This window comes from Barbus barbus (assembly GCF_936440315.1).
Source record: "Barbus barbus genome assembly, chromosome: 37".
NCBI classification, from domain to species: Eukaryota; Metazoa; Chordata; class Actinopteri; order Cypriniformes; family Cyprinidae; genus Barbus; species Barbus barbus.
The window spans coordinates 24,263,014-24,839,729 of record NC_136715.1 but is presented as its reverse complement, the minus strand read 5'-3'; the positions used below and the strand labels follow the sequence as shown (position 1 = coordinate 24,839,729).

The following is a 576,716-nucleotide window of genomic DNA, read 5'->3' as shown; positions in this document are numbered from 1 at the left end:
TTCACCTTCCATTGAAGCAGGTTTGCTCTTCTTCCCGACTGGGATCTTGCTTGGAGTTGTTGGCAGGGAATCTTTTCTTTTATTAACTATGGTATCTTCCATGGCATAATCGTGGTCGGCAGGCTGACCCAGCTCTTTTACCTCAGTAATCATCACAGCCTGTGTCTTTACATTCTCCCCTTCTTTAAATTTCAATCTTGCTGGTTTGATCATGCTTCAGTTTCACTTTTTAAATGTTTGGAGTGATTTCTAAAAGTGCACAACAGAAATTATGGGACAATTTTGTTACCGTCGCTAACGTGACACGCTATCTTTCCGGAACTCCACCTGTCTCCCAAGTGAATAAAATAAGCTTCAAAATCTTGAAAAAATAAGCAGTATTCTCTGCTCTCAAACACTGGGGGCGTGTCCACTGGTGGCGCTGAAACCATGCCCACTCGCGGAAAAGCTGCCATCTCTCTTAACTGTCTTCCTTTAGGAGCTTATTTAAATGAGGAGACACGAGCTGTTTTGTAAATTATTGCAACCAGGTATTATGCATTTACTTGACGAAGGCATAGCTAGCTAGCAACATCTCGGCTGTAGTAACGAATGGTAACTCGCGATTGAGCGGACAAACCACAGCGCTGTAGTAATTCGGTGTGTTCTTCTTGAAGCAGGGCTGTGCAGAACGATCAGTGTATTAAACGAGAGCGATTCGAAAGCATGAGGAGCCGTCTGCTCTCTATAGCTCTGTACTTTGATGTCACACACCGATCGATCTGTGCTGGGCTGCTTCAAGTCAAACACACCTCTTATAGTGTTGGGGGAGGGGCCATGCTCAGTGACTCGTTTCGTCATCGAGTCATGATTTTAGCCCCGCCCAAAAAATCCTGAACACGAAAATGGTGAAAACCTGTTTAACTCCACAGTTACTTCACAGTCTTTGTAACATGTTTCCACAATGCATTTATAACATTTGTAATGTGTCTAGAAACAATTCTCAGAATGGACTTTACACGGACTTTAAGTGTTCCCTTAAGCGTTGCTACAAAGTCCTTAGTAACTATTTCACCGTGATAAGGGAGCTGTTTTTAAGTCATCTTAAACTCAGTATTTTTAAGATTTTTAAGCTCAAATGGAAGACTTAAGACATTTTTTTTAGGACCTGCACAAATAAAATATCATATGAGTGTAGTAGGGCAATGACTATGGTAATATATTAAACTGTAAAATGACTGTAAAACTGTAAAAAGCATGACTTACAGGTTTTCACAAAACAAAGTTTTATATAATTTTTAAATAAATAAATGACATTAATTAAAAGCTGCAGTCCGTAACTTTTTTTGGTTAAACATGATCCGAAATCTTTGAGCGAGTACATAACCACCCAGAGTTCAAAACCATCTCCTTACTTTAGCCCGATAACAACGGTTAGCTTATAATAATGTTTCTAATTTGAGAGGTACGGGTAGGTTTTCGGGGGAGATTCGAGCATGGCACTGCGTCATTACGTCACGTCTGTAAACATAAAGAAGTTGGCTACTAGGCTATTGCATGAGGACCCTGCAGGTGGTGCATTGTTTATCCTTTTCTCACAGCAGCTGGAATAATTAAACCTATCATTTTAATGGCAGATTGTGATCCAGAAAGGATTATGTGTTTTATGAAACGCATGTGAATGAAATTAAATTATATTACAGTTTTAAATATGCTTCTAATTACAGATAGCCTGGGATTAAGATTTGTTTTTAAAGAAGACCAGTTCGAAGGGAGCATAGTTTGCTTTTTGGGTTAAAAGAATTTATTAATATGAAATTCGAAAAGCATGACAATTAGATTAGACTGTACAGAAATTGAAATCTACATGCTAATACACACTATATTCATAGTGATGCAATGCTGATGTTGTTAACATTAATAATTTGAACAATAATAATAATTTGCACGGTTTGATGTGATAATCACCATTGGTAGCATGATTTATGATGATGCTTTTTTCCCTCAGCTGTTCAGAACAAGCGTGGCAGACTTGTTACTTGTTCAGATGACAATATACGGTGAAAATTCTTATTTGGGTTATATTTCCAAGACGTAGGCTAGAATCTGTGATTGCAAAGTACAGTAAACCTCCACACCGGTGCGGTGACTGACAGCCAAACATACTCCTCAAAACATTAGATTCATCTGCGCTGAAGCCGTGCCGACTCACAACACATGCAAGGAAGATAATTCTGCAAGCAGCTGCAATTCCAGGTTTTCAAACAGATGGCGACAAAGAGGCAAAACTTACGGACTGCAGCTTTAAATAACAATAGAGAATGTGAATCTACGTCACGCCGCGGTGTATGTTTGGCCGCCGCTGCCATTCTGAGAGGATCACCCTCTGCTGCAAATGTTGAAATTAATACAGATACCTAGTTATCTTTTGTTTTCTTTTAGCCTTTCAGTTAAATATTCACATTCTTCATGCAGGGAAGAGAATCTATTTCATCATTTGACATGATAATTAGATTTTATCTCTTGAGTTTTGTAGAATTTCATTTAAAATGTTGATCTGATTACCGTGTCGCCTGCTGGACGCGCACTGCTGCTTCAGCCGTCATATGGTAGATTATCCAAATAGAGAGTTTGTTCTACAAGCTGACAGAAGTTATATATATTAATATATTAATTTTTCCATGGCCACGGAGGAGAATCATAGATTGTGGGTCACATTCAACAGACAGACACAAGCACACTGTATGTTTATATTTATTTCAACAAATGATAACTAAAATTAAATCACTAGAAGCTTGTGAACAGTTTTGTAGCAGTTTAAAATGTTGGTTTAATGTACTAAGACGGTTATGTTAAAAGACATACAGAAGAGCCAAGAGCAATAACGCAAGTGTTTTCCTCCCTTTAGAAAATCATAATAAACACTGATGGAAAATATAGCAAATGTGAAAATTAACCCGTTTTGGGTTGTAAATGTGAGCAGGTGAATCGACAAGAAGATAATTGCATTATAAAAATCTAAATAAGATATACATTACATTTACATTAATTAATTAATGTAATAATTGATTAATAATAATTGTTAAAATTGATATAATAATTGATACAACTCTAAGGACTTTGTAGCAATGCTTAAAGGAACACTTAGATGAAGGGGAATATTAATGACAGCCTTAAGGTTCCTTATGTTGACCCTTAGGATTTATCTTTTGTTTTTTTTGCAACTCAAGTTTCACTAAGGACTTCACTAAGGGTTCCCTTAACTTTATAACTAAGGGATTTCTTAGCTTAAGGGCTTTCGTGCAACTGGGCCCAGACTTCCCGTCTCATCCACGTCCAGCTATTTTTTTGCTGTACAAAGCCGTTGGGTTTGCTGCTTGATATTGAGAATTGGTGTGTCTTGTTATTTTAATTTGTTATCTTAATTATGATCACACTGGTTTGTAGTGCAACAGTTTAATGCACGTTGTTATTCTTCTCTTTTATTTCCTTATATAGCTACTAATGAACCAGAGGTCTTGCCCATAGGCTTACTTCTGCATTAAAAATATGATGGATAGCATGTTTACTTTTGTTTATCTAACACTGCTATTAATCTTTTGACATTTTAATAAGCCTTTGACACTTTTAAAGCAGATATTCATAATAGCACATTAACATAGAACATTAGCTCTAACCTTTTTACTTCAACTCTTCACAGAATAAACCTGATTACTCTGTTTACTCAAGAGGAGTCAAGCCGAGTGTGAAGAGGAAGAAGTGTTTGTTGGAGTCTCTGCCAAAGCATCTTCTAAAGCCTCCATCAAACATCATCAGGATCTGAAACAGCCCTTATATGCATCATATAAAAACACAGACCTAGAGTCCCTCTCAGTGGACAGGAATGCCAAGAACTGGATCGAATTCATTATTTAATGTGAAGTTGTGAAAAAAAAAAACAGATTCATGAAATCTGAGGATGAAGTATTTTATTTACTTTCAAATGGACTGAATAATCCTGGCTTGCACTTTATTAGCATGTTATTGTTAAGGACCATTATATCCACTGTTGCTATCATCATTGCTGCTAATTTGGGACTATGTTTCTGTGGATGTGCCCCTGCTGAATATGAGATCGATGGAGAATGTTGCCCCATGTGTGCCCCCGGTACAGTACAAATGTTTATTTCAGATTCTGTATGATAAAGGCTGGAATACACTACTCAGCTTTCGGACAGATTTTTGCCCAATGTTTTTGATGCTAGATGCCGAAAGTTAGAGCCAGAGTTGACAGATTTTACAAAAAAACATGTAGTGTATTATGAATACAGACTCAGCTTTTTAGCTTCAGACTATGATTCTATCTAGCTGAAGCAGATCAAACATATTTAATAATTTTAGCCAGTTTTAGCACTTTCAATTGTCATGTCTCTAACAACGAGATGCATGTTTGTGCCTGAGTTGTGGGTATGATCCTGTCATTTAATGTATGGTATCAAAGTCCAAAGTCAATAAGCATATGATGCTTATTTTTTTTAAATCTAACAAATTCTTAAACACTATGTATGTAGTGTATTCTGGCCTAAAGTAATTTTGATGTTAACCAATATAACATAAGTGTTAATATCCTAAAGAGTTAAACTTAAAATTTTACAAGCACAAAGATACAGTGTTTTCAAACTTGCATTACATATTCTTTGAAACTATTAATTTGGTTTGTTAAAAAGCTACTGTGGTTATGTCATATGTAAATGTTTTTGACTGCAACCACACATGACTAGAATTATCAAATCAGCTGATAACTTGTGATGCAGCAAAGAGGTCACTTGACAAAAAAGTTGCATGACCATGTTAGTATGATATATAATCATTTTATTCAAGAAAAAAACACATTTTACCCTTTTTTTCCAGGAAACCGTGTTTTTTGGCATTGTACTGTAGATTCCAGTACAACATGTGTTCCTTGTCTTACATCAACATATACAGATGAACCTAACAGACTTGTATCATGTTTTCCCTGCACTGTGTGTGATCCAGGTATGTGTCCAGTGATAAAAGCATTAATTTATGGTAAAGATTTATAAAAACTCTCAATATGCTTAGGTTTTCTGTTTTTGTGTTCACAGCCCAACACTTAAAAGTGCTCAAGGCCTGCACGCTCTCTGCAGATACTATTTGTGAGCCTCAGGAAGGATTCCATTGCAGTAAACGAAATAAAGGCTCCTGTGCATTAGCAGTGGAGCACTCTGCATGTAAACCTGGACAATATATTAAACAGAAAGGTGAGTGTGTGTATGTACTCGATAGTATCATGCTTGCAGAATGTGCAGCAGTCAACATTTGAAGTGGATCAAAAAAGAACATCAGAGACAAGAACAGGTATTGTTTTGGTTTTAGAACAACTTTGATGAAAGGTTTTAATCTACTTCAAATGTTGCCTATAGTATATTTTAGCTTCAAGCTGTATAATTCTTTGATTTACTGCAGATTTCAGATTTAATTGCTGATTTAGTCAGTAATTTTCTGATTACTATAGTAATTACAAACAACACTAGTAGCAGCTTTACTGACATTTTATATCTCATTCAATCTCAATATTTTTAAAGGAACAGGATTTAGTGATACTGTATGTGCTGTCTGCATTGATGGAACTTATTCAGATGGCTCTCTAGCCAGAACAACATCCTCTGATGCTGACTGTGAGAAAGTGACTTCAGTTGGTCTCGTTGTTGGAGTCACAGCAGCAGCTCTTATAATTACAGCAGCTGTAATTGTGGCATTATTAGCATACATTATATACAGAAAACATAAAGCATGGCGCCCTAACGAAGGTAAGAACTAAATTCTTACAATAAAATGCCAATAAAAACTCATTTTAACATATTACTGTTATTACCATTAGCAGTGCTAATACCTTTATATTGTAGGTGTCTTGTACAAACCACAACAAGCAACTGAAGATCCATAATCAGTAAGTGAATATTTGACCTGTTCTTTATTAACACAGTCAAACAGTTAAAATAGGATTATAATAGGAACCACCTTACTAAAATACTGATGTTGTTTTCAAACTGAAGTTACATAAAGCTTTATTTTATCTATTTTTTACAGAAGTGGCAGACACGGTTTGGACCAACATAAAACAGGTAAGAGCCAACAGCTGATCAGTAGGACCTTTATATAATGCTGCTCATATGAAATCAGGTGTGTAGTCCTTTCTTTGAAAAAGTGCTTGCTAGTAAAGGTCCTGACATTTCTGAATCTATGCCCCACAATCACCAAACGACATCCATTTATTTATCAGCACTGACTTTCCTTTAAAAAAAAAAAAGACTACTTTTGGGTGCAAAAAAAAAACAACCTCTTAATTTACCTGAACACTACCCAAACATGCATAATAACAGCTTTCACAAATTATAAATGTTTTCATAAATGTGCAGTCTATTAAATATAATCTACAAATAATTTATTATCATAAAACATGGAGTGTATTTGTGTTCTTTTATTGATTAGTAGTGTTTGTTTTTTGATCTACAGCAAAATAGAACGCGTTTTGGTGATAACTAAACAAATATTTATTTACTTTAATACTAATACTAGAAATAACATCAAAAGTGCAACTAGTTAGAAGGTACTTCTGGAGACAGGAATTACTGAAGCTGAAGGTAAAAACATCCAAAATGTCCGTTTAAAAACAAGGTCAAAGATGGTGGGGTTTTTGTAAAATATGAGAACGACATTTGTGACCTGTTCTCCAAACAGGTGTTGTGTGCGCGTGCATGACGTCAGTTCACTAGATACAGCAGTCTTTTTGTTTACTGTTCAGAGACAGTAGTTTCTACCCAATCAACACCACGACAGGATCAAACTGCAGCACATTTAATGATCAATTTTTTAATTGCATATTTATTCAGCCATAAGTGCGTTAGGAAGAAAAACAGTTTGGAAATGTTTACATAGATTGCATTTTTAGTAATTGGTAAGCATTATTTATTATTATGTGGTTGTTTTGACTTGTTTTGTTTTGTACTTTGGATTTTATGTTACTGATACTACTTGCAACCTTCCATTGAGTCGCTTGTGAGGTCAAGGATGACTATTTAACATAAGCGTGGAACAAACTATGACTTGAATAAACTAAGACCAAGGACGCCTTGCAGCTCAGCATGGCGTTGACCAAAGCCAGATCTCTGGTAAATAAGACTTTCGTCATTAATGATCTGTTTGTATCTTCTAAAGCCTCCATCAAACTGATCGTCTGAAGCCAGGGAACCAGTCATCAGGATCTGAAATAGCCCTTATATGCATCATATAAAAATACAGACCTAAAGTCCCTCTCTGTGGACAGGAATGCCAAGAACTGGGATGAAGCATTTTTATTTACTTTCAAATGGACTGAATAATCCTGGCTTGCACTTTATTAACATGTTATTGTCAAGGACCATTATATCCACTGTTTCTATCATCATTGCTGCTAATTTGGGACTATGTTTCTGTGGATGTGCCCCTGCTGAATATGAGATCGATGGAGAATGTTGCCCCATGTGTGCCCCCGGTACAGTACAAATGCTTATTTCAGATTCTGTACGAATACACTACTCAGCTTTCGGACAGATTTTTGCCCAATGTTTTTCATGCTAGATGCCGAAAGTTAGAGCCAGTTTGCTGCTTTTAGACCGGCAGAGTTGACAGATTTTACAAAAAAATATGTAGTGTATTATGAATACAGACTCAGCTTTTTAGCTTCAGACTATGATTCTATCTAGCTGAAGCAGATCAAACATATTTAATAATTTTAGCCAGTTTTAGCACTTTCAATTGTCATGTCTCTAACAACGAGATGCATGTTTGTGCCTGAGTTGTGGGTATGATCCTGTCATTTAATGTATGGTATCAAAGTCCAAAGTCAATAAGCATATGATGCCTAGTGTTTGTTAAGAATTTGTTAGATTTTTGATAATTCCAATTCAGGAAGGAGACTGTCAAATTTGGGGCAAGTAATCAAAACTGATGGTCAAAGAGATGGCCGTCACATGTAAACCTGTGATAGAAAATCACAAGCTACAGACTCTCTTGGGCCGGTCTCCCCCCCCCCCCCATACAAGACAAAGACTTCCTTAGGAGACCTTTTAACCTCTCTCTGGTTATTGCAGAACATGTCTTTTTGTTCTCCATAGAACTACACAGAGACTTTTCCATATGCACCTAAAATCATTTTAAAAGACTTTCATTTTCATTTTAATGAAACTAATCTATGCATAACTCCATATCATGTATGTAACCCACACAATTGACTATCATGTTAATCACATATTATGTATGTCTTTTTAATCATTATTGAATAGCTGAAGGATTCATATGCGTGTTTGGTATGTAAGTGTAACCCCAGTAACAATACCTGCTATGTCAAAGCTGGGGCCTGGGTAAGTATTTTATGTTACTGTTATAATTAACTGTAATAGTCAAATATAGTCTTTCTCTTCCCCTCAGCAGCAATAAAGACTATAGAATCCAATACTGATTGTACGAGTTTTTCTTTTATAATAAACTAAGGAACTTAGTAAAGCAAGGAAAATAATAATACAAATGTGGAAACAAACGTTTACAATGTCAAATCAAATCCTATTAAAGAAGCGACAATATGAAATAAACCAAACTTCTATTACACGTGTTAATCACACTTTAGAAAATGTATAAATTTACAACTCCATAACAAAATCGTTCAAGGAAATACTCATATTCGATAACAAAACTCCGTTAATTGGGCCCACACTCACGCGCTCACTCACACACCCACCCTACGTTGCAGGCCTGATGTTTTTCCTAGCACGATTCAGGTCCCGCGGTACGATGAATCGTTGTGGCTTTGGCTCACGCAAATGGCTATCGGCTCTTCCCTTCAGCAACAGAGGAACTCGGGGCTTTCCGGTCACCCAGAGCGCTATCTGTTTTGATGATATGTCCCTCGTTGACAGAGGAACTCCGGGCTTTCCGGTCACCTGGAGCGCTATCTGATTCACCTTCTCTGCGTTGTATGTCGATCCGGCTCGTGCTAGTCACCACACGAGCACATGGGTTGAACGTGCAGAGTGTAATCTCTGCTAAATAATACCAATACTTGCTAAATAAAGTTCTTATTAGCAAAATACAAATCACTGATGAAGGATTCACTCTAGATATACGGGATTATCGTGTAGAATATCCTTGTTATTCTGACTAACGTAATGCGCACTGTTTTCTCCTCTTGTCTATTCACTCTCCATCTTCCCTCTTTGTCGCCACGCCCCTCCCATCCTTCACCGCGCGATACATCATCCCATAAATGAGACATTAATCATTAAATAAAATTATATAAGTATATAACTGTACATACACATGAGAACACTGTGATGAAACAGGATAAAGATAATATAAAAATAAAATACACATATTATATAAGTGTAAATATATTGCTAATCAAACAATAATTTAGCAACTTTTTGGTCTCACTGGGCTACACCCTCCCCCTTCTAAAGGTTTGAGGCCCCCATCAAACTTTTGGGATTTTACAGGTGTTTAATTCTTTTTATCTCAGGTTCTACACTGCATTTACGGCAAGTAGCAAGAGGGTGGCACCAAACAGTGTCACACGTACTTCTCTTACCCTCTGAAATCGAATAGAAGTGCACTGGCATACTATGTATACTGGTATATATGGGGCGGTTTGTAGAGTGACCCAACTCATCATAACTGAGTTTAACTACAGGTTTTATTTCTCTTTTAGTCCTAATTTCTCGAGAAGGCTTCAGACCATTTGAACTCTTTTCACTCTCAGGTTCTTCAGGAAAAGGTAAGTTATTCCTTTCTACCACTGGAGTGCTAGGTCTTGCAACTTCTCGGGTTGTTTCATTGACAAGTCCTTCACGTCTCAGATTACCACCAATCTTCTTCTGCCCATTATCGTCAACAGTGTGTGTTATTTTTCCATCACAGTTGTCATAGCTTCTGACTGGTTTACCCTCTACAGAAATGGATACTCTTTCCTGTGGTACTGATCTCAGATTCTGAGATTTTGATAATCTCTGAAGTTCTTCCAGGGTCTCTAGAGGTATGTATGCATCAACATCCTCATAATCCGACGATACTTCATCTTCTTCATAACTTCCTTCCACAGTTACATCAACGATTCCTGTCTCCTGGAGAAGATTTTGTGGACGGGTTTGTGTTCTTGTCGCCGGTCTTTGAGGTACTTTCTTTTCATCTGTCTCTTCTGGCATTCTTACCAGGTATCCGATAGGCAGAAGATGATTTCTATGTACTGTCTTGACAATTCCCTTGCCTTTCTCAGGTTTTACATGGTAGACAGGTAAGTTTGGCATCTTGCCGATGACCACATACGGTAAGGAACTCCATTTGTTACCCAGTTTGTTCTTTCCTGAGACTCCTAGATTTCTCATTAGAACTCGATCCCCTTCTTCAAGTATTTGATCTCGAACCCTTTTATCATAGAGTCTTTTGTTCTTCTGATGGCTCTTGTCTGCAGCCTCTGAAGCTACTTGATAGGCTTTTTTTGAGGTCTGTCCTCAGCTTAGATACATATTTCTGGTAATTTCCCGCTTCGCTTTCAGATGCAATAGAAAAACAGAGATCAACTGGTAGTCTTGCTTCTCGTCCAAACATGAGGACATGGGGGGAATATCCAGTCGCGTCGTTTTTGGTACAGTTATAAGCATGTACTAGTTGACTGACATGCTGACTCCACTTTTGCTTCTGGGACTTGTCAAGTGTCCCAAGCATAGACAGCAAAGTTCTGTTGAACCGTTCTGGCTGTGCATCCCCCTGGGGATGATACGGAGTCGTTCTTGATTTTTGAATTCCCAACATCTTCAGTAACTCATGGATTAACTTGCTTTCAAAGTTGCGTCCCTGATCCGAGTGTATACGTGCTGGTAATCCGTAATGAACAAAGTATTTTTCACATAACACTTTGGCTACCGTGAGAGCTTTTTGGTCTTTCGTCGGAAAAGCTTGAGCATATCTGGTGTAGTGATCAGTGACTACAAGGATGTTAAACACTCCTTTAGAATCAGGCTCCAGGGACAAGAAATCAATGCAAACAAGATCCATAAGGCCATTGCTGGTGATCTGCTTCAAAGGTGCAGCTCTTTGGGGTTGTGTCTTACGAAGAATACACTTTCCGCAGTTCTTCACATACTGCTCAATTTCATATGACATCTTTGGCCAATAGAAACGATCTCTTATTAAAGCAGTAGTCTTCTCTACTCCTAGATGTCCAGTTTCATCATGCAGGGACTGCAAGACCATGGACCGATACTTCTGCGGTAAAACAAGCTGAAGACACTCTTCGTGTTGTTGTCGCTGTACTACCCGGAATAATAGTCCTCTCCTCACTACGAGTTTGGACCCCTCTTTCTGAAGTAGGTGTACGTCAAGATCTTTGTCTCTGGACAATGATACCAGCTGCCCTTTTAACACAGCAGATCTTACTCTAGAAATAGCAGGGTCTTCTTCCTGAGCTTTTATTAAGTCCTGGGAACTCAAATGCTCAAGAGAACCAACATCTAGTCTAGTGGGAAATGCATAGCATTCAGGTATGACTTCGGAGGACGCCCCCAGCACCTCTACGCACTTTTGGGTATTCATTGTTGTGCACAGGGCCTTGATACCAGACGGTGATATCTCTTGCCAATCTTGTTCTTCTGTAGAGGAAGAGAAATTGCGCGACAGAGAATCAGCATCAATGTTGTTTTTTCCAGGTTTATACTGTACGTTGAAGTTGTAAGTGGACAGCGCAGCTAACCACCTGTGACCAGCTGCATTGAGTTTCGCAGTGGTAAGTATGTAAGTAAGTGGGTTGTTGTCTGTCTTTACTGTAAATCGTGCACCATACAAGTAATCATGAAACTTGTCTACCACTGCACACTTGAGTGCTAAAAACTCAAGTTGGTGTACAGGGTAACGCTGTTCCGATGCCTTTAACTTGCGGCTGGCAAATGCTACGGGCCTTAACCCTTCTGGGTTCTCCTGGTTTAAAACTGCTCCCAACCCATTCTGGCTGGCGTCGACATGCAGAATGTAGGGCTTGGTTGGATCAGCAAATGCCAACACAGGGGCATTAGTAAGACAATATATGATTTTCTGGAATGCCTCCGTACATTCTGTCGTCCACCTGTCCCCAAAAGCTTGAGACGCTTGGAAGTACATCCCTTTGTTCTTTGCAGGTTTCTTACCATGCTGAGTAGGCTGATATCCCTTGGTAAGTTCGGTAAGGGGTCTGACTATAGCGGAGTAATTAGCTATGAAGCGCCTGTAGTACCCGCAAAATCCCAAGAACGATCTAAGGGATTTCAAGTCATTGGGTTGCTTCCAGTTGGTCACAGCTGCTACCTTAGCTGGATCGGTAGCAATACCCTTCTCAGATATTATATGCCCCACATATTTTACCTGAGGTTGACAGAATTGGCACTTGTCGAGAGAGACTTTTAATCCACCTTCTTCAAGTCTATCGAGGACTTTCAACAGACGTTCTTCATGTTCTTCTAGTGTTTTGCCGAACACTATGAGATCGTCCAAGTACACCAGTACTTCCAGCAGATTCATGTCCCCTACGGCCTTCTCCATTAATCTCTGGAACGTAGCAGGGGCTCCAGAGATTCCTTGCGGCATCCTCTCAAACTGATAGAACCCAAGCAGGCAGATGAATGCGGTCTTGTCCTTGTCTTCATCAGCCATCTTGATCTGATAATAACCGCTTCGTAGGTCTAAAACAGAGAACCACCGGCTGCCCGTAAGACAATCTAATGCTTCGTCAATACGTGGAACTGTATACTGATCAGGGATGGTTCTTGAATTTAGGGTTCTATAGTCGATACACATACGCACTGTGCCATTCTTCTTCCTAGCCACAACAATGGGGGAAGCATATGGACTCCTGGACTCTGTGATGATTCCAGTAGCCAATAACTCATGAAGATGGCGGCGTATATCATCGATATCGGCAGGCGCAAGTCTACGGGATCTCTCTCTAAACGGTGTGTCATCCCTCAGGCGAATGTGGTGTTCCACTCCTTTAGCAGATCCCATATCCCATTCATGTAGTGAAAAGACATTCGGCCTCTCAGAGAGCTTTTGCGATAATCTGTCCTTCCAATATTTTGGAATTGGCGAATCTCCAAAATTAAACAAGCATGGATCTATAGGTGATCCTCTTGCTGAATTGTCTTTCTCCACTCTAGTAGCAACTTCAGTGGTGTAGCCATGTGCCACCACTGAACCCACAGGAATACTGACTTCTTTCTGCGAATCATTCCTTAACAGCACAGGAAATCGGTTCACTTGGATGGCTGAGGAGGGAACAATAGTAGGCTTTACTAGAACCTTAGCAGGACTACATAAAGTTGACGGCTGATCAACAACTAAGATACACTTGTCAATGGATTGCATCACCTTGACTCTGCAGGTAGCTTGACACTCACTTCTTGGTGGAATACTAAGTGGACCTGGACCTGGCCATTGAATTTCAGCCACTGCACCTTCTGGGTCTTCTTGTTCTCTGACTTCCATTTGGGATGTCTGTGGCTTCTGAAGATTTATTGGCATTGTTCGAACAATGTCTACTCCAGCAGACTCCTTACAAATCTGGGCTAACCTCTGGAACATACTGGCATTGGTACCTATGAGTAATGGGACCTGTTTGGGTCCATGAGGCTCTGGGCACACTAAGGCCAATACACTGATGGATTGATGCACTCCTGTCCACTTCTCCGGAAATTGCAGCTCTACTTCCACATAGCCACGATAAGGGAAACTGGCATCACTCAAGCCCCATACTGCTAGTCCAGAAATGGGTTGAATCGGAGTATCAGTCAGGTATTTATTATACCATTCCTCAAAGATAATGGTTACTACAGATCCACTATCCAGCAAAGCTTGACAAGGTGTTCCATTTACCTTCACCGAAATAACCGAAGATGGTCCCACTAGTCCTTCAGGAATACTTGTGGTTGGTTTGACTTGAACTGCACTTCTTTTCACAGAACAGTTGTGTTCCTCTACAGGAGCCTCCTCATTCTTCTGTTTTACTCGAGCTTTTCGCAAAGATTGAATGAGTTTCTGTATCACTTTCTTCTCATTTACCGGAGCTCTGCATTTTGAAGCAATATGTCCGTCAACCCCACACCTATAGCAGAAGTAATCTTCTGAACTTTTAGAAGATCCGGATACTTTTGACTGGGTGAACTGCACTTGACACGCTTGGTTTTCCTTTGGAGCCATTTCTGTCTCTACTGTAGTTGTTGGTTGTACAGCCAGCGCTTTCACTTGCTGTCTGAGTTTTTTTTATTTCTTTCTTCAGAGCTTGCACTTCATAACTTTCATCATTGAATTCTGATGCTTGTTTGTTTTTCTGTTTCTTTTCAGAAATCACATCATCCTTTGACTTAACTGTTAACTCTGCCACGATAGGCTGTAAGTCATTGATTTCAGTTGCAAGCGCCTGAAAGAATGGATCTTTGGAATTCTCAGTTCCAATTTGCACTTGCCTAACTGTTGGATTCGACTTTCGTCTTTCAGCTTCTCTCACCTCCTCTTCCCGAATCTCATGTAGCAAATCTAGAAAATCAGGTGGGTTATTTTTTCGTTCTCTTAGGCGTAACTGAAGCAGCATGATGTCAGACTGGGTTGCTCCTCTGATGAGTTGCTCCAGACGTGCTTTTCCAGCCAACTGGGCCGGTAGACCTCCTCTTTTTACAACTCTGATCAAGATTTTCTCAAGTCTCCTCAGGAAATCAGACAAGCATTCTCCATGACGTTGCCGTAATGCTCTGAACCTGAAATACAGATCTTCCCCAGACTCTGAGCTTCCAAAAGCACTTTCAACAGCTGCGAGATACTCTTTTGGAGATGCTTCTGAGTTGGTAAACCTTACCGCTTGGATAATCTCCAAGGCTGGTCCTCGCAAACTCTCAACTATCCTTAACTTCTTTTCTTTTTCTGAACGATCACTTTCCTCAACCATGAGCATTGCTTGTTCCATCCAATTCTCTAAACTATCCTCTCCAGCAGGAATGGGAGTGATACCTGAAAAGGTCCTTAGACGTCTAAAGGAACTGCTATCACTCGAGGTTTTGGTGGTTTTGGCAAGCAAATCACCTACCGCTCTGATTATAGACTCGGGCGTAGAAGCATTCAACAAGTTAGGCGAACTTGATTCTTGATGTTCTTCTCGTTGCCCCGATTCATCAGGTGAGACTAAACCACCATCTAAAACAGTACCCTCCATTCTATTAGCACTCAGGATCCATGGGTCCGACCCATCAGCAGGTAATACATCCAGAGGGATTCTCTCTGCATGCACTTTCTCACGACATTCACACAGCACTATCAGAGACTGTGACTCTTCGCTATACATCCGTCCTCTTACCCTGACTCTTCCAAGGGCTTTGACTGAATGCATAGTTTCCTCAATTTTAGAAACGTCTGTTTCTTCTGGAATTCCACTCACAATGAGGGCATAATCTGGGTTAATGCCTTCTCCTCGGCACCAACTTTTCAAGTCAGGGACTGATAAAAGGGTCCGTGAATGAGCCATAGCTAGCGCTGAGCCACTTAAACTGTTACTTTGTATTATACAATTTAAAATGTGAATTTTTATTTATTTATTTTTTCTCTCAGCTACTCTGGCTGCTGCTGAAATAATAAGGGAAATTAATCCCAGCGGTGCCTCCATTTATGTAACCCCAGTAACAATACCTGCTATGTCAAAGCTGGGGCCTGGGTAAGTATTTTATGTTACTGTTATAATTAACTGTAATAGTCAAATATAGTCTTTCTCTTCCCCTCAGCAGCAATAAAGACTATAGAATCCAATACTGATTGTACGAGTTTTTCTTTTATAATAAACTAAGGAACTTAGTAAAGCAAGGAAAATAATAATACAAATGTGGAAACAAACGTTTACAATGTCAAATCAAATCCTATTAAAGAAGCGACAATATGAAATAAACCAAACTTCTATTACACGTGTTAATCACACTTTAGAAAATGTATAAATTTACAACTCCATAACAAAATCGTTCAAGGAAATACTCATATTCGGTAACAAAACTCCGTTAATTGGGCCCACACTCACGCGCTCACTCACACACCCACCCTACGTTGCAGGCCTGATGTTTTTCCTAGCACGATTCGGGTCCCGCGGTACGATGAATCGTTGTGGCTTTGGCTCACGCGAATGGCTATCGGCTCTTCCCTTCAGCAACAGAGGAACTCGGGGCTTTCCGGTCACCCAGAGCGCTATCTGTTTTGATGATATGTCCCTCGTTGACAGAGGAACTCCGGGCTTTCCGGTCACCTGGAGCGCTATCTGATTCACCTTCTCTGCGTTGTATGTCGATCCGGCTCGTGCTAGTCACCACACGAGCACATGGGTTGAACGTGCAGAGTGTAATCTCTGCTAAATAATACCAATACTTGCTAAATAAAGTTCTTATTAGCAAAATACAAATCACTGATGAAGGATTCACTCTAGATATACGGGATTATCGTGTAGAATATCCTTGTTATTCTGACTAACGTAATGCGCACTGTTTTCTCCTCTTGTCTATTCACTCTCCATCTTCCCTCTTTGTCGCCACGCCCCTCCCATCCTTCACCGCGCGATACATCATCCCATAAATGAGACATTAATCATTAAATAAAATTATATAAGTATATAACTGTACATACACATGAGAACACTGTGATGAAACAGGATAAAGATAATATAAAAATAAAATACACATATTATATAAGTGTAAATATATTGCTAATCAAACAATAATTTAGCAACTTTTTGGTCTCACTGGGCTACATAAGATTTGACTAATCATGCTTTAAATGTTTCTTCCAATCAATTCTTTGTCAAATGTATCATGTTCTGGTTATAGAAATCACATCCAAAAGTATACTTTGCAGGAGTGTGTAAAATTCGGACCATGTGACTGATAACATGCTGATTTATGATGGAAGGAACACCTCTAGCTAAGATAATAGCCTATCTAATTGGTCAAGACACCAGAGGGGATGTGTCCAGAGGCAGAGTTTAAAAACTCAGGACACCATCAAACTCTCGCTCTTAGTCCCCTTCTTCTCTTTTGCCACCATGTTTTGACGCTGCTCTTTGAGTGCGCTCTGGTCTACGTGCCAGCTGCCACCTCAATGAGAAGAAAAACCACCTAGTCTCTTTTGATCCTTATATTCTTTTATTTTATTTTATTTTCCATTTCATTTTTTATGGTCTCAGTTTAAGTTTTGCCGCCACACCTAGTCTCCGAGTTCAACTCGAGTCTGTGACCGCCTCAAAACTTCTACCAGCCACAACTCCGCATCCCCAGCCAACGCCCAACCATTGGCTTCCCAAGACGTCACTTCAACGACTTCTGAACATCCAACCAATCAGCGAACTTGGGAACCCCCCCCCCCCCCTTTTATTTTATCTATTTATTACAGAAGTGGCAGCAAAATTCACAACAAAATACCACCTTAAATTGGCACTCACCATCGACTCGACCAGTTATGCCGGCATGGAGTAGAGAGTTGAAGATATCCGGCCAGAGAGGTGAACCTGGGCAAAAGGATAAATTCACCTTCTCAAGTCTAGCCCACCAAATTGAACATGGACTGAGCAGAGGTGTTTTTGAGATCGTTGATGCTGTAATATGAGCAGGCATGCAGCTTCGTAGTTATTTGGAGGGAAAAGTAAACCTTACCCTGCCCACGTTAAGGCGGACACTCAGAGCTCATTTTCAAGAAAGAGGTGAGACTGAGCTGTGTAAACAACTTACTTCAGTAGTACAAAGCAGCAAGGAGACCCCACAAAGCTTTCTTGTCCGCTGTCTAGATGTAAGACAAAAGATTTTGTTCGCATCCCAGGAAGCCGAATCCAGTTTGAAGTATGACCTAAAGTTAGTGCAGAGTATGTTTCTTCACACTGTCCTGACAGGTCTGCAGAACGACAGCATTAGAGGTGACTTGCGACCCTATTTGACACAAGTTAATGTAAGTGATGAACTGCTCTTCGACAAAGTCAATCAGGCATGTGCCCACGAAAACGAGCATCAAAACAAAAAGAAACTTGTCCAGCCATGTGCCCCTGAATTTCATGCCATTCAGTCCAGTGACACTGTTATCGAGAAAAAAGGGAAACCACCGTGTCAGAAAAATTCGGAAAAGTCTGAACTTGACATTCTAACCGAGCTGAGAGAAATGCGTTTAGGCATGGCCCTGTTAAAAGACCTCAGTACAGAAGTTTCTCAAATTCGAGAGTCAATTAACAACCTCAGGTCATGTCTACTCAGTGTCCTCCTCCAGTGACAGATGCCACTAATGTATGGGATGATATTAGACTCAAAATGATTAATAGATGCATGCACAATTATCCATGTACTGCATAGATTTTATGCATGTATCTTACTAACCACAAACAAATGTCTTTCAATTTGAGAATTCAGGATTAAATGATTGTGCAGCGATTTTAACAAATACAGACATGTTTGTGTATAAAAATGTTCTGATCTGCATTAATATATCATAAATTGCTCATGCAAAAAGGAATCCGTGCATGTGTGGATCAGGTGACACACGTGCATTTATTGACATCTTGTTTGCATTAATCTTGTTCGGTTCATTTGGATTTTGAGACTTCATTTTCGCAGTTTGCAGCATTTCACGACGCCCACACACACAACTACCATTGAACAAAGCCCAGTGCAATTCATTAACGTGTACACGATTTGAAAAATTCGCAAATGTGCATCACTACACTGAAACAAATGCTTTTCAGCCAGTGTCTGCAGAGTTAAGAATTACATCAATGTGCAGCATTTTGTACAAATAGAGACTTATTTTTTAATACAAATGTTATAGTTTGTATTAAACTATCATAATTTGTGCATGCAGCGATTAAAATGTGCATTTGTGGATCAGGCGACGCACGTGCATTCATTCACATCTCTTCTGAGTCGATTCTATTTGATTCATTTAATTTTGAGACTTTCGTTCCGCCCATTTAGCCTTGCCCAATCCACACACACACACAGCTCGCGATCCACACGCAGCTGAGCCTAAGAACATCAGCGACCACTAGATGGCACTAGCCCCAGTAAGTAGCATTTTTAGAGATTTGCTGTTTACACTAAGTGAAAATAGCCATTCTATACATGCTGTAAAAGTAGCAGATATTTGCAATAAGTGTAAATGGTAATTAGACGATATTTATAGGCTACTTATAAAAAAATTGCCAATTAGTATTGTCAACTTCATCTTTGTAGACGATACTGACTCAGAAAACACTTTAGTAATAAGTAGGCCTAAATAAAATCCCCAAACATTCATTGTCATTCCATTAGCCAGCAGGCTTTATGCTAATAGCCTATAAAAGGCTCATTGTTTTAATATAGTACAGTTTAAGTTAACGTAATAGTTTAATTAATTGAATATAAACGTGCAATTACTAATGGCTTAAATGAGCAACTATAATAGCCCTTTAATGATAATAATAATAATAATAATACAAGGAATGAATAACTGACAACGTGCCGCTGAATTACAGAAAAAAAAAACACAAAGGTACCATCAGGACGTTCTTGTTTGGCTAAATTAATATGAGCTATTCTGTATCCTAAGACTAGTTAAATTAGAACAAGTTCAATAAAACATTTTTATTATATTTCTACGGGCAGAGTAGAATAGCCAAACCAAAAAGAAACAAAGAAAACACAATGTAACATTCATAAAAGTGTACACAATGGAATGAGCACAGGTGACTGGGGCTAGTGCCATCTAGTGGTCGCTGATGTTCTTAGGCTCAGCTGCGTGTGGATCGCGAGCTGTGTGTGTGTGTGGATTGGGCAAGGCTAAACGGGCGGAACGAAAGTCTCAAAATTAAATGAATCAAATAGAATCGACTCAGAAGAGATGTGAATGAATGCACGTGCGTCGCCTGATCCACAAATGCACATTTTAATCGCTGCATGCACAAATTATGATAGTTTAATACAAACTATAACATTTGTATTAAAAAATAAGTCTCTATTTGTACAAAATGCTGCACATTGATGTAATTCTTAACTCTGCAGACACTGGCTGAAAAGCATTTGTTTCAGTGTAGTGATGCACATTTGTGAATTTTTCAAATCGTGTACACGTTAATGAATTGCACTGGGCTTTGTTCATTGGTAGTTGTGTGTGTGGGCATCGTGAAATGCTGCAAACTGTGAAAATGAAGTCTCAAAATCCAAATGAACCGAACAAGATTAATGCAAACAAGATGTCAATAAATGCACGTGTGTCACCTGATCCACAAATGCACATATTCCTTTTTGCATGAGCAATTTATGATATATTAATGCAGATCACAACATTTTTATACACAAACATGTGTGTATTTGTTAAAATCACTGCACAATCATTTAATCCCGAATTCCACAGACTCAAATTGAAATACATTTGTTTGTGGTTAGTAAGATACATGCATAAAATGTATGCAGTACATGGAGAATTGTGCGTGCATCTATTAATCCTTTTGAGTCTAATATCATCCCATACTAATATGTCTTCACCACAGGTTCAGTATCCACCTCCAGGTTACTGGCAGCCGTACGATCAGAGAGTTCAGCGACCACAATGGTTCCCAGTGCAACATTATCAACCCCCTCCAAGTCGAATAAGGAAATGCTTTGCATGTCAACAAAGTGGACTAGATGTCGACTGCACGCACTTCTACAAGTGTGGTGGTAGTGACCATTTCTCAGCTGGCTGTCGAACACTGATATCCATGATGCATATCCATGATCTTTAAACGAGGCTGGGTCATGACCGAGGGACAGGCAGTGAACGGTGTTGAAGAAGAGTCTCCTAAAAGTTGGGGCCACCATTTACAGAGAGGGGCCAAGTTTACCGTTCAAGTCTTTGGAAACTTTAACAATAACGGCTTAAATATTTCTCTGTGTGTGTGGTCTGCTAAAAAATGGGTGTCCCTGCCAATTTGGAGTTCGTTTTCACACTTTGTTGAGTTTTGGGTTCCAACAACAAGAATATTCATGAGCATATGATCAAATACTATATGTATACAATATGTATACAGCTTAATGTTGTTCTTTAATATTGTAATAAACTGACACTACACATCCTTTTGTAAAAAAAAAAAAAAAAACTACCGCTGCTACCTACCTTTTTTGTGACCGCTGCTGAAAATTCAGCAGTCTTTGCTCAGGAGGTTGAATCCATCTACTTATTTGGCAATTACTTACTGACACACTATACAAGGCAATATGCATTATTATTTGGACATGTAACATGTATTACATTGTAAATTAAGTCCCTTTCATCTTAATTTAAATTATAAATATACTATTGCTCAGTATTAGATCATGTTAGTTCTTAATGATGCTACATCATTTTATTTTAATACTACAAATTAATTAGTATATATAAACATTTACATAGGAAATTAAATAGTTGTTAACTATTGTTCAACCTTATTGCTCTGTAGAAATGAAACTGTATGAAAATGTTATATCACGATTATAGTGACCAAATTTATCACGGTTATCAGTATTGTTAAAATAACTGGAAATGTCTAAAAGGTATAACTGTAGTATCAATTTAAAGAAGGCACTTGGCAGATTGTTGTCCTTAAGTCAGAAAAATAGCCACAAGGGCTTGAATTTACAGTTATTAGAAATATTATTTGCATTAAATATCTTTGACAAAAAATATAAAATTAGCCTTGTTGCTGTTTAGAAACACAATGCAGGTAAAGCCACAAATCTGACAATGTTCTTTTTAAAATCTGAGGATAACTCTATAACTCTTAAGTTTCATGAAATATTTTTTAGAGTATGCCATGTGATTTTGTTTAGAGTTGACTCTAAAATGCCAACTAACAGTTACTCACATTATCTAAGCATCCATGCAGTTTATTGTCTTGTGCTTCCCAAACTGCTTTGTCTCCATGCGCACATTCACAATTCTCCCCAATAGGAGACTTTTAGATGTTTTTAATCATGATGCTAATATATTTTATTTATTGCTCATTGTTTATTGAAAACTTTCGGCTCACACTGTTTGATCCCACATTTCTTTGGTCAAACTTCATTTCATCTTTACATTTTTTTATCAAATGTCTTCCTTTAAAAACAAACATACAAAAAAAAAAAAAAACATTCTTATGGTCTCAAGTCGATTATCTTTCCTGAAGTATTCATAAAATATAATTCCTATTTGCATAAGAGCTAGCATGTTTAGTCATCAACACAAGACTATTATTACTGTTTTTACTAAAAACTAATTTTAAAATGCCATTTTAATGTTTGAAACAATTTATTAATGAGGCAAAAAAACAACAACATTATTTTCATACTGTGATAACGTCTACGAGTTATATAAGTCTGCGCCATCTGGCTTCGAGTGTGAATTACACCATACATTACAGCAATAATCAAATTCATTTTTAATGATAATTAAAATGTAAAACAGTAAAACTAACCGTTGAAATTTCATTGTGAAACCGGTAATCGTTTAATTCCTTATTGTGTTACCGAGAATATACGATGCACAGACTACATTAGCAGTGTATGCACTTTCCACACTAGTCTACGGTGGCCGAGAGAGCTCAACGCTCTGCAAATAGATCAAACACCTGCAAATAAAGAAAACAACTTCCTGGTAGATCACGTGATCCGCTGACAGAGATGGCAGCTTGAGCCTGAAGCTCCCCGATCCGGTGTCGATAAACCATCCGTTTAAGTTGTAGTCTCGGCACAACTCTTTATATTTGTTTCCCTAATTTCGTTTACTTTTCCGTGATGGCTAAACGACAGCTTCTGCCATCCTCTCCGGAGAAAAAACAACAAAAAGAGCCTGCTAATGAGACGCTGCGAGCCATGGTGGCTGAAGAGCTAAAGCTACAGTTCGGCGTCGTTCGGGAAATTTTTAAGGAGGAATTTCAACCGATCGCCGAAAGAATTGGATTTTTAGAGAGAGAGATGAGATTAATCAGTAATAATTTTGACAATATCCAGACAGCTGTTCGGGAAGTTAAGCAAGACTCGGCCGAAGTTAAGATAACCATAGACACACTTCAAGATAAAATGGCGAGACTTGAAGACAAAAGTCGCCAATGTAACATTCGTCTCGTCGGCCTCGCAGAGGGGGAAGAGGGCAGCGACGCTTTAGGATTCATGCAAACACAGTTACCAATGTGGATCCCGTCACTTAATAACAGACCAATCGAGATAGACAGGGCGCATCGTATCTACACGGGTGACAGCAACAGAAAGGGCCCGCGTACTCTAATCTTCAAATTGCTCCGAATTCAGGACAGAAACGCTATCCTCAAGGGAGCACGAGCCGCGGGACAAATAATCCACAAGGGCAAATCGCTTCTCTTCTTTCCCGACTACAGCAACCAAACTGCCATGAAAAGACGCGAGATGAATCAATCTAGGAATAGGCTTACGCAGCTCGGGATCTCTTCCTTCATGATATATCCCGCCACGATCAAGGTGACGCATCGCGGATCAACCTCTCATCTCCAAACGCCGACTGAAGTTGAGGCTTTTGTTGACCACCTACAGGCACTCGCTACGCCTCAGCCCTTAAGTGACAGCACGCCAGTGGAAAGGTTAATGGATGACAGCGCGTTGTCTCCAGGAGGAGATTTAGACTGATATCACGAATATGCTGAGTACTACTTAGTGTACTCTGATACCGAGTTGGCCTTGGGACACGGGTGACCTTCTGTTATGCTGGCCACGTATCCAGACAAGATTGTTGTAATGGCAGGTAGGAGAGTCTGTTCTCACTCTCCGCTTACTGCCTTTCTGTTCCATTCTTGTTGTTATTACCTTATAGTTCCAGATGCCATGAACTATCCCCATAGGTCCACTAATTTTAGTTTCTTATTTAGCAAAATGTACAGTAATTCAATTGAATTATGGCTCTTAATATAATGTCTTGGAATGTCAATGGTTTAAATGGCGCCATTAAGAGAACCAAATGTTTGGATTACTTAAGATCTAAAAGGGTTTCTGTCGCACTAATTCAAGAATCTCATTTGAAAACATGTGATGTACATCGATTTCAGAATAGGTATTACAAATTAGTTTATTTTTCTTCCTCTGATAAGAAATCTAAAGGGGTTTTGATATTAATGGCTCGGTGTCTCCCCTTTTCCATACATTGCACTAGGAGTGATCAGTGTTGGGTGTAACGTGTTACTAAGTAACGCGTTACTGTAATTAAATTACTTATCCACTGAAAAAGTAAAGTAAGGGATTACTGTTCATTTTTAGGTAATTTAATTACAGTTACTTATAAAGTACTTGCGTTATATATAGTAAATAATTTCAACAGTTCTAAAAGCAATATTGAATTTGAAATCTAAATTTACCGTCTAAAGATATTGAATGCAGCGGCTTTAACCCTCCGCGTGCGGGTGCGTTCACTTTCAGATTTTCCTGATTCACAGAGAAACCTTAAATACTCAAATCAGGGCCGGCACCAAGAGGGGGCATTCGCGGGCAGAGTTACGGTGCCCCCCACTTTCCATCCTCTCCCCTTCTTGCTGAACGTGATCGTTTCGAAAGCGAAAGTGAAACCGGTAAAACAGCGCACATAAGAAAGCGATTACACGCTTTAGCGAGCGTCAGAAACTGCACGCAATCACAGTTTGCACGTTTCCCAACCCAACCCCCCCCAACACCACCACCCACCACACACACACAAAACGTGATTTGTGCCCCCCCCCCCCACCCAGAAATTCAAATGCCCCTCTGATGGAGGTGCCCTGGCGCCGGCTCTGACTCAGATACATATAAGACTAAAATCAATAGACTCTAAAAATCTTGAAGTGTCTACTTGACACTTGAACGAATTCAAATTAAAAACTAATGTTTCTGATTATGCAATCCGTATGAAACTAAAGCAAGGTACAGTCTTTCCCGTGTCTGAGCTCATTATATGCAGTCACCTGCGCGCATATGCCCTCACCTAGATACAAAAAAAAAGTAAAATATTAAGAAAAAAAAAAAAATCATCTAATATTCATCATTTTTGAAAGAAGACCTGCTATGAGAAATTTACCTCATAAGAACAGCGCGATCTGACATTATGCAGCAGAGAAGATCATTTCTGTAATTTATTCTTTCCTACATTAGTTAACGTGTTATTTTGACATAAACCTGTACAGATTTTACTAGTTGGGCTTTTCCTGAACATCTTGCCAAACTGAAATGTATTGTTTAACTTTTAAGCCTTTTTGTTATTCAGATATTTTGCAGAGTATTTCTATTTGTTAACCAAAGGTGGTTACATTTTTTTCATAAAAATGTTTAAGTATTACAGTTATTTTAAAGCTAAAAGGCTAAACTATTCTATGTTTGACTCGAATTGAAAGAATATAGAGTTTAATTTCTATTAAGGTTTATAGGGATTTTAAGATGTAGCCTAATTAGTGATTTGAATAATTAAGTTACTTATTGAGTAACTAAGTTACTTTTCAGATAGAGTAATTAGTAAAGTAATTTAAATACAATATTGATGAAGTAATTAGTAACTGTAATTAATTACTTTTTGAAAGTAACGTACCCAACACTGGGAGTGATGCAGATGGTCGCATTACTTGCATACTTGGTACATGGTCCAATATCAAATGCACCTTTGTTTCAGTTTATGCTCCCAACGAATATGATAGTGTCTTTTACCAACAGCTCGTCAGCATTTTACTAAGTCTGAATGATTATCACCTTGTCATAGGAGGTGACTTCAATGCTGTGCATAATCCCATACTTGATAGGTCTCAAATATCACATTCGGATAAGACCTCTTCAAAGTTATTTAAGGGATTTATTAAACAGGTCAACGTGTGTGACATATGGTGATTGAGGAATGAGGCTGTCAAAGACTATACCTTCTTTTCAGCTCGCCATAAATCCTACTCTCGCATTGATTACCTGCTCATATCACCAGCTTTCATTCCGTTTGTTGAAGTCGCTGATATATTACCCCTTCTTCTTTCAGACCACTCCCCAGTTACATTGCGTCTTCTCCCAATTTTTATTTCCTCCGGAAGCAAACGTTGGAGATTTAACACATCTCTACTTCTCGATCAAGAATTTTTATCACAACTGCGTAGAGTTTATTGAACTGAACAGTGGTTCCCTATCTGTCGGTCACTACGAGTTATGTCGTGACGACATAGGGGATTTACTTGGAAGCCCCAATCATCTCTGACTAAAGAGAAAACGCCAATGAAATTGGCTAGTGGATTTTGCATACCTGAGCCACTCCCCGTACATACGGGTATAAAAGGGCGACAGGTGCATCCACTCATCAGATTTTTGCTTCGGAGCCAAGTGGATGAAGACTGTTGTGCCATTCTCCACAAGCCTCATCTTTGTTTTTGTTCCTGGTTGGCGTCACGGTGCAAACAGCGGAGTCCCTTCTCCAGCGATTCCCCTGGGCACTTCAACTAAAAGAGCATATTCTAAAAGAGCAAAATCACGGACGATCGCGTCTTTTTCAAGATGCCGTTTCGTCCGTGTCCTCTTGGTTGCGGTCGTTTCCTGTCCGCGGATGACGGACACGATCGTTGTCTTCAGTGTCTGGGTCTCCAGCACGCTGAAGCTGCGTTCGTGGATGACTCATGCGCCTGTTGTGGGCGTATGAGCATGACGTCGCTGCGATCTCGCCTTTCCTTTTTGAAAGGATTGGCACCCTCTGCCGCCACCCGCCCCGGTCTCTCTGGCTCGAGCAGAGGACCGCCGGTTGGCGCTCTGGGAGATCTGAGGGTCACAGTAAGAGCCTCTCCACCGGGTACGTCCCCACGGACCTCTTACTCCTCACGCAGCGAATGTCCCGTCCGGTTCCCGGGTGATTTCGCTGGTCCGTCCCACGGGGCGCCCAGCATTTCATTCGGTGCGCCACCCGAGGATAGGATGTCGATCGCAGCATCGGGGGACGGGTTTACGTCCTCTGAGGATGAAGGTGCAGAGGGGCTGCCCCCTTCGGGTGTGGTCGCCTCCCCTGCACCGGACCCAGAGTTGACGGCCATGCTTGCCCGGGCAGCCGCGAGCATCGGGCTGGAGGTCAACAGACCGCCCAGTCCCGAGCCCTCGCGGCTGGATGATTGGTTTCTCGGAGTGGGGTGCGGCTCACAACCGCGATCTACTCCAGTGCCTTTCTTCCCGGAGGTGCATGAGGAGCTGGCGAAGTCGTGGATGGCCCCTTTCACGGCCAGAAGCCGCTCGTCTGCCTCCTCCGTCCTCACTACCCTCGATGGCGGGGCTGCCAGGGGTACGTGGGCATTCCCCAGGTGGAGAGAGCGGTCGCGGTGCATTTGTGCCCGCGAAACGCCGCCACTTGGAGGAATCGCCCGCGTCTCCCGTCCAAAGCCTGTAAGCTGACGGCTGCTCTTGCGGCCAAGGCTTATAGTGCTGCGGGCCAGGCAGCCTCTGCCCTGCATGCCATGGCTATCCTGCAGGTTCACCAAGCCAAGGCACTCAAACAAATGCACGAGGGTAGTTCCGACCCGGGGTTGATGCAGGAGCTGCGCACGGCGACTGACTTCGCTCTACGAGCGACGAAAGTCACGGCGCGGTCCCTCGGGAAGGCGATGTCTACCATGGTGGTCCAAGAGCGCCATCTCTGGCTCAACCTGGCGGAGATGAAGGATGTCGACAAAGCACGCTTTCTCAACGCTCCCATCTCCCCGGTTGGGCTGTTCGGCGACACCGTCGAGGGATTTGCTCAGCAGTTCTCGGCGGTGCAGAGGCAGACAGAAGCGATCCAGCACATCCTGCCCCGGCGCGAGGCACCTGCAACAGCTGCCCCCGGGCCCAGGCCTCAGTCTGCTCGCCGCCGTGGGCGCCCCCCTGCGTCCTACAGAGCTGCTCCGCCCCATGCCGAATCAACACCTGGGCCGGCGCGTCGAGCCTCTCGCAGGAGGGAGTTCGGTAAGGGTGCTTCAGAACGCACTGCCTTCTGTATCATCCAGCCGTACTCCTCTGCGCTGCACCACCACAGGTACGTCGATTGTGCCGTTGGAGCCCCTTGCACGACGTCTGGAAGCGTGGCTTGCGCTGCCCAGCCCGTCTCGGTGGCTCACGCGTACAATTCGACTCGGCTATGCGATTCAGTTCGCCAGGCGACCTCCCAAGTTCAGCGGCGTTCTCGAGACCTCAGTGGTACCTCGGAACGCCCCTGTCTTGCGCGAGGAGATTGCTGTCCTCCTGGCAAAGGATGCAATCGAGCCGGTCCCTCCAGCCGAGATGAGGCAGGGGTTTTACAGCCCTTACTTCATCGTACCCAAGAAAGGCGGTGGTCTTCGGCCAATCCTGGATTTGCGAGTCTTGAACCGGGGCCTGCACAGGCTTCCGTTCAAGATGTTGACGCACAGGCGTATGATCAGGTGCATTCAGCCCCAGGATTGGTTCGCAGCGATCGACCTGAAGGATGCTTACTTTCATGTTTCGATCCTTCCGCGACACAGACCGTTCCTACGGTTTGCGTTCGAAGGTCGGGCATGGCAGTACAAGGTCCTCCCCTTCGGGCTCTCCCTGTCTCCCCGTGTCTTCACGAAGGTCGTAGAAGGCGCCCTTGCCCCGCTACGGGAAGTGGGCGTCAGGATCCTCAACTACCTCGACGTCTGGCTCATTCTGGCCCAGTCCCGAGAGCAGTTGTGCGATCACAGGGAGCGGTTGTTACGGCACCTCAGCCAGTTGGGGCTTCGGGTCAACTGGGAAAAGAGCAAGCTCTCCCCTGTGCAGAGAATCTCTTTTCTCGGTGTGGAGTTAGACTCGGTGAGTATGACGGCGGACCTCACGGACGAGCATGCCCAATCAGTTCCTTCAGGGGCAGGACTTTGGTGCTACTGAAACAGTTTCAGAGGCTCCTGGGGCATATGGCATCCGCAGCTGCGGTCACGCCGCTCTGATTGCTCCATATGAGACCACTCCAGCACTGGTTGCACTCCCGAGTCCCGAGGTGGGCATGGCGCGAGTGTCGCCGCTCCTTCAGCCCCTGGACGGACCTTGTCTTTCTACGGGCTGGGGTGCCCTTAGAACAAGTGTCCCGGCATGTTGTTGTCACAACAGATGCCTCCAGCACGGGCTGGGGCGCTACATGCAACGGGCAGGCAGCCTCGGGGCTCTGGACAGGGCCTCAACTGCTTTGGCATATCAATTGCCTGGAGCTGTTGGCAGTGCATCTGGCCTTGCGGCAGTTTCGGCCACTGCTGCTAGGCAAGCATGTGTTGGTCCGTACGGACAACACTGCGGCTGTGTCGTACATCAACCGGCTGGGAGGTGTACGATCACGCCGCATGTCACAGCTCGCCCGCCATCTCCTCCTCTGGAGTCACACGCAGCTCAGGTCGCGGCGTGCTGTCCACATTCCGGGGGAGCTCAACCGTGCGGCCGACGCGCTCTCACGACAGCTCACTTTTCCCGGAGAGTGGCGACTCCATCCCGAGACGATCCGGCTGATCTGGAGTCGATTCGGGGAAGCTCAGGTAGACCTGTTTGCTTCCCACGAGTCCTCCCACTGCCAGCTATATTTCTCCCTGACCAAGGGGCCCCTCGGCACGGACGCACTGGCACACAGCTGGCCTCAGGCTTTACGCAAGTATGCATTTCCCCCAGTGAGCCTACTCGCACAGACACTGTGCAAGGTCAGGGAGGACGAGGAGCAGGTCCTGCTGGTCGCGCCGTATTGGCCCACCCAATACGGGTGCAAAGATCCCTTAGAATGCACCAGTTATCGACCTATTAGTTTAATAACTACAGATGCGAAACTCTTCGCTAAAACTTTAGCCCGTAGACTAAGTAATTGTGTAGATAAAGTCATAAACTATGACCAGTCCGGTTTTCTCAAAGATCGGTTTGCCTCCGATAACATCAGGCGACTTCTACATATTATTCATAGATCCAGTTCCTATCCAGCCTCCTCCGCGGTCATTTCATTGGACGCGGAGAAGGCCTTTGATAGGATAGAGTGGAGTTTTCTTTGGGCGGTTCTTGATCATGTAGGGGCTGGACAGGGATTTATCCAAATGGTTAAAATGCTTTATAATTGTTGTTCAGCACGGGTTCTTACAGGCTCCTTAGCATCTTCCTCTTTTGCTCTTGGCCGGGGCACCCGTCAAGGATGCTCGTTATCGCCCTTACTCTTTACTTTATCAGTGGAACCATTAGCACAAGCTGTACGGCCAACTGTATCTATACAACCAATTATTTGTGTAAATACCTCGCATAAAATTTCTCTCTATGCTGATGATATTTTGCTTTTTGTTTCTAATATTGTTGTGTCCGTTCCTGAGTGCTTAAATCTTTTTAACATATTTGGTAGTTTTTCAGGTTACAAAATAAATTGGAACAAATCGGCTCTACTGCCTCTGAATGAGGCAGCTAGACAAGAATCTAATAATTTACCTCCTCTTATCCCCATAGTCAAACAGTTTACATATTTGGGTATTACTATATCCCCCTCAATACATCTTATTTCTAATTGTAATTATAAATCTCTTCTGAACAAGATTAAGGAGGATTTAGACAGGTGGTCACCCTTATGTTTAGCTCTTCACGGAAGAATATCTACAATTAAAATGAATGTGCTCCCCAGGGTAATTTTTTTATTTTCCATGTTGCCTCTTCCTCCGCCTGAACATTTCTTCAAGGAGCTTAATAAGGCCATTTCTAGTTTTATATGGGTGAAGAAAAAACCCAGAATCCGACTTAAGACGATGCAGCGTAAAAAATTAGATGGAGGTTTGTCATTGCCTAATTTTGAATTATATAATCTAGCCTTTCAAATAAGGGGAATCAGAACATGGGTTAATTCGGACTCTTCGGTTCCATGGCGAGTTCTGGAAGCAAATATTATTCATCCAATTCGATTACAGGATCTCCCCTTTTCAGGCATTTCTAAATCCTTAAAGAAAACTTATGGACCAATTATTGAATATTCACTTGATGTATGGAAAAAGGTGGAGAAAATTGCGTGAGGACCCTTTTTATATACTAAGACAACTCCATTATGGCACAACAACCGTTTATGCACTGGCAACAAACCCTTTGTTTTTAAAACATGGTCAGATTCTGGTGTTCATACATTGAATGACATTTATTGTAATGATGGCCTCAAATCGTTTCGGGACTTAAGTGCAGAGTTTTCTTTACCTGGAGTCTCTTTTTTTCTATATTTAAGACTGAGGTCAGCGTTAAAGGCCTACGGCGTTCCGTGGGCCACCAATGTGCTCACTCATCCTCTGTGGGAGTGGTTGAACATTGATACTCCTTCTAGTGGTTTAGTTTCTAAGATTTATAATTCAATCCTCTTATTGCAATATACTTATATTCCAGCTATCCACTCTTGGGAAAGGGAAGGTCTTGTTCAAATTGATTGGGATGTGGTATGGGCCAGATGTTTTACTGCCTCTAAGAATCTTGCACATCAGATGATACATTATAAATGTATTAACAGAGCCTATTTCACTCCCAGTGTACTATATAAGATGAAGGTTAGATCTGATCCTTACTGTCATTTATGTAATAAATCAACAATAGGCTCTTACTTGCACATGTTTTGGGAATGTCCGGTGGTGGTTCCTTGCTGGGAATCTGTATGTTCCTTTCTTTCGGACTACATGCAATTAGATTATTCCAGTCTCCAGTTGAATGTTCATCAAAAAAGGACCTTATCAGCTGCAAGTACTGCTGCCAAAAAGACTATTTTGAAATTATGGATAGAACCATCCACTCCCATAACTTTCACTTGGCTATCATACTTCAGAGACATTGCTTTGCTGGAAGGTACCACTGCCAGGCTCAATGGCGCTAAGGACAACACTATTCAGAGTTGGAAAAATGTTTCTGAGATGTTGCTAGATAGACTGAAAAGTTGACATTCCTACAATGCTTATCTGACTTTTATTACTTTTATTTTTCTTGTTTTATCTCTCTCTCTGTATAAGTGGACGGCTTCATGGTATCTGATGTACATAGTTCTTTTGAACCGTGAACTGAGTTTTGTTTCTGGAATGAAACTAATCTGAATAAAAATGTTGATCACAAAAAAAAGAAAACAACTTCCTCAATTTGACAACGCACGCGCTACAAATGCTCACAACACAACCAAAAAAAGAAATGCGCTGCAAATAGATAAAACGCCTGCAAATTAAGAAAACAACTTTCGTCAATTTGACAATGCATGTGCTGCAAATGCTCACAACACAACCAAACAAAGAAACGCACTGCAAATAAAATTTATTTGGTTGTGCTGTGAGCGTTTGCAGTGTGTTACTTTATTTGTTTGTGTTGTGAGCTGTCAAATTGATGAAGATGTTTTCTTGATTTGCTGGTGCTTTTTCTATTTGCATGTGTTTTCTGAAGTTGCAGTGCATTGAGCTCTCTCGGCCACCGTACTATTCCACTATTTTCAGCCAAACAGTTTTAGCACACCGGGTCAATGTGAGGATCTTTATCTTACTTTCATTTTAAACTAAATGCTAGTTTTTCTACATGTCAGTGATGATTCCGAAACATGGCAAAGATGGAGCTTCTTGTCATCCCTGCCACTCCGACTCTACAGCATGACTTCACGATTCAGTTAGGCTCATCAATAATTACCCCATCAACTTCGGTCAGAAATCTTGGGGTAATCTTTGATGACCAGCTGACCTTCAAAGAGCACATTGCAAAAACTGCTCGATCCTGCAGGTTTGCACTACACAACATCAGAAAGATCAGGCCCTTTCTGACAGAGCATACTGCATGCATGCTACAACTTCTTGTCCAGGCCCTTGTCGTTTCTAGGCTGGATTACTGCAATGCTCTTCTGGCTGGACTGCCATCAAACACAATCAAACCTTTACAAATGATTCAGAATGCAGCGGCACGACTGATCTTCAACGAGCCCAAAAGAGCGCATGTTACACCTCTCTTCATCTCCTTGCACTGGCTACCAGTGGCAGCTCACATCAAGTTCAAGACACTTATGTTTGCGTACAGAACTACCACAGGCTCAGCACCCTCCTACCTCCACTCACTTTTACAAACCTACATCCCCTCCAGAAGTCTGAGATCTGCTAGTTAGTGACGCCTTGTGGTACCATCACATTCTCGTTCACCATTCCTGGCTGGTGGAATAATCTTCCCACCCCTATCCGGAACGCCGGATCCCTGGCAATCTTCAAGCAACAACTGAAAACTCATCTCTTTCGGCACTACTTGACTTCATCCTAGACTCAAAAAAAAAAAAAAAAAAACCTTAATCTTTCCCTCTATCTTTCTCTCCTTCCCTTGCTAGCTTGTACTTATTTGAACAATGACTGAGACTTGGTGTTATGAGCACTTCCTCTGTCTGATTGCCTCTTCAAGATGAATCGCTTTTTGTATTCCCCAATTGTAAGTCGCTTTGGATAAAAGCGTCTGCCAAATGACTAAATGTAAATCTAAATGAAAGAATGTGAGCATGTGTATGAATGACAGCGTGTAAACTCAACTTCTACTAAACAACACATTTAACATTTTGTTTTTACAAATTATACACTTACAGGTTGTTTCAAATGCCATAAATACTGATCATGCATCACTGTCAATTTCCATGATCTCTTCAGCATAATTGATGTAGTCATGAAGAAGCCTCATCAGCACAGCATGTGACATCTTTTACAACATCCAGCGTCCTCCTTTAAAGCCACTGTTGCATCAGTTTGGGGGAAATGTCATTCTCCTCTTTGACCAGCATTCATCCCAGTCACCGCCTGTTCTTCATCAGTAGCCTAAATAGAGAAAAACATTTTAAAAAAGAAAACATTTAATTAAACTATCAATTTTCAGATAGAGGTGCGTCCACATCAGTAAGGATAGGTAAATAGTCTGTTTTATAATTTCATCTGCTTTGTGTGGTTGTTTAATGTCTGTCTACCACAGCGCTCTAGAATGCTATAATGGCAGCACTAGTGTGAGGGCATGTAATATTGTTTAAATAAATATATTGCCTTCAGAAAGCTACTTCTTTACTGAAATATTAAAACAGACATGACATTCACATACCTCATAAAGTTCCATGTACGTGGATGGCTGCTCTTTAAAGGGTTAGTTCACCAAAAAAATGAAAATGGTCACAATTTACTCTCCGCCATGCTGTTCCAGACCCATACAAACTCTGCTAATTTTTGGAACACAAATAAATATATTTAATATTCTCTTCATTTTTGTCCTCCATTGCAAATCTGGGAGACCAATATTTTCTTCTGAACAGACATGCTCGCTATCATATAATTTAAGATTTATTCATATATAAATATTGGAATGGATTACTTCTACAATAACTCTGTATTTATGAAATACCGATTATCTAGACTCTCAATGGATTAACAAAAAATTATGAGAGAAAATTAAAAATATATTAATTTGTGTTCTAAAGACAGACAAAAGTCTTATAGGTATAAACGAAGGTCGGAGCTAGCTTCAAATGGGCGGGTCAGCTCCAAATGTGTTGGGCCTTGTTAATATGCCCTACACCAAACCCAACCCTAAACTTACCCTCCCTCTTGGAGCTGTCCCAACCTACTTGCGGCATAAGTCCCTCCCACTTGGAGGTCTCCGGGCTGCAGCGATATTTGATGTTTTATTAACAAAGTTCGGGAGGAGCATGTCCAGATAATTAATGTAATTAACACAAGAGGAGCACAATCAGTAATCAACCTAGTTAACAAGATAAGAAGTGTGTATATATATACACAGCAGATTTACCTCTGTTCCTTGACAGTTTTCCAGCATCCCTCCGCCACCCCTTCTCCACTCTTACAACTATTCCTGTCCTAACCTATAGGGGGGTACTCAGGGTTCGGGCCAAAGTTCTGAGCTCGGAGCCCTCCCCTCGAACAGCATACGCATAAACTTTATTCTATTTATTATATGTAAGTGTGAACTCGTGAAATACCTGGTACCGCTGGGTGATGATCAAGACCAATTTTCAACCCAAAATTGGGTTAAAACAACCCAACGTCCTTACCCAGCGGTCTCAACCCAGGGTTTTTTAGAGTGTAGTTGTATAATTTAATGCTTTCACATTACGAACCCTTACTGCAACTTGAATATATATATATATATATATATATATATATATATATATATATATATATTCACTACTGTTGATCTTGCACTGCAGTTTTATACAACAAATTTATTGTTGGCATTATTGGTTAGAGTAAAACGACATAAGATAATTAGTGATTGTAGAAACGTCAATAGCTGACTATCATCACCTGATCTCATTTTGTCTTTATTTGCTACTGTAAATGTGTTTGATAAATACAGCAGCAAGCAAAGACAAACTAATTGTAATACGAGTTAAGAGCCCAACTAATGGAGACACCAATCACCATTATGGTGACTTCAAATGAAACACATATTGGATTTAAACCCCTGTAAATTATCAATACAAACTTCTGTTGACCTCTAACAGCATTAAAGTCAGTCTGGTTAGTAATAAGTGAAGATGATAATGCTGTTTGTGGATAATGCTCCTCTGCTGAGATCTTCAGAGATTTAATGTATTTTATCTTCAGCTGAATTCATCTAAGGCTGTGGCTTAAGTCAGCTGTAGTTCTTGAGTTTCTGGTTGTCTTTTTTTCTGTTCTCTTCTTTCCTTCAGTGATTTTGCTTATCATCAATCTTAGACGAGCTGAGAGGACTCTATAAATAATTTATGAAGATTTTGTGGCTCAGATAAGGTCCAGTGTGGTTTATTTATTTGCTCTTGGCTGACATGTGGCGTTGATATGGCCTGCTTGTGGCCCAGATCTGGCAAACAGGAGCGGCCCGCACAAGTGCCATCATTCCACGCTACATGTGGGCCAGATCATCATTCCACATGTGCCTAGATGTAGGCCGGATTTGGGCCAACAATATGTTGCTATCTGGGATTATACCATCCCAAAGAGCAACCGAGTCCTTAGCCATCTTAAAGAATCTGCTAAAAATCTCATCCATATTTATTTGACCCCTTAACGCTAGCTTTCTTTTTTTATTCTATCGAATTGTTTTCTTTAAAATAAAATAAAAACAAAACTTGCTACATGTATTGCGTTAAGACCGAGACTTGTCATAGTGCTAGCATATTATTGCTCTTTTGCTGGTTTTGATTGCTTCTATTGTCCTCATGTGTAAGTATAGCTTTGGGTAAAAGCTTCTGCTAAATAACTAAATGTAAATGAATCAGAATACGAAGCAGTCATGTGGTCGTGTGCAAAAATGAAGCTTCGGACGTCACAGATCACGTGGTTATGGCAAAACAATCATGCTCCAGCACAGTGTTTCAGATGTTTCATTCTTTTGATACAGTAGGCTTGTTTGACTTCATGCAGTGCCGCAAAGATCGGCTGCCGCCTGACAAAAGCAATGCATTTTGGTTAGGACACTTGTCCGACTTTGATCGGCGCTGCAGCCGCCTTATGATCACATGTGCCATCAAAGTACCGCGAGAGCAAAACGAGGCCAGCCGCCTGATCTAGGCACTGCAGTTGTGAAAGCATTGATGACGACACACTTTGTTCTCATTGGTCAGATTCTGTGATGACAAGCACGAGGTGTGTTGAGTGTTTATTCTAACAATTAAATTCCAATAATGCTCACAAATCTGTTTTTTTGTAACAGTAAAAGCCTTTTTATTGTATTCGCACTGTTATCATTTTTATTAAAAACACTGATAAAAGCATATACAGGTCCTTTTAAAAAAATTAGCATATTGTGATAAAGTTCATTATTTTCTGTAATGTACTGATACACATTAGACTTTCATATATTTTAGATTCATTACAACACAACTGAAGTAGTTCAAGCCTTTTATTGTTTTAATATTGATGATTTTGGCATACAGCTCATGAAAACCCAAAATTCATATCTCAAAAAATTAGCATATCATGAAAAGGTTCTCTAAACGAGCTATTAACCTAATCATCTGAATCAACTAATTAACTCTAAACACCTGAAAAAGATTCCTGAGGCTTTTAAAAACTCCCAGCCTGGTTCATTACTCAAAACCGCAATCATGGGTAAGACTGCCGACCTGACTGCTGTCCAGAAGGCCATCATTGACACCCTCAAGCAAGAGGGTAAGACACAGAAAGAAATTTCTGAACGAATAGGCTGTTCCCAGAGTGCTGTATCAAGGCACCTCAGTGGGAAGTCTGTGGGAAGGAAAAAGTGTGGCAGAAAACACAGCACAACGAGAAGAGGTGACCGGACCCTGAGGAAGATTGTGGAGAAGGACCGATTCCAGACCTTGGGGGACCTGCGGAAGCAGTGGACTGAGTCTGGAGTAGAAACATCCAGAGCCACCGTGTACAGGCGTGTGCAGGAAATGGGCTACAGGTGCCGCATTCCCCAGGTCAAGCCACTTTTGAACCAGAAACAGCGGCAGAAGCGCCTGACCTGGGCTACAGAGAAGCAGCACTGGACTGTCATTCGGATTTTGCATGTCAATCGGAAATCAAGGTGCCAGAGTCTGGAGGAAGACTGGGGAGAGGGAAATGCCAAAATGCCTGAAGTCCAGTGTCAAGTACCCACAGTCAGTGATGCTGGTGTTGGTCCACTGTGTTTTATCAAGGGCAGGGTCAATGCAGCTAGCTATCAGGAGATTTTGGAGCACTTCATGCTTCCATCTGCTGAAAAGCTTTATGGAGATGAAGATTTCATTTTTCAGCACGACCTGGCACCTGCTCACAGTGCCAAAACCACTGGTAAATGGTTTACTGACCATGGTATTACTGTGCTCAATTGGCCTGCCAACTCTCCTGACCTGAACCCCATAGAGAATCTGTGGGATATTGTGAAGAGAAAGTTGAGAGACGCAAGACCCAACACTCTGGATGAGCTTAAGGCCGCTATCGAAGCATCCTGGGCCTCCATAACACCTCAGCAGTGCCACAGGCTGATTGCCTCCATGCCACGCCGCATTGTAGCAGTCATTTCTGCAAAAGGATTCCCGACCAAGTATTGAGTGCATAACTGAAGATAATTATTTGAAGGTTGACTTTTTTTGTATTAAAAACACTTTTCTTTTATTGGTCAGATGAAATATGCTAATTTTTTGAGATAGGAATTTTGGGTTTTCATGAGCTGTATGCCAAAATCATCAATATTAAAACAATAAAAGGCTTGAACTACTTCAGTTGTGTTGTAATGAATCTAAAATATATGAAAGTCTAATGTTTATCAGTACATTACAGAAAATAATGAACTTTATCACAATATGCTAATTTTTTTAAAAGGACCTGTATACCCACACTTTATTGGTATTTAGTAGCCTATATGTTTATGCTGAACTTTATTCTTGAACATTTGGTGCTGTAATAAGCAGTATATAAAAAGTGTTTGTTGCTCATCCACTGAAAAAATGAACATAGCAGGTCTTTGAAATTACAAAAATTAAATGTGTACAACACAATTCATTTATATTTCTGTTGTGAACATATTTTAATCAAGTAGATTCATATTAAGCGCTGAATGTACACATTTCTATCACGTTGATTAAAATGTCACACAACTGGGGCACTCCAGAGCAGATGGTGGCAGTATTGCATCATTGAGAGGGATGACCACAGACTGTAAAAAAAATAGACATAGTGTCCGTGACGTCACCCAAGTTTCTGAAAAGCATTTTTGAAGAGTCGGTGTTATGCCCAATTCTGACCCCTGCCAGATTATTACCCCCCCTAGTATTGGTAGGTGTTAGGTGTGGGGGAGGGGTTAGGATTAGGCAATCAGATAGCGATTTCAACAAGAGGGGTAATAATTTGGCAGGGGGTCTAAAATGGGAACAACCCTGGCCGTCGTCATCTTGGCAGCGCGTCACTCCCTGATAATCAAAAAGGGGCACAAAGGCGGGATGTGGGTGGAGCTGGTTGCTGAAACCACGCCCGCTAAGCACAACAGTGGTGACAACAGCAGCATCCACCTGTCACTGAAGCAGCCACGCCCTTAAATTATAAAACAATTCACCCCCTCCCAGTTGTCATGAAGGGCAAAATTAGCCATATAAACCAAAATCATTTTTTGAAGCAGACTGTAAACAAGTTTTTTTTGTTGTTTGTTTTTTTTTTTTCAGCCAGCCTCTAGCTGTACGACTTACAGTTTAAGTCACTTCCGTGTTTGTTTGTTTGTTTCTCTCTTTATTTTATTAATGCTTGAACAGACAGTACAAGAACATAGCCAAGGGTTCACATACTAATCAATAAAACAAGACCAATAGTTATAAATTAAACATAAATGACAAACATAAACACATACACATTAATAATAAAATAAAAACTGTTACAAGAAAAAAAATGTGAATGACAATACAATGACATTACAAATATATACAGAACAATTTACATACGAAAAGCATATAAATACATGGATTTTCTTTAAATACGTCTGTATAAATATTTCAAGAATCTCAGTTTTTTTATTCTTTATAAGATGAAGAGATTTCAGAAGTGAATTTAAATCAATTTTAAAAAAGGGGATAGAGGATGGGTAATTATTTGCACATTTTTGTGAATGAAAAATTTACCATATAAAATAAAATAATAATAATATATATATATACATGTTCCAGGGGGTTATTTTTAGTTTGATCATAAAAAGAAAGAAACATTGGCAGAATCAAATATATGAGAATCTAGGTCAGACCAAAATTGCTTGGATAAAGGACAATAACATTTGTTTTACTAATGTCTCCTCTGAGATATTAGCTGAGATATGAGCTGTCAATGTCCAAATATTTAGAAACATTAAAATTCACCGGATATATTTATGTAAAAGTTTAAAATGTGTTTCCTTTGCCTTATTAGAAATACAGTATTTCCCAGGTAAAATCCAGGATCTTTTCCAGTCTATATCATCAACCAAGAACCTCCAGTAGAGCTTTCCTCTTGAAGAAATGTTCCTTTTAAACGGAAACATTTGGCACACATGCCTATTATTAAATGTATTATCTAACAGATCAACACCTTCCAGCAGCAAAGTAAACGGAGTAACAACTGAAGTCCTTGGAGTAAATAAAGAGTGACTTTAACAAGGTGAATTAATCCAGGTGAAATAGCTTTAACCACTTTATTAAATTCTTTTGGAGGATTCGGGAAACTATGGAACCTCATAAATTGCTCATAAGAGATGTAATGTTTCTATCCCAGTACAGGGAATTAAAACCCACTAAACATATCCATATTACTCATGATAGGTTCATAATAGACCGTCCTATACTCACCTCTCCGTTGAATGGATATTAGATGTAGCTTCAACCCTCTGCTCCCGGTGTCCGTGCTAATTCAGTCAAGTTTGACCACTTGAAACTCGAAGTAAGGATTTATTTAGGTTCTGATAACTAGTTATTTAAGAATGAATTACTCAGAGACTGATTTAAAAGTTTAACGAATCACCAATACAATGGCTTCGTTTTATTTAAAAATACAGTAACAAATGAGAAGTCTTCACCACGCAATTTGCCGGGCTCATCCACCTCTGTCTCCAGCTCTTTATAGTCTTCCATCCACCTGCATTCTTCTTGCATGTGTCGTCTGTCTCCCCGCTGTCTGGGGTCTGGGGTCTGGGGTCTGGGCTGGTTTCAGTTCCTCGAGCTGGCAGAGACCGTGACCCTTCACCCAGATACCACTCATGCCAAGATTATCAGTTCAAATACAAAATAACAACTTCCCCATTTCTTAGATAGCAAGCATGCCTATTATTATTTTAAACTGTGGAAAATTGTAACACCATTTCACACACATATTTGAAAATATAGGTGTCAAAACCATACACTTCATATATAGCAAATATGAATAACACCTCATGGCTTTGTTTTGAAAAGAAGATCCATTCTGCAAATGTAACTAGGTTCAAAATGCATCTCCTTGACATCAACCATTTCTTTGCAATACAAGCTTCATAAACATAGTATTAATAACTCCAAAGTAATTCATATTCATGCTCTCTATATACAGCACATGCTGGAAACATAATATCTTGACATTTATACTTCTGTAACTAAACTTTTAAGCTCCATTACCTCTAAATCATTTGTTAACATTTGCAACTCAGCAGAAACCCCACTCAAATGAATCATCTCTCTCATATTCTTCATTATTCTTTTGTTTTCTCATCAACTTCAGAACGTCTTTTAGCTTAACACAGATCTTTTGATTCTCCAGCTCTGCCTTTGGCCCGCTTGCGTCGTTCCTCTTTTTGTCTCTTCTTGTCCTCCTTGCTCTGGTAACGTCGGAGCCCCTGGTCTAACAGATCATGAAAATCAATTTCTAGTTTTTCTGGTCGTCTTGTTTGATTATTTGGGGGTTGATTAGAAAATGTCATACTATTATTAGCAATTCCGTTTACAGAGAGAATGTTTCCTGAGTCATCAAATAAGCAAAGGATACGATTAATAGTATTTTGAAACCACCTGGGGAAAAATAATGATTTATTTCTGATGGTAATATCCCTGTTATTCCATAAAAATGTTCTATGGGGTGAAAAACTGAACAGAACAAAGCTTCCAAGCGAGGAGACGCTGCTGATGAAATTTGGACAAAGCTATAGGTAGCTTTGATCAAAAATATGGTTGAGGATAAAATACCAAATTAATATAGTATTAGCTAGACATATTTTAAGCCAATTAATTTTAAAAATATTTATTGTGTCAGAAAAAAATCTAAAAAAGCAATATCCGCTCTACTATTGGAAAGCACTTCCTTTTTTTAATTTATGGGGTTTATTCTTCCAAACTAATTTTAAGAAAATATTGTGGCCACTTTATTCTGAACAAATAAAGATAGAGATGGATACACAAAATGAGAAAGACCCTCAGTCTTGGACAATATAACTCTTCCATATAAAGATAGGTCCCGTTGTAGCCAGCGATTAAGAATAGTTTTGGACTTAACAATCCTGGACGAAAAATTCAAGTGCTGTCTTGCCAGAAGTGTTATAAATGCCTAAATATTTAACTGTGGATTTGATTGGAATATTTTCCATGGAGTCACAATTCAAATCAAGAACAGGCATTATCTCACATTATATTCAATTTTAGACCAGAAGCACAATACAAATGGTATATTAAGTCTACAGCCTTTGACACTTGCGATTCATCCTTTAGAAACAATGTGGTGTTGTCCGCCAATTGTGAAATCTTAATGTTCCTTCCTAAAACAGAAATGCCTTGTAATTCTTGATTTTGAACAATACTTAGGGATAATAGCTCTGTGAAAATAAAAAAGGAGAAATGATTGGGCAGCCCTGTCGAACACCACACAGTATATCAAATCTATTAAGAGGTATTAAAATGTATAACAAGGACTATTGATGGCATTATAAAACAAAGCAATAGTGTCAACAAAGACATCCCCAACAATTTTAGAGATTTTATAAGAAACTGGTGCTCAATCGTGTCAAAAATCGAGAAAAGATTATTTGAGTGCACAGATTGAATCAGCATAATCAAGCAAATCCAAAACTAATCTTATATTATTGGATAGATGACGGCAGTTTAAAAACCAGATTGAGTTTCATAAATAATAGAATCAAGATTCGGGTTTAATCTATTGGCATACACCAAAGCCAGATCTACAGTTAAGAGCGTAATGGGGCTCCAATATAAACTGAAATAATATCTTTATTAGCTTTAGGGATGGCCCTGCGTCCCAATAATGTGCATATACCACCCTATCTGTCCTAAATGGTATTGAAAATTACTACAATCACAGAATGTAGGATGGATAGTAGGCTATATATGCACACTGAGACGCAGGCTCAGATAAATGATCTGCTGTTTACTTCCGTGTTGGTTTCAGGAGAGAGACCGTGCAGTGAGGACCTGTTGAATCGAGCAGCAAAAACTGTAGGATTCAGCAGCTCAGACTGAAACGTAAGTTCAGCAAAAGCTCTTATATTTGTTTGAAGTAGGCGATATTTGCACTAGATAATTTCCGTCGTGTTGATAGTTTCAGTTTGTCTCTGAATTCCCCTTCCACGCCCGCGCGCGCCAGTCAGGTGTCTGAGATCATTTTCAATGAAATAACGTTAAATACTGACGGATACAGTCAGAAGAGCCAGAATATAAAGTTAATAACTTTAAGTTATTATGTAACATTTTGATAGCAGTAATTACAGTAAACAAGCATAAAGAGCCTGCTGAAGATCTCCACAGATAGTTGTGGCTTTCTGTGCATTCTTTCATTTTCTGTTAAACTAGTCTATAAAACAGAAAGCGCTACTATTTCAAAACGAAACCAGAGTACATTTGCAACAACTGCATTAATGTTTTATTTCTTCTCTGTATAAGTATTTTTATTAGTAACATTTGCTGAACAGCGCAAGCTAGTTTAACTTCATTATGTCACCGAGTTCAGGTTTGAACAGACTCTCTAAAATTATTTTGTTTTAAAAGGTATTTAAAAGGCATCTCTCTCAAAACGGGAAAAGGTTAAAGCAGAAGACTGGAGAAGAGGAGCCTGTTTCTTCAGGTGAGACTTTCTGTTGAATCTAGTTCTTGATTTTGATGTTTGAGTAGAAATAGAAATAAAGACACTGTTTCGAGGCGGTTTGGAAAAGATTACACAACATCGTGTATCATCAGGTCTCGACTCTTCATTTAAATTCATTAATAATTTAACATCGACAGAATGAAAGTAAAAATTATTTCACTGCTTCTGTAGCACCTTTTCACCATAAACCCGACAAGCGTTTTGTAGCATTACTGTCAGGCTTTAATCTACAATGAGAGCTCGATTGGATCTGTTTTAACATGTTTGTTGGACCTCGGTAAATGTTTCATGTTCAGAAATAAAATGTGAAAGTGATCTTTGCCAGATTGTTGCCAGATCCAGCTATTATACGCGTGTGTAGACTTGTCTTTTACACTTCATTTGACACTAATAAAGTAGGAAGTTGTAGTTTAAGGTCAGCGATAGCTTTATCTCATCCTATTTGTAAAAGATAATTTCGGTTTATTTTTATATAGTTGTCGTTTTTAATAGCAATATCTGGCAACCCTGCATCGCTGGCACTCAACTGACAGAAATCAAAAAATCCCATGGACAGGTTATAGCTGACAGAAAACACATTCAGTAAGAGAAACGCAAACATATCCTGATATTATCTGTCAGAAACGGTATCAACGCTGTCAGTATTTAACACTAGTACACAGATCTGTAGAACAATTAGCTAACAATGAAATGAAACACGCAAACACTAGAAATTAAGAAGTCTGCTGTCATTCAGTATATTAATTAAATTTTCTCAAATCATGTTATAAACATTCATAAAGCTATATAGCAATGGTTATCGATATAAACTATAACAGTAATATGTTGTTGCATGAATAATAAACAACTGATAAAATTATTCTTTCCTTTCCATGCAATCTTGAATCACTTTGAATAACAACTGGCTAATGTCTTTCCACAAGAACTTATCAAATTTGTCTGTGAGCCCATCCGAGCCGGAAGATTTATTCAAAGACCATTTCAAGCTCACCTCATCCAATTCTTCCATTCTTAGATCAGACTCACTAAATTATTTAAATGCGTCATCACTTTTGGGTACAAGGTCCTTAATTCTGGAAGAATCGGAGTGAGAGTACATAGATGTGTAGAAGTTCTTCTTCTGTTGTTTTCTTCAATTGTTTTAACATCCTTACACTCCTTTATCAGTAAACTTGATACAGCCTTATTTTCCTGTCTTCTTTTCTCTAAACTACTGAAATATGATGTATTATTTTCCCCTTCCTCCATCCACTTTGCTTGTGATCTTACAACTTCTCTTTTCATTATTGTCTAATTTTGCCTTTTCACAGTATTTACTAATTTCCTGAAACAGGTTGCTTTTTTTCTTGACTACCTCCTTACCAGTGGTGGTCAGTAACGAAGTAAAACTTCTTCGTTACTGTACTTAAGTAAATTTTTCAAGTATCTGTACTTTAATGGAGTACTTTTATTTTGAGTAACTTTTACTTCACTACATTTCATAAAACATATTGTTACTCCTTATAATAGGCCTACATCACGTGCTCTGAGTGTTGTGAATTAATTAGAATAGAAATGTTTAATTAATCATCTTTAATAATAACAGAAACAGTTTAGTCATTTATAAGGTTGTTCAGCTTTAAGAAAAGTCTACCCATAATGCATAGTGGGTGAGAGCGCGCAGATAGAAAAAAGATAGAGAAGAGAAGTGAGATTGACTCCATGTGTGTGCGCTGTATCTGTGTAATCCTGTTCAAAAAACATCAGTAAACAGTTCATTTATTTTAATTCAAGTCGTCAGTGGTCATTACTGCTTGTTAAGGAAGAAAAGACACGACAATCTTTGGTGCCGAAACCCGGGATAACTTGCAGACAACATCCGAAATGGCGGAGCGACTTGAAAGACTACTCAGAAAACGGAGAGCTGTACGCGGTTCCACGACGAGACTTTTGCAAGACATAGAAACGGAGGTTGGCAAAGATGATCCGATTGTTGACAGATTAAGTGAACTGTTAGCCCTGTTATCTGCAAAAGAGGAAACGCTGCTGGAGTTAGATCGCGAAATAGAGGAGTGTACAGAAATTGACGATTTGGAAAATGAAGCTGTTAATGCGGAGGAGTATGGAGAGCGAGTCATCAGCGCGAAGGCTCGCGTTAAGCGCGTGATGCAGAGAATCCGGGAAAGAACCAACAGCAGGCCATGTGACGCAGTGCCATTGCAGCGCGGACAAACAGTTAAGTTACCCAAGTTAATTATCAGCAAGTTCAGCGGTGAAATTAGCTTGTGGCAAGACTTTTGGAATCAGTTTGAAACCGCTATTCACAGAAACGACACGCTGAGCAAAACAGAGAAGTTTAATTATTTAAAGACATATGTAACCGGCGCTGCTTCAAAGGCAATAGCGGGACTGATGTTGACAGACGGAAATTACGATCACGCGATTGATCTGCTTCAGAACCGGTTCGGAAGGAAGGATCTGCTTATTAATGCGCATATGACCAAGTTGTTGAATCTCTGCCCAGTAAAGAAATCACACGATGTCAGTGCTCTGAGACAACTTTACGATGAATGTGAAGTACAGATCCGTAGCTTAGACTCGCTAGGTGTTGCATCAGAGGCATACGGCAGCCTGTTATGCCCTGTTCTGCTACAGATGATTCCAGACGACATTGCTCTTCAGTACAGTCGCCAAAGAGGAACCAGTGATGAATGGAAGGTCTCAGAAGTTATGGAAATTCTACAGAAAGAGATTCTGAGCAGAGAAAGAGCCATGCAACTGATTAAGCCAGGTCATTCCAAAGACAGTCAGAGCTATCATAAACCATAAACAAGACCAGACACATCAATTGAAATGAAGCAGAAAAAGCATCACATGCCGTCAGCTGCAGTACTGCAAACCACCAGTCAAAGAATACAGAACTGTCTTTTCTGTGACAGTGCAGCACACAAAACAGAACTCTGTCCAGGAACTGATATTGCTGCACGAAAAGTAAAATTGATGAAACTGGGACTATGCTTTGTTTGTCTTGGTCCAAAGCACATTGCAAGATTCTGTAAAGCCAAGGTGTGCTGTAATGTGTGTGGAGGCAGACATCATAGTGCTGTATGTGAGAAAGGAGAAACAAACACTTCAGACACTGACAACAAAGATGATGTAGTTGCTTCATTTGCTTCACATTCTGTTAAGATCCAGCCCAATAAACAGAACACTGTTCTTCTTCAGACTGTAAGAGCATGGGCAGAAGGACCTGGTGGACGTAAAAGCATTCGCTGCTTACTGGATGGGGGCAGTCAGAGGAGCTTCATCAGTGAGAACACAGTAAGAGCTTTAAAATTGCCTGTGACAAAGCAAGAAACGTTCACTCTTCATACTTTTGGCTCTGCAGCACCAGTAACATCAAAGCGCAACACAGTTAAAGTCATTCTGCAAAGCATCTGGAACAAAGAGCAGAAGGTGGAAGTAGAAGCACTCGAGACCCCTCAAGTGTGCAGTGCTGTGATGAAGATTCCAGGTGAGCACATCCAAGCAGAGTTGAAACGGAAAGTCTTGCAGTTGGCAGACTATACAGACCCCAGCACTTGTGATACAGAGTTGTCTATGCTGATTGGTGCAGACTATTATTGGCATATAGTGTCAGGCCAAGTGGAAAGAATCACAGATGCTCTTGTGGCCATTGAGAGCATTTTTGGATGGTCAGTGCAGGGCCCTGTCACAATGTCCAGTCTTTCTGACACAGCATGCATGCACATACAAATTAATGAAGACACGCTGGTCTCAGAACGTCTGAAGGCCTTCTGGGAAATAGAGTCCCTTGGCATTACCATGCAGCAGGCAGACCGCCCTGAAGAAGAGGAGGCTCTTAACATGTTTGAAAAAACAACTCAGTACAAAAATGGGCGATATGAAGTTGAGCTGCCATGGCGACCTGACAAACCAGAACTCCCAGATAACTACAGAATCACAAGGAAAAGATTTGAAGGGCTTAAAAGAAAGTTGCAGTCAGATGTAGTGCTGTATCACAGATATAATGAAGTTGTGAATGATTACCTTGAGCAAGGCATCGTCGAAGACGTGATGGAGGATGGATCATCTCCAAACACTGTAAAGTATTACATGCCTCATCATGCTGTTCTTCGAGAAGACAAGGTAACAACAAAGCTCAGAGTAGTGTTTGATGCTTCATCACATGACATTGGCTTTCCCTCACTAAATGAATGTCTACTTACTGGTCCTAACCTGAATCCAGATCTGCTCAGCATACTAATAAAATTCAGACTGAATGAGATTGCATTTACCGCAGACATCAAGAAGGCTTTCTTGCAGATTTCTCTTGCTGAGAAGGACAGAGATGCAGTGCGGTTCCTCTGGCTCACTAAACCACCCCATGAAGACGCAGGTGAGAAGTTGCGTGTACTACGGATGACGAGAGTGGTGTTTGGAGTGTCCCCCAGCCCATTCCTCCTGACAGCTACAGTGAGAAAGCATCTGAAGGAATACGAAGACCAACTTCCTGAGGTAGTAAAGATAATAAAAGAATCACTTTATGTTGATGACTTAATCTCGAGTGCAAGTGATGTCGAAAATGCCTTCTCCATAACTACTGGTGCAAGGGAGATTATGTATGCAGCTGGCATGGACCTTTGCAAGTGGACAACCAACTGTGCTGCATTGAAGGAGAAATGGAAGACCACAATGAGTGAGTCTGCAGAGGAGACCGAAACACATGGATCAGTGCTGAAGGTACTAGGCTTGGTATGGAGAACTAAAACAGATGAATTTGTCTTTGACCTGACTGCATTGCTGGATGCTGTAGCTAAAAGAAAGAATACTAAAAGAAGTGTTCTAAAGCTCTCTGCTCGCATATTCGACCCAATAGGCTTTCTTACCCCATTCACTGTGCGAGTAAAATGCCTTTTCCAAGAGATGTGGATACGAGGCCTTGGCTGGGATGAGGAGCTCCCCACAGATCTTGCACAAGAATGGCAAGGATGGTGTTCAGAACTTCCACAGATCCACCACATACACATTCCTCGCTGGTATGGAATAAAATCAGTGCACAGCCACGTTGCACATCAACTCCACGTGTTTTGTGATGCAAGCGAGAAAGCTTATAGTACTGTCGCTTACCTGCTACGAGTAGCTGATGATGGAGCAAAGACCACATGCCTTGTTGCTTCAAAGTCCAGGGTAGCCCCCCTGAAGAAGATCTCACTGCCTCGTCTTGAGCTGATGGGAGCAGTGATTGGAGCAAGACTAGGAAACAGTCTGTTAAAGCCTCTGAATATGGAGCTCCATCAAGTTCATATGTGGACAGATTCGATGATTGTGCTGCAGTGGATTCGCAGTCCAGCTCACAAATGGAAACAGTTTGTGTCAAACCGAGTGTCAGAAATCCAGTCTTTAACCAATCCTGCAATGTGGTCTCACTGTAAAGGCAAGTTCAATCCTGCAGACCTTCCCACCAGAGGCCAGACTGCAGCTAATCTGAAGGAAAGTGAACTGTGGTGGAAAGGACCTTCATTTCTGACTGCATAGAATCTATTGGAAGAGAGCGATGAAGATCAAAGCGATGAAGATGTGACTAGTGAGCTAAAGCAAGGTCAGCAGATCATTGTGCAACTCAGTAGCGGCAGTGACGAAAAGAGAATGGAACCTGTGCTGGATTTACTGAAGTACAGTAAGCTGAAGCGAGTTCTGCGAATCAGCACTGAGATGCAGAAGCTGTGTCTGATTCATGAACAAACTCATTCTTTTCAATGAACCTGTTAAATCGGTTCGCAAATCGCAACAAACGATTAATTCACGAATTGTAATGATCCGATCGCAGCTGTTCTCTAATGTTGAATTTTAGGATTAATTATTGTAACGGAAAATCATATTTAGGTCAAAACCGTCAGTTGTTTGTGAAGTAAATCTGCTGTAAAGTGTGATCTGTTTAAGCTCACTGAAATGCTTGAATGCAGACAGATCAATGTCAGTGTCTCTGTTTTAGGTCAAAAATGAAACATTAAAATAACATAGATTAAATAAAATAACTCATGCTCGTTCATTTTCCCCGCTGCTGTAACCTTAGCAGTTTTATTAAAATGCTACGCATTTAGCCGTCAAGTCAAGTCAAGTCACCTTTATTTATATAGCGCTTTTTACAATGCAAATTGTGTCAAAGCACTGCACAATATCAAAAAAAAAAGGAAAATAATGTGTCAATAAGTTTAAATAGTGTCTTTGCAATAAGGTCGGCGATATCGCTGGAAATGAAGCGTCCCCAACTAAGCAAGCCAGAGGCGACAGCGGCAAGGAACCAAAACTCCATCGGTGACAGAATGGAGAAAAAACCTCAGTCGGGGGGGCCAATTCTCCTCTGGCCAAACAAACCAGCAGTTCAGTTCCCGTGTTAATCCCGTGGCAGAAACGTAGAGACAAGCAGAGACATGATTAGCGTAGCTGCTGTTCCATTTAAGCAAAAATAAATTGTTCAACCCAAGCTAAAGAATAATAATAATGTACGTCTGATCAGATATAACTGCAGTACAAGATTATAAAATGCATTATGCTTGGCTAAAGAGATGTGTCTTTAATCTAGATTTAAACAGAGAGAGTGTGTCTGAACCCCGAATGTTATCAGGAAGGCTATTCCAGAGTTTGGGAGCCAAATGTGAAAAAGCTCTACCTCCTTTAGTGGACTTTGCTATCCTAGGTACTACCAAAACTCCAGAGTTTTGCGACCTTAGAGAGCGGGTTGGATTGTAGCGTGGTAGAAGACAAGTTAGGTACGCAGGTGCTAAACCATTTAGGGCCTTATAGGCAAGTAATAATAATTTGTAAATGATACGGAACTTAATAGGTAGCCAGTGCAGAGACTGTAAAATTGGAGTAATATGATCATATTTTCTTGATCTGGTAAGAACTCTAGCCGCTGCATTTTGGACTATCTGTAGCTTGTTTATTGAAGATGCAGGACAACCACCTAGCAGTGCATTACAATAGTCCAGTCTAGAGGTCATGAATGCATGAACTAGCTTTTCTGCATCAGAAACAGGTAGCATGCTTCGAAGCTTAGCAATGTTCCTGAGATGGAAGAATGCTGTTTTTGTAACATAGGAAATATGATTTTCAAAGGACAAGTTGCTGTCTAAAATAACACCCAGATTTTTGACTTTAGAGGATGTAACAGTACATCCGTCTTGTTGCAAATTATAATCCACGAGATTCTGTGTACTGTTTTTTGGTCCAATAAGTAATATCTCTGTCTTATCTGAATTTAGTAGGAGATCTTTTACACTTTTTACACAATCTAGTAGCTTAGATAGTTGAGAAGTTTCATCTGGTCTTGTTGAGATATATAATTGAGTATCATCGGCATAGCAATGAAAACTTATCCCGTGTTTTCTAATAATATTTCCAAGGGGCAACATGTAAATTGAAAATAGCAGAGGACCTAGGACAGATCCTTGTGGTACTCCATACTTTACTGGTGATAATTGAGATGACTCCCCATTTAAATGAACAAAGTGGTAGCGATCGGACAGGTAGGATCTAAACCATCTTAAAGCCTGTCCTTGAATACCAATATAGTTTTGTAATCGATCTATGAGTATATTATGGTCTATAGTGTCAAACGCAGCACTAAGATCAAGTAATACTAGCAATGAGGTGCAGCCTTGATCTGAAGCAAGTAGTAAGTCATTCGTAATTTTAACAAGTGCAGTTTCTGTATTATGATTGGGCCTGAAACCTGATTGAAAATTCTTCATAGAGATCATTTTTTTGCAAAAAGGAGCATAATTGAGTAGACACAACTTTTTCAAAACTTTTTTGACATAAACGGAAGATTTGGAATGGGTCTGTAATTTGCCAGTTCATTTGAATCTAGTTGTGGTTTCTTAATAAGAGGCTTAATAACCGCCACCTTGAATGGTTTTGGGATGTGACCTAAATATAACGATGAGTTAATAATATTGAGAAGCGGTTTTTCTGCTACGGGTAACAACTCTTTCAGTAATTTAGTAGATACAGGATCTAATAAACACGTTGTTGGTTTAGATGCACTGATAAGTTTATTTAGCTCTTCCTGTCTTATAGTTGTAAAGCAGGGCAGTTTTTCTTTGGGTGCGATGAATGAAGCTGAAATACTAGACGCAGTAGAATCTACATTTGATATTGTATTTCTGATGTTATCTATTTTATCAGTAAAGAAATTCATAAAGTCATTACTATTAAACTGTGAGGGAATATTTAGATCGGGCGGTGTCTGTTTATTTGTTAGTCTAGCCACTGTGCTAAATAAGAACCTTGGATTGTTTTGGTTATTATCTATGAGTTTGCGGATATGCTCTACCCTGGCAGCTTTTAGAGCCTGTCTATAGCTGCACATACTGTTTTTCCACGCAATTCTACAAACTTCTAATTTAGTTTTTCTCCATTTGCGCTCAAGAATACGAGTTTCTTTCTTGAGAGAATGGGTATAACTGTTGTACCATGGCGTAGTACGTTTTTCTCTAACCTTTTTCAATTTGAGGGGGGCAACAGCTTCTAATGTATTAGAGAAGATAGTGCCCATGTTGCTAGTCATTTCGTCTAGTTCATGCGTATTTATGGGTACACAGAGCAGTTGAGATAAATCAGGCAGGTTATTTGTGAATCTGTCTTTGGTGGCTGGAACAATAGTTCTGCCCGGACGATAACGCGGAGCCATATAACTTCTATCAGTAATAGGCAGCATGCACGATACAAGGAAATGATCAGTAACATCGTCACTTTGAGGTACGATATCTATATCAGTAAGATCAAGTCCATGCGATATAATTAAATCTAACGTATGATTAAAACGATGAGTGGGCCCGGTGACGTTTTGCTTGACTCCAAGAGAGTTTATTAGGTCAGTAAACGCAAGTCCTAACGCATCATTTGTATTATCAACGTGAATGTTAAAATCTCCGACAATTAGCAGTTTATCAACATTAACTAGTAGATCTGAGAGGAAATCTGCAAATTCTTTTAGGAACCCTGTATATGGCCCTGGCGGTCTATACACAGTAGCCAGAGCAAGAGATAGGAGAGATTTCTTTTGCATATCTAACAGTGTAACATTAAGCAGAAGTAGTTCGAATGAGTTAAACCTCCTGTATCCTGTTTTCTGAGTAACATTGAGAATATCACTATATATTGTTGCAACACCGCCGCCACGACCAATCTGATGGGGCTCATGTTTATAACAGTAGCTTGGTGGAGTAGCTCATTTAGACCAAAATATTAATTTGGTTTAAGCCAGGTTTCAGTCAGGCAGAGTACATCAAAATGATTATCTGTGATCATTTCATTTACAATAACTGCTTTGGGTGCGAGTGATCTAATATTTAGGAGCCCAAGTTTTAAAAATTGTTTTTGTTCATTTATTTTGCGTTTTTCTGGTTTAATCACGGTCAGATTTTTTTCTAGATCCTGCATTGAATTTATATTTTGATCTCGCTATTCGGGGAACAGACACAGTCTGTATAGATTGGACAACGCAATTACTTCTATTTTTTAAGTGGGTAGAACAAAAGTCGTCATAGCAGTTATTTGAGAATTGGCTTACTAGTCAGATGGAGCGTAGCGTCCTGGAGATGTTGTCCGACAGGAGTTCTGCTCCGACTCTGCTGGGGTGCAGGCCATCAGCACGGAAAAGCCTAGGACGCTCCCAGAAAAGATTCCAATTATTAACAAAGAGCAGTTTCTGTTCTTTACACCATGACGATAACCATTCGTTTAAAGCAAACAGTCTACTGAACCTTTCGTTTCCTTGTCGATACGTGGGAAGCGGTCCTGACACGATGACCGTCGCCGCGGGCGATGTGCTGCGTACCGTCTCGATCAGGCTCCTGTAGTCCCTCTTCAGTGTCTCCGTCTGCCGCAGCTTGATGTTGTTGGCCCCCGCGTGCAGCACGACAACACCGATGTTCTCGTTGCCCTTCAGGATCGCAGGTATCTGCGCAGAAACATAGAGAACACGTGCACCGGGGAAACAGTGAGTGTGCACTTTACCTTCAGCTGACATAGCACGGACGTGCCGGACGATGGAGCTTCCCACGACCACAGCATCGCGTTCCGTCTCGCGGAGGGGGGCGAAGCGGTTCCGGGTGTAGATGAAGGACATCTGGGAAGATCGTGTTCTGGGTGCACAGGGTCTGTGCAAAGAAACACACAGAGTAGAGGTGGTGGGGATGTTAGAAGCGTGTACTTTACCTTCAGCTAGCGTAGCACGGACGTGCCGGACAATGGAGTCTCCAACGATCACAACATCGCGTTCTGTCTCGCGGAGGGGGGCGAATTTGTTCCTTGTGGAGATCTCGAAGACAGGGGGGGAGAAGTCGTCACCCGAGGCCTGGCTCGCGTCCTCCGCTGCTGCAGCACCCAGGGTCCGTGGTGTCCCGGCGCCGGAGTGAAGGACATCTGGGAAGATCGAGTCCTGGGTGCACAGGGTCTGTGCAGAGAAACACACGGAGTAGAGGTGGTGGGAGTGTTAGCAGCGTGCTGTATAATTACCCCGGGATGTTTCCAGCGCAGCTCTCCGTTCCTTCAGCTGGGCCTTTTTCTCCAGCAGGTCGCGGATCTGTTTCTCCACGGCCTCCAGCTCCAGCTGCACCGAATGCAGCTCGAACGTGTCCTCACCTGCACTCAAAGGTAGACACAAATCCGTGTGTGACATCTGTTTTTATATTGTTTTTCAACGGTATACATTTTTATATTGTTTAGATCAACTAGCCGAGTAGACAGATATGAATGTTTATTCATACCCATACTGAAAATAAGTAAATATTGTTAGCTGATGCCAACTGTCTAGCTAACAAGCCTGCTGGTTAGGAAAGTTGAGGAAATGTTTTAGATATAAAATCCAAATATTTTTATTTAGGCACCTAGATAGATTACATCTGAGGGAAAAAGAAAGGATATGATGTTCAGAACATGGTAACTACAGTAATTATGAAGTGATGCCCTCTGGGGGCATTTGGCCAGGGGTGTTTTTACACCACAGACAAGGTATAATTATATTTTCCTTTAAATGTTCTTCCTAACTTCAGGCCTAATTCTCATGTCATATATAACTGACTTTCTGCAAAATAAAATAAAAATAGATGGTCAAATCAGTTTTTTCTCAGGTACATCGCAAGGTAAGCTTCATAGTGAACATTACTACAGCACTCTCTTCAACAGAGTCCATATCAACAACAAAATATACATCTCGACTCCATATAGTGGTTATTTTGGGAAAATCCCAGGTATTTTGAGCAGTAGGATTCTAAAAATATGTGCTAATGTAAAATTAAATAAAGTAGTCTGTAGCGCGGCCACATAAAGGGAAGTTTATTTGTAGTTGCAGGTTCCAATAAGGACGGGGCTGTTTATTATATCTATCTTCCTGTGTATAATTTTCCCTTTGTATTGCTGTGTTTGACTCCGAGCCATTATCGCGAGATTCAGCTCGTGCTCGGTCGGCACGTGTCGTCATCCTAGCGGGAAGTGAGGAAGGTGTGGGATGTTCTATATAGGAAGCGGGGTTTCCGGCGTTGAAGGGGGGGGGGAGACGTCGCTCACTACTCTCTTTCACGTTTCCCAAGGATGGATTAAGAGTATTATCCAACGCATTGGCGATGTTTTCATTTTTTCCTCTTCTTTGGAGCCGTGTATGGAATACTTGCCTCAAAGGACATTTGAAGCGCTAGCGCTGGGTGGATTTGCGCTCCTGGAATATAGACATTACTGGTGAGACCGATCCAAACTCTTTTTCTCCGTTTTTGTATATGAAATCCGGCTGGGACTTTGAGAGACATTACACACGCACACACTCACTGAGAGATTTTTGTAGTTGTATTTGGAAGTATTTACTGTTATATTATATGCATAATACACTGGTTTTGGATATTGGCCTTATATTGTGATTTTTCCTTGATACACTCGTTCGTTCTCCCCTTGTTTCATTTGTGTAGGTCCCACGCTTTACTGGGAACTGTTACAAGTCTATATAAAATTGCAAAATAAATATCAGTACTTTTTTACTTAAGTACATAAAAAAACGAGTACTTTTGTACTTTCACTCAAGTAAAATTGAAAAAGCAGTACTTTTACTGGAGTAATATTTTATTATACGTATCTGTACTTTTACTCAAGTACTTGATCTCTGTGCTTTGTCCACCACTACTCCTTACTAAACTTTATGGAGCTTTATTTGAGAAATGTCCATTTATTATAAAAAAAATGTAATTGCATTATTTTCAGCTGCTATTTCTTTTATTCTTGTACAATATTCCTTATTTTTCAACAGACCTGAATTAAATTCCAATAACCTTTATTTTTACTTCTTCTATTAACCGAATTTAACTTAATTTCTATTATACAGTGATCTGTTAATGGGGATTTAGAAATCAAAAGATATGAAACAAATTCAGCAAGTGCATCAAAACCAGCCAATAGTCAATCCTATATTTGCAGGTGTTATTAGGTTTCTACCAGGAGTATTATTTCTACTCCTGGATATACCCCTCTCCATATATCTACCAGAACATGTTTTGTAATAAATTCTCCAGTTATGGGATTGAAGTGGTTGCTATCAAATTTAGTGGGCCATCTGTTTTCGCATTCATCTGGTGTCATATTCCAGTCACATCCCATTAAAATAAAATCTGTTGGGTACAATGTTTTGAGCTCTGATAGTGTGAATGTGATACACATTTGTTAAAATAAAAAAAAGAACTATCAACTTTTAAAACCACCATTAACCAATGACCTTGATCATCTGCCCTGTGTGTAATTATGTCACCTGGAAACCTATAAAAACACACTGCAATACCAGCAACTCTTACTGGTCCCATGACTAGCATGTGCCTCGGAAGAATGATTTTCTTGTAACAAAAGACAATTTGATTTCCGCCCTTTACAAAACAAAGCCTTCCTTTGACCAAATCATTTAGACCCCTCACATTTAATGAAGCAAGTGAAATTGAACAATTGAACATTTCTAACAAAAGTGAAAAAGCTAAATATATAAAACAAAATGCAAAAAGCACAAAGTTCAAAATTAGTTCAAAGCTTCTGTGCGCTGTTTCTCAATAACAGAAATAGTCCCATGAGTTCTTAATACACTCCTTTTAGATGTGCAAACAGATCACGCCTTCCTTCTGCAGTTTAACCAAACCACAGTAAGCTCATTTCCCCTCTCGATGGGCTTGCTCAATCTGCAGCTTCAGTTGCTTTCTTGCCTCCCTGTCTTCCAGCATCTCAGCGAGACGGATGCCCTTCTCCCTGCACACCGGGGAAAGGTGGGGTATGCAATTTTTCAAAAACACTTTAAAAAATGAGTTGGGGCCGAGTACCAAAACAAACGTGTAGCCAATCAGCAGTAAGGGGCGTGTCTACTCATGATGCAGAGGAGAGAGCGCTCATCAGTGCACATGATGGACATTAGCCGAGCGCCGACAGAAAGATAGAGCTGGCGGATAAAAAACAAAAGATTAAAACATCTGCGGAACAAAAGGCTTACACCGTGTTGTCCTGTCACGGTCTGTCTTCACTGGAAGCGACAAAGTGACCATTGAAAATCATTTGAAATTTGTGTCAATATGTCATAAATAGAACACGGCAGCAGTTTTCTGTCAAGGATTTGATGTTAATATGATGGGATTTGAATCGAAATGATGTAATTTAAAACAAAATCAGGCCGAAACGAAGTTCGTTTTGAGTTAGTTTCGGCAGTTTGAAACAGCTCACCAAAGCAAACTTTCGTTTTGGCTCCTAAATACCTTTGAGCTACCTTTGGTCCGTGGCGATTACGCAATCGGTGGGTGTGTTCTGGAGCTCCACCGTCTTTGACGTGTGTATTCCTCCCACGTGACCAACTGAGGTCACGTGGGAGGAATACACTGTGTCGAATAGTTGAGCTGCCACAAATATTTCCGCACCTATATGATCACTCGCAGAGAGACTAAAGATTCAGAGAAAGCATTTAATTCCTAGAAAGTAATTGCAAGGTCAAAGAAGCTGGAGCTCCAGAACACACCCACCGATTGCGTTATCACCATGGACCAATGGTAGCTCAAGGGCGTTTAGGAGCCAAAACGAACTCCCCCAGAAAGTTCGCTTTGGTGAGCTGTTTCGAACTGCTGAAAAGAACTCAAAACAAACTTCATTTTGGCCTGATTTGATTCGAAATTATGTCATATTAGTTTGTTCTTCGATTTTCATTTTAAGTATATCGGGGCACAACAGAAATTATGGGACAATTTTGTTACCGTCGCTAACGTGACTGTGACACAACTCAGTTCAGGTTTGTGGAAGGAAGAGGACATGGGTGGCTGTCGGAGACTTGTGTGGCTTTATTAAAACAAAATAAACTCAAAAATAAAGTTGGCCCAACGGCCCAGATGAGCAAAAGCGCAGCTTTTGTCGGTACGTCTTTCTCCAGCGTTTCTCACAGCTCCTGGCAGTCGCAGTCACACACACACACTCACAAGTCTCCGTCTCTCTCCCCCTGTGCATCTCTCCCCGGCTTCTTAAGCAGTCTCTCCGCGCCAATCACTGCAATCAAACACAGGTGTTCATCATTTTGCACTTGACCCACTTTCTCCCCGCTCGTCTCCCAATGTACTCTCCCGCTGCAGACAACGCTGAATCACGCCCCCCTCGCCACATCCCCCCCCCCCCCCCCCCCCCTATTCCTGGAGAGGAAGTCAATCACCGCCATCTGCGTCCCCGGCCTGTGGATCACTTTGAATTTAAAGGGCTGTAGGGCCAGATACCAACGGGTGATCCGCGCGTTGGTATCCTTCATGCGGTGGAGCCACTGCAGGGGCGCGTGGTCCGAACAGAGAGTGAATTCCCGCCCCAGGAGATAATAGCGGAGGGTGAGCACGGCCCACCTGATGGCCAAACATTCCTTCTCAATGGTGCTGTACATCGTCTCCCTCTTCGAGAGCTTCCGACTGATGTACAGCACCGGCCGCTCCTCACCCCCTATCTCCTGGGACAGAACTGCTCCAAGCCCCCTGTCCGACGCGTCTGTTTGCAGCAAGAAGGGGAGAGAAAAATTAGGAGAGTGTAAGAGCGGGCCGCCACACAGGGCAGCCTTCACCTGGGTAAAAGCCTGCTGACACAGCTCCTTCCACTGGACCGGATCTGGGGATTCCTTTTTAGTGAGGTCAGTCAGCGGGCTGGTGAGCTCCGAATAATTAGGAATAAACCTTCTATAATATCCCGCCAGCCCCAGGAACTGCCTCACCTCCTTTTTGGTCTTGGGTCGCGGACAGGTCGCAATTGCTGCCGTCTTATTAATTTGGGGACGCACCTGTCCATGACCCAAGTGGAATCCCAGATACCTGACCTCCACCCGCCCAACCGCACACTTCTTCGGGTTGGCCGTGAGACCGGCCCGTCTCTGCGACCGTAGGACCGCCCGCAGATGCGCCATATGACGCTGCCAGTCCTGACTGTAGATGATGATGTCATCCAGGTAGGCCGCGGCATAGGCAGCATGCGGACGGAGGATTCGGTCCATGAGACGCTGAAAAGTGGCCGGAGCCCCGAACAAACCGAACGGAAGCGTAACGAATTGGTGTAATCCAAACGGCGTGGTGAAGGCTGTTTTTTCTTTGGATAAGGCGATAAGGGGATCTGCCAATACCCTTTTGTTAAGTCCAGAGTCAAATAAAAACGAGCTGTACCCAGCCGGTCAAGCAATTCGTCAACCCGCGGCATTGGATAGGCGTCGAACTTCGACACCGCATTCACCTTTCGATAATCCACACAGAATCGCACCGAGCCGTCGGTTTTGGGTACCAAGACTATCGGGCTCGCCCAATCACTGTGAGATTCCTCTATTACTCCCATCTCTAGCATGGCGTCTAATTCTGCCTGGACTACCTGTTTTTTGTGTTCAGGTAGCCTGTACGGGCGACTGCGCACTATCACGCCCGGTTCCGTCTCAATATGGTGCTGAATGAGGTCGGTTCGACCGGGCAGGGGCGAGAACACGTCAGCGAACTCCGCCTGTAATCTTGCTACATCTGTGAGCTGGGAGGGCGAGAGGTGATCCCCACCCGGAGCCAGGGGGAGAGAATGGGTTTTTGTGTTCGCCTCTGGCCCGAGATCATCCTCTCCACTCACTGCCGTCGCCAGCATCACAGGCTCTACCTCTGTCCACTTTTTTAGGAGGTTGAGGTGATATATTTGACATGCCCCGTTCCTGTCCGATCGAATCACCTCATAATTGAGATCCCCCATTCGCCGTGTGACCTCAAACGGCCCTTGCCACTTGGCGAGCAATTTAGAACTAGCAGTTGGGAGCAATACAAGAACTTTCTCTCCCGGTGCAAATTTGCGTAACTTGGCACCCCGATTGTACAACTGGCTTTGCTTGTCCTGGGCCTGTAACAAATTCTCCATCGCGAGCTGCCCCAAAGTGTGGAGTTTTGTTCTCAGGTCCAGCACAAGCTGAATTTCATTCTTGCTATCCGAAGGTCCCTCCTCCCAAGTTTCCCTCAGGACATCCAAAACCCCCCCGGGGCTGGCGTCCGTACAGGAGCTCGAAGGGGGAAAACCCCGTGGAGATTTGCGGGACCTCGCGCACCGCGAACAAAAGGGGTTCCAGCCATTTATCCCAATTTTTTGCGTCCTCGTGAACGAACTTACAAATCATGGTTTTCAAAGTGCGATTAAATCGTTCCACCAGTCCGTCCGTTTGTGGGTGAAAGACGCTGGTGCGAACCAATTTAATGCCCAACAACTCGTACAGCTCGCGTATCGTACATGACATAAACGCCGTGCCTTGGTCAGTGAGAATCTCCTTCGGGATTCCCACTCGGGAGATTATACGAAACAGTGCCTCCGCCACACTTTTCGCGGAAATGCTGCGGAGCGCCACTGCTTCGGGGTATCGCGTTGCATAGTCCACCAGGACCAATGCAAAGCAATGCCCCCGTGCTGACCGTTCCAATGGCCCGATGAGGTCCATACCAATTCTCTCGAAGGGGACCTGCACAAGAGGAAGGGGGCGCAACGGCGCTTTTGGGGAGGCCGGGGGATTCACTAACTGACATTCACGACAAGCCGCACACCACCTGCGCACGTTCTCGTGAATGCCCGGCCAAAAGAATCGGGTCATTAGACGGTTTAGTGTCGCCCCCTGCCCTAAATGCCCTGCCATGGGATTACAATGAGCCGCCTGGAAAAGCATTTCTCGGCGGCTTTTAGGCACTAACAGTTGGGTTGTATCCTGTTTTGTTTGAGTGTCTTGGGCCACTCGATACAACCGATCCTTTAAAATAGCAAAATAGGGATAGGAAAGGGGCCGGGCCGAATGGAGAGGCTGCCCGTCGATGGACCAGACCTGCTCAAATGCACGTTTTAGTGTCTCATCCCGAGACTGTTCCAGGGGAAAATCATCACGCTCCGAAAGGATCAGCCTCTCGATTGCGCTCGGTTCCCCTGGCCCCGCCTCGGTCGGTCTAGGCTCCGCCTCCCCAGCCTGCACGGCCACCTCCCCCCCTCGCTTCCCTTCCCAAGCGACATCCGTACATAAATACCCCAATAATTGACTAAACGCTGGCCAATTGGTTCCCAAAATCAGCGGATGTCTGAGGTGCTGATTAACAGCCACCTCCACATTATGCTTTTGCCCCCGAAATTGGATGGCTAGGAGCATTACTGGGTACTTAACCACATCCCCGTGTATGCACCGCACCTGCACCATGCAGCTCTTATCCAATGCCGCTGGTTGAATTAGGCTTTGATGGATCGAGATTTGGTTACATCCCGAGTCCACCAGAGCCCAATACGTACCCCCCTTAATACTCACAGGTATTTGGTACTGGCCAGCTTGATCGGGGGCGGCCTGTGGGCAGTCCGGAACCCGGATCAGTGCCCCAACCTCCATCACCGGGCACCGATTGATAAAGTGTCCTGGGTCCCCACAATGCCAACAGGCCGGCCCAGACTTCCCCGCCACCCCAGTGGCGGGAAGTGGGTCAAGTGATTGGCGCGGAGAGAAGGAGGGAGCAGAATCGGGAACACCACTTGGTCCCGTAGGCCCCGCCCCCCCTGGGCGAGACCCTCAGGCTTCCGGACTCCGGTGCTGGCCCACCCCTCCAGCGGGGTGGGGCTCGAGGAGGGGGATTCTGATTCAGCCGCGACTTAGGGAAAGGGATAGGTTTGGGAGAGGAAGGAGAGGGGAGAGAGAGAGAGACAGCTGGTAGAGCCTCGCCACCCCTGGGGCACGCCACCATCTGGTCCTCCGCTAGTTGAATGGGCAGGTCCAACGATGCCGGCGTCCCGGAGCTGTTGAGCCATCACAAAGGGCCGGGTGCTGTCCCCCAGCTCCAGCGATCGGAAGCGCTGACGATGTTGTTCGGGGTTCAAGCCGACCCGTTGGAGGATGGCTCTCTTGAGGTCGTCGTAGACCAGGAGGTTCTGAACCGGCAACTGCTGCGCCGCCAACTGGGCCTCCCCCGACAGCAGGGGAATGAGGCACACCGGCCAGTTCAGCTGGGGCCACCCACATGCCTCCACGGTTCTCTCGAATAGATCGATGAACGCCTCCGGATCATCCTGTGGGCCCATCTTGTTCAGCGGCATGTGGGTGGGCGGGGCCGGAGCCGGTGTCGCTCCTCCGGCCCGAACCTCCCGGTCCATCCAGCTCCGGAAACAGCTCGCAGTCCTCCTGCTGCACCTGGACGAGGGTCTGGAAGCGACGTTCCTGGTCCTCCCTCATGTCCAGCAGCGCTTGGTGGTGCTCCTGGTGGAGGCCCGCGAGCGAATGGATGACATCCGCAAACGGCGAACTCGACGTGGACGACATGATGGCAGCAGCCTTCCTTCTTCCTTCCCGGGTTTTCGGCACCAGTGTGACACAACTCAGTTCAGGTTTGTGGAAGGAAGAGGACAAGGGTGGCTGTCGGAGACTTGTGTGGCTTTATTAAAACAAAATAAACTCAAAAATAAAGTCGGCCCAGCGGCCCAGATGAGCAAAAGCACAGCTTTTGTCGGGACGTCTTTCTCCAGCATTTCTCACAGCTCCTGGCAGTCGCAGTCACACACACACACTCACAAGTCTCCGTCTCTCTCCCCCTGTGTATCTCTCCCCGGCTTCTTAAGCAGTCTCTCCGCGCCAATCACTGCAATCAAACATAGGTGTTCATCATTTTGCACTTGACCCACTTTCTCCCCGCTCGTCTCCCAATGTACTCTCCCGCTGCAGACTCCGCTGAATCACGCCCCCCTCGCCACAGTGACACGCTATCTTTCCGGAACTCCACCTGTCTCCCAAGTGAATAAAATAAGCTATCAAAATCTTGAAAAAATAAGCAGTATTCTCTGCTCTCAAACACTGGGGGCGTGTCCGCTGGTGGCGCTGAAACCACGCCCACTCACGGAAAAGCTGCCGTCTCTCTTAACTGTCTTCCTTTAGGAGCTTATTTAACTGAGGAGACCAAGCTGTTTTGTAAATTATTGCAACCAGGTATTATGCATTTACTTGACGAATGCATAGCTAGCTAGCAACATCTTGGCTGTAGTAACGAATGGTAACTCGCGATTGAGCGGGCAAACCACAGCGCTGTAGTAATTCGGTGTGTTCTTCTTGAAGCAGGGCTGTGCAGAACGATCAGTGTATTAAACGAGAGCGATTCGAAAGCATGAGGAGCCGTCTGCTCTCTATAGCTCTGTACTTTGATGTCACACACCGATCGATCTGTGCTGGGCTGCTTCAAGTCAAACACACCTCTTATAGTGTTGGGGGAGGGGCCATGCTCAGTGACTCGTTTCGTCAGGTGTATGTTGGGTTTCTGAGAGCTGCCATTCTGAGAGGATCACCCTCTGCTGCAAATTCTGAAATTAATACAGATACCTACTTATCTTTTGTTTTCTTTTAGCCTTTCAGTTAAATATTCACGTTCTTCATGCAGGGAAGAGAATCTATTTCATCATTTGACATGATAATTAGATTTTATCTCTTGAGTTTTGTAGAATTTCATTTAAAATGTTGATCTGATTACCGTGTCGCCTGCTGGACGCGCACTGCTGCTTCAGCCGTCATATGGTAGATTATCCAAATAGAGAGTTTGTTCTACAAGCTGACAGAAGTTATATATATTAATATATTAATTTTTCCATGGCCACGGAGGAGAATCATAGATTGTGGGTCACATTCAACAGACAGACACAAGCACACTGTATGTTTATATTTATTTCAACAAATGATAACTAAAATGAAATCACTAGAAGCTTGTGAACAGTTTTGTAGCAGTTTAAAATGTTGGTTTAATGTACTAAGACAGTTATGAGACATACAGAAGAGCCAAGAGCAATAACGCAAGTGTTTTCCTCCCTTTAGAAAATCGTAATAAACACTTATGCATTAAGACAGACGGTATTTAAATTTTGGGCTTATGTGCATCTGCACATGGTATACTTTACAATTTTGCCTTATCACTATATTGGTACCTTAAGCAACATTTGCATTAAGCCTTATGTTTCTGTTCAAGTTCGCTAATTCACAAGCCGAGTGAGAATCATACTCGCGAAGGTGTTAATTATTAACCAAACAAAATCAAAACTTAAACATGCAGCAAATGTGATTCTTTTATTGAGTGACAGGCAGTGGGTTAATCGGTGACATTATTAACAGATTAACTATCCGGCGTCTTCATCTCCATGACCTGCGTCCTTTGGTGTTTTTACACAGAGAAAAGGCAAAAAAACATACTGCATCGTCCAGTTCTCTCTCAGAACGATGATCGCAGTTACTTTTTCAAATCTCGAAGCAGCATGAATGACATACAATGGTGACATTTTCCACAATCACGACAGAAAATCTAAATACTTCTCTGAACTCAATAGCGGAGAGGAAGCGCGATCCTCTCAGTATGGCGGATAAACAAAGCTGTTTCCCAGAACTCAACGCGGCGTGACGTCACCTTCGCATTCTTTGACCAATCATGGAGAATTTACCCAATGTGAAAATTAGCCCGTTTTGGGTTGTAAATGTGAGCAGGTGAATCGACAAGAAGATAATTGCATTATAAAAATTTAAACAAGATATACATTACATTTTCATTATTTAATTAATGTAATAATTGATTAATAATAATTGTTAAAATTGATATAATAATTGATACAACTCTAAGGACTTTGTAGCAATGCTTAAAGGAACACTTAGATGAAGGGGAATATTAATAACAGCCTTAAGGTTCCTTATGTTGACCCTTAGGATTTATCTTTTTTTTTTTTTTTTTTTGCAACTCAAGTTTCACTAAGGGTTCCCTTAACTTTATAACTAAGGGATTTCTTAGCTTAAGGGCTTTCGTGCAACTGGGCCCAGACTTCCCGTCTCATCCACGTCCAGCTATTTTTTTGCTGTACAAAACCGTTGGGTTTGCTGCTTGATATTGAGAATTGGTGTGTCTTGTTATTTTAATTTATTATCTTAATTATGATCACACTGGTTTGTAGTGCAACAGTTTAATGCACGTTGTTATTCTTCTCTTTTATTTCCTTATATAGCTACTAATGAACCGGAGGTCTTGCCCATAGGCTTACTTCTGCATTAAAAATATGATGGATAGCATGTTTACTTTTGTTTATCAAACACTGCTATTAATCTTTTGACATTTTAATAAGCCTTTGACACTTTTAAAGCAGATATTCATAATAGCACATTAATATAGAACATTAGCTCTAACCTTTTTACTTAAACTCTTCACAGAATAAACCTGATTACTCTGTTTACTCAAGAGGAGTCAAGCCGAGTGTGAAGAGGAAGAAGTGTTTGTTGGAGTCTCTGCCAAAGCATCTTCTAAAGCCTCCATCAAACATCATCAGGATCTGAAACAGCCCTTATATGCATCATATAAAAACACAGACCTAAAGTCCCTCTCAGTGGACAGGAATGCCAAGAACTGAATCGAATTCATTATTTAATGTGAAGTTGTGAAAAAAAAAACAGATTCATGAAATCTGAGGGTGAATCGTTTTTATTTACTTTCAAATTGAAATAATCCTGGCTTGCACTTTATTAACATGTTATTGTTAAGGACCATTATATCCACTGTTTCTATCATCATTGCTGCTAATTTGGGACTATGTTTCTGTGGATGTGCCCGTGCTGAATATGAGATCGATGGAGAATGTTGCCCCATGTGTGCCCCCGGTACAGTACAAATGTTTATTTCAGATTCTGTATGATAAAGGCTGGAATACACTACTTTTGGACAGATTTTTGCCCAATCTTTTTGGTGCTAGATGCCAAAAGTTAGAGACAGTTTATAGCTTTTAGGCAGGCAGAGACAGATTTTACAAAAAAGTATTATGAATACAGACTCAGCTTTTTAGCTTCAGGCTATGATTCTAGCTGAAGCAGATCAAACAGGTTTAATATTTTTAGCCAGTTGTAGCACTTTCATTTGTCATATGTCTCTAACAACGAGATGCATGTTTGTGCCTGAGTTGTGTTAAGAGCATTTGGAAAGTCTGGTATTGTGTGATCCTCATTTAATGTATGTATCAAAGTCGATAAGCATATGATGCCTAGTGTTTGTTAAGAATCTGTTAGATTATAAAAGTTATGTAGTGTATTCTGGCCTAAAGTAATTTTGATGTTAACCCGATATAACGGATAAGTGTTAATATCCTAAAGAGTTAAACTTAAAATTTTACAAGCACAAAGATACACTGTTTTCTGTTTTGTCAGCAAAGAGGTCACTTGACAAAAAAGTTGCATGACCATGTTAGTATTCAAGAGCAAACACATTTTACCTTTTTTTTTTCTTCCAGGAAACCGTGTTTATTGGCATTGTACTGTAGATACCAGTACAACATGTGTTCCTTGTCTTACATCAACATATACAGATGAACCTAACGGACTTGTATCATGTTTTCCGTGCACTGTGTGTGATCCAGGTATGTGCCCAGTGATAAAAGCATTAATTTATGGTAAAGATTTATAAAAACTCTCAATATGCTTAGGTTTTCTGTTTTTGTGTTCACAGCCCAACATTTAAAAGTGCTCAAGGCCTGCACGCTCTCTGCAGATACTATTTGTGAGCCTCAGGAAGGATTCCATTGCATAAAACGAAATAAAGGCTCCTGTGCATTAGCAGTGGAGCACTCTGCATGTAAACCTGGACAATATATTAAACAGAAAGGTGAGTGTGTATGTACTCTATAGTAGAATTTTTAAAAACAGGATAAAATGCATGCAGAATGTACAGCAGTCAACATTTAAAGTGGATCAAAAAAGTACGTCAAAGCTGTCCTAAAACAAGAACAGGTATTGTTTTGTGGTGCGTCCGAAATCGCATACTGCATAAGTAGGTACTACATTTGAATTTGAATGTACTTCCTGACCGTTAAAAAAGTATGTTCTATATAGTATGAATGTGGGTAGTATGAATGAAATTCGGACGTACTACATCCGCCATGTCGTCACGACAGCACGAAAATTTAAAGAGCCCACTATGCTGAACAAACATCGGGGATGTGTTTTTGTTATTCTTACCGCTTTCATCTGCATTTTTGCGTCGGTCAGCTGCTCGCAGATTACCCCTTCGTCGACAGCTTGTAAACCATTTACTGAATATATAGCAAGTAAAATTTACCTCAGAATAAAAGTAGCCACAGCTGTGAACCTGCTGATTTTGAGTAATTTATTGTACTAAATGAATGCAAATAAAAATAAATTATAATAATTATATACACACACCAATTCATTAAATGTATGTATATATATATATATATATATATATATATATATATATATATATATATATATATATATATATATATATACACACTCACCTAAAGGATTATTAGGAACACCATACTAATACTGTTTGACCCCCTTTCGCCTTCAGAACTGCCTTAATTCTACGTGGCATTGATTCAACAAGGTGCTGAAAGCATTCTTTAGAAATGTTGGCCCATATTGATAGGATAAGCATCTTGCAGTTGATGGAGATTTGTGGGATGCACATCCAGGGCACGAAGCTCCCATTCCACCACATCCCAAAGATGCTCTATTGGGTTGAGATCTGGTGACTGTGGGGGCCATTTTAGTACAGTGAACTCATTGTCATGTTCAAGAAACCAATTTGAAATGATTCGAGCTTTGTGACATGGTGCATTATCCTGCTGGAAGTAGCCATCAGAGGATGGGTACATGGTGGTCATAAAGGGATGGACATGGTCAGACACAATGCTCAGGTAGGCCGTGGCATTTAAACGATGCCCAATTGGCACTAAGGGGCCTAAAGTGTGCCAAGAAAACATCCCCCACACCATTACACCACCACCACCAGCCTGCACAGTGGTAACAAGGCATGATGGATCCATGTTCTCATTCTGTTTACGCCAAATTCTGACTCTACCATCTGAATGTCTCAACAGAAATCGAGACTCATCAGACCAGGCAACATTTTTCCAGTCTTCAACCGTCCAATTTTGGTGAGCTTGTGCAAATTGTAGCCTCTTTCTCCTATTTGTAGTGGAGATGAGTGGTACCCGGTGGGGTCTTCTGCTGTTGTAGCCCATCCGCCTCAAGGTTGTGCGTGTTGTGGATTCACAAATGCTTTGCTGCATACCTCGTTTGTAACGAGTGGTTATTTCAGTCAAAGTTGCTCTTCTATCAGCTTGAATCAGTCGGCCCATTCTCCTCTGACCTCTAGCATCAACAAGGCATTTTCGCCCACAGGACTGCCGCATACTGGATGTTTTTCCCTTTTCACACCATTCTTTGTAAACCCTAGAAATGGTTGTGCATGAAAATCCCAGTAACTGAGCAGATTGTGAAATACTCATACCGGCCCGTCTGGCACCAACAACCATGCCACGCTCAAAATTGCTTAAATCACCTTTCTTTCCCATTCTGACATTCAGTTTGGAGTTCAGGAGATTGTCTTGACCAGGACCACACCCCTAAATGCATTGAAGCAACTGCCATGTGATTGGTTGATTAGATAATTGCATTAATGAGAAATTGAACAGGTGTTCCTAATAATCCTTTAGGTGAGTGTATATATGTGTATATTAGAATAAAAGAAGAATTAAAAAAATAAAATAACCACAGCCAGCTGTAATAAGTAGTGTAACTAAACTGATTACATTTGATAACTTCTCTAAATTTCTAATGTTTTCAACTGTTAATCATCATATAAACTAGACATGGTTAATTTCACAGTACTCAACACTGATTAGTTCTGTCACGAATCCAGTCCATGAACTTCCGTTTCCTCACCACCAGAGGTCACTCGCTCACCACATTGACTCTTGCACTACGCTACTGTTGCAGGTCACCTCTGGACTGCATTTCCCATCATCCATTGCACTGATGACACACAGCTGTCACCAATCTCACTTTGCTCTGATTACACAGCTGATCACACACACTTTATAAGCCTTGGACTTCCTCTCTGTCATTGCCAAGTATTGTACAGCGTATATCACTCTCCAAGCGATAGCTACTCTACGGAGCCCACTTAGTTTTCATAGTCTCGCCTTGCCTCTCCTGCCCTGTCTGTTCCGCCGTGGAGGTCTTCTGCCCTGTCTGCTCCGCACTAGTAAGCGTCTGCTCCACCGTGGAGGTCAGCTGTCTGGCTCTGGTGGTCATCTGCTCTGACGTGGTGGTCTACTGCTCAGGTCCTGGTGGTTTCCTGCTCCTCTTGCTCCACTTAGTAGTCATAGTCTTGTCTTGCCTTGTGTGTTTTCTGGTGTTTTGATTCTTGCCTGTGTTTCCTGGATTTACCCTTTGCCTTGCCATTCAGACTCTGTTTGCACCTCTCTTGGACTATTGCTCGTGTACCTGGATTATCTCTCTGCCTTGCCCTGTTGGATATTGTTAGCCGATTGTCGACCCACACTTGCCCTAGGATAGCTTTTTGTCTTGCCTGTGATGTTCCTGTTTGCCATTGCATGAACCTTGCTTGTTTTGTGACCTCGCCTTTGAATAAAGCCTTGCAAATGGATCCGCACGTCTCACGTCTTGTTCGCCCCGTTACAAAATACTTGGCCACACAAGGATCCAGCGGCTTTTCCAAGGAACATTGGTCAGGTATGGAAATGGCAAGAATTTTGTTACCCCTTAAACAAGGCTTGCGATCGCTGGAGAATTATATCCACAAATCTTTAGCCATTGCAAGCTACTTTGATCTACCGGACTGTTTTTTTTAATAGAGTTTTTTGTGATGGCATTAATAAACCACTGCAATCTGAGTTTAGACGCGAGGGTAGCCGTGTTCATCACTCGCTCAGTTTATGGACTATGCTTTGTTGACTGTTGGCTCTTTGTTTACTGTGGGTGTTGCGGAGGAAGAACGCGACTCTGCATTTATGACCGAAATAGCAGCTGCGTTAGAACACGCTCACAAAATGGCTGCGATAGCTGATCCCATTCCCGTCATGTCATTGCTACCGCCTCAGAACCCATGAACATCGCGGCTGTTGCATCAGAGCCTGTATATGTCTCAAACTCTGCCAGAGTTCGGTCAAGTCACCGCTGATCTTAAATATCTAAGTAAAGTCACAGTCAATGTTAATGAACCAAGTCAAGTCACAGTTGATCGTTGTGAGTCAAGCCAAGACACTGTTGATTGTTATGAGCTAAGTCAAGTCACCCTTGACCGTCACAGCTGGTCATCCCGAGTCACACCGCGTCACAGCTGGTGATCCCGAGTCACACTGCGTCACAGCTGGTGATCCCGAGTCACACCGCGTCACAGCTGGTGATCCCGAGTCACACCACGTCACAGCTGGTGATCCCGAGTCACACCGCGTCACAGCTGGTGATCCCGAGTCACACCGCGCCACAGCTGGTGATCCCGAGTCACACCGCGCCACAGCTGGTGATCCCGCGCCACAGCTGGTGATCCCGAGTCACACCGCGCCACAGCTGGTGATCCCGAGTCACACCGCGCCACAGCTGGTGATCCCGCGCCACACCGCGCCACAGCTGGTGACCCCGAGTCACACCACATCACAGCTGGTCATCCAGAGTCACACCACGTCACAATTAATCTTCACAAGGCAAGTCACATCTCCGCTGACCATCCAGAACCACGTCACATCACAGCTGATCCTCCAGAGTCTTGTGATGTCCTGTCTGTCACACCCAGATATTTAAGGTCAGTGCTTCGATTTCTCAGTCTGGTTTCCAGTGTGAGGGATGCACCGCTGGTGCCTGCACACGCAGCTGGTATACCCAAACCCACTTACTTTAACCCACCTGCTCCTGCACTAATTCCCCTGTCCGACACGCTTCCCATGATGGGGATGTTTTTGTGTTGCATTTGGGCTGGGTACACCACCATAGAACTGCCCGAGGTGGCGATGTCCACTGTGATGTCTCCAGAGGTGGCGGCTGATGCTGCAGAACCTCTTGGGGTAGTGACACTCGCTGCTGTGCTCTCCGAAGCGATGGCACTCGCTGCAGCTTTTTCCGAGGTGGTGGCACATGCTGCAGAACCTCCTGAAGTGGCGGTGCTCGCTTCAGCTCCTTGTATGGTGGTGGCGCCTAGCAATGTACTCTCAGCCTGTTGTGTTGCAGTCAAAGAGACCGTTACTGAACTCTCCCTGTGTCCAGAGATTACCACTGTAGAACCTTGAGAGGTGGCGGCAACTGCTGCAGAACCTCCAGAGGTGTCAGTGGTATCCACTTATCTATCCTCGTCCTGTTCTGTCACAGCCACGGAGGCCGCTTTTGAACATTTGCCCTGCTCTGAACCGGCCGAGGAGGCTATCTCTGAACTCTGAAGTACCTGCCTGCTCCGTTGTCACTATTTATGGTCCTTGAGACTGTAAATGCTATGCCTGTCTCGTGGACCTCAGTTTTCCCTAGGCTCCAATCTCTGCTGTGGGTTCCTGATCCGTCGTGGTGTTCTCCTGTTCCACTGTGGTGCTCCTCTGAACCGTCGTGGTGCTCTCCTGCCCTGTCTGTTCCGCCGTGGAGGTCTTCTGCCCTGTCTGCTCCGCACTAGTAAGCGTCTGCTCCACCGTGGAGGTCAGCTGTCTGGCTCTGGTGGTCATCTGCTCTGACGTGGTGGTCTGCTGCTCAGGTCCTGGTGGTCTTCTGCTCCGTCTGCTCCTCTGTGGTGGTCTTCTGCTCCGCCATAGTGGTCTTCTACCCCAGTCTGGTGGTTTCCTGCTCCTCTTGCTCCACTTAGTAGTCATAGTCTTGCCTTGCCTTGTGTGTTTTCTAGTGTTTCCTGGATTTACCCTTTGCCTTGCCATTCGAACTCTGTTTGCACCTCTCTTGGACTATTGCTCGTATACCTGGATTATCTCTCTGCCTTGCCCTGTTGGATATTATTCGCCGATCGTCAACCCACGCTTGCCCTAGGATAACTCTGTCTTGCCTGTGATGTTCCTGTTTGCCATTGCATGAACCTTGCTTGTTTTATGACCTCGCCTTTGAATAAAGCCTTGCAAATGGATCCACACGTGTTGTTCGCTCCGTTACAGATCCTTCATAACCTGAATTAAGATTAAAGTAATTTAATTTAAAAGCACAGCTACCACAAAATAAGACTTACTTTAAGATCATTCTGAGGTTAAATACAGATTTAAAACCATAAGAAACAATTTAGTAACTATTATACTTTTTTTTATCAAATATTTGCATAGTTATAACAGGAAACACTGGCATCTAACAATGCCTTGACAGTTAACAGTTAAACAGTTAATCTTAAAAAAAAGCATATTCATAAATCCAAATATTAAATAAAAGTTATCGACTAAGCATGTGTCCTATTCTGTGTCCTAAACCCCTGAAACATTGGAGTCATGTTTTACAGCAGTTGCCGCAATTTATGAAAGAAATCAATTAAATTTGTCTGTGGGTGTGCATGAAAAAAATCAGATGTAACCTCCTTTGTAATTAACATTTTCATAAGTAACTAATTTAATTACACATTTTTTTTTATCAGTAACTGTAACTGATTACAATTGTTTATTTTGTAATTAAATTACATAATTTAGTTACATGTAACTAGTTACTCCACAACACTGTACATAAATACATACATAATATATACATTATAGACAATATGCACACACAGCTGCATCATAATACTGGGTGCTGTCACTGGCCTTCGACATCCCCAGCTCCTCTGTGCATGACTTTGTGTCCAGAATGAGCAGGGCAGTCTTCAGGATTTTGAGAAGCTTGATTTCTTTCCCCACCGCAGATGACCTGGAGACAGTGCGAGCAGGTTTTGCCCAGCTGCCTGGGTCTCCAACTTTCCATGTGGTAGCTGGAGCAATATATGGCTGTCACAGCCGAAGTGAACCACCAGCAAATGAACCGAGCCCTGCCTTTGTGCCAGATGTTGTTGCGTGCTGTGCTCCACAACCTCTGTCTTCAGAACAGGGACATTGTTGATTTAGAAGTTGTGAGGATCATGACGATGACCAACCTGAATCCCGAAACAAAAAGCCAGCGCACGAAAGAATGTGTGGGACAATCTGGCCACAGGTGTGTCCGCACCAGACAACTGTGTGCCTGGTCTTCAAGTGCATGATTACCTGTAAGACATTTTAACAGGTTAAGACTGCAAATCAGTTCATGTTCTACTCATATTGCTATTGTCTAAGCTAGTATAAGTTAGTTAGTGTAAGAAAAAAAAAAAAAATATATATATATATATATATATATAAATTAGGGCCGGGACTTTAACGCGTTAATTTAGATTAATTAATTACACAAAAATAACGCATTTTAATCGCACTTATTTTTGCACCGCGGAACGTTTCTCACTGGATGAGTTTCGGCGGACCGATTATACTGGAGCACCAACTAGCGTTCAGAATTCCAAGAACGCAAAGAACGGACTTGCGTTCTCGTGGAGACCGGTCTTGCCAAGCTTCCTTGGAAGAACGAACTCGGAAGGACGCGAGAACACAGAACGCACACTTATGAGAACTGAGATGTACTGCATTCCTGCTTAACTGACCGCATAGTCTCAGCATAAGAAACGGCCAATGAACAAATATTACAAAATGTCATAACTTATTAAAACATTTCATACTATTATAGATATTACTTTCATATAATTGTATTGTTTTATTTTACAGCGTTATATGTTTTACTTTTAAGAGTCATTTTAATATGCCAATAAAAATGCAGACTTTCTCCGGGTCTTATAACTTTATTAAAATTAACCAAAACAAAACGATAAATGTTTACTTTCAACTTGAAGAGCCGTTAAGTATTTGTGAGAGCGACATTAAAGCTTACAGGCTTCTGTACACCGGCCACCCACAGTGTTTTCTGGGATTTCTAACGGCTCGATTCTCTCAAGTCTGCACTCGATGCATCCTCAGTTTCAAGAACATATCCGGGCACTTTCATGCATCCTCTGTACTTGCGTTCTTGAGAATTGGAACTGAACTTCGACGGTTAATGATGACGTAGAACGAGAACACAAGGACGCAAGATCGCTGAAGAACGCATATTGAGAAACAGCCAAAAACAAACCACAGTGAACATGGACAAAGAAGCTGATGAGACCGCTTTGGTTGGCCTTGTGGATGGGAAATTTAAAAATCCATATAAAAAAACTTACTTCTCACTGTTCTCAGGTCAAATATTTATATGCGATTAAAATGCGATTAATTTCGATTAATTAATTACAAAGCCTCTAATTAATTAGATAATTTTTTTTAATCGAGTCCCGGCCCTAATATAAATATAATTTATAAACATGAATACACATGTAAATATTTAAATGTACACGTGTGTGTGTTTATATAAATATTCACAGTACACACATTATATAAACAAACTTTTATTTTGTATGCAATTAATCAGTTAGACGGCACTACTTAAGACATTTTAAGAACTTTTTAGATCTGCAGAAACCGGGAATTCATATCACAGTTCTTTGAAATTCTAGCAACATCACAAATGTCACTTGGGGGTTATATTTATTTGGGCTTAGTTTCACAAATTTATTACTTTATTCCTGGGGTAAATTTTGAATTTCCACTTTTTTTGCCCCCCACTCATTTTTGTTACGCAAATTTAAAGTCCTCATCTTATACACATATAGGGGAAGAAAAATATTTTGATATTGTTTTGAAGTTATATTTATAAAATATTGCTTTAAAATAGTTTCTCAATGTCACATAATAAGCACTTTGCAACTGACAAAATATAGCTACTGTAAACACCTGGCAAATAAAGGTAATAAAACTTGCTTTAAAAAAAAAAAGCATAAATCAATGAAGATCCTAACATAAATAAATGTAAAGAGAGTGTGTAGTTAATGTTAATACTCATTTTGTATACTTACTCTATCCCTTTGATTACAGCATTATGCTTTCCAGTAGGGTTGTGACGGTGAGGAAATTTTCCCACCGGTTAATCGGCGTGTGACAATACCGGTATCACCGTGGTGGTGGTGGGGTCGTTTGAGTTTTCCCTCTTTTCCTCGAATTTGCGGCAATTCGGCATCAAGCAGTTGTTTGTTTTTAGTTTGTTTGAAAAACAAACATTAAATTACTAAATGTAATTTAGTCTGTTCAAGGAAAGCAGCGTTAACAAGCTGATGTACTGCATTGATTAAACATCTTTTAACAGCAATTCACAAAGTCGTCTCATCTGTTTACATAGGTTGAACCTTCAACAAGTAAGCCGTTTACTTGGATGATTTTAAACAAGTACAATTTAACCACAATGAACAACGTTTTTCCTTGAGGTACTTACACTTGAAAACAGCCGTGTCGCCGCCTTCCGCCATTTTTCGAATATGACGCCTCTTCTCCCGTGGCTTCATGGGATAGTAAAGTGTCCATCGTATGCCTACTACAGAATTCGGGCAGAAGCAGTAGGTCATCCGGGTACTTCTCACCTACTGTTTTTCGAATACTATGAATTCGGACATACTACCCGCCTCACATACTGTTTTTCGCATACTTTAAAGTAGGGAAGTATGCGATTCCGGACTCACCCTTGGTTTTTTATTTTAACTTTGATGAAAGGTTTTGATCTACTGCAAATATTGCCTATAGTATATTTTAGCTTCAAGCTGTATAATTCTTTGATTTACTGCAGATTTCAGATTAAATTGCTGATTTAGTCAGTAATTTTCTGATTACTACAGTAATTACAAACAACACTAGTAGCAGCTTTACTGACATTTTATGTCTCAATCTCAATATTTTCACAGGAACAGGATTTAGTGATACTGTATGTGCTGTCTGCATTAATGGAACTTATTCAGATGGCTCTCTTATGGCCTGCCTGCCACATTCAAAGTGAGTAGTGTCCACAGATTTACTCATTTCATTTAAAGATTACTCTAAGACTGGATATACTGATATTATTGAATTAAATATCTTTAGATGTGAGACTATGGGACTTACAGAAGTAAAAGCAGGAACAACATCCTCTGATGCTGACTGTGAGAAAGTGACTTCAGTTGCTCTCATAGTTGGAGTCACAGCAGCAGCTCTTATAGCAGCTGTAATTGTGGCATTATTAGCACACAACAAATACAGAAAACATAAAGCATGGCGCCCTAACGAAGGTAAGAACTAAATTCTTACAATAAAATGCCAATAAAAACAAATTTTAATATATTACTGTTATTACCATAGCAGTGCTAATACTTTTATATTGTAGGTGTCTTGTACATACAACCAGCAACTGAAGATCCATAATCAGTAAGTTAATATTTGACCTGTTGTTTTTTTTGTTTTTTTTTCTGTCGACATGTTTATTTCTTTTATTTAAAAAAAATATTTTTTTTTTATTAGTAGGAGTGCAAAACATACAACATATGGTGAACACAAAAAAAAACAGCAATGACAATAACAGTGATGAAAGAAAACAGTCATGACAATCTGAATAATAGTAGTAGTATTTAAGTAATATTAACATGCATAAAAATAATAATAATAATGAAAATACTAAAGATGGTGATGATAACAATATTCTGTGATGAGATGATGGCAACAGTAATATCAATAGAGATTAAAAGTAATAATAATAGTAACAATAGTAATAATAATGTAATAATGGCATATACCCAACACATACCACACCTATTCTAACTCAGTATATTTTTATTTTTATTTATTTTTATTATTATAATTATAATTATTATTATTATTATATTTTTTTTCCTTCTCTCCTCCCAGTCACGATGAGATAACTATATGTATATATGTCTAAGCTGAGGTGGTGCATTAAAATCAGCATGCAGTGCATTAAAAACGTATATGGTATATGTTGGGGGCAAATCTGATTTAGTTATATTTATATATTTTAAGTATATTTAGTGTTATGATCTTCATTAAACCGTTACCGTCCTCATACAAAACATCATTCCATCAACAGCTCAATGTTTCTAAGATATTAATAATAATAATAATAATAATAATAGTAGTAATGAAAATACTCGGTATTACTAAAACCTTGTATAAATATGTATAATAATATGCGGGTAAATAAATAATCAGAATCAGCGTGTCACATTTGTAAGAGTTGAAAGAGGTCTGATCTGGAGTGTTGTGGTTCTGAAGTATTGTAAGGAGGTGAGAAATATTCTAGGGAGATGTATTCTGTGAGCAAATTGTTCCAGTGTGCTATGTGAATAGTGTTTCGGGATTTCCAGTTCAAGAAGATAGTTTTCTTGGCGATGGCTAAAGCCACAAGGAGTGTCCTTTTGTTTGTTATTTCCTGATTGAGAGTTGATAAATCAGCCAGTAGACAGAGTAATGGGGATAATGGGATGCGGCAGCCCAGGAGGCAACGTAGGGATTCAGTGACATCTTTCCAAAAACGTTTAATGGGTGGGCAATGCCATGTGGCGTGGATATATGTGTCCGGACAATTTTGTGAGCAGTGCGAGCAAGTTTCTGATGTGAATCCCATTTTAGACAGCCTTTCCCCAGTATAGTGTGTTCTGTGAAGAGTTTTATACTGTATTAGCTGAAGGTTGGCGTTTTTAGTCATGTAATAAATATTTTTACAGATTTGAGTCCAGAAATCGGCATCGGGAGCAATAGAAAGTTCTTTTTCCCATTTGATTGTTGGTAAAGTTATGGTTTTATTTGAATTAGTTATAATTCAATAATAATAAAGTGAATAATAAATTCACTCTTTTAGTATTTATCCAGTAGGTTTCCTTTAAAAAGGAAATCCTGCCATTTTGGGGAAGTCGTGGCCTAATGGTTAGAGAGTCGGACTCGTAATCCAAAGGTTGCGGGTTCGAGTCCCCGGCCGGCAGGGATTGTAGGTGGGGTGAGGGAATGTCCAGCGCTCTCTCCACCCTCAATACCACGACTGAGGTGCCCTTGAGCAAGGCACCGAACCCCCAACTGCTCCCCGGGCGCTGCAGCATAAATGCTGCCCACTGCTCCGGGTGTGTGTGTGTGTGTGTGTGTGTGTGTGTGTGTGTGTGTGTGTGTGTGTGTGTGTGTGTGTGTGTGTGTGTGTGTGTGTGTGTGTGTGTGTGTGTGTGTGTGTGTGTGTGTGTGTGCATTTGTTCACTACTCACTGCTGTGTGTGTGCACTTGGATGGGTTAAACGCAGAGCACCAATTTCGAGTATGGGTCACCATACTTGACAATACATCACGACTAAATAATTTTATATATTTTGGAAAGTAATTTTTTCGGAGTGGATATATTAACTAAATCTGCTACTGCGGAAGGAAGGTGAGGATTGAAGGTTCTGGTGTTGATTTTAGATGAAACGGCTGATTTGAGTTAATAATTCAAGAATTGACTGCTCTCGATACCGTACTCCTGGACTAAGTAGGAAAATGAAACCAGGTTGTTAGACTGAAAGATGTGATTAATGTGTGTGATACCCTTTTCTGCCCATTTATGGAAATTGAGTGATTTTTTTATTGCTTGTAAAGTCAGGGTTGTTCCAGAGCGGGGTGAGGTTAGATGGAACCTGATTGGTGTTTGTGATGTGGAGATATTTCCACCAGGCTATCAGAGCCGAAGCTATTGTCAAGGCTTTGAAGCATGGGTGGTGTTTAATGGACTGACTGATAAATGGGATATCTGATATGCGTAAGTTTTCGCAGAGTGATTGTTCTATATCTAACCATATGATGTCTGACTGAGTGGGGTGGGTCCATTTATAAATGTATTGAAGTTGGTTTGCGTGGTGGTTTATTTTCCAGTAGAATCGGGTGATGATGGAGTCTAAAGATTTGAACCAAGTGAACCAAGTGAGAGTAGGTTGGGTTGGGATCATTGAGAATAGGTAGTTTATTTTTGGGAGTGATGTCATTTTAATTATAGCTATTCTTCCCTGGATGGAAAGTGGTAAATTGAGCCAGCGTTGAAGGTCGCCTTCTAATGTTTTCAGTAAAGGAGTGAAGTTGAGTCCAGTCAGCTCTGACAGCCTGGAGGAAACCTTAACGCCTAAATAGGTGATGTGAACATTGCATAGAGGGATGGGTGATATCTGGGCAGCCACAACCCATTTGGTTTGATGTAGTGGAAGAATTGAGGATTTATTCCAATTTATTGCATAATCTGAGATTGTAGAGTATAAATCAATGGTTTTAGTTATTTCTTGCATAGATGATTGAGGATTTAGCAAAAAGAGTAAAATGTTATCAGCATATAAACTAATCTTATGTTGTGCTTGGGGTGTGTGGATTCCTCTGATGAGTGGGTTCTGGCGGATGGCTGCTGCTAAGGGTTCAGTGAAGATGGTGAATAAAGAGGGAGAGAGTGGGCATCCTTGCCTGGTCCCCCTGTGCAGTGTGAAACTTTGTGATGTTAGTCCATTGGTGGTGACTGTGGCAGAAGGTAATGTGTATAAAATCTCGATCCAATGAATAAATGACTCCCCAAAGCCAAATTTATTTAATGTGGTGAATAAAAAGTTCCAGTTGACTCTGTCGAAAGCTTTTTCTGCATCTAAAGTAACTATAATGGTGTTTTCCTGTTGTAGTGATGAATAATGGATTAAATCGTATAATCTGCGTATGTTGTTGGATGCCTGCCTACCTTTGATGAAGCCGGTCTGGTCTGGGTGAATTATACATGGGATAGTTTTTTCAATTCTATATGCAAGAACTTTACTGATTATTTTAATGTCTACGTTGATGAGAGAAATAGGACGGTAGTTTGACGGGAGGGTTGGATCTTTATTAGATTTGGGGATGAGTGAAATAGTGGCTGTGTTCATGTGCACTGGTAATCTTGAGTTTTCTTTTATTTCTGTTATTGCTCTGATGAATAATGGAGATAAAATGGACCAAAAGTGTTTATAGAACTCAGCTTGGAAGCCATCGGGTCCTGGTGCTTTATTATTGGGCATTTGGCTCAGGGCGATATGAAGTTCTTTTTCTGTGATTGAGTTGTCCAGTGTGCTGATTTGTTCTGGGTTAAGTTTTGGTAGTTGAATATTATTGAAAAATGAATGAATATCCTCTTGTCTTATGTTATTATCAGATGAATAAAGTTTAGCATAAAAGTTTTGGAATATTGTATTTATTTCTTGTGGAGAGTTGGTAGGCTTCCCCGTTGAGTCCTTAATAGTTGCAATTGTTACTTTTTCTCTGTTTCTTTTAATTTGATTGGCTAAATATTTACTGGATTTGTTGCTGTGGTGGTAGTTTTCCTGACAGAGTCTATGAATTAGAAATTGAGTTATTTTATTGATGATTTCGTTTAGCAGGAATTTGTGTTTTCTTAGTTCATTATAAATTACATCTGTTGGGTTATTTGCATGTAATATTTCAAGTTTTTTAATTTTTTTCTTCTAGTTTGTTTTCTTCTTGTTTTTCTATTTTCTTTTTATGGACGGAGAATGATATGATTTTACCTCGTAGTACTGCTTTACTTGTTTCCCAAAGCAATGAGGCCGACAAATTTGGGGAGTCATTTATTTCTAGGAAGGATGACCACTCTCTTTTAAGATAACTGTCAAACTCTGGATCTTTAAGGAGAGATATGTTAAAGCGCCATCTGTTGGTGTGTTTACGTAAATTAGTTGGAGTCCATATGAGTGTTACTGGAGCGTGGTCACTGATGCTGATGGGGTGGATCTTGTATTCAGAGATACTTGGTATGATCGAGTTACTAGTTAGGAAAAGGTCGATGCAGGAGTAGCTATGATGAACCGGTGAGTAATATGTGTATTCCCTGTCAATTGGATGCTGCAGCCTCCAACCATCGCCAAGGCCAAAATCTCTCATGAACTGAATTGTCTCAGTGGATTGCCAGTGTCCTTTATTTCTTGTGGATCTGTCAAGTGATGGGTCAATTATGGTGTTAAAATCGCCTCCTATAATTACCGGGCAATTGGAGAAATTTGAAATAGAGGAAAAAAAAGTGTGAAAAAAGGAAGGGTTGTCTAAATTTGGGCCTTAAATGTTGGCAATTGTTACCGGGTTATTGTTATTTGATATGTTTATGATAATAAAGCGTCCTTCGGGGTCTGAAATAGTTGTATTATGAACAAATTGGATTTTTTTGCTTATCAAGATACATACTCCTCTTTGTTTTGAATTATAAGTGGCTGAAAATGAGTGAGTGAATTTTGCTGATCTTAGGGTATTTTGTTTTGAGTCTGGAAGGTGTGTTTCTTGTAGTAAACATATATCTGCCTGTAGATTATCCAAATAGTTGAAAACTTAATTTTTTTTTATCTGAGAGCTAACGCCATGGATGTTCCAGGTTATGAATTTGAGTTGCATGTTGAGCTAATATTTATACTGATATGTATGTATGAATGAATGCCAAACATCAAATACAGAACAGTAAGACATAGTAACACTAAACAAACCCAGGCATTTACAACAAAATATGCAATAAAACCAAAAACAACACAGAGTTTGAAAAGCAAAACATAGGTGACTGGGGTGCATGGTTATATAGTGCAGCGAGACGTAGGTGCAATATGTTATAGATGCTGGGGGGGGTCAAGGGTGATATATTATAGCGGAGATGATATTATTAAGGGAGGGGTGCTAATAAAGCCAGGGGGTAATGTCCTTGTCTTTGAATAGCTGTCCATCAATGTACAATTTGTCCACTGTGAGTATTGCTCTTTTGCCTTCTTTTATCATTTGCTTGCGGATGGGATTAGCAGTTTACGTCTGTGGTTGAGTTCTTGTGGAAACTGGTCGTTAAGTCCGTAGTGAGTGTCCTTTAACTGCCTGCCCTGTCGATGAACCAGTTCTTTTTGCTTAAAATGTTCGAATTTGACAATGATTGGGCGGGGTCGGGCGACATTACTGAGTTTTTTCCCTAGACGATGAACGCGGTGAAAAGTGATGTTGTTGACAGTTTCCGTTGAGAGTTTGAGCTGTTTAACCATAAAATCCTTGACTGCTTTCTCTGGATCGTCAGTGGGTGGTTCAGGGATGCCGGTGCGTGCTTGTTGTTGTTGAATTGTTTCCTTCATCGTTTTATTTTCGGAGGTGACTGATGCAAGCTGAGTGGTAACAGTTGCGTTGTGAGGGCTTTGACTGAGTTCTGGAACGAGCTGTTTTCTTGTGCGAGTGTGTCGATTTGTTGTTGACTGTATTCCAGGCTGTGACGGAGTTGCTGGAATTCTTTGTGCAATACTTCTATTAAGGCTACTCTGGCATCCAGTCCGGATAGTTTATTGTCTATAGATGTAAGTATGTCGCTTACCTCGTAACAGCACGGGGGATGTGGGTGAAGGAGGAGAGTTGGATGAAGTGGGGGAGCCCGATGTGCGTGGCTTTTTGAGAGCGTCCCATGATGCAGAGTCTATTGTAGCATTCGTCGATGTAGTCTTCCAGATGATCCAGGTCCGAATTGTAATCCAGTGTATTGTATTTGTGGTAGGTAAAGTAAAAGGGGGAGAAAGAGAGAAAAAAAGGAAAATTTGTTGACTTCTAGCATCAACGCGCCGCCATGTTGAATCGCGCACCTGTCTCGCGAGAACACCACTTTCTCACATAACACCTGAGAAGGCGTTATTAACACAGTCAAACAGTTAAAATAGGATTATAATAGGAACCACCTTACTAAAATACTGATGTTGTTTTCAAACTGAAGTTACATAAAGCTTTATTTTATCTATTTTTTACAGAAGTGGCAGACACGTTTGGACCAACATAAAACAGGTAAGAGCCAACAGCTGATCAGTAGGACCTTTATATAATGCTGCTCATATGAAATCAGGTGTGTAGTCCTTTCTTTGAAAAAGTGCTTGCTAGTAAAGGTCCTGACATTTCTGAATCTATGCCCCACAATCACCAAACGACATCCATTTATTTATCAGCACTGACTTTCCTTAAAAAAAAAAAAAAAAAAAGACTCATAATTTACTTGAAAACTAGCCTACAGAACTACACGGGAGGACCTGGTCAATGACCTGAAGAGAGCTGGGACCACAGTCTCAACGGTTACCATTAGTAACACACTACACCGTCATGGATTAAAGTCCTGCAGCGTGCACAAGGTCCCCCTGCTCAAGCCAGCACATGTCCAGGCCCGTCTGAAGTTTGCCAAAGACCATCTGGATGATCCAGAGGAGGCATGGGAGAAGGTCATGTGGTCAGATGAGACCAAAATATAACTTTTTGGTATAAACTCCACTCGCCGTGTTTGGAGGAAGAAGAAGGATGAGTACAATCCCAAGAACACCATCCCAACCGTGAGGCATGGGGATGGAAACATTATGCTTTGGGGGTGCTTTTCTGCAAAGGGGACAGGACGACTGCACCGTATTGAGGGGAGGATGGATGGGGCATGTATCATGAGATTTTGGGCAACAACCTCCTTCCTTCAGTAAGAGCATTGAAGATGGGTCGTGGCTGGGTCTTCCAGCATGACAATGACCCCAAACACACAGCAAGGGCAACTAAGGAGTGACTCCGTAAGAAGCATTTCAAGGTCCTGGAGTGGTCTAGCCAGTCTCCAGACCTGAACTCAATTGAAAATCTATGGAGGGAGCTGAGACTCCGTGTTGCCCAGCGACAGCCCCAAAACCTGAAAGATCTGGAGTAGACCTGTATGGAGGAGTGGGCCAAAATCCCTGCTGCAGTGTGTGTGCAAACCTGGTCAAGAACTACAGGAAACGTCTGTCCTCTGTAATTGTAAACAAAGGTTTCTGTACCAAATATTAAGTTCTGTTTTTCTATTGTATCAAATACTTATTTCATGCAATAAAATGGAAATTAATTATTCAAAAATCATACAATGTGATTTTCTTGATTTTTTTTATATATACTTACTTACTTACTTTACTTTTGTCATTTAGCAGACGCTTTTGTCCAAAGCGACTTACAAATAAGAAAAAGTAACTAAAACTAAAAAGTTACAACTCTATAAATACTATCTACCCACATATTTAAGAAAATAAAGAAATTAAATAAAATTAACACATGCATTATATATATATATATATATATATATATATATATATATATATATATATATATATATATATATATATATATATTCTGTCCCTCACAGTTGAGGTGTACCTACGATGAAAATTACAATGAAAAATGATGAAAAATCTCTCCATTCTTTGTAAGTGGGACAACTTGAAAAATCGGCAGTGTATAAAATACTTATTTGCCCCACTGTGAATATATATATCACTCTCTATTTTTCAATTATACATACATGACTGTCATTAAAATCAAACCTAGATTATAAAACTCACTGAAATAAACCATATCTTTGCATACATTAATCAGATCAATACCTTATGTGATCAAAATGTGCAAATGTTTCTAGCACCTATCACTATACTGTCTCATTGCTGTCCATGTGGTCACATAACAGTAGTGCTGTTAAATCAAAAGACCATTGTGGAGAAAAATTATATTACACACAGGCCAATTTTGTATTGATTCATACAGATCACACAGTGATCCCACATTTAGGATTATTAATGCTTTTCTTTCCACAAAATCACAACAAGGTTTTTCCCAGTGAAACAGAGAAGTATGTGCAGACCAGTGTTGGGGGTAATGCAGTAACCCCCCCATTTTTTTGACAGACCGCTCTCTTGTCTGCATGTTGAGAGAAATCAGGAGTAAGATGTTACTGTAGTTCTATCTAGAATAAATGTGAACATGCCTTTAATTCATCTCGCTCACAAAAGAAAAAAACTGATCCCGTATTCATCAAAATGAATAAAAACAGTCAAATGCAACTCAGAATATGATGCAAACCCAGCAATAACTAAATGTTAAATAACACAAATATCAAAATCGAAACCTTGTATGGGCTGATGAAAACATAAAAACACAATTGGAAAGCACATAAAAATGCTGACATCTTCAGAAATTTCAGCGAGCACCTGAAAACGAGGGGGATTCACAAGAGCGGCGGATCAATGCCGCTTGAAGGGGAAAAAACTCAGACAGCAATATCTGAAGATAAATTACTCCCTCAGAAAGACCGGAAGCTCAACGGAAGAGAAGGAAAAGTTTCTTTGGTAAGATGCCATTGACAACATTCTTGGTTCTAGGCCTACAAGTGACCCTCAAAACATAATCGAATCACATTCAATTACACCAACATGTTCGGAACTACAAATGAGCCAAAACCGATGAGTATTCTGCTTAAACCTATGTTGTTGTTGTTTATTAGCACAATACAGTTGATCAAATGGATATTGATCATGAATGCATATTGTTCTTCATTTGGTTAGTAGTTGAAAACATGTTATATAAACAAGCAGCTTATTGAGTTGGTTTAAAAAAAGATGTAACTAATGATTCATCTGTATATGAATAGCTGACTGACTGTAAATGGAAGCATTGACATTCTTTATAATGCAACAGGGACAATGACTTGGTCAAGTTAATGGTTACCATTCCTTTTCTTGTTAACTTTATGTAGATTTGTAGTGCAGTTAGCCCAGAATTGAAAGTACTGTTAATAATTGTCTTCAATTGTTTTTGATTATATGGTGTTATAAAGGCTGCATGTGGAATTATAGAGGAATCAGCATAATGCAGTTGAAATGAAGTTGAAAGCATGCATTATTTTATAAAATTTTTATTTTCTAATTTTACTTGTCTTACTGATCAATATTTCAGGTGAATCTGACAGCACCAACTGTACCCAAGCAGAAACCAGCCGGACCAGAACAGTCAACAGGAAGAGAAAAGCCAAGGTTGACGTAGCGAGCATGCTGGAATCATATGTAGAACAACAGAAGAAACCATATGAGTTCATGCCGGTGGAGCAAGTTCGTCAGCAACAGGAGAGAGAAACACTGGACTACTGGATGAAAGTACAAATGGATGTGGAGGAGCAATGCTGTTTCATGCATTCAGAGTTATTAAAGAGTTGGATTCTCATGCTAAACATGGACACATTTTCAAAAACCGATTTGGACGTATGACGGAGTAATTCTGTGCCTAAAATCTTACTTCCGGGTTCGTACACGTTTCGGAACGTTTTTGAGGAGCGTCTCGCTGCAGCCTGTGGTGGGCATTTTTTACGGAGTAACACAATATTGTAATGCATTACTTTTAAAAGTAACTTTCCCCAACACTGGTGCTGACATTACAGTTCAAGGATGATATGAACGTTGAAAGTGTTGCTTTTATTAATATTGTTTTAAATATAAACAATAAAATTGACAATGATAACCTCATGTTTATGAGCAATTCAAAAAATAAGCAATAAATAAATCAGACGCCAGCCTCTTTCTGCAAAGTAAACCCGCTAATGCCGTTTTCTCTGAACAGTGACCATGGATGGACTAATTCCAGCATCAACTCAAATCAAGAGAACATGACAACAGGCCTTTTATAATACACTATCATACTGTGTTTGTTGTAATTGTAGATAGATAGTTATTCGTGTTGTTTACTTGCAGATTAAATCATGTTGTTCCTTATTCAATTTTCATCTATCAATAGTTTCAAGGATAAAAATGAACGAAAGTTCAAACTTCAAATGACCGTATGTTGCTCTTGTGAGCTGGGATAGAATATATATATATATATATATATATATATATATATATATATATATAATACCCAAGATGTGACACTCATATAGGTTCTAATGGGGAAAAATGCAACGCTCAATACGGCCGCTCAGTCGCAGGAAGCCCCGCCTCCTGAATGAAAAAGCCAATCGTTAATCAGTAAAATCAGCGTGTCACTGCAGCTGCCTTTAGAAGTCCCAGTTGCTATAGAAACAGACAGCATTCTGAGGCATGCGCATGCGCACTGGCTGATCTAAAAATATGCTTTTTTATAATACTATTTGAGCAAAAGAATCAAAGTTTATGACACAGTTGTCAGATTTCTTTGGTGATTTCAAATATGAAATTTAATCGTAAGCTTAGTGAACAGTTTTAGAAAAGTTGATGGCTGCAAAAAGTGCAAAAAGTTAGTCAGAAATATACATTTACACACAAACTGACCACCAAACACAACTTTCAGACACCATCTTTATTTTTTAGCTCAACCCTCACGGAATGGAACACACAGGATTGTGGGATATCAAAGGAAACAAAGGGTACATCTGTGCTGCCTTCAAAATTCGATCAGAAGAAGGTACTTCCGGAGACAAGAAGTGAAGCTGAATTTGGATTCAGACGTGCCTTGATGCCTTCCTGCCTTGGAATGCTGCCTCCAAAGGAGCTTTCAGATGATATTTCCCCATTCAAAAAGACACACACACACAGACACACACACACACAGACAGACACACACACACACACACACACAGACACACACACAGACACACACACACACACACACACAGACACAGACACACACACACACACACACAGAGAGACAGACAGACAGACACAGACTTGTTTCGCTATCCTTGTGGGGACTCTCATCGGCGTAATGGTTTTCTACTGTACAGACCGTATATTCTATTGCTCTACACCTAAACTAGTCCTCACAGGAGACTTTTTGCATTTTTAGATTTTCAAAAAAACTCCATTCTGTGTGATTTATAAGCTTGTTTACCCGTGGGGACCTCAATTTAGGTCCCCACCGTGACACAAGTCCCCATGAGTCTGTGTGTATTCAGGTTTAAGTCCCCACCGGAATATAAAAACACAAACACACACACACACACAAAAAGGCAATTAAAGTGATTCTGGTTTTGATTCTGATTAAAAAGCGTCTGCTTTAACAGGAAGGCTATAAACAGGGTATAGGGGGAGAAACTCATCCTCAGACAGCTGTAGGCTGTATCACGGTGTACTTGGCAATTGTGTTTGTTTGATTCATTGTTTAATTGACCCATGGATCCAGACATTTACAAATAAATTACAACTTACAAAACCTCAGGAACATACCCTGATAGTGTAACAAAGAACACTTTCAGAAAGAGAGCAAGCTAAATTTGAAGGTAAGATGAATGTGATCGTAATATTGGGGTTGTGTAAAGTGTGAGTAACGATTATATTATTGTCATTGTTAATATTATAGGCACTGTGCTCATCCACACTCACCCCCTGAAAAAAGAAGAAGAGAAAAAAAACAGTCCTTGTCTGTCCAAGCTGGATTGTGCCCAGACACTATTTACAAGTTATGAGATTGTACATTTCATTACCAATTATAAATAGGCCTACTATGTAGCAGCACATAGCCAACAGAAACATATAAAGTTATTTTTTTTAAAAAGAATAAATTAATAGTTATACAAATATTAAATTCTAAAATCCTAGTTATCATGACAGGGTCATTCCTGTTATTTGGTCCCTTTTGGCCATCATAAAATGTAGAAAATCAACCTGTTTTTAAAAAATATTTTTGTGTAGTCATGACAGGGTCACTGCAAATGTAATACTTAATTTTCAAAATTGAAATATATATATATATATATATATATATATATGTGTGTGTGTGTGTGTGTGTGTGTGTGTGTTGTATTATCATGAAATATGGTGGTTCAAAATGCTTTAAAATGTCTCAAATTATTATTCTTGAAAAAAAAAAAATCAACTTCAATGTGTTTTATTGGGGACACAAAAGGCACTGAATCCCAAGAATCACCTGACCATGAAATGTTACTTTGAGGTATAATTTTCAAAATTAGTCAATTATTTTTTTTCTCCCCCTCAAAGATGGTGAATTGTTCAACAAACGATACAAAGGAACTCCAAAGGAAATGAAAGCAAAAGTAGTTTGTGGAGCAGAAGCGCTGATTGCCTCCTAACCCCTCAGTATCTTCACAGCTGTGTCCACCCATGCCCTGCATGTTTCATCTACTGTAAAAACACCCACAGAATGCCGTGACTTAAGCTATAATTTACATTTACCACCAACCACAGCATCTCAGAGAAACGCACTCTGAAATTGCTTCTCTGTTAACCTTACCGTGGTTGCATGTCTGGTCTGCTGTCTTCTCACCCCGAGGTTATCAGTGGTGCGCAGTGACTGTAGTGGGGATTTAAGCACCATGCAAACCCTGCCCTCCACAAACATTCATGAGTGAACCAAACCACATACATGTCCTTCACATGCAGAAACTGTGTTGAAAGTATGTTTGTGTTTTCATCTTATGTATTTATTTATTTATTTGCATGTATGAAAATGTTGCTGTATGTGCTCTTTTATGTCAAGGCCTTTACATTCAGAGTAAATGCACTACAATAAAAGACACAATCTGTGATGTGCTTGATGGATATTACTGCATTGATTATTCCATTTCACAATGCCTTCATGCTCAGAAACAGTGTTTGTGAACCAGGACAAGACACAAAAAGATCAGGTATTTGTTCTGAATACTTCAGGGTTTTTAAAATCATGATTCAGTGATTAAAGAGATCAATGAAGGTTAATTTCTGAGAACACTCGTTAGGTCTGCTTACAGGAACAAAGTGTTTGGAGACAATATGTGTGAACTGTCCTCTTGTATTCTCCATCAGGTCTGAACTGCTCCAAATGATCAGAGTAGGTGAAATATTATTTGTACTCCCTGCAGTATTTGCATTTTTATCTGTTATTAATGTGTTTTTCTCTCAGTTGCACAGCTAGGAATGAAATACAGATAGAAATTGGCAGCTCTGTTAAAGATGTCATGCACACCGGAAAGACAGGAAAGATATGGTCTCATTTCAGTGGCTTTATCATCATTATTTTACATGATTCTTATACCTGTGGCCAATGTGTTAAAGTGAGCATACACGCAGGATGCATCTGAATTTAATATTTATTAATGTGGCTTGATTTATGTTGATGGTTTTCTCTGAAACCTGCATATCAAATAACTAACCAAACGATAGTTTTGCTGATTGTTATTAAAATGGAAGATTCTAATGAGTTAAATCACTATTAAATATTTATTTTTAACTGCATGTCAAGTCACCTTTATTTATATAGCACTTTTAACAATGTAAATTGTGTCAAAGCAACTGCACAATATCAAAAAAGGAAAATAGTGTCAATAATGTAAAATGTAAAGATTAAAAAAAAAGATTTTCAGTTAAAGGCATCTCATTATTGAATTGAGTGATGTCATCATCCAGCTCAGTTCAGTTTAAATAGTGTCTTTGCAATCAGGTCGACGATATTGCTGGAAATGAAGTGCACAGTGAACTGCTAATATTGATGATCTTGCTTGTATAGAGATCAGCTTGATAGAAACATCACTTTTTATCATCTCAGGATCCTGTATTAGATTGTTATTCTCAAAGTTTGTTAACAGGGTAAAGACATGTCTATAATATAAAATGGTAACAATTTAAATGTTCTTTTTAAGAGATTGTTGGTATTCACAACTGATCGTGTTTGTGTTTATGGCACTGTTTTACTAAATTCACCTCAAATAATTTAATTAAATTTTTCAAATAATGTCGATGCTACTTCACTATGTATATAACACTCCTGCATTAATGTCTGATTGACTGCCCTATATTTTAAATACACTAGTTTATCATTCTCCTTAAATACAGTAGCCCTAAAAACTCTTGAACACCTTTGGGCCATTAAGTCACACTTGCAATGTATATATTGAGTTCTATATATATATATATATATATATATATATATATATGTCTGTTGTACTTTTTACAACAGAGTGCTTTTACATATGATATATTCTATAAAACAATGCTTACGAAACACTTAAGTTGTAGGTAAATATGGTCATTACTGTTATCAGAGAGTTATCTTGATATTTGTATTGCTGGTATTGATCATTGCTGTAAAGGCAATGCTAGTAAAATGGTACTATAGCTGTATTACAATATTTATGATGACTTTTTTATAATTACCCAAGGTCCTTTATGTTTGGGCTGTTGTATATTTCAGTGACAAAAATGCACTCAGAAACCTAAAACTGACTTTTAATATTCAGGAAACATTATCAGACAACCTCGACAAAAAGCCAATAGGATTTTTCCATAGACTTTTGGATTATCTCCAAAAATAAGTTCTCTGTTCAATCATAGTTCATGAAACTTACACATTTTGTCCATCAAGATAATCTTCACAAAATATAACTTTGACGAATTTTGAAGCCTGAATAAAGGTGCCAGAACTGAAAAGCTAAACTTAGGCTCTAAACGAACTACAGCACCACCCAACTTTCTCAAACGTATGTTTAACATGTTCAGTGAAAAGGATTTACACTGTATATTAATTTTAATCCACGCTACATGAACCGTTTCATATAAACTGGAATAAATACAAAACTAGAGCCAAACTAAAATTGAAATGAGACATTAGTAATAAATAGTATCGTGAATAAATGAAATAATCATAACTGCAGGACACATGAAAGCACGCATTTCTGTACATTTCGAAATAAGGTGCATTAAAAGTCAATAAATCCTTGATTAATATGAATATTTCAATTAAAAACGTGTCTCCACATTCTAGTGCATTTAATCTAATAACAGCAGAGTGCGCGAGTTTTGGGATATGGTAAGATTACATTTATTTTAGTGAACAAAGTACCACATCAGCTCTCATTTTGTTTGGGTGGTGTGAGATTCTAAGAGAACACTCTGTGCCCTTTGGATGGAAAAGGCTGATGTTTGTTGATTTGCTTTGTTTGCTGTATAAGGAACATGGCCTGTCACCAAACAGACAGACTTCCATATTCGGATGTCTGCACATAGCGTGATCTCATGTTGTCCATTAATGTCACTTCTGCTTTTCTACATAGGCTATATTCTGTGTGTGTCTAATGAAGTTGAGCTCTGATAGAACGGGACATTTGTGTCTTGGTTTTCTTCAGACTCCCGGGTACCTGAGGCTTTCTCCTCTGCACAACCCAACCTGATTTCTGATCTCGGTTTTATTGTTTTATTCTAACAATTTGGGGGCTCGCCCGAGATTGTTAGGGAAAGACGCGTCGAAGATCAGGGAAGAACCTACAATAAAACGGGGTAAGTGTTTTCTTGAAGGAAATACAGCGCTTACACAAAATTTAAATTTATCCTTGCTTCTAGGAAATCCTCAATCTATATGCTTTCTAACAGCTTCATGTGACCGTAAACATTTCATTTGAACGTGACTTTAAGCACTAGGCTATGCATCATTAAAGTTTCACTTTCATCAAATAAAGCTGGTAAATGTGGTGTTTACATGTAATAATCGAAATATGAGTTTATATACTTATGGCCCGAACCCAGAGTCTCCGCATCAGTAACCGATAAAACCGATATAACCGATAAAACAGCATCTTCCCTCCGAAGACATGTTGCATTTCGGGGCAAAGCAAAAAAAATTTTGTCCAACAACAATATAAAATGCGGGAAACTATTCGTTGGTTATTCTACAATTAATTGAATTACAAATTGTACTACAACTGGAAAATACTCTAAAATTTTTTTTTTTTTTTGCAGAAAAAGGAAACATTCGATTAATAACAACAAAATATAAACAAGTAAGAGAATAAATAAATAAATAAAAAGGCATAGCTCACATTCAGTTTTAACGAATAAGGATATTACAAAGTACCAGGGGGATTGAAGAGTGTATCCCAGTATTTTAAACATTTCACAGACTTTTTGTTTTTTAACAGTCTTATTGATGAAAGTCAAAAGACAGAACAAAACTAATTTTACATAGGAGATGAATTAAGAATGTTTGTTTATGTATGTGAAAATTTGCTAATAAAATAAAAAGGTTAACAATAAATTCTAGATCCTTATTGCTTTTGTTTTCATAATACAAGATAACATCCTTTAAAGTAAAGCAATAATTAATATTCATTAAATTAAATATAAAATTTGCCAAATCAATTCAAAACTTGTTCACGACTTTACGGTCAGAAAAGAATTACTACAAAAACAGCATATATCATTAATATCAGAGAATCTCTTTAGAAGCTATAGAAGCTATAGGGTAAATGTTATGCAGAGTTTTGAAGTGTATTTCTTTTATTTTATTATTAATACAGTATTTAAAAGGAATTAACCAAGCTCTTCTCCAGTCAATATTCTCAATTATAGAGATCCAATAAAAATAAAAATCCCTCTTGGAGATATTTTATTTTGTTTTTGGAAAATATTACAAATATGTTTGTTATTGCATTTTTTTTCTCAGTTAATTTTGGGTTTGTCACAAATACAGAATTATAACAAATATGACTTTTGACAAGTTGATGAAGTGTTACAGGAATAGCTTTAATAACTGAATTAATTTTCCCTAAACTGTACAGGAAAACTGACATGAATTGTTTGTAAGTCAAAAGATTCACAGAATTGTCAAACATTTTTATAAGATGATTAATATCTCTGTTGAACCAATTTGTTAAAAATAGGCTAAAGATTTATTTGAAGCAGTTATATGACCATTATTCCAAATGAAAGAGGCGTGAGGAGAGAAACTGTGAAGCGAGAACAGCTTGCTGATGAAATTTGGATAATTTGAGGGGGATTTTAGAAATAGCGTTTTCATAGCGTGTGCATTAAAGGGTTAATGATTTATTTATTCTCTGTATAAGTATTTTATTAGTAACATTTGCTGAACAGCTAGCTCCTCTAGTCAACAACAAGACTAGTTTAGTTTAACTTCATTATGTCACCGAGTTCAGAAACACAGGTTTGAACAGACTCACTAAAATTATTTTGTTTGTAAAAACTATTTTTGATATCTCTCTCAAAACGGGAAAAGGTTAAAGCAGAAGACTGGAGAACAGGAGTTTGGTTTCAGTTTGTTAGGCCTTTTCAAATCGACAAAATGCAAGTTAAAATAATTTCACTGCTTCTCTAAACCTTTTCACCATAAACCTGACAAGCGTTTCGTAGTATAACGTTCAGGCCTACTTTAACTGATGTAAGCTTGACTGGATCCGTTTTAACATGTTTGCTGTTCAAAACTGAAAATGACAGCATGCACAGAACATCTTTAGTCTTTAGTTAGTCTTTAGACTAACATGACCGATGAACAAATTTATGTGCTGCACATTTAACTTTAATTTCACTTTTACATTTTTGAACTTAACGTTTTTACTTTTCAAACTTCTACAACTTTTTCTTCCCGTAAAAGCAGATGTGGACATTTGTACATTTTATGGGTCTGGCTTCCGGTCTCATCCACGTCCAGCTATTTTTAGCTGTACAAAACCATTGGTTTCCTGTTTGATATTGAGAATTGGTGTGTCTTACCATATTATTTGAATGTATTATCTTAATTATGATCACACACTGGTTTAGTGCAAACAGTTTTACCGTTTATTGCGCGTTAAAAAGCGGCTAATGAACCGGAGGTCTTGCCCATAGGCTTACTTCTGCGTTGAAGAAAATGATGGATAGCATGTTTACTTTTGTTTATCTAACACTGCTATTAATCTTTTGACATTTTAATAAGCCTTTGACACTTTTAAAGCAGATATTCATAATAGCACATTAATATAGAACATTAGCTCTAACCTTTTTACTTCAACTCTTCACAGAATAAACCTGATTACTCTGTTTACTCAAGAGGAGTCAAGCCGAGTGTGAAGAGGAAGAAGTGTTTGTTGGAGTCTCTGCCAAAGCATCTTCTAAAGCCTCCATCAAACATCATCAGGATCTGAAACAGCCCTTATATGCATCATATAAAAACACAGACCTAAAGTCCCTCTCAGTGGACAGGAATGCCAAGAACTGGATCGAATTCATTATTTAATGTGAAGTTGTGAAAAAAAGTAGATTCATGAAATCTGAGGGCGAATCGTTTTTATTTTCTTTCAAATTGAAATCATCCTCACTTGCACTTTATTAGCATGTTATTGTTAAGGACCATTATATCCACTGTTGCTATCATCATTGCTGCTAATTTGGGACTATGTTTCTGTGGATGTGCCCGTGCTGAATATGAGATCGGTGGAGAATGTTGCCCCATGTGTGCCCCCGGTACAGTACAAATCTTTATTTCAGATTCTGTATGATAAAGGCTGGAATACACTACACATCTTTTAGACAGATTTTTGTCCAACGTTTTTGGTGCTAGATGCCGAAAATCAGAGCCAGTTTGCAGCTTTTAGGCAGGCAGAGTTGACAGATTTTACAAAAAAGTATTATGAATACAGACTCAGCTTTTTAGCTTCAGGCTATGACCTTTTACAAAGTCGACAAGCATGTGATGCCTGGTGTTTGTTAAGAATCTGTTAACATTTTAAAAGTCATGTGGTGTATTCTGGCCAAAAGTAATGTTAATCAGTATAACAGATAATAAGTGGTATTTAGATCCTAAAGAGTTAAACTTAAAATTTTAGAAGCACAAATACACTGTTTTCAAACTTGTATTACATATTGTTTGAAACATTTGGTTTAGTTAAAAAGCTGTTATTGTTATGTCATAGATTAAATGTTTCTGGCACATGACTAGCATTATCAAATCAGCTGATAACTCATGTGATGCAGCAAAGAGGTCACTTCTACCCCTCGGTAAAAATCACATTTCAATTCAATTCAATTCACTTTATTGTTGGAATTTCATCCAAAAACTGTCTCGCATCCCATAGCGTTTACTATCTAACATTAATTCACAGCAATACACATTACACAATACACACACACTAAAGTACACATTGTTACACATCCATCTACAGTGAAAACACTTAAGTACCTTCCATTCCTCAGAATCTTGCTGCCTACTTAAACCCCTACTCTGATTAATTCATTTTACTGAATGTTGAACAAAAGATTTCCCCCTCAACCTTTTTTTGTGAAATCACGGAATCCAGTCATAAATCCGGAATTTTATGAATGTAGGTATAACATGGAATGTCACTGAATTTGTCAAACTTTAATGAATTATTCAAAAGTAGCTGATTACACTTAAATATGGACTAGTATTTATACATATTAGGCCATAAAAAGGCTATTTAAATATGAATTCTTCATTTCTGTGTGTGTCTGTGTGAATGAATGGTGCAGAAGCGCGGTTTAGTTTACACACATACTGAAGTGCACGACGCTCGCTTTATTGTTCACTAGAATATTCATAACACTACTAATACTATTAGCTGGCCTACTATTACTAAAATTATTAAAACTTTATTTTTCAAGGAATAATCACACAACATTTCTTCCATCTTTTAATAACAGTAAATACAATTTTGTTTAATTTTCAATAATTAAAAGATAAATTAAATTAATGTATTATGCCTTCTTTTGATAACCAGAATTAAATACACAACATAGTTAAAAAAACAAAAAAACATTTCATAAGGCTATTTTCAGAATACTTTGAATAAATTAAGTTGTTTTTATGCATTCAAATGATTAGACATGCTAAAAGAGAACAATAAAACATAGTAAAACACAAATAAAACGTTTCATAAGGCCCTAAGCATTTTAAAACTTTTAATAAATTGATGTGAAATTGTATAAGTTTCATGATTTTAATGAAGTAGACATGCTTTTTGATTAATAAAATTTAATTTAACCATTAAAAAGGAGTCCAGAAAAATGCAAACTGAAAAAAAAATGGAATTTGGAAAAAACATAAATCGAAATTTTGGAAAAGAAATAAAACTGATTTCATAGGGCCCAACACAGGTGAGCACACTCCCACCAGCAGAAAAGAAAATAGTCAGAAAATATGACGCATCAAACACCTAACACCCCCCACCCACCCACATACACACACACACCAAAAAAAAAGCTGTAAAACTAGGGAAAACACCGCACTTCACAAAACAATTTCCTTGACCATGTTAGTATGATATATAATCATTTTATTCAAGAAAAAACACATTTTACCCTTTTTTTCCAGGAAACTGTGTTTTTTGGCATTGTACTGTAGATACAAGTACAACATGTGTTCCTTGTCCTGCATCAACATATACAGATGAACCCAATGGACTTATATCATGTTTTCCCTGCACTGTGTGTGATCCAGGTATGTGTCCAGTGATAAAAGCATTAATTCATGGTAAAGAGATATAAATCTTTAATAATTAAGTGCTGTCTAAAGCATTTATTCTTTTAATATAAATATAAATGCTTTGTTTTTGTGTTCACAGCACATCGACTAAAAGTGCTCAAGGCCTGCACAAGCTCTGCAGATACTATTTGTGAGCCTCAGGAAGGATTCCATTGCAGTAAACTAAATAAAGGCTCCTGTGCATTAGCAGTGGAGCACTCTGCATGTAAACCTGGACAATATATTAAACAGAAAGGTAGAATTGTAAACCAGGGACAAAATGTATTTCAGCATTAAACTGTGGATTTCTTCTGATTTACAGCAGTTTTCTGTTTCAATTACTGAGGTTATCAGAATTATTTGATTACATCAGTTATTACAACACTAGTAGCAGCTTTACTGCCATTTTATATCTCATTCAGTCTAATTACTTTCACAGGAACAGGATTTAGTGATACCGTATGTGCTGACTCTCTAATGGCCTGCCTGCCACATTCAAAGTAAGAAGTGTCCACAGATTTACAAATGCCAATTATGAATTATTCTGATAAGACTGGACATACTAATATTACTAAATTAATCTTTAGATGTGAGGCTATGGGACTTACAGAAGTAAAAGCTGGAACAACATCCTCTGATGCTGACTGTGAGAAAGTGACATTATTAGCATGTATACAGAAAATGTTAAGCATGTGGCTCTAACGAAGGTAAGAACCAAATTACTATTATTAACATTAGCAGTGCTAATACTTTATATTGTAGGTGTCTGGTACAGACCACAACAAGCAACTGAGGAAGTAGCAGTAAGTGAATATTTGCAGTCAAACAGTTAAAGTACAGCGCAGGGGGATGAGAAATTTGCTGCTGACCTTCGATGATCCAATTCAACCATACTAATAAAACAATTAATAATTATTGAACAGACATTACCAAAATAATATTTTTATACAAATATGAATGATCAATATACATATTCTAGATTTCTCCACACTTAAGTGTGTTGAACGTTCTTCTTCTGTGTTCTACTGTACAGACGGTGAATTTCCTTCAGTCTGAGGCGTAGTTCACTTTTGGTGTGAAAGGGCTTTTACATTTACCAAAAATAGAACTTTTTTATATTAGAATTAAAAACAAACAAGCCCAGCCCAGGTAAAAGTAACATAACACATTATCTTCCATAAAAAGTAACTAAGTAACATATTTAATTACTTTTTTACGGAGTAACACAATATTGTAATGCATTACTTTTAAAAGTAACTTTCCCCAACACTGGTGACTCGTTTTGGTGATGACGAATATTTAAATACTATAATACTGATTTCTCGCTAGAAATAACATCAAAAGTGCGAAAGGTTAGTCAGAAATATACATTTACACACAAACTGACCACCAAACACAACTTTCAGGAAGAAGCAGGAGAAGAAGGGATGTCGCAAACGGGCCCAAGAGAGAGCTGGAAGACCGAAAGATATTCTCAAAATGAGGACAATTCTGAAGTTAATGAAGAAACAAGAATCAGTGAATAAGAGAATAATGAAGTTAATGAGAGAAATAATTGAATTGCATGATTTTCGGCTAAATTTACAAATGTTGACAAATGATTTAGGAACTTCAAACTTCTGTCATAGAAATATAAATGTCAAGAGCTATACCAAGAGTGTGCCTTATATTTTGAGATCACAGATGTTGATTGCTTTATGGTTTTAATTGCAATATGGTTACTTTGCTTACTTTGTAAAAGAACGGTTAAACCAGGAGATGCATTTTGCAACGTGTGTAGAACGGAACTTAAACCGAAGCGTAAAGCCGAGAACACACTACACGGATGAATGGAATTTATTACTGGCAGCTGATCGCTGTTTGCAGTCGGCAGAAAAATCTCATAGTGTGTGGTGTCTAAAGATTATAATCTTAGAATTGAAGAACCAGTCGATGCCAGTTGTTTTCACAAAGATTTTTTAAACATGTTTAATATTTGCGACTGATACCTGCGATCGTATGCAGTGGAGATGTGTTCACTGTCAAACATCAGTCAGCATTCATTTTGTTATTGATTACAAGAAGAAAAATTGATTGTTCTTGTTGTGATTTATTTCTTGTCTTTCTTTTAATTCACAAGTTAACACTGCAAATTAAATGGGTTTTTTTTGCAGTCATGAAAGTAGCCTAAATTATGTCAGTGATTTCTCTAATTTTAAAGAATATCAAGAATTATTTTATTTCGATCTGCAGTCCAATAAAAGTTTGTTCTTAACTTTGAACTTCTTATATTTTGTAATGATGATTTTTTAAATCAACTTAATAACAAATATGCCAGGCTAACGACTTTTCTTCATAACCAATATATAGGAACAACAAATAGCCTATTTCTTCTATTCTTCAAAACAAAGTTTTCATTACAAAAATCATTAAAAATCCATATGACGAAATTAAATGATTATATATCAATTATATATAATAATTAGCCCTATTATATATTATATATAATAATAAGTAGCCTACTGTTTTTACTTAGAAACAATTAATTTTTAATCCCTGATTTTAGACATACATTAAATAATTAACATATTGTTGCTTGACTAAACATTTAAAAATAGCACTAGAGATGATATAATTAAGGGAACTGAAAAGACAAATGCGTCTCCTCAAGCAATAATTCAGAAAAGAAAGAGGCATCGGACTTATAATGCAAGACATATTCAAGACACATTGCTATTGTCACGGGACACTGAGAGAGCGCCGTGGAAACAAACAGGGCCTGGGTCCAAATGCAGGGTAAAGATCTATTTTAATAAACAAAAAAGGCCAACAATGCAAAACAAAACAGGTTCAGAAACGGGATACATCAAACGGCAACACAGTGCATGTATCCCCAGAGTTCAACGGTAACTACGACAAATACAATTAATACAACCGGACAGAGCAGCGGGAGTGTGGTGTATCAATAGTCCATGACAATGGGGAACAGCTGGGAGTGTAATATGTGACAGGTGTGTGTGATATGTGACAGGTGTGTGTGATATGTGACAGGTGTGTGTGATATGTGACAGCTGTGTGTGATATGTGACAGGTGTGTGTGATATGTGACAGCTGTGTGTGATATGTGACAGGTGTGTGTGATATGTGACAGCTGTGTGTGATATGTGACAGGTGTGTGTGATATGTGACAAGTTGGTGTGATATGTGACAGGTGTGTGTGATATGTGACAGCTGTGTGTGATATGTGACAGGTGTGTGTGATATGTGACAGGTGTGTGTGATATGTGACAGCTGTGTGTGATATGTGACAGGTGTGTGTGATATGTGACAGCTGTGTGTGATATGTGACAGGTGTGTGTGATATGTGACAGCTGTGTGTGATACGTGACAGGTGTGTGTGATATGTGACAGCTGTGTGTGATATGTGACAGGTGTGTGTGATATGTGACAGGTGTGTGTGATATGTGACAGGTGTGTGGAGTTAGGGGAATAGAGTCCGGGAGGAAAGGAGATGGTGACCTCTGGTGTTCAAAGGAAGAACTGCAGGGCCCGGACTCATGACAGCTATGGCGTTTATTTGGAAAACCAACACAGCAGGAAAGCTAATGTTTTCTGTTATATTAAGCACACACTTTAGAAAAGTCAAAGAAACCTTAACGTCTCAATAGGGAAAAGCAGCGGTGTTGTCTGTGGCCAGTTATCAGAACCTGAATAAAACCTTGTTTCGAGCTCCAAGTGGTCTGAACTCGGCTGAGCCAGGACGGACACCAGCAGAAGACTTTACATATCTGTCAACATCAAGGTAATTATAAATCTGTTAATTATGAATTATTCATGGGTGATATGGCTATGGATTACAGGTTTTAATCCTTCATATACAAATAGAACAACTTGCATGCCCGAAAGGCCTTTCAAAGATGGCCGCCGACTGACATGACTTGTTTTAAGACTTTGGGCGTAATGCTGGGTACACACCACAAAATAATCGGGCTGATTTTGGGCCGATTTCTCCCCTTCCGACACTCCTAGGCAATGTCCCGATTATCTTGGTGGATCTAAAGATTATTTTATCAGATTTTCCTGTGGTGTGTGGTGTGTTAAGAGTGACTGAATCTGCTCGGAAGAACGTCGGAGGCGCCCGATCGCGAATCGTAAATATTCAACATGTTGGGGTTCCCAAGGACACCACACACTATAGGAGCAAAGCGGTTAAATCTAGGATTTTTTATCCTCGTGTTTGTGGTCGCTCACATTTTGAAGATCTTATAAGATTTTAAAAATCTTTTAGTTTTTACCCAGCATTACTTACTGAAGCTGAAGGTAAAAACATCCAAAATGGCCGTTTAAAAACAAGGACAAAGATGGTAGGGTTTTTGTAAGATATGAGAAGGACATTTGTGAGATTTAGTTTTTTTTCCTAACAGATGTTATGCTGGAATCCAAGTACCCCTCGCGTGCACGACCTCAGTTCACTAGATACAGCAGTGTTTTTATTTACTGTTCAGAGACGGTAGTTTCTGCCCAATCGACACCACGACAGGATCAAACTGTTTAACGATCACCTTTTTAATTGTCCCGTCACCTTTATTTATATAGCGCTTTTAGCAATACAGATTGTGTCAAAGCTATTTGCATATCGATTTGGCCATAAGTGTGAAAACAATTTGGAAAATAGATTTCATTTTTAGTATTTTGCTAGTATTCTTTATTGTTATGTGATTGTTTTTGACTTGTTTTGTTTTGTACTTTGGATTTTATGTTACTGATCATTTTTTTTTATTATTATTTTGTTATTAACAACTGTTTATTGAATTATATTCTGTGGAACAGTTGTACAAAAAGCAGCTGTACCAATTTAGAACCCATCCCACCCCCTGGTAGACTTAACAAAACAAAAACAACAACAAAATAAAATAATAATAATAATAAAAATATATTAATTAATATTAATAGATAAACAAATAACAATAAAATAATTTTTACAAAGATTTTAGAAAAACAGACTCAACATTAAAAGCTGAATGCCGTGAATTTACAGTTTTCCCGTTACATCCATGTATTCGAGAAGTAGAGAGTTAATCGAGATGATGTCAGACGAATACACCGTCCAGGGGCCTGTACCATGAAGCCGGTTTAGCTGGCTAGCCAGGTAAGTTTCAGCTTAGTTTGCGCCAACTCTGGGTTTTAGGAGCCATGAAAGTGGTTTGGCTTTTAGCAGTGTTCATCGCCATAGTAACTTACGCTCCACAGCTAACCTGCTCCGGGGCAGGCTATGTTCTGGTTTAGAGATCTCAAACTGAAATGTGACCAATCAGCTTCAAGCAAAGTGGCGCATCTCTGACACAATAAACCCACTCCTGCCATTTCTCTAACTCCAAATTAAAGGACGCTACATAGTAAAACATTTTAAAAGAGAAAAGTATCTGATTTTTAGAGATGATTATTTTTATCATTATTTTATATTATTTATACAATTATTATACCCTTAATTAGATTAATTGTAATTACTAATATTTTATTCTAAATTAATATAAACATATAGATAATAAGTTTTAGAATCAATAGCTTTATGAGCTTGGATTTTTAAGTGTTTTTATACCTGTACATATTATCAACTCTATAAACTAACTTTACAACTTTTACTTGCACTTAGTAAAATGATTTCTTTAAGTTTTCCTCTTTCATGGATCGATCGTTTCATCTTGCTGTGTAAATGTGTTTAAATTCTTCATATTGTTCAATCTTTTAATCTTTGGTAGGGAATCGCACTGAGTCTCTCATGAGAAGTGAATCACAGTTTCAAGGCATGTGATTGGCTGCTCATTACTGATGTCACACTTTCATGAGCACGTGCTCCATCAGGATCAAGCCTGAGTTGACAGAGAAAGCTGATGATCAGCTTCATGGTACCAACAAAGCCAGATTGGACTGGTTTGGTTTTGTCAAATCAAATCTAATCCTGTAACCCTGAGTTTGTTCAGCCACCATCATGCTACAGGCCCCAGGTTCGTCTGTCCCTTGTGTGAGGAGGACTCCAACGGTTCACTTTTGCTGCTGTGAGAGCAGCTAACAGTAAAGATCTTTGTTGCACGGACAAGGTGAAGTCCCAAAAGTCATTCATGAAAAAATGGTGCGGAGTCAAACATATCTCAGTACCCAACAAATATGATAGGTCCTGAGAGAGCTGAGTCCAAAAAGGTGAGAGAGAGAGAGAGAGAGAGAGAGAGAGAGAGGGACCCCCCCCCCCACCCCCCCCCCCCCCCAAAAATAAAAAAAACGTGGCTAAAAATCCTTGGGTGTTACTGATACTTTTAATTAAACTCCTACATTTGGGTTCAGTAATATTCGTGTCAGTCTCTCTCTCTCTCTCTCTATGTGAGAGAGAGAATGTTTACTGATTAAAGGATGAATTAATAATTAATTGATACTAAATTCATACACTGTACCTGCCAAAAACATAACCTGTTTATTAGATGTAATGACTGGGGAAAAGAGGGTTTGAAGACTGCAGGTGCATCAGGTCTCTTACAGACTACACACACATAACATCAATATTATCTTAAATCCCAGATGCTCAAGCCTACAGTAAGAAGCCTGTAATCTGGGGAGGAGGATTTTGGCAGGTGTTGCTTAATGCGGTCAGACACATGAATCTTGTGCTGGTGAAACATCTTGGACTAAAGATGTTATTTACTAGCATTGAAAGTATTATGGAAACCCTAATCTGCTCAATATGCAATATTACTTATGTAAAGTATAACTTACTACATTTTTAAACATAAACATTATGAATGTCTGTAAGTTGCTTTGAAACTGCATATAAATCAGATTGACTTGATCTCACATTATTGGGGTTGTCTTCAGCACACACACACACACACACACACACACACACACACACACACACACACACACACACACACACACACACAACACTGCCACATAAAAAGGCAATTAAAGTGATTCTGGTTTTGATTCTGATTAAAAAGCGTCTGCTTTAACAGGAAGGCTATAAACAGGGTATAGGGGGAGAAACTCATCCTCAGACAGCTGTAGGCTGTATCACGGTGTACTTGGCAATTGTGTTTGTTTGATTCATTGTTTAATTGACCCATGGATCCAGACATTTACAAATAAATTACAACTTACAAAACCTCAGGAACATACCCTGATAGTGTAACAAAGAACACTTTCAGAAAGAGAGCAAGCTAAATTTGAAGGTAAGATGAATGTGATAGTAGCTAATACTGGGGTTGGGTGAGTGACGATTATATTAATGCCATTGTTAATATCATAGGCACTGTATGATATAATGAAGGTTAATTTCTGAGAACACTCGTTAGGTCTGCTTACAGGAACAACGTGTTTGGAGACAATATGTGTGAACTGTCCTCTTGTATCCTCCATCAGGTCTGAACTGCTCCAAATGATCAGAGGAGGAATATTATTTGTACTCTGGGTTTGATTTATGTTGATGGTTTTCTCTGAAACCTGCATATCAATAACTAACCAAACGATAGTTTTGCTGATTGTTATTAAAATGGAAGATTCTAATGCGTTAAATCACTATTAAATATTTTAACTACATACACAGTGAACTGCTAATATTGATGATCTTGCTTGTATAGAGATCAGCTTGATAGAAACATCACTTTTTATCATCTCAGGATCCTGTATTAGATTGTTATTCTCAAAGTTTGTTAACAGGGTAAAGACATGTCTATAATATAAAATTGTAACACAATTAAATGTTCTTTTTAAGAGATAGTTGGTATTCACAACTGATCGTGTTTGTGTTTATGGCACTGTTTTACTAAATTCACCTCAAATAATTTAACATCTGAATTAATGTCTGATTGACTGCCCTATATTTTAAATACACTAGTTTATCATTCTCCTTAAATACAGTAGCCCTAAAAACTCTTGAACACCTTTGGGTCACACTTGCAATGTATATATTGACTTTATATATATATATCTGTTGTCTGGGACAGGACAGCAAACACAGGGACGTCTGGTCCTCCTCCAGGGATGTGTCTCGTGTTTTCACTAGAGATCTGTCACCGACTGAGTTGCTATGGAGGAAGCGTCCCTGGTTACGCTTGTGTTGTTTACAGATACCCACAATGCATCGCTCACGGCCGCTACAATATGGTGAGTTCTGCGGCAACTTTTATTCCTTTTTCGTTTTTAGAAGCATTTACATTTTATATACCGTAACATTATAACCTTCACGTGACAAAGTTAGATCGGCTCCGTTAACAGGGTTGATCAGTGTAGCGAGTGTTATTAGCATTAGCTTGCTAGCTTAGCCGCTCATATTTACAGTTTGTGTATATTTTGCAGTTGTTGCTCTGCTGTCGTTTAACGTCAGGATTGAGGCGATAATGTATTGAAATCCTGTGTGGCAGAAGAAAACAGCGACGAAAGAGTCGCGGTTTGTATATTAGACAGTAATCTGTTCCTCCATCTTCAGAGTTTTTGTAAATAGTGTATCCGGAGACATATGCCGACATGGACAAGGAGCAACGAAATATCCTTATTTTCAACGCATCCAAACGAGAGCTCTTCACCTCCAGCTCCGGATACAAGTCCATGCAGAAGAAATTAAGAGCACAGTGGAAGATTCAAAGGTGTAACCTCATGTTTACAGATGCGATCTGTAGCACAGAATCTGAATATGAGCTCATTCTGTTTCATTTACAGACATGCCAAATAAATAAGCAGAACACTTTACTAAACTATACATGTTCTTCAGCATCAAAGAGGAGCTCACCCTGGAGAAACTGCAAGGAGTCAAGTTATGGGTCACTGCAGGCCCTCGAGAGAAGTTCACCGCTGCTGAGGTCAGAATCGGCAGCACACATATAGATGAGTACAGCTCGTAGAAGATCAGCTCATCCATTGCTGTATATTTGCTGTCCTTCAGTTGGAGGTTCTCAAGCAGTATCTGGACAGCGGTGGAGGTCTTCTTGTGATGCTCGGAGAAGGAGGAGAAATGAAATATGACACTAATATCAACTTCCTCCTGGAAGAGTTTGGCATTATGGTTAACAATGGTGAGTGTATATTGTTTTCAATGTCACCTGCACATCATACAGTCATTAATTCAAACAAACGTTTCATGTTAATTCACACACACATACAGTGCCCTCCAGAAGTACTGGAACAGTATTGCTCTGTTGGCTGTGGAGTCGAGACATTTACAAATATGATTAAAAGATGAATATGAGACAAAACTACAGAATGTCACATTTTATTATTAGCCGTTTCAACACATACATGTTTAACCAGCTAAGAAGTTCAGCACTTTTAGAGTTCATCCCAATTTTTTAATATTTTGCTATTAACATTATTTAAACCAAACTACTTTATAAAATGAGTTAATTTTCTGTAATAGGATGTCAGGATGCCTCCAGCACCTTGGCGTTATTTGTTTTGTGCCTCACATAAACCAGAAACGTGAATTTAGACATTTACGATGTGCTCATCCTGGAAGGTTTGTGTTTCTGAAATTTAACTTTTTTTCAGACGCAGTAATAAGGAACGTCTATTATAAATATTTCCATCCCAAAGAAGCACTAGTGTCCAATGGCGTTCTGAACAGGTTTGTGTCTCCCATGTGCATTACAATCTTTCTCTGTGTAGAGATTACATTAAAACAAACCATTCTGTACAGAATTGAAATGATTGTTGTCTTTATTTCAGAGAGATCAGTCGTGCCGCTGGTAAAGTGGTGACGGGGGTGATTGATGAAGAGAATACAGGGAACCGTTCACAGTAAGCTTCAGCTGAATGTTGTTGTTAACATTAACAATGTTTGATGTGTAACCATGCTGAGATGGAGGGATTTTATAAAGTTCCACATAAGAAAGCGTAATGAGTTCTTGTTTGACGATTAAACAGGGCACTTACATTCGTATACCCTTACGGGGCCACATTAAACGTGATGAAGCCTGCGGTGGCCGTCCTGTCCACCGGCTCTGTGTGCTTTCCCCTCAACAGGCCTGTTCTGGCCTTCCATCAGCCTAAGGTGAGTACAGTCATTCTGACTTGTGTTAAACTCATTCTGCTTTCTTCTGTGCTCTGATTGTGTCTCTGTTTGTATCAAGAACGCTGGCAAGTTGGCCGTTCTGGGCTCATGTCACATGTTCAGTGACCAGTACCTGGACAAGGAGGAGAATAGTAAAATAATGGTAAGGGATTCAGTTGCTATTGCAAAACATCACTATTACTGCTGATGAAAGTGTAGGGCTAGAGGTTTGTTCAAAGTGTAATCAGGAGTAAATTAGTACTTTGAGCTATCGTCCTGCTGGATTTGTGCAATGAGCATGGATGATTGCACAAGTAATGTGGCTTAAAGGATAACATAACATTTTTTGTCATTGTTTATTCACCCTCAAGTGGTTCCAAACCTGTATAAGTGTCTTTCTTCTGATTTTGCAGTCAGTTGCTAAAAGTCGGAGCCAGTCTGCAGATTTTGGGCAGCTGAAGTTGACAGATTTCACAGAAAATTGCATATCATGTGTGTGAAGGGCACAGACTCTGACATTATAGCTTCAGACTTTGATTCTGAAGGAGATGAAACATAAGCCGAGTGTGTAATGGCTAGTGGTTGTTCAGATTTTAAAAGTTGTGTACTGTATTCGAGCCTTTAGATCTGCAGGATTGTAGCGTTGCAGTAAAGTGAAGTAGATTATGTATTTTTTTTATGATTTTTTGACTCTAGAGTCTTTTTGAAAAGACTCTAGAGAGTGTGACGTCATATTAAAACCATTGCAGTTTCTGTGTAAATGTTACGTGCTGAAAGGCTGATGATACACGGGGCAGCTTTTTTTGGGCACTTTCTAATTGAGAATGGGTAACAGATTTCTATTTGGATATTTTAGATCAGTCGTGGGCTCCGTGTCTCACCTGGTTGCCCGTTGATGGCAACATTGCTCAAAAAGTTGCCCCGTGTATCATCAGCCAAAGTGTAGTGTGACCACGGCTTTAGGATTGTGGTAATGAGTTTTGCATGGGCAAGCAGCACTCACATTTCCTTCACAAATGTAAAACCTTATTTATTCTTTCACAATTTAATGTGTTTTAATACAATATAATGTCTGCGTTCCAGGATGTTGTTTTCCAGTGGCTTACAACAGATAGCATTCATCTCAACCAGATAGATGCAGAGGACCCAGAGGTGAGCACCTACACTAGTCACCTGTTTAACCTATACTGCCTTCACGTGCTGTCGCAAATTTCATATTTCATGCTTATAGAGTCATGATTACGAGCATGTTGCATTCAAGTGCTTTATTGTTGGAATCGGAAAGATAAAAAAGTTGACAACCATATAAACATTCACCGTGCTAGATAGCTTGCTGGCGATTCTGGAATTTCAGTCAAATACATGCTTATTTCACTGTTTAGCAAACATGCTTCAGATGGTCATATATATAAATATGCACTACTTTATCGACAAGACAAAGTGATGTAGTTGTTGTGGGAAAACTAATAAAGAACAGCATTGACATCAGCAGCTATTGTCCATGTTTAAAGTTTATGGCTCGTCTAACTCAGAAAATGGTATCAAATGATCTCAGAGTTTCGCCGTAGTGAATATGACTTGAGAGACTGTTCATGTCCAATGTCTGATTAGGAAACTCATATTTTATACTACCATTCAAAAGTTTGGGCTCAGTTGGATTTCTTTAAATGTTTAAAAAGAAATCTCTTATGGTCACCAAGGCTGCATTTATTTACAGTAAAAATGGTAATGTTGTGAAGTATTATTACAATTTCAAATACATTTTATCTACTGTAATATTAAAATGTAATTTAATCCTGTGATCAAAGCTGAATTTTCAGCATCATTGCTCCAGTCTCCAGACATGATTCTTCAGAAATCCAGATTTGATGAATCTCAAGAATCATTTCTGAATATTATCATCATTTTTGAAAACATTTTTCAGGATTCTTTGATGAATACAGTGTTGGAAAGAACAGCATTTATATGAAATGTCTTTACTGTTACTTTTGATCAATTTAATGCATCCTTGCTGAATAAAAGTACTGATTTCTTTTCAAATCTTCCTGATCGCAAACATTTGAAGGGCCTGACTGGGAGCACAGGTCATGCTTCAGGGCTGTGAAGTGACACTGTGTAAACTGGCTTCATTTTTTCCCAGATCACAGACTACACCATGCTGCCGGACACAGGGAGTCTGTCCGACCATCTGAGAGTGTGTCTGCAGGAAGGAGACGAGAACCCGCGAGATTTCACATCTCTGTTTGACATGTCTTTGCTGAAGCTGCACACAAACACTCTTCCCTCTGTCCTGGAGTAAGAGCTCCCATCAGTTAACATTTCTTAAAGAGGCTTTCATGTTGTGCGCTTACCGAAGTCGTACATTCAGTGTGAACGTTAAAACTATTCTTGTGTGCTTTAAAACCACAAGAATTGGTAAATAAGAACTATCACTGTCACAAAGACGTGAGTCATGTGTTTGGCCAATCAGACAAGCACTGAAGCAATAACTACTGTCATGTCTGTATTTTTTAGTGCTTACAAGCAGCTGAATGTCAAACATGAACCTCTCCAGCTGATCACACCACAGTTTGAAACACCTCTGCCTCCGCTGCAGCCTGCCGTGAGTCTGTTTCCAAACACACATTAGCATAGAGTTTGTTACCGTAGGACAAAAAAGAAAAAATGTAACCGAACCAAACTTTATCCATCTCTGATGCAACTTTTCTATTCTGCTGATGCAACCAAGGCTGCATGGGTGGAGAAATGCAATTATATCAATGCTTACTAAGATTACGTTTAATCTAATGAAATAGAGCGCTGCAGTGATGGTGTATTTTTGTTGTCCAACCCAGAAGTCTGCCTCACCCTGATTTCCTCGATTAAAAACCCAATAGAAGTTTTCCATTGGCTTTTGGTTTATTGCAGAAAGCTCTGTGACTAATAATCTTCACAAACAAGCACAAGTTTTATGAATTTCGAAGCCTAAAGACATCATAAGGGGGCATTACTTTTATATAATAGGTTGTTGAATAAAACGTGAAAATATCTTGAGCTTGTGGTTAAAAACCTACCTTATTTCAGACATTAAACCAAAAACCCACTTCAGTGGCTGGTGGCATAGAAGGCTTAGTAAGTGTTACAAGTTGGTCATCTAATTTTTTCATTGAGAATGGTCATAACAGTTCATTACATTAAAGGGGACATGAACTGAGACAGTAAAATGCCCTTGATCTTTTGACATATAAGAGGTGTACTATAAAAACATGCTGTACGTTTCAGAACTCAAAATTTATTTATTACTTTAAAAACAGCTTATATTGAAGGCAGTCTGCTAAAAACAACAGCTTGTGGAATGTTCTACTCTATGATGTAATAGTGTGGATGATCAACGCCTGCTTCCACATCGCTGCCTGTTTAGCCCCGCCCACCACTTCTACGCCGCTGCCTGTTTAGCCCCGCCCACCACTTCTACGTCGCTGCCTGTTTAGCCCCGCCCACCGATTCATGAATGTAGTGTAAATAACAAGAGTGGTGAATGCACAGGTCTACACAGAAACCAAACGATAAAGATCCTCAGAAGACAACAAGATGTTGTGCAGTGACAAGCTGTGGAAAAACAGTGTTTGCATTGCTTTCCTTCTGATCCTAACATTAGGAAAGAGTGGATGAACTTTATTTTTAATGAAGTTCCAGACTGCGTCTGTAAGAACCTGGTCTTTTGTTTTATCGTGGATTCGTTTACTATTCGTTTAAGTTCTGATGAGGGGGGTCAAAAACAGAACAGAAATTAGCATATTACTTCTAAATTGTATGTTGTTTTGATGTAAAAATCTTGATAGCATTATAAGTGGACCTCAGAGAACAATACAAAATAAAAAAAAACAGAGGCAGTTCATGACCCCTTTAAAATGTAGATTGGTCTGATTTGAATCCAAAAACTAAGACTCAATGACCCCTTGGCTAACTGCTAGTTGGTCAGACTAGTTCTCAGGACGCAGTCTTAACATAGTGGCTAAGTTTATGCATCTGGGCCCAGTGTGACGATGCTAACTCATCTAACATCATCCCTGCAGTACTCTATGATGGATCAAATCATTATTTGCCATGGTTTTCCTGCATTGTTTTGTTCACAACTAGTTTGCTTTCTTGTTTATGGGTCTGTGTGTAGATGATCTGTTTCACTGAGGCTTTGTTTTGTGTTCAGGTCTTTCAGCCGGCCTTTAGGGACCTTCCGCCACCCATGCTTGACCTTTTTGACCTTGACGAGACCTTTTCTTCTGAGAAAGTGAGGCTGGCTCAGCTCTCAAATAAATGTGAGTCTCTGCCATTCGTGCAAATGCTCAGAGAGAGTTCTAATACTGTCATTGTTTCTAGCTTGAGTAGTTGCTGATTGATTAGTAATGGAGGTCTCGTCTTCTGTAAGGTACCGATGATGATCTGGAGTTTTATGTACGTAAATGTGGAGACCTCTTAGGAGTGACAGGGAAGTTAGACAAGGACAAAAGAGACGCCAAGCACATACTGGAACACGTCTTCTTCCAGGTGGTGGAGTTTAAGAAAATCAATCAAGTAAGTTGAACATGCAGAAACATTTCTATTTGACCATTCATTTAGTCGTTAATGTAGTGAAATCATTGTGCGTATCATCATTTGTGCGCCACAGGTTTCAAACCTGTATGGTTTTCTTTTTTCCATGAAACAAGAAAAGGAAATACTTGGCAAAAAGCTGCACTTTTCCACACAATGAAAGTACCATGCTTAGAAGAGGACCCCAAAACTCTTAAATCCTTCACAACATTACTTAAACATAAGTAAACATTCACCGATGGTCACAGACCATCAAAAGACTAAAGAGAATGAAGAATGAAAGAGCTGCTTTTATGATACTTGCGTATAATGTCGCTTTGTTTGTCATTAATACTGCCAAGCACTAAAAACATCACTTGAAATCATTTCCTTTATTGAAAAGAGCATCTTAAACATTGTCTAAAATCTCTTTTTGTGTTTGACGGAGGACAGAAATCAATGTGGTTTGAATAACTGACCATTTTTGTCTGAATTATTACCCTAAAACTGCTTCCTCTCCCCTTTCCTCCAGGAGCACGATATTGACACCACAGAAGCAAGGTTTAACGTGTATTGAAGCAGACAGGCCATGGCTCTCTGGAGTTCTGCTGCGAGGACTTGTTTTGAGATCTGTGTGAATATGCACAGTTATAGACGCTCAAACTGCAAACAAACCACCTGTGCTTTACATCCAGTGCAAGAAAAGCCAGGTGTGGTTTATCAGACCTTTCTCTGGCAAATGCTTTAAAGAATCCACTACATTTCTTGTAACTTTTTCTCCAATAAATATGAGCTTTGTTTTCTCATCTCGGAGCACTTGTATACATACACATTGGGGTCCAAATCCCGTGTTTGAGATTGATATTCAGGATTATGCAATGGGGAAAAAAATTAAAATCTGGCACTGAATGAAAAAGTTTAATTGTTGCAGGACCTCCAGAAAGTATATTATATCTCCAGGTTTGTGAGCCAGTCAACTGAACCGAAACTCCAGGGGACTCTTGAGCAGGGCTGTCCAAACCTGTTCCTGGAGGGCCGCTGTTCTGCTGAGTTTAGCTCAAAGCCTAATTAAACAACAGTCAAGATAATAGTCTTTAGGCTCACTAGAAACTTCCAGGCAAGTGTGTTGGAGCCAAAATCTGCAGGATGTTGGCCCTCAGAGAGCAGGATTGGACACCCCAGAGTCTCAGGACAGCAGCAGCAGACCGGCACAGATTCATTTATTTAGAAAGTTACACAACAGACGCATTTTCACTTGCAGTCTCAGTTGTATTGATCCTATATGGTCACTATATTCACATTTCCACAGAGGATGAAATAACTGCACATTCTGAAACAGGTTATTGATCGCGCAAGCTCACACAGAGACATTCATTTGAGTAGATTCTTTGTAACAATGGAAGTCATTTCAACAAACTTTATTTTTTGATCAAATACACTTAAAGTACAAATAGATTTATATAAACATGGGTAGCGCTCTAGTAAGGGTCACAGTAAGACGCCTGTAAAATAAAAACACATATTAGAGCAAATCAAGCTTTTCAAAGATTAGCATCAGTGCACATACATACCTAAAATATGGTTTCTATCAAATTGCCAAGTTAGAGGAGCTCTGTTCCTCTCGGAGATCTGGGATTGCAGGAACCTGACTAGATCCCTGCCGGACCATCTCCTTCCACGAGCGCTGAAGCTCCTCTGAAGTGTTTGGGTGAGGTGAGACCTCAGGAGCAGCCGACAGGTTTATAGGACTCCATGTGGACTCCAAACATGACTTTGGGCTCTCAACTATGGCCTTCACAAAGGACACTTCCCATGACGGGTGAGTGGTGGTCAAATCGACACAGGACAGGTCCAGCGAGCTGGCCAGGACAGGTTTCTGAAACCGGACTCTCTCGTAGGGTGTGGAGGACTTGCCTTCCACTGGACTGCCCAGAGCTGTGCTCAAGCTGCTGCCTGGAGAGAGGACGTTCTTGTTGAGGGCAACTAAAGGTGATAAAAGGCTTGTGGAGTAGTTCAGACATGCCGCAACAGCAGGGTTGGGCTCGGGATACTCCAGCACAATGCCTTTGTTTGGTCTGAGGAAGCCATCGGCTGAAAGCGCTGATAAAGACAGACTCTGGTCAGTGCAAAAGCCCCGGTCAAAGTCAGACAGTGATGGGCCCTCATAGCTCCTGGTCAGCTCTAGAAAATAAGCAGGGTTTAGCATTTACCAGAAATGTTTTTTTTTTAGGTTTAATTTAAAAGGTAAAATGAATTATATATAGATGTATAAGGACTTTACCAGGTCTGTCACGTGCTGCGTCCATCAGGAAAGCATGGTGTTAATTAGACTCAGCTTGCATTTATAGCTGTGCTTGATTAGTTCTCCAACTACTGGCTCACAAGGGAAAATCAGATCTTTATTTAATATCTCGTTTAGCAGATAATAAAATAATTTCATTCTCTTTACTGAAGTTAAATTCAAATATTTTCAATAGCTGAACACGTCCAAACGCACAATCTCTGAACATCTTTATAATGCAGTAAAAGGTAAATAATGTGAAACAGAAATTATGTGAGAAACTGAAAGTTCGAATGACGTGCATATTTATGCTTTAGACAACATGTTTCGATTTTAAACAAATTTCAGTGATTTATCAATTAATCTAGAATGTATTCAAAATCATACAGCAATATTTCCCTGATATATTATGGCCATTTTAAAATATTTTTTGTCGCTTTTGAGAAATTTGTTACATACGTTAAAAATGCATAATTATGTACACATTTGTTTTTAGGGAAGCGCGTCCGTGTGTTACGCGCACGTACTGAGTCTGGGGCTCAGGGGGACGCGCAGCGTGTTTCCGCTGACGTCACTCGCGGGAATGACTGAGAAAAAGAAGCGCGAGATAGAAACCTGGGCGCGCAGCAGTATATGTTTATCTGGCGCGTCGCGGTGCGCTGTTTAATGAAAGCGTTTGCTATATTTGCTCGACCATCTCATTAACATCACAGATGTTTTTGCGTCTGTATGCTGCGTGCACGGTGTCCTGGTAAAGTCTGTTTTATTGGTGCGTTTTGAGCAAACTTTAGGGAAATGTCTTGGTGGGCGCGCGGGTAAGTAACGTTACATAAAGAATATTATTCTCGTATGTTTAATGTGTTTAATGTATACTATAATTTCACTTTAGGAAAAAAAAAACGATTTTATTTGATGCATTCAATATAATGTCTGGGTTTGTAGGAATTGTTGACATGAAGTTTGTGAACCCCGCCTAATATTAAAAACACAAAGAGCTCAAACTCACGGCACCCGTTCAGTTTAAACGCCATACAGACCCATTTACAATCTTATTAACTAATCCAAATCATTTCAATGTGATGCATACCTCAGTTTTTTTTTTACCAATATTTACTCATGTTGATGACATGCATTGAAACAATTAGCCAGATGTGCTAGAAGATCGAGGTGATGCTTTACACAAAACAGCTGTGCATGCTCGAGAGCGTTGAAATGATTTCTTTAGCTCTGATATTATTAAACTAGGTTGAGTTTTTCATGAAGTCATTGTCTGGCAAACACAAGGCCAGATGTAAACAGTGTCAGTGCACCATCAACACATTGTTGAGAGTTTGCTGATCTGTAGTCAGTGTTGTTTTCCCAGCCCTAAACATGAAGTGTGTGTGTGTGTGAGAACAGTGAGGATGAGGAAGAGGCCATGTGTCAGGACACAGACTCTGATGTGGCTGATCAGAAGGATTGTGGGAAAGTGAAAGTGAAGTGGACCCAAGAGGAGGTATGCTGATATAAACACAGCCCATGCTCAGACCGGAGGTCCAGTGTTACTCAAACCTTATGTAGTGGGGATTGTTTTGAAATTCTGCAAATATACAAATCTTGCTCATGTGATGTGAAATGTAGACACAAGCCTTAAGATTATTCATGATCAAAAAGATAGAAAGCAGCTGATATAGAAGACACCTGTAACTTCACTTTTGTTTTTCACAATTTCCACCTCCACTTTACACTATTGAATAGTTCACCCAGAAAATTATTTTAGTAGTAATTGACTTGCCTTCATGTCATTCCAAGCCTGTGAATCTAATATTTAGACCTGTAAACATTGATCTGCACGCAAGCTGGGATCTCATGAAGTATGGCAGCTCAAGCATGCTCTGTTTGTGTGTTGATCAATGTTCATCTGACTAAAGGATAAAATGAAAAATGTTGATCATATAAAGCGATCATATCTTCAGAAGAAAACAATGCTCGATTCATATGGATTCTTGTCTTTTAAGTGTGAAGGTTTTGGTTGTGTAAACCTGACAAAATTGGGAGAATACACAACTTTTTACTGCTGCATGGAATCCAGGAGATATTTGTCAAAAATGAAAGATGGTTTATGCATTTATTTCTTGGCTTTGTATTTTCCAGGATGATAAGCTGCGGAAATTGGTGCAGAACTGTGGACCAAATGATTGGAAATACATCGCTGGCTTTTTACCTGTAAGTCTGTTTACATCAGTAATGCATTCAGAGAGCTCACACGAGAGATTGCTTGTTTAGTTCCTGTCTCCTCATTTAAATCTCTGCGGTGGTGTGCTTTAACAGTTCGTTGTTGTTTTTACAGAATCGGTCCGAGCATCAGTGTCAGCATCGCTGGTTCAAAGTGTTGGATCCCGATCTCGTCAAGGGACCCTGGACAAAGGAGGAGGATGAGAAGGTACAAGATGTACAGACACCAAAGAGTCTTTTAATCAAAAGGGTGATTTCCAAGCTGGGAAATGTATGGAAATTAGTCAAATGTGAAATCACTCAAATTGCTATGGTATATATCCTACATCAGGGATGGGCAACGTCGGTCCTGGAGGGCCACTGTCCTGCAGAGTTTAGCTCCAACCCTAATCAAACACACCCGAACCAGCTAATCAAGTTCTTCAAGATCACTAGAAAGCTACAGGCAGGTGTGTTTGATTAGAGTTGGAGCTAAACTCTGCAGGACAGTGGCCCTCCAGGACCGAAGTTGCCCATCCCTGTCCTACATACATTTTAACAGTTTCTCATTTAGTTTTTAGTAAGTGACATCATATTGCGTTATGATTTCTCCAATATCTAATCATAGGAATTTACTGTACGATGCTGAATGTTTCACAATTTGTCAAATTTTGGATGAATAAATTAAACGTAGGGCTGCTCACTAAATAAAATTGTGATAGTGGACAAGTGCTTTTTCGAGGAATATCACAATTTTTCTTCCATGGTTTAATTTAAACTATGCTTTTTACAATTAAAATGGAGTCCAATATGTTTTTTTTGCCTTTATTAGATAGGACAGTAGTAGAAAGCAAACAGGATAGCATTGGGTGGAGATCGGACCTCGAGATGGGAATCGACCTCGGGTCGGCGTGAGCGTAGTTGCGCTATATGTTGATGCACTAACCATGAGGCTATTGGCGCCGACAAATCCAATCATTTTTAAATGGGGGAGAAAAAACTTCAGAAAAACTGAATTTGGAAAAAAATCAAATGGATTTCTTAGGGTCTTACAGTTGCTGCAGCGATCTCGAACAATCAGACTAGTCTGAGAACGTATCGGTGACACGGTGTGTGAAGTCTGTGTGTTGTGTCCAGGTGATTGAGCTCGTGAAGAAGTACGGCAACAAGCAGTGGGCGATGGTGGCCAAGCACCTGAAGGGCCGTCTTGGGAAGCAGTGCAGAGAGCGCTGGCACAACCACCTCAACCCAGACGTCAAGAAGTCTTCCTGGACTACAGAGGAAGATCTCATCATCTACAAGGCTCACTGTGTGCTGGGCAACCGCTGGGCTGAGATCGCCAAACTGCTTCCTGGAAGGTGAACACCGTGTAGATCTTAGGCATGAAAGATTGTCTGAATGAGTAGTTGGTTACCTGGCTTTTAGGGAAGCCGTGTGTAGTTTCAGAATCAGCTGAGCGGAGCACGGCTCACAATTCTGTGTTGTAGGCTTCTGTAGACTGGTATACTGTGAAGTTGAGAAGATTTATTTATTTATTTCCAGAACGGACAATGCTGTGAAAAACCACTGGAACTCCACTATCAAGCGTAAAGTAGAGACGGGTTTTTACTCCGGCGTGGACACGACGCTTCATGTGCTGCAGCAGACGGAGCGAGAGGACGGCGCTCAGCGGCAGGTATTTCTGCAGGCTCTGAGTGCACTGCAGCGGCTGGGAGGCTCGTGGATCAACTCTAATGATTTGTGTTTATAGGTGGAGCTGTGCTGTGATGGAGCCAGTGAGGGATTACCAGGCGAGGTCCTGAAGAGGGTATAACGAAAACATCACTGATTTTAATCGCAAAGTCTGTTACACAAAGTCAGCGTGAAGCCTGCTTTTGACATCCTAATCAGGACCAGTTTTGTGTTTTTACTGTCCAGAGGCTCTGCAGCACCGCAGCTGGATCTACAGTGTGATGCATACAGCACTGGAAAAACATTGAGCCAACTTAAAATTAAGGCAACCAGCTTCAGCAGATTTGAGTTTTCTCAACTTGTTTTAAGTTTATATAACAAAAAGTTGAGAATCTCCTACAAAAATAACTCGTATTATATAAATAACTCATAACTCAATTCATATTCATTAAAATCTGCTGAAGCTGGTTGTCTTGATTTTAAGTGGACTCAAAGTGTAGTCTAATTCCCAAATGAATAACTCCTTTGAGCAGATTCTGTATGATATTTCAGTGTTTAGTTTTATGATTAAAGAGCTGTAGTTTCAGAACTTATAATGTAATGCAATGATGAAACGTTCCTCAATATCCCGATGGATCATATCTGATACATTTGAACATTCATTTTCTAAAATGATAATATCTGGATGGTCAAGTAGGCTAAAGCTAAGCTGCTACAGTCAAGTAAATGTTCCCCTTGAAATATTGCTGAAGATATCAATGTTATTATGTTTGCTTTGTAAAAATCAAAAGATTGCATGTGCACATTTGTACAATTATGCTAAAAGGTGTTTTACTTGTTTTAAAAGTGTAAACCATCAAGTAGAGTTTGTGTGCAACAGGTGTTTCAGCCAAGTTTTGATCATGTTGATAATTTAGAGCCTTTAGAAATCTGCATATTAAATATGACAGGGCAGGGTTGAAGCCTGTGGCACTTAAAGCAGTGACCGCAGTGTTTGGTGGTTCATATGCCAATGTGTCTTTAATAAATAATCATAAGTATGCAAGACACGAACACGTGTGTGTTTACAGGATCCGGATGCTCATGAGAAAGTCACCTCTGCTCCAAACAAAACTGCGTCTCCCAAGACCCCGAAAGCTCCAGCGACCCCCAAAAGTGAAGCGGGAGACTCTAGCGTGTCCACGTGGGTGATGGACAGTTCCGGGTTCCTCTCGCCCTCAGCGGCCCCCACGCTAAAGGAGGTGATGGAGCTGATGGATGGGGTGAGTTCAGCCCCAGAAACAACAGCTGCTGTCTGTAATTACCATTATATATGTTATGAATAATAATGAAAAACAACCATTACCATACTCGCTGTAATTTGATGAAGTGAATTAATTGGTCAGAGATGAACAGCTACTACTGTCTGCTGATGTCATAGATGAGGTGAGGTTAAAATAGGGAGAATAATGTAACGTAGATCAGTAATGTTTCACAGCAAATGCGTAATGGCATCATTTTCCAGCAAAAGTGTTTAGTGGCCAATGAGAAAACTGATGCTCTGAATAAACAATCTTGGCTCAGAAACACAATGTTTTAAATGCTCTCCCATTGCTTTTATCAGCAAAAAATACAGAAAAGCTCACAGTCAGTCCATTCCTAATTACTTCTTTAAAATTGTAATTTGATTACATTACTGATTACTGCATTTAAAAGTAATCGGATTACTTTTTTTAATTTACTTTCAAGTTTACTTTATCAAACCTAAAAAATACACTACAAAGAGAAACTCATAGTTCTTTCATTAATATTGACTGAAAAGTTACATAAGTGTTATTTGTATATATTATTGTAATTTATTTTTTTTGGTTTTGTAAAATGAAGAAAACAAATGGTGTGCGCTTTCTGCATTCTCTCCGTGAATATCTTCCTGAAACGATCACTAGAATGAATGAAAATGACATGAGAAATACAGTATATCTAAAGAAAGCTTGAAGTGTCTATTATTAAATGAAGTCAGTCATGTCGAAAACACATATTCTCTGATAAAATAATCCGTATGAAACCAAAGCGAGGTCCAGTGTTTCCCGTCTGAGCTCAGCTATAATGTGATTATGCCCTCGCACATCGCGCACTATAAGATGATCATCCACCCAACTCTTGTCACCTCTGTAGAAATATTCAAGTCTATCTCGGCTTCTTTTTGTTTTTGGAAGAAGACGCAGTGAGAGGAATAAGCCTTGAATTGTGTTGCCGACGCGGATGATCTCATTCTGATGAGTATTTGAATTCTCACTAATTGTGCTTGTACTTTAACTAAATTAGCCATTTTGACTGCAGTGTGTAAGTCTTAGAAGTCATGCCCGGTGATTTGTTTGCATCCAATCAGACATCATAGATTTTTTTCCTGAATGGTCTGGAGATTTCAGTGCGTTTCTTGAATGAATTGTTGTTGTTGAGGCCTGATGGAGACTCCGAGTATGTCCTGACGATAATGCTTTCTTCCTGAAGGATCTGGAGGGCTGGTGTACGATGTCGGACTTCGAGCTGCCGGAGGAGAGCCAGAGCTCCGAGCTGCTGCAGTTTCGTCTGGAGGGCAGCACCCTGCAGGAGCTCAGCAAGGGCAGCAAAGGGGAGCTGATCCCCATCTCACCCGGCGGGGCGACCCCTCCGTCCATCCTGAGCCGCCGCAGCCGCCGCCGCATCGCCCTTTCCCCAGACCCCAACGACTCCATGACCCCCAAGAACACGCCGGTCAAAATCCTGCCCTTCTCTCCTTCACAGGTACCACAGACGCCCTTCACATCTCTGACGTATTTTTGCCTTATTAATCTCCAGCAGCTAGAACTAGGGGTCGACTGATATGTTGGCTGATTTCTGGCAGTTTTTTCAGTAATCTGCATTGGACAATGTTTTGGAAGTAGGACTTTTATTTTAATGGCACAATATATGACAAAACAAGTTTTCCAGTCAGACTTATCAAATTGTGCTGAGTGCACTCGTAGTTTGAGTTTAATTCCTTTTTATTCATATTTCAACAGTTTCTTTTTGTGAAGAATTCTGCAATACGTTTACAGGCAAATTCAAGAAGTTGTCTAAATTAATCTGTTTATTTATTTTTTTAAATCAGGTTACATTTTTTTTATTTAATTTGAAATGATTGTAATGCAAAATTAAGATAAATTGCAGTTATTCATGTTTTTACTGTCTTTAAATTATATGTTGTCATATCAGGCATCAGTCACCCTACTCTCTTAAGACTTCAGAATTGACATCAGCCATATTTTGCCACCTAATGTTAACCCTAAAAAGGGCAGAACCATAAAAAGACATCAGAAAATTAATTTATTGCTATTTTCCATCTTATTGGGACTCACATAATACAATTGCATTTTTTCTTTTTCAAAACTTGACTCTTATTTTTGATTTGGGTGTTTGTATCCCCCAAGCATATGTGAATAAACATTGAGAGATGTTGAGGCAGGTGAAAAGCGTTTGGTTAATGCTGAATATTGACCTATCGTACTTCCTGTTGCCGAGCCCCACCCTCACAGCTAGGGGGCGTGATATGCTCGGAATGCATTTTCAAATCCACTATGACCTAAACCAGTGGTTCCCAACCTTTTTTCAGGGGACCCCTATTTTAACATTCAATATATATATAGATAGATAGATAGATAGATAGATAGATAGATAGATAGATAGATATAGTTTGGATCACTACAACACAACATGTTAACTACTAACATGTATGACATATTAACAAGTTTTGACAAAAAAGTTTTAAAATGATAAACCTTACATTTCATACTTAAAACCATTTATAAGAAAAGAGATGAGTCAAAATGTTGAATTATTATAGGTGATTATATTATTTTATCATATTTTTAGAACATTAGGTCATTTTCATGAACCGGTTAAAATTTACAACTGTGCATAAATTCGGTCTGATTTTTGCCGTGATTTGAACAATAACGGGAGACAGGCCAAAGTGGGTGAAGATAAAAAATCTGTCATTATTTTATCTTTCTTATTAAAAAATAAGAACAAAAATACATATTACAAATACACATAACTATACAAATAAAACAGTGCTTTATTTTCAGGTACAATAGGTGTATTTAGCAGAGCATTCAAGAAACTGAATGAACAAATATAAAAATAAAACACTAGATAGACTGATTCCTAAAGCAGCTGTATTCAAGTTTGAGTAGTGAGGGATTTTTCTCTTTGTTTTGTTAACGTTAAATGAATAGTTCCCCCAAAAATAAATATTCTGTCGTCTGTCTGTCAATTCTGTCATAATGTTTTATTTTTATACCATCATTTACTCAGAAGTTGTGTTAAACCTGAATGAGTTTCTTTCTTCTGCTGAACATAAATGCTATTTTGAAGAAGGTGGAAAACCAATCAGTTGCTGGTCCTCAGTGACTTCCATAGGATTTTTCTTTCCTGCTATCAAAGTCAATGTGGACCAGCAACTGTTTGGTTACCCTCATTCTTCAAAATATCATCTTTTGTGTTCAGCACAAGATATATCAGACCTATCCGCTAAAACTCGGGGGGTTCCCTGTCTGTAATGGTAGGAGTTTAGAGTTGGTAGAGCGGTTCACGACTAGAACCTCACTTCTAGCGTCTCACATTCTCTCGGTATTTATACCTTCAAATGCACTAATTGCCTCTAGGGCTCTTAGTGCCTTAGAGAATGCATTTTGTCCCCCCCCTAGACTGTGCACATCTCTCAATCTATAGATGTGCACTAATACACCTTTACACTTACAGGTGTACCTTAATTATGACACCAGTTTTCTTCTGCTGAGTCCATCGCTCTCCCCCTCCTGCACTCCCTCTGCTTACAGACAGTCCCTAACCAGAAACCAAACAAACAGAACTCAGAGGTCCTACTTTAAACTGATTAAACAACACACTTGTCTTTCTTTGCCCACATTCTCTTTACCATCACAGCACTTACTTTAGCCTTCAGTTTAAACTTTCTAAATTATATAAAATTGATTTAAAATAGTTAAGAATAGAAGATGATTATCACAGCAATAAAAACAAGGAATAATAATCACAACAATAAAAAAAAATGGAAAATTATACAAAATTAAAGTACTGTGCAGTCAGTTCGGACATATAGCACAGTGCTCATTCAACAAATGCACAGCTAAACAGATGAGTTTTGAGTCTTGATTTAAATGTGGCTAATGTTTTAGCACATCTGATCTCTTCTGGAAGCTGGTTCCAACTGCGGGCCGCATAATAGCTAAACGCAGACTCCCCTTGTTTTGTGTGAACCCTTGGTATTTCTAACTGACTCGATCCTAATGATCTGAGTGGTCTGTTCGGTTTATATTCAGTGAGCATATCAGCAATATATTTAGGTCCTGGGCCATTGAGTGACTTATAAACGAGTAAAAGTACTTTAAAATCAATCCTAAATGTAACTGGAAGCCAGTGTAAGGACCTGAGGACTGGTGTGATATGCTCAGATTTTCTGGTTCTAGTCAGAATCCTGGCAGCAGCATTCTGGATGAGCTGCAGTTGTCTAATGGTCTTCTTGGGAAGGCCGGTGAGGAGACCATTACAGTAATCCACCCTGCTGGTGATAAAGGCATGAACAAGTTTCTCCAAGTCTTGACTGGAAACAAAACATCTAATTCTTGCAATATTTTTGAGGTGATAGTATGCTGATTTAGTTACTGCTTTGACATGACTACTGAAACTAAGGTCTGTCTCTAGAATCACCCCAAGATTTCTGACTTGATTTTTAGTTGTTTGACCCCTAGAGTCAAGATATGCATTCACCTTGAGAACTTCATCTTTGTTTCCAAATGCAATGACTTCAGTTTTCTCCTTGTTTAACTGAAGGAAGTTCTGGCACATCCAACTGTTAATTTCATCAATGCATTGGCAGAGGGAGTCAATGGGGCTGTAGTCATTTGGAGATAAGGCTAGGTAAATCTGGGTATCATCAGCATAGCTGTGATAGGCAATTTGGTTCTTCCTCATTATCTGACTTAGTGGGAGCATATACAGGCTAAACAAGAGCGGTGCAAGGATTGAGCCTTGTGGGACTCCACATGTCATGGCCGTCCACTTAGACTTATGCTCTCCTATACTCACATAATAACCTCTCCCTTCTAAGTATGACCTGAACCATTTGAGTGCCATCCCAGAAAGCCCGACCCAGTTTTCCAGTCTCTCTAAAAGTATGTTATGATCGACAGTGTCAAACGCAGCACTAAGATCTAGTAGTACCAGCACTGATATTTTGCCAGAATCAGAATTGAGGCGAATATCATTTATTATCTTAATGAGTGCTGTCTCTGTGCTGTGATGTTCTCGGAAACCAGATTGAAAATTGTCCAGGTATCCATTTGAGTTTAAGTAGTTGTTCAGCTGATTACAAACTACCTTTTCAATAATCTTACTTATGAAAGGAAGATTTGATATTGGTGTATAGTTGCTCAGTATGGTGTTATCAAGATTGCGCTTTTTCTGAAGGGGCTTAACAACTGCAGTTTTCATGGAGTTTGGAAAAGTCCCAAAAAGAAGTGAGGCGAGATCTGCTTCCAAACAGTTAAACACACTTTTGAACAAAAGATGTGGGAAGTGTGTCAAGATAGCAGGTTGATGATTTAAGGTGCTATTTCTATTTCTTCCAATATTTTGCTATCAATTGCTTCAAAAACAGACATATTTACTTATTTTTTAAATTGCGGTCGAATCTGTGTGACCTCTGCATAACTTGAGGATGTGCCAATCTCCTTTCTGATATTATTGATCTTCTCAGAAAAGAAGGAAGCAAACTGATTGCATTTGCTGTCGGAAAGCATTTCACTGGGAATCTGATTTAGGGGGTTTGTTAGTTTCTCAACAGCAGCAAAAAGAGTGTGAGTTTTAAGTTACTGTTTATAAGGTTTGAGAAGAAGGTCTGGCTAGCTGAAAGCATGAAGGCTGTTTTTATAGATGCTGTAGTGAATTTTGAGTTTCATCTTACACCACATTTTGCTCTAAATGTTGCACATATGTATGGGAAAATGTAAATTTAAATACAGAAATAAATTGCCATGTTACATATTGCAAATGGAATTTTGCTACACACGCTTCCATACCAGGATACGTCACCCCTTTGGGGTATAAATTCACTGAAAACAGAACACTTGTTTGTCAATGCTTGTTACAGCACAGTTTTAATTACTCAACGCTTTAAAAAGAGACCACCCTTAGGTCTGCATTGCAAAGAAGACACATAGCAGATAACGTAGTATAATTTGTTTTTTATATATATAAAATAAATACTTTATAAAAATGTTGCACTTTAAATTGCTATAAAATGAAAGCCATATGTCTAACCAAGTTATGTTCCAAATTTGAAGTTGATATCACACAAATTGTGTTTCCTGTGAGATTTTGTTTTGGCACTATACCAAAATAACCACTGGGTTCCTCCCAAACTCTAGTGGATCTTTTTTTTTTTGATGCAGTTTTCTGTCACAAATCAATCATTTTCTGTCACAATATCACTTCTATTACAAAACAGTCACCAAATATGGAACCTTTACTGTCAGATATTTCCAATGATGTTTTGTCAAGATTACAAAAGTATCTGATTTTCTAAAACAAGCCACAAAATTACAGTGTATATATGTTTTTATATCTTGATTTAAAAGGGTGACATATCTCCTGAAATACAAACCTTTAGAGACCGATTACAAAAAATGTAAGCATTTAATTCATAAAATTTCAATGCAAACCTAATAAGCTAATGCTGAATAACAGCTTTTTAAACGGGTAAGTCCCTTCTAGCATGTGCAAATACGTGAACTAGATCAACTTTTATCGGAGGGTGAGTAGATTTCCCATGCAGGTTTAAATGCTTCCTGTGAGCTACACAAAGAAAGTATGAACATAGTCAATATATCTAAATATTCACAACAAACACCCTTTCAACATGAAACAAAGAAATGAGTACTACACTTTCCCTGCCTCTCCCCACAGCCTCTCAAATGTTTGTATCCCCCAGGATACGTCGCCCCTTTTAAGGTTAGTAAGATGCATCATATGGACAGATATTTCATCATGTTGCTGATGATATAACTGCCATGTTCTTTACAGAATGACTGTATCATGGAAACATTTATTATGATTCAGTGTTGACTCAGAGCATTGACTTCTTTTCGAACAAGTTGTTGGCCGTTCTGATTTTTTTGTTTTGAGACTATCTGCTTGTGTATAGCAAACTCGCGCACACACACACACACACACACACACACACACACACACACACTCACAAATCCTTAGAGAAACCATCTAACACCTTTGATTCAGAAAGGCTTCACAACAGTAGCTGTGCTCATTTATTTACTGTAAAATGGTTCTGAGTTTTAATATTGCTTTGCTCTTTTTACAGTTCCTTAATATGTGGACCAAGCAAGACACGCTGGACCTGGAGAATCCTTCCCTGACGTCGACTCCTGTTTGCAGCCAGAAGGCCATGGTCACCACGCCCCTGCACCGAGACAAAACCCCGCTCACGCAGAAGGAGAACTCCCTGTACGTCTCAGCCTTCACAGAGAGCTTTATTCAGATCATTGGAGTTCAGAGGTCACTGTTAAACTCTTAATGTGCCCTCCTGTAGGTTTATCACACCAAATCACAAATCTCACCTGGATACGACTCCCCGGACCCCCACTCCATTCAAAAACGCCTTGGAGAAATACGGCCCTCTGCGGCCCCTGGTGAGTTTTCCTCGTTATCATATTTAAACAAGGTTAAATCTCACATACAGCTCACTGATGCTTGACCTGTTTGATATTCTAGTTTTGTGTCTCTCTTTTGGTTCTCTTAAGCCTCAGACTCCAAATTTGGAGGAAGACCTTAAAGATGTTTTGCGCAGAGAAGCAGGAATTGAGCTGATGGTAGAAGATGAAACTCCTACAGAGAAGAAACGCAAACAAGTGGTAAGACAGCAGACAGAGAAGAAATAACATCATGTAGTCTCCAGATTCTTACTGTATCATGTTCCCTTGTTAGCATTAATACATCTCTTAGCTGATCAGGTAAAGTGAGGGAGCTTTGCTTTTAGGGTGTTTCATGACACAAAATGCACTTGTCAAAACAAGTCAATACCAATTTTGATACCACGGCAAAAACTAATCAACTTTTTTCACTTTTTTTTTTTTCTTCATTTGCTTCTCAGAAGCAGAAGTCATATCTGGGCCAACTTCTATAGTGTTTGAATGGGAGACGACAGCAGATATCATTTTTGTGATTTCATTTGCTTAAATAGCAATATTTTCTCCACAACTTTCAAGAGAGGACATCAAAAATATACAGAAAGATTTGCTGTTGTATTAAACAGTAGCCATAACTAGTTTAAAAGAAAAATTAAATCAAATATTATCAACATTTTAAAACTAGCAACATATTTTTTTTTTAGATCACATGCTTTTATTTGAAGTTAAATATTGTTTTATTCAAATAAATAAGTGTTCCTTGTTTATTTGGCAGGTGCTGTTATGTTTAATTATGTGTGTGTTTTAACAGTACCGGCCGCCGATGAAGAAAGTGCGTAAATCTCTGGCTCTGGATGTCATTGACTGCAGTGAGTCTGTTGCTGCACGAAAGCTGCAAATTAAACACGTGGTCAAAACGAGTCAGAAGGTACAGAAACCGGAGCGATGGTGTTGCGTTCGCCCAGCATCACTGAGCAGATTTAAAGCATGTCTTGTGTTTTGAAACTCCAGACTCAGATCGTGCAGTCGCTCCATCTTGTGAGCTCTTGTGACGTGAAAAAGGAAGAGAATGTGTTGGATCAAGGATTTATTCTTGACCCGAATGAGAGCGGGCCGCCCACTAAACCCGTGCCTCCCACCCTGCAACAGAGTCCTCCGTTACCTGTAAGTGCTGTTAGATCAGACAACGACATGTTTATGAAACATCATTTATCACGTTTACAAATGATATGCAGTCATAATAGATTATCACAACACAGCAAGTATGTTTAGTGTGTTTCCTCAGTTCATAACTGTTAAGTGTTTTAGTATGCAACACACTGATGACAGACATTGGTCAGTTGGAGGCTGTGCAGTGAATGGGTGCCGTCAGAATGAGTCACGATAATCCACAAGTAATACACACCACTCCAGTCCATCAGTTAACATCTTGAGAAGCTAATAGCTGTGTTTCTGTAAGAAACAATCCTTTCTTAAGACGTTTTAACTTCAAAATCAAATTTACAAATGAAAACAGCGGATGTGGGTGGATTTTGGGTGAAATTGTCCATGAAATTTTATTTAAAAAATATTTTTTTTTTCTGATAGATGTCTCCAGCGTGGGAAACAGTTGTCTGTGGACGGACGAAAGACCAGCTGATCATGACAGAGAAAGCAAGGCGGTACCTTCGTTCTTTAAAATCTCATGCCCCAAACCGAGCGCTCATACTCTCCTGATCCCTCGCCGAGTCCCAGTGCAGCTTCTGGATATTTTTCTACAAAGCATAATGTGTAAAATTTGTGTTGAGTGAAAAAATAAAATGTAAATGTGATGTAGAATATGAAACCAATTACTGTTCCAGAATAGACACTTCAATGCTGATAATGCTCTTGTCTTGTTTTCTGTGGCACATCAGAACATCATCTGACTTCATTTAACCCTGCCTGTATAATAAGTGTGTTGTTATTTTGTTTTATTTATGTATTGTCATCCTGGTTTTGATGTGGATCAGGTTGCTGTTCAGGAATCTGTATGCTTTTATATTCTGTTCTGCTTATCTGTAAGGATAACTAGACATGGCTAGACTCGGCTCAGGTGATGTACTAGCTTTTTTGTATTAAAAAAAGAAATAGGTTGGCATTTTTCCTGGCATGAAGTTGGTCGTAATGTTACACATCTTGAAGTTTTGTAAAATAACATTTAGGACCTCAGACTAAGGCTTTTTTGAAAAAGAAAAAGTAGGCTATTGTATGCTTCCAAATAAAAATAAAATGGGAACATCTTGATGGTAACATTTAGACCATGTATTTCTGTGTCACTGGCATACTCAAAAATCATCTTTAAATTTCTGGAAAATTGAAATTGTCTTTTGATAAAAGCTGTATATGTTGAGTTGAGATGGATGTAAGGTGCTGTTTTATCTGCTTGTGTTCAGAATTGATGGCATGCATTGACAGTATTGCACTAAAGCCGATGTAAATAACTGAGCTTGTAACACACTGCAGTAGATCTAGTGTTTAAACAGAGGCTGTTTTTGTTGTTTTATGTGAGGTTGTGTTGGATGAGTTTTTCCCAAGGAACATAAATGGACTTTTCAAAAGGTCAGCTGTGCTCTTTTTCTATCCCGTGAACGGATGCATGATGTCCCAGAATAGACTTATTGTTTTTCTTGGTTAAATAGAAAAGTTACAGAAAGGTATTTAACTGTTAACTGTCTGTCTGTCTGTCTGTCTGTCTGTCTGTCTGTCTGTCTGTCTGTCTGGTTGGATTTGGAGGATACCATTAGACGACTCAGAAGCCGGTGTTCCTCAGGAGGATTTTAGCCAAAGTCTCTTTCATTGTGATGCAGGTGATCTCTTGGTTACACAGTGTCTGTCGATCAGTTGCTCAGTCTGTCTGAATCTACTGAATTGCATGACTTTTTTCATTCATACTGAAATGTGTTGGCTACCTTTGACTTGTATGGACATAAGAGGCCTTTATGAAAATAGCTTCCTTTATGTTTCACATAGGGGTGGGCAATATGGGAAAAATATATCACGGTTTTTTTCATGTTGGTTTTACTATTTTGGTTTTACAAGTTGTCTGAGCATTACAGCCAAACTAGAAAGACAAAGATGCACGGCAGATATTTAGGCCAAAGTGGGAGAAGATAAAAATCTTTGTCATTATTTTATCTTATTAAAAAATAACAAAGATACACATAATATACAAATAAAACAAGTGCTGTATTTCCAGGTACAATAGGTGTATTTAGCAGGAGCATTCAATGAAACTGAATGAACAAATATAAAAATAAAAACTATATAGACTGATTCCTAAAGCAACTGTATTAAAGTTTTTCAGTCAAGAATAGTGAGTGATTTTTCTCTTTGCGTTTTGTTAACGTTAAATGAATAGTTCCCCCAAAAATAAATAGTCATCTGTCTGTCAATTCTGTCATAATGTTTCATTTTTATACCATCATTTACTCAGAAGTTGTGTTAAACCTGAATGAGTTTCTTTCTTCTGCTGAACATAAATGCTATTTTGAAGAAGGTGGAAAACCAATCAGTTGGTGGTCCTCAGTGACTTCCACAGGATTGTTCTTTCCTGCTATCAAAGTCAATGTGGACCAGCAACTGTTTGGCTACCCCCATTCTTCAAAATATCTTTTTTTTGGGTTCAGCACAAGTAATTAATAGAGGTTTGGGACAACATGTGAATGACAGAAATAACATTTTAGGGTGAACTATCCCTTTAATGACAGTCGACAGCATGTTTAGTACTGTCCCTTTAAGAGCTGCACACATCTAATATACAGGCACGCATCTGTTTCTCTCTTAACTATTTACTTTCATTTTAGAGATAACCAACTGAGTCTGTATGTAAACCTTGTGTGTTTTGATAGTATTAGCGCAAAAGATAAGTTAGTTGAGTAATCAGGCGCTGTTAGACAGGCTTTTTAGTGCGTGCTTCAGGTGTATGCTCAGAAAAAAACCACTACACCCGGATAAGACCTGGATGCAGTCGGCCAAGCCTAAGCCAGATGATTGCATTGTGCTGTAAAACCATTATATAGGTTTTCAGCTATAGGGAATCTCATCTTTTTTGCCATTTGGTGCTGCACATTTAAAATGTATAATGACCTCTTGCAGTTTTTCTAAGTGTTACATTTGTAAGCAAAAGGATTGAGTATGTGGAGGAATGGGAAATCCGTTCTGCTCAACTGACAGCAATGCTTTTTTTTTTTTTTTTTTAACGTGCTGTTTGCCTCCTCGTGAGCTTTCGTTTTCGTTTCTTTCAACAGGAGTTGATCGGCTGAAGACTGGCTCTAGTTTCACTCAGCTCTCGGTTCTCGGTAGGTACAAGATTAAGTTTTGTACTTCTGTCAGTACTATTGTCAGTATTATCTGAAGCTAATATTCTCCTAATGTTCGGTGAATGTAATAATGTCCTTAACTTTGACCTTCAACAATCATCGACGTCTGCAGTCTAAAGAATGAACTAAACCGCATGCATAATATGTGAAGACAGAAATCAAATCGCATCATGTTTAATTGCTTGAAAGTTGTTTTCCTTCACAGAACTGTACACACTTTCTGAAATGAAAGTGAAACTAAAAGTGTTTTACTGTTATATAGGTATTGCCAAAGCGACCGTTCACAACAAGGCCGTGCATTTATTTGATCCAAAGTAGAGCAAAAACAGTAACATTCTGAAATATGTTTCTCTTTAATTCTAATATTCTATTTGAATATATTTTAAGATGTAACTTATTCCTGTGATTTCAAAGCTGATTTTTAGCATCACACGATCCTTCAGAAATCATTCTAATATTCTGATGTGTTGCTCAGAAACATTTATTATTAGTATTATGTTGAAAAGTAAAATTGTTTTCAGGTTTCTTTGAATATTACGTTTAAAAGAACACCTATTTTATCTGAAATGGAAATCTTTTGTAATATTATAAATTCTTCATTCATTAAATCTTTATCAAAACTTTTTAATGGTGACTAAATAATGGTGTTAATTTCTATAATTTCTTCCCAATACTGAGCTTTTGAATGGTTATAGTATATAAATACTGATCTTTGGATCAAAGAATCATGAAAAAAATCTACTCAGCTGTTTTAAATATTGATAATAATAATAATGTTTCTTGAGCAGCAAATCAGAATATTACAAGGATTTCTAAAGGATCACGTGACACTAAAGAGTAATGATGCTGACAATTGAGCTTAGATCACCAGAATAAACTACATTTCAACATATATTAAAACAGAAATCAGTTATATGAAATATACCTTGTACCTTGGATCAAATAAATGCAGGCTTGGTGAGGCTTCTTTAAAAAAACATTCAAAATCTTTTGACTGGTAGTGTATATTTGTAACGACTGGATAATTTGTATTAACAAGCACCCACCCTCTTAGTGCCCCTTTGTTTGGTTTGGGCCACTGCCCCTCAACGGGTGCACGGCCCTGGCTGACAACAAAAAGGGTGCGATTCAACAACATTATCTTATACATTTTAGCAATAGTAACAAATTAATTAGGCCTACATTTTTGTAAAACAATCAAGACTCGTTCTGATATTTAAAGCTAAAATACTTTCTTTCAGCTGCCATTTGGAGGAACAGACCGTCAAAGCAATGGACATATGTGACCAATATGTGAGTTAGTAAGCTATTTATAAATGTCTCTCGCTCTCACACACACACACACACACACACACACACACACACGCACATTGATCAGCTACTCACAATCTTGTAAATCATTTATCAGTTAAATAATTTTTTTGCTTAATGTTGATACAAAAGTTCAGATTGCTTACATGATGTTTGCAGATGTTCTTTGCTTCTTAGTAAAGACTGTGATACACTGATAATGATAACAAAACAATATATACCCTATACTAATAGACACGGCCCATTTGCCCTGACATCTGTACTACAGTTAAGTGTTTAAAAAAGTAAATATTCAAAAACTACTGTATTGCCTTTAACCCTAAAATGCATACCTCAGGTCTTTATTGACCCGGGACCCCATTCACTACCCTCTCCCTCCTTCAGTTTTTAAAATTCATTTAGACAACAACTTTCTAAGTATTACTCAATCTATTCATTATAAACAATATAACAAGAAAAATAAAATTCTGATATAATTTTTGTAAAAGGTGTATAGGGTCGCTAGAGACCCGAGGTATGTAAATATGTAAGTATATTTTTCCTGCACAACCATATTTACAAATCTTTATTCCTCGAGGTGGCACTGTTTGATACACAATGATGATGTGATGTTTCACTCATAATTAATGCAGGCATAAAACAAACAAAAAATATATCATCAGCGACCACTAAACTGGTTTGAATGGCTACTGCAGAGCAATGAAATATAAATGTCACTATCATTTGATGGTGGATGTGGCGAGTAAGCTGCCAGTGATCAAAATATTGATTTTGAAGTCATTAAAAATGATAGTTTTGAGAATATGGTCGACAATGACAGCGATGGTAAAATCATCTGCTCAAACTGAACCCTTCTAAGTTTCAAAAGGTAATGAAATATGCTTTATTTTAATCTTCTGTAATTGTTCTTAAAATATCAAGAGAGTTTTTTGTTATTGCAGCAGTTAGAGATTAATCTGTGCTGGATATATAGGTCTGGGTCGCTAAAGACCCGAATATGTAATAATGATTGGTGAAACATTCATGCATTTAAGGGTTAAGACTTCTCACTCTTTTATAAAATGCCATTGCTTTGTTTTTGACTTAAGGCAAATCCTGCACTATATAGATAAATATCATAAACTAGGTCATCTTCCTGAAGCCACATGCTACCCTGACCATAAGTTCAATAAAATACAAAGGCAAAGACAGAACAGTTAATAAACTAAAGCTGCAAACAGCGATGACGGGCCCAAGCCCCAGTGGCACGGCTGCCCCAGTGGTTTGTGGGCACATGCATTCAGTCTTCTTGCATTCTGGTTGTTGGGGTTACATCAATGAAAGGGTTACTCTGGAACATCAAGAATGTGATACACACATTATATACAACTTATAATGATCTAACTAATGGGAACTCAGAGGAAAGGGATTCGGCTTTAAAGATTTCTAATCCTATGACTCCATCTGGTGCAGAATAACTTTATATGTCTGTCTGTCTCTATCTCTTCTTTTTTAGCATCCATTAAATAGTAACATATTGAGATTAGTTGTTGATTTGTGGCAATCAATTAAAACATATTACTATGGCTATTCTTGTATTGTTATTAAACTAGGAAACATAGTCATTTTAGCTTTTTTTTCAGTTGCTTGGATTATTTGCTTTATTTGATGTGCAAAACATTTGTAAATGCATGCCTACAAAATGGGTAAATGTGGTGAGTTTTGTTTTTACTCGCTCTGAACCTCATCCACAGAATACAGTTGACTGTGTCTGTTGTTTGTGCCACATGAGTAAAGTCTGTTTACTCAACACACACAGTCTGTTGTATTTACAGTATTACGGTACGAAGGTCTACTGGAATGTCTTATTCAGACATATTGAGTTGAAATATATAACTAGTGTTGTAATTTTTTAAATGTATGATTGAAATCATTTTTTAAACATTGTCTCATGGTTTTATTTGAATGCTAGGACTTATATACAGCAGGCGCTGAGGGTCAAGACGCTGGACCATCTCTGGATTACATGATGCATCTAAACATGATCATGAATCAGCCACACTTACAGCCAGAGGAGGTATTGACTAAAATCAATACTAGAGTTTGAGCAATAGATTTTCTGAGCACCATTATCATCAGTCATTTCATACTCATGAATGCTTAAATGCCAAAGTATATTGTGCAAATGAAAATTGATACACGCATTTGTAATAGTTATCAAACAACCAATTTGCTGGTCAATTGAAACTTTCTTTTTCACATTTTTGCTCCCCTTCTTTGTATTTGGTGTTTTTCTGGTAATCATAGCATTCACATCAGTTTAGACTTCAAACTCACCAGACCATTCTCTCAAATATGGTAAGTCTGCATTCATAACTGTTTTTCCTACAACAGGACATTTACACAGCTGGTGATGAAATGCCACAACCCTCAGCACCACTGGATATTGCTAAGTTTAAAATCAAAGTGAACTGGACAGAACCATTTCCAGAGAGATTTAGAGCAAAATTAGAGAAAGCCCTTCAGAGCTGGTTATCCACACTGGAAGGAAAACCATCTATCCTCAGTGTTTTAGTCATGGAGGATCCATCCTGGGCAGAGGTGCAGATAACACCATCAACAGGTGAGATAAGAGCATATATACAATACAGTTTTCAATTTAAATCTTGTGTCTGCTAGTATCTGAAATAGCTAAAATACATACAATATTTGACCATATCACAGTTTTTCTAACACACTGTAACTAATTCATCTGGCCCAATTTTCCAAACCATTCATACAGTTCTCGAAACAAAGACACGTTTTATCACATTTCAGCTGCTTTCACACATGCTCCAATTTGCTCAGTGTTTTCTGCAGAGCTCTGTAATAACTATAATACAGAAGGGCAAACACCAATGTTAAGGGTGTTAACATGATACTGCTAACAAACATTACAATTACAAATAACTCTTTAGAAGTAGTGAGTAAAGTAGTAAAATGAAGTGTTACGTCTCGATCCAGTATGTTTTATATTACTTTGAGTATCAAAGGTCAGTATTTCCATCTGTCATACAAGAGTCTATAGTTTGATTTATGGGCAATGGCTGAATTAAATTACTAACAAATAAATTTGAGCTTGTTTTAATGGCAATAAAATGAGCCTGCTTTAAAAATCCAATAATGTTGCTTGAAATTTACTGGAAGAGCAAGCACAGAAACTGAATAAATGTTGGAACGTATTAGAAGATTTAGTGCCTCTCATACAGCAGATAACTCCATTAGCCAATCAAATCACTGCACTGAGAAGACACGACTGTCAACATCTGAAGTCCATAAAGCTTTAATGAACCGTTGCACACATACAAACCTCCTTTTCTGACAGATTCCTTTAATTATGGTATAAATGTGGCTCATATAAAACTAATACTAGGTTTCCAGAGTGGTTAGTTAATGGAGATTCGTATATTCTGTTCCCAGAATCAGCCAGTAATCCAAGAAAAAGGCAAGCTTTGATTTCGATCTTTATGACATTGACCTTTGTTGATTTTACACACCTGTAATTAAATGTTTACACACATATGTGTTTTAAGGGGCGTAATGTTTTTTTACTGTACAATCTATATTTTCTATCCTCTTACCTTAACCTAAACCTACACCTCATACACAACTACAGGCAACTTTTGAATTTCATAAAATACTGTTTAGTATGATTTTTAAGCCTTTTGGTTTACAGGGACGCAGGATGAGTCCTCATAAACCATGTTTATGTTGTAGCACCCAGGACATTATTCACATGTGTGTGTGTCCTCATAAACATATACCAGAACACACACTGTTAGACACACTCCACTTCTGTATTATTATTATTTTAATAAAATGTTACAGTTGCCTCTGTTATTGTTTTAAGGTGTTGTACTAAATGTACTCTTGTACTTTTTTCCCTGTAGCTCTAAAGGTTTTAAAATATCACAGAAGTGCATCTCTTAAGTTTAAAGATTATCAGGATGGTAAAGTTAAAGGAGATAAGGAAGTGACTGCTCAGATTTATCTGGATGAAGCTCATTCTGTGACTGTACCACAAACGTCCCTGCTGGAGGAGAACAGAGCTCCATCAAAGGTATCATGCTTACTTTGTCTAGAATTACAGGAAAGGCACAATCATCTCATCAGTTTATTCATCGGTTTTTAAGCTTTCGATTGCTGAGAGCATACGCAAAACTAAAGAAAACTGATGGACACAGTAGTAACTGTGGCTACACTTTAATTTTGATAGTCCACTTTAGACATTTTACTAACTATAAGTAACTTTGCAACTACATGTCAACTAATTCTCATTAATTTGCAACTACATGTCTACTAACTCTCAGAGTAGACTGTTAGGGTAGGTTTAGGGTTAGTAGAATAAGTTGACATATACTTGCAAAGTTTCTCATTGTCAGCATGTTGTAGTGGACCCATCAAAATAAAGTGTTAGCAGATATTAAGCAGACAGTCAGTAGTTGCAAAGTTACTTACTGTTAGTAGAATGTCTAAAGTGGACTATCGGAATAAAGTGTTACTGTAACTTAAGATACTTCTGTTCAGACTCTTATTACAGTAGTAGGAATAAACTCATCTATGACCTGTAGCAATAATTTGGTATTAATTCAGTTATCTTCATTTAGCTGTGGGTATAAAATTCTTAAATGAAATCCCATCGTATTTTTTTTTAGGGGAGCAGCGCTAAACCTCTGACTTCAGCAGTATCAGAAGACTCAAACAATAGTGAGGATGATGTTAAAGCAAACAGAGCTTCAAAAGATGCTGACATCACAAAAACATTTAAAATGGCCCATGAGACCTCAGCTGGACTCCCTGTTCCCATCCATCTGTTCTGGTACATGCTTCACGCTTACAGAAAGGAGCTGGAGCTACTTGAGAAACAACATGGAGTCTGTATGGATTCAGAAGTGTCAGTCTCCTTCAGACCCACCCAGAGATCAAGCCCTGATTCTGTCTCCAAAGCCTCTGAGGACTTTCAGAAACTTCTCACTGATTGTGTGCATAGTTTTGGTGATGCTTCCATTAATCATAATGACATGGATTCAGATTTCGTGAAGGAGACCTTTCGTAACATCCAGTCAGAGAAGACACAGTTAATGTTCACCATGTCTGCCAGTGACTGCCGGTTCTTTGGACCAAAACAATTTACAGACTTGATTAAAAGAGAGACAACAAGAGCAGAAAACAAATCCAAGGACAAATCAAATGAAATGGATGTAGATACCAACATTTCTCCACAAAGCAGATCTTCACTGGACATGGACACGAAAGACCTTCAGACTCGCATTGAGATGGACAAGGTTCATTGGGATCTGATAAAACTTTCCTTCGAGGAACAATTATCACAGCTTGAAACAAAGTACAGTGTGTCATTTCATGAAGAAAAACTGCAGAAAAATGTAATTAAGGTTCAGGCTCGATCCAAAGAAGGTCAACATATTAATCTGGAAGCTCATGCCCTCAGAGCTTTAACACATCTGTACCAGAAACTAGCCTCAGCCACTGTCAGCTGTGAACTCAAAAACCCTAAACATGAAACTGATGTGGCTCCGCTAGTAGAGAAACTTCAGCAGCAACATTATTGTGTTGCAGCAGATGTATTCAGTTCCTGGAAGCTCGTTGGACTGCCAGAACATCTCGGTCCTGCTATTGCTGATATCGAGAGGAAACTTCAGAAGCATGTGTTTGATGACAAAATGAAGAAATTGATTGGATACTTGGATGACATTCCTAATGCAAGAGGATTCAGATGGAATCAGACGCCTGATTATGGTCCAGGAGCAGTGGGTGGAGCAGGACGGGGCGAGAGAGTGAATTTTAGAGGGCGAGATGAAGCCGATAGTGGTTTCAATAAAGAAGCAGAAGATAATTCTAAACATGACGGTAAAGGTGCTCAAGCTGAAGAGGAGACATGCACTATTTGTATGGACAGCATCACTGACAAGACAAAACTGAGATGTGGGCATGAATTCTGTCTGGAATGTATAAGGATGTCAGTGGAGGGTCTGGGATCCATCTGTCCTGTCTGTAAGGAAGTGTTTGGGAAATTGGAGGGAAACCAACCGGATGGATCAATGACTGTAAGAAAGAGCAGATCGAGTCTCCCTGGATATCCACACTGGGGCACTATTGAAATATACTACAACATACCCAGTGGTTTTCAAACAGTAAGAATATGTAAAATTTCATTTATTAATTTAATAATTGAAAAATATAACTTTTTATTGCACGGTTTATAACTGCACAGTACATTAGATGATACATTAGATGTTGTAGTGCCTGTTCTAAAAATGTGTTATTGTGAACTGAAGTTTGTGATTAACACACAAATAAATCAATACATTTAGCTGCAGAAAAACAGCATGCATAATCAGGATATAAAATAATGATTCTAATTATTATTATTATTATTTGTCAGAATACAAAACTTGGCTTTTGTGGCACTGATATGTAAAACATACCACAAAACAGCCCAAATATAGAAAAAAAAGCATACAGCAATGAAGGTGTTACACTCTAAAAATATAAAGAGTAAAGAACCTCAAAAATTAGAGGGACATATATGACCTCCTAGTATTTTGTTTGGAGTTATTGTAATACATGAAATTGTCATCCTTATTTTAGAAAAAGCATCCAAACCCAGGAAAGCCTTATCGTGGGACACAATGTTGTGCGTACTTGCCGGACAATCGTGAAGGAAAGGAAGTGCTCGGACTGCTGCAGAGGGCTTTTAAACAGAAACTGATCTTTACTGTTGGGACCTCTTCAACCTCCAGTTTACAGAATGTTGTCACCTGGAGTGATATTCATCATAAGACCAATACACACGGCGGGCCTCTAAAGTATGATTTCATTTAAAGTCTGCTTTATCTTATTTGGGTTCCATGTAAGTTATCAGTGTACTTGAACTTTTCTGTTCTGTTACAGCTATGGTTATCCAGACCCTGACTACCTGAAGAGAGTGAAGGATGAGTTGAAAGCCAAAGGCATTGAATGAGGATTTGATTTATATGTTCTCAAATGCACATCAAAGCCTAATAATTACAAACAAACCATTTACAGATTATTAAATTTAATCATATTTTTATATACAGTGACTTTCAGAAGTATTCAGACCCTTGACATATGAATGTATTCATAATACACACCTGGATGCCTGAAGAGCACACCTTATTCATTATTATTCAATTATTCATAAAATATTTGTCGCCACCTACAGGTGGTTTTTGTATAATATGTGACCCTGGACCACAAAACCAGTCATAAGGGTCAAGTCTTTGAAATTGAGATTCAGAACTGAATAAATAATCTTTCCATTGATGTATGGTTTGTTATGATAGGACAATATTTGGCTGAGATACAGCTATTAGAAAATCTGGAATCTGAGGGTGCAAAAAAAATTTAAATATTGAGAAAATCTCCTTTAAAGTTGTCCAAATGAAGTTCTTAGCAATGCATATTACTAATCAGAAATTAATTTTTGATATATTTACAGTAGGAAATTTACAAAATACCTTCATGGAACATGATCTTTACTTAATCTCCTAATGATTTAATCAAAAATCAATAATTTTGACCCATACAATGTATCTTTGGCTATTGCTACAAATATACCCCAGCGTCTTAAGACTGGTTTTGTGCTCCAGGGTCACATATGATCTAAAGCAGCAGTTCTTAATACTGTTCCTCGCGTCCCCCTGCTCTGCATCTCTCTCTCTCTCTCTCTCTCTCTCTCTCTCTCTCTCTCTCTCTCTCTCATTCAGATCAGCTCCAACAAACTGTTCCAATTATACACTTATTTTCACACAGCAATGAGAAGCATTATACATGAACGCGCGTGCGGTTTCTGTGCTGTGTTAAAGCTTTAATCAGGATAAAACCATTAAAAGCTAACAGAAGCAGTATCACTTACAAATAACAGCGTATCTAAAAGTGTGAACCAACAACAAACATACCATTAAGAGCCGTGCTTGCATTGGCTGTTTGGTGATGAGTTTTCGTCTCAAGGTCTGCATATAAAGTCACACCAGAGGAGTTCAGCTGGGATCAGGACTTGTCTTTCTGCAGACCAGTCAAGTTCTTCCACACTGACTCAATCAATCATGTCTTTTTGAACCGTGTCTTAAACACAGAGACACTGTCATGTTAGTTTGCGGTGCAAACACACCAAAAATTGGCAACTTGCACTAATAATTCTAGGAATTATGAAAAGCGCCTTTTGTATACTCACCTTTCCATCACTTTTGAATGATTCCTTCCGTTGACGTTTGTATATACACTGGTGGATACTTATCACATTCACATGAGGACTTACAGCACGCTAGGATTGTTAAGGAGTGTTTTATGATATGCAACTGAAAGATGCTGTGCTTTTAACAGCCTATAGGTTTTCTAGTTTTACTGTGTTGTTTTAAGCCCCCTGTGAATATTATAAATGCACTTTTATTTATTCATTCCATGTCTGTTGTTCGTCTCATCTTTTTAAACACTCCAAGATCTCACACAGTATAATTTGACCCCATTTGAACAATTGTAACATCTTCTGATAAGGCCGAACATTACAAAGGGACCAAACAGGGGAGGCCTGCAGGCCATACAACCCAAAGGTCCCGGGAAATGAGGGGAAGCCCAGAGTAGAGAGCGTACTACCCAAACATTCTCAATTAGAGGAGGCTTCACAAAGACCCTACAACTGAGAGACAAAACTGAATGGGCTAACACAGAAGTAGAGGCCTAATTAAACAACTTGATTAGAGGAAAAGGAAAAAGATAAGGGCAAATGTTTACCTTAAGGACAGTAGATGTTACTTACTCTCATCGCCCTGTGAACACTGCGAGCGTTTCACATGTACGATGTTAAAACTGTTTACTATACATTTGCTAATTTCAATCACTTTTCTTGCAGCAGTACTTTGTTCAATACAAATACTCCAAAAATACACCAACTGTATGCATAACTCATAGGCTAATAAAGCTGAAGTTGAGCATAAATAAAAAAACAACTGCAGCTGCACAATTGAAGATTTGTTTTTATTCAGTCTTATTTAAAAAAAAATAAACCCTGTGACTGCACGATCAAGTCAATATTATTTGTATAGCGCTTTTAACAATGCAAATTATGTCAAAGCTGCTTTACATCGGCTTGATATAAAGCTGGGTGCCTTTATATCAGCTTTATAGTATTTACAATCAAGTGTTTCTGAACATGTCAAACACACTGGAAGATCATCTATCAGTGCTTTCATTGACCACAATGACAAGAGTGTCAGTAATGTCTGACTCGCCTGACGACTCCTAATTCAGCTAAACATTTCTGTAATCATCTCTGGCTCTACTGTGAGGCCTACATTAATTTACCACCCAGTTATTGTCGTATCTGTTGCAACATGTTTTTATGAGAACTGCAGTTTAACTGTCCAAAGATCAATGTTCGCAGCAGCTCTATTCAGTCTCTCTGTAGTCAGGAGTGTGGAGAGCAGTAGGTTTGTTTTCAGGGTAAAACCACCTTCACAGGCTACAGTATTCTCTCCTGCAGTAAAAGCCCTGAGGGTCAATTTGTAAAATGCCCTTATGCCACCATGAATAGGGTTTTGGGTGTTTTAATAATCATTTGGCCTATTGAGACACCAAATAAATGATAAAAAATAAAATAGAAATAAGACTAAAATTATTTTTCTCCAACTAATCGAGAGAAAGACGAAGAAGATACAAAAAGACTTTATAAGGGGATCAACAGAGTCCAAAAACTAAATATGTTTGACAGACAATAAGCTCTAATTTCTGTGCAAGTCTTGATTTTCCAATCCTGCTGGAGAGTTAGTCAGATATTTATTTTTAATAATGCAAACTGCGTTGTTCAACAAGTGTATTGTCAGCTGTTGAACACATGAATAGCATCAAGCCTGTCAGCTAGTTAAACAGCTCATAGGATCTCGATCACATTCTGAGAGCTACACTATACTTACAATAAAAAGAAACACTGAATTGCATGCCTATAAATTAATTAAATAAAAAATAAATTGCAGTATTTTGAAAACAGTAATGAAATGCCACAGATTAAATGTTGTAATGTTGTTTAATCGTTGGAATCCATGGATGCATCTAATGGCGATGCTAAGAGCGGACATGCCCAGCTATAAACCACTCACAATCTGGTTCTACCTTCTGGATATTTTCTCAACGTGAGAATGAGGAAAAGGAGCTGTTGAAATTCTTCATTAGTCATGTGCTTCCTCCTGTCAATCCAAGCCATGCTTTATCAGTCAGGAAAATTCAACACTATTGTTTTGAGCAAGGACACACCCTTTAACAAATGATAAATAACTCCAATGTATAAAGATGGATCATATGTGTAATATGTTCTGTACAGATAGCATGTGAATGTTTAATGTGTGAGATAATATATAGATATCACAGTTTGGTCTTTTTAACAAAGCATATTGGATTGTTGTCACATGCTCCCTCGCTGCAGCCTACAAGATCCAGGGGGCGTGGTCGGATCCAGATCCAACTCCTCCCACCTTACACTACCAATCTCCGCCCCCTGGATGTCGATCCGACCACGCCCCCAGGAACTCATGGGCTGCAGTTAGCTCTACTTGTCCAGCAATTTTCGCTTTCGTTGTCTTCGACTCGAAACCAGTCGATCAGGTTGAATCCTGCAGTCCAGAGGTCGACAGCTCACACTGTATACAGCTCACGCTTTTAGGTAAGTGCAATATTATTTGTCCTTTTATTTGCTCTTTAATATGTCGATCGATATTACTGTCGACAGTAACCTAGGAAAAAATCTGGAGCCTCGCTGTAAATATATAACCGACCGTCATTTTGAATAAACCTCTTAAGTCAGTCCAAAGAATAAGCTAAATGCGACCAAACATGTGTGAACAGGGGCTTTCGTCTTCAAGACCGATCAAATTGAAATCAAATCTTTAGAAGTGTGTGTGTGTGTTTTATACGAAACGAAAATGAAACTAAACGCATTTCTCTTCAGTCGCTTCAGTCTTTGAGACATAACTAGCCTACAGTAAATATAAATTACTGACAGATCGAGGAGAAATGGACAGCTTTCTGATTTAACATCGACACTTAGTTCATTTGAAGGTATCTGTCTGATGTTCGCTTGGTGTTGAGCAAGATTTCAAAGTTTGAACAATAATGATTTGCTAAAGCATTTGGAGCATTTACAACTTTTGTATCATACTCAAGCACTATCTGGAGAATTTACATTTGTTTACAAACTTAAAAACGCTCAGTTGTGATATTTATTCGGATATTATTAGCTAATAATCAAAGCTAAAGTTTTCTTTCAGTTGCTGTTTGGAGATTTTCTCGCAGGCATGGGTGATTCAATGGATGTCGATGTCCCTGTGAGTCACAGAGTAAGTTTAGTATTTATTTATTAATAACATGCAATCATAAATAACCCATATCAATGCAAATTGGATATATCAATTAACAAACTGGGTTTTCAGGGGAAGTTTATAGATCTCATCTGCATTCACGTCTGCTCTAGAATCACTAGATAATCAAGTCATTTCTTTTAATAAACCTGTATTGTGTGCCATATTGTTGGTTCTCTGGCAGATTGCTTCTGATATTCTTAATTTGTCAGTCTGCTAAATAAATAAATGAAAATGTGAATGTTTAGATCAAAAGCACTACACTAATGTTAATCACAAAGCAAAACATGCTAGTAGACATTTTCATCACATATAAAGTGTAAAACTATCTTCTCATTGTGAAAATATTGTTCAGTTCAATAAGATATGAAGGCAGTGGGACAGTCATAACAATAAAATCATAATACTGTGGCCTTCAATATTTGTCATTTGAATAATTTTACAAGATTATACATTTATTAATTAGACAGAGTTCTTTGTTGTTACATCGACAAACTACTGAAACTAACGGAAATTTAAATGGAAACACTCTTAATGTACTACAGATATGCAATTAAACATGGCACAAAGTTTTCACAAAGTAAATCTGTCATAATCTGTGTTTCAGTAATATAGGCACCATTTGTTTGTAAAGCTGTCAGTTAATAAGCACCATATTATTCTTCCCTAGGCACTCCTGGTCTTGGTAATTTTTCTGTGTCAGCTGCCATTAAAGAGCAAAATACATTTAAGATTGACTGAGAATGGTTGTTCTTAATTTGTGGCAAGTAAGAATAAATGGCCATGCTTATTATTGTTTTTATTGGTAATAATATTAGGGCAATCCTCAGTCCACCAGTATGTCAAGCAGTACTGATCATGAAATGGAGGATTTAAGTTCTAATGATCAGGTGAGTTACATCAAGTAAAACATTTAATTTGTCTATCTATCTATCTATCTATCTATCTATCTATCTATCTATCTATCTATCTATCTATCTATCTATCTATCTATCTATCTATCTATCTATCTATCTATCTATCTATCTATCTATCACTGTGGCATAAGCAGATCGTACAAAAGTGTACAAATTAGATTTTACAAATTCATAATTTAGCCACCAATTTGCCAAAGCATAAAATAGTTACAAGTTACCGTGAGATTGTGCTGGTCTGTTTTACTACAGATGACTAAATGCACTGTATTTTAAAACTATTTTCAAACATCCGTAGATTCATCTATACAAATATTATATCTGCAAATGTAGATGTTTGAGGCTTGAATGTAGGACTGCTGTATGGACAGAGTGTCAAGTGGCATGGGCCACTGAAAACAATTTGAATATGTCTGGTCTAGAATGATTATGACAACTAATAACCACAAAAAATAAATAAAGCTGCAGTCTGCAACTTTTTTTTTTTGGTTCAGAATGATCCAAAATAAATTTTTGGGCAAGTATATAACCAGCCAGTGTTCAAAACTATCTTCTTATCTTAGATCGGTTCAAAACTGTAAGGATGTAATAAAGTTTTCTAATTTGAGTGGTACTGGTAGGTTAATACAAGCATGCCGCTGTTTGTCTTTGCGTCATTATGTTACATCTGTAAACATAAAGAATGAGTCACGGCTAGTAGGCTATATCGCATGTGAGCATCCATCCGCAGCTGGTGGATCATTAATAGCCTCATTCACGACAGCTGGAATAATTAAATTTATCATTTTGATGGTGGACTGTAATCCAGAAAGGTCCATACGACAATCATCAGTGACAACTGGAGATTCATCCGTAGTCACCTGTAGTCTACATGTAACACTAATACACACTAAATACATGTAGTCACGCAGTGCTGACGTTGTTAACATTGACATTTTGACAACAAAGTATAACATTAATCATCATTTGCATGGTTTGATGTGATATGAGCTAAGCGATCGTTAGATTTAATCACCATCGGTAGCGCGATGTATTGTAATGATTTTTTTCTTCTTAGTTGGTCAGAACAAAAGTGGCAGACAGGTTACTTACTTGTTCAGATGACATTTTCCAGTGAAAATGCTTATTTGGGTCATACTTCCAAGACATAGAGTCTGTGATTCCGAAGTACTGTGAATATCCACACATACTCCTCAAAACATTAGATTCATCCGATGCACAACCCACATAAAGATGATAATTCTGCAAATAACTGCAATTGCAGGTTTCAAACAGAGATGGTGACAAAGAGGCAAAACTTACAGACCGCAGCTTTAAATAAAATATGCAAATAATATATGTCATTAAACTATTTATTTATTTATTTTTGTTGACTAAACAATTGTATTTAAGCCATGGGAACAGTTCATTCAATACTGTCATTTGATAGTGAATATTGATAAATTGCCTTCAGTGTTATACACAGTTGTCAACTACTGGTGGAAGTGAAAACAATCCAATCAGACTGAATTAGCTGACATATTAATTTTACCTGTAATTAAATTCACAAAATATGGTGTGTTGCACACATGCACATTAGGTGTGTGATTCCACAGGTGTCTGATATTGTTGCTGAATTGCTTACACTCACAGTAAGCAATTATTGATTGTATTGATAATAAAATAGGGAACATTCTTTTTAATTCAGCAGGCCCCAACTTCATCAAGCAGTGCTGATCATCAGACGATGCAAAACAGTCATCTTCTGCATGGTCAGGTGAGTACTAGTCACATCTACAACTGCAATACTGTCTCACTTATAACCCATATTTTACTCAAATGTATTACAGGAAAAAATGTGTAAAAATGAAAAAAAAAAAATGTTTTGTATGTGGATTGTTTTCTGCAGTGCAAAAAAATCAGCAACTTTAACAAATCTACTTAAAATTGTTGGTTATAGTAACTTTGCTTATACTGTTTTCTGTTAGTATTGTAGTCACTGATAAAACGTATATCTAAACTGAATAACTGAAAATGTCATATCTGTATTTTACAAAAAGGAACCAACATTACCTCAGAATAATGTCGCATGGGTAGTTCACAAACTCATGTCATGTTTGAGGCATAATCTCATTCACATACACCTCTACCTGTAGTTCAAACAGCAGCAGTCATGGGTTTGATTCCCAGGGAATGCAAGAACTGATCAAATGTGTTCATGAATGCAAGTTTCTTTGGATGTACTGAGCCCTTTAAGGGACATTGTGGTGGGAAAAATTTGGGGTGGGAGGAAAAAATATTTTTCAAATGTTTTGCGTTCTCTCAAGAAACTTTGCGTTCCCTTCAAAACTTTTGCATCAGCATCTCGTAACAGAAGTCACGACATTGCCGACAAAATGAGGAAGCTACAATTAGTTCCCCGCAAGGTAGGCACGGGGAACATCAACCAGCGATGTTTGTACTGCCGCCTGCAGCGAAGTCAATGCTCCTGCCATCCGTGGTGATGCCTATGCCACCGCCGTCCACGGGGAAGCCAAGCCCGCCATTCGTGGGTGAATCAAGCCCGCCGGCTCCTGCCCTGGAGCTCCTGGACATGGCGTTACCCCCTGAATTATTGGCTCCTGTCCTCACCTCAGAGTCCGCTCCTCGCAAGCACCCTCCAGAGCCTGCTCCTCGCAAGTGCCCTCCATTGCCTGCTCCTCGCAAGTGCACTTCAGTGCTTGTGCCTCGCAAGTGCCCTCCAGCTCCGCGCTGCCCGAGTGCCCTCAAGTGTCTGCGCCTCCAGAGCGCCCTCCTATGTCTCTGCTGGTCCCGTCCAGCTCCACGCTGCCCGAGCGCCCTCAAGTGTCCATGCCTCCAGAGCACCCTCCTATGTCTCCGCTTGTCTCATCCAGCTCCGCGCTGCCTGAGCGGCCCCAAGTGTCCGTGCTTCCAGAGCGCCCTCCTATGTCTCTGCTGGTCCCGTCCAGCTCCGTGCTGCCCGAATGCTCCCAAGTGTCCGTGCTTCCAGAGCGCCCTCCTATGTCTCCGCTGGTCCCATCCAGCTCCGCGCTGATCGAGCGCCCCCAAGTGTCTGCGATTTCTAGAGCTCCCCCCAAGAGTCCGCTTCTCCTAAATTGTTCCCAGAGGGGAACCTTCCTCAAGAATTTTTTTTTTGGGGTGGCCATATAGTCACGGCCTGTTTGGCCAGGCCAAGGCCATGGAACTCCCTGATCTGCCATGGCCCCATGAAAGAATAATATGGCCATGGCTGCTCGAGTCTCCTGTCCCGCCATGGCCTCCCGAGTCCCCGGATCCGCCCTGGCCTCCCGAATCTCCTGTCTCACCATTACCTTCCGAGTCTCCTGATCCGCCCTGGAGGCTTCCTTTGTCTCCTCCTTGTCCTGACCCTCCTGCTCCAGCCTCCAGGGCGCCTGCCCCTCCTCCCCGATGTGACCGTTACGGTACGGTACGCACCTTCCGGGAGTAGGGCGATATCTGTCACGTGTTGGTTTCAGTTTAGTTTCTGTTTTCCATATTTGGTCAGTTTCCTGTCATTAGTTAATCATCATTTATTCCATTCACCTGTCTTGTATTAATCATCTTGTTTCCTCGTTAGTTTGTGTTCTTTATAAGCCTTGAGTTCAGTAGTCATCTTCATCATGTCTTAAAGTTATGTTTACGCTGTTATTCCTTTTGTTAAATGCATTTACTCCATTAAAGAACCATTATTCTGCATCCCTCGTCTTCCTACCTTCCTACATCAGCATCTCGTAACAAAAGGTTCATACTCGTATGTTCACAATGGAGCGGTTCATAAAGTTTTTATTTTGAACTTGTACTCAAGTATAAAGAAATACAGGTTAGTTCAAGGCACGGATTTGGGACATTCTAAAATGCTTAATGTGGCTTATTAAACCAAAATTCGATATTAAAATTCGAGGACCAAATTTGATAATAGTAAATACTAATAAAATTATCAGGCTATTAATAATATTACTATTAATAAAGAAGAATAGCCCAGAATATGAATGCAACGGATTTGGTATTTTTAAATCACCGTTTTCATTCATTAGCCTACCTTAAGCATTTTATGGGGGAGAAAAAGCTTACGTGCAGGGCGTTGCATTCATATTCTGGGCTTCTGCTTAGTAATATTATTAACAAGGTTATTGATATTAGCCTTATAATTTGATTACCTTTTAATATTATCGAATTTGGTCCTCCAATGTTACGGTTTTAAAAAATTCAGCATTTCAGAACGTCCCAAAACCGTGCCTTGAGTTAAGCACTGACTGTATTTCTTTATACTTGAGTCCAAGTTCAAAATAAAACTCTTTGGACCTCTCCATTGTGAACATACGGAGCTGTATGAACCACTGCAAGCTGTAAAGTAAACAGTCCGAACTCAACTGGTTTTGCAAGAGAACACAAAAGTTTTGTGAGGGAACGCAAAAGATTTGAAAAATATATTTTTTCCTCCCACCCCAAATTTTTTCCACTCACCCCAATTTTTCCCACCACAATGTCCCTAAAAGGGGTCTGTATGGATGAGAGTATTTGCCAAACTGCATAAATCTAAAAGGTCATTAATAAAAACTTTCATATAAACAAAATAATCAATAAAACTTGTCTTTGATTCCCAAGTATCTCTTAAACACTTTGAATATTTTAGACGGACAGATATTTAAATATTATTTCAACTTTTTTTTTTTTTTTTTTTTTTTTTTTTAATGGTTTGTCAAAATAGTGATACCCCTCTCCCTTTTAGGACTTATATACAGCAGGCACTGGAGGTCAAAACTTTAGCACAGCTGGCATGATGCTTCAAAACAACACAATGGATCGAACAAAGACAGAGGTACTAAATAAAGAGCAGAGCTTCAGCCGTAGATTTTCTTGCAATAATGAGCCCCATAGATTAGATTAGATTAGAATAGATTCAACTTTATTGTTGAATCTAATCATTTATGTAATGAGCCCCATAGCACAGTACATTTATGACATATTAAGAATGATTGTTGTTTTGTTGCAGTCAGTTAGAACAAATTGCAATGGCAAATATTGATATTCTTTATCAGGCCCTAACTGTATAGGGGTGTGTTTCCCAAAAGCAGCTATGGCCACAAGCTACATCATTACCAATAGAGTTCAATGGAACTAACGACCATGGTGGTGGATCATTAATAGCCTTTTCTCACAGTAGCTGGAATAATTAAATTGATCATTTTGATGGCGGACTGTAATCCAGAAAGGTCCATACAACAATCATCAGTGACAACTGGAGATTCATCCGTAGTCACCTGTAGTCTACATGTAACACTAATACACACTAAATACATGTAGTCACGCAGTGCTGACGTTGTTAACATTGACATTTTGACAACAAAGTATAACATTAATCATCATTTGCATGGTTTGATGTGATATGAGCTAAGCGATCGTTAGATTTAATCACCATCGGTAGCGCGATGTATTGTAATGATTTTTTTCTTCTTAGTTGGTCAGAACAAAAGTGGCAGACAGGTTACTTACTTGTTCAGATGACATTTTCCAGTGAAAATGCTTATTTGGGTCATACTTCCAAGACATAGAGTCTGTGATTCCGAAGTACTGTGAATATCCACACATACTCCTCAAAACATTAGATTCATCCGATGCACAACCCACATAAAGATGATAATTCTGCAAATAACTGCAATTGCAGGTTTCAAACAGAGATGGTGACAAAGAGGCAAAACTTACAGACCGCAGCTTTAAATAAAACTTGCAAATAATATATGTCATTAAACTATTTATTTATTTTTGTTCACAAAACAATTGTATTTAAGCCATGGGAACAGTTAATTCAATACTGTCATTTGATAGTGAATATTGATAAATTGCCTTCAGTGTTATACACAGTTGTCAACTACTGGTGGAAGTGAAAACAATCCAATCAGACTGAATTAGCTGACATATTAATTTTACCTGTAATTAAATTCACAAAATATGGTGTGTTGCACACATGCACATTAGGTGTGTGATTCCACAGGTGTCTGATATTGTTGCTGAATTGCTTACACTCACAGTAAGCAATTATTGATTGTATTGATAATAAAATAGGGAACATTCTTTTTAATTCAGCAGGCCCCAACTTCATCAAGCAGTGCTGATCATCAGACGATGCAAAACAGTCATCTTCTGCATGGTCAGGTGAGTACTAGTCACATCTACAACTGCAATACTGTCTCACTTATAACCCATATTTTACTCAAATGTATTACAGGAAAAAATGTGTAAAAAAAAAAAAAAAAAAGGTTATTTTATATAGGAATAATTCTACAAACTGAGTATCAGTATCTTAGCATAACAATCGCCCTTTAGTCATTAAACAACTTACCAGTGTCAATGGACAAGACCTTCCCAAGGCGGGACATGATTATTAGTTAGATATTGATATACATTTGCTCATTTAGTTTCTGTTGAAATGCACCAGAGACAGAGCTGGGTTGGGCTGATTATGTTCCTTCTTTTCTCTATAATTTATGACTCGAATATATATTTTGTTCTTGCTATAAATGATTAAATAATGAATGCAAATAGTATATGTCATCAAGTTATTTTTATCATGTTGTTCACAAAATAATTATATTTTTGCCATGGGAACAGTTCACTGCTTATGACTAATATAGCAGTTGATACTAAATATTGATATATTTTGACTTGAGTGTCATAAAAAGCTGTCAACTTCCAGTATGAGTGAAAACAATCCCATCAGACTGTCATGTTTAAATTACTTTGTAATTAAATTTACAAAACATAGTGGAAACAATTATTGATTGTATTTATATTAAAATATGGAACATTCTTCCTAATTCAGCAGGGCACATATTCATCAAGCAGTGCTCAGCCTCATTCTTTGATGCAAAACCATATGCAGTCTACTGGTTCTCTAGTAAGTACCAGTCACATGCTCAACTCAAGTATACCCTTTATTACTCCTTTCCCATTTTAAAGAAAAATGTATAGTTGATTGTAATTCCTCATGCCTCGTTTAGCTTCTTTTAACTTTGCTTTTGTTACATTGGGGTGGGTGGGGGGGGGGGGGGGATGTGGATTGTTTTCTGAAGTGCAAAAAAATCTGCAACATTAACAAATCTACTTAAAATTGTTGGTTATAGTAACTTTGTTTATACTGTTTTCTGTTAGTATTGTAGTCACTGATAAAACGTATATATCTAAACTGAATAACTGAAAATGTCATATCTGTATTTTACAAAAAGGAACCAACATTACCTCAGAATAATGTCGCATGGGCAGTTCACAAACTCATGTCATGTTTGAGGCATAATCTCATTCACATACACCTCTACCTGTAGTTCAAACAGCAGCAGTCATGGGTTTGATTCCCAGGGAATGCAAGAACTGATCAAATGTGTTCATGAATGCAAGTTTCTTTGGATGTACTGAGCCCTTTAAGGGACATTGTGGTGGGAAAAATTTGGGGTGGGAGGAAATTTTTTTTTTCAAATGTTTTGCGTTCTCTCAAGAAACTTTGCGTTCCCTTCAAAACTTTTGCATCAGCATCTCGTAACAGAAGACACGACATTACCGACAAAATGAGGAAGCTACAATTAGTTCCCCGCAAGGTAGGCACGGGGAACATCAACCAGCGATGTTTGTACTGCCGCCCGCAGCGAAGTCAATGCTCCTGCCATCCGTGGTGATGCCTATGCCACCGCCGTCCACGGGGAAGCCAAGCCCGCCATTCGTGGGTGAATCAAGGCTGCCGTTCGGGGCACATACAAGCCCGCCGGCTCCTGCCCTGGAGCTCCTGGACATGGCGTTACCCCCTGAATTATTGGCTCCTGTCCTCACCTCAGAGTCCGCTCCTCGCAAGCACCCTCCAGAGTCCGCTCCTCGCAAGCACCCTCCAGAGTCCGCTCCTCGCAAGCACCCTCCAGAGTCCGCTCCTCGCAAGCACCCTCCAGAGTCCGCTCCTCGCAAGCACCCTCCAGAGTCCGCTCCTCGCAAGCGCCCTCCAGAGTCCGCTCCTCGCAAGCGCCCTCCAGAGTCCGCTCCTCGCAAGCGCCCTCCAGAGTCCGCTCCTCGCAAGCGCCCTCCAGAGTCCGCTCCTCGCAAGCGCCCTCCAGAGTCCGCTCCTCGCAAGCGCCCTCCAGAGTCCGCTCCTCGCAAGCGCCCTCCAGAGCCCGCTCCTCGCAAGCGCCCTCCAGAGCCCGCTCCTCGCAAGCACCCTCCAGTGCCCGCTCCTCGCAAGTGCACTTCAGTGCTTGCGCCTCGCAAGTGCCCTCCAGCTCCGCGCTGCCCGAGTGCCCCCAAGTATCTGCGCCTCCAGAGCGCCCTCCTATGTCTCTGCTGGTCCCGTCCAGCTCCGCGCTGCCCGAGCGCCCTCAAGTGTCCATGCCTCCAGAGCACCCTCCTATGTCTCCGCTTGTCTCATCCAGCTCCGCGCTGCCTGAGCGGCCCCAAGTGTCCGCGCTTCCAGAGCGCCCTCCTATGTCTCTGCTGGTCCCATCCAGCTCCGCGCTGCCTGAGCGGCCCCAAGTGTCCGCGCTTCCAGAGCGCCCTCCTATGTCTCCGCTAGTCCCATCCAGCTCCGCGCTGATCGAGCGCCCCCAAGTGTCTGCAATTTCTAGAGCTCCCCCCAAGAGTCCGCTTCTCCTAAATTGTTCCCAGAGGGGAACCTCCTCAAGAATTTTTTTTTTGGGGTGGCCATATAGTCACGGCCTGTTTGGCCAGGCCAAGGCCATGGAACTCCCTGATCTGCCATGGCCCCATGAAAGAATAATATGGCCATGGCTGCTCGAGTCTCCTGTCCCGCCATGGCCTCCCGACTCTCCTGATCCGCCATGGCCTCCCGAGTCCCCGGATCCGTCCTGGCCTCCCGAATCTCCTGTCCCGCCATTACCTTCCGAGTCTCCTGATCCGCCCTGGAGGCTTCCCTTGTCTCCTCCTTGTCCTGACCCTCCTGCTCCAGCCTCCAGGGCGCCCGCCCCCCCTCCCCGATGTGACCGTTACGGTACGGTACGCACCTTCCGGGAGTAGGGCGATATCTGTCACGTGTTGGTTTCAGTTTAGTTTCTGTTTGTCCATATTTGGTCAGTTTCCTGGCATTAGTTAATCATCATTTATTCCATTCACCTGTCTTGTATTAATCATCTTGTTTCCTCGTTAGTTTGTGTTCTTTATAAGCCGTGAGTTCAGTAGTCATCTTCATCATGTCTTAAAGTTGTTTACGCTGTTATTCCTTTTGTTAAATGCATTTACTCCATTAAAGAACCTGATTATTCTGCATCCCTCATCTTCCTACCTTCCTACATCAGCATCTCGTAACAAAAGGTTCATACTCGTATGTTCACAATGGAGCGGTTCATAAAGTTTTTATTTTGAACTTGTACTCAAGTATAAAGAAATACAGGTTAGTTCAAGGCACGGTTTTGGGACATTCTAAAACGCTTAATGTGGCTTATTAAACCAAAATTCGATATTAAAATTCGAGGACCAAATTCGATAATAGTAAATACTAATAAAATTATTAGGCTATTAATAATATTACTATTAATAAAGAAGAATAGCCCAGAATATGAATGAAACGGATTTGGTATTTTTAAATCACCATTTTCATTCATTAGCCTACCTTAAGCATTTTATGGGGGAGAAAAAGCTTACGTGCAGGGCGTTGCATTCATATTCTGGGCTTCTGCTTAGTAATATTATTAACAAGGTTATTGATATTAGCCTTATAATTTAATTACCTTTTAATATTATCGAATTTGGTCCTCCAATGTTACGGTTTTAAAAAATTAAGCATTTTAGGTCGTCCCAAAACCGTGCCTTGAGTTAAGCACTGACTGTATTTCTTTATACTTGAGTCCAAGTTCAAAATAAAACTCTTTGGACCTCTCCATTGTGAACATACGGAGCTGTATGAACCACTGCAAGCTGTAAAGTAAACAGTCCGAACTCAACTGGTTTTGCAAGAGAACACAAAAGTTTTGTGAGGGAACGCAAAAGATTTGAAAAATATATTTTTTCCTCCCACCCCAAATTTTTTCCAATCACCCCAAATTTTTCCCACCACAATGTCCCTAAAAGGGGTCTGTATGGATGAGAGTATTTGCCAAACTGCATAAATCTAAAAGGTCATTAATAAAAACTTTCATATAAACAAAATAATCAATAAAACTTGTCTTTGATTCCCAAGTATCTCTTAAACACTTTGAATATTTTAGACAGACAGATATTTAAATATTATTTCAACTTCTTTTTTTTTTTTAATGGTTTGTCAAAATAGTGATACCCCTCTCCCTTTTAGGACTTATATACAGCAGGCACTGGAGGTCAAATCTTTAGCACAGCTGGCATGATGCTTCAAAACAACACAATGGATCGAACACAGACAGAGGTACTAAATAAAGAGCAGAGCTTCAGCCGTAGATTTTCTTGCAATAATGAGCCCCATAGCACAGTACATTTATGACATATTAAGAATGATTGTTGTTTTGTTGCAGTCAGTTAGAACAAATTGCAATGGCAAATATTGATATTCTTTATCAGGCCCTAACTGTATAGGGGTGTGTTTCCCAAAAGCAACTATGGCCACAAGTTACATCATTACCAATAGAGTTCAATGGAACTAACGACCATGGTGGTGGATCATTAATAGCCTTTTCTCACAGTAGCTGGAATAATTAAATTGATCATTTTGATGGTGGACTGTAATCCAGAAAGGTCCATACAACAATCATCAGTGACAACTGGAGATTCATCCGTAGTCACCTGTAGTCTACATGTAACACTAATACACACTAAATACATGTAGTCACGCAGTGCTGACGTTGTTAACATTGACATTTTGACAACAAAGTATAACATTAATCATCATTTGCATGGTTTGATGTGATATGAGCTAAGCGATCGTTAGATTTAATCACCATCGGTAGCGCGATGTATTGTAATGATTTTTTTCTTCTTAGTTGGTCAGAACAAAAGTGGCAGACAGGTTACTTACTTGTTCAGATGACATTTTCCAGTGAAAATGCTTATTTGGGTCATACTTCCAAGACATAGAGTCTGTGATTCCGAAGTACTGTGAATATCCACACATACTCCTCAAAACATTAGATTCATCCGATGCACAATCCACATAAACATGATAATTCTGCAAATAACTGCAATTGCAGGTTTCAAACAGAGATGGTGACAAAGAGGCAAAACTTACAGACTGCAGCTTTAAATAAAACTTGCAAATAATATATGTCATTAAACTATTTATTTATTTTTGTTCACAAAACAATTGTATTTAAGCCATGGGAACAGTTAATTCAATACTGTCATTTGATAGTGAATATTGATAAATTGCCTTCAGTGTTATACACAGTTGTCAACTACTGGTGGAAGTGAAAACAATCCAATCAGACTGAATTAGCTGACATATTAATTTTACCTGTAATTAAATTCACAAAATATGGTGTGTTGCACACATGCACATTAGGTGTGTGATTCCACAGGCGTCTGATATTGTTGCTGAATTGCTTACACTCACAGTAAGCAATTATTGATTGTATTGATAATAAAATAGGGAACATTCTTTTTAATTCAGCAGACCCCACCTTCATCAAGCAGTGCTGATCATCAGACGATGCAAAACAGTCATCTTCTGCATGGTCAGGTGAGTACTAGTCACATCTACAACTGCAATACTGTCTCACTTATAACCCATATTTTACTCAAATATATTACAGGGAAAAAAAGGTTATTTTATATAGGAATAATTCTACAAACTGAGTATCAGTATCTTAGCATAACAATGGCCCTTTAGTCATTAAACAACTTACCAGCTTCAATGGACAAGACCTTCCCAAGGCGGGACATGATTATTAGTTAGATATTGATATACATTTGCTCATTTAGTTTCTGTTGAAATGCACCAGAGACAGAGCTGGGTTGGGCTGATTATGTTCCTTCTTTTCTCTATAATTTATGACACGAATATATCTTTTTTTTTTTCTTGCTATAAATGATGAAATAATGAATGAATAATCAAGTTATTTTTATCATGTCATGTTTGAGGCATAATCTCATTCACATACACCTCTACCTGTAGTTCAAACAAAAGTGTTATCCAGAGAGATATTTGTTTGAAACTGAGTTTAATATATATAGTATTAAAAAATTATTTACATTTTTTTTAATGCTTTGTCAAAATACTGTTTTGTTTTGTTTTTTGTGAGTTTTTTTTTTTTAGTGTTTTTGCTATTTTATGAGTCAGCTCCCATTAAATTGCACAGTTATGACATATTAAGAATGGTTGTTGGTTTGTGGCAATCAATTAGAACAAATTGCAATGGCAAATATTGATATTCTTTATCAGGCCCTAACTGATCAGATGGTGCAAAGTGGTCAGTGTTCTAATGTCCCGGTGAGTACCAGTCACATACTCAAGTACCAAAAATACAGTTTATCATCTCAGACTCATATTTTAGTAAAATTGAAATATGTATGAAAAAGTTCTTAAAAAAAGAGAGACCCAGTCATAGTTTATTGCAATTCCACAAATAGAGTAATATTCTCACTGTCTCAGGGTATGAGTGACAAGGTAATCACTGAACAACCTACCAGCGGCAATGGACAAGGCTTCACCATAATGGGACGTGATAATAATAAGGTAGATACTGATTGTTACAGGGCTGACGAGACGTGAGACGTACGGATCCATTTGCAAAGCTTTATTGTAAAACGTGGTCAAGACAGGCAGGGTCAAATAACAGCAGACAGGTATGGCAGAGGCAATACAGAGCAATCCGTGGAACAAGCTAGGGTCGACGATCGGCGTACAATATCCAGGGGGCAAGGCAGAGAGAATAAACCAGGAAACCAGGCAGGAATCAGAACCAGGAAAACAAACAGGAACACTATGACCAGAAACCGCTTCTAACAATACTCGGCCCTGAGCAAGAGCAAGTCCCAGGCTTAAATAGAGTGATGGTGATTGTGAAATGGTGATCAGGTGTGGGCGAAATAGCGAACAGCTGTGCAAGTCGTCAGTGCAATGGATTGTGGGAAATTGAGTCCAGTGTGCTGTGTAGTGTAAAAGTCCATGTGATGAGCGGGTGACCTCTGGTGGTGAGTAAACTGAAGTGCATGGCCAGGATTCGTAACACTGATGTACATTTGCTCATTTACAACACATAGCTACTTTACACAGAGCTAAGTTGAATTAGGCTTGATCATGTTCCCACTTTTGTTTTCTATTATTTCTATTATTTTTATTTAAATGTTTTGATTACCCATTGTCCTACACAAAATTAAATAGCTGGAATTTCTTCAGGATAAATTATTTTCCCTCAAGCTGTAGATGTTTGAGTATGTATGTATTTATTTATTGGTGGCATTGGCCACTAAAAGTATTTTGAATAGGTCTGGTCTAGAATGATTATGAGAAATAATGAATAATTAAATGAACGATTAAATATATGTCATTAAGCCATTTTTATAATGTTGTTCACACAATAATTATATTTTAGCAATGGGGGAAAAGTTCAGTAACCATGATTGATATAACAGTTGATGCCAAATATTGATATGTATTGCCTTCAGTGTCATACACAGTTGCCAACTACTGGTGTGAGTGAATTATACAGACAGATTTATTTTACCTGCATTTATATTCTAAAATAAGGTGTTGTAGACATGCACAATAGCTGTGTGATTCCACAGATGCCTCAACGTGTTGCTGAATTACTTGAAGTCACAGAAAGCTGTTATTAATTGCATTGATATTAAAAGAGAGAATATTCTTCTTCTTTATTTAATGATTTTCTTTTGTGAATGTTAGGACTTCAGTGCAGCAGGTGCTGGACGTCAAGACTTTAGAGATTCTCTGGTTGACATAAAGCATGAAAACGACACAACGGATCCAACAAACAAATCAGACTCCGAGCCAAATAAGGTATTGACTAAAGAGCAGAGCTTGAGCCATAGATTGTCTTAGAGTCATAAATATTTTATAGAATATCAATAATGTTATATTTGTTTGTATACTTTAGTTATATATTGCAGAGAGTCATGACAGAAATGACATTTATGGACATATTGAGAATGGTTGTAGGTTTGTGGCAGTCAGTTAGAACAAATTACAATGGTTATTATTTATTGTACTGATATTAATATATAGAACAATATTCTTAATTCAACATTACTCAGCATTACTCAACATTACTCACCTGCTCAGATAAAGCCACCTAATCATCAGGTGAGTACCAGTCACTGTGCAAGTGAGAAATGTACAGATCATCACCTCTAACTCATTATTTTAGGAAATAGTTTACTGTAGTTTTACGTAATTCTAAAGGGTTAGCTCATCCAAAGTGTCAGTTTGCTGTTCATTTACTCACCCTCCGGCCATCCAGGATGTAGGTGACTTTAGTAGAACAGTAAAGATGACTTTTAACTGAAACCTTGATCATTGGTGATTCATAAGATGCAAGTCAATGGCTACCATTACTCTGAGAGTGAAAAAAAAAGCATTTCCGAGGAAAAAAATGAATGGCCGTGGACCTTGAGTGAAATGATCGATCTTTGCAAGAAACATTATTTGCATAACATTATTACCTGTAATCCACAGCCACAAGCACATGGGGAAGTCTGATTCTTTTCCATGAACTGTTCTTTAGGACTGTTTGTTTCAATGAACTGGTCCAAATGCCTGATCGACCAGTTTGTTTATGTAATCACATATAGGTAATTATATTATTAAAGCAGCCAATAGTGATATGAAACTTGGATGTTTTACATGTCTAAAGCATATCAGCTGAAGAAACTAGTCTTCGTCAGCTTACCTTTTTGCATAATCAATGAGAAACCATTAAAACTTTAATTTCACCCCTTCATTCAAGTGCTTGGTTCACACATTTTCATATCAGCGGCTCATCATTGAACCGTTTCCTGTTTTCCTGTTCAGATATGTTGTTATTTAGGCTAATTTCGAGTCAGAGTGATCGTCCGGCATCTGAAAATGCATTTTGATTAACTTGTAGATCTCAGCTACTTTACCAAAAATAACTGTTTCAAAAGACCAATATGTTCGTGAACTTGACATCACTCCAGGCTGATTGCCGGAGACTATGGATTACAGATAATAATGTTATAAATAATGTTTAGTTTCTTGCACAGACCAATCGTTTCACTTCATTAGACCTCAATATATCATCAGGACCCATGAGCATTAATTTTGCGTTGCTTTTTTCTTCAACTCTCAAAGCTATGGTAGTTGTGCATTTTATGAATCATCAAGGACCACAATTTCAGCTAAAAATCTTTACTGTACGATTGATGAAAAAAAAAATCACCTACATCTTGGATGGCCTGAAGATGAGTAAATGAACTGCTAATTTTAATTTTGGGGTGAACTATCCCTTTTCTGTCATGACCACTCTCAGCGGGTTTAGCATGGTAATATACAAGGCAGTGTTAATGTACTTGGTCTTGGTGGAATAGATCTGCTATGGTGCTGCTGCTGCAGAATAAAACAAAACCCCCTTCAAACAAGCACATTTATTGCCAAGACGCATATCTGTTGCTGCTGCTCCAAAGAGCCATGTGATCCAGCTGTATTACTATTTGTGTGTGCACGCTCACTCAGCACAGCTAATGAAAACATCCCCTTTGAAAATAAATGAACGTGACATTGAGGTTATGCAGCTAAATATTGTGAACGCTGGTTGAAGAGTACTTTCTGATGCTTTCTGAAACACGCTGCAACTGCTACAGCAAGCACTAGCCAAATATTTGAATACTGAGCAAGCTCATTGGCTGCTGATGTGAAGAGAAACCAGTCAGCTGCACCATCTGAGCAATGATGTGATTCTAGCAAGCAGTGCTGAAGGTTGAGACTCTGGATCATCTCTGGATGAACAGAAGCATCAAGACGGGGACACGTTCTGGCCAGGATTTCTAAATTGCCTAAAATAACCAGGTGTTGGCTGTTTGCGATGCTGGAGAGTGATTCGCAAGCATAAGGAGCTTTCTGCTCTACTCTCTATCGCTCTCGCGGTACTCTGATGTCATATGATCGATCGGCGCCGCACACACAGTCAGCACCTGGTTATTTTAGGCAATTTAGAAATCCTGGGCAAAATATGTCCCCAGGAAGTGACATGTCTGGTCACCTAACTTTATATTTATGAATGATTAAATTCCAATGCATAGAATTAAGAAGAACTCAAATGTTATTTCCAGATTTTGTTCCTGTCTATATCTGGAATAAACATATTATCATTCACACCATTTAAGAGTTTAGACCTTATAACTTATAAAAAGTCATTCCCTTCCTCAATATTTTAACACCTGATGATATGCTGCAATGACTGATTAAAATAACACTTTATTTCAAGGGCCATTTCTCACTATTAACCACAGTAGCTTGTTAGCACGTATATTACTAGCATATTGGCTGTTTGATTTATAAAGCACATATTAATGTTTTTTTTCAGTATTACCATCTTTCAGATCCTTTACCCCATACCTAAACCTAGCAACTACCTTACTAACTATTAATAAGCAGCAAATTAGGAGTTGAATAGTAGGTCCGCATTATAAACGGTGATCAATTAACTTGATAGGAGTGAAAGGACTGATATTTCTTTATTATTGTAGACAGCTGCCCAATTAAAAATTATGAAATAAAGTGCTTTTACAATGGAAACATAAAATATGAACGCATAACTTATTTATGTTCTGGTGTAGTTTATGGTCTACATTTGCCATTTTTCATCATAAAATAGCTTATAAACATAACTTGGCTATGAGTGAGTGTAGTTTATTTTTCATATAGAAATATGACTCTGCATTCATATATTTTTTTTTCATATAACAGGACATTTGTAGAAATGGTGATGAAAGCAAAACCCAATCACAACCCCCAGCACCAAAGGATACTGCTATATTTAAAATCAAAGTGATCAGCCCATCACCATTTTCAGAGAAGGGGGGAAGAAAATTAGAGAAAGCCCTTCAGAGCTGGTTTCTCAAACAGGAAAATCATGGAGAAAAGCAAGTATCTGTCCTCAGCCTTAATCTCGTGAATGATGGAACCTGTGCAGAGGTGGAGATATCACCATCAACAGGTGAGATGATTTATGATCATTCATTTTAATACACTTTTCAGTTTAAATCTTGTAGATGCTAGTATCTGAAATAGCTAAAATACATGAAGTATTTTTTTCAGTAGTGTTATATTATATACCAGTGTTGTTAACACTTTACTAGGAACATATTACAATTACAGATGACATTTTTAGAAGAAATTAGTAAAGTATTAAGTCAATTGTTACTTTTCAAAGTTACAACTGACAACAACTGTTGAGGCCCACTCAAACCGTACAATAACTGTTATGATAACTGGCCATTCCATGAAATCTGTGCCTTTTCCACTTGGAAAATAATAATAATAATTAGTGTGTTTGTCTTTGCCCCCTCACAGAGCTTAAAATATACTGATCTGGTTCAATTATTAGGCAGGGAAGATGATCAGATCTGTGTCGTTCTGTGATCATCTGAAACTAGACCAAGATCTTGATACTGAAATTTAGTTTGACTCTCTTGAACATTGCAAGACTGGAGTGAGAGTCTGCAGTCACCTTGCTGCTCGTGTTTCTAATTGAATTTACATGCATTATTGACAATGAGTTATGGAAAAGACTGATCATCCTATCCTGGTCATTAACAGCAACAACAGTAGTAGTAACAGTACCAACGATACTAATTAAAAATGTAACCGATGCTCATATGCCACTGAATGATTATAGGCATTAGCTCAATAATATACCCAGGGTGACCTTTAAAATGTTTGAATTTTACACAGACAATCTTTTAAAACAGCGTGAAAAAAGTAAACAGTAACAGGTTGACAGTAGCAGGTTTGACGATTGCAAACTAATTTGCTAACTGCTAGCTAACAGTGAAGTTCACAAAAATACATATTGTACTCTTTGAAATGATGCTACTTGTAGATATTGATTATAGTAAATGTAATAAATAATTGATAAAATGTTCAGTCAAGCCTCATAAATCATCAAAAATAGAGCATTATAGAATTGAGAGAAACATGCTTATGTTTGGAAGAATCCTGTTCGAGAGATGATGTAACCTCCTAGAAATGATGTCACTTGAATGTACATTATTTATTTTACAAGGGTTTTTTGATGAGGGTAACAGGGCTGACATGAAATCAGTGGACACCAATAAAATTATTTATATTTTATAGAAAAAAAATGTATAGTTATGGCAAAAACACTTAACAATGAGACTGCATTTAGAACAATATATATCAGTTTGCCCTCATTTTGTAAATTAAATGTCCTGCTAAAAAATAAAACTTGTAGTGAGGGACAGGCCAAAAACTTTTATCAGCATAAATGCTATTTAAATTATTTAAAATAATATTTAATTGACTTATGTAATATTGATGAAAGAGAACATAGTATCGTTCTATTTTTAAATCGCAGATTTATACTAATTCTATGTTTGATTATTTCTTAGGGACTCAAAAGGCACCGATTTCATGGAATGACGCCTCAGCTGTATTTTAGCATCTACATTAACAGACCATAATGTTATATTTATTCTAAGCATATGTGTCAATTATGTCCCGTCTACATAATTGCAGTGCATGGTTTAAAGGCCTATAGATTTTGATTTCTTGTCAATGTGGAAAAAAAAAAAATCGCTCACTGCTCTGTCAGAGATGTACTCTCTCTATTGCTTTTCTGTTGGTCACTATATTGAAGTGAAAATACTAAACTTTACTTGCTGCTGAATGGTTTCTTCTGACTGATGTTACCTAGTGGAATTTTATATTTAAAATGTATTTCTCTCTATAGGTCTAGAAACTTTTAAAAAACACAGGATTGTATCTTTAAATTGTCAATATGAAAATAAGGCGGAAGTGACTGCACAGATTTGCCTGGATGAAACATATTCTGGGACTGTACCACAAAACACCTCCAAGTCGGGCAAGAACAGAATTCCAACATCAAAGGTATCATATTTAATTTTTTTTAGGTTTTGATTGCTGAGAGAACCAGGGGTGAATTTAGGAAATTATTTAAAGACCCCTGCAGTCACTGATTTTATGCCTTTAAACACATCTTTGATAATCAAAATGACTAATTTAAATGGCTTGAACTCTACACTATTACCTCATTGAGTATATGTAGAATATGCAAATTAGTCCATAAGTGCACAAAACTGAGCACTAGGCCAAATTCTGGCGTTTTGAGTGGCGAGTTGATTCTGGCTAACCTAGTCACCTCGGATTGGCCACTGCATTCAAGAAATCCACAGATATGTCTGTGATTGGCTCCATTACTTGTAAATAGTAAATAGAAACCTATGAGCTGTAGATGAAAAGCCCCGCCCCGCATGTTGACTAAACTGGTTAAAAGTTTGTGATGTAGGAAATGGTGGTTTCAAACCGTGTTTTTGTGATCGATTGCAGTGCACCACAGTTTGAAGGAGACAATATACGCTTTTAGTGTAGATATAGCCTAGATTAAACTCACTTGTCTGTAGCTCGTAATTCTTGTAATTCTGAAGGTCTTGATTTAGCTTGTTCAATCATGTTTGATCATGGTTAGAGCTATGCTCAGCAAGAAAATGGATTTTGAGGGCTAAAGTTGCCCACTCCTGAGCTAGATCCTACTTTGTGACAGCATCATGTTTAATTAAGAGCAATAATTTGACACTAGAAAGAAATGGCAATATATCAAATCACTGACAGGATCAGATTTCCAAAGAATGTTTGAGTTTTAGTTATTAACAGAGCTGTCCATGGGAAAAATAAATATTTCTCAGCGATTGCTGTTCCTAAGCTCAGGAGACTAAGATGAGATTTTATACATACGGAAAGTATTCAGACCCCCTTAAATTTTTCACTCTTTGTTATATTGCACCCATTTGCTAAAATCATTTAAGTTCATTTTTTTCCTCATTAATGTACACACAGCACCCCATATTGACAGAAAAACACAGAATTATTGACATATAATTCTGTAATAAAACTGTCATTTAATTACTTACCCTCATGTTGTTCCAAACCCGTAAGACCTTTGTTAATCTTCAGAACACAAATGAAGACATTTTTGGTGAAATCTGAGAGCTCTCTGACCCTCCATAGACCGCAACGCAACTGTAATGTTCCCAGGGCCAGAAATGTATAAGGACATTGGTAAAATACTCCATGTGACATCAGTAGCTAAACTTCAGTTTTGCAAAGCTATGAGAATACTTTTTGTGTGCAAAGTTTTGGGTGTTTTTTTTTTTTACGTTTACGCACTAAAAAAAAAATCTATTTTTTTGTGCTAACATTTTTAATTTATTCATTGTGAATTTGACTGTGGGTACCAAATCCTTAAATAAAACCCCATCATATGTTTTTAGGTAGACAGCACTCAACCTTTGACTTCTGCAGCATCAGGTTACACAAATAATGGTGCAGATGTTCGAAGTGAGACTAAGACCATTAAAACTGATGAAGCCCCTTCCGAGACCTCAGCTGGACTCCCAGTTCCCCTCCTTCATTTTTGGTACATGCTTCACGCTTACAGAAAGGAGCTGGAGCTACTTGAGAAACAACATGGAGTCTGTATGGATTCAGAAGTGTCAGTCTCATTCAGACCCACCCAGAGATCAAGCCCTGATTCTGTCTCCAAAGCCTCTGAGGACTTTCAGAAACTTCTCACTGATTGTGTGAAAAGTTTTAGCGAAACTTCCATTAATCATAATGACATTAATTCAGATTTCGTGAAGGAGACCTTTCGTAACATCCAGTCAGAGAAGACACAGTTAATGTTCACCATGTCTGCCAGTGACTGCCGGTTCTTTGGACCAAAACAATTTACAGACTTGATTAAAAGAGAGACAACAAGAGCAGAAAACAAATCCAAGGACAAATCAAATGAAATGGATGTAGATAACATTTCTCCACAAAGCAGATCTTCACTGGACATGGACACGAAAGACCTTCAGACTCAACTTGAGATGGACAAGGTTCATTGGGATCTGATAAAACTTTCCTACGAGGAACAAATATCACAGCTTGAAACAAAGTATGGAGTGTCATTTCAGGGAGAAAAACTGCAGAAAAATGTAATTAAGGTTCAGGCTCGATCCAAAGAAGGTCAACATATTAATCTGGAAGCTCATGCCCTCAGAGCTTTAACACATCTGTACCAGAAACTAGCCTCAGCCGCTGTCAGCTGTGAACTCAAAAACCCTAAACATGAAACTGATGTGGCTCCGCTAGTAGAGAAACTTCAGCAGCAACATTATTGTGTTGTTGCAGAAGATGTATTCAGTTCCTGGAAGCTCGTTGGACTGCCAGAACATCTCGGTCCTGCTATTGCTGATATCGAGAGGAAACTTCAGCAGCATGTGTTTGATGACAAAATGAAGAAATTGATTGGATACTTGGATGACATTACTTATGCAAGAGGAATCAGATGGAATCAGACGCCTGATTATGGTCCAGGAGCAGTGGGTGGAGCAGGACGGGGCGAGAGAGTGAATTTTAGAGGGCGAGATGAAACGAATAGTAGTTTCAATAAAGAAGACGACAATTCTAAACATGACAGTAAAGGTGCTCAAGCTGAAGAGGAGACATGCACTATATGTATGGACAGCTTCACTGACAAGACAAAACTGAGATGTGGACATGAATTCTGTCAGGAATGTATAAGGATGTCAGTGGAGAGTCTGGGATCCATCTGTCCTGTCTGTAAGGAAGTGTTTGGGAAATTGGAGGGAAACCAACCGGATGGAACAATGAATGTAAGAAAGAGCAGATCGAGTCTCCCTGGATATCCAGGCTGTGGCACTATTGAAATATACTACAACATACCCAGTGGTATTCAAACGGTAAGAACATGTAAAACCAAATTTGTGACTGACTTGTCAAAAATCAAAGTACTTTGAAGTAAATCTACAGCAGGGGTGCTCAATCCTGTTTCTGGAGATCTAGCTACCTGAGTTCAATTCCAACCCCGATTAGACACACCTCATTCAGCTAATTAGGACCTTCTGGAGTACTTGATCATTACAGACAGGTGTGTTTGATCATGGTTGGAGCTGAACTCTGCTGGTATAGCTAGATCTCTTTAGGCCGCATTTATACTGCATGGTTCAAGTGACCCAATTCTGATTTTTTTCCTCCCATGTGGCACAGATCGGATATGGCCCATGACCGTGTAAGCAGGAAATTCTCTGATCGGTTTCAGACCTCATTCATATGTGGAAATAAATCTGATATGAATCTGTTACGTGCATTTGCGCCTGCTGTGTGAGCGGACAAATTGGATATTTCCCTGTAAATGCGACTCCTACATAATTGAAAAATTCGTTTTTTAAAAACATTTTGCGGTACAGACATACCTGTAACAACTTAAACATCTCTAGTTGAGTAGCAGAGTACTAATTTCATTCGTTTGTGTTAAACAAAAGGAGATCTTATGCTGAAATGTGTTGCTTTTGAAATCACGCTGAGTGCTCGTTGCTGCTGTTGTCAGCTCGTGCACAGACGAGCGCTTCGGTCCTGTTCGTTTTTTTTGGTTCGCTATTTTTGGTTTGTTTCACCAAGTGCAGTGAAATGCACAAGATACGGGTCAATTTAGTCACAAAATCGGAATTGGTCCTCAAGACTTGCTGTGTAAATGCAGCCTAAGAGCAGGATTAGGCAGCCTGGTCAACATACTGTTTGCTCCAGGGGTGTCAAACGCCTGGAGGGCTACCATCCTGCATAGTGTACCTCCAACCCTAATTAAACACATCTGAACCAGCTAATCAAACTCTTCAGGATTGCTAGATAGTTCCAGTGTGTTGCAGCAGGTTGGAGCTAAACTCTGCAGGACATTGTCCCTCCAGGAATAGGACTGGACACCCCTGCTGTCGAGGACACACACAAACTGCAGAAAAACAATAAAAACAGAAATACACAATATAAAGTATAACACGCTTTACACTTCTCACAATTAGCTCATACAAACAAACCGGATATTTTTACACAGTTTTGATTAATGTAATGGCACAGTAATACATATTTTAAAAATATTTTTTTAAAAGGGGAAGCATCCAAACCCAGGAAAGCCTTATCAGGGGGCAAGTCGTAATGCGTACCTGCCAGACAACATTGAAGGAAATGAAGTGCTTGCACTGCTGCAGAGGGCTTTTCAACAGAAACTGATCTTTACTGTCGGGATATCTACAACTTCCGGTTTAGAGAATGTTGTCACCTGGAATGATATTCATCATAAGACCAATACACAAGGCGGGCCTGAAAGGTACAGTCTGCTTTTAATATCCGCTCTCAATTTTCTATCATGTTCTGCAAAACCAGTGATCAAATCAAAGTATATTCTTGTATTTTTCTTCTGTCTACAGATATGGCTATCCAGACACTGACTACCTAAAGAGAGTGAAAGATGAGTTAAAAGCCAAAGGCATTAAATGAGATTTTGATTTATTTGTTCCCAATTGCACATCTAATATTTACTAATACACCATTTATTGATTCTTAGATTTGAAAATACATTATATGTAGTGACTTTCATAAGGATTCAGACCCTTGACCAGTGTACTGAAAGATATGGAAATATATACAGTAAATATATTGAACTTTTGTTCTGTGTAAAATCTGTAAAAGTTTAATATTTTAATAATTTCAGTTTAATTAAAATTTCATTTGTTTGAACAAAACTGCACAAATCTGGGATTTCAGACAGTCTCATTCTGGAAAACATCATGCTGCAACAGCTCTAATGGAAAAGTTAACAATAACCATGAAGAGCGAGCTCTAGCATTAAGAGAGTATCTGGCATGCATAAGTTAGGAAAAGAGTATAAAGCATTTGCACATACCTCTCACCGATTAATCAGTTACCCAGAAGTGGAGACACTGCTGAGAAAAGGTTGTCCCTCAAAACTGTTCACATGCATTACCAGGCAAAGGTTTTTGAACAGAAATATTTTTAATGTTTTTTTTAAAGAATTCTCTTCTGCTCACCAAGCCTGCATTTATTCAAAAGTACAGCAAAAACAGTAACATTTTGATCCTTGCTAAATAAAAGCATTAATTTATATACCCCCCCCCCCCCCCCCCCCCCCCCCAAACAAAATAAATAAATAAATAAAATAAACTAATGATAATTATAAGAATGTCACAAAACCTTTTTATTTCAGATACATGCTGATCTTTGGATCTTTCTATTCATCAAAGAATCCTGAAAGAAAATGTACTCAGCTGTTTTTAATATTGATGACGATAATAATAATAATAATAATAATAAATGATTCTTGAGCAGCAAATCAGAATATAAGAATGAGTTCTGAAGGATCATGTGACACTGAAGACTGGAGTAATGATGCTGAAAATACAGCTGCAGATCACAGAAATAAATTACATTTTAACATATATTCAAATAGAAAGAAGTTATTTTAAATAGTACACATTTCACAATATCACAATGTCACTGCTTTTCCTGTATTTTGGATAAAAAAAATGCAGGCTTGGTGAACATAAGAGAATTCTGTAAAAAAAAAAAAAAAAAATTATATATATATATATATATATATATATATATATATATATATATATATATATATATATATATATATATATATATATATATATATATATATATATAATAAATTAAGGTGATGGGCTTTCATGATGTTTAACCGTAATGGAAAGTTTTTGTCTGGAGTTGTCTAGTGATTTTCATGCTTCTACTCTGTAAATGTGAAGTGAGTATATGAAGTACCACACTGAAGGGATTTTTGTTTTTGTCACGATCCTCACATATAATAGAAAGAGTCTAGTACTTATTTTGGTAACACTTTATTTTAGGGTCTCTTAACTAGTTGCTCAATAGCATGCATATTACTAGAATATTAGCCATTTGTTAGTAATAATTAAGCACATATTCTGAATGATCTTATTCTTCATTCCTAATCCTACCCAATACCTAAACTTAACAACTACCGCACTAGCTATTAATAAGCAGCAAATTAGGAATTGATTGAGGGAAAAGTCGCAGTTAATAGTGAATAAGTGTTCCCTATTCTAAAGTGTTACCCTTATTTTAATATGGGAGTATGGGAAAATATTTTAAGGTGATTATAATTAGATTGTGATGTTATTGTTTAGCTCATTTTAGTTCTGATAAAATATGTAACCACAGTTTCTCAGAGAAATCAGCTCATCAATGGTTTACTTAAAGTTGCCTGTGGATGCAAAGCTGAATGCAAAACACAAAACATGGCAGATTTCACCAAATCTTTCACAAGCTGCCTCTAAAAAAATACTTACCATCATGTTGATTTTACTTTTATACTGTATGGATTTTTCTCAGTACACTCCTCCATAGTTTAGTTATTTTTTTCATTCTGAAAATGATGGCCTTTTCTTGGACAAAATGTATTGAAGTTCTATTTTTTTTCCTTGTAAAGAAGTTGTCAGAATTAAAACAAATCGGCTTTAAAATATTTGTTGTTATTATATTTTGTTGTTGCTGTTTGACTCTTAATACAGACTTCAAAAAGCTATTTTCAAAAACTTCTCTGTCTTCTGTCTGTCTTATGTGTTCCTACAGATTCAGATACACCGTAAAATATAATAATAGTGATTTTATGGTAGAAAATACTACAGTAAAAACCTGTTAATTGGGTAAAAGTATGTTTCTGTACTATATACAGCAAATGACTGCAATACGTCTTAAGATTGCATTTAATTTGCATTCCAAATTTTTTTTTGGAAGTGAAAAAGAATAATTTATTGTATAATTTACAGTGAAATAATGAAAATTGACATTCCCAGAATTCCTTGTGCGACACTTTAGGTCTGATGTTTTTATTTTTCATTGAAATAAAATGTTTCTTAGTTTTCCTTATCAGTTGTGCATATTAGGTTTTTATCTTCCATCCAATGTTGTTAAATTCATGTTTATTGCATTTTTTCAGTTCATGTACGTTACCATGATGATGTTTACTATTTGTGTGAATGACTGTGTACCTTCTATTCATATTTACATCTTGTGATCCATCATGTGACTTTCTTTCTTTCTCTTTTTGGTGGTTGACAGTATATTACAAAACAGATATAGTACTTCAGTAGGTTGGTATTTTAATATTAAATCAGTTAATCAAATACATTTTATTCTTACTTTAAATATAAGTTAAATCTGTAAAACCTAAAATGTTGCATTAACTACCATTTTACAGTAAAGTTCTGGCAACCACAGCTGTTTTTCTTTCTTTCTTTCTTTCTTTCTTTCTTTCTTTCTTTTTACACCCTGCTGAAAAATCCAGCATAAACCAGCATGGATTCCAAGCTGGTCCAGGCTGGTTTATGCTGGTATAGCGCTGGTTTTATTTCTGGTTTAATTTTATTTCCTTAAGATATGATTACATTATTAATCAATATCACTGGCAAACTGGTAAATCGTTTCAAAGCATAGGGGTTATGAGAAGAGCTCTTTCAATGGGATAATTAGTAACAACTTCATAATGAATAATGTTCAAACTGAAAGTTGTTGTTTTTAAAGACTTTCATACTTATCTCGGAAGTCGCATATGTCCAAATCCAGCTGCCAGTCACTGATTTCAAAAAGTGCACATTTTAAAAGGGTTGTCAGTGCAGTCAGGACAATGGAATATTATTTGAAATAATGATAGCGTGCGCTTTTAGAAATAGCTGAGAAAAAGTAAATTCAAACAAATTCAATGTCCAAGTGCACAACTAAAGGGAACACTAATCACCATAATGGTAACATACTTTACCTTAATGTACATTATGTAACAAACATAATGGTACCTTTGTGCATGTAATAGAGCCCTGCGCGGGACTGTTTTCTTAAACCCGCACCCACCCGCTCCTGCTGAATTTCTGACCAGGACCACCCGCTCCCGCAACCTGCGAATTCCACTCCTGCCAGCACCCGCAATGTTTGTGTCCACTCCCGCGGACATTCTCTCAGAGCTTGTAAAAAATGTTGCCTACACAAATACTCAGACTACATATTCTTTCAACTTAACATCCATAATAGCAAGCTTTAAACATGATTTGTTTAAAAACATTTTTTTTATTTTTTTTGGCCGGAATCTGTCAGTTACATTAAAAATACAGTACAGATCACAACGTGCCCACCTTAGTTGAATAAAAATCCAAAATGTATTTTTTTCTTCTTATATTGAACTGAAAGCCAGCTTAAACAATGCACAGTGTGCATTGCACACACATTAAATTGCATGTAAATCATCCATACACATTTTCTAGGCTATTTAAATTTTTTTCCTTTTAAAGTAGACATTTCACTCTATTTTGTACAGAGCCCATGGGGGTGGGAGGAAAAAATATTTTTCAAATCTTTTGCGTTCTCTAGTTTTGCGAGGGAACGCAAAAGATTTGAAAAATATTTTTTCCTCCCACCCCTAATTTTTTTCACCCACCCCAAAATCTTTCCACCACCATGAGCTCTAAGGGGCTCCGTAATTTTTCATAAACGGAGTTTCGCGCTCAAGTTCACAGAGACGTAGAAAGCAGAAGCATCCTGTTTGCTTTAATTACTTTACAAAAGTGTTTCGTTGTTATTCTGAGTGCACACAAATAAAGATTATTTCACAGATTCGAAAGATGTTTTAGGCTACTTTTATCTGGTTGATTTTAAGAGCATGTGCTATTCAGCTTCTACTCTCCACACAAACACTTCAATAGCGCACATTTCTCTAGGTTAACATCATATTGAGCGGCCTTGTTAAATTGCTACTACATCTTTCAGATAGGCCATATTTGAGGTCAATGAATGATAGGTGAGCGTTTGGATATTACCACATAGACCAGCCGTTATCAATCGGTCCGTCACGGACTGCGTCATTCAATGACCTGCCACACCAAAGCAAACAGGAGGAGAGTATAAAGAGACAGGGCAACTAGAATTGAGTTCAGAATTAAAACATACAGTTTATATAATTTATTTATATAAAAGGTATATTTGTGTATAAAGTTGGGTATCATTACTATTCCCGGTCCCGCCAAGTCCCACTGACATTTTTTTCCTGTCCCGTCCCAATCACGTGATTCGATGTCAGCCTCGCAAAATTTTCTGACTCTCCACTCCTGCCCCGCAGCAAAGGTAAAACCAGCCGCTCCTGCAAGATTTGCGTTGGGTCCCATGTGGGAGCCCAAACCCAATGCAGCCCTCTAGCATGTACCTTCTGAAATAAATAAAGCCAAGTTATTTGGTTTGCAATAAGTGAATATGGTAGTTCTGTTTTTGCAGTTGTTCAATCATCCGCTGGTGAGATATTGATTTAATCTAAGGCTTTGCTGTAAATAGTTGTTGTGTTTCTATTCACCTCTTCACTTTGTTTCTGTTGTTGCTGTTCTTATCCTCAGTGATTCTGCTTGTTAACCGCAGTTGTCAACCAGGGGAGTTTCTAGGATTTGAAAACATCTGGGGCTGAGCCCAAAACATTAGGGGCTAATTAGGGAGGAAGGGGTAACCAAAAAAAAACATGTTTTGCAATAACTTTTTTATTAATATAGTTTAACAATAAACACAAATTTGATTTGACTTGGACAAAACGGTCAATTACCATGCTAGTATTTATAGTGCTGAGAATTCCTTTTTCAACTGACAGAACAGCCAAATGATTGAGTCTCTTCTGGCCCATTCGCCTAAGCCTTGTATGTAGACGACGCAATGCACTAAATGACCGTTCACAGCTGGAACTGCTGACAGGTATTGTAAGCGTTGATTGGAAAACCAAGCTCAGGGTAGGAAACAAGTCGGGATCAAGGAGTTTGTAAGCACTGGCCATGTCAGAGATAGCACCATCTTTCTTCTTTTTTTCCAGGAACTGAACCTTAATTTCCTCTTTACAAAGTTGGATTTTGTAATGTGTTGCAATGAGGTTTAGAGATTCCTCACTAAAAAAGTAATCTGCTGCTGGATTGCAAGCTTGAATGCCCTTCATGAGCTTTTCCCCAACACCAGAAAATCTGTTGCTCAGCTCACTTATCATGCGGTCAAGACATGGATACAAAAGATGATGTTTGAGTTGGTTGCCAGTATCACACGGAGCCCTGGTGCTCAAAGTGGAATCCACTGTGTAGTCATCCATCCGCCTCTGCTTACGGCAGGGACCAGACAAGATCTCTGAGATGTTATTGGACTCGCAAATTACTTTTGTCTCCTTATAGAGCTGTTCTGCTGTTTCTTCACTGCTCCGCATTAAGGTCAGTGTTTCAAGAACAGCATCTTTGTAGAGTGTTGCTTGTGCCAGGTCCACAGATTCTTTCTGGAGATGCTTATGGAGCCCCTCTGTAGCAGATAGCAAACTCTTGAACATTACAAGCATGTACACACTGGAAAACCTGGACAGTTTTGACAGCAGCCCAATTGCTATGGGTGTAGCAACTTTTCCAGGCATCTTAATAAAGCAGTCAGATTTTCAAGCACAGCTTTGAATGAGTTGAGCTGGCATTCCCATCTAGTTTTAGAGAGCTGGACAAATTCACTGTTCTATAAACCTAGTCGTTTCTGTGTGTTGTGAAATGCTTGATGATTGACCATTGATGCACTAAAGAAGGAATACACACACAAAGTCATCTGCCTCTGGTACAGCCCTACAAGTCTGACAAAGTACCAAATTCAGTTCATGGGCATAACAATATACATAAACCTCTTCAGGGTGCTTCTCACAGAAACTAGCTTGAACTCCACCAACTTCACGTTTCATTGAAACCCCATCATAGGTTTGAGCCACACAGAGGACATCACTCAAACCTCTCGATTTTGGCACACTTTAAGTTGCATCGGTGATTGACTCTGCATTGAAACTGTTGAGGCTGGACAGTTCAATGAAGTGCTCTTTTACTGTGCCTTTAGCTGTGACATAACATACACATACAGCAAGCTGCTCAACATGGCCATCCCTTGCTTCATCGGCCATAACTTCAAACATTTTTTATTTTTTCACCTCTTCAACTATCCAGGCAGTTATTTCTTCTGCACAGTACTCAATCATCTCATTTTGCGAAGATGGACAGAGATAAGTAGCATTTGAAGGTGGTTTGTAGCTTTGAAGGAAGGGATCAAATTGCTTCATTAACTCCAAAAAGTTATATTTCCACTAGACTCTACTTCATGTCCACGAAAATAAATACCTTTCTTCCCTAGAAAGCTGGTCACAGCAACAATTCTGTGCAAATATTCTCTCAAAAATGTCACCAATTTGTGCCACATTCATTTTCTCAACAACACTGCCTTCTGTTAAACTGGCTTTATAATTCTTCCGAACAAGCACTGAAGCCTTGTGCCCTAAACTTGCTTCATGCTCTCTGAAACTGTCCAGAGCTCGTTTCCAGTTTGAAAAGCCTCCAGTGCTGATCAGAGAATCTTTATTATTTTGAGTTAGATGCTTTCCATGTATCCTGCAAGCACAGCAGAATGTGGCATCTCTGTGAACAGAGTACTCCAGCCATTCAAAAGAGTCATACCATCTCTGCTGAAAGGATCGTAGACCAAATCTGGTGACTGGATAATTTTAACTTGTTTTTGTCCTGATTCCAAAGTCCCTAAATTATCTTCTTTCTCACTGCCTTCAATGCCTAGCTGCTTGCCTGCTCTCTCTAACTCATCTGCAATACAAAATTGAAATACAGAGAATTAATAATGCATTCATATGCAAACAGCTAATTCCTGACAAAAAAAGCTATATTATGCATAGTTTAAGATAGTCCTGCTTTAAAATATTAAAATAAACAAAACTTTACATACACACACACACACACACACACAGTACCAGTGTCCAATTCTAACTGATCCTGTTGCAGCTCATCTCTAATGCCATCTATGCCACTGCGGCTACTGCCATCTGGAATGTGTAAAAATAAAGTTAATAATAAAAAATATTTAAAAATACTCTGTGTGTGTGTGTGTGTGTGTGTGTGTGTGTGTATGTGTGTGTGTGTATATATATATATATATATATATATATATATATATATATATATATATATATGTGTGTATGTATGTATGTATATATATGTATATATATATGTATGTATGTATATATATATGTATGTATGTATATATATGTATATATATATATATATATATATGTATATATATATGTGTGTGTGTATATATATTCTTGTATGCATTTATGTAGTCTTTGATAATGTCTAAAATATATATCTAAATGCAAAACCGGATGAAAGTAAATATGTGTGAAATGTCGACATAATTACTCAAGAGTACTACAGACATCTAGTGGTTAAACTTTGACATTACACTTGATTTTCTTAATTTATTTGCACTAAATGACTAATCTAACTAATTTTTGATATTTTAAATACATTTACTTAATTATTTCATTAGTAGAAAAACAAAGTCATTTTCAGTCTCTAATGCCTTAGCGCTTTAACAGTTTATATTTTATTTAGATCTATCTTTAGGCCTATTTAATGTATTTAAATTTAAAAGGCTTTTGTATGTCTTGGCAATGGAATGATAATATGGACAATATTCGTCAAGGGTTTTCATGATCAAAGATACTGTACCTCACTTTTGAATCAACATTTGTTAGCCAACTTTTATCAACTGTTAAATTCTAAAGTTATTATACATTTACATTTATGCATTTAGCAGACGCTTTTATCCAAAGCGACTTACACTGCATTCAAGTTACAGTTTTACATTTTATCAGCTCTTGCTTTCCCTGGGAATCGAACCCATGATCTTGGCATTGCTAGCGCCATGCTCTACCATTTGAGCTATAGAAAAGCTGAATAATAACATTTAATCAAACATTATCTGAATAATAACATTTAATATAAAAATTTTTTTGACATGATTGAGAATAATGGAACAAAACAGTGCTTGTTCCATATTAAAAGAACAGAACATAGCAATTTGACATTAAAATAATAGTTGCACTAATAGGACACAACGTTAATCCGAGTTGTGCATCAGTCAAGGTAAGCAGAAAGAGATGCACCGTGACCGGATCTTTGAATAATGGTACATTTAACGGTCATAGCGATCGAGACAGGATCACAATGTATCCAAAAGACACAGACAGCACATTGTGCGGTAGCGGTTGTATCGTGTATGTATGGGAAGAGAGAGCAAGCACAAATCTCAGATTGCACCAGCCCTCGTTGTGTATGGGCCGACCATCCAATGGGTTTGGAAGGGTTCAGAGACAGAGCATACAGTATGTGCATATTTCCGCTCAGACTGTAATTTTTGCCTTTTCACAGACAATTAATCATCGCTGTCATTAGACTGACATACGGAAATAGTTAATCTATACCACTAATACATAAATGTTTCTCTTTTTTTATCAGCAGACTGCACGTCTCCCCTGTCATGCTCTGGCGCCCCCACACTTTGAAAACCCCTTCTTTATTCCCCTTTGTTTTTCAAGTTTATGGTTTGTAGAATTATTATTTGAATATGTGGGGGAGTCTGTGTTTTGTTGGGATAGTTTGAAAATATTAAAAGGTTACCTTCATGTTCTGCCAAAAAGAAAGAATAGTTGTTTGATTCTTTTTTTTGAGTAGCCATTGCCGTGATTTGTCGTCCACTCTGTGCTACACTGACCGTTGTTGTTTTTTTAAATTGCTGCCACGCTCCAGAGCTGTAAGGATTAAGTCATGTGGTGTGTAAGTGAGTGAGTTAGTGAGTTAGTGTGTTTCCCTATCAAAAGGGAACTCCCGTTGCTTCAAATTTGACGACTGCTTATTGGGGAAACTCCTGTTTACTCTTTTACTGAACCCAGTGTAACGTAATAAAAGTAATATTAATATGTAATTTAAAGAAATAGTTTAATTTAGCTCAAAAGGAATCATTTATGAATTTATAGGGATTTGAACAGACTCACTGTTACGGCGATTCACTGAACGAGCCGTATAACAAACTCTGCACTGGATATTAAAATCCAAAATATAGTGAAAACACTATTTAATAGCACAGTAACAAGATCGGCAGATTAAGACATTAATTTATGAGCACAAAACACAAGATGCTTCTCTTTTCAATATAAATAAGATTTTATATATATAAACCTAAGACAAACTAATCTAACACATGAACACAAGCATTCACACATTCACACGTTGCAGAAAGAGAGAAAGTAAGGAAAGGATGAGTTTAAGAGAATGAAAATGTGAAATCCCAAGTTTACAGCAATATGTTAAACTGCATAGACCTGAACAAACATCAATCATTTATTTAACCCTCGCTTTGAGTTTCTAAAAGAGGCTATGTCATGGGCCTGCTGGTGTGCGCTGATTGGCCACCAGATGTCACTGTGTTTGTTTGAGCACATGGCTTGTTGTTTGTGGTTTGTGCCATGTGCTCTCCTGTCTATTGTCTGACCCCGCCCTCCTTGTTATCTCATTATTGTTTCAGTGACTTCACCTGTGTTCTCCTCATTTGTCTCCCTATTTATTCTCCTGGTGTCTGCAGTCCTGTGCTCTTTCGTTGTTTAATGTGAGATGTTTGACGTTGTGTGTGTGTTTGCAATCTCGGCCTACTTGCCTGTTTTTCCCCCTCTGGTGGTTTTTGTTCAGTTTTTGTTTAATTTTATTATTAAAGGACCCACCATTCTCCTGCACTTGAGTCCTCGCCTCATCTTTCTTCCAGAACCGTGACAGAACAAAACAGCCAAATGAGGACTCAGCAGAGAATGGGCTCACACCATCCACCAGCCTCTAACATCAGCAGGCCCCTCTACCAATGCATCCTCCAGTTCCAGGCCCTGAGCTCCCTCCATCAGCAGGGCACTGACGTGAGGAAGTTTGCCCTGAGGTTCGGTGGTGCAGCAGAGGGTTTGGGGTACAATGATGCAGCCCTCAAGGACCTCTTTAATAGTGCCCTTGAGGAGCCCCTCAACAGGTGGAGGATGAGGGGGCTGGACCACCTGACGTTGGGTGAATTTGTTGAATGCCTGGCACGTTCCCCAGATAGGGTGGCTGGTGTGCCTCAGGCAGTGCTCGCCGAAGCTGCAGCACCCCTTGTGAGGGCTGATAAAGCTGCAAGCCAAGGGGTGTCAGAGACCTCATCTGCCGCACCCAGTAATTTGCGTCCATTTCCAGAGCGTCTCAGGCTGATGCTGAGGATCCCCCGCTGATGTCGGTGCGAGCAGCGTGGTCTGCTCGTGGTCTTTCCAAGGCGGCGGTGCCCGCTCACAAGGCTTCCAAGGCGGCGGTGCACGCTCACAAGGCTTCCGAGGCGGCGGTGCACGCTCACAATGCTTCTGAAGCGGCAGTGCACGCTCACAATGCTTCTGAAGCGGCGGTGCCCGCTCACGATCGTCCCGAGGTGGTGGTGGCCGCTCACAAGGCTTCCGAGGCGGCGGTGCGGTGCCCGTTTTCATTTTAAATGAAAGGCGGCGGTTTCCGCTCACGATCCTCCCGAGGTGGCGGTGCCCGCTCACATTCGTCCCGAGGCGGCGGTGCCCACTGACGATCCTCCCGAGGCGGCGGAACCTGCTCACGTTGCTCCCGAGGTGGCAGTGCCCGCTCACATTCGTCCCGAGGTGGCGGTGCCCGCTCACAATCCTCCCGAGGCAGCGGTGCCTGCTCGCAAGGCTTCTGAAGTGGCGATGCCCGCTCACAATCCTCCCGAAGTGGCGGTGTCTGCCCACGTTCCTCCCGAGGCAGCAGTGCCCACTCACAATCCTCCCGAGGTGGCAGTGCCCACTCACGATCCTCTCGAGGCGGCGGTGCCCGCTCACGATTCTCCCGAGCCGGCAGTGCCCGCTCACAATTCTCCCGAGGCGGCGGTGCCTGCTCGCAAGGCTTCTGAAGTGGCGATGCCCGCTCACAATCCTCCCGAGGCGGCGGTGCCTGCTCACGTTCCTCCCGAGGCGGCAGTGCCGACGCACAATCCTCCCGAGGCGGCAATGCCCACTCACGATCCTCTCGAGGCGGTGGTGTCTGCCCACGTTCCTCCCGAGGTGGCGGTGCCCGCTTACGATTTCCTCAAGGCGGCATTGTCCACACACAAGGCTCCTGAGGCAGTGGCAGTGTCTTCTCACGATCCTCCTGCTCTGCCTTCCCCGCCTTGGCCTCCTGCTTTGCCAGCACCACCTTGGTACCCTGGCAAAGAGGTCTCTCCAGGCCCTCTGCCGCTACACGGGCCTGGCCCACCATCCCTCCCCCTGATCCGCCTCTGGCCCACCTACCTCCTAGACATTTTGATTTCAGTTTTAGTGTGTGGAGCATCTGGAATCTGCTCCTTAAAGAGGGGGTTGTGTCATGGGCCTGCTGGTGTGCCCTGATTGGCCACCAGATGTCACTGTGTTTGTTTGAGCACATAGCTTGTTGTTTGTGGTTTGTGCCATGTGCTCTCCTGTCTATTGTCTGACCCCGCCCTCCTTGTTATCTCATTATTGTTTCAGTGACTTCACCTGTGTCCTCCTCGTTTGTCTCCCTATTTATTCTCCTGGTGTCTGCAGTCCTGTGCTGTTTCATTGTTTAATGTGAGATGTTTGACGTCGTGTGTGTGTTTGCAATCTCGGTCTACCTGCCTGTTTTCCCCCCTCGGGGTGGTTTTTGTTCAGTTTTTGTTTCATTTTACTATTAAAGGACCCACCATTCTCCTGCACTTGAGTCCTCGCCTCATCTTTCTTCCAGAACCGTGACAGGCTAAAATTTATATTAACTGCACCGATTCAGTTAGAATCTGGAGGTACTTGCTTGCTTTGCTAAGGGAATCCCTTTTGTTGTTGTCCTTGCAGGAAAGGGGGTTCCCCGAAGTTGCTGATTGGTTGAGAGTTCAGTAGTCTTTGAAGTGAGGTCTTGGGCGTTGGCTGAGGATACAGAGTTGGTCTTGTTGAAGTTTGAAGTGAGTGCAGTCGGAGCTGGACTTTGCAGCAAACTTACATTGGAACACGAAACTCCACGGAAAGAAAAGAAACTAAAGTAAAAGAATAAGAAAAAAAAGGATGTAACGAGACTAAGTTGGTTTTCTTTCCATTATGGTAGCAGCTGGCACGTGGGCCAGAGCATGCTCAAAGAGCAGCGTCAAAACGCGGTGGCAAAAGAGAAGAAGAGGAGCGAGAGAGTGACTAAGAGCGAGTTTGATGGTGTCCTGAGTTTTTAAACTCTGCTTTCAGACCGTCCCATCTGGACGTCTTGACCAATTAGATACTGTCCTTGCTTGGGGTGTTGCCCTGTTCCTCCACCAGGTCAATAAATCAACGTTATCTGTTCAGTCAGAGGTCCGAACTTTTCAGGCTCTTGCAAAGTATACTTTTGAACATGATTTCTATAACACAACAAGTGTGTCACATGTCTGGACGTCGCCCACGCAGAGGCTGCAGGGGCTTCGTGTCCTCACTGCGAGGATATGAGCCTTGCTCACCTTCGCTCGCGGATTGCCTTTTGTCACGAGGGTGATCCTCCCCACTCCGTTCCCCTGTCTCCTCTCAGGAAGAAACAGCGAAACAGTGGAAGTTCTCTCTCATATGAGTGATGCTGCGTCGGCCCAGCGCCCGTGCACTCCGCTCTCCCTGGAGCGCCTCACGCCAGTGTGCTTCACCCTCGTTGGATGCGAGTGGCCTGGTTTCCTTTGGTGCGTCTGAGGAGGAAGAGATAGACGTTGACAGAACTATGTCCTTGACGGCATCTGACGCTGACGAGTGGGCGTGTTCCGGCCCAAGTCTGAAGCTCCCCCTCCATCACAGTCTGCGTGACCTAGCATGGACTCGGAGCTGATCCGCGTCCTCATGCGTGCTGTGGAAGAGCTGGGCCTGGTGTGGAACGGCCCTGGAAGAGCCCGCCCCCGGTCTCCTCGACGAGTGGTTCCTCAAGGATTGCTCCCTCCAGTTTGCTCTCAGGCCTCCTGAATTCAACGGTGTGGTGCAGATCCTCGTGCAGGACAACGAATCTCATGAATCTCATTCTCCAAGCCGAGATACGCACAATGCTACAAAGGGTGCCGTAGAAACGGTCCCCTTAGCGGACAGCTAGTCAGGCTTTTACAGCCACTACTTCCTCATTCCCAAAAAAGACGGTGGGCGCAGACTGATCCTTGATCTCAGACTTCTGAATCAAGCCCTCATGCGACGGCCGTTCAGAATGTTAACATTGAAGCAGATCCTTGCGCAAATTCAACCGGAGGACTGGCTCCTGTCGGTGGATCTGAAAGATGCTTACTTTCACTCCAAATAGCGCCGTCACAGACCATTCTTGAGATTCGCGTTTGAGGGAATGGCCTATCAGTTCACAGTCCTCCCGTTTGGTCTGTCCCTGACCCCCTGCATTTTTACGAAGTGCGTGGATGGCTCTTTCCCCTCTGAGTCAAATGGGAATCCACATATTGAACTACTTCAACGACTGGCTGGTGCTAGCCAACTCAGAACGGCAACTGATCACTCACAGGTCGTTGTTGCTCAGCCACCTGGAGTGTTTAGGGTTGAAAATCAACCCATCCAAGAGTTTTTTGTCTCCCAGACAGCGAGCGTCCTTTCTGGGAACAATCATAGACTCTGGGCTAATGCGGGCTTGGATTACGCCTGAACATTCCCTGACAATCCAGTGAGCGGTGGCGTCCTTCAAACTGGGGGCCTCGCGTCCCCTCAAGGCCTTTCAGAGGTTGCTAGGCCTCATGGCTTCGGCCTCCTCTGTTATACTCTGGGCCTGCTACATATGAGGCCCATCCAATATTGGCTAAAAGCCTGCGTTCCGTCCCACGCCTGGCACCTGGGCCGCGCTCACATCAAGGTAACCCGCTGCTGCCTAAAAGCTGTGGCCCCTTGGACAACTTCTCGCCTTTTTCAGTCAGGCGTTCAATTGGGGACGGAAGGAAGGTCCACCCCCCCACCCTCACAATGTAGAGCGCTTTGAGTGCTTAGAAAAGTGCTATATAAATGAAATTAATTATTATTATTATTATTATTGAAAAGAATGTTGTGGTCGATAGTGTCGAACGCAGCGCTAAGATCCAGTAGAACTAATAAAGAGATACAACCACGATCAGATGATAGAAGCAGGTCATTTGTAACTCTAATGAGAGCAGTCTCATGATACGGTCTAAATCCTGACTGGAATTCCTCACAGATACCATTTTTCTCTAAGAACGAATATAATTGTCAGGATACTACCTTTTCTAGTATCTTTGACAGAAAAGGGAGATTTGAGATCGGTCTGTAATTAACTAGATCCTTGGGGTCAAGTTGTGTTTTTTTAATGGGAGGCTAAATAACAGCCAATTTGAAGGTTTTGGGGACATATCCTAATGACAATGATGAATTAATAATAGCCAAAGAGGATATATGACTTCTGGAAGTAGCTCTTTTAGTAGTTTAGATGGAATAGGGTCTAACATACATGTTGTTGGTTTAGATGATTTAACAAGTTTATACAATTCTTCTTCTCCTATAGTAGAGAATGAGTGGAATTGTTCCTCAGGGGATCTACAGTATATTGCATCTGAATGTGATACTGTAGCTGACGGCTGCATGGTTACAATTTTATCTCTGAGAGTATCAATCTTGGAAGTAAAGTAGTTCATAAAATCATTACTGCTGTGCTCTTGGGAAATGCCAACACCTGTTGATGCTTTATTTTTCGTTAATTTAGTGACTATTGAATAAATACTGTTGCGCTCCATTTTCCCGGCTGCTCTCTTTAGGGTGCGAGTGTGCTCATTATACCATGGAGTCAGACTGTTTTCTTTGATCTTCCTTAAGCGTAAAGGAGCAACTGTGTCTAAAGTGCTAGAAAAGAGAGAGTCCATAGTTTTACATCATCAAGTTTTTCTGTTCTGTTGGATATGCTGAGGAATTGAGATGAATCAGGAAGTTTATTTACAAAGCAGTCTTTTGTGGTAGAAGTGATGGTTCTACCATACTTGTAACAAGGAGTAGAATTTACAGTTTTAGCTATATGGGGTTTACACAAGACTAAATAATGATCTGAGATATCATCGCTTTGCTGCAGAATTTCAACACCACTAACATTAATTCCATGTGACAATATTAAAGCTAGAGTCAGTTTTCGACAATGAGTATGTCCTGAAACGTGTGTAATCCCAATAGAGTTGAGAATGTCTATGAATGTTTTTCATTATCGACATGGATATTAAAATCGCCAACAATTAAGACTTTATCTGCAGCCAGTACTAACTCAGATAGAAAATCAGCAAATTCTTTAAAGTCTGTACGATGCCCTGGTGGCCTGTATACAGTAGCCAGTACAAACATCATATTTATCAATAACACGTGTTTCTCTAGATAATGTTATATGCACCACCATAACTTCAAACGAGTTATACTTAAAGCCTGCCCTCTGAGAAATACTGAGAATATTGCTATAAATTGTAGCAACACCTCCCTCTTAACCTTTTGGACGTGGCTAATTTTTATAGCAGTAATCTTGGGGGGTAGACTCATTTAAAGTAATGTATTCATCTGGTTTTAGCCATGTTTCTGTCAAACAGAGCAAATCTAGGTTATGATCATTGGTCAAATCGTTTACAAAAAGTGCTTTTGTAGAAAGGGACCTGATATTCAGTAAGCCAAGTTTTATCAATTATTTCTCTGTATTGTAAAAAATGTTTATTTGTTGAACATCAATTAAATTGTTATTCTTAATTTGGTTTGGATATTTTCTGTATTTTCTAGGTCGGGGAACAGACACAGACAGTGTGATATATAGGTGAAGGAGTCTCTATGTGCTAAAAATTAACAGACTTCTGTGACGTGAGGCGGCTAGCAGACGGTCGGTTTAGGCAGTCTGTCTGCTTCCTGACCTGGGCCCCAGTTAGTCAAGTACGAACTCTAAGACTATGTACCATATTTCTGGAGAGAAGAGCGGCACCACCCCAGGAGGGATGAACACCATCTCTTTTCAACAGGTCAGGTCTGCCCCAAAAACTCATCCAATTGTCTATTAAGTCTATGTTATTCTGCGGGCACCCCTTAGACATCCAGCCATTCAGTGACAGCAGTCTGCTATGAATCTCATCACTGTGTCTGACATAGTACTTGCAAGTTCACACACCTCTTTAACATTATTTTTAGTGATCACCGACTGGTGAAGTGGGTGCGTCACTGAGTGGGGAGAACCTGTTTGATGTTTTGATCGGAACGGAAGTATTTTGACCCGCGACTATGCCGCCTCACTGTCACCAGTTGCCCTGCTGCATGGGCTCTAATGCCGGAACCGAAAAATGTACAGGACTCCCTGAGCTAGTCACATCCAAGGCCATATCTACAGCCCTCACATTCTTACTATCCTCAACTAAGGTTTGGATGCGTGTCTCTAGTTCTAAAATCTTCTCAGCTCAGCCTAACTATTTCCCTGCATTTATCGCATGTGAATCCCTCATCGCAGACAGAGATAGATAAACTGTACATGTGACATGAAGTGCAAACATCAATAGCATGAGAAGAAGCCATTACTCACCGTGACTGATGAATGATACCGACTTAACTTACCACTGTTGTTTGATGAACTCATGAAAAACGGAGAGAGAGAGAAATGAAAACGGAGCGAGACAAAAGAAAACAATAATAGGCACGAATAGAAACGCGAATGGAACCGCGAGTGACAAGCTAACCGACTAACGAATGCTAACGCACAGCACTCGCGGTTCTAAAAGTGAATACTCAAATTAGTTAGATTAGTGTGATAGATAATACCAGAAATATGGTGGGAATTTAGTTATATATTATCACTTTAAACAACAGAGAACGAAAGTAAGGTAAAGTTTCAATAAAAAAGCGGAGCTACAATCGCAAACCTCTCAGCAGCACAACAGACAGGAGATGTTAGTCAAAATCGTGTACTGTAAACGGCGACAGTGGCCAACTAAAATGATCAACATTTACTTAATTTCTATCGCATTTCCTCTGAACTCCTTGGCAAAATTCCTGGGACTTAATGACAAAACTCGATCCCGGAATATTTAGCCCTAGCGACGCCCCTGGTGTCAACACTAATGCTCAGCCATCACTTATAGAGTGAATCTAGTTTATTTCACGAACTACAACACTGCCTCAGTGTTACTTTTAATGATGTTAACAAAGTTCAGGAGGAGCACGTTTAAATAATTAATCTAATTAACACGAGAGGAGAACAATCAGTAATCAACCCAGTTAACAAGATAAGAGGAGTGTATATATAAACAGCAGACTTACCTCTGTTTATTGGCAGTTTTCCAGCATCCCTCCGCCACCCCTTCTCCGCACTTACAACTATTACTCTCCTATCCTGTATGGCGGGGGGGTACTCTGGGTTCGGGCCAAGATTCCGAGCTCGGAGCCCTCCCCTCGGACAGCATGCCAAATACGCATAAACTTTATTCTATTTATTATTTGTAAGTGTGAACTTGTGAACTCTCTATAGGTGGGTCATTCTTCAACTGCGGTGGCAAGTGGTGTCCGTCTACTTTACAACAGTTGAAATAAACTTTAAATACCAATAAATTATAAAATGTTTGTATTCTTTAGGGTAAACACAATTTGTGCAACCTTAATAGTTAAATTTTTGTTTTAAAATACATATTTGAGTTTGAGAGATTGCATTTGTAACAAAATATGGATGTTCCCACCGTACCTTAGAGAGGTATCATGAAATGTAACTGCAACAATATAAAATTTTTAACACAAATAAAGTGGTTATAATGCGAATATAGATTTTATTTAACATGTACAATTTTATTAAATAGTTAAAAAAAAAATACATATTTTGTAATATGTAAGAAAAATGTTGTGTCCCCCAAATTCCACAATGGACTTTGCTCCTTTAAGAAAAGGGAGGATTCTATTTGGAATACTTCCTGTCTGTAAAGTTCACTGCAGGTGCTGGTTGATCTGAAGGGTGCATGGGGAGTACATTCTTTCTTATTCATGTTCTTAAATTTAGCAAAATTTCTGACAATTTCATGTGCCGCACTTTATTAGTGTCTGTGGTGTTATGTGATAACTTGCAGATTTTACATATTTTAATCAAAATTTTTATACTATTTCCAAAAATGTCCCCTGATCTTGGAATCATCATGATGGCAGCCTCCATTTTTAGAAAAGTCTGGATTTAGGCTGATTTGTCTGTGGTGTTACTGTCTGTACTGGTAACACCACAGAGGCTATAGTAACTTGCAATATAAAGTCTGTGGTGGTATAATTACGTCTGTGGTGTTACTTCAAAATGACATAGACATAAGTGGCTGTGTCACCAGTGTTTGATTGAAATTATTTAAAAATCTAAATATTCTTAAGCTTTCATTTTAATAGATATAGCATATTAAACTAATTTTAAATGCATAGCAATATATTTTATTAGAAAAAAACAAACAAGCATTTTTACAAATTCTGCCTCTCATTTGCCACCCCAATTGAAGAATGATCCAGATCAGGATCATATCAGATCAGCAGTGTTTGTTTAACACTGGGGATTTTACAGTGTAAACATGCAACCTGTTTTTCTTTATGAAGTACTTTATTAAAATTTATTTGGAAAATTTTATCTTTTGCTACAAACACTAACCGATTTAAAAAGTTTTGTTGTGGTCTTGCTGGGATCATATCAGCACCCAAAAGACAGCAAATGCTGGTCCACCAGCACACCAGCATCCCAAGCTGGTCCCAGCATGCTAAACATACCTTATGCTGCTTCACCAGCACACCTGATTACAGTGCTGGGCACCAGCAAACCAGCATCCAGCATCCCATGCTGGTCCCAGCATGCTAAACATACCTTATGCTGGTGACCAGCAGTGCTGGATTTTTCAGCAGGGCAGTCCTCTACTTAGAATTTAATTCCAGGATGTCAGGACTGACAGTACATTGGTTCTTAATTACATTTGGTAATTAGTTAAAGTTATAAGTTAAAGTTTCTCAAAATCCTATAGGTTTCTTTCTACCTTTTTTTAAGTTATGTTTTTGGGCTTTTATGCCTCTTTATTTGGATAGGACAGTAGAGAAAGCAAAGCATTGGGTGGAGAGAGGGGAGCAGGATTGTCAAAGGACTTCAAGACGGGAATCAAACTCGGGTCACTGTGAGCACAGTTGCGCTGTATGTCGATGAACTAACCAGGGGTTATTGGCGCCGACATCCTAAAGGTTTCTGAGGTAAAACAATGGAGATATGTGAATTTAAATAGTAATTCAGCTGATCTAGCATCCAGAGGATTAAATGTGTCTTTATTCCTAAAACACCAGGGGTCTCAATTATAAAACTCTCCGTAGATTTCATCCTAAAAGTGTTCTTAGGCACAACAGCTAGATTTTGCGTACGCACAAATGTTTTCCAATTTATAAAACCATGTGTATGCCAGACCTGGAAACAAAAAAAAACCCTTTATAAATCCCAGTCAGGGGAAAATTGTGCGTACATGCATCTCCACCCTGTCTCCTCCCCGAAATCACCATATATGGAGCTTACAACGCCTAGTTTTACTATGCATAACCTCATTTGCATATAATTTCCATGCATATTCCCATCCATGTTTAACCCCATCAAACGTAAAAGACATTAAGGAAACATGAGATACGAACTATAAATGCCATTTTTACATACATTTACTGTAAAAAGTACAGTTTCCAACTGTAAATAAAATACAGTTTGCTACTGTAAAAACCATTTGAAATGTCTAACAGTGTAGTTCACCCAAAAATGAAAATTAGCCTGTGTTTTACTCACCTTCAAAGCATCCTAGGTGTATGTGACTTTCTTCTTTCTGAGTTATATTAAAAATTGTCCTGGCCACTCCAAGCCTTTCAATGGGGGTAAGCAGGTGTTTGTTGTCAACAGTTCAGAAGACGTGAAAAAAAAAAAGTCCCTCTCACGGCTCCGGGGGTGTGAACAAAGGCCTAATTGCGTATCCATGCGTTTTTTTGTAAGACAAAATCCATATTTACTATTTTTCTTAATTTTCAATCTAATTTATTATAAAAAAAAATTTTGCAACCACTACACTGGTAACCAAACAGTTGACGAAAGCCATTGACTGCCATTAAAAATAAATACATACATACATACATACATACATTCAATGGCTACTTTACACGGTTTAGTTACCAACATTCTTCAAAATGTCTGATTTTTGAGTTCAGTGGAAGAAAGAAACAGATTTTACATTTTGGCATTGGATGTTTCAATATTTATATTTATATTTTGCTTGGTCAGGTTTTGCTTAAGCCATGTTACATTTTTCTGCATTTTTATACAAATATATAATACATACTTATCTTTTCAAGCATAGCCATTTCAGTGTCCTGTGTGTGTAGTAAGCTAGGCCTACAGCATATTTATCATAACGATTATGAATCGAGGCTCCTGCGAGGCAAAAATGGGTCATTATTGTAGGCTAAAACATTGTGTATATTCCATGCATGCTACACGTGTGCGTATGCTGAAAAGTTTTTAGATTTATAAAACCACGTTCTCCGGAAGTGTGCCTTTATAAACTCCAGTCTGTGGAAGCTGGGCGTACTGTGACAGAAACATGCAGCGCTTCCAGTGTAACCAGATTCATCAGCAAATGACTCTTATGATTCGGTTGTTTTAATGAATCGTTCCCTCATGATCTCCAGTACCGGGTTGGAGCACCATGTTCAAAATCTCCTCGTTATAAGGTATACATTTAATTAGGTTGAATCGTGCATTACAGACCGAGGTTGACGCTCTCACCTCGCAGACCTCGTTTTCGGTAAGTATAAGACAGATTTGTCCATTTATTTGTTTTAAATGCGTCAGTGGGCTATCGACAATGACCTGAGTAATTATAACTCGACCGTCGTTTTGACTGTCAGGAAAACTACATATCCGTCTACAGTGTGTAAATATGTAATATATGAAGACTTAAACGTAAAGACCCATCGATTTTAAATAAAACATTTAGCCTATTTTCATACAAGCTGCATGAAACGAAAATGAAACTAAACGCTTGTATGTCAATCACCTGTTGTATGTTGTCAGGAATCTCTTTACTGCTTTTAATTTATTTTATTAATTATTTATTTGCATTTTCTTCACTCGACCTTACAGGTATTCATGTTTAGCTATCATAAATACATGTTAATCATGATAACTCTGAATAGTTTTAGTGGTGAACTAGATCGGCTGCCGCAGATCAATTATTAAAACTTGTATTGTCAAGACATGCCCGTTCATTTTTGTCTTTTATGACTAGTCCCACAGTGTTCTGGAATGTTCCGGAAAGCACTAGAATATTCCAGAATGTTGTAAAGGATGTTCCCATCCTTGCAATAGCAACATATCTTTAAAAACAAACCATGCAAAATTAGTACAAAAACATATCTGTAATAATTATGTAGAAGGTCTAAAATTTATCTGACATAAATGTTTACCAAAACAGTGATTCTGCATGAAAATATATAGTACAAACATAATTAGCAGCACAGAACTACAGAAGAACCATACAAATATGTGAAACAAATATTTGTCACATTGTGTTATAAGTAAAAAATATTCCCAATTTCATGAGTCCTTCAAGAAATCTGTCTGATGTTCTCCACAGTCTTATTTGTTCTCTCGCTGCTGGTGAACAAGATTTTTATCTTTTGAGTACCCAAAGTTTGCTTTTAGTTGCTGTTTGTAGAATCTTCACAGAGATGTCACAGGACGAGCTAGCAGAGCCAATGGATGTTGATGACAACTATGTAAGTAAGAGTTAAAATTCATTTATGAATCACATAAGAGATTAACGAGTATAGATAATATCATCAAATCATCACTGAGAGTTGAGTTTTTACACAAGTTGTTTATATTAGTTTGGTAAGATATAGTTGTGTAGAACTGACAGATATCAATTAACTAAGATTATTAAGTGTTTCTAAGGTCCTTCCCACATTGTGTTTGTGTTTGTAGAGTGAGTGTCCTGTGTTATTGGTAAAATTGCCTCGTAGAATGGAGGTGTAATGAAATCAATGAGCCAATCAGTTTTCGGATATTGTCCAGCATAGAGTTAGATGTAATTAGCTGAAACATGAAATTTATTCTCACCCAAAATATGCACATTTGGTACCGTTTCAAAATGGTTGTGTTAGTAAATTTAGCTTCAATTTTGTGATTTGTATACATAATATTTGATTCAGGATTTAAAAGTACACACACATGCTGAAAAAAAAAAAAGAATGAATTGGTAGCTAAAATTACAGGAGAGCAGAACAAAAGGTTATTAGTTTAAATTAATTAAATGAGTAAACTATTAAATAAAAGCATTAGTAAACATAATGGCACTGACATGACAAATTACAATTTAATGAAAATGTTAGTGCCATAATTTCAATATTCAACTGAAAAGTTGTTTGTACATTAATATTTGGCAAATTTTGTCTATGCAAACATAAGGAAATGTAAGGTATGTTTGGTTTTAAACATACATACAAATCCCGCTGGATTGACCTGTACTGCTCCCATAAGTATGCAGGTTCACGTCCGGTCTGCTTCATGCCCTGATCTCATTCCCTGTCTTTGTCTACTGTCCTGTCCATTAAAAGCTCATAAATAAAACATAGGGTTAACTGAACAATAAACTCTTATCCAGACATATTGATTTGAACTATATAAAGATATTTATATGCATTGTTTTATTATGTTTCAGTATGGTTTTTGTTTTTGAATGTTAGGACTTGTATACAGCAGGCACAGAAGGTCAAGACACCAGCTCACCTCTGGATGACAACACAATGGATCGAACACACTTACAGTCAGAGGAGGTACTGACTAATGGCTAGAGCTTGAGCCACAGGGCCATTATCATACCAGAATATCAATCATTTCATATTCATGAACAATTAAAAGCCAAAACATACTGAGCCTATTTTTTTTTTTTATAAAATATTATTTTTTATTTTTGCTCCCAGTCTTTATATCTGTTGTCTGGTGTTTATCTGTTATAGTCTTACTATTCACAGTTTAGAGTTCAAACTCATTCCCTCCCTTCAATCAATCCCTCCCTCAGTATTTTAAGAGTTGAGGTTGGACTACTGTGTCTGACCCTGGTGTAGTTTATAGTCTGCACTTGCTGCTCTTCTGCATAAAATAGTTTTATTTTTAGAAATTTTAACTTATACTCCATTACATTCCAAAGCATAACATCATACGTTTTTACTTCGCTGCAGTTCTTAAAAACGTGTACATTCCTTGTTATTTTGAACTGAGTCACAATAGAGCTGAATGAGCTGATTCAGTCGGTTTGCAAATCGCACTGTGATTCATTCACAAATTGGACTGATCAGATTGCAGCTGTTCTCGAGTCAACAACTCACTGATTCAAATGATCAGAGCGAGTCAATTCAGTTTGGTGAATTAACAAGACAGAGTTAAAATGAGCTAAGAATAGGAAATCCTCTGAGCTTGTGTGTGTGTGACTGATGGCCCAAAAAGGAAGTTACTAATGCTGAATTTTAGGATTTATTATTGTAAATGAAAATCAGATTTAAGTCATTAAGACTTTAGTTGTTTGTGAACTAAATCTGCTGTAAAAGGAGAAGCTGTTTAAGCCTGCTGAATTAAATGCTTGAAAGTGGTTTTAGACAAAAACGGAAGGTCAAGGTAGTATTTATTTAGTCTCCCTTTGGAGAAATTTGTGTTGGATAAGAGAACCACTGCACATCCACACAAAAAAACTCACAATCTTTGCATGTTCTTCTTACACATTTTGTCCTATTTGACATCTATGGAAGCCCGTTTCCGCCACTGAATAAAAAACTGAAAAGGTAATTATGACTTTTTATCTCACAATTCTGACTTTTTTCCTCAGAATTACGTGAAATAAACTCACAATTGCGAGACGTCGCAATTCTGAGAAATAAGGTCAGAATTGAGAGTAATTCTGACTTTATAACACGCAATTGCAAGTTTATATCTCACAATTCTGTGGAAAAAAAGTCAGAACTGTGAGATAAAAAGTTGCAATAACCTTTTGTTAATTTTTTTATTCAGTGGCGGAAACAGGCTTCCATACACATATGATATTGTTTAATGCACATTTTGTTTTTTGAATGTTGGATTTTTTCCCCCACTTATTTGCACATTTGAAATATCAATAACCCAAATACATATTTTGATATATTTAAATGTTTTGATAGTGTACGACAAGCACCCCTTTGAGCAGTAGGGTTAAATAAAAGCTAATATAAATTTGTTAAATATAAAAGTATATAAGTTAAAGTTACAAAATAAACATTCAGCAATCAGTACTTTCTATTTTTAATACTTAAAGGGGTCATCGGATGCAAAATTCACTTTACAAGATTCAACATAAATGTGTGTTGGAAGTGTGTGTACACATCCAACCTATAATGATAAAAATCCACCCAGTGTTTTTTTTTTAAATCCCCATTTTAAAATCCCCTTTCTCAAATCAGGCTGTTCTGAGGTTTCCGTGATCAAGCCACTCCCACGATAGTTGATTGACAAGGCCATCTTACCATAGACCCGCCCTGAGTGAGCGGATTGTGTCGACTCCAGTGCAGGGGAAGAAAAGATGTCTCTGATTAAGCGACTGAAGAGCTGATTTTGACAGGGTAAAGAGAAAAATTTGAGAAATTTAGAAATTTTAACCAAAGTATGTTTGTCAGGGTTGTCGGGAGAAGGGATGAGGCGAGGACTCAGTACTGCAGAGAGAGAATGGGCTTTATTAATAATAAAAATAAACAAAACCAACCAAAACTACCCCATAGGGGAAAAACAGGACAGCTGGCAGACTTGGCAGGGCAGGGCAGGGCAGGGGAAGTTATGACAACGAACTGGCACAGGACTGCAAAAACAAGGAGATTATAAAGGGAGCAAACGAGGAGGGTAATGAGGTAACAGGTGGGGCAAATTAACCAATAATTAGGAAACAAGGTGGGTGTGGTCAAGACAATTGACATGAGAGCAAATGGCACATAGAACTAAACAAGACCAGCCATGTGTTCAAACAAAACAAAAACACAAGCACATGGCCAGCAAAACAAATCACTAGCCATGTGCAAAACAGGACACGAACACGCCGCTAATGAGAAGACTCATAAGCTGCATGTTCACAACAACAAACATGAAAGCACGCAAACAAAACACACACACACAGAGGACAGGGGAGCACACGGCGCGAGTGAACTCGAAATCGCACGCTCCCCCAGCAAGAACAAACCTGGAGCGTGAGTGTCCGAACCCCGACACAAAACCAGAACCGAGTCTGAACAAGACCGGAGTGCTGGGATTCGAACACCGCGCTCCAACATGAAACAGAGCACACAGACAAGAGCGCGCGCATCCCGAGCACACTCGAAGCCGTGCGCTCACCAGAAAACAAGACAAGGAGGGAGTATCAGGGCTCCGTCACAAAACCATGAATAAACTAGACCGAAGTGACAGAACCCTGACACTGTTATAGACTTTTCATCAAGACCCTAAAGCAGGGAGGTCAAACTCAGTTCCTGGAGGGCCACAGCCCTGCACAGTTTAGATGCAACCCTTATTAAACACACCTGATCCAGCTAATCAAGTCATTAAGGCTTATTTGAAAACTACATCCAATGACCCCTTTAAGTATATTAAAGATAAAATACTTTTGTACTTTTAACCACAAAACTTAAACATAACAGTCTTTTGAATGTCAAACATAACATTAAACACTAGTATAAAATAACATTTAAGCTCATAAAATAACTTTTATTATAACAGGTATTTATTAATTTATTGATATTTAATTAAACATTTATTCCCCTATTCAGTCCTATGCAACACATGCTGGGAACGTCTCGAGTTAAGTATGTAACCATGGTTCCCTATGCCATCAGCATGACTGTAGACAGACAGCAGTCTGAAGCATGTGTGAAAACACTACAATCCATTGGACCACGCAGACTGTGATTTCATTAGCGGGCTGTCTGGAAATCAGAGCCGGCGCCAGGGCACCTCCATCAGGGGGGCATTTGAATTTCCAGGGGGGGCACAAATCACGTGTGTGTGTGTTTGTTGGGGGGGGGGGGGGGTGAGTCGCTGACACTCGCTAAAGCATGCAATCGCTTTCTTATGTGCGCTGTTTTATTGGTTTCACTTTCGCTTTTGAAATCGATCACGTCCGACAGCTTATCAGAATTACTGGCCCGAGTCCAACCCGAACCCGTCTTTTTCCCCCTCCTTCTCCTAAAACAGTTTATACTACTGTTTCGGCAATTACAATTGTTCAGTTTTGTGTGTAATGGCAAAATTAACATATTTCGTTTTGTTTTTTTATTAAGTTAATTTAGAAAAACGTTTGGAGCATTTTTGTTCGTTAAATAGCCTATAAGTTTTTGTTTTTTTAAGTAACGACCAAGCGGCCAGCGGCATGAGCTGATCATAGCCTATGTTTGATCAATTTAGCCTTCTCATATCATCAGGACCTGCCTAAAATAAAATCTATAGATATACTAAAACAGTTCAAGTATATAACAATGTTTAAACATTAAACCTGCTATAATAATAATGTGCGCTAGCCTATATGTAAGTTTGTGTGGAGAGTGGAAGCTAAAGCGCGCAATGCAGGACATGGAGGCACCAGCAAAACACATGGATTTATTTCAGTGGAAACAAATTAAAATAACCTACGCCGTCATTTATTTATTTATTTATTGATAAAGGTAAGAGTAATACATCATTCGGACCTGTAAAGGGTCTACTTGTATTTGTGTGCACTCACAATACCAACAAAAGGCTTTTATAAAACAAAGAAAACAAACATGATACGCTTTCTGCCGTCTTTAACAGGAGCGCTTCCCAAAAATGAACCAAAGCTGAGCGAATACATGCCTCACAGACATGGTACATATATCTATAGAAAGCTTTAAATTATCACTTAACGAAATAAAAAAAAATGAAAACAAAAACTCGTTTATTATAATTTTAATCATAATCAATAAAGATGCATTTCTCTCTAAAGGCGCGTCTAATGAGGAGACGGTGAGTCAGGATCAGCAACTTCATCCTTGCGACACAGACTCAGAAAAATTTGTTTAGTAGTAAATAATTCAAATATCTCCTTACTATTTCCCGCAGACACATTCATGGTTATGTTTGCTGGGGTTTTGCAGCAAGCTTTAGCCTATTGCGTGCATTTTAACGCAGAACAGCTGCTGCTGCTGCGAGACACTAAACACCATCGAGCTGCTCTTAGTCGCGGCACGGTCTCGTGTTGTTTCCACCAGCGCGGCAATTTTTTTCATCGCCAATGGATAGATGTCTACAATATAAAATAAGGAGAAACCCAAAACAGGCCCGATGCCCGGCCCGCGTCTGAACTATGACGTGGAAATTGGCCCGAAGCCCGGCTCTAGAGGCGTAAAAAAGTCGGGGCCCGTCGGGCCAGGGCCGAAATGCAGGGCTCTACTCGTAACTCCACCCCGCCTCCTTTCAGATTGAGCGCCGCGCACAGCCTGGAGGAAACAGATCTCCGCTTTTTCTCAATGCAAGGGTAAATAAATAATAACTGATGTTTGAATAATACAAAGTTTTCTTTACTCAGCAGGCTCGTCCAGGGCGGGCACTAGTGACTCACAGGGCGGGCCAGGCCCCCCATTGCCCGCCCATGGCGCCGGGACTGCTGGAAATATAAGAGGGCACCTGTAATGCACGTCATCAACTTCTTTGTCTGAAGGAGATGCGAAACAGGCAGGCCCTAGGCATGGCAAGGGGACACAGTGTTTCGTTCCCTCTCGGGGAACCATGGTTACATGCGTAACTTGAGACTTTCCCCTTCATAGGGAATTTGCACCACATCCTTTAGTGGACACTATGGAGAACAAAATACCCACTGGCGAAAGAGCACCAAAAATAGTGAGGGGTGGGGGGAGAGAAGTTCTTCACTAGAGGATGCAGTGGATGTTCCCTTGAAGGAGAAATTTAAGTTGTGGCAAAATGCCCCCTGAATAATTTTTTAGAGCGTTCGAGTAAAATTGAAAGAAGCACTTTACTGGAGTAATATTTTATTAGGGTATCTGTACTTATACTTTTAAGCACTTGATTTGTGTACTTCATCCTGGAATTCATATATGTGAGCTTGCTTTCATAGTTTTTGTCCCTACAACAGGACATTTACACAGCTGGTGATGAAATGCCACAACCCTCAGCACCACTGGATATTGCCAAGTTTAAAATAAAAGTGGACTGGACAGAACCATTTCCAGAGAGATGGAGAGCAAGATTACAGATAGCACTTCAGAGATGGTTATCCAGACTGGAAGGAAAACCATCTGTCCTCAGCCTTGAACTCATGGATGATCCATCCTGGGCAGAAGTGCAGATAACACCATCAACAGGTGAGAGAAACATATTGACAGAAAGAGAGACAAAAAGGGGAACAGACAATAACACTTATGGTTAGTCAGACAATCTCAGACTGATAACATGAATGGTAATTTTTAACATTTGGAACATACCTTGCAGCCATCGTTTGATGAACTTTTCAATCTCTCTATCTGATGCACTGGCAGTACTTGCAGTTCTTTGCCCTGATTTAAAAAAACAAAGATCAGTTGCAAAACTGACTGTTACAATCCAGTTTCTTTCAACATCAACAAAATACGTCTTTACACTGCAAAGGAGGAACAGAAGTTGCATCTTGCATGGCATTTAGGCTTATTTATACAGGCTATTTAATACTGGTTATGTTCATGTATTTACACAAAAGAGGCATAATGCAAACAAATAAATAAACAACCTATTAGAGGTTGAAGGTGAAATATCAACACAAAATTGTTATTGTTGATGAGTGCTCCTGATATTGTAATTGTAATAACTACTGTTGATTAATAGAATGCTTCTGTGGTTGAAAAAAGCATGTCATATTCTGGCTACAGACGACGCAATAACAATCGTTTATGAACGAGAAACTTTGGTTCACTTTGGTTATTTTAGTAGCTGCTGTCCTGCAGAGTGTAGCTTTAACTAGCTCCAGAACACTTGTCTGGAATTTTTTTAGTAATCCTGAAAACATTGATAAGCTCATTCAGTTGTGTTTAAGTAGGGTTGAAGCTAAACTCTACCACTATGTCTGTCACAGCATTTGTGGGGAGAGAGGGCACAACAAAAACACATTTAATTACTAGTAGCGAACAGGTTATACACACAACTATAAGTAGTGACGAGACCGAACACCAACTAAAGACACAGAGGGCTTGAAATAGACAGGGTACTCAACTCAAAGGCAATGCAGGTGTGCAAATTAACTAATTAATGACAGGATCAGAAGGAAAACTAGGTCACAGGTCAAAAACAACACTAAGGCTGGCTGCACACTAGAGGATTTTAAGGCCGATTTGCACCCCTGAATGATCGGGGTGTGGCCCGATTTTTCGGCTTGTTGCAAACAATGTTTTGTCCAAACATCCTCTATTGTGTGGTGTCATTACGATTATTTATCTGCTCCCGATCGAGACGGAGCATCGCCAAACTCAAATCGTAAATATCAAACATATTTTGCATTGTGTTTCCGGTTTGATTGGGAAAGCTAGCACGTTTTGGTTGCCACTCCTTTCACCATTTGTTTTGTGTTCTTACATTAACGCAGTTTTTTAAATCTGCGGGTTTTCGCAATGTTGCGGGACTACTCCATATTCCTTGGATTATTGTTTTCATCTGCCTGCGTTCTCTGGAGGACTTTGGAGCCTAATCGGAGGAGTTTTTTCTGTGGCCTTATTGGGAATTTTCGCAGCATTGGAACTGTTGAAGTCCTGGACTCACGGAGCATGGCTTAAAGGTACACCGCACACCACTAAAACAGAACTATCGTTTTCAAAAAGACGCTTATGAACTCTGCCGTAATGCTGGCTTGTTGAGACAAAGATGGTACTTACATCGGAGTGTGGGATGCAGTTATTGCCTTTCCACTTCAAACGGCATCTGCGTGCCTGCAAATCGGCGACAGACTAAACGAGCGTCCTATACTGGTGCGATCCTCTGCAACGTATCTTCGCTTGTTCGATCAGAGTTGCCTTCTGTGGTGTGCCAGAGCCTTGTAAATGTCGTGCTGTTCAATGCACGCTCAGTGAACAACAAAGCTCTGCTTCTGTCGGACATTATAGCAGATCGAAAACTGGACCTATTGTTTATAACCGAAACATGGCATGAACAAAATGATGGACTCCTCTTCAACCAGATTACTCCTGAGGGATATGGACTGTTTGATCTCCCGTGCCTTACTGGTGGAGGTGGGAGAATTATTGTGGTCCACAATCTGCAATTTAACCTCAGCGCTGTGCGCGTACCACAGTTTAAATCATTTGAATGCCTTGTTTTGAGCATCTCTGCCCCTAAAGCAATTACCATCGCTACTGTCTATCGACCACCAAAGCCAAATTAAGCTTTTATGTCCGAGTTTCTGATTTGTTGTCCATGTTGCGTTTTAAATTCAAGAACATCCTTATCTTGGGGGATTTTAACATACACATTGACCAAAATGACTATGTTGACAAAGGGCGTTCTATTTTTGTTGGACTGTTTTAATTGCCCGACACATAACAAAGGTCACACATTAGACCTTGTGATTGTAAATGATTGTTTCACAGCTGTCTTCTGTTGACATTGGTCTCTCTGACCACTTTGCAATTTTCTTTAACCTGGAAATGTCTCTCACATGTACTACTTTATCACATGCTGGTAATTTCCGTAAATGGAAATCAATTAACTCATCCGATTTTGCTGACACTGTCGTTTCCTCTCTTAGTGGTCTTCCATCAGCTTCACTTGAAGATAAGATCCTGTAGTTGAATACTGTTCTTGCCTCTAATTTTAGAATTAGAATTAGAATGTCTTTATTGTCATTGTACACAAGATACAACGAAATTACAGAGCTTCTGCATAAGGTGCACGGTACATAATAGAAAAATATAAATATGCCTACTACAAAGTGATGTACAATTAAAATGTTTAAGCTAAGACAAAGAATAAAGAAAATAAACATAGAAAGAGTTGCTTGTGTATATATATATATATATATACACACATAAAAAAGTAATAATAATAAGTCACAGTTTATCAAAAAGATTATTGCACTACTATGAGGTAGACTTCTGGCTCTGAATAAAACTATTTGGAATGAGAATATAAAAAAACATTGCATAAAAAGTGAAGATGTTTCACAGGAATACAAGGCTGTACTGGACTGAAGGAATAAAGACTAAGAATGGAGATTGCACAGAAATATGGTACACAAATACACATTTTGTACTGAGTAAGATGTCAGTGCATGTGAGTGTTCAGTGCATGTGTGTGTTCAGTGTGATTATAGCTCTGGGGAAGAATCTGTCCTTGAGTCTATTGGTCCGTGATTTAATGCATCTGTAGCGCCTGCCAGAGGGCAGCAGTTTAAACAGGTGGGAACCAGGGTGAGAGTGGTCTTTTCCAATGTTCTGAGCTCTGCTGAGGCAGCGGGAGTTGTAAAGATCGTACAGGGAGGGAAGAGGGCAGCCAATGATCCTCTGTGCGGTGTTAATGATCCGCTGTATTCCCTTTCTCTCTGCCTCAGTACAGCTACAGTACCATACTGTGATACAGTATGTCAGCAGGCTCTCCACTGCAGAGCGATAGAAGGTCTCCAGCAGCTTCTCCTTTAGGTTGTTCTTCTTTAACACTCTCAAGAAGTGAAGGCGCTGCTGTGCCTTCTTGATGATCGCTGTGGTGTTGGCTGACCATTTGAGGTCTGCTGAGATGATTGTACCAAGGAATTTGAATGTTTGAACCCTCTCTACGCAGTCTCCATTGATGTAGAGGGGAGCGGGGTCTGCCCTGTGCCTTCTAAAGTCAAGGATGATTTCCTTTGTTTTGGTGGTGTTAAGTATCAGGTTGTTAGCTGAACACCACTCTGACAATCTCAGGATCTCATTTCTATAGGCAGCCTCATCCCCCTTTGAGATTAGGCCCACCACTGTAGTATCATCTGCAAATTTTATGATGTTGTTCTGGTGATGAACTGGGCGGCAGTCATGCGTATAGAGAGAGTACAGAATTGGACTCAGCACGCACCCTTGAGGGGAGCCAGTGCTGAGCGTGCGGGTGGAGGAGAGATGGGGACCGAGTTTAACAGTCTGAGGGCGATCAGTCAAGAAGTTCCTGATCCAAGTACAGGTGAGTAAGGGGAAGCCCAGATCTGTGAGTTTGCTGAAGAGGATGTCCGGTATGATGGTATTAAAGGCTGAGCTATAATCAATAAAAAGCATCCTCACATAGCTCTCCTGATGTTCCAGATGGCACAGCGCATTATGGAGAGCTATGGCTATTGCATCCTCAGTCGATCTGTTAGCTCTATAAGCAAACTGATATTCATCGAAGGTGGAGGGGAGGCAGGTTTTCAGATGGTGCAACACCAGCCTTTCGAAGCACTTTGTGATGATCGGTGTGAGGGCGATAGGGCGATAGTCATTGAGGCTATCCGTGGCTGATTTCTTTGGTATGGGGATAATTGTGGAAGATTTCAAGCAGGATGGAATTGAAGCTTGTGTCAAAGAAAGGTTGAAGAGGTTTGCAAGGACTCCTGAGAGCTGGTCAGCACATCCCTTGAGCACCTTCCCTGGGATGCCGTCAGGGCCAGCGGCTTTCCGTGTGTTCACTGTTCTGAACACCCGCCTCACTTCATGCTCCTGGACAGTGAGTGGGGGGGAACCAGGGTCTGTTGTAGGCTGAGGTGGTGTAGTTTTTTGCAGCTGTGGTTTGTCAAAACGAGCAAAGAAGCAGCTCAGTTCCTCTGCCAGTGGAGCCGAGCTGTTTCTAGCTGCACAGCTGCTGCCTCTGAAGTTTGTTAGGTGCTGGAATCCCTGCCATACCTGTCGTGGTTTGCCGTCTGTGAAGTGATCTTCTACCTTATTTTTGTAGTCCCTCTTTGCATCCTTAATTCCTCTCTTCAGGTTGGCTCTGGCAGCACTGTAAAGAGCTCTATCATCAGAGCAGGCACGGAGGAGAATGAACTCGTGGGGTTAGCAGGTGGATCTGGCTGATGAGTTAGAGAGGGGGCTTTCCGTCTCGCGCTCGACGGCTGCGAGCGAGGGTGAGCCACAGGATGATGATGACGCAATCTCTAATCCAGCGGCTAATGCTCTGCTGGGTTATGCCCAGGAAGAGCAGGAGATGTCTGAGGATGAAGAAGTTGAGACTGAGCCCTCTCAATCCTCCTGCCCTGCGTATGAAGAACTGTTGAAGGTTATGGAAGCGGACCAAGATGGTGGCGCCGCGGGGTCGTCTCGATTAAAAAAAAAAAGGGATGTGTGAAATCGGCTATGAGAGGATTATAGAGGGTCACCTATGAGCATGCTGCTCCCTCCTGAGCATCTGAAAAGATGGTGTTTACAAATCCATGTTATGGTAAGTGCGCACGCTAGTCTCTGTGCACTTTCTGAAAGCCACATTGTGGTAAGATCGCACACCAAGTGTTTTACAGTCTAAAATCCTGTATGGTTTGGGTTATGCGCTGTGGCTTCGTGCCCATTCTTTGAGTCGGTCAGGCCCCAGTTTCACCTTGGGACCCACTCTACCTATGTATGTGCTGAGTTCCCTCTCATGCTGAGAGTTAAGTTATCCGCTCTCCAGAGCTCTGCCATGGTAGAGCTAGCATTGCTCCCCTCACTATAGAGGGTCACCTATGAGCATGCTGCTCCCTCCCGAGCATCTGAAAAGAATTCAGCTCTGTGAGTCAGCAACTTCAGGTTGTTAGGCCTCTCTCTGCCTCCCTGTTAAGTTGCTCTCCTTGTTGATCCTCCAGTGTCTGGAGAGTGTCCTGCCCCGATCCAGAACCAGCCCGCCGTCTATCCAGTCAGCTTTTCCCTAGTCAAACCTGTCAGTTGTTCCCCAGTCAAGCCCGCTGTCTGCTGCTAACTCAAGCCTGCTGTCTGCCGACACTGATATAGATTTTACATACGGATTTAAATTTAATAATTAAATGTAGACAGACGTCATTTGTCCTGTAATACACTTGTTGGATGCTCTGATAATTTCTTTAAACAATCAGTACATTCACAGATGCCTGTCTGTGTGACGTCACACAGACCCAGGCCCATCCCACTATTGTTGATTGACACTAGCCGCTGAAGACTGGATTGCCTTTGTTTTTGAAGGGAATGCACCCCCGATCTTCCTAAACGCATTTGATCACACGAATCAGGCATGTTGGCTGGCCAATCAAGCACAGTAATATCACGGTCAGCAAACCACTTGGAAGTGGTTTTGGCACTGTGGGCAGGTGCTAAAGTCCTGCTGGAAAGGAAATTAGCATCTCCATAAAGCTTGTCAGCAGATGGAAGCATAAAGTGCTCCAAAATCTCCTGGTAGACGGCTGCATTGACTGTGGACTTAATAAAACACAATGGACCAACACCAGCAGATGTTACGGCACCCCAAATCATCATTTACTTCGGAAAATTCACACTGGACTTCAAGCAGCTTGGATTCTGTGCCTCTCCAGTCTTCTTCCAGACTCCAGACCTTGATTTCCAAATTAAATGCAAAATTTACTTTCATCTGAAAAGAGGATGAAAGATGCTTCTGATGTTGTTTCTGTTTCAGAAGTGGCCTGTTAGCCCTTTTTCTGAAGATGTCCGAGCGTGGTGACTCTTGATGCACTGACTCTAGCTTCAGTCCACTCCTTGTGAAGCTCTCCCAAGTGTTTGAATCTGTTTTGCTTGACAGTATCCTCAAGCTTACGGTCATTCCTGTTGCTTGTGCACCTTTTCCTACCCAATTTCTTCCTTCCAGTCAACTTTGGATTTAATATGCTTTGATACAGAACTCTGTGAACAGCCACCCCTTTCATTAATGACCCTCTGTGACTTACCCTCTTTGTGGAGGGTTTCAATGATTGTCTTCAAAGAACAAGAGATACCTGGAATTTATACTGTAGGGATGGTCATTTAATGAAACTCAAATGTAAATATTCCAATATTTTGAGATACTGGATTTTTAACTTTCATGAGCTGTAAGCTCTAATCATCAAAAAAAAAGGTTTTACTTTACATGTAATGAATATATGAATGTTTCACTTTCCGAAATAAGTTACAAAAAAATTACTTTCAGAATATTCTAATTTTTTGAGATGCACCTGTATATTTCAAATTCAGTATCTCAGAAAATTAGAATATCAATTAAGACCAATGCAAACAAATATATTTTTAGAAATGTTGGCCAACTGAAAAGTATGAACATGAAAAGTATGAGCATGTACAGCACTCAATATTTAGTTGGGGCTCCTTTAGCCTGGATTACTGCAGCAATGCGGCGTGGCATGGAGTCGATCAGTCTGTGGCACTGCTCAGGTGTTATGAGAGCCCATGTTGCTCTGATAGTGGCCTTCAGCTCTTCTGAATTGTTGGGTCTGGCGTATTGCATCTTCCTCTTCACAATACCCCATAGGTTTTCTATGGGGTTAAGGTCAGGCGAGTTTGCTGGCCAATCAAGAACAGGGATACCATGGTCCTTAAACCAGGTACTGGTAGCTTTGGCAGTGTGTGCAGGTGCCAAGTCCTGTTGGAAAATGAAATCTGCATCTCCATAAAGTTGGTCAGCAGCAGGAAGCATGAAGTGCTCTAAAACTTCCTGTTAGACGGCTGCGTTGACCTTGGACCTCAGAAAACACAATGGATCAACAGCAGCAGATGACATGGCACCCCAAACCATCAATGACTGTGGAAACTTTACACTGGACCTCAAACAACGTGGATTATGTGCCTCTCCTCTCTTCCTCCAGACTCTGGGACCTTGATATCCAAAGGAAATGCAAAATTTACTTTCATCAGAGAACATAACTTTGGACCACTCAGCAGCAGTCCAGTCCTTTTTGTCTTTAGTCCAGGCAAGACGCTTCTGACACTGTCTCTTGTTCAAGAGTGGCTTGACACAAGGAATGCGACAGCTGAAACCCATGTCTTGCATACGTCTGTGCGTGGTGCTTCTTGAAGCACTGACTCCAGCTGCAGTCCACTCTTTGTGAATCTCCCCCACATTTTTGAATGGGTTTTGTTTCACAATCCTCTCCAGGGTGCGGTTATCCCTATTGCTTGTACACTTTTTTTCTACCACATCTTGTCCTTCCCTTCGCCTCTCTATTAATGTGCTTGGACACAGAGCTCTGTGAACAGCCAGCCTCTTTAGCAATAACCTTTTGTGTCTTGCCCTCCTTGTGCAAGGTGTCAATGGTCGTCTTTTGGACAACTGTGAAGTCAGCAGTCTTCCCCATGATTGTGTAGCCTACAGAACTAGACTGAGAGACCATTTAAAGGCTTTTGCAGGTGTTTTGAGTTAATTCGCTGATTAGAGTGTGGCACCAGGTGTCTTCAATATTGAACATTTTCACAATATTCTAATTTTCTGAGATACTGAATTTGGGACTTTCATTAGTTGTCAGTTATAATCAAAATTAAAGGAAATAAACATTTGAAATATATCAGTCTGTGTGTAATGAATGAATCTAATATACAAGTTTCACTTTTTGAATGGTATTACTGAAATAAATCAACTTTTTCATGATATTCTAATTTTATGACCAGCACCTGTATTTATTTATTTTTTAAAACATTTTTAAACATTGGAAATATATACTGTATATAACTCTTTATTTTTTCTATGTAGCTCGACAAGCTTTAAAAAAGCTCAGGTCGATACCTTTGATTTTTAAACAAGAAAATAAGGAAGTGACTGCATGGATTTGTCTAGATGAAACACAATGTGTGACAGCATCATGCAAGACATCCATGTCATACAAGATCGGATTTCCATTACCAAAGGTATCATGTTTACTTGTACAGAATTATGGCAAAGGGCACAGTCATCTCATCAGTTTATTCATCAGTCTTGATTGATGAGAGCATAACCATCTAAAACTGCCTGACCTATACAATTTACACTAGTAAATGATAAACTACTTCAAACTGCTATACAGCAGTAGTTTCAACAACAATAATAATTATAATTATAATGTGTATCAATCATTTGGTAATGTAATTATTTTATTTTGACTGTGTAAAAACATCTTTAATAAAATATTATCACATGTTTTTAGGTAAACAGTTCTACACCCGTAACTTCTACAGAATCAGAAGAAGATGAGGATGCTGCTGCAGCTAATAGTGCTCCAAGTCAAACTGAGACCACTAAACCTGCCCTTGAACTCACTGTCCCCCTCTATCCGTACTGGTACATGCATCATGCTTACAGAAAGGAACTGGAACAATTTGAGAAACAGCGTGGAGTCTGTATTTCTGCAGAAGTGTCAGTCTCAATCAAACATATCCAGAGCTCAAACCCTGATTCTGTGTCTAAAACCACTGAGGACTTTCAGAAACTAGTTAAAGAATGTGTGGATAGTTTTAGTGATGCTGCTATTAATCATAACATGGATTCAGATATTGTGAAGGAGGCCCTTAATGCCATCCAGTCAGAGAAGGAAAAGATGATGTTCACCATGTCTGCCAGTGACTGCCTGTTCTTTGGACCAAAGACATTTACAGACATGATTAAAAGAGAGACAACAAGACCGGAACAAAAATTTAAGGAGAAACTTCAGATGAACCTATTTGATATCAAGATGACAAGACAAGAGAAATTGATTGGTTACTCAGGGGACATTCCTCCTGCAAGTGGATTCAGATGGAATCAGATGCCCGATTATGGTCCAGGAGCAGTGGGTGGAGCAGTACAGGATGAGAGAGACAATTTTACAGTGCGAGGCGAAACAGATACTGGTTTCAACATAGAATCAAAAGACAACTATCTAATCACACAACTAATGTCATCTAAATATGACAGTAAAGGTGCTCATGCTGAAGAGGAGACATGCACTATATGTATGGACAGCTTCACTGACAAGACAAAACTGAAATGTGGGCATGAATTCTGTCAGGAATGTATAAGGATGTCAGTGGAGAGTCTGGGATCCATCTGTCCTGTCTGTAAGGAAGTGTTTGGGAAATTGGAGGGAAACCAACCGGATGGAACAATGAATGTAATAAAGAGCAGATCGAGTCTCCCTGGATATCCAGGCTGTGGCACTATTGAAATACACTACAACATACACAGTGGTATTCAAACGGTAAGAATATGTACAACTATTTTTTTTTTTAAAGTGCACTTGTCACATCATAAACATTGAATTGTTTGTGATTACATAGGGACAAAATACAGCTGATGACGAAATCAGTGCTGTAGTGAATGTAATCCATTTAACTATATGCGAGAACCATTTTTGCTACAGCTGCTTTGTGTTTATTCTCCTGGCTTGCAGAGGACAGCATGATGATGTATCCCATTACTTTGACCTAAAGGGGTCATATGATGCAATTTCAAGTTTTCCTTTCTCTTTACAAGCTGTTTGTACATAGATAAGATCCCTAAAGTTGCAAAGACTAAAGTCTCAAAACCAAAGAGATATTCTTTATCAAAGTTACGACTCTTGCCACGCCCCCCCAAAACAGCTCATTCAAACAAGCCCCCACATTTATGCATTTAGCAGACGCTTTTATCCAAAACGGCTTGAGCTACAGGAAAGTATATGTCTAGACTGAAGAAGCTGTGTCGGGTGGGTGGGATCACCTGCAATGCAGAGGGCTTTGCGGGTGAGACGGGTGCTGTAAATGTCCTGGAGGGAGGGGAGAGAGACACCAACGATCTTCTCAGCTGCTCTCACTATGTGTTGAAGTGACTTGCGGCAGGATGCGTTGCAAGCGCCATACCTCACAGTGATGCAGCTGGTTAGGATGCTCTCGATGGTGCCTCTGTAGAAGGTGCACATGATGGGGGTCGGGGCTCTGGCTCTTTTGAGTTTGCGGAGGAAGTAGAGACGCTGCTGTGCTTTCTTGGCCAGTGCTACAGTGTTGTTAGTCCAGGAGAGGTCTTCTGTGATGTGCACACCCAGGAACTTGGTGCTGCTCACTCTCTCCACAGTCGCACCGTTGATGGTCAGAGGGGCATGCTGAGTGTGTACTCTCCTGAAGTCAGCAACAATCTCCTTCGTCTTCTTCACATTCAGTGAGAGATTGTTGTCACTGCACCACCTGGCCAGGCGGCTCACCTCGCTCCTGTAGTTTGTCTCATCTCGGTTGCTAATGAGACCCACCACAGTCGTGTCATCCACAAACTTAATGAAGAGGTTGGAGTTGTGTGACGGCGTGCAGTCGTGGGTCAGCAGAGTGAAGAGGAGGGGGCTCAGCACACATCCTTGGGGGGCCCCAGTGTTCAGTGTGATGGTGCTGGATGTGTTACCGCCAACCCGTACTGCTTGAGGTACTGTAAGGAAGTCCAACAGCCAGTTGAAAAAAACCGAACCGCACTGTTCTCCATGCACGGTTCAGCACGCGCTAGGACCGTGGTTCAACTTAAATCTGACAACTCATGTGTAATATGGTTTGTTATAAATAACACACAAAACAAACAGGGTTATGCTAATGTATGTTTCTGTTAATGGATGCACATTCTGGCTTCCCAGTACATTACAACAACAGCAATGAGGAAGAAAAAAAAAAGTGGACAAACCATTCACTCTTGTTCAATGCGAGTGCCGTATGCTGGAATGAGCATTTATTCCGTCATCACCCGGGTGCTCATAGCACGCGCACAGGTGAGACCTGAACAGCACAAGCTGATATCGGTGTTTAAACTAAAGTCATGTAAGCTTTGCCAGTTTAAACATTTAAGAGCCAGAGGAAGCAAGCTCGTGCACGCGCTCATCAGAAGCACGTGCCTCAGAACGGACGCAAATATGAAGCTCTCTCTGAAGTATTGTGTTTGAATGGACAAATTCACACAAAAATTCTGTCAAAATGCCCATCTTGGTAAGTATCCTATAGCAGACATAGCCGGCTGAGCGTACAGTATCAGTGCATTCTCTTAAAGTGACAGCACTTTCTAAATATTAATCAAACAGCAACAAAAAAAAGAAATCACTCACTACTCTTGATTGAATCGCTTTTGTAACTTTAATAAAGATTAATCTTTCATTTATACAGTCAAATATTAAATGCTGTTTTACATTTGATTACTTTATTCAATTTCTGTACCTAAAAACTAAAGCTATAGACCTACCTAAAACAACCTGAAAATCACTGATTTTATTTGTATCTTTACTCTGTTGTATTTTTATTTGTGCTGTTGCTTCTAGTTAGATTATTCTTATTTTCTTTGTTATTTGACAGTATAGTGTTTCCCTAAACATACCGAACCGTACCGAAAGCGTGACTCTAAAACCGTGATACAAACCGAACCGTGAAAAAGTTGAACCGTTCTACTCCTATGTCAGACAGGAGTGGAGTCAGCTTTTGTAATCGATGCTTGTGTGCAAACACATACTAGCTTCATCACTGTCTGTCACGCGACACTGTTCCCCTTTCGGGCTTGAACTGATGGTAAAACTAAGGGCATTATTAACTGTCTTTACATTTATTTTGAAAGATGAAGCTTGCAATTAATGGAAAGGGGCGTTACATTTCCGACGAGTACTTGCAGTGTTCTGCCAATCACAATGCACTGTGCCAGTTGGCCAATCAGAGCAGACTGCGCTTGTTGGAAGGAGGGACTTTGTAGAAAACGAAGCGTTTGAGAGAGGCAGGGGAATAGAGGATTTACAATAATGTACAGTATTACATTTAAGCATTAATGTAGTACAACATTAAAGCATGTCAACATATTTTGTTACACCAAATACACAAAATAAGGATCTTTAAAAAAGCATCATATGACACCTTTTTAATGGGCCCTATTTTAACTAGTGGTCGACCGATAATAGTTTTTTGACAGCTGATGCCGATGCAGATAGCATGGAAAGCAGGGTGGCTATTATAAAGCCTCATTTTACAAACATCACACATTGAATGAATATGACACTGGGTAATGGCATGAAGCGCAGCATAATTTGAAATCACGAGTTTAAAGTTTGTCGATCACGCGTCTCCAGTGAAGCTGAACTCTCCTGCCGTTTGCATTGAATTTGCACAGACCGACCGTCACGCGGAGTAAACGCGATTATGCAGGTAACAAATGCACACGTTATAAGATCTCACAACTGGATTTGACTAAGTTTGCAAGGTTTTTTAAATGAAATGTTCATTAGTCATTCAAAGATTTGTTTAAACGACATAAATGCGTATTTGCTGAATGCTGACGGCAAACGAGAAAGTATTATAATGTTTGCCTTTCTATTACTAATAATAATAAAGCAGTCGTTATAATACTTTTTGTATATATTTTAATTGCTTTGTTTAACAGTTCGGATTATTTGACAGATTTTTTCTGTATTAGACAGAACTGTTGAGGACGACAGCGAACTTGAAGGAGAATGTAAACAATGTGTGCTCAGGTGCTGCCAGTCTCAGTGCCGTCAAAATAAAAGTCCCTCCTCAAACTCATCGGCCAAACAGAAAAACTTAGCGGCCAATGGCAATATTTGAAAAATGCCAAATATAAAATGTATGCCTTGGCAACACATCGGTCGAGCACTAAGGGCGTGTCAGAATCCACTTTTGCTAGTTTAACGACGGAAAAAAAATGTTGGCCCGCCCGGCGCATGGACTAAAAGGGTTGTACCTATTCTCTTAATGAGTCATGGGTGTGTTTTGGGCATAACATGCAATAAACCAATCAGAATCTCATCTTCCATTCCCTTTAAATGCAAGTTGTGCCTGCACCACAGCGGAATAGCTATTTACATGACGGAATTTGCGAGCGAGGAATTGAGAGAGTAAACGGATCTGCTCATGCGCAAGGTTAAAGCGTGTGAACAGACCATCTAAGGGACAGTTTTTGTAATCCTTTCATTTTTAATACTTCGCATGTTTGTGTGCTGCTGCGTGTCTCTGTGTATGTAATAATTAGAGTGTACACGCGTTGTATACCAGTGTATAGGCGCATAGTACTAATGGTCCCTTTAAATAATTTTTCTAAAAAAAAATACTGTGCCGTTGACTTTAGACCAAGTTTTAGTTGCTCAATGGCGCAATCATTTTCAGTTGCCTCGAAAAAGCAACATGCCAACAATGTGCCTGATCACACCTTGTTTTCAGACCAGCACGCCCATGGGCGAACAGATGGGCGGAAGTGCATTTGCTATTTAAACAACGTGGCGCTGGACATGAAAATGATAACTGCACTTGGCTGAAACTAGTAAAAACACTTGCGTCGCACCTGGCGTTGCATTGTGCTGGGTAAATGATAGGGCCCAATATGTCATAACTGACAGTTGATCACTATACTACATGATTTCCATCAGCTTTTCTATGAATTGAAATCTGTGCGTAAGATTTGGGGTAAATTAAAGATGTGAAGGACACACTTGATGCATCCTTTAAAATATGCTGAATGAAGGGCAGAAAATGGAGGCTGCCCTTTCAAGTATCATTCAGATTGAAATGGCCATTCATGCTTGATGTTGTGACAGCCAAAATATGTCGCCTTACTAGAGTATATGACCTTCTTTCTACTATTTTGTGAAAGCAACAAGCAATCTGTGACATTTGCCACCAATGAATGCTGCAATTATTGGAGACAGTTCCAGGCTTGTACGCAGATGCACATATCTGTATTTTTTGGAAACCTTTGACTGCATGTGGCCAGTCTGTGCACACTGTGCTTGAGACAACATAATACAAAACAGTGGAAGTATTTTCAAGGCTTTAGATGCTTCTTTTGTATTGTGAAACAGTTCCCATTCATATTTTCATTTTGACTGAAAATCACAATAAATAAAATAAAACTGACTAGTGAATTAAAGATTGTGATGAACAAAGACAAACAAAACACACTTTACAAAATGAAAGCACTCTGCAGAAGGTCTACAGATTGTATGCTCCCAATAAATCATGGCTCTAGATTAGAAGACCTGGGCTTTATAACAGAAGAGTTGTGTAGTACACAAACTGCAGGAAAGAAAAATTAAAAAAAATAATACAAGGCAAGGCTTGGCACCTCTGTTCCTGGCAAACTACTGTCCTGCTGATTTTAGTTCTAACTCTTAATAAAATATACCTTCCTGTAATTTTTAGTAATCCCAAAGACTTTGATTAGATCGTTTGTGTGTATAAGATTACAGAGCTATGAAAAAAATCTGTGGCATATAGGGGCCTTCCAGGAACAGTGTTTCCCCACATTGAGGCAGGGAAGGTACAAACAGATCTGACATTTGTGATCCCATAATAAGTCCTTTTTTAAAGGTTATGCTCATACTCAATTTTTCTGATGATTTAGAATAAGCATCCAAACCCAGGAAAGCCTTATCGTGGAGCAAATTGTCACGCGTACCTGCCAGACAACGATGAAGGAAATGAAGTGCTCGGACTGCTGCAGAGGGCTTTTCAACAGAAACTGATCTTTACTGTTGGGACCTCAACAACTTCCGGTTTAGAGAATGTTGTCACCTGGAATGATATTCATCATAAGACCAATACACACGGCGGGCTTATAAAGTATGAGTTCATTTAAAATCTGCTTTATATTCTCCATCATGTCCTACAAAACCAAATATGTAAAATATTACTGTATTTGAACTTTGTTTTATTTCTCACTCTCTGTACTTCATAATTATATAGTTATGGCTATCCAGACCCCGACTACCTGAAGAAAGTGAAAGATGAGTTAAAGACCAAAGGCATTAAAGAAGACACAACAAGACTGGAAAGCCAACTCAAGGACAAACTTCAGAAGAATGTGTTTGATGACAAGATGAAGAAACGGATTGGTTACTTGGGTAACATTCCTCATGCAAGAGGATTCAGATGGAATCAGATGCCTGATTATGGTCCAGGAGCAGTGGGTGGAGCAAGACGGGGCGAGAGACTGAATTTTAGATCGCGAGGCGAAACAGATACTGGTTTCAATGAACAATCAAAAGATGATTCTAAACATGACGGTAAAGGTGCTCATGCTGAAGAGGAGACATGCACTATATGTATGGACCGCTTCACTGACAAGACAAAACTGAGATGTGGGCATGAATTCTGTCAGGAATGTATAAGGATGTCAGTGGAGAGTCTGGGATCCATCTGTCCTGTCTGTAAGGAAGTGTTTGGGAAATTGGAGGGAAACCAACCGGATGGAACAATGAATGTAAGAAAGAGCAGATCGAGTCTCCCTGGATATCCAGGCTGTGGCACTATTGAAATACACTACAACATACCCAGTGGTATTCAAACGGTAAGAAACTGAATTCACCTTTTTAGCACATCATATTGTTTAATTCCACATAACACAGCCTTTACAAAAGACACAATTTGTGCTGTTGTGCCTGTTGAAAAAAAAAATTATATATGAGACAAAACTACAGAATGTCACATTTTATTATTAGCCGTTTCAACACATACATGTTTTAGCAAATAAAAAGAACAGCACTTTTAGAATCACCCAATAATAAAATGTGACATTCTGTAGTTTTGTCTCATATTCATCTTTTAATCATATTTGTAAATGTCTCGACTCCACAGCCAACAGAGCAATTTTGTCTGTACTGTTCCAATACTTTTGGAGGGTACTGTATATCATCTGTTGAAGTTGTTTTGACAAAACACCTCATATGCATACATTCTCCCCCTCCTTCTTGTGTATTACAATACAGTAATTTTAGTCCATATTTTACAGTGCAGTGTAGATAAAGCATACATATTTAATACTTAACCAGGGTAGCTTTTTTGTTTTAATATTTATTATGAATTTCTTAATTAACCAAACCTCAACAGCATAATAATATACCAATTTACAAACATGTCATGCTTCAGTTTCTCAGTCCACGTTTCATTTTCTTGCATCCTATCCTTAAGTGATAGTTGGGAAGAACTAGGAGGCAAGGAAAGGAAGCAAGAAAAGAAAACAATAATGTACAGTTTAAGAAATAAAACACTCTTCTTATGCTTTGTGTAATTTGTACTGTGCTTGAGAAAACACAAACAAAGGTAGACTTTGTGGTTCAGATTCTGTATGATGAAAAAGTTTGAATCTTTAAAATATAACTATTGGCTACTGTATGTAGGCTAAAAGACCTCTTATAAATAAACCCTCAAACTGGCTCTACATTTAATGTCTCTCATATCACGCCGCAGACTTGTTTCATACAAACACAACTGCCGGCATCTTGCGTCTCAGTTATCAGTTGTATTAAAATTACATCAGAGGTCTTCGGTATTAATATACTCTAATATGGCATTCTGTCCAGGTTTGTTTTTGCGATAATGACTGGCTAACGGCTCGTTATCCCTTGCCTGTAGTAAGTTCTCTCTTTAAGTTATCCCACTTAAAAAGATGAGAGAGGCCTGTAATTTTCATCATAGGTACACTTCAACTATGAGAGACAGAATGGGGGGAAAGAATCCAGGAAATCACATTGTAGGATTTTTAATGAATTAATTGGTAAATTCCTCTGTAAAATAAGTATTTGGTCACCTACAAACAAGCAAGATTTCTGGCTCTCACAGACCTGTAACTTCTTCTTTAAGAGGCTCCTCTGTCCTCCACTCGTTACCTGTATTAATGACACCTGTTTGAACTCGTTATCAGTATAAAAGACACCTGTCCACAACCTCAAACAGTCACACTCCAAACTCCACTATGGCCAAGACCAAAGAGCTGTCGAAGGACACCAGAAACAAAATTGTAGACCTGCACCAGGCTGGGAAGACTGCATCTGCAATAGGCAAGCAGCTTGGTGTGAAGAAATCAACTGTGGGAGCAATTATTAGTAAATGGAAGACATACAAGACCACTGATAATCTCCCTCGATCTGGGGCTCCACGCAAGATCTCACCCCGTGGGGTCAAAATGATCACAAGAACGTTGAGCAAAAATCCCAGAACCACACGGGGGGACCTAGTGAATGACCTGCAGAGAGCTGGGACCAAAGTAACAAAGGCTACCATCAGTAACACACTACGCCGCCAGGGACTCAGTGCCAGACGTGTCCCCCTGCTTAAGCCAGGACATGTCCGGGCCTGTCTAAAGTTTGCTAGAGAGCATTTGGATGATCCAGAAGAGGATTGGGAGAAAGTCATGTGGTCAGATGAAACCAAAATACAACTTTTTGGTAAAAACTCAACTCGTCGTGTTTGGAGGAGAAAGAATGCGGAGTTGCATCCAAAGAACACCATACCTACTGTGAAGCATGGGGTGGAAACATCATGCATTGGGGCTGTTTTTCTGCAAAGGGACCAGGACGACTGATCCGTGTAAAGGAAAGAATGAATGGGGCCATGTATCGTGAGATTTTGAGTGAAAACCTCCTTCCATCAGCAAGGGCATTGAAGATGAAACGTGGCTGGGTCTTTCAGCATGACAATGATCCCAAACGCCCGGACAACGAAGGAGTGGCTTCGTAAGAAGCATTTCAAGGTCCTGGAGTGGCCTAGCCAGTCTCCAGATCTCAACCCCATAGAACATCTTTGGAGGGAGTTGAAAGTCCATGTTGCCCAGCGACCGCCCCAAAACATCACTGCTCTAGAGGAGATCTGCATGGAGGAATGGGCCAAAATACCAGCAACAGTGTGTGAAAACCTTGTGAAGACTTACAGAAAACGTTTGACCTCTGTCATTGCCAACAAAGGGTATATAACAAAGTATTGAGATGAACTTTTGTTATTGACCAAATACTTATTTTCCACCATAATTTGCAAATAAATTCTTTAAAAATCAGACAATGTGATTTCCTGGATTCTTTCCCCCCATTCTGTCTCTCATAGTTGAAGTGTACCTATGATGAAAATTACAGGCCTCTCTCATCTTTTTAAGTGGGAGAACTTGCACAATTGGTGACTAACTAAATACTTTTTTGCCCAACTGTATATGCGAGAACCATTTTTGACAAATGCACGCTACAGCTGCTTTGTGTTTATTCTCCTGGCTTGCAGAGGACAGCATGATGATGTATCCCATTACTTTGACCTAAAGGGGTCATATGATGCGATTTCAAGTTTTCCTTTCTCTTTACAAGCTGTTTGTACATAGATAAGATCCCTGAAGTTGCAAAGACTAAAGTCTCAAAACCAAAGAGATATTCTTTATCAAAGTTACGACTCTTGCCACGCCCCCCCCCCCCAAAACAGCTCATTCAAACACGCTCCACATGTCTACATCACAATGTGGAAATATTTGCGTAATGCCGCTCAAATGTTCACACAAAGAAAGAAGACGTGGTTTCAGTAACCGCAGTAGTGTTAATGCAGCCATGTCAGACTAGGGGTGGCACGGTTCACGGAAAAAAAAACCGAACCGCACAGTTCTCCATGCACGGTTCGGCACGCGCTAGGACCGCGGTTCAACTTAAATCTGACAACTCATGTGTAATTTGGTTTGTTATAAATAACACACAAAACAAACAGGGTTATGCTAATGTATATTTCTGTTAATGGATGCACATTCTGGCTTCCCAGTACATTACAACAACAGCAATGAGGAAGAAAAAAAAAAGTGGACAAACCATTCACTCTTGTTCAATGCAATGTATGCTGGAATGAGCATTTATTCCGTCATCACCCGGGTGCTCATAGCACGCGCACAGGTGAGACCTGAACAGCACAAGCTGATATCGGTGTTTAAACTAAAGTCATGTAAGCTTTGCCAGTTTAAACATTTAAGAGCCAGAGGAAGCAAGCTCGTGCACGCGCTCATCAGAAGCACGTGCCTCAGAACGGACGCAAATATGAAGCTCTCTCTGAAGTATTGTGTTTGAATGGACAAATTCACACAAAAATTCTGTCAAAATGCCCATGTTGGTAAGTATCCTATAGCAGACATAGCCGGCTGAGCGTACAGTATCAGTGCATTCTCTTAAAGTGACAGCACTTTCTAAATATTAATCAAACAGCAACAAAAAAAAAGAAATCACTCACTACTCTTGATTGAATCGCTTTTGTAACTTTAATAAAGATTAATCTTTAATTTATACAGTAAAATATTAAATGCTGTTTTACATTTGATTACTTTATTCAATTTCTGTACCTAAAAACTAATGCTATAGACCAGGGCTGTCCAAACTCGGTCCTGAGAGGGCCGGTGTCCTGCAGAGTTTAGCTCCAGCTTGCCTCAACACACCTGCATGGAAGCTTCTAGTATGCCTAGTAAGAGCTTGATTAGCTGCTTCAGGTGTGTTTAATTAGGGTTGGAGCTAAACTCTGCTGGACACCGGCCCTCCAGGACCGAGTTTGGACAGCCCTGCTATAGACCTACCTAAAACAACCTGAAAATCACTGATTTTATTTGTATCTTTACTCTGTTGTATTTTTATTTGTGCTGTTGCTTCTAGTTAGATTATTCTTATTTTCTTTGTTATTTGACAGTATAGTGTTTCCCTAAACATACAAATAGAGCAAACGTACCGAAAGCGTGACTCTAAAACCGTGATACAAACCGAACCGTGAAAAAGTTGAACCGTTCTACTCCTATGTCAGACAGGAGTGGAGTCAGCTTTTGTAATCGATGCTTGTGTGCAAACACATACTAGCTTCATCACTGTGTCTGTCACAATAAATAAAATAAAACTGACTAGTGAATTAAAGATTGTGATGAACAAAGACAAACAAAACACACTTTATAAAATAATAACAATACAAGGCAAGGCTTGGCACCTCTGTTCCTGGCAAACTACTGTCCTGCTGATTTTAGTTCTAACTCTTAATAAAATATACCTTCCTGTAATTTTTAGTAATCCCAAAGACTTTGATTAGATCGTTTGTGTGTATAAGATTACAGAGCTATGAAAAAAATCTGTGGCATATAGGGGCCTTCCAGGAACAGTGTTTCCCCACCTTGAGGCAGGGAAGGTACAAACAGATCTGACATTTGTGATCCCATAATAAGTCCTTTTTTAAAGGTTATGCTCATACTCAATTTTTCTGATGATTTAGAATAAGCATCCAAACCCAGGAAAGCCTTATCGTGGAGCAAATTGTCACGCGTACCTGCCAGACAACGATGAAGGAAATGAAGTGCTCGGACTGCTGCAGAGGGCTTTTCAACAGAAACTGATCTTTACTGTTGGGACCTCAACAACTTCCGGTTTAGAGAATGTTGTCACCTGGAATGATATTCATCATAAGACCAATACACACGGCGGGCTTATAAAGTATGAGTTCATTTAAAATCTGCTTTATATTCTCCATCATGTCCTACAAAACCAAATATGTAAAATATTACTGTATTTGAACTTTGTTTTATTTCTCACTCTCTGTACTTCATAATTATATAGTTATGGCTATCCAGACCCCGACTACCTGAAGAAAGTGAAAGATGAGTTAAAGACCAAAGGCATTAAAGAAGACACAACAAGACTGGAAAGCCAACTCAAGGACAAACTTCAGAAGAATGTGTTTGATGACAAGATGAAGAAACGGATTGGTTACTTGGGTAACATTCCTCATGCAAGAGGATTCAGATGGAATCAGATGCCTGATTATGGTCCAGGAGCAGTGGGTGGAGCAAGACGGGGCGAGAGACTGAATTTTAGATCGCGAGGCGAAACAGATACTGGTTTCAATGAACAATCAAAAGATGATTCTAAACATGACGGTAAAGGTGCTCATGCTGAAGAGGAGACATGCACTATATGTATGGACCGCTTCACTGACAAGACAAAACTGAGATGTGGGCATGAATTCTGTCAGGAATGTATAAGGATGTCAGTGGAGAGTCTGGGATCCATCTGTCCTGTCTGTAAGGAAGTGTTTGGGAAATTGGAGGGAAACCAACCGGATGGAACAATGCATGTAAGAAAGAGCAGATCGAGTCTCCCTGGATATCCAGGCTGCGGCACTATTGAAATACACTACAACATACCCAGTGGTATTCAAACGGTAAGAAACTGAATTCACCTTTTTAGCACATCGTATTGTTTAATTCCACATAACACAGCCTTTGCAAAAGACAAAATTTGTGCTGTTGTGCCTGTTGAAAAAAAAATTATATATATAAAAAAATAAGGTATTTAGGTCTGAGGCATATTTAGTTTTTCTGCATGCCATTATGTCTTGCTAACACTGTGAAAGGCAGAAGTACTGTCACGGGGTTACTTTTCATTTTTGCATTTCCCCATGATCCTCATGCCTGTGACCCAGAAACCGATCAAAGTCCGCTATGATAAAGGACATCTCAATTGTCTAATTGCACTGTGAGGAAGTGAGGATGGAGCTTACTAACTGTGCTCAACAGGTACAGTCCCCTCCATAAGTATTGGAACAGTAAAGACAAAATTGCTCTGTTGGCTGTGGAGTCAAGACATCTGCAAATATGATTAAAATATGAATATGAGACAAAACTACAGAATGTCACATTTTATTATTAGCTGTTTCGGTCACACTTTATATTAGGTGGCCTTAACTACTATGTTCTTACATCAAAAGATAAGTACAATGTACTTATTGTGGTCATATTGTATTGCAAAACACTTCTTCTGCTATTGAGGTGGGATACCGGTAAGGTTAGGGACAGGTTTGGTGGTATGGGTAGGTTTAAGGTGTAAGGGATGGGTCAACAGTGTAATTATAAATGTAATTACAGATGTAACTACATATAGGTATTTTTAAAAATATAAGTACAATGTAAAAACATGTATGTACACAATAAGTGCATTGTATCAAATGGTATAATTTAAATGTAAGTACATAGTAGTTAAGGCCACCTAATATAAAGTGGGACCGCTGTTTCAACACATACATGTTTTACCAAATAAAAAGAACAGCACTTTTAGAGTTCATCCCACTCATTGATGTGAGCATAAGTATTGGGACAGTTGAACATAAGACAGATATAAAAGATTAAAAGCTATTATTTAGTTGCAGATCCCTTGCACACAATCACAGCAGTGAGTCTGTGACCCATAAACATCACCAGACTCTTGCTCTCATCCTTTGAAATACTTTTCCCAGCCTTTAATGCAGCCAATCCCAATTGTTGCTTGTTTTGGGGAGTTTCTGCCTTTCCTCTCCTCTTCAGCTGGTGAAATTCATGTTCAATCAGATTTAAATCTGGAGATTGACTTGGGCAATCTAATACTTTCCATTTCTTTGCCCTTATAAACTCCTTGACTGAACTGGCAGGGTGTTTTGGGTCATTGTCCTGATGCAATATGAAGCACTTCCCAATGAATCTGGTGGCATTTTCTTGAATATTGGTAGGTAAGATGGTTTTGTACTCTTCCAAATTCATTCTGCTACTGTCATCATACATTAAGTCATCAGTAAAGTTGAGAGGGCCTGTTCCAGAGACAGCCATGCATGCCCATGCCATGACACCACCTCCACCATGCTTTACAGATGAGGCTGTATGCTTGGGATCATAGCAGTTCCCTGTTTTCTCCATATTTTTGCTTTCCCATCACTTAGATAAAGGTTCATCTTTGTCTCATCGGTCCATAAACACAGTTCCAAAACTCTTCTGACTCACCTTTGTGCTTTTTTACAAACTCTACTCTTGCCTTTCTATTTTTGGTGCTGGTCAGAGGTTTGCATCTTGCTGTGTAGCATCTGTAATTCTGTGTCAAAGTCTCCTGAGGACAGTAGATTGTCAGAGCATCACCCAGCTTTCTGGAAGTTGTTGCTGATTTTACAGACACGTCTTTTAGGATTCATTTTCAAAGCTTTTATGATTTGTCTTATCAACTACTGTTGTTTTCTCAGCCGATCTGGTCGTTGCTGGTGTCGCTGGTGGTTTCCAAACTCTTGATTTCTCCATGCCCTTTGTTTTTGCTAGAGCTCTATGTGACTTCCTCTTTTTTTCAGCATCTAAATCGCTTGCTTTTCTATCAAAGTCAGCTCCTTCATCTTCATCCTGGTTTGTGTGTGTCATCATCGAATGCAAGATTCAGAATGCAGAAGTAATGGATATAACTGATACGACACATTCCCTGCTTTTAATATCTGAAGAATTAATAAATCAGGACACAGCTGATCACTTAGAAAGACCTGTGAGGCAACTGCTCCAATACTTATGCTCGCATCAGATAGAGGGATGAACTCTAAAAGTGCTGAACTTCTTAGCTGCTAAAACATCTATGTGTTGAATCACCCAATAATAAAATGTGACATTCTGTAGTTTTGTCTCATATTCATCTTTTAATCATATTTGTAAATGTCTCGACTCCACAGCCAACAGAGCAATTTTGTCTGTACTGTTCCAATACTTTTGGAGGGTACTGTATATCATCTGTTGAAGTTGTTTTGACAAAACACCTCATATGCATACATTCTCCCCCTCCTTCTTGTGTATTACAATACAGTAATTTTAGTCCATATTTTACAGTGCAGTGTAGATAAACCATACATATTTAATACTTAACCAGGGTAGCTTTTTTGTTTTAATATTTATTATGAATTTCTTAATTAACCAAACTTCAACAGCATAATAATATACCAATTTACAAACATGTCATGCTTCAGTTTCTCAGTCCACGTTTCATTTTCTTGCATCCTATCCTTAAGTGATAGTTGGGAAGAACTAGGAGGCAAGGAAAGGAAGCAAGAAAAGAAAACAATAATGTACAGTTTAAGAAATAAAACACTCTTCTTATGCTTTGTGTAATTTGTACGTTTGAATCTTTAAAATATAACTATTGGCTACTGTATGTAGGCTAAAAGACCTCTTATAAATAAACCCTCAAACTGGCTCTACATTTAATGTCTCTCATATCACGCCGCAGACTTGTTTCATACAAACACAACTGCCGGCATCTTGCGTCTCAGTTATCAGTTGTATTCAAATTACATCAGAGGTCTTCGGTATTAATATACTCTAATATGGCATTCTGTCCAGGTTTGTTTTTGCGATAATGACTGGCTAACGGCTCGTTATCCCTTGCCTGTAGTAAGTTCTCTCTTTAAGTTATCCCACTTAAAAAGATGAGAGAGGCCTGTAATTTTCATCATAGGTACACTTCAACTATGAGAGACAGAATGGGGGGAAAGAATCCAGGAAATCACATTGTAGGATTTTTAATGAATTAATTGGTAAATTCCTCTGTAAAATAAGTATTTGGTCACCTACAAACAAGCAAGATTTCTGGCTCTCACAGACCTGTAACTTCTTCTTTAAGAGGCTCCTCTGTCCTCCACTCGTTACCTGTATTAATGACACCTGTTTGAACTCGTTATCAGTATAAAAGACACCTGTCCACAACCTCAAACAGTCACACTCCAAACTCCACTATGGCCAAGACCAAAGAGCTGTCGAAGGACACCAGAAACAAAATTGTAGACCTGCACCAGGCTGGGAAGACTGCATCTGCAATAGGCAAGCAGCTTGGTGTGAAGAAATCAACTGTGGGAGCAATTATTAGTAAATGGAAGACATACAAGACCACTGATAATCTCCCTCGATCTGGGGCTCCACGCAAGATCTCACCCCGTGGGGTCAAAATGATCACAAGAACGTTGAGCAAAAATCCCAGAACCACACGGGGGGACCTAGTGAATGACCTGCAGAGAGCTGGGACCAAAGTAACAAAGGCTACCATCAGTAACACACTACGCCGCCAGGGACTCAGTGCCAGACGTGTCCCCCTGCTTAACCCAGGACATGTCCGGGCCTGTCTAAAGTTTGCTAGAGAGCATTTGGATGATCCAGAAGAGGATTGGGAGAATATCATATGGTCAGATGAAACCAAAATACAACTTTTTGGTAAAAACTCAACTCGTCGTGTTTGGAGGAGAAAGAATGCTGAGTTGCATCCAAAGAACACCATACCTACTGTGAAGCATGGGGTGGAAACATCATGCTTTGGGGCTGTTTTTCTGCAAAGGGACCAGGACGACTGATCCGTGTAAAGGAAAGAATGAATGGGGCCATGTATCGTGAGATTTTGAGTGAAAACCTCCTTCCATCAGCAAGGGCATTGAAGATGAAACGTGGCTGGGTCTTTCAGCATGACAATGATCCCAAACGCCCGGACAACGAAGGAGTGGCTTCGTAAGAAGCATTTCAAGGTCCTGGAGTGGCCTAGCCAGTCTCCAGATCTCAACCCCATAGAACATCTTTGGAGGGAGTTGAAAGTCCATGTTGCCCAGCGACAGCCCCAAAACATCACTGCTCTAGAGGAGATCTGCATGGAGGAATGGGCCAAAATACCAGCAACAGTGTGTGAAAACCTTGTGAAGACTTACAGAAAACGTTTGACCTCTGTCATTGCCAACAAAGGGTATATAACAAAGTATTGAGATGAACTTTTGTTATTGACCAAATACTTATTTTCCACCATAATTTGCAAATAAATTCGTTAAAAATCAGACAATGTGATTTCCTGGATTCTTTCCCCCCATTCTGTCTCTCATAGTTGAAGTGTACCTATGATGAAAATTACAGGCCTCTCTCATCTTTTTAAGTGGGAGAACTTGCACAATTGGTGACTGACTAAATACTTTTTTGCCCAACTGTATATGCGAGAACCATTTTTGACAAATGCACGCTACAGCTGCTTTGTGTTTATTCTCCTGGCTTGCAGAGGACAGCATGATGATGTATCCCATTACTTTGACCTAAAGGGGTCATATGATGCGATTTCAAGTTTTCCTTTCTCTTTACAAGCTGTTTGTACATAGATAAGATCCCTGAAGTTGCAAAGACTAAAGTCTCAAAACCAAAGAGATATTCTTTATCAAAGCTAAGACTCTTGCCACGCCCCCCCCCAAAACAGCTCATTCAAACACGCCCCACATGTCTACATCACAATGTGGAAATATTTGCGTAATGCCGCTCAAATGTTCACACAAAGAAAGAAGACGTGGTTTCAGTAACCGCAGTAGTGTTAATGCAGCCATGTCAGACTAGGGGTGGCACGGTTCGCGGAAAAAAAACGAACCGCACGGTTCTCCATGCACGGTTCGGCACGCTTCATCACTGTGTCTGTCACAATAAATATTATAAAACTGACTAGTGAATTAAAGATTGTGATGAACAAAGACAAACAAAACACACTTTACAAAATAATAACAATACAAGGCAAGGCTTGGCACCTCTGTTCCTGGCAAACTACTGTCCTGCTGATTTTAGTTCTAACTCTTAATAAAATATACCTTCCTGTAATTTTTAGTAATCCCAAAGACTTTGATTAGATCGTTTGTGTGTATAAGATTACAGAGCTATGAAAAAAATCTGTGGCATATAGGGGCCTTCCAGGAACAGTGTTTCCCCACATTGAGGCAGGGAAGGTACAAACAGATCTGACATTTGTGATCCCATAATAAGTCCTTTTTTAAAGGTTATGCTCATACTCAATTTTTCTGATGATTTAGAATAAGCATCCAAACCCAGGAAAGCCTTATCGTGGAGCAAATTGTCACGCGTACCTGCCAGACAACGATGAAGGAAATGAAGTGCTCGGACTGCTGCAGAGGGCTTTTCAACAGAAACTGATCTTTACTGTTGGGACCTCAACAACTTCCGGTTTAGAGAATGTTGTCACCTGGAATGATATTCATCATAAGACCAATACACACGGCGGGCTTATAAAGTATGAGTTCATTTAAAATCTGCTTTATATTCTCCATCATGTCCTACAAAACCAAATATGTAAAATATTACTGTATTTGAACTTTGTTTTATTTCTCACTCTCTGTACTTCATAATTATATAGTTATGGCTATCCAGACCCCGACTACCTGAAGAAAGTGAAAGATGAGTTAAAGACCAAAGGCATTAAAGAAGACACAACAAGACTGGAAAGCCAACTCAAGGACAAACTTCAGAAGAATGTGTTTGATGACAAGATGAAGAAACGGATTGGTTACTTGGGTAACATTCCTCATGCAAGAGGATTCAGATGGAATCAGATGCCTGATTATGGTCCAGGAGCAGTGGGTGGAGCAAGACGGGGCGAGAGACTGAATTTTAGATCGCGAGGCGAAACAGATACTGGTTTCAATGAACAATCAAAAGATGATTCTAAACATGACGGTAAAGGTGCTCATGCTGAAGAGGAGACATGCACTATATGTATGGACAGCTTCACTGACAAGACAAAACTGAGATGTGGGCATGAATTCTGTCAGGAATGTATAAGGATGTCAGTGGAGAGTCTGGGATCCATCTGTCCTGTCTGTAAGGAAGTGTTTGGGAAATTGGAGGGAAACCAACCGGATGGAACAATGAATGTAAGAAAGAGCAGATCGAGTCTCCCTGGATATCCAGGCTGTGGCACTATTGAAATACACTACAACATACCCAGTGGTATTCAAACGGTAAGAAACTGAATTCACCTTTTTAGCACATCATATTGTTTAATTCCACATAACACAGCCTTTACAAAAGACAAAATTTGTGCTGTTGTGCCTGTTGAAAAAAAAATATATAAACAAAGGTCTGAGGTATATTTATTTTTTCTGCATGCCATTATGTCTTGCTAACACTGTGAAAGGCAGAAGTACTGTCACGGGGTTACTTTTCATTTTTGCATTTCCCCATGATCCTCATGCCTGTGACCCAGAAACCGATCAAAGTCCGCTATGATAAAGGACATCTCAATTGTCTAATTGCACTGTGAGGAAGTGAGGATGGAGCTTACTAACTGTGCTCAACAGGTACAGTCCCCTCCATAAGTATTGGAACAGTAAAGACAAAATTGCTCTGTTGGCTGTGGAGTCAAGACATCTGCAAATATGATTAAAAGATGAATATGAGACAGAACTACAGAATGTCACATTTTATTATTAGCCGTTTCAACACATACATGTTTTACCAAATAAAAAGAACAGCACTTTTAGAGTTCATCCCACTCATTGATGTGAGCATAAGTATTGGGACAGTTGAACATAAGGCAGATATAAAAGATTAAAAGCTATTATTTAGTTGCAGATCCCTTGCGCACAATCACAGCAGTGAGTCTGTGACCCATAGACATCACCAGACTCTTGGTCTCATCCTTTGAAATACTTTTCCCAGTCTTTAATGCAGCCAATCCCAATTGTTGCTTGTTTTGGGGAGTTTCTGCCTTTCCTCTCCTCTTCAGCTGGTGAAATTCATGTTCAATCAGATTTAAATCTGGAGATTGACTTGGGCAATCTAATACTTTCCATTTCTTTGCCCTTATAAACTCCTTGACTGAACTGGCAGGGTGTTTTGGGTCATTGTCCTGATGCAATATGAAGCACTTCCCAATGAATCTGGTGGCATTTTCTTGAATATTGGTAGGTAAGATGGTTTTGTACCCTTCCAAATTCATTCTGCTACTGTCATCATACATTAAGTCATCAGTAAAGTTGAGAGGGCCTGTTCCAGAGGCAGCCATGCATGCCCATGCCATGACACCACCTCCACCATGCTTTACAGATGAGGCTGTATGCTTGGGATCATTGCAGTTCCCTTTTTTCTCCATATTTTTGCTTTCCCATCACTTAGATAAAGGTTCATCTTTGTCTCATCGGTCCATAAACACAGTTCCAAAACTCTTCTGGCTCACCTTTGTGCTTTTTTTGCAAACTCTAATCTTGCCTTTCTATTGTTTGGTGCTGGTCAGAGGTTTGCATCTTGCTGTGTAGCATCTGTAATTCTGTGTCAAAGTCTCCTGAGGACAGTAGATTGTCAGAGCATCACCCCAGCTTTCTGGGAACGTTTTCTGGGATTCATTTTCACAGCTTTTATGATTTGTCTGTTATCAACTACTGTTGTTTTCTCAGCCGATCTGGTCGTTGCTGGTGTCGCTGGTGGTTTCCAAACTCTTGATTTCTCCATGCCCTTTGTTTTTGCTAGAGCTCTAAGTGACTTCCTCTTTTTTTCAGCATCTAAATCGCTTGCTTTTCTATCAAAGTCAGCTCCTTCATCTTCATCCTGGTTTGTGTGTGTCATCATCAAATGCAAGATTCAGAATACAGAAGTAATGGATATAACTGATACGACACATTCCCTGCTTTTAATATCTGAAGAATTAATGCAACAGGACACAGCTGATCACTTAGAAAGACCTGTGAGGCAACTGCTCCAATACTTATGCTCACATCAGATAGAGGGATGAACTCTAAAAGTGCTGAAGTTCTTAGCTGGTAAAACATCTGTTTTGAATCACCCAATAATAAAATGACATTCTGTAGTTTTGTCTCATATTCATCTTTTAATCATATTTGTAAATGTCTCGACTCCACAGCCAACAGAGCAATTTTGTCTGTACTGTTCCAATACTTTTGGAGGGTACTGTATATCATCTGTTGAAGTTGTTTTGACAAAACACCTCATATGCATACATTCTCCCCCTCCTTCTTGTGTATTACAATACAGTAAATTTAGTCCATATTTTACAGTGCAGTGTAGATAAACCATACATATTTAATACTTAACCAGGGTAGCTTTTTTGTTTTAATATTTATTATGAATTTCTTAATTAACCAAACCTCAACAGCATAATAATATACCAATTTACAAACATGTCATGCTTCAGTTTCTCAGTCCACGTTTCATTTTCTTGCATCCTATCCTTAAGTGATAGTTGGGAAGAACTAGGAGGCAAGGAAAGGAAGCAAGAAAAGAAAACAATAATGTACAGTTTAAGAAATAAAACACTCTTCTTATGCTTTGTGTAATTTGTACTGTGCTTGAGAAAACACAAACAAAGGTAGACTTTGTGGTTCAGATTCTGTATGATGAAAAAGTTTGAATCTTTAAAATATAACTATTGGCTACTGTATGTAGGCTAAAAGACCTCTTATAAATAAACCCTCAAACTGGCTCTACATTTAATGTCTCTCATATCACGCCGCAGACTTGTTTCATACAAACACAACTGCCGGCATCTTGCGTCTCAGTTATCAGTTGTATTAAAATTACATCAGAGGTCTTCGGTATTAATATACTCTAATATGGCATTCTGTCCAGGTGTGTTTTTGCGATAATGACTGGCTAACGGCTCGTTATCCCTTGCCTGTATTAAACAAATTGTCATGAAGGCCCAGTGTACATGTTCTCATATTCTTGAAAATATATCACAATTAAAGTAAAAAAACAAACAAAAAAACTGACTTTTATCTAGAATCATTCACAGTATTTGAAGTTCCAAAAACCACACCGAATACTGTCTACACAAAACAAAATTAGGTAGAAATGGGTGACTTATCACAGCAAAGTGTTATTTCTAAAGCCTAAGTTTCTCAGACATCTGTGATCTCCTAGTAGATAGGTTTCTATTAGTTAAACATATGTAAATTATGTAATTTTGTAAAACATGTTTTTATGATTATTTTTAGAATGAGCATTCAAACCCAGGAAAGCCTTATCAGGGGGCAAGTCGTAATGCGTACCTGCCAGACAACATTGAAGGAAATGAAGTGCTTGCACTGCTGCAGAGGGCTTTTAAACAGAAACTGATCTTTACGGTCGGGATATCTACAACTTCTGGTTTAGAGAATGTCGTCATCTGGAATCATATTCATCATAAGACCAATACACACGGCGGGCCTGAAAGGTAGGAGTTCATATAATGCTTTCAATTTTCTATCATGTTTGGTAAAAGCAGTAATCAAATATTTATTTTTTACTTGTGTAAAATATCACTGTATTTGAATTTTTGTATTTGTATTTTTTTCTGTCCATAGATATGGCTATCCAGATACTGACTACCTGAAGAGAGTGAAGGATGAGTTGAAGGCTGAAGGCATTGAATGAGGATTTGATTTATATGTCCTGCTGAAAAACTGTTCTAGTCTAATATTATTATTGCAAATTAACCAGATATCAACATGTGTTATTTTAAAGTGACATTAGTTAAGCAAACAAACAAATAAAACATTTGCAAAATTATTCCACCCTCTAACTCAAGGGCAGGGTTTACCAAACTGCGGTTTGTGAGTTCATGAAAAGATAACGGTTATTTTGATCATAAAAATTTAAAAATTTAAATAAATGCAATAGGATAGCACAATTAAATTGAAATGGTGTGATTATCCAGTAGAAAAACTTCAGTGGACTGTATGCACTACTGGTATTACATTAAGCACACAATGAAATCTTGAAGTGTTACACAACAGGACAAAGCTATACTGATACAATCCACCTTCACTCTTATGGTATTTAAGGCTTCTGAAATTCATTACTAAAAAGTTTAATACAAAAATCTTATGTTTGTTATAGTTAAACATTCACTACCAGTCAAAAGTTTTAGAATGGTAAGATTATTTTAATGTTATCTTCTGCTCATCAAGGCTGCATTAATTTGATCCAAAATACAGCAAAACAGTAATATTTTTACCATTTAAAATAACTGCTTGCTATTTGAATATATATTTTAACATGTAATTTATTCCTGTGATCAAATATGACTTTTCAGCATCATTACTCCAGTCTTCAGTGTCACATGATCCTTCAGAAATATTTTCTCATTTTATATTGATTATTATATTAGTGTTGAAAACAGTTGTGTACATTTTTTTTTTTTAATCTTTGATGAATATAAAGTTCAAAAGAACAGCATTTAACTGAAACAGAAAGGTTTTGTAACATAATAAAGTCTTTACTGTCACTTTTGATCAATAAAATGTGTATCTGCTGAATAAAAGTATTATTTTTGTTTTTATTTTTATAAAAATAAATACACCCCACGAGGAGTGTAGCATCTTCCTGGGCTTAAGCCAATGGTGCCTCCACTGGTGGAGCCAGGAAGAGACAAGAAAAAAGTCTGGGGAGGTAAAATAAATCAATTGCAACAGTTCTATCATACCTAAATGTAACTCTGTACAAAGGAAAAAAGGGGGGCAGGGGGGAGGTGGACTGTTATCTTTTCAATCTCCATGTGCATAAATGTGAGAAGGACGGAAGTCAACAGCACATAAATGCTGTAATGTAAAATTAGTTATTTTATGCATTTAAACATGGTTTAATTTTCATACTTTACAAATTAACCAAAAATTAGTAATGAAAATATGATGGTATTTTTCCACGAGTTCGTTACGTTAGCGATTATAAGGTTGCCTAGCTTGTTTGCATTTTGTCTGTGCAATTCTTGGATTTGTGTGTAAAGTTTTGAAAAAAGGAGGGAAAGTTTGGAAAAAGTGTGTTAGAAAAAAAAAACACTGTAATTCACTGCAGTATGTGTTGCATAGTTCCTGTTTGCATACAGTACAAGATTATTCCTAAGTTTGCCTCTTTTGTGTAGGTGGTAATGAAATTGAAAAACGAACACCTTGTATAGGTTTTCAAATATATCAAATTGCTTTGATGATTTTTTTTGTTTTTGTATATTTTTTTATATAATATATTTCAATATGGTACAGTATTACTGTGGAAATGTAGCAAATTTCTGTTATATACATTTTTGTATTATGTTAGGTTTTGAACTTAGGCTTAACAGTTTTGTAAAGAGGTGCAAACTGGCTTGTAGGCACACAGAGTTTTGCCATTGTTTTTGTCTGAGTGAGAGAATAATTTATGTAATTTGAATGATGTAATTGAATGCACTTTGTGCCAAAGCAATGATAAATGATCCACAGTTTAGCCCACATTGACTGCTGTTGTTCTCACATTGTGATGAGTTTTGAAAAAGTGACCCAAGTATTGAGAAATGTGTTCTAGTGATTTTAAAAAAACGGGGCAGAAATAAAAAAATTTCTTCGGGTCGAACATTTTGATTGGGACTGGATGAACATTATGGTCCTACGGCTTACACAGAAGATATAATTACATATAAATACATTTATAGCACTTAACGTAGTAATTGCAATCGGGATGTGAAGAGACTTTCAACCAGCATAACAAACAATGTTTTTGAACCAAATCACCTACCCTGCCTTTAAGTGGCAGATCAGTGGGGTTTGTGAGGTAGAATATCTGAATAAGAGATGTTCCGTGTTCCAGATGAAACCGAAAATTCTATGTGGAGGACGCAAAATAACTTAATAATTATAATATGACCATGTGGTGAATCTATTAACTTAACTCATATTTAAACAGTCTCCATGCTATGTATAAATATTGTGTATACATATCATTACGTGTCTCAGGAATTTAGGCCCATGCCCAGTGCCATTCATATCATAGCCATCAGAGTCTTTCCAGTGACAGTAAATTTAAATAATATATAGTGACGTTATATATACACACACACACACACACCATATATACAGTATATATATATATATACATACAGTATATGTACTGTATATATATATATATATATATATATATATATATATGTGTGTGTGTATATAAATAATCTTTCGTTTTACAGGGTTCGAAATAGTTGGGATATAACTTGGAATAAAATGCTTTGATACTTTTATTGTTTCCGTAAAACAGTTGAATAATACTATACCTTAGATCTAACCCTATTTCTTTACTAAATTTATATACAATGCAGATTTTATTTCTATTTTAGCAGAGATCCGTTCATTCGATTTCTAGATACATAAAAGATGTTAAAAGCTAAAGGCAACCTCTTCTGTGGAAGAGCCTTTAATATCCTCTTCCACATCGACATCTAGTGGTGAATATAAACACAAGATATTACGATTTATTAAAAAGCCATAAAATTAAGATTGCATCATCATAGAATCAATAATCATACAGTACCTACATATTTAAAGTGCTCAGCAATATTTATCGCCTCTGCTTTAAATAGGATATCTCATGTGTGAAAGTAATGTACATTCTCATGAAAAAGTGCATGCTCACATTAACATAAAGAAAAAGACAATCCAATGTAATGCTTTGTTCAATGCTGCAGTAAGTTCAATAGAAATGTGTTCAATAGAAATGAGTATACAGTCAGTAACTGTATCATTTGCATCTGAACCTGAACCTCTGGACAAACCTAGAGTGAATCATTAATATATAAACCAGATAGAGTTGGCCGGTCCAAGGAATGGTCCCTGTGGGACAAAAGTTGTTCAGCCTCTTTATCATTAACGGTATCAAAAGCCTTCCTTTAAGAATCAAGGAATAGTTACCCTGTAAAAACTGGATTTCATTCGTTTAACAAAACAACAGTCTTTCTGGAATCATGTGCCCCAAACCCAAGTGGATAGGATGTAAGATTGATTGAATGACTGATTGATTTTTTTAAAGATGAGGTACACTAAACTGTAAAGGTCTGGGACCCGCTGCTGAGGATTGTTTGTCTGTTATTTATCTAAAGAAAGCAAATGCATAAGTAAGAAGAGTAATAGGATTTGTAAAAATAAATTTGTTTTGGAAAGAGTTTTGTAACACTATATGTAGATTTATAGATTCTAGTGAGATGTGGGGAACGATTAGGAAGATGTGAGGAATTCACAAAAACAATACTTTACCTGTTTTAAATAAATTAGATGGGTGAGATATCATTGATTGTGTGTGCATACCTTCATAAAAGACTGTGTGGCTGTAATCAGTTGTATTTCTGCTCACCTCTGCTCTTATTTTCTGTTTTCCTCTCATCTTCAGTGATGCTGCTTGTCAACCACAGGTGTCATCACTAGAGTCAATCATCACTTGTAGACTGAATCTACTTTATTTCACTAACTACAACGCTGCTTCATTGTTACTTTTATTTTCTATATATTGGGACCATATGAAAACTGAGGGTTTGTTCAACAGTTTAACAGCGTTTTACTGTGTGCCAGTAAGCATGTCATCATCAACACGCATATTTCGTAAATAAATTATTAAAATAAATTTGGAAAATTGGTCTTGGGCTTTATTTAACTTCAAACACACAATATGAAATGTGCTATATAACATGTATGCAAGTTTAGTTGGAATCAGGGGCATAGCGTCAGGGTATGCAGGTGCATATGGGCCCGGGCAGATTGGGGGTCCGCAGAGCCGAAGGGGAACTTTTATTTGAAACAAGGAGTTAAATAGAAATATAATACATTTATACATTTAAAATTTTAATTAAAACAATAAATAAACAATAATATCCTGGCCAGGGGAGAACTGGCCCCCCGACTGAGCCTGGTTTCTCCCAAGGTTGTTTTCTCCATTCTGTCACAGAAGGAGTTTTGGGTCCTTGCCGCTGTCGCCTCTGGCTTGCTCAGTTGGGTACACTTCATTTCTAGCGATGATCGTCAATTTGATTTCACAGATACTATTTAAACTAAACTTAGCTAGACAATGACATCACTGAATTCAATAATGAAATGCCTTTAACTGAAAATTGAGTGTTTAATCTTATTTGTATACATTACTGACACTCTATCCTCCAATTTTGCTTTTGTAAAATAAAGAAAACAAACAGTGTGGTCTTGGTCTTGAGCAGGAACACTTCACAAAAAACTGAACCTAAACTCAGCCAATACTTGCCTCACTGGCATGAAAAATATATTTATAAAATGTTATAAATTACAACTTTACAACGAAATAATTCAAATAAAAAATGGGGCTGACTTGCTACACCACTGGTTGGACAGATACCAGCACACAAAAAACACATGCTGGACCACCAATATACCAGCATCCCGAGCTGCAAAACATACTTTATGCTTGTCCACCAGTACACCCGCTTCCCATGCTGAGATCCCGCAAACCAGCAGCCAGCCTCCCATGCTGGTGCCAGTGTGCAAAGCATACCTGATACAGGTGACCAGCATTGCAGGATTTTTCAGCAGGGTTTATGCCTGGCCCTCAAAAGCAAACTTAAGAAATGTTTAGTGGTAGACTAATGCAACACCTTTTTTGGGGTTCTTGGCACTGGCCTGGTAAACAGGCTGCATTGCTTTCCTGCCGGCAGCTCGACACTTTAGCTCGGCTTTACCTCCTCTATCCACTGGGTGGCAGTGTCACATACTGTGAGTTTCACACAAATAGCATAACAAGATATATATTCCAGAGCTTCAGACAGTTATATAATGCTTAAGTAGTAAAACCTACCTTTATACAGGTGTTTATTTCATTGCTGTATAATAGGTGAAGATCACATAACACAGGCCTGCCACAATTACAATAGTTGATTTTATCATTTTTTAAAGGATTATTAACATTGAACTGACTTCAAAGGCACTTCCTCACCTTTTATTGATCTTGTCAACCCTTTATCCTGTTTTGACAAGGACTCACAAAAGCCTAACTCGGGGAGACAGTTAGCACTTTCCAAAATCAACAACTCCAAGGGAGTTTAAAGTTATTGAGACAAAGAGTGCATTGTGCATTTCCCATGCCTGAAACATCTCACAGTTTGTAGTCAAATAAGGGCGATAGAACACATTGTACTCATAACATGGCCTTTTTTTAGCACTATGAACTATATGCCTGTACCATGGTATGAAAATACTGATTATTTTTAACGAAAAACATCTCGAATGTTCATCTCAAATTTTAGAATGTAATTTAGGAATTTATATAACCATTTTCACTGGATTAAGATTCAGCTAAATCTAATGTATAATACTGATATTTATTGTATTACTGAATGTACTAGATTATAGTCTTCACTACAATGTTAGCATTTAAGTGAATGTTTTGAGTAAATGTTATATATCAACTTAAGAGAATCTGCTGATTATACAGCTTCATTATGCTGATTATATCTGCCTCATTGTAGGAGGCTGTGAATGAAAGTGAGAGTGTTTCAGGATGAATGTCTGGAATGTTGCGAACACAGAAAAGCAGAGTGATACACCCCGGTGCTGTTACACTGTATTTCAGTTACACTGTATGGAGCACACTCAGATTTGAGGACCAACAGTTATATGAATGAATGAGTAAATAAGGATGTCAGACATATAGAATAATGAGGAAAGGTCCATGGTTGTAACATTACACCCTGAAGTGGTCTGATGAGTTTTTGCTGAAGCATCGCTCGGTGGTCTGGTCATGAGCAGGGGGCAGTGAGGACGAGTCCTGGGGAATCAGACACATGCTGTTGCATGGTACGGTTGTTGTGCAGAAATGAATGCAGAAAGTTCATACTCTGCTACATATCATTTTTCACCGATGTGCTTCAAATGATTTCTAATGGTTTAATGTTGATGGTTCTTATGTAATCTGACTTATGCACTCTCAGAAACACAGGTACAAAGGAGTTTGTGCTTCAAAGAACAAATTTGTCCCTTTCCATTAAATGTGCTAGAAATCTGCACACTGGAAAACCTTTCAAATCATTTTGTAGCTGCCTTTTATGGTTATGTTTAATATTCCTGTTTTTCATGTTTACATAAAGGCACTAAGCCCAAGACATCTTTAAATAAAAGCAAAAAATTGCATTTTCTCTCATTTATTTTTCTATTTTTCATCATTTGAAAGTTTAAAAAATGTATAATGTGTTTTGAATGGACAGGTTAATATTTGAAATCATGTTTTTGGAAGTTTTCTTTTCATTGCAACCTTTCACTGTATTATAAAAACTGACATTGCCACATTATTACACAGCATTGGTCTTATCAAATAACATATTTGAAAATCCATAACTGATGAGATTTTGCTGTGAAAGCCCTTAAAACTATATGCAGCTTTCTTCTCTAGAGTATTTCTCTCAAATAAACCACTGAAAGCATTTCATAGCTTTCGCGTATGTTGGAATTCACAGCACATAATTTCCCTGTGTGATTAATAATTATTAATAATGTTCATTCGATGCACTGTGGGGGAAACACACATAAAGTGCCATATTAAGGCATTTCAAGGCTGTGAAGTATTATTTGACATCCAGAATTATACTTACAAAGCACAGGTCAAAGATTCAAAGAATGCTATTTACATGTGATTTTCCTTGGGATAGTTAGTTATGCCCGAAATATAAACATATCCATCTGCTGACTGAAACTAAAACATAATAAAGGTTAAATATATTAAAGCATCCTTCATATTAACACATTGTGTCCTATTTTTACAGACTTTTCTCAAAGTGTGGAGGACTTTTTTTTCTGTTGCAGTGTCATTCAGTATTGTGTTTGTACTGTTTGCTGGTGTGGCAGACTTAAAGTTGTTGTTTACTGCTGTTGGCCACAGTGAGATTCTGGGATAAACTCATTCAGTTACACAACAGGATTTGAGCTGAGCTCCGAGTGCATGGTAAGCAGTTCTGCCCTTATGGAGAAAGTTAATAACGGTCCCAAATGTTGCCAGCTAAGTGTACTTGGTACTTGTTTGGAAGTCATTCAAAGTATTTATTTATTTTTGAGCCCTGAGCAAAATAAGGCTGTTTCTCAATCCATGTACATGTTTATATGTGTCTTACTGTAGGCTACGCTTGGTTTTGGTTTAGATGTATTTTTCCATTATAGCCTGGGAGAAACAATAAACAGCTCAAATATGTCTCACATTTAGTTTTCATACTAAGAAAAAAAAAATGTTATTTATATGTCCTTTTATTGATATTTTATTCTCTCACATTGATCAGAACATACGTGAAAATTAATCTATACTGTAATAAAAAGGATGCTGTAGAGTCTGTTTTGTTTCATTTATTTTATTTGTTAAATTCTTTCTTTTTATGTAAAAAAGGAGAAAGTTTTCTGTGAGTGTTGTGGTTAGAGAACAGAATATAGCTACAGCTGTGAAAACATTTCTCCCCTGACTTACAGGAATACAGTTGTATTTATACTGTGTCGTCCTCCTCCTCCTCCTCATCATCAACAATAAACAACGAGAAGATCCATCGTTAAAGTGTAGCTTCATTAAATGTAAAATTCCATAAAAGTTAAAGTAGGCTACCACAAATATTGATTCCTTTGCTCAAAATAAGTCTTTTCAGTATTTGGTGTTTATGCTTGTAAATTAGCTTCAATGGCGTCGTTAAAAACTCTCAAAGTAGTCAGTTTCGCAATAATACATCTCTAATCTTTATGATGCATTACAGGTGTCTTATTTCCTGGCGTCGACTCAACGCACGCGTCGCTGATTGGATGAGAACCATAGTCGACATCACATGAGCCAATCACGAAGCTCCGCGCTGATCCATCGATTAACAAGCTCTTCTCCTGACGTCACACAGCGGCCAGTCGAGCTCATGTTGGGAAATCCGATTCATTCTCGCGAATCGGTTCTTTCGAACAGTTCGTTTTATTTGATCGGTTCATCGGTTCTTTTACGTCCACATGCGAATTTCCATGCTTCAAACATGCTGATAAATATATGTGTTTATTAAATACGAGCTTGCCACTCCTGACTAAAAAAACATACTGGGAGATGTTATTTATTTGTTTGTTTTTTATTGATTTAATAAGAAATAAAATGTGAATCCAATGTGATACTGATGTATTTGCAGTGTCTAATTGCTCGAGAAACGATCGCACCAGAGCAGTTGGATTTCTTGAACCGAACTATGTCCGACTCGCGAACCGGTTGATGCACAAGTGATCCGGATCACGAGTCCGGACAGCACTGGTTCGGGATTGGACCACACATTTCGCCCAATCTGTGTTACCAGCAGCAACAGAGAGAATCGGCTCGCATTCAGAGGTGTCATTGGCACGGAGCGGAGCGCTGGCTGTCATCCTCAACAAAGGACTGGTTTGAGCGCACTGTCTCCATGGTGATGCCGTGTATCAGACATATAACATCCATAGGTTGTGCCATGCATTCAAGGAATACGTGAAGCGCGCGTGCCAGAACAAGGCTTCTGCGCCAGTGTGCGCATTTGGAGAGGCGCATCAGCCGTGATCAGACTGCAGCTTTACTGGATCATCGGACCTTGCTTTTGCATTTTATTTGGCTCTTTTGTTCCTGGCCTTTTTTCTGTTGAAATATAATGTTGCGCTTCACAGCTGGCAGGCTGCTTGTCGGATTGTTCTTTTTGGGTGTTTTGCACAGTTTGGAGGTGGTTCTTCCAGCAAGGGTAATAGATGGTGAGTGTATTTGGCATATATTTCATCATACAACACCCACAATTCAGCAACTGTTGCCGTGCATTTACACATCATATTAATACGGCGCATCCCTTGAGACCCAAACTGCGTTAAATCAGAGTTTCTTTCGCTATCCGAACCGAATGTCACCAGTGAGAAAAAAGGTAGATGGCAGGTCTCATAATGGATTAGATAACGGTTTAGGTTGAAGTAGCCAGCGCATGCATCACACAAGCAGCTCAGGAGTGCAGATGCATTGATAATCTGTGGATGAACCATCTCAGCGCACATGCCCAGAATACACCGTGACATATGCAACTTTTTCACATCAGATTTCACATCATATTGCACCAGACAAAATGCCTGTTATTGACCATTTGGAGATGCAAAAATATAAATAAACGTCAAGTTGTGAACCTAGAAGTTCTTGCTATTGGATTTCTGTGCGTTTTGCAGAAGAGGCATTGTCATGTCCAGCTAGACATTTTAATGAGGTCCAGTCCTCCTTTAATGAAGGAGATTGTTTAGATGTGTTTTGTTGAATCAGAGCTCTGCCAACATCTGCAGTCCAACAGGCCCTCTCCATCAATGAGCCAGGTATGTGTACAGGAACGGAAGGAATGGTGATCTTTGGACTGAAATGCATTATGGATTGCTGCTTCTTTGAGCCTTCACATCTCTTTGAAAGCTTTGCTGTCTGTCTGTTCTGTTGCGCATTATTTTTACATACACGCTCTGTACTGAAGCTCAGAAGTTAAAGTGCTTTGAGCAGACAAATGAGCTTCAAGATGCAAGATTTGTGGATATATTAGGAATCATCTAGAATTGTAACACACTGTCATCTTGTGAAGTTGTTCATTCTGCTTTTAGTGTTGGAAATGCTGTTCTGAAGTCAACAAATTGATGATGAATGTGCGTTTGAACTTGTTTGCATGCAAGTAAATCCTAACTCTGGAAACTACTACATACTTGTTTACTCAGCTCTGCAGATGAGGACAAAGCGCAGACTTCTTTATTTCTATATAAAGCTCCTGATAATTACTACAGACTATTCTCGCTATGGATGAAATACTTCATACTTCTTCAAAACTTAAAAAGTAACACTTTTTATTAATTATTTTGACATTGAGAACATCCCAAAGGGAGATTTTGGCAGATTGAACTACCAAGTTTGTTCCTTCGCAAAGTATCTTCGCATACACACTAACCTACATACATATTTATGTGATTGTTTACATTGTTTTGCTATTGCGAACGAAAAAAAAAATGCTTATTAGTTTAAGAAAGCCTAAAACATCTTCTTAAAGGTATAGTTCACCCAAAAATGAAAATTTGGTAAAAATGCACTCACCCACAGACCATCTTAGATGTAGATGAGTTTGTTTCTTCATCAGATTGTAGAAATAGACAGCAGCCTTCCATAATTTGCTCAGCAATGGATGCTCTGCAGTGAATGGGTGCCATCAGAATGAGAGTCCACACAGCTGATAAAAACATCACAATAATCCACACCTCTCCAGTCCATCATTTAACATCTCGTGAAGCCAAATTCTGTGTGTTGGTAAGAAACAAATCTGTCATTATTTAAACCTAGTCCTCTATTCATAATATTGTTTTCTTTCAGTGAAAAAGTTGTATTGTCTGAATCAGGAGAGAAATTCTGAAAAAAAGTCCAAAAACAGTCCCGAGCAGCTCAAATATGTGGCTGGATCTTGATGTGAAAAGACAGCAAGGGATGGACTTTTTCGATGGAGGAAGCATTATTATGGATTATGGACACCATAATAGCAACAGTTAAAATTTAAAAGACCTTAATGATGGATTTATATATTTATTCATTTATTTTGTTTAAAACACTGCAGAGAATCCAAGTTATATAATGCACAATTTCTCCATGTTACTAACAGACTTCAAAGTGCAGTTAAAATTACTTTGACAATAGCACATAATTTTCTCACAATGGCTTTTACCGCTGTATAGAATATGCATTCTCACTGAGCTGAAAGACTTCATGTTCAGTTCAGTGGCTGGCTAAGCTCATCAATGGTGTTAATTAAGGGGCCCCTATCAGAGAAGTACACAGAAGGTTGCTGTTGTCTCTGGGGTCCATTGAGGTGACACTTTCGTCTCCCTCTTAAACCAGCCTCAAAATTAAGGAATTCAAAAAATATATATATATTTCAAAAGAATCGTCCAGTTTAAAGCATACCCTGAGATGACCAGCACATGTATAGTTTAATTAATAGTGAGTAGTGACAGACTAATATTTTAAGATGATCAGTTGTCACTCACCTGGCCGTGGTCCAAAATCTGTCATCCGTAAGATAAAAAATATTATACATTTGTAATGACTTTTGAATTAATATGGTGTAAAATTTGTACAAAGCTGGAGTTTGTAATGTTAAAATACTCCCAACTTTACATGCAAGTATAAGAAAGCCATTTGTTAGTTCTATAGATCTAATCTCATGGCTTTTCTTCTCTCATAAAACACAAAAGGAGATGCTCCTGCAATTACAATGACAACATATGACTAAAATCACAAAAGTTGTTCATACGACCCATGCGCTATATTCCAAGCCATATGATTGCTTTGTGTGAGAAGCAGACCAGCTGAGAGGATACAGATTTTTTTACTGTTGTGCTTGGGTTGAACAAACTTCCACTTGAGTCCATTCAGCCAGTTTTGTTTGCAGCCAATGCCTTTATATTTCTTGACAGGTAACCTACCCCCTAAGGGTTGACATTTCAAGAGTTTGAGCTGATAGGAAACTCTTAATAAGAGCTGAAGAGATATTATACGGTACATGTTTTTCTTAGCCCAGGAAAGACAGAGAAAGGAGGAAATAAACAACGTTGAGACAGACGAGTGTGTTCCCCACCCCCAACCTCAGTCTCCTTCACTCAACTGTGAAACACATCTGGATAGGGAAAGGTCATTTGTTTGGAAGTACGCATGTGGAGAGGGTGGATATTCTCTCAAACACCCTTTACACATTGATTGTACCCTTAGCCTCAATGCATTCGTTTTGAACAAGATGTTTGGTGGAGAAACCTGCAATCCCAGAAATGTGAAATATAGGAAGGAAGGAAGTAGCATAGATTAGGGAAGGGTGCATGTAAGATCTTTGAGCTGAAGTAAGATGACAGGAGAAAGACTGAGCTGCTCTTTTATCCATCCTCCCCCTTGGCTGTGTGGGTAATGTTGCATGATGTGCTTTAATGATCTTAACTAGATAATTAGCTTTGGTGTGTGATTAGGGCACGTTGTTTGTTCAATAGGTTTAAAGCTAAACCGAAAATGGAAAATCTGTCATCACTAACTCAATTTGTTTGACTGTTTTTCTTCTGTAGAAACTAAAAAAGGAGAAATTTTAAAGAATGTTCACACTGCTCTTTTCCATTCAATAACAGCAGTAATGACCAGGGACTGTCAAGTTGCAAAAAGGACACACACACACACACACACACAAAACACACTATAAAAGTATAAGAAAAAGTTATTTTTATGGGTTCCCACTTCCCACAGTCATTGAATCTAAACAGCATAGTCTCAATGGAAAAACGTGCCTCTACTTACATTTTAGCAAAACTCCAAAATGTACCAATACATGAATTCTCTGAATTCAAATCTAGTTTTGGTAAAACACCAACAACTTTTATTCCTTTTCACACAAATTATGATGACAGGCAGAGATTATCAGTTAATAAAGACTTGTTTTTGCACGGTTTCTTGCAAAATTCTGTTATGACCTCAAAACACTTTTATCATAGAGCATGATTTCTGAACCAATTTTGATGCATCACATGACCAACTCAGTATACAGTATATGGATTTTCTGACTTAACATTCTTTTTTGGAAGTTCACTTACAGCATTGCACTTGCAATACAGAGAGCTCTGATATGAGTCCCATGAAACACAAGTCATGATAAAAGAGCTCAAACACGTGTAGAAGCCGGATAAAATTACATGGATGCATCAGCAGATGTATTGTCACATGTTAGCTAAGACAATAGACATTTAATTTCCGAACTGCCACTATATGTACAATAACGTTTTGTGCCACTCACTGGTCATTTCACAATGAAAGTGTGTAGAAACATCAATATGATATCAATTTGCATTGTTTTTCCAATAAGCTGGGTTAAATAAAAAAAAAAAAAAAAAATCTGATTTTTAGATTATTTTTGCATCCACCCCCAACCCCTCCCCCAAATATTTAATCTGATATATTTCATCTGAATTATTTTCATCATATTTCAGCAATATCTCATTTGTGAGTAATATCTCTAAAAGAAGCTCACGATCACAAAAAATATAAATGTTTGTAAAAGACATGGAAATGTTTGGTTAAAAAGGTTTAAAATAGGCCAAAAACATTCAAATAGTCCTTATGAATTATATATCAAATCCTCTGAAGGCATACATTAACTTTAAGACTGAAGTTGTTATTCCCCTCCAAACGTCGCTTTCCGATGTGTGCTTCCACATATTCAAACTGCATAAAGACACAGTGTGCTAGGTTTGAAAACAGTTCTTGTGTCTCTCACAACCAAATTGCACCACCCAACTACTAAAGATTTGAGAACTACTGCACAGACATTCTTTAAGGTGCCCCTATTATAGGTTACGAAAGGTTCATATTTTGGTTTTGGGAGTCCCCAACAACAGGTGCAACAGATGCATGCAAGATCAAAAACCACTTTCATTGTCTTATAATATGCATTTATTTTGACCTTATTTGCTTATTTTCCAAACCCCTCCTTTGCGTGACGCTAATCTGCGGTGATTGGTCCGATTGGTCTCATTTCCATTTCATCATGCCTGTAATGCCTGATAAAGCAGTGTTTGTGAGCGCAGTGCTGCTTTGTGTACAGCGTTAACGGGGAAACTGCTATTTTACTGCTCCAAAACCTGAACCTAGTGACAAAGAATCAATTTGCATTTTCATTCAGACCAAAGTCAAAATCTAGTTTTCCCAGGTCTGCACGCGCAACAAGTGGCCGGGCAATATGCTAATATCTCATGTTGACGTCAACATGAAACGGCTTGGGATTCGTTTTAAAAATGACTCATTTAAATGATTCAGAGTCGACTCTTTCTTTTGAGAGACAATAACTTTATACATGGTGCACTTTCAGATTTAAAACTTTGTAGGATGTTTTCATTCACTTAGAGATGTGTTACACACTTCATGAAAGGTCATTTTCAAAAATCCATAATAGGGGCACTTTAAAATATCTTCCTTTATGTTCCTCTGAAGAAAACAAGCAATACAAAGTTGGACTGACACGAGGGTGAGAAATTATGATGAACTGTAATATTTTGAGTGAATTATTCTGCTGAAAACTGCATAAGCTGGTTTGGCTGTCTTGTTTGGCTTATGATGCTTTGGCTAAGCCAATGTTTAGCTACCCAGGTAGTTTGTCTCCCTGTTTGACCAGCTAAAAAGTGCCCCAAATCTCTCTAAACCTAGCAAGCAGACCAGCCTGATTAAGATGAGAGATTGAGTATGACGGGCAAACTTGTTTAAACTGGTTTAAGATATTTTTCAGTATCGTTATTCCTTACCAAAACAAAGCAGCACGCTACACTTCAGAAGTTCTGTGATGACCATCTCAGCCCATAGACAGTGATTGCCATCTTTAACGTGTTAGTGAGGGTGAAGACTGTTTTACCAGTGTTCATGACAACAGAGCTGTTCTTGGAGCTCACAGGGCTGGAAACATTGAGCTCACAGGGCCATAGCTGTCACATTACTCAGACGCTCGCTCGGCCGCCAGCAGGCAGAGATGGAGGAAAACACTGAACCAAGAGCTGAGGGAACATTCATGCAGAGAGACTGTGTTTGCGTCCCATAAACGTTGAGCTGTTTGAGATTTGGGTTTGTTGGAGCAGATAAGGCCGAGGCAGGGACAGAATAAATGAAAATGGTGTGAAAGAGTGGAGTGTGCTTAGAGGAAAAGCCATTTCCTATCTCGAGACAAGACACAACACTTCTGTAGGGTCGTGGTAGGGGGTATTGATTCCTCAAATTACCACTGATTAGAAAGAGCAAACACACAGTAGTTGCTTTGGTAACATCCACTTTACAGCCATTGGTTGTTCTTTCCCTGTCGATTGTGATGATGGATTTGATATCCACTCATTTTCCACTTAATTGAACCTTTGAAGTTGATAACTGTATGTTAGAAATGTGCTGAATGTCTGAAATCAAATTGTGATGTAAATGAGTTTTGAATATCCATTGTAATTATACAGCTATTGTGTTACCCAGAATGCCACAATCCATCAGATCAATGCTTGAATCAGTTGCATTTTTAATTTGGCTTCGTGTTTGTTTTATTGTTTGAGTGCAGATAACCTAAAATGTTGAGGTTTAAAGTCCACTGCCAGTGAATACTTGCCTAGGCTGGTGTCTAAACAGGAGGCTATAAGGGGTTTTTGAGACAGCCTGTAGGTCTATAGCTCACTGTAACTAAGGTTTCAGACTCCACAGTAAATTTCAAGTTTTGTTACCACTATACGTCATAATGGTGAGAAAGAACAGAAAAATACGAAGCAGGACTAAAACTGAAACCCTGACCTGTTATGAATGCAGAGTTTGCTATTCACAAATAGTAAATTATACATGTGAGTCAGGACCCACATCTGATAGACCTTCACTGAAAAACCAATACAATACAAACCAATTGTCAAAGAAATCTGTCACGACTTTACCTTGAAACTTTTACCTTTTTTAGTGGAATATTTACAATCAGATGTTTATAAAGGATGCCTCAAGGAGTTTAGACTCAATGCGATGACACATGTGGAATATCTTATGGAGCGAATTTTTTGCCAATATTCATCAAACAAATCCAGTGTTTTGCAAATAAACACAATCTGCTTTGCAAAGAAAAAGTTGACTTTCAAACAAACGCAAAGTGATTTGCAAATACAAAAGTCTATTTGAGAGAAAATGCAGAGGTATGGACAAATATATATGTATTGTGTGTTACAACTGTGAGACACATTTGCCTTTTTATGAGGAAACTTGGCTTGATTTTCTCACAAATGCGTGCGGGCAGATTTTCTCACAAATGTGTGCAGGCAGATTTGTGAGAAATGCGTGCGGGCAGATTTTCTCACAAATGCGTGCGGGCAGATTTTCTCACAAATGCGTGCAGGCAGATTTTCTCACAAATGTGTGCGGGCAGATTTGTGAGAAATGCGTGCGGGCAGATTTTTTCACAAATGCGTGCGGGCAGATTTTCTCACAAATGCGTGCGGGCAGATTTTCTTACAAATGCGTGCGGGCAGATTTTCTCACAAATGCGTGCGGGCAGATTTTCTTACAAATGCGTGCGGGCAGATTTTCTCACAAATGCGTGCGGGCAGATTTTCTCACAAATGCGTGCGGGCAGATTTTCTCACAAATGCGTGCGGGCAGATTTTCTTACAAATGCGTGCGGGCAGATTTTCTCACAAATGCGTGCGGGCAGATTTGTGAGAAATGCGTGCGGGCAGATTTTCTTACAAATGCGTGCGGGCAGATTTTCTCACAAATGCGTGCGGGCAGATTTTCTTACAAATGTGTGCGGGCAGATTTTCTCACAAATGCGTGCAGGCAGATTTGTGAGAAATGCGTGCGGGCAGATTTTCTCACAAATGCGTGCGGGCAGATTTTCTCACAAATGCGTGCGGGCAGATTTGTGAGAAATGCGTGCGGGCAGATTTTTTCACAAATGCGTGCGGGCAGATTTTCTCACAAATGCGTGCGGGCAGATTTTCTTACAAATGCGTGCGGGCAGATTTTCTCACAAATGTGTGCGGGCAGATTTGTGAGAAATGCGTGCGGGCAGATTTTTTCACAAATGCGTGCGGGCAGATTTTCTCACAAATGCGTGCGGGCAGATTTTCTTACAAATGCGTGCGGGCAGATTTTCTTACAAATGCGTGCGGGCAGATTTTCTTACAAATGCGTGCGGGCAGATTTTCTCACAAATGCGTGCGGGCAGATTTTCTCACAAATGCGTGCGGGCAGATTTTCTCACAAATGCGTGCGGGCAGATTTTCTTACAAATGCGTGCGGGCAGATTTTCTCACAAATGCGTGCGGGCAGATTTGTGAGAAATGCGTGCGGGCAGATTTTCTTACAAATGCGTGCGGGCAGATTTTCTCACAAATGCGTGCGGGCAGATTTTCTTACAAATGTGTGCGGGCAGATTTTCTCACAAATGCGTGCAGGCAGATTTGTGAGAAATGCGTGCGGGCAGATTTTCTTACAAATGCGTGCAGGCAGATTTTCTCACACGAGTGCGGGCTGATTTTCTCACACGTGCAATTGAGCAACTTTCTTTTCAAAACAGCAGATGGCGCTGTCGGTCAATTTACGCTAGTCTCCCGAGACCTGAAACACCTCTTTACCTTTTCAGACCAATATGAGTGGGGAACAGGTGAGTTTCTGTCTTACTAGATCTATAATTAACCATTTAGATGTTTTCACAAAGTGACCCTACTACAGTGTCAGTGAAATTCACAACAAGTGCTGTAAAGTTGCTAACATGATTGATTAGTTAAAAAATCAGAGGTCACATGGCTAAACATTTAACTAGTCTTTCCCTATAAAAACTGATCCATTCTCCGTACCTCTTATCCTCTGTTGGATCGTGGGATATAGAATATACATATATACTGATACAATTGTTCAACATTCAAAACAATGCAGGTGTATAACTATAGATTGTAACACAATGTAATGTATAATGTATACATTTGCAATGCAAATGTATAATGGATAGCAACAATATTGTGTACCAAAAATGAGAATTTTTGGTACACAATATTGATTATAATATACATAATATCTGATTATATAATGTTATAGCTACATCCACAATGTGTCTTCATGTTTTGCGACGGGTGCAGTTTCACATAGAGATGAACATTGACTGTATGTGTTGTTGCCAGATTATGCTAACTATGAAACAGCAAATAGAAACATTGCCAAATGATTCTATCAGACACAACTGAAGGGTATTGATACCCATAAATGAAGCATTGCTCCAACATCTAAAATCAGATATTCTGTAAGCACGTGGCCAGAGTTCTTGAAAATCTTAAAACATCATTGGAGTACTCATTCTTCATTTGTGATTTTGGCCCATTCTTCTTGGCTTTGGCTTTGAGTGAGTCTATGCTGGACATTCCTATTTCACTTTTAATGTGAACTTATTTTTGGCAATATTGTCCTACTGACAAATTCACTTTCTCTAGGCTTGTCTTGTGCTGTTCCCTGTATTTCTCACTAATTCCGAACAGTGGCAAACAGTTCTCACATACTGTAGCATATAGTGCTGTTATTTTGGGCAATTTAGATCTGCTTAGATTCAGCATTAACATAACTGGTTCATAATGCAGCTCTCTCATAAGACTGGAGAGCTGCTTTCACCTGGCTCTTTCTGAGCACTGGGATATTTTGTGCAAACATCTCATGACGACCAATTCTCCTTAAAGATCCTGACATAATCATTGGCTCTGGATATTCCTTATCTGTTTTCATGAGAGCTCCCGCAGCAAAACAATCAGAAACAATTTTTGACTGCAATAATTGTTATCTTCCATTCCCTGTATCATAGTGACTTATAGACTACTAAAAACAAAACAAAAATAGAGCTCTTATTTGTACATGTAACAGCAGATAGTGTTACAATACTGTATTCCAGGTGTTCAATAAAATTCAAGCTCCGTCAAGAGCGTTTATGGCATGAATTAGTCCACCCAAAATGATTTTGATCTATCTAGCAGCATTTTAGAAGGTTTAAAAGCAGAAATGTGAAGATGTATTTTTGCACATATATTATGTATATATTTTAAGTTGTAAAAATGCTATTTGGCTATTTTTTCAGTTATGTCTTACCAATGTAATTTGAAGAGTAATACCATATACATGGATCGCACTGCATTCGTTTAACTTTCTGGTGACCTTGCTCATGTCATTCAAAATGTTACAGCACATACGGTAGTCATGACAATGAAGTTAAAAGATTGTATACATCTTTGCCCAGTCAGTAAGTCAGTAATCAAACTAGATAAAACCTCATGATCAAACCTGTATGTTGAAAACATTTGGCTCACAACAGTGTGTACTTGATGTTTAATGTGTTACCTCATTTACTTGAGAACATTTTCATCAAAAATATATTAATAGTCAGTGTAAATTGTTATAATGTCAGAAAAAATACAAGTATATACGTTGCTTGCCACTAAGACCCTATCCTCAATCACTGTGAAAAATAAAATAAAATAAAACATTCTATATTTTTTCAGCCCTTTCATGAAGTACAGCATATATTTCCATATGTATGTATTTGCTCTTAAATGGCTCTATCTTTTTTCTATCAGATGAACTTTTCTATCAGATGTCATGTTCTGTGAACACGCCGAGGATGGACTTGATTCATTCAGATGGACTACGATTAAAGAGAAAGCCAGATAAATCAGCTCGGTTTCATACTGATCTATAGGGTCTCTGTGAAACGTAACAGCCCAATAAAAAGCATTAGATCTTACTACATTTTATATTGGCAGCAAAATCATTGTGAATATATCATGACTGTTCTGTCGCACAACAGGGAGTACAGGCAAATACCGATAGAGTTGTCCAAAGTTGTCTGATCGCTGACAGGAAATGATGAAATCATACTGTTTGAGCTGAAGGTTATGTTCTGTGATGGTTTTAAAAATTCTAATGCCAAATTCTACAGAAATATAATAAATCGGATAAATTTTACAAGCCCATCATTTTAATATAGCACACTGATGTGCAGCCACAACAGATTTTCCTTTGTCATAATTTTCAGCAAAAATAACAGTTTTGTTACCTTTGGTGACTCAAATGACTCATAACTTGTCAAAGGATTTTGACACACCGCCAACCCTTACTGTTCAAGTTCAGTGGGGATTTTTCTTCAACAGAAGTATATTTGCACCTTCTGGTATGACCGTCTGTGGGACTGTTTGCTTCCCATACAGGCCGCGGAAAGATATTATTGCTTATTTTTCAGTTTAATTTTGCCACAGAGTTGCCAGTACTCTCCTGTGAATCTGACATGTGTGCACATACCTGTAATTGAGTTATTGCTTTCCTTTGCCCTCAGTGTTTTCCTCCTTTTCTGTTACATTGTCACTAATTAAGTTGGCTTGAGAAAGCCAACTTACTGAAATCCTATTTAAACTTATTATTATTCTTCTGAGACTAAATTTCTGACTGCTACTCCTCCTAGAGTTTTAACTCTACAGACTCCAAACTCAGCCCAAATCTTCAGTCTATCTATCTATCTATCTATCTATCTATCTATCTATCTATCTATCTATCTATCTATCTATCTATCTATCTATCTATCTATCTATCTATCTATCTATCTATCTATCTATCTATCTATCTATCTATCTATCTATCATCATGCTAACAACATGCTAGTCACTTGCTAATCATGGGCTGCGTCCGAAATCGCATACTACTTGTGTAGGTACTACATTTGAATTCAAACGTACTTCTCGACCGTTAAAAAAGTACGTTCTATATAGTATGAATGAGGGTAGTATGAATGGAATTCGGACGTACTACATCCGCCATGTTCATGAAGTCATCTCATCGATTTACAACGTTTAAACTTTAATAAGTCAGCCGTTTACTTTGATTATTTTAAACAAGTGCAATTTAACCACAATGAACAATGTTTTTCCTTGAGGTACTTGCACTTGAAAACAGCCGCGTCGCCGCTTTCCGCCATTTTTTGAATATGATGCCTCCTCTCCCGTGGCATCATGGGATAGTAAAGTGTCCATCGTATGCCTACTACAGAATTCGGGCGGAAGCAGTAGATCATCCGGGTAATTCTCGCCTACTGTTTTTCGAATACTATGAATTCGGACATACTACTCGCCTCGCATACTGTTTTTCGCATACTATATAGTAGGGAAGTATGCGATTTCGGACACAGCCATGTTAGTGACATGCTACTAGCATGCTAATCATGCTAAGAACATGCTAATCACTTGCTAATCATGTTATAAACATGCTAGCGACATGCTAGTAACATGCTAATCACTTACTAGACATTCTACTGGCATGCTAATCATGCTAAAAACATGCTAGCGACATGCTATTAACATGCTAATCATGGTAACGACATGATAATCATGCTAGAAACATGCTAGGAACATGCTAGTGACATGTTAGTAGCATGCTAATCATGCTAGAAACATGCTAGCAACATCCTAGTAACATGCTAATCACTTCCTAGACATGCTACTACCATGCTAATCATGCTAAAAACATGCTAGCAACATGCTAGTAACATGCTAATCATGCTAGTGACATGCTAATCATGCTAGAAACATGCTAGCAACATGCTAATCTTGCTAGCAACATGCTAGCAACATGCTAATCATGCTTGAAACATGCTAGTGACATGCTAGTAACATGCTAATCATCATTTCTGACAGACTGTATTGCCTTTAAAAATTCAAACTTTAAGCTTTTAAAACTACTTTAAACTTCAAACTATTTCAGACTGCAAACCATCAAACTTAAAACATTTTTAAACTTCTTAAACTTTTTAAACTTTTCAAACTTTTTCAAACTTTATGGTCCGGCTTTCTCAAGCCAACTTAAAGTTTGTCTCGACAAACTTTTTTATCTAGTTTAGCATTGTCTTTATCAGGCAGTAAATTCACACAGAATGTGTCTCCTGTAGAAGTGTGGAAGTTGTATGTTATTAACAAAGAGTTATATTTATCTAGCACAAATGCAATGAGGACCTATATTTACCATTTACTAAGCTACAGTATAAAAAAACAAGTTTCGTCTCTGGGATGTGTCACAATTATACAGTAAGTACCCGGCTAACAACTTTTTGCAACACTTTATTTTAAGGTGTCCTTGTTACACATGTACTTACTATTATAATAACAATAAATTATGCACAATTACATGCACAGAACCTTAAACCAAACCCTAATCAAATAGCAAGTACATGTACCTAACTAAATAGCAAGTACATGTAGCTAATTAATATTACTCAGTACTTAAATGTATAATTACACTGCATCCTGTTTGCTACCTCAGTTTAAAATCAGGAATTAAGCTGTATTTAAAAGGCATTCTCAGTTCATTTCTGAACAGCACACAGCCCTGATTGATAGCATGTGTGACATTCTCCTGTGCTGTGCTCCACAAGTCTCCAACACCGCATTTGTTCCCCCTTCCCTTCTTTATCTTCTCTTCATTGTTCTTTTCCTTTGCTCTCATACAATTTTCTATATTCGTAATGTAATTACAGTCACATACCGTCTGCAAACTACAGCCTATTACTCACAGTATTATTCACTGTTCACCTACTTTAGAGACTCCAGACGAGCCAATCACTGCTCTGTGTTTTTCTATGATGAATGTCTTTGATTATAGTTAATGGGGTCGCTTTAGCATAATTCTATCTTTATATTGTGCAGCAGTTAGACCTCGGTTATATTTTCATCTACTCTTTGCTTGAGTTCTACCATATGAACGTGCTATTGTTTCTTTAACCTCAGAATACTGAAGACTTGAAGTCTTTGAAAAATACTGTACTTGATAATGAAAATGAATGATTGAAATGAACAACTTTAGCATATGTGTTATAGGGCTATGCAAGCTGTGTCAAAACATACTAATACTGAGTAATAATGAAACCAAAGAGAGTGTTGACAACTTTGACCTTTTTTGTTGAAGGGTTTATTTAGGTACATTACTGAGTCAGGCTGTCCGAGGATGTGTTTAAGTGAAGTGTGGCCGAAAACCTCCCAACCACTTCCTCTCTCTGGCCAGCAGCTGGACGGCTGCTGCTGGTTATAGAGTCTGATTTATGATGCCACGCAAATACTCTCATTTACTCCTCTGCTGTTACAGCTGCACTTCACTTCAGCACTGTGTATGCACACTTCTCCAGGGCCTCAGTGTGAGGAGCATGAAAAGAATGTTAGAGTCTCCGAGATAAAATGAATCAGAAAAACAGAAAATCCATTGAAGGCGTTAAAAGAGTGGAGAATTCTCAGCTGAATCAGAATTCTGACTAATAATAGTAAAACCGGTAGCACTTTAGAATAGGGAACACTTATTCACTATTAACTGCGACTTTTCCCTCAATCAATTCCTATCTTGCTGCTTATTAATAGCTAGTGCGGTAGTTGTTAAGTTTAGGTATTGGGTAGGATTAGGGATGAAGAATAAGGCATTAATATGTGCTTAATTACTACTAATAAATGGCTAATATTCTAGTAATATGCATGCTATTGAGCAACTAGTTAAGAGACCCTAAAATAAAGTGTTACCGTAAAACCGAATTATCGTTTTTACTGTCTTGATCACAACAGTCGTCTTTAGTTTTGCGGTAGTGTACTATGTGTATGTCTGCACTTTTTCCTCACTGTCAGAAAGCCACATAAAGACGCCCTTCATGTCTTCGCAACCCTGGAATGCTCTGAAATAACCAATGGTCAGGCTTGTTTAAGAAAAATATATATGGTATAAAAAATAAATAAACAGTGTGCGTGGTCACCTTAAAGAGAAACAGACTTCTGGGAACTTTTAGTGTTTAAATCTGTTCATTTTAATTTCCTGCCAGTAACATTTTTGAAACATTTCAAAATGTAAGTTGTTACATATTATACATTTTATGTAATATCATTCATCAGACGTTGGAACCCTTGACATAAACATTCACCAGTGTTAAAATGATCTTTCAAAGATTGTTTTACAAGAAAATACAGTTTTTCTACTTCAAAATTCACATTTAATTTAGCTTTTCCTTGTAATTGTGTGTGAAATTTACTAGCGATTTCTGAGTGAAAATTGCTTGCATAGAACTGGCAAGCAACACCTTGAAATGAGCGTGACGTTTTGAAGCAGAAAGACTGAAATAGTATTTTCTTGTCAAATGTACTCCGATAATCTTTGTTTTATTACAGCTTCAGTGCAATGTATAATGTAGAAAAGAATCTCACTGAACATCTTTTGAGCTTCCACCCTCTTTTCCTGCGGATGGGAAACTGTGTTGTGGAGGAAGTAGCAGTTGATAGTCAGCTCTGCTTTCCTTACTGTTTATGTCTGGAGGTACGGTGCCGATAGCAGACTGGAGGTTTTTAGAGAGCTTTCGAGAAGGTGGTCTGGACTGAATTCGCACTTGATTCCAAATAGACGACCAATGAAAAGCAGTCACATTTTTTGCTCTTTATGCAGCCAAACCAGAACAAGATGTTCTTTGATGGCCTCTAGACTCGTTGCATCACTGGCACTGGTGTGGGAACACTGGCCTGGATGTGTGGAGGCGCGCGGATCTGAGTGCAAACGCGTACAGTCAGGAGAAGACCGGGAAACTGCTCAACACAGACTGCCTCCTTTTCCAGTGGCTTGGCTTCTGGAAATACCATTCCCATTCGTTTTCTCCATTAGGCATTTCAGACATTTCTTCAATAAAGTGTACTAAACCTTGAACCAGACCAGCCAACTCTGAGTTAAATCATTATTTTACAGTTTATTACAAAAATACACTGGGTGCTTGACATATTTCATTTCAATCTGAACCCATTATATTCATAGAGAGAAAACAGTCTAGTCACCGATTAGAAAAGTGACAAGCTTCAGTTTTGTTGAGTCGTTTACTTATATGATAATGTTGAATTCTGAAATCACACCGGGATTAATGAATTGATACATTTGATTGACTTTTGTTAAGAGTAGATTTTAAATGGTATTTCTTTTTTGCTTATTTTGAACCGTATCGGACCAGTATTGAAGTCAGACGTCAGACGGTCAGGTCTGGCGGGCAGATAGGCTTGGCTACGATTATTTTGTTTTGAAACAGAAATCAGCAACTAGCTTGGCGTCCTCGTACACTGCCAAACCCTGGCCAGACCACAAACATTCTTATGGGCTGTTTGATTTCTGTTAATCATGGGCACACGTGTGTCACATTTATAAATAATACGTTTGAGGTGCTAATAGCTGAATGTATTGTTGAGACACTCACTCGTTCTTTGTTTTGCCTCTTCTTTTTTGTAGCTCCAAAAACCTGCAGCCCCAAGCAGTTTGTTTGCAGGGATCAGGTGACGTGTATCTCAAAGGGTTGGCGGTGTGACGGGGAGAAGGACTGCCCGGACGGATCAGACGAAGCCCCAGATGTCTGTATGTATCACTGTTTCTCTGCCATCAGCTGCTTTGAGGATTTATTTGCGAGTACCTTCATAGTCTTACAGGGCCTGCAAATAATTGTTGCAGTATGTACAGGTAATCACTGCAGTTCTGCATTTCTTTCTGTAGCATCAGATTTTCCTAGAAAATGTCCTCGGTTTGAGTCCCAGCTGGAGGCCTTATGAGTTTGCTCTCCTGTGCTGGTGTGGGTTTCGTCTGGGTGCTTTGGTTTCCTCTATGATCCAAAGACACTAAACTGGAGACTTCAATAGGTGTGCACTCTAAAAAATGCTGGGTTAAAAACAACCCAGTGCTGGGTTATTTTGATCCAGCTGGTTGGGTTAAATGTTTTTACCCACCATGCTGGGTTGTTTAATTTAAGTCATCTATTGTTTAAAAATTATTATATTGCTGGCTTAAAATGGGCTGGAAATTAAAAATCACACACAACAGCAATCATCAAAAGATGAACATTTATAATTAAGCAAGGACAAAATGCAAGACAAATTGAATTTATTTGGGTGAATACAGCATAGTTTACAATATTACATGCATTTAAACTCATTTAACAAGCATTTTAGAAATAAAAAGGCACATTTAAAAGTAGCATTTTAATTTAAGTGTATTCAACCATTCTCTGTAATCATTTTTTACCGAAATAGTGCTAATTCTCGTGCCGGTGTGTCGCCGTAATCTGAGCCGGTGAAGGGCTGCTGTTCGCCGGGGGAACTGTGAACTTCAGACCGTGGCTTCACGTTTCACTCGTAGCTGAGAGATGGCGTGACTGACACCAAAACCTGCCCAAAACCAAACAGTACTGAGATTAGAGAACATATTTCAATATCAAATTAAATTATACTCAGTATTATAACAAATAAAATCCATTTATGTTATGCAAGGCAAAGGCACTTCCAGCGTGAAGCGACCACTGCTGATATCTTGTCCTTATGTTGTATTGCATAAAATAATATAAATTACACCACATTAAAGACTTTATAAATGAAATATAATGTATACAAACCTTTATTTTCCGCAAAGAGTGCACCAAATCGGCGGTGGCAGCGCTGAGAATCGCTCTCTCCTATGGACTTAAAAAGCCCGTGCTCTCAGCAGCTGCGTTGTTTCATTGGAGACAGGGTCAACCCATTAAAATGACCCAGCACCTGGGTAAAAATATTATAAATAACCCAATAAAATGACCCAACAAGCTGAACCCAGCATTTGGGTTAAAAAAAATAACTCAGCACCTGGGTAAAAAATAGTAAAAACAGCCCAATAATATGACCCAACAGGCTGAACCCAGCATTTGAGTAAAAAAAAAACAGCATTTTTTAGAGTGTTTGAGTCTGCATGTCTGTGTCTTATCCATCCAGGGTGTTGGCCTTCCTACAGATAAGCATCGGCATAGCATCCATAGGAAAATGGATGGATGGATTTGGTTTTTAGATTTTAGATGTTGCTCTGGAAAGACCCTTTAGATTTATTTTGTTCCACAAAAACACTAAAAAGCAAAAAAAAAAAAAAAAACACCACAGCACTTGAGCACCTACTCTATGCACTGCAACATTTTCCTGATGCATACTGTCACTGCATACAATGACAAAAGATTGTATTTTGAGGTAATTTAATCCAACATGTAATAATTTTTCAGTTAAGAGAATTGTTTGTTGACTTGTCTTATGAGAATCCCTGAAAAATATTGCATATATTTTCAGACAAATGCATCTGTGCTAAAACACCCACATGGTACTGAGGCAAAAAACAAAAACAAAACAATTCCTGAACTGCAATTAGTCGTTTTCCATAACAAAAACATGTGCAAAGTCTATTTATATTTACATGATTTAAAAAAAAAAAAAAAAAAACAAGCTTTCACCAGCTCTTTTTACACAAATTATGTCAATATTTAAGTAATTAAAACAAAAAGATTTGTTGGGGGGTCTCACACTATATTGTCATTAAAAAATGTATCAGTTGGACCTTTTAGCCATTTTTACTGTTTTATTTTTCATGGAAATATAGTGGTTTGAGATGAAGATTTTAATGGAATCTGAGCGTGGTTAAAGGAACACTCCACTATTGTTGAAAATAGGCTCATTTTCCAACTTCCCAAGAGTTAAACAGTTGAGTTTTATCATTTTCAAATCCATTCAGACGATTTTTATATCTCGCTCAAAAATGACCAAAGAGTTTCCATATTTTTCCTATTTAAAACTTGACTCTTCTGTAGTTACATCTTGTACTAAGACTGATGGAAAATGAAAAGTTGTGATTTTCTTGGCCGATATGGCTAGGAACTATACTCTCATTCCTGCGTAATAATCAAGGAACTTTGCTGCCATACCGTGGGTACAGCAGGTGCAGTGATATTACGCAGCGCCTGAAAGTAGTTCCCAGCTAGATACAGTGCCCTCCAAAAGTATTGGAACAGTAAAGACAAAATTGCTCTGTTGGCTGTGGAGTCAAGACATCTGCAAATATGATTAAAAGATGAATATGAGACAAAACTACAGAATGTCACATTTTATTATTAGCCGTTTCAACACATATGTTTTACCAAATAAAAAGAACAGCACTTTTAGAGTTCATCCCACTCATCGATGTGAGCATAAGTATTGGGACAGTTGAACATAAGGCAGATATAAAAGATTAAAAGCTATTATTTAGTTGCAGATCCCTTGCACACAATCACAGCAGTGAGTCTGTGACCCATAGACATCACCAGACTCTTGCTCTCATCCTTTGAAATACTTTTCCCAGCCTTTAATGCAGCCAATCCCAATTGTTGCTTGTTTTGGGGAGTTTCTGCCTTTACTCTCCTCTTCAGCTGGTGAAATTCATGTTCAATCAGATTTAAATCTGGAGATTGACTTGGGCAATCTAAGACTTTCCATTTCTTTGCTCTTATAAACTCCTTGACTGAACTGGCAGGGTGTTTTGGGTCATTGTCCTGGTGCAATATGAAGCACTTCCCAATGAATCTGGTGGCATTTTCTTGAATATTGGTAGGCAAGATGGTTTTGTACTCTTCCAAATTCATTCTGCTACTGTCATCATACATTAAGTCATCAATAAAGTTGAGAGGGCCTGTTCCAGAGACAGCCATGCATGCCCATGCCATGACACCACCTCCACCATGCTTTACAGATGAGGCTGTATGCTTGGGATCATTGCAGTTCACTTTTTTTCTCCACATTTTTCATGTGTTCATCTTTGTCTCATCGGTCCATAAACACAGTTCCAAAACTCTTCTGGCTCACCTTTGTGCTTTTTTGCAAACTCTAATCTTGTCTTTCTATTTTTGGTGCTCTGAGAGAAAGTGGGCGGGGGTGGAACACGCAGGTTGCAGGAGCGGGCGGTCCTGGTCAGAAATTAAGCTGGAGCGGGCGGGTACGGGTTTAAGAAAACAGTCCCACGCAGGGCTCTAGATGAAACTCTAAAAGTGCTGAACTTCTTATTTGGTAAAACATCTATGTGTTGAATCACCCAATAATAAAATGTGACATTCTGCAGTTCTGTCTCATATTCATCTTTTAATCATATTTGTAAATGTCTTGACTCCACAGCCAACAGAGCAATTTTGTCTTTACTGTTCCAATATATTTGGAGGGCACTATATATAGAAAAATATCGAAACTCTTTGGACATTTTTGAGCGAGATGCTAACGGTCTAATCAGATTCAATGATCTATGCTAAGCTACACTAAAAGTGCTACCGCCAGACCCGGAAATCAGCCGAATGGATTCTAAAACTGTAAAACTCAACTGTTTAACTCTTGGGGAGTCAGAAAATGAGCCTATTTTCAAAAATAGTGGAGTGTGGAGTCCCACCACAGGCTGTGCACAGCTGTTACGTGTTTCTGATAGGAGCTATCACTGTTTGGTTTCTCTGAGTGGTCATTCTGTTTCCCAGATGACTTTGACCTGAATCACACGTTCTTTCGCTCTTCTTGTTTAGTCTGATCAGTTCCAATGACATTGACTTAATGTGGCCTTGTTATCTGTTTACGCTATCAAGAGGACACTGCGAGTCCTAGACCTGTTTTGCTATTCCCTATATTTGGTGCAACACAACAAATTTATATCGCTGTCATAATCAACCCAGCAAAATGCCTTCAGTTAATGGACAACCTCTTTCTATTATCCAAGTACCCACTCCAGCTAGTTTTTCCCAGTCTGACAAGAATATCATTGCTTTTTCCAACATATATATTTGAGTTGATAGTATTTTGAGTCCTTATATATGAGTCCTATATATTAGATAATACACTCAAAACCAGATTATATTTTTGGTGTGTTAATGGCGAATACGATCTTGGGTGTCATTACCAAATTAAACACATGCTGTAAAGGTCTGCTTTATACATACGTTTTTAATTCATCCTGATGTACAATTGCTATACAGCATGTAAACACTTTCACTCCCTTATTTGCTTACAAAATACTGTCTGGTGGCCGATTTGATATTTGCATCGTTTGAGAGCTTTCAATTTTGGAAACATGCTTTTTCCCCAATAATAATGCCTGTATTAATGCACTTTTTGGTCAGAATAGTCAGCAGTAGAGCGCTGAGGTGATGGTGTGTGTTTTTTTTTTTTTTTGTAAGCAACATGTAAGTCAGAATCACCTTGGTTCCCTTGACAAATACCCCAAACATTTTTCCATTGACTTTTGGATAATTGCAGAAAATATGCTCTGTGACCAACAAAATTTTATGATTGTTACATGTTTAGTTCATCATGATAAGAAGTAAAAAGCTAAATGTAGGCTATAAATGAGCTACACCATGGTCACATTTTCCCTGAAAGTTTGAGTAGAATAGTTTTGAAGGGTTTGATTATAAACACGAGGCTGTGAGTAGATGAGTTTACCTCTTTTGTCATGATGACATGACCCTGTAGTAGCATTTAGACACTTTTTCAAGAAAAGTAAAAGTGTTAAACGGCGTCACAGTGAGGTATTGTTGATGTATTTTATGTTGTAGAATAAAACGTGAAAATATCTTGAGCTTGTGTGAATCACAAACCTAATTTTGGGCGTTTTACCAAAAATCCATAAAAAAAAAACCTTTGATTTTGGGACGATGGAGCTGGAAGTGCGACATTGCAAACTCGGGTTTCCAGGCTTTGGCTTACAAAAATGTCATCCCTGCAGCACTCATATAACTATGGAAAAAGATGTCACCTAGCACTGCACAAGATTTACATTCATTTGAATGAGAGAAAGCGAAGATCAATTTAATAACAGCTTCTAATCTCAGGTTGGGGTTAGAGTTTTCGACTCTCAGCGTGTGAAGTACGCGAGTGTGAAGTATCTTTCCATTCACACCCTTTCTGGCAGGGCCCCTAATAGAAACGCGTTAAGAAAATAGTGTGCCGTCAGTTTATCATGGGGCGAGCGGGGGAAGGGGACCGACGTAATTAGAATTAACTCGCTACTTAAAATCTGGCCCTGGAAAACAATGGCGCAGTTCATGAGGCAGCATTAGGACTTAAGGAATGTTTGTAGTCCTTCGTCACAACCAATTACATGCTTTGAAATAATTTATCTTTCTCTAAAGAGCTGGCGTGGCTTTCAGAAGTGTTGGGTAAGAGCAAAGCTGAAGTACAGGCAGTTCGCAGAGACCGAATCCGATCCAGAAGAGGAGGAGAGGAGAAACAGAGGCTGAGCTGCCTTCAGTCTGGAAGTCATTAAAACCCCGTCCAGAGGAATGGAGGAAAACTGCTGTTTTTTCAAGGCCTGCTTTTCTCAGCTCAAAAGTTCTCTCTCTCTCGTGCTTCCTCTCTCAACACACATAGACAACTGACAAACTAGTCTTCAGCGATCTCTATTTTTGCTGCGCTACAGGGTATTGACTCCATTACGCTCTTTGCATTAAAATTAGACAGTCTTTTCTTAATACTTTGAGAGCCGATGTGACGTCTTACCCGCTGCTTTGAAAAGGATGAATATTCTGTCATCGTTTACTCAACCTTATTCCAAACCAGTAGGATATTCTTGTGCCATTGAACACTAACAATGTTTTGAAGAATCTCTGAGCTGCTCTTTTCTATACAATACACATGTTTATGACTAGTTACCATGGGCGTAGAATACGCGAGGGACATGTTTCCCCCCACTTTTAAAGAAAACGTAAATTCTTAAACGTACATTTTTTTTTCATAAATATTTTCAAGGGCCAGTGTGAATAAATGTAGATTTAAATGCAAAGAGACTATCTATGTTTGGCATGACGTTTTATTTGTATCCAAAATGAGGCGATGTGAACATCATATGAACATTACCTCTCCTGCAGTGTATGTTTCATTCATACTCAAAGCCAGAGGGGGCTCTCGTGCAGAAAGTTCAAAACAGACTTGTAGAAGTAATAACTCATGATGTGCCAGGAAATCGGTTGTGGCTAGAAGGGATATAGCTGCAGCCAGAAAGTAACAATAAAATAAATTTTCTAACTATTAGATAGTGTTTTATTAATGTATATACCTACCCCAACCCTAAACCTACCCCTTACAATTATGCAAATACAGTCATTATTGTTACAAAAATAGCCGCAGCTGTATCCCATCTAGCCTTAACCCAGGAAATCCCTAATATAGACATAAAAGGCATCCAGCTGGATGTATAAATATAAATATAAAACATTTTGTTTTATTCTGCATTGTTCCGTGATAAAAATGGAAAAAAGTGTTTGTAGTATATCAACTAATCATAAAATTGTCATAAGGAAAATATAGGGAAAAACTAAAATTATAGGACAAATTATTGGTTATTGTCCAGCTGTGTATACTGTGTAAAAAAAAAAAAAAGTTGGGCAAACTTCAAAGTTTAAGGCAACCAGCTTCAGCAGATTACTGAGTTTTCTCAACTTCTTGTTTTAAGTTTATACAACAAGTTGAGAAATTTCCTAAAAAATAAGTTGAGAGAACTCAAAAATCTGCTGAAGCTGGTCGCCCTAAACTTTTTTTTTTTTTTTTTTTTTTTACACTGTAGGCTTTTTGATTTCCTAGCAAATTAAAAATAAGAGATAAGAGCTCTCAGACACTCCATAGACAGCACGATCAAGGTCCAGAAATGTAGAAAGGGAGATCAGTAAAATAATCCACGTGACATCAGGGGTTCAACCTTAATTTTACGAAGCTACGAGAATACTTTTTGTGCGCAAAAGAAAAAAGAAAAATTACGACTTTATTCAAATTTGTCTCCTCTACATCAGCGTAGCGCCATTTTGGAGAATATCCGCTGGACGGAAACTGCGTACGCTCTTCTTAGTTAGCCGCGTACCGGATGCGCTGTTGTCATTCAAATCAAAGTGTAAATATACGTAAAAGACATATCCACGCGGTGCGGCTGACACAGAAGAGCGTACGCAGTTTCCGTCCAGCGGATATAATCCAAAATGGCGCTACGCTGATGTAGAGGAGACAAACTGTTGAATAAAGTCGTTATTTTTGTTTTCTTTGCATACAAAAAGTATTATGTATAGGGTATGCTACGTTTCTGGACCTTGATCGTGTAAGGACCCTTGCTGTCTATGGGAGGGTAAGAGAGCTCTCAGATTCCATCAAAAATATCTTAATTTGTTTTCCGAAGATGAACGGAGGTCTCACGGGTTTGAAATGGCATGAGGGTGAGTAATTAATAACAGAATTTTCATTTTTGGGTGAACTAACCCTTTAACTGGGATGTGTGTGGAAACGTGCTCTGTTTGTGGATCCCTCAGTGCAGATGCCTCAGATCATTGAAGATCTGCCCCATGAAAGAGGTTTATTTATTTACGTGGCTGGATTTCACTGTGTCTTTTGTGAAAGTGGCCATGGCTAGCAGTGAAGTCTGTCGCTGTGCCCACTGCAGCTGCTGTGGCCGTCCTCTGTGGACCACTGCAACACAATAGACAGCTTTGTATCACCAATCCTTAGCTTCAGTGAGATGAGGATAGTGATATGCCTTTAGGAAGAAAATAATTATCATACTTTTATCATCAAATGTGAAATGTGTACTTGTATGTATTAAAACATGCAATGTGTGTTTGTTATGGGAATATCTTTCTACTCATCTAATTATCTATCCACTCATCTATTAGAGACGCAATCTTAAATGAGGTCTCACTCAAAAGTGTGTTAGAGGTCAATATTGTCAGTTTTCACAAAACATATGCAATGGGTCTCAGCCATACAGTCATGGCCAAAAATATTGGCACCCTTGGTAAATATGATCAAAGAAGGCTGTGAAAATGTATCTGCATTGTTAATCCTTTTGATCTTTTATTTAAAAAATTCACAAAAACCTAACCTTTCATTGGATAATAAGAATTTAAAATGGGTGGAAACATCATCGTGAAATAATTGTTTTTCTCTAATACACATTGGCCACAATTAACGGCACCTTTTTATTCAATACTTTTTGAAACCTCCATTTGAAAAGGAAAGGGGAAAGGGAAGTGGTGTGTGGCCAAGTATGGTGACCCATACTTGGAATGTGTGCTCTGCATTTAACCCATCCAAGGGTACACACAGTAGTGAACACACACCCGGAGCAGTGGGCAGCCAACGCTGCGGCGCCCGGGGAGCAGGTAGGGGTTCAGTGCCTTGCTCAAGGGTCTCACCTCAGTCGTGGTATTGAGGGTGGAGAGAGTGTTGGTTATTCACTCCACCACCTACAATCCCTGCCGGACCTGAGACTCGAACCCATGACCTTCGGGTTACAAGTCCAACTCTCTATCCATTAGGCCACCCATGAAAAAAAAAAAAAAAAAAAAAAAAAAAAAAAAAAGAAAAGTAGTGAACATACACCTAGAGCAGTGGGAAGCCAATTTTACAGTTTTTGTTAGTTTTTTTGGTTTGTTTGTTTGCTTTTTTTAAATAGTGTGAGAAATGCTGCCATTTGCCCCATCTGGTGGTGATTTCATAAATTATAATTACCATTATTTTTGTAATTTTACATAAATTTCTATTAAATTTAAGAAAAAAGAGAAATACTCTATGAATAATAGTATTTATCTGTATAAAAATGAGAATTATAATGATATAATACTTAAAATAACAGCTAAATTGTTAATTTTACAGATGTTAGTAATTTTACAGTGTTTTGCATAACATTTAAAATGACTGTGGAAATGACTGTTTATTTTGAAAATACATTAATATATTTAAAATATATATTTTAACTATATTTATACTTTCAAAATATATTGTAAAAATAACATATAAATTTGCCAAGAAATACATTTGCTAAAATATGTTTCAAAATCTATTTACATAAATATATTTTCTACTGATGTGTTTTTGTATATTTTTGAAAATATATTTCTACATTTAAAATATATTTTCAAAAATATACAAAAATTGGCCAAAAAATATAGTATTTGCTAAAATATATTTCCGTAAATAAATTTTAGGAAATTTATTTTTGGCCACAAAAAATATATTTCTTTGCCATATGGGTGGCTTAAAGTTCCTCAGTTCTGCTTGACAAATGAAATTGTGCCATATCGTAAACAACTAAAATTCCAACTGCATTTAATTAAAGAATATAAAATTAAGAGATAGAACAAAATAAGATTTATTTTGATGCAATACCTTGCACTGTACCCTCAACTAAACCCTCAAGCAGCCTATTGCTGTAACATGCGTGTGCAAAAGTCATTTAGATCTGTCTCACGTTGAGAGGGTTGAAAGTCTGAGCTCTGATCTCACAGTGGAGCTCTGACCCGCTGTGCTGAGATGAGAACAGTCTGTTGTTTAACATCTGACAGCTGGAAAAATGAACCGAGCATAACATTTCAGCTATGTGTTTAGCTTTAGAGGTTAAATTCTACAAAATGCTTAATCATTTATACATCTACTTGGTTGGCTGACTCATTGTGCATTGAAGAGTTCAATATCTGTGCTATTTAAATGCAGAATGAATGATTTTCTCCCTCTAGCACAAAGGGAGTCAGCTCTAGTCTTTGTAAGAGGTGGTGAATCTGCTTCAAATCAGTAATGCCTAATTAAACAGGTGGATTATTTTTTTCCACAGGGTATTTAACCTGATCTGTCTCAGATCTGTTATTGGTATTTCTTCATCCCTTGCTTTTAATCTTGCAGTACCTGATCATTTATTGTAACTGTAGATTTTGTTCTAATATGAAGAACTTGAAACAATGAAATTTTGCATGATACAGTAAGTTTTAGTACTCAAAGGAGTATTTTTTTAAACCAAGTTACAAATGTGACTTGCACTCTACTTCCTCCAAATTGTGACATCACTGTGAAACCTATTAGCATATGACTGCCACCACAGCAACACATCAATGTCTCCTTTCACAATATTGTCTCTTTATGCCTATTTACAATCATTACTACCGTTAACACAGTGGGATATACAATATTCCTTGACTGACTGCAGAACAGTTCTGACCTATCAGGTCCAATCCATCTGATTTAAGCTACTGGTCTTATTACTTTATGTTGCTATACCTACACATGTCATGTGATAACTTATGGAGTCCCCCAAGGCTCAATTCTGGGTTCTTTATTGTTTTATTATTATTATTATTACATGTATATGCTTCCATCATTTAGTACTCTGCTGGAATTCACAAAGAACATACATTAGTGGTTGTACTTGAAATTTATGCAACTTAATTAATATTGAGTATTCTCAGAGAAACATCCATTATGCCTTATGTAGACTCCTTGTCTCTGAAGCCCAATAATCGCATCAAGAATTTAGGAATTGTATTTAAGAAACCCTTAGCACTGTTTATAAAACAGCATATTATCATCTCTGTTACATCTCAGAAGTAGGCAACATTCTCTCTCCTACTGAAAGCGAGAAACTCATTCACACATTTTATGCAAGACTTAACTACCGCAGAAGTGTTTTGACTGGCTTATCAAAAAGTTTAACGCAGCTGCACGAACACCGACTCATACTCGACTGAGGTATCACATTAAATCTCTTCAGTGGCTACATGGGTCCCATGTTTTCATTCTGTGTTAACTGTAGTTGTTCATAGTACATTTTTACTACATATTTTACAAAATTTTAAAACTATGAACAATCACACACATATTGGGTTTCCATGTTTTATGGTGACATTCCATAGCAGTAATGGTTTATATACTGTACAAACTGCCCTAAACCTACCCTACATTTTGTCCCCATAACATAGCGAAAACCTGAACTACACACACAAACACACACACTTATGTGTGTTATGGATTTTCAAATTTATGTAGTATAGATGTGGGACAAAGGTGAAATTATGAAATCTATATAAAGACAAAGTAGCAAAATAAATTATTGTTTTAATAAATATCAACCCCTAGTACCATAGACAAAGGAAAGTTTGTTATATTGTCCTATATATGTATTGAGACAGTAAATTGTGAAAACTTTGTCTCTTCATACTTCACTGATGAGTGTATGCTAAGCGTCTCACTGAAATGACTGATATATCATCTGGGTGAAGAGACTTGCTTCTGATATCCTTGTTTTTTTTTTTTTAATGTTGCTTAACCCAGTACTTTTTACACACACACACACACACACACACACACACACACACACACACACACACACACACACACACACACACACACACACACACACACACACACACACACTGTATATTTTTTAATATATACAAGAACACTGATGTCGTGGAAATGTTATATCGGGAAGTCGTGGCCTAATGGTTAGAGAGTCGGACTTGTAATCCGAAGGTTGTGGGTTCGAGTCTCCGGTCGGCAGGAATTGTAGGTGGGGGGAGTGAATGTCCAGCGCTCTCTCCACCCTCAATACCACGACTGAGGTGCCCTTGAGCAAGACACCGAACCCCCAACTGCTCCCCGGGCGCCGCAGCATAAAATGGCTGCCCACTGCTCTGGGTGTGTGTTCACGGTGTGTGTGTGTGTGTGTGTTCACTGCTGTGTGTGTGCATGTTGGATGGGTTAAATGCAGAGCACGAATTCCGAGTATGGGTCACCATACTTGGCTGAATGTCACTTCACTTCACTTATAGTTGCAGTTTTTAATGGTATTTTAATGGTATTTTTAATGGCATTTTAAAATAGACAAGGTTGTCTGAGGTTAAGCATTCTGGGTTTCTAATGGGTTTAAGCGTCCCAGCTGCCTAAACACTTGGATGATCTCTAGAGAGATGATCTTTAGCAGGGGTCCAAAATAAAGATCCATTCTGACAGAGACTAAGCCATCAAACAGACTCCTTCACCGCATGATCTTCAGATTGATCCAGGGGCAAGAAGAATTTCAGAAGCACACTCTTGGATTTGCCTTCAAACATTCAGCCATGATGGTATGTGACTGGTTAGCGTGATGTTGTGAGGATTCGAGAGGTCACGTCCGGTTCTTATTCATGATGTGAAATGGATTCTTGTTATGGATCATTATTCTCAGCTGGAAACCATGGACATCTAGGGAGGGACTGAGGAGAAACAATTGTTAAAGAAACACATGTTAGTAATAGTTACTGTGGTAAGGTCTTTTGCTTGGTCTGTCCAGAGCACACATAATGGGCAAAGCCTCTGTTGTGGGCCATAGTTTTGTTCTATACGACACGAACTGTAACCGTGTTTGTGATTGCATATGGAATCTAAAACAAATGTGCCCTTCTGACATCAGTTAGGGAATGTTTCATGTCTGTGTAGAAAATGTTATTTGGCAAAAGAAGCTGTGATCACTGCTGATGATCCGTCTCATGTATGGAAACGTTCTCATGTTGTGTTTGGGCTGCTTTGTAGGTAATGAACAATTAAGGAGAGTAGTAAGACATGCATTGATCTTATTAACGCATGAATGCCAGAACGGCCCATTACTGTGCTATTATATGCAAGAGTTGCCTGACATGGACAATTTGAGTTGTAGATTACTCTGATATGAGTCTTGGAGGCCAGGTGTTGTGATATATGAAGAAAAATATACATTTAGCTAAATAGTATATCAATTTTACTATTGCTCACACTTACGGTCAAATACAACCATAAGTATTGAACTTTGATGTATAGTAACTCATCCCGTACCATCTGACAACCGGAGACTTGAGAAGAAGTGTGATTGTGTCTCAAACATGCAATTTTCACCTGGCAGACAAAAATATTCGACTTGCATTGAAGCAGGGACCTGAGCCATATCTACGTGGCTTTAGCACACATTTTGTACTCTAATGGTGTGTTATACATTTGAACAATGAATTTTTCACCAGATCCCTGCCTGCTACCCTGATGAATATCATAGTATTATGCAAACTGTATCTGCCGAATCAGCTTTGGGTCTCAGTTTCAAAACACTGCTTTTATCAGAACGTATGTTTATTTACAGCGTATAGCATGAGGGCAATGACTCAACACACTTCAGTTCATATGTAGCCGATTGAAGATAAGCTAATTACAGCGCTGGCACTAGACAAGCTATTTCTTACTGTAATACAGTATCCCTCAGTGCATTGTGCTCAACACAGTGTTTAAAATGATTTGTTTTGAATGGAAGTTTCCCAAACCGGAAGTGCCACCCATAACTCAAAACGCAGTAGACTCGTCAGGAATAAGGTGGATACAAAATTACAAAACGCATGTGACAGCCTGATATTTCATACAAATACCTCTGTTATTAGAGCTCAGTTCAGCCTTTCAGATCAAATCTGCCTTCACTAAATATTTGACCCTTGCCCTAAATTGTTTTACCTGGTTTGAGTTTTACTCATATGAAACTTCAAGCATCTGTTACCTATAAATAAGAGAAATAAACTAGCTGTCAGCATGTGAAAGCTGCACTAGTGTGCTCCATATTCTGTCTCTTTATAAAGACAGAATATGCGAATAAAGTGGCATGTGGTCTTGTCACAGGGGCCCCGGGTCACGTTTCCCATGTGATGCCTCTTATTCCAGAGTTTTCCATGTGGCTGAGGTTTTCTGACCGAGCGTTTCCCCTTCGACGAGAGTTTCCACCTCCGGATCCTCTGGAACGCCACATGTGATCATAATATTACAAGAGGCTTATGGTCTCAGCACACGCCTGTGCAAGGTGTCCACAATCCCTCATGCCTACAGGACCCCTGGGAGAGCGACAATGCCAAAGCTAGGCTTTCTAATGTCCCAGAACAGCTGCAGTTTTTAAGGTTTCAAACTATGTTGTATTATTATTTAAAGCTTCTTGCTCTAAAGACGTGGCTTTCTGTCAGCTTTTTCCATAAACATCTAAAATGACAGTGAGGTAGAGAGTGTGTAAAGTGAATGAGTGTAAACTTGAAAATGAAAACCAAACATGTCTGGGATTTTGTGTTACACATATGAACTAAATTATGAAGAGTGAGGCACTGGAGATGCTTTCTGCTGCTGTACATGAGTTTGACAAGATTTATTTATTTTATTTTTTTCAAGTATGAGTTTGAACATTTCCTAAATCTTTCATTGTTTAGCAATGAACTCATTGGTTTAGCCAGAAGTTGACATGCTGCTCAAATAAACAGAGAAATATTCTGAAAGTGCCAAAGACTCAAGATGTCAATCTACCAATATAGTGGACTGAAACTGGTATATGAGAATGCATTTTGACAGAAGACCATACACATCCGCTCCCACACACTTCTTAAAAGCCTTTGTCATAGCGTACTAAAGCAGTGACTTAATACAGCACTGCTGATATGTGTTTGTACTGGCGCTGTATTCGTGATCTCATCTGTAAACTAGACGTTCATGGAACATTTATTGTTTTAATCTCTGCTGTGTTGCATCATCTTTCTGCAATAACACGTTCGCTCATGTCTAGTCAACAATTTGGGGACTTTTGGTCCATTTCACTCCACGCCCAGTGTTCTGTCCACTCCAGAGCGGATGAGAGCCCAGACACACAAATACAGCTCATCCAGTGACTCAGAGACAAACACATGACTGCACACTTATGGACACAGTCATAATAAAACTGGGTGATTTAACCCCACTGTGTTTGAAAGCAACACAGAATGATGCATCTGTTATATGAGGTTAAAGAAGAAGCATTTTTCGGATCGTTACAGGGAACAGTTTCTAAAATAACAGATGCCAGTAAATTGAAGTATTCTTTCAAAATATGTTCCCTACACTTTAAACATATGAATTCTTGTTCCAGGGTTAACATGACATTAACAGTGAGGCACTTTTGTAGCATCATGGTCTTTATGCTTTTGTTATCTGCTCTCTCTCAGGTCCTCATAACCGTGTGTCGAGGTGTCCTCCTAATGAACATCAGTGTCTGGGATCAGACTTGTGTGTTCACATGAGCAAGCTGTGTAACGGCGTCCCCGACTGCACTGATGGAGGAGACGAGGGGCCGCACTGCAGAGGTAATGACTACAAACATTGCTCGGTTATTTATTGCTACATATAATTGTTATATGCTATATATAAATATTACTAGCATGAATAATATCAGTCTTTCTGTGGAAAATAAAGCTTGGGGCATGAAACAGATACTAGTTGAACTTGTAAATTTCAAATTTCCATTGAAATAAACCATAGGCCAAACAGCAAAAAATATATTTTAATAGATTTACCAGTAAAAACATCATACAAGATAAATGTACTTAATGAGAAGAACTGCATGAGACATTAAGGATACATTTCCAGTGCAAGCTTATACTATGCCCTTAAAGTATATGTTTTTCACAAAAAGAATATGCCAATATTTTCCCTACTCTGTTACACACTGAAAGGTGTCGCATGTCTCTCGCATAGCATCTGGTCACCATAAACTGCCCCGTCAATCATCTAGTCACAGTGAACATCCTCATATACACACTCCACATTTCTAAGAAAAGAAGTAGCAGGCTGATCTGCCAGATGTGGGTCTTTTTTGTGGAGAACTCTCTTCGTGTTTTTGTGTACAAGTGAATAAAAAAGTTAATAGCCTAACAAAACACCTGTATCTAAATCTCACTAATCAACTTCCCTAAAGCTGGGTGGGCTCTATCAAAATCTGGGCCTTTATCACACCTGCTCGTGGAAACTAGCCATGCTTCAGTCAGAACTTCTGATAAAAAGTTGTTGATGCTCACAAGGCTTGAAAACATTAGAGAGGTATCTGTGAAGAGTTTGGTGTCCATCAGGTAGATAGTTGGAAGAAATTCACCGCCATTCCTGCCAAAAAGTCCAACCATCCATGAGCGAGATGTATAATATTTCAGAAGATCTACGGGCGTCTCTTGCATTGGCTTCTTGTGCACAGCAGGATACTCCAGCAAGGAGGAAGCCACTTCTCTCCAAGAAGAACACTATTGCCTGTCTAAAGTTGGCCAAATACCACAAGGATAAGCCAGGCGACTACTGGAAGTATTGATTTGTTAATGAATGAGTCCAAAGTAAAACAGTTTGCTTAAGAAATATTACATTTGGCAAAACCAACATGCTGCATTCAATAACAGCAACCACATCCTAACGGTAAAGCACGGGGATGGCGGTATAATTATGTTGTTTGTTTAAATATTTGCTTTCCTGCCTCTGGACCAGGACAGATTTCCATCACTGATGAAACTTTGTTATCTGAGAAAAATACACTTGTGAAGGAGTAAGTAGGGATGCCCAAAACAAATAAATAAATAAATGTTGAAATATGTAAGACATAGGTTATTCATTGAATCATTCATTCAACAAATTTGTTTAATTCATTCATGTACAAAACTGCCTTTATGAGTGAGTCTCTGTATGATTCACTTAACCGATGTCAGAAACGCTCATCTATTCTGGAATGAAACACCACTGTTGTGTGTTTTTCAGTAGTTAGTCATTGGTTGATCTCTCAGTTGGAACTATTTCTGTTGGCAAATCGAAAATAAGCAATAACTTTCAATTTTGTGTCTGAAACGTAAGTTACTCAATATTAAGTTCTTGTTTATTGAACTGTTGAACTGAACCAATATCACACTAGCAATCATGCTGTTTGTTGGAAAATTTGCTGATTTCCCCCTAAAATGTACAATGTTTTATGCCACATATGCAGTAGTTATAAAGATTTTTAAGATCTGATCTCAATGTAGTTCAAATAGTGTATACAAGGAAAGGAAAATTATTAATGGGTTTTCATATGCGATTAACCTTGATTTATGTTTTGTCTATTTTAGCTTCACCCCCATATGCACACACACAGATAGTCTTTAGTGGGTAAACTCTAGTGAAGTGACACAAACCTGTCTGGACATGAACACACAGGCGGGGTGACGGAAGACAATAAACCAGAACATAACACCCTAGACAAACTGTTTTAGTTATGTAAATTAACGTGATTTAAATAATGAGTTGGTATGTCATAAAACTATATTCCATTGTATTTCCTTACCCTAAATCTTGATGGTAGGCCTATAATAATTATTTATATTTTCATTATTCATTTTGTTTTTATGTATCCATGTGTGTTTATGACCTATCCATAAATTAAGGAAAGAAGGTCATATACAGTCCCCTCCAAAAGTATTGAAACAGTAAAGACAAAATTGCTCTGTTGGCTGTGGAGTTGTTACATGTTGGGTTTTTTTGTGACTGTTCCATGTCGGGTTTTCTGTTTTCCCCTGTGTCCTAGTTCAGTTTAATTAGTCATTGTGTGCACCTGTCCATCCTCGTTATCTGTCCCTTTATAAGTTCCTGTGTTAGTATGTCTGATTGTCGGTTATTGTTGCTATTATTGATGTGTGTGCACTCCCCTGTTTGTATCTGCTCCTGGAATCCTGATTAAAAGAAGGACTATTTTCTATGCTCGTCGTGCGCTCTTTGCTCCGCACCACACCCGTAACATAATAACCGACCAAAACAGCAAGTTTGCGGCGTTTTTCCCCCGTTTTATTTTCCCGGTTTTTGCCAAGTTTTTTATTTTTTATTATGGATCCCGCTGCCCTCGTCATCCTGCTGGAGCAGGGGGACCGCTCTCTCGAGGACCACACCGAGGATTTTTTGTTCCTGGCCAACTTAACACACTTCCCGGACTACTGCCTCTGCACGTTCTACAAAGCTGGACTTAACATCACCACACGGCGGCAGTTGTCCGGGGACGGCCCTCGAGAGAGCCTCGCCGCCTTTATCGAGTGGGTGCTGGTGTCTTGCAATTCGCAACTCACCGTGGACCTCGCAGAGAATGACACCAGCCCCACTCGGGACCCAGCGCCCAGTCCACTACCACCCCGCAGCGCGGAGCTGCCCAAGCCCACCGCAGACGGAGAGCCAGAGCCTGCCGCGGTCGTTGAGCCATCGCCATCAGGAGCGACAGAGCTGCCGATCGTCCCGGAGCCCGAGCCCCAAACGTCTGACCAGGTGCGAGAGCCGGCAGTGCATCCGACGGTGGAGAAAGCTGTGGAGATCGCGGGGGCGATGGAACGCCCCGCCCACGGCGCCACCGCTGAGGGTGAGCATGAACTGGACCTGGGAAACCTCATTAACTTTCACACTGACACAATCATCCTGAAGCCAGCTCCTGTATTGGATTTCTGGGAAATTATCCCACCCGACCTCCCTCTCCCACCGCCTCTCATTGATCTAGTTCCTACTCCAACACCCTCATCACTGGAGTTCGTCAGCCCCTCTGCTCACCCTCAGCACACCATCTGTGACGTGGGCTCGCCGCGGGTCTGCCGACCTCCAGCTCTGTTGGCGTTGAGTCTGGAGGATCCCTCGTCTCCGCCCTCAGCCTCCGAGACCCAGACTCCGCCTCAGTCCGGCGACCCTGCGGCTCCACCATGCCTTCAAGCTCCCTCGGCTCCACCGGATCCCGTCTGTCCACCAGCTCCACCGGGCTCCCTCGTCCTTCCGGCTCCGCATTGGTCAGTCGTCCCCCTACCTGCACCTCAGGACTACTCTCCTTGGGCTGCGCCCCGTCCCTTCGTCCCTCCGGCTCCGTTGGGCTCCTCCTTCCCTCCTGCTCCACCTATGTCCTCTGTCGCTCCGGCTCCGCCGCGGCCTTCCGGATCTCCGCCTGCGCCGAGGTCGCCGAAGACATCTGCTCTGCCTTGGACCTCCGGATCTTCGGCGTCACCCTGGCTCTTCGGCTCTCCGTCTCCACCTCGGGCTCCACCTCCACCTGCTCCGCCGCCGTGGGTCGGTCCCATGGAGTCGGCGGTCACTCCTCCACCATGGCTCCTCCCTCCGTCGGCTCCCCCGTGGGCCACCATCCTGACTGTGGCCTGGGTCGTCATCTGGCTCCTCCTGTTCCTGGCTCCCCCTTGGCTCCTCCCACCCTCCACTCCCCCATGGACTTATTGTTTGGACTCCATGTCTTGTCTCTGTCACCCTCCTGTTCCACATCCTCCTCCAGAACCCCCACCCGCCCTCCTCAGTTGTTACGTTACGGCGTGAGGCCACGCCTTGCGGGGAGGGGCGATATGTTACATGTTGGGTTTTTTTGTGACTGTTCCATGTCGGGTTTTCTGTTTTCCCCTGTGTCCTAGTTCAGTTTAATTAGTCATTGTGTGCACCTGTCCATCCTCGTTATCTGTCCCTTTATAAGTTCCTGTGTTAGTATGTCTGATTGTCGGTTATTGTTGCTATTATTGATGTGTGTGCACTCCCCTGTTTGTATCTGCTCCTGGAATCCTGATTAAAAGAAGGACTATTTTCTATGCTCGTCGTGCGCTCTTTGCTCCGCACCACACCCGTAACAGGAGTCAAGACATCTGCAAATATGATTAAAAGATGAATATGAGACAAAACTACAGAATGCCACATTTTATTATTAGCCATTTCAACACATATGTTTTACCAAATAAAAAGAACAGCACTTTTAGAGTTCATCCCACTCATCGATGTGAGCATAAGTATTGGGACAGTTGAACATAAGGCAGATATAAAAGATTAAAAGCTATTATTTAGTTGCAGATCCCTTGCACACAATCACAGCAGTGAGTCTGTGACCCATAGACATCACCAGACTCTTGCTCTCATCTTTTGAAATGCTTTTCCCAGCCTTTAATGCAGCCAATTCCAATCGTTGCTTGTTTTGGGGAGTTTCTGCCTTTACTCTCCTCTTCAGCTGGAGAAATTCATGTTCAATCAGATTTAAATCTGGAGATTGACTTGGGCAATCTAATACTTTCCATTTCTTTGCTCTTATAAATTCCTTGACTGAACTAGCAGGGTGTTTTGGGTCATTGTCCTGATGCAATATGAAGCACTTCCCAATGAATCTGGTGGCATTTTCTTGAATATTGGTAGGCAAGATGGTTTTGTACCCTTCCAAATTCATTCTGCTACTGTCATCATACATTAAGTCATCAGTAAAGTTGAGAGGGCCTGTTCCAGAGACAGCCATGCATGGCCATGACACCACCTCCACCATGCTTTACAGATGAGGCTGTATGCTTGGGATCATTTGCAGTTCCCTTTTTCTTTCTCTCCACATTTTTGCTTTCCCATCACTTAGATAAAGGTTCATCTTTGTCTCATCGGTCCATAAACACAGTTCAAAACTCTTCTGGCTCACCTTTGAGCTTTTTTGCCAACTCTAATCTTGCCTTTCTATTTTTGGTGCTGGTCAGAAGACCCTCTCCTTCGTCTTCATCCTGGTTTGTGTGTGTCATCATCGAATGCAAGATTCAGAATACAGAAGTAATGGATATAACTGATACGACACATTCCCTGCTTTTAATATCTGAAGAATTAATGCAACAGGACACAGCTGATCACTTAGAAAGACCTGTGAGGCAACTGCTCCAATACTTATGCTCACATCAGATAGAGGGATGAAACTCTAAAAGTGCTGAACTTCTTAGCTGCTAAAACATCTATGTGTTGAAACGGCTAATAATAAAATGTGACATTCTGTAGTTCTGTCTCATATTCATCTTTTAATCATATTTGTAAATGTCTTGACTCCACAGCCAACAGAGCAATTTTGTCTTTACTGTTCCAATACTTTGGAGGGCACTGTATGCACTGGAAGTGCAGTAGTTTGAACAAGAGAGTTTGTAAGCAAAATATGTCCTTTTGTGGGCAGTACAGCTATAATACAACACACATCAACATTTCCATAACATTACATTTGGTGTGTATTGAAAAGGTTCACAAACAATGTCTATGTTGATAATCTCCACCTTCTACTACTAATTTGCCGATAAATATCCTTGCCATGTTATAGTTTCCAGCATATTACACCTTATCTGATATTAATAGCAATCATTATGTCTCAGCATGGTATAGCTAACTTACATGACATTATTTTAAAACAATTGCAGTCAAAAAAACAATGACATATGTACAAGCTGATAAGTCATACTTTTAGATATTCGTCTATCGATATTTAGGGATTTTTAATGCGTGTAAAAAACGATGGGTTAAGCCATCAACAAAACAATGCAAGCCAAAACGAAACAATCCTCCTCCGCGAGTTACTTGTAATTTTATGTTTTTACATTTATTTTTGTGTAACACACATTTTTCCACAGTCCCACTCCACATACCTGTAGCTTTATGCCGTGTCCAGTTTTACCAGAGGGATTGCTTGAGATTTTGTTATTGCCTGTTTATTCGCTGATGTTGATATATCAGAGCTGCTGATTTTCTCTCTTAACTCCAGCCTCAGCCACAGGTCTGTCTGAGGAGATAAAAGAAATATATGGGTGAAATATCTTTTAAAAAAATATTTACTCTTAAAAATGGTGATCCAGGAGCATGAGAGATGAGTGCAGACAGTCCTTGTAATGTTTGTGTGGCTGTATGTAATGATGCTGGAAAGCACTTTGGTCAATGGCAGTTGTTTTAAAAGTGCTATAAAATTAAATTTGTATTGTTGTATTGTATTGTAATGCACACACACATCTCAATAATCACCTTCTGTGTGAATAAGTATTAATGTTAATAGATCATTTCGAGTGACAACCGTTGCATTTCTCAGTATGCACTTACGTCTTTAAAGTCCTGCACAATTGCAAACTCTAGTATGTAATGGCCACTTTTCATGACCTAATAAAATGGATTGATAATATAATTTCATATTGTTTCTACATTATGAGTAGTTTGTAAACCGCAGTTGTGCAGTAGCTTCGCAGCGCTGTCCAATGGCAGAAGCAGTGCATTTAAACTTCCTCCCTCCATAAAATGCATTTTCTCCAAATTTGAATTGTTTGATTATCAAATTCGTGATTTGGAAACACGCTATTAGCTCTGCACAGCTTCATGTATGAGGACATGTGTCACTTTAGATATCAATATAGAGTCAGTCATTGAAACTGAAGACTATGCGATTTGACCTTAAACCTTGAGGAACAGTAAATCTATGTCAACAGTTCAGTGGTCAGCAGAAGGCGCATTAGTCTGGAACAGACATTACTGGCTCAGAGTTTGATGTTTGAAGCCTCAGTATGTTACAGACTAAAATGCAGCTTAAAAAATCATTTCCCCAATGTGATATTTTCATAACTTAGCGTGGAAAAAACACCTTTAGAGTGATATGATTTGTTAATAGAACAATTGGTTGACCAACATGGGCTTTTTGATTTAACATTTATTCATTTGACAGATACTTTTTTTAATCAAAGCTAATGTATGAAACAGTTTGACAATATTCACATCATTTGGAAATCAAAATTCTGATATTGGCATTAGTGCTGTGTACGGTTTGAGCATGAGGAACATTTTTCATTTTGGTGGATAGGCTATATAGCGGTATATAGAGAACAAAATGACCAAAATCTGATATATGGACATTTACCTACACAAATTTTGTGTCATCATGTATGTGAAAGGTGAAGCACAGAACTATTTCGCTTCATTTTGAGATGTAACTTTTGTGAAAAGCATTAACCCATCAGAGTATTTGTTTGAAATGTGAAGTTAAGGCAAACCTCTCAAGGATTAGCAATGTAGAAATTACTTCACATGCTCAACGTTGCATGCTTACACTCATCCACACACATATCTACACGAAAATCAAAACACACACTCACATACTTTATGCTATGATTGTATATCGACACAGAATAAGTGTTGTTAGCCCTGTCCCAAAACCTAGTGAGCTACCTCACTGCTTACTACCAACACAGGCAGTTGTCTGTTAAGGCAGCATCCCAAATGAAACGGAACCTCAAAAGTGACTGATTTGGAAACCTGTTGATAGGCAGCAGCTCCACTTGACACACAAATATAGAGCTCACTGTTTTTTGGACTAAACATATGATTGCACTGACAAATCCACTAAGGCTGTCTACATAAGGAGCTGTTAGCATATTAGCTTAGCTGCTGTGAGCTGTTGATGCAGTTCATCTAGAGGCTCATTTGCTCATCTGACTGAACGCTCTTGTTTTCAGCATCCCCTGAGTTCTGGGACAGGTGTGTGTGTGTGTGTGTGTGTGTGTTGTTAAAATCACTCCTGTTCACTGTCTGCTGAGGTACTAGGTGCTGTTATTTCATTTCAGTCAGTCTGTGGCTTGTCAAATCGGTCAAAGATGCCATTTTGTGGAAAACAGGATTTTTCTTTCTGTGTTTAAATAAAATACTTTAAAGTTTTGTGCAGGCATACTCATACTCAACATTCATAGCCAAATACTCTAGTCCAACCAGACCATTTGTTAAAACCATGGGCTTATAGCCCACATTTACAACACCCATTTAGTGTTCATCTTATCTTTGTTTATGAAAAGTCTGGGCCTAAAAAGTAGGACCTAATATACCGTGTTAATATGATGATATGTATCGATTTTTACATATGTTTTACATGTATTTTGAATTATGCATTGCATTGTGTTGTGTTATGAGGTAAATGGAAATGTCCATAAACCTAATGGATAATATCCTGGCAGTAAATTACCAGTACTATTTCTGTTTTTCTACAGATTTCTTTTTTCTTACCATGCTGATAAACTACAATGGCACATTGTTACAGTATAGAAGTCTTAAAGGTGCAGTAGGTACAGCCTGGTTAATTCTAAGACATCTTTAGTTAAAAAGAGATCCAAGTTCACTTCACCAGGAACAAATAGATTTTTATTTTTCCAAATACCTAAAGAAGTCTTTATAAATTTTATGCATAGTTAAATGTTTTGCATATTTGAAATGGGGAAAAAATGTGGCGGATAAAACAAAAAATATAACATGAAATACAAAAGTGCACTTTGGTGAATATACTGTATATTAGATGTTAGCTTGATTTCAGTGCCTTTAGTCTAGCATGTACTGCGTTGTCATTTAGTATGTGATGAAAATCTGTTACTACATTAAGTAAAAACAAAACTCATGAGATTTTGTATATCATATTCTTTTATTTGATACACGTCATTTGCTTTTCAGACACATGTAAAATATTTGTTTTGTTGTTATTTTGAACTTTGCGGTCGTCATGAAGTCTCTGTAGTGAGTGTTGGTGGGCAGTGTGTCAGTCTGTTTGGTAATATATTGCTGTGTTTGACCTCTAGCCGTCCTCTGCTCTGATCTCTGTAGAACTGGCGCTCAACTGTACTCTCACTGGTTGCCAGGACAACTGTGCTGTCACACGCACCGGCCCCATGTGCTACTGCAAGAGCGGCTACGAGATCAGCCAAGATGGAAAGACCTGTAAAGGTCGGTTGCATTTACACACACTTTCATGAATGCAAAAATATAGACTTACAGCTGAGAGAGATAGTGGATTATTTTAATTGTATGAGTATAATCAATATGAATACTTAAAAAGATGAACTACAGCATATAATCTAAAACGTAGAATTTTAAATCAGGTATCTTGTAAGGAAAAAGTACAGTCAGCTGGCCATTGTCACAAAATATTTTTCCTATTAGGCCATTTTTAGCATATTAGATTTTTTTTTTAATATTATGACAGTCTGATTATACATTATTGTACTGCATGGCTATTGAACAAATAATTACATAAATGTACAATTATTTTATTGTTTAATATCAGCTAACATAAGCAAATTACTTGATGCTTATGTAATGCCACCCTGGTTTCATTTGTTAATAATGGTTAACTAAATTAGTTGAGGTGAACTAATTATGAACAATACTTCTAAAGCATTTTTTCCCTTAGTGTCCAGTAAAAATGTCCACATATCCCTAAAACAAGTTTGTTTAACCCTATTTAGACCATTAGCAATTTTTTCTTGTACTACTTGCATTGTAAATCTAGTATATGATTAAGTTATGTTACTACATTGAGTAAAAACTTATGAGACGTCCTGTATCATATGCTATCATTTGCTATATTTCATTTGCTTTTAGATTCCTTTTTTAAATCTGCAGTCTTCTTCTCTTTTGGGAGTGTTAGCTAAAATATCTAAGACAAATCTCTTTATCTATACTAACATTTTTTTGCTTCTCTGAAAGTAATTTTTAAAGGTGCTTAAATATTTCATTAGAAAACAGGGCAAAACATGATATATACTGTACATTAATCTTTTAGTGTGTCTGTGTGGGTTCAGATTTTGATGAGTGTACAGTGTACGGCACCTGCAGTCAGACGTGCACAAACACAGACGGCTCGTACACCTGCTCCTGCGTGGAAGGTTATCTAGTTCAACCTGACAACCGCTCCTGCAAGGCCAAGAATGGTAAGACAAACATAACAGTCCAAGATAAGCTTCTCCATTTCTGTTTCCCTCACATATATGTATCCGCATCAGCCAACACTTTAATTAATTATTATTGGCTGAACTGTTATTATATTTGAGATGAACCAGATGTCTTCCTCTTGCTGTAGTGCCTGTGGATCGTCTCCCTGTCTTACTGATCGCAAACTCTCAGAACATCCAGATCACGTCTCTGAGTGGCTCCAGCAGTCCATCACTCTACATAAGCACAAAACAGACCACAGCTATGGACTTCCTGTACGCGCAGGAAACAGTATGCTGGATCAATGTGGGCGACTCCCCCGCAGGCACACGACTGAAGTGCGCTAAGATAACAGGACTCAAGAGCTTCACAGATGAGAGAACCATCAACATCTCCCTCAGCTTACACCGTAAGTCACGCTGCGCTGATTTCACAAACACACACACACACACAAACTACATTTCTCACTCAGGGTTGTTATAATTAAGGAAATTCATGCAAATCTTGGAGACGTTGCCACAGTTCTTCTGGATTTAGTCTGTCTTAGTTTGTTCTGTTTCTTCATGTCATTCCAGACAGACTGGATGATGATGATGAAATGGAAACTGATATTTCCTACTGACACACTACAGCAAAATATAGAAATAACTGACTTAAAACCATTTTTTAGCTGCTGAAAATACTAGTGTTCTAATAATTTTGGCCACACCACTGTATACCATAAACATACCATAAACATACCAATCCCATGCCGTAAGACCATATTTGATGTGCCCTGTCTTTTTGTACTTTTAAGTAGGGATGCACAGTATTATCGGAATGATATCGGAATTGGCCGATAATGGCTTAAAATGTAAACACCGGCATTGGCCCGATATGAACAATTATTTTTATTATTTCTGGTTATGAAACTGAAATACAAGGAGCTCCAAAAGATTTTCAGAATCTCTCTCTGCAACTCTTTTGCATTAGACCTACAAAATTCTTTATCTCACCCGAGTTTACACGCCACGTTTTGGTAACGGTACGGCTCGCTTGGAACCTCGGCTGAGGTGGTACTAAAAAAAGTACCAGGTACCAGATACTGTACCCAGTGGAAAACCCCCTAAAAGTGTACCGTTCTGAACTGTACCGTGCTGTACTATGCAGTGGAAAAGCGCCATAAGATGCTGCATCAACAATGATGCTATGGGAACACCTTCAGCATGTGCCAGTGTTTGAAGCATGTGTGCTGTGCAAACATGCCAATGAAATTGGCTGACAATAGTCACATGACATGCCGGCAATGCCATAAAAGGGCATCTACGTCATGGAATCCACAGATTATAATTGTCTGAAGGAAGTCGTGCAGACGTGCCTGAAGTATGGCAACATGACGCAGCATCTTGCTTAACCGACATGCATAACCGAGACGTTTCCCATCAAAGTGGACATTCTACGCTGCGTCGATGATGATGCTTTGGGACCGTTAATACCCACTGCTCCACACTGAACAAATGCCTACCCACTGTGTTGTATAAGTTGAACAAATGAGACTGGCCGTGATTAAAAATGCCATACTTTGCACCTAGTGATCAGGAGCAGTAGGCCCAAGGCTTGACATCAGCATCTTAACCCAAGCTAGCCAGCCCTTACCCAGGTTTGAAGTCATCCAAGTGTACCGTAACTGTTATGCCCTGAAAAAAGGGGAAGACAACTTTGTTATCCAAACCTGTTATCCCACCTCTCAACCTCTGGTACGAGCTCCAAGGGCAAACCTAATGAAAGTGAAAGCATATACCTTATGTGATGGAGGTTACCCTCCAGGACCCTCACAAGGAAAAATGCCTTAAAACGATTTAGATTACAATGTCTTTATGTACTTTTAGGGATGCATGATATAATCAGAACGATATCGGAATCATTCAGAATCATTCAAACACCCATTCCCATGATCTAAAATTGCCTTGTGAGTCACCAGATGCAACAGTCTCCGTAGCCATATAGGTAGGAGACATCCCAGGAGAGAAAGCACACCAGCATCTACAAGCATCACCACTAGGTGGATGCCAAAAGAAAGGGAAAGCTGGCACAAGTTGCCTATCCTCCCAATTGCTTCAAAGGCACATCACAACAGCCTCTACCTTTCCCAACAGCAAGAATGTGGCCTGAATATATAGTTTGGAAACTCTCTGTAAAGAATATCTCCATAACATACCACCTCAGCCTGGAAAAAAATACTGCAGGGATGGGAATAAGAGGGAGAATGCGAGCGCTAAATTCGGCTGCATCCTCAAACAGCATAACGGCTGCGAGAGTAATAACAATAACAGGGAGAGCAACGCTCAAACTCAATCTGTCAAAGTGACATGGGAGAGAGCCACGCTAAACCTCAACCAGTACATATAATCATATAATCAACCAGCATATATAAATATACTGTTTATAATGCTGTGAGCAAAATAGGGAGAGAGAACAGCTCAACCTCAACCGAAATATGTAATCATATACCAACCAGCATATAAATCTATATGCAATGCTATGAAAAATGAGAAATAACAGGAGAGAGCGTTGCTCAATCTCGACCAGCATACATTATGTTGTATTGGATATTGACTATTAGCATATAAATCCATGTAGGCATATTGAACAGGCTACCACTTTTATTATTCTGATGCTATGTAAACTATAACTATAATTCATATTATATAAATAATACAGCACACCTGTTAAATGTGTAAAAACCTACAATATGGTATAATACTGTGTGGCATAGTAAACATAAGCACAGGCTCACAGACTTGACATTTATGGATTTATAAATAAATGCACGTAACTTCATAAGTAGGCTACAAAATTTGCTTCAGTGAAAATTAATCATTTAAAATACAGTGTTTTTTATTCCACCGACTGCGGCCGTCAATTATCACCCATTAGCAAGGCAAAGCTGACTGCTATTTGCGAAAATGCGCTTGTGTTCGCTTGATAGCTTATGGTTAAAGTGCCCTCAGTGGGCAAAAGCTGCAAATGCGGTACCTGAAATGGTAAAAAGCTCATTCTAGGTGAGTACCATCTGTATATATTTACAGTGCAATCAGAAAGTTCAGACCCCCTTCACTTTTTTCAATTTTGTTATGTTGCAGCATGATACTACAATTGTTTAAAATCTTCTTTTTTTCCCTCAATCATCCATCTACACTCCGTACTTCATAATGACAAAGTAAAAACAGAATTTTAGAAATGTCTGCAAAATTATTAAAAAGAAAAAAACTGAAATATCACTTTTACATAAGTATTCAACAAGTACTCAGTACATAGTTAAAGCACCTTTTGCAGCAATTACAGCCTTGAGTCTTTTTGGGTATGAAGCAACAAGCTTTGCACACCTGGATTGGGGGATTTTCTGCCAGTTTTCTTTGCAAATATTCTCAAGCTCTGTCATGTTGGATGGGGACTGTGGGTGGACAGCCATTTTGAGGTCTCTCCAGTGATGTCCGATAGGGTTCAAGACAGGGCTCTGGCTGGGCCACTCTAGGACATTCACAGATTTGTCCCTAAGCCACTCTTGTGTTGCCTTGGCTATGTGCTTAGGGTGAACCTTTGTCCCAGTGCGAGGTCCTGAGTGCTGTGGAACGGGTTTTAATTGAGGATAGCTCTGTACTTTGCTCCATTCAGCTTTCCCTCAATCCTGGCCAGCTTCCCAGTCCCTGCTGCTGAAAAACACCAACACAGCATGAGCCTGCTACCAGCACACTTTATTTTTGGGATGGTCCTCTGCAGGTGATGAGCAGAGCTGGCTTCCTTCAAACATGATTCATAGAATTGAGGTTCATCGGACCAGAGAATCTTGTTTCTCAGAGTCTGAGGGTCCTTTAGGTGCAGTTTTGCAAATTCCAAGTGTGTTTTCATGTGTCTTCACTGAGGAGAGGATTGAGTTTGGCCACACCGCCATAAAGCCCAGATCGGTGGAGTGTTGCAGTGATGTTTGTCCTTCTGTTCATTTCTCCCATCTGCATATATGATCACGAAGCTCAACTAGAGTGACCATCAGGTTCCAAATATTTTTTATTTGTGAACTGATAATATCCAATTATAGCGCAATGGAGGCATTGCCTCCTCTCACATGACTTTCCCCCATTCATCTAAATGAGCCTCCAGAAAAGTCCCCGCATGCTTTAGGGTCTCTGCTTTAAGTCTATGGACCGAAGGGAGGCAAGCCTCCGCTGTAACTTTACCTGCGGGTGTCGCTGTTTGACAGCGTTACTTTATAAAAAACGAGTGACTTTTATACTTTTAATGCCATATTTAGTAATCTTTGCGATTTATGTTTGTAATATCGATTATTTTCCCATCTCAATTTTTTGAGGAGACACTGCCTCCCTTGCCTCCTCGGAGGAAATGCCCCTGCTTTATGTGCAAAGCTGTGAGAATGAGAAATAATGTGTAAAATGGAGAAAATAATGCTCAACTTCACACAGCACATAAGTCATAGCCTGAATGAGTGTACACCTAAATACTGTATACATCAGGACGGTGCGTTTGGTGCGGCCGCACTTTTTGGGACTGCTTTAGAGTGGTATAAATCACCTAATTTGGGCGCCTTAGAATCCCCCCTCTGACCCTGTAGCTAGCCCAAGCAGGGTCAGAATGAGAGTGCCACTACTCATGCCCTGCCTCCGAGAAACTGGGACTCCAGGCAGCGATTTTGGGGGAAGCCCAAGAAGGATTTTAGAGACATCATTATGGAGAAGAGAACCTTTTTCCCTTCTCCTTCCCTGTAACCCATTTTCTGAGCTATGTTGGGAACAAGAAGTTGTTAAACAGTTACATTTATCAGGAGTTGCGGAATACTCAAAGAAGTGGGATATATTACAGATGATGTTTAACGATGTTAAGTTATTTGAGTTTGAGTGAATGCTGATCGAGATGGAGTGGTGCTCTCTCCCTCTTAGTTCTCACAGCATGCACGCATATCAGGGCAGTCCCAAGCTGGCACCGGGCCCCCCTTAGTCCATTAATGATATTACATTCCTTGGGTGGGGTTCGTAGTCCCCCTAAGTCCGTTTGAGATCACGTTCCGGAAACTGGAGAACCAGAAAGTTCAGCCACAGATTCCACTGCATAGCCACCATAGCTCAGAGAGAACGGCAAATGAGCCGCTTGCTTTGTGGCACGGAGGGCAAGGTTTATGGTGTGGCTGAGCTCCTGGAGTCATACCCTTGCCTTGTCTTTATCAAGGGCCTTCAACAGGTTGGCTTGGTAAGCTTGCAACACTGCTAGGATGTGCATTTCTCCACCAGCCTGGCCGGCCGCCGTGTATACTTTGCCTACCAGCCGAGGTTGTTCTTGGCACAGCTTGGAAGGCAAAACGATAGTCTTTAGTATGGTTGCTGTGCCAGGAGCTAGATAGCCTGTGAGCATTTCCTCCTCCTGGGGCAACCTCACATACCAGTGTTCACTTATCTTCTTGATGTTAGCATAATCAGATGAAGGGGGAGTGAACAAATGGGCCGAAAAAGTTTATTCCATGACTTCATGATCTCATCGGGTGAGACTCACGGGAGGAGGAGGTTTATGACCCGTGAGGAACCACTCATCCAGCTTACCTGATGGTTCCTCTCTCTTGTAGAGTCATAACCTCTAACAACTCTTCGTATTTGGGGATCTGGGTGGAGGCGAGCTTGCTGACATCTGTCTGTACTCCAGATGGATCCAACAAAATGCTGTCAGCCAGAGTGGGAAGAAGCTGGAGAGCATGCTTCCTGATCCGGCATGAGAGCGTCATCACTAGCGAGCGAAGCTTGAGATAGGGACAAGCCTGTCCCAAGCTACTCAGCCAACTCCACCTGCCACTTTCATGACCACAGCCGCAGTAGTGCGACCCAATCTGCAGGGTGTAGACACCTGGCTTCCGTCCCCCCTAAACAGTGCCATACGTAAACAGGACAGCCAGCTCCCTCAAGGGCTGACCGTGTATGCTTCACTCAAAGGCAGATAATACTTATGGCGTGGACAAGGTGGCACACATCTCCAAAATCTTTTCTCACCCTCCATTCTTATTATTTCAAGGGACAAATTTAAATTATTAGAAATGGCCTATGGTAGTCCACACACATGCTAAACTAACAGTTTCCTGAAGACAAAGAAATCTGGAGATTCCATGACGTAGGTACCCTTTTATGGTATTGCCAGCACAACATGTGACTACCCTCAGCCGATTGTATTGGTGTGTTTGCACATGTGCTTTAAACACCAGCCCATAGCATCATTAAAACACACCGTAGAAGTTCAACTTCGATGAAGTTTGATGAAAAAGAACAAAAGTGAACATTCTGCTAAACCTCCCCTGGTGTTTAATGGAAGAAAGTCAGAATGGTTTGGAATGACACAAGGTTGAGTAAATATTAAAAAAATTTGGTGAACTATCCTTGTAAATATTTGGTTTCTGTCCTATATTTGTATCATTGTGTAGTTCACAGTATTGTAAAATAGTTTTTTAGTGAAAACATTGAGATTTTGTCTGCAGCTAGCTGGAAATATTTACAGTATTAATCATCAGTCTGAGCATTAGCATGAAGACAGCTCAAAGAGTGTGCGTGTTCAGTCCTCTTGCAGACAGACTCTTCACATTGCAAAGAGACATTAAAAGAGACAGAATTTTCCTTTCATTCTTTCTGCTAACGTCAGAGAGGGAGAATGAAATAGAGTATTATAGAGCAATGTGTGTCTCTCTCTCTCTGTGTAGGCCAGACTATTTGTCACATACCCATGATGCCTGCTGTGTGACTGAACTGCTGTCAGTTTTACCATCTATTCTCAAGAACAATGCATTTTGGCCCTTTTTTATAGCATTTCAGGATGAACACTTACTAGACTGAAGCAACTTTGGTTTACATTATTACATTACATCATGACATTATCCAATCATATTTTTTGTACATGAAAAATTGGACAAATGTCAGTATAAAATATGATTCATCAGGCATTTGAGGAACAATTGTTTGTTCGTCTCTCAGTCATCATTGTATTGTATTGTATTGTATGTTCAAATACTATCTTACTAAGACAATTTTGAGAGATGTAGATCAACAACTTATATTTATGATCTGCTATACTGTTACAAAGATCTCATTGATTTACAGTTACAAGTTCATCTTGAAAAGCAGTGATCAATGCTGCTTTCCATGGGCATTACTAGTGCAATAAATGCATCACTGACCTATATGGTGCACTGCTACTTCAGCACATTTAGCAGCTAGCTGAACTGGACTGCAGGTGGTTAATGAATAAGATACCTTTTTTTCACACAGAAATTCCATGCACAAGAGTGGCACAACTGTTTAGATAATTCACCTCTGAGTTCTATGAAATGATGTAATGAATGAAAGAGAGCAGAGTTCTGAGAAATAGATTGAACAATTTAATAGGGAATAGAACAGAACAAGTTTGTATTGTTTGGGAAATAACCAGAAACTGAGATTGAAAAATAGTTACACCATCAGAAATAGAAAGATGACCTGTGTTCCATATGCAAAAACATTTCATATGCAAAGATGTTATCATGTCACCCAGTCATAGATCTTAAAGGAGACCCGCCCATTTATTAAATGGTGTTTTAATCAGAGGGAAAAAATAAAAATGGCCTTTATTTCTAATTGATGGAATTTTTTCATGTAAAAATCTTACAATTTAAGTGCAATTTAGGAAACAAAAAATAAAGAATGCATTTCATTAAATATACTTGTAATACATTTTCATTGGACTTAAACCAATGAGACCTGAAGAGAGCCTTTTGTTCATTTGTTGTTTTTTTCTGTTAAATTAAAAATCCACCAACTTACCGATACAGTTTATCTATGTTTGTGACAAAAAGTACAATTAAAAGTTGCACATGATGCCGTCTTATGGTTTTAAACAAGAATATATCAAATATAATGATAATGATAGTGCTCATAATCATCATTATTATTTCTATCATAATTATCATATTTTACCATTATTATATCAACTGAATAATACAAATTGTAGACGTGTAACATCTATACTTGAACATTAAAATGTATGCAATTGGTATGAATAAATTGCCATTATAATAATCATTCATTATCATAAAAAAAAACAAAAAACAAAACTGAATTCCTGATTTAATCACTTAATCACAAAATAATTAGAAATGTTTTACCAGTCTATAATCACTGCTATATGAATATTAACGTTTAAATATGAACAACTCAAGAAACCGCATCCACTTTTGAATGGGTGTCTATGGAGAAACATGTTTTTGCTGTCAGGTGGTTCCAGTATCGACCGGTAACAAGGACCTGCTGAGCAGCCAATTCCTGCACTTATACATCACAAGGTGTGGCTATTAGTGACAAGTGAGTGCAAATTCTAAGGCAGCGTTTCCTGAATCCTCTTGTTAATCCCAGAATGCATTGCAACTTGTGCAGTGAAAATAAATCTGTTTCCATAGACATAATTGTCTACTAAAAACACTCTTTTACTCTTATTTTTTCCGTTTCGGGCCTGCTTTCTCGGTCATCTTCTATAGTTGGAACACTAGTTTCAACAGGAAATATCTCTGCTAACCTGGAGTGCATATTTTGGGTCTTACAACAACTCTGGCACTCAGTTTCCGACCAGATGGAAATTTAGGCCAGAAATGTACCCTGTGCAAAGACATGCAGAGTGTTTGTGTTCACATACTTTCATAGAGTTCATTTCAGACCTGTCTCTCGTTGAGTTTGTGCAAAATGTTTTCAGGTTTAAGAGCTGGTTAGTTTAAAAGCAGCCTCACTTTTCAGTGATTTCCGTGTTCATGGCAGTTTGAACACGTTTCCCAGACACACGTGTCGTGTGCTGTTGTGAACCCGGGTTCAGATCTCTTTTGGCTGACAGGTTTGACGTGGTGGTCTCTGGAAGGGTCACACAGGAAATGTGTTAGCTGTGATTCATGACCTCAGCGTGACACACAGATGAGACGACCAGATGTTTTCCACTCTTTCTCTTCTCTTTTATTTTTACCACAGTGCAGGGTAGTGCTGTATTCTCTATTTACTTCAACAAACAATAACATACTATTTTAATGCATGAAGAATGTTTACCATGCTTGTTAGAAATCACAAATGATGGCATTATTATCTGTTAGATGGCAATATTAATGATTTCTGTACATACTGTATATTGAGTCGATTATAAATTCAAATTCTGTTTGTAAAATGGGTATGGGCAAATTAAACAGGATAGCATATACAGTAAAAGTCCAGAAACTCTATATAGTGTACTAAAGTCAAAACTATAGTATTTGTAAAAATCGGGAAAATGGAATGAGATTATTTGCTTGCTTTGAAAAACCATACAAAAATGATGGTCACAAAATATCAGTGACTTTATACTAAATAATGCATGTATACTGTTATTTTCTGGCTATCACAATTTTAATACATTCATTTTCGTATTGTGAATAAAATATCATTAGACAACAGTCTTATGCAAAATATTATTTTAGAGTGTAACTTTAGGGTCAGGTCAAAATCTCCATTTTAATATGATACTGAAAGCACAGACATTTGATGCAACTAGCTCATTTAATGCTAAGTAAAAAGTAAATATCATTATGTTAAATAATAGTTTATCAAACATATCTAAAGGGGTTAAAAATGGAATTTGTACTTTAAAAGAAATCATGGGACAGCGAAGAGACTTCGTGGAAAGTGACTGCTTGTTCCACTCAAAGGAGTTTACTTGACTTCCTGAATCACTCTCACACACATGTGCTCATATATGTGGCCTGAATCTGCTGGGATGGGTTGAGTTGAACCTGTGAGATGCAGTATGCAGACACTCACCACTGAACAGCACTCTTCCGGAAGCCATTATCCGTATGTCCATATGTCTCTGTGTTTATGTGTGTGTTTTATGAGTGGCTTGTGTAGGTTGCTGGGGTTTGCTGCAGCATATTTATATTCTGTTTTGTGGAACATTTTCCAGACATTGTGGTCAACCCAACCCCCCATCCGTCTGCGGCTCTAGAGTTTTATCATGAAAACATGAAAACTGACACGTACAGGTGGAGATATTTAGACTATCTCTCTGGAATATTTACGTCATCACTATGTAATCTTTTAAAGAAATGCATGTGTCTCTCAGCATCTTGGAAAATGATGAGGTGACTTGAACCAAATGTCATGTACAAGTGTGTTTGTCATAAAAGTCAGTGTTATTGAGTTGCGGCATTCCAGTAAAGTTATTTCTTGCACGTAAATTTGGTGTGCCTCATCATAAATAGCGGAAAGACATGATGTGCGATGAAGTAATGTGGGATAAAGCAGAAGGGAGCGGCTCTCTGACATAAGGTCTGCTTGGTACAAAAGTTTCCGGAAAGCCTCTTAAACAGTCATGTGCTTGAATCGGCTCACGCTCCAGGGCTTCCGCCACACGTTTTTGGCTCTGCCAACATTCAGGGTATTGTTTTGGTATTAATCTCTCGAACCCTCACCTCTTTTCTCTAGCTATCTGTGCTCTGTCTTGATAGCTTTTCAGATGTATGTTTATTTATTGACTGGCAAGAGTGCTTTATTGTTTTTTCTCTCTAATGTAATTTTTTTTTAAGTCTTACACCCTTTTTTTCCCAAATCTCTGAGCTCTGAGGACTCATATTTGGTCTTTTGTTCCAAATCTTCCACCAAATTTTGGTAGTTTTGACACTATGAGGTTTTGGAGCAGACAGAGTTTGACATCAGACTTTAATTTGTTATGTCGGTGTGCAGTCTGACACAAGTCCTTCTATTGGAACCAATCCAGCCTAACTTTCAGAAGTGAAGTGCTATTAATGTTTTTATTTATGATAATTACGGTACATTGCATTTTAATTGCTCAATGTCTTCAGTGAGCAGTTTGTACCAGACAAAATCAACATCATGAGTTAAAATTTGGTTGTACAACCATAGAGACGTGAGGGAACAAAAGGGAAGATAACAACGCTTCCCATTTTCACTGTTTCTTCTCCTTGGTTATTACCTACCTTGAAACTTTGTTTTATATTTGTGGAGATCTTGTGCCTTTATTTTTGTTAAGACAGATTGAAAAGAGATAGGAATAAGAGGGAAACAGGATTGGGACAGGATCTCAAGCCAGCTCATTATATTCTGTAGTACTGCCACAAGGTAGTGTCTAGTTAAAGCAATAAGCTCTGGGAATCTGTGGTTTACAGTGATTTTAGAACATGCAGTTCTTCAGCAATGTTTAGCAGATTGATTGCCACTCAACACAGAGATGCAGCAACGCACAGATGTAGCAGTGCAGTACAACTGATGTGTGTTTATAGAGTATTTTACAACATCTTTTAATGTGCTCGGCGGCCTAACATAATCTTGATATCTTGATGATACAGAGACCAGGAGAGGAAGAGCCAGAGGGTGGTAATCAAAATTGGAATGATCTATAAAAGTGCTCGACGACACGATAGAATCCGACTGCTTGCATGGCAAAAGTGTGAAAGACGTCCATCTGAATCTAGCGCAATGACCTTTGCAAATTGGCTCCAGTTAGTCTCAAAATTATTGTCATTTAATTATATTAACACCATGTGAATAAAAAAAAAATGCTTAAAAAGAGCAAAAACGTTTATTCATTGAGTTTATTTTTTAATGCAACATAATTTTACCTTGGATAGGAGGGCCTTCAAGTATTGTCTTGGACAAAGGAGTAAATAGTAAACATCAAATTTGTTCTGATTGGCTATGATTGTCACAACATTTTTGCCTTCAGTGTGGACAGAAATACGACTTATTTCATAGCTGTAAACCTGGCTGGTCAGGACAGATGCTAGATCACTTGTCATGTTGTCAGATGGCTTTCGTTTTGAACTACAGAAGTCATCCTTGAAATGGCATGCTGTCTGCAGATTGCAGGTTTAAACAAACTCCACTATTAGTAAAATAAAGTTTCAAGATGTAAACACAGACCTTAGTTTGTTAGCCTCAAAGTATTTTCATATGAAGCCATCTCAGGAAATGAGAGAGTCATAAGAGTGTTTGTTTTCCTTCAGTGTAGAGGGAAGTTTGTGTCACAAATGGAATTTCTTACCCTATTTCCACTGAGACCTACAATTTTACTTGGAATTACAAGTAAAACGAAGCCAGGTTCCTCAGCCCACTGTTTCTGTGGTTTGTCTCTGTTCCTTTATTCTTGTCTCTTGTCCATCTATTCTTGCATTGTTCAGACAGCAGCTGCTCTAAGACCCATTTGTCTTTCTCAACCTTCATTTGCACACTTGCTCTTTTCTCCTTCTTTTGGTGTTTTTGATCTGTGTTTTTAATCACTGGCTTTCAGTCCAGGCAGCTGGAAAAGTTTAAGCAGGACTAGGCTCTTAAATAAACAACACCTTTGGGGATACAGCCCTTGATTCCGGTAAACGTCTGGCCCTTGCACAATGGCCAACTTTCCTTTGTAGAGGCCAACACTGTCTCTGTCTCCACCCCTCAGCCTTCAATCGCTCCATCTCTCTAGATTTTCCTGCATCTCCTGCACCATTTTACCCAACAGTCACTGTTTCTATGTCTTCATGTGCCACGATTTTACAGCCACTCAATGTTCAAATGAGCAACATCCCATTAAAAGATATGATATGTCTGGAGTTAAAGTAGGGGAGATACATTGAAACTTTTGACATTTTAAGGTCAGAGTGAGGTGTATTGAGGAGGTGGGGAGCTGCAAAAGAGCAAAAATCTATGGTTAGCCACAGCGATCGCAGCTGTTAAAACAACTCTTTTGGAAATTGTGTAACATGCGCACATGCTTCCAGAGAGTTCGCTGACTCGGCTATTTCAAATAAAAAGAGCGTCATTGTAGAAGTGAAAAGGAGAAATGTGAATGCAAGACCACAGTATTATTATTAGCACTATTTTAAAACAGATTCACAGAGTCATCGAACCCAAAAACTGCTTGGGTTGGTACCTGAACACTTGCCTTACTCTGAACCAGTCAGGCACCAGTGTTTATATGCTTTTACCTGCACTTAAATGAATTCACATATAGCATGCTTTTGATTTACTTTCTTAATAAATCTCATCTTATTGGGCAATATTTTTTTGTTGAGGCTTGAGTCTGAGTTAAGACCTAATTCACATGCTCTCAATGCCATGACAAGACCAAGAAAATATGGTCTTGAAGACTCGAAGACCAAGAGCATAGTTTTTGATTTTTGTCTGTGGACTCAATCTTGACTCAGTCTCAAGTGAGATGTTTTCGACTACACTAGGTTTTAGCGTATCTTGTGACTAATCATAAGGCAAATTTATTTTAATGTTTTAAACTGAATGTGTTGCAAGTTTTGCAAATGTTCTTTGTTTGTTCTGCAAATGCTAAATAGTTTATGGTCTTATTTCAGAATCAGAATCAGAATGAGCTTTATTGCCAGGTATATTTGCACATACAAGGAATTTGTTTTAGTGACAGTAGCTCCACAGTGCAACAGAATAACAGCAACATGCTGTTATTTGGTATGTTAGGCACAATTTTGAAATGTAATAAGTATGTGTGTAAAATAAAAATAAAAAGTATGATAGTGTTGTGTGTTTCATGTTTATTGTTAAGAGTTCAAGTGTTCATGAGATGGATTGACTGAGGGAAGAAACTGTTCCTGTGTCTGGTCGTTCTGCTGCTCAGAGCTCTGTAGCGTCGACCAGATGGCAACAGTTCAAAGAGGGAGTGTGCTGGATGTGAGGGGTCCAGAGTGATTTTACCAGCCTTTTTGCTCACTCTGGATAAGTACAGTTCGTGGAGAGTGGGGAGGGTTGTACCAATGATTCGCTCAGCGGTCCGGACTACCCTCTGTAGTCTTCTGAGGTCAGATTTGGTAGCTGAGATTAACCAGACAGTTATTGAAGTGCAGAGGATAGATTCAATGATGGCAGATTAGGACTGTTTCAACAAGTCCTGTGGCAGGTTGAACTTCCTCAGCTGGCGAAGAAAGTACAACCTCTGCTGGGCCTTTTTCACAATAGACTCAATGTGATTGTCCCACTTCAGGTCCTGAGAAATTGTGGTGCCTAGTAATCTGAATGACTCCACTGCAGTCACAGTGCTGTTCATGATAGTGAGTGGGGGGAGAGCAGGGGGGTTTCTCCTGAAGTCCACAATCATCTCCACAGTTTTGAGCGTGTTAAGCTCCAGGTTGTTAAGACTGCACCAGACAGTCAGCTCCTTAACCTCCTGTCTGTAAGCAGACTCGTCACCATCCTGGATGAGGCCGATCAGTGTGGTGTCGTCTGCAAACTTCAGGAGCTTGACAGAGTGGTGTGCAGTCGTTGGTGTAGAGGGAGAAGAGCAGTGGGGAGAGAACGCAGCCCTGAGGAGCTCCAGTGCTGATGGTGCGGGTGCTGGATGAGAATTTTCCCCGCCTCACTAGCTGCTTCCTGTCTGTCAGGAAGCTGTTGATCCACTGACAGGCGGAAGTGGGCACGGAAAGCTGAGTTAGTTTGGGCAGGAGGAGGTCTGGAATGATAATGTTAAAGGCCGAGCTGAAGTCCACAAACAGGATCCTCACATAAGTCCCTGGTCTGTCCAGGTGTTGCGGTGTGTAATGCAGTCCCATGTTAACTGCATCATCCACAGACCTGTTTGCTCTGTAGGCAAACTGCAGGGGGTCCAGTAAGGGTCTTAAGGGACAGTGATGTCCTTCAGATAAGCCAAAACCAGTTTTTCAAATTACTTCATGACCACAGATGTTAGAGCCACAGGTCTGTAGTCGTTAAGTCCTGTAATCTTGGGTTTCTTTGGGATGGGGATTATGGTGGTGCGTTTGAAGCATGAGGGGACTTCACACAGCTCCAGTGATCTGTTGAAGATCTGTGTGAAGATGGGGGCCAGCTGGTCAGCACAGGATTTCAGAAAGGCTGGTGTCACACCGTCTGGGCCTGGTACCTTCCTTCTCTTATTCATTTTGAAGACTTAGTGCACGTCATCTTCTCGTATCTGCAGTTCAGGTGGGTGGGTAGGGAGAGGGGGGTTGCAGGAGGTGTGAATGGTGTTTTTTCAAAACTGCAATATAATTCATTAAGATCGTCTACCAGTTGTTGATTCTCCACAGTGCTGGGGGATGGTGTCTTGTTGATGTCTTTCAGACCTTTCCACACTGAAGCCGTGTCACTGGAACAGAATTGGATCCTTAACTTATCGTAATAATTCATCTTTGCCACTCTGATCTCCTTTTCCAGTGTGTATTTGGCTTGTTTATACAAGACTCTGTCCCCATTCCTGAAAGCATCTTCTTTTTTTGCAGTTTTGCAGTGAACCATGGTTTGTCGTTGTTATAAGTTAGATGATTCCTGGTAGGAATGAACATATCCTCACAGAAACTTATATATGACGTTACAGTCTCTGTGAGCTCGTCCAGATCATCAGCAGCTTCAAAAACACTCCAGTCAGTAAGGTCGAGACAGGCTTGTAAAACCCGCTCTGTCTCATTAGTCCATCTCTTTACAGTCCTTAACCCTCTAAGCGCCAAAGTCGCAAAATTGCGACAAGACGTCATGCTTCATGAAATATGCTGTAGTTCCTAATATGGTGTAATATCTCATTTGTATTCCCTTCCACTAGATGGCAGACATGTAGTACTTCGATTCTAGACCAAAATTGTTCGAGGAAATAGCAGAGCAAGTGAGCTATCGTGCCATTGATGCAGAAGCAATTCAGTTCATAGCGTCTGAGTAAATTGTGAGATTTGTGAGAGAAAATCGCCAAATGGCTAATAAAAAGTTGTACTGTGAGGATGTTGCAAATGTCATTCGCCGATTCTGACTCTGAAGGGGAATATTTGCCTTTTGGAAATGACGATCGGTCGTCTAATGATCACGCTTCTCCCGGTACATCTTTTCCGCGCAATGGTGCCGCTGCGCAAGGCGCTATAGTTCACAAAGCACAAACAAGTGATCATTTCAACACTTTGCCCAACAGGGATGGGGGTGGCAGTGGTGGACGTGGTATTAGTGTCCATAGGAGAGCTGTTGCTCTCTGATAATCGGCCAGATTGCGCTGTTTGTTCTGATCGCGCGCGCTCAAAGGGCCGCCAGCAGACAGTACAGGTGCAGTCAGTTTGGGGTAGGTCTGTGCGCTGTGCCATGCAATGAGAGGTACCATACTCTCAAGAACTATAAACTGTCACATAGATACCTGATTGGACAGATAGCTGGTCAACTGATCAAAAAATAGGCACATGTATTTTACTATGGCACAGTAATATAGTAATAATTTACTACTTTCTCCTGTTTTACTGTTGATTTCCTCTTTTCCTGATCATTTGGAATGAGGATAAAAAGACAAAACAACAACAACAACATGCAAATAAGTTCAAACATCCATTCAATATCTATTATTTCCTGAATATTACTGATGAACTGATCAAAAAGTAGGCTACTGTTCACATGCGTTTTACTGCTATATAGTATAGTAATATAGTAATAATTTAGTACTTTCTCCTGTTTTATTGTTGGTTTCCTCTTTTCTGATTATTAGGAATGAGGAGAAAAAGACAAAAAAAAAAATCAAACATCAATTCAATATCTACTATTTCCTAAATATTATGAAATTCAAGAGGGCCGCTTCCCCCATCTGCGCGTCCTGAAGCATCTAAACAGCGCTGCAGCGACTACTATGTTCAGCAAAGCATCCGAATAATCAAAAAAACCAAATGTTTTTGTCGAATGTTCTGCTGAATGTTCAGCAGTTCTTCCTTGGTGAAACTGATCGTGTTAGACAAACAAAAAACAGGAAAAACTATCAAAAACACTAAAACAACTGGAGAGCCAAGCACAATGGCTGCCATGCATTGCGTCATCTTGTTAGAGGTATTTTAGAATCATTTCAAATTAGTCCTCACAATTTAAACTGAGATACTTATTTGGACTGGACTGTATGTTAAATTTATAGTATTCAATAGAAATTTTACCCGCAATAAGCAAAATGGTATATTAACCATAACATAAAACTCATAATTTCTATGTTTTACCTACATTTCTCCCCATTCTCCATTCCTTACAGATGTAGAGCAGATGGCAATAGACTGGCTCACAGGAAACTTCTACTTTGTTGATGACGTGGATGATCGAATCTTTGTATGTGATAAAGATGGCACCACATGCGTGACACTGTTGGACCAAGAACTTTACAACCCTAAAGGCATTGCTCTGGACCCAACTATGGGGTATGAACATGTTCAAGCTCACACTTCGTCCGTGTACACAACTAGCTAGCTGAATATTTGTAGTATTTGCTAAATGGTCAAATGAGGTATACTTTAGGTTTACTCAGGTATAACCTTCCTCAACATTACCTTCAACAGAAAGGTTTTCTTCACCGACTACGGGCAGATCCCAAAGGTGGAACGTTGTGACATGGATGGACAAAATCGAACAAAGTTGGTGGACAGTAAAATTGTATTCCCACATGGCATCACCCTGGACTTGGTCAGCAGATTTGTCTACTGGGCTGATGCTTATCTGGACTACATCGAGGTAGTGGACTACGAGGGCAAAAACAGACACACCATCATTCAAGGACTGTTGGTAAGGAGCAAATACCAAGATCATTTTAAGATGTCCTTAAATACGCTGACATGTCCTAAAATGTGACTCTTATAAGTTGAAAAAAAGTATTACACGTTATTGTGCAAGAATGTGTTTTTCTCAAGAACTAATTTCCCCATTGTTTTGAATCATTTAAAAGACAGTGAGTTGCTAAATATAACATTTAACTACGGTAAACTTCCCATTATTACTGCTCTACAAAATAATAATTATTTATTATTAACAAAGTTGTGGAGGAGCACGTTCAGATAATTAACCTAATTAACACGAGAGTAGCACAATTCACAAGGTAAGCGCTGTATATATAACCAGCAGACTTACCTCTGTTCCTTGACAGTTTTTCAGCCTCCCTCCACCACCCCTTCTCCGCACTTACAATTTTTCCTATCCTACTCTGTGGATGGGGGGGGGGGTACTCTCACTACTCTGGGTTTGGGCCAAAATTCCAAGATCAGAGCCCTCCCCTCGGAGAGCACGCCAAATATGCATAACCTTTACTTTGTTTATTATATGTATGTGTTAAATCGTGAAACATTATTTTCTACATGGCATGAACATGATTGTATTCTTCTCAAAAGTTCTTTAAGTCAACAGATAAAGATCCCGTGCATTTATCCCAAATGTTTATGTAGAAAATTTAAAATAGAAACTTAAATTATCTGTAAAGCTGCTTTGCAATGATTTGTATCGTGAAAAGCACTATACAAATAGACTTAAATTGAATTGAACATTGAATTTATCTAAGATCCATCTATTCTATTCATCCACCAATCACCTCTTAATCTACCCTTCTAGTTAAGGTTTATTTATAAAGCACATTTAAAAGCAACAGATGTTGCACAGATTTCGGTACAATAAAGAAAAATGCAATGCTAGCCATCCAAACATCTGTCCACACATTCATCCTATTGCATTTCAGTCATCCTAATGGGGAAGTCGTGGCCTAATGGTTAGAGAGTCGGACTCGTAATCCAAAGGTTGGGGTAGTGCTACTACAATTGTAGTAGTGAATGTCCAGTGCTCTCTCCACCCTCAATACCACGACTGAGGTGCCCTTGAGCAAGGCACTGATGACCAATCAGATTTGTTCACTGCTGTGTGTGTGCACATTGGATGGGTTAAATGCAGAGCACGAATTCCGAGTATGGGTCACTATACTTGGCAGTATGTCACTTCACTCACTTCACTTATCCATGTGCCCAAATTTCCATTGATTCATTCAATCACCATCCATCTATCCATCAATTCATCCTTCTGCCCATTATCTACTTAAACGTCTATCTGTTCAGTAATCTTTGAAATTTTATGTTTAATTTATGAAATTACATTTTAATTGTTTTTGATACTTGTTTTATTTTCTGTTGTCTACCCCTCCTTTATCTTTTAAATTCAGTTATTTTTATTGTAAAGCACTTTGGATCAACTACGGTTGTGTTAATTTTGTACTCTATAAATAAAATTTGCCTTGCTTTGCCTTGCCTAATCTGAATTGTCCATCTAAATATCCATCCATCATTCCATCCATCCAAACATCAGCCTGTTAATTCATCTGTCCATCTAGTCATTTGTCCATCTGTCCATCCATCCATCCTAATGACAATCATTCATCATCCACCTGTTCAGTTATCTGTCCATCTATTAATTTGTCCATCCATCCATCTGTCCATCCATCCAGAAATTTGCCAAGCATCCATTCATCCATCCTAACGTCAATCAGTTCAAAAGTCCATCTCTCCATCCATCCATCCATCCATCAGTCCAAATGTCCATCCTTCCTAATGTCCATCATCCACCTTAAGATCTGTTCAGTAATGTCCATGCATTCATCTGTCCTCTCATCTGCCCATCCGTCCGTCCATCCATCCATCCATCCATCCATCCATCATACCTCATTGTGTTGAGAGATTCTCTTATATTGGCTAGCTATACGTACTATGAAAAATGCTTTAGTAGGTGAAAGAGACAGTGGTGTTTCATTAGTGCTACTGAGTCATTTTATTAAAGCTGTTTCTGTCTTCTGCTTGAGTTATAGCTATCATTTAGCTGCTCAGCCCAAGGCTAATTGGTGTGTTTATGTGTGTGTCTTGCTCACTCAAGCCAGCAAAGCAAACACAACTTCCCAAATAATATAACTAATTGAATTATGATTTTTTTTGTCAGATTGAGCATCTTTATGGACTCACAGTGTTTGAGAACTATCTATATGCCACAAACTCTGACAATGCCAACATGCAGCCTAAGACCAGCGTGATCCGTGTCAATCGATTCAACAGTTCAGATTATCAGGTGGTGACCCGTGTCGACAAGGGAGGAGCTCTACATGTTTACCACCAGAGACGCCAACCTCCTGGTATTAATCTGTTTCTCATCTAATGCTGCTGAATACATAGATTGAACAAGTATACAGTAGAGTACTTGAATAAACTGTTTAAAATTCAACCATTACTGCGCAGTCTAGCTCCAGCTCAGTCTAACTGTTCTGTTCTTTTTCTTCAGTGAGGAGTCATGCCTGTGAGCCAGATCAGTTTGGAAAAGCTGGAGGTTGTTCAGACATCTGTCTGTTGGGCAACAGCCACAAGAGCCGGACGTGTCGCTGTCGGTCTGGCTTTAGCCTGGGCAACGATGGCAAATCATGCAAGAGTGAGTGACATTATTATAGATTCTACTCTAGCTATTGATTCACCAAAATAGTTTGATTTAGTTTTGCCTACTTTGGAATTTTAATCAAATGAGGGTTAAACTGCAGAGTTCAATGTTTATTCATTGTGAAGTTTTTAAACTTGTTGCTGTAGAAAGGTGACTATGGCATTATTGTAGATTTTGATTTAACTCCAGATTTACTATGAAAGTATTATGGTTTGCTATGATATTACCATATTGAAACCAGAGTATTCTTCATGATATTTTAATGTTCTTGCATAAAAATTATACAAATTCTTAAATCCGATTGGTCATCAAGTGTGTTGCACTTGCCCTGTGTTTTGTTTTCTCATTGGCTGTAGGTTCTCACACATGTTATTTCCAGTCAAAACACAATTTCACACTGTAGTCAGAAAGCAAGGTTAACTTACCGTCACATATACCCTTATCTCTTGGTTGATTAACCCAAACCTTGCTTACTTGAGGTATACTGGTTCACAAAACGTGTCCAGGAGTAAGTTCAGCCAACTCAGAGTATGTTCATGGTTAACACATAAGACATCCTCAACAGTGCGATGAATCGACCAGACACCGTGGAAACAGAAGCTAAGAATAAGTGTGCCATATTGCTTCTTTCTTCTTCTTTTGTTCAAAGGCCATTTACATACTTAGTGCATATCTCCACCTAGTTTGTGGTTGCGCAATAATTTTTCATATTTTCTTTTTTAATCTTTAGGAACTGAGAATAAGAATTTGTATATATTTGTATATATATATATATATATATATATATATATACATATTGTATATTTACACACACATATTTAACAATGATTTCCACAAAGTCTCTCAGTGAGTGAAAATCAGGGCTAAAATTGTGCAGTGTAAACCTAACATGTGTAGTCGCAAATAAGCAGAATCAATGATAATCAGGTAAACTACTTCTAAAGTAGGATCAAAGTGGGTGAAGACATGCATTTTTGGGTGTTTCATAGTGCCGTAAATACCAGTAAACTGACTATCCCAAACCTTACCAAATCACCTTGCATGATTAAAAAAAATACTCTCCTGCCATAAATTTTGCATCTGAACAGGAAGCTCCCAATAAAAGAAAAAGCACTAAAGTCAACAAAAACACACCTTCTCATTGCTAAGGTTTCACAGTCTGTCTCTAGTAACCCTGTTGAAAAAAACAGCATATACTGGTTAGGTATGTTTTGAAGCATGGCAGCTGGTTTGAGTTGGTTTAAGCTGATCCTTTGTTGGTCATGAGCTGGTTTAAGCTGGTCCTGATCAGGAGCTAGTTGCTTAGGACCAGCACATGACCAGCTTAAACCAGCTCATAACCAGTTTATAACCAGCTCAGGACCATCTTAAATCAGCTCAAACCAGCTGCCATCCTTCATAACATACCTAACCAACTGTTTCAACAGGGAAATCTTGACAGTAGTTTTTTTTAAGAGCAAAAGAGGGTTTGCGCTTGTCCAAGTTGTTAGTTAATCTGCTCCTAACTCTGCTGCAGAGCTCGCCTCAAAACCAGGGTGCTTGTGAGCATTTTTCTGAAACGTAAAATGACAATTGAGACACTCCACAATCTTTACACACATGTGTACACAGCGGCCATTGTAAGTCCACAAGATTACAACTGCACATTGAAATAGGGCCCTTATGAGTTAGTGACTGAATCATTCACTCAACCAATTTGCTTAAAAATGCGCAATCTTTCATTAGTTGCTGGGAGACACACAATGATTCTGTTGTGACTTTGTGTGTAACTATTTGGCACTATGTGGCAATATTGTGTCTAAAATGTAAGTTATTCTGATGTTGCTTAATTAAATATATGAGGATCATGGGTTTCAAAGCTTGTAGTTAAGAAATAAGGAATTAGATGTCATGCTTTATTTTGAAAAGGCATGGCTCAGTGCATACAGAACTGTGAATATCAATTTTAAAGTTGGGCCACATATTTTGTACATTATAAAACTGGATTATTGTAAGTCATGATTGGCTCAGCCTTATTGAGCATTAGTCATTTTAAGCTCTTGCACATTTATATTCTTATAGTTCTTAGTGGTGTCGATGCATATCAGTGAGACTGGAGGGTTGACACACACTTTAGCTGAATCAGTTTACAAAGATGAAGGTCTTTTCCATTTACCCCCAATATTGATTTCCAGTGGTTTGCTTTGAATATTCAATGAACCGTTGGTAGCACTGATTTGTGACTTTTCAGTGACTTCTGAACACATGACCTTGAAAACGTGAAGACGTAGAAATGGAATTGATTGTAAGAAACACATTAATACAATCATAATAGACTTATTATTCACCCTATAAATTGTTCTGATAAATTTAAATTTTTTTGAACATTTTTTATATGTCAAGCCATATAAAACCACTTTCTACAGCCAGCACATCTTTCAAACTAGGTGATTATTTTAAACATCTCCTTTTCTTTGTACAGTATAACCATAAACTGACTCATTGGAGTAATTCTGTAACACGTTTGAGCAGAAACATTAATTGAGTTAAAGTTTTTTTTTTTTCAATTCAGTTACTTTTTTTCAATTAAATTTTTGGTATATATTAAATCCCTAGAGCCTGAGCATGAGTTATTCCTGGTGTATGGTAAGGGTCGCCCAGGCGTTATCCGTGGTATGGACATCAACCCTAAAGTTCAGGATGAATACATGATCCCCATCGAGAACCTGATGAACCCTCGAGCTCTGGACTTCCATGCACAGAGTAACTTCATCTACTTCGCTGATGCCACCAGCTATCTGATTGGCCGACAGAAGATTGACGGCACGGAAAGAGACATCATTCTTAAAGAAGGTGTTGTTTTTTATTTCCAAATTGTCTTATTACTAGAATTATTAGTGTTGTAATTACTTATTCTGTAATTATTCTGATTCTTTTAATTTTTCAGGTATTCACACTGTCGAAGGAATCGCTGTGGATTGGATGGCCAATAATCTTTACTGGACAGATGATGGTCCCAAGAAGACCATCAGTGTTGCTCGGCTCGAGAAAGCTTCTCAGACCAAGAAGACGCTCATTGAGGGCAAGATGACCCATCCTCGAGCTATTGTGGTGGACCCTCGGCACGGGTGAGTTCCTGATTGCGAATAAATAAGGTTAAGTTTTACAGCAGTTGTTGGGTTATTTATAATATCATAAAATGTTGTTGCCCAAAACCTACAATTTCAGTATGCACAGCCACATGAGGTTTATTGCTTGAAAAAAAAACAGAAGCAACAGCAAAATGACAAAAGACACTATTGCTAAAGCAACAAATGAATTTATAAACAAGGATCTTCCAAATGTTGAAACATTTTTTCCTCTTTTAGCTGGATGTACTGGACTGACTGGGAGGAGGACCCAAAAGAGAGCAAGCGAGGGAAGATTGAGAAGGCCTGGATGGATGGAACCAACAGGAATGTTCTGTTGACATCTAAGACGGTTCTGTGGCCCAACGGCCTGAGTCTGGACATTCCTCAGGGCATCCTCTACTGGGTGGATGCTTATTACGACCGAATCGAGATGGTGTATCTCAACACCACTGCACGCAAGGTGCTCTCACACTGCTGATCTAATAGATATTTATACGAGAACATGTTTGCATTTAAGAATGGAAAACAAGAGATAACAGCTGAAAACACTACAACAGTCAATTTAGTCGTCAATTGTCAATCACGTAATGCCGTATTCTTTCTTCTTAGACGGTTTATGATGGACAGGAGCTGAGCCACGCCTTTGGCCTGTGTCATTACAAACACTTTCTGTTCTGGAACGAGTACCGCAGTGGCAGCATCTATAAACTGGACCAGAACACCAAAACGGTCACCTTGCTACGCAACGAACGGCCACCCATCTTTGAGATCCGCATGTACGATGCCCAGCAGCAGCTAGGTAATTTTATAATGTTTATTGCCCTGTTTATTGCCAATGCAAGACAAAATTTCCTAGTAGGAATCCAGGCAGTTTGGCTGTTGAATGTTAATCAGATGTTATCCCTACATGTGTTCATCACAGGAAGTAATGCGTGTAGAGCCAATAACGGCGGCTGTAGTAGTCTGTGTTTGGCCACTCCCACAGGCAGGTCATGTGCCTGCGCTGAAGACCAATTACTGGACCCCGCAGATAACACCAGCTGTAAAGGTAACTCACTGGTGCACCCAGGTCACACACAAAATCGCCGTGAAGTGTAAGGTCTACAATGCCGTAGCCCTTTTATCTTTGCCAGCACTATGGAAGTGTATAGCATTCACAACGATCAGCCGCTCACTTGGTTGTTTTGGTGACTAAACATGCATTTTCTTTTTAGAAAAACAAATTTTTCAAGCTACAACACAAAAACTGTGTTTTCAGATTGATTTACTTGGACGGCCATCTTAGTGTGGGGGCGGAAAGCCAAAACCTAAGTGCATTTTCAAATTTATGCAGATGAATGTTTCAAATTTTTACAACATGATTATTGTGGCCCGAATAATCAAAATAAGAATACTTATTGTGATATTTATAAATATAAATATATATTATACATTATACATTATATGTGTATAATGTATAGTCGTGGCCTAATGGTTAGAGAGTCAGAATTGTAATCCAAAGGTTGTGGGTTCGAGTCTCCGGCCGGCAGGGATTGTACGTGGGGGGAGTGAATGTCCAGCGCTCTCTCCACCCTCAATACCACGACTGAGGTGCCCTTGAGCAAGGCACCGAACCCCCAACTGCTCCCCGGGCGCCGCAGCATAAATGCTGCCCACTGCTCCGGGTGTGTGTTCACGGTGTGTGTGTGTGTGTGCACTTTGGATGGGTTAAATGCAGAGCACGAATTCCAAGTATGGGTCACCATACTTGGCAGTATGTCATGTCACTTCACTTCATTTCACTTATATATATATATATATATATATATATTATGCTATCAGTCAAATTCCTCTTGAACTTTATATTGCATTGTTTTGGCCAATGAATCACACCCAAAATATGATTGTAGGGAGACAGAGAGAGAATTGTGACCATAATTGTACAAAAACAAAAAAAGTACTCTTAAACACCACTTCTTGCAGACTTGGGTGTTTAACAACCTATCTTTTTTAAAGTCTCTCATCTTCTCTGACATGCGTGGCAGTAGTAGCTACACACTACGTCATCTTCTTCTACTTTTCCGTTTTATGACAGGTTGCAAAAAATATTTTAGTACTGCCAACTAATGTGCTGTAAAACAAGCAGAGGTCCTGTATTAATTACGATATTATCATATGTGTAGTATTAACATTTTATCAGTGTTTAATTTTTTAAACAGTTAGTTATTGTCAAACCTGCTTGTTGTAACACTTCTAATTTAGGTATCATAAAACTATGGTGGTTTGGATGTAACTTTGTACCATGAATGGTTAAAAAGAGGATTAACTACTGTTGAGGAAATCAGATGGTAGAAACCTCCATTCAGAGCGACCCAGGTGAGAAATGTGAGGAAAACAGTGGGATAAGAGTTCATTCAGTCCTGACAGAGAACAAAGCAAGAAACGCCTGCTGAGCTGAAGCAAATCTGTTTGTGCCAGCTGCTCGATCATACTGGCAGATAATGCATAATTTCTAGGGTTTATCTTGTGACTGGCTGTTGATACAATCAGCTGAATTGAACATCAAGCGGTTTGGTTTCTGTATCTGAATATTTGAAACAGAAACTCTTCAGATGTTTCTTTTCACAAAGCTTGGCTTTCAGCAGACTTATTTACATTTCGTGCATGTGTTTCTCCACAGCCAACCCGTCTTACATTCCCCCTCCGCAGTGTCAGCCGGGAGAGTTCGCCTGTAAGAATAACCGCTGTATTCAAGACCGCTGGAAATGTGATGGAGATAATGACTGTCTGGACAACAGCGACGAGACGGCCGAACTCTGCCGTAAGAACACACTCACGTTTAACTTGAAACTCCCTCCTTGTGTTGAGCTACCACACAAATGCAGTGCTTGTTTTTTGTCCATCTGTAGATCAACACACATGCCCTACAGACCGCTTTAAGTGTCAAAATAACCGCTGTATCCCAATGCGTTGGCTGTGTGATGGAGACAACGACTGCGGCAATGATGAAGATGAATCTAACACCACATGCTCAGGTACGCACAGAAATCTGAATTTGCAGCACTATGACATTATTCACACAAAGTCCAAAGATTTTGGAAAATCAGTTTTGATTGTATTTTGGCAACTTTGATGTAAATAAGTGTTTCTGTGGTGTGCTTTTCTCTGTGGACTTACAAAAATAAAATTTTAAAATGTACTTAATTTGACCTTTTTTATATAAATTATGAAAATGTCCAATGTCATGACTATCCTAAATGAAGGTCTGGGATTCGATTCCTAAAAGAATGAATTTCTAATTTCTTAGTCATCGGGAACTGACAATAGACTGACAAAAATAATTAGCCTATGTCTTGGAGAAGTTTCCTACAATTAAGTAAACTCTCATAAACTCCATAGTGGAAAGTTTTGAGCGTCGTTCCAGAACGCATGAAGAGATAATAGGTGCAGATTAATGATAATCAATGAATACTAAGGAAGTTCAGAAGGAAGTAAGCTATTATATCATGTAGTTACAAGATTGGAGGCGAACATGTTCCATCCAATTAAAAAAAAAAAATAAAGAATTGACAACTACAGTTTGGAATCGATTCCCAAATCAGTTCCAAGACCAGGAATCAGAATTTAGCCATACTACCTGATGAGAAATGCCTTTTTACCATGTGTCCTAACTAGGCAAGCATTTTGTCAGTTCACACTTCAATCAAAAATCAGAACATTTACTGTGTAATATGCAATTAGGTTGAGTTAGACAAATGAAGTTTCACAATGGGCAAAGCTTTCCTGCACAATGCAATAGAAATAAAAACCTAGTCACCCAATAAATACTTCTTTTGTAGTGCACTTTAAAAGCACACACACACAAATGTCCAAAAAAATGTTGTCCATCTCAGACATGAAGTGTCTAAGTTTAAATCTACATTAATCACACATAATTGAAACTTCAGTTGTCATCTTCATATCATACAAATGCCACCTGGAAGGCCAGCTGAAATTGTTGGTTTGGGTTGTGATGTTCTGTCATGACCTTCTCCTAAACTCTGAGTCAGCTGAAATGTTCTCTAGACAGCCATGTATAAATATAGAGTTTATCTCACATGGTATATCTGACGCACTTCTGGGCTCTTCGTCAGACTGTTGTGCTATATTTTACTTCATGGCTGAATTGTATGGTTTGCACTCTTTAATTTAGACTGCATCTATTTTAAGGATATGGCTATGATGCTGCATTTGCAAGTAATTCTAGACTGCAATAGAGCCATTGCATAAAAATATGAATTAAGATAAAATGTCGGAATTAACTGGGAAACTGTGTTTGGAAATAAAATGAAATGGTTTGAAAACACAGTTTTCTTTTCTGTGCGGACATGCTTGTAACATTCAAGTACAATATTCATATTGCAGTCTTGAAAATTCTCTGAATTATTTTAACGTTAATGGACAAGAAACTGTTCATGTATTTGGCCTTGGTGATCTAGTTCTGCTACACACTGCTTGAATAGGCATAATAGGCATATGTAAATCACATAGCAGATCAAGACAGGTGGAGCTGGGGGAGGTGGAGGGTTTCAGAAGCATGCTTAAGAAAGAACACCTTACAGCAAACATTGAATTTAAATAAGGGGTGTCCAATTGTGCTTCAGCTCCAGCCGGCTCCAACACGCTTGCCTAGAAGTTTCTAGTGAGTCTGAAGGCCTTGATTAGCTGGTTCAGACACAGTTAAATTCTGCGGGACAGACACCCTCCAGGAGAGGCCAACCAGCTTGTTCCATGTAACTTCATCTTAAAAACAGTTTATACTTACAAACATTCATAACTGGAATAATCCAATGAGATTTTTGTATGCATAAGAAGTCCTACAACAGACAATACATATGACTTCACTTATAAAACTGCATTTTTTCATAAAAACACCCAGGTACATATGTTAAGTGCTCTACAAAATGAATATGCCATGGCAGATATATTGAAGATTAACTATTTCCACAGAAAAGCACTCTAGGAAGAGAAGGACTATACATTTTTCATGTGTATATCTGCTGCTTTTAAACTTGAAACAAACAAACACAAAATTACTGGCATACAGATGGCCACACACATTTAGATTTGAGAGTTGTGGTTCTCTGTTGCAGCTCGGACGTGTCCTCCCAATCAGTACTCGTGCGCCAGTGGCCGCTGTATTCCCATCTCCTGGACATGTGACCTGGATGATGACTGCGGGGACCGCTCCGATGAGCCTGCGTCCTGCGGTAAATGATGCCCCTTTATGCATGTGATACTTTTAGAAAAACTAGTTCAGTGCAAGTTTTGTCAGAAAACGGTTGACATTTTATGCATTTGCATTTTGTGAATTTAATCAAAATTTAGAATTACATCTATTTCGCTCATCAGTGTAATGGCTCATGTCACAAGAAAGTTAATTATTGATCAATTAAACTCAAACCTTCCTATTATCACTATTAATACTATTTTATTGCCATTTTATTTACTACAACTATTATATTACTACTACTGTTTCTTTGTGGAAAACTCATACTGATGAGGAAAATGAGGAAATGCAAATGATCAAAAAAGATGATATGAACCTTTGTGAATTGAACCTTGTAAAGCATAAAGTCACTAAGTCATACTTGTATTATATACATGCAACTGGCAAAAATTTGCACTTGAAATGCTTTTATGTTGCATTCAATTATTGTTGTTCTTTATTATGCTTTTGGTTATATGGGATAAGGCGTTTTGGTTAACGCTATGTTTTTATTGATTATTTATGATGATGTTTGTGTCGTCAGCATACCCGACCTGTTTCCCGCTCACTCAGTTCACCTGTAATAACGGACGCTGTATCAACATCAACTGGCGCTGTGATAACGGTGAGCTGCTGATATGTTTTCATCTCCGTTGTTTTTTGTGTCTGTTGCACTTTTTCAACAGATTTCCCTCATTTGTCTTTGTTGATCATTTCATGTGTCTTTTGTGTAACGTCATGTCCTCTTCTCTTGACCATTTGCCCCTCCCCCTGTGTCACATGGGCTGTGTGTTGCAGAAAAGGATTGTGGGGACAGCTCTGATGAGTTCAATTGTCCGAACCCGACCGGTTAGTGCATAGATCAACATGCACCATAAATTTACGTGTGTTATAACATTATAATAAGGCCTGAACAGGATTTTCATACACATGTGAGGCTGTGGAAAATTCTAAAATATCTGCAGCAATTCATTATTTCTAAAACATGTCTTACATTATGTAAAAATCCTGCCCCACAATAGTAAAAAAAAAATAATAATATTAATAAAATAAAATATAGATAAGTAAATAAGCAAGCAAGCCGCTGGCCTCCTCACTTTAACTAACACCTCTAGTAACATCCATAAGAAGAGATCAGCATTAAATATTAACCAATGTTCATTCCCAGTGGTGCATGTGTGATCTATGCAGTTTCTGTGATGTTTATTATTCATTTTCTATTGTTACAAATTGTTAACTGTGAAATTTGTTTCTAAAGACAAGTTGCCACATTTACTATATTGTATTGATGTGAAATACTCATATTTCAGCCTATATTTGACTTGTTTGTATATTTGTATTATAAATGGATTGTATTAAATCATAGCCTATAGCTCACATGGACATGTTCCATGTTGGCCAAGTATATCTGGGAAAAATATTTCCCAGCATGGCTGCTACTTTTATATTAGTAAAGACTTAAACGTTGCCAGTAATATTCTTTTTGAATGATTGAAACTTAGATTTTAGTTTCAGTCAAAAGTTTGGACACACCTTTTCAATATTTTTGCTATTATAAAGTATATGTACTTGTTATTTATATTTAGCAACACAAATTTCAGTATAGGAATTATGTACGTAGTGACCAAAAACAATTCCAAACAATCTTATATTCCATCTCTAAAAAATTCTGTTCATTCTCTTAACTTTGTGAGGCGCATTCTGGGATGCATTTAAACAATATTGGGATCCCAAGTATTTGTCTGCAAAACTAATTTCAATGAAAATTCTTTATATCAACAAGTTTATTATGATCATAAGAAACATAACTTTAGTCAAGCATGTTCAAACCTTTGGCTGACGATGTACTTTAAAACATGGCTTACTTTATTTTTTTGGATGATAGCATATATTTGGCAATTTAACCTCTTGCAGACAATGACTGTGGTGACAACAGTGATGAAGCCGGCTGCAGTCATTCATGCTCCAGCACTCAGTTTAAATGTAACAGCGGTCGCTGTATACCTGACTACTGGACCTGTGACGGAGACAATGACTGCGGTGACTACAGCGACGAGACCCATGCCAACTGCACTAACCAGAGTGAGTTCATGACTCTATTTTTTTGCCACACCATGCCAAACTAGACAAACTTGTGCTGCCTTCTTTTTGATTAATTCTCAGGTATGCCACCTGTGTTGACGTAGGAATGGAAAACATTATGAAAGCTCTTGAATGTTTAAGCAGCACCTGCTTTTGGTTCAATTACTAGGAAGTGAGAGCTACACGAAACTCCTAGCACACTGTTTAGAAAGAGTCATCTCTCATAAAGTAACTCCAGGCACAAAAACAAATATATATAAATACACAGAGAGTCCAGTGATGACTGTGATGGAGCTACAGAGTTCATTCACTGAAGGGTGCATTAGTCAACCAAAGCTCATCATAACTAACCAGAGTGGTGGTTAACATTGGCCTTTATAGGAGAATGGCTTTAAAGAAGTCATGACTCAAAAAGTACCACATGAAGGCGTGTTTAACACATGATCTTGAGTTTGACCTGAAGCATAATTGTGACACATTTGTCTAAAATGCCGTTTATGGGAAAATATTTATTTATTTATTTTATTGTTTGTTTTTTTGGTCAGATGATACCAAGAAGCTTTACACCAACATTTAACCTTACAAAAATCCACGTGGTTTTACCACAAATAAAACCCAAAAATATATAGTTACTATAGTAAACCATGGTAACCACAAATTAACCATGATTTTGCTACACTAACCAGAGTTTAACCATGTATTTGTAGTAAAACTGTGGTTGTACAAATGGTAATCAATCCGCTAAAAACATGGCTACTACACTTTTACTATAATAAAACCATAGTTAATTTTCATAAGGGAAATTAACCATGGTACAGCTATATAGTGTAAGAACCTTATTCATTCTTCTTTCATTGGACATCCAAATACAAAACATCTAAAATATGCAGTGGTATGCGTGCTCCAGGACCAGATTTATGAAACTGCTTTATCTCACCATATACCTCTGTTAGGCTTTCATATAGTGCTGTTCTTTGGTGTGAAGTTTCTGCTATTACAAATCACATGTTAATTAATGAGTAATACTTGCTGTTTTTACCCACATATAGACTTCTGTCTCATTGGGATAAACATCTTTGCCAGTGGCTCGGTTAGTTCTAGAGTCAGATATGAGCCACGTTACTGTTATGAGTCTGTCTGTCCCTCTCCCTCTCTAATCACAACGCACGCCCTCACCTGGAATCACCTGATTAGTAATTCAAGCCACCTGAACCTCATCAGCACCTAATCACCCCAGCACTACTTAAACACACACCCCATTCCAGTCAGTTGTCGGATCTCCTTTACACAATGTGGACTTACCTGTAAGACTACTTACCTCTTGCTCCTCTCCATCGTTGGTTCCCTGTGTCTCCATCGTCTGTCTTCCTCCATCCGTCATCGTCCTCCGTCTCCGCCGTCATCCTGGGGTGTGTGCTGCTTTCACGAGTTTCTGGCAAAATATAACATCTTTCACTAAATCCTTTCTGCATCTGATTCAAGAATCAAGTCTCAACTCACCTTCATCTGCCTTATTATGAGTGAAGTGAAGTGACATTCAGCCAAGTATGGTGACCCATACTCGGAATTCGTGCTCTGCATTTAACCCATCCAACGTGCACACACACAGCAGTGAACACACACACACCGTGAACACACACCCGGAGCAGTGGGCAGCCATTTTATGCTGCAGCGCCCGGGGAGCAGTTGGGGGTTCGGTGCCTTGCTCAAGGGCACCTCAGTCGTGGTATTGAGGGTGGAGAGAGCGCTGGACATTCACTCCCCCCACCTACAATTCCTGCCGGCCAGAGACTCGAACCCGCAACCTTCGGATTACAAGTCCGACTCTCTAACCATTAGGCCACGACTTCCCCATTATCTCTGTTTTATCAATAAACATCCTGCATTGTGCACTAATCCTCTGTGTCCAGTCTACTACCATAACAGAAGACCCGACCGTTAAAGGAATGGATGACCGAGCCCTATTCATTTCCCTGGCCCATTCTAATCCTGATCCGCTCAATTATGCAAGGGCATTCGTGCTGCTCGCCTTCACCAGTACCCTCAAAGACCAAGTCCTTAAGACATTGTTCCAGCTCGGGATCACTTACCATCAGCCCACGAAGCTCCCAGACACCTCCAACCTGAATTGGAAGGAGATGGTCATCCGGTGTCTGGAGAGTCTTCAATCCCGAGCTGGAGTCCCTCCCGAGGTCACTCCCATGTGCCTGACCAATGATGGCGGACGCCCACATTCCCGGAAGTTCCCGCGAGCCCATAAGTGGGCCTCCAACAGCGCTGACCTGGGGGCGAAGTATTAGACCCATGTTTAACATCTGTCCAGTCAGCGCTGAAATTTACCCCTCGTCTTCCGAACTCACAGTTGTCAGTGGACAAAGCAAGACAGCCGCCGTCAGTGGCCAACGCAAGTCTGCCACCCGCGACTCTATCAAACCCGGCGTCGATCGCGGCCAAACCAAGCCCTCTGTCTGAGCATATGGCAAGCCTGCCTGCTCCTCGCAAGTGCCCTACTATGAATCCGCTGGTCCCGTCCAGCTCTCCTTCGTCTCCGCTCTTCCCGTCCAGCTCTCCTTCGTCTCCGCTGGTCCGGTCCAGCCCTCCTGCGTCTCCGCTGGTCCCGTCCAGCTCTCCTTCGTCTCCGCTGGCCCCGTCCAGCCCTCCTGCGTCTCCTACGTCTCCACTGGTCCCATCCAGCTCCATGCCTCCAGAGCGCCCCCGAGAGTCCGCGCTGCCCAAGCGCCCCCTAATGCCCGCTCCTCCAGAGCACTATGGTTCCCTGGTTCAGCATGCCAGAAGAAATATGGCCTCCGGAGTCCCCTGATCCACCATGGCTCCTGGAATCCCCAGACCCGCCCTGGATGCTTCCCCAGTGTCCCTGCCCTGCACCAGCCTCCAGGGTGCCCACCCCCCCTCCCAAGTGTTAATATCATGGCACTGGACGCACCTTCCGGGAGGGAGGGGGAGGTAATGTTACGAGTCTGTCTGTCCCTCTCCCTCTCTAATCACAACGCACACCCTCACCTGGAATCACCTGATTAGTAATTCAAGCCACCTGCACCTCATCAGCACCTAATCACCCCAGCACTACTTAAACGCACACCCCATTCCAGTCAGTTGTCGGATCTCCCTTACACAATGTGGACTCTCATAGCTCTTCGCTGCGACTTACCTGTAAGACTACTTACATCTTGCTCCTCTCCATCGTTGGTTCCCTGTGTCTCCATCGTCTGTCTTCCTCCATCCGTCATCATCCTTCGTCGCCACTGTCATCCTGGGGTGTGTGCTGCTTTCACGAGTTCCTGGCAAGATATAACATCTTTCAGTAAATCCCTTCTGCATCTGATTCAAGTATCAAGTCTCAACTCGCCTTCATCTACCTTATTACCTCTGTTTTATCAATAAACATCCTGCATTGTGCACTAATCCTCTGTGTCCAGTCTACTACCGTAACAGTTACAGGGTGATGGTGAATTTAAAAACGGATTAATACAAACAAATCCCACCTCTGTCACGGTGCACACAGCAGGGAGGAACAAGGAACACGCATACGAGGATGTAAACTCAAATACCATATTTACTAGACATCAGGCAGGGCAAGACAAGGCAGACACTGACAGGAACACCGGGGAGTAACGAGTAGACCAGACAAAATGGCACAACACAGACAGGACTATAAATACACAGGTAAATTAACAGACACGGCTGGACAAGGATAAACTACTAATGACATGAAACGAGAACAGGAAACAAACCAAATATGGGCACAAGAGGCAGGAACACATGACACACACACAACAGTTCTCTTACAACCTCACACAACCACCACAATAACAGTTTTTTTTCCTTCAGAGAGCTCTGTGTTTACCTTTTTGTTACTTTAGGAAATGCTTACAAAATGACTTAATGATGAATGTAACAATGCAAGTTATGCATCCTAAAGAGACCGTAACACGAGAAGTCACACAATACATGCGAGTTAAAGAAAATAAAAGGCTAAGACATGGATGTGGATGTAACACAGTTAAACAACAGGGAAATAGTAGGAAATTGTATTAATAAAGTTCCAGACATTGTAGAACTCAAATCTTACTGTGATTACTGTTTTTATTTAATGTTACCCCAAATTTCATAGCTCACTTCTTGTTGTTGCTGTGATGTGTTGAATTGCTAGCTAGCTGGGAAGATGAGGGGCTCGGTCTTCACAAAGTTGGAGATGGAAATGGCATTCAAACTAGAGCTGTTTGTCATTGGTGTAGTACTGCTAGGAATATAAGTTTAGCTGAATAGATCCTTGTGATCTGGTGTGTATTGATAAAAGGAGAGGGCACTGAACCCTGCGGTACACCCAAGGTTTTTCATGTGATTTAAACACTCCTTCTCTCCAGGTTAAGCTACGCTATCTGGGAACTTTTGCAGAGTGTATAGTGTTACCAAGTATCTTGTATGAAAATGATGAACCTATGGATTGTGTAGTTGTTTGGATATATTGCCATACAATCTCTGTTTAATTCCACTTTTTCCTCTTCACAGCAACCCGTCCTCCCGGTGGCTGTCACACAGATGAGTTCCAGTGTCGTGTGGACGGGTTGTGTATTCCCCTCCGCTGGCGGTGTGATGGAGACACTGACTGCATGGATCTGAGCGATGAGAAGAACTGTGAGGGTGTAACACACATGTGCGATCCAGCAGTAAAGTTTGGGTGCAGGGATTCTGGTAAGGATGAAGAAATTATACATTATATGTTCTCAATTTAATTAATGGATTCTGTCTTATCTTGAGATTCAGTGATCCATAAGTAAAATGAGTTTACGAGTGAATGGGTCCTAATCATCACAATCTTGATCTTTTTTTCTGAATAGAATGCAAAGTAGCTCAGTAAACAAGTGAGATGAGGCAATAATAAAACATTCTTATAAAATGTCCTCTCTCTTTTAAAGCGTTCTTGGGTTTTCATTTTTTTTCAGAGGTTTATTCAGATTCAAATTATTTACGTATTTTGTTTATCTAAATAATTTACTGAATCAGTTGGGTCATCACTCAAATTTGCTTCAAGATGTGTGTGTGTATATATATATATATATATATATATTCATAAATAAAAAGTATGATTCGCCTTATAATACATGAAGATGAGACCTTTTCCAGATTTTATTGTTCACATGATCACAAGGTCTTCATTGTAGTCCGCAACTTTTGTCAGTTATCATGTTAACAGACATATTTTGTGTGTGTTTATGTAGCACGGTGTATCAGTAAGGCTTGGGTATGTGATGGTGACAGCGATTGTGAAGATAACTCTGATGAAGATAACTGTGAGGCGCTGGTGTGTAAACTCTCTCATCACGTGTGTGCTAATGACACCAGCATTTGTCTACCTGCTGATAAACTATGTGATGGCAAAGACGACTGTCCTGATGGCTCCGATGAGAAACTCTGTGGTAAGATTCATCACTGTTACATGAGGCTTAGTGCAGCCTAAGATTATGTTCATTGAGTGCAGACTGAAACTCACACTAGCAGGACTCGGATGAAGTACATAATTAGTGGTGCCTGATACTGTTATCAATGTTTTAAAAGATGCATTGTCGACTACACACAATTCTAGAAAAGTTCTAATTTATAGAAATAAATTGTTTAATAGAATTTATATTGCAAACCGAATTTCTGGAAATGTTGATACGTTTTTTAAATTTGAATAAAATGAAAATTAAAAGACTTTCAAATAACATAAGTCAATATTTTATTCACAATAGAACGTAGATAACATAAATATTTTAACTTAGAAATTTACAATTTTATGAACAAAATGAGCTCATTTCAAATTTGATGCCTGCTACAGGTCTCAAGATAGTTGGGATGGGGGCATGTTTACCATGATGTAGCATCTCCTCTTTTCAAAACAGTTTGAACCCTCTGGGGCCTGAGGTGATTTTGGGGCCATTGAGATGTTTTGACATGCCCTGATATTTGTGCTTATTTCAGCTACTTATAACATACTATTGACCAAAATGTATTTTTTTTTTGTATTCAATAATATGTGACCAAGATGGATGTACATGTTTGCATTTTATAGAAAAAAAATATTATGCGTGGTTAGTAAGTTTTAGGGGAAAAAATGTAGCTGAAATAAGGCCATAAAACCCACACTACATAGACCTGAATAAGACTTTTGAGTAATCAGTCTGGTAGGCTAGAATATTTACTTCACAATTATGTGAAAATTATTCTGCTTAATCATTCACAGAAAACAATATATTAATTAAAATTTTTAAAGACATGTTTTGTGATCGAAAGCCAGTATGCGAGGGAGTGGTAATGGGGTTGAATATTAAGTGATTCTCACCTGAGAGACAAAGGGCCCTCCCCTAAAGCTGCTAATGGCCCATCAGTGTGACTGTGACTGAGGCAGGTAAGACAGATGTGAGGAGATTGAAAAAAAGTTTTTTTTTTTATTATTTGTATTTTATTTACAAAACAGTATAATCAAAACATACATAATGAAGGTCAAAGACACATTATTGTGCACACTGATCTAACCACAGAGATGTGAACAGACTTTGACTCGTTCCTGCAACAGATTCTGTTCAACAAGTGAAACAAGTACCTGACATTTACTTATGTCCGTGGATTCAAGAAGAAAAAAACAATCAGTAGTCAAGGATCTTGTTTTACCATAGAATATCAGTGTAGTTGAACATCAAACTGTGTTCCTCTGAGAGCACTGTACCAACATCAGAAGAAAGTCGTCAGGATTCATCTGTGGTTCAGGTACCTGATTCAATAAAATACAAACAACCAAAAACATTTGTGATCATGTTAACATCAGGAGCATCTATATATATGGTTTTATAGACTCACGCATACTTTGTACTATCGTAAACAAAAAAAGACCTTTTATATCTGAGAAACTAATTATTATTGTTTAGTACGTTATTAAAATCTATTTTTGAACAGAGTAGGCTATTAATAATAAACATGTTGTAAACATACTTAGACTCGTAGCATTCATCGTGTTACAATGTACTCTCATATTACTCTATTGTTTTATAAAGAGCACGAAAACATCATCGTGCCATAAGAAATTTAAATACAATGAATTGCCCATCATATTCAAACACTGTAGTCTTGAATTACAGTTTGGGAGAAAAACAACTATGATTTTGTAGTCATATAGCCTAGTACAGTATGTATGATTTTATAGTAACTTAGCTGTTACGATTCTGCAGCCATAGACTCGGGTATGCTGTGAACTACAAAAGGATGTACTTTGTACCATTAAAAAAGGATATTTTATATCTGAGAAACTAATTGTTATTGTTTACCACGCTGTTAAATCTATTTGTGAACATTAAACATTCCTCTAAACATTCTTAGATGTGTAGCATTCATCATGTTGTCATTTGGGAAAAACCCAACTAAACTAGTGTTGTCAAAAATATTGATATTTCGATAAATATCGATACTGACATATCTGAACGGTACCAATATTAATTTCCCGAAGTATGGATACACCGATACTAGCCGAGCTGTCACTTTCACTTCTCTCCAAAGGCGCGTGGACAAGCTCCACACGTGACCGCACTCGTCTCCTTCGCTCTGGTTAAATAGCAAAAGTGAAGTGAATAGAAAGATGACTGCTCTGGTTGTTAAAGAACACAGCAGGAGCGCTATCTGTAGGGATCTATGATCTCCGCGATGCAGAGAACGCCACGGAATCCAGTCATAAAAACGGAAATTACAGTTTAACGCGGAATGTCACGGAAATTGTCAAAATTTGGATGAATTAATCAAAAGTAGGTCAAATCGCGATATGAACTAGTATCTGTAAATATTAAGCTGCAAAAGTCGATTTAAATATGAATCCTGCATGTTCTGTGCGTCTCTGTGTGAATGTGCTGCACGTGCGGTTGTGTTTACTAATGTGGCGCTCGCGGTGATTTCAGCGTCTGCCGTCTCAATGAGGACATAAATACATCAACAATATCTCCAGAACTGATCTGAAAGGCACTTTATGAGCATTTTACCATTTAATTTGAGTAAAACTAGCATCATATCATACACACACAGAACTTTAGAAGTATTCACGGCAACCCGTCAAAATAAAAGTTCGGTTTAACTTAGCCTATTAAAGACCGTGTGCCAGAAATAGGCTATATTACTATTATTTAGTAGAATGTACATAATACTACTACTTACTACTACTGTTAATTTTTTTTAAAATAAATAATCACAAAATATTTTAATTAATAGTAAATTCCCTTCATTTGCCAAAAATGTAAATGTTTAATTTTCATTAATTCAAATATAAATTAATTAAAATAGTTTTATGCCTTCATCTGATATCCAGTAAAATTTAAATACACAACACAGAATTTCTGAGGGGGACAACACATTTCATAAGGCTACTGTAAGAATAAATAAAAATTGTTTGTATGCATTCAAATAATAGACATGCTAAAACACAGAATTTGGTAACAATAAAACATAAGGTGAGAAAAAAATAAAACATTTCATACGGCCCTAAACGTGTCATTTTTGTTACACTTTTAATAAATCAAATGTTAAATTGTATAATTTTCATGATTTTTATGAATTAGACATGCTTTTAGATTAATGGCATTTAATTTGACCATTAAAAAAAAAGAGTCCAGAAAAATTAAAACGGAAAAAAAAACTGAATCCAGAAAAATTAAAATGGAAAAAATTGAATGTAGAAAAAAATGAAATGGAATTTGGGGAAAAATAAAACGGATTTCATAGGGCCCTATATCTGTAAATATTTTGGTTATGAAGCAAATGAGAATATCAACAAATAGAACTTTGGATTTTAATTAGTACATGTATTAGTAAATGTTAGTTTCAATTAACCTTTAACTAAGATTAATAAAAGATTAATAAATAAATCAACAAATGAAGTACCTCAAGACATTTTTTTGTTCATGTAAAATATACCGCATGTTCTCGACTTGTTACATTTATCTTACATTTATATTTACATATTACCCCCTTAATATTGTGGCAGTTTTTTTCTCCATGGTATCGAAAATGGTATTGAATATCGATATTTGTCAAGGTATCGTATCGAAGTTATAAATTCCAGTATCGTGACAACACTAAACTAAATGCGTTCAAGTTTGTCACAATAACACGTTAACTAATGCAAAAAAGAAGCATTACTTACTCGCACAGATCGATCTTATCTTCTGGATCTTCAACTCTTGCTCTTATTTTTAGGGAAATCTAGCCTTTACTCGGTGCGTCTTCTTCCAGAAACGAACAGTAGCAGCGATAAACTCTTCACTGACGCTTTGTTTATGTTGGGCGTCTCCAAGCACGCGCGGATCACGTGGTTATTTACATGTGAACACGAGGGGGCGGGATCTCATTAGAAATAATGAGTTAGACTGGACAGACTGAACATCGTGTTGGTTTCATACAGATTACTTTCTCACGGAACGTTTGTTTTCTATATGAACTTCATTTGAAAGTAGACACTTCAGGCTTTCTATAGAGACAACTCCCATGTTTCTGTGTTGAGTATTTGCTGAGTTACACTTCATTTTAGTGATGCATTACTATAAGCATATCGAGGAGATGGAGAAGACAGAGAGCGCACCCTGTCTGTTTTCTTTTTTCCCCAAAACCACAAAGTTTTGTTGTAATCATGAGTGTACACACAAAAAATAGACACTTAACAGTTTCGATTGATGTATAACACTTATTTGTGTGACCAAAATCAACAGAGTATTTTTAGTGTCTTTTGCACTGATCTTAAAAAAACCGAGCTGGTATCGCCAGCGATAAAGCCGGCCCCAGAGGGATAAGACATCTGGGCATCGAGGTTAGGAGTTTCTGGAGTGTTGGTGTTGGAATTTGGTCCCATTCTTGCCTGATATAGGTTTCCAGCTGCTGAAGAGTTCGTGGTCATCTTTGATGTATTTTTCGTTTAATGATGCGCCAAATGTTCTCTATAGGTGAAAGATCTGGACTACAGGCAGGCCAGTTCAGCACCCTGACTCTTCTACTACGAAGCCATGCTGTTGTAATAGCTGCAGTATGTGGTTTTGCATTGTCCTGATGAAATACACAAGGCCTTCCCTGAAATAGACGCCGTCTGGAGGGGAGCATATGTTGCTCTAAAACCTTTATCTACCTTTCAGCATTTATAGTGCCTTCCAATACATGCAAGTTGCCCATACCGTATGCACTTATGCACCCCCATACCATCAGAGATGCTGGCTTTAGAACTGAACGCTGATGACACGCTGGAAGGTATCCCTCCTCTTTAGCCTGGAGGGCACAGTGTCCAGGATTTCCAATAAGAATGTCAAATTTGGACTCATCTGACTATAGAACACTTTTCTACTTTGGAAAAAGTCCATTTTAAATGAGCCTTGGTCCACAGGACACGACGGCGCTTCTGGACCATATTCACATATGGCTTCCTTTTTGCACGATAGAGCTTTAGTTGGCATCTGCAGATGGCACGGCGGATTGTTTACCGACAGTGGTTTCTGGAAGTATTCCTGGGCCCATTTACTAATGTCAGTGATAGAATTATGCCGATAAGTGATGCAGTGTCGTCTGAGGACCCGAAGACCACGGCATCCAACAAAGGTCTTCAAAACGTATTGCTTTTTCAGCCCTTTGTTGCCCCTGTGCCAACTTTTTTGAGACATGTAGCTGGCATCAAATTTGAAATGTGCTCATTTAGTGGATAAAAGTGTACATTTTCTCAGTTTAAACATTTGTTATGTTATCTATGTTCTACTGTAAATAAAACATTGGCTCATGTGATTTGAAAGTCTTTTAGTTTTTATTTTATTCAAATTTAAAAAACGTTCCAACATTTCCGGAATTCGGGTTGAACTATTAGCTCATATTAATTTTATAATTGCTAAGTAAGTTCAAAAAGCCTAGCTTTATAGACCTGGTTATACATCTGTCTTAGGAATAGTATATTTATAAAGAATAATTGCTGACAATGTCCTCACCCTTAGGCCATCCAAAATGTAAATGAATTTTTTTCTTCAGATTTGGAGAATTTATCATTCCATCACTTGCTCAGCAATGGATTCTCTGCAGTGAATGGGTGCCATCAGAATGAGTGTGTTTACATGGACCCTCTTAATGCGATTATAATGAGATTTTGACAATATGGCGATTATTTTTAGCTCATGTAAACGCAACACTTAGATTTAAAAAAATGCGATTAAGCTCATAATCGCAGCAAGCATAATCGTATTAACATAGATTTTAATCTAAATATACAGGCATGTAAACACCTTAATTGCAGTATTGCCGCTCTGACTAAAGTGCGCATGCGCTTGTGACAAACGTGAATAATGTGACACGCACCTTTAATAATACGGAGATTATGCTGCATTCACGTGCTATCGGAATTATCATAAATACGAATCTCCTAGTTGGAAATTGGCCCGCAGTAATTTTTATTATTTTTTGGGGGGGGATTATAGGCATTATAATGTTAATGTGAAGGGTTTTAAATACTTTCAGCCTAGGCTTTTACCATCTAACTGCATTGTTTATTGGTTTAGATCTGTGTTCTCTGGACAATGGTGGCTGCAGTCATAACTGTACAGTGGCCCCGGGTGAGGGCATTCTGTGCTCGTGCCCACTGGGAATGGAACTGGGCACTGACAACAAAACGTGTCAGATCCAGGGCTTCTGTGCCAAACACCTGAAGTGCAGCCAGCGCTGTGAACAGGACAAGTTCAATGTGAAGTGTTCCTGCTATGATGGCTGGGCCCTCGAACCTGACATGGAGAGCTGCAGGAGCACAGGTGAGATCAGCTCTTCCAAAGCCTTCTAAAAGACATTCAGGAATTATTTGTGTTTTTTTTTTTTTTTACTGCATATATAAACTAATAGACTTATAATGTGATAATAAACTAATAAATGTGATTAGTATTTGTCAGTTTTACATTTAGTCTTATAAGTTTTACAGGTTTATTAGTATGTTATTAGTTTATGTTAAAACAGTTTTTTACTTTGTTTTGTTTTGGTGTTTAGACACGCTTTTTTCCCTTTTTTCTGTCATAAGCACTGATGCTGGAAAATAAATAAATATATACATACATGCATACATGTCTCAGGTTATGCATGTAACCATGGTTCCCCTTCAGGAACTCGAGCTGCGTTGAAACGCTTTGGGAATCCTCCAACGTGATCGCGCTCTGAACCACGTGTGTAATCTGTCCAATGGATGGGCGAGACGTCACGGGTGGGTGACGTAATCGAACAGGAAGCTTAAAAGCACATGCGCTGGACCTGGCGTCAGTTTCCAGGAGTGAAGCAAGCGCTCGCAGGAATGCCGGACACATACAGTTAAGCTTCTGCTGGTTGGGCTCCCTGAAGAGAGGAGGAGAGAAGGCCTGGAGTACAACAGGCCGTGGTGTAGAGGAGGGGACCTTAGGGACATACCCCGCTCGAGGGTAGAGAAAAGTTTTGGCCAGACCGGGTGCAAAGTCGAGATAGGAAGGGGCCACTGAGAGGGCTTGCAGATCCCCAACTCTCTTAAGAGAAGATATCGCCAGAAGGAAGGTGGTCTTGATAGTGAGATCTCCTCAATAGACTTGAATGAAGGCCTACCTTCTAACACCACAGCAAGGTCCCATGGGGGGACATGGGATCTTAGTGGAGGCCTCAGCACACCAAGGAGGAAACGTGTAACTAGGGCGTGTCTACCCACTAACTGGCCACCGAGAGGGGTGTGGTAGGCCGATAAAGCTGTCACGTAGACCTTCAGGGTGGACTGGGTTAAACCTGTGGAGAAACGGGCCTGCAAGAACTCCAGAACTGTACCAATCGGGCAGTTGACTGGGTCGAGCTGGCGGTCTCCGCACCATGAAGTGAAAAGTTTCCACTTCAGGGCGTACAGTTTCCTCATAGAGGGAGCTCTGGATTGGAGGATGGTCTCAACAACCTCAGTTGAGAGACCGAAAGCTATGAGCTGTGCCCCCTCAGAGGCCACACCCACAGCTTCCACAGCTCCGGGCAAGGGTGGACTATAGTGGCCACCATGAGAAGAGATCCCTCCTGATGGGAATCTCTCATGGAGAACCGTCAAGGAGAGAATCAGGTCCGAGAACCATACTTGGCCCAGCCAGAACGGGGTTACTAGCAGCAGACGGACCCCATCCCGGCACACTCTCACCAGAACTCCCAGGAGTAGAGCGATTGGGGGAAAGGCATACAGACGAAGCCTTGGCCAAGTCTGTACCATAGCATCCAGCCCCAGTGGAGCTGGAGGAGTCAGAGAGTAACAGAGGGGACATTGAGATGTCTCCCGAGTCACAAAGAGGTCCACCTGAGCCTGGCCAAACACTCTCCATATCTGCTTCACCTCCTCGGGGTGAAGCATCCATTCCTCAGGCCTCGACCCCTGCCTCGACAGGACGTCTGCTTCCACATAGAGATACCCAGGAATGTAGACGGCTCTCAGCGAGAGGAGTCTGTCCTGGGACCACACAATGATCTGGTGCGCCAGCTTGTACAAGGGGCGCGAACACAGACCTCCCTGGTGATTGATGTAAGAGACCACTGCTGTGTTGTCGGTGCACACCAATACATGGCAATCTCTTAGGTCTGGGAGGAGGTATTTCAGTGCTCAAAACACTGCCAGCATCTCCAGGCAGTTGATGTGCCACGTGAGATGGCGGCCACTCCACAGACCGCGGGCAGGGTGACCACTCATGACCGCTCCCCAACCGGTGAGGAACGCATCTATCGCTAGCGTTACGTGGCGACAAGGAGCTCACAGCACCAGGCCCTGAGACAAGAACCAAGGCTGTCTCCACATGTCTAAGGCACGTAGGCATCGCAGCGAAGCGGAACGGTCCCCTTGGTCTTGAGCCACCACTCTAGGTGTCTCATGTACAGCAGGCCAAGAGGTATCACGTTGGACGCAGCTGCCATCAGACCCAGCAGTCTCTGAAACTGCTTGACTGCCTTCTCTCACTCTCTTGACTGACGTGAGGATCAACTCGATCCGAGCAGGGGACATACATGCCTGCATCGTGGTCAAATCCCACACCACACCCATATAAGTGGTTCTCTGTACTGGAAAAAGCACACTTTTCTTGGCATTTAGTCTTCACCCCAGCTCTTTCATGTGGGCGAGAACGACATCTCGATGTCGAATTGCCAACTGTGATTGAGCTAGAATCAACCAATCGTCGATATAGTTCAGTATAAGGATGGCCTCGAGTCGCAGACGAGCCAGAGCAGCATCCACACACTTCGTGAAAGTGTGGGGTGAGAGTGCAAGGCCGAAGGGAAGAACACGGTATTGTTATGCCCCAAAAGCAAACCTCAGGAACTTCCTGTGAGTGGGAAGGATGTTGACGTGGAAGTATGTATCTTTTAGATTGATCGTGACAAACCAGTCCTCATGACCTGATCTGAGACACAACCTTTGAGCATCTTGAACTTCAGTCGCATGACTGAGTGGTTCAACTGACACAGATCTAAAACGGGACGCAATCGTCCATCCTTCTTTGGAACTATGAAGTACCAGCTGTAGAACCCAGACTCTCTTTCGTGAGGAGGGACCACCTCGATGGCCTCCTTCTTCAAGAGAGTGTCTACTTCCTGTTCCATGACCAGAGCCTGCTTGGGGCCCACCAGTGTGGGAATTACCACATTGAAGGGTGGCAGCGTAGTGCCGAACTGAATGTGATAGCCTTTTTATACAGTGCACAGGACCCATTGAGACACATTTGGCAGTAGTTTCCACGCTGCCAAATAGTCTACTAAGGGAACCAGTCTCTCGAGACTGGCCTCTGGTTTACTTAGAGCTGCTAGCTCGGTGCCCTGAAGCGGAGGACCAGCAGGAGATGGCTGAAACAGCTGCTCTAGAGACCCCTGAAGGGCTGGCGAGCCTCTCAGCTCCGCTACGTTTCCGGGTAGAAGTAAATGAGAGCAGCGCTCGCTGGAGAGCACTGCTCCCTGGAACTCTGGCAAGGTTGGCAGACTGATCTCCTGAGGGCACTGAGGAGAGGTGGGCACCATGTAATGCGGTTTACCCCGCTCTTCCCCAGAGGGGCCTGCCCTCATAAGCCCTGGGCCATGCACATCAGGGCTTCATGGTCGAGGACTTCTTAGCCTGAAGGACAGTCCACAGATCCGGCTTAGACTTCGAAGCCCCCGACCCAGAGCTTTTGCCACCTCTGTCCCGATGTGGGGGAGCACAAGTGGCAATGCTCTCTTTCTGTGCCTCCCTATATGAGGAGCTGGTACGCGGCGAGGACTAGAGATTGGTGAGGGTGGAACCGCTGGAACGCCGCCGCTTGTTTACGGGCCACCTGGTACCTGTCGACGACGGAGTTGACGACATCGCCGAACAGGCCAGAAGGCACATGCGGGGCGTCCATGAGGAAGACCCTGTCCTTCTCTTTCGTGTCAGACAGGGTCAACCAGAGAAGTCTCTCCACCGCCACCAGCGCTGCCATAGACTTGCCGATGGCACGGGCGGTCTCTTTGGTAGCGCTTAGAGACAAATCAGCGGTTCTACGGAGCTCTGTGATGTCATCAGGTCTGAGCTCCTCTCCCTCATCTAGCTCTATTAGCAGGTCGGCTTGGTATGCCTGCAACACCGCCATGACCCGCAGCCATGTACCCCTTGGCCACCAGTGCTGATGTTGTGCGCAAGGTCGGAGCCTCATATTGGGGCGATTGAGGGTGTGAATCCTCATCGACGCTCACCACTTCAGCCTTTTCGGAGGAAGACAGCTGAAGCATCAAGCCGCGTCCCCGAGGGGAATAAACTGCAGAGCGGGCATCCAATCCCTGAGAGCGCCCGCTGGATCTAGCGGGTGAGGAAGAAGATAGGGACTCGCCCGTTTTCATTCCCTCCACCAAATTAATTTGCGAACTTCACGAGTGCAGCTACCGCTCTGCCTCGGCCGACTCTGCGTGACATGCTCCCAAGCAGACCACACACTGTGTATCCCCAGCAGTGATGTAGCGTTGGAGGGAGGAACACACAGCCTGTAGCACGAACTCCTCTCGCCCAGATGCTTTGTCTTAGAAGAACTCTTAGACATTATGGAGCTTATTAATGTGTGGGACAGACAACACCAAATAAGACTCACAACAAATAGCGACAGACACACACACAGAGTGCTTGCTGAATGACAGAAAGCTGACGCCGGTTCCACCGCACGTGCTTTTAAGCTTCCTGGTTGATTACATCACCCGCACGTGACGTCTCGCCCATCCATTGGACAGATTACACATGTGGTTCAGAGTGCGGTCACGCTGGAGGAATTCCCAAAGCGTTTCGACGCAGCTTGAGTTCCTGAAGGGGAAATAAGATTTTGAAATTGTCTTGGGTTGACAATTGTTTGACAGTATATGCCAAAATATATCCACAAACAGATAAAAATAATCGGTAAATGCTGGTTAAAAACTCGACTAGATATGAAAACAGTTGTGGTTCACAATGTTTGGCAGAAGATAACAGCTGTGTGCACTGGAACAACACTTTCACCCGCACATAGGAAGTGGTCTTCTATAAAATCACTGCAGCTGGGGTTGATTTTGTTTTCCTTCAAAGAAGGTTTTAGTTTGAGTTAGTGTGTGACAGAACGAATGCAGAAAATGACGGCGAACTGTTTATCAGCATAATAGGTGGTTTATTTTTGTAATGAAAGAATGCAAATGCCAGAAGAAGGAGGTGGGGTTGAAGATTTACTGTGACAAGCAGAGGCACAGCAGCCCACTCAGCCAATCAAACGATGAATTGTGGATTGCTGGACGTATTTCACATTCCTTTCAGAAATAAAAACATTTTAGATAAACAGAGGTAACGTCACAGGCATGTATGGGATTGCCAGTCTCATGTCATTTTACAGACATGTTGTGGAACAGATGATATTGGAAAATGTCAGAGCGTTTGCTCAGTTGAGCACCTTACTTTGGCGAGTCATGAGTTATGGCATTCTTTCAGTGAGTTCATTGTTTTTCCAGATCCATTTAAACCCTTCATCATCTTCTCCAACCGTCATGAGATCCGACGAATTGATCTTCACAAAGGAGAGTTCAGTGTGTTAGTGCCAGGCCTGAGGAACACCATCGCACTCGACTTCCACCTCAACGAGAGCTCGCTCTACTGGACTGATGTTGTCGAGGACAAAATTTACCGTGGAAAGCTGTCAGAGAATGGTGGTAAATTATATGTACAGCATATAAGTATTCTGGTATTTTAAAATTATGAATCTCAGGAGTTTTAATCCCTCCAAAATGAATTCAGACAATAAACACATAAATATCCATAATATGGACCTTTTCAATTTACTAATATGGTAAAAAAAGTTCCCCTACATGTTTTCTTTGTGTTTTCCTTTCTTTCCTTCATTTTTATTTCACACAGCAGCATTGACAAGTTTTGACGTGGTGATCCAGTATGGATTAGCTACTCCTGAGGGTCTGGCTGTAGACTGGATCGCTGGAAATATCTACTGGGTGGAGAGTAACCTAGATCAGATCGAAGTGGCCAAACTGGACGGGACCATGCGCACCACTCTACTAGCTGGAGATGTGGAGCATCCGCGGGCCATTGCCCTGGACCCCAGAGAGGGGTAATATGTCCATCATTATTAGTTCTGAAACTTGTATTGAGCCTCATCAGGAAAGTGTGTTTTGTAAACTGCGTTATTGTTGTATTGTTTATGTACTTGTAGGACGGTTCATAGATTCGGGAAGAAGGAGGCTCAACATAAACATAAACTTTAATTACAAACTCATAATAAACAAAACAGGTGGCAACGGTTGTCTCCCAGGCCTTGACCTCTCTTTCCTTTCGGAGCTCCTCCATGAAGCTCATTAGCACTTGCAGCGGTCACACTCTGTTTTTATTATGTATTTATTACCATTTTGAAATAGATCTCATTTTTAGGTTCTAATTTTCAGGTTTCATTTTGAATTTAATTTAGGTTTTTAAATTTGTTATGCGTTTGTCAAATTTAATATTATATATTTTATATATTTCTATATTATTCTGAATTTATATATTTCAGTAGGTACATTTAACTTCAGGTAGCCAAGCAATATTTTTAATCTTTATTTTTGTAGGTTTAAGTTTTCATCATTCATATTTAATTTTATTTCATGTTGAAATGAATAAACATTATTTAAAATTTTTATTTTATTTTTTTTAAAGTTTTTTTTTTGTTTTAGTTTACAATAACAACAATGTTGTAAGATGCCTGTGTAGGTGTGTACTGAACATCTTGACAATTGTTGTACTTTGATTTCTGAGACCTGTTATGATCTCACTGTATAGTCACTTTTTAATTTTGAATGTTTCATGTGCCCTTAAAGAAATAGTTCACCCAAGAATGAAAATTCAAAATTAAAATGGAAATAATTTACTCATCCTTATGTTGTTCCAAATACAAAACAAATTCTATAGAATGTTGATGTTCATGCTTTTCCAAACAGCAAAAGAATACAAGTGCTATAAAGAATGCTGGGACCAGAACACTTTTGACAGCAGCATTAAAAAAGCCCTCATCTGTCCTTTGATTCTGTAGAATCCTTTTCTGGACAGACTGGGATGCCACAATGCCCAGGATAGAGGCTGCATCCATGAGTGGACATGGCAGACGCACCATCCATAAGGAGACGGGCAGTGGAGGATGGCCCAACGGGCTGACTGTGGACTATCTGGAGCGCCGCATTCTATGGATAGATGCCAGGTAACCTTTGAAGACTCATAAACATACACACTGCAGCAAAATTCGACTGTTAATTAACCTTTTAGTACTTAATCCTGTTCTGTACACCTGCAATTCTGTAATTTGCAGCAGTAATTTACTGCATTCTACAACTGAATTGACTCCTGAAGAATGCAGGTAGTGACAACCACATTTGTAGAAATCCTATGTAGGTACATCTTGACTCTGTTGACAGACCTTGTTATAAGAAAACAGCAAATAAGAACAAGCCTATAGTAAACTTAAATCCGAACATAGTATCTTGGAAATAAGCCACATACCAGAATATCACAACCTGCACCTGCCTACTTTATTAACTCCATAAACTGGATTGCTTTATGTGCCGAGCCCAAAGACACTTAATAAACAACGTTTGTAATAAGTGATAGTGCTCGACTGATATTGTTTTTTTGACAGCTGATGACAATGCCAATATCTTAGAGAGCAGGGTGCCCAATGGCCGATATAAAGCCGATAAAGCCGAAGTATAATAAGTATATATATTTTTTATTTTAATTGGGGTTTATAATTAGTATATAACGTATAATTTGTATTTATTTTAATTAATGTTTGAGAAATTTGAAATAATTTGAAAATTAATTATATTAAAAATAAATGCGTAAAATAAACATACTTATGACAACTTCCTGATTCTGTAATCCTATTACAGTATTTTTCACAAATAAAGAAATATTTAATATATAAATAATAATAATATTTAATATATAAATAAAAACAAAGTAATCACCATAACCAACAGGGCACTCTGGGAATCTGTGAAGTTTGTGTGCATTGGGAATCATAATTATTCAACTAAAGCCAAGGTAACACTCATTTTACATCCAGCACACGGTAAAAATGACACTAATATGACAGCGGGCAAATGGATAAAGCGCAGCATAATTTGAAATCCCGAGTTTAAAGTTTGTCGAATGCAAAATGTATTTAAAAATACTTATGTAAAATATATTCTTATTATTCCAAGCATATTTTATAATGTATAATCCTATTTATTATTTGATTATTTAAATCTCCTGTTTAAAAATAGGAAAATACGCCCTATAGTTGTATATAATTATACGCGATATATATACGTTTATAATAGACATTTTAAAATTATATTGCATACCTGCTGCTGCCATAATAAAGACCCATTTCGAATGTTTACATGCTTTTCTTCTCTTTCTGCACTCACTCCTGTGGTGGAGCAGTTATGAAGTATTATTCTTTTAAATACTTTCCAGCATTTCAGAAATAAATATGTATGCAAATTAGACCGAAGTACAACAGTTACCGTACAGTGTTCGGGAGTGTTCAAAAAGGGTTCAAACGCTGAATTGTGAATCGATTTCTTCTCCTAAACTCAGAGAGGTGGATTCAGACGGCAATTAAATTACCACACAACCTTGGTGTTTGTCAAAAAAAACAGTAGGTCATTTGGCCAGGGATTTTTACAGGGGTGGTGAGAGAAAAACACAGATGTTCTGGATTCGGACGGCAATTAAATCACCAACTACCCCCTGTATATGGTGAAAATCACTTACGTCCCCCTGACAAACAATTACCGTCCGAATCGGACTTAAGTCTGTAAGGTCTGTGGAATTAAATGTTTTAGACATTTAAGTGATATAAATATGCATTTGCTGAAAACTGACGGTAAACTAAAAAGTATTATAATGCGTGCCTTTCTATTACTAATAATAAAAAAGCAATCATTATAATACTGTTTTGTATACCTTTTAATTCATTTGTCCAACAGTTCTACAACAAAAAATAAAGAGGGAGAACGTGAGCGCTATGTGCACAGGCGCTGCTGTTCTCAGCGCCATCAAAATAAATGTCCCAAACATATCGGTCAAACAGAAAAACTTATCGGCTAATGCCGATATTAGAAAAATGCCAGATAACGGCCATGGCGATATATCGGTCAACCACTAATATGTGGACAAGGCAACATTTCTAGAGCATGCTCTGCAAAGTAGCCTTTCAAAAATAAACAAATATTGACAGCTCTGTCGAAAGTGGTTTCATTAAAATCACCAAACATGATGAGTCTTTGGTCGCTGTAATATTACTTTGGTCAAAAATAGCAAATTCCAAATGCGTGAGATGGAAAATCTATGCTTAGATTACAATGGTGTAAGTCTTCACAATTTCGAAAGTGACTTCTATTCTGTATACAAACAAAACTGTAATTTAGGGGTGTCACTCCTGTATTTAAATGCGGTTGTCACTTCTGAAACCTTACAGTGTGTACAAGGTCAACGTGGTGTATTGACAAGCTCCTGGTTCAATGGAAGTTGGTCCTAGAACAAACCAAACAGTTCCCTGATCCAATGCCAATCCCTAAGCCAATGGTGTTCAGTCCCACTCCTGGATGGCCACTGACCTGCAGAGTTTAGCTCCACCACACCTTTCTGGAAGTTTCTAGTGATCCTGTCGACCTTGAATAGTTGGTTCAGGCTTGCTGGAAATGGACATTCCAGCAGCAGGATTGGAATTTAAAGTTTTGTAAATTTGGTAGCTAAAATCTACCTAATATCATAGAGTCATTTCATTTTGTGCTTCCTATCAGAAATTAATGACCATAGAAATGAATTATGTATGTCTTCTGTCTCAGATCTGATGCAATCTATTCAGCCAAGTATGATGGGTCGGGACTGATCGAGGTGCTCAGAGGACATGAGTATCTCTCGCATCCGTTCGCTGTGACGATGTATGGCGGAGAGGTTTACTGGACAGACTGGCGCACAAACACACTGGCCAAGGCCAACAAATGGACAGGAAACAATGTCACTGTGGTTCAGAGAACAAACACACAACCTTTTGATCTGCAGGTGTACCACCCATCTAGACAACCGCAAGGTAATCTTCAAGCTTCATTTCAAGTTTCTTTGATAGCGATATTACTAATGGCTATTTCACACGGCAAAGGAAAACAGTGGTATATATCAAAGTTATAACCATCTAATACCATCAATGTACAGTACCACCACAGGATCTTTTCATAAAGAGTAACTGATTCAAAACGCTTCATTCTAATGGATTCAAAAAGCAGGATTTTCCCCAAACCAGTTAAATGCATAACTTGCCTCATAACCAATTCTGAAGATTACATTGGTAATGTCAATCACAGTGCTGAATGTCTACATAAAACTGAAACAAATATGAACTCCTATGCTTAATGGTGCAGCTCTAATGTAAATACTACAAAATGTTTTGCGAGGATATTGTCACGTTCTCGCGAGACCAGTCGGACGAGATCTCACAAGATCCGATGTGTCTCACGAGATCTTGTCATATCCCTATTAAATAGCCATTTCCTTGTTCCTCGTTTCCGTGTTGACCCATTCCGTGTTCCCTAGTTTACCTGTGTTTTTGATCTTTGGACTGTTTCCTTGTTCAAGTTCAAGTTGAGCTTTATTGTCATGTGGGGATGTACAGTGGAAATGAAATGTCGTGCCTCGCAGGACCACGGTGCTACATAAATACAGACATACAACAATGAAGTAAAAAAACACTATAAACCTATACACCTATACACTGTAAACCTATACACAACCAACCTACTGACAGATTTGAACTATAAGTATACTATATATAAATATTTATTTATATATATATACAGGTCCTTTTAAAAAAATTTGCATATTGTGATAAAGTTCATTATTTTCTGTAATGTACTGATAAACATTAGACTTTCATATATTTTAGATTCATTACAACACAACTGAAGTAGTTCAAGCCTTTTATTGTTTTAATATTGATGATTTTGGCATACAGCTCATGAAAACCCAAAATTCCTATCTCAAAAAATTAGCATATTTCATCCGACCAATAAAAGAAAAGTGTTTTTAATACAAAAAAAGTCAACCTTCAAATAATTATGTTTAGTTATGCACTCAATACTTGGTCGGGAATCCTTTTGCAGAAATGACTGCTTCAATGCGGCGTGGCATGGAGGCAATCAGCCTGTGGCACTGCTGAGGTGTTATGGAGGCCCAGGATGCTTCGATAGCGGCCTTAAGCTCATCCAGAGTGTTGGGTCTTGCGTCTCTCAACTTTCTCTTCACAATATCCCACAGATTCTCTATGGGGTTCAGGTCAGGAGAGTTGGCAGGCCAATTGAGCACAGTAATACCATGGTCAGTAAACCATTTACCAGTGGTTTTGGCACTGTGAGCAGGTGCCAGGTCGTGCTGAAAAAGGAAATCTTCATCTCCATAAAGCTTTCAGCAGATGGAAGCATGAAGTGCTCCAAAATCTCCTGATAGCTAGCTGCATTGACCCTGCCCTTGATAAAACACAGTGGACCAACACCAGCATCACTGACTGTGGGTACTTGACACTGGACTTCAGGCATTTTGGCATTTTCCTCTCCCCAGTCTTCCTCCAGACTCTGGCACCTTGATTTCCGAATGACATGCAAAATTTGCTTTCATCCGAAAAAAGTACTTTGGACCACTGAGCAACAGTCCAGTGCTGCTTCTCTGTAGCCCAGGTCAGGCGCTTCTGCCGCTGTTTCTGGTTCAAAAGTGGCTTGACCTGGGGAATGCGGCACCTGTAGCCCATTTCCTGCACACGCCTGTACACGGTGGCTCTGGATGTTTCTACTCCAGACTCAGTCCACTGCTTCCGCAGGTCCCCCAAGGTCTGGAATCGGTCCTTCTCCACAATCTTCCTCAGGGTCCGGTCACCTCTTCTCGTTGTGCTGCGTTTTCTGCCACACTTTTTCCTTCCCACAGACTTCCCACTGAGGTGCCTTGATAAAGCACTCTGGGAACAGCCTATTCGTTCAGAAATTTCTTTATGTGTCTTACCCTCTTGCTTGAGGGTGTCAATGATGGCCTTCTGGACAGCAGTCAGGTCGGCAGTCTTACCCATGATTGCGGTTTTGAGTAATGAACCAGGCTGGGAGTTTTTAAAAGCCTCAGGAATCTTTTGCAGGTGTTTAGAGTTAATTAGTTGATTCAGATGATTAGGTTAATAGCTCGTTTAGAGAACCTTTTCATGATATGCTAATTTTTTGAGATAGGAATTTTGGGTTTTCATGAGCTGTATGCCAAAATCATCAATATTAAAACAATAAAAGGCTTGAACTACTTCAGTTGTGTTGTAATGAATCTAAAATATATGAAAGTCTAATGTTTATCAGTACATTACAGAAAATAATGAACTTTATCACAATATGCTAATGTTTTGAAAAGGACCTGTATATATTTACCCTATACAAACTAAAATGAAATAAAAGATAAAAAATACAAACTATACGAATGCTTCACATAAATACTGTACATGTGCAAAGAGATACATTTTGAGTGAAGCAGCTGGTTGGGAAACAGTGCAGGATGATTTGTAGTGCATGAGCATGTAAACATACATATTTTGCTGAGTCTTTTGTGGGATTGTGTACACGCATCAGTGTGTGTACACAAGTGTCTAGTGCACATAGAGGAGAGTGTTACTACAAGTGGTTTGTACAGGCCCACTCACCTGTGTGTAGCACACTTCGAATTGCACAAAAAAGTTCCATACAGTTTTTTTTTTTTTTGGTGTGGTAAGTTTTGGGGTGGGGGGGTGGTCCATGTTTCAGGAGGTAGGGGTTTGCATGGGGTTTCAGAAGTGGGCGGGGGGGGTTTGAGTTCAGGGCTCTCACAGCCTGGGGGAAAAAGCTGTTGAGCAGTCTGGCAGAGCGGTCTCTGATGCTCCGGTACCATCTTCCTGATGGTAGGAGCTGGAAGAGACTGTGGGAGGGATGGGTGGAGTCCTCCAGGATGCTGTTGGTTTTTGCTGGAGCATTTTGATTGATTGCTGCCTGCCCTGACCATTGCCTGTATATTGGATTACTCTTTTGCCTCTGCCTTGGATTATATTGTTTGCTGGTGCTCGACCTTGCATGTTTGACCACGTTTGTTCATAATGCCTTGCATTTGGATCCCCAACTCCATTGCCACGACTCCCCACGTTTCAGTAGCTCAAAGTGACACTCCATCTTGAACACTGTGGTATCTGGAATCAATTTTGGGGTGTTTCAAATGAAAACTGATCAAATGAATCACTAGAAACTTCTTCAGCGTTACATGTATACTTCATGAATAAGGATCCCAGAATGCATTACCATGAGCTCAATTCTCAAAAAGTTAATTAAAAAATAATTCATAAAAAATGCAAAAATTTTCCCAATATGCATGTTCAATGTATCTTTTGCAGTTAAGATATCTGCTGTTAGCTTAGAAATCTGCCTGTTAACTTCACAAACCAGTAAAGCTCAAACCTGACCCCACAGCCTAATTCATGGCTCAATCCTGCTGTCAACAATAGTTTAGACTTCATGTATTCTGTTTCACATCACGAGGTGTCAGTGGAGCCTGAGAAGCACGTTTTGTCGCTGCCCATATTGATGAATCAGAGGGTCGGCCATATGAATGCTATCATTCACTGATATGGGCGGCGACAAAACATGCGCTGCTCACGCTCCACTGAAACGATGTGAAACAGGTGTTAAAGACATTCAAATCTGCATTCATGCTACTGCTGATCCAGAAGTTGATTTCAAAATACACCTACATTTTTTGCATTTTGTGTTTTTCAGTTGAATAAAAGACTATTTTCCCCTATATATTTCATCATTGAGGATTTTCTTTTTTTTAAGTCAAAAATCTCATCTCGTCTCATTCTCGTGAACCCAGTCTCGTGTCTCGTCTCATGGGATAAGTGTCTCGTCACACCCCTACTATTCAATAATCAGCACTCTAGAGTGAGTAGTTGTGTTCCACTTCATGCAGCACTGCGCAGATCTATCGGTGAGAGCAGCTGCTTGCAGTTGGGGGCGGAATTGAAAGTGGAGACGTGAAGTCGGACACTTTCTGCTCCCGGTAATGATGCTCTCGCAGTGTTTGCATACTCTATCACAGATGAAGTGAATAACATGCAATATTTGTCAAATGCACAGATACTTCAAAAACGTTTTCATGAGCAACAGAAACACTTTTTATACTGCTTAATACAGCGCCATCTGTTCAAGAATAAAGTTCAACATAAACATATACTATTTAGATACCAATAAAGTGGGGGTATATTTGCTTTTGTCAGTGTTTTTTTTTTATTAAATGTGACTCAATATAACATTGTGACTACGGTAAAAAAAGCTTTTACTGTTCTACAAACAGATTTGTGAACAGTATTGGAATAGAAGATGTTAGAAACACACGTCATTGTTGTCATGTGGTGAGTTTGGCCAATCGTGAAACTGCTGTGTCATCATCAGCACTCCTGCAGTCACTCTGAAAAAGCTGCGCCAGCTGAGTCAGCCGGTTGCTCTCGAAATGCTATCGCGGTGCTTTGATGCCACACGTGACAGTGACGTGGCGTCGGCACCTGTTGAAGTCGGACAAAATTTCGAACCGGCATGCACTGCTTCAAGTCAGCCGCCAATCAGTTTGCGCAGTGCTTTTATAGTAGACCAAGAGAACATATGACAAAACTAACCAATGAGAACAAGACACATGCAACCAAGGAACCAATCAAAACATAACACACAGACAAGGGTAGCACATGACAAGATCACAAGAGGGGCAAGGAACACATGGGAAATGGAGTCCAGAGTACAGGAGCAAACGTCTGAGGTGGAGTGCCCCCCGGTGAGAGTCCAGGGCATGGTGATCGTGACAGCTACAGCCTTGTTGTCTGGACATCATAGATCATTTCATTTTTTGTTTTCATTTCATTTCAATCTCAATTTTATTGTTGAGTACATTTTTAATTGTTTATTAACTGTTGAGTAAACTTTAATTTTGTGAAAGATCACAGGTCAAATTGAGGGAGGAGCCAGTCTGCTTGATGGACACATGTGTTGATGGTGTTTGGCGCTTAATAAAGCAGCATGTAAATAAACTTGTCATGATAGTTTAGCTCAGTGACTTCATCTTATATAGGCAGACATCTGTTTATTCATGTCTGACAGGAGCAAACACATGGGATGAATTGGTTTGGACATGCTTTCAGAAGTTCCGCTATCTGCTCTGAATCCATAACCTTTGGATTTCTTATTCTTACTTACTTTTTCATCATACTTCCTACCCTTTTAAACAGCATAGATATAGATCATGACTCATTCAAATAAGCGCAAATGCCGATAACCTCAAAATCTGCATTAGTCTATCATTGGTTCCTGTCTCAGCTGGTTTGGTTTTTTGGTGGCGGCAATAAATTTGAAGGTGGTAATGACACAATAAAGCTCAATACTTCACTGCCTCTCATCTCTCTCCAGCTCCGAATCCATGTGCTGCTAACGGTGGTTTGGGCCCATGTTCTCACCTGTGCTTGATCAACTACAACCAGACGTTCTCCTGTGCCTGCCCACACCTCATGAGACTGAGTGAGGACAACCACACCTGCTACGGTATGAACTAGAGCTCACCTTCAGATTTATTCTTGACAGAATCTGTGTTATTTGACCTCTTACTTTCTTTTTATGGGCTTCCTGATAGAGTCCTGCATGAATTAAAACTAGCAGTGATAATGTTAATTAAAACTAAAACTATTAAAAATGTTTTGAGCTATGTATTATTACTATGAATTAGGCTACTGATACTACTACTACTACCATCTTGTGTCCTGCAATAAACAATTACTCTACTCTCTTTTATGAGATGAAGAGGGGAAAAAGAAAGTAGGCCAAATATATCAGCCAAAAAAAAATAATACATTGGCCATCAATCGCTAGAAAAATCCATATCGGTCGACCTCTATTGCTGACACTTAAATTAGTTGTTTTGCTAATTTTGCACTTGATATTAATGTATTTTGAATGCAAAGGGCACTTATTGTTGATTTGTTATGTATGTTTATTAAAAACAAGTTTTGTAATAACCAATTGTGCCGGTCCAGACCTTTGACACAGATGAAAATTCAGATTTGGACCTTTGAATGTAGACTTTGAGAACCCATGCGCTAAAGCATTCAGAAGATATAGCATCGTGTCCAATTTTGCGTGAATTTTGTTAAATTCGTTTTGGTCTAATGTAAAACTTTTGATAACTTTTTGCCAGCATTGTCTGAAGATGATCTGAGCCAATTTTGGTGAAAAAAGTAAAAAAAGAAAAATTACGAAAAATGTTGACCTGTAGAAATTTAAATTTTGTTATGCATTCGGCTTGGCATGAGCCAAGGAATCAGAGAGAAAAACAAAACAGAATTTTGCATCTAGACCTTACAGGTCAAAACTCAGTAGCAGAAATATGAGTCCAACAAGTGCTTCTATGGGCTGCCATAGACTTCCAGAACGGAAGAGGAAAGAAGATGAAAACTAATGGAAACAATAGGTGCCTGTGCTTGGCCTCTAAAAGATTTATTAAAAACTGAAACTTAAACAAAAATTAAAAATAGCAAAAATAAAATAAGTTTAAAGTACTAAATTACTAAAACAGAAACTAAAATCAAATAAATAGAAACTACAATAAAATTATAAAAAAGCCATATTAACCACATAACAAAAGTACAAAAAAAACAAGTTAGAATTAATCATATCAAAATGAAAACTGAAATTATAGAAATAAAAGCTATTTCAAAATATTAAATGAATAAAAAAAAACTATTATAGTAGTATATAAATAACACTAAAATAATGATAATCAAACTGTGATATAGTCCACATGAACACAACCACGAAGGGCAAAACAAGAACCTCCAAGCAACCCTGACCAAAAATATCAAGGACTCACAAACCATGACTGAAACACAAGAGCTTACAGTAAATCCTCAGAGAAATCAGGGATAATTAACTACAGGCGTGGGTTAATGATGACAACCATAGAAACTAACCAAAAAACAGAAACCAAACACAGGAAGCAAGAACAAAGATAATGGAAACTGACAATACATTTCAACATAAAAGCCCTTACAAAACAACAGACACAACCCCAGGATCATTACAATATGCATTGGATCAAATTTCTCATCGAGCTTTGCTTCAAAATGCCTGCAATTTCTATTAACAGAAAATGTAATGTAATTTTCACCCAGGACAGTATTTGTTTTTCTTACAGTGCAGAGTGCTTTAACGATTCTAGGCACACAAATATATTAGCCTTTCTTATAATTAATAGATGTATTTTCCCCAGAAGTTGTTTCAGTTTGACATTCCCAGTCAATGGATCTTCATAGCCTGCTGACATTTCAATTCTTTACCACGGGGGAATCGTTTTTCACAGTGAGCTTACGTCCGGTTCGATTTGTCTCCTTTTTGGCCCCAATCATGATGGGTGTCTCTGTGTCTCTTCCAGAGTCGCGTCAGTTCCTGCTGTACGCCCGTCAGATTGAGATCAGAGGAGTGGACATCTATAATCCATACTACAACTACATCATCTCCTTCACCGTCCCTGACATCGACAACGTGACGGTTGTGGATTACGACGCTCTGGAGAAGCGCATCTATTGGTCAGATGTTCGGACTCAGACCATCAAGAGAGCCTTCATCAACGGCACAGGAATAGAGACGGTGGTGTCTGCAGGTACAGCGTTCATTCAGCAGCACAACTGTTTTCAACACTGATAATAATCAGAAATGTTTCTTGAGCAGCAAATCATCATATTATTATGATTTCTGAAGGATCATGTGACACTGAAGACTGGAGTAATGATGCTGAAAATACAACTTTGATCACAGGAATAAATTACAGTTTACAATATATTCACATTGAAAAAATTTTTTTTATTGTAATAATATTTCACAATATTACAGTTTGTATTGTGTTTTTTTTAATCAAATTGCCTCGATGAGCAGAATAGACATTCGAATACTAAAAAAATATCTTATTAAATATTAAGAAATCGTACTTTTGAGGAGTTCAGGTTTCAAATTTTAATTTCAAAGCAGATACTGGATGTGATCGATTGTTATCACAATACAAATGTAATTGTGACTAGTTCTTCTGTGGGATTAAAAGCATAATTGGCATCATATAGAATATCCCCAGTTTGTTCAGTTGAGAGGAAAATATTATGCATTTTGTAATCTGTATGATTTTCTTTCTTCTGTGGATCACAAAAAGTATATGTTCTGAAGAATGTCTTAGTGTTTTTTGTTAATACAGTGTCAGCCAGTGTTGTGTTGGACCCCACTGAATTCCATTATATGGACAAAAATTGTTGAACTACTATTTAAAATATCATCTTTTGTGTTTCTCAGAATTCTGTCATTCTGTCAACTATGATTTCTAAGATTTTCGCAAAAAAAAAAAAAAAAAACGTTGACGAGTGCAAATAAATGATGACAGAATTTCAGTTTTTGGTGAACTAGCCCATTGAGTTCAATCCCATAATTTAAGCAAGGCTTTAGAATATCAGGATGTTGTTGTCTAAATCTTATGTTATTGTGTGTATGAGAATCTCAGTCATTGTTTACAGTGCAGAAATGCTTTCGTGTTTACAGTCAAGTGTGTTTTTAGAGAGTGCTCTTTAAGTAAAATTAGCACAGCCCTCAAAACCAAATTACAGACATGTTGGGTTTTATGATGAAATAATGACTCACACTTTAGCATCCGTCTTTCTCTTCATCCAGATGTGTATCCCTGTGGAAATGCACTGAATGTTTAGATTTCTTTGTCTGTCATCTGATTATGTTGATTCAAAGAATTAATATCTGGAAATGGTTATTTTGTGTGTCTTGCATGTGATCAGATATTCCCAACGCACATGGTCTGGCGGTGGACTGGGTGTCACGGAATCTCTTCTGGACCAGCTATGACGGCAATAAGAAACAGATCAACGTCGCCAGACTGGATGGCTCCTTCAAGAACGCTGTTATTCAGGGCCTAGACAAACCCCACTGCCTCGTGCTGCATCCCATACTGGGGTGAGTCCACTCGTACCACAAACACTAGTGACATTTACCCCAGAACGCTAACACAACAACACAGCTGACTTCCTAAAGGCAGAAAAAAGAAGATGCAAAACAGGATGCAACCACATGCACTCTGGTTTTCTCATGTTTTACTGGAACACAAATTGACAGAGTACAGGCTTTAGGAACGTTTCCATTTGATTTGTTTGTTTTTTGCATGAAAAAGAGAAACAAATATGTATGTCTAGCAAAAAGACAATAGACACCTGATGTGTTCACTTAAATAATTCATTTAAAATGATTTGTTCACTGAGCCATTTGTAGTAGAAACAGCACTGCAGTTCATTCAGTTTGAAGCACTCAGCACATGCTGCTTAAATCATTAAATCATGATTTAATAATCACACAAGGCCATATTGTGATTTGAATTGTATTCTGGTTAATTAAGATGAATGTTTGGTGAAAGGATATAACCTGCTTAACATTCTTCTTTTCTTAACTGTTTCATGTCCAGGAAACTGTACTGGACTGATGGAAATAACATCAGCATGGCCAACACTGACGGCACGAACCATACCGTGATCTTCACCAATCAGAAAGGACCAGTGGGTGAGTGACAGCTGAGACAGAAGAGACTGTCCTGTGGGACATTTCCCTCTGGTGTTCATTAAGGCCCAAAAAGCTTATTACAGGATTGTACTGTGTTGTATAACTAATCAGATGGATACATTACTTATGGGGATAGATAATATCCCCATAAGTAATACATAGAATATTAAAAACAATGAACATTTTTAAAACATTAACATTTTTAGTATTCCTAAATTAATACATTTAATGTATGTAAATATAAAATTATAACTTTACATTCTTAAATTAAATAAATAAATATATTTTATTTCATGTATAAATCATGTTGGGGCATTGCCTGATTGGGCAAGCAGACTGAATCGCTACCGTTGAGCCCTGTAGTTAATTAGTCAAGGAAGATAAAACACACACAAAAGCTGAGGTCATTTTAAAAAGTACTAGTTGTCACAATCACCTTGTCACCACTTCCCTACATTTCCCAGCACCCTTCCTGACTCCCCCCTGCTTCAGTCACCTCATCACCTCAGCCGAGTCTGCACAACACACCTGATGATTGTGTGGCCTCCGGATACCTATGCCACAGAGGTCGATCAAATCTCCTGTTCTCCTAGTTCCTTCGTCACAGCCACGGAGGTTGATCTTAACTCCTGTATTCCCTGTGCTCCTAGCTAGGGGGGATTTATCTATAAATACAGGTGGCCTGCTGCCTCCAGCACCACCTTGGTCTCCATGGCCCACCCTCCCTGGTTGGATTCTGGGTCAAGATTCAAGATTCTAGATTTTTATTTGTCACATACACAATTATACAGAGTATAACCAGCAGTGAAGTGTGAGTCAGGTCCGCTCCAAGGACAGTGAATACAAAAAAAACATAAATATTAAGAAAAAGAAAAGTAGAAAAAAATAAAAGAATAAAACAAAATAAAAGATAAAAAATATCATGCCTTTCGTGACGACGATCACCTGTCGTCACCTCTGCACTACATTTCCCAGCACATTCCCTGGCTCTCACCTGCACACACTTGATAATGACTGTCACCTGCCTTCAATCACCTCATCACCTCATATATATGTCTGCACCACACACTCAAATATTGTCTGGTCTATGACTAGAGCCCTATTCGGATGGGACTAGTTTTCCAGGGGATCGTTAGAGAAATTTGTTTCACAGACAAACTTTGTGATCTTAATCCCATCCGAATCTGCCACTTCAGTGTTTTCTCTCAAAATCTTTGTAATAATTCCAGAGCAAATTACCTACTGTTTTCCGGCAAACTCAGTGGTCCGCTGAGAAAACGAATCCCGTCCGAATGCGAATGTCTGTGATTGGCGAAAATATTTTTTTTCACAACGCGTTTCCTTGTGTGTTTTGGCCAGTGTGAATTACTTGTGAATTAATTTTTTATATGTTTGCCTCCCGGCAAAGGAATACAAGATAAATAAATAAATAAAAATCAAGAGCCAGATCACATAAACTGTTAAGACTGGCTACTGTAATCAGGGTCGGACTTAACCAATAAGTGAGGTAAGCACCTGCTTAGGGCCCGGGGAATCAGGGGGCTGTCAGCCCTCTCTACGTAAAAATCATTCAAATCATGTAAAGTGAATGTCATACAGTCTCTTGCTCGAGACTTAAAAAACGTGTTGAAAGCGTACCGAGCCACGGAAGAGATACTCTACTAATACTCTAATGACTGCTAGTTGACATGTAGATGCAAGCTGTTGGTCTGTGTCTGTGCTGCAGGTCTGTCCATAGACTATGACACAGAGCGCCTGTACTGGATCAGCTCAGGAAACAGCACCATTAACCGCTGTAAACTGGACGGATCAGGACTGGAGATGTTAGACGCGGTCAAAGGCAAACTGAACAAAGCCTCTGCGCTGGCTATCATGGGTAAATATTGCACTGATCGTTTCATTGGCTCTCTTTTTTGAAATACTAATGTTTTGACTGATGTTGTGTAGGGGATAAGCTGTGGTGGGCAGATCAGGGCACGGATGAGATCGGCACCTGTGATAAGAGTGATGGAGCAGACTGGAAGGTCTTGAGAAACAGCACATCTCCCATGATGCACATGAAGATCTACAATGAGACCGTGCAGACAGGTTAAATAATCAAGTGCATGCAGTGTCTAAAGAATTAATCAGTTGACAGACAAAAAAAACCTGTGCTGAGTGCAAATTGCAATTTTCAGGCTAGTTCCTTGCGCCTACATTGAGCCTCATTAGCACTGAAAAAAAGGATTGTTTGTGCTGAAAATAATGACCTTGACTTAATTTAAAGCGATAGTTCACACAAAAATTTAATTTGCCGAATATGTACTCACTTTCAAGCCATCCAAGATGCAGATGAGTTTGTTTCTTCATCTGAACAGATTTCAGATCTCTTACTCACCAGTGGATGCTCTGTAGTTAATGGGTGCCGTCAGAATGAGAGTCCAAACAGCTGATAAAAACATCACAATAATCCACAAGTAAACCACACCACTCCAGTCCATCAATGAACATCTTATGAAGCAAAAAGATGCATGTTTGTATGCAACAAATTCATCATTAAAGTGTTTTAACTTTGTCCATAATATTAATGCTTCCTCCAGTGAAAAGCTTCATCCCTTGTTGTCCTCTCACATCAACATCCACCCACATATTTGTTTAGATATGTTTTGAACAGATTTGGTTTGTAAACAGTGCTTGATCTGAGCAGCTGTCTCTCCTGATTCAGACCAGAGGACTTTTTCTCTGGAGAAAGCAATATTATGGATTGTGGACTCCAAAACAATGTCTTAAAAATGTTATAATGATGGATTTATTTCTTAAAAACATGCAGCGTTTCCCTTAATCAGATGTCAGTTGATAGACTGGAGTGGTGTGGATTACTTGTGGATTATTGTGATGTTTTTATCAGCACCCATTCACTACAGAGCATCCGTTGTTGAGACAGTGATGGAATGCTGCATTTCTCTCTTCATCTTGGATGGCCCGAGGGTTAGTACATTTTCAGAATATTTTCATTAACTATTCACATTACTTTACAGAGTTAGTGCAGATGACCTCTGGTTAAACTGAATTGTGGGTGGTTTGTTAGATGCAGCGCTTTTGTACTGAAATCCGTCCCCTAGGTAAACTGAGTCTGCTGGCCTTGACTATGTGTGTTGTTTCATCAGGTTCAAACATGTGCAGTAACAACAATGGTGACTGCTCTCAGCTCTGTCTGCCCACGTCTCCCACCACCCGCTCCTGCATGTGCACCGCGGGATACAGCCTGAGGAGCGGACAGCAGTCCTGTGAGGGTACGAACCTGACATTCACACACAATACACACCTGACATTCAGACTCTCAATTATGTGTGACTTCCTTTTGAGAAAATGACACGGAGGTACAATAGACCACAGTGTTTGCATTCCCTTCAGAGAACAGCTGGAAGCACCATACCAAACTTACAGAGGAGCAGAAAACAGCACAATAATATTAGAAGTATGCTTTAGGTGTTTCTATTTTTTTCTGCAACTCTCTATTTATTAGTTAAAGATTCTACAAAATGTGTTGCAGTCAACAACAACAAACAAGGTTTTAAATAATAGCTAATACATTAATTTAAAAACATATCACACAGTAAATTGTAACAGGATAAATGCATGGGTGTTGCTTTAACTATGGATGTTTTTACCTGACAAAACAGACCCATTTCTCTTGCTATCTTTATAGATGGCATTTTATGTATCTTAAGTACACATTATTAAACTTTCACACTTTTTATAATTTGTCAATTATTAACTTTTTTTTTTTTGACGAAGAAGAAATTCAGCAAGGACACATTAAATTGATCAAAAGTGATGAAGGCATATGTTATAAAGGATTTCAATTTAAAATAAATGCTGTTCTTTTGAACTTTCTATTCATCAAAGAAAAAAATAAAAGTATTACGGTTTACATAAAATATGCAGCATCAGTATATGCAAAATCAGTATATTAGAAAGATTTCTGAAGGATCATGTGACACTGAAGACTGAGTAATGATGCTGGAAATACAGCTTTGATTACAGGAATTAATTACAATTGAAAAAAGCTATTATATTATTTACATTATTACTGTTTTTACTGCAACTTTGGTGAGCAAACCTTCAAAACCTTGAACAACAATGCATATTAAGATTAGCTTTTTGGGGGAAAACAAGGATAAAACAATAAAATCTATACATAAAGGAATTTGAAAAGTATAAATTCATTAAGGCCTGTATTTGGAGAAGCAGCCTGAAGCGTGGTGATCGTTGTGTTGATTTCAGGTGTGGGCTCTTTCCTGCTGTACTCTGTTCATGAGGGCATTAGAGGAATCCCACTGGACCCCGCTGACAAATCCGATGCCCTTGTACCGGTTTCAGGAACATCGCTCGCCGTTGGGATTGATTTTCATGCCGGTGAGTCTCAACACTAATGATTTATAACCCCCATGTTTTCAGATGAACAAGAGTGGGATAATATGATCAGGTGTTAAATTGGGCTGGAAAAGTCTGAAACACATTACAAATAAGAATAAAGTATGTTTGTCTGTAAGTTTGTTTGTTCCAGTCTGGTTTTTGCTGTTGTAGTACGTATATTTTGGCAAAAAAAGCACCCTGTGTCTTATATATATTGTGATGTATGAAAAAAAATGTAAACACAGTTTACTTAATTTGTATCCTTGTGTATATTTTTTTCTTGCCTGTAGTTTTGCCTTTTAATTAATTGATTTATGTAGTTTTCTGGAAGCATTTTATTTTTTGGTTTGTTTGTGAATTTATTGATTACTTATTTTGAGTGAGTGAGTTCAGTAGCATATTGTGGCATATTAGGATATTTAAATAGGTATCAAGAATTGTACAAATGTACTGGTCCCTGATATCTACTGGGATTCTGATATTGGAAAAACTGCAGAGGCCTCAAAGGATGCTATGCAGCCAGATGATGAGTGTTTCATGTCATATCTGTTATTATATTGTGTGATTTAGCAGTGCTGCAGTAGCATCCAGCAACTATCTAACAGCCATGAGTTATTTTTAGGTTCTGGTGTCAATAAACAATGTATTATAAACATAAAAAAAAAATCCAGTAACTGTCTTTAATCTTTTTAATAATTCATACATGTGTTCTTTCTGTTGTCATGTAGATAATGACACCATCTATTGGGTTGACATGGGTTTGAGCACCATTAGCAGAGCTAAGAGAGATCAGACGTGGAGAGAGGACATCATCACTAACGGCATCGGCCGTGTGGAGGGCATCGCTGTCGACTGGATCGCCGGTGAGTCTCAAGCACAGACAGTTTTGCCACTTTCAGGTGCGTTTAGAGCTTTATTACAATACTGATGAGCAAAACCTTGTTCCTCTGTGTGCTGTAGGAAACATCTACTGGACGGACCAGGGCTTTGATGTGATTGAGGTTGCCAGATTGAATGGCTCGTTTCGATATGTGGTCATCTCCCAAGGACTGGACAAACCTCGGGCCATTGCTGTACATCCTGAGAAAGGGTGAGATCTGAGTAACTTCCTATCTGTTATTGTGTGTTTCTGCGGCATGAATGAAGAAGCGCTCTCCTCATGGCTGGTTGTGTGTGCAGGTATCTGTTTTGGACGGAGTGGGGACAGTATCCACGCATAGAAAGATCTCGTCTGGATGGATCTAACAGAGCTGTGCTGGTGAACGTCAGTATTAGCTGGCCCAATGGCATCTCCATTGACTATCAGGTGCGTAGGACACATTCTTGTGACACAACCCTGTGTCAATCCAATACTTTTAAACTCTAGTAAGCACTAGGGGCGTAACCATTCACTTGTTTATTGATGCATCGATTGCAAATTCTGACAATTCATTGATCTTGGAGCATGAATTGTAAATCGTGAATCACTTGCTTGAAGTTTGAAGGTTTTAAGACCATGTAGTCTATCAGACAGCAAAATGATAGATGTTACAAGAATAACAAAAGTAAAACAAGCTCATGGCCAGAAAAAGAAATCACGGGCCATGTGCAAAACAAGATGAACATGTGGATGAGCATCTCCAAAGCTGAGCCCAATGCGATATGCATCTCGATGCATAACCTGTGATACGATACATTTAAGATTCATATGAAGCAGCTACCGATGCGATGAGATACGATTCACCCCTATTATGATGCACTACGATCTAATTTCAATTCACCACAATGCGATATGATGCAATGGAAAAAAAAAAATTATGCTATACAATTCAGTATGGCACAGGGATGTGCCCGAATCCGAATACCATATTCGGAAAGGAAATCACTGTACTACTGAACCCCAATGCTAATATGTTACAAACGATGCATCGCGATATAAATGCCAACTTGTAACCGATACACGCTTTTTAAATTGATGCATTGCATCGCTAACTTTTATGCAAATACATAAAATACATGCGAATTGATGAACGTGCTCACAATGACATGGGCTGTTTCTTAAATATGCTGTAAGAAAGTTTTATTTTAACATGATGAGAACAATCAAGTACAAATTACATCACAAGGATGTTCTGAGAGTGTTGTTCTAAAGACATTTTCTCTAACCATTATGAGAACCTCAATGGTGTACAAATAACATAAAAAAAACGTTCTGAGAGTGTTGTTCTAAGACCGTTTTCTTTTAACATTACAAGAATGTAAATCAAGCGTAATAATGTTGTTAGAACATCCTATAAACATTATTTTAAGAATGTTATGTCCTAACGTTTAAATACCTATGAAACAATGTTAATGAAAGTTGTGGGAATGTTCCCTGTTAGATGGGAATTAGCACATTGCTACATGTTTTAGCACATTGCTAGCAGGTTTCTATCATGAATCAGCACAATGCTAACATGTTTTAGCATGTTTCTAGCATGATTTAACACTTGGTAGCTGGCTGCTGTTTGTTCTGTCTAGGTGGACAGCTTACTATAGTTTGAAAAAAGCTGATGACATATTTGCATATTACATGAATAAGTGTACTAGAAACTTCAAGCAGCTTTCTCTTATTAACTGACGACTTAATATAGATGCATACTAAACACAATAACACTGACTAAATTTGTGGTCATTGTCTGTGTGTCCCGTAGGAGAGTTTTCTGTACTGGTGTGACGCGCGCACGGATAAGATTGAGCGCATTAACCTGGAGACGGGCGAGAACAGAGAGGTGGTGCTTTCCAGCAACAACATGGACATGTTCTCCGTATCTGTGTTTGAGAGCTACATATACTGGAGCGACCGGTCAGTGCAAGCTTGTACACTTGAAACTGTTCCTCATCACCAACATGTTTAATCTACAGCACTGTTTAATACAACTTTATTTTATTTGCTATCCCTATTTAAAGAGCCTTTGAACTTTGTTCTATATTTGTAACTATACATTTGTAAATTGCACATCACAATTATTATTTTATTTATTTATTAAAAAAGAACATGTTATTTCTTTAGGACTCATGCAAATGGTTCAATAAAGCGTGGCAGTAAAGACAATGCAACCGATTCAGTAAGTCTGAGGACAGGCATCGGCGTCCAACTCAAAGACATCAAGGTCTTTAACAGAGCGCGACAACAAGGTGAGTGTTAAATGACTTTGTTCTTGCAAGAATGTGCTGTAAAACAACCTCTAATACAATATTAATTATGCAGAGAAATGCTTATATTTACCAATCTTTTAAGGCAATCATTTCTCATTTTCATGTTGTTTAGCTTGATGTACTAAAATAAATAAAATTAATACTTATATAAAAAATGAATAAATATATCTAGACAAATAACAAAATATTACAAAAACTTGAACCAAATTTAAAATGGAAAATACAAACATAAAAGCTCATTAAAAATAAAATAATAATAAAAATAAATAAATAGATAGATTTAAAAAAATCTATAAATAAAAACAAATGTGTCAAATGATCAATGATACTAAAATAGCACTGGTTTGTTTTATTTTTAAAATAGCGCTGGTAATGTTTTATTGTTTCTGTACTTCTCTGCTTCACTGCTTAATAGTATTTTGAAAACTTTATAATAATATATTTTAACATATACCATTATGGCCAAAAATATCGGCACCCTTGGTAAATATGATCAAAGAAGGCTGTGGAAATTAATCTGCATTGTTAATCCTTTTGATCTTTTATTTAACAAATTCACAAAAATCTAACCTTTCATTGGATAATAAGAATTTAAAATGGGGGGGGGGGGGGATATCATTATGAAATAAATGTTTTACTCAAATACACGTTGGAAACAATTATTGGCACCCCTAGAAATTCTTATGAGTAAAATATCTCTGAAGTATATTCCCATTCATATTCACAATTTTGAGCACTCTAGGGTGATTATGAACATGAAATTATCCAGCCATGGCTTCCTGTTTCACAGAAATATAAATAGGAGGGAAAACAAAGCCCAAATTCCCTTAATCATCCATCACAATGAGAAAAACCAAAGAATATATTTCTGATGTGCAGCAAAAGATAATTGAGCTTCACAAATTAGTGAAGTGGCTTTAAGAAAAGAGCAGTGAAAATTCCCATTTCCACCATCAGGGCAATAATTAAGGATTTCCAATCAACCTAAAATGTTACGAAACTGCCTGGAAGAGGACATGTGTCTATATCGTCCTAATGCACGGTGAGGAGGAGAGTTTGAGTGGCTAAAGACTCTCCAAGGACCACAGCTGGAGAATTGCAGAGTCTCGGGGTCAGAAAACCTGGGACTGTTTCGAGAAAAATTCTCCTAGCTCATCCAAAAACAAACTCCAGCATAGTCAGTTATCAGACACGACTGGAACTTCAAATAGGACTGGCTTCTATGGTCAGATGAAACACTCAAGATGAGTTTGGTGAACACAGGGATAAAAAGTACCCCATATGTACAATGAAATATACTGCTGTATTTGTGATGTTGTGGGCCTATATTTCTGCTGGAGGTCCTGGACATCTTGTTCAGACACATGGCATCATGGATTCTATCAAATACCAACAGATAAAAAATCAACAAGTGACTGACTCTGTTAGAAATCTTATAATGGGCCATGTTTGGATCTTCCAACCGGACAATAATCCAAACACAAACATTAAAAACAACACAAAAATGGGTCAGACATTTCAGTTCCCTAACCTGCACCCTATCGAACATGAGTGAGGTGAACTGAAGAGAAGAAGCACCATCATGGAGCTGTGAATCTGAAGGATCTGGAGTGATTCTGGATGAAGGAATGGTCTCTGATCTCTTGTCAGGTGTTCTCTAACCTCATCAGGCATTATAGGAGAACATTTAGAGCTAGCAAATGGAGAAACCTCCACTGGCAAATGGAGGTTTCAAAAAGTATTGAATAAAAGGGTGCCGTTAATTGTGGCCAATGTGTATTAGAGAAAAACATTTATTTCATAATGATATTTCCCCCCATTTTAAATTCTTATTATCCAATGAAAGGTTAGATTTTTTTAAATAAAAGATCAAAAGGATTAACAATGCAGATTAATTTTCATAGCCTTCTTTGATCATATTTACCAAGGGTGCCAATATTTTTGGCCATGACTGTATACAGTAAGTATAATAGATTATTATTATTATTATTATTATTATTATATGAATATATAAAAATAACACAATTTAAACTTTATATTCAGATTTTCCCCCCCTTTTTCTTTGTTCAAAACAACAGTTTTAAATAAAATAGTCAACATGTTGATATCTCAGTTCTTGATTGATTAACTAAGTCACTAACTTTATTGTTTTCATGGTAATGCCAACAGCATTGAATCTATGAACTAGATTCAGATTTGTGTTAGTTGCAGTATTTCTTAATTCTTTCAAACTAATCTCTCTGCAGGAACTAATATCTGCAAGAACAACAACGGTGGCTGCCATCAGCTGTGTCTTTACCGTGGTAACGGACAGCGAACGTGTGCTTGTGCTCACGGAATGCTTGCCGAGGACAGTCAGAGTTGCCGTGACTACGATGGATACCTGCTGTATTCAGAACGTACAATATTAAAGAGCGTGCACTTATCGGACGAATACAACCTCAACGCACCCATCAAACCGTTTGAAGATCCCGACCACATGAAGAACGTCATCGCACTAACGTTCGATTACCGTGGAGGCGGCGGAAAAGGAGCCAATCGGATCTTCTACAGCGACATCCACTTTGGAAATATTCAGCAGATCAATGACGACGGGTCAGACCGGAAGACAGTGGTTGAGAGTGAGTTTCAAATAATGATGTCTTTCTACCTTAATTCTCTATTTTTTCGGCTAGATGTCGACTTGATGTACTAAAATAACTTAAACTAAAACTGGCATAAAATTAATAAAAAAACAATATAGACAAATAATAAAAAAAACACAAAAACACAGAACATTTTAACAAAAATAAAAATGATAGCGGAAAATATAAATGAATTCAAAATATCCATAGTAAAAAAGTTATATATTTACAATACATGCATTTCAGACTAAGAATTGTTCAAATCTGTTAACATATATACTAACATATTGCTCAAGACTCACTGATATAAAAATTATAATTAAACTTTTTTTGGAGTACTACTTGTGCACAATGCACATTTCTTAATATTAAGCCTAAAATGTGTTTTAATGTCACTAATGATGAGGATTGTATGATCTTTGAATAATATTGGTCTTTAAATGCAAGATATTTAAAGTGTGCCTGAAGTATAGAAGTATACTTGCAATAGTTCCACTTTAGCACAATCAGATATTCTTCAGCTCATCTTTAGCTAGACTTCAGCACTACTTCCACACAATTGAATTAAGTAGAAAATTAGTTTTTCTCATTTGGCAGACTTTAAGTTTACCAGTTTAGTATACCAAAAGTATAACTGCAGGGTATTTTTATTAAGTACATAAATATGTAAAGGTATTAGTAGTATGCTTGGCATGAAATTAAATGTATTTCAAATACATTTTAGTATATTTATTTTCACCAGGGATTAATTTAAAAACTTTTATAGTATCTTAATGATAAGAATTTAGCATTTTACCCACCGTTTGTGGTACAGACATCAACGATATCTCAGATTGTTGAAAACAAGATTGTAGAGTCTGTCATAGAGTCTATGTATAGTTATTTTGCAGTCCCTAAAACAAGTCTGTGTTTGAATATGGAGTAGTGTTTTGTAGAGGTTTGATTGCAGCACCAACTCTCCATTACCAGCTCACAGCTGGACAGAAAACAACGCAAAGCCAGCGGACACACAATCAAACCGGACAGGGAAAGTCTGAAGTCACGGCCAGTTCCTTTGTGAGAGCACAATAAACTCATTCTTTCATAAGGCATTTGGTTCTCACAGCTGGAGAACTGAGCAAAGAAAGATGTGCGTGTCTGTTTATTCTTCTGTTGCCACAAACACCATATGAAGGATAATTATGATAATTGCAAACTCTCGACCGAAATGCCTCCTGAAAGAATGTTGGCTTCCTTGTGCTGAAGTGAAGTTGGTCTGTCTGAAACTACAATCAAAACCAGATTCGCTATACATCCTTTCCTTTTATTTACTCTTATTTTAGGCAGAAATGTGGTTATGAACAATAGTGTTTGGCTTTATAGATTCATTTGAAGAGTCCTGCCTTGTACAAATTTAATATCCAGTTGTTTTTACTTTTAAGTAGCAAATTTATACATTCGGTTAATAGTTTGTTTGGATATAGTGTATGGAAGACCCCGAAATGTTGTCATGTAGTATTTATTTACTAATTTAATCCACCAAAATTATAAGACAAATGATCTACTTGCCAACATATTGTCCTGTAAAGGTGGGCTATATGTTTTTTTTTTGCAGTAAAGCTCTTTCCGTCATTTACAATATGTGTTCTCTTTGGCTTTTTTATATGTTAAATGCGTTGCTTTCTTACCATGTGGTTTTCATTACACTGGTTATGAACTGGTTATGTAATTAAAGCCAGGCGTAAATCTAGCGATTAAAAAACAAAACATTGCAGCTCTTACATCCTACACATCTGTCTTTCAACCGTCATCAGTAATGAATGAACAAACAAACAATGAATCATTTGCTTTCATTTTTCCCCCGTTTTTCGGGGTTGTTTTGGCCAGATATAATTGACTCATGACTAACACGCGTATTTGGATATTGCATGTAAACATGGTGCAAAATATTGTGGAGAAATGACCTGTCCTGAGCCATTAACTCAAGTCCAGTGGATTTATTATTACAGTTTTAGTGTTGCCGTTTTATTTTTTTTTATCATTACTTCATCATAGTTGTGCTCTGTTTTTGTTAATTTTATTTGAAAGTGAAAGTGAAGTGACATACGGCCAAGTATGGTGACTCATACTCAGAATTTGTGCTCTGCATTTAACCCATCCAAAGTGCACACACACACACACACACACACACACACACACACACCGTGAACACACACACACACACACACACACAGCAGTGAACACACACACACCGTGAACACACACCCGGAGCAGTGGGCAGCCATTTATGCTGCGGCGCCCGGGGAGCAGTTGGGGGTTCGGTGCCTTGCTCAAGGGCACCTCAGTCGTGGTATTGAGGGTGGAGAGAGCGCTGGACATTCACTCCCCCCACCTACAATCCCTGCCAGCCCGAGACTCGAACCCACAACCTTTGGATTACAAGTCCGACTCTCTAACCATTAGGCCACGACTTCCGATTTGTTAAAGAAATAGTTCAGCCCCAAATTAAATCTGTCACCATATCTCACCCCAACGTTGTTTTAACCCTGTTTGACCGACTTTCTTCTGTGAAACATGAAATTCTGAAGAATGTCCATGCTGCTCTTTTGCTTACAGTGAAAGAAGGTGACTGCTGATCACCAAAACTAACACAAATATTGCCTTAGTGCATTAAAATCAAGTCATAGTCCATATGATTTATTATGCTTTTTCTACATTTCCTACTTTGCATCACCAAGACACATGAGAACCTATGATATTTATCCTTTAAATTTAAAGGATATTTCCTTCAAGTTAAAAAAGTAAGAAATATATAATGGTAAAGTCATTTAAATTTATATTTTATAATCTTTAGTGTAACGGGAAGAAAGAAAAAGAACTTTGTTAACAGCCAGATTTAAGGCTTTGTAATAAACAAAATAATGTTTTTCCTAGAATTCTAATATATTTCGGAATAATTTTTTTTTTCTCGCTCTCACACTCCAAAACATATAAATGTATGTTTCCAAAGTCAATGGGTAGTCAAGTTAAATAATCCCAATCTCAATACTGACCAAGCAGACCAACCGAGCAGCTCAACAGCATGTGACAATTCCATAGAAATGTTGTCTATAATTTCTAAAATGTTTAGTTAAAATCTATTTTTTTTTTTAATCATGTTTTCCCCATATGTTTCTGTCTGCAGATGTTGGGTCAGTGGAGGGGTTGGCGTATCATCGGGCCCTGGACACTTTATACTGGACCAGTTACACCACGTCCACCATCACCCGCCACACTGTGGACCAGAGCCGCTGGGGGGCTTTCGACCGGGACACTGTGGTCACCATGTCAGGGGACGACCACCCACGGGCGTTCGTACTGGATGAATGTCAGAAGTGAGATTTTCATTTCACAACAAACTCATTATTTCAACATTCAAAACATATTCACATTCACTAACTGTTCCCTTTTGGAAGGGACGTCCTGTTGCTTTCAGCATGCCACTACTAGGAAGACGTGAAGATGATATCACACTCAATGTTTGTCATTGACTCACATTCCTCTTTTCACCAGCTTGATGTTTTGGACCAACTGGAATGAGCAGTCACCCAGTATCATGCGCTCCCAGCTGTCCGGAGCCAATGTCCTGGTGATCATCAACAGAGACATCCGCACTCCCAACGGACTCGCCATCGACCATCGTGCTGAGAAGCTATATTTCTCGGACGCTACGCTTGATAAGATTGAGCGCTGCGAGTATGACGGCTCCCGCCGTTATGTAAGTCAGAACTTGCACCCACGACTGTCCATTTTGCTTAACTTGCACCGTGACTCCAACAAGTCAAATCCCAATGCGTCCAGACCAGCCACAATCATGATGTGCTGTAAGACATTTCACTGCATTTTGATAGCTTAGTTAAATCTCACTAGTACAAAAACGTAACAGAAATGAACTTTTGGCAACATATTTGCCCCTGGAATTGATTTCTAGGGCTTTTTTTTTCGTTCTTTTACCTTTTGTAAGGGCAATTTTGAATTACTGTAATAAACTAAAAATGACCTTATTAAATGTATCTCTGTAGTCTCCACACCATATATACTGTACAGTGTTGGCCAGAATGATCAGAACACTAGTATTTTCAGCAGCTAAAAAATGGATTTAAGTCAGTTATTACAGTTCGCTGTATTGTGTCAGTAGGAAATATCAGTTTACATTTAGCCATTAATTGTAATAATCCAGTGAGATTTGACAACAGCCAGTGCTCCACACAGAGATCTGATCTGATCATCATCCAGTCTGTCTGGAATGACATGAAGAAACAGAGACAGACTAAATCCAGAGGAACTGTGGCAACGTCTCAAAGATGCTTCAAGAGACCTTATTTCTTGAATTTGCAATATACCCCCTTATCGCTTATTTGTGAAGACAAATGTTTCAAGAAACTCCACAATCATAGGATTAAGCAATAATAGAAAAGCACTATAAGCAATGAAAATAATAAGAAATATAAAACATAAAATCATTTTTCTGAGAAATTATTGAATCAATTAATTAATGATTAAATGATAAATTACATGAATGGCTAATGATTATAATTGATTGTATGATCATAAATGAATAAAAACAAGGAAATAAAACGCAACACAAATGTATGATTGGTCCCTTGAAGCAAAATTTGAGGATCAGTGTGGGGAAATGGCTCGTCATATTCTGGCTACACAGACAAAACAAGTTGAGAAAGTGAGCAAAGGTTTCACTGAAGCGCTCCATGACTTCAGCTCAGTTCACCAGCTTCTGCAATCTCACAAAGATTCCTGTTATAACCACTGAGGCTGTACTTTGTACTTTGCAGAATTTAGCCAGTCAGTTGTTTAGCGGTGAACTATCTGATTGCCTCTGATTGGCCACTGAATTCATAAGCTCAACAGAAACGGGTGTGATTGTTTATGATGTTTATCGACACCTCATTCAGATTTATTCATCTTGATTTCTCGCAACTCGTGTGCTTTTCCTGGGAGGCGAACGTGAACGTGCAATCGTGCACACAAAGCAATGTCGGGGTTTTTGTTAAATCATAAATTCAATTTCAGTCACCAAACCCAAAAGTGCTATCCGCTGCCATTATATGGAGAGGCGTGAGTGGGACATTTCTTTAAATTTCTCCTTTTTGTGGTCTGAAATAGAAAAAAGGCATAATAAATGAATAATAATTTTCAGTAAATGATGTAATGATGGTAATGATGGCTTAATTTTCATTTTTGGGTGTATTAGGGCGAACAGCTGTAATAGTTTTAGTTTAATTGTGAATTTAGGGGCGTTTTTGCCCCTGTTAAATCCCAAATTACAGTAAACATCACATATATTCTGATTGGCAGGGCCCTAAATAGGTGCATAATTCCAGCCAAAAAGTTCAGAAGAATGAGTTCATTTAGTCTCAAATGGAAAAAAATAAACAAAATGGTAGAGAACTTTTTCAATTTTAACATTTCGACAAAACAAATGGTTACTTTCTATCTGTTTTGGCATCTGTAGGTGGTTCTGAAGAATGAGCCAGTGCATCCTTTCGGTTTGGCCGTGTATGGTGACCACATCTTCTGGACAGACTGGGTGCGCAGAGCCGTCCTCAGAGCCGACAAATATGTTGGTGGTGACATGAAGGTGTTAAGAGCTGATATTCCACAACAGCCAATGGGGATCGTCGCTGTGGCCAATGACACAAATAGCTGTGAGTGAACGTCCGTAATGGCAGCTTGGTCAAGAGTACTCTGAATCAACTGTGTGAGAGAGCGATTGCCTTACAGTGTCCTGTCATCTCAACCATGTAATTATCTGTCAAAAGTAATCTGTGATTGTCACAGAACCGAGACGAACTCTATAACGCTTGGGAATGACACAATCAATATCTTTCATCATGCTTATCGAAGTGTGATAGAAGCAATTCTCAAGCACTCAAACCCCCAAAGACAACATCTCTGCCTGTTCTGAAGCCCCCATTTACTGTCCTCCCAACTAAAACATTAACCCAAACAAAATCGAACAAATAGCCAATAGCTGCTATATTTGAAGAAACTAAGTTTTTTTTTTATTACAATTAAAAACCCTAATTTACTTGGAAATATGAAGTAAAAGTAAATAAATATATTTATTCCATGGTCTGTCTGAATACTGGATTCTGATTGGCTGGCAGGTATGCAGTAAAACCGTTTAATGCACGGGTATTTCCAACTCAGTTGAATTACCATTCCATATTAATACACTGCTTTAAATGATGCACACAAACCAACACACATCACTCACACACACACAGAGAGAGAGAGGTCGGAGATCACAGATTGCGCTGCACACACACAAATAAACTTGTCAACGCTTCCCCGTGATTTTTATTAATAAAATACCCTAGATACTAGATCACTACATTATATTCAATAAGGTGGTAAAATCTCTCTCTCTCTCAATCGATCGATAAGAAATTGAAATAAATGCTATACTTCATTCATTCAAATAGTTTGTTAATTCAGGAATTAATCTGTTATGAATTATGTGTATAATAACTAAATTATTTTACCGTAGAGCCCTGATTAAGTACCCCAGCTCACAATCTATTTACTGTAATACTTAAAAATAGAACACTTTATTAAATACATTTTAAAATGAATTAAATACATGGTACAATTGTTTGCAGGTGAGTTCTCGCCCTGTCGGGTGAATAATGGAGGCTGTCAGGATCTGTGTCTGCTCACATCAGACGGACGGGTCAACTGTAGCTGCCGCGGAGAGAGGAAACTGTTGGAGGACAACACCTGCATAGGTGAGACACCGCCGACCAATCACAGACTTCATACTACGTATATCTTCATAATGCTAGTGTTCTCATTAAAATACAGTGTTCACAGTTAACTGATCGTATAGAGATGAACAGAGTCTCAAAGCAGCTTTAAGCAGAGGCAGGCCTGAATGTTCCTGCTCAAAAGCATCAGTAGTTAATTAGACCCTAGCCCTGTTTAATTTCTCCGCACCTGTTTCTGTTCTTCCTCTTTATTTCCTTGTGTTCTTAAGCCCTGTGTTTCCCTGCCCCCGTGTCCGGTATTATCGTCATCTCCATGTCTCCTGTGATCCCAGTGTTATCAATAAAGTTCTGAAGTTTGTGAAGTTCCTCGCCTCCGCGTTTCCCTGCTCCAGAGTGGGCTCTGACAGCTACTACTTGTGTGTTTCAACAGTATGCTATATTTGAGATCAATGAATGATTTCTCGTCTGATATACTGTAATTACCTCAAGGACCAGCCGTTTACCATCCGTCCATCGTGGACACGGACAGTTTTTGTGACTAACCAATATCATTTTAATCAACTTAGCCTCTTCTTGTCGACTAACATTTATGGAGGCAGCCCCAGTTAAAAGTTTTGTTCATCTTTGAAACACAACCCTGCTGAAAAAAAAACAGTATAAACCATCACAGAATATAATAATGGTTTCCACTACAAATACCATTACGAACATTATAAACCATCAACTTTTAACCATTAAAAATGTTTTTCTGTTCCATTAGGATTTAGGGGTTTTAACAAGTCACCAATAGAAGGTGACTAATTACCAGTGGAGACCCACAGGGTCCATTACAGTTTCCATTAAAACCAAATGTTGTAATGCTGTCTACTGTTTTTTTTTAGCAGGGAAATGAAGATACTTTTAATTATAATTTTCAGTTTGGGCTTTTATTCACACTTTTCAATGCACATACAAAGGACACACAGAAGCTTGGACGTGTTTTTTTCTTTCTTAACGATTGTCGGAAACCCTTTGGTGCCACTCAGAAAACGATATAAAATAAAATGTCTGCATTTAATTGTGTTGATATGCTAAAGCTGCTACTAATCTAAAACAATATATCAGTGGACCAGGGTAAACACTGTTTTTGGACAAAATATCACGACATGCCTGTCCATGAGGAGGTTGTGATCGGCATGCTACAAGCAGGAATAGTGGCTTGCACTACAGTATGTTAATAGCTGCCTCCTTGTGTCTCTCAGCTCAGAACACGTCGTGCAGCAGTATGGATGACTTTGAGTGTGGGAATGGAGACTGCATCAAATACACGCTCACCTGTGATGGCATGGCCCACTGCAAAGACAAGTCAGACGAGAAGCAGTCCTACTGCAGTGAGTGTGATATTCTGAATGTTCACGGCTGTTATGAAGGTCTACCACTCTAATCAGTCTGTATCTGTGTCCAGCTAACCGTGTGTGTAAGAAGGGCTATAAGCGCTGTGTGAACGGACGCTGTGCCGGCCACAGTTCCTGGTGTAACGGGCGAGATGATTGCGGGGATAACTCTGATGAACTCTTCTGTAATGGTAAGTCCATCTGATCATACACATTATATTCTGAACATCAGTAATGCTGCATTTGAATTCTGAATTCCCTTTGAATTCTACAGCTTTCAGACTTTCTGTTGTTGTACAGTTTTGTTTTCCCCTTCCTGCTCTATTGCAGCGGGTGCTGGTGTTTTTGTCTTTTGAATTGTAAAGCGCTTTGGTTCAACTGATTGTTGATGTTAAGCCTGCTAAAAACATACACATTAAACATGAAAAGTCAAGACTTTATGGGTGAACAATTATATTTTCCCCCAAAATCAAATGTAAATTAGAAACTATAATGATTCTGAACATTTGATCAGTTTCATTGTCAAGTGGCTGGTATGTCTGCATGGCTATAGAATATTGTTTGACTAATATTGTTTGATGCAGATGAGAATTTTTGCAGCAGCTGAATTTATGAGCAACATACAGTGTTTTGTCATTTTTATGTTGAAAGAAAAAAAGAATAATTAATGAATGAATGAATGAATTATTATAAAAATGAATGAATTAACTAAATTAATTAATAAAAAAAATGTAAATGTTCAGTAATCATTTGGAGAATAGAATGAATGGTAACACTTTATAATAGGGAACACTTATTCACTATTAACTTTTCCCTCAATAAATTCCTAATTTGCTGCTTATTTAAGAAGGTAGTTGTTAAGTTTAGGTATTGGGTAGGATTAGGGATGTAGAATAAGGCATTAATATGTGCTTAATTACTACTGATAAAATGGCTAATATTCTAGTAATATGCATGCTAATGAGCAACCCCTAAAATAAAGTGTTACCGAATTAATCCACCATTGAGAACTATCAGAAAAACAATTATGACCGTTGTTGTGGTCCTAAAAATATGTTTTATTATTACTGTTATTATTAGTAATAGTAGTAATAGTAGTCGTAGTAGTGTTTATTTCTTTAGCACATGATTTTGTGAGTTTATGCACTTTTTGTACTGTATGTGTTCCAGCAACCCTGTGCACGGCGGATCAGTTTCAGTGCAGAGACGGATCATGTGTGTCCAACTCCAGTCGCTGTAATCAGGTGCTGGACTGTGAGGACGCCAGCGATGAAATGAACTGCTGTAAGTTTGTTCGTTAAAGTCCTCATGAAATCAAAATTGTATTTCGTTACGCACATTGGTAGTCTTAAAGTGAACAATTAATCTGTGCAAATTAATCAATTAAACAATTCCACTCTTGATGGATTATTTACATGAAGACGAATAATAATATTTAGCCTTTTACTTAAAGTTCAGACTTGGATTAGTATATGTACCTGTGACATACTGTTGATTAAAAAATTATTTGAACATCCCTCAGTTTATTAAAATGAACAACCAGAACGTACATGGTAACGAGATTCCTTGAATGTTGCACATACTGTACTTTGATTTCTTAAAGGGATAGTTAACCCAAAAATGAACATTCTGTCATTAATTACTCACCCTCATGTCGTTCCAAACCTGTAAGACCTTCGTTCATCTTCAGAACACAAATTAAGATACTTTTGATGAAATCTGAGAGCTCTCTGACCCTCCATAGACAGCAAGGATACAATCACAATCAGCACACAGAAACGCAGAAAGGACATCAGTAAAATAGTCCATGTGACGTCAGTGGTTCAACCATGATTTTACGAAGCAACAATACTTTTTGTTCAAGTTCAAGTTTATTTGTATAGCGCTTTTTACGATACAAATCGTTGCCAAGCAGCTCTACAGGAAATTAAGTTTCCACAATATATTTATATATTGCAGAACCTTAATATATTTAAATTATGGCAAAATTTGGTAATTCTGTATGTTGTCTGAGTGTTGGCATCCTCTGAGGTCCTCTGAGGGGGTTGGCATTATCTTTTCTCAGGTGTTCGGTCATCTCAGATCATTTAAGTGTTGGATCCAGACTGAAGCTTCTGTAATTCCTAGTTACCACGGGATGTTAATCAACAGAGAAACAAATAGAGACATAATTAGCGTAGCTGCTGTTCCATCTAAGCAAAAATGGTTTGTTCAACCCAAATAAAGAATAATAATAATGTACATTTGATCAGATATAACTGCAGTGCAAGATTATAAGATGCATTATGTGAATGCTTGGCTAAAGAGATGTATCTTTAATCTAGATTTAAACAGAGAGAGCGTGTCTGAACCCTGAACGTTATCAGGAAGGCTATTCCAGAGTTTGGGAGCCAAATGTGAAAAAGCTCTACCTCCTTTAGTGGACTTTGCTATCCTGGGTACTACCAAAAGTCCAGAGTTTTGCGACCTTAGGGAGCGGGTTGGATTGTAGCGTGGTAGAAGACGAGTTAGGTACGCAGGAGCTAAACAATACTTTTTGTGCGCAGAGAAAGCAATGATAATTTATTCAGCAGTTCTTCTTCCTGAGTTGCCGTCGTAATCAGCGTTGTTTGCGTTCAGTAGACAGTGTGCGCATGCTGAACGTAAACAATGCTGATTACGTTGATTACGTTCTGGGATACTCTCCAAAATGGTGGAAGATGGTAACTCAAGGAGAAGAATTGCTGAATAAATTTTCATTATTGTTTTCTTTGGGCACAAAAAGTATTCTCGTAGCTTCGTAAAATTACGGTTGAACCCCTGATGTCACATGGACTATTTTACCAATGTCCTTGCTAGGTTTCTGTGCGCTGATCGTGGTAATATCCTTGCTGTCTATGGTGGGTCAGAGAGCTCTCGGATTCCATCAAAAATATCTTAATTTGTGTTCTGAAGATGAATGAAGGTCTTACGGGTTTGGAACGAAATGAGGGTGAGTAATTAATGACAGACTTTTCATTTTTGGGTGAACTATTCCTTTAAGCATTTGTCGTATGTGTTGTTTTTCAGCGGCCTCCGATTGTTCCAGTTATTTCCGTCTGGGTGTGAAAGGCGTGACCTATCAGCGGTGTGAGTACACTACGCTGTGTTACGCTCCATCATGGATCTGTGACGGCGCAAACGACTGTGGAGACTATTCAGATGAGAGAAACTGCCCAGGTGAGCGCACACATACTTTATCCTTTTTTTCTGTCTTTTCCTTTTAAAGTAATGAAACTAATTGTTTTTATTAGGTATGTACCGTAGACTTAAGAGAGCGTTTAAATGAACAAAACAGCCTTTAAATCTCTAAACAAAATTTCTTTTCACTCATCAGATAAGAAAAATAGAAAGTGTCCATCAAACTTCTTTGCTTGTCTCAACGGTCGCTGTATCCCTATGAGCTGGACCTGTGACAAGGAGAACGACTGTGAGAACGGCGATGACGAGTCGCACTGCGGTGAGTTTGTATTTCTGTCATCTTCTTCTGTGGTTATGCCATCCCCTAACACTACACTACCCCTTATTTTTGCCATTTTTTTATTATTTAGACATTATTAATAAACATATAGTATGTTTATTAAGTGGTTTTCATCATAGAGGATTGGTTATTCCTTAAATTTGGTATTTAAAATGGGGACATACTGTGGATTTTATTGTTTTTATGTAAGGCTGAATAACATTGACAGCCTAACCTACAAGCTAAAAAACTAACAGACAGTAGGGACAGATTCTGACACAAGGAAAACGAGAATCCAAATGCATGAAGTTTAATTTAATTATAATCATAATAATAATAATAATACAGAAACCAAGAAAACGGAACTATACTTAACTAACTTAACTACCATGTACTAGGTATGCACGATATTGGATTTTGCCGATATCCGTTATGACGATATTTTCAACTCGTTTTGACCGATAGCCGATGCCGATGCCGATATATTTCCTTTTGTTTGGAAACAACACCAAGTCTCTCCTGTGCAGAAATAAGCAAATTACTTTTAATTTTGGTTAGTTTTTATTTGTTAACTTATTTGTTAGAATTAAAGTTATTTTATAATGACAGTACAATGAAGATTTGAAAAGAAATAAACTATATTCACTGTATTTTTTTTCCAGAAAGATGCAGTTGTAACCTTGACATTTTATTTTAAGATTTAACATTTGTAAATGGTCTAAAGCAAAAAAGTTCTAAAAATTCTGAAAATCTTTTAGAGCTTGTAATTTGTTTAAAAATATAACATATTACACAATAATGAATCAGTATATATAAAATTATTCAATTTGTGTCGTGTTTTATTTTTTATTTTTTTCATGTAAACTATAGCTTCTGACCTTTAAATCAAAACATACTCATGATTTTATGGCATCAATTGCATTATTTAATCAGAAACAGTCTAAATATTATTTGTGTATTTTGCTTTCAGTTTATTAAAAGTAGACCAATAGTGCTCCCTACGAAATTAAAACTCATTACTGAGGGGGCATTAGGACCCAGGGGAGGCTGCCACTGCACGTGCTATTACTGTTGACTCATACACCAAACGAGTCATTCTGTACGTGCATTCTCAGTTTAAATGCAGGGATCCAAAGCAGTGAATCTAATAACCATTAAGGCAAAATTTTGCTTCAAGAATGAGTCACACTGCTGACGTGATCTAATCACTAGCACATGTGAGTTAATGTATTCCGCTTATCGGTAAGACATATCTGTCAGGGTTTCTAAGAGAGCGGACTCAAATGCAGGATTGAGTTGACAGTTTATTGACAAAACAACTGGCAAGACAACAGATGGTGAGGAGGGGAGAGAACACATTCCAGACAATAGGCAGGGAACGAATGATGACAGGCGGCCTAGGTGAGCGGCCACAGAGGCCGGTCCAGGAGGGCAGGCCGCCAGAGAGCAGAGAAGGCAGCAAAGCTGGAGGTTAAGCAGCGGTGGCCAGACACTCCACACCACTCCACTCCACACTAGTGATGTCACAGGCTCAGCACAGGCCTAGCAGCATGGCAGACCCAGGGAGGGGACCGGTTGCCCAATCCGCTGGAAAGGACAGGACAGGACAGGACAGGACGAGACGAGACGAGACTGGGGACTGATGAGAGACAAAATCTACAAACCGCTAGGCAGGGAATAAGCAGTATCACGGGACTGGTAAAACAGAGCAAGTAAACACTGACGTGGCACAACGAACTGGCTAAACAAGTGGGAAAGGGGGGACAGGTGACAACACTCAGACAAGAGAGAACGTGAGGGACAGTTGACGGGACAGGTGACAGAACTCAGACAAACGAGGACTAAACAAGGGGGCATGGTAACAAGTAACAAGGAGGCAGGGCAGGGGGAGCACATGGCAAACAACAGCAAAGACAGAGCCATGTGCTCAAACACAAAACAAACAGAAACATGAAACAAAGACAAGACAGACAACACAGTGAGGGCAGGATCCTTACAATATAAATATTTTCATATCAGGCTGATGCCGATATTTACATTTAAAATCATTATCGGCTGATTCCGATATTGATCCGATAATATCGTGCATCCCTACTATGTATGCATTGTTCTATTGTTCTCTCATTTTAGTAAGTGCCTTGATAAGCTTTCTTTAAAGATGTTATATAAAATACATCTTTTGTTCACTCTTTAGTTTGGGGATCAATTCTCACTATGAAATTACTTGAAATGATTTTTTCGTAATACCAAAGGCATTTATAAACATTTATTAATTTTTTCCAAATGAGGTTTTGTCAGATTTATATCACTTAAATGTTGTTCCCAGCTTTGCACAGTTCATTTGAGGTCAGTCTTTCCAGAATGTTTTAAATGAGTTCTTTCTGTGAGGAATCTTTTGAATAATTAACTAACAGCTCACTTAATGATTCTGCTCAGATAAGTTCTGCTCGGCGACACAGTTTGAGTGCGGGAATCATCGCTGTATTTCCAGCAGCTGGGTGTGTGACGGGGCGGATGACTGTGGAGATGGAACAGATGAGGACAGCAGATGCAGTGAGTGCTGATCTTTAAAAACAGCATGAAATAAGACATTTCAAAGTGTGACCAGTTGTGTGACTGATGAATCAGAGAATAAGACCGCAGACATTTATCAAGATCATAAATAAGAGTGAATTTTTCTCAATGATGCTGAATTGTGTGTTTATTTGACTCAGAGAATAAGACGTGCAGTGCGGACGTGTTCCACTGTCCCGACTCCCACAAGTGTGTCCCGCAGCGCTGGGTGTGTGACGGAGACAGAGACTGTCCGGACGGAGCTGACGAGAGCGTTAAGGCCGGCTGTGGTGAGTGATCACATACATTATTCGCTTTGGTGCAAATACTGCATAAATCACTCACGTTCGAGTGCATTGTTGTTTCTTTTTTCACTCAGTGTTCAATAACACGTGTAAGGCGGGAGAGTTCATGTGCCAGAACAGACAGTGCATCCCCAAACACTTTGTGTGTGACCACGACAACGACTGCGGGGACGGCTCCGACGAGTCTCTGGAGTGCGGTATGTTCCTGATTATTTCAAACCAAGATGATTATCTCATAATTACCAAATAATGAGATGAATTATGGCTAATGATTTGTAAGATGTCAGTACTTCACTCTCACATTAATTAAATCAAGGCTTTTGTCATACAAAACAAAAGTAAGTACAGAAGAATTAGAATTGTTCAGAGTATTTGCATACAGAAATTGTATCTCTAATTACACATGATTGAGTTATTTTAAAATTTGCAGATTTACAATACAGTATATATTGCCTTCTATAAGGTATGTTCACACTAGACATTCATATGGAAATTAATGCAGGAGAACGGAAATATAGGCACATATGGATACATTTTATTTCATCACGTATTAAAAAGAAGCCCTAGACTGTGACGTCATATCTTCCTGGTTATCTAAAACCGTTAAAAACAAAGGGGCAGTTCTCCTCTGGTCAGATGAACCAGCATGGTTTGGTTTGATTCCAGATTGCAACACAAGTCAGAATTGTGCAGAGGGTAGTATATATAGTATATCGATGATATTAAAATAACACTGATTTTGTTAATATCCGTTGCCATGTCTAAAGTTATTTTGCAGTGTAACCACAATATTGTTAAAACTAAACTGAAAGAAGCAAGGCATAATCCATGGCTAGTTGTGCATTTAATGGTTTTAATGCATTCAATGTTTTAATGCCAAGGCGAGCAAGGTATAAGAGAAAATTAAACATCAGGGAAGCTATTTTGGTATAACTACATAAGGGTCTGTATTTGTCTTTGCAGAGTATCCTGCATGCAAGGCCAATGAGTTCCGCTGTGATAACGGCCGTTGTCTGATCCAGAAATCCTGGGAGTGTGACGGAGAGTTCGACTGTCACGATCACTCAGACGAAGCTCCCAAAAATCCTCACTGCAACGGGCCTGGTATGAACTAAATGCTAATCCGTCAAGACATCTCTGGCCCCGTTCCAAATGTCAAAGCTCACCGTCTGTTCGACAGTCTGTGTGGCTTCATGCTACCAAAGTGTGAAGGAGGACTGAAAGAACTGAGAGCAATTGGGATGGGGCTAAACTAGTGCTGAGTCACAGAACAATGCAGACAAACTAATAAAATATACTAAATCAGACTGAGAATCTTTGAAAAGGCTTTGGTTACAGTAGAAACCGGCGAATCTGTGCATGCATTTAACAGTTTTCTCTCTTTTTCTTTCAAGCAGAAAAGAAATGTAATGACACGGCGTATGCGTGTGGGAACGGTAAATGCATAAGTGAGACGTTACTGTGCAATCACAATGATGACTGTGGCGATGGTACGGATGAACTGAACTGCTTCATTAATGAATGCCTGAACAGTAAACTGAGCGGCTGCTCTCAGCTGTGTGAGGACCTGAAGATCGGATTCAAGGTAAAGATTTGTAGATCATGCTAGTGTGGAACTTTGTGTTGTACAGCATACTTTTATTTATTTCATTGTTCTTTACTTTCACAATTCATCATTTAGTAAATTTGCCCATTGCACTTCCAATATTTTTGTTAATTTAACTCTTTCCCCACCTGCATTTTTAAAAGAAAAAAAATCAACCCAACACTAACATTTTTGATCATTTTCATAAAACTTGCATGGCCCCCAGAACAGAGAGTCTGCTTTAAAAAAAGAAAAAAAAAGAAAGTAGGTTTCATTAAAAAACAACATTTTGAACAAAAAAAACTGAGACTAGGTCCAGATTGGATAGAGATTGATGATTAAAACACAGGAGTAGTAGATGGCTTCCCAAGACTTCACAGCCATAAACCACTTCCTGGGTCGACATTTCATTTGGTAACATAAGGCGGTTTTGATTTATATGCTGTTAAATGTTCGATGATTGTGCTATTTCACATATGCATTTGCTTACATGCGCAATCCTTTGTTTCGGCTTCTTCTTTGCCGTATTTTGATCCTGAGATTCAGTACTCTTTCAGAAGATGTGTAAGAGCACATCTTACCATGTAACAGTGAAAACACGGAAAGCCAGAAAATTCCGCCAATGGCAGGGAAAGAGTTAAACATCCCTAATGCAACATAAATTTAGCATTTTTATTTTTGCTTTGCTTTTTGTTTTGCCTTGAGGGATGTAAAATATGGTAATGCACAATATGTGCTTTATAAGTACTAATAAACAGCCAATATGTAAATAATAGTCATGCTAATAAACTAATAGTGAGAATTGGTCCCTATACTAAAGTGTTACCAAAGTCTGGGTATGAGACAAGGGTAAAACGATGAAGTCTACCAATAAAAAGCATTTAGAAAATACATTTACAAATTAGCAAAAAGAGTGTCTGAAGTAAAAGAAGCATGCTTTTGTGCCTTTGTTGGGTCCTTCATATAAATGCAATCAGAACACTGCGATCATAAAATGAACGGGTATCCCTCACCCTGGCACAATCTGATGCTTATAGTTCTTGTGTGTTCCTCTCTCCAGTGCAGATGCCACTCTGGCTTTAGACTGAAGGATGATGGGAAGATGTGTGTGGATGTAGACGAGTGCTCCACCACGTATCCCTGCACACAGCACTGCATCAACACGCATGGCAGCTTCCGCTGTGTGTGTGTGGACGGCTTCCAGCTCAGCCCCTCCGACCCCACTGTCTGCAAGTCCACCTCCGGTACGAGTCCGATGGCCAATCTGTCCATTACTGTTACAGATGTGTTGCATTGTAGCACGGTTAAACTAGATACTTGGCTTGAGGGCCGCTTGTGAAAATACGAAAAGTACACTTTCCAAAGGAAGTCAGCACTGGATTTGCCATTTGCAATGTAGATCAATCATTATAAAAGAAGCATTCGGATTTGAGTTACAAATAGTTCACTTTTTAAATAAGTGTCCTTTTCATTTCCTCTCACTTCACTGTATAGACGAGGAGCCGTTCCTTATCTTTGCTAACCGGTATTACCTGAGAAAGCTCAACTTGGACGGCTCAAACTACACACTTTTAAAGCAGGTATGATTTGACAGGTGGTTAGGTGCCGGAATATTTTGTTCCAGTGTTTTTCCTGCTTCCTCATGAATGCTCTCCATTCCCAGGGTCTGAACAATGCTGTTGCGTTGGACTTCGACTACAGGCAGCAGATGATCTATTGGACAGATGTGACAACTCAAGGCAGTATGATTCGACGCATGCACATCAACGGCAGCGACGTTCAGGTGATTTGCATGAAACTGCATTATGTTTTGAATATTAATAAAAGTATACTTCATCCAAAAATGAACTTTTGTTGAAAATATACTCAACCTGAGGCCATCCAAGATGTACTGTAGATGAGTTTGTTTCTTCATGGGAACAGATTTGGTGAAATGTAGCATTCCATCTCTTGCTCACCAATGGATGCTCTGCAGTGAATGGGTGCCGTCAGAATTAGAGTCCAAACAGCTGATAAAAGCTGATTATCACAATAATCCACACCACTCCAGTCCATCAGTGAACATCTTGTGGACCCAAAACCTGTGTTTGCAAGAAAGCCCTCTATCCATAATATTGCTTTCTCCAGTGAAAAATATTCTCATCTGAATCAGGAGAGAAATCTGCACAGATCAAGCACTGTTTACAAGCCAAAACAGTCCAAAACAAATGTGTGTGGTTGACAACAGGAGATGGACTTTTGTCACTGGAGGAAGTGTTATGCATTACTGAGTCGTATTTTGTCCAAAATCAGCAAGTATAAAGCAAAATTTAAAAAGCCAAGTAATGGCATTGTTTCTTCCAAGCACGCAGCTTTACTTCCCAAGACGTTAACTGATGGACTGGAGTCATGTGGATTATGATGTTTTTATCAGCTGTTCGGACTCTCATTCTCGTTTAAAAACTGAATCTTTTCTGAAGCTGGACATTGGTTTGACTCTGCTGCAGGTTCTCCATCGCACATCTCTCAGCAACCCTGATGGTCTGGCTGTTGATTGGGTCGGGGATAACCTGTATTGGTGTGATAAGGGGCGGGACACTATTGAAGTGTCGAAGCTGAACGGAGCATACAGGACGGTCCTGGTCAACACGGGACTAAAGGAACCCAGAGCCATAGCTGTGGACATCCGCAATGGGTAAACATCCAAAATGCCTTAATTGCTTTCTTTTTCCATTATTTTGTTCCCATCTTCCTGTTTCTGCTAATAAGGATCATGAAGTGTAAGTGTCTGTCTTTGTCAGGTACCTGTACTGGTCTGACTGGGGTGATAATCCTCATATCGGCCGCATTGGGATGGACGGCACCAACAGAAGTGTGATTATACAGGACAAGATAACCTGGCCCAACGGTCTCACTCTGGACTTCATCAATAATCGCATCTACTGGGCAGACGCCCGAGAGGACTACATCGAATTCGCCAGCTTAGACGGATCCAACAGACATATAGGTGAAGACCAAAACACAAATAAAAGCTATTCTGTGAAGGGGTCACAGGTTTCAGAGCTGGATTTGTATTTTTTATTTTTTTGATTCAGTACAGCAGCACAACTGACTATAAACTGTAGTTAAGAGGATAGCATGAAATTACTTACACTTTAGCAATTTAACCAGTTTTAGCATATCTTCAATATGACTAGTTAAGTGACGTTTATTTATATAGCGCTTTTAACAAATCAGATTGTGTCAAAGCAACTTTACAATAACAAAATAGGAAAAGAGTGTGTCAATAATGTAGTTGAAAGATACGCAAAGCAAGAGTTTAATGACTGGTCAACTGTTATACAATCATAAAATAAAAATATATACTAATCATTTTTAAGAAGTCTCTGATGCCTACCAAGACTTCACTTATTTGATACAAATACAATAATAATAGTAATATTTTTACTATTATAAATGTTTTCACTGATTTTTGCTGTTTTTAATGCATCATTGCTAAATGAGACTATTAAATCTCACTTACCCCAAACTTTTGAACAGTACTATATAAAATAATATATTATGTAATAATAAAAATATATATAAATTAAAATATTAGTTACAATTTTCCTACAAAGTGCTTCAGTGAATTTTAATGTGTTTCTAAGGATAATATTTAATGTTCGATTATGCAAGGTTGTTGTGTGATGTTTGTGTAGTAAATTATCCCTGTGTTTGTGCTGCAGTTTTGACTCAGGACATCCCGCACATATTCGCCATGACTATTTTTGAGGAGTACATCTACTGGACTGACTGGGAGACCAAGTCTATCAACAGAGCTCATAAAACACTGGGCACCAACAAGACCATGCTGATCAGCACCTTACACAGACCCATGGACATCCACATCTACCACCCCTACAGACAACCAGAGGGTCAGGACACTCATTTACACACGTCACCGTCAAAGACACTCTTAGATGATCTTGTTTTATGCCTTGATGTTATCGCTCTTGAAATGGTTGGAGTTGAAGGTTTAATGTAGCGCTCTCTTGTCTCCCGCTGTAGTCACAAATCACCCGTGCCAGACAGACAATGGCGGCTGCAGTAACTTGTGTCTGCTCTCTCCGGGCGGAGGTTATAAATGTGCCTGTCCCACGAACTTCTACCTGGCCGCTGATGGGAAACAGTGCATGTCCAACTGCACCGCCAGCCAGGTCAGCACATGATACTTGACCCACATCATGACCTTAAACTTCACAATGACATGTACCATTTCTCATTTGAAATATGTTCCTCCACATCTCTCATCAGTTTGTCTGCAAGAACGACAAGTGTATCCCGTTCTGGTGGAAGTGTGACACCGAGGACGACTGTGGCGACCGATCCGACGAGCCTGCTGACTGCCGTGAGTGATGTGGATTATAGGAGACACATTTTCTCCCTGTAGCATAACTAACAGATGTGTAATAAAAGCACATTTGTGCATATGTCTTTCAACAGCTGAGTTTAAATGCAGACCAGGTCAGTTCCAGTGTGACACTGGTATCTGTACAAACCCAGCGTACATCTGTGACGGAGACAACGACTGTCAGGATAACTCTGACGAGGCCAACTGCGGTATGTTTCATTAATTCACTAATAAAGCTATAAATAATGTTAAAATAATGCAAATGAATGCCCATGCACAGTCCTCTCTGTTATAGCAGTTCATATAATGATGTAATGAGATATATAACTATTATATTTGCAAATCATTCTTGCTAAAATATGAACACATTTTGCCCTGTGTGAAGTTTTTTGCACAGTTGCTTATGCATATTGAAATTTAATGTTATAATAGCTTATGTTTTGGTAATAAAATACACATTTTGCTTATTTGCAGATCAATACAAATTTAATCTCTTCATCCACTAATCTTAGATAAGTAAAATTGCAAAATAAATAAACATTAACAACACTTTTTTTTTTACTTTCTAAACTTTCCCTTACATTAAAAATCAAATACTTACTCATGTAAAATTGAAAATGAGTACTTCGAGTAATATTTTATGAGGGTACATGCACTGAAACGAAAGTACTTGATATTTGTACTTTGTCATTGTAAAATATCCAGAACAGTATTTCCAGAATATGTGCTAGTGAACTATAGGATTATTCAGAATATTGTTAATATTAAGTACAAGTAGTGTATTTATTTAACACTAGTGCTTTTTAGAGTATTGCTGTTGCTGCTGTTTTTTAAGAGCTTGACTTTGTGCCTAAGTACACAGTATTATATGTGGTAAGATTGCAGTAAATAATAAGTCTCCAACTGTCTCCAATAGGGCAATAACTGGATCACCTTTGTTACTCTGCTAATGTGTTTGTATGTGTGATTTGCAGATATTCACGTGTGTTTGCCCAGTCAGTTTAAATGCACCAATCCCAGTCGCTGTATTCCTGGAATATTCCGCTGTAACGGCCAAGACAACTGCGGGGAAGGAGAGGATGAGAAAGACTGCCGTGAGTTTCATTATAAGACAATAAGACATAAAAATAAGACAAAAAAAGAGCAGCTTTAATATAAGCACATGATGATGATACAGGAGTGAAGCTAGTCAATAACTTGAAGAAAAAAAGAGAGGAAGCCAACAGCAAATGCAAAACATCAAGACAATATCAGACAAATGACTAAGGAAACAAAGGGCTATATATATACAAAGGGAATAACGAGAAGCTACACAAAAAACTGGTGTGAACAATCAGAAACTATGGAAATATAATCAGTCACTCTGGAAACTAAAAGGAACAGGAATTAAACACTGAAATTTGTAATAATGCAGCCTTTGTCAGCAGAAGAGACTTCTTTCAAAAATATAAAAAAATCTTGCAGACCCAAATCTTTTGAATACTAATATGTATTTGCGCACAAGTATAACACTTAAATACATATCATGACCATTTTTTAGTTTAGTGTGTTTGGTTTAGGCTTTACATTACATTTTTTTACATTACATTATTTATTTATTTTTTCTTTTGAGAATATGATTAAAGTATAACCTGTTTATTTGTGTGTAGCGGAGGTAACATGTGCACCTAACCAGTTCCAGTGTACCATAACCAAACGTTGCATCCCACGTGTGTGGGTGTGTGACCGTGATAATGACTGCGTTGATGGATCTGACGAACCCGCCAACTGCAGTAAGTGGAAATTTTTTTAATTGAAAACTATAAAAATTTGAATCAAAACTCGCTGTACATTATCCATTGCCAAGCCTATTAATAGATAGAAACAGGCATGGTTATGTTCTCAAAATATCTTAATATCTGCTGATACTATTGTTTTAACACTTCTACCAATTAGCACATATCAATATTATTAATTCATTTCTTTCTTATATCTCTTTCTGTAGCTCAGATGACATGTGGTGTGGATGAGTTCCGCTGTAAAGACTCTGGCCGCTGTATCCCAGCTCGCTGGAAATGCGACGGAGAGGATGACTGTGGCGATTCTTCAGATGAACCCAAAGAGGAGTGTGGTGCGTTCATATGCTCAAATGACTATCAAATGAAGTATATTAGAGTAGTTTCATTAATTAAAATTGATTCTCTGAGAGGAAACGAGACGCCGCATCAAAACGCTGTGGAAAAGTGATTGTGATTACCTCTTGAAGCACGTGTGAAATCAGTCCAATGGAGTGGTGAGACATCACGGGTGGGGTAATGTAGAAACCAGGAAGCTTAAAAGCACATCCGGAACAGACAGCATTAGCTTCTGATAGGTCAAAGCGAGTTGCTCACAGGGATGCAGGGAGTATGGCAGGGAGACGAAGCGTCTCGTTCCCTCTCAGGGAACCTTGGGTATAGACATAACCTTGGGTATAGACACAACGAAACGCTGTGGGAGAGACATTACCTGCTTCACCATACTGACGAATACCTGTCTACCATGAATCATGGCGAGCAAAGCTAAGGGAGGAGAACTTAAAAGCTTGGCAGTGATCCCAGGTCTAAATAATAGAACCTGATGAATGTGAGTGAGGAAGAACAGCCCACCACATCGCAAATGTCTTGCAGGGACAACGGTTTTCTTTCCAATGACTGACCACACAAAGGGGCCTGGGGCCTCATTTATAAAATGTTGCACAGAAACCATCCTAAAATTGATCTTACGATCATGTCTCAAATATGCGTACATAAAATGAACGTACGTACAGAAAACGCACGTACGCGTCTCGCAAATGATTTTGAACTTGCGCGCAAATGGTTTCAGCTCTCTGCCTTGTAAACGACTCCTAATTAATGTCATTAACATGTAAAATATCACCAGTCATCATCCAAATTCTTTAATTTAGAACAGCGAGCTGCAAGAAAAGTTACATTTTCAAAAACCTGCAGTACTCGAACAAGAAAAAGTGTACGTCTGCTCAGACCCTGACGTGACGCCAAGCACTTTTCCACGTCAAAGTCAGTTTTTACAAATATGACTGTTGGCGTAGATTTAAGCGTACCCACTGTAGCAAATTAGCTCAAAGTGAGATGAACATAATTAATCATAACGAGTTGTTATCCATTATATATTTATCTTCAGGAATTAACTGTAGCATTGATAGTACAATAAAATGATTTGTTCGTCCGCAGTACGGACAGTTTTAATCGTCTATTAACTCTAATAAAAATTATTTCTCTGGTCACGAAAAATAATTTCCTCATTAATACATTGCTCATAGAGCATGTAACAAAACCAGAACGTTAAAGTGACCTCGTTTCTGTGAGCTGCAGACACAGACAACCAAGTGTGAATACATATGGATGTTTATTAAACTACAATACAAAGGGGAACATGTAACATTGAACTAAACACAAACATACACACATTAAACACAGATGCCAACGCAAGGAAGGCATGGAGAGAGAGAGAGCACGCGCTCCCCCCGAAAGGGGAGTCGTGAGGTTTCCACGGTTATGTGCCTGTTCAGGGCACCGAAGGTGAAGAGAAGAGAGCGTCTTTTGGGTGTGGGAGAAGTTTTATCTGACCCAGTTACACCCATTTGTGGTCAGTTCGACCAATAACAAGGCACATAGTTTTAGCGGGAAAGTGTTTCTTTGTCTCACTTGACACCTCATTTGCATGTTTTATTACTGTTCTGCTTGATCAGTGTAATTCTTCCCACAGTACCATAAGAATAGAATGATGCATTTCACGAGGTCCATCATTGTTTGAGAAATAAAGAGCAGATCATTTTGATATCAAGAACGGGACATCTAGCAGATATTAAACCAGAGATACATTCATACACCCGAATATGAGTATTTAGAGCTTACTAATACAAATAACGAGTGGTCACTAGGCTAATATAATAAGGAAACACACAAACAACACATGCCTATACCAGATACCTTTGTAACTGAATAATTATGGTCTAAGTAAAGGAAATATCTCTATGCGTGTGTGTTGTGTGTGTGTTGTACTCCACTGGTCAGCCAGGCCTGGTACCGAGGGTCATTTAGTTCTCTTGGAATGTGTTTGAAGTCCGATGGAGAGAACACATAGTCAATTCTGCTTAGCATCTGGCAGTGGGGGGGACAATCACTGGCAAGTAAGCACCCATATAAATGTAGAATGTGGGGCCAGGTCTGTGAATTATTTAGCCAATGTCAAATGCTAAAAGGGGTCTCTTAAGACATAAAGCCACAATGACCATCAAGGATCATAAACAGATGCTACACCACACTCTAAGATCAAATCTGAGCATACGTACACTTTATAAATGAGGCCCCTGATAAGCAGCTTTGGCCACCACATACACCTTTAAGGTGGAGGGAGATAACCTTGTGGAGAATCACTCCTGTACAATCTCCAGCACTGAACCAATCGGGCAGTAAACTAGGTCCTGCTGTCAATTTCCACACCAAATGAACAGTGCCCACCTCAAGGCGTACTGTTTTCTCGTGGAGGAAGCTCTGGAGTGGAGTATGCTCTCTGCAACCTCAGCTGAGAGACCGGAATCTATAAACCCATAGCGTCCATAACTCCAGGTGAGGGTGAAGGATTAAGCCCCCTGCCTAAGACAAAAGGTCCCACCTGACCAGAACCTCCCATAGAGAGCCATTGAGGAGGGCCACTAGGCCTGAGAACCATACTCGAGCCGGCCAGAACAAGACTACTAGTAATAGATGGACCCTGTCCCGGCGATCTCTCTCCAGAACACCCGACAGCAGAGCAATTGAGGGAAATGCATACAGACGCAGCCTCAGCAATGTCTGTAGCATGGCATCCAGTCCGAGAGAAGCTCGCGTGAGGGAAAACCAGAGCAGACATTGGCTGTTTACATGCGCAATTTTTGTTTCAATCGGACTGAATTCAATGCAATTCATGAATCTGAATGTAGTGTTTATATGAAGGCTAAATAAAGTGATCGGGTTGATTGGAATAGATTTTTTTGGACATGCGCACACTGTTGAACAGTTTCCCACTTTTTGCACATAATAACCACTCTCCTACACTGTTTCTTTATTTGTTTTAAACAGCGGAATTGATATTTATACATTTCTGGATAAATATTACATTTCAAACACTGTGCCGTGCTGCTTATATTTATCACGCAGTAAAAACGTGCCCAAAACCAGTCGTCCGTGGATGAGAATCCAAAACAAGGATTGGTGAGGCACTGTCCTGCTCCACTTCACAGTTGCTGAGTAAAAGGAGAGTTTTATAATGACAGGACATTCAATTATACAACTATTTATTCAACGGAAAGAACAGCTTGTTCAGCGCGTCATATGTCATTACGCTATTTCTGCATCATTGCACATGCACAGTCCTTTCAGTTTCCAATCCGATCAAGTGATTTAGAAAAGGAATAAACCACCCCTTTCAATCCGATCCAAATTTCACTCAGAACGAGCACAATTGGATTGATTAAGGTGTTTACATGAAGGTTTTCAGTCTGATTGAGCTGTCAATCCGATTACTGACAGATCATTTGGTTGCATGTAAACACAGCCAGTGTCGTTTCTTGAGATGCAAACAAGTCCACTTCCGCCTGGCCGAACTCCCTCCAAATCTACTCCACCACCTTGGGAGACCAGTTTTCCCTGAGACAGTTGAGGATCTGGTGTGCAACTTGCAAAGTGGATGTGACCACAGACCCTCCTGATGATTGATGTAAGAGACCACAAATGTGTTGTCTATATGGACAAGCACATGATGGCCTCTCGGTTCTGAGAGAAAATATTTAAATGCTCAGAACACAGCCAGCATCTCCAGGCAATTGATGTGCCATGAGAGATGATGTCTTCCCACAGACCCTGAGCTGAGCGAACAGTTCATGATTGCTCCCCAGCCAGTGAGGGATGGATCTGTTGTAAGCGTTATGCGATGACAAGGAGCTCCCTACACAGGGACACTGGGACAAAAACCAAGGCTTCTTCCACATAATTGTATGGCATTGCGTGTGACATTGATCGTACGAAGTGGGTTGCCCCTCAGGGAAAACCCCTTGGTTCTGAGCCACCACTGCAAAGGTCTCATGGACAGCAGGCCAAAAAGTATCACATTGGATGCTGCTGCCATCAGACCCAACAGTCTCTAAAACTGTTTTACAGTGAGTGACTGGCCTAGCCTCACTCTGTTTACGGCTACAAGAATCAAATCGATATGAGCAGGAGACAGATGTGCCTACATCATTGTCAAATCCCATACCACGCCAATATAAGTTGTCCTCTGTACTGGAGAAAGCACTCTCTTCTTGGCTTCTTGGCTGAATGTCCAGCGCTCTCTCCACCCTCAATACCACGACTGAGGTGCCCTTGAGCAAGGCACCGAACCCCCAACTGCTCCCCGGGCGCTGCAGCATAAAATGGCTGCCCACTGCTCCGGGTGTGTGTTCACGGTGTGTGTGTGTTCACTGCTGTGTGTGTGCACGTTGGATGGGTTAAATGCAGAGCACGAATTCCGAGTATGGGTCACCATACTTGGCTGAATGTCACTTCACTTCAGGCTTAACCCCTGCTCTTTCATGTGGGTGAGGCATCACAGAAAGCAAAACTCTGCTTCTAAGTGGTGCAACACCAGGAGCTGTTCCCTTCCAGAAGCCCCGAAGACCTGAGGCTGGCGAGGGAGGTAGAGTTGGAAAGCTGCTGCCTGCTATTTATCCTCCTGCAACCTGTCGACAACTAAGGTGACAACGGCACTGAACAGGCCAGAAGGTGCAAGTAGAGCATCCAGGAGGAAAAACTTTTCCTTCTCTCTGATGTCAGAGAAGTTCACAGATTCCTATCCATGGCCACCAGGGCTTCCATAGAATTGCTGATGGCTCTGACCGTCTCCTTAGTGGACCGAAGACACAAATCGGTTGCCTGGTCCAGTTCTTGGATTGCGTCCGGACCTACCCCCTCGCTCTCATCAATGTCTTTTAACAGGTCAACCTGGTATGCCTGCAGACATCCCCTGGCTTGACCTGCCACCTTACCCACCAGAGCCGAAGTTGTTCTACACGGCTTGGTGGATAATTTTGGAGACTTAAGAGACGATGCTGTATCGGGGGACAGATCGCTTGCAAGCATCTGCTTTACCTTAGGCTTTGCCCCATAGCCCTGCTTATTCAACCCCTTGATGTTTGCATAGTCTGATACATTAGGGCTGAAGAGCTGAGCTGAATATGGTTTATTTTATATAAGGCAGAGCCCATCTGATAACCAAACTAGATAAGTTTGCGAGTCCCACAATCTCAATTGCCACTCTGTCTCGACTGCAGCGGGACCGGAACCGTGTGTGTTCCCACTCGTAATATAGCGCGGGTAGGGAAGAACACACAATCATTTCGATTTAGGCCTTATTTAGACTCTTTGCTCACCATATTTGACTTGTTTTGACATTGATTGTGCACTGGCACAGACAAACAAACATAAACACAGACATACACAGAATGCTTGCTGAAGACACAAAAGCGCATCTTGAACAAACAGCATGAGCTTCTAAGTGTCCTGGTTTATACATCACCCCGCCCGTGACGTCTCACCGCTCCATTGGACTGATTTCACACATGCTTCAAGAGGCAGAGGCGCTCCCACAGTGTTTTGATGCAGCATGAGTTCCTTTAAAAAGGAAATAAAAATTGTCATCATTTACTCACCCTCGTTTTGTTCCAAACTCATAAGACTTTGGCTAATCTTTGATTAAGACATTTTTAATGTATAAGTTAGAGGATCTTAAAGATTATAAACGGTTTGTAAAACAAACTAATTCATATGAATCTAGTGGATTAATTCTTGTGAAGAGATACAATTGCTTTAAAGCGTAAATTAAATCTGTTCACTATATATTTACATCTAAACAATGATCAACACGCATACAGAGAGCTCAGACATACAAGTGTGATGTACAAGAGCCAGTGAGGTTTGTTCTAGCGTATGATGCACACACAAGCTTCTGCGTTTACTATATGTGACCCTGGACCACAAAACCAGTCATAAGGGTACATTTTCAAAATTGAGATTACATCATCTGAAAGCTGAATAAATAAGATTCCCATTGATGTATGGTTTGTTATGATGGGACAATATTTGGCTGAGATACAGCTATTTGAATCTGAGGGAGCAAAACAATCTAAATCTCCTTTAAAGTTGTTCAAATGAAGTTCTTAGCAGTGCATATTACTAATCAAAAATGAAGTTTTGATATATTTACAGTAGGAAATTTACAAAATATCTTCATGGAACATGATCTTTACTTAATGTCCTAATGATTTTTGGCATAAATAAAAATCAATAATTTTGACCCATGCAATGTATTTTTGGGTGTTGCTACAAATATACCCCAGCGACTCAAGACTGCTTTTGTGGTCCAGGGTCACATGTGATTCACTCCATGTACAGTATGTGTGTTTATTTTAATACGGACATTATATTAATACACACAAGCCTAAATGAAATCTTTGCATCATATAAAGCTATCATATCTCTTAACGAGATTTGAATGTTTTTGTTTTGCGACGCTTTTATGACCTTTTTAGATCTTCTAAGATTTGGTTAGCTGGACCTCAATGGGGGGACATAAACCTCTTAGGTTTCATTAAAAAATATGTTTTCAATATTGAAGATTAACCAAAATGTTATGAGTTTGGAACAACATGAGGGTGAGTAAAATTCTGAAAGATTTGTGGGTTAACTATCCCTTAATTTCTAAAATATTAAAGTTTGTATAATTGAGTTATTTTAGACGCTGCCGCTGTAGAATCAAACAGCATTAATGTTGTGGTTATATATGCAGATGAGAGGACGTGTGAGCCATATCAGTTCCGCTGTAAAAACAATCGCTGTGTTCCCGGCCGCTGGCAGTGTGACTATGACAACGACTGCGGGGACAACTCGGACGAGGATAAGTGTGGTAGGTTTCCACCGCCCACTGCCCATGGGTCCGGATGAACATCAGGCACACACACATCCAGAGACACGCTTCACCTTACATCCCAGCAATGGCAGCAGGAACAGAACGTTCTGAAATAAAGCCCTGCTGTTAGGCTCTCAGACAAGTTGCACTCAGCAATACAAAATGAACCGAAAAACCTGATCGATGTCATTCTCATTTATTTGTTCATGAGCACATTTTAATGAACGAGAGAAGTTTTTTTCCTTTGTGCATGTTTTTGTTTCGTCCAGTCATTTACGTGTCTGCATCTTGTTTATTCTTCATTTCACACTGCCACATTGATGTGGGTTAGAGGTAGGTTTCCATTTTCAAATGTCCACTTCAGTCCTGAACATCTCCTTCAGTGGCTGCTTGCTGGTGACACTGGGAGGCTTGAATGCTCTTTTCTGTTTCACTGTGCATGAAAAACAGAAGACAGCAATTTATGTAAATGGTTAAAGAAGATATAATCATGATAATCAATGATTAATAATGAGCCTTTTCCAGTACTCAGCAGCTAGCCACTGTTAAGCCTTTTCCTGCCGTTTTTGAGCAGTTATGGTTTGGATTCGATGTTTTTGCCTGCTGCTCCCAAACACCCAAACCTCCATCTGTCCTTGTGCCTCTGGTTTAAGATGTATGCCCTTAACAATCATATTATCTAAAACCCCCTGCTTCTACAGCTGAAGTGATCTAATGAGACCCTTCTGAGTGAATGTCAAGAAAGAAAAAAAAAAATCCATGCCACATTTTACATGGCATACAATTGCCTTTTGTTTTTAGAAAATTCATCTTGGTTTTAGGACCATTAAGATTTTTTGTCATTTTTTTTTATGACATCAAAGCACATTTTCCTCCTAAACTTTCCTCCTTTAAATCTTTGTTGACCCCAAACAATTGAACAGTTGTGTATAAATACTCAGCAATTCAAGAAAACTTTTTTATTTATTTAATTACTGTAATGAGAATAAGCATTGTTTTTGTACTACGGATGAGAATTGGGATGAAAACTTATGGAAGCCCGTTTCCACCACTGAATAAAAAATAAAAAAGGTAATTGTGACTTATCTCACAATTTATTTTTTTCTCATAATTGCAAGTTGTAAAGTCAGAATTGTGAGATATAAACTCAAAAACATATCAGCCCCTACTCAAAACTGGACTTTCACTCGCAATTGCCAGTTTTCATCTCACAATTCTGTGAAAAAAAGTCAGAATTGTTGGATAAAAAGTCGCAGTAACCTTTTTTATTTTTTATTCAGTGGCGGAAATGGGCTTCCATGGAAAACTTGCTTTATTTTCATAAATAATATGATGTCAAAAAATCTTTAGCCTAACAACAGTTTTGGTTTCATGCAAAATCTCTTTCTTTTGACTATGTTGTGAAATGTGACCTGGATTTGATTTGACTGCTTTGTAAGATTCACCCTACTGTATTCTAAAATATGACAAGATATTGTTGAAATCTAACAGAGGTGTGATTTGTGCTGTGTCAGTGCCCAGGCAGTGCTCTGAGAGTGAGTTTGCCTGCACCAGCGGCCGCTGTATTGCTGGCAGATGGAAGTGTGATGGAGATCATGACTGTGCTGACGGGTCTGATGAGGCAAGTCACAAAACCCCTCATTCACACCTGCTTCAGGAAAACACACACCTCAGCAGAATTTTCATCAATGAATAGCAAATATTCACTGCAGTGTGTACCGTGTGTGTATTTTGCAGCACGGCTGTGATGTGAAGTGTGATAATGACCAGTTTCAGTGTAAGAACGGTCACTGTATCCCATTCCGCTGGAGGTGTGACGCCGATGCCGACTGCATGGATGGCAGCGACGAGGAGAACTGCGACACTGGAGGTTAAAATTGCACAAAAACACACTAAATACAGAATTACCTTCAGCCAAAACTGTAATTTATTACAGGAATATTTCACCTAAAAATGGAAATTGCTAAAAATGTAGTTAGCCTCAAGCCACACAAGATGTAGTTGTGTTTGTTTCTTCATCTTATTTGAGAAATACATTACATCACTTGCTCACCAGTGGATCTTCTGCAGTGAATGGGTGCCGTCAGAATGCGAAAAGCTGCATGTTTAATATTATGGATAGAAGACTTGTATTTTAGCCAGACACAGTGGTTTTGAAGTTAAAAACATCTTGATGTATTTGTTTCTTACAACCATGCAGCTTTTGGCTTCACAAGATGTTTACGGATAGACTGGATTCGTGTGGATTTCTTGAGTTATTGTGTTTGCAGTCTCATTCTGACGGCGCCCATTCCACATTTTCATTTTATCGGTGAACTATTACTATTACAAACTTTGTTTGTAACTTGTACAGTATGCTGCTTTAGAAACTTTTTGAAGAACTTACTAATACAGTGAGGGAAAAAATGATTTGATCCCCTGCTGATTTTGTATGTTTGCCCACTGAAAAAGAAATGAGTCTATAATTTTAATGGTAGGTTTATTTTAACAGTGAGAGACAGAATAACAACAAAAAATACAGAAAAACTGCATTTTAATGTCAAATAAGTATTTGACCCCTTCACAAAACATGACTTAGTACTTGATGGAAAAACCCTTGTCGTTTCTTGTAGTTGGCCACCAGGTTTGCACACATCTCAGGAGGGATTTTGTCCCACTCCTCTTTCAGATCCTCTCCAAGTTATTAACTGAGACGGACTAAATCCAGAAGAACTGTGGCAAAGCTCATGAGAAACTCTGCTCAAGTGCACCGAGGGCAAAAGCTGCTTTAAATTTAAAGGATGATCGCACCAAATGTTGATTTAATTTAGTTAACAGAAGTTAATTGATAAAGAAAATCTATTTATTACATTATTTTTGACAGCATCCTCATTTTACAGCATTTTTTCACAAGTGTCTAAAACTTTCAATAATGCCATTTACATGATTTTACATGATTTTACAAGGCCTCTATAACTTACTGTTAACCTGGATAAACCTCTTGTGTTCTGATTAAAGCAACAAAAGCATTCACTAAAATAGAGGAAGAGTAAAAGGACCATGAGAGCTTAAGTCTAACTTTGCATACTGTGGACAATATTACATTTAACAATATTTAAGAATAATATTACATACCTGTAATATCGTGGTTTAACGTCAAGGGTAACGTTACCTGAGGAAAAAAAGAGCACGAAAATAAATTATTGTTGGATTCGACACGTCGCAGGCATTTGCTTGGGGAAAAAAAAGACCTTAAAAGATCAATTTTAGTGCGAAATGTAATTATGACAAAACATTACAAAGCCATACAGAAACGTTACACAGAAAGTAAGTTAACTGAACTTACCCCTGTATTTCTGACCTAACGATAGTTCATACCTTTTCTATGAGGCGGTAAAATATAAAACTTTGCACGCCTCGCGACTCTGAGGTGGATATATATACTTTTATATATATAACTTTTATATAATGATAATGTCACGGTGCACACACGGAGATGATACAAGAACACGGAGACGAGGAGTAAACTCAAATGAACAGTCTTTAATGTAGACATAAAGGCACGGCAGGGCAAGATAAGGCAAGGCTGACGAGTAGACTAGACGAAATCAAACTGAACAGACAGGACTATAAATACACAGAATAATTATAGATAGAGACAAACACGGCTGAATGGAATTAACTAATAATCACACTAGACGAGGACAGGAAACAAACCAAATATGGAAATAAGAGGCGGGAACACATGACACACAACAGTCTGACAGATAAAGAGATTGAGGCCTTTTTTGTCAACAAAAAAATGTAGTCGGCTACTTCATTCACAGAATAACGCTAACGTCAACCCCCACAGCGACAGATCAAATATCACATGAACCGTGAAATCAATGTGCTCTTACTACAGCTTATTAAAAATAGAGGTAAATAATCATATCATTATATTAATTTACCTTATAATCCTGCTTGCTGCGAGTTGTTTGACCATCTGACGACGAGACGAGTGAAGAATCCAGAAAATTCAAGGAAAAATAAACAAACCGGTTGGGTCAAAATAACCCAACCCAGGTGTTCAGTGGTGAAAGAACCCCTTGCAGTCCATTTGACCCAGCATGAACAACCCAACTGTGTTTACAGTACCTCAAACAACCCAGAATTATGACCCAGCACAATAAACCCAACAATGTGTTTACAGAAATAACCCAGCACTTTTAAGAGTGTAATGTTTCCACCTCCATGTTTGACGGTGGGGATGGTGTTCTTGGGGTCATGGGCAGCATTCCTCCTCCTCCAAACACGGCGAGTTGAGTTGATGCCAAAGAGCTGGATTTTGGTCTCATCTGACCACAACACTTTCACCCAGTTCTCCTCTGAATCATTGGCAAACTTCAGACGGGCTGTACATGTGCTTTCTTGAGCAGGTGGACCTTGCGGACGCTGTAGGATTTCAGTCCTTCACGGCGTAGTGTTACCAATTGTTTTCTTGGTGACTATGGTCCCAGCTGCCTTGAGATCATTGACATGATCCTCCCGTGTAGTTCTGGGCTGAATCCTCACCGTTCTCATGATCATTGAAACTCTAGGAGGTGAGATCTTGCATGGAGCCCCAGTCCGAGGGAAATTTTTTGTTATTTCGTGTTTCTTCCATAGACTGTAAAAAAAGATGGACGACTGGTCTCAGCTTTCTTCCGCTATAGAAAAGTGAAGCCAAAACATCTCAGTATGGCCGCTGCCATCGTGAGTAAATGATGCTGTAAAGTCGTGAGGTGGAGCCGCGGAATCAAACTCCTACCCAAACTCCTGCAGATCCAATCAACCATAACGACATGTTTTTATAGCATTAAATTACTAGCTAAAATCAAACTTACCACAAAAACGAACAATTGAACATATATCAGCATGATAACAACTACCTTAAATGACCAAAATCATATTTTGTTAAATTGTATTGGAAGTGTAGTAAATTTTTTTGTTATGACTCAAGTCCCATTCGTTTACATGGAGAGCCAGCCACCAGGGGGCGAACAAAGAGCCCGCAGCTTCACTTTCCAGTACGAGTGAGACACACCCGGTTTCTTCCATTTGTGAATAATCGCACCAACTGTTGTCGCCTTCTCACCAAGCTGCTTGGCGATGGTCTTATAGCCTGTTACAGCCTTGTGTAGGTCTACAATCTTGTCCCTGACATCCTTGGACAGCTCTTTGGTCTTGGCCATGGTGGAGAGTTTGGAATCTGATTGATTGATTGCTTCTGTGGACTGGTTGTCTTTTATACAGGTAACAAACTGAGACTCGCTTTAACAGAGTGCTCCTAATCTCAGCTCCTTACCTGTATAAAAGACACCTGGGAGCCAGAAATCTTGCTGATTGATCGGGGATCAAATACTTATTTCACTCATTAAAATGCAAATAAATGTATAACTTTTTTGAAATGCGTTTTTCTGGATTCTTTGTTATTATGTCTCTCACTGTTCAAATGAACCTACCATTAAAATTATAGACTGATCATTTCTTTGTCAGTGGGCAAACGTACAAAATCAGATCAAATATTTTTTTTGCCTGTGTTCTTGTCTAGATTCTATGTTTGTATGTATGTGTAGTTAACACAAGGTGAAGAGGTTAAATTCCAACTTGAAATATAGTGCACAAGTGGTATGGACTGCTTTTATGGTGCTTTTATTGTGTTTTTGTGAAGAGCAGGGAAAAGAAAAAAAAAAAACTGTTCAACATCGTACAGATTTAAAACAATATGAGAGTAAGTAAATAATGATAGAATTTGTATTTATGGTTGAACGATTCCTTTAAACAACAGCATTACCCATAAACCAGTGCCTGCAGCATTAATTAGAGTGATCAGACTCTGGAGAGGGTTTTAGTATTCAAGGAGGCCTTTCTGAAGATGCATTGCCAAGTGTTTTACACACACACACACACACGCGCACACACACGGTAATTGCTGTGTGGTTGTGCTGGAATGAATACAGATGAGTTACCCCGTGTGTGTGTGTGTGTGTGTGTGTGTGTGTGTGTGTGTGTGTGTGTGTTTGTGTGTAGTGGGTCGATTCTGCCCTCTGGATGAGTTTCAGTGTAATAACACTCTGTGTAAGCCGCTGGGCTGGATGTGTGACGGCGAGGACGATTGTGGAGACAATTCAGACGAGAACCCAGATGTGTGCAGTGAGTAGTTCATTTTTTTCAGCTCAATTAGCACTTCATATTCTCTTCAGACTCCCACTTAAATATTTCCCAGAACTGTGGTACATGAAGTACAATAGTGGTGGATGATATGACCCAAATCTTGCATCAGGCTTTGTAATTTTATGTGGGTAATTTTATTTGTGTGAAATTGAAGCCGGGGTGGTTTATATATTAAATCCCCATCTGCCAGTGCCTGTTTTTGAGTAACCGAATTAAACAGTTCACAGATGAAAGATATTTTGCATTGTTTGATCATTTTAAATCTCAGATAAGTCTGATATCGTGTTTCTTCATTGCTCTTACATGTAAGTAATTTGATGGAATTCTGCCCACTGCGCTCTGTAAATATTTAGAAATATAAGCCTCACGTTTCAAATATTAAACAGATTCTTTCCTGGATGCTGTTCAGCATATTACTATACTTCACCTGTATGTGTATGTGTCAGGGACGTTACCTTTTACATGCAATGTGAATATTGCAACCTGTTAATAAAGGTGTGAAAAAATAAAAGTGTGAAACAGGCCTTAGGATTCTTCATTTACATCATCATTTACATTAACTGTTGCACAAACTCTATCAAATATAGCTTTTGAATGTTTGGGGTTCAGTCTGACTCTGCTGGTGAAATCGTCTGAATTTTCACTGGTGTGTTTTTATTCTGTGTGTGTTTCAGAGAGATTCCAGTGTCCTCCCACCAGACAGTTCCGATGCCATAATGACCGAGTGTGTCTGCCAGTGTCTAAACAATGTGACGGTGTTGACAACTGCGGAGACAACAGTGATGAACTCAACTGCCGTGAGTAATTGCTACATTTCTTGGCTGATTTATTTAAAATGTCATGTTTTTTTTGCATGTTTTTTGCCTGTGCCATTACACTAAACATTTAACATTTTCATGTATAATTTCTTACTGAAAATATTAGTATATACTAGTGCTGTCAAACGATTAATCGCATCCAAAATAAAAGTTTTTGTTTACATACAAACCCGATTCCAAAAAAGTTGGGACACTGTACAAATTGTGAATAAAAACAGAATGCAATGATGTGGAAGTTTCAAATTTCAATATTTTATTCAGAATACAACATAGATGACATATCAAATGTTTAAACTGAGAAAATGTATAATTTTAAGGGAAAAATAAGTTTATTTAAAATTTCATGGCATCAACACATCTCAAAAAAGTTGGGACAAGGCCATGTTTACCCCTGTGTGGCATCCCCTCTTCTTTTTATAACAGTCTGCAAACGTCTGGGGACTGAGGAGACAAGTTGCTCAAGTTTAGGAATGTTGTCCCATTCTTGTCTAATACAGGCTTCTAGTTGCTCAACTGTCTTAGGTCTTCTTTGTGGCATCTTCCTCTTTATGATGCGCCAAATGTTTTCTATGGGTGAAAGATCTGGACTGCAGGCTGGCCATTTCAGTACCCGGATCCTCCTTCTACGCAGCCATGATGTTGTAATTGATGCAGTATGTGGTCTGGCATTGTCATGTTGGAAAATGCAAGGTCTTCCCTGAAAGAGACAACGTCTGGATGGGAGCATATGTTGTTCTAGAACTTGGATATACCTTTCAGCATTGATGGTGCCTTTCCAGATGTGTAAGCTGCCCATGCCACACGCACTCATGCAACCCCATACCATCAGAGATGCAGGCTTCTGAACTGAGCGCTGATAACAACTTGGGTTGTCCTTGTCCTCTTTAGTCCGGATGACATGGCGTCCCAATTTTCCAAAAAGAACTTCAAATTTTGATTCGTCTGACCACAGAGCAGTTTTCCACTTTGTCACAGTCCATTTTAAATAAGCCTTGGCCCAGAGAAAACGCCTGCGCTTCTGGATCATGTTTAGATATGGCTTCTTTTTTGACCTATAGAGTTTTAGCCGGCAACGGCGAATGGCACGGTGGATTGTGTTCACCAACAATGTTTTCTGGAAGTATTCCTGAGCCCATGTTGTGATTTCCATTACAGTAGCATTCCTGTATGTGATGCAGTGCCGTCTAAGGGGCAGAAGATCACAGGCATCCAGTATGGTTTTCCGGCCTTGACCCTTACGCACAGAGATTGTTCCAGATTCTCTGAATCTTTGGATGATATTATGCACTGTAGATGAGGATAACTTCAAACTCTTTGCAATTTTTCTCTGAGAAACTCCTTTCTGATATTGCTCCACTATTTTTCGCCGCAGCATTGGGGGAATTGGTGATCCTCTTGCCATCTTGCCACTCTGACAGGCTCTTTTTATACCCAATCATGTTGCCAATTGACCTAATAAGTTGCAAATTGGTCCTCCAGCTGTTCCTTATATGTACATTTAACTTTTCCGGCCTCTTATTGCTACCTGTCCCAACTTTTTTGGAATGTGTAGCCCTCATGAAATCCAAAATGAGCCAATATTTGGCATGACATTTCAAAATGTCTCACTTTCAACATTTGATATGTTATCTATATTCTATTGTGAATAAAATATAAGTTTATGAGATTTGTAAATTATTGCATTCCTTTTTTATTCGTAATTTGTACAGTGTCCCAACTTTTTTGGAATCAGGTTTGTAATATATGTGTGTGCTGTGTATATTTATAATGTGTATATATAAATACAAACACATGCATGTATATATTTAAGAAAAATGGTATGTTTATATATTAAATATATTTATATAATATAAATATTTCCTAAATATATGCTGTATGTGAGTGTATTTATACATACATAATAAATATAAACAGTACACACACATATATTATGTAAACAAAAACTTTTATTTTGGATGCGATTAATCGTTTGACAGCACTAGTATATACATGTGTGTGAATTTTTTATTTTTTTTTGCTGAACTTTTAGGACATTTTCTTACCACCATAGAAAATGGGGGATCTTGTCCTCTAAATATGTGGTTACAGCCTTGCCAGTAGTTATTTATCATTACTAACACTAACCCTAATGTGTTACAACTTTTCAACTCAATCACAATACGTTCAGTATGGAATTCATATACTGTGCATATTATTTGAATAATAAAGCAATTATCTGCTAGTAACACTTGTCCTTTACACTTTGTATTTTGGAAGATATATCAAGAACCCATGGAGCTTCTCTTTCAAAACATGTTTTGTGTATTTAAACCATTACATCACATGTTTTTGGGGTTGAATATTTTGAGTTGAACCCAACCACATGATCCACAGTGAATATTTTTCTGTAACTTTATACCAAGAAAAATCTGATATTGAAATTGACTAGAATGACAAGATAAGTGCAAATGATTAAATTAAAAAAGATTGTCAAAGAAACCTACCTCATGATGACATCCTTTAGATATGATGCAGAAAGTATTATTACTACTGGTGGAAATGACACAGCATAACAGTATTGAACAGAAAGTCAAGTCAGCTTTATTTATATAGCGCTTTTAACAATACAGATTGTGTCAAAGCACTTAACAGTATCAAATTGGAGGATAGAGTGTCAGTAATGTATAATAAGATTAAACACTCAATTTTGAATTCAGAAAGTGAGGGATTCATTCATGTATTAATTTATTTCTGTTAATTATAAGCAGTCATGAGGACACCAATGAGAATGAGCCATTGATTATGCTAGTAAATGTCTATTGAAGTGAATTTGTCCCTGTTTCCTGTCAGAAACTCCTGCGCCTGCGGTTTGTGGAAAGGGTGAGTTTACCTGCAGCACTGGGAAGTGTATAAGCATTAACCTACGCTGCAATTTCTTCAACGACTGTGAGGACTACGGCTCTGATGAGATCAACTGCAACAAGAAAAGTGAGTCTACTTGATTGTTTGACAGCTTTTTTCGTCAAACATAAAAGATTGAGGTTCACTGAGTGTCTGTTTGTGTTGTTCTGTGTCTCTGAACAGATTCAGGTCTAAATGAATGCCATAACAACCGCAGTATTTGTGAAGATGAAGGTCACTGTGTGGTGAACGGAACCGACTCGTTCTGCTCCTGCAAACCCGGCTTCCAGAAAACACACCCGCAAACCTGCACAGGTACCGTTATTTATTTATATATATATATATATATATATATATATATATATATATATATATATATATATTAGTAACTAATATTTGGTTTAAAAAAAAGCCAATAATGACAAGAAAAATGTAACTAAAATCACATAAAATTAGGACTAAATATAGAATCTGTATTACTTGCGCTAATAACAAATCATACCAGCAGTGTCAAACAAGTATGAATCCATCATATAATCACTCAGCAGAGATGCTTGTAAAATTCACTTCATACATCTGATGTTTTGTGCCTGTCCACGTTGTGATTTTTCCCTCTCAACAGATGTGAACGAGTGCAAGCAGTTCGGGATCTGTTCTCACATCTGTAACAACACTAAAGGCTCTCACAAATGCAGCTGCCACAAGAACTTCATCAAAGTGAACGACACCTGCAAGGCTGACAGTACGTTTCAAACTACAGCCAAGTCTAGTCTGTTTGTATATTTTCACAATAAGCATTGTTTCAAGGTAGTTTTTCATCAAATCTAGATTTTAATGATTAAAAAATCTTCATATGTTAATATCAGTATCCTAATATCTTCTTAATATCTGCCTTATAGTCACGTTTAGCAGATTTGAACTGAACGATAATATCGATTATTTGTGACAACAAAGTTATATAAGTATATCTCTTAAGTGAGTATACTGTATCTATGCGGATAAAGTTGGATGTACTATATATCCAACATTAAAGGGGCATAACACACGCAGTTTCACCCAATCTCATGTTAATCTTGAGTACCTATAGAGTATACTGCATCCTTCATATCTCCAAAAAGTCTTACGTTTTATCATATTAATAAAAGAAAGATACAGCTTTACGATTCTCTCTGAAAACAGCCGAGCTCCTGGAGGCGCGCTGTGGGCAGAGCTAAAGAGTGACGAGCACTTAAGCGCCAATCACCAACATTTGATGCCGTTTAACTTACCGTCTGCAGTTCCGAATCATGACCGGGATCTTTTATAGCTGAGAGAGACTCCATCTTTCAGTATCAAACGATGTGCAAATCCAGCGTCGAACTGGGGCTTGTTTATAAAACGTTCGTAAACAAACACAGAGAAACTCCACTGCTGCCCCGAAAACAAACTGCATCCACTGTTCACATAACGCAGGGTACTTTTGGGAAGCTGAACAAGGTTATCTTACCCTCACAACCAAAACCACACTTCTTTAGAGATATTCTTCCCGAGCGAGTCCCGTGCAGCGCGTTGATGGGCGCGCTCTTGCTCTCGCTCCGGTCGATGTGTGCACTTTGTTCCACCCTTCATTACGTCAGGAAGAGCCATGATTGAAAAAAACTTTCCAAAAGTTGTACGAACCCGGAAGGAAGATTTTTAGCACAGAAATACTCCGTCATACTTCCAAATCGTTTTTTGAAACTTAGCATGAGAATCCAACTCTTTAACAGTGTAAACAACCCCGAATGCATGAAACAGCATTGCCCCCCCCCCCCCCACCCCCGTAAATATATTGTTGTGGGATAATATAGTTTATATTTTGCGATAATAAAAAAATCCAGCAGTTGAGATGTTTTATATTTTTCATATCGCTATATGAGAGTATATTGTATGTATGCAGATTAAGTTCTAAATTTATTTTATTGAGGTGTATTGCTGTTATCTTGATTTCAGTATTACATTTGCTTTCTGTCATTGTGCTGTAACGCCCCTATCTGTCATTTTAGGCAGTGACAAACAGGCTCTGTACGTGGCAGATGATAATGAAATTCGCAGTTTGTATCCTGGAATGCAAAACTGGATATATGAACAGGCCTTCCAAGGAGACGCCAATGTACGAATCGACGCCATGGACCTGCACATCAAATCCAAACGGATCTTCTGGACCAACTGGCACACGGGCAGAATCTCATCCTTCGAGCAGCCTTCTGCTGGACCCGCCTCGCCGAACTCAAACCGCAACCGAAGACAAACCGATTCCAGAGTCACTGATCTAGAGGTCAGTGCCGTTACAGCACATTTGTGACTTGAATGTGAGAGACTTGCGGCTTCAGTTACTTAACCTGTCCAAAAACAGTCCTTTGATATTCCTAACCGATATTTGTTATCAGAAGTCTCCCTAAAAAACCCTAACAATACAAACATGCAAAATATAATTGCATAACCAGTGTTGGGGGTAACGCATTACAAGTCACGCAAGTTACACAATCAGATTACTTTTTTCAAGTAACTAGTAAAGTAACACATTACTTTTTAGTTTACAAGAAAATATCTGAGTTACTTTATCAAATATGTGATGCCAGTTACTTGTTTTCCCGAGATGCAAACCTGCAATAAAGGAAAGGACGTGACGTGTGGCCATACTTGGAATTTGTGCTCTGCATTTAATCCATCCAAGTGCACACACACAGCAGTGAGAAGTAAACACACATGCACGCGCACACACAAAAGGAGCAGTGGGCAGCCAATGCTGTGGCGCCTGGGGAGCAGTTGGGGTTTCGGTGTCTCACCTCATTCGTGGCATTGAGGGTGGAGAGAGCGCCAGACATTCGCTCCCCCTACAATTCCTGCCTTACATGAAACCCGAATCCGCTACCTTCAAGTTACAAGTCCGGCTCTCTAACCATTAGGCCACCAATGCCCCCAATAATTAAACATGTATTTTATTCCCATTTTATTAATCAATGTTATATTTCCTTCAGCCTGAGGCTGATCCATTTCACTTTTGGTGTGAAAGGGCTTTTATTTTTGCCAAAAATATAATTTTTTTATTAAAAACAAACAAGCAAGTCCTGGTCAGATTTAAAAAGTAATGCAAAAGTAACCCAACACATTACTTTCCATGAAAAGTAACTAAGTAACGTAATTAGTTACTTTTTTAGGGAGTAACACAATAAAAGTTGCTTTCTCCAACACTGTGCAAAACAGAATTTAACAGAAGGAATAAATGAATTAACCTTTGATTTGTTATAGATCCCTGGCCTGAAGATGCCTCGTGGGATTGCTGTGGACTGGGTGGCCAACAACATCTACTGGACAGACTCGGGTCGTGATGTGATCGAGGTGGCGCAGATGAACGGACGGAATCGTAAGACGCTCATCTCAGGCATGATTGACGAGCCCTACGCCATCGTCGTGGACCCACCGAGAGGGTGAGCGGATAATCAACAGAAAGTGGATGCTTCCCTTGCATTCTTTAGCATCAGCACTAGCTCAGCATATTTTGCTGCACAACATTACATTTATTAGTGGTGCTTGCTAAGTCAATTATACAGTTCATACTTAGGGTTAACACTCTTGAAATAAGTAGTTGACTTTGTATTAAAACTATGTTAACCATTGATTCTTGAAGCACCATGTACTGGGCCGACTGGGGAAACCACCCTAAGATCGAGACGGCTGCTATGGACGGCACCATGAGAGAGACACTGGTGCATGAAAACATCCAGTGGCCCACAGGTCAGACATCATGTGAATCAAACATCACACACTCGGATTCCATCACCTGTGACACCGGTAACGTGACTTCTGTTGGGTTTGTTTGCCAGGTCTGGCTGTGGATTACTTCAATGAGCGTCTGTACTGGGCTGATGCCAAACTCTCTGTTATCGGGAGCGTCAGACTGAACGGAACAGATCCGGTCATAGCTGTCACCAGTGTTAAAAACAGTTGAGTCACTCTCTTGATCAATTTAGTCAAAGAATTTTTTGTCCCAAATTTTTATCAGTTTTACTGGCAGTCCACTGTATGAAGAATTTTGGGGTATAATATGTCACAGTTCACTTTTATTTTGCTATCTTCACTTAACATGTTAATAAACATAAATTAACTATAGTGTCCCGCAAGCACTGGTAAAAAAAAAATATATAAAAAATGATATCTGGTGTCTGAATAATTTTTGGTTTGACTGTACTAGGACAACAAGCCTGGGAAAATTCAATTCACTTGTGCATCCTCAAACAGCTCTGGATCAGTCCAGAGGAATTACATTTTAAATGAATTATTATTCATTTTGTATTTGAAAAGCCTAAACAGAATAATACATTAGAGCCAAGACGTGAGCAGAAACTCTTCATAATTTAATGCAGAATTGTAAACATCTTAATGAACAAACAACCTGCACATGAAATGTTGGACATTTGACTTTTTTGACATTTTTATATTTTATTTTATTTAAATTATTGTGTGTTTCAGGTAACGAAAACACCTTTGTATAGATTTAGTTTTAGTTAACTACAATATTTATATTATACGATTTTTTAATGTAAATGTATCACTTAAGTTTGAAGTTCTGTAAAGCTTGAGATATAAAATAACGACAGTTTCTCTCTCTCAGATTTGCACCATCCTTTCAGTATCGACATCTTTGAGGATTTCATATACGGTGTGACCTATCACAACAACTTTGTCTTCCGCGTCAACAAGTTTGGCAAGAGTGCAGTGGAGCATCTGACCACAGGAATAAACCACGCCACAGATGTGGTCCTGTACCACCCTTACAAACAGCCAGAGAGTAAGTCATGGAAATAAATCTGTCAGCCAACCGAACTGTTTTTGAACTCAATCACGAAGCATAATCAATGTAGTTTTTGCCTCTTGATTGATAGAAGAATAGAAAAAATTGCTGGGAGAAATTTAGACAAAAGGTTTAGTTTGACCGTTCATGTATCATGTGCTGTTTTTTTTCATAGTGGCCAACCCATGTGACAGGAAGAAGTGTGAGTGGTTGTGTCTGCTCAGCCCCAGCGGCCCAGTCTGCATGTGTCCCAACGGCAGAATACTGGACAATGGCACCTGCGTGGAGGTTCCCACCCCAACGCTGTCCCCTTTCTGTGAGTATACAGCTGTGACCTTTCAAAAAAAAGGAAACAGATGCTGCAGTTTCATGTGGTATTTGTTGAATGAACACTGACATCTTATGGCTTAGTCAGTGTGACAGGCTGTGGTGCAGTATGACTGGCGTAATGTGTTCCTGTGCTATACAGTGCAGAGACAGGAGTGAGGACACATAAGAGCAGAGTGTCAGTCAAAGGTGCAAGAATAATAGAATGGTTTGGAAATAAAACGAAACTGCAAAACAATCATAGTTCCCATCAGTTTTGGGGAAGCTACTCTGAAACTATAGCTCGACCAACTACAAGCTACTCATAAATTAAAGTAGTTAAGCTACATTCCAGCTACCCTTCTGAAAAAGTAGCTAGCAGACCTCAAGTTCCTATCAAAAAGTAGCTAGCTACATTGAAACTACTTTCAATTATTTTTTTTTATTTAATTAAATTTATTTTATTATTATTATTATTATTTACAATTAATATTACAAATAACTGAATAACTGCTAATGAAGAATTATAATGAATTTATAAGTATTCGGGGATTAAAGCAGCATATTGTAATGCAATCACCCAAAGAATAGGGTGAATTCAGGTTGATTGGGACACTTTTTCCAAGTCATTTCAATGACAATGTATCTCGCGATTTTGTTTTCTGTGGGGGGGACAGATATTTGTATATAGAGTGCAATTAAGCAAGAAAATTAATCAGTTTTAAAAATCTATTATTCACCTCCTGTATGTCCTTTAAGTATTCTATGTTGACCGCATTTTAATCTTTGTTTTACATAAATTACAGTTCATTCATGTGAAATATCCACTTCTGTACATCCTTCGCAAAATCATCAGACAATCTCTTGTTGGTAAACAGAGTGTGAAGCCGCAACGTGTGATTTCACAGCAGATGGCGGTAATGAACAAATTTAGTTCTTCTGATCTAGTCAGAAGAAGACGCTGCATTACAGGCTCATGACTCGTTAGAACCAAATTACTAAAGGGACTTTGGTCAGAATGTAGCTTTTGGTTGTGCGCTACACTGCTGCTTGTTGGAAAAAGTAGTTAGCTACTGGAAAATCTACACTGTTTTAAAAGTAGCTGAGCTACTGTCACGCTACTGAAAAATGTAGATACGTTAGTAGTGTCGCTAATGGTAGGTAGCTACTCCGCAACATCAGTCTACTCATCACCTTTGCGTTTGTAGTCGGCGTCACTAGCCAGACCAATAAACAGAGACCGCAAGTTATCTTCGGGCCAGGCACATGTACCTGATGAAACCCTCTACAGGAGTGAATTTAGGCTTGGAGCATGGACAAGGACATAGGTGTTCCTGTAGCTCAGTGGTTCCCAATCCTGGTCCTGGAGAACCCCCAACACTGCACATTTTACATGTCTCCCTAATCAAACACACCTGATTAAACTCATCAGTTCATTAGTAAAAACTCCAAGACCTCAAATGTTCAGTTCAAGTTTATTTGTATAGCGCTTTGTACGATACAAGTCGTTACAAAGCAGCTCTACAGGAAATTAACTTTCCACAATATATTTATATATTGCAGAACCTTAATATATTTAACTTATGGTAAAATTTGGTAATTCTGTATGTTGTCTGAGCGTTGGCATCCTCTGAGGGGTTGGCATTATCTTTTCTCAGGTGTTCGGTCATCTCAGATCATTTAAGGGTTGGATCCAGACTGAAGTTTCTGTAATTCCTAGTTACATCCCGTGGCAGAAACAGAGAAACAAATAGAGACATAATTAGCGTTGCTGCTGTTCCATCGAAGTAAAAATTATTTGTTCAACCCAAGCTAAAGAATAATAATAATATACTTTTGATCAGATATAACTGCAGTGCAAGATTATAAGATGCATTATGTGAATGCTTGGCTAAAGAGATGCGTCTTTAATCTAGATTTAAACAGATAGAGTGTGTCTGAACCCGTTATCAGGAAGGCTATTCCAGAGTTTGGGAGCCAAATGTGAAAAAGCTCTACCTCCTTTAGTGGACTTTGCCATCCTAGGTACTACCAAAAGTCCAGAGATTTGTGACCTTAGGGAGCGGGTTGGATTGTAGCGTGGTAGAAGACAAGTTAGGTACGCAGGAGCTAAACCATTATATATAATGGCCTTATAGGCAAGTAATAATATTTTGTAAATGATACGGAACTTAAAAGGTAGCCAGTGCAGAGACTGTAAAATTGGGGTAATATGATATTTTCTTGACCTGGTAAGAACTCTAGCCGCTGAATTTTGGAAATCTGTAGCTTGTTTATTGAAGATGCAGGACAACCAGCTAGCAGTGCATTACAATAGTCCAGTCTAGAGGTCATGAATGCATTGACTAGCTTTTCTGTATCAGAAACAGGTAGCATGTGTCGAAGCTTGGCAGTGTTTCTAAGATGGAAGAATGCTGTTTTTGTAACATGGGAAATATGATTTTCAAAGGACAAGTTGCTGTCTAATATAACACCCAGATTTTTGACTTTAGAGGACGTAACAGTGCATCCGTCTAGTTGCAAATTGTAATCCAAGAGATTCTGTGTAATGTTTTTTGGTCCAATAAGTAATATCTCTGTCTTATCTGAATTTAATAGGAGGAAATTATTGGTCATCCAATCTTTTACATTTTTTACACAATTTATTAGCTTAGATAGTTTAGAAGTTTCATCTGGTCTTGTTGAGATATATAGTTGAGTATCATCAGCATAACAATGAAAACTAATCCCGTATTTTCTAATAATATTACCAAGAGGCAACATGTATATTGAAAATAGCAGAGGACCTAGGACAGATCCTTGTGGTACTCCATACTTTACTGGTGATAACTGAGATGACTCCCCATTTAAATGAACAAAGTGGTAGCGATCGGACAAGTAGGATCTAAACCATCTTAAAGCCTGCCCTTGAATAGCAGTATAGTTTTGTAATCGATCTTTGAGTATGTCATGGTCTATAGTGTAGAACGCAGCATTAAGATCAAGATTACGAGTTTCTTTCTTGAGCAAATGGGTATAACTGTTGTACCATGGCGCAGTACGTTTTTCTCTAACCTTTTTCAATTTGAGGGGGGCAACAGCTTCTAATGTATTAGAGAAGATAGTGCCCATGTTGCTAGTCATTTCGTCTAGTTCATGTGTATTTATGGGTACACGGAGCAGTTGAGATAAATCAGACAGGTTATTTGTGAATCTGTCTTTGCTGGCTGGAACAATAGTTCTGCCCGGACGATAACACGGAGCGATATCTATATCGGTAAGATCAATTCCATGCAATATAATTAAATCTAGCGTATGATTAAAACGATGAGTGGGCCCGGTGACGTTTTGCTTGACTCCAAAAGAGTTTATTAGGTCAGTAAACGCAAGTCCTAACTCATCATTTGTATTATCAACGTGAATGTTAAAATCTCCGACAATTAGCACTTTATCAACATTAACTAATAGATCTGAGAGGAAATCTGAAAATTATTTTAGGAAATCTGTATGTGGCCCTGGCGGTCTATACACAGTATAGAGCAAAGGAGAGATTTATTTTGCATATCTAACAGTGTAACATTAAGCAGAAGTAGTTCGAATGAGTTAAACCTCCTGTATCCTGTTTTCTGAGTAACATTCAGAATATCACTATATATTGTTGCCACACTGTCGTCACGAGCAGTCTGAGTGTGTTTTAGATAAGAGAGACATCAAAAACGTGCAGTGTTGGGGGTTCTCCAGGACCAGGATTAGGAACCACTGCGGTAGCTCATACAGTACAGCTCAGAAATGTCAATTCACTGATGTCCACCAACTTAGACAATGCGTTCGTCAAAGAAATTATTTCAAGAAAGTCAGCATGTAATTAAACCTCTCCAGATTGATTGAAATTTCTTTATTTTTGGTCATATTATTAATGATTAATTTGTGTATGTTATCCCAAAGAAAGAAAATGTTGGGGTAGAGATGACTTTTCCAATGAGGTCACTTAGGCTGCATGGGTTATTGGATAATGTTATCCAGTGGCAAAATACCTTTTAGGTATTGTTTTAGCAAACTAACTAATTGGTTTGGCATAATTTTGGTTTGACTGGTAGCACCCGCTTTTATCCATCAAAAAATAGCTATCTGGTTAAATATCAAGTTTTACTCTGAAATGTCACACTATGGAAATAAAATGGATTGTCCACTTGGGTTGACCTCTTATAAAACAAGCTCTTTTTATCTGTCTCTTTGTCTTCCCTCAGCTCCGAGTGGCACCTGTAATCTGCTGTGTTTAAATGGTGGAACTTGTGTCCTGAATGCCAGAAAACAACCCAAATGTCGCTGTCAGCCCAACTATGGAGGAGAGAGATGTGAGCTAAACCAGTGCAGAGAGTACTGCCAGAACGGAGGAACGTGTACCGCATCACCCACAGGTACAGTACCACAAAAACATCTCAGGTTATGCATGTAACCATGGTTCCCTGAGAAGGGGAAAGAGCATGGACATTTCTTCAACATGAAGACATTTCAAGACATTACATTCCTGGTAGGCTTGCAACACGGCCATTGTGTGCCAAGCCGCCCCAGCCTGACCCGCTGCAGCATATGCTCTGCCTTTCAGCCGTGATGTAACACGCGATGGCTTAGTTGGCAGAGACGGCGTCTTCAATGCGGATACCTCACCAACCGAGAGATAGCTAGCCAGTGTCTCTTCAATCGGAGGCATCGACGCATATCCATATTCCTGCATTCCCTCCACATCAGTATAGTTTGCTTGTGAATAATGAATGCGAGCAGAATATGGCTTTCCCCAGGCTCCCCGCACCTCAGTGTGAAGATCTGGCAGAAAGGGAAGACTCGTACAAGCTGGGCGGTTATGTCCCGACAAAAAGCGTTCATCGAGGCGACCAAGAGGGGGCTCACGCTTCTTGCGCTTTGACGGCAGATCTAATCTTTCCGTGGCGCAAGACATAACATCCAACAGCTCATGAGTGCTCAGAGACATCGTCGACATCATGATCTCAACAGCCTCTTCCTGCTCATCTTGGCTTGAGGCGAGGAACGCGCTCGCTGCCAGGTCAGATGACGTGAGCTTGCTGTCGCCCGCCACCGACAAATGAGAAATACTCATACCTTTCTCGAACTTGTCAGCAAGCTCCACCTGCGAACCCCACGATTGCAGTCTCCTACTCACCTCGACTGCAGCAGGTCCTGAACCACAGGGTAGAGATGGCTGTTCCGATTCCCTCAAGAAAAGGGACAGATGAGAGCGAAGCATCCTCAAAGAAAAGCTGTCCCAATGCACGCAATTGGGACTGAGCCCCCTCAAGGACTGAGCGTGCATGCTCCTCACCCATGCACATAACACACATAACATGCGTGTCATCAGGTGTCAAGAAACGCTGACACGGCTGAACACACTTCCTAAAGTTCACCGTGCTAGTGCTTCCCATAGTTGCCTGATTAGACCACACACTCAAACAAGCGGACTCCTTGAAGAAAAGAAAGAGGATGACATTTTTTACAGGTGCCCTTTTATACTCTCGGGTGCACCTGTCGTGACGTCATGGGCTGCCGCCTGCCAATGTCAAGTTCATTGTCGTGTTTAGACTCATATTTCAGACACCACTCATGCTGAAGACATTCCAAAAAAGCGCTCTCTAGGGGACGCAGCGTGGAGTTCCCATTCAAAGGGAACACCATATGGGCTTTAAATATCTTCTCACATGCCTAATCTTACATAGCACTGCTGTACAACATATCAGTGAATCCTGAGAGACATTGCTCACCTGCTTCTGGTCTCACCTGACTCTTCAATCTCTCCACTTCCATGTTTGTAGTAATGGTGGCTAAAGATTGTTAGCGTGCAAAAGGAATATCATGTTATAATAACAATAATAAAACAAAAATAACTTGCCTTATAATGTTTTCAGGAGCTCCGACTTGCCGTTGTCTGGCTGGCTTCACAGGACCCAACTGTAACCAGCGCACATGCGAAAACTACTGTAAGAATGGAGGAAACTGCACAGTTAATCGTGGAAACCAACCCACCTGCAGCTGCCCTGCAGACTTCCTGGGAGACCAGTGCCAATATCGTAAGTACTACAGAAAAAAAATTGTAATTGTTTAAGTCTTTCCATTTCAGCCATATCCACTGGACAAGAGTTTCATTTTAAACCCAAACATTGGATAATTAAAAAGGTGAATAGGGCCCTTCATCGTGTGCTGGGATGCATTAGAATATAAGGTGTGAATAGGGTCTAAAGGTGATCTTCAAGCCATGATGAAGAAACTAACCGAGATGAAGTGGGATGTTAATCACTGTCCCCTGCTTCTAACAGGGACATGTGATGCATTCTGTGATCATGGAGGGACATGTATGCAGTCGAGTGATGGGTCGAGACAATGCCGCTGCCCTCCACGCTTCATCGGCAACAACTGTGAAGTGGACAAGTGTCACTATTGCCGTGATGGAAAGTGTATTCCCACCAACATCTACCAGCCGCATGGAGACGTTACATGCAGGTACACAATCTCATGCTCTAGTACACATATACAAATGTTAGGGCTACATAGAATTCAAATTGATCTATTTAATTTCTTAATCTCGATTCTCTTTCAATTAGCTCGTTCAACATCTTTAAATGGCTATTGTGTAGCCAATCTTGAAGCCCTTTATAATCACGCCTTAATGGCTGTAGCAAGTGATGGCTGGTCAAATGATTCTTACTTGTTTTATTCATCATTATAATATTTACAAATGAACACAACTTGTTTTAATTTTGAAGGCTAAATGCAATTGCCAGAAGTAATTTAAATGAACCACACCACAGTCACGTGACTTCAACATTACCATCAGTACGCTTTAGGCAACTCTTCCAGTATTTAAAAAACACTTTCCCTGAAAGTTTGGGATAGTTTGCAAGAGTGTGAATGTAAACACAACAAGGCTGTGAAACTGACTAGTGAGGACATGGGTTTGCATGTCCTCGACATCCTCTGTAGTCCTGTTTAGACACCTGTTAACAACCGTGTTTTTCAAGACACGTAAAGTTAAAATTACGAGTGAGGTATTACATAGCATAAAATTCTGAAAATATCTTGGCACAGACCTTATTCCAGGCATTTATTCAAAAAGAGATCTGTCCTGCAGTGAGCGATGTTCAGCTTCCACACTCCGCACAGACACTTGAACAGCGCACATTTTTAGGTTAACATTTGATTGAGCTGCCATGTAAAGTTTCTGCTACTAACATTTTTCAGATAAGTCATATTTGAGGTCGATGAATGATAGGCGAGCATTTGGATGTCCTGCCCAAGTACTGTATTACTGTATTTTTTTTTACGCAACTAAGCGACTAATAAAATAAAATTAGCCCCATTAATTCACTATATAATACACTGCACAAGCCCAAAAGGGCATCCTACATCTTTTCTCTCGCAGCATCTGCAACAAGGCTTTGCTGTTCAGTTGCATCTATAGTTGATATCGATTTGATGCTTGGAAAACTGAGTTACCACTGGAACATCTGGAGCTGACATTATCCTCTTACTTTTCAAACCCTCTCCTGCCATATTGAGACAAAGGCATTTCACAGTGGTTAAAAACAACACCTGTTTTTGCACTGCAGCAGTGTTGTTCTCTCCTGAGACGCACCTTGATGGTTGGCAACTTTACTTTTTCTTTTTTTTTTTTCATGTTTTTTCGTGTTTCTTACTTTATTATGATAGGACAGATCACAGTTGACAGGAAGAGGCATGGGAGAGTAAGAGGGGGACGGGATTGGGAAAGGTCCTTGAGCCGGGATTCAAACTTGGGATGCCCGTAGCGCAACGACACTGTATGTCGGCGCGATGCCCACATGGCTGTCGGCACTGACTCATAATTCTTTTTTTGTTTTCTTGTTTGTTTGTTTGTTTGTATTGTGTTTTTTATATTACTGATGTACATATGTTCACTGTGTGTTATAGGTGTACAAGTGGCAGAATCCAGCCAAGCTGTTATACGTGTGAAGGATACTGTGCTAATGGGCAGTGCTCTCTTAGTGCCACAAACCTCCCACAGTGCAAGTAAGCAGTGTTATTTTAGTAATATTTATATATTGTAGTATATTATAGCATTTATTAATTAATTAGTAATTATTTTTTAATATATTAATAGTTTGCCTTTTATTTTTATTTACATTTTATTTTTAGTAATTTTAGTAAGTTAATTTTTTCAGTTTAGTTTTTCAAGTTTAAGTTTTCTTCTAATATTTATATTTTATTTTTTCATCTTTATATTAGTTACTGAAAATAATTTTTTATAGTTTTAGGTAACAGTGCTGCAAGTCATATAAACTAAACATATTCAATAGTACCACTTGAACACGCAATCATATGCTCTACCACTCACCACCAAATTATTTTCAATCTACAAGGTTACTTCAAATGAAGATAGCATGCATAATCCCAATACTCCAACAATAAAACCAATTTCCAGGCTTTTGCTATATGAAACCGCATTTCTTCCAATCGTGACTAAAGCTGTGCTGCTTGTCCTCTGTCAGTCAGACTAGAAAACTAGTCATTTTGTTGATGCTGCTTTCCATTCTTCAATCAAGTTTGTGTAGCAAATCATTGGTTAGAATGTTGTAGCAAATCTCTGCAACATACTGCATGCTATTTCTATGCATCAGTCTGTCTGACACTATCAAGCACGGAGTTTTGACTTCTAGACCAGCAGAGACTGGCATTCTCTGTTAGCGTTTTAGTGGTTTGTATGCTACCTGTACGACATGTCTCATCTTGTAAACTGGACGGGTTCTTATTGCTTACCATATGCACCTTTGCCACTGGGGTACCCCAAGGGTTGATGCTAAGGCCCTTATTCTTTTCCAGCTCACCAGGCATAACTCACATAGTTGATGCCTGCAGGTGGGTTAAAAAGCTTGGTGTGGGGACCGCATTATATCCTGCCATTTCATCCTCCAATTCCTCTGTTTCTTCACATAGATGTCCTCTGGGATGGGAGGGTCATCGCTGTGAGAATCCTGCTCCCAATGTAAATGCTGAATCCAGCGGCCGTAAGTCAATTTTTGAATTCAACAGCTATATTCCCCGAAGTCTTTATAATACTTGTTATAATAACATCTGTTTCTGTTAGGTACAGCTTCAATAGTTATTCCATTAGTTTTACTGATACTGCTGGTGTTGCTGATTGGAGGAGCAGTATTATGGTACAGAAAAAGAATGAGAGGGTGAGTATTTATATAAAAGTTGTACTTCTGTACTTCTCTCTAAAGTGTTGTACTGTTCAGAATTTGAAATATAAGCAACTTTCCATCCCAAAACGCCTCTTTTCTCTCCTTCTTTCTTGGTAAACCGCATCTGCTCTTTTCCGTAGGCTTGGCAAACCCCGCTCCAAACGACCGCGGTAACGGTCTTTGTCCATTGTGTCTTTATTTTGTCTTTCTCCCATTCTGTCCATCTTTCTCGCTGGTTTGGAGAATTGTGGTCCAAGTGTTCTTGTTGTCTTCATGGTCTCATCCGATCTCTTTCTTTCATACCTCTGTCAAACCACCTGACTAAACCCTACAAGTGGTTTGTGCCTTGTTCAGATGAGCAGGTGGTAATCTGTTACCGAGAACAAAGAAATAGATCCAATTGTGTTTGACCGTGAGAACTTGTCGTATTGTTTTCAACAGAGCCATAACGGTCCTGCTGTAATACCGTATGTTTATCTGCGATCGGTTCTCAGCAGGACTGCATCTGTTGAACGTGCGCCATGTTCAAAATCCAGTGTTTATCAAGATAATGTGGCCATTTGATGGCCTTCACTTAAAGGATTCGTTCACTTCCAGAATAAAAATGTCCCGATAATTTACTCACCCTCATGTCATCCAAGATGCTCATGTCTTTCTTTCTTCAGTCGAAAAGAAATCTTGTTTTATTGGGAACTTGATAGATGTAAAATATCTGATTATTCATAACAAATGAACCATCCCTCAAACCTTCACTTCAATCCGTTTCAGTTCATATTTAATAAAATGCATTTAGCTGGATTTAGCTTAGATTTAACTGGACTTGACTATTGAAATAGCTAACTAAATAACTGAACTAAATCAAAATTGATATTTCTGATTGTCAGCTGAAGACATTTGTGACACTGACACTGTTCGTCCTGTTTATTTCTGTAAAGCTGCTTTGTATAAAACTGGACTTGACATTTGCATAACACTTTCGTTTAAAAGACTTTAAAATATATATATAATTGACTTTTTTATTACTGAACAAACCACATGTAAAGCTGTAGTTAAATACATCAATAAATATATGTCTGTGACCACACATCAGTTTAATTTAATTGAACTAATGTATATTACAGGGTTAGTTCAGCTAAAATCATTTACTCGCCCTTAATCCCATAAGACTTTTATTCATAGTTGAAACACAACTGTTTACTGAAACCTGTGAGATTTCTGTCCCTCCAATGAAAGTCCAAACAATCAAAATTTCAAGCTTCCAAACATTTATATAGAGATTGTACAAATAATCCATATGAATCGAGTTATGTCTCTTCCTAAGAGATACGATCGCTTTACATGATAAACAGATTTAATTTAGATTCTTATTCACATAAAATTGATCAACACACATACTGCATTTATTTAGCACATCAAATATGGAAAATGAATGCTCAAACTGTCTTTATGAACTGTTTTGGTGTAAGGACATTCAAAGGAGGTACATGAATATCTCAAGTTTCATTAAAATATATCTTCATTTGTGTTTTGAAGATGAACTAAAGTCTTATAGTCATACAGCCCAACCTTGTTTATACACATACTTTTGTACTTGTAAATTAATAAAGGATAAGAATTTTCTAATCAAGTTGGTTGACTTAAAATTGTGGTTACAGGCAAAAAGATTATACACATATACTATGTATTTTGGTAAATGCTGGGTTTATGATGGTGGTGCTTCATTTTAGGTTGTTCCAGTGACTGTTAGTGGCATCCTCTGTGTTGTGGCCGTATTTCTCCCTCTGCTGCTTTGTACGGTGTAATACTGACCCCAAGCTCATTTCCTGTGAATAAAAACTGTGTATTGTGTATCTGCAGAGCCAAAGGCTTTCAGCATCAGAGAATGACAAATGGCGCTATGAATGTTGAGATTGGAAACCCAGCCTATAAAATTTATGAAGGAGAGCAAGATGACGACGTTGGAGAATTGCTGGATGCTGACTTCACTCTGGATCCTGACAAGGTAAGCAAATTACATGTATTGTGAAAGATGTCTATGCTTTATTTCACTACTCTAAAACAAGTCTAGAAGAGCAAACTTCAAATTCCATTCATCCATTTCATAAAATGAGATTTTCTTACAGCCACAGTTATTGTTATGATTGAGTTCTGGGAGTTGAAATCCCTATTATCTTTCTCTCTAGAGATTTTTTTTTCATGGCAATAATTGACTATTTGCGTTACTAAACATTACATGGACCACTTAGGAATACAGTGACTTTGAAATTTGTATTTTTTGAAAAATACTTTTTATTATTGTAGCAATACTTTGCGGCAAAATGAATCCAATAATTACCTTCATGCAAAGACAAAAGAGCACTACCGCCTACATAGACAGCTACTTTTCCACCATCTAGAGGGCACAAGGAGTCTTTGAAGGCAGCATATGTTTGGAACAATCTTTCTGTCAGGAGTGTGGATACGATGCCTCACAATGCTGACTAGGTGAACTAGGTGAGCACAGCTGGTGGTCTTTGAGCTAAAGAATCGGTCTGATCCATGTATTTCTAACTTTTTCTTTTGTAGCCAACCAACTTCACGAATCCTGTGTATGCTACTCTGTACATGGGAGCTCACAACAGCCGCAATTCCCTGGCCAGTACAGATGAGAAGAAGGAGCTGCTATCACGGGGCGACGAGGAGCCCCTGGTGGACCCCCTGGCTTAGACTGTCCATCAGTTTGGTCCATACATGGAAAATACCATTTGCCTTTTTGAGAAAAACAGAAAAAGAAGAAAAAAACAGAAAGAAAATCAATGATTAAGTGTTAACACTGTATAAAATGTACAAAATGAAGGACTACTTTTGTATGTGATTGCAGTATTATAGTTTGTTCTTTTACAATTCCTCTGGTCACAACAAAACATCACAACAACAAAAGATACTTTTTTTTTTAACAAGATGATGCAGTCTCAATTTTTAGGTCACCTCCCCTTTACCTTAATAGCCACTACCTCTGTGCAATATGGAGTCAAAGAAGGAAAAAAAGAGAGATTGGAACAATGACATTTTTTATTTTTGTATGAGATGTATAGAGAAAAATGTTGTTCCATCAGTAATGCCAATTGTATGTTTGACTGTGTGGAGAGGGGAACTTTGACATGGAACCAGTGTTGTTTGCTTCAAATTTACTACAATATCAATCAGATGTTATCAATTTTGTGTGCCAGTTTTACTACTCCCAGTTCATAATTATTTATAACAATAATCGATTTCGTGTGCACAGATCCAAACCATTGCAATATTACATATGCTTATTACAGAACAATTTTTACAGAACAATTTGTTTTTAAGTGAGAATGTCAGTGTTGTAGATTTGGACACACTTGACAGAAATGTTTTCTTAAAAACCTTTTGATCTAAAGGCTTCTGCTTAACTGCTTGAAATTAGTTTTATAGACAACAATAAATTGTGCCTATCTATGAATCTCTTTACAAAACTAAAAAAAAAAAAAATGGTTAAAAATAAAATGAAACGTTGAGTTAGAAAGGATGGTAAAAGAAAAGCAGCCACCAGGAGTCCAGCACATTTGAGAACTCCCTCAGTATTGCTTGAATTAAGAGTGAAGAATAAAAAAATGAACATAGTGTGCAGAGCTGGAATCTAGACAACACAACAGTTTTTGGTCACTACATAATTCCCATACTTCAGTTTGATTTTAGGTTAATAGTAAAGAATGAGTAGGTGTGTCCCAACGTTTGACTGGTACTGTATTTATTTTCAGATGAATGAAGTAAAGCATGGATCACTGAAAGAGAACATTCTTGTAGAAAATAAAGAGCTGAAATAAAGAGGAAATCCCAAATCAATCAAATACACATTTATGCATTGGTTGTAGTGACACGTTTGAGCACCTTTAAAGCTGCACATACTCCTGAAGAGGGTTTTTGACAGAAGAAAGTGCATTTTTACACTTGTTTATAATTGTTTTTAAAATGTCACAGTTAAAAATGAAAAACCGATGTGTTCTAATATTGACACACTTTCATCTTGTCTTTTGTAATCTGCCTCTGAAATATGCCATACATCATGTTGCTTTTACTTTTAAAATGTAAACTTTTTTCCTCAGTAAATCCATATTGTCCTACTTGTTGCTGACATGCTGATTTTGTCAGAATCATTAGCTGTGATGTAAAACGTAAGAAGAAAAAAAAACAATCAAAAGTGCACTCATCATCTCAGATGAATCACTAATGCCAAGATCCTCAGTTGATCTTTTGTTGAGAGATGACAACTTTTGTAGTACAAAACGCATGGAAACTTTTATTTTTAACATTAAATTTCAGGATCGTAAATCACTTGTGAAGGGCTTGGGACTGTGAGCATTCCTGTGGTACCATCAGTGTTGTCATTCCCTGACTATTAAATAATCACATGACGTTTACAAGACAGGTTATTATATGCAGAACTCCAGTGCCTGCGAGCAAGCATGGCAGGTGGCATATTTTGTGATTAGATGAATGAGAAAGTTAAATGAGATTTCTTATAGATAAGAGCTATATGACTTGAAATGGCCACCTGAGTATATTGTCAGTATGGTCACTGTGAAATTACTTAGACCTATTTATTCACATTGATTTACACTTAATTGACACTCGTTAGTATACAGGCACCAGCTGTCACAAAAGGGATATAGAGATGCTGATGAAGGTAAAGTTTCCCAAATAAGATTTAATAATATCAACAGGTAGATCCGAATATAAGCAGGCAAGTATCACAACCATAACACAAATGGCCTCAAGCCATATAGCTCAAGACTGGTTGCCCACTGAAGCTAAGCAGGGTTGAGCCTGGTCAGTACCTGTATGGGAAACCTTCTGGGAAGACTAGGTTGCTGCTGGAAGAGATGTTAGTGAGACCAGAAGGGGGTGCTCACCCTGCAGTCTGTGTGGGTCCTAATACCCCAGTATAGTGACAGGGACTCTACGTATACTTCGGATGAGACCTTAAACGAGGTCCCGTCCCTCTGTGGTCATTAAAATGGCACTTCTCATAAATAGTGTGTAACCCTGGCATCCTGGCCAAATTCCCTCCACTGGCCCTTATTAATGTTGGCCTCCTAAAAATAATACCCATTGGCCGTATCTCTCTCTCCTCTCCACCTATAGCTGGTGTGTGGTAAGTGCACTGGCGCTGATGTACCTACCGTGAGAGAGAAGTGCTTTGGGTGTACAGTAGTACATAATAAAGAGCTACATAAATGCCTCATTCATTCAGACAAAGAAAATAAACTAAACAGGGAGTATAAATAAGAATAACTACTTAATAATTATAAATAACTACTGAGTTAATGAGGACACAGGTGAATATAATAAAACAGACTATGAAACTCGGTCAAACATTAAGACAGTACCAAAACACAAAGAAACAGAACATAACTGTGGCATAATGCCTCCCTCTGGGAAGGTGCGGCCATGCACCGTAAACTGGTTGAGAATGTGGATCCAGAGGTGGATGAGTGGATAGGACAGGAGACCAGAGAATCCAAGGAGGAGTAGATAAAGGAAGGACCCATTGAGGCAATGACAGTGGAAGAAGTCACGGAAAAGTGGATGGTGGAAGGACCCATGATGGCCAATGAGATCTAGAGCGACCCAGGAGATAGCTATGAGGGAGATAACCTACGGTGGAACTTATCGAGGGAGGAGCCAAGGTGGAAACCTTGAGATGAAACCTGGAGATGATGAGACCCATGTGGCGTTTGATGGACCGAGAGATCCGGTGACACTGAAGGATCAGGAGACCAAGGCAAATTTTCGGTGAAAAGTGGCTGCAGAGTAGCCATTGTGTCTGAGGACTGCATTGACTACGGTGCAAGTGAGGACAACGGTTGAGCCTAAGGGAAGGAGCCGGGATGGAACGCAGTGGTGACCCCAGCGGGCTCAGTGATGGACAGGACTGGTGACGATGAAGAACACACTGTGATGGACAGAACTGGTGATGAAGAAGATAGGATCAGTAATGACGAAGACTCTGAGTTGAATGGGATCAGTTTCGAAAGAAGGACCAGGAGGAAGGTTCATGGTGTAATATGGCCACATAAGTAGAAGCTTATTTATAGTATTAATTAATGATAAGACTGTATTTAATTGACTGTATTAAAAACTGTTAATTCCTATACCTTTGTACTGTTCTTTGTCCTCTTGTGTGTCTGTTTTTGACCTCAGTCTCAACTCTTGCGATATTTTCGTGATCCTGCGCTTTGTGATTCCAGGAAGTGTGCTTTCATTCATAAAACAAGTGATCATTTGAGTACTGCTGTAATCAGACTTTTTTTTTTTTTTTTTTTTTTTTTTTTTTTTTGGGGAGTGTTGATTTTGTCACCGTCACATTATGGAGTTTATAATTTTGATTATTTTATTATTATTGTATTTTTTATTAAATTATATATATATATATATATATATATATATATATATATATATATATATATATATATTAGAAGTCTCCCTAATAAAACACACCTGATTCAACTCATTAGCTCATTAGTAAAGACTCCAAGACCTCAAATGTGTGTGTCAGACAAGAGAGACATCAAAAATTAGCAGTGTTGGAGGTTCTCCAGGACCAGGATTGGGGAACCATAGCTCTAGAGGTCCAGCAGACCTCAGTCACACCAACCTAGTGTAACATCACATTCAAGCCTGACCAGGTCCACTACTGAAACCTCATTTGATGGACCAAGGACAAACACACCATCAAAGATGCTTACCCGTTTCCAAGAATCCAAGAAACACTGAATACCCTTCATATGGTGAAATGGTTCAGGACTGTAGATCTAGCCTTCGGGTATTGGCAAGTGAAGATGAGTTCAGATGCTTGGCAGTCTGAACTTCATTTTGTAGTTGTTTGAGTAGAATGTTATGCCATTTGGCCTTTGTAATAGCCCAGTGATATTCCAGCATTTAATAGATGATGTCTTGGCTGGAATGCAGTGAGAGATCTGTCTTGTCTATTTAGACAATGTCATTGTGCTAAGTATGGATGTGAAGGAAATGCTCTGGCGCCTGGCACAGGTGTTTATGCCAGGCCTAGTTAAAAGTTAAACTGAAAGTGTTGCCTCTTCCACTGTCAAGTGGCTTACCTGTAACACATCATTACAAAGATTGTCATTGCCAGTAACCTCCACGGGGTGTAGAAGATTTGAGAGTGACCATAGCCATAATGATGTCTGACAATTTACTACAGACCATTTGTCAAAGAGTTTGCCACAGTGGCCAAAGTGGGGAAGTCGTGGCCTAATGGTTAGAGAGTCGGACTCGTAATCGAAAGGTTGCGAGTTCGAGCCCCCGGCCGGCAGGAATTGTAGGTGGGGGGAGGGAATGTCCAGCGCTCTCTCCACCCTCAATACCACGACTGAGGTGCCCTTGAGCAAGACACCGAACCCCCAACTGCTCCCCGGGCGCTGCAGCATGGCTGCCCACTGCTCCGGGTGTGTGTTCACGGTGTGTGTGTGTGTGTGTGTGTGTGTGTGTGGATTTGTTCACTACTCACTGCTGTGTGTGTGCACTTGGATGGGTTAAACGCAGAGCACCAATTTCGAGTATGGGTCACCATACTTGACAATACGTCACGACTTACTTACTTACTTTTTTACTTTAAACACCTTCATACGGTATTCAGAATTTAATACCAATGGAGCAGAATTACTGCACCACAAGAAAGGTACTGTTGGTTAGTACAATTCACAGCATGCTTCTGTCAATACCAGCTGGGCTGACCTTTTGTCATGCATACAGACCATAGTAGCCTATAATGACTAATGAAGATGAAAGTACCATAGGGAAAATTGGCCCAATAGCTAAAGGAGGAGGGGGTACGATTTCAGAGTTGTATGTCGCCTTAGGCACTATCACGAAAATGTAGATGTGTTCAGAAGGCTATGCCATTCAACCAGCCCCGTAACCTTAAAGAACACCTTGAGGAAAACTGCAATTCCATCATCAGGCAATTCTATGTGACTTTAATAGCAAACACTCTCATGCAGTGTATCGCTGCATCTGTAATCAAATACTGCCCTACTATATAATATGCGAAACACAGTATGCCTAAAGAGTAGTATGTCCAAATTCATAGTATTTGAAAAACAGTACAACCCGAATTCCAGAACTGTTGGGACGTTTTTTAAATTTGAATAAAATGAAAACTAAAAGAATTTCAAATCACATGAGCCAATATTTTATTCGCAATAGAACATAGATAACATAAATGTTTAAACTGAGAAATTTTACAATTGTAGCCACAAAATGAGCTCATTTCAAATGTGATGTCTGCTACAGGTCTCAAAATAGTTTGGGATGGGGGCATGTTTACCATGATGTAGCATCTCCTCTTCTTTACAAACCAGTTTGAAGACGTCTGGGCATCAAGGTTATGAGTTTCTGGAGTTTTGGTGTTGGAATTTGGCCCCATTCTTGCCTGATGTAGGTTTCCAGCTTCTGAAGATTTCGTGGTCGTCTTTGACATATTTTTCGTTTAATGATGCACCAAATCTTCTCTATAGGTGAAAGATCTGGACTGTAGACAGGTCAATTCAGCACCCGGACTCTTCTACTATGAAGCCATGCTGTTGTAATAGCTGAAGTATGTGGTTTTGCATTGTCCCAAATTATACATTGTAGCTATTTTTAGATGTTTTGGTTCCTTTTCACACCACACTGTTTGCTCTGGTCCGAACCAGCTGAAACTAACCAAAATTCAGTCACGTGACAACATCCGCTTCACTTGTTGGCTAGATGTGTCTTTGAACGCATTCCCTAAACTGCTTTTTGATTGGTCAGAAAGAGCGTGCGGAAAGTAAACAAAGCCAGGAGTAAAATGCAGCAGACAGCACACTGCTATTTTGAGGCTCCGCACCTCCTCACAACCCCAAGTTTGTCTGCGGCCGCCATGCTAAACTGCAAACTCTGTCAACTGTCAACAAGCACTTCCTCGTCCTATAATGCACAACGCAGCTGACTACGGCAGCTGGTTTAGTCCAAAAATGCGCAGTTCTTTTTGCAGTTGGGTCTGTTTGAGGTCAGATCGCGTTCTCACCACAAACGAACCTCTCCAGGGTTCGTTTGAAAGCGTGCCGAGACCACCTCTTCAAGGAGGTCTTGGTACGCTTGTTTGCTCCGCTTTTGGTGTGCACCCGAGTGCGATTGCTGCTTTCTGTGTGAAAGCACCCTAAGACATCCCTTTTATAGCTAATCATGTTACAGACCTAATGTCAATTAACTTCAGTAGTTGCTGGATGTTCTCCCAGCTGAATATTTTCAAAATGTCTTGCTTTTTCAGCCATTGTTGCCCCCGTGCTAACTTTTTTGATACCTGTAGCAGGCATTCAATTTGAAATGAGCTCATTTAGCTCAAATATTGTCTCATGTGATTTGAAATTCTTTTAGTTTTCATTTTAATCAAATTTAAAAAACGTCGCAACATTTCCGGAATTCGGGTTGTAGAAGAAAAATTCCTGAATTACCTTCCGCCAGGATTCTGAAGTGTGCAGTCAGTGGATACTTTACTATCCCATGAGGCCATGGGAAAGGATTTATGAATGGTAGTGATGAAACTGACTGGTAGAACATGTGATAGTAACTGACATGGCATCCGAATTTCATACATACTACCCAAATTAATACTATATAGAACATACTTTTTTAATGGTTGCGAAGTAAGTTCAAATTCAAATGTGCTACCTATTTAGACAGTATGCAATTTCAGACTCACCCTATATTTCATTTATACTTAAAGCTGGAGAATGCTCTCATGCAGAAAGTCCAAAACAGACTCAAAGAAGTAATAATTTAAAGGCTCCCAGCTATCGCTGCAGCTAAGCTGAATAAAAAGCCGAAACGTTTTGACTGATGAAACATGAAGGCAATAAACACACGACAATATGGTTTATGTGTGTCTTTCAAGTCGTTATTCAGGTAATAAAGTGTATGAATAAAACAGTGCTAATTGACATTTATTTTGTAATAAAAATGGGGGGGGGGGGGGGTTTCTTAGAAAATTAAAAGAGAAAAGAAAAAAGAAAAAACTAACAAAAAAATACAAATAAATAAAATAAAACCTGTCAATAAATAAAATAAGTCTAACCTAAAGGAGCAATGTCACAACTACTGTTTTGAGTGTACAAAGTGGAGCGTATTTGCTAAAAACAACTTTTCCACAGTCAGAAACATCCATCTTTTCTCTGACCAGAAACCACAGACGACCAAAAAATTCAAGAATCTGTCCATCTGGGAGCTCATTGGAGCAGGAGAAGCTTTCGTGCAATGCAATGATCCAAGATGCTTTGTCCTCACCAAAATGCTGCAAGGGAGAGTGTATCTCAATGGTGAGCAGATGACGACTTCTTGAAAACAGACAGCTGTCTGAAGGAGAAAGATTCTAAGGCAGTGACATTTAGCCATCGCCTCAGCAACTGTGCCAGCCACCATCACCAAAGTAAACTTTTAGATTTATTTTGTAACTGTAACAGTTCACACCGAGAAGTGAGTAGGCTTCGTATAAAATTTGCAGTGGTTGGGTATGCCAGACTTTTCTTAATAATGTACAGTAATTCCGATGACAATTTTGAAGACAACCTTCAAACTATTTCACTAAAATAAACAATGAGAGCTGCTTACTTTAGATCCATGGGCATTAGAACACAGGGATTCTTTTTCTCTTAAATTCGTTCTGAGCCAGGCCTTTGATAAGAAAGCTCCACTTCCATAAAATCTGTTCTGGCATCCGTTTTTATTTGATTGTTCAAATATAAAAGTTGAGAAGCATGGGGAGAAGATGCGGTTTTAAGATCAGATAACATGAGGTCAAGCCATTTGATGTGTGTCTCCAGAGATAAAGTGCTTCCTGTTGTGCCCTGCCTCAGTAACCATGGCTTTACCACATCAAATGCTGTCTTCATTTGTGGACTCCTTGGCCTCCTTGACTGCCTGTCTCTGCTAAACAATTTGATTTGGTTTATTGTAAAGGATAATGATTTGGGAATTCTTCTGAATGGACCTCAGTACCATTACAACAATTCTTCAGGTGACAGCAAACAGAAATATCACAGTATGTTGAGATTTATTTAGTGATTTATTCTCCACTCGCTTGGCTGGTGCAGCCCCCTGTGGAAGTACAGATACACATCTTTGGGTGTGCGCTTTGGAACTTGGAATTTTCTTTCAAAATTCACATTTCAGAAATTCCAGAAAGGATTTTGAATGTCTATGGCATTCTGAAAATCTGGATGGAAATGTTTTCCTTGCTCCTGAAAGTGATGAATAACGGGATACAACATTATGTTGGTATGGATTTAGTGTGAGCTAAATCTACTGAGTGTTGGCATTTTTCATACCTGGGCCAGTTTTGCACCATGTGTGTGTATTGGATAGGCCCTGTGACTAATGACTACGGCCAGAGGAAAATCACATATCCTCCTACCAGCAGGGACTAATGGTGTCAAGCCTTGCCCTGCATCCCAATGTCCATACTATCCATTCTAAATAGTATGTGAGATTACAATAAGTGTGTCCCAAAGCATAGTATGTTGAAAAGAGTATGCCAAAAGTCCCTGGATGGTCTACTATTTTTTATATTATTTTTGAAGTGTGGATAAGTGCACACTCTAATGGCTAAAATTGCCCACAATCCATTGCGCTTTGGTGAAGGATTCGGTCCAGAACTGCAAACACGTATAAAACGCGTTAGAAAAACGACAAATGTGGCGGATGCGCACGATCGACCGTTAGGTAGAAAGGTTTACAAAAAAGGGTTTGAGTTACTAATAATCAACATTTAACCTAGTAAAAAATATTTATTTATTGTTATCCTTGTTATATTTCATCTGCAACAGCAATGTGAACTTTTATAAACATCCATTTGGTCGTTAACTTTTAAATGCATCATTATGCAGAAAATATGAGCTGAGTTCTAAAGATCAACGAGCTACTTCCTTTCTCTTCAATACCTTAGGAAGTTAAATTAACTGAAATATGGAGGATGTTAACTGTGACAAGATGATTGACAGGCCAGTTTACAGTGACAGGGGGATAGTATGTCCCAAAGCTTGCCTACTCTTCACTCAAAAGTGTGTACTTTTTCTTCACCAAAAGAGTACATACTTTAAAGGCGTAGTATAAGTAGGCACACAGGGATGCAGCACATGTCCCGTTTGTTGAGAATCAACGTTATTCAAATGCAAGCCAAAAGATATTTTTTGAGTGACAGACACGTAGAAGGGTGGGGGCACACTCGGGGGCCAATCAGTTAAAGATGCAGTTGTGTGACCTGATAGTATGTCCCAAAGCTTGCCTACTCTTCACCAAAAGAGTACATACTTTAAGGGCGTAGTATAAGTAGGCACATTGGGCCGCAGCACGAGTCAAGGGAATAAAATCTAAGACACAGACACAGAGACAAATGTGTAGCTTGCTAATGCTAGTGATGGGGGAGGAGCATGCAACTGCTGCTTGTATTTTCAACTTTGAACTCTAGGTGTCACCATCTAAACATCTTACCAAGCTTTTGCAACTAGATTCTGCAACTGCAACCCAGTATGGAGGCAGCTCACTGGAGTAAGCCTTGAAATAAGTCCATAGTCCCTTTTCAGTTAGAAAATGATGGTTCATGTTTCCATCTTAGCACAATTTGACCAAAATACACAACGTTAAAAATTGGTTAAACAGAGATATAAGAAGGAGGTGTGAAGCATGTTATTAAAGATGTATGGTTGACCTTTTTTCCTCTTTCATGTGTTGTATTTATGAAGCATACTTTTGTATGTATACACGACTGAACAGATATTCACACTGTTCAAATTAGCTGGAGGCAGTTCAAGTAGATTAATGACCTTTTATGATCTTAATTTGGAAATGTGGTGGAAATTGCATCAATTCAGGGTTTGAATTGAACATTGTTAGGCATTGTTATTAGACAAATTACATAAACTTAAACAGTAGCCTATTTCAGGAAAGAGAGACTATTCAACATTGTCCAAGTTCAAGAATATTTTTTTGTTCTTTGCTTTGGTTGTTTTCTGTTGCTCAGGATGACCTAATCAAATGTGAAATGCCTAACCAGTGTGATATGGTAGTTGTTAGTTTTGTGATATTTGGAGGCAATGAAAATTTCAATTTTTCTAATCATATTATAATTCTGTTTTTATATCATTTGAAGGACCAAAACAATACTTAAGCTGCTTGTAACCATGTAAACAACCAGCATGTACAATGCTTAGGCACTCAATAGCTCATTTGTGTGGATTTTATGAGACACAATTCCCATAACTGAGGGGGTTGCCTGGCATTAGACTTGTTTATACCCAAACCATATTAGTCTCCACGGGGACAGAGCAGCTCTCATTCACTTCGCTTCTCTGGCTGAGGGTCGTTTTAAGACAGCATTCCGTATACATCCAATTACAGCATTCACATTCATGCTAAAATTATAATTGTGAAGTTGAACTGAAAGGAATTGTCAAACTTGAAGTATTTATGATAATCTTATGAATAATTAGACCTAAATAAATTAGACCTAGACCTAAACCTATCAAAGAGAAGTACCTGCGTGTGTTTCATGTGATAGCATATAAATGAACCAGTTTTACTCATCTTTTAATATCAGATGAGAATCAATCTGACTACATTAGGGTAACACAAGTAATTTTATCAATCAGATAAAAAAGCAGGGAATATCTGTACAGTTCCAGATTTTAAGTGGTAACGTGATTTTTACATGTGTTTTTGCTTCTTGCAGTTTGTCCCTAAGGCATAACTCTGGAATAAAATGGATGTGCAGGTGAAAGGTTTTAGGCTAAAATCAGTCAATAGTTGATTTCATGAGCTGTCTTTGATATGACACACTGCATGATTATCACACATGTAAATAAGCACCGATTTGCCTCGGATTTTGGGCATTTGTCGGTGATTTCAAAAATATGTCAGTGAGTGAAAATCGTGTAAACCTGCCATTATTTGCAGCACATTTCATACACCAGAGCTTTTTGTAAAAAAAAAAAGACAAATAAATAAAAGTTGAATTGAAATGGATGGATTGAGAGAATTTATCCTCAAGTACATTTTTTTCTGTAGATAAATTATTCACATTAGTCAGGTTTCATGCATTGTCAAGTATACAGATGTACTTTTTCAGGTTTCAGTGTTGTAGTGGCTGTGGCGTCATGACCCAGACAGGGTTACAGAGAGACGTGATTGCTCTCACAGAAGTTGAAGCAATGATGAAAGAAACTAACAATGCAGGATATGAGCATACACCATTGCTCAGCCCAATCTCCACCATGGCTCCTCCCTCCCTCCTTCCTGGCTGGGTTCCCCATCTGGCTCCTCCTGCTCCTCTGCTCCTGGCTCCTCCCTGGTTTCTCCCACCCTCAACCTTCTCCCTGTTCCAAGTCCTCCTCCAGAGCCCCCTCCCTCCTCAGTTGGACCATTTGCAGAAGGAAGACTTTTCAAAGATTGCCAAGCTTGTGCTAAGCAGTTGGCCAAAAATGTAAGAAGCCAGAAAAATGGGAAACAGGCCTTAATAAAGGAAGGCTATTCACTCACTGATGGACTGAAAGAGTTGATTTTTAATTGATGATCCCAGTAAGGTAACATTTAGGCATAAAAGGTAGAAATAATCTTATAAAGCTGTTTAGGGAAAGTTAGTAAACTACAGTTCATATGCAGTAAATTGGTATGGTTTTGATATTCAGTTATAAAGGACAATATGCTCAGTCCTGTATAACAGAAGGAAGTTGGTTTATTTTTAATCTTCGAATGTTAGGGGGTTGAAAAATAGTGATAAGTGTAACTATTTGTTAAATTATTGTTTTGCGCGAAACAAAAAGAAAATTGCGTTTTTTAACAGGAGACATGTTTTGTTTTGAGGGATGAACAATTTGGAAAAATTCGTTTTTGCACATGGATTTTCACGTTCGTCTGTAATTACGGTATTATTTAAGCTTTAGGTTTGCAGGCTCTATAATGACATATGCTACATCTTACTATGTAATTTTGGTTATCATAAAGTGGCTAATGGAGAAATGCTTGAGGAATTTGGTAATCTGGTGAACAAATAATCTATAAATCAGAAAATGTGATTATGGGGGGAGAGTTTAATATATCTCCTGAATTATGGTTAGACCGAAAACCTTCAAAGAAGTTCATATTTGGTGTATAATGATAGAATATTACATTTGTGTATAGTCAATGCACATGGTGTAACCCTTCAGGAAATGGACAATATTTGAGACTCTAAACCTCAAATCTCTCCTAATATTTGGAAGGTCAATCATGACTTGTTAAAGAATGTTACAATCTGTCAACAGGTGACGACTCTCATTGAGGAGATTGAAAAACTCTAACATGAATCAATGGGAAATTCTTGTCATTGATGATGAAACAAAAACAAAAGGAACTTCTTCAGAAAATAAATGTATTGGTAGTTAATTCACAACTATAACCAAAAACACTGCATTGATCATTGCAGTCTCAATGAGATGAGTTATAGAAAAAGCATGTGGACCTTATATCCGTTCAAGAGCCAGGTGGATTGAAAAAGGAAAAAAAAGTTAATCGATACACAAAGCTTTTCAGCTTTGATAAAGATAAGCAAAGAAAATTCAATAATCTCAAGATTAATGATATTATAACAGATCAAAAAGTAATTCAAGATGAAATAAATCCATAAATCCAAATATTAAAGCGGATTTTGAAACATTAAAGATTAGATTTGAAAACTGAATGAGGAAAACAACTGACAAATGATGACAAATGAACTTAAAGTGAATTGATAAATTGATGTGGCATTAAAACTAATTAAAAATGGCAAATCACCAGGTATTGACAGATTAACAACAGACATTTTAAAACACTTTTGGAAATCAGTATGGAATGCATTCAGAAAGGGTGCTTATTCCCTAAAATGAAATCAGGATTATTTACCTTGCTAAACATAATGCTATCATTAGACATTGAGAAACAAATAACTCTTGCCTTGGTAAGTGCTAGTCATCTGAAACTAGTGCTTGGGGAACTTTTTTTGTAAGCATTTAATGCTGTAACTCTTAGAATGTTTAGTTTTGGGGAAGGGTTCTGAAAGGTTATTGGAATGTTCTGTAAAAGCATTTATAGTTCTATATCCCGTAACCCATATGCCTGCATTTAAAACAATGTGAACTATAGAATCATACAGTGATGAAGGCACAATCCGATCTGTCTATGGACAGAAGCAAGGCATATCTAAATTAATTTACCCATGTTACTCTCTTTATGATTCTCCTCGACTAATTAAAAAGCTTATATTTAATATGTACTCAAAAATTCGATTACAACTTATTTAGCGCCGCCTGATTTAAAATGGTTTAATTTACCAAAATGTGCATTCAGCAGAGTCTCAGCTTTAGAGTCCATATTCCTGTATCATTTCTCACTTGAGTATGCAAATTTAAAATGTTCAAAGAAAAAAAAAGAAAAAGAGATCCCGCCTGAACTTCCTCTGACTGACGTCAGCCTCGCCGCTCCGGACACCGCGCTGAGAAAAAATGCTGCTCTCCGTCGCGCCGAGGACGGGAATCAACCCCTACAACGGATACAACAGCAGAAACAGCAGAAAGGTAACGCAGACGGGCTCTTCTTTGTATTTGGCTGCTGCTTTCCAAAAGCAGTGGCTTTCCATGCACAAATGCGAGCGGCGGTGTCCTTGACAAATCAGCTGCAGGCTTCTGCGGGATCATTGTCTGGAGACAGCGCGTTTAAAACACGGCTCAGGGTCGGATGGGGTTTGTTGGGAATGTTTCTGGTAATAATAGCTGCATTCGTTCTGTGGCTTTTAATCACATTAAAACACGCATCTATTTGCTCGGCTTTGCTGCCTAAGTTTCAGCTGCCCGCGGAAGAGGAGAACTTTGGTAGGCGAGGATGGAACATGTCTCTCGGGAGAAAGGCTTGAAAATGAAGATCTCGTTGATGAACTATTCAGAAGCGACTAGAATCGTGAAGTGCTCAACATATTCAGTGTCGCAGCAAAAGAGGGACGCGGATGCTTTGATGTTTCTGTTGCTTTGCAGTCGCGAAAGTTTTCAGCGGTGGGAAAATACAACGCCCCACCCCTTGAAAAACAAACCCACCGTGACGCTTCGACCGTCGCGTTGTGGAGTAATAGCATGGAAAAAAGTTTCTGTTCGGCGCACTTATCCGACTGTGTGGGCGATGTTTACGCCTCTTGTGACCGTCCGTGTTTGTTAAAGGACCGAAGCAGTAACTTCGACGAACAACGCGACGCGACAAGCGCGCGACGCGACAGACTGTACGAGAACGATGATCATAAACGAAGCAGTTGCAGCGTTGAAAGCGTAGTTGTTTATAATGGGAGCGTCCCTGTAGCAGCAGGTGGGGTTAAACAGTTACATAATTCAGGATGTGAATGTCCCATTGTTTCCCTGAACGAAGTTTTTTTTTTGGGGGGTGGGCTTCTATAAATAAATGCGACACTGTACTAAATGTCACACACATCCAGAAAATGATTAAATATCAGTGCTCTTCTTAATATCTCTCCTATAGTTGCCAGCTAGTTAATTTGAGTTTATTATGATTTCGAACGTCAGAAAGAGCAACAGTTATATAGGCTATATATTGATGCCTATATATATTATATTTGTGCGAATATTATATATGTGGAGAGAAATTATGATTTATTATATAAGTAACCTATTATTGACTTTAACTTTGAAGTTTCCTTTATATTCAATGAAGTAATAAGATATAACAAGGTTGGTGAGAAAGACGTCAAGAGATTTACATTACATTTAGAAGATGCTTCAATCCTATGTATAGCATTCAGGCTGTAGGTTTGATCAGTCCATGTGTCGTCTGTGAATGAACCCATGACTTTGGTGTTGCTAATGCTGTTCTTCAACCAGAACTGAAGAAACTACAGGAGTTTTAAGAAGGCAAGCAGCCCATGTTGGTTAGACCTCTGAAGACTGTTGATGATATTGTGCAAGAGTCAAGTGTCTGGAATGTTTGCCGTCACAAGCGTTTGACTTCACTGCTCGTGACGCTGTAGTGTATCACGGTCAGAGAGAACAGAACGTCACAGATAAACAATACAAACTGATTGTAATTTGAGGCTGTCACTTGTTTAATTGCTTTGCACTGACAAATTAACAAATTACTTCATGTCTGTACATCAATTATATATATATATATATACAAACACAAACCTTTTTTGAGAGTACTTTTCCTTCATATGGTCACTGAAAATTGAAAGTGACATGAAAATCTGCTTGCTTTGTCCATGAAATGCATTAAAGGGATAGTTCACTCAAACAAAATTGAAATTCTGTCATCATTTACTAACCCTCAAGTTGTTCCTAACTTCTATGAATGTCTTTCTTCTGCTGAACACACAGACACACACAAAGATATTTTGAAAAAAGTTGGTAACCAGACAGTTGTTCTGGGGAAAATGCTATGGAAGTCAATGCTATGGGACCAGGAACTGTTTGGTTACTCACATTCTTCACAGTATCTTCTTTTGTTTTTAGCAGAATAAAGTCAGTTAGGAACAATTTAAGGGTGAGTTATTTATTTATTTTTTTTATTTGAATTAACCCTTGAAGAATTTTTTTTTTTTTTTTTTAAACGTTCTTAATAAGTACTGGACTTTGCATGCATGTTCGAGTGTTTTGGTGATGTGATGTGGGCATGTTCATTGCCAAGTTGAGAACTGTGTAACTTTATGTAAATGATCAGCAACTTTTGGGAGCAACGTTTTATTTTAAATCAAGGCTACTCACTACAAACAAATTGGCAGGTGTTTGTCTTATGAAATGGCATGGCAGTAGTTTGCTTTGCAGTTAGGAATCCCACCTTTTATAGCAGCTCATCAAAGTTTGTCCTCTCTCCAGCCAAAAGTACTGGAAGCAGACTTCACGTCACATGCTCTGCACCAGCCGCTGGTATTCTCCATGCTGGCTGCCAGCCTGAATAATCTTGTGGACCCGTACAGGCCAGTGCTTACTCGCACCGCAGATCGAGGATGTGTTGTTTTGCATTTATCTTGTTTGCATTGACTCCATGTCTTAATGGTTGAATGCCATGAACTGAATCTAATCTGTTATGAACCTTTCAGTGTAGGGTTTGATTTCAGGTATTCAGATTACATTAAAGGGATAGTTCACAAAAAATTAAAACTCTGGTCAAAACTAAATTGGAATTTTAAAACAAACCCCAAATCAAATAAATAAGTAACAGAAATAAAATAAATCTCTTCATATAAACAATAAGGCTTTGTCTGTGCTCTTTCCATTTAAAATGAGAGGCAACCACTGCATTTAAATCATGATCCAAACAAAGAGTTTTTAATCTAAATTTGACTCTATAATTTCAAAACTTGAAGCAAAAACAGATTGGTCTGACTTCAGTTTTGTGAAACTATACATAGAAAATATCTGCATAAAACAGAAACAGCAGACGAACTGAATGAGATGCAGTTTCACTCTCTGCCAGCAGGTGGCGCTTACATTTACATTTATTCATTTAGCTGATGCTTTTATCCAATTGAAAGTTACAATTGCTATATATGTCAGAGGTCGCACGCCTCTGGAGCAACTAGGGGGTTAAGTGTCTTGCTCAGGGACACATTGGTGTCTCACAGTGGATTCGAACCCGGGTCTCTCACACCAACTGTCTTATCCACTGCGCCATCACCACCTGCTTAAAGCATTGACTTGGTTTCCGCTGTAAACAAAGCAGCGCTGCACTTATGAACTTTAATATGCATTATACAGAGGCAAACAAATAGGGATGCATGATATTGGATTTTTGCCGATATGCCGATATTTTTCAACTCATTTTGGCCGATACCGATGCCAATACCCATATATTTCCTTTTGTTTGGAAACAACACCAAGTCTCTCCTGTGCAGGAATTATAAGCTAAATATTTTTAATTTTGGTTAGTTTTAAACAAAAGAGTTGTAAAAATTCTGAAAATCTTTTAGAGCTCATGATTTGTTTAAAAAATAAAACATATTATACATTAATGAATAAATCGGTGTATATATAAAATTATTTAATTTACAAGTGTCATGTTTCTGACCATTAAACCAAAACATTATTTTGTGACATCAATTACTGCTTTATTTAATCAGAAACACAGTCTAAATGCTATTTGTGTAGGCTATTTTACTTTTAATTTAATTAGAAGTAGGCACACATCGCCCCCTACAAATTAAAACTCCTTACTGAATGGGCATTAGGACCCGGGGAGGCTGTTACTGCTGCCGCTGCATGTGCCATTACTGTTTACTCCAGCACACACCGAACAGATTCTGTACATGCTTTCACAGATTAAATGCAGCGATCCAAAACAGCGAATCTAATCATCATTCAGACAAAACTTTGCTTCAAGAATGAGCCACACTGCTGATGTGATCTAATCACTAGCACACCCTGAGCACAAGTGAGTTAACCCATTACTCTTATCGGCAAGACATATTGGCATCATTTTTCATATCAGGCCGATATTTACATTTAAAGCCATTATCGGCCGATTCAAGATTTTTATTCGTCACATACACAATTATACAGAGTATAACCAGCAGTGAAATGTAAGTCAGGTCCGCTCCAAGGACAGTGCAATTATATAGAATACAAATATTAAGAAAAAGAAAAGTAGAAAAAAAATTTTAAAGAATAAAATAAAAGATAAAAAAATATAAATATAAATGTGCAGGTCAGTATGTTGTTGACATTAATAGTAATATAACAGGAATGTGCAAAATAATGTGCAAAAACGTTGTACAGGGCATTTAAATAGCAGCATATGAGGTAGAAAAAATTATGAATAGCTTATTGATATAGTGATGTTATGACACAGAGTTAGAGTTTAGGAGCCTGATGGCCTGGGGGAAGAAGCTCCTCCTAAGTCTCTCAGTTTTTGCCATCAGGCTACGGAAGCGCTGACCAGATGGAAGCAAAGTGAATAGATGGTTACCAGGGTGATTTGAGTCCTTGAAGATTTTAACAGCTCTATTTTTGCAGCGTTTGAGGTAGATGTCCTGCAGAGAGGGGAGAGCAGACCCTGAGATACGCTCAGCTAAGCGCACAACTCTCTGTAGTGCTTTGCAGTCCTGATTGGAGCTGTTTCCATACCACACTGAGATGCACTGAGTCAATACACTTTCTATGGTCCCTGAATAGAAAGTTTTCAGGATTGCTGGTGAGACCCTGAATTTCCTCAGCTGGTGCAGATGGTACAGTCTTTGCCTGGCTTTCTTAACCTGTGTTTGGATGTGTGTAGTCCAAGTCAGGTTCTCGGAGATGTTTACACCGAGGTACTTGAAGCTACTCACCCTCTCCACAGGGGTCCCACTGATCATAAGAGGAGTGTAGGGCTGCTGCTGTCCTGGCACCATGATGTGAGTCTCTCTACCTCATCCAAGTATGCGGTCTCATCGTTGTTGGAGATGAGGCCCAGAACCACAGTATCATCAGCGAATTTGACAATCGATGTGGAGCTGTGAGAGGACACGCAGTCATGCGTGTAGAGAGAGTAGAGCAGGGGACTCAGGACACAGCCCTGTGGGGCTCCTATGTTCAGAGTGATGGAGTTTGAGGTGAACTGGCCAACTTTCACCACTTGAGGTCTGCCGGTGAGGAAGTCTTGAATCCAGTCACAGAGTGAGGAGTTTAGGCCGAGGTCTGTGAGTTTAGGAGCCAGCTTGATGGGGACTATAGTGTTGAAAGCTGAGCTATAGTAATTGAATAGCAGCCTTACATAATTCCCATTGTTGCTGTCCAAGTGTGTGAGGGAAGAGTGGAGGACGTGAGAGATGGCATCGTCAGTGGATCTGTTTGGGCGATAGGCAAACTGAAGAGGGTCCAAAGTATCAGGGATGGAGGAGCAGATGTGGCTCTTTACAAGTCTCTCAAAAACCTTCATGACTATAGATGTGAGGGCAACTGGGCGATAGTCATTCAGGCAAGAGAGTTTGTTGTTCTTAGGGATAAGGATTATGACGGATTTTTTTAAATGAGGTGGGAACCACGGAGGTAGCAAGGGACTCATTAAAGATAGACGTGAACAAACCAGCGAGCTGATCAGCGCAGGACCTCAGAACACGGCCGGTTATCCCACCAGGTCTGATATTCTGATAATATCGTGCATTTCTAAAAAGATACCATCTAAACTTTTCTAAAGACAGTCAGTTCCCCTCAGACATACATTCATATAAACTCGTACCCTTAATTGAATCCAGACTTGTTTAGCATCTCAACCGATTTGAATCGTCACATATTTTAATAGATTTTCAACCGGCTCGCGGTTAATCGTTACATCCCTAGAACACAAATTAAGTTTTTTTTTATGCATTCTGAGAGCTCTCTGACCCTCCCATAGACAGCAAGGATATTACCACAATCAACGCACAGAAACGTAGCAAGGACATCGTTAAAATAATCCATGTTACATCAGGGGTTTAACTGTAATTTTACGAAGCTACGAGAATACTTTTTGTGCGCAAAGAAAACCTAAACAATGACTTTATTCAACAATTTGTCTCCTCTACATCACCCTTGTGCCATTTTGAGAGTATCACATACGTAAACAACATATTCAACGTATGTACGTGGAAACATTGTTTACGTTCAGATCAAAGCGTAAACAGCGTCTGACACAGAACAGCATACGTTGTTTACGTGATACTCTCCAAAATGGCGCTACAGGGTGAAAACGAATGGTTGAAGTCATTATTTTTGTTTATTTTTAAAATAAGGTACATGTGAGGATACATTTATTACATTGATACCATTTTTAATTTTTTTTTTCTTTAACTGTTTCAAATTTTCATAAACTTTTTAATAAAATTAATAACATTTATATAAATTACAGTTTTAGTATTTGACATTTTCCATTTTAACATCAATCAGTCAGTAAAATTATTATTATTATTATTTGGACAACCTCAGCATGATTAATTTAAACTGCTCTGACTGTATATAGTCTGGAGCTTTACTCTGCATTAGGTTGTCAGGTTAAATTTGGATTTAAATGAATATGGATTATAATTGCAGACAGATAATTATTAGTATTCGTTATTATTATTTTCTTTGTAAGAATCACTCAGAAAATGTCTTGCACTTGCTACAGATACTCGTGAACTATTGTGGTTAAATATAAACAAGATAAATTGTTACATTAGTTGTACTGACTTATTAATTCAAAAATTCTTATAGAAACACACTCGAATAACTCAAGAACCAAACGTTTGTTTGGCTGAAAATAATAATAACAACAGTAACACTCATTTGCTGTGAAGCTTATTTGTCCCATGGTTATAAAATAAAACAAATGGTCTAAGCTTATTAGGGCTACTTCTGCTCCATAATAACCTAACAAATAATTTTGACCATGTGCTTGATTGAAAATGTACATTGCAGCAAACATTTCTATATTCAGATACATATAAAACGTGTACGCAGTGATATAACAAATGTATCTTAAACGTTATTTTATTATGTAGTCTTTTTATGCTTTCCCAACATAGCTACGTTCCTGAGACGAGAGTATTTCACAACACTATGGGTGAAGTGAACTGTTATGTTAGTGGTGAGAATGCTACTCCCATGACTAGCTGAAAAACATTTGGCCGTAGCCTGGAGTTCATGCACAGGTTAAGTGCACATGTGGAGAATTCCAGACATATCTCCTACCATCTCTCTTCTGTCTTTCTGAGCTGATCTCCCGTTCCTGTACCTGAGCCATAAGAGTAAACAAAGGAGAGAACACAAAATAAACAAGCCGAGGGACCAGAAAAGGCTCTTTGTGTGTGGGAGGCGATTATAGAACCAGATGGCACAGGGTTTTGAATTACCACATTGCTTTTCAAATGACGTTCCTCAAAACTACATTTCCCAGAAATCCTAATTCTGGGTCTCTTGCTGTGCTAATGAACTCGGCACATGTTTTTGCAAGATGTATTGACAGAATTGTAAGAAATGTTGCAGCTGTGAATTGAATCACTGCTTTCTAAGCAATGATTTGTGATGGTTTAGTCATATTTGCATATTTAGGCTTTTCACAGGAAAAAGCATTTTTGGGAAGAAAAAAATATCTATATTATGTTAAAATGTGAAAACTACAACAAATGTTGAAATGAAATACAGTATCTTGTGTTCTCAAGTTTGATGATCAGGTGCCATATGCTAGTTTTATATAGACATTAAAGCTATGAATTGTCTCTTTTTCCTTTAAATGACATGCACTGTCCAGGTTTGTGCTAGAAATCTTGCTGTAATGTGTGTATGTACTGCACAGTAGCGTAGAAAGTCAGCCCTGGGCCCATATGCAAAAAAAAAAAAGGGTGAAAAATTCACAAGCTGCTGAAAAATGAAGAAAAAAATTCTATTTGATCAACGCAGTATAACACAACTTTATTCTCGTAATTTTGACTTTATTCTAAAAATATGACTTTCATCTCGTAATCTTGGATTTGTTATTTATTTATGCATTTATTTTTAACATGGCACTAAAACGCCACCGTATTTAGTAAACTGCAAACACAATCTTGGCAAAAATCCTTGGAATGTAATTGAGTTTAAGAGACCCAAAGGACACACACACACAGGTAGAGAAGAAAAGAAGGTAAAGTCTGAGAGATGTTTAACGAGCAGGCTTGAGCCAGGGCTCTGTCCTCGTGGATATCCGGAGTCTTAATTAAGACCAGAGGAGCCAATAAAACGCTCCATGTGAAGCACAAGTTTCTATTACAGCCCTCATTGTGTACGGCTAGACTGTGACGGGATTTGGAGTTCCTTTCTGGGCCATCAGATCGGAAATGTGTTTCCCTTTTCTTACACCTAATGTGGAGTTATGGCAACAGTTCAGATAACAAAAGAAAATAAAGATTAAATGAAACGAAATACTATTGTTTTTCTTGTGAACCAATATGAGAAATTCCTTACAGTGAATTCTAAGTTTGTAAGTTCACAAAGAACACTGTTTTGAAATATGTTTTGATGTTATACTCTAAAGTTGGTTTTAAATGTTGAGAAAACTAATTATGTTATCAAATTCTAGATCTACGTTAGAAAGTTCGACTGCCCTCTGGACCCTGCAAGGAAATTCGATTACTTTAGTGTCAGAGTATAAATATCTGGGCATTATAATCGATAACACATTCAATTTTGGCTCATATATGAATTATTTTAAACACAAATGAAGGAAAAAGATAGTTTTTTATTTTAGAAATGTCTTGTTTTTCATTTTATGCATGGAAGAAACTTGCGTCTGTGACATTCTTACCAATTCTTGATTATGGGGACGTAGTGTACCAACATGCACCATCTTATCTTCTTTGCTCTTTAGATGCTGTGTATCATGGTGCCTTAAGGCTTCTCACTGATTGTAAACATTTAACACATCATTGTACATTATACAGTAGAGTCGCTTGGTCCTCTCTTGCTGTTTGAAGAAAAATGCACTGGTACCTAATGATATAGAAGGCAATTTTGGGTTTTTTACCACAGTGTCTCTGTTGTTTGATTCAACAACAAACCGTTGGTAATTATTCGTTCACAAATGTATTGTAATCTCAATGTGCTAGAACTAATTTGGGTACTAAGTCTTTTAAATATTCTGCCCCTTCGGACTGGAATTTTCTTCAAATGAAATTAAGGTTAAATCAGTTGGTGCCTATTAGATATTTTAAAATACTTTTAAGTGGTTTGGAGAAAGACTTGGAGATTTGGAAATGTTTCTAATGGCTGTATTTTTAGCGCCTTTCTTTTTTTGGTGTAGTATTTTGTGTATTGTATGTGATTGTTTGTTATATGTATTAGTCAATTTGGGCCGCCTATCTTGGCCAGGACACTCCTGAAAGAGAGATTGTAATCTCAGTGAGTTTTTTCTTTCCTGGTTAAATAAAGGTTATAATCTAAGTGTTTGGTGATTCTTCCTGAAGACTCACTGTGCAATTCACAGTTTAAACTCTTATCTTTGTTTGCAATGACTGCAGATTATTGCAATAGCCATACTAGTTTTCTTTCTTAAAAATGTTTTGTGAATGCTATTTCCAGAGCATTTTTCTGTACTTTTCTTTTTCTTTTCATTCATCTATGTATTTGTTCATTCATTGATACATTTTCCCCCCTGCAACATGGCCTTAAAGAGGTCATCGGATGCAAAATTCACTTTTCAAGTTGTTTGAAGATAAATGTGTGTTGGAAGTGTGTACACATCCATCCGATAATGATAAAAATCCACCCAGTGTTTTTTTTTTTTTAAATCCCTATTTTAAAATCCCCTTTCTCAAATCAGGCTGAGTCCTGTCAGAATGATGTAGTTCTGTACAGACTCCTCCCATCATAGTTGATTGACAAGGCCGTCTTACCCTAGACCCGCCCTGAGTGAGCTGAGAGCTGTCCGCCTCCGGTGCAGGGGAATGTCTCTGATTAAGAGATTGAGGTATTTTGTTGTTGGATGTAATAATGAATATAGCAGTCGTCATTTACTCCCGACATCTGAGCCGCTGAAGATGCAGAGGATTAACGTTACTTTCACTTTGAAGTGAATGCGCCGATCCCCGATCTCCAGCCCCAAAATATTATAAAGATTGTGCACTGATGAATTGTGCTCAGGCTGGTGAAGATAACTTTAAAGTAAACTGCAACCTCAACTTTTGGTTTTGAAAGCCGAGGAACATCAGAGTTAATTTACTTTAGGTCAGCTTCATAAATGTCATTAGGTTTCAGGACACTGGCTGTCACATGCTCTTTGACAGTGGATCCAGTGATCATGTGCAGTACTGTAACAGGAAAGCAGCACTTCTAGAGTGTGGGCTGCATATTGCACTTTCATGAAAAAATGAAGCTTTCATTTCAAAGACATTTATTCATGTATGCTCTAATCTTACAGGGAACAGGTTGTCCAGGTGGCCGTTATGCTTGCGAAGTACAGTGTTAGCACACCAACACACCATTATTGAAGTGTTGACACCAGTAATGCAGAAACATCACCCATCATATTATCTTTTTGAGTGTTTTGGAAAATGCTTTTTATGCTTTCGTGTAATCTGGTCTTGTGTACACCTGGTATTAAGTAGGGGTGCCACGATACCATTTTTTGGAGTCTCTGTGGGACAGTGGGCTTATTCTGATCTAACATTGTGAAATAAGCCAATTTACAAACGAATCGAACGCTGTGGACTTAAAAAACAAACAAAAAAACATCAGTCACCTAGAAGTTGTCAGCAAATCCTTTACAATGTCAGAACAGAATAAGATAGAAAGATAGAAATCAGAAATATAAGTAGTTATAAAATTATAGAACAAAATGATGTATTGGCTAGAGAAGGTTTGTACCTCTTATGTTTCTTTTGTAACGTGGAAAGTAATGTTTGTTATAACGGTCAGTTTTTCTATGAAATTGAAATTTATTTTTGGCATAAAAGAAAAATGTATAGTTTTGACCCATACAATGCATTTTTAGCTATTGCTACAAATATACCTGTGCTACGTATGACTGTTTTTGTGCTTCAGGCTCACATATGTACTTCCGAGCCATTTATATTTAATAGTAACAATATAATGACACATTTCTGAGAGTGTTACATTTCTATTTACGAGGCCCTACAAAGGTCTTGAATTTAGCCTGACGAAACCTGCAGAAACCCTGTAATTGAATATGACTCATAGAACTATGGATTCGAACAGATCTACAATTGCTTAAGTATTCAGATTCAGATTTGGAGGTTTTTTTCTTTGGGTGAATCAACAGACAGAGATCAGACCAGGCTGTTCTTTTGAGAGTTTCTCTTGAAACTTTTAAAGCGCAAGCAAGATGGGCTCACAAAAGCAGAAAGGCTCATAATTAGCACGACTGTAGCGGGTCCCCGCAGGGCCCCCGAGCCCTTGATTTGTGCCGGTGGATCTTAAACTAGAAGGCCGCGATCTGTAACCCGCTAGCGGCGGTGTGCACAGTCAGATGTCTGCTGCCGACTGTAATTGGACGCTTTATCCTTCTCTGAACCGCATCAAGACCAAATAAGGCCCGAGAGTTTCCCGGAGTGATAATACAGAGTGAGTGTTATTATACCTCACATGGTGAAGCTGTGAGAGATCTTCAATTTGCTTAATGTGGCGTTCTTAGTCTGCTGTTTTCATGCAATCTTCCTGTAAATGTCTCTTGCTTCCAGAGGAAAAGTACATTCGTTTCTCTTGTAGCGCAGAATGGATCATTGTTTGTTGTATCGCGTATACAGTGCAGTAAACCTAACATTAACGTGTCTGTTAAAGTTTAAATAAATACATTCTGGATTTATGAAAGCATAAAACATGAACAATGTATTAATGTTTTAAAATGTAATGCAATTAAAATTGAACAATTCCTTTTTGTTGCTTTTATTTTTTTGGCAAACAAAGTGCTACACCACAGAAATTCATCCATCATGTTTGTACGTGTTTGCAGAAATCGTAGGGCCTTAGATAGTGTTTCACGGGAAATTTAATGTGGTTTTTAACTTTTGCAATATGCTGTTTCAGTAATCACATCATGATCACAATCCGTTGGGGACGTGGTTTCCACCTATTTAGTGCTGGAAAATGGGAATGCATCTTAATTTATTAATTTATTTATTTTTTGAATACATTTATTGCATCAGTGTATTGACACCAAAGCACCATAGGCCTATTTTGTCATCTGTGCAGTGGTGTGAAGATGTGTGGCTCTATCAGATGTCCTGTGAGTGAGAACCCTCTCACAGTTGAATAGACTGTACTTTTGAAAGGAGAGAACGACGGTATTCCCCTTCTTTTCATTTTTCCTCATTCCCTTCCTTATGTGAAAGGAACACTTCACGTTTTTCTAAAATTGCTTGTCGCCACATTCACATTACCTGTTAATAGTCTTTGTACTTGTTGTCAATTCTTGTTGATGTTGCATTTTGGAGCATTAACATGCTTGTGATGGAGCAGCACTGGAGTGAGAGGAAACACAGAAACTCAAGCTTCTCACTCCAAGCAAAATTGGGCAATTCTGTTTCCACTTTTCTTCACTCACATACTCCGGTTTAAAAACATTACCCATGCAGTCAGTCATGGCAGTCCACATCCTCTCCCTGTCTTGGCTCAGTGTTGTGAGGGCTGCAGCTCTCTGTGACAGCTTTATTACCTGTGTCCGTGTCCCCCGATTTCCCTTTCTCGGTGTGATTAATGTCCGATACATGGCGCCTTAAACCTTAGACCGAGATGAGCAGCACATTTTGCTGTCCTTCACATTTCAGTGCCTTTTTTTTTTTTGGCAAGCATCTGAAGGTTGCTTAATATTGTTATTATTGAATGGAAGAGACAAAAGGTTAAGTCAACAAACTCATGGAGCAGAGGGGAGAGGGGATGTTGAAACATGCAAGTTTTTGATTCTGTATGTGGGTGAATTGGATCATCGGTCACATTAGCCAGAGCAGGTTAATGTAAGGAAACGGCTGTTCTGTGTGAAGCCCGACACGCTGCACGATTTTAGCAATCCTATAAGATCGCTGCATGTTACACTGTTCGACATGAATCTTTTAAACTTGGCTATGACGTGTGTAGACTATACGATGAGGACACCTATTGACTTGTATGCTACAAAGCACGTTCCTATAGAAAAATAAAATGTCGTCATTTTAGCGCCATGTCGCGTTGAATTCATGTCACATTTTTATTGGTTGGTCAGTAAACGTGGATCATAACTGCAAACACACTGTACGATGATCATGCTGTATCGTAGGCTTAGGTCGCAAGACTGTGAAAACGGCCGTCTTTGAACCTCGCTCACTGTACGACATAAGAGCACCGATTAGGAGCCACGATCACAGAACTTGCCACGATTGTTTCACGATGCCAGTCTTTCGTCTGAAAATCGTGCAGTGTGTTTAGGGCTTAATACAGTCCTGGTCCTGGCCCCCTTTTCAGAACGGGGCGGAGCTTCAACTTAGGGCTGAGCGATTAATTGCATTTGCGATTTAATATCGCGATATGAAAAAACGCGATTTTTCAACCGCAGAGGCTGCGATTACACTCCGTCACGTGACACGCTGCTTCAAGTCGAACACATCTAAGCAGTCTTCAGAGGAAGCATCAAGTTGGCACGCTATGTTGCCAAGTCTGCAGTTTGCAGTCTTGCATATCATGCAGAATTGACGTGCTACATGTAAATTATATCCTTTGTTGTATTTTCCTGTCAAAATACGGAGTTCTTTTGGAATTCTTCAGCTTTTAAGAACTGCCGGTAGTGGGCGGGACTAACGCGCAAACGGCAATCTCATTGGCTGGCGCTCACCTATTATCCTCCCTGTTTTGATTTCAGCGAATCAGTTCGAGCGAACGCAGATAACCTGATTATTATTCATGAACCCAGCAGCTCAATAATCCTTAGTGCGTTTTATATTGTTCTTATTAGTTGTAGAATTCGTAGTAGTTTCATCTGATCAGTATTATTTGTAGTTTTTTCGCCCTTTTTTTTAATAGAAACACTAAATGACAAACAATAACCAGACCTAAGTTCAGTCAACATGACAAATATGCATTCATACATGGTTATTCTAATTACTAAAGTTCTATCATCATTTAATGCTAAATTATCATAATATCATATAATGTTTGACTGAGAGAGAGAGGTGTCTCTCACATTGTCCCACAGAAACATTAAAATAGTGTAGATTAGTGTACAATGTTTTATAATAATAATTTATTCTATTTAGTGACCATTTCATTCATTTAACATATTCAATATTGGGGGCATCCAAGTTATTTGACATATTTGAATAAAAAAAAAAAAAAGTAACAATAGTTACTTTCCCTGGTAATTAGTTTATTTTATAATGATGTAACTCAGTTACTGTTTGTGAGAAGTAACTAGTAATATAACTAATTACTTTTTTAAAGTAACGTGCCCAAAACTGCATACTATACAATGATTTATTACTTGTCTTTATTGAATAATACAGAATATAAAAAGCTTTTAAAAATAATCGCATATTAAATCGCAAACGCAATATTGGTCAAAAAAATTGCAATTAGATTATTTTCCAAAATTGTTCAGCCCTACTTCAAGTGCTCATACTCCGGAAATACTTGTCCTTTGCAAATACAACCCGAATTCCAGAAATGTTGGGATGTTTTTTAAATCTGAATAAAATTATAACTAAAAGATTTTCAAATCACATGAGCCAATATTTTCTTCACAATATAACATAGATAACATAACAAATGTTTCAACTGAGAAATGTTACAATTTTATGCACAAAATGAGCGCATTTCAAATTTGATGCCTGCTACAGGTCTCAAAATAGTTGGGATGGGGGCATGTTTACCATGGTGTAGCATCTCCTGTTCTTTTCAAAACGGTTTGAAGACGTCTGGGCATCGAGGTCATGAGATTCTGGAGTTTTGGTGTTGGAATTTGGTGACGCTGATGACACGCTCTTTAGCCTGGAGGACACGGCGTCTGATTTCTCAACAAGAATGTCAAATTTGGACTCGTCTGACCATAGAACACTTTTCCACTTTGAAACAAACCATTTTAAATGAGCCTTGGCCAACAGGACATGACGGCGCTTCTGGACCATTTTCACATATGGCTTCCTTTTTGCATGATAGAGCTTTAGTTGGCATCTGCAAATGGCACGGCGGATTGTGTTTACCGACAGTGGTTTCTGGACGTATTCCTGGGCCCATTTAGGAATGTCAATGACAGAATCATGCGTGGTTATTTCACTCATGGATGCATCAAAATTAAAATATTAACCAGAACAATAAAATAACATTAATGGCCGTTAATGGCCATTTCAAATCTGTTTCTGTTCAGAACTATTAAACTTGATTTTGTTTGTTTCTGGTTATGTTCCTGTCCAAATTTGGTTAATTTCCGGTTTTTGTTTACCTTCCTTAAACCGGTTCAGAGCCCTGATTTGTATCGGTTTTCTTTAACAGTAACAACATTTGATTTAACTATACTTATGTGATACGTTTTTTTTTTTTCATTTCAACAGCAAGCCTATGTGTCCTCCAGCCACCAGATGGCGCTGCCCAGTCTCAACAGCACCAGTAGTGCAGGAGGCGGGGAACAGCTGAGCAAAACCAACCTTTACATTCGTGGACTCCATCCGGGGACCACTGACCAAGACCTGGTCAAGCTCTGCCAACCGTAAGTCTCACTGCTCCGTGTAAGCTAGCTAACTTTGGTGTGCTTGCATGTAGTGTTGTTTTTGGCGGCCTGCTTTAATTTTAGTTTTAGTCTAGTCTTTGTGTGAAGCTGTCATTTTAGTTTTTATTAGTTTTAGTCACGTTCATACTCTTTTTAGTCTAGTCTAGTTTTAGTCGACGAAAACTGAGGACATTTTAATCTAGTTTTAGTCGACGAAAACCGAGGACATTTAGTCTAGTTTTAGTCGACGAAAACCGATGACATTTTAGTCTAGTTTTAGTCGACGAAAACCGATGACATTTAGTCTAGTTTTAGTCGACGAAAACCGAGGACATTTAATCTAGTTTTAGTCGACGAAAACCGAGGACATTTAGTCTAGTTTTAGTCGACGAAAACCGAGGACATTTTAGTCTAGTTTTAGTCGACGAAAACCGATGACATTTAGTCTAGTTTTAGTCGACGAAAACCGATGACATTTTAGTCTAGTTTTAGTCGACGAAAACCGAGGACATTTAGTCTAGTTGTAGTCGACGAAAACCGAGGACATTTAGTCTAGTTTTAGTCGTCGAAAACCGAGGACATTTAGTCTAGTTTTAGTCGACGAAAACCGAGGACATTTAGTCTAGTTTTAGTCGACGAAAACCGAGGACATTTAATCTAGTTTTAGTCGACGAAAACCGAGGACATTTAGTCTAGTTTTAGTCGACGAAAACCGAGAACATTTAGTCTAGTTTTAGTCGACGAAAACCGAGAACATTTAGTCTAGTTTTAGTCGACGAAAACCGAGGACATTTAGTCTAGTTTTAGTCGACGAAAACCGAGGACATTTAGTGTAGTTTTAGTCGACGAAAACCGAGGACATTTTAGTCTAGTTTTATTCGACGAAAACCGATGACATTTAGTCTAGTTTTAGTCGACGAAAACCGAGGACATTTTAATCTAGTTTTAGTCGACGAAAACCGATGACATTTAGTCTAGTTTTAGTCGACGAAAACCGAGGACATTTAGTCTAGTTTTAGTCGACGAAAACCGAGGACATTTTAATCTAGTTTTAGTCGACGAAAACCGAGGACATTTTAATCTAGTTTTAGTCGACGAAAACCGAGGACATTTAGTCTAGTTTTAGTCGACGAAAACCGAGGACATTTTAATCTAGTTTTAGTAGACGAAAACCGAGGACATTTTAATCTAGTTTTAGTCGACAAAAACCGAGGACATTTAGTCTAGTTTTAGACGACGAAAACCGAGGACATTTAGTCTAGTTTTAGTCGACGAAAACCGAGGACATTTTAATCTAGTTTTAGTCGACGAAAACCGAGGACATTTAGTCTAGTTTTAGTCGACGAAAACCGAGGACATTTTAATCTAGTTTTAGTCGACGAAAACCGAGGACATTTAGTCTAGTTTTAGTCGACGAAAACCGAGGACATTTAGTCTAGTTTTAGTCGACGAAAACGGAGGACATTTTAATCTAGTTTTAGTCGACGAAAACCGAGGACATTTAGTCTAGTTTTAGTCGACGAAAACCGAGGGCATTTTAATCTAGTTTTAGTCGACGAAAACCGAGGACATTTAGTCTAGTTTTAGTCGACGAAAACGGAGGACATTTTAATCTAGTTTTAGTCAACGAAAACCGAGGACATTTAGTCTAGTTTTAGTCGACGAAAACCGAGGACATTTAGTCAATGAAAATAGCATTTTAGTCTCTTTTTGGTAATGCTGTTCTATTGTTAGCATAATAAGAAACTGTAGAGTTGTTACCATTCAAATAAAATGACTATTAATAAGCTATCTTTCCACTTCTGCGGAAACAGAAGCTGCATCTGAAGTGGCATTAGATGCATTTATACAGACAGTTTGATGACGCTGAGGTGCCATAAATGCATTTACACTGCAAAATTTCAAAATACATAAATAAATTTATAAGATTAATGTTTTACATATTTTTTAAACACAAATAAATGTTGAAAAAAAAAAACGTAATGATACTTTTAAATATGACCTCACTGTACTGGCCTTTTAGCTTAGCTTGCTTGGTAATTAATGTGTTTGCAGACTAAAAATCTCATGATCATGTTCCTTTGAGTATGTTTTGTTCCGCAAACTGCAGTGTGCTTTGAGGTTTGAACTCGAGCCATTTGTGGTTCAAAAGAGGAAACATGAGGGTAGATTCGGGAGACATGAATTGAATAGGAGTGGCAGAAAGGAAATGCTTCATTTTTTCTTGTTCTGAGGTGGCCCTGTGATGAAGCCAAGTGCTCTATTTTAAAATATTACATCAAGCAGTTTTAGTCTTTCAGCAAATTGCATATGTACACACAAAACACTAAAAGGGTCAGCTATTACTTTTACCTTTTTATTTATCTATTTAAATTTATTTTCATAGTGAATCGGGGAGGTTTTATGTAGTGTAAGCTAACACAATACATCTATGTGAAGCTTTGCATGTTAAGCCTGATTGTGTGCTTTGATAACAAGCCTATACTCTGTCACTGTTAAGTTAATTTTGCCTCAGTGTACCGTAATTTTACAGATTTGTAGAGGCTGAGAACTGGTTTTGCTTCTGCAAGTCACGACGGATCTTGTTTAGACCCTATCATTAATGTTTAAACAGACACATTCTTCAGTTCAGTTCAGATGTGGGACAGCGTTAGCACCGCGGCGAGAGAGAGCTGCTGACGCCTTGCTTCTGTCGGAGATGAACTGGAAAAGTGTGACGTTGCTCTTAAACATTTCTGGAGAAAAAAACACGTGATTTTCCACAAACATCAGCACAGCCGTATTTAGGCTATGGAAAAATTAATGCGACAGTCGTCCATTTCTCGGAACGCAAACGCAGTGCTGTACTTCGCAATCCTGCAGTTAAACAGCACTTGAGCAGCTTTTCCTTTAAAATACATTACTCGTCTGAATTTGTTTCTCCTTATCTTAAAAGCAGCTTATAATTATTGAAATTAAATGAATAATATTGGTCAAGTCACCTTTGTTTATATACAATACGGATTGTGTCAATGCAGCTTTACAGTATCAAACAGGAAGATAGTGAGTAATAATGCAAAAGGACAACAGTAAACACTCAATTTTCAGTTAAAGGCAGTTCATCATTGAATTCAGTGAATGTCATCGTCCAGTATCTGTGCAATCAAGTCGACAATATCGCAGGAAATTAAGTACATATCTTGGTACATATGAATTTCTTTGGAACACGGGAAAACCAGCCGACAAGTGTCCAGTGTACATGTGAACTCCTTCAATATATTTATGAAGTTAGTTGAGAGAATAAACAAGTTCATCCACATTATTTGTTAAACAATAAAGCCAGTGAGTTGTGCTTTCTGTTTCGTCTCAGTATCTGCTTTATATGCATTTGCACGGAGGACTGTAGGTTAGGATGGGGGTTTTCGGTAATTTAGGGATGCTGTGTAAAGCTCTCCATTTCTGGTGTCACATGCTGTCTAGCCAACAGCCTTTTCCTGCCGTATGACGGATGTACCAGTCTCGAACAAACCACGTTTATTATTTGTTTTGGTGTGTAGTCGGCTAAATGCATGCATCATGTACTTCTGTCACAGCTTAATATGCAGAGACAACTAAATAAGTCATTCATAAGCTAAACACTGTGGCTCTGTGCAGCTTTCAACATTGCTCTTTTTGTTGAGCAGTCCAACATATCAACTGGATTAATGGAAGGTTGTTGTTTTGTAACAGTAATGTCTACTTAAGAGATGATTGGCCCATGATTTGGTCTGCCATTGTTTTATTTTAAATTTTTTGGGATTTAAATTAATTGAGAAAAGTTTCTGGTTGGCACAGACACGTGCATTAAACGTTATAAAAGAACAACATTATTTTAGTGGCTTTGTAAAAAAAGCTATACTGCCTTAAACTTAAAAGTGGAGGCAAAATAACTGCCTAAAACATTACTGTTTACAATTTACATCTAATATTTAAGCTTATTTTATGAAAATGATCATTTGACTAACATGTATTTAAGATCAAATATTTTTGTTAAATGTAAATAAAATATTTGAGAATGGAGAAATGATACCGATCCGTTTCCAAAAATAAAATGATTACTTATTATCACTGTTGTTCATCTTTAACTGGAGTAAGCTGGACAGAACTAACAGGTGAAGAGAGGGAAATCTGTTTTGTGTTTTCGCACAGGTTTCAGATGAGGGGAGATCTGCTCGTGTTTATGTTGGGATTTCTAGGGATTGCTTTAATGTTGGGGTTACTGTTGTGGTGATGAGTAGATCGAGGATGGGCCAAGAGACCTTTAGACTATATAAGACGCATGTTGCTTTATTTTAACTGCAGTAACTGTGTGCAGCGATAGTCTCTTAGCAGTTGCAGTTGGAATAGAAAATGTGTTTATTTTATAGTGAGCTCAAACAATGCAAGTTCACATTGCTGATAAATACTGGTTCATAAATCAGTTTTCTCAAAAGATTTGGGTTGTGCAGTGTACTCAGTTTTTACTCATTTACTTAATTCATAAGGTATATTTCAATGATTTCGCAGCTTTATAATTCGAGTATCAGACTTTGACTGAGAAGCAAATCTATAATTACATCAGTCACTTTTCTTTGGGCTGATGTTGATTTGTTAAAGCCGTCAGGGTGAGCGTAGACATAAGACTGGACTGAAGTGAGGAGAAGATGACAGGGTGAGAGGTGAGGAAGTGTTAGTGGAAATACTTTAAAGGAGAAACAAATACCAGAGAGTGTGACGGCAAGGACAGCATCAGCGCTAACTGGGTCATGGTTGAACGGTAGTGGCTCAGACGTCTCTCTACACACACACACACACAAATGCAAAACCAGATAGGTGTTTGACTGGTTACCTTTGAACTATTCAACAGGATGTATGTCACAGCATAATAAGGCACTTCCTCTATTTTTGTTGTCCTGTCTTGTGTTTGGTTTTTCCCCTTTCCCCCTTTGTCCTCTCAGTTATCTCACTCTCACACTGATAATGTGATACTTTATATGAACATTGACTTTATTTAGATTACTGAAAAATAAAGAATAGAATTGGCACATTATGCCAATGTGTTATCACATATATATATATATATATATATATATATATACACACACACACACACACACACACACGTATATATATATATATATATTATTTTGTGTGCAAAAATGTACAAACAAAATAAATGTACAGCATACATAATATTGACGTTTAGCTTGCACATTGTTTGAGATTTTGCCAAGATGTTTAATATGTAATCAATCAAAGATATAATCAACAAATGAATTATCAAAATGTTAATTGCAGCCCTTCAGCAGAATATCATATGAATCGTTTAAAATCCAGAGCTGATTTGTAAATGAAGCGTATTGGCCTTTTGATGTGGTGTTAGTAACTCCTGACAGACGAGGTTGTTGTAGCAGCCAAACGGTGTGTTAATAATGCTTGTTCTGTTCCAACAGTTGCACTCAAATGTAGAAAGTTATGCTTCATTTAGTCGTTCCAACGCAGCTTTGCCAACAGCACTCCACTGTGCCAACTGGCCAAACATCAGACTTCCCACATGTCAGCGTGATCGGAAAAGAGTCCGAGACAGACAGGAATGTCTGTGTGTACTGCCAGAGGCGCTGAAGAGTTATCTCTGTCTAAACGAGGATTAGAATGACTTTATGACGAACATTTGAAAGGTTATTGCTATGAAGCAACAGACGTTATGCATGCTATTTATACATGTAAATTAATTTAATTTTATTTACTTTATTAATAAAAAATTACATTGAAATTTAATTTTAAATCTAAATAAATGATGATAAATCAGTTTATATTTATCTAGGTGTAAGCTTTTAGATCAAAATTCTTCTAGGATTTGAGAAACAAATGAAACGGTGGTATTTTATGTAAAATATTTAATTTGGTATGTAATACATATTTTACAAAAAAAAAAAAAAATTCTGGAAACATAACACACACAAACATAATCAGCGTGATGGCAGTGAATCCAGTGTGCACTAAGACCCAGAGAGAGAGAGAGAGAGAGAGAGGAGCTGAAGGAGGAGACAGAAGTGGAGTCTGTTACATCCGTCATCTGCTCTCACTGAAGCTCACGAGAGCACAAAACATGCCTGCTCTTCATCTAATACATTATTTATGTCATGATACTATATGATCATTTGTGTGTCTGTGTAATGTACACAAATATAGTTTTGCATTTAATTACAGCAATCGTTTATTACTAAATTAGAATAATAGTTTGTTTTGTTTGTGTAATTCATATTTAGACATTAGTCATTTGAATTAATAAGATGAGCTGTTTTGCAAAATATGCATAAAACCTTTTTTGTTACATGAACTAAAAACTGGAGATGGATAGTTGACATGGACTACTTTTGATATCTTGACGTGCCCTGTGTGTGTGTGTGTGTGTGTGTGTGTGTGTGTGTGTGTGTGTGTATATATATGTAGAGAGAGAGAGGGAGGGGGGTGTTACAAAAAAATTCTGCCTGGAAAAAAAAAAAAAAAAAAAAAATATATATATATATAATTTTAGGAGAAAATTTCAAAGAGCATTTAGAGGTTTTTGCATCTGAACTAGGGCTGAGCGATATAAGCAAAAGTCCATATCTCGGTATTTTTTGGCTGATTTGCGGTATATATCTCGGTATTTTGTTTTTGGATTAAACAAATAAAGTGAATGTAAGCATGTAGGCATATATTATGTGCAAAAAAAGGTTAAAATCACATTACATTTTAACATTGTAACACACAAAAATAACCCTTTTAAAGCAGAAGTTAAATTTACTGAACTAAAAATGAAAATAATAAAGAAGCACAGACTAATCGAGTAAAAAGTCTATTTTGATTACCCCATTACACTTTACAGTTAGTGCTATCATACACACACTTGTAGGTTTAAAATTTTACATATGTCACATTTATTGTCCAACTTCAATTATTTAAGCAAAATGTATATTTTAGTCAGAATTATTGCGCTCATATTTCATTGCACTCTGTCTGTTTGAAGTCTCGGCGGCGCTCGTTCTGGATGAAGTCTGTGAAGTTTAGCGGAGAATCGCAAAGCTCATGCACTTCTGACAGCAGAATGGAAATATTTCAATTTTTAACAGTTACAGATGGAGAATAAACCTGTGAAATGTAAGTTATGCATTAAGGAAAACGGCACATCTCAAACACATTAAACAGCGCGAGAAGCATCTCAGTCAGCAGCCGGGGGGAGCGCGAGCCGCTTTAAACTGAAACTATAAACTATAAGCTACTATATCTTACAAGTTTTTTACGAGTCTTCATATGAAGCTTGTCACATGTTTAGAACAAATTGCATTAAGCACTTTCTCCGCAGCAGTTCAGTCTGTGTCCTCCCTAGATATTGTTTCTGATGCGCTCGTATCAAACTCGATATTAACGGTATTGTTTGATACCGTATCGCTTATAAAAATTATATCGATATATCGTACAAACCGCCCAGCCCTAATCTGAGCTTTTTATATATATACAGGTCCTTTTCAAAAAATTAGCATATTGTGATAAAGTTCATTATTTTCTGTAATGTACTGATAAACATTAGACTTTCATATATTTTAGATTAATTCCAACACAACTGAAGTAGTTCAAGCCTTTTATTGTTTTAATATTGATGATTTTGGCATACAGCTCATGAAAACCCAAAATTCCTATCTCAAAAAATTTGCCACAGACTTGCCTGATCTGGCGCCCCGTCTCTCGGTTCGGAAGCGGTCTCTTCCCCCGAGACGAGGGCTTGACGCTGCATCCTCCGAGGAGGTTGATGTGACGAGCGTTGACGAGGTTTCGCCGCCTCTCTCGCCCCAGAGAGCTACTTCTACACAGGAGCCTTCCGTTTTCCCCGATCTCCTCACCGAGGTGTCGAGATCGCGGGTGAAATTTTTTCGTCCCGGCCAGTCGTTCCCGCGGGAACTGAATGAGCGCGGGTATGCGGCGATGATGCCGCGGGTTGAACAGACGCTTGCGAGCTATCTGTCTCCCTCCACGGCATCGCCTTTGAAGGCTCCTGCTCTGCTTACAACATCTTTGGTGGGCAGAGGGTATGCACGCTCTCTAAACTCAGGTGGCTGCTGGGCGGGCGCAGCCTCCTCCGCATACCAGCTCCTCGCGCAAAAGGTCCTGACGGGCGAGCCCCAGGACCGCGGAGGGCGACCCCTACTGGGGTGGAGTGGCTTGCACCGCCGCACTCGGTGACCACTTCACCTCGGTGCCCTCCAGGGACTTGTCTGCTGACCCTGCCGCTGTTCCAGGGCACAGCCGGTCCCAGCGAGTATATTTCTCAGGTTTGTCCGCCCGGCAGCGCGGAGCCGAGAAACTCGCCTCAGCCGCCAGATTACGCGTCTCATTCCGGTGCGCCGCATCGAGACAGCGGTCTGGCCGCTTCTCTGAACCCAGAGGTCAGTCTCGAGAGACTGATTCCCTTAGAAGATCATTGGGCAGCGAGCTGCCGAATGTGTCTCTTTGGGTCCTGCCTTGCAGGGTCTGGTTCGTTCAGAGGTCCTGACGGGTGAGCCCCAGGACTACGGAGGACGACCCCTACCGGGGTGGAGCGGCTTGCACCGCGGCACACGGTGACCGTTTCCATTCGGTGCCCTCCAGGGACTTGTCTGCTGACCCTGCCGCTGTTCCAGGGCACAGCCGGTCCCAGCGAGTATATTTCTCAGGTTTGTCCGCCCGGCAGCGCGGAGCCGAGAAACTCGCCTCAGCCGCCAGATTACGCGTCTCCTGCCGGTGCGCCGCTTCAAGACAGCGGTCTGGCTGCACCAGAGGTCAGTCTCGAGAGACTGATTCCCTTAGTAGAGCATTTGACAGCCTGGCAGCGGCTGCCGAATGTGTCTCCTTGGGTCCTGCAGACCGTAGCGAAAGGCTATCGTATTCAGTTCGGCGGGCCACCCCCGCCGTTCTGCGGGGTTGTTATGACTGCGGTCCGCCCCGGGCAGGCTCTGGTTGTGGAACAGGAAGTTGGTACTCTGCTGAGGAAGGAAGCCATCGAGTTGGTTCCTCCTCACGAGACCCAGTCCGGTTTCTACAGCCTGTACTTCATTGTTCCGAAGAAGGATGGAGGGCTGAGGCCCATACTGGATCTGCGTCTACTGAACCGCTCAGTCAGAAAGCTTAAGTTCAGGGTGCTTACTATCAAGCAGGTCGTGACTCAAATCAGGTCCGAGGACTGGATTGTCACGATAGATCTCAAAGACGCATATTTCCATGTTTCCATCCTTCCTTCTCACAGGAAGTTCCTGAGGTTCGCCTTTGGGGGCAAAGCGTACCAATATCGGGTTCTTCCCTTCGGCCTAGCACTTTCACCCCGCACTTTCACCAAGTGTGTGGATGCGGCACTGGCCCCCGTTGCGGCTTCAGGGCATCCGCATACTCAATTATATCGACGATTGGTTAATCCTCGCTCAATCAGAGCGGTTGGCGGTTCGGCATCGAGATGTCGTTCTCGCCCACATGAAAGAACTGGGGTTGAGACTGAACGCCAAGAATAGTGTGCTTTCTCCGGTTCTGAGAATCACTTATCTAGGCGTGGTGTGGGATTCGACCACGATGCAGGCACGATTGTCCCCTGCTCGGATCGAGTCGATCCTTACTACAGTCAGGAGAGTGCGAGAAGGCCGGTCACTCACTGTCAAGCAGTGTCAGAGACTGCTGGGGCTCATGGCAGCTGCGTCCAGCGTGATACCTTCTGGCCTGCTGTACATGAGACCCCTACAGTGGTGGCTCAAGACCAAGGGGGTCTCCCTGAGGGGAAACTCACTCCGCGCTGTCAAAGTGTCACGCCGTTGTGTCCGTGCCTTCGACATGTGGAGGAATCCTTGGTTCTTGTCCCAGGGCCCGGTGTTGGGAGCTCCTTGTCGCCGCGTCTCGCTAGCGACGGACGCTTCCCTCACCGGTTGGGGTGCGGTCATGAGTGGCCACCCTGCCCGCGGTCTGTGGAGAGGTTGCCACCTGACGTGGCATATCAATCGGCTAGAGATGTTAGCGGTGTTCCGTGCACTCAAGCACTTCCTCCCAGACCTGAGAGATCACCACGTGCTGGTGCGCACCGACAGCACGGCAGTGGTCTCTTACATCAACCACCAAGGAGGTCTGCGGTCGCGCCCCTTGTACAAGCTGGCACACCAGATCCTTGTGTGGTCCCAGGGCAAGCTCTTATCTCTAAGAGCTATGCACATACCTGGGCATCTCAATGTGGGAGCAGACATCCTGTCGAGGCAGGGGCTGAGGCCCAGGGAATGGAGGCTTCACCCCGAGGTGGTGAAGCAGATTTGGGGTATTTTCGGCCAGGCCCAGGTGGACCTCTTTGCGACTCAAGAGTCAGCACAATGTCCTCTCTGGTTCTCGCTGACCCCTCCAGCTCCTCTGGGACTGGACGCTATGGTACAGACGTGGCCGAGGCTCCGTCTGTACGCCTTCCCCCCCGATCGCTCTGCTCCCTGGAGTTCTGGCGAGAGTGCGCCGGGACGAGGTCAGACTACTGTTAGTAGCACCGTTCTGGCCGGGCCGAGTATGGTTCTCGGACCTGATATCTCTCCTCGACGGCACTCCGTGGGAAGTGCCCGTCAGGAGGGACCTCCTCTCACAGGCCGGGGGCACCGAGGTGCACCCTCGCCCGGAGGGATGGAAGCTGTTGGTGTGACCCCTGAGGGGGCACAGCTCATAGTTTCCGGTCTGTCAACCGAGGTTGTCGAGACCGCCAGCTCGACCCAGTCAACTGCCCCGTTGGTGCAGTACTGGTGTTCCTGCAGGCCCGTTTCTCCGCAGGGGTAACCCATTACACTGTTAAGGTCTACGTGGCAGCTATTTCGTCATACCACGCCCTTACCGGTGGCCAGTCAGTGGGTAGACACCCCCTGGTTACACGTTTCCTCCGCGGTGCGCTGAGGCTGAGGCCTCCGGTACGATCTCGTCCCTACGTGGGATCTGGCTGTGGTTCTGGAGGCTCTGTGCAATGCACCTTTCGAGCCCATTCTGGAGATAACTGAGAGACTCCTCACTATCAAGACCGTTTTCTTATTGGCTATCACCTCTCTGAGGAGGGTGAGTGACCTTCAGGCCCTGACTACGGCCTCTATTCACTTTGCGCCCGGTTCGGCGAAAGTATTCCTCTACCCCCGCGTGGGGTATGTTCCGAAGGTCCCATCGGTCGTTCCACAGCCGGTCGTACTGCAGGCCTTCTGTCCTCCTCCCTTCGGGGAGCCAGACCAGGAGAAGCACAACCGTATGTGTCCAGTGCGAGCACTAGACGCATACATCCACAGGTCCTCCCTGTGGAGAAACCGGACCAGCTGCCCGTGTGCTATGGTCCGCCTAAGAGGGGTCTTCCTGCTACGAAGCCCTCCTCTTAGTAGGTGGATTGTGGGTGCCATGGCTTTGGCATACGAGGCCTCTGAGCTCCCCCCGCCGGTGGGAGTCAGAGCGCACTCAACCCGAGGTGTGGCGGCCTCCAAGGCCTTCTGGGCAGGTGTTCCATGCAGGACATCTGCAACGCAGCTGGGTGGTCCACGCCCCTGACTTTCGTTAGGTTCTATGACCTCGACATCCGAGCCACTCCCGGCTCCTCTGTCCTTTCGTCCTGACACCAGGCAGGGACTTGTCAGTCTGGCGGCGTTGTTATCTCGTTCCCATATGCGTTTTCGACTCAGCTCGAAGTTCCTGGAAGGGAACGTCTCAGGTTACGTATGTAACCATGGTTCCCTGAAGGGAACGAGATGCTGCGTCGCGTTGCCACACTTCCGGCATCCCTGCCAGCGCTTGCTTCATGACTTGAAGCTGAAGCCGGCTCCGCCGCACGTGCGTATATGCTTCCTGGCCGTGACGTCACCCCGCCCGTGACGCCTCGCCCTTGTTTGACTGATTACACATCATATTCAGAGCCTGGTCACGCTGAAGGCGTTCCCATATGCGTTTTCGACGCAGCGTCTCGTTCCCTTCAGGGAACCATGGTTACATACTTAACCTGAGACGTTTTCAAATAAGCCTGAAGGACTTGATCAGGGCTCCGGCCCTCCAGGAACTGAGTTTGACACCCCTGCTCTAGCACTTTAGTGCAAGTTGGAACGTCAGAGAACAGGCCCAAATGTTGGCAAATCAATTGAATAATATCAGTACGCTCAGAAGGATTTAAGACAAATGAGAATCCAAATCAGCCCAAATTTTTGAATTTGACAATCTACCTTATTCCTTAAGCCTCAATTGAATTGCACCTCCAGACAAAGGAGCAGTCATAGATGGTAGGGAAGCTGGCTTAACTTTCAAAACACCCATGTCAATTCTGACGATTTCCTTCACACTATCTTCCAGTCGCTTCTCACTACTTGGAACAGTAATATCATACTGAGGGGCCAACTGCAAGAGTTGATCCTTTGTAAAAAGCGCAAGCAACTCTTCTGAAGGCTCCTTTAGGAAATCCTCTAAAGAAGCCATTACTAAAACTCAACCCCAACTAAACTAGAGTGCTAACAACAAAAGCACAAAACATGGGAAATGTGGGAAAATAAAAAATAAAATACTACAAAATGAATTAATCATTTTCATACACTCTTAAAAATAATGGTGCTTCAAAAGGTTCTTCAAGCGAAAGAACCATTTCTTCCACAAAGAACCATTCAGTCAAAGGTTCTTTAAAGAACCATCTCTTGCTTACCATTTTATAATCTGAAGAACCTTATTTGCCACAAAGAATATTTTGTGAAACAGAAAGGTTCTTCAGATGTTAAAGGTTCTTTATGGAGCCATTTAGATAAAAGGGCTATTCTATGGCATCGTGAAGCACCTTTATTTTTAAGAGTGTAGTTAATACTCATATCAGTATAATACCCAAGACACTCTTATAAACTTTAACTTAAAATCTTGATGTTAATTAAATATGTGATGCATCATCCATCCTGGCCTGTAGAGGTAACATCTGAATATTGGCTAATTGAAAGAGATGTCTTGTTCGTAGTGTAGTGTACTTGGCTCTTTTCAGTAACAGGGCAGACAAACGGAGAGACAGACAGACAGGTGTGTTGGAGAAAAGCCCAGACAAATTGTTTTGTCTACATGGAAATAGCTCAACATACAGTAGCTTTGAAGCCGGTTGGAGCACGGAGATCTCCCTCAGAGTCATTCACAAGCGTGGGAGGTGTGTGTTTGGCCAGCTTTACATGCAGAAACACTGTGAATGTGAGTCATACGAGATTCACTGCCAGTTCTGACACTTGCCATCTTTATGGGAATGTTTGAAAAAGCATAAAGGATATTTAAAGAGTTGGTTATAAAAATGGGAAAATATGTTTGGTGTTGAATCGAAAAGTCGTAATATCAGGAATAATCTCAGCATTTGCCAAACATGCTCAAACTGCATAGAGATGATGTACATTTAACTAAATATTTGTGAAATGCCTCATATTTTTACTCATTTCTCACAGGTCAATACATAATAAGCATTATCAGAAAAAAAAGAGAAATTGTGCATTTAGCATTCATTAGCTGATGTATTAAATGCCTTTACAACTGTTGCTTCTTTGTTGTAATATCATGTACTCTACCGTTCAAAAGTTTGGGGCTGATAAGATTTTATATTCCAGTCTTTGTATTTTTATTGTTTTTTATAGGTATGGAAAGATTGTGTCCACCAAGGCTATTCTGGACAAAACTACCAACAAGTGCAAAGGTGGGTGAATAGAGGCTTTATGTTCTTGAGAGAATCACTCCTCAATTCTCAATGTTTCATTTACAATGATGTAAACTATGCATTTGACACACATTTATTGATTTTATGTATTGATTTGTGTGTGCAGGCTATGGCTTTGTGGATTTTGACAGTCCTGCAGCAGCACAGAAGGCTGTGACGGCGCTCAAGGCCAGCGGGGTTCAAGCTCAGATGGCAAAGGTAGACTTTTACAGAAAAAAAAACATGAACATAATGTCCATTCAGCACATAAACCTCTGATTGCGTTTGATGCTTCAGCAGCGTGCAGCGACGATTCACTCAACTCACGATTCGATTTTCTCACAATTTTTTTTTTAACAAAATACGACTGAAGACATTTTACAGTAAAAGAGAAGGTGTCCATTTATTAGGCTATTGCTGCACATTTCTTTGTGAAATTGAAATATAGCAAAACTAAATTGAAATTTTGAAACAAACGCCAAATCAAATAAGCAAGTTACACAAATAAAAGAAATATCTTCATATAAACAAACTAAGGCTTTGTCTGTGGTCTTTTCATTTAAAATGAGAGGAAACCACCACTGCATTTAATAATGATCTAAATAAAGATGAAGCATATGAGCAGTTTTTAATTGAAATTTCGAAATTTCGAAATTTGAAGCAAAAACAGAATGGTCTGACATTAGTTTTGTGAAACTATACTACATAAAACATATCTGAAGGAAACAGCAGACGAGCTGAATGAGATGCAAAGTCACTCTCTGCCAGCAGGTGGCGCTTATGAACAGCAGCATTTCCTGTATCTTTACTTTAATATGAATCGTTCAGAGGCAAGATGAAAGGAAAATACCACGTCAATTTTCTAAAGACAGTCAGTTCCCCTCCGAGATACATTCCTATAAACTCCTACTCCAATTGTATGTCGCGATTTGTTTGGCATCTCAACTGATTTGAATCATCACATATTCGAATAGATTTTCAACCGGTTCACAGTTAATTGTTACGTCCCTATCTTTGTTTATTTCATGAATTCCAGCTCTCATGCCTAGAAATGCCTAGATTCTCAGACCTCGGTCTCCACTGACGTGTTTCCGTTCGAGCAGTTAAGGCCTAATAAATCGCTGTGCCTCGATTGTCTCCAAAACTGAATGTCATATGATTCACGCCACAGCAGTTTAGACCGGACCAGAAATGAACGTAAAACAGTGTGCAAATAAGACTTGCTGCACACAGTCTAAGGCCGTGTGTTGTTTATGTCGTTTTGAGACTATTTAATGTCTTCTCATACACACGTTCGCTTCTGTTAGTTTTAAAGAAAATCTAGTATTATTATTTTTGACCCAAAATGAAACCTTTGCACATTTTTGTTTTTTTTATTAAAAAGAAAACACAACTTTTTATATACAAAATTAAAAATAAAGTAAAAAGTATATACTTATCCCAAACCTTTTTAGCTTATTTTTTATATATTTACACTTTTGTTGAGAAATTGTGCATTAAATTAAAAGTGACAGTAAAGACAATTATAGTATTGCAAAAAATATATATATTTCAAATAAATGCTGTACTTTTGAACTTTCTATTCTTTAAAAAAATGCTAAAAAAATGTATAATGGTTGAATACTGAAAGAAAAACTATAACGTTTCCACAAAAAGTATTAAACAGCAAAAACAACATTGATAATAATCAGAAATGTTTTTTGAGCAGCAAATCTGAATATTTGAGGTCAACCGATATGGGTTTTTCTCTGGTCGATGCCCATATTTAGAAATTTTAAGCACCCCCCCCCCCTTAAGCACCTTCTCAAAACAGTTCTGAAGCATGCTTTTTGTTTATGTTTGTTGACAGACACCAGTGTTTACCACAGACTTGCAAATGCAAATTCATTCTCTGCCAGCAGGAGGCGCTGCTGGAGCGGGAAATATAGCGGTTTCCCCGGTAACGGCTGCAATCAAATCAGCCTCTACTTTATCAGGCATTACAGGAAAGATGAAATGAAAATGACATAGTAGCTTTTCTGAAGACGGTCTGTTCTTTTCAAAGATACATTCATATAAAAACACCCGCACTGCATTTTAATTTTGAAACGTGCAGTCACTGCAGTGCTCAGTTTATTCAACAAAGTATAATTATAAGCCTTTTGGAAAATCTATTTGTGGCGGTCAGTTTTGATATTGTGACGAGCCGCCACAAATAACTCAATGTATGAGAAACACTGAACACTGCTATAAGTCAGTAATAACAAAAATAAAAGAGTTAACTTATATTACACAGCCTGCTGCTCATAACTGCTTAAAGCCCTAAACACACTGCATGATTTTCGGCTGTCCCAGATGACAATCGTGGCAATATCTGTGATCATGGCTCCTAATCGATGATCCTTCGTCGTACAGTGAGAGAGTTTCAAAGACGGCCGTTGTCACGGTCTTGCGACCAAAGATAGCCTACGATACAGCATAATCATCGCACAGTGTGTTTGCAGTTATGATCCATGTTTACTGACCAACCAATAAAAATGCGACATGAAATCAACGCGACATGGCGCTAAAACATAAAACTGCTTGCCTCAAGCTCTTATCCCTTCCTCTTCGCCGTTTCCACTTTTTTCAGCACACATGCAAATACAACTGCTAAAGTGTGATTCATCATGCTCTTTTTGTTTACCACTAGCGCATGCTGATAACATTTTATTCTACTATAGTAACATGCGTCGTAGCGTACGAGTCAGTAAGTGTCCTCATCATACAGTCTACACACATATCGTGGCCAAGTTTATTAGATCCATGTCACACAGTGTGGCATTCAGTGATCTTACAGGATTGCTAATATCGTGCAGCATGTTTTGGGTTTAAGCGTGCACTGGCCACGAGCGATGACATCAGGGAGGCTATTGTTGGACCCACAGACACATTTCATGAGGAAAGTTAACGTGCACGTTATAATCAGCCCAGAAGTTTAGTCTGAATTGCACGTGTTTCTACTTTCACATGCAAATGCATCAATTCTAATAGGGTAAAATGTAATTACACTTTTGAAATTATCTGTTTTTCCCCTCCCATTGTTAGCTGAAGCTGTGTGTGAACAAGCTGCGGCTGCAGAGTGTAAGCTGTGGTCTCACGCAGCCAGAGCATAGACTGAACAAAAAAAAGATGGACGACGCATCTCCACTTCCTTCCACTATAGAAAAGTGAAGCCAAAGGATCCCAATATGACCACTGTCCTCTTCAGTATAGAGATTCGTTTTGAGCCAGAGTCTGCGCAGTAGAGATTCGTTTTGAGCCAGAGTCTGCGCAGTAGAGATTCGTTTGGAGCCAGAGTCGGCGCAGTAGAGATTCGTTTGGAGCCAGAGTCGGCGCAGTAGAGATTCGTTTTGAGCCAGAGTCTGTGCAGTAGAAATTCGTTTTGAGCCACAGTCGGCGCAGTAGAGATTCGTTTGGAGCCAGAGTCTGCGCAGTAGAAATTCATTTGGAGCCAGAGTCTGCGCAGTAGAGATTCGTTTAGAGCCAGAGTCTGCGCAGTAGAGATTCGTTTGGAGCCAGAGTCTGCGCAGTAGAGATTGGCTTGGAGCCAGAGTCTGCGCAGTAGAGATTCGTTTGGAGCCAGAGTCTGCGCAGCAGAGATTTGTTTGAAGCCAGAGTCTGCACAGTAGAGATTCGTTTGGAGCCAGAGTCGGCGCAGTAGAGATTCGTTTTGAGCCAGAGTCGGCGCAGTAGAGATTCGTTTTGAGCCAAAGTCTGCGCAGTAGAGATTCGTTTGGAGCCAGAGTCTGCGCAGTAGAAATTCATTTGGAGCTACAGTCTGCGCAGTAGAGATTCGCTTGGAGCCAGAGTCGGCGCAGTAGAGATTCGTTTGGAGCCAGAGTCTGCGCAGTAGAGATTCGTTTAGAGCCAGAGTCTGCGCAGTAGAGATTCGTTTGGAGCCAGAGTCTGCGCAGCAGAGATTCGTTTGGAGCTAGAGTCTGCGCAGTAGAGATTCGTTTTGAGCCAGAGTCGGCGCAGTAGAGATTCGTTTGGAGCCAAGTCTGCGCAGTAGAGATTCGTTTTGAGCCAGAGTTGGCGCAGTAGAGATTCATTTGGAGCCAGAGTCTGCACAGTAGAGATTCGTTTGGAGCTAGAGTCTGCGCAGTAGGGATTCGTTTGGAGCCAGAGTCTGCGCAGTAGAGATTAATTTGGAGCTAGAGTCTGTGCAGTAGAAATGAATTTGGAGCCAGAGTCTGCGCAGCAGAGGTTCGTTTGGAGCTAGAGTCTGCGCAGCAGAGGTTCGTTTGAAGCCAGAGTCTGCACAGTAGAGATTTGTTTGGAGCCAGAGTCTGCACAGTAGAGATTTGTTTGGAGCCAGAGTCTGCACAGTAGAGATTTGTTTGGAGCCAGAGTCTGCACAGTAGAGATTTGTTTGGAGCCAGAGTCTGCACAGTAGAGATTTGTTTGGAGCCAGAGTCTGCACAGTAGAGATTTGTTTGGAGCCAGAGTCTGCACAGTAGAGATTCGTTTGGAGCTAGAGTCTGCACAGTAGAGATTCGTTTGGAGCTAGAGTCTGCACAGTAGAGATTCGTTTGGAGCTAGAGTCTGCACAGTAGAGATTCGTTTGAAGCCAGAGTCTGCACAGTAGAGATTCGTTTGGAGCTAGAGTCTGCACAGTAGAGATTCGTTTGAAGCCAGAGTCTGCACAGTAGAGATTCGTTTGGAGCCAGAGTCGGCGCAGTAGAGATTCGTTTTGAGCCAGAGTCTGTGCAGTAGAGATTCGTTTTGAGCCAAAGTCTGCGCAGTAGAGATTCGTTTGGAGCCAGAGTCTGCGCAGTAGAAATTCATTTGGAGCTACAGTCTGCGCAGTAGAGATTCGCTTGGAGCCAGAGTCGGCGCAGTAGAAATTCGTTTGGAGCCAGAGTCTGCGCAGTAGAGATTCGTTTGGAGCCAGAGTCTGCGCAGTAGAGATTCGTTTAGAGCCAGAGTCTGCGCAGTAGAGATTCGTTTGGAGCCAGAGTCTGCGCAGTAGAGATTGGCTTGGAGCCAGAGTCTGCGCAGTAGAGATTCGTTTGGAGCCAGAGTCTGCGCAGCAGAGATTCGTTTGGAGCTAGAGTCTGCGCAGTAGAGATTCATTTTGAGCCAGATTCGGCGCAGTAGAGATTCGTTTGGAGCCAAGTCTGCGCAGTAGAGATTCGTTTTGAGCCAGAGTTGGCGCAGTAGAGATTCGTTTGGAGCCAGAGTCTGCACAGTAGAGATTCGTTTGGAGCTAGAGTCTGCGCAGTAGGGATTCGTTTGGAGCCAGAGTCTGCGCAGTAGAGATTAATTTGGAGCTAGAGTCTGTGCAGTAGAAATTAATTTGGAGCCAGAGTCTGCGCAGCAGAGGTTCGTTTGGAGCTAGAGTCTGCGCAGCAGAGATTTGTTTGAAGCCAGAGTCTGCACAGTAGAGATTTGTTTGGAGCCAGAGTCTGCACAGTAGAGATTTGTTTGGAGCCAGAGTCTGCACAGTAGAGATTTGTTTGGAGCCAGAGTCTGCACAGTAGAGATTTGTTTGAAGCCAGAGTCTGCACAGTAGAGATTCGTTTGGAGCCAGAGTCTGCACAGTAGAGATTCGTTTGGAGCCAGAGTCTGCACAGTAGAGATTCGTTTGGAGCCCGAGTCTGCACAGTAGAGATTCGTTTGGAGCTAGAGTCTGTGCAGTAGAAATTCATTTGGAGCCAGTGTCTGCGCAGTAGAGATTCGTTTGGAGCCCAGTGTCTGTGCAGTAGTGTCGTGAGGTGGAGCCACGGAATCACACTCCCGCCCAAACTCCCGCAGACCCAATCCACCATAACAACACACCCCATTTTTATAGCATCAAATTACTAGCTAAAATGAAACTTATCACAAAAATTAACAATTGAACATATATCAGCATGATAACAACTACCTTAAATGACCAAAACCATATTTCGAAAAATTGTACTGGAAGTGTAATTTTTTTTTTTTTGACTCAAGTCCCATTTATTTACATGGAGAGGGCGGGGTTTATGACCTGTACTGCAGCCAGCCACCAGGGGACGATCAAAGAGCCCGCAGCTTCACTTTTCAGAACCTGTGAGGCACACCTGATCCAGAGGGAGAGAGGTTCTCCGATACAGCGTTCCACAACAACGCTTAGCTGCCTGCAGATGCGCCTGCCTATAAATCTGCCTAATTTGCGCACAATCGGCTGATGCCGATTAATTAAAAAATGCCAAAAATTGGCCCGATTAATTGTTTGACCTCTACTGCATATTGGAATGATTTCTGAAGGATCATGTGACACTGAAGACTGGAATAATGATGCTGAAAATTCAGCTTTGATCACAGGTATATACACAAAATGTAATGTTAAGACTTTTAAACAGTGTTGTAAATGCAGAACAGCAATGTAAAATATAGTGCTACCCACATTTTACCACAAACTAAAAGTATGTGCACATTTACATGTACAAAACCACTGTTACATACCTGTCGAATGGCCTCATGGACACGAGTCAAGCTTTGTGTTTTATCATGAGGTTAGTTGATATTGGTTAGATAATGTTTGGCTGGTTTAATCATACACACACGCGCACACACACATCTTTATTCCCACTGATAAGATAAAATGACACACATTTGACTAGATAAAGATATGTATATGTCTCTTGGCTGTCTGAGTCTTTTCTCTGGCATGTTTTGTGGCATTGTTTGCCATTTAGCTGCGGTGTGTGTGTGTGTGTTGTGATCCCTCTGTGTCTCCCAGACTCCCTTTTGTACGACACCAGGGGAGTGTGCTAAGGTCATACACACACACACACACACACATACACACAGAGAGGTATACATCCATACAGTGAATCTGCACACATTTTATTGAAAGAACGAATGGTAACACTTCATTTTAATGTGATGTAGTAACAAATGTTACATGAACTATGTATTTTTGTCTATTGCGTATTGTTTTTTACATATTTATTTTTAATCGCTTGTTATCTGTGTCTTGTCACTTGTCACCCTGTCTGTGACCTGGAAGCTTCTGTAAGCACGCTTGGCAATAAAGCACTTTCTGATTCTGATTGGATTCTGAACTTGCTACAATAACAATAAATGATGCATTAGTTTATTAATATTACTCTTATTACACTTATTTGAGTAATTACACTGTAACAACGTCCCCTTAAAATAAAGTGTAATTAAATAAACTGACTAATTTGTCATCTCTCTCTGCTAGCAATTTTGAATAAATTACTCCTGTTTTAATTGTTTTAAGATAACTATAAAACACAGTGGATGCTGACTAATGGAATACATTCTGGTTATGCCTTAACACACAATACATCTGTTCAATGCATCACTGCACAGCTCCCATAGAGGCAAAGAATGAACTTTACATGAGTTCATGTTTGAAACGGAATAGCTACCTATTAAAAAGACTAAGCAGTAGGTGATTTTCCACAGTTAACATTTCCAACAGAACTGTGCTATATTGTGATGTCATGTGATTGACATCCGTCATATTTCTAAATTATCAACATGATCAACACTTTGTTGTTAAACCTGTTGCACACAACCTACTACATGCTTTCTGTTGTCTGATTGAAAGTTTATATTTTTTTAGCAAGTAAAATGCCTTTAATATAACTGAAAAAACATCCACCTTTAGCTTGTTCTTCATGTCTTTTGTTTGTTTGTTTTTTAATTCTTTACTGATTTTTAAGTAAATGTGGGAAAAACTTTTATATTGTTACTTATTTTGAAGATGAACACTTATTGCACTGAAGCAACTTTGCTTTACTTGGTTTTTTAGATGTTCAGATGTGAGTATCAAATATGATCATCTGGCTTTTGAGGAACATTTGTTCACTGTATTGCATTACATTATATGTTTAAAAACTACAGAGCTTTAATCATAAAACTAAGGATTGAAATATCATCTCACTAAGACATAATTGGGAGATGTAGTGACTGATGTTTATGTGTTTTATGTAAGTATCTGCTATACTGTTATAAAGACGACCGTGTTGATGCAAATGAGTAAACAGACAGTGCAATTCTACACTTATGGTTTCTTCAAAATGCAGAAACACAGACAAATAAACATATATACTGATGGCCAACATGACAAGTCCGTTCAGATTAACTCCTGTATTTGCATTCATATGTCTGTGAGCATACGTGTGTGTGTGTGTGTGTGAGTGTGTGTGTGTGCGCGTGTGTGTGTGTGTGTGTGCGCTAGAGCCCTGCACGGGCCTCAAATTTAGGCCCTAGCCCGGCCTTGGTCCGAAACGCTGAGGCCCTAGCCCGGCCCACGTCCGACAGCTCATCAGAATTACCGGCCCGAGCCCGTCTTTTTTCCCCCTTCTCCTAAAACAGTTTATACTACTGTTTCGGCTATTAAAATAGTTCCGTTTTGTGTGTAATGGCAAAATTATTATATTTTTAGTTTTTTTTATTAAGCTAATTTAGAAAAACGTTTGGAGCATTTTTGTTCGTTAAATAACCTATAAGTTTTTTTTTTTTTTTTTAAGTAACGACCAAGCGGCCAGCTGCATGAGCTGATCATAGCCTATGTTTGATCAATTTAGCCTTCTCAAATCATCACGACTTGCCTAAAATAACATCTATAGATATACTAAAACAGTTCAAGCATATAACAATGTTTAAACGTTAAACCTGTGCTACAATAATAATGTGCGCTAGCCTATAGCCTATGTAAGTTTGTGCGGAGAGAGGAAGCTAAAGCGCGCTCTGCAGGACATGGAGGCACCAGCAAACACTTGCATTGTTTTCAGTGGAAACAAATTAAAATAGCCTACAGTCATTTTTTTTTTTTTGATAAAGGCAAGAGTAATACATCATTGGGACCTGTAAAGGGTCTACTTGTATTTGTGTGCACTCACAATACCAACAAAAGGTAGTTCTTTTGTAAAACAAAGAAACCAAACATGATGCGCTTTCTGCGTCTCATCTTGAACAGGAGCGCTTCACAAAAATGAACCGAAGCTGAGCGAATACATGCCTCACAGACATGATAAATATATCTATAGAAAGCTTTAAATTATCACTTAACGAAATAAAAAAAAATTGAAAACAAATACTCTTATTATAATCTTAATCATAATCAATAAAGATACATTTCTCTCTAAAGGCGCGTGTAATGAGGAGACGGTGAGTCAGGATCAGCAACTTCATCCTTGCGACACGGACTCTATTAGTAAATCATTCAAATATCTCCTTAATATTTCGCGCAGACACATTCATGGTTATGTTTGCTGGGGTTTTACAGCAAGCTTTAGTCTATTGCGTGCATTTGAAGCAGAACTATTCTGCTGCGCTGAAGTCACTCGCTGCTGGACACTAAACACCATCCAGCTGCTCTCAGTCGCGGCACGGTCTCCTGTTGTTTCCACCAGCGCGGCGATTTTTTTCATTACTAATCGATAGATGTCTACAATATAAAAATAAGGAGAAACCCAAAACAGGCCCGATGCCCGGCCCGCCTCTGAACTATGACTTGGAAATTGGCCCGAGGCCCGGCCCTAGAGGCGTAAAAAAAGTCGGGGCCCATCGGGCCCGGGCCGAAATGCAGGGCTCTAATGTGCGTACATGTGTCTGTCATTGTGTCTAGGATTGGGGAAGGAAGCATACAACTGAAATAGCATCATAATAGATTGATAACAGATATAAGTAGTGTAAAAAATAAAAAAATAAATAAAGACGAATAATAATAATAGTAATAATAAATACAACAAATGTTATTAGCACCAATAATAACCATAATAATATTAATCATAATGATAATAATAATAATAATGATGATTTCATGAAAACTGGGAGAGGGTGGAGGACAATGAAGAGGGCAAGTAAAAATAATAATATTAGTAATATTAGTTGTGAATTATAAATTGATGTTTAATAATGGGGGGGAGGGAAGTCAGAACCAGCCTGGGCAAGTGGCAGTGGAAGCGATAGCTCAGGGAGACGGCGGGGAGACACAAGCCCCACCTCACAGCCACCCACCCGTATTGCAACTCCACCACACCAGATACAGACCTGGATGTCATAGCCTACTGGGGACCGGAGGACAAACAAAAAAGATGAAGAAGAAGAAAAAATCTTATCGATGTTGTCCTCCACCCCTTCCCAAAACTCAAAGATTAATATTCCAATTAAGTTCAAATAGTAGTTTAGGTGGGGATGTGTTGTTGTGATTGGTCTCAGACAAAGAAGGTCAGCAGATTTATGACTGCTGGAGGGTGATGAGAGCTGAAGGGGTGTAATTCTACTGTATTATGAGATGAATTGGATAGATTTTCCATTGAGATGTAATCAATTAGTAGGTTTTTCCAGGATGCAATATGTATGGATTTTCTTGATTTCCAGTTCATGAGGATAGTTTTCTTGGCGATAGCTAGCGCTACCAGGAGTAACTGACTGTTTGTATTGTCTAAAACAGGAGTGTTTGTTGATTGTCTGACTAATGGTAAATCTGAAATTAGAATATCCTTACAAATTGTTTGCTCAATATCTAGCCATATGCTTTCTGATGAGTTTGGGTGAATGCATTTGTATATCTGTTGAAGCTGATTAGCCAGAGAGTAGTGGTAGAAATGTGGTGCTTCCAATCCTCGTGTTTTTGGTTTCTGTAACGTAGCTAGTTTAATTCTTGGGGTCTTATTTTTCCAGTAAAATTTGATAATAATAGAGTCTAAAGATTTAAACCAGGTGAGGGTGGGTTGTGTTGGGATCATTGAGAATAAATAGTTTAGTTTAGGGAGTATAGTCATTTTGATTATTGATATTCTGCCCATAATGTATAATGGTAAATTCATCCAGCGTTGAAGATCATTTATTGTTTTGAGTAATGGGGTGAAATTAAGACTAGCCAGCTCTGACAGCCTGGGGGAAATATTAATGCCTAAATATGTGATGTGATTGGTGCATAGAGGGATAGGTGATGTCTGGGATGTCACATCCAAGCTATTGTGATTTAATGAAAGAATGGAAGATTTACTCCAGAGTATTCAGAAATGTTCGAAAATGAATCAATACGTTTAATTGTTACTTGTAATGATGATGAGGGACCTTGTAAATATAGTAATACGTCATCTGCGTAAAGACTGATTTTGTGCTGTATGTTTAATGTTTGAACTCCTTTAATGTAGCTGTTTTGGCGGATGGCTGCTGCTAATGGTTCGATACAAATGGTGAATAATGAGGGAGAGAGTGGGCATCCTTGTCTAGTCCCGCGGTGCAGTGTGAAGCTACGTGATGTTAGTCCATTAGTGATGACAGTGGCTGAAGGTGCTGTATATAGATGTTTAATCCAATTAATGAATGACTCCCCAAAACCAAACCTCTCTAATGTGGAAAGCAGGAATTTCCAGTTGACCCTGTCAAAAGCTTTTTCTGCATCCAGAGTGGCTATGATGGCTTTTGAGAAATTAAGTTGAATAGTCTGCGTGTATTGGTGAATGCTAGTCTACCTTTAATGAAACCGGTTTGATCTGGGTGTATTATAGATGGTGTGACCTTTTCTATTCTATGGGATAATACTTTGGCGATGATTTTAATGTCAGCATTGATCAGAGAAATGGGACGGTAGCTTGATGGTAATTTTGGATCTTTCTTGGGTTTGAGAAGAAGTGAAATTGTGGCAGTATTCATATTAGCTGGGAGTTTTAATTCTTGTTAACGTTCTGATGAAGAGTGGTGATAGAGTGGACCAAAAGTGTTTGTAGAACTCAGCGGGGAATCCTTCAGGACCTGGTGCTTTATTATTAGGCATGTGTTGCAGTGCTGTAAGAAGATGGCTGATTCTAGGCTATTTCTTTGGTGTTCATTCAGTTGTGGCAGATTGATACGGTTAAGAAATGAGTTTATCATTTTGATTTGGGTGTTTTTCATCATTTTTTTTCGGATTGGGAAGAGATGTTTTCGACGCTTGAGAATGTCCTTTGGATATTGATCGTTGAGTCTGTAGTTTGTGCTTTGAGTTGTCTGCCTTGCCTCTGAACCAGTTCTTTTTGTTTATAATGTTCGAATTTTGTGATTGGACGTGGGCGATCGCTGTTGTTTTGGCATCTGATGCGATGCACGCGGTGAAAAGTGATATCCTGTAGAGTTTCAGATGGTAATTTGAGCTGTTTTATCATGAAGTCTTTAACTGTTTTTTCGGTGTCGTCTGGGGTTTGTTCCGGAATGCCTGTGAAGACTAGATTGTCCCTCATGCTTCGCGATTGTAAGTCCAGAATGCTCTCTTTCATGGTTTTGTTTTGTGTGACAACGGAGGAGAGTTGAGCGGTAAGAGAGTGAACAGAGTCCTTAAAAAAAAAAATTCTTTGGTGAGAGTGTCTATCTGTTCTTGACTGAATTCTAAGCTGTGCCGTGGTTCTTGAATGTCCTCGTGTATTACTTCTATTAGCGCGATCCTTGCATCCAGTCCGGAAAGTTTGTTTTCAATGGAGAGTAGAATGTCGTTTACCTCTGTGCAGCATGGCGGTTTAGCTGATGTGGATGGTGTTGTACCTGTGCTGGATAGGGAGTCTGGACGGGGTCTTTTGGAGTTTGGAGTGAGATTGCCTTTACTTTTTTTGTTGTCGTCTGGTTTGTCCTTGTTCATGGTGCTGTAGAGTCTGTTGTAATGCGTGTCGATGTATTACTCAAGGTAATCCAGGTTGCAAAGCGTTATAGTCCAGTTTTAATGAGAAAACAACGTTTGTTATGTCGATATCACAACAAAAATAAAGTCGTGATCATGAGAAAACGAAAAGGAAAAAAAATGCATGGCCGCTTAGAACTTCCGTAGTAATAGAGACACATCACCTGCTTCAAGATCTTTTACTGTTTGCACTCTGATTTAGGCACATACTGTAAGCACACAAACAGTGCAAATCTGCATGTATTTACCTATTTGCCACCTATATCTTATTCCTATCTTATAATAGAGCACCTGCCTCAAGATCTCTCACCCCAATTGATGCACTTGACAAAACAGAAAATGCTGCTACTCCTACTCTGCCTGCCCTAGATGAGACTTCACTTTACACCAACGATAGGCACAGCTGTCACAGAACAGGCCACAGCCAAGGTGAAGTAATATTAAAAATCATGTGCATCAATCGCGGTATCCGGTGGCTGTAAACAGTGAGAGATCTTGAGACTTGCGCGATGCTTTGGTGCCACTGCCCATGGGACGCATGCTCCATAACTGATTAAAACTGGTAAAATATGAAATAATACAAAATAAATAAGGTGGAAAACGGGGAGATAAATATAGATTGGCACTGTTTTTTCATCACTCTTTTACAGATTAAACGAAATGAATAATGTATTGTAATAAGTGTCTGTTTACTCATTTGCATCAATCAGAATGAGAGAAACAGTGAGAGATGTCGAGACAGGTGAAAAGCGTTTGGGTAATAGTGAATATTGACCCATTGTGCGTACCGTTGTTGCTCCCACTGTTCGCACGCTACATTTGGGGTAAAAAAAAGATTATTATAATTATTATAATAAAAAAATAATGTATTGTTCCAGAAAGGTTTTCAGTTCGATCACACAGGCACGAACTGATTGGCAGCTGCCTTTAGCGGAGCCTTTATCGATTACCTGCATTGATCAAAGCATTCGGCACGGTCGTCTGTGAGTGACGTCACCTCCCAATACAAACACGCCCCCTTGTATAGTCCCGCCCACTCACATTGATTGACAGCTTTCCGTGAAGACATAGGAAATTCAAATCCAAAAGGAATTGTGATTCCATTTGAGTTTTGGCAGGTTACATGCACGACGCAGAGAAAGTGAAAAGGCAATTAATATTGCTATTTAAATATGACAGGCACATGGGAAATACAGTTGCAATTGGACTATGCTTTTCATTTGAAATGTGGCAGTCACTGTGTGTTCGTGAAAGGAAAAAAACGATAATGCAAGATTTGCGATTGCATTTGGATTATGTCACAATTTATGCGCCCCCACATGTGGAAAACGCAATTGAAAATACAATTTGCAGTTCCTTTTGAAAAAAATCCTGAATATTATTCCATAAAATTGCATATTTTGGATTTATGAATAATATTGAGGTCTTTTTCCTCCTTGATTATGATCTTGATAATCTCACTATGCCAAGCAAACTATATGAACCATAAAAGCTTGATGTATCATTTATGATACTTAACAAAAAACACATGCAAACTTTTAGATTTTGGACTAAAAAAGACTATTATTTCATATCGTGAGTGTTATAGGCGTAACCTGACAGTCTGATTAAATAATGCATAAAGAAAGGGATCTGTGCAGCTCACTGTAATTACTTCTGCTTCATTTATCACACTGGCAGTAGAAGGTCGAGTCGAGGGCATTGCATTGTGGTATACGGTCTTATGTGGAGTGTGCTCATTTGTATACTGCATATTCTGGCAAGTATTAGTAGTAGGTCACCGTCTGGCTATGCATTCAGTAATATTGCATACTTTGCACAGTATACAGGCTGAGAGTCTAAGTGTAGTGTGTTAGTAGTTTACACTTTATTTTAAGGTGTCCTTGTTACAGTGTAATTATACATTAAGTACTGAGTAATATTAATTAACTACATGTACTTACTCTATGGTTAGGGTTAGGATTTGGCTTAGGCTTACTTGCTTGTTATTATAATAGTATGTAACGTGTAACCTTAAAATAAAGTGTCACATGTTGGTATACTAAGCCAGCGAGCTTGCATAATATAATTTTTAATGAAATACTGTCATAAATATTTTGTTTCATATGTTGGATACTTTTTTTTTATTAAGTCTTTAAGAAAGCATGGAAAGCGTGTCATGGATAAAGGAGCGAAGAGACAGACAGAGCAAAGATCATGGCAGTCTTTTTATCACATCCTGCTGTTTCTCTCTTCACTCGCTGAGATCTTGTGTGTCGTTGAGCCGTGCGCTGATTTGACTCTGATGTAAATGCTCTTTGCAGGGATGATCAAGAAGAAAGAGCTGTCATTTGATTCCGACAAATAAATGATTATGCAAAATTGATGATTTGCTACAAAAAAGAGATTACATGCTGTAAAGTTTGATTTTAGCATGAGTGTTTTGTTTTTTATGTATCTTAGCATGCATTTGAATCCAGAATATAATCTATTTTATCTCTTAGTTGTTGGTAAAAGTTAAGAAAAAGATGATAACACTGTAGCTGGTCGCCAGCAGAGATAATCTTATCTTGGCTGGGAGGGCAGTAGAAAATGCTAGTTATGATATAACAATTGTGTGAGTAAATGGAGACATTGAATCTTCAGAATAAACATAATTTAAGTATCCAGATGATCAATGTTCTTGACCCATTACCTGGTCTATATATGATAATTGTATTTGTATCATTATAATTGAAGTCCCACTTAAAAACAGCTAAAAATGTTAATAATTGCACCCAACCCTCTTGTATTAAAATCTGCTATGATTGTGTCTTTATCTTTATGAGTCTATGAATAGTACAATTAGTTTTTCCATGTATGTTTACTTAAATCAAAATGGACGTGACAGTTAAACTGTTAATAGTGTGAGGAATGAAGGAAAATGTCAAATTGAAAAGTAGAAAAGACTTTATAGTTTCGATGAAATATTTTACAGATTGAAAAGTGCAGTCAATCAGATTTACGTTATGTGTTTATTTCCAGCAACAGGAACAGGACCCTACCAACCTGTACATCTCTAACCTGCCCGTGTCCATGGACGAGCAGGAGCTGGAGGCCATGCTCAAATCCTTCGGCCAGGTGATTTCCACTCGGATCTTACGGGACGCCAACGGAACCAGCAGAGGCGTAGGATTTGCAAGGTACTTTAATAAAGGGATGGTTCACCCAAAAATGACAATTCTGGCATTAATTATTCACCCTCATGTCGTTCCAAACCCGTAAGACCATCGTTTATCTTCGGAACACAAATTAAGATGTTTTTGATGCATTACGAGAGCTTTATTTACATTTGATCTGAACCTAAACAATGTTTCTGCGTACATGCGTTGCATACATTGTATGTGATACTCTCCAAAATGGTGCTATAGGGTGACGCGAAGGAGACGAATTGTTGAATAAAGTCATTATTTTTGTTTTCTTTGAGCACAAAAAGTATTCTCGTAGCTTTATAATATTCCGGTTGAACCACTGAAGTCACATGGATTATTTTAACCATCATCAAAAATATCTTCATGTATGTTCCAAAGATGAACGAAGGAAGGTCTTATGGGTTTGGAACGACACGAGGGTGAGTAATTAATGACAGAATGTTTGGGTGAACTAACCCTTTAATCACTCAAGCTGCATAATGTATAACACCGGGTGTGGAGAAACTAGAGTTTACTGATGTATTTGATTTGGTATTTTGACCTGAGCTCAATCTCTATATATCCTCATAACAAATTGCAACTTATCCCACCTTTTATTAATGTCTTTGTATAACAGGATGGAGTCCACAGAGAAATGTGAAGCCATCATTCAGCATTTTAATGGAAAATATATCAAAACCCCACCTGGAGTGCCAGGTAGATGATCTATCATTTATTTGATATCAATTCCAAATAAAGAATTCATTATTGATTATGGAACTTTTAAAAATAACCTCTTACTTCTTACACTTCACCTGTAGTACCTACAGAACCGTTGTTATGCAAGTTTGCTGACGGAGGACAAAAGAAGCGACAGAACCAGGCAAAGTACCTACAGAACGGTCGACCCTGGGCTAGAGATGGTGAAACGGTATGAGAGCTCTCTTTGTGGACTCTGACAAAGTGCTTACACAGACCTTGCACATTTTATATCAAATTTGTCATTTTCCTTTCCACGTTCAGGGAGGAATGACGCTCACGTACGACCCAACGGCTTTACAGAACGGGTGAGCGCAACATCCTCACACTCAGAGCCTGGTTTAATGCGTCTCCTTTTTAAAGTGCTTTAGAGCAGTATTTAAAGGTATATTCTTGTTCGTGTTGTCATCATAAACCTCATTGGTTCTCGTGCATCAATCAAGCACATTTGGATTAAACCGCTGGATTCCTATGGATTACTCTCATGATCTGTTTATGAACATTTTGGTTGCATGGACTTTCATTCGCTCAGGTTTCATTAAAAATATTTTCATTTATGTATCAAAGTCCATTGGAAATCTCATGGGTTTGGAGCGACAACATGAGCGTGAATAAATGATGACAGAATTTTCTTTTTTTTGGGGTGAACTGTCCCTTTAAGAATTAAATTACGCAAGCATGGTGTTCTTCACAATAACTCTCAATGGCTTTTTAAATGAACAGCTAATGTCACAAAATGTGCTCATGTTTCTTACTGTTTTTGCTTTTTATGTTCAGGTTTTATTCTTCTCCGTACAGCATCGCTCCAAACAGAATGATCGCTCAGACCTCTCTGTCTCCATACATGCCTTCACAAGTACCATCCTACCAGGTGAGTATCACCAAGATAATGTTATCAATTTAATGCGTGTCACAATTGTATGTTCTGAATACACACAGTGATACAGCACTGTTTTTCACCCAATATTATTGCGCAATATAATTGAAAATATTTCTTTAAAATATGTCTGAGCAAAATAGTTTTCATAGTAGGACTCCTTGACTACATATGGTTCAAATACATAATGTTTCATTGTCAAATTTCAGGCAGAAATGTATAGGACTTGAATTTAGTCTCCTCCGCTTGAGTTATAACGGTTGATTGAAATGCTTTGCTACAGCAAAACCGTTTCGCTCATTCGTTTTGCGATCCATGTCTTTATAAACAGACTTTTTGTGATTACCCATTTCTGTGTGTTATTAGGAAAGTTTAGGTCAATCCTGATTCTGTTTCATTTTTGTTGCGATAGTGAGCTCAAGCTGAGTGTGTGCCAAAGCCGACAGCAGTCGAATGGGAACTGACTGACTCACAGCATGTGTTCAGTGAGAATATTAGAGCGCAGTGATTCAGCTGATCTGGGGCTTGTGGGAACTCTCACACCTTATTGAGTGCTGATGGATGAACAGGCAAAAGCAAATAATGTATGCTGAGATCCTGTAGGTCTGGCACGCGTGCTCAAAATGCACTGAACGGCCCATTAGAGCCGGATTACTGAGAAATGACGCTACGGCTCAGTCTGCTAGCGCATAACATTAGTCTTATATGAAGAGTTATAGAAGACTGAGCGCACATTAAGGGCCAGTTTTACTAACAGCTTTCACCAGCGCACACCATTTTTTGGGGTTAAAATAGTACTGTCATGATTTACTGAAGATGCGCAGTGACGAATTAGCGCTGAAAAGGCGTGGACACTGTTATTTTTGCACCTGACTTTATTGCATTTTGCATTTTGAAGAGTTTCCCTTTCAGACGCAAAAGTTTTGGGAGGAGAGTATTCAAAGGAATCACACAACATGATTTACTAACGTTTGCGCTCGCTAAATTACTGGTATTTGCGCCATTATTTAACGCCCCAAAAAAACATGTCTTAAAGTATGTCTTAAAGGTTATTTTTATAAACGATTGGGGTTGGTGAGATTTAGTAAATTTTTAAAGAAGTCTCTTCTGCTTTTCTAGGCTGTATTTATTTGATCAAAAATACCATAAAAACGATATCTCTATTTGAACGTTCCTGTGATTAAAGCATCATTACTTCAGTCTCCAGTCAGTGTCACATGATCCTTCAGAAATCATTCTAATATGCTGATTAGCTGATTAGAAATATTTCAAATTTTTTTTTTTTTTTTTTTTATTAATAGAAAGTTCAAAAGAACAGCATTTATTTGAAATAGAAATCTTTTGTAACATTATAAATATTTGTACTGTTCAATTTTATGTACCCTTGATGAATAAAAGTATTACATTTATATCAAAATATATATCTTAAAGACATAAAATTTGACAATTGACCGCAAACCAGTCACAAGGGTCAATTGTTTTAAGCTTTCCATTGATGTATGGTTTGTTAGGATCAGACAACATTTGAAAATCTGGAATCTGAGGGTGCAAAAAAAATCTAAATATTGAGAAAATCTCCTTTAAAGTTGTTCAAATGAAGTTCTTAGCAATGCATATTACTAATCAAAAATTACATTTTGATATATTTACGGTAATAAATTTACAAAATATCTTCATGGAACATGATCTTTACTTAATATCCTAATGATTTTTGATCATAAAAGAAAAATCAATAATTTTGACCCATACAGTGTAATGTTGACTATTGCTACAAATATATCCGTGCTACTGATGACTGCTTTTGTGCTGCAGGGTCACACATTTTTAAAATGTAGTTTATAAATCACCTTTAAAAGCTATGCAAAGGGGACAGATGCAAACCCCGTCCCGTTCCCGTCACCATCACCATCTGGCGTCAGATGAGTAGCATATACACCCAACTGCACGTTAGGATAGCTAGTTAAAATTGGCTGCTATGGTGCATATTAATTCAGGGACAATATTTTGCTAGTGCCTGCACTGTGATTTTGGATTTGGAGAAACTAGTAATGGGCCGGAATTCAAATTTTGAGCCGAAACCAAAAATTGAAGGTAAATGTAACACAATGAGACATCACACAAGCTATCTGACGTCCTCTGTGGATGAAGCACTGATTGAGCGATTACATGAGTTGATTTAAGGATTTAAGAATCCTTGTAAGTATCGATTACAAAAGCTAAATCAGTATTGGTAAATCATCCAGCTATAAGCTGGCAGGGTGCCTGTAGTTTATCCACAGTGTCACTGACATTCAAAACATTCAGTCAGTGATTTTGACCCTCCAAAATGATTTCTATTTAGAAGATTCCCGGTTGATTCATATGCAGGGTTTCTGTCTCTGTCCTCAGGTGCACAGCCCGTCCTGGATGCATCATCAGTCGTACCTCATGCAGCCCACCGTGAGTGCTGCTCACATATGAGCTCAGATATCTTTGTAGGGTTTGAACTGTAGCTTTACTGTACTTCACATAAAAGTTTTCTTATCTTCCCTATAATGACAAAAGAAGCACTATGTTGATTCAGACACCCATGAGGTTTGGATATCTAGCAATCAGCGTTGCTTTCTGGGTTTCTGAGCATCTCTCTCTCTCCGCAGGGGACCGTTCTGACTCCAGCTATGGATCACCCGATGTCCATTCAGCCCACGTCTATGATCGGACCCCTGACCCAGCAGCTCAGTCACCTGTCGCTCGGCAGCGCTGGCACGGTTGGTGGCCTATTATCGTCAATTTAGTTCCTCAATAAGAGTTTGTCCTCTAAATATAGAACCTAATTACCATCAAAACGTGATGGCAAGCATTATATGTGTGACCAGTTACTGTATTTATTTTGCCCCGCAGTATATACCTAACGCAGCTATGCAAGGAACGTATATCCCTCAGTACACCCCAGTGCCTCCATCTAGTGTTACATTAGAGGTACGACAAGCGTTGGTCTGCACACGTTGCTTTGAATGCTGAACAGGGTCGTGGTTAAGATTTGATTCATTCTCGTTTTTTCGTCACGTAGGAAAACAGTGGACAGCAGCAGCAGGTTTCCATGGAGACGCCTTCAGAACACACTAATTATTCCTATCAACACAGCAAATGAAGCTACGGTAAGACAAGAAATGAAAGATGTGCTGTCTGTCAAATCTGGCAGGTTTAGCACTGTGCATTTATCCTTCAAATGCAGCCAGCTTGCATATTATTCTATTCAGAGAATAGCTATATAAATTCACATATTTTATTATAAGCTGTTTTTGAGTCAAAACCAACTTTGTGTTGGTAATTAATACTCTAATAGTGTACGACAGTATGTATCGTGTAGTTATACAAGAACATTTTCTTTAAAATTACCCTGCCGTTCAAAAGTTTGGGATTAGTACCCACTTAAATGTGGATTCATCATGTACCACTCTTCAGCAATAGCATTAACTGTGAACTGGACTTTGCATTGCTGCAGCACACACAACAATACACATCATTATTGGCTATTACTGTTTCTCTATCTCATACCCTTATTCCTTGTCAATGTCGTACTGTTCTGGTTTACATACTGGGATATTGCTGATCATGTTGGACCTTATTATGTTTACATTCTATGTATTTGCACTTTAAGAAACTGCACTGTCGATTGAGGCTCTAATGCAGGGGTGCCCAAACTCAGTCCTGGAGGGCCGGTGTCCTGCAGAGTTTAGCCTCAACACACCTGCTGGGAAGTTTCTAGTATGCCTAGTAAGAGCTTGATTAGCTGCTTCAGGTGTGTTTAATTGGGGTTGGAGCTAAAGTAGGACACCGGCCCTCCAGGACCGAGTTTGGGCACCCCTGCTCTAATGTAATTTCGTTGTTTTACAACAATGACAATAAATTATTTATTCATTATTCATAGTAAAATTTTGAATGTTTTTTATTTATTTAATTCTGTATTTGACAGGGACAATAGACAGTCCGAAAACTGCCCCAGAATTAGCTCAATTTCATCTGCTGTCCCTGGGCAGGAGAATACAAAACAAATTATGTGACAAAAAAACATCAGTATAATACCATTTACAGTAAAATCCCTCCAAAATTTTACATAAAAAATGATTTCTCACATAGAAACTACAAACCAAATTTCTACAAAATATCCCCTATTAATAATGCAAAGCATCATCCTACAAACAAATTAAAAAACTCAATTTCATTAAAAACACAGAAATACTCAATGGTCACACACCTGACTCTTTTTTTTAACCAAGATTTCAAATGTAACTTAAACTGTGCTAAAGTAGAACACTGTCTTATAGTAATTGGTAAATTATTCCAGTTATTACCAGCCCTTACAGAGAAAGCTGAACGACCAAAATCAGTAGCTCTAGAATTCACTGCACAATCACCTCTAGACGAAGCTCTAGTATGTCTTATATTTTCAGTACAAGAAAAAACAAATTCCTTTAAGGGTGAGGGTGCAAGATTGTTAACAATTTTGTACATTAGACAACAATTATAAAACGCAATAAAATTGTCAAAAGTAAAAAAATTATACTTATCAATAATCAAACAATGATGATACCTGAAAGGTTTCCTATCGAATACTTTTAAAGCACGTTTATACAAAATATATAAAGGTCTAAGAGCAGATTTTCCTGCTTGCGACCATGAAGTAAAACAATAAGAGAAATGAGAAAAGATCAAAGAATTAAAAAAAAACTCTTGAGGCTTCTATTGAAAGCTGACTCCGTATAAATGTTAAATTTCTAAGTTGAGGTGACACTGCACAAACTATTTTTCGAACATGCTTTTCAAATGTCATATGAGAATCTAAAATAACTCCAAGATACTTAAAATCAGGTACAATTTGTAATTTTTCACCATTAACTAATATAGCTGGTTGGACCGCCTCCTTTTTAATTTTAAAATACATACATGCACTTTTACGAACATTTAATGTTAAGCAGCACTGAGTAAACCAATCTAAAATTTTTGTCATTGCAATAGATAATTTTTGTGCCACCTTTTCTTTTGTTTTGTCGTGTACATAAATCACAGTGTCATCTGCGTACATTTGAATATGCACATCAGGACAAACATCTGGAAGATCATTCAGATACAGACTAAAGAGTAATGGCCCTAGGGTTGACCCCTGAGGAACCCCTGTGGGACAATCTCGTAAAGAGGATATGTATGTATTAATCCGGGTACACTGTTTCCTTGATGTAAGATAAGACTCAATCCATTTTACTGTATCTTCTGAAAAATTAAAATGTGATCATTTAGAATAATTAAAATATTGTGATTTAGTGTATCGAATGCCTTTTGTAATTCAAGGAACACAGCACCAACAACCCCACCCTTATCTAATTTTGACTAAATTTGCTCAATAAAATAACATACAGCAGTTTCTGTCGAATGCTGTTTACGAAACCCAAATTGCATAGGACACAATAAATTATGTATATCTACGAAATTCACAGTTACTGTGAATCATCAGTTACTACTTTTTCTACTATTTTAGACACTACTGATAGAATTGAAATCGGCCTATAATTTACCACATTAGTTGGATCACCTGTCTTAAAAACTGGGGTAACTAACCCTGTTTTCCAACAACTTGGGAATGTAGTTTGTGTAATTGATAAATTCACGAAATGAGTAATTGGTGCTAAAAAGATATCACTATTATTGAAAAAGAAATTACAGTCTAAACCATCTATATCTTTGGCATTAGAATTTTTTTAATCTTTAATAATATTCTGAATTATACTCTCTGTAACTGTTGTCAAATGAAACACAGATTTTTCTAAATTCACTGATTTAATTTATTTGTCTTATTCCAAATTTATCACTCAAAGTTTGAACTGAGTCAACAAAGTAATTATTAAATGCATCAGCAATTTTGTCAGATTTATAAATTATACTTCCTTTAAAATCCAATTCTAAACATTTATTACATGATTTAATGTCTTTCTTTATCAATTTATTAATAGTTTGCCATACCCTTTTACTATTGCCTTTAGCCTCATTTAGAATATTAACAAAACATTGTGCCTCAGCCTGCCGTAATGTCTTAACTACCTTATTTCTTAAACTATTAAAAAGAAGTCGATCTTGTTGCAAACCAGATTTTATAGCTTTTTTTAAGGCAATATCACACTTTTTCATAAGCATCCATACCTGTTCATTAATCCATGGTAAATTATTCTTTCTAGACGTATTTCTGACTAGTTTTGTATATTTATTCCTTACATTTTTTTAGCTCCTCAATAAATATTCTATGTGCAGTATCCAGGTTTTCAGAAGATAAAAGTGATTGCCAATCAATTTGTCCAAGCTCTTCTCCAAAAGCACTCATATCCTTTTTTGGTATTCTATATGAATAATTCTGGTTACTCTGATTAGTATTATGATATACAAATCTATTCTTATTCAGCTTCCTGGAAACAAGTATTAAATTGTGATCTGATATTCCAGTTAAAAGATTTAAAGTTTTTGTAATTCTATCTGGTTTATTAGTAAAAATGAGATCTAGTAAAGTTCGAGAAGTAGCTGTAATTCGTGTAGGGCCCTCAACCATTTGTGTAAAATCATGTAATTTAGTTATTTCCTTCAGTTTCTTTTTGGTCATTTTATCAGACCAGTTAAGATTGAAATCCCCCAAAACAATACACTCTTTACTTATCTCAATTTCGTTAAAAAGTTTTCTAAAATGATCATAAAATGAAATATCAGATGAGGGGGGCCTATAAACTGCAACAATGGTTAAAAGACATTTGAGAAGATAAAGTAATTAAAACAGCAATACATTCAAAATCATTTGAGCATTCAAGATGAACTTGTTTACTTATAAAGTGATCTTTAACATAGATAAGAAGCCCTCCTCCTCTGCCATTTTTCCTATCTTGTCTGAAATATTTATACCCAGGCATTACTAAAGATGCACAAGGAAACCTTTTAGTAAGCCACGTTTCAGACAAACACAAGTCGTCTAAATTTGAGTCCATAAGCAATTTTTCAAGTTGTTCATGTTTTGATAACATACTTCGAACATTTAAATGTCCTTCTAGAATACCTTTCGGTTTCGCCCCACGATCCCAGATTATTTTAGAATGGTTCACCGTTTGAAAGTATTGCAGCTTGCGATGCTTCTCAACGGCTGATTCACGGTGTAGCGTCGTGGAAACTTTTAATGGAGTCTCTTATGTTCGTCAATATATTTGATCACAGATACAGAAAAATACTGGTTTAATATACTTTATAATATAATACAGGTCCCAAATAAATGAAGTAGCCCAACTGATTGATTATCAATCAGCATATTAGAATGATTTCTGAAGATCATGTGACACTGAAGACTGGAGTAATGATGCTGAAAATTCAGCTTTGATCACAGGAATAAATAATATTTTATAATATATTAAAATAAGAAACTGTTGTTTTAAATTTTGTTTGTTTGTTTTGAATCAAATATATACAGCGTTGATGAGCATAAAAAAACCTTCTTTAAAAAAAAAAAAAAAAAAAATTAAAATCTTACTGATCCCAAACATTTGAATAGCAGTGTACTTATAAATTAAATTGTCACCAAAATTATTATTTTCAGTGCTCAAGAGAAAAAATAAAAGGTTGATATTGATAATGACAGGACTGTAGTTTCATTCCAGAGAAGCCCTCTGACCGCCCGCCCCGTGCATTAACCAAATACTGATTGAATTGAGCAAAACCTCAACATTCCAGAATGCATTCAGAGCAATTGTGCATCTGTCACATTTCCTAAGCCAAGAAAGGTTCACCCAAGTTATAATTTGCTTAAAAGGTACTCACCCTTAGGCCATCCAAGATGTAGATGAGTTTGCCCCTTCATCCAAACAGATTTGGAGAAATTTAGCATTACATGGATCCTGTGCAGTGAATGGGTGCCGTCAGAACGAGAGTCCAAACAGCTGCTAAAAACATCACAGTAATCCACACCACTCCAGTCCATCCATCAGCATCTTGTGAAGACAAAATCTGCATTGCGACAATTTGAAGTTGAAACGTCTTGAAGGATTTGTTTCTTACAAACACACATTTTCATTTCACAAAACTTCATGTCAGTTGGCCTAAGGGTGAGGACATTTTCATTTTAAGATGAGCTATTCCTTTAAATAAGCCTTGGCATATTTAAAATATTCAAAGTTGAGGCATCACTATTTTCATCACAGAGCAGCTCTTTGAGTGTGCAGTACATTAACCAATCTGTCCAGATATGCAGTGAAAGTGCATACTATAACATTTTCACAATCAATCAGCTTTAGCCCTTCTGCACTATTCTACTCGCAGTTCTGGAGGAGTGTTATTGCGGCTGGCAGCTTATTGTTGGTACCCTTGTGCTCTGTTTTCCACTCAAAGCACCGCTTTAGGCCAAATTTATTTTAGAAATCAAAATGATATTACCTTCCAGTGTATTTGAAGATAATGTCTGCTCCATTTTTTAAACATAAAAAATGTTTAAACTGAGAAATTTCACACTTTTATCCACTAAATGAGCTCATATCAAATTTGATGCCTGTTACATGTCTCAAAAAAGTTGGCACGGGGGGCAACAAAGGGCTGAAAAATCAAGAAATTTTGAAAAGATTCAGCTGGGAGAATACTTAAGTTAACTAATTAAGTTAATTGACATCAGGTCTGTAACATGATTAGCTATAAAAGGGATTTCTTAGAGAGGCAGAGTCTCTCAGAAGTAAAGATGAGCAGAGGCTCTCCAATATATATATATAAATATATAATAATATATATATATATATATATATATATATATATATATATATATATTGTGGAATACTTTAAAAACAACATTCCTCAACGTCAAATTGCAAAGGCTTTGCAAATTTCACCATCTACAGTACATAACATCATCAAAATATTCAGAGAAACTGGAGAAAGCTCTGTGCGTAAGGGACAAGGCCGAAGACCTTTGTTGGATGCCCGTGGTCTTTGGGCCCTCAGACGACACGGCATCACTCATTGGCAAGATTCTGTCATTGACATTACTAAATGGGCTCAGGAATACTTCCAGAAACCACTGTCGGTAAACAGAATCCGCTGTGCCATCTGCAGATGCCAACTAAAGCTCTGTCATGCAAAAAGGAAGCAATATGTGAACATGGTCCAGGAGCGCTGCCGTGTCCTGTGGGCCAAGGCTCATTTAAAATGATTGTTTCAAAGTGGAAAAGTGTTCTATTGTCAGACGAGTCCAAATTTGACATTCTTGTTGTAAATCATGGACGCTGTGTCCTCCGGGCTAAAGAGGAGGGAGACCTTCCAGCGTGTCATCAGTGTTCCGTTCAAAAGCCAGCATCTCTGATGGTATGGGGGTGCATAAGGTCATACGGTATGGGCAGCTTGCATGTTTTGGAAGGCACTATAAATGCTGAAAGGTATGTAAAGGTTTTAGAGCAACATATGCTCCCTTCCAGATGACGTCTATTTCAGGGAAGGCCTTGTGTATTTCAGCAGGACAATGCAAAACCACATACTTCAGCTATTACAACAGCATGGCTTCGTAGTAGAAGAGTCCGGGTGCTGAATTGGCCTGTCTGCAGTCCAGATCTTTCACCTATAGAGAACATTTGGTGCATCATTAAATGATAAAAACGTCAAATATATATCAGGCAAGAATGGGACCAAATTCCAACACCAAAACTCCAGAAACTCATAACCTCAATCACCAGACGTCTTAAAACTGTTTTGAAAAGAAGAGGAGATGCTACACCATGATAAACATGCCCCCATCCCAGCTATTTTGAGACCTGTAGCAGGCATCAGATTTGAAATGAGCTCATTTTGTGCATAAAATTGTAAAATTTCTCAGTTTAAACATTTATGTTATCCATGTTCTATTGTGAATAAAATATTGGCTCGTGTGATTTGAAAGTCTTTTAGTTTTCATTTTATTCAAATTTAAAAAAAGGTCCCAACATTTCCGGAATTCGGGTTGTCGTTTTCATCACTAAACATGAGCTATATTTTCCTTGTTATTTTATGTCTCTTGCTCCCGCGCAGGTCCTCTGGAGGTGCTGCACCGCGCTGTGGACAGTGGGAATCTCTCAGAGAGATTTGCGGATTACCACAGACAAAGAGTACCAGAGGGATCCGGATCACAAAAGGAGCGTGTATCTTTTGTAGGAGAGAGACAAAAAGGACATCACTCATCTTTTGTTCAACTCCTCTCTCTTCAGGAGTCACTCAGCCAACGGTGGGAGTTTGTGCAAAAGAGCTATCAATCTTTCATCTATTTTGATAACAAAACAGAAAAAGTGTAAAAAAAACAATGTTGATTTAGAAAAGGAAAACACAATGTGTTCTTTTATGCACGTAATGGCAAATTCTTTTCTTAAACTTTTTTTTTAAGATTTGTTCTTTTTTTTTTTCTTCAGTCAGCAGCAGTAAGATATTTTGTACAGATTAATATGCAAACAGTGCATTTTGTTTGTCCTGTTTTTGAATTTGTTGTTCGATATTTAGATATTTTGGTGAAAAAACCATTTAAAGCCACTTCTTCATGCAGCACCATTTTAAGAATCTTCCAAGAAATAGTGATGAAATCGCTCTAATTCAATCTCCACGTCTCTGAAAGCAACAGACAATCGTTAACTTATTATTTATTACAAAGTTTGGTGCATAGCAAAGCAATAAAGCTTTGTCTTTGAAGTTCACATAAGATATTAGATGCAGAAATAGCAATTCTCCAGTTATGTCCTTTTTCTTTTTAATTAGTATTGAAAATGAATCAGAATTTTATAAAAAGGTATTTTATGAGGGGCATTTTAAATCTAATGATTACCTGTGAAACAGTTTGTGCCTAACATTAGTGTTCAGGATCATTTCCTTTTTATTTAAAATTTGAAAATGTAAAAAAGAATTTAGTATTATTTTTCCGATGTATATACATTAATGACACCAAATATTTCAGCTTTCTGAAAGCTGGTAATGTACATAGTGTTTCGTACATGTGGGTTGCATTGGCTTACAGTACAGGAGCCTCGAGGAAGTGACTTTAAGTGGTTTGTTAATATCAAAGTGATGATAACACATGACTTGATGAGGTTTCTCAATACCACACTGCTATAACTCTTCTTCATGCTGTAGTAAAGCAGATTTGTGTCAGTATGGTTGGAAGACTGAGAAGAAGAAAACAAGGTATGAATCCATCAAACACATGCAGTAGGAGAATATAATCATGAAAAGGGAAGAAAATCAAGGCATTTGGCTTTTAATTGGCCTACGTGTTAGGTTTTTTTATATCAATTGTGTAGATTATGATCAAAAAAGTAACATAGTGTACCTTTTAATTCTTTGTCTTTCTTAACTTTCTACCGTATTGACTTTTTTTGTTTATTTAAAGGAATAGTTCACCCAAAAAAAATAATAATAATTTAGCATTACATGCAGTGAATGGGTGCCGTCAGAATGAGTCCAAACGGCTGATAAAAACATCACAATAATCCACAAGTAATCCAGTCCATCAATAAACATCTTGTGAAGAGAAAAACTACATGTTTGTAAAAAACCAAATCTATCAAGATATTTCTAACTACAAACCGTTGCTTCCGGCTGAAGTCCATAATCCATGATATTGCTTTCTCCAGTTAAAATCTCATATAAATAAGGACAGAAATCTGCACAGATCGATCACCGTTTACAAGGAAACCGTCCAAAACAGCTCTAAACTAATATGTGGGTGGATTTTAATGTAAAAGGAAAACAGGGGCTGGGCTTTTTTTACTGGAAGGAAGCGTTATTAAAACTGAAGGACTGCTATTTTGGTCGGAAGCATTGGTTTGAAGTTAAAAACTTTTTAATGATGGCTTTTGACTTCTCCAGATGTTAACTGATGGACTGGAGTGGTGTGGATTATTTTTATCAGCTGTTTGGACTCTAATTCTGACGGCACCCATTCACTGCAGAGCATCCATTCCTGAGCAAGTGATGCAGAGACACATTTCTCCAAATCTGTTCCCATGAAGAAACTCATCTACATCATAGTTGGCCTGAGGCCTGTGTTTTATTTTGAAGACCAAAAAGCCGTTTTGCAGTGTGTCCTCATCAGGTTGTGTGTTATCGTGGCTTTGGTTCTGTACAGTGCAGAGATTTGTCGAAACATCTTCCAAACGGTGCTGGGTTATACATGAGACATGTATAGCAGGAAAAACTATTATATGGAACAGACGGTTAGGATCAAGAAGGACAGAAGCAGTTCTTCAGCACGTGTAGTCGCTTTCTTCCTTCATGCTGCTGGTTTTTTTATGTTTTATCTTCCAAGTGAGATTAGCTGTAGTGTTTGGGCGAAGCTTTACTTTCTGAAAACTTTTGAGATGATGAATTCATTTGGTCGTGTGTATTGGTTGCTGTTCCTTTGTAAATCCCAGATTAATAGGATTTTTTATATGTTTGTGTGCAAAGGAAAGCATTTTCTTGAGTTTCTTTTATGTTCTTCTCTGTGCTGTTTGTTGTTTTACTTGAAATGTACTGTCTTGGTCAATCATGATGCACTTCTAAAAGAATTTGAATATCCAAAATGAAACTTTTTGATATCATTAATTGAAAAAAAAAAAAAAAAAAAAATCAGTGTTCACTTGTGAGTGGTTTTTGTACACTAAAACATACCAATATATGTTATAAATGTCTTTACACTCTTAAAACAAAGGTGTTTTACGGTGCCATAGAACAACCCTTTTTTGTCTAAATGGTTCCATAAAGAACCTTTAACTTCTGAAGAACCTTCTTCAGATTATAAAAAAGTAAGAAAGAGATGGTTCTTTGACTGAATGGTTCTTCTATGGCATCGCTGTGAAGAACCTTTTAAGCACCTTTATTTTTTCAAATGTAGAAAGATCCGCTCTTCTATAGGATATAAACACAAGGGCTTATATTATAGAACACTAAAGACACGTGATGCATTTGTTACTTCCTTCATTTGAGGGCTTCCTCTTGGTGCATTTTACATTTTATGAATGTAAAGCCATGACCTTGATCTGAAAACTATCAAATGGTTTTCATTAAGAGACTCTTCTCCATCCATAAAAATAGCTGCTAGCTTGATCACCTTCTAGGATAGTTTGACCTTCATTCAAAGACGTTGTGTTATTGAAACTGATCAATACCTCTTTAACAGTTTACCTTCACTCAGGCTGAAATTCTAACTATTGAAATCTTTGTGATACACTTGTCTTTGGATTCCCAAAGAATGGATTCGTTTCCGGCTACCAAAGATAGCTACGCCACCAAGATATAACATGCTTATAGAGTATGACAACAATCAAATAAATTTCCTATGAAGAAATGTACTATAATACATCCATGCAAGGGGCTGATGAGTTTGTTGGTTACGGCAAAGCAAACGTTTTTCCTTTGGCAGGATCACCTTTTTCCATTACTTTGACTTCTCATCCTTTGCCCACCTTTTCAATGTGATTTTACTGTTGATGTTTTAAGTCAAATCTTCTGTACTAAAGTTATACAATGCAGTTCACCTCATGAAGGAAAATGGGATTTGCTTTGGTTGTCAAACTGATAAATCGTTTCATCCATTATTAACACAAAACATTAAACGTGGTTTTGAAACTATGAAATGATGTGTTGGTTTTTATTCAGATTGATTACATCTAAATTATCAATTATCTACCATTTTCAACAGCTGGGATGATGCTGAATGTGAAAGTCAGTGCTCTGTTCTCGTCGATCAGTTCAGATTTTCAAAGAAGAGCTGCTAATTGTTCAAAGAGCTCATTTCATAGTTTCAAAATGTATTGCTGCTAACATTATTTATACAATAACACATTTTGTACAGGTAGCTGAAGAAACAGTTTGGTGGTTTGTTTGCATGTTAACCGGAGCTTCTAGACAGAAATGTGTCTTCCTGTGCCACAGTTTCTGATTTCCTGTTACTTTTTTTTTTTTTTTTTAAGAAAAACTAAAAAAAAAAAAAAAATGTTCTTCTGTTTTTGTTTGTGCCTTTTTTAAACTGATCTCTTGAATTCCTTTTTTTTTAATAAAATCTTGGTTGTATTTCTTTGGTTTATTTACTTTTTCAGTTATTCACAGCATTTTCATCAAAGAACATTAAAACACCGACTGCAGTTTTATTATTATTATTAGTATTACTCAGATTTATTATAAATTGTGAAGACTCTTATTTTTATAATTATGCATTTATACTTCATTTGCCACAAATTCTACCACATTTCTTTAATTTATTAATCAATTTAGTTGATGTTCAAATGATTTTGTCTTTCGGATGCAAATCTTTACTATTCATACATGTTACACTGTAAATAATAGTAACCTGCAATTATTAGCTTACCTTTACCGTAATAGCCCTAATTTACCCCAAATGTGTCATTGGTAAAAACATATTCAGATTCATTCAGTGTGATATTAATTATTTTTCCCCCAACTTGAATATGTCAGTCCTCTGTCGTGTGTGTCATGTGTTCCCGCCTCTTGTGTCCATATTTGGTTTGTTTCCTGACCTTGTTTAATGTGATTATTAGTTTATTGTGTTCAGCTGTGTTTTAGTCATTAACCTGTGTATTTAAGTTCCTGCCTGTTCAGTTTTGTGTCGTCTGGTCTACTCGTTACTCCCCGGTGTTCCTGTCTGTGTCAGCCTTGCCTTGCCTTGCCTTGCCTTGTCTTGTCTTGCCCTGCCTTGTTTGCATTTTATTAAGGACTGTTATTTGAGTTTACCTCCTCGTCTGCGTGTTCCTGTGTCCTCCTCGTGTGTACACTGTGACAGAATAAAACCAGTTCATTTCAATTTAATCATTTGTAAGATAACTTTTTTTATAGTGCACTGTTCTTCAAATTTACGGTTACCATATTTTAGAATAAGTAAGCCGTTAAAGTCAGCAAATTAAAATATGGGAAGTTTTATTCCAAAATATGTTCAAATTAAATCTTCCTAATATATAAACAAGTCCTTGAATATGATTGGCTGAGCCCTTCCATGAGTGCTGTTGAATATTTGACTTATTTTGTGTTATTTTGTTGTGCCAGTAGATGGAGTCAAGGGACTGTGAGTTGACTGTGAGTTGTTCCCCGCCATGTGCAGGAACACTGCAAATGTTGCATTTCACATGAATGTTTTGAATCAAACACACCTGGTTCACGTCATCAGTTCATTAGTAAAGACTGAAACGGCTGAAAAAGACAAAGGAGCCATGCAAAATGTGGAGTGTTGGGGGGGCTCCAGGAACGTGGTTGGGAGCCACCAAGTTAATAGACCTTTCATTCAGGAACGAAACAAGGAAATTTTGTGAACTTTGCATATCACTTCATACAGCTCAACAGATAAACAACGCAGTGCTGGGGTAATGGCAAAGCTGATGCTTTTCTTCACAGAGATCAATGCATCAACCAGTGCTGATGCCTATCATGTGTTTGTTTACACTTGTATTTAATATATATTCTGTATGTCAAGCGTTTACAGACACTCCCACCCTACTGTTGCCTCAAATTCATAGAGGGAACAGGATCTTAAGGAATCTATTGTGTGACTCCCAAGAATCAAGCTCAAGGCAGGCCTGCAATAAAAGGGTTATATTCCTTGAATAGTAATGGACACTAAATTCCAGTAAAAGCACCACAGAATACTTTGTTCACTCTTCATTGCCACATTTAAGAAGCAACACTATGTAGTCAGTGAAGGACACCAAACCTCTCCTGCTTGTTCAGAAGAAAGTGCTTGTTTTTGATCAGCAGTTTGTTTCGAAATAATCATTTTATGTGCATTAAAGAAAATTTAGCAATACTTGAATACATTTCCAAAATATGTAGTATACAACTAGCACACTGTTTTAAATGTTATATTCAAGAATGTGTTGCACTCGACCTGCATTTCAAGTTCAAGTTCAAGTTTATTTGTATAGCGCTTTTTACGATACAAATCGTTGCAAAGTAGCTCTACAGGAAATTAAGTTTCCACAATATATTTATATATTGCAGAACCTTAATATGTTTAACTTATGGCAAAACTTGGTAATTCTGTATGTTGTCGGAGCATTGGCATCCTCTGAGGGGTTGGCATTATCTTTTCTCAGGTGTTCGGTCATCTCAGATCATTTAAGGGTTGGATCCAGACTGAAGCTTCTGTCATTCCTAGTTACCATGGGATGTTAATCAACAGAGAAACAAATAGAGACATAATTAGCGTAGCTGCTGTTCCATCTAAGCAAAAATTATTTGTTCAATCCAAGCTAAAGAATAATAATAAAGTACATTTGATCAGATATAACTGCAGTACAAGATTATAAGATGCATTATGTGAATGCTTGGCTAAAGAGATGTATCTTTAATCTAGACTTAAACAGATAGAGTGTGTCTGAACACCGAACGTTATCAGGAAGGCTATTCCAGAGTTTGGGAGCCAAATGTGAAAAAGCTCTACCTCCTTTAGTGGACTTTGCTCTCCTAGGTACTACCAAAAGTCCAGAGTTTTGCGACCTTAGGGAGCGGGTTGGATTGTAGCGTGGTAGAAGACAAGTTAGGTACGCAGGAGCTAAACCATTTAGGGCCTTATAGGCAAGTAATAATATTTTGTAAATGATACGGAACTTAATAGGAAGCCAGTGTAAAATTGGGGTAATATGATCATATTTTCTTCACCTGGTAAGAACTCTAGCCGCTGCATTTTGGACTATCTGTAGCTTGTTTATTGAAGATGCAGGACAACCATCTAGCAGTGCATTACAATAGTCCAGTCTAGAGGTCATGAATGCATTGACTAGCTTTTCTGTATCAGAAACAGGTAGCATGTTTCAAAGCTTGGCAATGTTTCTAAGATGGAAGAATGCTGTTTTTGTAACATGGGAAATATGATTTTCAAAGGACAAGTTGCTGTCTAATATAACACCCAGATTTTTTACTTTAGAGGACGTAACAGTACATCTGTCTAGTTGTAAATTGTAATCCATGAGATTCTGTGTACTGTTTTTTGGTCCAATAAGTAATATCTCTGTCTTATCTGAATTTAATAGGAGGAAAGTATTGGTCATCCAATCTTTTAATTTTTTTACACAATTTATTAGCTTAGATAGTTTAGAAGTTTCATCTGGTCTTGTTGAGATATATAGTTGAGTATCATCAGCATAACAATGAAAACTAATCCCGTATTTTCTAATAATATTACCAAGAGGCAAATAGCAGAGGACCTAGGACAGATCCTAGTGGTACTCCATACTTTACTGGTGATAATTGAGATGACTCCCCATTTAAATGGACAAAGTGGTAGCGATCGGACAGGTAGGATCTAAACCATCTTAAAGCCTGCCCTTGAATACCAGTATAGTTTTGTAATCGATCTATGGTCTATAGTATCTAAAGCAGCACTAAGATCAAGTAATACTAGCAATGAGATGCAGCCTTGCTCTGAAGCAAGAAGCAAGTCATTTGTAATTTTAACATGTGCAGTTTCTGTGCTATGGTGAGGCCTGAAACCTGACTGAAATTCTTCATAGAGATAATTTTTTGCAAGAAGGAGCACAATTGAGCAGACACAACTTTTTCTAAAGCACGTATTCACCTCAGCAACCCACTCTGCACTTCACCACCTTGATTGTGAATAAATCCACCCTCCGGGGTATTTATTTTGAGCTCTCCTTGTCGTGTGATTCTTTCACCCGTCACAGTGGTGGAGAATGCGGGCATGAATAGTGGAAGTTTTCCCCGACAGGCGGCTGCTCCTCCCCACGAGATGTTAGAGATGAACTCCTCCAGCGATTAGCACAGGTCAGCCTTCGCCAACAACAAATCGTGGAGCACCTTGCCACACGGCAGGGACAGGCTGATCAAGAGATCGCCGCCCTCCGCACGGCCGCCCTCCAGCGCGTTCTGTTACCACACCCAAGGGTCCAGGCCGCCCAGTTGTTGCCAAAGATGACGGTCCACTATGACGTCGAAGTATATCGCCAAATGTTTGAGAATACGGCAACGACGGAAGGATGGGACCGAGACGACTGGGCACGCGCACTGGCCCCCCTTCTCACCGGGGAAGCCCAGAGAACCTTCTTCAGTCTTCCCACGGCTCTCGCAGAACGATATGACGACGTCAAGAGGGAAATCCTAGCCCGAGTAGGGCTGTGCTTTCATGAGTGGGTATATCAACCTCGTCTGCCAGCACGGGCCCAGGCCGCCAAACTTTCACGTCTCGCGCAACACTGGCTCATGGATGGGCCACCGACAGCCGCCCAGATATAGGAACGCGTCGTTATCGACCGCCTCCTCCGGGCCCTGCCGCGAACCCATCGCCAAGCAGTCGGTATGCGTAATCCCAAGACTATGCTGGAGTTAGGGGAGGTGGTCAAGCTGGCTAATGCGGCCCACCGACGCGAGGCTGGGGAGCGAGCGCCGTCTTTTCCTCGGAGGGTGGTTCCAGAGCAACGTGCGCCGGAGGGCATCTCGCGGCCAATAGGCAGGACGGCGGCCTCCAACCCGCCGGATGAGTAAATGCCCACAGCGCCTTCTCCTCGGCCCCGGACATGGCTGGCAGGCTGTATTCTGCATCAGGACCTGCCCACTGGTGCTCCAGAAGCAGTGATAAAGATTAATGGCCGGCCGTTTAAAGCCCTATTGGACTCTGGCAGCGCCGTCAGCCTCGTCCATGCAAGTGTCCTTCTTCCCCGCAGCGAGACTAAGTCCGTGCTACCAATAACTTGTGTGCATGGTGACACCCGGCAGGTGCCTGCCCGGCACGTGACCATTTCAGCGTCCCCAGGGTCCTGGCCCGTGGAGATCAGTATTGTGAAAGATCTACCAGTGTCTTGCTAGGGCAAGACTGGCCGGGCTTTGAGCCCCTGCTAACTGCAGCCACATAGCCTGCCAGCCCATGGGGGGCCGCCGAGGGCTGCGCACAGCCAAGAAACCTCGTCGCCGCCCCATTCTCCTGGCCTCCGACAGTGGGAGAGATGGGGAGTCCCCTTCCCAGAATCCTAACGTGTTTTATGATGTCTTCCAACAGGTCACGGGAGGGGGCTCGTTTGGCCGAGCCCAGCGGGAGGACGACCGCCTGAAACACTCCTGGTCACAAGTGTGTGCGGTGGAGGGCAAAGATACGCAGCCAAAACCCCATCCTCTCCCACATTTCATTGTTGAGAACGGCCTGCTCTATTGTGTCACCCAGCGTAGGGGGGAGGAAAAAAGGCTACTGGTGGTACCCCGCTCCAAAACGGAAACCATCCTGTAGTTAGCCCATGCCCATCTCGGCGTGGCCAACACCACCCAGCACCTCCACGACCGTTTCCACTGGCCCGACCTGGAGGCTGAAGTGAAACGGTTTTGCCAGGCGTGCCCCGTGTGTCAAAAGACCTCGCCCAAGCCGCCTCCCCCCACGCCGCTCATTCCGATGCCCATCATAGAGGTGCCCTTCGAGCGCATCGAGATGGATCTGGTGGGGCCGTGCCAAAGTCAGCCCGGGGACACGCGCACATCCTGGTGATCGTCGACTATGCCACCCGGTACCCCAAAGCAGTGCCCCTCCGAAAAGCCACTGCCAAAAACATCGCCCACGAGCTGTTCCTGTTCTTCAGCTGAGTCGGCATCCCAGCAGAGATTCTGACCGATCAGGGAACACCATTTATGTCCCGGCTAATGGCTGACCTCTGCCGGCTGCTCCGGGTAAAGCAGCTACGGGCGACCGTCTACCAGCCCCAAACGGACGGACTCGTGGAATGGTTTAACCAAACGCTCAAACAGATGTTGCGACGGGTGGCAGCGGAGGATAAGCGGGACTGCTGGATTGGCTGTGGGAGGGTGCTGATGGAACTTCGGAGGGCTGGACTCACCGCCAACCCTCGTAAATGTCATCTGGCGCTCTTTGAGGCAATGTACCTAGGTTTTCAGGTGGGACGGGGCCTTATCAAGCCCCAGGAGAAAAAAGTAGAAGCCGTCCGTGCCGCACCGAGACCCGACACGAAAACTCAGGTATGAGCGCTCTTAGGGTTGGCGGGATATTATCGCTGCTTCATCCATATGTCATATACGTTGCCTTTATACATTTTTGGGATCTTCTAAATAACTTAATTTGTGATTTAAAAGATAAACCAAAGTCACCCAGGACTGTAAATGAGGGTGAGTAAATGAAGACAAAATTTTAAGTTTTCTGTAAACTAAGCGTATTATCCATGCATTTTTGTTTTAAATAATAACTGGCTTTGTTGTCTCTAATTTAACCTCAGTAGTCTGTGTTCTAACCAACAATTATTGTCCATTACTTTAATAATTCTGTAATACAAATTTGCATTACAGGCCGTACTATGAGATAAATGCCTTAGAAAAATAAAACACACTGTGTTACTCACGAGAACAAAGCTGTATATCATATAAAATGTTATTTAATATTATATGGTTAATTACTTGTATCCATTAGTAGGTATGTTGTGTCACCCAGTGAATAAGGCACTGTTAGTGGTGCTCCACATAATTAGTTCCCTTTTAAAAAAACTGTCTCTCATGTTGCATAAACATGCTTATGGGGAGACTCCTGTTTACTCTGAATGCTGAAGCCTGATTTGATTACGTTTGTGCAGCTGCATGAACAAATGCCATTTAAGCCCACCAAAATGGGTGGAGCCAACTGTCTATATAAGTTGGCACTGAATGCTATTTCATCAGAATTTTCTCTGTGAAAGATCATCTCCTCACTGGACTCAGAGCTCCAGCAGCAGAAAAAATGCTCCTCTTCAGCGCTCCTCCCCTGCAGTCATCCAGTGATCACAAAGAGTAAATTTCCTAAGAGAAATTTCCAAATATCTGCCCTCCATTGGCCCTTGGACTGAAAGCGAAGGCTACGTACTCATCCAAGCCCTGCAGGACCACCTCGGCCATAGTGAGTAGAGCTTATTCAGTGGCTGGCAATGGACGAATCCGGCCCGAGTCATGATGCTTTTAAGGAGCTGTGCACAGGAACTGACCTGGGTCTGTACGCTACTAAGGCTACTGCACAGGCAATCGGCAAGGCCATGACAAACTCGGTGGTGCTTGACCACCTTTGGCTGAACTTGACTGAGATAAAGGACGTGGACAAAATCTCTAGACCGTTCTCGAGATTTGCATTTAAGTGTGTCGCTTATCAATATACAGTCCTGCCTTTTGGACTGTCTCTGGGAGAGATGGGAATCCTCATTATGAATTACCTCGATGATTGGTTGTGTTAGTAACTAACACGTTTTGGAAGCTAGAGCCCCGTCTGTGAATGGGCCTCTACTCCCTGTTCTTTAACAAGCTTGTTAAGTTCCTGAGGGGAGCTCGGGGATTGAATCCACCTCCCACTCATACTGTGCTGACCTGTGGCTTATCCATAAGACCGCCCTCCTATTGGCTTTAGCATCAGACAAGCAAGTAGGCGATCTGTAAGCGCTTTCAATCAGCTCTTCCTGTCTAGAGTTTGGGCCTAACCACTGTAAAGTCGTCCTCAAACCAAGACACAGCTATGTGCCCAAGGTGCTATCCACTTCAGAGCACAGGTTATCGCCCTTCTAGCATTATCTAACTTAAAGGACAAGCAGGGTCCTAATTCACTCTGCCCCATTCGGCTTGTCCCCCCCCCCCCCCGCCCCCCCCCCCCCCCCCGCCCCCTTAATGTCTATTGTGGTTACGGTCCTGCCCCATAAGTGTTTTTTATCCAATATCACTATTACAGAGTGAACAGAGGAAGCGTGCGGATCCATATGCAAAGCTTTATTTCATGACATGATCACAAACAGGCATGGGTTGACAACAACAGGAATGGCATAGGCAAGTCAAAGAGTAATCCAAAGACAGGCGAGGGTAAACACTGGCACGGTTCCTTTATTTTTTATTTTTTTGTGAGCATTATTATCAATCTAATCAATTCATTGTGATTATACTTGTGTACTGACATTCATCATTATTGTCATTCTTCTTTTTTCCATTTTCCTAGCTTTATCATACTTATTAACCAACTAACAAGAAAATCCAACTTTATCATACTCATTAGCCAACTAACAAGAAAATCATTTTACTTTTTAAAAAAAGTAATACTCCAAAAGCTGTTATGTAAAAGCTTGGGATTAGAGAAAAAAAAATCATACATTCCTGATGCCTGATGAGTTACACTCCTCACTTAGTAAACACAATTTAGTGTCTGTCTATCATTCATTTCTGTGCATTATTTTTTCATAGACAGAAATATTAATCCCTTAATGAGGACAGGCTTAAGTTGTAAACAGAAGTGCTGTAGTATATTGAACCAGCAGCAGATGAAATATGATAAACCTTTCAAATACGGAATAATTTGTATGCGAATACTACAGTTAGTAGTAGTTACAATACTACAGTGCATTGCAAAATGAATGATCTCACAATGACAAATTGTGATAATCAAATATTTATATGACAGTTTCAGAATATTCTGTAATTTTAATGGTTTTACATGTCGTTACACTCAATGACTGTATAACATGTATATAAAAAATAAATACACAGATTATTGATATGAAAATAACAGAGCTTAATATAAACTCCACATTTGAACACAGTTTGACACAAATATAAATAAAATCATTTGTCATAAGCAAAAAAGGTCTTACTTCCATTTTTGTAGCTCCTTTTAAGCCAAGAGTTCATAATTAAAACCCAGATTTGATGGACATTTTAAATCTTAATTTGTATTTTCAATTTTATTTTTATTTTAAAATGAATTCTTGCACATGTTTTGGTGCAACCAAATATAGTTATAATTTAGTCAGTCATGTGAAAAGTTTTTGACTTTGACCTTTGAATAACACATGAAGTGCATATTTCAGTACCTGAGAAAACATTCTTATAGAGTTGAGTTTAAACCTAATAATAAATAAAAGGCCACATGTTGTTCTAAAAACGTTGAGCTTGCAGAACGGTTTGAAACATTAGCTATCAGTATTGTACATGACGGACATTATTACAACACAACCATGCTCATTCGCTTCCATTACCAAACAACTGCAGCAGGAACGTGAACAAGTTCACAATATCCAGGTAGAGACTGAGAGTTGCAAAGATATATTCTTCAGGACTCATTGCGTATTGCTTGTTCCCCATCAGCAGCTGTGTATCAAAGGCAAGAAACTGGGACAGAAGATGCGAGAGAAGAAAAAGAGACACAGGTCAGTCAACGTTATATCACCTTAATCACATCATCATTTAAATCCATAATCCTTTATTGACTAATCTGCTTCTCACCATGGTAAAGACCACAGCTCCTATGCTGGCGTAGACCGCATGTACCCAGGGAACCTTTCAAAAGACAAAGCCGTTAGAAAGTGACTAGTATCTATATTTGGACTGCTAATGCTTTTGTACAGATTAGGACTGGGACAATTATAGCTAGTATTAGGACTACAATGATCTAGAATCTAAAAATAAAAATACAGTCCTCAACCTGTTAATTTAAATGAAGTGGAAAACTCAGTGAGGTGTTCAGGTGCTGCTACATTTATGTTGACTTCAGAAAGCCATCATACTGCTATTCTGCTACCTAAAATTATTATTCTCCTGAAACTAACATTTCTGACAGTAACTCTTAGAGCTTTAAAGCTACAGCCATTAAACTCTCAAAATCTGCTAGCAACGTGAAAGCATTGCTACTGATTTGTCTGTAACACTTTTGATTAAGGACCAATTTTTACTATAAACTAGTTGCTTATTAGCATACATATTACTAGCAAATTGGCTGTTTATTAGTACTTATTAAGCACATATTCTGAATGATCATATTCTAAATCCTACCCAATACCACCCAATACCTAAATTTAACAACTACCGCACTAACTATTAATAAGCAGTACTTAGGTGTTTGAGGCAAAAGTCATAGTTTATAGTGAGTTAACAGTGACAATTAGACCTTAAAATAAACTTTGAATGAAATTGTCGGTCTGAGAGACTGCATGGCCTTCAAATCTGCAAATGTTGAGCTTTTAAAAACTACTTTAAACTTAAAACTGCTTCAAATTTCAAAGTTTCTGGTCAGGCTTTCTCAAGCCAATGTCAAAGTTTGTCTTGACAACCTTTTTTCTTTTTTTTAAATCTAGTTTACTTATATTTTTGGATACTTACATAGCCAAAGGGAACCACAAATCCCATGACAATAGCACAGAAAAACATGACCATACACAGAATGAAGAGAAGGCCTTGGAAAGAGGTGATGTCAATCTAGAGAGTCAAAAAAACAATTGTATTTTATGTGTGTATATAATTGGAAACACCAATATGATAAAAGATACTGACGTTCACTAAAAAGTGTATTAGTATTTATAGGTAGAATCATTCTTCTGGCATTCGCTCACCTTGCTCTGAAAGCTGAAGATGGTGACACACAGACACACTGTGGCAGTGATACCAATGCACAGCACTACAGACTTGGTATTGTAGAAACTGGTAAGAAAAGGTACTGTTATGTTCAGTAGAAATTAAACATATATTGTAGATTTTAGAAGATTATGTTTGGAAAAGCATGCACACACAACATATTTCATTACCTAGAGATAAAACCCAACATGCAAGCCATACTCAGAGTCTGTGTTTGCACAATGTTCACAGAAGCATGCAAAATAAATGACAGAGGGGGAAAAAGAACATTTAAAAATCTAGTAATAATTTTTTATATTACTGTAATGATTAAAAAAAAAATGCAATCCACAGTATATACTTTAAACTATGACTCTAGAAATTCTAAAATACTACAAATTAATTAGACCAAAGGACAACATGCACTTTACTTGGGGTGAGGGACAGTTTTAAGTATGTAAGTGTAAAATTATAAGTGAAAGTGGGTGAAATTTTAAAAGGATTAGTTCGGTCCAAGAAACAATTTCTTTCTTTCTTTCTTTCTTTCTTTCTTTCTTTCTTTCTTTCAGATTTGGAGAAATGTGTCATTCCATCTCTTGTTCACCAGTGGATCCTCTGCAGTGAATGGGTGCCGTCAGAATGAGAGTCCAAACGGTTGATAAAAACAACTCAATAATCCCCAAGTAATCCACACCACTCCAGTCCATCATTTAACATCTTGTGGAGCCAAAAGCTTTGTGTTCATATCCATGCATTAAACAAATCCATCAAGACATTTTTAAACTTAAAATCTTTGCTGCTGAGTCCATAGTCCATAATAACACTTCCTCCAGTAAAAAAGTATACTCTCATCTGAATCAGGCGAGAAATATGCACAGATCTAAGCAACATTTATGAACCAAACAGTCCAAAACGCCTCTAAACAAATGTCAGTGGATTTGATTTGAGAGACAACAGAAGATGGACTTTTTCATTGGAGGAAGCGCTATAATTGATTATGGACTCATATTTTAGCCAGAAGCAACGGTTTAAAGTTAAAATACTTTAATGATGTATTTGTTTATTAAAAATCACACAGCTTTTGGCTTCACATGATGTTAATTGGTGGACTGGAGTGGTGTGGATTATTGTGATGTTATCATCAGCTGTTTGGACTCTCATTCTGACGGCACCCATTCACTGCAGAGCATCCATTGCTGAGCAAGACATGCAATGCTAAATTTCTTCAAATCCATGAAAAAAAAAAAACATATCTACATCTTAAATGGTCTGAGAGTTAGTAAATTTACAGCAAATTTTAATTTTAGGGTGAGCTATTACTTGAATGTATCTTGATACTCACAAAGATTGTAAGCAGAATAAGATTCCATGGAAACTGCCTCCTGCAGTACAGAAGTGAAAAGATGGATGCCTCTATCATATTATTGTCACGGTGCACACACGAGGGAGGATCAAGGACACGCAGACGAGGACGTAACTCAAAACAAAGGACTTTAATGTCGAAGGCAAGGCAAGGCAAGGCAGACACTGACATCAAACCCCCGGGGAGTAACGAGTAGACCAGACGACATCTAACTCAACAGACAGGACTCTAAATACACAGGTAAATCATAGATAACGAGACAAACACAGCTGGACAACAATTAACTAATGATTACATATAACAAGGACAGGAAACAAACCAAATATGGACACAAGAGTCGGGGACACATGACACACACGACAGAGGACTGACAATTATGATGTTTTCCCAATTTTTTTCATATAGAGATGAGTGTATAAGCAGTATGTAATCACAACTGCAATTTATTAACAGTTTATTGACTTACCTCAAATCACCGCAGCAAGCCAATGAGATATATGTGACAAGAAACAGAAGACTGCAAAATACAAACATTGCTTGAGTTAGAAATAGTTAGTATACTGAAATGGCATTTCAGTATACTAAAGGTTTATGGCATTAAACCTTTTAATAACTGATGAAACAGCAGTTTCACATACTTGGACATGGAGTATAAAACAGGATGTGTCTGAATGTATATCCTCACTGGAGCACTAAAGCAGAGAGAAAAGGATCCGGAATCTCAAATAGTTCATATAAAATATAATATGCTTACACATAATTGATTCATAACATAAATTACCGTTCAAAAGTTTGGAGTCAGTAAGATTGTTTCATGTTTCTGAAAGAAGTGTCTTCTACTCACCATGGCTGCATTTATTTGTTAAAGTAAATACAGTAAAAAAAAATAATAATAATAATATTGTGAAATATTATCATTATTCGAAATAACTGTTTTCGGTTTGAATATATAGTAAAAATGTTAAACCGTGATCAAAGCTGAATTTTCAGCGTCATTACTCCAGTCGTGTCACATGATCCTTTAGAAATCATTCTAATATGCTAACATTTCTGATTATTATCAATGTTGAAAATAGTGTTTTTGTGAAGACTTACTGCCCCCAAACTTTTGATCGACAGTGTAATTCAGTGATAAGACATTGTCATATATTAATAATATACCTTCTTCACAATCTACGGATCAAGAATCAGTTACTCACCAAAATGTGAAGAGAGTAATAACTGCTACTGTTGAAAAGAGCTGCAGCATCAGAATTGAATAAACCTGCAAGAATATGATAGGTGTAAGATTTTTCACAAACATTTTGGTTTGATTGTCCTCTGTACTTATATAATTTTAAATATTTCAATTGCTACCTTTCGTATAAAAACACGTCTAATATACATGTCATCCCAGGAAAAAGTTCCTTCGCCATAGTAGTAACCAGGACATCCTGCAAAGAGATCATACAATGAAATAAAACAAAGATAAGAAAAAAAAAAAATATATATATGACAAAAGACGCAATGTTCATTCTGATAGATAGATAGATAGATAGATAGATAGATAGATAGATAGATAGATAGATAGATAGATAGATAGATAGATAGATAGATAGATAGATAGATAGATAGCTATACCTGCATTTGCCTCTTCATAGCTTGGAGGCATGTTTCCTTCAACAGTTTGGACTGTTGGTGCAACCTGTTAATAAACATATCAAGAGAATATTATGAGAATGTAATATAGAAGCCATTAATGTTGCCAAATAATGGCCTGAAATAATCATTTAATTCACTTAATCATAAAATACACTGAGCAAAACACATATAAAACTTCATGTTGTATCTAAGTTGTCGTCCATTTATCACAAGAATTACATTTTGGGATAAAATGTTTGTATCACTGCAGTGTTTTTTATAAACTCATAAATATGATCCAATCCTGTTCAGAGATTAACAGACCTGTGCAAAATAAACAGATGTACACTGTAAAAAATAATTCTGTAAAGTTTACGGTAAAAAACGGCAGCTGTGGTTCCCGGAATTCTACCGTAAAAAAATACGGTAACAACATTTTAGGTTTTACGGTTTTTACTTAAATTTACAGTTAAATACTGTAATGTCATTAACTGATATATATATATATATATATATATATATATATATATATATATATATATATATATAAACATATTGAAGTACCGGAATCTGTTTTGGGTCCCACTTTATACTAAGTGGCCTTAACGACTATGTACTTACATTCAAATTAATGATTTAGTACAGTGCACTTATTGTGTACATACATGTTTTTACATTGTACTTATATTTTAAAAATACCTGCATGAAATTATATCTGTAAATAATTAATGTAATTACATTTATAATTACACTGTTGACCCATCCCTTACACCTTAACCTATCCTTAAACCGACCCATACTACCAAACTGGTCCCTAACCTCACCCCACCTCAATAGCAGCTAAAGTGTTTTGCAATACAGTATGAACACAGTAACTACATTGTACTTATTTTGTATATAAGTACATAGTTGTTAATACCACTTAATATACAGTTTGACCCTGTTTTGTACCTTTGACACTGATAAGCACCCAATGCTGGTGGTGATGAGAAAGTCACATGATGAACTAAAGCCCATCCCATGTAGTTTTTAATTGAGAACATATAAAGAAGGTGCACAGTGTCATTCACGCAAGCACTAAACACCATCATGGTGAGATTCATTAAAGTGAAATATGCAATAAACATTAATTTAACAACATTAGATGTAACGTACAACCCTAATAAACATAACTAATAAGACGAAAATGAGGAAGAAACATAGTTACTTCAAAGAAAACACATCAAATTCAAACTAAATTTGAAATGCAACGCAAGGAATTCTGGGAACATCAGTTTACCTTTTTTCCCTGTAAATTTTACAGCAACTTACCGTTAACTATTTAACAGGTATTTCTGTAGCATTTTCACAGTTTTGTTAAAATAACAGTCAATTTTTACATTGTAGAATAAATAAATCAGATATAGAACATATGACGTCTTATGAAAAATATATAAACTTTATGCATGATTGCAAGGTTTGTTTAAATGATTTAGTTAGTGTAGGAATAAAACTGGGTTTATGCCTCTGAAATAATAAGGAAGCTTGATCTATAAATAGTCATAATAATCTCCTTAAAGAAAAGTGCTGGTTTAGAAGCAGTATCTTGAGAGGCTTCTGGATTGGTCTTCTGTGAGCATCAAATATTTTGTTCAGTTTTAATGCCACTAAATTTAAACCATTATTTTATATACTGATATCATGTCTTAATTCACTTCTATTACTGTGCTTAAAGGATTTCTATTCTATTCTATTTGAGTAATCAATAAAATGATATCTTACCTTTTTCTGTGTCATTTATTTCGTTATTTATTTTTGATCACTTGCAGATGATATGATGTCAAAGCAGACGCAGTAGTAGTCCTTTGTGCTGGATGTGGGTCAGTGTGTGTTACAGTGGAGATCTACTCCAGTCTTTTATAATGTCTATTCAGGCTAATCCCTCTTACGTTCCCATCAGTCCCTTCTCCACACAGGGCTTTCTCAGTTCCTTAGCAAAGTCTCAGTGCTGCACGGCATTAATGGGATTGAGCGGGAAAACACCACCTTCAACACAGAGATTGCATTTACATTTAATCTGTGACGCAACCTTTTCATTAGAAAACAGCAGTGCTATATTAAGAGTTACGTAGAATAAAGAAGCACATTATATACCGAGGATAAACCTGGCCTGAAGGATAAAGCTGATGCTGCGTAATATGAAGATGACATTATTTGAGAGGAAAGTGTGTGAGGTTGGTAATGAATGCATAGACATATACAGTAAGTACAGTACATCCTCCAAGTGTTTTATATAAAGTGCAGTACAATAAACACAACAACCACCACCTCACAAATACTGACGGAGCTCTAGCACTGTGGTTACAGCAGTCAATGTGTTCCATGGGTCATTTCACGAATGTGTGTGTGTGTTTAATTCATTTATTAATATGTATTTAATAAACATTTTCATAAAAACAATACATTTTACATCTTTTTAATAAAATATTAACAGTCTAACAAATGGGGAGAAGAAAAATACATTTTTATATAAGCTTTTGAAGTGTGTTCCTCTTTTATTTTGAGTTGTGATGTACACTTCAGGCAGCTTCATAGAACACAGTATTGCTTAAAGGCAATTACATAGGAAATATATATGACCATATGTGAGCAATAATAAGGTATAAGCACACCACCGTTTTGTAGGTTTGTAGATATTGTATAATAATGAGCTTTTGAAATGGTGATTGCATGGCTTTTGTGAGTCTGGTTTCAAACAACTGTTCACGGCTGCACTTCTGTACATGATCAACTGCAGTATGTACAGAGCCTTGTGTAACTTCTGTGCTACTGTAACTTTCTGTTATCCATGCATCAGCTTATTCCAAACATTTCTGACAACAAAACTACTAAACAGAGTGTTATTTCTCCATACACACCAACAGTTAGCAGCACTGACAATCAAAAGAGTGCCAGATTATTTTTTTTTGAGCACTTTTTATATTCACAATTAGATTTACTATGTTGTGTGTGTGTGTGTGTGTGTACAGGTATCTGGTATTCCCTGGGACCAAATGTCCCTACAATGATAATACCAATGCATCTGTGTTCTGTTCTCCATGAGGAAACAAGCTTATAAACCATACAGAATGATTTTTTTTTAAATCTAAAAATGCCTGTCTGTGTGTGTGTGTGTGTGTGTGTGTGTGTGCGTGTGTGCGTGTGTGTCAGATGTTAAATGTTCAGTTTTTTTTCTCTCTTGTTATCGTTGGATTTTAACTTGCAACCTACATTGGCTGGACAAGAAACTGTAAATAATACCTTGTAAAAACATATTTTAAGATTGTATTCAAATGAATATAATTAATGTTACTGTTACTGTTCATGTTAATGTAGTATGGCACAGTAGCCTCAAGAGGGCGCACTTACTGCATATAAGTCCATATATATAATATTGGTTTCATGTTCAAAATAACTTATTTTGTGTAGAATCTGGGTTAAGTTTCCATTCGTTAACATTAGTTACTTACATTTGTTAACATGAACGAGCAATGGAAAATACTTCCAAAGCATTTATTATGCTTAGTTAATGTTAAAAAAGCTGTGGCTGTTAATATTATTTAATGGCTCTGAGCAAAGTTGATTAATAAACCAAATGGAATACATAGCCTACTATAGCAAATGTATTGTTCGTCGCAGAGGTCTTCAACCCTGTTCCTGGGCACCCACTGTCCTGAAGAGTTTAGCTACAACCCTAATCAAACCCACCTGAAGCAGCTAATCCAGCTCCTCAAGACTGCTTGGAAATACACAGGCAGGTGTGCTGAAGCAGGTTGGAAATAAACTTTGCAGGATAGTGGGTCCCCAGGAGCAGGGTTAAGACCTCTAATGCATTAACAAATGCTAACTAATGAGACCTGAACTAAAGTGTTATCTATATTTTATTAAAACTAATGTCATTAATGTTCCTATTCATTTAAATGTAATATGGCGCAGTAACCTCAAGAGTGCGCACTAACAGTATATAATTCCATATCAAGCATTATTGGTTTCATATACATATTAGTAATTATATGTAGCTGTAACATCTCTCTCTCTCGCATTACATAATTATTCTTTTATTTCTATGTTTCTATATTTTTTCTTAAGAATCATGTGGCGCTGTCAAGACAGTGAGAGGAAGGAGTTGCAAACATACTGTTAATCTTTCCTTCTCTCTCTCTTTTAAACCACAACTACTCAGAGCAAAGGGAAGAGGGCAAAATGCAAACTGAGTTTCTCCCTGTTCTTTCGTCCCATTCCACAGCTGTGAGAGGCTTCCTGGCATGTTTGCTTTATTTCTGGTGCCTCATCCTCATTTAAAGGGAAACAAAGATTCCCATTCCCACTTGAACCCCTGGAGCCATTATTTAAATGAAGGTGAAAATCTTGCCATATGTATCATACATCAGCTCCATACACACTGGTTCCTTTTGCCAGTTGCTAGGATACCATAATATTGTGCACCATCAGCATTCCATGTGCAACGAAACGCACAGTACAATATGCATGCATATAAAATACTCAGCCTGATGCTTCGCAAAACTTGAAAGGTATTATTTTAATATCACATAATCTGCCATCTCTATGAAAAAAAAGCATAATACATTTACCAAATATACATTTAGATGCACATGAAATAAATGAATTGAATTTGCGTGATAATGACAAAGTCCACTTTTGCTGCTAACCCATCCTCTTTCAGAAAATTCTGAACCGCAAAGGGTAGAATAAACCATATCCATGCAGAGCTGTTGTAAATTACGCTGGTTTAACACTTTAATAGACATCGAGGAGTCCTTTTTTCATTAAACAACCCATTGCCCCGGTTCTGTCATGACATTAGCACACGAGAATACATACTACAGTCTTATACAGTTTTAAGAAACTATCATATATTTCAATTATAATACATGTTTTTTACAACCAAGGTTTTGACTCCCTGACAAATATAAACAATATTTGTAAACGTCCACAAAAAAATATAAGAATGTGTTTAATGAAATTATTGAATTGTGCAACTGAATTTAAGTTTATCTGAAAAGTTGTACAATGTGTTGAATATGATGATAAATGCATAGCATCTGGAGTGAGAACAATACTTATAACATCCCAAAACTTTATACAATGCTCTTGCACTGTGAGCCCAGATTAATTCTAGTTATAAAACGGTCATCACCTCAAAAATCTACACCATCTTCCTCTGTTCACGTTTCTTGAAAATCCTGAAAAGTCAAAATGTCCAGCATCTGCTCCATACTTCTGTTCCTCTTATGTTGCATTGGAAAAGTTCAATGTCAGTTTTATCTTGTGGTGGAGAAAGTCTGAGGTGTCTGTGTAAGTGCTAGTCAAAATCAGATGTTTGTCCTGAAATATGCATGGCTTATTTGTACAAGAAGAGCACCCTGAATCTATGTTTTGATCCCTTGTGTAGACTTGGGTAGGTCTGGTAATTGTCTCTTTCTGTTCTCAGGGGTCAATATGGAAGGCTAGGAGTTTCTCAGAGTGCTGGTTGCTGAGGGTACGGAGGTCAGGCAGACGTAGCAGGAGTTTGGAGAAGAGTGAGCTGTCCTCTGGCCTTCGCCGAGTGATGAGAGCACGAAGAGCGCCGATCAAATCCTCCTGGAGCTGCTCTACAGCCCCCACATCTGAGATACCTGAACGATCTGATAGAGAGCAAAATAATGATGAGTAACAGAAACATTACAGCTCTCTTCCAAACTCTAGTAAGCTGCCTCACTATCTATCTACACAAGCAACTACCTCAGTATTAAAAAGATACTTTGAATAGTGCTTGCATATGATAATTCTCTCAATTACTGGGAATCCAAGGTACCTGCAGAAACCAGCACCACAGCCATGAAGAGGGCCATCTCATCGGCTTCCAGACCCATGTTCCCCAGCTTCTCACTGAACTCAAACATGGCATCCAGAAGGCTGCCCATGCCTAGCACTCGCAGGGATGCCAGCGGGTAGGTCTGACCATTCAGGAATGTTACGGTACGTTCCTTGGCATCAAACAGCGAGCAGAACCTCACCATTAGAACCTGCAATTAACCAAAGTAAGGGTTAGAAAAATAACATTAAATAAACTGTTGAAGATTCAGCCATGTAAACTACATCATAATAACTCTCAAAGACGTTATTCGTCGCAATACAAGCCCTGCACATATTTTGCTTTCAGTTATTGAGTATTGATAAAGAAAACTAATTTGTAATTGGTCTAAAGTCTTGCACAGTCTGTAAATATTCATCCATAACACCATGTCTGTGACTTTTAATGAAACTACTTGGGAAATCCAATTCATATACAAATAGTTACTTTAAGCCAAATCTGCTCAATTAAACACTTTTTTACAACACTGGTCTGAAATGAATGGGCCACAATCAAAGACTAAAATAAATTTAGTACAGTTTAATGCTAAAACTGTTTTATTTTGCTTCTAAATAACATTAGAAATGGCAAAAAACATCTTTGGAGATAAAACTTATTCAAAACATAATAAACTGTCATATGATCCTTTATGCAAAAAAATATTTTAGAGGATGTAGGGCAGAATGTCAAGGGACCGCATGATGAGGCAACTGGGTCATGAAGTAAAGGAATCTCTGGACCGTTTTTTTAAATGATTACTTCAAAAGAACTGAGGACAGACGTTGGCGTTCCTCACCTGAAAGGTTCCTGCCTTCAGCAGCATGACTTGATCATGTTGACTCAGGGCCTGAAACCCTGGAATGTTCTTGGCAAATTCAACCACTTCTTTAACAGCTGGAGTGAAGCACTGGGAGAAACTCTCCCAGACTTGTTGACTGGAGCGACTGGCTGGGGAGATGGGACATGCATTGAGAGGACATGCCTGGAAAAATACAGAAAGAGACCATTTAAGTTATAGAAAATAGTAAACTAAGACCAGCAAACAAATCATATGCCATCACAAAAACATACCAAAACTTTAGCACCAGGGCTCAGTCTCCAAGGACAAGATGTTTGAGTGGAGTAATTGTTGTGCTTCGATGGATAGCTTTGAGAAGGTGTAGTTCCCTGACTGGGACTTGAGGACTGTGGGAAGTTATAGTGACTGTTGTCCATAACTTGGGTTGTCGGTTTGCTGTTGTGATTGGCGAATGGACATCTGGATTGGGGTAGACAGCTTGTTGTGGAATGGATGGAATGATCTTGGGGTGAGATGCTTGGCTGAAGGTGAGACTGGCTGTAACCAGACTCTTGAATTGGATTATGACGGAAGGAGGAAGGATTGTTGTTATTGATGTTGTTGTCAGCGTTAATCTTCACTAACAACTTCTCTCCGTTCACAAAGATATTGCGATAAGCTTGCGAGATAGCACCGATGGCCTCTTCTGACTGGCCATCTTCAGGGCTGGTAGGAGTCTCGGTGGGTGTAGTACAGGAGATGTCCATGGAAGCTGATTCATTAAGGCTGTTCATGTAACTCTGCATTTCGTCCAGTAGGCGTTGTTTCTCGCGCTTCGGAATGCGCCCAAATCGCACAGCTGGAAAAAATGGGGGTATAAATGTTACTAATGGTGAGATATAAAATGTGACCATTATCTTACAGCTTTAAAATAATGCATTGTGGTATGAGAGGCTGTGCTGTATTGTGAATATAGTAACGGTTAAATGGGATTGCTAGACGTGCAATGGAGTAGCTTTATTAACAATAGCAAAACCTTGATTTATAAAATGACCATTAAATACAAATCTTTCACTACAAACTTCCTGTAGACCAAAAAGGGGACAGTTTTGGCCAGTATTGCTCTCCATGCACCGCAGCAAAAATGGCTGCCCTTTGCTCCAGCTGTGTGTGTGTGCACTTGGATGGGTTAAACAATTTCTGAGTATACTATACTTGGCCTACAGGTCAGGGGTGTCAAATCCTGCTCCTGGAGCACCACTGTCCTACAAAGTTTAGCTCCAACCGTAAACCTGAACCTGCTAGGCTTTCTAAAAACTTTCAGGCAAGCTGGAGCTAAACTTTGAAAGAAAGTAGCACTCAAGGATAGAGTTTGGACACTCCTGCAGTAGACCATAGCGCTAGCAATGCCAAGGTAATTGATTCGATTCCCAGGGAATGCAAAAACTGATCAAATGAATGCCTTATTTTTTTTTCAAGATATAGTCCCTGCTATGAACTCTAATGGCCCAGGTTTTTGTAATTTTCCATGTTTGTTCCATCTTGTGCACACTAAGTATACAACTTTAGATGCTTTGGACTATCCAGACTATCTTTTTCTAAGTCCTCAAAACTCTCGTACATTTGGTACATGGTTCTCATTAACACATTTGGAAGACGGTTCTACTATAAGATATACTTTAGCACAGCAGGATCACTGTACTGACAAATCAGCATTTAGTTTTATAATAGACATGAAACCACCAGGCTTTCATATTAGATTACAGCTCCTGTGCAAAGCTTCTGTTTTACATCCCCCACATTTCCCCATCCAGTCTCTACCTCTCAGAGCTATTTATAGATCCTACTACTGTATAATACACCTCCTCCATCCTTCTCTTTCCCTCTCTCTGTGTCTCTATCCCATTGGGAAGTGGGTCAGTGGGTCACCGAAGCAGAGAAGATGTCACTGAGGGAATGAGTGATGGAGTGAATGACAGCAGGTGAAACAGATACTGTCATGAGTTAAAGGGTTAGCAGGTTAAGGGTGAAAAGGACTGAAAGGAGAAGGTATTTGAATAGTTAAGCGCTGAAACATTGTATGGCAGAGGAATGTGATATGATAAAGTGGACTGATAAGGAGCACCAAGTCTTCAGCAATGGGAGTTGCCTTCAGCAAGAAAGGTTAGGCTAAAACTGCTAAGACAAGCACTAATGCAAAACTAGATCTTTAGGTCTATAAGATAATGATTTGAAGGCTTTTGTGTTTAGAGGTGTCATATAGCACCATCACGTTGAAGGCGTGAGTCAGTGTAAGGAGAGATGTCAAGGTGACACGTGCAATGACATAATATAATGGAGAGAGATCGTACAATCAGCGACATTGAGTATTAGCTATGGTTTTGCATTCGAGGGCACTACAACATTATAGTACCCTGAAAAGTTAAAACTACAAAAGTTGTATTTATTTATTCATAAACTTCCGAATTAATTCGAAATCTAGTGTAGTTACAGTGTGAGTGGCTACTGGGGAGAAAAACAAGGTCAATTACATCATGTGATGCTGAAATATGATGGTGCATATCACTTTACTTTCCCGCTTTTTAGGTCACCTAAATATGTACACTAGCCCCAGAAAATATGATTTATTATCAGCCCAGTTTACAAAGCTCCCCAGAGACAATACTGTCCTGTATGGGCAAAGTGTGCTAGAGGACAAATCGAAAAGATATTTTACTATGCTTATGCATTGCATTCAATTGAAATAAAGGTCTCTTAGCTTCTGGGTTACATTGATAAAGCACTTTATTAAATCCCAGCTAGCATTCAGATCTTAATTAATCCTGAAATACAGCAATTGAAGACCTGGAAACACATTCAACTGCAGTGTACTAGGTGCCCGGGCTATTTGTGTCCCCAATTCCCCAAATGAACCTGATTTGCTGCAGTTTTTACAGTGAGTGATGACTTGTGGGATTTCAGAGAGCCCACACTAATAAATCAGAGGTGAAAGGAAACTGTCAGAGCAGGGTGTAAGCTATAGGTGCAAACAACACAGAACAGATATAAAGGAGAATTGAATGTATTTTTTAAATATATTTTAGTGGTGAGGTCACATTAGCGAAATTTCAGTTAAAAAAGAATCATTGTCCATTAGCAATAGTGTCGTGATGCATCAAACAGCACTTACAACCCAAGCAGCTTTCTCTTGGTTAACGTATCAAATTTGTGTAACGAACTTGAACCTGATGCTAGATCTGCATGGGGGAAAATTTTTGCCCTTACATAAAACTCCAAATTTGCAGATTCTGATTGAAAAGATCACTGGATTTTCAAAGCAAAACTTTGCATTATGAAGTTGCTGACTTATACTGAGCAGTTGCTAGGGTGTTGCATGTGGTTCTTAAGTGGGTTTTTACTGGCTTAAAACAAACCAGTCAATATTCTGGTCTAACTACTTAGAAAAGAGCAGATACTAGGGTGTACTGAGAGGTTACTAAAACATTGCTAAGTGGTTTCAAGGTGGTTGTTTACCAACCCAGCAACATTCCCAACACTATACTGATATTTCCCCTAGCAAACACTGAAAATAATGTAGTCTTTCCAAGAATAATAATTTTGTATATTGTTCATAACTGTATGTTTAAAGGTCTTACCATCTCTGGACATGCCGACAGAGAGGCACTTCTTAAATCGACAGTGCTGACAGCGATTGCGGTTCATCCTCATGATCAGACAGTTTTCATTCTTCACACACATCTTATAATTGATGTTCTGCTGGATACTGCGTCGGAAGAAACCCTGAGGATAACACAAGATCAGAGTAAATGTATGTTTCTGTAGGTTTGTGTGTGTGCCGTCAGTCTCAGACCAACACTAAACACATCAGTTATGCATTTTGAGGGTATTTTATGAGCGGAGCAGTGTGTATGTGTCTGTTCTCACCTTGCATCCCTCACATGCATGGACACCATAGTGAAATCCTGATGCAATATCCCCACATACTTTGCAAAGCAACACCATACCTCCTGTTTCTAGTAACACAAATTGTCAGCAGTAAGTTAGCAGTGCACGATGGTCACCGAATCTGAGACAATATCAAAAATTACTCAGATAATACTCACTGGTAAAGGTACCCGTGAACATACTTGGTCGCCTGCCGACTAATGGGTGAGAGTAGGTGTTTTGCCCTGATGATGTTACCGTCGGTGTAACGGGGTTGACAGTGGTAGCACTGCTTACTTCTGGAAATTGGAAAATCAGTTTGTTGCCATTGCTTCCAGTTGGATGTTTTTTAAGGGAAGCAAGCTCAGTGAAAGAGACCTCCTCTGGGGACGAGGGTTGAGAGGATGGAGATTGGGATTGGTACCCACTGGATGGGCTTCCTGGACTGGGGCTGGCGCTTCCAGTTGAGCCTGCATAGAGGATCACTCCTCCACCTGTGTGTGAAGGAAAAGGAGGGAAAACAAAGAATATTACATTAAGGGAAGTTGGTCTTATCATTTATATCTAGCTCTGTCATGAAACTCCAGGTGGTGCAGACTGATACATCCTTTATGCAATCTGCTAGTAATGAAATTGCTTGTTACATGCACCAACCAGATTGGTCTCTGGTACATCAGCAGCCAATGAGATTGCTTGCTCAACATTTAAAAAGTCTGATTCAGTGTTCGCTCTTCAGTAACCCTCCACCTCCCCTAGCTCCACCTGTCTAGATCTGCAATGCGTAATTTCATGCATGCTATTTGCACAGCATAGCTACAAGCTCACAACAGCTAGTCTGCATATGTATTGCCAGTAACACGTTTCTGTAATTGTGTAACTGTAACTTTGGTGGACTTAAACTTGAAAAATGTTGTGTAATGATGTCTTTCCGTGGTTCTGATGTTCATTCATGTTTATTTCATGCTTTAAGTAAATATGAAAAGATGATCGGGTCACATGCCGCTTGAACTGAGGCAATACAGTGATATGTCACGACACATTAAAGAGCCACAAAAGGGTATTTATTGTTTGAATTTCTTAAAAAAAAAAAAAAAAAGACAAAATTTGAAAGCTGAGGCCTTGTTTCATACCAGAAGTAAGCTGCTCTGTCTGTCGGCATATTGTCAGTTTCCTCTTTGCTCCGCAATGTATTTTTTACCGTGTGAGAACATGATGTGTAGTGTGAGAGCGGCATGGCTTGTCGGACATAGCAACAGTAACTAAGGAGGGTGGGTTTTTAGGAAGGGTCAATTGCTCTGTATCTATCAACATACTACTGTTATAATAGAAATATCTCTAATATCTTCCAAATTTATAGGCCCATGCAAAATCAGCAGAATTGGAATGCCTTAACTTACAGTTTTCTTCATATTCCCTGCAACGTACACATGTTTATTAAGTATTGTGTATTACAAATTTTGCATGTTTAAATTCATTCCACAGAATTCCTCAAATCTGTCATTTATTTGAGGCTTTTTCCCCCACCACACCAGTAGGATGCAGGCCACTAATTTCTATGTAAACTCGGAAATCTTTGAATCCTCTGCTTCTCCCAGTCCGTCAGCTCAACCTTCTCCATGAATCACATGTTTCAAACCGCGCCAGTGGAAGGTTTAAACATGTGAGAAATGAGCCAGGATGAGCCAGAACTGACTCACGTGCGCATGTGCAAGGTTGAGGAATCGGATTTATTTAAGCGAGTCGGTTCACTTCAGTGATTCGATCCGTTGCGTCTCCAAAACGTGTTCCAAGGAAACTGCATGCAGAATTTCACAAGTTATGTGTTACTTCAATTCCTGATTTGTATTATGTTCTGAATTACTTTTTATATTTTAGCAGGGCAGTGCTCCTACAGCACAAATTATTACTCCCTTCTCGAGTCACCCCCACTTCAAACCCTTAAAACTCATGCGTCATAAATCTTATTTCTGTATTTATTTTTCTAATTATGTTTATTTATCTATGCCTTTTTGTTATGCTGCTAGTACTTGGCATTTAAAAAACCCTTCCCCGAGTCAGTTAAACCGAATATTATAAAGAACCGACTCCAAAGAACAATCTGAGAACTCCAGCACGCGCTGCTCGCTCCTCTGGCGGCGCGCCCGGGAACGCGCTCCAGAGCTGCCAGCCACCTGACCGCTGACTCACATGCTCTCCTGACAGTGAACGCCCTAAAACACAAGCCTCTTTCCGCAGTCCCGTGGCTAGAACAGCCGCAGTACGAGAGAAAAAAAGGCACAGACTGCCAGCCTGCTGCTCACGTTTGAAGAGGACTTAAAAACAGTAACCAAGGCCATATTTATGCGAGCGTGTTTATAATACTCGAGTCACCGGAAACTGGAGTGCATGCATGAACGTGCACGGTCACGTTTACTCGACATACGAGCTTGTTTTGTGTTTGCCTTTTTTTTTTTTTTTTAAACCCAATAGATTTCACCTCATATCACTTGTTTATATAACGTGATGGCTTGAAATAAAGATTAGGCTACATTAACTATCATTGAATTAACGACGGTTGTGGCATTTTAAAGGGATACACATAGACATCATTTCCCGAAACACCATGACACACGAACAGCACATGCACGTGGGCGAATGTGAGTGACTCAAAGAATGAATAAATGAACGGGTTACTGAATTTCAGTCGTTTTTGCAGCAGCCATGAGAGAAAACACCTCCCACTCAAAAATGATAACTGACAGATGTAGACTGTATTATTTGATATGCAAGTTAATTTTTAATATAATCACTTTGTGAATGGATTTAAATCCCAATAGTGTAAACGTACATTTCTTTCTATGTTTAGTATGTTGTATTGCAGGGGTTCTCAACTCTGGCCCTCAGGGTCCATGCACTTTCCCGCAGAGTTTATCAAGGTCTTCAGGATCACTAGAAATAGAGATTGTCTTATTATTGGGAGATGTGAGGGATAATTACCATCGGAAAAAGTGTAACGCTAACTTGGATCACGTGAGGCACCTCAGCCAATCTTACAATGGCTCCTGGTCTCCTTGCGTACCGCCACAGCCACAGCATTACCCGTTACACTTTTTTGGTTAAAGGTTGCAGGATTGCCTTCCAATGGCTTTGCTATAAAGTTACTGGCAGGTGAGTTTGATCAAGGTTGATGGTAAACTATGCAGGAAAAAGGACCTCAAGGGCCAGATTTGAGAACCTCTGCTGTATTGGCATATTGCATTTTAATAATAACTACTATAGTGTTTTGTATCAATTGCAGTCTACTTGCCTAAAAGCAAATACCGATGCACTGCTGCTTTATTTGAGAGAGCTAATTATAGAAAAATTATAATCATTAAAAGAATTTCCAAAATTAGTCTGACCTAACTATATTTAAAAGCAAAAATCAATCATTGTTTATTCACCCTCAAGTTGTTCCAACCCTGTATGATTTATTTTCCTACTGTGGAATATAAATTACAGTATTTTGATATTTTGAGAAATGTCTTTTTCATATAATGGAAGTAAATGGTAACAAACAGTACTAATACATAATACACAATCTCTTCTTTTGTGTCAAAGAAAAAATAAAGAAAGAATGTTATACAGTTTGAAACAACATGGGGGTGATTATGACAGAATTTTTATTTTTGGGTGAACTATCCCTTTAAGTAAATTCCATTTTCACTGGTTTGGCAGGTGAGCTTTCTCAGTTGGGAGGCTCTGATTTCTTGTTTCAAGGCAGGTTCATAGAGCTGGATGCCCTATGACGTGCTGCTGCTGAAAAGTAGGTCAATACACGTGCAGTATAACTTATGCAAATTAATGCAAGAGCTGATAAAATGTAAAAACTGTAACTTGAATGCAGTGTAAGTCGCTTTGGTTAAACGCGTCTGCTAAATGCATAAATGTAAATGAATAACTATTACTATTATCATTTACTTTTTAATATAGTTAATTTATTTTTAACATCATACCTTAAAAGAATAAAAAAGTGTGCATAATGCAATTAAGAATTAAGGAACATTATCAGATACTAATAGATACTGGGACAATGTGCGAGTGACACACTTGTTACAGCTTGAGCTCTCTGTTTGTCAAACAATTTTCACTCAGAAATTGCTAGTAAATATTCCAAATAATTACAAGTAGCACACTGAATTAAACATGTCATTTTGAAGCAGAAGATGTATTTTTTTTTCAAAAATCATTTTTTTTTTCCAAAAATAGGAGCCATTCGTGGCCTTAAAAGGAGCATCTTCTGTCACATAAACGTATGCTTGTTATAAACATGTGAGTTAAACAGCGATCATGCAGGCAGAGAAGAAAGATCTGCGCTCATGTGCCTCTTTGACTTTGACCCAGTGACCAGCCTCCCTCCCTTCAGAGGCTGGATGAGACACGAGCTGCCAGAACAAAAACACAAGCAAGGAGGGGGTGTGTGCCTGGGAAATCACGCGTGGCACGTGGAGCTCGGAGTTGATCCTCGTGACGGTGAAAGTGAAAGTCTGTCTGTATGAACACCACTGTCATCATGCCTGATGACATACAAAACGTGCTGGTGGCAAACTGAGTGCTTTCTAAGAAATCCCCGGCACCAGATCCACACAAAAAACAAACAAAAAAAAAACATACTGGAGATGACTTTGCAACACAGCTGATGTGTTTCCAGAGATGTTCATATTTTAGATTTAAATGTTATAACATACTGATGGTTGAACCTTTCAGCAATTTGTAGCCTGTGACGATATACAAGATCTTCAATGATCAAGAGTCATTTAGAGCCTACATCATTATTATACTTGCTGCCAAAGCTTATTTTAAGCTTATTAGCCTACATTATAAGTTGGATACTTTACATTCAGACTTATTAAAAATACAAATGTCTAAGAGCACTTGTACCTATATAACTTTATAATAAATAACTTAAGATTAGCCATCTAAAAAAACATGTAATTGCCTTGTAAGGAACGAAACAATGGTTTATTGCCTGCTGTCTGTGCCATACATGCTGACTGTGTTTCCTTTGATAAATGATCTTTATCTTCTCAGGTTCATGAGCAGTTACTGACACTTTGAGCACGTGTTGGCGTGAATGTACAGGAGGAGCACTATAGATAATGACAGCCAGTCATCGGTTAATGACTCACAGAAACCTGATCAACAACTAAAACCTTACAGTTGCCAAGGTGGGGTTTGGATTTGACCCACCCCCATACTGGAGAAGGGTGTTCAATCACTAACGAAACGGAACAGAATCAGGCTAGATAGCTTTTCTTTGACAAATTTATTTTTAGCAACAAGTCGCTGGATTGGAGGTCAGGCCGTGAAACAAATCACGATTCGTTTATGAGGATGATGCGTCATGATGTAGCCTAAGTGCGCGTGAGCAGAGCGAACTGCACGTGAGTTTGTTTACGTGCAACGCGAGACCGGAAACATTTGCCAGTCCGTTCGCGATATAGTAAAAAAATAAAAACATATATATATAAAAAAAAATACTTTCATTCCAGCGTGAAGATGCTAAAAAAGCATCATGTTTATTTTATTTTTTCGAGTGTGTGTAAAATGATAAACATGTCAAAATATAATGTATTTTAATTACAAATCCTGACAGTACATGTATTCATTTTATATTCAAATGCAGTAACTTATTCGTGTCACCATAAAGTGAAACAAGATATTAAAATAAATGACAAAGTTGGCTAAAATACCTAAACGAAACATTACTACCATCATCCGTGCAAATAATTAATCATATTTATAGACAATATATTGTTTTTAACTCACCTGGACTATTGTCCATGACGCTGATGAAGGAAATATGCAGGTATCTGAGGAGAGTCTATAATTTTCAGCGTGTTACAAATTCCGTCCAGACAGGTAAGAACTTCAAGAAGTCTGTTAGGCAATGTCTCTAAAAAGAAGCTCTATGTCAGACGTCCTTCAGCTAAGCAGGGCAATGTGCCGTCCTCACTCTTTGAAAGATGTCCTCAAAGACTGTCTCGAGTGCACCACAGTAGCGCTTTTCTTCAAAACAATCAGAGCCAGTGCACAAGGCAGAGCTGTGTAACTAGTTTGAGACATGCACAAGCATCACACACAAACACCGGACACGTTTTCAGGTGTCTTAAAAATGTGACTGCGCTTTCCCCCACTAGTTCCCCCTCCTTTCTTTGCCCTTTAAATTGTTTGTGTTATTGTATGCCAAGAACTGTTGCTCTGTTTCTCACGCCCTCCTTCTTTCCTTCCCAGTCACGCTGCTGTAGTAGAGATGCGGTTCCTTCCTTCCTCTTGCCTCCTCCTCCTCTCTGCTCTCAGTGGCTGATGAATGCCATCGGAATGCCTTCTGCATGCGCGCACTGCATGTGAGCTCTGCCCTACTGACACACATTTTATGCAAATGAGCGCCGCTCTGATGAGGAGGAGGAGAGCCGTGGGGGAAGCACATGGAGAAGAGGAGGAGCGCACCGTGACTGCTGTTTACTTCCCCCCAGAGCTTTGTGTTGCTCGAGAAGATCCTCCTCTCTACAGTAGGCTACACTCGACTGATAGGCTTGGAGCCATCAAGGGTTTGCCCACACCACATCAAACAGCATGAGCACAGGGGCTGTCTGTTCTCAAAGGCATCCTGGGGGTCTCACGTTTTTGGCCTGCATCACACTGGTTTGGATGTAGGTCATGTGCCTAAATTAGAGACCCATATTTGAAAAACCTGAAAAAAAAATGATGGAGAACCCTAACTAAACATTGATGGGGTTCATTTCATTTTCATTTTTACTTCAAAGAAAGCACAATAAGCATGTGCTAAAGCATGCTACACCATTACTGGAGAAATGTATCTGTCCCTCTGTGAATTTAGTTAACATTCATCTATACGGCCTACATGTGGTCTTTTATAAAAGATATGGCATATATAATATGTTCATATTGTATTTTCAAACACTTCTAATGCTATTGAAGTGGGATATGGTAGGTTTAGGGACAGGTTTGGTAGTATGGGTAGGTTTAAGGGATGGGTCAACAGTGTAATTATAAAAGTAATTACAGATGTAATTACATACAGGTGTTTTTCAAAATATAAGTATAGTGTAAAAACATGTCATTACCATAGGATTAATGATTCATTTAAGTGTAAATACACAGTAGTTAAGGCCACTTAATATAAAGTGGGACCCATCATTTTTGGTGCTATAAAATAGAGATTATATTAAATATGGAGAGCCATATATATATATATATATATATATATATATATATATATATATATATATATACATATAATGTAGTGGAGCCATGAAAAACGTTTGGAACCCTGAGCGAACATTTAAAGATCATATACTACTGTACACACACAGTGCTGTTAACACACAGAACAGGCACATTGTGATTGTTTCTGCCATTGCTCCGTCTGCAAAATCAACAAAAAACAACGTGAATTGTACAGCAGTGAATAATGCTGGCATTGTGAATTCATGTGTATGAGAACATTCGTTGTCATTCTCTGTAACTGACAACCAGGGGCGGACTTAGTGATTTGGGGGTCCTAAGCAAATTCCAGGTATGGGTCGGCAACACACCAACTATTTGCTCTTTACCTTTTTTAACCCTTATGTTGCTGTCTCTCTCTCTTACTGTTTGTAGTTTATTTACCTCTTCACAACTTGTCTGTAGTGTAGCTAAATTCAGTAAATAATTAGTCAACCTGATGTTGTTTTAATCCCATGCAACCTATTCTGAAGGCATATGGCAGGTCTTGCCAAGAAAAAATAAAATAAAATGTAAACAACTGTATTACTAAGAGTGCACATCAGCTTGAGTCAGCACGCTCAGAAAAAAAAGCACACAAGTGAATCATTTTAAGAAAACAATGTGAATAAAATCATGATACACAAAATAGGAGCTCTATAAGGGGTTAGAAGGAGCAGCCCGTGCTGGCCTGGAGGAGAGAGGACATATGTCATCTAGACAAGAGGTTAAGGTAGAGCATAAAGTGTCAGTGGCTGCATTTACATCCAGAGAAGAGAAATGGGTAGGCGAGGGAAGAGAGGAGGATACTACAGAGGAAAGAAGGGAGGGGGAAAGGGAGCGTAGGTTGCGTCTGAAAGTAACCGGTAAGGGAGATGGTGGCACCTGGGTAGCAAAATGTAAAGTAAATGTAATGAAGAAATGGTCAGAGATGTGTAGTGGTTGTACCAGAATGTTATCTGTAGAACAATTGAGTGTGTAAATTAAGTCGAGTTGGTTACCTGGTTTGTGCGTGCTAGTAGTGGTGAGGCGTTTGAGATCAAATGACGCTAGGAGTGACTGGAAGTCTGTAGCTTAAGGCCTGTCTAGGTGAATGTTGAAATCGCCGAAGACTAAGAGTGGAGTGCCATCCTCCATGAAAGAGGACAGCAGTCCGTCCAGCTCATCAAGGAAGGTTGGTGGTATTTGGCCCGGCGGACGATAGATTACCACAATCTGGAGTCTTATAGGAGCTGATACAGTAACGGCATGCGATTCAAATGAGTTGAGATTGCCTAGGGGAGATAATAATCCAAGAGTATTTCCAATTGTTAGAAATGAGCAAACCAGTGCCCCCACCCCGGCCAACTTGCCTAGGGGTGTGAGAGAAAGAGAAATTGTGAGAGAGAGCTATATATATATATATATTTATATATTAATCTCTGGCGGCGTCTGCAGCGAAGAGCCGTGGAAGTGGCAGGATTTTGGGTGCACGAGCACCGCCAGCGAAAACTTCTACTTTCCTGCTATTCACAATTTGAATAAAAGTTTTAATAAATTAGTTTTGTTTACCTCATGTAAGAGATTTAACTTGTGGTTCGGGTCGGATATGGGTTGGGTGTTCTGTCAATACCGCGGGTATCAAACAGGACCCGTGCAGGACTCTGCCTCCAGATGCTATGTTTTTTTTTTTTTTTTACTGCGGTCAGGCCAGGCTCCACTTTGAAAAACACGGTCATTCTAGCCGCCACGTTATTTTGTGGTGAGCGCATATACTAGGCATTGCGGTAATAGCGAGTAAAAAAACTCAGATCAAAGGAAAAGCGATCTCTGGCATTTATTTATTAAGCCAGTTTCTCTGTCAATAATGAATGAATGAACGAATAAATAAATACAAATGTTTAAAAAACGGTCTGATAAAATGAAAATGACTTCAAATGTTCAGTAATATTAAGTGTAGAATTTCCAAATAATATGAAAATAACTGATGAGAAATAACAAAATAAAAGCCTTTCATGAACTTGTATAAAGTAAAAGTAAAGTAAAGTCGTGACGTATTGTCAAGTATGGTGACCCATACTCGAAATTGGTGCTCTGCGTTTAACCCATCCAAGTGCACACACACAGCAGTGAGTAGTGAACAAATCCACACACACACACACACACACACACACACCCGGAGCTGTGGGCAGCCATGCTGCAGCGCCCGGGGAGCAATTGGGGGTTCGGTGCCTTGCTCAAGGGCACCTCAGTCGTGGTATTGAGGGTGGAGAGAGCGCTGGACATTCCCTCCCCCCACCTACAATCCCTGCCGGCCGGGGGCTCGAACTCACAACCTTTCGATTACTAGTCCGACTCTCTAACCATTAGGCCACGACTTCCCCCCTGTAAATTCACATAGTTATAAAAAGAAAACTCCCTGTTTCCACAAAAAAAGTTTCACTTTTGATTAACAGTACACCACGCCAGAATGTCATTTGCCCAATGTCAGGACTGTCTGATTTTCTATTACAAAATAAAAGCATATATGACCAGTTTTGTCTTTGATTTTAGGTAGCTCTAAAATGGAAACAAATCCCAAATCTCACATTCTACCTGTTCTGCCTGTGATTTTAGGTAGCTCTAAAAAGGAAACTCCCTGTTTCCACAGAACAATTTCAATTCAGATTAATAGTCCGCTACCCCAGTCCCCAGGGTGTCACTCAACCAGTTTCAAGACGATCTGATGCTGCATTACATAATTAAAGCCCTCCAAAAACGCATATATGACCAGTTTTGTCTTTGATTTTAGGTAGCTCTAAAAAGGAAACTCCCTGTTTCCACAGAACAATTTCAATTCAGATCAATAGTCCGCTACCCCAGGGTGTTACTCAATCAGTTCCAAGACGATCTGATGTTTTATTACACAATAAAAGCCCTCCAAAATCTCATATATGACCAGTTTTGTCTTTGATTTTAGGTAGCTCTAAAAAGGAAACTCCCTGTTTCCACAGAACAATTTCAATTCAGATTGACAGACCACTACCCCAGGGTGTCAATCAATCAGTTCCAAGACGATCTGATGTTGCATTACATAATAAAAGCCCAAATAGTATTTTGTCTGTCCATTCTGATTGGTATAAAATTAAACTCCCTGTTTCCATAGACCACTTTAACTTTGGAGTGAGAGTACACCTGCTCAGAGAGTCACTCACACAGTGCCAGGACTATTTTATGTATAATTCCAAAATAAAAGGCTCATATTTAAGGTGCTTTGTCTACACTCTAAAAAAAATGCTGGGTTAAGTCAAGTCAAGTCAAGTCACCTTTATTTATATAGCGCTTTTAACAATGTAAATTGTGTCAAAGCAACTGCACAATATCAAACATATCACAATATCAATATCAAACATTGGCCTCTGGCCAACAAACCAGCAGTTCAATTTAACTGCAGCAAAGTCAGATTGTAAGGTCTCAACTAGTTCCAGTGGTCATTTGGTAATTCTGTATGTTGTCTGAGCGTTGGCATCCTCTGAGGGGTTGGCATTATCTTTTCTCAGGTGTTCGGTCATCTCAGATCATTTAGGGGTTGGATCCAGACTGAAGCTTCTGTCATTCCTAATTACCACGGGATGTTAATCCCGTGGCAGAAACAGAGACAAATAGAAACATAATTAGCGTAGCTGCTGTTCCATCCCAAGCTAAAGAATAATAATAATGTACATTTGATCAGATATACTACAGTACAAGATTATAAAATGCATTATGTGAATGCTTGGCTAAAGAGATGTGTCTTTAATCTAGATTTAAACATAGAGAGTGTGTCTGAACCCCGAACGTTATCAGGAAGGCTATTCCAGAGTTTGGGAGCCAAATGTGAAAAAGCTCTACCTCCTTTAGTGGACTTTGCTATCCTAGGTACTACCAAAAGTCCAGAGTTTTGCGACCTTAAAAACAACCCAGTGCTGGATTATTGGACATAACACATGCTTGGTTGTTTTCAACCAACCACTGGGTTAAATGTTTAACCCCACCTTCTGGGCAATAACCCAATTGCTGGATTTGTCCATATTTTACCCAGCGCTGGCTTATATTTAACCCAGCATTTTTTAGAGTGTATCTATTTGGATTGGTTTAAAAAGGAAACTCCGTTTCCACAGACCAGTTTCACTTAAGATAACCAGTACACCTCCCCAGTGCCGCTCCCACAATGTAAGGATTATCTGGTGCAATATTACAAGTTGAAGTCCTTCAAAAACATAAGATGTTTTGTATAACAGTTAAAATTTGTATAAAATGGAAACTGTTTCCCCAAACCATTTTCACTTCAGACTGATTGTACATCACCTCAGAATATCACTCACACAACTTTCTAATGATTCAGATAAGTAGAAAAGAGTACCTCCTTGTTTACACAGACTACATTCACATCAGATTGATAGTATGCCTTCTCATAGTATCATTTACACTACTTTAGGACTGTGTAGACAAAACACTGTATAAAAGTTTTGTCGGGCTCTTATTTTGAAATTCAACATCAGACAGTCCTGAAATGGTGTAAGTGGCAATGTGAGAAAGTGTACTGTTAATCTGAGGGGAAACTAGTCTGTGGAAATCAGAAGAAATCAGAAGTTTCTTTTTTATACAAATCTGAAATTAGACAAAATTTATTAGATTTTTTGGAAGGCTTTCATTTTGGAATTACACATCACATAGTTCTGAAATTGCATAAGTGACATTCTGGGGTGTTGTGCTATCAATCTGAAGTGAAAACAGTCTATGGAATCAGGGACTTTTCATTTTAGAGCTATCTGAAAATATGGGAAATATAGGTTATATGGAAGTTTTTGGAGGGCTTTTATTTTGTAATAGAATATCAGACCGTCCTGGCATTGGTCTAGTGACACCCTGGGGTGGTGGACTGTCGATCTAAATTGAAATTGGTCTGTGGAAACAGGGATGCCCTGTTGATACTCTACTGACCACAGTACATTTTTCTCGAGGCCATGAGTTTAATGTGTAAACAAACCTGAGTGACCATAGCAACCTGGGATTATCAGAGATGGATTCATTAATATTTCATTTTGAATTAAGAGATTATTATATTAATTATTACAAATTGTAACATTATTAAATTATTTTAACGATAGGTTTAGGCTACCGGACTGTAGCGCGCGATGTAGAAACCATTCGAATGATGTTTATCGTGAATAAATTACATAAAAGTACATAAAATAAAATAGGCCTGCAATAAAACATTTTTATACATCCCAAGTCCATTAACTGATCGTCTTTTTCCATAACATTTGTTTATTATTATTATTATTATTGGTTATAGCCTACAGCCTTCTGTAAATGCTTCCTTTTTTTTACTGGAAGCGCAGTTTAAAGGTTGAATTTAACATATATTTAATTTTATTTCGGCTAATTAATAGAATATTATAAATATAGTGATTCGTTGAGGAATTAATCATTTGCATAGTTTCATTTGTAAATGCAAACACAACACGCTCATTGTCACATATGGGTGCAAATACAATCATAAAGTCAAAAATTCATTGGCATAAGCGCTTACAGTATTTGCAAAATACGCTAGCATATTAATAATAATTCAGAACGTTAATTAGGTAAAGCTCTACTTGAATTGAAAGGGAAATAAGCATATATAACAATAAATATAAAAATATAACCCTAACCAGTTAATATAATAATTATAATATTATTATTAGCCTACAGTTTTAATAATAATAATATACAAATATTAAATAAAAAGACTCGATCAGTTAACAGATTTACAAAACTGTGGGATGGAGAAAAATTAAGCATAAGCAAAATTAGGTAGTTTTATTTGTTTTACCAGGGTTAGCATTAAAACATTTATAATCAGTTAAGCTCTCTACATTGTGAACTCGATCTCTTCTTTACATCCCGTCACTTACACTTTGTTACAATGAAAGGATTTTTTTTATATTCACACAGACCCAGACAGGTGCTGGTCAGCTAAATGCAGAAAATATGACGAGGAATGTCTTGCTATCTTCTACACTGGATGTGACAAATCGACCGTTGCAAATCATTTTAACTTTGTGTCAGTCATAGAACAAGGCATCAGTTTAACGTCGGGGATTTGTCTTGTTGCGCCACGCCACATCCAGTGTAAACAGCGACACTGATTATAATGGGTTCTACAGTATTTTACCGCTCGCGTCTGGTGTAGATATGGTGTGAATTGGGTCTCATGAAAATGCGTATAGTACGCCAAATAAAAACGAAAACTCGTGGGATTGATGCGCAAAAATGGACTTTGGCACGTGTTTGGCGTGCATAAAATACACAAGTTTCACGTGCATATGATACCAAATTTGTTGGCGTGCATATGATACGCAGTCTTCGCGTACATATGATACGGATCTACCCCACAACCCTTATCCTACCTACAGGGGCGGATTGGGGCCAAAAAGTGGCCCTGGACTTTTTGGCACAGAGCGCCCCACCAAACCCGGTCCGCAACACATCGCACCACTCATGTCTGGCATACTTCTTTACATTACAATTTGTCTTGGTTTAGCAAATAGTAAAGATTTATTTTAAGACATTTTACGAAGGACAGTTTAACATCACTAAAGTTAAATACCAGTATTATCATTCCATATGACACAATGCTCTGGTATCGTCTAGAACAGTCGTTCTCAAACCTGTCCTGGGGACCCCCAACCACCACACATTTTGTATGTCTCTCTCATAGGCCACACCCATTTCAAGTCTTGCAGATTCTACTAATGAGCTAATGAGTTGAATCAGGTGAGTTAAATGAGGGAGACATACAAAATATGCTGTGGTTGGGGGTCCCCAGGACAGGTTTGAGAACCACTGGTCTAGAAGACTTGAATAGTGCAGAATGCAGACTGTTTTTATGGTGCCTTTCTATTGGTCATATACAGTATTTGTCCTTTTGCAGGAGCCTGACATCTATCATTTTATGGAATAGATCTCCAATTGTGGAAAAGTGTTTACAAATTATGTTGATAATGAAAAATACAGTAAACAGTACTGTGAAATATATAATGTTACAATTTAAAATAGCTGTCTTTTATGCAAATATATAGTAAAATAATTTATTGCTTTGATCAAAGCTGAATTTTCAGCATCATTACTCCAGTCTTCAGTGTCACACGATCTTCAGAAATCATAATAATATACTGATTTACTGCTCAAGAAACATTTCTGATTATTATCAATGTTGAAAACTGTTTTGTTGCTTCATATTTTTGTGGAAAATGTGATAACATTCAGTCTTGGGCAAGATTAAAAAATATAAATATATACAGTGCCCTCCAAAAGTATTGGAACAGTAAAGACAAAATTGCTCTGTTGGCTGTGGAGTCAAAACATTTACAAATATGATTAAAAGATGAATATGAGACAAAACTACAGAATGTCACATTTTATTATTGGGTGATTCAACACATAGATGTTTTAGCAGCTAAGAAGTTCAGCACTTTTAGAGTTTCATCCCTCTATCTGATGTGAGCATAAGTATTGGAGCAGTTGCCTCACAGGTCTTTCTAAGTGACCAGCTGTGTCCTGTTGCATTAATTCTTCAGATATTAAAAGCAGGAAATGTGTCGTATCAGTTATATCCATTACTTCTGTATTCTGAATCTTGCATTCGATGATGACACACACAAACCAGGATGAAGATGAGGGAGCTGACTTTGAGAGAAAAGCAAGCAATTTGGATGCTAAAAGAAAAGAGGAAGTCAGTTAGAGCTATAGCAAAAACAAAGGGCATGGAGAAATCAAGAGTTTGGAAACCACCAGCGACACCAGCAACCAACAACGACCTGATCGGCTGAGAAAACAATAGTAGTTCATGACAGACAAATCATAAAAGCTGTGAAAATGAATCCTAAAAGACGTGTCTGTAAAATCAGCAACAACTTCCAGAAAGCTGGGGTGATGCTCTGACAATCTACTGTCCTCAGGAGACTTTGACACAGAATTACAGATGCTACACAGCAAGATGCAAACCTCTGACCAGCACCAAAAATAGAAAGGCAAGATTAGAGTTTGCAAAAAAGCACAAAGGTGAGCCAGAAGAGTTTTGAACTGTGTTTATGGACCGATGAGACAAAGATGAACCTTTATCTAAGTGACGGGAAAGCAAAAATGTGGAGAAAAAAAGGGAACTGCAAATGATCCCAAGCATACAGCCTCATCTGTAAAGCATGGTGGAGGTGGTGTCATGGCATGGGCATGCATGGCTGCCTCTGGAACAGGCCCTCTCAACTTTACTGATGACTTAATGTATGATGACAGCAGCAGAATGAATTTGGAAGAGTACAAAACCATCTTGCGTACCAATATTCAAGAAACTGCCACCAGATTCATTGGGAAGTGCTTCATATTGCATCAGGACAATGACCCAAAACACCCTGCCAGTTCAGTCAAGGAATTTATAAGGGCAAAGAAATGGAAAGTCTTAGAAAGACTACTTATAATTCAAATAAATGCTGTTCTTTAACTGAGAACCATTATACAAACCATTATTAATAACTGATCACAAATCATAACTGATAATAATTAAGCAGCAAATGAAGCAGCATTAAAAATGATTTCTGAAGGGACACTGAAGACTGGAGTAATGATGATGAAAATTCAGCTTTGATCACAGAAATAAATTACATTTGAAAATATCCTAAATAGAAAACGTCTCAGGTTACGTATGTAACCTTGGTTCCCTGAGAGTAGGGAGCCTATTTTAAGTGTAATATTTCATAATATTATAGTTTTTACTGTATTTTTGATTAAATAAATTAAATCTTCTTTCAAATAAATAAACAAAAAGCTTTAATTTCATATTTTTAACCACCTAAAATAATGCATGTGTGAATTAATAAGCAAATATTTTTTTTATTAAGCCTATAATTTAAATCACGTTCCAATGCACAGCACTCGAAAGCAAAAGTCTTCAGATTTACAATGTTCTAGAGTAAGACTGAGTATGATTTTTTATAGATTTTTAAACATTTTCTTAAACGTGAAATCACGGAAGAAAGCCTATAGAGATATACATTAACTCTTATCTCATGTCTGCTGACAACTGCTATATTATGTAGGCGACATTGTGACGAATAACGTAAATGGCATTCAAATCTGAGAAATTTGAAAAGGCCACTAGTAGTATGCATTCCTGAAAATTAATGTCTTTCATTTAACATTATTATTATTTTTTTTAATCGTAAAAGGTTGGCAAATATTGCTGAATTGTGTCATCATGTTTAGCTGCTTATATCTTACCTCAGCTCTGATTCAAGTCGCACACAGCAGCGTCTGTAAACGGTAAATCCTGCTGGACTCAGCATGTTGAGCCTTAAGTGGAGAAAAACCCTGGCTGGATGACCAGTCCATCATGAGGCTCATACTCACAATGGGGCTCAACTTGCCCTCTCCCTTGGCTCAATTTACCCCTTAATGAGGGCAAGTTGAGCTAAGAGACGTTTTTTTTGAAAGCCATATTTTGAAAGCAGTTTATTTTATATCCAAAGTAATTATTCCCGAGGATGCAGCACATCCTGAAATGTATGTACATATTTAAGTTGGACCCATTACAGTCATGTGCTCATTTTAAACACACCGTAAGTAAACACTGAATGAATGAATGAATGATGCATTTATATAGCGCTTTTATTGTGTATTGCCGTACACCCAAAGCACTTTACAATCATGTGGGGGTCTCTCCTCAACCACCACCAGTGTTCAACTCACTCTGCTCTCTCCTACTGGTGTATCACAAAAATGAAATTACAAATGAGAGGTATACAAATACAGTATACACATCTAATAACATTAAGAAATGTTTCTTGAGCAGCAAATCAGCATATTAGAATGATTTCTGAAGAATCATGTGACTCTGAAGACTGGAGTAATGATGCTGGAAATACAGCTGCAGATCACAGAAATAAATGTACAATATATTACAATAGAACATTAAATCTATAATTTACAATATGACTGTTTTTATTTTATTGTTGATCAGATCATCTTGGATAAGCATTAGTCTATGTTCTCAAACATGAAATATTTGACATTTGAACAGTATAAGTTTAACATGTGACGGTAATTGTTAACAAACATCATGACACACTTTCCTAGAACACATAGCCATGTTCTAAAATAGATTTATGCTTGGAAGATTTGACCAGCCTCCTAACTATTGCTAATAAGGCCATTTTTCCATGAGTGGATGGTATACTGTATAAGGGGACAGGAGACTATAGAGTCTAAAAATAGGTCTGCTTCATACTGGGTTACTGTATGAAGAACCTGAAACAGAAGGAGAGAGGCCAGAGTACAGACCACCACAGAAAGCTTTTACACATGTTAAAGGGCTAGTGCAAGAGAAAGGGAAAACCACAACAAAATCCAAACTAAAAAGTTTAGACTGACCACTTGTGATTGGTTTTGTGGAACGGATGCTGAAAAACAGTAAGTAGCTACTGTCTGAAACTGAAACTTCAAAATGGTTACAGTTTGATTAGAAACTGTTTAATTATTTAGAAGAGCTCATGTGTTCATATAACAAAAGAAATTTCCAAAAACTAAAAGGAATTTACATTAAAAACATGCAGTCAGCTTACATATTTACTTAAGAGTCATGCGTCTTTTCCATTCGGTGCATTCATAAATGGCTACAGAAGTGAAAATATGTTTATTCGGTTACACTTTATGTGAAGGTGTCCTTGTTACAGTGTAATTATATATTTAAAGTACTGAGTAATATTAATTAACTACATGTACTCACTATATATAAGGGTTTGGCTTAGGGTTACTTGCATGTAATTATGCATAATTTATTGTTATTATACTAGCAATTACATGTAACGTGTAACAAGGACACCTTAAAATAAAGAGTTACCGTTTATGCATCAGTAAGACAATTTGTAGAAGTATTTTTAAAACATTTAACTGTATGCATGTGCAAAGAAGGTGCACTTATTAAATAAGACATAATTAACATCCAAGTGTTTATATAATAATACAAGTTAAAAATGAACTCTAAAAAGCTTACTGCGGTACACATTTAAAGAGAGATGAAGGATAAACGATTCATTGATGTAATACTCACAATTTACAAAGGCAATGCAAAAGTATAACAAATCATGTCAAACTGTTGAGAGATGTGCAAGTAATGTGAGTCTTAATGGTTGCTGTTCAGTGTTCAAACAGCATGAAGACGCAATCAAACATTCTGAGAACTGGACTGTAATCAGATGAAGGAGGTTTTCTTACTGTGCTGCCACCTGCAGACTTGATCGAACCGAACATCTCTGGCATGCTACTCATTCGCATTATCTGCATGCATTGCATTAGTCATGCATAATTCATAAAGAGACATTTTAAGCTATAGTCTGAACTTTATATTTTAACTGGTTTATTAATATTTATTTTTATAAAATTCATGGCTAAAATTAAACTCTTTTAATTATAGAAAGAGCTCTGAACTCAGAGTTTAAGTTGAAAGTGTCCACAGTGTATATACACTCAACACACTGTGCAAAAAAAAAAAAAAGTTGAGCAAACTTAAAAGTTTAAGGCAACCAGCTTCAGCAGATTTTTCTTATTTTAAGTTTATACAACAAAAAGTTGTATAACCTCTATCTTTCTCTCCGCTTACTAGCTTGTACTTATTTGAACAATGACTGAGACTTGGTGTTACGAGCACTTCCTGTCTGATTGCCTCTTCAAGATTAATCGCTTTTGTATTCCCCAATTGTAAGTCGCTTTGGATAAAAGCGTCTGCCAAATGACCAAATGTATAAATGTAAATGTAGAAAAGTAAATTTCCTAAAAAAAAAATAAGTTGAGAAAACTAAAAAATCTGATGAAGATGGTTGCCTTACACTTTTAAGTCGGCTCAACTTTTTTTCTTTTTTTTTTTGTACAGTGCACTGTTTAGCATTGACATAGCATTGATCACAGGAAGTGCCCAATAATGTTATACACTGCCCTCCAAAAGTTTGGAAACACCCCAACCTCCCTAAACCTGCCAACAAGACAATGACCCAAGCACACTTCCAAGCTGTGCAAATCCTATTTGGAGAGGAAACAGTCAGCTGGCATCATGTCTGTCATGGAATGGCCCTAAAATCATGTGGGTGAGAGCGCTTGATTAAAATCATGCATGATTTCTGGTGACTTAACGTTCAATCACTGAACAAAGAGATGTGGACACAATTAACCATCCCGTGTTTACTGTCTCTAGTCATTTCATATTCAGTATTACATTCATATCAATTAAGATTCGTTGTCTGAAGGTTTTTCCCCCCTGTGCTATTGCTGAATTAGTATTCTCAATGATTGATAATACAAATGAATCAAATGATTCAGCTTCGTCAATGTTCATTTAGTTGTTTTGAAACATTTATTGATGATCATCACACTTACCATCAACAGACAAGCATCCATATATTTGTCTATATTTCCACTCCTTTTCTATATCTTATCACCCATACATTTATCAGTGACTCTGTTATATAAATATAGTCATTATTGAGGATTTGGAGGTTTGTTCATGTTCACTGCAGATAGTTAATTATATTACCACTTTTTAATATTTTAATTGAACTTTTTAAAAACATATCTCTTTGCAAAGAGCTTGCAGTTGTACTCAGTATATGAACCACACGAGGGCGCCCTTATAACAACACATTTCAATGAATGGGTTGAAATTAGATTTGAAATGCCACACATGACCAGTCTGCAGAATGGGAATGACTGGAACAGATTTTTTATTTATCTATTTATTTGACAACTGACAGCTGTAACCCAAACACAATCTACTATCCAACTGATCAAATTAATTGTTTAATTTAATTTAATTAGGCCTATGTTTTATTCATAAATAAGCTCTTTCATTTGGGATAAACCGGGTTAAAAATAATATAAATTTACTATAAATATAATGCGTATTTGACTACCTCTATAATATTAAGCGGGAATGGTCAAGCATTTCAGAGATGGAGGCAACTCCGAGACTTCAAAGGTTTTAAAACCGTCCCCGAGAGATGGCCTTTATTGCTCGACTGGTAAGATAGCAATCGTTATGTCGAATATCATCGTTGCCTTTTATAAGGTTATTTATTTAAATGAGTCAAAACAACAATGGAAGACAGTTAGCCTGTACTTGCTCAACTTTTGTTTTAGGAGAGAGCCGAGTTTTGACGCTGTTACTGATATAATGATCACCTCAAACAGCCATATTCATCCACGCTGTTCTCCCGCGAGGGACTTTATTTACACCTCAACCGCTACAGGGCTAAATAAATCTTCCGTACTGCAGCTTTAACAGTTAACCCACTGAGGTTACTTGATAAACAAGCTTTCTGGAACACCTGTGTTAAGCATACGATTTATATTCTTTGGACGCTAGTGATATACAGAATGCAATATAGGAGATGTTCATAGAAAACGAGTCTGCATACAGAGAGGAAGAGAGGATTTTAAAAAAAAAAGAAAGACGAGGTATCCAGAGAAGAAAAGTTTTTTTTGTCAGGACTTGTTGTGATGGGCATGTTGGTAATTACAGAGTGAGCGTGGTGTTTGGAAACTCAGCATACAGCTCTGCCAACACACACTTGCAAAATAGCTTGAGCCTGGAGCATTCAACGCCCTAATTCATAAAGACACTCTTATAAACACAAGCACATGTGCGCTCACACACACCAACCATGAAATCAGCATTATTGGCAAATCACGTTTAGTCAAGCACACCACAGGTTTGAATTGCCCGGAAAATCTATGAATACATTTCAAAAACAGCAGCTATGCAAAACGCAACATTGCATTTTGTTGGATCATAATTTGTAACTATTTATTTGTATTTATCCAAGTAATCATGGCAAATAAGTAAAATATCTTCACATTTCTGCACCAAAACAACTTCTGTCACAAAAGCAGGAATGAATTTACTGATCATGTCCAGAATCGTGGGCATCAGATCACAGTCCTTAAAAACAGACTCCAGTTTTTGTTTATGATACTGGCAAATCAAAACACAGAAAATATTAAATATCTTAAGTACTGCATGTGCACACTTTTTAAAATCTTAAAATCCATTTTAAGAATTCGTACATGTTCAGTTCATATGACTGTACTGTATTTTGGATGGTTTCCTGACCTGCTCTTGTTTAAGCAAATGTGCAGTTCTGCAGACGTTTTTTCACTTTGACAAAGGGGATCAATTCATTTTAGATACAGTGTAAACCTACATATAATTCTAACAATGCTTCAAATGATGTTTTTTCAGAAATAACTTTTTTCATGGTTGTTACCACAGGATGTGTTTCAATAACCTATGTTTTTAAGTTTGGCTTTTAGTGCCCATATAGCCAGTGTATGCACATGTAAAAGGTAAAACAACAACAGTTTTTTGAACTAAATTTGTTACAGATCAGAAGGCCCGAGGCAGTTGTTAATAGACCAATGGATTAGAGGACAGCGTCTCTCTAGTGCTGATTTTTAAACTCATGCTCCTGGCAGAAACAGCAGAAATTGTACAATTGTTTCCATATGTGCATCAAACTGCTTTTCCATTATTCAAACTCCTCCTTCTCGTTTTTTTTTCTCTCTCTCTCGCTTTCTCTCTCTCTTTTCTAATAATTTGGAGTTTTAAAAACTTTTATGATGTCTGGTTTAATCAGAAAAACCTGGCACATTTTGGCATGGCTACAAACTTATGGTAATTCAATCATTGTGAGAGAGAAAGAGAAAAAGTCAAAGTTACAAAGAGAGAGAGAGAGAGAGAACAGAGTAAAAACAGAAAAACTGTGGTAACCATCTTTCTCCCGACTGTGAGGCGATTTAAGCAAAAATAGATGTTCCATTACAGATGGAGGAATGGAAAGTAGTGAAGGCTTAAGTGAGGGAAAATGGAAAGAAAGAAGAAAAAAGTAAAAAAAGACGAGAGTCTGACAGTAATGGCAGTTGATGAACCTGAGTTCACAGCAGGTTTATAATGACATCACTGGCTTATATCAGAAAGTTTTATTTCATACCAAATAATTAGTTGAACAAGTAACACACACACACACACACACACACACACACACACAGACAACTTCCCTTCCATTCACCCACGCTGATTTTAGATTTAGATTTTCAGAAGAAAACATGAGTGTTGTTTGCCAACGCAAACTTAGCCACTATGATGCCAAGGTGTTGTGGCTGGTTGCTAGGGTGTTGTTTTTCATTACTAAAGTGTTTGGAGTGTTTAATTTAATACTGCTAAAGGCTGGGATACACGACTTTTAAAATGCACACTTACCGATCTTGGTAAGTAGTCACAGGGAAAAACTGACCATCGTACACCAAGTGACTGAGGATCACACACTTCCGGACTTTAAAGTCGTTCCAATCACAACAAACTCACACAGAAACACATGCCTTGTTTCCAGGAGATGTGTGACAAATGAAAACACTATGTGGTCTAAAACCGGCTAAAAATATCAAACATGTTTGATATCCTGCGACTGGATGGAATCATAGTCTGAAAAGTCTGTGACCATGACACACTACATGATTTTCTGTCGGCTCAAATCTGCAGACTGGCACTGACTGCTGACAAATAGAGTCAACTTCTCCAGACTGGCAAAAATCTGGGCAAAATTCATGTGATGCATTTCAGCCTTAAGCAGTGTTGGTGAAAGTTACTTTTAAAAGTAATGCATTACAATATTGCGTTACTCCCTAAAAAAGTAAGTAATTATGTTACGTAGTTACTTTTTATGGAAAGGCACAGCTCAAACTAATTGCATGGAGAATATGACGCAGGAGAAGAAAGTTCAACACTATTCAGCAAAAACAAAAATGAAACACAAATGTGTCATTTTGCTTAGTATGGTTGAATTGGATCATCGAAGGTCAGTAGCAAAGACATTAGTTAATAAAATGGGATTAAATACCTAAATTATATTTGTCTTATTTAGCATATTTAATTATTCCAGGTTTGTATAATATTCCTAGTTTGCATTCGACTGTTTTTATTCATTTTGAGGAATACTGTCCTGTTTTTGTGCGGTGAGATAAGTAAATACATCATGTTCACACAGCGCACACAACACCTCTGCACAAACTCCTGATTCTCTCAACATGGCAACACGAGAGCTGTCAGTCAATACATGGGAAAACAGAGTAACTGCCGTTACTTATTTGAAAAAGTAACTCAGATATTTCCTTCTAAATTAAAAAGTAATGCGTTACTTTACCAGTTACTTAAAAAGTAATCTGATTACGTAACTTGCATTACTTGTAATGCCTTACTCCCAACACTGGCCTTAAGGTGTTGCTAGATGGTTGAAAAGACCAGGGGTGCGTTTCCCCAAAAGCATCTCTGGTAGCAAGTTCCGTCATTACTAATAGAGTGTAGTGGAACTAACGACCATAGTTAGCTACCGATGCTTTTGTGAAACACTCCACAACTTGGAGTAGCATAGATTTCCAGTCTAGTTTGGAGCTGGTCTAATGGTGAAGATGGTTGACTCAGAAAGTGTTTCAGGCAAAGCTAGTTAAGAACACAGGCTGGGACACCAATAGACCAATTTTTGGGGTTCTCAGAAATTAAAATTTTCATAGTTGGTATATATATATATTTAATAGCAAATAATACAACAATGCTTAGGTAGGTGGTACATGTCAAAGTCCACATGGAGTGCAGGACTCAAGATTTCCCAGCAGAACATTGTCCAAAGCATCACACGGCCTCCGCTGGCTTGCCTTCTTCCCATATTGCATCCTGGTGCCATGTGTTCCCCAGGTAAGCAATGCACAGGCCACCTGTCTTCTATTGTTCTGTGGTCCAGTTTTGATGCTCACGTGCCCAATGTTGGCACTTTCGGCGGTGGACAGAGGTCAGCATGGGCACCCTGACTGGTCTTTTGCCCCATACACAACAAACTGTGATGCACTGTGTATTCTGACACCTTTCCATCAGAACCAGCATTAACTTCTTGAGCAATCTGAGCTACAGAGGCTTGTCTGTTGGATTGGACCACACGGTCCAGCCTTCGCTCCCCACGTGCATCAATGAGCCTTGGCCACCCATGACCCTGTCGCTGGTTCACCACTGTTCCTTCCTTGGACCACAAGAGCTGCAGTTTTGGAGATGCTTTGATCGAGTCATCTAGCCATCACAATTTGGCCCATGTCAAACTCGCTCAAATCCTTACCCTTGCCCATTTTTCTGCTTCTAAAGCCTGAGACACACTACATGATTTTGCAAAAAATAACGCAGTGTGTCTCGGGCTTAACACATCAAAATACTTGCTGGATAATATATCCCACCCCATAACAGGTGCCGTGATGAAGAGATAATCAGTGATATTCACCTCACCTGTCAATCGGTATATGAGGAATCTGTTGTACTCTTGGATACACCTCTTTGCAACACCTCTTTCTTGCATTTGCATTGTTTATACAGGTACCAGGATCTTTATTTAGGAGGAATAACGAAGAAGTTGCAAGTGTTCTGCCATTGTCGTGGCTTGTTGCAAGTATGGTAACCCTTACTCAAAATTTCTACTAAATTTTCTGAATTTATACTCAGAGCTGGGCTTTCAGTGTCTTGTTCAAGGGCACCGTCATGGTATTGAGGGTGGAAGAGAGCACTGTACACTCACTCCCCCCACATACAATCCCTGCTGGTACTGAGAATCAAACCCATGACCTTCAGGTTGCAAGTCTGACTCTCTAACATTAGCCCACAAATGCCCTTCATCTCTGATAGCAGAAACAGTCAACATTTATCAATGAACAAAAAACTTCACTAAAATCACCAATCAAATCTTGAAGTACCTGTTGATAAAAATATACACTCTTTGAGTACACCCTAAATTACAAATAATCTGGATGGAATTTTGCATACATTACTAACTTCTGATGAAGAAACTAATGAGGGGGCGAGAGGTTATCATTTAAATAAAACAAAAACAATAAGGACCACTCTAATATATATCTAATACACACACACACACATATATATATATATATATATATATATATATATATATATATATTCAGTGCGTATGAAATTCTGGTCATGCCTTATTTTAAGGTCCATTTCTCACTATTAACTATCTATTAACTACTACTTTTGTCTCATTAAACTGTTAATTTGCTGGTTACTAATAGTTAGTGAGTTAGTTATTAAGTTTAGATTTTTGGTAGATTAAATGATCTAAAAATATCGTTATGTAGAATAAGGCATTAATATGTGCTTTATAAGTATTGATAAACAGCTAAAATGCTACTAATATGCATGCTATAAGCAGCTAGTTAATAGTGAGAATTGTTCCTTAAAAACTAAAGTGCTACCAAAATGTTTTCGTTCATTCACCAGGAGAAAATCACCTTTAATATCACTATTACACGGTTTTGATTTAATGTTTGTGGGTATGTGTGTTGTAAGCTAGTATAGGCTAAACCTTCATTTTACACTTGTGTATGGGACTGTGTGTGAGCAGCACATGGCCTTGTGTCAACATGCATGAAGTAATTAAAGGGTTTGTATGTGTTTCCATGGCAGTGGAAGTGTATAAATGACTTCACATTCGGGCATCTGCACAATGAATGCACTCTTTCATTGGTTAGGATGTGAGCTTAACTTCATAACCCAAAACTAAAAACTCTCTCTCTTCCTCTCTTTGTCCATTTCTATCTTATATTCTCCTCATTTTCTTGCCAGGTCTCTTTAAATGCAGCACAGTGTGTTCAGTGTGTGTTTGCCTTTGCATGTTTTTTTGACTTTTAGTCTGTGTCTGCTTCAGTGTTGTTGTCGGTGTGTGTGTGTGTGTGTGTGTGCATGTTGTGTAAAATGATGTTGATGCATGTGCGGAGACACACGCAGACGTGCACACACACACACAACTTCACATGACATCAATCTATGTGGACTGTGTAGTGATCTCATTACAGACAACTTGCTGTTGATTAAAGCCTACTGTGTCACACACACACACACACACACACTTCTCTTTTCTCTTTTCTTCCTTCAGCCTGAGGCTCAGTCCATTCTGCGGTTTCTCCTCCGCTCGCTTCCAAACGGGGCCCCATTTTATGTTCTCTAAAAACTCACTCAACCGTACTTTCCTTTTTCTGTTCTTTTCTTTACTTTGTTGCTCTCATGCCCTCATATATTTGTTTTACTGATCTGTATGCATTGGATATATTCGTATATTTCCTGTTTTAAAAACTCTGATGTGTACAGGAAAGCTTCTGACATGCCTGTTTAATTTACTCCTGCAAACTAGCAGGTATATACAGTGGGGTCCAAAGGTTTGAGACCACTTTGGAAATCTTTTTTTTTTTTCATTCAAACTTGGAAATTAACAGAATAGTTAGGTTATTATTAAGTTATGATTGACAAAAGTGTTTGATGTGTCTATACACATGTATTTTGCTCATTTTAAGGCTTTTCACACTTAGTTAACCCTGGCTCAGTCTAAACCCCCAGTAAAAGAAAATCCTGGGTTTTCAAAATGTTTCACGCTGCTCATAATTTACCCTGGGTTAACAATTACTTCTGGGTATTCATACGCTGCACATTACTAAAGCTGTTTACATCAAGTTTACATCCGTAAAGGTAAGAATTAAACAGTCTCTTACCAACTCAAGTTGACGCATGTTTTTAGGCACCATTTGACATTTTTCCCCTCAAACAATGAAACAACTATTTATACAACACAGTGTTTCTGTAACTGTAAACACGAGGCATGCGATTGGTTGTTGGTTGCTAAGCATTTGGCCTTAAAGGGGTCATGACATGAGAAATGAAATTGGATTTTTTTTGACATAGAAAAGTCTTTTATAACTTAAAACCTCTTCTTCATTATAAACAAACATTTATTTAATCAAGCTTCTAAAATGGCTTCTTTGAACAATGGGAATCTGATGTGACAGGGGAAAATATATTTGCACATAACTGCCTCCAGAGTAAGTCATCAAAGAATAGTTATACATCATCACACCATAGGCCACACCCACTAGCGATCAGTCACTTAACGGCTGACAACATACCTGCACCGGATGTGAGCGTCACGTCACGTCAAAAGCAAACAGAGCCCATTGTAATCACTCAGTCTTGGCGGAATAGATCTGAATTACTGCTGCTGTTGGTAATCGCTGTTGTTGTAGATTATTGCTGCTGCAAGCAAGTACAGGAACTTGGTGCTGCCAGGACATACGCCATAAGGTGCTGTGAGTATTTAAGAGATACTGCTGTTACACAAATAGCGTATATATAATAACATAATAATATAAATAACATCATAATCCATAGCAAATCTATACAGGTGGAGCTGGGGAAGGTGGAGGGTTTCAGAGGAACACACAAAAATACTGAATGCTTACCAACCATTTAAATGCAAAGCTGCAAGCTCATTGACTGTGTATGCCAAGTAGATTTACACTGTGAATATCATCAGTTTGCGGTAAGGACCCATCAGCTATATATTAGCTATATCATATATTTGCACATTTCTATTTCATTTTCATTGGTCACTCACATCTGTTTCCTTTGACTTATTCCCTTTGTTCTGCTCTAATCGACCATATAAGCGATTTGCACATGCAAACCTTATGTAGCTACCTTTTTAGAGGTTTTGGACTGACAGAATATGCAAATTTGAGGGAAAAGAACAGATGCTTTTTCTAACATGCAGGCCTGGATGGTTTCTTCTTCACTGCTCTTTTACTAATAGATTATTGTATTTTCATCTTTTCTCTTCCTCTTTATTTTTTTCATGCTTTCACATCACTCTATCAAAACATTTTTTATACATTTCATATAAACATTTTTATACTTATTAGTACATGTAGAAATTTAAAGGTACACTGTAAAAAGTGATGCTGACTTAACATTTTTCTTAAAAAAATGGAGGAAACACGTTGCCTTAAAATTATTAAGTAAATAATAATTGAAAAAAAGGTTAAGTGACAATTGACAATTCACTTAACTTATACTTTTCTATTATTAATTACTTAATAATTTTAAGGCAACAGGTTTCCTCAATTTTTTAAAGTTAAGTCAACTTATCACTTTTTACAGTGATACGAAGCCTATTTATGAAATATTGTGTGTCATCGAGCAGCACGCAGACTCAACCTGTAAAAAGTGATAAGTTGACTTAACTTTAAAAAATCGAGGAAAGCTGTAGCTAACTGCTGTAATCACTGTAAAAAAAAAAAAAAAAAATTCTCATCTTAAAATAATGTTACCCTGCTGACTTAAAATTTTTTGTTTATTCAACTAAAATATTTTAGTTGTCCCTTAAATTAACATTGAGTATCTTAAAATTTCAATTTGACTAAACTAAAATTTTTAAGTCAGTGGGGTAACAAATTATTTTTTACAGTGTAAGAATTTACAATAAAGTCTCATTACTAACAATAAGCATTACATTTGTTCTAGTATTTATAAATCTTGATTAAAATTAGTTCATATAAATACAGCTTGTTAGTCTGTGTCAGTTTGTCCATGAAATAACACCAGATACGACCATACAATTACAGTAACTGTAATGAATTGCATAGTTAAATTATTATTATTTTTTAATTATTATTATTGTTTTGTCTCCGATGGAGTTTTGGTTCCTTGTCGCTGTCTCCTCTGGCTTGCTTCGTTGGGGACACTTCATTTCCAGCGATGTCGTCGTCTTGATTGCACCGATTCAAGATTTTTATTTGTATTTAATTATTATTATTATTTGTGCACATTCAGTTGGAATCGGATAATATTTAATGTGAACCATTCATACATTCATATGTGGTTTGAAATCCTATTCAAATCACATTTCTCAAACCCCGTTTCTTTTGGGGAACCTGGAAAAAAAAACTAATTAGAACCTTTGTTTTTAAGAGTGTAATTCAGTGGAAAGAATGATATGAGATTTTTTGTGAAATACAATAGCACAATATCTAGTAGAAACATGAAAGGTATGAAAAAAAACTCACTTAAAGTAAGACAATAGACAAAAGAAAGCATGATGGCATGCAGAGGGAAAATAATTAGGGGGAAGAGAAAAGCAGAGCAAGCAGTTTGACGAGCAAACGTGGAAGGAGATGGAAGGATAATAGGATGTAGAAACTGACACCCAGAAGAAGGCGGGTGGTGACTAGAGGGGCTGGAGAGATGCTATAGGAGGAGACGTATAGCAGGATAGAGCTGAACCAGCGGAGGGGGTAGAGAGGGAAACTTAAGCTTTCTGGCCCTGATTTTCCATCCCTAAAGGCATTCTGTGGTTTCTAAAAAAAAAAGCCCTGTATATTTGAAGTTTCGCGTCACGTGACCAGGGCTGTATTTATGAATCAAAGAGTACAGTGATTTCTGAGAGAAAGACAGAGAACGAGAGAAAAAGCAAGTAGTAGACAACAACAGCGGAACGCTTTACTGTACGCAAAACTACAAAGGCTGGAAAGAAGACATGCATGGCAGAGAAAGTTTGATTGAAAGAGGGAGGGCAAGAATGCCAGCGAGCGAATGAGGAGGTAGAGTGAGTGGCGGTGGAGGGGGGAGCAAAAGAGAAAAGGCGGAATGCATCAGGCTTCTTTATTCACACAGAGAAACACATCTGACTTATACAAGTCAAGCAAGCTGCTCTCGTACGCTCAGTTCAAGCTTCCCTCCAAACCTTCAGTCGCCATATCAGGTAAGTCTGATCTCCAACATGTTTCAGAAGAGCTTTGTTTTCATTTAAAGCTTTCCACCCCAGAATAAAGCCCTACTCATGAAAACGAAAGAGACATGTTAGAGCAAGAATAACTGTGTGTAGTCAGGTAATTCCTGCATACTGATCTGTATGTGTATGTGTTTGACATTGAACTTAAGATAAGTTCATGACATTTTTTTTCATGAATTTGCCTGGAATGTGCATCTGTAATACTTGTGTGCCATTACGTGCGGCTGAATTGGATGTTCTAAGTCAATGAGTTGAACTGGCAGCTGTCAGCAGGAAACGTCTTATCAAGATCATCATGTTCAGACATTGATGAAATCAACAGAAACGGCCTCAACCTGCTGCTAGGAAATGACACCTGAAGTTCTCAAAGATTCACAGAAACACCAACCAATGCAATTTGGGGTTCGCTACTATATCATGCAACAATTCAGAAGTTCTGATGAAACTTTATTTTATGACAGGGATATTATGAAATTTGATTTGAGTATTTTTTTCGAGTCATGAGGTGACTTGTTTACACGGTGTTTCACTGAGCAAGTGGTAGGGTTTTGAGGAAGCATTTAAAAAATTCTGGTCAGAAAATATCTGAAGGCATGAAAATTTGTTGCTAGTGTAAAATAAATCACGTCATCTGGTGATTTGTGCCTTATCAAAGCAAGAGCTGTTTGTCTCTTCTAAATTTGTCAAATGCTTGCTTAAACTTTACACACACTGACTATATCCACTACAGAACAACAGGCTTCTGATGAATGTCGTGTTTCGATTTGACTAGCGGTAATGACGCAATATTCCCAATCATACTCTCACATGCACACTGTAGATTCATGTCTAAATCTTCTGGGTAGTTGCTATAAGAAAACATGGTTATTTGACCCTTTCATTGCTTGACGTCCTTTTAAACAAAAGAGCAGCACAGAAGCAAATTATAGTGATTAGTTATTATTTTTATTATTAGATGCATTGATATCACAAGTGGACAGGTGAGAGCTTGTCAATAGCTTTGCTGAAGGTTATGTAAACACCTTAAACACATAATTATCCAAATGCATTGGAAATATTAAAATCAGCTGTTTTGAATATCATGAGTGATAAAATGTTTGTGTTGAGATTGCTCTTGCTTCCTTACTGGAAATATGTTGTGTGTTTGTACAGCGAGGTCAGGAAAGAGCCACTCGATACCCATTCATTCAGATGACCTCCCAATGTAAAGATCAGAATTGAGATCATTTCTCCTAAACAAAGAGATAAATAAGGCTCAGAGAGAGAATTCTGCCCCCCTCCCCCAGTAATCTCATGAGTAATCTCCAAAACCTTTTTGTTTTAGCTATGCTGTCCTCATATCTCTATAGTCTTACTGTATGTCGAGAATCATCTTGTTTGCATCTATTTTTATTCATTTATCTATTTGCTTCCAAGGAATTTGTTTGAAGGATTAATACATGATTGTGATCTCCAGTAATTTTCCCAAGTTTTGAAACAGCAACCTCTGATCAGTGAATTTTCCCTCAAGGCTCTTAAAAATAAAGATGGCAATCCAATGGCAGACGGGTTTTACATCTGAGAACTTTGTATGTTCCACTTTTTATTCTTTAGAAAATCATGTCTTTGCTGCTGCTGTAAAGAGCCCAGTAAGAACACTGATTTGAAGAACTGAACATCCTAATACATTTTATTTTTAAAGTGTGGAGTAAAAAATGTCATATCATGTACCACCCACATATTTAATGATCTCCAAAAGCATGAAGTAGGTTTAGCTCATAGATTTTTCTTGTCACAACCTGTTGTGCTGTGTGCAGCCATAGCTTTCATGGGTTTTTGTCAGCATTTATTTGGCTAACACATACTTTCATTAGTTGTGTGAGGGACTCGCCAGATTTGTATATGTTTAGACCTGCTCAAAAAAAAAAAAAAAACCCTGAACAAAACCTTTGTTGACCACAAACGATATACAACATCAGGTATTTGCATGCCATGTGTTAACGTGGCATATAGTATGCACACTAAAAATATTCCAGTTAAAGAGTTGGTGAAGCAAACTCATCAAGACCTGATTGTCCACAAAATGCCATAGTTGCAATAAAACTGGTCTTAGCCATCACCAACTAGGGAAATTGACAGAAAGATTGCAAAAACATCTTAAGACTTTTTTTTTCATTCTACAGTATAACAACAATAATTGTAGTTACTATGGTGATTATACAGACACAAGGTCAATATGGTCTTTCAAAGATAGAGGTTTGCTTGTGTACTGGTCTGTGTGTGTGTGTGTGTGCATGCATCTGGTTTATGAAAACTCTTTAGGCTTGTACACATCATTAGCTTAAATGTGTGGGCATGTTTACTAAAATAATTATTTACATTGTGATTTAAGTTAAAAGGCATGCCCTGAAACCATCATCATATGGCTGAGCTGAGATTAAATGCATCCATGTTCATAAATAAAAACCATCAGTCCTGATAGATAGAGCAATTGTTCGCAGCCTGGAAATGATTTATACTGATAAACATGAGGTTCACGAGCACAATAATTAGGGCATGCATGTGATTTATAGCTCATCAGTCAATCAGCGTGATGTCTTGAGCTCGGCTCGTCTCACCAGTCAGGCTGGCGTTGTTCGTCTAGTCTAGCTGCACTTTAAACGCATTGCTCCTGTTTGCTCCGGTGCACTGTTTGTGTGTGATTGACAGAGAGAAAGCGAGAGAGCACTCTCTATTTAAACACTTTAACTGCACCTCCCTTCATTTCTTATTGTTCTCAGCTTTTTGTGAAGCTTTTTTGTGTAAGAAATCGCTACAATATGAGCAATTTAACTTTAATTTTATAAATTCTGAATGATTATTCAAAGATCTGGATGTGGCTTGTGCATTTCAGAATTGAAATAGGCCTCTGGTCTTGCTCCAAAGTGAGAAATTTGATTATCAGAACTTTTTTGTGCTGCAGTATCAGGTCAGAGCCTTTTTATGGAAGAGCACAAATGAAGGTGAGAATGCTTGGCCGGCACTTTGCAAGTACATTCTACATAACATGCATTAACAAATACTAACAAAAATGAGTACTCAGACTTGGCTTAGTTACTTTCAAAAGACAGTGTTATTACATGAATAACAGTTGCATTTTATTTTACAGTATGTGCTCTTATGTGTACGTATAATGTACTTACGTAAGAAAGTTTTGGGTAATATAAGGTAAGAGTTAAGGTTAAGTTTAGGGGTAGGTTCAGGTTTACTACCTAGTTATTGTAATTACTATAATAAGTAGATAGTATGTACATGTGGAACAGGACTAGTTACACATAAGCGATTTATCTAAGTTGCTCAGGGGTGACAGTAGTTGCCCTGAAAGAGTAAACTGAATGTAGAAGAAAGGTAATCTTAATACCTATTGTAGCACCCCTTGTAGCAAAGCCAGATGAATGTGCATTTACATACTTCTGAAGAGTGTGTTTCAGGCCTTAAAGGTCCATTTACTCACCATCATGTTGTTCCAAACCTGTATGACTTTATTTTTCTTCAGTTAACACAAAAGAAGATACTTTAAAGAACTTTTGTTGGGCCCAAAACATGCTCATTAGCTTGGACCCTGTTAACTTTAAGGTGAAAAACACTTTTTATTGTAACGACATAAGGGTGAGTAAATAATGACAAAAATGTGAATACTTGGTTGGACTATGATTTTGATGAGCCTGTTCACTCTACTAGGACTTAATATGGCCATTAAGAAAATGCACTTTTTACTACATGGCCAACGACATAATGACGTCCATACATTGAAGTTATTGTGCACCAACAGTGACCACACTCATAAAAAATATTTTGGAGGGGGGAGAAGACTTGTGTTCCAGTTTATTAGGGGATGGAAACTCAAGCCATTACCTGCATCTGTATGTTTTATTTTGCTTTAAATTTGGAGCGTCAAGTGTAAAATTTAAAGCCTTAAAGCATACGCATGCTGTGAATAGAGTCTAAACTGTGCATGCACATGTGTGAACATTCGTGAGCTCTCACACCTGTGTGCATGGACTTTTAACTGTGCTGCTTTCGTGAAATATGTGACTCTGAGTCTCAATTTTGACACATGCACGCTTGTGTACAATAATGGCCATCTGTATTTGCTGAGCCCGTAGGCATGCATGTGAAAATCCCTGCCTTGCATATGTGTGTTAATATGTCTGTGTTTTAATGCACCACATCCTTTGGTTTGAAGTTCACAACCTCCCTCAAGGCACCTTGATTTATGGTTCATATTTCAGCAACGTAATTATTCCCTCTTAGTTCATGTTTTTCCAGACGTGTTTTGCCTTTGCGGCTGTTCATCGTTTCTTTGGGGAACTGCAGGGCTCTTGTTGGAGGTGCCAAACCTGATTCATTAGCGCGCATCAAAGACAAGCTCTCTCGAACCTGGAGCAAAGTCAGCTTTTGTCACACATGGCCGTGACCAGGTGCTGAGGCAGACCTTTTTAAAATCCACGTTCAAAGTGACATATAGACCTTGTTTAACATGACAAATCATTTGGTGTTGGATTGTAGTGCCCAACCAGCACTGTTCAAATCCAAAGAGAACACTTCATGAATACAGAACTGTAGTTTACTTTGATGAATTTATGCCATTCTGTGCCAGGGTATTACATATAGAGTTATAATGTCATAATATTGCCTTTCTTTGAAAATATTCCACAGAAGGTCAATTAACACATGCAGTTTATGGGTTTATGAGTCTATAGCAGATTGTGTGTTTTGTTGGCTAGGAAAACTATTACAATTTTCTCCCCACTCTTTCATTACACATTAGATGTGTCTGACCAAAATGTAATTTTTACTGCTAATTGGATGTTCCTACACAAAGTCATAAATTAAGGTGTTTCTATGAGGACTTTAGAGCAATTAACAGTCAGTAAAATGGGTTTTGCATTGTGTAGTTTTTGGTTTGCATTCAAAGAGCATGTCACTGTTATGACAACATTTTAATCTCATTCGGCTCAGTAGACTTAAAGCTGAAGTGTGTCATTTCTGTGCCAATAGTGTCACCGCATGCAACTGCATGCATGCATACATAAATAAAATAATGACTTTCACACAAGTTTCCTGGACATTCCCCATGTCTTCCACTGGTCGGCCAAACAGAAAGTCCCGTCTCAAATTCACACACTGGTTGAGCCTGTGTTGCTGTGTTGAACTGGTTAGGATGCTCAAACTAATAGACAGATTTTGATAGATACACAGTTTTCAGGATGGCAACCACCCAATAGAGGGGTTTTATTAGGGGTATAAACAAAATATTCACAAAAATCCGTTTACCACAAAAGAGGAAAATTAATCCCAAAACAACTTCAGTCATAAACATGTGCTCACTGGATATCACACTCACCGTCGGTCATTTAAACACTCCTATCCAAAGTGGCTTACAAATGAACATCACAAGCATTTCTCAAAGCAAGAATATTTACATATGGCACTGTCACGTTTCAGAAGTAGTAGTAGTACAGGAAGCAGAGTAGTAAACCTGGTAACATAAAGTAGCCTAGTTTCTTTTAGCTTTAGTTTTAGTCAATAGTTGACATGTAATGCCATCTGTCCATGTTGGTATCTACCTGTTTTGGCTAAATACTACCAAGTGGCAGATCAGTTTTTGCACCTCAAAATAATAAAAATGTATTTGTTCATTCTTGTTTATTTGCTATTTTATGAGTGAAATGTAGTTATACACACACACACATATATGTGTGTGTGTGTGCACCCTATCAGTCTTATCTCCCATTTTTAAATTTTAATAAATAAATAATAAATAACACACGTTTGTGTAATAGTGTAAAAGTTTTATACATTTTAAAGGTTTTTGGTGGACCCATAGATAGATAATCTTTAGTGTTAGGAGTGTAGATATGAGGAGACCAAGCTGTTGACTAAACTATTGGTAAAAACGAGTGGCTTGAATCTAGCTCACACAACTATGTGGTGCTGCAAAGGACCTTTGAAGAACCTTTATTTCTAATAATGAAGTGGCCATCTTATATTCCAAATGTTAAGTTGAAAAGTTGATGAGATCCATTGATTACTTAGAAACATGCCCTTTAGCATTGACTGTGTTTATGCTGTCTTTGTGTTACCCACATGAGATAAACATTTGCCAATAATGCATCATAGAAAATTTGTGGGCATTAGCTCATTACCTCCTCTCTTTATACCCCCTCCCTCTGTTCACGCTGGTAAATGAGAGCAGACCTAGACCAGGCAAACCCTGCCAGGCGGCCCGTCCTATAAATGCAGCATTGAGGCAAGGCACACAGACGCTTTTGTTGACAGTGCAAAGGTGTGCACCCTGCGGAGGGCCACAGAACAGAGCAGACCCTACAGTCCTGCAGCGTGTGTCCATCTGGAGGCTAGAGACATGGGTTACATGAAAGAATCATAGAAACTAGATGCTAAGCATGGCTAATGAACCTCAAAGAATTAATTAATTTGGTGAAATGTAGCATTACATCACTTGCTCACCAGTCGATCCTCTGCAATGAATGGGTGCCGTCAGATAAAAACATCACAATAATCCACACCACTCCAGTCCATCATTTAAGGGGTTGAGGGGGGAGGGGAGGATGGATTTGTAAGAAACAAATCCATCATTAAAACGTTTAAACTTCAAACCACTATGTCCGACTAAAATACCATAATAGCATTTCCTCCAGTGAAAAAGACATCTCTTCTAAATCAGATCAAGCACTGTCCAAAACAGTTTTTAACAAAAATGTGGGTGGACTTTGATGTGAGAGACAATAGGGGATGGACTTTTTCACTGGAGCAAAAGTTATTATGGATTATTGGATACATGCAGCTTTTCATTGCATTAATTGGATTATTTTTATGATGGTTTCATCAGCTGTTTGTACTTTCATTCTGATGGCACTGATTCACTGCATTGATCCATTGGTGAGACAGTGATGCAATGCTAAATTTCTCCAATTTTTTGGAGATGAATAACATTTTTGGGTGAACCGTTTCTTTAATAACTTGTAATTGTGCAGAATGTGGTTGGAAAATGGCTTAACGAAGGGGCTAAAATATTTTGTAAAAACATAATTAAGTTTAGTGGTTGGTTACAGTTATGATATAACAGATATAACTAGTTTAATATAAAATCAACAAAGGTCCCACCATATTATTCTATAAAAACAAATGTATGTGCATAAAATTGGTAATGTCTTCTTCAAATGCTATTTAAAAGAATGTATATATTACTATGTATTACCATATTAATACTGTGTATGGTACACTCTGGGTGAATGCTGGGTACACTTTGCTTACAAGTCGTTAACTCGTATAGGCAGTTTTCCTGTATAACTGCTTGTTATTTCAGCATTTTACTGGGTAAAATAAAACCATTGCTTTTTATATGCTGCAAGGCCTCAGTCACCCCTAACACGCACACACACACACACACACGCACGCACACACACACACCAGACTTCTCCTTATGCCCAATGTGTATCTAATTAATGAGCAACTACTGCACAATAGAGGAATGTTTTATTCCTGGCTTTGCATTTTCCACTTTTGTTTACTCTTTTGTTCTCATTTTGATCACTTTTTATTCTGTTTGATTTGATTTACACATCTTCATTGTTTTCTTTCATCCTGTTCTGCCTTTTTTTTTTTTGATTGTACTTCTCATCGCTTTGTTGAAAACATCTTGAAAACTGTCATCTTGAATGAGATGAAGAAACCGCTGAAGACGAAAACATGTCAAGAAGAAGGATTTTCAAAGGACAACGAGTCAAAGAGGGAGGGATGAAGAAAATATAAGGAACTCAGTTCTGAGGAATTTGGGGCTTGAATAAAATCAAATAAAATAAAGTCATATACATGTTAGTCAGTGAGTACGCAGGACAGTGAGGAGTATTTGAATGTACTTCAGTGTTTGTGTGTGCATGATCAGAGTGGGATTGATTGTTGATGCTTTATGAAACATGGCCATTCCGCACAGTCCTCACATGTGGAACAGTTTACTGCAGCCCTGCTCCAACAGCCTTACAGAGCAACAGACTGCAATTAAAAGACAGAACCAGGCAAAGAGACAGACAAAGATAGAGAGAGAATAGTCCACTTATAAGTAGATTAAAAGGAGTGAACTTTATAAATCAAATCTAAAAGGCAAAAGGTACCAGGTAATGTACGTGTGAAATGAAAACAATAGATGCCAATGAAAACTCCTTACTATAATGCTTTTAAAATGTGCAAAACAGCTAGATCTTTGACAGTAAACATGGTTTTAAAAAAAATAAAAAATACAATCCATTACAGTCATGTGTGTCAGTTAAGAAAACTTGTATGTATAATCTGTATGAAGATATGGAAAGTCAGCTTCACCATTTATGTGTTTGTGCTCTGGAACTTTCCATCAAGTCCTGATGGAGGCAGAAGGAGGGGGTTAGCGAGCGCCGGGTGCCCTCCACCCTGGGCATGTGGCAGTAGAACAGAGGCAGCTTTATTGAGCTGTGTCTCTGATTTAAATCATATGGCATTGCCTGGAATCACTTCATGGCTTGGAGGCCGTTCAAATGAATGCCCCAACAAGAGACTCACTCTATTTCTCCCCCTCATTTCATCTGTTTGTTGGCTCTCAATTTCTTTCACAGTGGTTCTCACTAAAGCAAATGGCATCATGTCTGTTTGATTATGATGCTGTGTCTTTTATATTGTTACGTGCCTTCCTAGTCTAGGGTCAGGAAGGGTGTAACAAGGAATTTTTGTTTTTAAATAAATCAAACTCTTAGCTGACTGTTTTCTCCTGTCCCAGACAGTACCATGTGATCTGATAGTTGACTTTCGGGTTGTTAGTGTACAACTTATTTACCTTTGAATCTTGGAAGAGACGTTGCTGCTCTGTTTTCCTCACGTAATTCAATTTAAGATTTAAGCCCAAGCTTTTATTGTCATTTTTGGAGCAGTAGGGAGGTGGATGCCTTTTGTTTAAAATCCATGTTTTCTCCTGTTTTTGGTTAGAAAGGGAGTAAGGTAAGACTTTTGTTGTTTGTTTTTCACTTTGTTTTGTGAGTTTAGAAAGTACTCTTCCTAAGTTCGAGTTTTTATGTTTGTTATTTTGGCCTGGTCCCCTCCCGAAGCTTTATTTGCTCGCCTTTTTGTACTTTATTTGAGCTTGTCAAATAAACCACTTTTTTTGGAGTGCTGGGACAGGAGAGAGGAGTTCCTGGTTGGCTGTTAAGAGTTTTATTTTATTTTTATTTTTTTCTCTGTGCTTGCATTTTATAAATTTCCTTGTTACACCCTTCCTGACCCTAGACTAGGAAGGCACGTAACGACTGGGGGCTCGTCCATCTCTTAAAAATGATGCGAATGCGAACACCCATTTTGTATTTCATTATTCCGCTGTTTCACTGAACTCCGCTGTCTCGTTATTTGTTGTATAGGTAAGTTTTGTTTGGCTGCTTTAAACTTTGGTGGGTGAGGAAGTTCTATATTATTGAAAATATGGATTTCGAGTTGATAAAGTTCACTCTATCTCCTTCTTTGGAGGAGTTCAATTGTTGTCGAAAAAAAGATCTGCTTTTAATAGTTGACTTTTATAACTTGACAGTTTCTAGAGGCGCACGTAAACAAGCAATAAAAGAGGAGTTGTGTAGCAAGTTAGTTGAGGCAGGTATCTTCCCAGAACAAGTACTAGAGCAGGAGGATGAAGCTGCCATTGGCACAGGAGCTGACTCAAGCTCTGTAACTAGCAGTAAAGGTGCATCTTCCGTAGATCCTCAGGTAGCTCTGAAATTAAAAGAGCTTGATCTCGCATTAAAAAAACAGGAACATGAGACACAGCTGCTTCGGCTAAGAGCTCTTGAAATCCAAGCAGATCATGACATTAAGTTGCGCAAGCTTGAGTTAGAAGTGCAAACTCTACGTAGTCGCCCGATTCCTACACCTCGTTCTAGACCGCCTTCTTCTAGTGATAGCATTGTATCTAAATCTGAATTCGAGGTTGGTAAATATGTCAAATTAGTACCACCCTTTCGCGAATCAGAGGTAGACTCCTATTTCGTTGCTTTCGAGCATGTTGCCGCAAAATTGAATTGGCCAAAAGACATGTGGGCTTTACTGCTGCAGTGTAACCTCATTGGCAAAGCACAAGAAGTATGTGCTGCTTTGCCAATTGTGGAATCGTTGGACTATGACACTGTGAAAGCAGCCGTGCTGAGAGCATACGAGTTGGTGCGGAGGCATATCGACAAAAGTTCAGGGCGTGTTTAAAGCAAGCCAAACAAACTTATATTGAAAAAAAATATTTTTGAAAAGTGGTGTCTTGCTAGTAAGATTACCACTTATGAAGAATTTCAAGAATTGGTCTTGCTTGAAGATTTTAAAACTTGTGTACCGGAAAACGTTGTTGCTCATTTAAATGAACAAAAAGTGTCAAAACTTTCTGATGCGGTGGGGTTTGATGATGAATTTGCACTTACCCACCGTACTGTCTTTTCCTCTGGGCGTCAATCTAAATCTTCCCTGGCTACAGAGACTATGGCTCAAGGTGCCCTCAGAGTGAATGTCGGTAAGACTAGTGGTGGAGGGAAGGCTGTCTCAAAGAGCACAGAAAGGAGGGTTTGCTTTTACTGTCTCGACCCTGGCCATATGATCTCTGATTGTAAGGCTTGGAAGCAGAAGGCCACAAATACCAAACCTAAAAGCTTTGCATCTGTACAGTCAGTTCCTGATTTGTTTGCTGCTGACACGTCGTCATATGGTCCCTTTCTTCTTACAGGTTGTGTATCACTAGCTGGTGACTCTGCAGTTAAGTGCGTGCAGGCTCTGAGAGATACGGGGTCAGCTCAATCCTTCGTGCTTGAGGATGTGTTGCCCTTCTCTGACGCATCATATACTGGCGCAAATGTCCTTGTGCGTGGTATTGATATGGGCTGCATTAGTGTTCCGTTACACACTGTCAATTTGAAGTCTGACCTTGTTACGGGCCTGGTCCAATGGGTGTGTGTCAAAAGTTACCAGTAGACAATGTCAGCTGGGAAATGACCTTGCCGGTGGTAATGGTTTTCCCAGTCCAATAGTCATAACCAAGCGAGTAGTCTGTGATTCCACTGATCTCTCTGCGAGGTATCCACTAGCTTTTCCAGCTTGTGCTGTTACGCAGTCCCAGGCAAGAAGTTTTCAAGATGTTGTGGATCTCTCTGATTCTTTTCTGAGTGTGCAACCTAATCAACAAGTTGTCTGTTGAGAATGAAATGGCCCCTGAGCGTGACTCCCAGTTTCCAGCTGAACTTCCTTCCATAGTGGGTAAGGAACATTTGGCTGCTGCCCAGAAGTCGGACCCTACACTTGTAAACTGCGTTGGTGCTGCAGTTGACAGTTGCGGTCTTTTGTTGGCAAAGGTAGCATACTTTTGGGACAATGGGATTCTAATGCGCAAGTGGTAGCCAAAATCTTCAGACGGAGATGATTGGCAAATAGTATATCAGATTGTTTTGCCTTCCAGTTATCGTTCCCATGTTTTGAAATTGGCACACGAAAACATTCTTGCTGGACATCTAGGTGTCACAAAGACATTTCAGTGGATAGTTAAACATTTCTACTGGCCTGGAGTTAAATCTTCGGTCTCTAGTTTCTGCCGGTCATGTGACATCTACCAGCATGTGGGAAAACCAAATCACAACCATTCCTAAAGCTCCTCTTCAACCGATTCCTGTCATTGAAGAGCCTTTTGAGAGGCTGGTGATGGATTGTGTAGAACCTCTTCCAAAGTCGAAACATGCACACCAGTATATTTTGAAAATAATGTGTACTGCAACCCGTTATCCTGAAGCTGTACCATTGCGTACATTGAAAGCACAAGTAGTGCTGAAGGAGGTCATAAAGTTTTGCACCACATTTGGTTTACCCAGAGTTATTCAAACCGACCAGGGGTCAAACTTCACCTCAAAGGTGTCACGGAACGCCGTGAAAAGAGGAAGTCTGGGTCCAAGTGCAGGTAAGGTGCTCTTTAATTAGAAAACAAAAGGCCAACACGGCACAAAAAACCAAAACAGTAAAGGACTGGGATACAAAAACGGCAACACAGTGCATGTATCCCAGACCAGAGCAAAAACTAGAAACACAACACATTCACAAATAACAATTAATGCAACCAGGCCGAGTGGTGAGAGCAGGGAGACGATGGCTGTGTCCAAATTCAGGGTCTGCATCCTTCGGAGTACTCATTTGAAGGATGTTACGTCACAGCGCCGCGACGAAGGCTGTCCAAATTCGTAGGATCCTTCAAATGCGGCCCACAAATACGTCCTCCTTTTCCCCGAATTGGAAGGATGGGTGTGGTGGATCCTTTCCCGTCCTACCTATCCCATAATTCTTTTCGGCAGAGCGTAATGGCGGACGAAGCGAGCGGTAGCGTAGTGGGAGAGGAGTTTCTCTGACAAAACAAGCTAAAGTTTATGCTTCGGCTCAATGAATTTGTAGGAGAAATTAGTAGAATACTTAAAAACAAATAAAAATAGGCTATAATGGCTTACCTGGATGTGACTGTCTTGTAGTCTGATATAAAAAAAACTCTCCGACAACGAGCAAAGAAAGTATTTAATTTATTTAATTGCTTTATTTCTTCCAAAAGAATTAAAATGAGGAGAATAACTCTTTGTTTGTCCATTTTCCCGTTGCTTGGCGCTGTCACGGTTGCTAGGCGACAGGATATGAGCAACAGGTAAGGGAGGGAACTGAAAGAAGGGTAGGCTGTCCAAATTCACAAACACCGACTTCCGGGTTTTGCGGACGTCGGAGGATCCCTCCTCCTTCAACCGGGTAGGAAGGATCCTAAGGAGGATGCAGACCCTGAATTTGGACACAGCCCATATAGTCTGTGGCAATGGGGAACAGGTGCGGGTGTAATGACTGTAATAATGTGACAGGTGTGTGTAATGTGGCAGCTGAGTGGAGTTAGGGGAATGAAGTCCGGGAGGAAGGGAGATGGTGACCTCTGGTGGAGAAAGGCAGAACTGCAGGGCCCGGACTCATGACAAAAGGTTTTTGGACAGATGTTAAAGGAGTTGGGAATAACACATCAGATGTCTAGTGCGTACCACCCTGAGTCACAGGGAGCAGTTGAACGCTTTCATCAAACTCTAAAATCTTTGCTCCGTACCTTTTGTATCGAGACTGGAAAGGACTGGGTGGATGGCTTGCCGTTGCTAGGAGTCACTAGGGTTTAGTCCTGCTGAGCTTGTATTTGCTCACACTGTTTGTGGCCCATTGAAGTTATTAAAGGAGGATTTAATGGGTAAGAATAGTTGTCTTCAAGGTGAAATTTCTTACCTGAAGAAATTAGGCACCCAAAAGGATTAGAATTCAAAGTTCCAGTGGTTTCTTGTCACTACTTAAAAGCATACCACGTGAATTGTGACAACTGATTTGTCGGATCTGGCTAAACTGTCCACCAATTCAGGCTAGATTATTTGTAATTAAGACAGGCAGCATTTTTTGGCTTATCCGGCTCAAACCCATTTAGTTGTTTACAGACCTAACAGCAGAAAACCACATGAAATCTGGCTTTTACAAACCCAGTCCAAACCACATTCATATGTGGTCTGAAATCAGATTGCAATTTCAGGTTCTTGGAAATGTGTGTGTTTCAGTCTGAATGGTCAGATCTGATTTATTTTTTATTTTTTCCAGACATCATTTACATTGCAACATCAAATGCACATTACTTAGCGCATAAAGACTGAACAAAAAATAAGTAAATTAAGGCACAACTGTAGATTATATAAGTATATTTTATGGAAAAATGTATATTTGATCTCATAGCTGTTAGATGTAAACAGTTCAATTTCTGCATTATTCTTCTTTATATGTTGATAACGCTCTTCTGACGTTGCCTCACCAGTTGGATCCTGACTAATTTTATGAGAAAGCATTGGTCTGACCTCTTGTGCTAACCTCTTGTGTGTCAAATTATGTTTTAAAGGCTGTTTTTTCCTCTTGTGTTTTTCTGCAGGCATCTGTTGGATTATTGTGCATAGGTTCTGGATCACTTGCTGAGATCGTCTTCCATTCAGATCAGTGCTGCGCAAATGTTGATAATGGATTTACAATTATTGCACACAGCTTAGTAAGAGAATTCCTTTTTTAAAGAGTGTAAAAGTGAAAAGATAGGAAACGAAAGGACCATAGGACAGTCTTTGGACACTGGAGGACCGCCATCATCAAAATGGCAACCAATAGGGAGAGGCCTATGAGTCATATGACAGGGTTCTACCCTTTTGCCTTCAGTTCAATGCGAAACCACTCCCCCTTCGATCTTCTGGCCAATGGCAGCCTGTTTGGACGATTTGGAGCAGACCTTCCCAAAGAGATGGCAGCTCTGTGTAAGTAGCAGAATAATTTCATTTTATGAATAAAACTGGAGCTAATAGTGTGTTCTTTTCTTATGTTGCCCTTTTTTTAACAGAAATATTGTGAAATATTATTACAATTGAAAATAACTGTTTTCTATTTTTAATAAATATTATATATGTACTTTATTCTGGAGATGGCAAAGGAAAACAAACAGCTTTAAATTACAGGAATAAATAACATTTTGCATTACATTTGCATAGAAAACAGTTATTTTAAATTGTGATAATTCACAATTTCACAGATTTATTGAATTTTTGTTCAAATAAAAGTGCATAAAGAGACTTCTTTCAAAAACATAAAAATTTTTGTAAATATGTACAGTGTATCTACACACTTAAATTATGCAAATATTATTTTGTTAAAAGTAAGAGCAAAAGAAATGAAGGTAATATAGAGAGTTCCACCAGTAAAGTGTGCTTGAGTTTGTTCAGTTCTGTGTGCTGGTGTGATTCAGGGTTTGTTCTTGATGTCGGTCTTGTTCAGACATGCACATCCACTGTATCAAACAGACCACATGTCACTCACCACCTCCTGGAATAATCCTGCCAAAGCATGCTCACACACACAAACACACACACACACACACACACACACACACACACACACACACACACACACACACACACACACACACACACATGTTGTTTTTTGTGGTTTATGGGGACTCTCCATAGGCGTAATGGTTTTTATACTGAACAAACTGTGTGTGCTATTGCCCTACACCAACCCTACACCTAAACTTAGCCCTCACAGGAGACTTTGTGCATTTTTAGATTTTCAAAAAAACACCATTTAGTATGTTTTTTAAGCCTTTTGAATTACGGGGACATAGGCAGTGTCCTCATAAACCACCTTCATATTGTAATACCTCTGTCATACCCATGTCATTATACAAATTTGTGTCCTCATAAACCACATAAACATGCACACACACACACACACACACAAACAGAAAGAAAGGCAAAATCAAATCCTTTGCACTCTGAAGAATGCATATAAACACATATGTCCATTTATAGCCAGAAAAGAGTGAAAGAGGAGGACACAACTTTCAGCAAACTGAAAAAAGATTACATTTCTATGCAAAAAATAAAAAAAGTCACTTAGCGGTCATAAGATGTTTGATGTATGATACCTGGGATACTGCTTCGTATTCTGTCTTCCTGAGAGATAAAAAGTAGTAAAAGTAAAATAGTTGTGTCAACAGTGCTATAACTATCCAGTGTGATTATCTCATTATGTGGTGCCTTCATACACAGACGCTCCATTAGCTCCATTTAATAAGAGATAACATCTACCCATCCTTCAATCTATCCTTTCTTCGTTCAGAGTGGGAGCATCAGAGGGAGAGACAGAGAGGCAGACGGGCTAGACGGATGGGGCAGTCCGTTTCTTTAAAAAGCTGATCACTCAATTGTTTGCATCGTAAACAACAGAGTATTTTAAAGCCTTCACCCTGTGCTACTCTTAAAATAAGGCCTAAAAAAAGTGACATATAATTCATGTGACACATAATGCAACAATGCACAAAATCCAGGTTGAGTAGCTAAAAGCATTTTGGGCTAAAGTGAGTCTTTGCACCATCTTAGCTTCAACAAAGCAAGTCAGTAATTTTCTTGTTGAGAACCGTATTATATATATATATACCACATCCATAATATAACCATATATAATGGGTTCTGGAGTCGAGCTATTTGGATTTTTGGAGATTCAAAAAGTTCTTGATGCTTCATTATGGGGTCTTTAGATCAGTGTTTTGTTTTCTATGATAGCACAAAATAAATAGCTTATAAGAACTAAGTCAGAGTAGAATAGTACTTTATGCTGTCTACTACTTTCTTAGAAATAGTATGTAAACAGCATGCAGTAGTGAAGTGAAGTGAAGTGAAGTGAAGTGAAGTGAAGTGAAGTGAAGTGAAGTGACATACGGCCAAGTATGGTGACCCATACTCGGATTTCGTGCTCTGCATTTAACCCATCCAACGTACACACACACAGCAGTGAACACACACCCGGAGCAGTGAACACACACACAGCAGTGAACACACACACAGCAGTGAACACACACACACACAGCAGTGAACACACACACACACACACAGCAGTGAACACACACACACCATGAACACACACCCGGAGCAGTGGGCAGCCATTTATGCTGCAGCGCCCGGGGAGCAGTTGGGGGTTCGGTGTCTTGCTCAAGGGCACCTCAGTCGTGGTATTGAGGGTGGAGAGAGCGCTGGACATTCACTCCCCCGCCACCTACAATTCCTGCCGGCCCGAGACTCGAACCCGCAATATATATATATACATATATTAATCCAATTTTCTGTAAAAATGTTCTGATTCATTCGTGTTTTTGGAAATGGAGTGTGCTCTCATAGTATAATAGACAGCAAAAATAATAAGTAGGAATAATGATTGCTATAAATATTGAATACTGCAGAAATATTAAGAGTAATATGGTAAAATAAACATAATTTGAAGTAAAGACATTTGTAAATGTGATTAGTATGCAGTAAGCTTTATTTTGCATATATTTACCTGCATATATGTCGGAGTGTTAAGGGCAGTGGTTGAGAATACATCATTTTAAATATGTTAAATATGTTTGCTGTTCTTTCTGCAGTGTTGGCATAAAAACTGCTGAAGTGAAGTGTTTTTGCTTAAAGACACCTTAAATACTACTGTATGTGTCTGCCAGCTCATGACTTCAGCGTACTGACAGCAACTCTATTAACTGTACATAAAAGACCACTTTACTTTTTTATTAGCTTCAGATTTAACATCCTGAGATGTTAGACAAATTCTGAGTAAAATCTAGTACACTTTGCATGCTTTTACTCTGCTCCTAAAACCTGTGACTTCTGTACGGCTAAAACTTTAAATTTGATATTCACCACACATAAAATAGAATCAGAAAATTGAAAAGTTGCAACAAATATGGAAATATAACATTTAATATTTGTATATTTTAAATATTGAATTTGCAGCACAAAATATTGCGTAACCTTTTAAATATCATATTTAAAAATATATAAATCTATTAAAAATTATTTCAAGTAATAGTATACTCAAAAAGTACTCACCCTCAGGTCATCCAAGATGTTCTGTAGATGAGCTTATTTCTTCATGGGAACAGATTTGGAGAAATGTGTCATTCCATCACTTGCTCAGGAATGGATGCTCTGCAGTGAATGGGTGCCGTCAGAATGAGAGTCCAAACAGCTGATAAAAACATCACAATAATCCACACCACTCCAGTCCATCAGTTAACACCTTGAGAAGTAAAAAGCTGTGTGTTTGATCCATCATTCAGACTTTTTGAACTTCAAACTCTTTCTGCTCTCCAGTCTGATCTGAATCAGGAGAGAATTAAGCTCCATTTACAAGCAAAAACAGTCCAAAACAGCGCTTTATTTTTTATTATTATTTTTTTTTTTTACAAACATCCAACCTTCACAAGACTTTGATTTAATTGATGAACTGGAGTGGTTTGGATTACTTGGGGATTATTGTGATGTTTTATCAGCTGTTTGGACTCTCATTCTGATGGCACCCATTCACTGCAGAGGATCCATTGGTGAACAAGTGATTAAATGCTGAATTTGTCCTTTTTTTTTTTTTGTCAATGAAGAAACAAGTTCATTTACATCTTAAGTATTTTTTCATGTTTTCGGGTGAAATATACCAGTCACCTCTCTGTAGCTCTACTGCCCCCAAAGGACAAATGTGGTATATTAGTTTAATGACATCATTACTGTAATTCACTTAGTTCAATAAGTCTCTCTCTCTCTCTTTCTCTCTATCAGTATTGTTGAATACAATAGGAAATATGGAATACTTATCAATGACACTGAAGTGTGCAATCTCACATTCTAATTCAAATGGTAGTGTGTGCTCAACATACATAAAATGGATTGCATCTGTCATACAAAAAAGCAGTCCTTTATCACACACCAACCCACACACTCACTCATCTGCACATGAGGTTGGGAATCTAGAGGAGCTTCTGGTTTCAGAAATGCAGAATGTGTGATGGAAAAAGAGGTAGCATTTGAAACAAATGGCACATTTTTCTCCTTTTAAGAGTGAGGCAGGGGATGGCCAAATGCAGAGGTTACTGCAGGACTGAGGCTGTGAAAGCACAAACTCCACATTGTGCCTCTTTATTTATTTATATAGAATTGGATTGGAATTTCTGGGGTTTGGCCCAATTCTTTAAACCACCAGTGGTGTGTGTGTGTGTGTGTGTGTGTGTGTGAGAGAGAGAGAGATAGATAGAGCGAGCGAGGAGAAAGAAATTAGATTTTTTTTTTCTGATTGATTGTTTGTTTGCATGATTCTAGTAAAGTAATATGTTATGGAGGTTATATTTTAAAACTGTTAATAATAATAATAATAAAAGTAAAAAAAGAAAGACAGGCAGACATACAGAGAGAGTGGGTGGTGATAAAGATCAGCCGGCTACATGCTGCAGGGAAACTGGCCCATCACAAGTTAGCTGGCATGACTTACTGACATTAAAACAGGAGCAAGTCGTGCACTTTTATGCCAGTGGGATTTGTCAAGCTGCTAAATATTTGTTCATTTACAGGAACAGTTAAAAAATGATCATTTCAATATCACTTAAAAATCTGAACATCATTTCTAGACATTCTTTATGACTGACTCTCTTCTGTGGAACACAAAAGGAGATGTTTAGCAGAACGTTATGCTTAGTGATGCTGCTCTTTTCCTGATCATATGAAATTAAATGACCTGAATAGGTCTGTGCGATTAATCCAGTTTTGATTGAATTAATCAAATTAATTCAATGATTATGAAACCACAATAATCCTATACGATAATTATTTATTTTATTTTATTTTTTTGCTGACTGTTTACTTGTTTTCTATATTAGTTTCTGCTGTGAAAGCGAAAACTTATTTGAGCGACAAAGAATATACTTTATTTACTTATATTTAATATTATTGTGATAAATAAATAAGTAAACGAACAAATGAATGAATGTATGAATGAACGAACGAACAAACGAATGCAAACAAATCCTGCAACAATCCTAATCATAGTAAATAATCGTGATTACAGTACTGACCATAATTAAAAAGTGATTTGACTGTGAAGTAGATTGCCTGGGGGAAGAAACTGGCTTGGATGTAAAGGATCCAGAGTCATTTTATGAGCCCTTTTCCTCAATCTGGATATATACAGTTCTTTAAGAGGTACATTTCTTGAAGTTATATTGTATATATTTCTATCATGACAACTCTGAAGATTTTTGCATGGCAATGGATATGACAGTGTTAATGTATGTGGTCTTGGCGGATTAGATCTGCTACGCTGCTGCTGCAAGCAACTACAGGAGCTTGCTACTGCCAATACATACACAGATATGGTGCTGTGAGTATTTAAGACATACTGCTGCTGCACAAATAGCATATAAAATAACCCCCAACAAAGCTGGAATGAGAAACAAAACAGCCAAAATGTGTATACTGCTTTGAGCATGAAAACATATTGCTGTTATACAATAATATGCTTGAAATCATCCCCATAAGGCAGGAGAGACACCTCGATTCCCCTCAACGAATTCTCTCCCTATAGTAGGACATTGACCATGCAATCCATATGATAAAATCATGGGTCTTAGCACCTGGCTGGCAAAAGTCGACATCACCTCAGCTTCCAAGCCATGCCTCCAGATTCATGGCACTTATTTAGGGTATGCTAGCACAGAAAATTCTATTTCATTGTACGCTTAACTTTTGGACGCAAGCAGCACCAAGATTTTTGGACGCATTATCAGAAAGCGCTATTGGTTTTGTCTTACAATCATGCAAACAATCCTCATAGCATCTACCCTATTAGATGACTCAATTATTCTGAGTATTGAACTCCCTGTCAGATGCTGCAAGAGCGCTCCCATATTTGGGGGGGGGGATCTTGGTCTGGCGCCTGTCCAACACTCAATTGCTTTTGGGGGGTACTCTGGGTTCGGGCCATTCCCGAGCTCGGAGCCCTTCCCCAGGACAGCACGCCAACTACACATTACCATATTCACCAAATACGCATTCCCTTACTCGTGCTAAATATATGTAAGTGTGAACTCGTGACACAACGCAGCATACCAATTGAACCCATTATAATAGGTGAATCTCTCCGCACTGTATGTGGTGCGATACAACCAACACGACAATTCAGAGGAACTCTGAAAGTGTGCTGCAAACTACTCTAGTGAATGCTAACCAGCCATTTAAATGTAAAGCGAGAAGCTCATTGGCTGCGTATGCAACATGAACCAATCAGCTTGTGCCAAGTAGTTTAATGCTGTGAATATCATCAGTTTGAGTTAACGAGCCATCAGCCCACGTCATCTAAATTTTCATGACAGAACTTGGCATATATATGATAGCTTTCAGAATTTTCTTCTTTGAATGAACTTCTTCTTTAAGTTAACATTTGCAGATTTATTACCAATGCAAATGAAGTTAATTGGACTTTTGCAAATGTTTGTATGTGTGTACATAAGTGCCCTGTAATGAAGGAAAGCCTGTATTCCCCCTAGAGGGTCAGATTACAATTCATGACCAGCACACAACACACACACACACACCAGACCCCCAAGGAACCACACATTCCAATACAAGCAAATCCAGCACACATGCAGTCAGAAATCCAAACCCAAATGCTGTGTAGCTCCAACCACAAAGTATGAGGGCCAGGTTTATGTTCTTCGCTGGAAGAAGAGTGAGCCGTTTGAACAGAGTAGGTTTTGTTCAGTCTGTCTGGGCATCCCATGACGCCAGTGCTCGGCAGTAAAAAACTTGCGTTTGATTCTGCAAAAGCCTGTGGATGAGCCACCAACACAATGGAGAAAGACAGAGACAATAAAAATAAAATATAAAACGATACAAAAAGAGCAGAGGCACAGATGGACAAGAATGACTGGCAGATAGATGAAAAGCAGAAGGGCCTGAGAAAGAGACAGAATGGGGCGCCTTTTCCTGTCTGCATTCCCCCTTCCTTTCTGCAGTCCTCGGGCCTTGGCTTGTGTGTGTGTGTGTGTGTGTGTGTGTTTAAAGGGGGGTGTAATTGCCTCAAGGTGTGGAGAGAACAGAACTGGCTGAGATTGTGCAGTGCTGCTCCCTGCTGTGTGTCACTGCGGAGTGTGTGCGTGTGTGCAAACGTGTGTGTGTGTGTGTGCAAGAGAGAGAGGGAGAACAAGAGAATGAGAAAGAGCAAGAGAGGGACTGGGACGTGTTGAAAGACAGGTGAAAATGTTGAGGCAGAGAGAGCAAAGGTATAGGGTGAAATAGGGGGTAAAGTATGTGCAGATTAACAGATGTCTACAATATTGGAAGGCGGGCGAAAGAAAAGCAACTTTGTAAATTGCGTTTGCTAAAATTTGGATTGCAATTTAGTGAAAATGCATTTTGTGAAAGCTTGATCAAATGGTTTTTACTTCTCTTAGTCAGAATGTAGTGCTTTTATGCTGCATTTCCCAAATATGAAATAACACTGATTAGCAGTCTATGAAACACAATTTTGTTGTTGTTCAAATTGCTGTAAGAAAAAGCAAACATATTTCCATTTGTACAGCCTTTACTAATATGTTATTACAATCAAAAGTTTTATCAGTTATTCAATGAACCTGAGCTGACTAACCATGAACTAAGAATGAACAGTTGTATTTTTTGTAACTAACATTAACAAAGACTGGTAACACTTTATTTTACAGTGTCCTTGTTACATGTTACATATATAGCAATGACAGTAAATTATGCATAATTACAACTAGCCTTAAGCCAATGCCTGATCATAATGATAACGCTATAGTATTGCATGTTGTTAATTAATATCGCTCATTACTTTAATATGTAAAGAAAAGTGTAACCAAAGATTAGTAAAAACTGTAACAAACGTATGGCTCATTGTTATTTAATGTTAGTTAATGCATTATCTAAATGGTTTAAATGATTCTAAATAATACATTTTTGATAAACTACATTCGCTAGTTTCAGTAAAATGTTTCTTTTCTCTTCTTAGATAGAATATTATTACTGCATACTGGATATTAGCAACCCTGCAAAACATGTCACAAACACATTTTCTTACATAAAGTAGTGTTGTATAAAACAATAAAACAATAGAATATTGTGGAAAAACAAAAACATGTAACACAATGAAAAGCAGACTGAGCAGAGCGAGGCAGGGATAGAAAACCAGGCGCCAGATAGAGAGAGAGCGAACGAGTGAGAGAGAGAGAGGGTGGGCAGAAGTTTTGGGGAAAGTTAGCACCCCACTGGGGCTCTCTTTCAGGGTTCAGTCCTCTCGAATGAGGGGAGGAAAAGGGAAAAGCAGAGCGAGAGGGAGGGAAGGTGGATCAGATAGGCTGTGTGGATTTGTGTAAATTTAATGCCACACTGTTTCTCTCACACTCTGAAGGAAATGTGATTATAATGAGACTCATGAGTCAGCCATGCAGTGTGATTTGATGAAGAACAAAATGGCAAAATGCAAAAAACAGTGTCAAACAGATGCATCTTGCAGAATAAATGCTTTTCATAAAACTGCTTAATTTAAAAGTCATAATATAAATATATTGCATGCTGTTTTGTTCAGGAAAATGTCAAACTGCAACATCTGGAGCAGAAACATAAAACATGTCTGTCATCATTTAATCAAAGTTTCCTCACTGATGCAGTTTTAAAGCAGCCTCTGTAAATATGCGGAGACAAATACGCCTGTAGTCTCCAGCACTGCATTCTAAATAATGCACACAACCATGAAAAACATGTCAATCTACACTGGATGCAGACTTTGGCTGGGTCAAGACAAGTTTGGAAGACATTGCAAAAGAATAAAGAAATGCAATACAGAGTCAACAGGGACAGTTGACGTAGATTTCGGCATATTTCAGTAGCAACTGTTTGGAAGAGTTACCACAGATCTGGACAGCATTAAGTTGTGGTCAACTTGATGAAATGACAAACTGAGAGAAAAAGAAAGATGATGCAAGTTGGGAACAGAAAAATAAGTAGTGAAAAGTAAAACTATCAAGGAGAGGTGAGAGCTGGGGCCGATGATAGGACTGCCAGTGAAATGTTGAAGGGGCTTTGCCAGGCTGTGAGTTGCCTAAAGGTGGCAGTAGGCTTCAAATAGTCACACGGTGCATCCGTAAACCTTTGCAGCTAAACCAAAACACACTTCTTCTCTATATCTACCTTTTTTGGTTCATTTTATCACCTTTTATTAATATATTTTTATTGTGAAAGGACAGGAAGTGAGAAGAAGAAAAAGCCATATCAACAATTGTTTTAAAAAATCTTTTCTAGGTTTCTCTAGGCTTTGAATATTGCCTGGACAAAGCTTCATTGTTTCAAAGTTTTGAAAAAGGTTTTAAATGTTTTAAGATCATTTAAGTCCAAAGGTCCAAGACCACTAGGGAAAATGCTTCAATTTTGCATTTTCTTTGTTTAATACAAAATGTTTCTTTACAAATTGAAAAGCTGAATCAAAGGATCATCATGAATTTCAGAATGTATTTGATGTCACAAATATATAACAAATATATTGCAAATCTGCATATAGTATGATGTAGATTTGTTTGTGTAAAATTCAGAACTGGAGAATTTGGTATTTAAGTCATTTAAAGTTAATCTATCCTTCTCAACGTCTAAAACAAAGTTTTATCAAGTTAACATTCAAAGTATATAAAAATGGTTGAAGTTCAAGTCATTGTAATTATACTTATTAAATTATACTTATTTTATTTAGTGTATATTCTGCATTCAGTTGATCTCAATTCAAATTCAGCAATAGAATTGAAATTTAAAAGACATTCTTCAATTCTGAAGGGTGCACAAGCATGTTTATCAACACTTGATTACGAAAGGGGGCTCCATGATGAAAAGGAAGGCGATATGTTTCATAGGAAGAGCAGAAGATTGATAGATAGAGGGAGTGAGAGGAGGTCATGTTGTTTGTTTTTATTTGCAAAGGTATACAATATGATGCAGGCTGACAGGATTGCTCTAGCAGAAAATGGAAGGGAAAGTTTTGTCTTTTACCCAACCACAAAAGCACCCGCCTCATTCCCTCCCTCTCTCTTCCCCTCCCTCGCTCTGTAATTCCTGCCCCTCTCCCTCTGTTGTGGGCTGAACTAGCTGCGGCGAGTGAAATAGCGCAGGTTGTCGAGTCACAGTATGTTAGCTGACACTTAAGAGTCTTGACAATCAGGCTGAGTTTGAAAAAGCTCTAGAACTCAACAGACGCTGGAGAAAAACAGGCACTGGGTGATGGTCAGCATAGAGCTGCACAGGAGCCGCTTGACTCGATGAGGAACTGCTAGGCTACAGAAAAGTTCAGGTTATAAGAGAGAAGCTGCTGGCTACAGTGATAGCTACACCTGAAACAGAAGTCTCAAGTCCTTGAGACTTTCTCTTGCCATTGATAGCTTTGGCAGGAGTTCCAGATTGACTGGGAAACTCCAGACTCTACATTGTTGTTGTTGGTCATCGTCTACTGTGTTGCTTAACCGTATCTGCAGTTGACAGGCAGCTTGAGACAGAGTACAGAACATCTGGGACAGAGTTTGAGTTCTTGGCGAAGGCTGGACATCATGTTTGACTGTGTGGAGGCTCTCGGGGTAGGGGCAAGACCCCTCTTTGACGTATCCACTCAGAGTTCATGCATGTTCAGGAAAGCAGGCTCCTTCTTCCCTGGCCTAGAACCTTTCTCATGGAGCAACAACACTAGCCTGCAGTGTAAGTCTGATGTCTCTGTACCTCCACTATACTCACTCCAACTGTGTTCTTGATACTGTGTGTCCTTTTAACTCTTAGCATTTATTAAGGCAGGAGTCTGAGTGAATGTAGTATGTGCTCAGCATCTTGTCATGTGCTAACTGACTTAAATGGTACTCTTATGAACTTCCTAATGGCTGGCTACCAGAAGTTTTGCCTAGATCACAGAACAAACTGACTTGTGCTGATAAATAATGTACTTCTGCATATTTTATAAGCACAATTTTACAGCTGTGCACATATTGTAAACTGTTCTTCTGTCAACATTTTTTTAACTGGCATATTTATGAATTGTGTCATTGATATGCTTATAATTAGTAATGATAATGACAACAGTTACACTTAAGTTTTTTTTCTGCAAAAGTGACAATTAAGAGTGGAGTGTAAAACATTGAAAGCATATAGATGTATTGTAACTACAAGTTTCAGGCATAACTTTGGTGGAAACAATTAAAAATGAATTATATAAATGTAGTGCCAATGTGTTCAATCAAAGTATAGCCTTTACTGGACACTGAAATATTTATGTATTACATTTATGTAAATGTAGGTAATAAACAAATACGAAATAATGCACACACTTTAGTTTTCAATATTGTCCAGAAAACTCTTTCTTACGTGTGTAAATGTGTGCTTGGAGTCTCTTGTCACTCCATTTTGACCTTAATGGATGTCTTTAATTATTCAATTATGAATACAATGAACTCAATTAAAGGATTAGGGAGCCCATGGGGACAGACAGAGAGCAGAAGAGAGCTGATGATTAAGGGGTTTCCTATCATCTTTTACTTCTTTATGGCCACTGGCAAGTTTGTTCCATATAGAAATGCTTTGCATATTTATTATCACATTTTAATGCCACATAATGAGATCCAAGTTATTTAGCACATTCGCTAAACATATGATATTAAATAAATGAACTGAAGTAACACAGGGACTCCATTATTTAAGAGAACTCAAGAGCCACCAATTCGCCAAAAAAATAAAATAAAATAAAAAATAATCGAGTTCTTCAGTCTGCTGGCTTATCCCGACTTACTCTTTGGTACATGAAAAAAACCGAGTCTGTTACATGCAGTAATTGAGCTGACTCATTGCAATGTTTATAGACTCATTGCAAACTCAGAGAAGTGAAGTGAGTGAAGTGAGTGAGTGAAGTGACATTCAGCCAAGTATGGTGACCCATACTCGGAATTCGTGCTCTGCATTTAACCCATCCAACGTGCACACACACAGCAGTGAACACACACACACCGTGAACACACACCCGGAGCAGTGGGCAGCCATTTATGCTGCGGCGCCCGGGGAGCAGTTGGGGGTTCGGTGCCTTGCTCAAGGGCACCTCAGTCGTGGTATTGAGGGTGGAGAGAGCGCTGGACATTCACTCCCCCCACCTACAATCCCTGCCGGCCCGAGACTCGAACCCACAACCTTCGGATTACAAGTCCGACTCTCTAACCATTAGGCCACGACTTCCCCCAGCAGAACTAGTAGGGAAATACTGAAAACAAGATCCATATTTAGGAAAATGAATCATAGGACAAAGCCCATGCAAATGTGTCTGTGCCTTATTCTATGTGCGACTGAGTAGATTTCACATGCCCCTGCTGGAATTTGCCCCTATGCTGTAATGCCATTTTATTGCCATACTGGGCTGGTTGAAAGAACATTGCACCCCACAACAAGGCCAACCCCACAATGAATCCTTTGACAATGGCCTGATCTCTTTTCTCACCCCTTTTAAACCACCCTCAAGATGCAACAACTGAGGTCTCAGAGTCGTACCTCACTGGCTAAACTTGAACTTGTTAGCTTTAGCTTGTTAGTTCATTAGCCTTGGGATCTGTTGTGGGCAGTGCTGTCTCCAATTTTAAGTGGTTAGTAACTCTTAGATCTGGGGTCTGTGCGCTTCAGTTGATGCAAGTTTAGTTTCCTCATTTGATTGTTGGTTATGGCTAGACATTTTGTAGACTTCAAGGTCAAGTTGTTCTCAGTCTTGTTACTAAATGCAAAGTGATTTATTTAAACAAATTATAGTTTGGTAACACTGTTGAACTAAAATGGAAACAGAGATTCTTCATCTCTTTGACCACAATGTAGTATATTTTTAACAAATTGTGATGTTTTGGCAGGGTGAAGTCCATCTTTGCAGCTCTCCACATTGTGTTCTTACTAGAATGGAATAATTGGCTAAATCCTTGTCAGGATGTGATGGGTTCTTTGGTTAAGTTCTCGTCAGGAAAGGGACGAATGACACTGAGTTGTTGATCAGGAATACGTTTTTTAGCCTGTCGGTTGAGTGGGGTGTTATGATGTTCATGGGGTCTGGGGAGGAGGTGGCCAAATGTTGACTCAGCTTCACCCTGAAAAGGCAAAATAAAAGGGTCAGTTTATGAGGTACTATAAAGAAGAAAGCTTTGTATGCATGCTGTTGAATGAAAGGGGCAATCCAAGTTTAACAACTTGCTTCTAAGAAAGACAGCTCCTGTTTTTGCAGTCTTCCTTCAGCCCATCAGGACATGTGTTGGTCCATGTGTGCAGAGGATCTGGGGGAGATGCTAGTTAAGGTTTATGCTTAGTTGTTCTTTGATGTTTCATAAATGGATACTTTTTGGTAAACTAAAACCATGGTGGACTTTCACTGATTCCACAGTTCGTTACATTCTGTCAAACAGACCAAAATTGAATATCTGATTTTACTGCATGTATAACCTGGTTTTAATTACATCTGTGTATTGGTATTGCAAAATCAAATATCCATATAATCCAAAATTTGTTGTTCGCTATGACACAAATAAATATCGGGCCACTTGAGATGGACTGACCCTTCACTTTATATGGTAATCCAAAAATAAAATAATCACGGTGCTGTTCCAGCAAGTTTAGGGGCCTTATTTATAAAATGTTGCGCAGAAACCATCCTAAAATTGATCTAACGATCATCTCTCAAATATGCGTACGTGTGATTCATAAAATGAACGTACGTACAGAAAACGCACGTACGCCTCTCTTTCAGATGTGAAATCTATGAATCGCAAATGATCTTGAACTTGCATGCAAATGAATGGTTTCATTCAGAACAGCTTACATTTTCAAAAACATGCAGTATTCTGACAAGAAAAAGTGTGCAAGTCTGCTCAGACCCTGACGTGAAGCACTTTTCTAAGCACTTTTCCACATCAAATACATTTTTACAAATATGAGCAAACGCATGCTTTATAAATGAGGCCCCAGGTGCTTCAACCAAACATAAAAGTCTAAATGAAAAGCTGAAAATGTCTATGGAAATGCACTGGAAATATACTTATTTTTAATACATAGTCACAGAGTAATAAATGCAGAAGATTCAGCCACAGGCCTTATTCAGTCTGGACCTAACATCATATGAATCAAACACTGTAACACATTTATCAGTCAGTGAATGATGCTCAATAATGACTATATTGGTTAAATAATAGATTTAAATGTATGTGTGAGTTACTGTACACATTCTTATAATCATCTGTCATTTCATCCGCTTTCTCATTTTTTTTTTCTGGCATTTTTGAGTTTATGATGACAGGACAGTTTAGAGTTTACAGAAAGCAAAAGTGGGAGAGAGAGAGGGTGCCAGGATCGGGAAAGGTCCTCAAGCTGGGATTTGAACTTGGGACGCCCGTAGCGCAACGGTGCTGTATGTCGTGCACTGCCTAGGCTATCGGCGCCGACCCTCTTTCTAATTTTTACCTCAATTTCTATCTACGGTATTAATATCCAGCTTTATTCATGTTCACAGTCTGGTCAAAGGCAGACAGCAGAATGGGTCAGGCATAGTGCATGTTTAGTATGTAGTTTCACATATGTGCTGGTTTGGATCAAGCACTGCTTGTTATAGGATTAAATGAGCTTTTAGTCAAGCCAAAGACTGTGGCTTTTGTTATGTGAGTCTCTTGTGAATGTGAAAAACAAGAATCGGTTTAGTTCACAGGCACAAGCATTATGTGTTTTCAAAGCTTAAATATTTGAGGGCATTATTTTCAAAATGGTGACATGCCAGGACAGGGAAAAGTCTGCATACGTATGTGTGTGAGTACTAGGTGCTCTGGTTTCCCCCACAATACAAAGGCGTGCTGGATAGGTAAATTGGAGACATTAAAGTGTCTGTAGGTGTGATTGTAGATGTAAATGTGTGTCTGTGTTAGCTCTGTGATAGCCGTTTCCCTGTGTGCACTCAGACATGCTTGGAAAGACTCCAGCATCCTACAGAGGACATGTGATTTGAAAAATACATGTATGTATGCATGCATCATTTCTACAGACTAACCCTGACTTAACTCCAAAAACCATGTTGTACCTATGTTTTCTCAAAAGTATATCCAAGTACACACACAGTGAGTGTGAATATTAAGTAAATAATTATAGTAAGAGAGATGACTTTTCAGCTGTTCAAACATAACTTTACATCACAAAAGAAAATGATTGATTAAGTTATCTCTTCGATTCTCACTGTTTGTTAAACTGAAAATTAATATACAGCAGTATTACTTATCATCTCCAACCATGGTCTCAAGAACTACATCTCTCGACCTGGTGAGAAGAAGATTAGTGTTAGTATGACTTATATGGGTATAGATATGTGTAAGTATGTATATATGCATTTAAGTATATATGCATTTCAATCAATTTCTTTCATTTTGAAGAGTGCGCGTATGCATTTATGTCTAAAGGAACCATGGAGAATATGGACAAAATGTTCTTCATTATACTTTAACTACAGGTGAATTATTAAATAAATAATATTTTCTTTGCCCTTATAGAGGTCCAGTGGAGGACTGTACACGCCATGGGAGATCAGAGCACACCACTGGTTAGTTTACCAGGGCATTGTTTAATATGAGCAGTTATGTAAAAGTACACCAAGCAAATCAAATGAGGTTTTAATGCCTCACTCAAACGTTGGCATTTACAGCATAAAGCAAACATCTAAACCCATACGGATTTGGAGGCAAACCTGAATTGACCCAACTTGTTAAATTTCTCAGTAACACTTCAAGTCGAATGTTGGTGAGATGTCACAAATTCTAACAACATGCAGAAAGCCTATAAAACTGATTGCGTCAGCATTTGACAAATACTGTTGTCTTTTAGAGGAGTTTTTTTTTTCCTGACAAGAAAACAAAAGAAACTATTCAAACAGCTCCACACAACTGACTATTATAGAGCTCTTGAATGATCTTTAAAGGGTTCTTCTTTGCTTCTGTATAAAAAGTTTTGTGTTCACTTAAAATCTGTTTGATGACTTCACTCTACAAATTGCTGGGTTAAATACAACCCAGCACTTGGTAAAATATGGACAAACCCAGAGATTGGGTTGTTTTTGACCCAGCGGTTGGGTTAAACATTTACCCCAACTGTTGGTTGAAAACAACCCAATCGGTGGGTTTGTCCGTATTTAACCCAGCATTTTTTTAGAGTGTACTAATGACTAATTTGCCTTTGCTCAATTTGTAGTTAAAAGAGCGTTAAAAGCTTCATGAATGCCTTGAAAGCAATAGTGTAACTTTTGAGTTGACTCAATCATGCAGTTCAGTCCATCCACACACACAACCACGCAGAAGAAATAAAAGAAGCATTCATCTCTACTCTCAGTCTGCAAACTATTGTGTGTGGGTGTAGATCCTACATATAGTGGACATACATAGCAAATGTATTTTGACAGTGATCTCATCCCAGATAGCAAAAATCTTTTGGCCCAGACCCATCTGAAATTCTGGACCAGATCCGCACAACAGACTCGAGCCAGTGTCTTTTGGCACAACGGGCCAATACCGGCAGGGATCCGATTTTCCGGATCTGGACCAGAACTGGACCAGCTCCGGAACAGATGCAGATTCCTTTATGGTGATTTGGACCAAATGTGGGCCTGATCTGGTCTAGTACCTTGCTGGATCTGGGCCAGCTCATTTTGTATGTATATATATATATATATAGGCCTACACACACACACACACATATATAAATTGTATACATATCTAGAATTCAAATACAATTTGTTTATTTGTACAGTACTTTTCACAATACATATTTCAATGCAGCTTTACAGAAAATGCACATTTCTTTGTTACAAATGAAAAGTTACTCTAAAAAATATAAGTTACTCTAAAAAAAGTAATTAATTACTAGCTACTAATTACATCTTCAAAAGTGTAATTAGATTACCGTACAAATTACTCTCTCCAAAAAGTATTTAATTACTTATTACTTTCTAAATCCTTTATCAACCTCAACAAGTTAATGAGGTCTTGCAGAATAAGACATTAATATGTGCTTTTTAAGTAATAATAAACAGCCAACATCCCAGAAATATTCAGGCTAATAACCAACTAGTTCATTATTTTACCAAAGTAAGAGGGATCATACAAAATGCATGTTATTTTTTATCTGCCTTGATCATTTTCACATCTTCTTCTTCTACTAAGGTTAATTGGTGGTTGGCAAACAACTTTTTGGTGCATTACCACCACCATCTGGTATGGAGTGTATACGCATTGTTTAAAAAATAAATCTATATCCTTCCACTTAAATTGGTTTCTCGAAGATATTGAAACAATATATTATAACACATATCTTTTGACCGCAACATATCTTTAACGTCTTCTGTTATGAACTCACTATGAATGAGCTGCCAGTATCCGCTCTGCGACAGTAGTTCCCGCCACTGAAACCGGGCCCGGGCTGGATCCGTGTTACAGCACTGAAACGGATGTGACTGTAACATGGATTTGCCAGTTTGAAAATGGATCCACAGAGTCAGCTGCTGTCAGTTTGTTCCATTTCCATATTTTGGTTTTTATTCAATAACTGATTCATGCATTTAATTTTCCTGTATGCTTTAACAACATCATTATTTTAGTTTTTCTTTTTTTCTAGTACATTCATTATGACAAAGGTCTATTCTGCTTGTATATGCTTGTACATACATACTCTGCTTGTACTATATGGTACTGATGGTGACCTAACAAGGTACTAACCCTGAATCTAATCTTAACCCATGTACAGTTTTTACATTATATGTTTTGAAAATGTAAACCTTTTTGCTTATGCACAATGATAAAGATTAGTGGTTGAAAACTTCTACAAATATAGCAAAATGTAGTCATGTCTGAATCTATGTTTAATTCATTAAATAACAATATAACATCAGGCACATGCTAGGCTTGAGCAGGCAAAATGTTGCACTGCATGATGCTTCTCTATAAAGTGAGAACTTGCTTCTTTCTGATGACGTCAGAGACACTGTGGTCACCTGTTAGTTTTGCTGAGGTTGCTGAAAGGCGGGGATTAATTCAATGTTTCCGTCATCGAATCCATGTCTCTCCCTGCACAATCTGAGCCAGCAGCGAGAACCTGGCTTGTCATGCTGAAGTCCTCAGCTGATAAAACCTGCTTCACCTTTCACTGTGTTCGTTGTCTAAACATTGCAAACATAAGTAATCTGCAGAAATATGGGCTGAGAGCATGCAATTAAATCATTTTCTTTCTGTGTAAATCAGTGCTTTAATGGAAGTCTAAATGTGACAATTCAATCCCATTCATAAAACAATGACTGAGCAGAAGTTAGAGTGGAATTATACATTTTCCATTTGTTCTGTTAATGCTGTCAAGTGCCAATTTAGAAAACCAATTTCTTCTGAATGCTTTATTTCAAAATCGGCCATGTATCCTCCACAAGTCAAAACTAGTATGTCAAATAAAACAAAGAAAGAAAATGAAATAGGAACAGAATAGCATTCCATCTTTCTTCTCCTTTTGTCTGTCAGTCATTTTACTGGTGGCGCCAGGTTTCCACTCCTCCAGCAGTGAAGGAGCTGGATGTTTTCAGAACCGCTCTGTCACTCAAGCATTGCTACCACATAAACACATAAAGCCAATTCAGCCTAAGTTACTACATAAACACAGTGATCAGGTTGCGTTCTCACCCACTCAGTCGCCCATCACCCTCGGCCTTGTGTTTTACAGAACATTATGTGTAATAACTATGTCTATCAGCATTCCAGAGACCTAGACGTGTTGATATGCATGACAGAACTGCACAAAATCTAAAGAAAAAGACACAATACCAGTGCTTGACCCTATACTGTAACTTTTTTTTTGTGAATCTTCATACATATGCATCAGACAGATGTCTTTTTCAGCCCTGTGAGCAATGATCACTGCTTTTTAAGATGCTGTGTCAAGTTAAAATGAGTTCAACTTGTAAAAAATGCATCTTGTGACCCTGCGTTCTGTTCTATTCTTGTGTGTGAACACCAACTTTAATGCAAGTTACACAATAGACTACAACAAGCAAATAACTCAACAAGTAGGCCATATGTGTGTGTGTGTGTGTGTGTGTGTGTGTGTGTGTGTGTGTGTTTATATATATATTCCAGTCAAATTATATACGACATCTAAGTTTCGTATATTTTGAAGTTTCAATATCTGCTGTTGCCAAAAAACAAAACAAAAATTGTGTTGTGACTTTGGAAAGTCTCTAGCACAGATTTCTGTGGTGTTTGGAAACGAAACGTCCTTTCATAGTTTGCCAAATGTCACATCATCAATATTGCATATTTTATCTCAGCTGAGGTTGCGATTAGATCATTGGCAGAATTTATGTGACTCTCAGTTCACGTTCGTGTCTCGAGAAGCCAACGATGCTGTCAAAGTCAAGGTCAAAGTGAAATTCACCCTTTACCCTCTCTCACGCATTCTTCATTTGTCTTTCCCAGCCTACCCCAGCCCCAGCTCCCCCTGTTTCTTTATGAGATTTCTCATCTATACCGTCTCTCATTTTGCTCTTGTTAAACGGTGAAGAAAGAGGGAATGAGAGGCACGTTCGGGGGATCCACTCCATTCACTAGGAGGAGGGGGCGAAGGCCTCTGTGGGCCGTAAAATCTGGAGTTCTGAAGACCCAGTTTTAGCTGTTTTTCTCTCATTTTTTACAAGTGGAGAGTGAGGGGACAGCTGCTGCTGGTGTGAATGGCTGACCAAGGTGACTCACTGCCAATAAAGTGCTGGTCATGCAGGCCTCAGGCCTCGGTCAGACCACAGACAGGCTTTACGGGCGATCTTGAGACTGGACCTCTAGTAAAAAGCCAGTCATCCAAGCCTGAGGAATTTAGGGTCCAGGAAACAAGAGCATGAGGGGGGAGAGGGTGTCTAGAGGTGAAAGTTGAACCGAGTGACAGTGTGGACTTGCGCAAAATATATTACACAGGATTCACACGGTTGTGTTTAAACTGGGCAAACCGTGTTAGATTATATGTATGCGTCTGTATGGCTGGTGTCCGGGATGTTTATGAATCTGACTGTGGTACCATTTGGGTGCGTGACAGCAAGTCGAACACATGCTGAGCTGTCAGTCAAAGCATATTATCAATTCATCCATCTGTCCCAGAGTTCATTTTTTCCCATCTCTCTTCTCTTTCAACACCTCTGCCCCTCAGTGTGCTCACTTAATATTTATCTTCGAGCTCAGACCCCTGGGCAGATACCTCTTAATGCATTTGTCGTCAGTCAGTCATCAGCCATCCAGTTTTTGTCTCTTTCATTCTAAGTATGCTAATATTCTTTAAAAAGGAAGCACATTCCTATTCAGTCATGAATTTGGATAGTGCAGTGCTATTAAATAATGACAAATGTGACCCTGCACCACAAAACCAGTCTTAAGTGTCAGTTTTTAGAAATTGAGATTTATACCTCATCTGAAAGCTGAATAAATAAGCTTCCCATTGATGTATATTCCATTGTATGTATATGGCAAAATTTGGCCGAGATACAACTATTTGAAAATCTGAAATCTGAGGTTGCAAAAAAATCCAAATATTGAGAAAATGACCTTTAAAATTGTCCAACTGAAGTTTTGAGCAATGCATATTACTAATAAAAAAGTAATTTTGACCCATACAATGTATTTTTGGCTATTGCTACATATATACCCCTGCGACTTTTAGGTCATTGGTCCATTGAAAACTCACAACTTTGCCCAGGCTTACTCTAAACAATTACTCTGATAGACAAGGGAGTGAAAGTGGCTTTGTTGTTTTAAGTGTAAATAGATTTTTAACATATTAACGGTATAAATAGATTTGTACATTTTTGTAGATTGGTGATGTTTGCCAGTGCAGAACTTGCCTGTGTGGGTAGAAAGTTTGAAAACAACAACCAGATTCTTACCTTTGTAATCACCATTAATTATCTGCTCTTTTTCTTCCTGATTTCTGCAGCGGTGGAGACCCAGAGCACAAGCTCAGAGGAGATGGTTCCCAGTTCTCCTTCTCCACCCCCTCCTCCTCGTGTCTATAAACCCTGCTTTGTGTGCCAGGACAAATCTTCTGGCTACCATTATGGAGTCAGCTCTTGTGAGGGCTGCAAGGTATGCAAACCTATACAGTATATATACATTTGACCAACAGACAGCAAATAAATATGTATTATTTTTTATAATAAGACCGTACCATACTTAATCCACAGATTTTATTTGGACAAACCCTAAATGTTACTTAATGTAGGTTAATATTGGCTTTTTAAACTTAATTTTGCCATAAACCAAAGATAAATTAGCTATAATATGAAAGTAGCATACATATATAGTTTTATTGATTTACTTTTTCTATGAAGAGTGTTGTTTTTAGACAAACTTCGAATGCACTTTAAATACATGACATACACAAAACAAAACCTGAGAATGCATTTTCCAATGTTAATCATATTTGAACCCTGTAGTGGGAAAAAGATTAGTGGATAATACAGCCTAATGTGAAGACTTAGACAAAGACACTTTTACATGTAATTACATTATAACACATCACATGTGTAAAATAAGCGTATGTGAATATTTGAGTGCTGCCACCTAGTGATACTGCCAAGATCAAGACTTTTGTTTTCATTCAAACATACTCTTTAGTGCCCTCTGCTGATTTATCTGATGAAGTTAATAAAAACTGTTCTCTATTACACAAAATTTTGAGTAATTTTCATGATTATGAAGCCTGAAACATGAATTTAAACTTGCCTTTTTTTCTGTCTATCTTTTTGTGTTTCTTTCTCTCTCTTATCTTCATAACAGGGTTTTTTCCGTCGCAGTATCCAGAAGAACATGGTGTACACCTGCCACAGAGACAAAAACTGCCAGATCAATAAGGTGACACGGAACCGCTGTCAGTACTGCCGGCTGCAGAAGTGCTTTGAGGTTGGCATGTCTAAGGAAGGTAAAAATCAGAGCAGTACGTCCCCATCTATACTGTTCTCAGTTCACACAACCAATAAAGACATGCTAGCTGTAGGCTAGATTAGAGTGAATTCATGAGTTTGAGTTTGTGAAAGCACATCTATGATTGTCTCAAAAAAAAAAAGTATTGTTCTGAACTACCTGGTATGAATAAAACCCTAAAGAAATGATATTGTCTAACTCTCAAGAGTAGCATGCTTTTTTTTTTTTCATGTATGCTACAAGGTTGACTTCATTTTGTGTTGTTCTTTATCTTTTAGCGGTCCGGAATGACAGGAATAAGAAAAAGAAGGACATAAAAGAGGAGATGGTTCTTCCTGAATGCTACGAGCTGAGTGGAGAACTGGAAGAACTGGTTAATAAAGTCAGCAAAGCACACAGGGAAACCTTCCCTTCGCTCTGTCAGCTCGGAAAATACACGACTGTGAGTCCTGAGCTCTCACACTTTAATTCATCTTCACATACATCCTTCTGTCTGTCAGCTAAATAAACATGAGCAGGACTGTGTGGGCCAAGATCGTGCAAATGATCCGCACCAATGCAATAACATTACACATGTACTGAACCATCAAATATAATGTGTAGTTTCTCATTTATTATAAGGCCACTGTGATCGATCAGTTGATTGCCTTATATTAAACTACACAGTTTCTCTGTACTTGTAATACTTCATATGCCATAAAGAAAATTTAAGTCTAATTTAAATCTAATTTAAATCTATCTATGTCTGTCTGTCTGTCTGTCTATCTATCTATCTATCTATCTATCTATCTATCTATCTATCTATCTATCTATCTATCTATCTATCTATCTATCTATCTATCTATCTATCTATCTATCTATCTATGTCTGTTTGTCTATCTGAAATCTGAAATTTCGGCAGTCACTGCTATAAACTCTTTGTGAGTGCTTTGAGCTACACACAGTGCCAGTGAAAGTATAATCTTAGCACCAGAGGGGAAATGAAAACGTTCCAAAAATATTGTTTATTTTACTGATGTTATAATATCGGTATGCTATTATGACTAGACATAATTGCAGCTGGATGGATCTTTAAAAAATATGACTTTTTCAAATTGAAATCTAAATTTTAACTTGTGGATTATGAGCATGCGATTTTCATTAGTCATAATTGCATTGTAGACATGTTTTATGTGAACTATTATAAGTCAGAATTGCATTACAGATATGTGCTCTGTGAATTATTAATATGAAATGTAACCAGTTACACTGAAACCTCTGTCCACCTATGCATATCTCCTATTGTACTTGCCAGCCTATACTGCTGTTGTAAACAAACACACACACACACACACACAAACAATGCGAACACACTGAATTTCCGTTCAGTGATTTAACAATGATTATCTTTTTTATGACATTTTGGTTTAATTGTATGGAGATGTATGGATAAGTATACTCAACGTTTTTTCCTGTTTTACTGTTACTTCAGAATTCCAGTGCGGATCATAGGGTTCAGCTGGATCTTGGACTGTGGGATAAGTTCAGTGAGCTCTCCACAAAGTGCATTATAAAGATTGTGGAGTTTGCCAAACGTCTGCCAGGTTTTACTTCACTCACCATTGCAGACCAGATCACCTTACTGAAATCTGCCTGCCTTGATATACTGGTAAATACAATAAAAACTTCAGTTTTATACATTACATTTATTCATTTAGCTGACGCTTTTATCCAAAGCGACTTACAATTGCTATATATGTCAGAGGTCGCACGCCTCTGGAGCAACTAGGGGGTTAAGTGTCTTGCTCAGGGACACATTGGTGTCTCAGTGGATTCGAACCCAGGTCTCTCACACCAAAGGCATGTGTCTTATCCACTGCGCCATCACCACCCCCAGTGGTGGTGATGGGGCAGTGCAAACAAAACACATTCTTGCATTGAAAAACTAGCTGTAGCACAAGGGAAGTTGGTAGAATACATGGTTCTAAGTAGTAAATTCTACAATAGATGCCACATCTTAAAGGGATAGTTCACAAAAAAAAAAAGAAGAAAAAAAGGTCATCATTTACTCACCCTCAAGAAGATATTTTGCAGAATGAGGTTAACCAGACAGCTGACAGTAGCCATTGACTTCCATAACATTCTTCAGAGTATCTTTTTGGTGTGTGTTCAGCAGAAGAAAGAAACTTACAAAGGTTTGGAACAAGTGGAGGGTAAGACAATGATGATTTGTATTTTCAGGTGAACTATCACTTTAAGGCCGATTCATTCTGCATTGAGAGACGCAGAGAAACTGCAACAGACACATTTGGTGGGTTTTGTGGGATCAGTGTGTAGATCACTGTTGCAATTGGTCAGCGCTTGTTTGTCAGGTCCTGGAACATCTGAGGGGTGACATACTGTAACATGGTGACTGTCGTTTTTTTTCTGTGTCTGTTTGTGCAGTGTGAATTGGCCTTTAAAATTTCCATGCACGTGGTGTGGGATTCTGAGAAAAAAAAAATGAGACACTGTTCCCTTTCATGTAGTTTTTTTTTTTTTTTACATTTTTCTTAATTGTGAAATTGAACTTTGCAGATGTTGCGGATTTGTACTCGCTACACTCCAGAACAGGACACTATGACCTTTTCGGATGGACTGACCCTCAACAGAACACAGATGCACAACGCCGGTTTCGGCCCACTCACAGACCTGGTGTTTGCTTTCGCCGGGCAGCTCCTGCCCCTGGAGATGGACGACACAGAGACAGGGCTCCTTAGCGCCATCTGCCTCATCTGCGGAGGTACTGCTGTCGCTCAGTGTGTTATTTACTTCTTCTCCAATTACTTATAGGTAGAAACTCAATTGCATGTGGAAACTGTGACTTGGGTTAACAATAAATAGCTGAGTAAGTTCTGTGATGTGCTAATCTTATCTCTAAGTGCTGTTTTAAACTGTGTACCTTCAGCAGTAGTTGATCTGGTTATCCTGCTTCTTTGCTAAACATTTTGACTCCGTGATTGGTTTATTCCTTCTGATGTCATTGAACCATGATTGACATGTCATGCCTTTCTGCATCTGGCTGAATGAGTAGATCGCATGGACCTGGAGGAACCTCATCGAGTGGACCAGCTACAGGAACCTCTGCTAGAGGCGTTAAAGATCTACGCTCGCCGGCGACGCCCCAACAAACCTCACATGTTCCCACGAATGTTGATGAAGGTCACTGACCTCCGAGGCATCAGCACTAAAGGTATGCATTGTTTATGCCTGTATGGTACTCAGTGTGAAGAATGTAAAAGTCTTGGAATTTTACGTTGCGATATGTTTAAAGTGCACTCGTCTAGTTGATAGCTGCTGACTTCTACACGACTTCTACTCGATACACTAACAGTCTTCACGAATCCGCTTAAATCTGAAAATCCAAGGTCCGACCAGAGACTCAAGCAAGTTTGGGTGCACAACTTTGATGAATGCCTCATACACAGGTTAGGACTGACATTAGTAGCCTTAGATCACGGGTTATTTGAAATAATTGTGCTTTTGCCGAATGGACACAAAAAGACCCAAGTTCTTATGCATGTCGGGTCCAAGAAGTCCAAGAGGTTTGGGTCGGGTACAGATCTTAAGACCTGAGAGCACCTCTACTACACACTGATGATAAATATGTAAAATATGGACCTAAATGAAGATATTAAAACACAAAACATGAAGACGATCTTCTTTGTGTGTGCGTTTAGGAGCAGAGCGAGCCATCACTCTAAAGATGGAGATCCCAGGCCCCATGCCTCCTCTGATCAGAGAGATGCTGGAGAATCCTGAGATCTTTGAGGAGAGCTCCGAATCTAAAGACACCGGTGCTTCTGCCCCCCTGCCGCCTCCCGCCATTCAGGCCATCAAACGTGAGAGGGATGAGGAATCTGCTCTGGAGGATGAAGAGGACGAGGATGATGAGTGTGCGGAGGAGGGACGGGACCGAGCAGGGGACAGCGAGGATGAGGAATGGGGACTCCTGCAAGTGGACATGGGCGGAGCTAGAAAGAGTGAGACAGGAAGAACACAGTGACCGCTGGAGGCTGGTCTGATACATACAAGATAACAGCTGACAACATTGTATTCCAGACACCTGATCAGTTGATACAAACAAAATCATTCAGTCAAGCAATTTCCCATATCGACTCAAAAAATAAGCTTCGTATGACACAAAACATGCACAACTTTGCACATCTAGTTTCCCTCAACTTTTCAAAAGCAGTAAAAATGAATTGTAAAAAGAGAAAACCTTAAGAACATGCCAACACTGTTACTTCAGACAGTGTTTCTCTAACTGAAAAGATAGAAATGAAAAAGAATGCAAGACCAGAGAAACATAAGCCATATAGTTCCATATCTGGAAGTATGCATATTTTCATATGGAGATACCAAATATTTTAGAATGCATCCCAAAGCCTTGTTCTGTAAGGGAAACATTTTCTTTTTTTAATGACTGCATATGGATACATAATCAGAACTGATCAATGAGAAAAAAGAAAGAAACCCCCCCCCAAAGAACAGCAAACAACCACATACAGCACATGACCGATTCAACACAACATACATTTACTGCATAATGTAACTTTATACTCTTGATATTGCATTGTCTCAGTAATATTTTATTTTGAATATTTTCAGCAACTCTGTGCTTCTTTCAGTGTGTTATTATGTGTTATCGATGACATACCTCTTTACGAAACACTCCAAATTCACAGCCCTCCAGCCACACATCTAAATTAAACACACTCTAGATCGAAATTTTAGGTTTTGGGCATTAGAAGATTATAAAATTAATACATCACATTATTCCAATCAAACCTTTCACTCAGGGCAAATCAAGGACCAAAGGTGATCTACATGTCTCAGAACATGTGTGCACTATACATGTATTTTATCTTCAGCTATTCTATATCGTTACACAAAAAGTAACATTAAAAGCTAAAATGTAAATTTTTCTCTGGGATTTAGAAGAGTTGTGTGATTAGGTATTAAAAGCAATAACACACTGATATGTTAGATAAGAAGAAGAACTCTAGAGTGTCAAACATGAGCCGAGCATCTCAGCAAATATGAGCAGTGGTGTGCACAAAC

At 39.1% G+C, this 576,716-nt stretch overlaps 12 protein-coding genes across 37 annotated transcripts; 10 read left to right on the top strand and 2 right to left on the bottom strand.

The window, feature by feature from the left end:
• Positions 1 to 42,738: 42,738 nt before the first annotated feature.
• Positions 42,739 to 86,336, top strand: LOC306856487 (tumor necrosis factor receptor superfamily member 14-like). Of its 11 annotated transcripts, XR_013783022.1 has the most exons (12): positions 42,739 to 42,903; positions 43,426 to 43,501; positions 56,755 to 56,799; positions 65,232 to 65,675; positions 66,299 to 66,424; positions 66,514 to 66,669; positions 75,682 to 75,769; positions 75,857 to 76,041; positions 76,137 to 76,177; positions 82,554 to 82,587; positions 82,824 to 83,155; positions 83,416 to 83,653. XR_013783022.1 is itself a non-coding variant. In XM_079395810.1 (11 exons), exons 4-9 carry the CDS (start codon positions 65,546 to 65,548, stop codon positions 76,172 to 76,174), a joined length of 723 nt encoding a protein of 240 aa, XP_079251936.1. In that variant the 5' UTR covers positions 42,739 to 42,903; positions 43,426 to 43,501; positions 56,755 to 56,799; positions 65,232 to 65,545; the 3' UTR covers positions 76,175 to 76,177; positions 82,554 to 82,587; positions 85,525 to 86,333. The 11 variants fall into 11 exon arrangements, 9 of the variants coding, with proteins under 9 accessions (XP_079251936.1, XP_079251930.1, XP_079251938.1 ...); XR_013783021.1 differs by lacking the exon at positions 56,755 to 56,799; XM_079395810.1 differs by lacking the exons at positions 82,824 to 83,155; positions 83,416 to 83,653 and adding an exon at positions 85,525 to 86,333.
• Positions 86,337 to 91,521: 5,185 nt separating this feature from the next.
• Positions 91,522 to 98,935, top strand: LOC306856808 (tumor necrosis factor receptor superfamily member 14-like). Its single transcript, XM_079396288.1, has 7 exons — positions 91,522 to 91,802; positions 94,316 to 94,757; positions 96,625 to 96,750; positions 96,875 to 97,030; positions 97,214 to 97,274; positions 97,362 to 97,481; positions 98,181 to 98,935. Exons 2-6 carry the CDS (start codon positions 94,628 to 94,630, stop codon positions 97,474 to 97,476), a joined length of 588 nt encoding a protein of 195 aa, XP_079252414.1. The 5' UTR covers positions 91,522 to 91,802; positions 94,316 to 94,627; the 3' UTR covers positions 97,477 to 97,481; positions 98,181 to 98,935.
• Positions 98,936 to 104,812: 5,877 nt separating this feature from the next.
• ift52 (intraflagellar transport 52 homolog (Chlamydomonas)) lies at positions 104,813 to 112,146 on the top strand. Its single transcript, XM_079395752.1, has 14 exons — positions 104,813 to 104,907; positions 105,230 to 105,386; positions 105,512 to 105,599; positions 105,683 to 105,812; positions 106,285 to 106,360; positions 106,462 to 106,533; positions 106,660 to 106,786; positions 106,866 to 106,949; positions 107,870 to 107,938; positions 108,927 to 109,081; positions 109,301 to 109,388; positions 110,973 to 111,081; positions 111,192 to 111,337; positions 111,867 to 112,146. The coding sequence occupies exons 2-14, from the start codon at positions 105,268 to 105,270 to the stop codon at positions 111,909 to 111,911; spliced, it is 1,308 nt and encodes a 435-aa protein (XP_079251878.1). The 5' UTR covers positions 104,813 to 104,907; positions 105,230 to 105,267; the 3' UTR covers positions 111,912 to 112,146.
• Positions 112,147 to 113,118: 972 nt separating this feature from the next.
• Positions 113,119 to 129,229, top strand: mybl2b (v-myb avian myeloblastosis viral oncogene homolog-like 2b). 2 transcript variants are annotated; one of them, XM_079396404.1, is made up of 15 exons: positions 113,119 to 113,153; positions 115,014 to 115,110; positions 115,749 to 115,820; positions 115,945 to 116,037; positions 116,946 to 117,166; positions 117,351 to 117,483; positions 117,559 to 117,615; positions 118,550 to 118,741; positions 119,970 to 120,242; positions 125,875 to 126,017; positions 126,103 to 126,202; positions 126,314 to 126,424; positions 127,011 to 127,127; positions 127,211 to 127,363; positions 127,787 to 128,782. In XM_079396404.1, the coding sequence occupies exons 1-15, from the start codon at positions 113,122 to 113,124 to the stop codon at positions 127,913 to 127,915; spliced, it is 1,923 nt and encodes a 640-aa protein (XP_079252530.1). In that variant the 5' UTR covers positions 113,119 to 113,121; the 3' UTR covers positions 127,916 to 128,782. The 2 variants fall into 2 exon arrangements, with proteins under 2 accessions (XP_079252530.1, XP_079252531.1); XM_079396405.1 differs by lacking the exon at positions 113,119 to 113,153 and adding an exon at positions 114,172 to 114,430 and having other exon boundaries at positions 127,787 to 129,229.
• A 720-nt stretch (positions 129,230 to 129,949) lies between these two features.
• On the top strand, positions 129,950 to 140,862 carry LOC306857162 (uncharacterized protein). 3 transcript variants are annotated; one of them, XM_079396908.1, is made up of 9 exons: positions 129,950 to 129,981; positions 130,468 to 130,518; positions 131,781 to 131,832; positions 133,802 to 133,906; positions 134,224 to 134,452; positions 135,759 to 135,928; positions 136,524 to 138,020; positions 138,478 to 138,695; positions 138,781 to 140,862. In XM_079396908.1, the coding sequence occupies exons 3-9, from the start codon at positions 131,812 to 131,814 to the stop codon at positions 138,848 to 138,850; spliced, it is 2,310 nt and encodes a 769-aa protein (XP_079253034.1). In that variant the 5' UTR covers positions 129,950 to 129,981; positions 130,468 to 130,518; positions 131,781 to 131,811; the 3' UTR covers positions 138,851 to 140,862. The 3 variants fall into 3 exon arrangements, with proteins under 3 accessions (XP_079253034.1, XP_079253033.1, XP_079253035.1); XM_079396909.1 differs by lacking the exon at positions 129,950 to 129,981 and adding an exon at positions 131,594 to 131,660 and having other exon boundaries at positions 130,448 to 130,518; XM_079396907.1 differs by lacking the exon at positions 129,950 to 129,981 and having other exon boundaries at positions 130,444 to 130,518.
• A 1,561-nt stretch (positions 140,863 to 142,423) lies between these two features.
• On the top strand, positions 142,424 to 168,711 carry LOC306856469 (uncharacterized protein). Of its 9 annotated transcripts, none has more exons than XM_079395772.1 (15): positions 142,424 to 142,561; positions 143,166 to 143,234; positions 144,074 to 144,145; positions 145,857 to 145,925; positions 148,899 to 148,988; positions 150,254 to 150,322; positions 150,990 to 151,064; positions 154,446 to 154,535; positions 155,733 to 155,801; positions 157,968 to 158,081; positions 161,007 to 161,256; positions 163,012 to 163,169; positions 164,570 to 166,045; positions 167,246 to 167,463; positions 167,564 to 168,711. In XM_079395772.1, the coding sequence occupies exons 2-15, from the start codon at positions 143,193 to 143,195 to the stop codon at positions 167,631 to 167,633; spliced, it is 2,862 nt and encodes a 953-aa protein (XP_079251898.1). In that variant the 5' UTR covers positions 142,424 to 142,561; positions 143,166 to 143,192; the 3' UTR covers positions 167,634 to 168,711. The 9 variants fall into 9 exon arrangements, with proteins under 9 accessions (XP_079251898.1, XP_079251901.1, XP_079251902.1 ...); XM_079395774.1 differs by having other exon boundaries at positions 142,448 to 142,561; positions 145,860 to 145,925; XM_079395773.1 differs by lacking the exon at positions 142,424 to 142,561 and adding an exon at positions 142,888 to 142,956.
• Positions 168,712 to 188,639: 19,928 nt separating this feature from the next.
• On the top strand, positions 188,640 to 228,583 carry LOC306856827 (uncharacterized protein). Its single transcript, XM_079396313.1, has 13 exons — positions 188,640 to 189,822; positions 190,792 to 190,881; positions 196,221 to 196,449; positions 204,740 to 204,894; positions 205,170 to 206,198; positions 211,340 to 211,557; positions 211,681 to 212,284; positions 216,976 to 217,193; positions 217,317 to 217,920; positions 223,348 to 223,565; positions 223,689 to 224,292; positions 227,284 to 227,501; positions 227,632 to 228,583. The coding sequence occupies exons 1-13, from the start codon at positions 189,643 to 189,645 to the stop codon at positions 227,699 to 227,701; spliced, it is 4,437 nt and encodes a 1,478-aa protein (XP_079252439.1). The 5' UTR covers positions 188,640 to 189,642; the 3' UTR covers positions 227,702 to 228,583.
• Positions 228,584 to 236,328: 7,745 nt separating this feature from the next.
• LOC306856767 (low-density lipoprotein receptor-related protein 1-like) lies at positions 236,329 to 408,225 on the top strand. The gene is made up of 90 exons (XM_079396210.1): positions 236,329 to 236,793; positions 252,881 to 253,003; positions 268,194 to 268,331; positions 277,396 to 277,515; positions 278,373 to 278,501; positions 278,651 to 278,911; positions 295,522 to 295,684; positions 295,823 to 296,045; positions 298,227 to 298,416; positions 298,563 to 298,706; positions 301,308 to 301,544; positions 301,639 to 301,819; positions 302,060 to 302,282; positions 302,432 to 302,621; positions 302,745 to 302,870; positions 304,482 to 304,622; positions 304,711 to 304,836; positions 306,934 to 307,050; positions 307,594 to 307,674; positions 307,848 to 307,898; positions 308,964 to 309,131; positions 313,662 to 313,844; positions 314,372 to 314,569; positions 320,690 to 320,935; positions 326,124 to 326,321; positions 326,530 to 326,734; positions 327,689 to 327,853; positions 330,492 to 330,736; positions 336,141 to 336,272; positions 338,155 to 338,382; positions 339,551 to 339,725; positions 340,228 to 340,322; positions 342,049 to 342,198; positions 342,270 to 342,410; positions 343,469 to 343,594; positions 344,589 to 344,720; positions 345,449 to 345,583; positions 345,681 to 345,810; positions 345,900 to 346,026; positions 347,393 to 347,544; positions 347,752 to 347,876; positions 350,144 to 350,518; positions 353,685 to 353,874; positions 354,053 to 354,257; positions 356,013 to 356,205; positions 357,163 to 357,288; positions 358,509 to 358,637; positions 358,712 to 358,831; positions 359,811 to 359,924; positions 361,689 to 361,838; positions 361,996 to 362,118; positions 364,555 to 364,671; positions 364,833 to 364,961; positions 365,051 to 365,173; positions 365,940 to 366,080; positions 366,374 to 366,561; positions 367,622 to 367,805; positions 368,056 to 368,141; positions 368,225 to 368,344; positions 369,048 to 369,235; positions 369,342 to 369,547; positions 370,266 to 370,454; positions 370,588 to 370,736; positions 370,834 to 370,927; positions 371,023 to 371,139; positions 371,905 to 372,024; positions 372,580 to 372,702; positions 372,915 to 373,040; positions 379,775 to 379,891; positions 381,409 to 381,515; positions 381,632 to 381,764; positions 385,925 to 386,047; positions 386,743 to 386,865; positions 389,716 to 389,853; positions 389,950 to 390,081; positions 390,389 to 390,508; positions 391,791 to 392,062; positions 393,037 to 393,215; positions 393,416 to 393,522; positions 393,612 to 393,731; positions 394,400 to 394,576; positions 394,755 to 394,895; positions 399,112 to 399,282; positions 400,783 to 400,944; positions 401,191 to 401,374; positions 402,821 to 402,919; positions 403,844 to 403,914; positions 403,995 to 404,088; positions 405,952 to 406,096; positions 406,660 to 408,225. Exons 1-90 carry the CDS (start codon positions 236,697 to 236,699, stop codon positions 406,798 to 406,800), a joined length of 13,698 nt encoding a protein of 4,565 aa, XP_079252336.1. The 5' UTR covers positions 236,329 to 236,696; the 3' UTR covers positions 406,801 to 408,225.
• A 12,294-nt stretch (positions 408,226 to 420,519) lies between these two features.
• LOC306856926 (RNA-binding motif, single-stranded-interacting protein 2-like) lies at positions 420,520 to 479,978 on the top strand. Of its 2 annotated transcripts, XR_013783048.1 has the most exons (15): positions 420,520 to 420,722; positions 436,139 to 436,293; positions 449,922 to 449,980; positions 450,108 to 450,199; positions 465,612 to 465,769; positions 466,395 to 466,474; positions 466,579 to 466,688; positions 466,781 to 466,824; positions 467,294 to 467,387; positions 469,782 to 469,832; positions 470,030 to 470,140; positions 470,274 to 470,351; positions 470,443 to 470,530; positions 477,438 to 478,825; positions 479,342 to 479,978. XR_013783048.1 is itself a non-coding variant. In XM_079396482.1 (14 exons), the coding sequence occupies exons 1-13, from the start codon at positions 420,651 to 420,653 to the stop codon at positions 470,521 to 470,523; spliced, it is 1,185 nt and encodes a 394-aa protein (XP_079252608.1). In that variant the 5' UTR covers positions 420,520 to 420,650; the 3' UTR covers positions 470,524 to 470,530; positions 477,438 to 479,978. The 2 variants fall into 2 exon arrangements, 1 of the variants encoding a protein (XP_079252608.1); XM_079396482.1 differs by having other exon boundaries at positions 477,438 to 479,978.
• Positions 479,979 to 489,090: 9,112 nt separating this feature from the next.
• On the bottom strand, positions 489,091 to 496,594 carry LOC306856961 (protein lifeguard 2-like). 2 transcript variants are annotated; one of them, XM_079396543.1, is made up of 12 exons: positions 496,456 to 496,566; positions 494,695 to 494,758; positions 494,431 to 494,507; positions 494,274 to 494,338; positions 493,713 to 493,766; positions 493,541 to 493,591; positions 493,054 to 493,093; positions 491,903 to 491,940; positions 491,711 to 491,798; positions 491,481 to 491,576; positions 490,608 to 490,661; positions 489,091 to 490,493 (listed from the first exon to the last, which is right to left on the bottom strand). In XM_079396543.1, exons 1-12 carry the CDS (start codon positions 496,468 to 496,470, stop codon positions 490,344 to 490,346), a joined length of 792 nt encoding a protein of 263 aa, XP_079252669.1. In that variant the 5' UTR covers positions 496,471 to 496,566; the 3' UTR covers positions 489,091 to 490,343. The 2 variants fall into 2 exon arrangements, with proteins under 2 accessions (XP_079252669.1, XP_079252670.1); XM_079396544.1 differs by lacking the exons at positions 491,903 to 491,940; positions 493,054 to 493,093 and having other exon boundaries at positions 496,456 to 496,594.
• Positions 496,595 to 499,234: 2,640 nt separating this feature from the next.
• On the bottom strand, positions 499,235 to 511,587 carry LOC306856562 (nuclear receptor subfamily 1 group D member 1-like). The gene is made up of 8 exons (XM_079395920.1): positions 511,056 to 511,587; positions 505,448 to 505,762; positions 505,269 to 505,357; positions 504,980 to 505,124; positions 501,638 to 502,203; positions 501,363 to 501,548; positions 500,528 to 500,738; positions 499,235 to 500,357 (listed from the first exon to the last, which is right to left on the bottom strand). Exons 1-8 carry the CDS (start codon positions 511,069 to 511,071, stop codon positions 500,161 to 500,163), a joined length of 1,725 nt encoding a protein of 574 aa, XP_079252046.1. The 5' UTR covers positions 511,072 to 511,587; the 3' UTR covers positions 499,235 to 500,160.
• Positions 511,588 to 535,073: 23,486 nt separating this feature from the next.
• On the top strand, positions 535,074 to 576,114 carry LOC306856555 (retinoic acid receptor gamma-A-like). Of its 3 annotated transcripts, none has more exons than XM_079395908.1 (9): positions 535,074 to 535,171; positions 549,192 to 549,561; positions 570,649 to 570,797; positions 571,491 to 571,632; positions 571,913 to 572,076; positions 573,106 to 573,282; positions 574,191 to 574,395; positions 574,687 to 574,845; positions 575,333 to 576,114. In XM_079395908.1, exons 2-9 carry the CDS (start codon positions 549,405 to 549,407, stop codon positions 575,656 to 575,658), a joined length of 1,479 nt encoding a protein of 492 aa, XP_079252034.1. In that variant the 5' UTR covers positions 535,074 to 535,171; positions 549,192 to 549,404; the 3' UTR covers positions 575,659 to 576,114. The 3 variants fall into 3 exon arrangements, with proteins under 3 accessions (XP_079252034.1, XP_079252033.1, XP_079252035.1); XM_079395907.1 differs by having other exon boundaries at positions 571,491 to 571,647; XM_079395909.1 differs by lacking the exons at positions 535,074 to 535,171; positions 549,192 to 549,561 and adding an exon at positions 559,769 to 560,361.
• The last annotated feature ends 602 nt before the right edge of the window (positions 576,115 to 576,716 follow it).

Excerpts from the sequence above, each read along its gene's own strand:
- LOC306856555 (XM_079395907.1), top strand. The coding sequence starts at position 549,405 with ATGGCAACCAATAGGGAGAGGCCTATGAGTCATATGACAGGGTTCTAC. Across the intron at positions 549,562-570,648 it reads CAAAGAGATGGCAGCTCTGT|CGGTGGAGACCCAGAGCACA; the intron begins GTAAGTAGCAGA and ends TGATTTCTGCAG. Across the intron at positions 571,648-571,912 it reads GGAAGGTAAAAATCAGAGCA|CGGTCCGGAATGACAGGAAT; the intron begins GTACGTCCCCAT and ends TTTATCTTTTAG.
- LOC306856827 (XM_079396313.1), top strand. The coding sequence starts at position 189,643 with ATGAGTCCTTCAAGAAATCTGTCTGATGTTCTCCACAGTCTTATTTGT. Across the intron at positions 196,450-204,739 it reads GCAGATAACACCATCAACAG|CTCGACAAGCTTTAAAAAAG; the intron begins GTGAGAGAAACA and ends TTTTCTATGTAG. Across the intron at positions 211,558-211,680 it reads ACACACGGCGGGCTTATAAA|TTATGGCTATCCAGACCCCG; the intron begins GTATGAGTTCAT and ends ATAATTATATAG.
- mybl2b (XM_079396404.1), top strand. The coding sequence starts at position 113,122 with ATGGCCTTCACAAAGGACACTTCCCATGACGG. Across the intron at positions 116,038-116,945 it reads CAAAGGAGGAGGATGAGAAG|GTGATTGAGCTCGTGAAGAA; the intron begins GTACAAGATGTA and ends TGTTGTGTCCAG. Across the intron at positions 126,018-126,102 it reads ACGCAGAAGGAGAACTCCCT|GTTTATCACACCAAATCACA; the intron begins GTACGTCTCAGC and ends GCCCTCCTGTAG.
- LOC306856808 (XM_079396288.1), top strand. The coding sequence starts at position 94,628 with ATGTTATTGTTAAGGACCATTATATCCACTGTTGCTATCATCATTGCT. Across the intron at positions 94,758-96,624 it reads TTGCCCCATGTGTGCCCCCG|GAAACTGTGTTTTTTGGCAT; the intron begins GTACAGTACAAA and ends CTTTTTTTCCAG. Across the intron at positions 97,275-97,361 it reads GCCTGCCTGCCACATTCAAA|ATGTGAGGCTATGGGACTTA; the intron begins GTAAGAAGTGTC and ends ATTAATCTTTAG.
- LOC306857162 (XM_079396908.1), top strand. The coding sequence starts at position 131,812 with ATGGACATATGTGACCAATAT. Across the intron at positions 131,833-133,801 it reads TGGACATATGTGACCAATAT|GACTTATATACAGCAGGCGC; the intron begins GTGAGTTAGTAA and ends TTTGAATGCTAG. Across the intron at positions 138,696-138,780 it reads ACACACGGCGGGCCTCTAAA|CTATGGTTATCCAGACCCTG; the intron begins GTATGATTTCAT and ends GTTCTGTTACAG.
- LOC306856487 (XM_079395808.1), top strand. The coding sequence starts at position 65,546 with ATGTTATTGTTAAGGACCATTATATCCACTGTTTCTATCATCATTGCT. Across the intron at positions 66,670-75,681 it reads ACAATATATTAAACAGAAAG|GAACAGGATTTAGTGATACT; the intron begins GTGAGTGTGTAT and ends ATATTTTCACAG. Across the intron at positions 75,770-75,856 it reads GCCTGCCTGCCACATTCAAA|ATGTGAGACTATGGGACTTA; the intron begins GTGAGTAGTGTC and ends AAATATCTTTAG.
- LOC306856562 (XM_079395920.1), bottom strand. Across the intron at positions 502,204-504,979 it reads TGTCGGCATGTCCAGAGATG|CTGTGCGATTTGGGCGCATT; the intron begins GTAAGACCTTTA and ends CATTTTTTCCAG. Across the intron at positions 501,549-501,637 it reads GCCCTGGTGCTAAAGTTTTG|GCATGTCCTCTCAATGCATG; the intron begins GTATGTTTTTGT and ends GTATTTTTCCAG.
- ift52 (XM_079395752.1), top strand. The coding sequence starts at position 105,268 with ATGGACAAGGAGCAACGAAATATCCTTATTTTCAACGCATCCAAACGA. Across the intron at positions 105,600-105,682 it reads AGAAGTTCACCGCTGCTGAG|TTGGAGGTTCTCAAGCAGTA; the intron begins GTCAGAATCGGC and ends GCTGTCCTTCAG. Across the intron at positions 111,338-111,866 it reads AGTTTAAGAAAATCAATCAA|GAGCACGATATTGACACCAC; the intron begins GTAAGTTGAACA and ends CCTTTCCTCCAG.
- LOC306856926 (XM_079396482.1), top strand. The coding sequence starts at position 420,651 with ATGCTGCTCTCCGTCGCGCCGAGGACGGGAATCAACCCCTACAACGGA. Across the intron at positions 436,294-449,921 it reads CTGGTCAAGCTCTGCCAACC|GTATGGAAAGATTGTGTCCA; the intron begins GTAAGTCTCACT and ends TGTTTTTTATAG. Across the intron at positions 466,689-466,780 it reads GGGCTAGAGATGGTGAAACG|GGAGGAATGACGCTCACGTA; the intron begins GTATGAGAGCTC and ends TTCCACGTTCAG.
- LOC306856469 (XM_079395772.1), top strand. The coding sequence starts at position 143,193 with ATGGGTGATTCAATGGATGTCGATGTCCCTGTGAGTCACAGA. Across the intron at positions 143,235-144,073 it reads ATGTCCCTGTGAGTCACAGA|GGCAATCCTCAGTCCACCAG; the intron begins GTAAGTTTAGTA and ends TAATAATATTAG. Across the intron at positions 161,257-163,011 it reads GGAGATATCACCATCAACAG|GTCTAGAAACTTTTAAAAAA; the intron begins GTGAGATGATTT and ends TTCTCTCTATAG.
- LOC306856767 (XM_079396210.1), top strand. The coding sequence starts at position 236,697 with ATGTTGCGCTTCACAGCTGGCAGGCTGCTTGTCGGATTGTTCTTTTTG. Across the intron at positions 344,721-345,448 it reads TGGGATTGATTTTCATGCCG|ATAATGACACCATCTATTGG; the intron begins GTGAGTCTCAAC and ends GTTGTCATGTAG. Across the intron at positions 390,509-391,790 it reads CGACACCTGCAAGGCTGACA|GCAGTGACAAACAGGCTCTG; the intron begins GTACGTTTCAAA and ends CTGTCATTTTAG.
- LOC306856961 (XM_079396543.1), bottom strand. Across the intron at positions 493,094-493,540 it reads GCTTGCTGCGGTGATTTGAG|GAGGCAGTTTCCATGGAATC; the intron begins GTAAGTCAATAA and ends TCTGTACTGCAG. Across the intron at positions 490,662-491,480 it reads TTGTGGTTCCCTTTGGCTAT|GTTCCCTGGGTACATGCGGT; the intron begins GTAAGTATCCAA and ends GTCTTTTGAAAG.